At 36.3% G+C, this 496,714-nt stretch overlaps 6 protein-coding genes and 1 non-coding gene across 8 annotated transcripts; 4 read left to right on the top strand and 3 right to left on the bottom strand.

Annotated features, from left to right (window-relative positions):
* Positions 1–48,978: 48,978 nt before the first annotated feature.
* Positions 48,979–57,724, top strand: LOC134747236 (hemicentin-2-like). The gene is made up of 6 exons (XM_063681841.1): positions 48,979–49,242; positions 51,003–51,229; positions 53,031–53,153; positions 54,800–54,889; positions 56,789–56,914; positions 57,323–57,724. The coding sequence occupies exons 1-6, from the start codon at positions 49,038–49,040 to the stop codon at positions 57,488–57,490; spliced, it is 939 nt and encodes a 312-aa protein (XP_063537911.1). The 5' UTR covers positions 48,979–49,037; the 3' UTR covers positions 57,491–57,724.
* Positions 57,725–58,618: 894 nt separating this feature from the next.
* On the bottom strand, positions 58,619–69,811 carry LOC134747235 (hemicentin-1-like). The gene is made up of 17 exons (XM_063681840.1): positions 69,593–69,811; positions 68,693–68,922; positions 67,824–67,955; positions 67,482–67,568; positions 66,952–67,080; positions 66,305–66,470; positions 65,147–65,328; positions 64,395–64,467; positions 64,079–64,239; positions 63,681–63,852; positions 63,222–63,512; positions 63,035–63,107; positions 62,433–62,641; positions 61,506–61,677; positions 60,540–60,634; positions 59,854–60,034; positions 58,619–59,409 (listed from the first exon to the last, which is right to left on the bottom strand). Exons 1-17 carry the CDS (start codon positions 69,789–69,791, stop codon positions 59,280–59,282), a joined length of 2,682 nt encoding a protein of 893 aa, XP_063537910.1. The 5' UTR covers positions 69,792–69,811; the 3' UTR covers positions 58,619–59,279.
* Positions 69,812–77,187: 7,376 nt separating this feature from the next.
* Positions 77,188–117,323, top strand: LOC134747169 (hemicentin-2-like). Its single transcript, XM_063681749.1, has 49 exons — positions 77,188–77,468; positions 78,079–78,314; positions 79,511–79,633; positions 80,207–80,296; positions 81,667–81,795; positions 82,396–82,561; positions 83,005–83,189; positions 83,392–83,473; positions 83,836–83,990; positions 84,357–84,528; positions 85,003–85,251; positions 85,495–85,567; positions 86,355–86,551; positions 87,410–87,584; positions 88,649–88,743; positions 89,235–89,388; positions 89,946–90,070; positions 90,416–90,553; positions 90,921–91,058; positions 91,868–91,980; positions 92,315–92,551; positions 92,967–93,117; positions 93,883–94,559; positions 95,193–95,369; positions 95,616–95,749; positions 96,385–96,529; positions 99,766–100,201; positions 100,616–100,845; positions 101,913–102,038; positions 102,504–102,593; positions 104,004–104,132; positions 105,341–105,506; positions 105,934–106,115; positions 106,553–106,631; positions 107,002–107,165; positions 107,875–108,040; positions 108,303–108,551; positions 108,983–109,055; positions 109,342–109,532; positions 110,040–110,214; positions 110,724–110,818; positions 111,147–111,297; positions 112,153–112,277; positions 112,895–113,032; positions 113,443–113,580; positions 114,479–114,588; positions 115,844–116,071; positions 116,735–116,881; positions 117,124–117,323. Exons 1-48 carry the CDS (start codon positions 77,243–77,245, stop codon positions 116,879–116,881), a joined length of 8,130 nt encoding a protein of 2,709 aa, XP_063537819.1. The 5' UTR covers positions 77,188–77,242; the 3' UTR covers positions 117,124–117,323.
* A 2,820-nt stretch (positions 117,324–120,143) lies between these two features.
* Positions 120,144–134,611, top strand: LOC134747168 (hemicentin-1-like). Its single transcript, XM_063681747.1, has 19 exons — positions 120,144–120,260; positions 120,850–120,952; positions 121,427–121,653; positions 122,372–122,497; positions 123,329–123,418; positions 123,942–124,070; positions 124,644–124,809; positions 125,515–125,693; positions 126,258–126,333; positions 126,793–126,865; positions 127,370–127,560; positions 128,430–128,576; positions 129,368–129,514; positions 130,754–130,866; positions 131,482–131,712; positions 131,984–132,128; positions 132,358–132,974; positions 133,133–133,258; positions 134,398–134,611. The coding sequence occupies exons 1-19, from the start codon at positions 120,144–120,146 to the stop codon at positions 134,587–134,589; spliced, it is 3,195 nt and encodes a 1,064-aa protein (XP_063537817.1). The 3' UTR covers positions 134,590–134,611.
* Positions 134,612–136,297: 1,686 nt separating this feature from the next.
* Positions 136,298–146,756, top strand: LOC134747234 (BLOC-2 complex member HPS5 homolog). The gene is made up of 6 exons (XM_063681839.1): positions 136,298–136,496; positions 137,685–137,795; positions 138,942–139,064; positions 140,048–140,152; positions 141,648–143,849; positions 144,570–146,756. Exons 1-6 carry the CDS (start codon positions 136,401–136,403, stop codon positions 144,885–144,887), a joined length of 2,955 nt encoding a protein of 984 aa, XP_063537909.1. The 5' UTR covers positions 136,298–136,400; the 3' UTR covers positions 144,888–146,756.
* Positions 146,757–147,186: 430 nt separating this feature from the next.
* Positions 147,187–426,997, bottom strand: LOC134747262 (transcription factor egl-13). Of its 2 annotated transcripts, none has more exons than XM_063681877.1 (7): positions 426,922–426,997; positions 256,367–256,891; positions 233,371–233,515; positions 162,310–162,468; positions 159,476–159,692; positions 151,080–151,374; positions 147,187–150,682 (listed from the first exon to the last, which is right to left on the bottom strand). In XM_063681877.1, the coding sequence occupies exons 2-7, from the start codon at positions 256,885–256,887 to the stop codon at positions 150,433–150,435; spliced, it is 1,587 nt and encodes a 528-aa protein (XP_063537947.1). In that variant the 5' UTR covers positions 256,888–256,891; positions 426,922–426,997; the 3' UTR covers positions 147,187–150,432. The 2 variants fall into 2 exon arrangements, with proteins under 2 accessions (XP_063537947.1, XP_063537946.1); XM_063681876.1 differs by lacking the exon at positions 426,922–426,997 and adding an exon at positions 311,136–312,164.
* On the bottom strand, positions 227,184–227,255 carry Trnan-guu (transfer RNA asparagine (anticodon GUU)). Its single transcript has one exon. It is a non-coding gene; the product is annotated as a tRNA-Asn (tRNA).
* Positions 426,998–496,714: the final 69,717 nt, after the last annotated feature.

The following is a 496,714-nucleotide window of genomic DNA, read 5'->3' as shown; positions in this document are numbered from 1 at the left end:
CTATTTTTAATAATGTTCATTATACTTCTCTTTTCCTTCACTCTTTTAAGGAATTCTTCATTGGTATTATTTTTTATCCTATATTAATTGATATTTTGTTTCATTGGGATGAACACAAAGTATTGTTAGGATGAGTCCTGGCTAAGGAAAACTTCATCATACCTGACCCTGCCTTATTTATAATCTATATTATATTATTTCATTAGAATGTAATATGCAAAAACATAAACAGTAAAACTGCTTCACTTATGTGTCCGTAATTATGTATAGCTTTACTGATGTTTCCGGTGTTCGTCCGGTGTTAGCATAAAAGCTTCTAACCTGGGGGTTCACTTTTCTCTGCAGCTGAGCTGTACATCCACGCCGTAGATATGTCATTTTGCTCCCTTGTGACACAATCTACTATTTAATTTCCTCAGATATATCCTAAACTGTATATTTTATTGAGTGTTCTATCGATCTTGCCTCCACTAAGTAAATATGTAAGTACATAATCAGATTGCATTAATGCAAGTGAGATGCACTGAGACTGATATCAAATCATGATCATACTTATAAAATTGAATTAGGCCTCCTGATAACGAGACAGCCAATGAGATGTTATCTGTGCTCACAAATTCACGATCTATCCAAGAGATTCACAGAAATCATAACCTTCTTATGTATGTATGGATCTTTGTTACTAACAACAAGATAAGTTTTATAACGGTTTTGGTTTTGTCGCGTGCGAGACAGTTCCAACAGCCTCGTGCGCCTAGTGTTAGAGTCGCTTGCTTGCGCCTTCTGGAAACATTGGGACAATGTACATATGGGATCCAGAGGCTAAGTTTATAAGTTATTATAAGTTAGTATAGGTTTAACTAACATAGGCTTAAGGGAATGTACACTAACACTATGGACATTAGTCTGAAATAAAATATATTGATTGATAGATTGATTGATTGATTGATTGATTGATTGATTGATTGATTGATTGATTGATTGATTGATTGATTGATTGATTGATTGATTGATTGATTGATTGATTGATTGATTGATTGATTGATTGATTGATTGATTGATTGATTGATTAGAGTTTTGAATGATTCACGGTTAGTTTCACTAGACTTATATTGACCGGGATATCGACCGTGATTACCTTTTGTATCATTTGTGAGCTCCCGAAGCTCGAGCTCGAGGCTCGTGAGTCGTGAGTCACCCGTGAACATGATGCATGTAACTGCGTCGAAATTTCGGGAGCTCACAAATAATACAAAAGGTAATCACGGTCTATATCCCGGTCAATATAAGTCTAGTGATTGATTGATTGATTGATTGATAACAGGTAGCTTTAGTAAGAACTAGATAGGTTTATGTTTTATATGTCCCCGGCAAGCTCGGTTCTCCATACAAACGTAGTTACGCTCTCATTTTAAAACGACTAGCTAGATTGCTCTGAAACTTTGTACTTACTATAGGATAAGGTATATTAAATCACATTTAAAATCGGGTCTATCGCGAATTTATTTTGTTACCTTTATTAACCGACGTTTCGACACAGGTTTCACTGGTCGTGGTCGCGGCTAACTAAATAACAACAAAACAAAACAAATTTAAGGTAAGAAAATAAATTCGCGAGAACCGATTTTAAATGTGATTTAATATGTGTTCAAAACACGAATGTTTTTTAAAGTGGATAAGGTCTGTAATTATTTTACGTAGGTTCAGATACAATAGTTAAAAATACAGCGAATTTAAGTTTTTCATACAAAACTTGTTTTTGCTCTATTTTGTTTATTTTATAAACTGGACTGGAGCTATATAAACTAATTTCAGACCTAGATATACCTCATATCATTGTATATACAACGTTTCATTACAAACCAACACGTAGTTTTAAAATGAGAACGAAACTCCGTTTGTATGGGAAGGTGAAATTCGGCCGAGCTTGCCGGGGACTCTTAAGTGTTATTTCAACAGTTCAACATTAACGCAATATGAAAAAGCGGACTTTTTCATATTCATACTTCATACATATTCATATACATATTTCATACTCCGTTTTGACTCAAAACGGAGTAAGTATATACCTTTTTTACCTGGTGGTGAATTTGATGTCTATGTCGTGGCTAGATCATAAATTTTGATCATTTCATGAAAAGCCATTTTGGAATTAATCACTTCATGATTTATAGTTAGATTAAGTTTGACTTTTTCATGAAGTGGCCAACCGATTACTTCTATGAAATGATTGACACATCATGTAATGATCAATTTCGCGTTTAATTTTGCCGCTAGGGGCGCTAGTGTAGATGGAGGTCTTTAAAAATGTCAAATGCATAGATGTTTTGGGGGTTTCAAGCTATTTTATCGGAAATTTTCACTCCTTATTCATAATTGTGGTAAAATCTTTGTCAATCTTTGATTAATCACAGTAAACAATAGATAAAGCTCAATAAATGTAAGTGGTTTAAAAAAAGTGCCAAATAAAATATAAGCTAAATTAAACAGGTTGAAAAATTGGCACATTTAGACGCTAAAATACCTTTGTGTATATTAGAACGTATTGATTTTATAAAAATAAGCATAAAAGAATTTTGAGATCTGTTTTTTTGGACCTACATCTACAGTGGCGCCAACTGGTGACCACAAAAACGGTAGCCCTCATTCTAATATCTAAATGATGCCATTCGCGCGTACACATCGCTCGTGTCTAATAATGCTCATCGTTCACATGTATTGGCGCGAGCGAGACACACGGGAAAACAAAGTGACATCATTTAGATATCTGAATTAGCCTCCCGTTTATATTACTGAGGGGATTTATAGCTGAAAGTTAGGGTACTAAACCTACTAAACTATTTCCTCAGTCTAACAATAACTGAAGATTTGTTCATCGCACGATTGCAGAAGAGAATAGGCACCCACTGCGTTTGATTTTGCTGTAATACATACGAAAACACATTCAAATGTATACCTTGTTCCTTTACAATACAGGTCAGAATTACACAAGTTGAAAGAATAGACAGTCGCCACTTCTTGATTAAGTAGAAGACAAAAGACCGTCAAAAAAAGAATTGGTCATTTGTCAGGTTCGCAGTGTAGGATTTTAAATGTTACATGAATTCATTATGAGATGAGACTTAATTTAAATATAAATTAGTTTTTGTGACAAATGGAAATGTAATTTAAGTTGATATTTTTATACAGTACCTAAAAAAGTACCTACTAAAAAAAATGCTGTTTTTGCTTTCACTGACTAAGTATAGGTATTCATTTTCACGACTTTTCTGGCATATAGTCGGTATCCTCGCACCTGCACATTAACGAAACGCAGCCTTATGGATGGTATCTATGTATATATATATATATATATATATATATATATATATATATATATATATATATATATATATATATGTATACATATATATATATATATATACATACATAAAATTACATGTTTATTATGTATTTAGTCGTCTAGTACCCACGCGTCTCACGCATTATTAAGTTTTCTCTGGGACTAGGCCGATCTGTGTAAAATGGTCCTATTATATTTATTAATTAAATAAATCTAAATATTTCATAAATAACATACATAGTTATTAAATAACATAACATACATAACAAACACTTAATTATTATAACTGCGGCAGATATGGCCAATCCAACACACAGCTCACTATGTATATTACAGATATTTTTTTGGCAAAAATTAAATTTTTGGTACACAGTTTTTATCGCTGACTGTACTCCTCTTTCCAATCCTAATAACCCCAAACAATTAGTTTGCCAACGTATACCACCTACCTATGTATGTATGTATGTTTGTTATGGTCAATGGAAAGAAATGTAAAGTCAGCGATAAAAACTTGTACCAAAAACTAAATTTTTGCCAAGCTTTCACATAACATCCGGCCATGATAAAAAATCCAACTAGGTACCCAATAAAATATACTCAATATACACATACAGACAACAATTGTATATACAGGTGGAACTAACCGGCCACATAACAAACGTCAAACTTTGACGGAACGTGAGGCAATAGGGCATCGGACATTGTATTAGCGTTATGTAAACATGTGGGTGTCAACAAACTTACCATTTCAATATTAGGACTTCACATTTAGAATTTTAGTTTAAATTCAATGTGATTATCTAGGAATTTTAAGATACTGGTGGCCTAGCGGTAAGAGCGTGCGACTTTCAATCTGGAGGTCGCGGGTTCAAACCCCGGTTCGTACGAATGAGGTTTTCGGAACTTATGTAACCTACGAAATATTTGATATTAACAGTTGCTTTTCGGTAAAGGAAAACATCGTGAGGAAACCGGACTATCCCAATAAGGCCTACTTTCCCCTCCAGGTTGGAAGGTCAGATAGCAGTCGCTTTCGAAAAAACTAGTGCTTACGTCAATTCTTGGGATTAGTTGTCAAGCGGACCCCAAGCTCCCATGAGTCTTGGCAAAATGCCGGGATAACGCGAGGAAGAAAAGATATATAGGAATTTTAAGACGTATTTATAACCTAGCTTTTACCATCAAATCAAATCTTATAATTGTTTTAATTATATAGGAAGCAAATGAGCAGACGGAGTGCCTGATGGTAAGCAAAACCCCCTTACCCCTTGACCCTTGTCGTAAAAATTCTAATGTAAAATAACTATTTATAAAATATATTTATTCTTATCTTTTCACTCTGATATAAATTAATTTTTAGGCACAACAGGTTGGATGGGGACGAGCAAGGTCAACATGTTTCAGGTTATTCCGCTTTGCACCACTTGAATTGTTCCATTAAAAACAATTTTTGAAATATTATCTTTGGAAGCGATGGTGCTAGCGATAAGAGCGTGCGATTTTCAGTCCGGAGGTCGCGGGTTCAAACCCCCGCTAGTAGCAATGAGATTTTCAAAACTGAAGTACGATATATGAGTAGATATTTTTTACCAGTCGCTTTTCGGTGAAATCATCGTGAGGAAACCGGACTAATACCATTATGGCCTAGTTTTCCTTCTGGGTTGGAAGGTCAGATGGCAGTCGCTTTCGTAAAAACTAGGGCCTACGCCAATTCTTGGCCAAGCGAACCCCAGGGTCACATGAGCCGTGGCAATAAGCCAGGAAAACGTAAGGAAGAATACAATCTTTGGAATTATTTATAAGGACACTTTTGTACATACATATTCTTGCGAACCAACTGAGCTACCGAAGATTGTCGGCGGCGAATACCCGTATCACATAAACCATACACACAAAGGGTGCACCCGGAGTCAACTACCGTAAGAATGGGTACTTCAGCATTGGCACTGACAATTCAAATTGGATTTAGAATTATCAGTTACAATGCCCAATGTTTGGGCATTGTAGATATACAATATTAATAAGGATAGCCGAGTTTTGATAAGATTTGGCACACAATGTTGACGACCGGTCTGGCCTAGTGGGTAATAAGTAGTGACCTTGCCTGTGAAGCTAAGGGTCCTGGGTTCGAATCCCGGTAAGGGCATTTATTTGTGTGATGAGCACAGATATTTGTTGCTGAGTTATGGGTGTTTTCTATGTAATTAGATAGATAGATAGCGTTTATTCGTGGCAAAAAAGAGGAAAACACGTACATAGGAAACACAACATAAATAATATAAGCCACGAAATGGTCCCGACTCAGCATGGTGCTAGCCTGGCTGGGCTAGCGCTGATCTTCCGTCGGGGCCATGAACTAGTGCAGTTCTAAGAATACTAACACAGTATAAAACAAATAATAAAAGACACGTCAAGATTAATTAAAACAAACAAGATGCAAAAATAAAAATAAACAACAATTAAGTATTTATATTATATTTATCGTTGTCTGAGTACCCATAACACAAGCCTCCTTGGGCTTACCGTGGGACTTACACAATTCGTGTAAGAAAGTCCTTATAATATTTATTGATTAATTATTTATTTAATATTTTCTACGTTTTAAATATCATATAGAAAAAAAAAAAAACAGATTATGATAAAATCAATATGATTGGAGTTCAAACTTGATAATTTCGTTGAGAAAAAACTTTCCTACATCGAAGTTCGCGAAGGAACAAACTTTCGGCCGTTTGCGAAACGAACTTAATAATGTTAATGCGAATCCGTCAACTAAGTAGTGGGTCAGACGTCAGTGAGTCACTTCGTCACCCATCAATGACCACTTGACTACAGTGTCCACTTTATTGAAATAAAGTTTTCGAAGGTTTTCAAATGATCGGTATTTATTTATGTATGTTTACCGATCTAATTGATTCTAATTCACCGCTTCAGGCAAGATTTAAATTTAATCTAACTTGCGACTTTTGTTCTACTGAAGCTTACTGAAAATACGGCCCTTGCGACATCTCTTTGATATTATCATACAGTAACTTATACTAGAGCGGTACTGTCATAGTAAATTTTGTAACCCCAGTAAATTCACTGCCATCTGTCGACACACTTTAAAACTAAAAATGAAGATTTATAAAAATACGATAAAATGTATTTAAATATGGATAAATGATTTTTTTATTTGCATTAATTATTTTTATGATTTTGACCCATGTTCTTTCACTGATATGCGTTTAAATTGTTAAATAACAAACGAAACCGTCAACGCCATCTATACGACAGTAGGCCAAAGCTAGTAGCGCCCTCTGAACGAGAATCAAATTTTCTTGATTTTCGAGGCACGTTTTTTTCTTAGACTGTATCCATCTATTACGGAGTTATATCTATCTTTGATATTATAAAATGGGACTTAGACTAAGACAATAAATTATCACTATAATCAGAATAAAATTATTAATATAAACAAAAAAAATTCAATCGCTCAACCAAGTGCTAAAAAGCGTGCGAATTAGTAAGACCCGATTATCGTAAGCTTTTTTAACCGAATTTTAAAAAAGACAGGACAAAAACCCGTAATTGTGTAATAGTTTTTCCAAACGTTTTTCGAGTCCATATTAAAAATATGAAATTGCACAATGTACAATTTTAACAGATACTTATACCTTAACTTTTAGCTATCACCAATTTCTTTTCGGCATACTATCGTGTCATGTCGTAAAATTTATAGCAAATTAATAATACACAAATTAAATCGTTCAGAAAATTGGTCTTCCAAACTGCCGTAGTCTAGACATAAGATTTTAGTATTTTGCAGATTTAAAACTGTTTCTTGATGCAATATTGGCACTGACATTTAATAATATCTATTTTAGGATTGAGGTCAAATAACAATATACTTAACCCCTCGAACGCCCGTGTCAAAAATTTGCTACTGAATTAATAACCTAAAAATTGTGAATTGGAGTAAACGTTACGGTCTCAAGGTTAACCCTACTAAAACTCAGGTTATACCTATAGTCATAGGTAGCTCAAAGCTCACTGCCCGGATTGATTTAGGTTCTCTACCTGCCATTGTGTTTGACGGTATTCAGATTCCCTACTCCCTCCAGGTAAAGAATCTCGGTGTCATGATGGACCAGAGTCTCTCTTGGGTACCTCAGGTGAATGAGGTTAGCAGGAAAATATTTGCTGCAACTGCATCACTCCGCAGACTCCGTAATTTCTTGCCTTACGCCACTAAGATTGCGCTAGCTCAATCCCTCTTATTGCCCATATTAGATTATGCCGACATTTGCTATCTGGACCTTACGGAGGACCAGCTGAATAAGCTCGAGCGCCTCCAGAATCTCGGTATAAGGTTTATATTTGGTCTGCGCAAATTTGACCATGTGTCACAGTTCCGTTCTCAGCTCAAGTGGCTTCCTATTCGTCTTCGCCGTGACTCTCATGTTCTCGCCCTTCTCTATGGCATTCTCTTTAACCCCGCTACACCACCTTATCTCAAAGAGCGTTTCAAGTATCTCTCTTCTATCAGATGTTCTCAGACTCATATTCTTGCTCCTCCCTCATCTATTTCTAAATTTTATAATAGCTCTTTTACCTTCCGGGCTGTTCGGCTGTGGAATGCTTTACCAGTAGAATTAAGATTAGCTAAATCTCTCCCCATATTCAAAAATCAGCTAAAACTATACTTTCTGTCTCTGCCTTAAGTTGCCATTTTATGTATTGTATATATGCTTGTATAAATATATATTATATATATATTATATATATATATTGTATTGTATATTTATTTGTGTGTTAGGTTTTGTTTTAATACTTATATGTATAAGCAGTAATTGTAGTATATGTTTAATAGTCTCCATATTTAGCTCTTTGCACTACCTGTTGACTTTTGTACGAGTTCTACATTTCCTGCTACCCAAAGGTTGTCTGGAAGAGATCGCTTTTTAGCGATAAGACCGCCTGTTGTTACCTGGTTCTATTTTTTCTTTAAATATTTCTCTGTAGTTTTACATGTATGTAAAATGTATAATTTTGGTGCAATAAAGAATATTTACTTACTTACTTACTTACTAAAGTTCAAATTGTCTGTAACGGATACGGGACAAGGCATTCGAAGGGTTAAACTTCTAATTTTAGATTTTTACGTAGGTAACGTATAGAATGTGTAGATGCAGGACTTCAATTGTTGGTGACCAATGAAGCCTAAATGAAGAGGGGGAAAATACGACTCAATGAAAAAAAACCGGCCAAGTGCGAGTCGGACTCGCGCACGAAGGGTTCCGCACCATTACGCAAAAAACGGCAAAAAATCACGTTTGCTGTATAGGATGTTGTATTTGTTGTTATAGCGGCAACAGAAATACATCATCTGTGAAAATTTCAACTGTCTAGCCATCACGGTTCATGAGATACAGCCTAGTGACAGAAAGACTGGAGTCTTTAGTATTATGGTCCCGTTTTTACAATTAATACAATAGGTATATGAGGCTAGCAAACCCTGTACTTGCGAAGTGAATACATGCATATTGCTTATCTCTATAATTTATCCACTTGGCCGACAATGTTATATTGATTATTATTTATCTCCACGGGACTTAATCGCGTAAAATAGTTTTAAATTTACCTCCGACGTTTCGAGGACGGCGTTGTCCCCGTGGTCTCGAAGTGGTGGTCGTGGTCGGGGACAACGCCGTCCTCGAAACGTCGGAGGTAAATTTAAAACTATTTTACGCGATTAAGTCCCGTGGAGATAAATAATAATGAGTAAAAATCGTGAAAGTTTAAATCAGTGTAATGTTATATTGATATCAATAGCAGGCGCTTTAGTGACACGTACTGGTGTACTGTCGGGAAGTTTCCATTTCCAAAATTAAATTTCCTTTGTATTCTCTTAAAGTTTCCTGAAATTTTCGATAACTTTTCCAACTTTTTCGAAACTTTCCTCTACTTGCACATCTATAGTGAGACGCGCCTGCAATGGATAGCATTTCCGAACATATTTGAAAACATTTTTGTTGCTAATGCATGATCAATAAGACATTGAAACGCGGATGTAATTTAACCTTAGTTTAGCACAAAACGCATCAAAAAGTCTCCTTTACCTATTTATAGCAATAAGCGTGAAGCCAGTCATTATTTCAGTCTGATATATGATTGATCGCTCATTATCTATTGATGATTTAATGATCCCTACTGATATTTAAATAGCTACAGTTTTATTTAAATCGTAACATGTCAAATGTCGATTTTAATATAATTTAATTTAATATAATATAAATATATATATATATATATATTTATTGTCGAGACACTGGGGCCGTGGGGTCCAAGCGCAAAAGTTCTTTTTAAAGAACTTAGCAAAAAGCTCGTCGACGCAACCGGTGACCAGAGAGCTGGCAGCTTTCTCTCGCAGCGCATAAGTATTGCCATTCAGCGAGGGAATGCTGCCAGCATCTTTGGCACAATGCCGCGGGGGCCTTATTTAGATGTTTTTTAATTAAGAGTAGTTTTGTTTTTTAATTTTTTTTATTTATAAGTTGTTATTCTTAGTTACTTTTAGTTTTACTTTTAATTGAATAATAATAATTGTTAATCCGATAATAAATATTTGAATATAAAATTATAATATATATATATATATATATATATGAAAATCAACATAATAATTTTTTTTTTAATAATTATTTTGTAGACGTACAGTAAATTATTTAGAATTTAAAATATAAAGTATAAGTTATGCATGCACTATTAATTCAATATTTCTCTTATAATATTGTAACGATATTAAGGAATAAACGGCTTTTTTATTTTTGTCAAATGTCATTTTATTCTCATACTGACGCGTTTAAATAGCTGTTTGTTTATTATGACCAAGGTCGAAGAGTGATGTTTATTATAATGTCCACTATAACTACATTTTGATATCACCTGTCAATGACAAATCTACTTATATTGCTCGTCCGATAAGTAAATATATAATATTGACGCTACTCTTCTCCTATTACTTAGGATGGAAATAACTAGTACCTAATTCTGAGTAGAAATAACATTAAAAATCCCAAATCTGTAAAAAAGAGTGTATGTAGTGTAGGTAATTAAAAAAAAAGACCGAACTACATATTTTTTGTGCTTAGGTAATGTAATACACATTGAACAATATTAAGTTATGTATTAGGTATATTTAACCGTATCACTTATAACAAACCTTCTTAATAAATACTACCGTATCGATACTAAAGATACAGTAAAATCGGAAGAATGTCAATCTCTATAAACATTGAACTTTAATTCGTAAATAATTACAACAATTACGCGTTTACCGGCGTCCGTAACTGAAGGAAACAATGAAATTAGTAACACACAATAGATACAGCAATTGAGAAAGATTTGGGGGCACAGCTTAGTAAAGAAAAGATTGTTCATTATAGTCAATAACCAATAACTAAGAATATCCGTAGGTAGGTACAGGCCAATATGCCAATCACTTACGCAGTACGCTCCGTAGCGATCTAAACGCAACTGTCACTGTCGCACTAATATGGAAGAGTGATAGAGAGACACAAAGCGTTTCATTGTCGTAGCGATAGCGATTGTCACCTTGGTTAGGCCAGGAGATGTGTCTGACACGTTAAAGTTAACTCCTTCTTCCAGAGAAAAATAAATTATCGTCTTAGGATGCTTATAATCCTTAGGATATGGAAATTAATAGGTATTCAAGATTTAAGAGTTACTTTACACTCTTTACAGTATTATTAAACAGACAAACTTAGTTTAGTCCGAAAGTTTGCAATATGCAATAAGGTCCATATTACAAATATATTATAGACAAACAGACATATATCATATAAAATTTTCTTATACAATTATTATCAAAACAAATGTGTATGTTATACTGACACGTTACATCCGTAGATAGCAGTCAGTCAGTCAGCATAGTTCCATATTTTATCACCTGTCACTATGCCTGTCACTTTCGCACTTACATACTTGTTAGAACGTGACAGGCATGGTGACAGGTGACTGCTTACGTACGAGTGTCGTCTCCTGAATCGCCCTATTTTATAAAAATAAAACATTATTTAGGCGACAGAATGGCGCGCCCCCGTTGATTGGTTTGTTTCGTTCGTTCGTGTTTACGTGCATGCGTGCATTGTACTCGTTGAGTAGTTGACTGTAATGAACGCTTTGTTTTACTCTATGCCTAAGATAACATCTTGGACAGCCAATGCGTTTTCAATTAACGTCCAAACGTTAACAGCGATGTTTCTAAACAATGCCAGCGAAAACAGACTTGCTTTCGAAATACGAAGACGACTCTTGAATAACACCTACGTTAAAATTTTATTAGCATTTACTTATTTAGCTACTATTATATTTAGGAAATCTATTTCTTTATTTATATCGATATACGAGTATTCATCATGTTGTCTATTTGGTACTTATAATGAAATATTTTTTTCTCAAAAAGTAGTCACTGTAGTCTGTCCTAATCTATTAAAATTTACTTGTATTATAAACAAAAATTTATTCAAGGTCTTGGTCCTTGTAAATTAATTTGCAAGTGTTTCTCCGCTGGAAGTACTTGAAAAATCTTTCAAGAACGTCCTGTTTAACAAACCTAAAAAAAAACTCAGAAAATGAGAAAACAACCGGAGCATGCACGGCCTTGTGACCAAAAACTAAAAAAAAAAACACCTTTTTCAGCATCTTTTTCAACTGTTGCCCACTATTGAATAATATTTCAAAGGACATCCTTAAAAGTCTAAGTTCAATGTTAAAATTATGGTCTGAGGGAGCGTAAGTTACAACAGACACAAAAATACCTCATTGGCTCAAAAATACATTATTGTAAAATGTGAGAGGAACCAGTCACAAACAAAGTCCAGAAATTGAAGGTTCGTAAATTTCCTCTTAAAACTGTTATACTCGGGGCACAGTCCTCCATATACGCGAAAGGCGAAACAAAGTATCACAACACACATGACATAATAAAAGATAGATTTATAATTAAGATTGTTGGGTATAATTTACAATTATAACATCGGATTACAAAATAATGATGAACTATGACTTCGCTTACTCAATTTTGACGAGTAACTTCATAAAAATCTCATGAGATTTCATTATTCGCTTCGAAAAGCAACTTTAACTCGCTTGAAACAAAATCCAAATTATAAAATCACTCAACTGACAGATATGACTGCCATAAGTTAAGACGTACGTGTCCACCATACCGCTCGCAATATCAATTGGAAATTGAAACCTAATCCCATCGAACAAAGCTGATTTTCCTTTGGAACTTATAGTCGAATAAGCTACATAACTTAGTGAACAAGCTTCTCATCACATAGCTAAAGAACAAATCATTTCCGTTTAAAAACGTAAGATTATGGTTTAATGTCATGGCATCGTCTACACAGTTAACTGACAATATTTAATACTTATTGCAAGGAGATAAGGCCCACATGTGATCCAAGTGTTGTAATATTGTATGATTGAAAATATGTTCTGCTTACCTTAAGTACTTAAAATGTCAATGAAGGTTGTATTGACATAACATTATTATAGCAGTTTAAATAATGAAGTGATAAAATTAAATGTCAAGTTGAGGATGCAGTGCAGTTCTTGGGAATGTTATTATATTGACATATTCTAATATACTAAATTTATTACTCTGTATGTTTTACAGCCATCAGCAAATAAAGTGGCCAAATATTTAGCGTTACCTAAAAAACACCTGTTACCATAAAATTAAGGATGTGTCCAAGGAAATATTTAGCCACTTTGGCCATCAGCATCACTATCTATTTGATGTTGACTGTGTATAAGTACATCGTGTAAAAGTATTATTTAAAGTGTACTGTTGATTGTAGAATGTTTTTTTTTTTTTTTGGAAAATTGTTATTCAAAATTCTTGAAATTACTTATTTTTGTAGGTGCCAAGACGTTAGAACAAAAATGCGAGTTAAGGGGCCGTAGTCGATTTTGGAGCAAAAATTTTAAATTGATAGATTTAGTCTTTGAAATTATACACGTTTTGTTACGTAATATCTAAATAACAAGTATTGGTTTCTATTAGCACGTCTTCTCATCTTGCCTTTTAATAATCAGGTCGCGAGCGTGCGTCACCGGTAGTATATGAAAAGAAGGGGTAGTTTTTAAAAATTCATCAAAAATTTATGGTGGTAAATTATACAAATTGATGTATAAGAATAGTTTCAGCAAATGTAGTAGATTGTTTAAGTATCAAAATTTTGTTGAAATTAAGTCGATTTTCAGAGAAATTGTCACTTGTTTTGAAGTAATTTCTGGAGAAAATTGATTTCGTCTAACTTTCATTTACACTACTTCAAAGTCATAATAATAAAAATGTAGTCTGATAAACGTCAAGTACAGGATATGTATAATACAAAATTACCATGTTTAGCCGTCCAAACTATACGAAATTTACAAATAAGAGCGACAAAATCAGTGCTTTACGCGCGTTTAGCTAAGCGTCCATCAGAAAAGCCAACATTACTAATTTAGTGAGTCTGTTTTCAAAAAATTGATCTGATAAAAGGTAAGATAAGAAGACGTGCTAATAGAAACCAGTACTTGTTATTTCAATTAGGTAACAAAAGGTGTACAATTTCACCGACTAAATCTATCAATTTTACATTTTTGCGACTAAAATCGACACCGGCCTCTTAAGTCAAATCAAATTTTCCACTAATAAGAAATTAACAAAATCCTTCAATTGTATTATTGTGTCATCACAACAATAATTTTGGTTGTATAATGACTGTCGGCATTTCAAACTATCCCCTTATTTTGTATTATGCCATAAACATGTGGTCATAAATAATTGTTTTATCACCGCTCGTCAAAGGTGTGTCGCATGATTTATTTCATCACTGTATACCTAGCGATTTTTCTAACACGAACGAGGCAAGTAGTGACTTCCTTACGAGTTCATCGATATCTTATATTATCGATATCTTACATCACCATTGGCCACAGCATCTTGACAGATGATTGTTGCAGCGACAGGTTATTAAGAAGAAGAGGTCTGTGCGCCGTCGGAGATCGGAGGTGCGGCACATCTTTTCCTGTGGCTGTAAAGTCCAATCGCAGCACGGCACTTCCTGCCACAAAGATCGCAGGTGAAACGCGAATCTGATCTTAGATTAAAATATATATAAGAAGGTGGGATTCCGCAGCGGGTCCATCGCTGGTAGAGTGCGCGAAAACGAGTTCGCGGTTGTGCGCGAACATTGTCATAAAGTGCGCGCACATTTTGTTCAAGCGCGCGTGAGTCCATCAAATGTGCCATACAATGTGCAGCACGGTGCCGTACAGTGCCGCACACTGCTGGAATCCCGCCTTTAGGATATCTTCCAACTGTCATAATAATTTTATAAGCAAATGTGGCCTTTCAACTTCTACTGATCTACGCATAGCATAAATATGGAAAATTATTAACGTTGAAGGGGTACTTATCGATAACAGGATTGTCGATGTTTTTATTTTGTCAAGCACTAACAACAAGTTCGTGCAAGGAAAATATCTAGGTTTATCACAATTTTTCGTAGGTTATACGTACAGGATAGCATAGAAAGAATTGATAGATAGATGAAATCGAAAATACATTTAAAGGGGACTAGTGTAAATATTTAGGCATTTTAACTTTTGTATTTTGAGGTACTAAATGTTGGCAGTCTTATCGTGATCTTACAAATATGTCAATATGATCATTAAAAAAATGTAAATACCTATTTTAACTAATTTAAATAGGTCTTAAGATGACACTTCTATGTGCTATGTGTATTAAAATTTTCTAGATGTACCTATGTATAGTGTAAAGTTTTGCATGCCTATATAGTGGTGAATTATGTTGAACTACCAATTTATGTCCACAATCTACAATGTACCATAATTCTAGCATATAAAAACTATGACTATGAGTATGAAAAAAAAAATTGGATAACTTTATTAGTTGAATTATAATAAGTTAAAATATTGTCTCTGACTATCCTGATAGTGATTTATGGAATAAAAGTATTAAAATGAATTATATCGTGTATAATTTAAAATACATCTCGACGTTTCGAACCCTTTACAGCATTTGGGATTGTTGAGAGGTAATAGCGACATGTTATTTAAATTGTGTAAAAACCGTTGACGGTTTGATGACCGGTCTGGCCTACGCCTAGTGGGCGTGGAACCCGCCTGTGAATCCGATGGTCCTGAGTTCGAATCCCGGTAAGGGCATTTATTTGTGTGATGAGCACAAATATTTGTTCCTGAGTCATGGGTGTTTTCTATGTATTTAAGTATTTATATATTATATATATCATTGTCTGAGTACCCATAACACCGTCCGTGGGACTTAGTCAATCCGTGTAAGAATGTCCTATAATATTTATAAAAAAAAAATTGAATGATCGTGATTTTCACGTATTCATACGTTTACTACGGCCTAGTTACTCGTTACTCACAAGACAGTAAAAAGTGGTTCCAATCGAGCGCCGAAGCAGGTTGCGCTTGGAAAAATGGAATTCCTTCGATACGCATCTAATGTCCTTTTGTGAACAAAACAAAGGTGGATTCCATCGACTGCAGTGCGAGTACGAAAGCTGTGAACGTGGTACCCTATCTCACAGAAACATTTTGTCGTGATAACGTCTTATAAATCGACGAACACCAGTAGCATGCACGAAAAAGTGTCACGTTGTGGACAGATCTCCATGGTAACGTTATGGACAGATCTCCATGGTAACGTCATGGACAGATCTCCATGGTAACGTCATGGACAGATCTCCATGGTAACGTTACTGCCTTTTCATCAATGTTTTCTTATGACGATATCACGCAAAATTGTCGTCCGTAAACCGACTACAGACATCCATATTTTTTTAACAGTTAAATAACATCACTAAGTAAGAAGAAGATATAGAATAGAAGTGCCAAAAAAATACATATCCAGTTTAAAATTAGGGTGTAAATGATATTTGATTACTTAAATATACCTATTCAAACTTATGTTTAGGTAAATAGAAAATTTGCTGAATATGTGTTTTCGTCCACAACACAGAGCTTTATCTAGAACAGTTCGCATGTGCTACCTAACTGATGTAAACCCACGGTGTAAACCGTGTGTAAACCGAAAATTCGAATCTCGGTTTTCAATCATAGTAAGGACACTAAAGTCTTATTTATGTGACGCGCATATTAGCACCAAGTCATAATGTATTGTTTGTCTACATTATCGTTAGTCATAATTTAGTTTTCCTTAGAAACGCGTAACTTTTCAGGATTGCCATAAAACAAACCTAACCTAACCTAACCTATCTATAGGATAACCTGAGAAGAATCCTGAAAAGTTAACGGTTTCAGAATTATGACTAATGATAATATGTGGAATTTTCTATAAAAAGGGTCCTTATTGTCAATGGCGCTTACGCCAATAAACGATGCTCCGAAATAAATACAATGCCGCGCGACGCTGTGCGGCGTAAGCGCCATCGACAATAAGGTCCCTTTTCATAGAAAATGCCCCATATGACAATCATTACATTATGACTTTCAATAATTGTGTCAAACAAAGGGACCCCGTAAAAATTATCCTCATATTCAATTTATTATGATATTTATTTCAGAAAAAGCTGCTAGTGATCACGTCTCCGCTCGCACTCTGTATCCGTAGTTTACGCGTGCACCGCTACGTTTGCATTACAATATGTGTATGTATGAAGGGTGGCATGCCTTAATGGGCTCATTGTGCTCGATACAGCTATAAACCATCTTTGTGTACATATGAGACTTTGATTTATATTAAATTAATGAGCAGAACCTCGCTAATCCGGATGGGCAAAAAAACCGGAGCAAAAAAGTGGCGGATCACAGAGGTTTCCGTAATTTTTCATTTTTTTACGGTATATAATCACTTAAGTAGGTAATTAGTTAATAAACGAAAGATTGATTGAGCTAGGTACGATTCGTGACGGTTATTTTATGATATTCGACTTAAATTATTTATTTAAAAGTGAAGTGACGAAGCCTGTTGCGGATATCGTTGGTTTGTTTGGGGCAAAGCATGTTGTTGATTTCCATTTGCTACCTGTGACAGTATCATGTCTCATTTTTATCACTTGTCATGTCATGCGTCACTTTTGCACTTATATACTTGTTAGAACGTGACAGGCATGATGACAGATGATAAGAAACGCATCTCTTAGCCCTACTGAAAAAGCCTGCGCTGCGTTCCGCCATAGTCCACCAATAATAAAATTATTATTGGTTTTTGTAAAAGCCTGCAAATAAACCTATACATTATTATTTTACATGTATACTTTTCACTTTCCATCAGGTGTGACTAGGGCCAATCGCCGATCAGTTTATAATTAAAAAAAAAAAAACCTAATTAACTATAAGTACCTAGTCGTGACATACAATATTTTATTGCAAACAATATTTTTTTAGTCATACAAAACGGACATATGACGCCAAATATCGATTATGATCTCATTGCATCGTGTTTAAAATATATTTAACTTACACTTTTTATGGGTATATCTGATTAACTACTCGTTAGATAAACTCGTGATAAAATATCGAATCGTGTAAGATTACGTAAAAAAGTTATCAAAATATCACGTTTTTGGTCTCTGATTGATACCCTGATTAAGGATGTAAGCTCAGTAGGTATTTATCCAGTGACTTGTGACGACTTCATAATATTTGGTTTCCAATTTAGCTCATGTGAGAATTATTATACTTATATTGTCAATGTGTTACTTATATACAAATGAAAGAAAAAACAAAGAAAAACAATAATGAAATTTGAAATAACTTTGACAACACTTAACTTTGACTTTGGATTTGGAGATAAACATAGGCTACTTTGATCACATTCCTTAGAAATGACACATCGTTCCCACGCAAAAGCTGCGTACAGCTAGAATTACTATAAATAAAAGTTTTTGTATCAAAACACATACATTATATCCAATTATCACACATCGAATTATACATAAATCAACTGAGTATTGTTATTAATTATTATAATAATTAAGTAGTTATTATTGCCTAACAGCTAAGGTATTTAACCGTTAGTTAAATCGGATATGCTCTTCAAAGCAGGTGCGTATAGGATGCGCGTGCGACTGTTTTTTTCCCAGCGAGTTGAAAGGGCACGAGTGAAGGCCGCCTGACCGCATCCGTCATATAGTGATGCTACTACTTCGATATTATAGGATAGTTGTGATACTGACTTTTATGCTTACCATATTAACCATATTATATATTGCGTGGTTTTTAACAAATTATGTTTACGTTTATGTTTATGTTTGTTTATGTTTACGTTTAAGTTTACGTTTACGTTTACGTTTATGTTTGTTTATGTTTACGTTTAAGTTTACGTTTATGTTTATGTTTGTTTATGTTTACGTTTAAGTTTATGTTTATGTTTATGTTTATGTTTATGTTTACGTTTACGTTTACGTTTACGTTTACGTTTACGTTCACGTTTACGTTTACGTTGATGTTTACGAAAAAATATTTCTAATAAAATTTAACCTTAAGTAAGTATTAAGTTTTAAGCGAACTAAAAACTTATTAATACCTCCCGTACAGCTTATAAGTATACTTATCTCTTTATGGTATTAGCAATACAGATAAAACATCTCTCAATTATATATTTGTTTTTTTTTATGACGAAGCTAACCTGCTTAAGACTAAGGACATGACAAAACTATACGTGTTCCTTATTTACTACGAAAGCCTAATCGAAATAATGCATGTATAAATTAATAAAATGTACGAAGCAAGAATAACAAATAGTCAAGCTACAAACAAATTAAACATTTTAATTAACATAAATTTTTTCCCAGCGACAATCACAATTTGCATATTTTATGTAACAGTGTCAACGTCGATATCGTAACGTCACTATTACCGAAACAAATTGTGTTAATAACCCATTGATGCGCAACTCTCGTGTCACAACACTAGATTGAAGGATAATGCTTCGGTTCAGTTCAATAAAGACACAGTAAGATTTACTTTTAACAATCACTAGTTAACCCTCTGCCGCTGATGTTACGTCTGACACCAACACCATAATACCTATCAGCTGTTACGACGTCGCCATTTAATAGCGGCGTATCATTTTCGTTGTTTTTACTGATCCATGACTTTTATTCCGTCAAGTTAACCTTTACCTGTTCTAGGTATATATTACTACTAGCTTTTGCCCGCGACTTCATCTGCGCGGACTTACTAACAGCAGCTAAAGCAAGCATAGCGCCTGGAAAAATTTTCATAGCAATTATTCAAATTGAGCATATTTTGCACACAAATTAGCAGACACTTCATTAATTATCTCAATTCCACCCCGCTTTTTACTTTCTTAAGGGATGATTTTCGGGATAAAAACTATCCTATGTCCTTCTCAGAGACTCAACCTATCTCTATGCCAAATTTCATCTAAATCGATTCAGCGGTTTAGGCATGAAGAGGGAACACACAGACAGACAGACAGACAGACTTTCGCATTTATAATATTATAGTATGGATAGTATGGATTAAATAATAATAAAATTAATAAATCATTATTAAAAAAAATGACGATTAAAATCCACGTTTCTGATAAATTACTCCTCAATGTATTGATTTAAACTAACACGATTTTCATTTTACTAAACGGTGACACTTTTTTAAGATAGGCTGTTCACACTTTTAGCTCATTATTAATGAACTTTGAGATGTTAGTTATTATAATGAAGTAAATTAATCACTTTCGTAAGATTGCCTTCGGGATATGTTACAGCTATAATTGATGACTAATAAATTTGGCTGCATATTAAACTATCCGTGTACGATTATAAGCCAATATACAGGGTGATTCATGAGACGTGAGCACTAATCCTGCACACTCAGTAACTGTTCACTAATCGATCACCGTCGTATTTAGTTGAAACATACCACTTTTTTTCTTATTTTTCAACTTTTAGGTAAGGACAAATTTAATTCTCTACAAGCATGGTTACCCTACAACACCTAATTAATAAACATAAAAACTTCTTTAACCGCAATGACAGCAATTTGATTATGAAGAAAATCTGTCAAACTTGAGTGAGATACGAGTTTTCAAAAGTAACCAGACTGATGACAGTGATGACACTTAATTTGACACATAATATCGGTAGTTTAGTACTTTATAATTGTAGGGCGACCATGCATGTTGTAAATAAATTATTAACTTTTTTTTCAATACGATTAAAACATTTACGTTAATCTCACTAATATTGATACGAAACAGTTGCTTATAAGTTACTAAATGTGTAGGCTTAATCCTGCTCACGTTTCCTGAATCACCCTGTATATCTGATACGCGAGATGTTTTTAAAGACTAGATGAAATCGATAATTTTATTTATTTATTTTGAAACGTTTCTGATTTTTTTAGTAACGTTTCCTAATAGATTTGGTTCAAAATAATGTATTTTTTACTTTGTTCTGCTATTAATTTTTAGTAAAATAAATGTAACATTCACATTAAATATTTATATAGATATAATAGATACTGAAGCTTAAGTTTAGAATTCGGAATTGTTGTATCTACAAATGACTTTAATTTAATTACTTTAATTACTTATATTATAGGATAAAAGTTAAGCGTCGGAAATTGATTTGTTTCAAATGCATTGATTTATCATCATTTATAAAAACATATGAATCACTCTAGATTACAATAAAATCTGCTATTAAAATAGTACATAAATAGCAGATTTTATTGTAACTAATTTTTTTCACCTAATAAAACACTGAATTAGATTAATAATTAAAATATTTAATGTAGGTAACCTTTAGACATCATTTAGAAGGATTAATCTAGAATTTAAATAACAGCCCTGGCATGAATGTCAAATGAAATTAGTGCTACGTGCGAGATCAACATATATACATTTATTTTATTTTGTTAAAATCCTTAATAAGAAAATCAAGAAAATCAAATCCCTTCAATGGCATGAAATATAATATACATTATATATATGTAGGTATTATAACCATCACCTACTTACTTACTACTTACTCGGTTTTTTTTATGTAATAGGAAGCAAACGAGCAGACGAGCCGCCTGATGGGAAGCAGTCATCGCCGCCCATGGACATAAGCAACACCAGAGGAGCCACTTATGCGTTGCCCACCTTTGAGAACCCTAAATACCTGCTTCTTGAAGAACCCCATGTCATAGCGCAAGGGAAACACCTCAAAAGGTAGCTCATTCCACAACTTGCACGTCCTGGGCAAAAACGAGCGAGATGCCCGCTTGTTTTTGGTTTGCCACGTGTCAAGAAAGTGAGGATGAGCTTTGTTCGGTTGGCGCGATGACTAAAAATTTTACCCGGTAAGGCGTAACAGTTGGTCGACCCAATGTATGCTCTTTTGACTGCTTGATCTTCTCCCATCCTTCCGAAGTGGCTAAGCCAGCGGAGACGATGTTCTCTGGTCTCATCTATTATTATTCTTTATTTATATCGCTCCATGAAATAGGAATCTTATGGCTTTCTGAGCTTACGTCACAAAGTCTTTAGCATCGTTAATTTTAACGTAAACGCCATTAGGTTTCTATTCTGTACACATTGTATCATTGTCAAAAGTTCATACTCGCAAAATGTTTTACGAACGATATATTTGGCAACGAAGCGGCCGATTCATGTTGACCATATCGAGACCGCATCGACAGGGTCGAAGGTCAGGAGTCTGGGCAATTTGTCGTGATCTCTAACACGACTTGTACATTGTACACGACCAATACGACCATTATTGGACGTGTGATGGTTAGGTCGAAGTATGAATTACGTTTTATACTGATATTCAGATTTAAGAAGAGTAAACTGACTGCAGTGTGAAAAAATAAATATTAAGGCGTATATGATTAAGAAAGTATGGATTAAATTAAAGTAACTTTAAGTTATTATTCGTATACAATTTATACTATAGCGCTGTAACATCGTGAAATTCATGAAATAAGATGTCTGCAACTGTCAATTTACTCATTTCCATTCTGCAGCGGTATCATGGTCGCGTTTTTATCACCTGTCATGTCATGTGTCACTTTCGCACTTACATACTTGACGTGACACGTGACGTGACAGGCATGGTGACAAATAATAAAGAGCCGGCCATCTTAGCCCTTCTGGATACAAGTGTATGAGATCCTACCTATACATATATTAGGTACGTTGTTAATATTTTTGCAACTCTATTACTTTACCCGATTCGAACTATAAGATACGTCAAATATTACGTCTACGTCGTGACATAATATTTGACGTATCTTATAGCTCGAATCGGGCCGTTATCGTTAATCTAAATATATTATGTTGGTCAGCTAAACATCTTTCATTATTCATGAAATAAAAATATGAAAACGGATTATAGCGTTTTATAGCGTTCGTGGCCACGAACGCTGTAAAGAGTTCGAAACGTCGGGATGTATTATAAATTCAATATACGCGATATAATCCGTTTTCATAGTTTTATTTCATGAGTAACTATCGCGGTAACCGAAGACAATATTATCTTTCATTATTATTATTATTCATTTAATCCATTGTTATCATGTTCATCAGTACATTAAGGTCTTACATTTTAGTTTTAGTAGGTACATGATACCCTGCCAGGGCATATAATATAGGACATGTTACTTAACAAGTAAACTTAATAACTAAATAAATTACAATTAAGTACAATAATTATCATGCAACACTAGGTTTAAACTTAATTTAAACATAAGAGCAATTTGATGGGTTGTTTTATAATTATATAAGTCGTGCATGTCAATTTGTTTTATATTAGAAAAATAATAATAATAATAAATTCATTCTAATCCAGTATATTATGTCTTGTAGGATGAATCCACACCGGGTACCTCTTTACGAAGATATGTAACTACTCTAAAGCGTCCTTTTCAATATGCATACTAAGCCATTTCGACGTGTTAGTCAATGTATCATCGTATTGTTACCCCACAAATCTAACATTCTACAAAGGTTATATCTCAAATGTGTCTATGTAATCGTATCACTACACCTTATAAAACAAAGTTACCTGCAGGCGTATTATGGATGGCTTTATCAACGTGATAAAATAACTGTCACTTTTTATCACCGCGGGATAGAAAGTGACGGATACCGTTTTATCACGCTGTCATGTAGACAAGAACGACCATCATATCCGTGCTTGTTCTATTTTCCTTTAAAATTTCTTTGTATTAGTTTTACATGTATGTAAAATGTATAATTATTGGTGCAATAAAGAAAATTTACTTATTTACTTACTTAAAGTCCCCCGCCGCGTCTGTCTGTTTGTGTGTATGTATGTTCGCAATAAGCTCAAAAACTAGTGAACGGATTTTAATGCGATTTTCACCTATCGATAGAGTGATTCTTGAGGAAGGTTGTATAATTTGTTAACCCGTGAGAAACCGGGGCGGGTCGCTAGTATACAATATGGTGTTTAAGCCTTTTTTAGCGCAGTAGTAAAAATCTAGCCTTAGTCTTCTCTCCCTATATGACCTATAAGGTCAGACGTGCGTCTGCTTAAATCTAAATTGCGCTATGTCATTGCAGAGATGAGTACTTAATAAAGACTGATAAAATACATATAATTAACCTTTTGGACGCCAATGACGGATATATCGGCACCGCAGGTCCAACGCCAAAGACGGATTAATCGGTCAAGGACCACAGAGCAACATATACCTACGTGCATGTGCATAAAGTTAAATTTCGGTTTTGACATTTCGGTGACGTGGCGACCGAGTGACAGCTTTTGTGTTTGACACGGCGTCGAAAAGGTTAACAGCGTAAGCATTGGTTAGGCAACAAAGGCCCACAGATACATACCTTACAGACTAACATATATACAATAATTATAACATTTAAAGCTAAAACTAATTTTGGCGACACGACAGTTTTTTTGCTGCGTCACCTGTTCTGATGTAGGATTCGGTAGAATCCTACGGTACCGCCGAAACACTACCTACACCTTTCGGCCGAGTCCACGCTCGTAATGGTTTCCAGCGGACGCGCACCACGAACGAGCTTTTTGTGGCGGTTGATAGTTTGTAATCTTCACATCTCTCTGGTCAGAGATAATAATGCAATTATCGATTATTGACGAATGTATTGTTGATAAAATACCAATTATTGACAATGCATCGATGACACGTAAGACCATGATGATAAGTTTTATAAAGTGATAGTTAGGTACCTATACTCATTATACTCATATTATTTAATAGATAATGTTTCTGATATTTTAACAAGTGCGATTCGGACTCGCCCAACGTAGGTTCCGTATTCTTTAGTATTTGTTGTTATAGCGACAACAGAAATACATCTGTGAAAATGTCAACTGTCTAGCTATCACGGTTCATGAGATTACAGCCTAGTGACAGACAGACGGACAGAAGGAACCGCTGTCCGTCTGGACAGTGGAGTGTTAGTAATAAGGTCCCGTTTTTACCTTTTTAATGTATTTTAGTAATATAAAAACGTTACATAAATATGTAAACTAATTTTTATACAAGCAGATACGTCTGGGAGCGATTCTCCAAATTTAAATAAATACACCCCAGGCCAAAAGTATGGAAACAACGTTGTTTTCTTTAATATCTCATGTTTCTATCTTTGTTGTATATATTTGTAAACTAACTCACATTAGGAAAACCCAAAAGATTAAAAATACACGCTTAATATCAAAACATCCTAAAATATTGTCAAAAAGCTAAAAAAATAAAGTAGGTAAAAGTTACATAGTTATACCTACCCTTTAATTACATGACAAAATGTTGAATTGGCAACTATCACAGCCAGAGTAATTTACTTTTAATTTTAAAAGTAAATTACTCTGGCTGTATTATTTTTACCAAATTGTCAATAAAATCCCTATAAAATCCATCGCTTAAAAGATCACACTTTTCTATTGAAATACAAGCTTGTTTCCATACTTTTGGCCTGGGGTGTATATAAGTAAATAAATGACCGTCACCGTCGACGCAAGCTCCTGATGACGCTCCTCGGTACGGAGTGAAACATGTCGAGCGTTTTCGACTTAAAACACGTGAGTGACCCGTTATTAATATATTAAATAAGTAAATAAATGTGTAAATAAATAGTCTACCTGAGCTTTATTGAGAGGAAACATCAAACAATCTTGTGTTTTCTGCTCATTATCCTTTAGTTAATTACCACACAAACTTGAACTTTACTTTTGACAGGCCTGCGTTGTTTCCCATCTAACAAACTGTATGTTAAAGTTTATCGAGTTTGACTATGATGTCATTGCTAATCAAGATTTATATTGTTTATATTTAGGCTGTCTGTCAAAATTATGAATAGTATGATGCATAGCGGCGTACTACATTCTGGTCCATGGCAATCTAGATGTTATTTTAATCATTTCACATACCCTAAAATTAATTTACTAGGGGTCCCGTGTTTGAATCCTGATACGGGCATTTATTTGTGTTTATCATTAACATTTGTTTCCGAGGTATAATTTTTTTTCTATGAATTTAAAATAGAAATTTAATATACATATTATTTTTCTCATGCAACTCTCCTGTACTATAAGCTAAGGATGCATCTGAAGCACACATAACCTACATTAACACGTACCAAAACAATACATAGAATTACCAACCCATTCTCAGCTATCTTCATCGAAATTAGCGTATTCTTTTATCTTCCTCGTAAACTTTAAATCAATCAAAATGGCCGTGACCCGCGAGCCGGATGGGCCGTAAATGTGAACATCAACATTCATTTGTTAGACTATAAAGATTTAACCTGTTTAGCGGCAATGGAAATTTTCGACAGATTTTAGGTACAGGTATCTAGTACCAAACCCGACCAAAGCCGACGAAAAATATTACAAAAATAAATTAAAACTTTTAACCAATTATGGATTTTTTGCAAATATTGTTTCTCCTTTTTCGTAAGCTGATAAAAAACCGGCCAAGCGCGAATAGGACTCGCGCACTAAGGGTTCCGTTGTTGTATGGGAGCCCCACTTAAATATTTATTTTATTCTGTTTTTAGTATTTGTTGTTATAGCGGCAACAGAAATACATCATCTGTGAAAATTTCAACTGTCTAGCTATCACGGTTTATGAGATACAGCCTGGTGACAGACGGACAGACAGACAGCGGAGTCTTAGTAATAGGGTTCCGTTTTTACCCTTTGAGTTCGGAACCCTAAAAAGGATAGCCTTTATCTCATCGATAATAAAGACGAATAAATTAATATGTCATTCAAGATGTCAATTCTGGAAGAGCGGGGTCTCCTGTTATAAGTATTGATACATGTACTTACTAGGAGGTCTTAACCCTTTCTCAATTTGCAACACAATGATTGTGACCAATAAACGATTTTTCATTTTCATTTTCATTTTTCATTCAAGAAAGGCAGATTTGTCGTTTTCGTCGCTAATGGCACATCGCACAAACATACCTAAATACATATTTTAATTTTGGGTTAACCGTAGTTCAGTTAAAATTTGGGTACCCAGTTAATATTTCAAATATCTGGTTGCCGGAATAAATTTCAGATTGTTTTCAGGTTACACAAATTATGATGAAATATTTGTAAGTATTAAAGCACGTAGGATGTTTTTTTTTTCTAGCTTTAAACTTATTATTCAGAGGCCACTGTGTCCCACTGCTGGGCAAAGGCCTCCCCCCTCTTTTTCCACTCGTTTCTGTTTAATGCTATATCCGGCCAGCCTGTCAAGAAGGAGTCCAAGTTATCCCGCCATCGCCGACGAGGTCTGCCGGATCCCCGGTTAGACTCGTGGGGCTCCCACTCCGTGGTTAACTTGGCCCACAAGTCATCCGGCATTCGGCAGACATGACCAGCCCAGTCCCATTTCAACTTGGCCGCTTTCCGAGCTACGTCTATTATTTGAGTCTTAGAGCGCAGCGTGGTGTTTGGTGGTGGTGTAGAAGCTTGAAGCTTTAAACTAAAAAAAAAAAATGTGAGCTTTAAGTTGTAACTATAGGTAAATTAAATGAGTATTATCATATTTAACAATATTAAAATTGTTTTGCGCAAGTTAATCGGTGGCAAGAATGGCTTTTATCTCCTATCATCATTTGTTTACTACAGTAAAGTTAAAGGAAAAGGTTATTTCTACCATAATTTCAGTTGAAAATTACCAATTAATGATTTATTAAATAACGTACACGAGCCAAAAAAACAATATAAAATAAATTCTAAATTGTTAATTTAAATAAATAACATTTAAAACTTAACTAACTTCCCTGAAATTACTTTTTTCGATTTTAGAAACTCAAAAATGCTGCCACGTAAATTCTACGAGGAAACTGATAATTTGTAAGTAGTAAGAACCATACATACATATTGACGGATTAAACTTACCATTACCAATAACATAAAATTATACTTCCACATAACGAGTAAGTACGACACGAGACGATAACGAGTGCATAAGTATGATAGTGAAGACATTATTTTCCTATTTTTAAAGCGGTCAGAGTTCAATTTACGAAATCGCTCGATAATTTTCGCACCTTCATTTGCCATGCATTCGCGCTTCATCTGATATTTGCGTATATTCTGCAACATCTTGCCTTTTTTTTTTTCGAAATGGTGGCATTGGACAGTACCTAATTGTTTTGACATTAAGCTAAACTAGTCATAGCGGGTGCCACAATGTGAACGTGAGTGGTCGGTATAGAAACAGAAGGCGGAAATACCTGAACGCATTTCTCAGCAACGGGAGTAGCTTTTGCCCAGTAGCTGATCACTTTATAGGTTTAAAAATATATTCTACTGCTTATTTATCTATCAGCGAGCGTAAATATGATAAACTAAACTCTTTTAAATAAAAGACTATTTAACAGTGATTGAAAAAGGTAGAACCACCGTCATGACATGTGGACAAGTGCGACTATCATATTTGTATTGGTTTGTGTATTATACTAGTATTGTGATAAATATAAATACCTAATTATTACTTTGTTACATATGCACATGGGGAAAACAAAACCTTAATATTTTTAGGGTTCCGTACCTCAAAAGGAACAAACGGAACCCTTATAGGAGCACTTTGTTGTCCATCTGTCTGTCAAGACCCTTTATCCCGGGAACGCGGAGAGGTATCGAGTTGAAATTTAAACCATATACTCAGGTCTACGGTCTCTTGAAGCTGTGAATAAATAAAGCTTCTAAGTTAACGTAAAAAAAGATACGGCCGTTTATGCCGTAAAAAAACGTATAATATTATTAAGACAATCAAGTAGAAACAGTTATTATTGCAAGTTGCAAAGAGTACGGTACCTACGGTCAAGAAATTTTATGAGCCTGCAACTTCGCACTTTAAGATAAGCTCCGGGATCCCGTTGTTTGACGTAATTATTGAGTCATAATGTAATGATTGTCAGATTATCATTAGTCATAACTTTAATATTTCAGGATTTTCGTAAGATTATTCGTAGGATAGGTTAGGTTATGTTAGGTTTGTTTTATGGCAATCTTTAAAAGTTACGCGTTTCTGAGAAAAACCAAATTATGTCTAACGAAAATTCGGACTAACAATACATTATGAGTTTAAACTGTATGAGAAACAATAGAGACCCGATAAGCTCCTTAGCAGCTTTAATAATGATAATCACTGTGATAGGAACTAAATTCCTTGACTGTAGCGAGTAAATATAGTATTTACTGCAACTTACTTTACATACTAATGGCTTTCTGAATGCCTATCTATTAGACAAGGTCCCCTAGTCTGCGGTCACGATTTGAGCTAAAATTCTAAACTCATCATGAATAAGAATGGTTAAGTTATCATTACCTATGGCCTTAGATCTTCTTCGATATGCATAGATTACCTCCTATAGAATTCGCATAGAACTGCAGTTGCTTTAGATACAGCATTCTGATGGCTATTGATCGGGCATAGGGTCGGTGCTAGGCGACTTTAGAACCGGATTGATTCGAACTCTGGCTGTTTATTTATTAATGTTTACCGTTTATTTACTTATTTTACAATTTAATATTATTTAATACATAACATAATTAATTTCCAGCCGATGCAGTTTTGTATTTTAATGTAACATGTGATTCTGCTAATGACTGCTTCGAGCAATAATTAAGGCACTAGTATCTATTTTTATCTATGGTGGTTTAGTTTCAAATTAATACCCTACGGGTTTTTCTCGCTGCACATGGACGCAACGCAAGTAATTGGAGACTCGCATGATCATACGTTAAGTTGACGTTTGGATGGCAAGCAGCTGCGTTACTATATCTGTCAATTTCCTCAATGGCTCCTTTACACTATCGGCGATGATAAACGATGACTGGCGGGCACGATAGTGTAGAGGGCATACTCGGCAGTCCCCGCCAATCATCGTCTATCATCGCCAATGATCGCCTGCGAGCCGTGAGTTGTCGTTTTTGGGCACGCATCAAAGGGAATCGCCGGGTGGTTGCATTGTACAGGCGATTATGCGGATGCTTGTGCACGATAATATTGCCGATGATAGACAATAATACTATCAACGATCATCGGTGATACAGCGGTGATAGCAAAACCGCTGCAGTAATGTCGCAATAGTAATTCTGCTGCAGCTGCAGTTGACATTCGAATGATAGGAGTGCCTCTGCAATTGGTATTATTATTTCATTGTTGGTAAGTGTTTAAATGCTCCGTCTACTGAGTGATCTGTGTCGATACGATAATCACCCATTTTGAGAAACAATGTGTTAAAACCTTGGCCATGTTTAGGTAATGCCTTTGTTTGGCATCAAATGTCTTAATAATCACATGTTAGAATTCAATAGCAGCAAATACCGCAGCCTATGGATGCTTTACTTCATTTTCTCATCTTTATCCTCTCCATATTGCATTTAATTGACACTCAAGATATATACAGTGGTACTACGTAAACGAAATTAATAACTAGCTTAAATGTAAAATAGGCCCTTGAGGCATTGTACCAAGGATGCTGGCGGCATTTCCCCGCTGTATCGCAATGCTGATACGTTGTGCGAGGAAGACGCCAGCTCTTCGGTCACCAGTTACGTCAACCAGACGCTTCGCGATTTCTGCAAACAACTTATGCGCGCTGGGACCCCACGGACCTAGAGTTTCAACTCCAAGAAAGAATAGAAATACAAGAAAGAAGTCCAATATTTGCTAGAGAAAGGACCATGGTCAATTTTGTATGGAGCCTGGTCGAAAAACCAACAGAAATGAGAGCTAAGTCATTAGATAGGTATTTCTATGTACTTCATTTCGTGCTATAAGCACAAACCGGAATTCCATTGCAGAACTGAGATATTGGTATTTTAGTCAAGTCGTCACCCTTATTACCTAGGCAATAAAGTCCAAGTAAGTAAATTAATGCTGCAGGGTAGATGTTCGCGCACCACAATGACAAACACTTTAGTGGAGATATATGTATCTCTATTTGGATAAGTACATATTCCGGGATGTCAGACGCTTATAAACGTTGTCTCATCCGCTGGTAGTTTTTAGGGTTCCGTACCCAAAGGGTAAAAACGGTACCCTATTACTAAGACTCCGCTGTCCGTCTGTCTGTCACCAGGCTGTATCTCATGAACCGTGATAGCTAGACAGTTGAAATTTTCACAGATGATGTATTTCTGTTGCCGCTATAACAACAAATACTAAAAACAGAATAAAATAGAGATTTAAGTGGGGCTCCCATACAACAAACGTGATTTTTGACCGAAGTTAAGCAACGTCGGGCGGGGTCAGTACTTGGATGGGTGACCGTTTTTATAGATAATGGTACGGAACCCTTCGTGTGCGAGTCCGACTCGCACTTGTCCGGTTTATTTTATTTTATAACATGATTATCATGATTTCGTCCGGCCGACTCTCTTTACCCTAAAGAACGCTGCTATAGAGTTCCAAAACAAGACTTATATTGACCGTAATAGACCGTGATTACCTTTTGTTTTGTTTTTGACACGTCCGCTATCTTCAGTTACCCGTGAACAAGATGCTACTGCGTCGAAATATCGGGAGCTCAAAAACAATACAAAAGGTAATCACAGTCCATATCCTGGTCAATATAAGTAATGAAACTAACCGTGAATCATTCAAAACTGTAAAACTTTTGATAGCACACGCAGTGCGTTATTTTAAACGTCAAACTTCTATGAAATGTGACGTTTTCAACCAAAAGGTACCACATTGTCGCTTGCCGATAAGGTTGATTTCTAGGTATTGACAACCGTCAATTAGTACCCTTTTGGATGAAAATGGCACAAATTATGACGTATAAATAACGCACTGCGTATGTTATCAAAATCGTTGCAGACTTTTCTTGGTCCAACTCTATTGATCTGGTCTTTTAACACCCGAAAAGAATATAATAGTAAATTGAAATAATTGTACGCAATTTTATTGTATATTTTAATTAGATTTTGAATTTTCTATGAACAAATACAAATACAAAATACAAATAGTTTATTGAAAAAAAAAAGTATTGTACAGAGGTAAGAAATTCTCCTAAGGAGGAAAATCCATCTTTCATGATTACTATTATTTGAAAGGAAATAAAATATTTAAAAGGGACCGGAGAGGGAAGGGAGGGAGAGACCGTGCGCGTTGGAGGGTCTGCCATCTTGTGGCCTGAATCGAAAACATAAACATGTACCATTCTCGTACGTCATCTTCTACATATAGTAGGTTCTGCCATCTTGTGGGTTACATTGGAAGCATAAACTTCACATTTACGTCTCGAGCCAAAATCTGACGTCTCCTGTGCTGCCCTCTACAGTTTATGCACGCGTACTAAACCAGTTGAGGATAGATTAATTTTAAACTCCCATATGAAACACCTACGCTCACAAGTAAAGCAAAAACGATAGTTGTCCTCGCTGTCTTTATCGAACGCGCAGGCGCTTGGGAGTAACAAGTCACGAACCTAGCCACCTCTGCCACCTGCCAGTCCTGCCATACAGTCACCATCAGATATATCGGAGCGGCTGAGGGACTCAAAAATATCTGAACACGCACCTAGCGCCATGACAATAGAGGCGTGTTCAGATATGTGTTGTCACCCACCCCAACTATTACTATTTAAAACTACTCTTATGCTAAACACCTCTTAAGAATCTACCCCTAAAATTTGGCCATGTGATCGTCTAGTCTAGCGTTAGAACCCCTCGAAGTGGACCGCGGAACCCTAGATTCTTTAATGAGTAACAACTATATTTTGGACCCTTATTTTAAGGAATAAATATTTATGGTACTGAAGATATATTTTATTATGACACTTAAGGAATATTTTAACAGTTACAAGAGTAGAAATAGTAGATTGAGTCACAAGGGAGCAAAATGACGTATTTACTGAGAGGGCGTACATCGAATCTTAAACTAAGCGAAGGATTCCACAATTGAATACTGAGCGTAGTGAAGGACTCTAAAATAGAACCCCGAGCGCAGTGATAAAATTAATATTACAATTTAGTTAAATCTATTTGTGTAATGTAATGCTGTTAAAGGCTTACTACATATAATGTTATTTAGGTAATTGCAGCATACATGGTTAGTATGAGGTTAAAAATGTAGTTGGTAAAATGAATTTAAAAATGTTTTTGGTGAAGTCCCGCTACGCCTATTAAGCTTTCGGGATAACATACGAAGCAGCACTCCCAGGATAAGCCCATTTACACCCTAACTTTTTAGGGAAAGTTATAATTATACTATCACCTTCTAAACGATGTGTGAGTTCACACGTACTGCTTCGCATGCTCGATGCGGGTCAGAAAGCCTTATCCCAATCCAAAACATCAATCGGGTCACCTATCCTAACATTGTAGCCAGACGGGCTAAGACCAACGCTTCGCAACCTAAGCATTCCTAGATGATCTGATGAAAGAAGCGCCAAGAATCATCAGTCAATCAAAATTACTTCTTTTTTTATGTTCAAAAGCTAGGGATACTAATCCCTTTTCCCACTTCCCAGAACTAAAAGAATAGACTGTATTTCTAGTCTTTAGACACACAAACGAAGTACTAAGATTATTTACTATATTTTATGAGACAGAAATATCAAGTCGAGCATTATTCCACTCTGACTCCTCCCATTGGACTGCTCTTGCCTGCCAAGGGATCCCTAAAACAAACCATTCTTCTATTCCAGAACGGTATGTATACCTAAACCCAGCTTGATATTTTAGGAATTTATTTTGTATATACCTTGAAAACCAGAATGAAATATTCAGTACCTCGCTCCCACATCAAAACACTAGAAATTTTAGCAAAATAAAACCAAATAGTATAAGGTTTTATATACAACAATACCTTTTTACGCAGATACATTATAAAATAGGAATATCTAGGCAATTAAACCCCTTGCCTATTACACGTACGCTTTTCAGGATAATGAAGAAAAATATATATGTCAGATTTTTAGATCAAGCATTAAAAGAGACCCTAACTCCTAACAAATGGTGAGTGTGAAGCTACCCTATTCCTAATACAATGGCCTATTCTAGTGTAATCAAAGCACAGATCATACTTACCATAGACCTAGTACTTTGAAAAACACGCAAGTGATTTCCCTAATTAGAGAGCTAATCGTTCAACCGGCCAAGTTGATACATCAAAGCTAAACGGCCTGTGTTTTTAATCCCCTCCAAGGCGGGTTGCACAGAGGCAGGGACAGCACTTGGATAGATTAGGTCCCTATTATGTCTATAAATGGCACATATAAATATATTTAAAATACAAGACCTCCAAATACTGTAGGTTTCAAACGAGCAGAGTTTACACTCAATGGCACGCACGTGATGCCCTCGCTTTAGTCTAACAGTTGGGCATTGGAGACCAGGGAGGGAGAGATATTTCGCTTTCTATGTTGGTAAAGAGAAAGCGCCAAGTACACCCTCATCTTGGTAAAAGAAAGACCTCCTTCCATTTGCCGTTTGTCACCGTTTTGGATAGCAAGTGAAAGGCTAGACTACTGTCTGTCTAGACACTGATCTGGCTTTGAATCATAAGAGAAACAAGTAGGAGTTTTCTGATATTATTCTCAAACAAATAATTTTTATTACTTTATAAATTATGTCATATAGATATTATATTTTACATAATCAATCATAACGCAAATATTTGATCAAAACAATTTAATTAGATATTATTTTATGAAGGCATAAAATGATAATAAAATACTCCGCCCGGATGCATTAACTCCAAACGATATGAGTTCATAGACCCCATTCGTCCGAAAAAATAACACATCTTCTAAACTTAGTCTTGTTGAAGACGTTTGCCCTCAGTAAAACCAAATAATAGATATCATGGGCAGAGTATTCACTTAATGTTAAACCTTCATTACAAAACTCCTGTTAAAATTAATAGCAAAAGTGGAAACACACTGCTCGATAGTATCAAAGTTTATCCATTACGAAAACAAACATAGTTTCCGCAAAGCCAAACAAAGACACAATTTCCAAAGGCTAACTTCATCAGGTCAAAGACTAAGTCTTGTCCTAAATAAAGTCAAACACTTAGAAAAATGAACAGAGATTTTCCACCCACCAGTAATTTTTTCGAACACTATTAAACCAGAGTCAATTGCCGGTCCGAAGCACAAAGTAAAACTGAATTCTGATCCTTCCCTACTCCCTTTTATATGGTTTCATTTGTCGTCATTTCAATAACACCTGCGGTGCACCTGCGTAATGCCGACATGATTCTCAGAAAGTCTTTAGACGCATTATGGACGCATTATGGCAGCATTATGGTTGCATTACGGTCTCATTATGGTTACATTAGAATTTACCTACCAAATATAAGATTGCAATTTTCATAATATAACTCTTACGTCCTTTAATTTAAGTCTCATTTTTGTTTAATGACATAAGTTGGACAACATGCACCTGTGCGAACACTCGATTTCTCAGAACAAAAAGTCGTAACAACGTGTCTTTCGCGTAACCCTTATTCCCCATACATAAGATATGTTTTTGATTGACCACGATGTAATACCTTAATCAGAGCCATCTATGATCCCTCTTATGCAACCACTTGAACGTGAAACAGCTCGTTGATAATGTTTCGATAGTCAATACTTTTATACGTACATCATAATGCACTGAATTTCTCACTCGGCCCACAGATGGCGTTGTTTTCAAAAGTTGATATTATTTTCTAAGATTTTGTCTAATAGTTTTCATATCGTTTTTACTTTAATACAATTGTATTTATATTGTAATGTTTTGTCAAAGCCCTAGAAGGAGAGAAAATCAAATAAATCGACATAAGTCCATATGAATATTATAAAAAATAACTAATTTTATTTTGAATCTAAGGCTTCTTAGTATTTAATTGCTTTATATTTATGGATAGAGCATATGGCTAGTCACATCTCACCCCCAAAATGGATTCAAGTTTTGTAATGGCTCACAATGTGTGCTATGGAAACTTTAATCTATTTTTCTAGACTTGTCGGTGCTTTTCCCCCCCTGTTTAAACGTGTAGTGTGTTTTCCATTACTAAGTGACTGTTAATGACTCAGCTCTGAAACAAGTTCATCAGAATTCTGTCAATGAACCATGATAACTCTTTCCCCAGAATCCTCGCTCCGCTATGAGATACCAGGTTGTGAGTCTGATAAGTTCTAATAACTCATCCTTGCCAGTTCATTCCGGCATCGTCGGGTATTCCTTCCCCCTATGAGCCGCACACTTCCGTAGAAGAGCATCTAATGAAACAGCAAAAACTCCCCACACGAAACGAAGAGACCTTTAATTCTTATAAGTACGAAGCTTTCAAATTCCATTGCCAAAATTCGAACTAATTTTCACGGCCTTATCACCCTCAGTCACGCTTTCTTGGCGCATGTCTTGTACTTGAATAAAATATACCGACTTAAGTTTGTTTGGGTGTTTCTTTTTTTTATATAAAACAAACTTAAATTTGACAAATAAATACCCCATCATGGTATGATAAAAACCTTTTCGTCTAAACTAAAGCATTGCTTAACCAAAATAAATAACATTAAAATTATTTGCTCAATAATATACCTCACTTTCATGAAAACATAACTGTACTTATTTAACCTCTTGAAAAGAGCCTCGCCCTTTCTAGACGCTCACGGCCCATCAAAATATGTCGAATGTCGGATATATCCCACCCAAGCCAAGGTGTGTAGAGTTTCGTATTGGGCTTATTACCATGTGTAGTTCTGGCTACAAAAATCTACCCTTTAAATGGGTCTAGTCCAATGGACTTTAACCTACTGATAAGATTTTTCCAGCCAGATGTCCCATTTTCCCCCCCGTTTTGTTCCCATTGCAAATACCGACAATTCTAGTTTGATTACACTCAAGCCCTTGTCTATCCGTATCAATCCATTTTTTCCAATAAAGGTTCATTCGTCCACTTTTCATTCATCATCTCATAATCATACATCCCTCACATAAATCATCACAGACTCATAACTAAATATAAACACTCAATCACACACACACAATCATTCCTCCTCAGTTACGCTTTCACACGATTTTTACAGACAGCCAAGGCTCCGTTATGTAATCAAAATGAAATAATAGAAATTAAAGTCACAATTACATATTCAGTAGAAAAAAAAATCACCTATCTTGTCCTATCCCAATAAATAACCCATTATTTCTAGCCCTAAATGAAACAAAATCTATTGGCATTCATCCCGAGTATACCCTTTAATCATTTTAATTTTATTTCTTATTTATTCATCATTATCTGTTAATATTTTGACTAAATAATTAATATAATTAATTGACTCATACGAAAGAAAGAAAAATGCACCAATTTAGCCCCTTTTTTTTTTTGATCTACTAGGCTTTGTGTTTATTCTAAAATGAACGCTATATTATCAAAACGCAACACTAACAACCCACTACACAGTGAATCAACGTTGGAACTGTACAGTTAGTTGCAGAGAAAAATGACCCACCTTGCATTCCTACAAACGGATAATACTGCTAACTGTACATACTATTGTTTTATTTTTTAATTGCTTTTTAAAATAATTACTTAACAAAAATAATTCTGTAATCCACACAATATAACGCAAATACCTATGCACATATACCTATGTACAAATTATATCTCTTGAAAATGTGTTATCTACCGAATTGCAAACAGAATAATCAAGAAAGCATGTGATTATAAAATTATTTGAACGCTTCAGAGATCTAAACACCAATTAAGTATTATATTTCATATTATGTGGACAAGTGATAATATATTTTATATACTAACATAACCTGGAAATTGGTTTGGACTTATCAAAAGTTGTACTCGCGTGTTATAGGCAAATGTAAAGAGATAAAGACATATGTATAACTTTAAATCCGAAATGTGAATACGTTCCGAACTACTGTTTATCCATCCATAAACAAAAAGTCACCACAGTTGTTAGTCATCTGTCACTGTAGGTAAATGAATAAAGTTAAGAAAGTAAAGCTCTCCGATTTTGATAACTCTGATCGCAATATGTGCATGGGACCTCTAAAAACTTGTTACAAATATGGTTTATTAAGTACTGTTGCTACTCCCGAAGTCGCTATATCCACATAAATCCGGCACTAAAGTATGCTTTTAATTCATGGGCCGAATAATCACTACAACCAAGTTGATAATAAATGAAATCCACTGTATATAAATAATTTCATACATAAAAATGGTTTATTCCGCAATTCTTTAAAAACAAAGGAAGCAAAACAAGAAAAGAATACATACTAAGTTTTCCAAAATTCCATGTGTGATGTGAATTTGCCCAAATCACCTTCAGTGTGTATCTAAAAGATTCTTCTCTCCGTCCTTGGCTTGTGCAATCACCTGTTTATCTTGACTTTAAACATACTTGCAAAGAGGTTTCCTTGATTGTTTTATTAATCATCCATAGTAGTTATGATGTTGTGAGTGCCAATGATTATCTAAAGAACACCTTGCTCTCTCCTTCTCCATTTAAATCTTGAGCCTTTATTGAAGCAACTGCACATCATTCGTCGTGTTTACTGTCGCGCAGGGAAACCGTGATTGAAGGATTGATCCTAATATGCAATTTGATCTGATGAGTTTCAGTCTGGTAAAGTTTCTTCTGTCTGTGTTCTTGAATATCTCCTGATTGCCTGATTCAAGTCCAGCAGTTGCGTGAACGCCTTAGTCAGCTGTAGCACTAGCACCTCTTTGTGTCACTTTCGGCAATTCCACAGATTTCAACGTTGTTATAAAGCCTCTGCCTTGACTGAAAGTCGAGTAAAATTAAATTGTAAAATTCACCGATTTTTATCACTCGCGCACAACAATAATCACAAATTATACTCATTTTAACATAATTTGAATCAAATACCACTACACTTTCTTCACTTTTCCACTAAAACAATAATTTATTCGTAAATTCACTTTGTTTATTTTGCAAATTAAATATCAAACTGAACTGTCAAAATTGAAACCAAATAAATTTACCGCCAGGTTATTGCCAAAACCCAAGACCACCCAAGACTATTAACGACAGATCAAAATATCAGAAAGAAATAATTTTATTGAAATGATTTTTAATTGGTCATATATTTTTTCCTAAAGATTAATCCAATCTGTTTTTTATGAAGAAATAATTAGCAATCGATTCATTAATTACTTTCAACACTGTATGAAAACGACAGTGTAAACCCGCTTTTTCGCATAGACAATATTCTTTTCTAGAGGTGCGCGAGCGCACGTGAGTATAATGTGATGAAATCAAAACATGCTCTAACATCCCCTGCAACACACCGAACACAACCCACGCAATTGGGTCGGGTATAGTTTGTTTGTCTATGAATGTAGTGTAACGGACTTAGTTAAGTAAGTTTCTAATAGATGGCGCAGCAAAATAAATTATTAATTAGGCCTTAAAATTGCACGTCATATTAATTTAATGATAAAGATGCAATTATACAATGGGAAAATTTAAATAATCAATTTAATAACTTCAAAACCCCAAGCTATCCTAGACTGAATCGAAATGTTTAACACCTGCTTAACTTGATTTGTCTATGGCAACCTTCGCTACTGTCAATTGTTTAAATACCTATTTATTTTCTTCTTGAAACGACGTGTCGACGTTCATTTTTTCTTATTTAATATTTATTATTCAGGACAGTTACCTATTCCAGTTACCGGCGTTATACTTTTCAAATACCTAAACATCCGATAAACGCTGGAACAAAACTGAAGACGTCATTCTTGTAATGGAAGTCGTGTCTATCTACGATGTGACATGGTTTCGTAAGTGATTTGCGACAACAAAATTGTCCAGATGGACCTAATTTGAAAACCAGAAAGCAAAGCAAAGATTGCCTCTGAGAGCGCTCGTGTGATTTTCGTAATATAGCCTATCGTAAAATCGGTAGAAAATAAAATGACGTGGGAACTCAGAAATATTATATGGCCAATGTTCCTCTTTTCTCGTCAACTTATGGATGAATCTAGTGCTTTTTACTATGACCCAGCGTACGATCAGTCTATAAAGGATGTTTAACAGGCCTACATATCGTTATTGTGCATGAACTGAGTTTTAAACTTGGAAAATTTATTGCACAAACAAGGTAAGGTTCTATTTTTTATTTGTGAGATAAAAATGTCTTTTAGAAGATGTTAAAGCTACTTTAGCACAAAATAATTGATCACAAATTGAACTATCTGGCATGAAATCTACTGTCTAATGATTCCTGTCCCTTACAGACTTGCATTAAGGTTTCTTGTTGAATAATAAGTAACTACTTAGCCCTGTTGTTAAAATTCTATATATAATGCTCCCCTCTACTGTTGTATGTTTCAAAACAGAAAACAATCAAAGTTAAGATGAGTATTTAAAACATTTTTTTGTTTGTTTTTAGTTGTCTATCTAATATAATAAAAATAAAGAAAATTAAGCTTACAACCTGACCTTTTTTTTTTTTACAGCAAGCAAATAACTCTGCTGATATGATCCCCGGGTACCCGATAAGCATAAACTGTTTACCGGAACAAAATAAATTGGCTCTATATTATGAAGATACCATGACAAATGTATTTTGAAGAAACATTCACTCATTGGACCATTTATTGTCTTGAATAAAAGAATAATAAATAAATATATAAAGTAAGTACAACCCCATACTACTAGTTGACAGTTACTCTTAGGTTTGACAAAAAAAAAAAATGTTTTCAAAGACCGACACTTATTTCAAAACCCCAAGGAATAAGTGAAGAGGGTCCCTAGTAAGAACATTCCTAGCGTTATACATATTATTTTAATTATGTTAACTAACCTAGTTTTAATCCTGTTAATCTAAATCTAACCTATTTGTGTCCTAATTTATAGAAATTTGCCCCGTAAAGCAAAAATATCCTAATTTTCCCTTTTCTTAACTGAAGACCCTAAGTAGAAATACCTATAGTAAATAATAAATACTTTAAATAAAACTTATAAATAGGTTTTCTTACATATACCCTATTAGCTAACTCTTTTTCTTTCTGTTTCCAGCATTTCCTGGAGAACTGACATTCCCCCGCAGCATCAACATATCGGCCTTCACTGTACATCTACTGACTATTCCCACTTATGACAGGTATTTTATCTTATTATATAAATACAAAACTCATTATATGCTTAAAACTTATGCTTACATCTGACACAAATATTTCAAAAAGCCTAAACGGAGAGTTCCCGATGAAAGAGTGAAAAGATGAAAATGTCTTTAGGCTTACATATCCTCCCTATTCTAATTCTGTTTACTAACTAAACTTAATCTCTAGCTTATTCGTGATCTAAACTTATGGAAATACAACCTGTAAAGCAAAGGTTCTCAAACTTCTCTAAAGTTTTGAAGAATAGTTTTGTTCTAGATGAAACAATATTTCCTGTGGATCTGTTTAATAATTTCCTAGATTAAAATAGTATTCAAAATGATGCTGTACCCCCTCAAATGGATGATTTAAATGTAACCATTAATAAGTTTTCTTTTGTTTCAGGTACTCCAATGAATATTGTCCATATAAAAAAAATTAAGTTGTTAATGAATGTAGGTACACAAATGATGTTTGTTTTATTTTTTAAACCACAAAACCCTCCTTGTTCCATTTCGTCCCTATATTTTACCTATAATTACTTCATACCACCCTACTTAAATAGCAATAAAATAAAATAAAAAAATCGATAGCTTAATCAGCTTGAGATAATTAGCAATGTGGCAGACAGATGGACAGAGTCGCACCATAAAGTCTCCCTTCGCACCCCCTTGGTACGGAACCCTAAAAGATCACATTTGTAAAAATCATCTTAACTACCAAGTCAACGAGATAAACTCAACCCATTTACAGAACATACGCAATGATTGCACTATCCCTGCTACTCCTATCAAAAGACACAAGACCACCCCGCTCGGTCATCTCCCCTCTCCCTCTAAGTTTCATCTAGTTATACTAAATTCATACTACCAACGTAACGAGATAAACGCATAAATGTCATTTTGATGTATTGCTATAATAAAACGAACCTAAATTGTCAATCTTGCGCCTATATTTTTCAAATCAGCCGCCTTCCTCTACTGACAAAGTCGCCGTGTCAGAGTATATCTGTGAAATGTACCAATGGTACCAACCATCCGCAAAATGTTTTCTTTCAAAACAAAACATGGACGTTCGCATAAAATGTGAATTGTGAACTCGCGATATGTGATTCCAAGTCAAATAAAACAAATGTTTGGAGTGTAACTAATTTCAAAGAACAAGTTAGTATTATACTTTAGCCCTTAAATATTGTTTTGTTCCAGTAATGCCGCATGAACAATCTTGTGAAAATTGTGTACGTTGTGTCAATCTTGCAATGAAAATTCTTATTTACAGATTGAAATATCACTCACATGAATCTACAAAAGGATTTTGCCGGGAATTATGGATGAAATACAACGATAATTATTGGAAAATGCAGTGTTAGAAGTTAAAATGATTATAAAGCAGAATATCAAGAAAAAATGCCCGTATTTAAATGTCTGTCTCTAGTATAATTATGAAGGAAGGCTGCTTTTTATACTGGATACAACAAGAAAGATTGCTTTATATGTTGCAGCGCCTAACATCAGGTACCTTAAAGTCTAATCCTACTCGATCATATTAAATATGTACTGTACATTCATAAAATACTGATGCCCATGAAAGTGAAATACCAATAAGTCACCTAACGATAAGGAACCCAATGTGAATGTCTCCCCTGTACCCCTAGCTAATTTCATCTTAACTGCTGCACACTACTAGCTATCTATTTGTCAAATGTAGTGTCACATTTGCATTGTTATTAACAAAAAAGTTTGACTTCACCCCCATTCCTTTAGACTACTTGTAATTTTGAAGTGTTTTATACCCCACTGCTCATCATCATCAGTCTAATACACTATGGTTCTGTGGCTAATGTAATAAGGTTCACCCCCCATTATCTAAACTGAAGTACTCTTACATGACATTATTATAAGCTATCCTGTCTCGTCTCATCTTAAGTGTTAACCTACTAGTAAGTTTCCCATTTAATAAGGCAATGTTATTTAACTAATGTGTCTATTTTTCTTTCTTAGATACAAGATACATTAGCAGTTACAAAAATGAAGGTTGCTTCTAAAAGTCCCTAACATGACTAAGTGATGAAAGAATATGAAAGATGAAAAATGGGTACCTTCCCGGCAGCAGCATTTCTAAGAACATTACCCTGAACTAAGACTGAAAGCCGAAGAAATGTATTTAAAGCCTTAGTTAATAAATAATGAAGTCAAAATTTGTCTTTTTATCTCCAAAAGGTCAGTTATTTTCTCTTAAAAGTCCAAAATATAGTGTACACACTCCGCTTCACGTCAACAAAATGTAGCCGATGGCTACTTTTTAGATCCCTTGATCCCGAAACCAAAATGTACCCCAAGGTACATTCTAAATACTGGTCACGGCTTCCAAAATGTCACCCACCCCAACTATTACTATTTAAAACTACTCTTATGCTAAACACCTCTTAAGAATCTACCCCTAAAATTTGGCCATGTGATCGTCTAGTCTAGCGTTAGAACCCCTCGAAGTGGACCGCGGAACCCTAGATTCTTTAATGAGTAACAACTATATTTTGGACCCTTATTTTAAGGAATAAATATTTATGGTACTGAAGATATATTTTATTATGACACTTAAGGAATATTTTAACAGTTACAAGAGTAGAAATAGTAGATTGAGTCACAAGGGAGCAAAATGACGTATTTACTGAGAGGGCGTACATCGAATCTTAAACTAAGCGAAGGATTCCACAATTGAATACTGAGCGTAGTGAAGGACTCTAAAATAGAACCCCGAGCGCAGTGATAAAATTAATATTACAATTTAGTTAAATCTATTTGTGTAATGTAATGCTGTTAAAGGCTTACTACATATAATGTTATTTAGGTAATTGCAGCATACATGGTTAGTATGAGGTTAAAAATGTAGTTGGTAAAATGAATTTAAAAATGTTTTTGGTGAAGTCCCGCTACGCCTATTAAGCTTTCGGGATAACATACGAAGCAGCACTCCCAGGATAAGCCCATTTACACCCTAACTTTTTAGGGAAAGTTATAATTATACTATCACCTTCTAAACGATGTGTGAGTTCACACGTACTGCTTCGCATGCTCGATGCGGGTCAGAAAGCCTTATCCCAATCCAAAACATCAATCGGGTCACCTATCCTAACATTGTAGCCAGACGGGCTAAGACCAACGCTTCGCAACCTAAGCATTCCTAGATGATCTGATGAAAGAAGCGCCAAGAATCATCAGTCAATCAAAATTACTTCTTTTTTTATGTTCAAAAGCTAGGGATACTAATCCCTTTTCCCACTTCCCAGAACTAAAAGAATAGACTGTATTTCTAGTCTTTAGACACACAAACGAAGTACTAAGATTATTTACTATATTTTATGAGACAGAAATATCAAGTCGAGCATTATTCCACTCTGACTCCTCCCATTGGACTGCTCTTGCCTGCCAAGGGATCCCTAAAACAAACCATTCTTCTATTCCAGAACGGTATGTATACCTAAACCCAGCTTGATATTTTAGGAATTTATTTTGTATATACCTTGAAAACCAGAATGAAATATTCAGTACCTCGCTCCCACATCAAAACACTAGAAATTTTAGCAAAATAAAACCAAATAGTATAAGGTTTTATATACAACAATACCTTTTTACGCAGATACATTATAAAATAGGAATATCTAGGCAATTAAACCCCTTGCCTATTACACGTACGCTTTTCAGGATAATGAAGAAAAATATATATGTCAGATTTTTAGATCAAGCATTAAAAGAGACCCTAACTCCTAACAAATGGTGAGTGTGAAGCTACCCTATTCCTAATACAATGGCCTATTCTAGTGTAATCAAAGCACAGATCATACTTACCATAGACCTAGTACTTTGAAAAACACGCAAGTGATTTCCCTAATTAGAGAGCTAATCGTTCAACCGGCCAAGTTGATACATCAAAGCTAAACGGCCTGTGTTTTTAATCCCCTCCAAGGCGGGTTGCACAGAGGCAGGGACAGCACTTGGATAGATTAGGTCCCTATTATGTCTATAAATGGCACATATAAATATATTTAAAATACAAGACCTCCAAATACTGTAGGTTTCAAACGAGCAGAGTTTACACTCAATGGCACGCACGTGATGCCCTCGCTTTAGTCTAACAGTTGGGCATTGGAGACCAGGGAGGGAGAGATATTTCGCTTTCTATGTTGGTAAAGAGAAAGCGCCAAGTACACCCTCATCTTGGTAAAAGAAAGACCTCCTTCCATTTGCCGTTTGTCACCGTTTTGGATAGCAAGTGAAAGGCTAGACTACTGTCTGTCTAGACACTGATCTGGCTTTGAATCATAAGAGAAACAAGTAGGAGTTTTCTGATATTATTCTCAAACAAATAATTTTTATTACTTTATAAATTATGTCATATAGATATTATATTTTACATAATCAATCATAACGCAAATATTTGATCAAAACAATTTAATTAGATATTATTTTATGAAGGCATAAAATGATAATAAAATACTCCGCCCGGATGCATTAACTCCAAACGATATGAGTTCATAGACCCCATTCGTCCGAAAAAATAACACATCTTCTAAACTTAGTCTTGTTGAAGACGTTTGCCCTCAGTAAAACCAAATAATAGATATCATGGGCAGAGTATTCACTTAATGTTAAACCTTCATTACAAAACTCCTGTTAAAATTAATAGCAAAAGTGGAAACACACTGCTCGATAGTATCAAAGTTTATCCATTACGAAAACAAACATAGTTTCCGCAAAGCCAAACAAAGACACAATTTCCAAAGGCTAACTTCATCAGGTCAAAGACTAAGTCTTGTCCTAAATAAAGTCAAACACTTAGAAAAATGAACAGAGATTTTCCACCCACCAGTAATTTTTTCGAACACTATTAAACCAGAGTCAATTGCCGGTCCGAAGCACAAAGTAAAACTGAATTCTGATCCTTCCCTACTCCCTTTTATATGGTTTCATTTGTCGTCATTTCAATAACACCTGCGGTGCACCTGCGTAATGCCGACATGATTCTCAGAAAGTCTTTAGACGCATTATGGACGCATTATGGCAGCATTATGGTTGCATTACGGTCTCATTATGGTTACATTAGAATTTACCTACCAAATATAAGATTGCAATTTTCATAATATAACTCTTACGTCCTTTAATTTAAGTCTCATTTTTGTTTAATGACATAAGTTGGACAACATGCACCTGTGCGAACACTCGATTTCTCAGAACAAAAAGTCGTAACAACGTGTCTTTCGCGTAACCCTTATTCCCCATACATAAGATATGTTTTTGATTGACCACGATGTAATACCTTAATCAGAGCCATCTATGATCCCTCTTATGCAACCACTTGAACGTGAAACAGCTCGTTGATAATGTTTCGATAGTCAATACTTTTATACGTACATCATAATGCACTGAATTTCTCACTCGGCCCACAGATGGCGTTGTTTTCAAAAGTTGATATTATTTTCTAAGATTTTGTCTAATAGTTTTCATATCGTTTTTACTTTAATACAATTGTATTTATATTGTAATGTTTTGTCAAAGCCCTAGAAGGAGAGAAAATCAAATAAATCGACATAAGTCCATATGAATATTATAAAAAATAACTAATTTTATTTTGAATCTAAGGCTTCTTAGTATTTAATTGCTTTATATTTATGGATAGAGCATATGGCTAGTCACATCGTGAGCACCTCGGCCGCTCCGATATATCTGATGGTGACTGTTGTACAATCGAAGTAACGCTCTCATTTTAAATCAACATTATGAAATAACATGAAAGTCAGGAACATTCAAGTAACATATCTATGTCTGATACTAAGTTTTCGTTGCTAGAAATTACAATACAAAGAAATTAGAGCAGTATTATTATTCTTAGCAGCGAATACTAGTACCAGCGATATAGATATCACTACATAGTATAAAACAAAGTCGCTTCCTGCTGTCTGTCTGTCCCTATGTATGCTTAGATCTTTAAAACTACGCAACGGATTTTCATGCGGTTTTTTTTAAATAGATAGAGTGATTCATCAGCATTGCACCCGTGCGGAGCCGGGGCGGGTCCTATAAATGTTACGGGAGGGAGACAACGGGGAACCCTCGCGCAAAGGCTTGCTATCGCGATGCAGCGCGGGAATGCTGCCTGCCTGACATGATGGGCACCGTGATGGGTTTGTTATAGGATATTTTTTTTCTAGATAGGTTTAGTTTTAGTCGTTTTATTTTATTAGCACTTAGTCATAATTTTGTTTTATACAATTTTATTAATGTAAGTACTTAGTACATTCATCATTTTTTCAATAAAGATATTCCCAATCTACACGGTGGCTATAAAATAAGTGCATTGCAAAAAAAAATTACACCCATAGAAAATGGACCAGTCAGTATAAAATAGCCAATTTTTTTCGCGATTTCGTGGTTGGTCCCATAGTAAAAATTGCTCAGTATAATCCCAAAACCTCCCTGGCAACGGCAATGCACTTATCTTTTAGCCACCCTGTATGTTACGTAAACGTTCATTTAAAGTTTAATGTAACTTAAAAATATCGTTTAAAAATGAGAACTTATCTGATTGTATGGTAGCGGCTTTTTTGCGGCGGTTTCGTGTGACTTAACCCTTAAATGCATGTTTATTTTTGGTTGGACTCATTTATTAGGACTTTAACTTAAGCTTTTTTCTGTTGAATCTGTGAGCTGTCCAATGCTTTGTATACATTTGGCAACAATATGCATTTTTTTTTTATAAACTGATCGGCGATTGGCCCTAGTCACACCTGATGGAAAGTGAAGACAGGGCCTAAGATTTAAGGGTTAAGTGTTGAAAATATTGGTCATACCTATCTATTCAAGGTTGGCCCGGTTGACATTACACTACGAGCGGATCACCTACCTTGAGCTTGACTCTAAGATACCACATTCTTATCTACGGCAATACTATTCAGAATTATTAGAAACAGGATTTTTAGTATTTTTACTCACACTCAATGTACGTGGTAATCCCACATGCGTGTGTGTGCTTTCGATGAAGGAAAACATCGTGGGGAAACTAAATATGAAATACTGTGTTTGACATGTAAAACTATGTTTTATAAAAGAATAAATGAATGAATGAAGGAAACCAGACTAATCCCAATAATCCCAGTTCTATCGGGTACCAACCAGTTGTACGGAAATGGTAATAAACGTAATACTTAGTTAATATTTTCGATACAAGTGCGGAAAGTAGGAAACTCGTAACGAGTGGTGATAAATTAAAACACGACCGAAGGGAGTGTTTTAAATCGACATGAGTTGCGAATTACATATTCGCGCGTGTATCGTAAATAACTATTAACGTGTAACGGAACGGATAAATTTAAAATACATCCCGACGCTTCGAACCCTTTCATTGAAATAGTTTTTTCATTTCATAAGTAACTATTGTGGTAATCAAAGACAAGATTAAAACTTACCTAGTTTGGTAGGTACCTATTTAAATAATAAAAGCTTATTAAAAATGTAAAACAAACTTTTGCAAAATATTAATTTTATGACTGGTGGCTCTGTGAGCTGTAGACCTCGTGCAATCACATTGCTCTGCCGTTTTAAAATTTATAAATGCGGATTCGACAATACAACCCATTAAACTTTGTAACCAACAAAAAAAATTGTGAGAATAATTTTGTGTAATGCAAAGTCTAGAGGAGAACATCCGGACATACAAAGGAATTTTTACCCAAGCTGAAAGGTATAAGAGACCTTCGCTTCATTCGGTCAATTATTTAATTGTTAAATAAAGTAAGCCAGTTACATTTATATTTATTTGTTTTGACCATGGGGCCCTATCGGTTCCGCGATTCCGTTATCAGTTGAGCAACTATACAAAATAACTTATATTTAATCTAATAAACTACTAAGCTAGACTCTGCTGCTGTACAATTAAGGTTAATTATCGAAGACACCTGCGTCCAAGACGTCAGCGATTCAGTTGGGTTACACATGTAGTTATTACATTTATATAACTCTACATAACTTATTCAGACATCGCTGCGTTGACCGACAAATCGTCAAAAATGTCGCTAAAATTGTTTTTGTTAACGTTTTTGACTATTCAAGTATCATGCGAGCAAAAGGCTAGTTTGGCATTCGTGATAGACAATTCAGTGGTTTCAGCGGGTGACATGTTAAAAGTGAAATCGTACGCTAAAGATATGGTGAATATGATTCTGAACGAAGTTTTAATTGATGATATATTGGTGATCACGTTTCATGAACCAGGTATGTTTATGGATTTCACTCTTCTGTTTAGCATAAGCGTAATTACACATTTAAGACAATGTCGGATAAAATATAAAAAGTCGTTGATATACTAAATAACTTTTGGTTTGGATTAGGATTAGTAGGTAAACTTAGAAAAAAAGTACTTGTTCGCCAAATCGAGCTTTTTGCAGTTTGCACGCTAAACAAAGTAAAGTACCACTTTTTGAGGAACTGGGTTTTAAGCTTAGAGGATATAACCAAAAGGAGTAGCCATTAACAGGCGTTCCCCTCTGTCGAAAATAGTCGACCAATGGTCAATTGGTCATACACAATGTATGGACTGACGTTTATCTGACATGGCTATTTTGACGCTACGTATACATTTGACGTTCCCCTCCCCCGCAAAAATTGGCAGACTTTTTTGTACAGCAAATTACAGACAAGGCGTCTCCGTTGGATATATCCTCCAAGGTTTAAAGCGAAGCTCGTGAAGAGTCCGCAGCAAGCTCGGCCGAATTTCACCTTCCCATAAAAACGAAGTTTCGTTCAAATTTTAAAACTATGGTTGTGTTGGATCGTAATGAAACTTTGCACATACAATGACATGAGGGACCTATATCTATGCCTGTCTAGTTTATATAGCTCCGGCTTATAAAACAAACGAGATAGAGCAAAAACAAGTTTTGTCTGAAAAACTTTAAATTCGCTGTATTTTTAAACATCAACATAAACTAATTACAGGCATAGATAAACCTTATCCTATTGTAAGTACAAAGTCTCAGAGAAATCTAGCTAGTCGTTTTAAAATGACAGCGGAACTACGGTTGTATGGAGAACCGAGCTTGGTGCGGACTCTTAAGCAATGAAAGTACATTCGCCGTTTGATACTCACTCAAGCGGCCAGGATGCTTGTTTTGGCGACTTTTAACGGATTAAAGAGAATATCCAGAAAATTATCAGCAGATTGAGCTCTCGGATATATCCTACAGCGTCTATAGATGTCATCATAAAACGAGTTCAGATGAAACCATATTAGAGTTTTGAATGATTCACGGTTAGTTTCACTAGACTTATATTGAACGGGATATAGACCGTGATTACCTTTTGTATTATTTATGAGCTCACGATATTTCGACGCAGTTACATGCATCATGTTCACGGGTGATCACGTAACCACGGTCTATATCCCGGTCAATATAAGTGTCATCATCATCATGTCAGCCGATAGACGTCCACTGCTGGACATAGGCCTCCCCCAAGGCTCGCCACTCCGACCGATCCTGTGCCGCTCGCAACCACCGAATTCCCGCGACCTTCACCAGGTCGTCGCTCCATCTTGTTGGAGGCCTACCGGCAGTTCGTCTTCCGGTACGCGGACGCCACTCCAGAACCTTCCGGCCCCACCGGCCATCAGTTCTGCGAGCAATGTGCCCCGCCCACTGCCACTTAAGGTTTGCAATTCTGCGAGCTATGTCGGTGACCCTAGTTCTACTGCGGATATCATCATTTCTGATAATATAAGTCTAGTGAAACCATATTATTTATGTAAACAAAAGCTTGTAAGGTGTGCCAGAGGGCAATTGCGACTATGAGGCAAATGCAACTACTCTAAAAATACACGAGAGGACTAGCCTCTCCTTTACGACTCTCGAAAGTGTGCCATCAATAAAAGTGGCTAGAGATCTAGCTTTTAGAGCTTTAAGAGCATTTGCCCCATAGTTGCAATTGCTCTGGCTGACCTTATCAAACTCGATTTTTTGACAGAACTTCAATTTCAGAGATCACTAGAACTATGACCCAAGATATTCGACTAGTCAGGAAGGCATTTGACTTGATCGACGTCAAAAGCGATAACGTGGGCCCAGAGATGGCGTTGTCAGGCATCGTGAAGGGTCTGCAGGAGAGCCAGAATGGCTCGTACCTGTTCGTTTTTACCCATTCTTCAGCCAAAGACTACGACAGGTTTAAGGAAGTCAAAACACTGTGTCAGAGTAAGAAAAGCAAGGTGAGAATAAGAAAGTTTTATTTTATTTAACAAAGCAGATGTCGTTAACTAGGAAACAAATCAAAATATTTCATAAAATATTTCGATTTGTGTATTTTAATACTACTGTATATAAATTATAAACTGAAATAGATATCATACACTAAAGTAAATGTGACCAAGTCCACCGGTGGCCGAGGCGGGAATCGAACCCGCGTCTCCAGCTTACGCGGCTAACGTCCTGGCCGGGTGGTCTAGTGGTTAGGACTTAAGACTTGGTCACTTTTTCTTGAGTGTATGATACCTATCTATTTCAGTTTATATTTTATATAAGTAGTACTTAAAAACACAAATCTAAATATTTCATTATAATTAGATTTTTTCCCTCTAAGTTTGTTTCATTTGTGTAATTTAACCTTTATCAGTCAGTGAGAGAACAGAAGAGAAGTAATGTTCTGAACGAGGTCCCTTTGTTTGACATATAGGTAATTATTGAAAGTCATAATGTAATGATTGTCATATTATCATTAGTCATAATTCTGAAACCGTTAACTTTTCAGGATTTTCCTCGGGATATCCTATAGATAGGTTAGGTTAGGTTTGTTTTATGGCAATCCTGAAAAGTTACGCGATTCTGAGAAAAACCAAATTATAACTAATGATAATATGACAATCATTACATTATGACTTTCAATAATTATGTCAAACAATAGAGACCCGTTTTGAACAATACGCTACGAAACATCTCACAAAAAGGTCTACAGTTGTGGCTACCACCAGTTTGGCACTGACATAAACGCTATCGAGAACGTAAATTACTTTCTATGCATCTCGCTCGTACTTGCATATTAGTGCGAGCGAGATGTATAGAAAGTAAATTACGTAGACGTTAGCGTATGTCAGTTTTGACACTGTCAGTGACATGGTACGGGTTAGCTTCCTTTAGAAACGCCTAGCCTTTTAATATAGCATGCAATGGTCTACTGCCGCCTTTGCATTGACTTTATAATTAAGACGAAATGAGACGAAGTCACCTATTCACTTCACCATACAAACGCAGGGACCGGCCCGCTATCCCTTATCGGGGTTTTTTAAGGGTATTGCATAAGGCTTAACTCACCATACCCTTTGCCAGACGAAACCCTTGGTTTTGCTTTTAAAACCCATATATAAAACTACCACATTTGAGTAATCGGTAGCCCAATACCCTTACAAAACCCTTATCATCCGCTCACCAACACCTTGCATACTGCTTATAAGGGTTAGCCTTATAAAGGGCTTCCATTTTAGTATATAAGCGTGCTAATTTAAGTCGTCTACCTTGTTCATAAAGCACACATTACTTCGAATCCGAGCGATCGTCGGCGGCGACGGCGGCGTTCTTTGACTAGGCACGTATTTTCTTTCCTTTTCATACACTACCGTAGATATATACTAATCCTGTCTCTTTCACGCAAAGGGAAACCTTTATAAAAAGCGCTTAAAGATAAGGGTAACCCTTATTAAGGGCTAGCCTTATTTTTGGTTAGCTTTTCGGTAAGGGTTAGTCAAAGGTAAGGGTATGAATGGGCTTGCAGTTCAAAAGGGAAAGTCTTTCAATGTGTTAGCCGTGTTTAAGTGTCGCCCATTGAAAGGGTTTTATCGCGGAAAGGGTTGTCCGGTCCCTGTACAAACGTAGTTCCAAGTTTTCTCTCTGGATGCTGACATTATAGAGCCCGTGGTCCTTTAGTTTTCACGGAAGCCACTGCCGCCCGATCTCTATGTTATACACCCAAATATTGTGCTTACAAAGTAACCGTAACGTTTAGTAACGAATTTTCAGATCTTTTTCATCCTAATCAAGGATAGCCAAGCGAACAATTCACAAATGGATGATATTTATAACGATATAACAGTGGAGTGTGGCGGGGAACTTATTCGAATAAGCAACAGTCAACTAGACAAGGTATTTTTTGGATATAAAACACTTTCAACGAATTATACAGGCTGAAAATATAACCTGGCGTACCTAAGTGACTTTATAGGTCATACTGAACAACTTTTATTATGGGACCAATGCCGAAATCGCGTTAAAAAAACCGGCCAAATGCGAGTCGGACTCGCGCACTAAGGGTTCCGTACCATTACGCAAAAAACGGCAAAAAAATCAGGTTTGTTGTTGGGAGCCCCACTTAAATATTTATTTTATTCTGTTTTTATATAGGATTTGTTCTTAAAGCGGCAACAGAAATCTGTGAAAATTTCAACTGTCTAGCTATTACGGTTCATGAGATACAGTCTGGTGACAGACGGACAGACAGACAGCGGAGTCTTAGTAATAGGGTCCCGTTTTTACCCTTTGGGTACGGAACCCTGAAAATTGGCTGTTGTGATGCCGCTAATTTCTATGGAACAGCCAACAATTTTCGTATTTAATAAAAGTTGTTCAGTATGACCTATAAAGTCACTACGCAGAGTATGGCTGGTGGTTAAAATTTCAACCTGTATATATCCTGTTTAATGAATTCCAATAAAATATATCCTGGTGTTCTTTTTCGAACGTTTATTACATTTATGTATTTTACTTATATGTGTGAATGTGTGAGTAAGTACCTATTGGATAAAATCTGTAGGACGAGCACATGATTGACGCGACAGTATCTCGCCACGAGATAGACTACCCGTCTTTTACTAACTGTATGAATTAAAGGGGGACGGGTAGTCTATGAACCGATAGAATCATAAAATAAAACAAAAGAAATAAGAGGAGACTCAAATGGTTTAGATAAAAAAAATCAGAGCTAGTGTAGCGTTTTTAGGGTTCCGTACCAAAAAGGTGCAAAAGGAACCTTTATGGTGTTTTCTTTTGATTACTAATGAGACAATTTCATCAAATCGCTACGCTGCTACAAATAGGCTACGGAGACTGCTTAACATCAGGCGAGCCGTATGCAGGTTTGCCACCGACGTAGTATAAAAAAAAATCGTACATCGACTCTCATAGAAAATTGAAGACTAGTGCCCTGTTTATCAAAAGCTTGTAGCTTGTAATACAAGCGGAACTCACTTTTTGACAGCTTTTGTTAGAAAGGGACTTCCGCTTGTATTACAAGCTACAAGCTTTTGATAAACAGGGCACAGGTATATCTTTCAATAAAATAAAATGAATCTAACTTTTTCCGTGAATTATTTCCTATTTTACCTTACTCTAAATTATTCGAACAACCTGGGGCCCTATTCGAGATGCACAACTGTCAGTTTCGGCTTCAACATCAGTTCAACAGTGGAATGAATCATTTGTTCATCAACTGTGGAAAGTATCATTTGGTTGTACACCAAAACTCATTCATTGAAAAAATTATGCAACAAAAATCAACTTTGTTTTCTTACTACTATACGGTTTAAAATGGCTCTGAACTCTGCGTGGTTCGGTTTGGTTTCGTTGTCACCTAACTGTGGATTGCTAATGTCAAATTTACCTATTTGACAACACACGATTTCTTCCATTCAACTGAAGTTCAACACGAAACGTCACTTAACGCATGTCGAATACCGCTCCTGTGAATGAGCATAGAATTGCGTGTATTATTTTTCCTAAACTGTGATTTTCAGACCTTCCAGTTCGTAAGGGAGAGCATAAAAGTCGCCAAGAATGTTTTAAAGTCTACACTGCTACCTTCATCAAGAAGAATGGAGTTAAAAGTAAGTAGATTTCAAATTATATTACATAGGAAATAATAGAAACCCAAATAATAGATGTAGCTCGGAAAGCGGACAAGTTAAAGTGGGACTGGGCTGGTCATGTCTGCCGCATGCCGAATGACATGTGGGCCAAAATAACCGCAGAGTGGGTGCCCCATGAGTCAAACCGGGGATCCGGCAGACCTCGTCGGCGATGGCGGGATAACTTGGACTCCTTTTTGAGCGACTGGCCAGATGTAGCTCAAAACCGGGAGGAGTGGAAGAAGAGGGGGGAGGCCTTTGCCCAGCAGTGGGACACAATAGGCTCGTAATAAGGAAATATCACCACCTCAAAAAGTTGTATTCATTATTTGAGTCTGGTTTTATAAAAAGCTTATAGCGTGTGTAGCTGTACATGTAACCGCTTCTTTCTAACGAGTATATTTGTTAGAAAAAGCGATAAAGAGCTTTTTACAGGGTGACAAGCCCTTAATAAAATAAGACTAAACAAAGATAGTGGAGGTAGTTCTGAAGACTACTGGATATATCCTTCTTCTGTCGGCTGATATTGTGATAAACTGAAATAAATGTCATATACTAAGAAAAAGTGACCAAGGCCTCCAGTGCCCCAGGCTGGAATCGAACCAGCGTCCTCTGCTATCGCGGCAGGTGTCTGGTGATAGCAAAGGACGCTGATTCGATTCCAGCCTGGGGCACTGGAGGCCTTGGTCACTTTTTCTTAGTATATGACATTTATTTCAGTTTATAATTTATATAGTAGTGTTTCTACTTAAAATAGAAACAAATTAAATAAGTATTTTCTGTAAATAATTTAATTTATTCTAATACTTCCAACAGTATTGATATTGTGATAATGATAAAATATTAGTATCTAACATTGTCTTAAAGTAATGCCATCATAGGAGAGCTTAATCTTACACATTCTCAAAGGCTCTCTGCGACGTGTCTGCGTGCGTATTCTTCAGTATTTTGGTCACATTGCTCGCAGAAGCTCTGACAATCTAGAGCGCCTTATGGTCACTGGGAAAGTGGAAGGAAAAAGGCCTCGTGGCCGGAGCCCTAAACGTTGGACAGGCCAGGTGGCGTCAAGCCTGGAGATGTCAGTCAGCACGGCTCTCCACGAGGCAGAGGACAGAAGCCGATGGAGAGAAGCCATTTTGAAACTTCTTTGAAGGAGTTACGATCTTCAATAATGAGGGAACGACGTAGGAAGAGGAATGCCATTAAATACTATGCAGTGCGGTAATTGAAATAAAATGACACCCATTGGTACGAAACGAATGAACGACAATAACAACTATCATTCATGTCAAGACTTTTATTGTTAATTCATGACTTTTACTGTGTATTATTTAGTAATAATCTTTATTATTATTACTTTTATTTTTACTTTTATTTTATTGTTTTTTACTTTTATAATTTATAATTAAGTGAATAATTAAAACGTGATAAATTTTGTCCTTCGCTGCCTGAAACACAGGAACTCCTAGTTCAGGCTTTTATAACCCACTTTCCTCTACTAGCAACTGTTAGTCTTTAAGATGAACCTCTGTACAATACTTTTTTCAATAAATTATTTGTATTTGTATTCATGTATAGATGACATTCGGATGTCAACTGCAGGTGCATACTGCTTCGACATTACTGCAGCGGCGTTCATATCGCCCCTGTATCTGTCATTTTCTTGATAAATTAGTTCATTTCTGTAGCGGCATTACTGCTGCTGCCTCGATGCAGGCGCTGAAATAATGACATTCGATCCGTCACTCATTTTATCAAGGAAAGTAAATACAGCAGTAATGTCTCAACAGTAATGCAGCTGCAGTTGGCATTTTAGGAATCTACAGCCTGTTACACATTGTATATTAACACCTAACTGGATTTGATTTTCGTTTCCAGTTCAACAAACGCGAATCCAACGATTACGTGTTAGTTTCTGCGTCAGGAAAAGACGTTGAACTGAGGGTATTCGACGAAAAAGGCAATAGTATTGGAAATTACGTGGCCTGGTTGGATAATCTCAAGGTATTTTATTTTTACTTTTGAAAGCGAAATAAATGAAATAAGAAAAAAAAAACTTAGCATGTCTAAATTGTTTAATTAACAACGTAAACAAACTTTCTCAATATGGCTACCTAGTCATGACAAGTTAAAATATTGTAAAAATGCATCTACCAAAGGAAATACTCTGTCTAATTCCTAATAATGGTTTAAGTTTAACGAGTTAAGTATCTACTTAAATCACAGAACATGAAATTAACCCCTTACTTCATGTAATCAAAAAATATTTGTTTAAATTTGAACTTTAATAGCTATCAATAGTGTTGAATATTATAACTGTCATATATATGGCTGCATATGCGGTAAAGGGTTAAATAATATCATTAACCAATAAGCATGCAAGCTATATGACATATCGATATACTTTTGCAGGCACTGAAACTGGAACATTTGCCCAACGGCGAAATCACTGTCAAAGCGAAAAGCACAAACAACGGCCACTTGGCGGTCTTCGGACACATCCCAGTACAGTCAGTTAAAGACGATCTGGACGACACAAACCGCAAACCACGACGTTATGGATATCATTATTTAAGATAGATATTATCGGCGAGACAAAAGTCACCGCCTCCGCTGGCTCGGCCACGTTTCAAGAATGGATGATGATCGCGGCCCTAAAACTGGCATTGGGATGGCTCAGTAGGGCGGAGGCCGAACGGACATCCCAGGTGTCGCTGGGGCGATGCTGTTGAAGCGGACTTACGCGATCTCCAAGCCAATTGGGCGAAAGAATGTACAGGATCGAGACAACTGGCGTGTACTCGGAGGCCAAGACGTATTTTGGGTCGCTACGTGATTAGCAAGTAGTAGGTAGCTGCATTAGAAACTGTTTGCGTCGCAGGATATATCGATCTTTGTTTATTTTGCTCGTTTTCATTCGCTGATGTCGTATGGCACGTTGCTGTGTGGAAACTCGACAGATGGTTTTTACCTAATTTAATTTAAATCCTACAGAAAGCGAGAACGAGTTAAACAACAAAAATAGCTAGTTACTACAAGGCTTACAAAAAATTTCGTTATAAAGCTCTTTAAAACACACTACAAAAATGTGTGTGTATGAATCAAAGGCCAGTCATTGAGAAAATTAATTTTAAAAATCCACTATAATGAATAAGCAAGTCAAGTATTATTATAATATTTATAAGTAATTAGTTACGTTAATTAGACTATTTTTTTTATTTAGTCACTAATTGTGATACCTATTATTGTAAATTATTTTATTTATAATTATAGGTTTTATTGAAAGGGTTTACTATAGTAAACGAGTGTATAAGGTTTCCCATGTAATATACGGTTGGTTGGTGAGACAGTTACATTTTCAATAGTATATTTAAATAACATAATTATTACATTTATTTATTAACACTGAATTTTTGTGGTACCAAGATAAGTTTTCATTGCAAGAATGCTAATACTTTTTGTATATTTATTAATTATACCTAAATATATTCAATCATTACATTAAAATTAAATATAAACTAAACTAAAACTAAATTAAACAAAGCTGCAACTAAGAACTTAGTCAAACAACTTCCAGACGCAAAGGTGACCATCACGCTCGCCGCGTTGCTACGCTGGATCGCGATAGACAGCCTCTGCATCAGGAATGACCCGGAACGATGGTCATGACCTCTCTTCCTCAAACGCTGCCCCAATTCGCTCAAGAATATTTTGGATTCGGCACACCAACACCCGGACGTCTCCGCTGCTAATTAATTACTGCTTTATTATTTTGGTATTTTTTTTCCGTTGTTGTTGACTAAGTTACAATTATCACTTACACCACCATATGAAATTTGGCAATTATGCACATAAAAAGAAAGTACTTAAACTTAATTTAGACAAATGGAGACAACTGGAGGGGGCGTTCACCCGAAGAGGGGTCCTTAAATAATCACCCTAGGAATTTACATACATTATTGAAAAATGACTCAAGATATATTTATTTGTTGTGAAAATAACCAATATAATGCATACTAAACTATGTAGGTACTTACTTTTAATTTTTTTTAAGGAATTCAAAGGCTTTTTATTTTATTACTTATTGTAAATAAAATTATAATACGCTGATAAGTATGTTCCTTACGTTAATTGTAATGTATGATAATTTTAGCACATTTTTATTTTAAAATGTGTGTTAAATAATAAAAACATTCATAATTATTACAATGTATTTTATTTATGTCTTAATTCTAAAGAGGACCTAAGATTTACTGCTTTTATAGCATGTCGTCGTGATCATTACTTTCAAAAAATATATTTATAAGTGTGCTGAAAATTACGCATAAAACGATTGACATTAAATGTGTAATCATCATATCTGTATAGGTTATTTTACATTGACAATTATTTCAACGACGTCCCAACCCACGCTATTATCGACGTAGCAAAAGTACTTCCCGGATTCCGCTCTCGATGCTCTGCTTATAACGTACTCCGACAAAAATATGGATTCGTTTCTGGAAAAACAAAATACATGGTCTTATATTGACCGGGATATAGACCGTGATTACCTTTTGTATTATTTGTGAGCTCCCGATATTTCGACGCAGTTACATGCATCATGTTCACAGGTGACTGAAGATAGCGGGTGGGATCACGGTCTATATCCCGGTCAATATAAGTCTAGTGAAACTAACCGTGAATCATTCAAAACTCTAAAAATACATGGTGTTTTTACCAAATCCAAAGGGAATTTAGATTATACTCGTGTAAACAAACTTAACACATATCATAATTTAACAGCCTATTATTGAGGCCTATGCTCAGCAGTGGGCGATAAAGGGCTGATTGATATGATGATAAGTTAACACATTTGTTTCGAATTGGAATGAAACAAGAAGCTAAGTTCCAAATTGAAATGGTTTAAGTTACGTTGAAATAATTCGCTAATTAGTACTTACCTACTACGGGTAAGATCGTCGGCCTTACTAAGATCTAGTATAATCATCTGGTTATCCGGCCCTATGAACTTCCAAGTGAAGGTGGGAGGTGGATTCGCTTCTTGCACTCGACAGGTCAGCGTTACGGGGTTACCCGTCCTTACGTTGACGGTCTTTACCACTGGAGTGATGTATGGACGAACTGGAATGAAAATTGATGTGAAAAAAGAAATACAATAGTTTCATAGTAGTTTTTTAAAGATATTACTATCTAGGGTATCATCATCGCTCGTCTCATTTGTTTCTCGTTTATTTATTATTTCGCCACTCGTTATTTATTAGTTTTGTTCGCTTTTGCTCTTTATCTGTATTGGTCAGTCTCACTCTTAATATGTTTTATTCTTTTTTCGTTACGGTCTTCTTTAGTCTCATTTGGCAATAGTCTAAATCATTCCAGAAAAACCGGCCAAGTGCGAGTCGGACTCGCGCACCAAGGGTTCCGTACTTTTTAGTATTTGTTGTTATTGCGGCAACAGAAATACATCATTTGTGAAAATTTCAACTGTCTAGCTATCACGGTTCATGAGATACAGCCTGGTGACAGACAGACAGACAGACAGCGGAGTCTTAGTAATAGGGTCCCGTTTTTACCCTTTGGGTACGGAACCCTAAAAACTAGCATTATTTATTTTAGTAAACTCTCTTACCAAGAACATTAACGGTAACGTTTTTCTCGGCAATGCCAGCCTCGTTTTCTGCAATACATCGATAAGAGCCCGAGTCGTTGTAACGAGCTTCAAACCTTCAAACAAGACAAATATTGATACAGTCAGCATCAAATAGTGACGGCCAAAGTGGCCAAATATCGTAACACACCTTTGTTACCATAGAAATAAGGATGTGTTTCGATATATTTGGCCACTTTGGCCGTCATTATATAATTTGATGCTGATTTTACAGGTCAGGTAGATCGTAAAAGAGGGGAGTAATAATTATATCTTATTTCTAGTAGATATGGAACAACTAATTAGAGAAGCTACAATCTAAACGAGTTACATCGATTCGAAATAATGTCTGTTTTCGGATGTCAAACGGAGCCGCCACGTCTGTAATTTGCTGTACAAAAAAGTCTGCCAATTTTTGCGGGGGAGGGGAACGTCAAATGTATACGTAACGTCAAAATAGTCATGTCAGATAAACGTCAGTCCATACATTGTGTATGACCATTGGCCGACTATTATCGACAGACTGCTGAGGGGAATGCCTGTTAATGGCTACTCCGTTTGGTTATATCCTCCTAGGTTTTGAATGTACTAGCTAGCTAGCATAATAATGAAATGTATGTAAATGAATTTGAAAATTGAAAAAGATCTTGCAATTTAATAAGAGGCAAATAATTTAAAAGAGTTATTAAGGAATTGTACTTTGCTTTTACTCATTTATCTGAAGTGACGTCATTATGAAACTTCACATTGTATCTCACTCATGACTTCATTTGATTGTATGAATGGGGCATTTTCTATGAAAAGGGACCTTACTGTCGATTACACCGCACAGCGTCGCGCGGCATTGTGATTATATCGGAGCATCGTTAATAATGGCGTAAGCGCCATCGACAATAAGGTCCCTTTTTATAGAAAATACCACACATGATCTTTGATTATAATACTTACTTAAGGCTATTCCCTTCAACAGTATGCGTCTCATCAGGCAAGTATGTGCCGTCAGCGCGTTCCCACCTCACTGTGGCTTTCGGCTCTGCATCCACGGAACACTCGAGTGTGACCATTTTGTCCAGCAGCACATTTTGTATAGCTGTTTCTGCGTTTTCGATTTTAGGGGCATCTAAACATTTAAAGTTTGAACTCAGGTTAAATATACCTCCGTCTTTCCCATCACGGAACATTGGTGGTTCGGACCTTGAGGGTGCATGCGCGGAGCCGAATCCAAAACGTCCCCCTACCCCCCCGACCCCTTATGATACTTTAATGAAATGTAAGGGGTACACCGAGCGGATGCTGCGCTTGCCCGTGTCATGGGATGCACGCAGAGGCAGCACCCGCCAGGTCGTAAGGGCTATTGAGAGTTGATGGAATCTAAAATTAACTAGGTTATTGGGTGAAAGCGATGGACTATTTAGTTTAAGTACTGATACCTCCGTGATTGTTAAGTTGCTTGGGCCTAAAACATCTATAATATATTAATATAATTAATATTGTCTCAATTAATCTTATCTTAGAACAATGGACTCTTTTCTATCACTTGGAATTTTATTGCCTTTGTTTGTCTTGACTATGTCCGTTGTATTTAAAAAGACTAACAGCTATACCCCAAGAGCAACAGTATTGTTATAAGGTAAAAATTGTATAGAATCCCTTAAGACTCCGTCGACCGGAAAAATGTGACCACCATTTGCCGTTTAGTTGATAAAGCAAAATAAAACTATGCGACAAAGACCAAAAGTCGGAGAATCAGTAGGACAACAATATTTATATACCTACTGATTTATACAGAAATCAATTTGTTTATTAGAAACCCCATTCCCCTAATAAGGGCGCCACTGGACGGTCGACGCAGTTAAACAAAAAGTCGGAACTTACAAATAACTTTCAATTTTATTTCCTGAGAATCTTGCCCTTGCTCATTGACGGCTTCGCATTTATAATATCCATTATGTTCAGACTTGGCTTCAACTATGATCACTTTTCCTTCTTCAATTTCAACCCCTTTAGGTAAATCAGTAAAATCATAGCCGTCTACGGGTTTAAATTTCCAAGTTATTGTTGGGTAAGGCCTTCCTTTTGCTATCCTGAAAATAGTTTTACAATAGTTATTTACGATACAAGTGCGGAAAAGAGGAAGACGAATTTCCTATTCGCACGTGTATGGTACAACGTTCTACAGTACATATGGCCCTTTAAACTTTCGACATATGCACGAAAAGTGCTCTTTTACACACTAGTGCAAGAAAGTAGCACCATGTGTACTGTAATAATAGTTTTTATAATTAGATGTAGCCACAGGTTATTTGACTCTAACCTCCAAAAAAAAGCCATTTACCAATTGTATATCATGACAAAAAACCCTCTATACAATGTGTTATTTGAAATTATAGGTACCTATTAGTAGGAAAACAGAAATCAAAATCTATATTTGTTTTCTTATTTAACATAATTGTTACTTAATCGAATCATATTCAAACCTGCAAACTATTTCAACTTCGTCGCCAAGATGTGTAGTCAATTCTGTTTCCGACCTTTCTAATACAGGCGTTTCTGAAAAATAAACACAGTGATGTATTTTGAATAAGAATCAAACATCAGTCTTTAGAAATGGTTAAACTGCCATTAACAAATGTTTGTCTGAAAGTTTGGAGATAAATAACGTACCAAGTCCAGATATTCTGACTTCGACGGGATATGATACAGCATTTGCACCGTTTCTTACATCACATGTATATGTACCAACATATTTTGAAGTCATGTTTCTAATAACCAGTGCATTATCCTCTTGAAAATATTCTACTTCATCATAACGATTAAAAGTAGAATCATCATCTCCAGCTTCATTTGTAGTAAATACTACAGTCTTGTCATTGTGATACCACTTTATTACTGCTTCCGGATAAGCATTTACCTCGCAGTACAGTTTTCCTTCTGCCTCATATTCTATAGTTATGTCTAAAAATTACACAACGTTTTATTAATACTTTTAGAATAAGTGTGCAAAAATATTTGACGAGCTTTTAAAGTTCGATGAGTATATTGCGTGTTTCATTGAGTAACATTCAGGTATAATAGGTAACAGTTCAAATGTGAAATGACTTTACATTTGTCACGATACTGTACCTTTAGGCGTTTTGATCATTTGGAAAACATATGGTCTGTATACATAAAGATCTGTACTTTTAGAATCACTCCCAGTATCAGTACTAGCTTTGCATGTTAATGTTTGATTATCCTTTATATTAGGCACTGAAACATAACTTATGTATGTTGCTGGATACTGCAGCAGACTATCCTGAAATAAAAGAAAACCATTATTTAGGTGCATCAATTAAAATGAAAGAAAAGTCTAATATATAATTTCTGGTAGGATCTTTGCTAATCTTAATTGACCTAATTAAATACTGCTATTTTAGACATTTGGAAGTTTATATTCGGTGATGATTTATTTTTATTGATTCAATTGCTCTACTTGTATATGTTCTATACTACACTAGGTAATAAGGTAAGCCATTTCATACCTCAGCTTTCATCTTCTGTCCAACTTTGTCTTCCCACCAGATTGTTGGATGAGGATATCCTGTTACCTTGCACGCAACTGTTGCATTTTTCTTATAGTCCGTTAAAGAGGTCTCCGGAATTATAGAATCAATGACGGCCGCGGACCAAGATGCTCTTGTCACTGTAAAAGAACATAAGAAAAATCTAAAATATAAAAGTATTAACGATTAAAGTCAAAATGAAAAAAAAAAAAAGACAGACAGTAAAATAGAAATTTTTAAATTGAATTATAGAACTTACAAGTTCACAAATACTGACTTGATATTGAGGTATTACCTTCTTTTTGCGATTCCAATGTTTTGCTGATAATCCGCACTGGTTCTGAAGAAATTTTGTCGATTCCACTTACCTAATAAAAAAAATAAAAAAAATGGCAAAAAGGAAACAGAAAAAATGAGAGGAAAACATTGGATTGATATGATATGTCATAGTTTTAAAACTCTTCTAGTAAAACCTAAACAGAAAAAGTGGTTGGACTAAAGCAAAGAGGGTGCCAACACTTTTCATTTTCATCGGAGTGATGTTATTATGACACCTATTTTTTATTGTGTTATCGTAGAGAATACGCTAAAATAAGCATGTTTTGTAGGAAAAACTTTTCTCTAAAATCAAAAATGGCCGAGATATTTGACCCGCAAGTTGAAACCACTACTTGACAAATATAAATCAATCATTTGGAACAGTAAATTTAAGTAACAGACAAGATAGGTGCGACGACGAGCGAAGCGAGGAGGAGTGTGTTAGGTTGACCGCGATGATCGCGATCAAACAGAGCGCCAGAACAGACGTTATTGTACCTACAAAAAAAATTCTAAGTCTTTTTTGCACCCCCTTTGCTTTAGGCCAACATTTCACACCTAAACAGAAAAGATAGGTACATAGATAATTATAAAATTGAATTTCTTACTAGAAAAAGAGAAAATAAATCCTTGTGGGAAATTGAGCCCACATCACTTCCTGTTACTAACGTGGATAAACTTGTCTGATTTTATCACAAATATACAGAACGTATAAAAATAAATACTTACAGTCATTCTAAATATACATCCAGGCTCGAAATAGGCCTTGCTGATGTAGACTCGGGCGCTTACTTCACTTTCCATTAAATTTACGGTTCTCTGGCTATCTTTGTTTAACATATGAATTGTTAAACTACCTAGCTTGTACTCATATGACATTGGTACAAGGACGAAAATGAAACTTTCTTGACCTGAAAATAATATTATTGAAACATTTGAAACAACAATGTAATCTTACAACCTATAATAACTTGGACACTAAGAAGAAATCTGAGTTTGAATATAGATAGTTACTAAACGAATACGAAGCGTTTGGTTGGCGTAAGTGGTGAGCGAAGAGCTGGCGGCTTCCTCGCACAACGTATTCAGCATTGCGATACGAGGAAATGCTGCCAGCATCCTTGGTACAATGCCTCAATTGTCTATTTTAGATTTACGCTAGTTATTAATTCAGAATAAGATTTATTTTATTACTTTTGTAATGCGTGTTAAAATATTAAGAAATAAATTTAATAATATCTAAGTATATTTAAATGCTATTAATTTAGTCAAGTATTTGTATTATTGTAGTGACTGTATGTTAATAATGTAAATAAATTATATTTACTAGTTTTAAGTTAAGTACCTAATGGTATTTTTGTTATATTGTTATAAGCAGATTTATGTAGGCTCGGTCAGTATCCATACTAGCGGATGAGATTACGCATTAAACGAATCTACCATTTTCTACTAGCTTTACAAAAAGAGATATCTTAAAATGATAGAAGTGAACAGTGAAGTGTGGCTGGTATTTTCAAACGCAGACTTAAATAATAAAGAAACTTTTCTGCCCGCTACTTAACTGTTGATGCCAACTGTTCCTATTAGGTACAGTCGCCATTAGATAAATATTATCGGAGCGGCCGAGGTAAAATATCTGAACACGCACTTCTATCGCCTTGACAATAATGCCTTGGCTGTCTCGGTATATCTGATGGCGACTAGTATTACAATTCCTGCTTTAAAATTTTGGTGCCAAAATTATTAGGCTTAAAATAATAAAACTCCGAAGATTAATCCAGGCAACCGTAATGAAGTAATTTTAACTGTGCCATCATATGAAATATAAAATAAAAGCGAGAAGCGACAGTTTAGATGCAAGACAAAAGCAAGAAGCAGAATAAGTACCTGGTAGTGGTGATGTTGCTGTTTCCTCGATACTTCTTGGGTACAAGGGTGAGAACCCAATAGCCAAGGGACATTCCGATCTCTTATAAATGGTGACAGATATGCGTCCCTGACACCATACCGAGGCTTGATACAGACCTCGGTGAGGCCCTACAATTCTGACAACCTGCAAAACGAAGTTTTGCAAGTTAACTGTTTGGGTAAATATACCTATAAATATGCTGTAATATCATATGAATCATATCTTTAAAGTTTCATAGACGTAAACAAATCTAGATTAGTTGATAATTTAAGTCACCCAATGGCAAATCTTTAGCCGGTCAAACAACTTTGTCAGTAGAAATAAGAGCGAAATTCAAATTTTTTTATGGGACGATTACCCTTCGCGCTTACATTTTTTAAATTTGTCGCTTTTTTCTACTGACGGAAATGGCTTGACAGACCATATTTACAAATTATGTCTATTTATGAGCAAGGCTGATCCTCGCACAGCTGTTCCTTGCGGGCGATAACTCGTAAAGAGTTGAATAATGAAATCTCGTGAACGTCAGCTGCCGCTCCGTTGGTATGTTGGGGAATGGTAGCCACCAAAACACGTAAAAAAAAACATCTATTTAAAAAAAAATTGCTGGCAAAACGTGTATTACCTGCAGTTGTTCAGTATTAATCAGCATCTCAGTTCGAGGGCTGTGTCCACTCTCTTCAAAGAGCTGCAGAGAAGGCAATTTTCCGGAGACGGAGACGATCACATCTCTAGTTAAGCTGTCCACATGAAACTAAAAAGAAGGTTGACTGGTAGAGAACGTCTAATAGCATTAAGTCCGCCCGCCTTTTGTACGATTGCATTTTCCTTTGTGCAACAAAGATTAAATAAATAAATAAACAATAGTTATGGTTTTTAGCAGCAGCAGTAGTTCACCAAATGGAACACTTTCCGATAGAAAGTTACTTTAAAAATACCGAAATTACTAGAAGTGTGCCTATAATATTTGAAGAGTTCTATGAATTTTTCCAGGATCCTGTCATCAGACTTTAGCGAGATGTTAATGGAGCCCACCATGAATATAAGTACATCCAAAAGTATATTCCATATATAAATTCCTCTGTTCTCGAGAAATGGAGGAAATATGATAAATAGATTTCGATTAATTGGAAAAAGAAAAGGAAAGGAACTCACCGACAGCGGTCGGTAGTCAGTAACTGACTCGAACGTTTTTACATCGTTATATCCGTCTCTTACGATTTCTTTCATAAATTGGAAAGCCTGGAAAAAGAATTAAATAATTGTAGAAAAAAACAAAAGGGTAGGTAGTAAAAGTGCGTCATCAATTTGGGTCAAAATATGTAAATAAAATTGTAAAATTAGTTGCACTAGTTTCCTCTACCTAAAGGTTTTCTAAAAGATATTGCTTTTTGGTTGAACCAGCCCATTTTTTACCTCTACCTTTAAGATATGTAACTATGTTATGAACACAACAGGAACACTAAAGCAGTACTTGAAAGTAGAAAGGAAACTTACTTGTCCATAATTGTTTAGGTCCAACTGGAAGACGTTTCCGAAACATACTTTCGTTACTTGATTGTACGTTTCTAGGTTCCCTACCCTGTGTCTTTCGGAAAACGGACAAGTGCCACTCATAAAAACGATGACCTGAAACACGTTTTGATCATTCAATAATTGTATCTTTTGCCAGACAACGTCCCTTCTCTCTAGAAGTTTTTAGCAAAGTGTATTAAACTGAAACTGAACTGTCTCTGGGCAGGAATCTGCTAAAAAATAAACTTAAGTTAGGATTGTTCTATTGCCATAATATAGTTGAGTTGCAACTTTGTTCAAATAATACGCTAAAATGCTGTAAGTCTAAACCAAAAAACAGAGGTGCAATTTGAAATCATTTTCGACGCGTGAAGAAAGACATGACAAAATGGTATTCATGCCGCGTAGGTAGTTATCAGTAACACAAGTCTATTTCTACACATTTTTATCTTTCTGTCATTTCCATACAATGTGCACAATATGTAAAAGTTAATTTTTTAACTGAACATGATAAGTCAAAACGACGGATAAAAATAATTTACCTTCAGGCTGAAGTACATATATAAATTAATCTTTAGATTTAAGATAATTGCCTTGCCCTACCAGGGCCCATGTGAAACTATTATATGTGTAACACCTGTGTACCATGGATGCAATAAATAAATATGAATAAATATGAATAAATATATGCCATACGAATAAATAAAGTCGCCTCCCAGGTAGCAAAATGACGTCAAATGACGTCTGCGACGTCGTAATGACGTAATAATGCCGTCATTATGACGTCGCTGACGTCATTTTACGTCATTTTGCTACCAAGTATACAAGAAATTAACAACAAAAGTGTGTACCTTGCTCCGTGTTACACGACATAATCTTTCAATATGACCAAATTTGGCCTCATCTTTCGCACAAGCATCAGTGAACAAGAAGATGTCCGACTCAGGCCTGCTTTCCTCTAAAGCCTTTTGTAAGCCAGATAGAGAATTTTCCGGAATATCATGGCCACCGGAAACAGTTAACGAATCTATGGATTTGAAGAATAAATCGCCTGAACTAAATATTTGTGCAGGGCCAACGTCTGAAAATAACCAAATAATAATTCAATTTTATTGCATGTATAAAAACTACCTTTTTTTAGATAGTAATAAAAAAAAAACTATTTATTTTCAGATAGGTAGCTGAGATCCATAAATTGTTAGTTACAAGACACTTATAAAACTACATTAGTGAACTACCTATTACATAAAAACATAAAAATACTTATTTCCTAGGTCGTACGACATGAAGGTCGGTATATCGACGGAGGATATCCGAGTCCCACCTTTCTGCTATCATTCTCATCATTATAGATAGTTTTTTTTACACTACGACAGTGGCAAAAACAAGCATATTAGCTCGTCTGATGGTAAGATATCACCTTAGCCTAGGGATGCCTGCAACTCCAGGGGTGTTACATACGCGTTCGTTTAATAACCCTTTAATATTTTCGTAGCAATATTTTTAGCATACAAACGCTTCCACCGAAATAACAAAGTGGGATATTTAGTACTTACCTTATAGTTACTGACTTAAAAAAAAAACCAATAACCAAAGTTGATTGAAATGTGAAATAATTTATTAAAACTCTTTCATTTTGTAAAACTTTATTGCCCCATGACAGCTTAAAAACCGTCGGTTAGAAAGGGGAATATTATGCCTGGAATATGTAATTGCAATGTATTTTATATTGATGAGAAAATTTCACTTACCCGGATCGTTAAAAGGTACAATGACGTAATTTTCGATGGAGCTCGAATTTCCAATCGATTCTACCAGCGCCTTAATCCTTGTCCTTATCATACTAATTTCATCTTGCATAGAATATGTCGTATCTACCACCAACGTGAAAGATTTTGCAGATACACATATTAAAAGTGAACATATCACTGCCAAGTGTCGGAACGACATGTTGTTATGACTGTACTATGTTACTGAATGGTCAATTCTAAGTGACCTAAGTGGCCTATGTTTTAATGATTTGTTCTTAAGGGTAAGCGAATACTATAAATAAATAAATAAAATATAGTAATAATATAATGGCCGCGGTAGGCCTAAGAAGCGCTGGCTGGACGTCGTGATAGCGGACATGCAAGAGAACAATCTCACACTTGAGGATGCCGAAGACCGGGCAAAGTGGAGAAGATTAAGTAGGAAAGCGGACCCTGGCGCTAGGCCGGGAAAACGCTAGGTCGAAGAAGGTCGAGAAGCAGTCGCCTTGTGTCGCCGCCTCAATTCGGGCAAGCTAAAACCAGCACTGAAACCACGCAGTAACGGCGGGGTTTCAAGCAAATTTAGCTGAGACTGACCTATTGACACGTAGGTTGTAATCTGAGCTTATTTATACATATATTGTCTAGGTTAAGTATAATAGCATAAGTGTTTAAAAATATTTGTTAAGTATGTAAAACCCTTGTTGTGGAAATAAACAATTGATCTATATCTATCTAATACGAAAAGCATCAACCATCAGACAGTTTAAACATGCATGAACAGAAAAAAACGATATATACTCTGACACTGCCACTTTGTCAGTAGAAAAAGGCGGCAAATTTAAAAAATGTAGTCGCTTAGGGTTTATCTCCAATAGAAAATTCCAATTTCTACTGAAAACAACTAAACTAGGGTTTATCTCCAATAGAAAATTCCAATTTCTACTGAAAACAACTAAACTACAGCGACTAAACTAACTAACTAACTAAGCGAGTGACTAAAACAAGTGTCTAAACACTAAACCGTAAAATGATTTAATGTTAGTATGTCTCACAACAGTTTAAATTCAATTTCTACTGAAAAGTTGGGTGTGTTTGAGTATATATTGTCGGGCAGCCAACACACAGGGAATTACAAACTCAATTAGTCATGCACGTTTCTAAAAAAGGGTGGAATTGACCAGATGATCAGAAAAAGAGGGGATGTGCCTGGTTTCAGCCAACGTCAAGAGTAGCAGTGTTCTACCTGCGCCATGCGCCAAAATATCTACCACTATGATATTTTTACACATTAAGATATAGAGTTTGCGCTAAAAAGTATCTACCACAATTTACTTGTTTCTTATTAGATTCTTGTTAGATCTTTAGGGTGACGCCACCGACCGTGAAAGAGTCTTCAGATTACAGAAGCGAGCAATCCGTGTAGTAGCCGGCATCAAATGGGATCATCCAGCCAGAGCTGTTCATAAGGTACAAAACCCTAACATTACCTTCCCTTTACATCCTGGAGGTAGCAAAGCTGGTGAGATGTAACTTAGAACAGTTCCAGTCAAACGCTGATGAACCCAATCACCTTAGGCGCGGCCAGGAGCTCCGCGCTCCTAGAACGCGGCTGGCAAAGGCAAAAAAGTGTCTTAACTACATCGGTTCTAAAATCTACAATCAAGTCTCCGACGAGATGAAGACTGCTAGAAACAATAACTTGTTCGTATCTAAACTGAAATCTTACTCAATCTGCTGCGTACCATTCGTTGCAAGATTTCTTAAGCAAGTAAATAGTATGTACAAGCTAAAAAATTATAAGAAAAGTTTATAAAAAAGTACAAAACATTCATTCATGTGACAAGTACACAAACACGTATGTGATATACTTAGCTATAAATACCTACTATTATTGATACTAAATTATTATTGTTTTATATGTAATTTAAATTATAATTGTAAATTTGATGATGTGACGTGTAAAATTATAATTTTATCCATATTAATATTATACATGCGAAAGTCTGTCTGTCTGTCTTTCTGTCTGTGTGTTCCCTAGTATTTTACTTTTCTAGAGTAGTGTTTAACTCGGGTGAAAGGCACCACTTCAGTCTCGGACTATTGGCGAAAACACAAATCATGTTATTCTAAACAATAAATATTCTAATTATACACTTACACATATAAAATAATAGCAATATATACCTACATAATATTTATAAGCCTGCATACATTTATATATACATAAACAAATATATTATGTACCCATGTATATAAGTAACACACGGTAACAATATATTTCTACTGCCTGTCTAATTAATATGTGATATACAATATTTTTTTGAAAAATTCCTACAACGATCTTTCTGATTGGAAACTTACATTAAATTCTTGTGTAAGTTTCCAGAAACTTTGCGAAAATGTTCCTGTATTTTTAAAAATGAAAAATGAAAAAGAATTTGTATTGTATTGTAATGTTCAGCAACTTGCACATTGCTATAGTTGGTCAAACCAAATTAGCAGTAAAATAAACTATACTCATCCTTGTCTTTTGTGTGCTAGTACTAGTGTAAGACAAAAAAAGTATGATTCTCTCTGTCTATGTTTGAAATGAGACAGTCCTTTGACAAACTATATTTACTAGTACAATAAATATTTGAAGAGCCTTAATGTTTCCTGCATTTGCTTGCAACAAACTTACATAGTGGATGCATTATTGATAGCATTTGACCTACTCGTATATTTGTAGACATAAAGAGTTCGTTATGTCCTCGCCACGTGTTTGGATTCTACGTACCAACTCATAACATGTTGTCATGTAACTTTTTATTAAATACTATGTTGCAGCATCATTCGCTTCAAAATCTATATTAACCTTATACCTTTCTTCTTCTTCTTCTTCTTTGCCATGTCCCGTTATTTGGGGTCGGCCCTCCTCGTTCGAAGGCGCCAGGTTTTTCTGGCCTGGGTTGTCGATATGTTAGTCTGCGCCCGCTCCATGTCTTTGGTAACGGTTGTCCACCACGTGGTAAGCGGCCTCCCTTTGCCGTTCGTTTTGTCTGGGATGGCCAAGGCTTCCATCCTTATACCTCGTAAGGTCGTTATACCTTTAAACGACTAATTATTCTAAGTCGCCGGTGAGTAAGGTTGCCAGAGCTCGAGGGAGAGGAGTGTTAGGGTCGGAAACGCGCATGTAACTCCTCTGGAGTTGCAGGCGTACATAGGCTATGGAGACTGCTTAACATCAGGCGGGCCGTGTGCTTGTTTGCCACCGACGTAGTATTAAAAAAAAAGTATATACAGTGTGGCTAAAAAATAAGTGCTTTCGCGTTGTCAGGATGGTTTTGGGATTATACTGAGCAACTTTTATTATGTAATTTTTATATGGTAGATGGTAGATTAACATAAAGAATAATTGGGAAGTGAAATTTGGCGAATAGTATTTGGCCCAAACGGAAGTACACTGATAATTGAAGATAAATAGCTTAGCTAGTAACTCTCGTTATGTACATTGTACATTACGTAGAAAGGCATATAGTTTTTAAAAACAAACTGACGAAATAAGTATTTTTCTCAACGTCGCAGCGTTCGATTAAACTCATCGTCGCCTAATGAGGACTACGATAAAATTATCAAAGTCTAGCCGTCAAAAGTCGACTATATATGTCTAATTATCCAACAAACGTTGCCATTTACCGTCTATCGCTATCAAAGTGGACAAAACGGTATGAAAGCTATAAAACGGTATAATCTAGACAAGTGTCATTTACATCATTTAACTTATCCACTTATCAACTAAATTTAAGTTAGAAATGTAGACAAATGACATATTATCTAACGACCATATGTGTCTTCAAGCAAAAGGTGCCACTTGGTCGCTTGTCATAAGTACGCTCTGACAGGTTATTTGCATAAAGATACAAGCACATTTCGTCCTTATGATAAGCGACAATGTGGTACCTTTTACTTGAAAACGTCACATATTATGCAGTAAATCGTTTAACGACTATCGCTGTCAAAAGTGGAAAAGACGTCAAATCGACCAGACCCTTCAAATATGTTTATATCATAGAAAGAATAAAACTGATACTCAAAACTTTAGATGCAGCGAAAAGGAATTTCGTACCACGTCTAATATCACAATAGACTCAAAATTTCAAAGAATTTTAAGAGATACGGATAAAAGTAAACATGTGACAAGCAAACGTGTCACAGAAATTTTGTACGCAACGATGTAGAGCGGGCGGTGAAATTATGCGAAACTCCAGACCAGAGTCTGTCCAGCCCATTTTTGAAGAGGCGATGGACACCCTGAACGAGGACCATCAGGTTTCATCTATCCCTAATTTTCGGTCAAAAGAAGATGCTTTATAACACATAAAGAAAAAAAAAACGATGACGAGGACTAGTAAATAGGTTTTATATTGTTTTATATTTAGTTTTAGTTGTCAGTAAAATATATGGAAGTCAGTTTTTTTCGTTTACGCCTCTCCTTTAAGCTATCGATTTATTTAAATGCCCACAATTCCCGGACAAACAACAAGTTAGATAAATTGCAGTATAAATTTTTAAAGTAAGTATTATAATTGTGCCCGAGTTAAAGCGGAAAATTTTCTAATTTCAGACGATGATTCTGCATGGCAAATTCTCGTGTTCTGTCCCAAACAGGCCTCTGATGTCGTAAAACGGACCACTAGATGGAGATGGCACCTTCAAGGTTCACTACCAAACCTTTTACACACTTACTTACTTACTTACTCCTCTGGCGCAGCGACCCAGTGTGTATTGGCCTCCAACACGACAGTACACCTTTTACACAACTTTATAATAATACACGCGGAGAACGACAATTCAGATACGAGCAGCGCCATAATTCCTATAATTTATTATTATGCCCTATTGCCTAATACAACTACAAAAACATATATTCGGCTGTTCAAAATACTAAAGTATAAATAAACATAGATTTACACTTTAAAATAGATAGTGAATTGGCGACTTAGAACGCAAATTTTTCATTCGTTTACCCAGAGGCCGAAAGAAATGGGTGCTTTATTCAATATAACAGAACAGTGAGGAGAACGTCGAGAAAAATGGGCTTAAAGCGAAAATCAGATAAGAAGGTTATACGTTTGATTTCGTACATAGCACTATTGCCAACAGAACTGATTCGTTTGAAATGGGTTTCAGTTCTAGATAACCGACCCAATTCCATTCTAAACACAACAAAAAAGGATTATGTAGATATCTGGCTAACAACATTCACACTTGAAGTATATTTTGGTTGGATGTTGCAAACAGCAATCCCGTACAAACAACCACTTAGTAGATGGTTACAACCACCGAATTTATAGGAAACTGGCCAAACTGGAAAAAAGAAGGCAAACATTATGACGATAAAGTGAAACAAGCCAAGGCTCACATCGAAACATGAAATCGAGAAATATTGGTATACAATATGAAAATAGAACAAAAATATTATAAAGTTATCTAGAAAAAGACAACATTTCGGAATATGACTTTCTAAAAAAAGCTGCTTTTATTAGAAACGCTTGAAACAAAACAGAAGGTTCATTACATTTCTAAAAGCTTAGATAAGTCGAACCGGACAACAGCGGTCTTTATAGATATGACTAAAGCATTTAACATCGATAATCATTCACTTCTATTGCAAAACCGGCCAAGTGCGAGTCGGATTCGCGTTCCAAGGGTTCCGTACATTGCATAATTTAAACAATGTATTTTTTATGTGAAACGTGAATGAAATGTCTTTAAAAAACCCGTAGCGTAGGGGTCGGATCAAAAACTAAGTAATTAAGTCCGACTCTAGCTTGACTGCACATTTCTAATAGGTTTTCCTGTAATCTATAGAAAAGTAGAAAAGTAAAGAACTATTTTATGAATTTTTTTTCAAAAATTTAGACAGTAGTTCCGGAGATAAAGGGGAATGGTAATTTTTTGCCTATTTTCTTGAATAACTTCTAAACTATTTATCCTAAAATTATAAAAAATATATATTTGAGATTCACACAATGTGCTCTTTCATTTGATATGTAACACGATATAGTTAAAAAAAAATTTTTTTTTTTATTTACCAAAACTGGCCCCGATGTTTTAAATTCATTTGTTTACGTTACATGTCCGTCTTTGGGTCACAAACTTACATATGTATACTAAATTTCAACTTAATTGGTCCAGTAGTTTCGGAGAAAATAGGCTGTGACAGACGAACAGACAGACAGACAGACGCACGAGTGATCCTATAAGGGTATAAATAAATAATAAGTAAAAAAAGCATACCATCCCACTTTAGAGTGGGGCCCACCCATTACCAGTCCGCCGGACTATATCGGCCTGTCAGTTAGAACAAAAATTTGACAGTTCCGAACAACTGACAGGCCGATATCGTCCGGCGGACTGGTAATCAGTGGGCCCCTTTATGTCAAGTTGACAAAAAGCATTCACTCGGTTTTTAAAGCTAAGCATTTTGGTATGTACTATGAACTTTCATAACGAACAATCTTTGCAATGGGTTAGTACAAACAGCAACACTTAACTGTTCATTGATGGACCTTATACCTTTTGTATTAAGGTTTACGAACTGTCAGTTAGCAATGTGGGCGATGGCACATGCTGACAACTAGAAACATGATGCTAGTTGCAATTGTCGTTGTCATACAATACCCATTTTTATAGTATACTAGCTTTTGTCCGCGACTTCGTCTGCGTGTAGTAATTTGAGTAGCTTATTTTTTATCCAATCTGCTTTTTACCGATTCCCCATACAAACTCTTACCCCCCCCCCCCTTTTTCACCCCCTTTAAGGATGACTTCAGCCCGCGCAGCATGGTTTCCCCTATCACTAAGTCCGTCACTTTCGCACTCGCATACTTGTTAGAACGTGACAGGCATGGTGATAAGCGTACCGTGCTACGACTCCTGGGGTAAAAACATTAAAAACTACCCTATGTAATTCCCCGGAGGACGATCCGGTTTTAAGAATATGATGATCTTAATTTGAAACGATCTTGAGTCGTGTCATCAGGCATCTCGCACACATCAATACGTGCGAGTGGTACGGTCACAGGACGGTTAAAATTTGCCGCCCATTCCATTTGTACTACTTTGAATTATTCGTCATAATATTGTTCATTTTTTTTGTTTAATCATTATAAATGCATGTGAAAGATGTTTTTAATAAAATAACGGAAACTATACCAATCTAGAATGCATTGAAGTTTAAAACCATGACGTATGATTTCTGGGAATCCCCAAGTACCACAACAAATTCAACATATTGAACACAACGTTTAATAAATTATCTAGCTGTCACTTTCCTACTTATTATCAGTCTGGTAGGTGAGAAGTCGTTAGCAATAAATTTTTACGAATACGATATCAGAGTTGTCCCCTTGGTATCTCAGGTCAGTGCCGTCTAAAGAAAACTGAAATAAGCTAAACATATTATAAACTAATATGGCTGTAATGGTCTTGTAACAGAGTCGTAATTTCTATACACATTTCTTGTAGTTATGTCGTTATTCAAATGAACAACCGTACTGCTAGTGCTATCTGATATATCGTCTTCTTTAAAAGCAGGCTCAAAAATAGTGTCAATCACAAATCGGGACTGTTAAATAGTGAACGTAGCATGGAATTTAATTCAAAATGGAAGTGAAACTAAGTTTAATAATATTTGGCCTGTTACTTTTAGGAATAGATGGAACTGTTGATGGTGTGAAAAGTAGCTTAACTTTTGTTATTGATGATACTGGCTCAATGGGTGATGATATAGCACAAGTGAAAATATGTGCAAATGCAATATTTGATACCGTGATGCGTTCGAATTCTTCGCAAGTTGAAGATTTTGTGCTGGTGACTTTTAACGATCCCGGTAAGTTGTATGCTACATGTAAATTTGATATTTCGTAAACTTTAATAGGTATATATTTTTTATACTTTTTTAACCATAAAATTCATTATGTTAGATAATTATTCTCAGAATCACGAATTCTTTTTAGGAGAAATAAAGTGTTCCTAGACTTCTATGCCCTTTTTAGGGTCCCGTAGTCAACTAGGAACCCTTATAGTTTCGCCATGACCGTCTGTCTGTCTGTTTATCTGTCCGAGGCTTTGCTCCGTGATCGTTAGTGCTATAAAGCTGCAATTTGGCATGGATATAAAAAATACCATGTTTTGCGGTCCTCTGCCTTCTCTTTCACAGCCTGGTAGACTTGGATAGGTGTTTCAAAACGAATAGGGGTCTTTAACAAAGATTTTTTGATAAAGTGAATATTTTCGGAAATAATCGCTCCGAAAGAAAAAAAAATTGTGTCCCCCCTAATGTAACGGAAGGGTAACTGCGGAACCCTACACTGAGCATGGCCCGATATGCTCTTGGCCGGTTCTATTTAATACATTAATTTATTAATAATAATCATCTTTAAATATGTTTTAATCGTACCAAAAACTAGATATATAGCTATAGTTTAAGTTTATTACAGCTAGTTTGAACAAACTGCGCGCCAAAACTAAAGACAGAAATGTTTTTAAAAACGCTTTAAGTGATATAAGTGTGGATGGAGGTGATGATTGTCCTGAGATGGCCATGTCTGGAATCAAAAAGGGCCTTCAGAACAGCCGAAAACGGTCTTACATATATGTGTTTACTGACGCTTCAGCCAAAGATTATGACGATTATGATGAAGTTGAAGTCCTTAGCCAGAAAATGGAATGTCAGGTAACAACTCATTGTTTCTTCTAACTGGTGTTTCAAGCCAAGGCTCCATAAAGGAGTCTAGAGTCCGCTTTAAAACCAAGTAAGATCAATGTCTGATTTAATATCTTGTCTTTTTATTAATTATATAACAATTCAAGTCTTGGAGACCTTTTACATCTCTAAGGATAATTTGATGATCTTTTTTATTATTATATACATTTTATTTCTGACACCTGAGACTTTTACATCTCTAAACAATTTTAGTACTTGTCTGTTGTTTGTATATTTTTGTGTAATTTGACATTTAGACTGGATACATCTCTGACAAAGTATCTAATTTTTTTATTGATTCCATGTGTAATTGTTTTTTTGTAATTTTGGGTTAATTTTATTGCTTGTAAAAATTGACATGCCAATTTTCAATCAAAAATTGACATGTTAAAGTGTCCCTGTGGCCTAGGTATTTGCTGAATAAATGTTTGATGTTTGAATGTGGGGGAGACCGGCTTATACAATTTATTGCTGGGAAGACCGTCATAGGGCATTGACCTCTTATTTGACACAATAAGGAAGAGTTTCACTCCTGCTCTGCCAACCTTATAAATTAGGTTGCGCAAGATTTAAAAGCGACAAAAGAGGTTGTAGACGGTATTCCTTTATGCTCTACTTACTCTACTGTAACCCTAATTAAGACAAAAAATTGAGAATGAACTCTTATCGGTACTGATGAAAGCGCTCTCTGTTGACTGTAAGATTAAGAATACAATGTTCTTTGAAAATTGCATGGATCATACAAAGGTGTCTGTTCTAATGAATATATTTGTTTTCCGAAAGTAAACGATATTAGCACATTAAGGGCTTCTTGCGCCATCCAGGGTTAGCCGCTAACTAGGGGTTAACCGGTTAAACCCGGAGTTACCAAGGCACAGGATTTGATGTAGATCAGTCGCAGTTATGACCATTAAAACTCACAATCAGAAATAAAGCTTTCAGGAGGATATTATTATTTATTTACACATTAAAATTATATCAAACGTATTATTATATCGTGTCGTACAATCGTAGGTATCTTAGTCCGTTTCAATTTTTTTTATGTGATAGTCAGCAAACGAGCAGTCTACTAAAATTAAAATAAATCAAAAATCATGATAGAGCTTCCAAATATAGGTACCTATATTTTATTTATGAATTTTATATTTATAATTCGCTTTTGACAGATTGTGTTCGTACTCACCGGCTACTGTTCAAATAAGAAGGCACCTCAATACTTGGTTTATAAGCAGCTCGCCAGCGCTACCAATGGACAAGTGTTTCACTTAGAAAAAAGTGAAATTGGAGAGGTAAGCAATACGTAACAAGTAAAATCAGCGAGGTAAGCAATACGTAAAAAGTGAAATTGCAGAGGTAAGCAATACGTAAAAAGTGAAATCGGAGAGGTAAGCAATACGTAAAAAGTGAAATTGGAGAGGTAAGCAATACGTAAAAAGTGAAATTGGAGAGGTAAGCAATACGTAAAAAGTGAAATTGGAGAGGTGAGCAATACGTATAAATAAGTAGGAAGAGTTAAAAGGTCGACCCACGTTAGAACGGTCCGGGTCGGAACCGAGGCGTCCGACACTTCGTTTTCAATAGAAAGCAAAACATAATCTACTTTTAGCTTGAGTCATCAACTGTACTGGTAAGCTTAGTTGTTGCCAAAATATGTAGGTGTATAATGTTTCTGGTTTAGTAAATTATTGTGATTTCCGAAATTAGCCCGTTATATTACCACAGTTAACCCAATGCCTGTTTAATTAATTTCTAGGTATAAATTAATACTATATAGGTGTATTCAATTAACTACTTACTAATTCTAGATTATTTTCAGTAACAACATATTCGCTAATATTTAAGTAGGTATTTTTTTATTCCAGATTTTGAAGTATGTGCAAAAAACTATAGAGAGCCGAAATCATGTTCTGAAAAGCAAAGATTTTCCTCCAGGCTATGGAAATACCTTTGACGTAAGTATTTTACCGATTTTTTACTAAACAGGTCAATTTTAGCTAGTGTTGATGGTGAAGGTGTTCCACAATAAAAGCTCACAATACGGGACACGAAAAACAGTTTAATTATCTAAAAGTTACAACACCACGTGATTTTAATATGAGAGCAGTATATACGTGTGTCGCGCGCGGATTGACAAGCCGACTGACTCGTGGTCAAAGACAAAAACCGTTGGAGCTTTGTCGCTGCGTCACACGTAGGTACATCTACCTTCAAATTTCAGCTTAAGACTAAAGTTGTACAAATTATTATAGTACCACCATAATAAAACAAAATTAAATACAAAGAAATAAAACCCATTTTGAGCACGTCGCTAACAGCTAGATTCAGTCTGCAGATACCTAGGTTTATTTTCGGTGACTGTATTCGGTTAAAGATATTTTACTGTTAATTTCTTTAACTTACGATAAGCCTTAAAACAATGTGGAACGAAAACTCTTGTCGATTTAAAACACTCCCTTAGGCCGTGTTTTAATTTATTGCCACTCGTTGCAAATTTCCTACTTTTTGCACTTGTACTCGTAATATTCGTAATTGTTTTTAATTTGAGAGACTCCATTGTTATTTGTCAAATGAAAATTTTACCGTGGTATGTGAAAGATAATTAATAATACTTATTTTGATTATAATATGTCAAAAACCCCGATTTGTTATCTCGTATATAATGTAAACAAGAAGGAACAACATTTCCAAGAATTATGTTTTTATAATAAACTAAAGATAGCACAAGTTTACTATCAAATTAAGAACATTCGTTCGTTATTCACGTTGATAGCATATGTAAATATAACAGGTAACATACATATGTTTTATTTTAACCCAGAGCTGTCACACAGCCTTTTCCCACCGCATGTTAAGATGTAAGTTGTATTTCAGTAAATTTGATGATGATCGGCTAAACGTCGGCTAATTCCTAAAACAGAGATATAAAGAAATTACGATCGGTAATTCCTTTATATCTCTGTTTACAAAATTACCCAACTTACCTGACGCGATGCTCGAATACATCTTATCTTCTACGTATTTTAGAGGGGAAACTAGGTATTATTATGTTAGGACTAGCCCTGTGTCTTTTCTTTCATGACAAAAATGTCATTCAAGAGCTTCTGGTAAAATATCACATGATATTAAATAAGACGACTTGCCTTAGGTTAAATAAGCGTTTTAATTTAACCTACTACCCAGGTAGCATTATACGTCATAATGACGTCAGTGCCGTCATTATTACGTCATTATGACGTCGCTGACGTCAGTTTGCTACTTGGGTAGTAAGGCGACAGCTAAGGTGAATGCCATGGAACTACCTAAGTAAAAATATATTTTTCAGATTCCCGTGGACGCGGACACAAAAGAGTTAGTGATTGCCGTATCGGGAACGAATCCCGCGGTCAGCGTCACCGATTCCGGGGGCACTAAGTGGCCTACTACAGATATCACCAGACTGAAAGAAATCGCCGTACGTTCCTTTCTACAATTTTATTTTCCCTTTGTTTTAATGTTTTGATTATGCTTTTGAATTCTGCCATTGGCATCCAGCTACATCTTTTAAAGGTAAAAAGTTAGTACCTAATTTGACGGATATATCGGTAGCGTAGGTTCAACGCCAAAGACCGATTAATCCGTCACAGACCACAGAGCAACATAGATCTACGTGCATTCGCATAAAGTTCAATTTCAGTTTTGAAACTTCGGTGGCGTGGCGTCCGAGTGACAGCTTTTGTGTTTGACACGGCGCCGAGAAGGTTAACTCACATATTTTCAGTCAGAGAGTCTAGCAGGCCAATTCGAACGTATCTACACTGACATCAGAAAGATATCTAGACTTGATATCATTTTGCTGTCAGTGAACGTTCGATTTGGCCTGGACTTCTCTGGAGTGATTTTCAAGCACTGCGTACCTACTAAAAATATGTGATTTATACCGTAAAAATAGTTTAATGTTAGTATGCCTTACGCCAGTTTAAATTCGATGAAAAGTTAGTGACCCTAAAAATGGAATAAGTTCATGGATTAAAAGAAAAACTTGATTTAAGGTTAGCAATGAATTTCTTTACAGGTGGTGAAAGTTGTTGATGTGACACCCGATGTGTACACAGTGGAAGTGGGCAGTGAGGATGAGACCCATGTAGTCGTGTCAGGATCCACAACAGTTCACTTCCAGCACGGATTCTCCACCGTTAGCCCTTCAGACATTAAGGATACCGTAACGAGACCTGTGCCAGGTATTTTACCCTTTCAACGTCACGCCTATCACGCGAAGCACGTAGGTTGATATTGGGTTGTAGTTGCGCGTGTCAATTGGGTTGTAGTGACGTCTTTTGCGGGCAAAGACTATATAAGTTCAGATAAAGAGATTTTGTCATGAGGTACCTACACATATAAAAAAAACCAGAACAAAGTAAAAATTCATGGTTAACAACCACCATGAATTTTTACTTTGTTGTCATCACGAAACAATGCCAACTCAGCATCATGATGCTGAGTTCTAAGGAGGCTTCTACGGAGATGCCATCGCCGCGCTGGTCTTCTTCTGGTTCAAACTTGAAGTAGCCTAATTGCATGTGCATTATGTAAGCTTCTCATTAAGAAAAAATAAAGATCTGAGAGTGAGGCGAAGAAGTAAAATTAAAGAGAATAAAAAAAACAAAATTATGTGTTTTTCCAGGAGTAAAATCTCACCTCTCCATAAAATTATCTACTGAAGATGGAAACGTTACACTACACAGCGTTCAGATACTGGACATGAACGACAATGTGATCTCGACAATACCATTGAAGCTTGTTGATAAAACCGAACAGTTCTACACCACTGAGCAGATTATGCCACCAGATCATATGTTTAAAGTTGCGGTAAATTTATATTCCAACCTATTTATTATAGACCGAAGTGTGGACTGTGGACACTACCCCGCAGAAATAAGGAATGGGGTATCATGACGGGCGTCAGTCGAATAGCGAATGAAGTGACGAAATATATTTTATCTCCGCTGTTTTGCTTTAAATGTTTATTAAATTTTCTGAATCTAATTAATTGAGACGTACCGATTTTCAGATAAACGGATATGATTTCAACAGTAAAGCTCTTATAACGAGAATCAGTTTAACACCGGTCAAACCGCAAGAAATTAAGCCAGGTAAGGAAAATGTAACCGAGAACCATTTCACGAGAGGGATGCTTATGTAAAGGATCCGTTCTTGATTATTGAAATAGCCATGTCACATTTATAAGTAAACTATTTCACCTCGGGTTTCATTATTTATTACTAAATCTGTAGGAATCTCTTTTTTCTTATTATTTACAGAATCTTCGTCATTATTACTTACTTCTTGGTTTTAGGATATAAGTTTTCTAAGTCAAATTTTTTTGTGATTTCTCAAGAGTGTCTTCATACGCTATTCTGAGTCCTTTGTTCTCGGTTGTTTCGCTCTTGACAAAGTGGTCGTGGTCATTAATTATTAAAAACCAATATTTACAAATTGTTTGTAAAACTTACAGCTAAAGTGGAAACAAAAGCTCCCCAGGTAGAGTGCAAGGATATCATTAATGCTGCTTTCGACAAGCCGCTGCAGTTGAAGTGCAAAGTCTGTGGTTATCCCAAGCCAGACGTAATTTGGGAGTCTGATGACAAATCTGTCGTCTTATCTCATTTCGTAAGTTTACTAGACTTGCATAAAATGTACAATATTAAAGTGAATGTATTGATTTTTGCCACACAAATTTAAGTCAGATTTTGGAATACGGATTTGGCACTTTAGCATTCCTACATTAATCTTGAGGTTATTTATACCCGGAGAAGTTTGCCGCCGCCGTTCTCGAACTAAATATCGGGTACGTTTTTTGACAAGGAAAAGTAAGATGGGATATCACCCATCCTTCAAATCTGAATAAGAGTTAAAGGCCCAGGGTAAAGGCAATGCGCCATTTGCGCCGATGGTGTTTAGAAATTTGATATTATTTCTACTGGATATCAGTACTGATATTTATAAAGCTTGATCATTGAACTTTGTAAATTATAGGAGTCCACTATAGAACTGCCGTACGACTACATCAGCGTGTTGGACATAAGTAATGTGATAAAAAACAGCACTTACACCTGCAAAGCTGTCAACAGTGTCGGCAGTAGCGAAGGCAGAACCACTGTTCAAACTAAAATGAAGAGCTACTTTAAAGTCCTTGCTTTTCCTAAGGGTAAATTGTTTTGTATTTATTGGATATCGATATGAAATATTTGAATAACTTTTCTTCTATTCTTCTAGCAGTTAATTCCATGTCAGACCTCATATTCCCAAAATTACTGTAAAAGGAGTAAAATATCTTGTGAAGTACCTAAAGTAACTATCGATTAACGCGGTGTTTGGTTAGTTAGAGAAGAAAATAGATCATTTACTCAAAAACGTGTTCTGTAATGTCCATGGCTGTTTACTTGTATAATTGTCGTGGACAGATCTTAGAATTGATCATTTAAGGACGTGGCAATCATTTCATGAAATGATCTGTTTGGTCACATCATGAAAAAACTAAACCTAACCTTACCATATCATGAAGGCGTCAATTCTAAAATAGCATTCCATAAAATGATCAAATTCTATGATCTGGCCAGTGGACACGACACATTCACTTATTATGTGCAATTAGCGGTGACGAAATCTACACTACTTTTAGATATTACCATCGAATACCAGAAGTCAGTGAAAATACCCTGCAAAGTAGAAGCCTATCCACCAGCAACCGCGTCCTGGTACAAAGATCGCAATCCACTAAAACCAGATGGAAACCTGGAACTGTCAGAAGATGGATCCGTCCTCACTATCCGGTCTATGGAACCTAAATTGGCCGACAACTACATATGCGAGGCGAGAAATGCCAGGAAAAGGAAGATTTATCCGTTCAGAGTGCAGATTAGTGGTGTTGGTTAGTAGTTTTTATCTAACTTAAAAAAAGGAAGAGGTAATCAACCTTATTTTTTTGTATCTTTGTTACCTCAGAACTCGGTCATTTTTGAACCGAATTGGAACATAATTATTTTGACTGGTAGAGGATACCTTTTATTATTTCGTCATTTGTACATTGTCGTATTTCTTATAGGTAATAAAGTTTCTATAAAGAAATATTTTTTATGCGAGAGACAGATTAAAGGTTTTTTCTCATTTTCAGAAGCGCCAGAAATAAGCAAGGAAGTAACTAAAATGACGGCTTTGAAGGGTTCCGCGGTTGACATTAGATGCCAGTAAGGGCCACTTGCACCATTCACTAACCCGAAGTTAACCGGTTAAACCTGGAGTTACCCCGGGTTAGTGGGATGGTGCAAGTGGGCCTAAGTGTTTTCAATAACCAAATTTGATAATTACATTGGGAAACGTTCTTGAGTGACCACTTTTAAAATTCAAGTTCACTCAGGTACATTTAACTAATGTCAAATAAATCACTTATTTCCTGAGTAAAGTGTAATGATTAGCATTTATTTATAAGCTTTTTTGTAGTTTCACCTAGGCAGGTGTCTGTATGTCTGTAATCAAATCTTATAAGCTTCCCATTATTCTTTTGACCTGAAACTTAACATACTTATATAAGTTGGGTGACAATTTATTATTATGGTACAAACGAACTTGTCTGATGATGGAGACAGGAGGTGGCCATAGTAACTTTGTGATAAATAACGCAATTGAATGAACATCAGTACAATCAGCATTAAAAACATGTATCATCAATTTAATTCAAAAATTCTACATCAATTGAAGTTTTGACAAAAAACATAAACATCACAACTTTGGGAACAAATAATCAAATTATTTTATTCAATATTTTTGATTTGTGTTTTAAGTAGTCACACTACTATATTAATTATAACTATAGATGTCATATATTCAAGAAAAAGTGACGAAGTCCTCCAGTGGTGAAGGCTGGATTGCTAAAGACGCCGGTTCGAATCCGGCCTTCACCACTGGAGGGCTTCGTCACTTTTTCTTTAATATATGATATCTAATTCAGATATAAAAAACTTATTACTTGTTTAGAGTAACTAAAGGAAAGCCAAAACCAAGGATGCATTGGTACTACAAAAGTGCTGCTGCTAGTGATTACCTCCCCATGAAAGATACTTCGGATATCATACATTTGAATAACGTCGACGCTACCCATGCGGGCTCGTACAGATGCATGGTGAAAAATGTGATGGATTGGGACTCCCATGAGATTGATTTGATTGTGGAATGTAAGTCATGCTTTTTATATTATGACTGTGATAGATAACTTTAACTTCATGCCTTTCATTAGTGTCTCCGTGAGCTGAAGACCTCGCCAGCATAGCTTAAAACTGAATAATTGTATGGCTCCGCGTTTACAATAATTTAGAAAGACTAAATTGACAAAAATCATTTTTTTAGAGCAAGTTACTTATTCATGAGTAAACACTAAATATCTAAATACCGCCTAAACCAGCGTTACAAAACTTTTGCATTTTTTGCCAATCACTCTGTATACATGTCTCAAAAAAAAAAACTTATGATATCGATACGACTATTTGTTCAGGCGCGAGCTATCACGACTCCTCCATTTTGAAGAATATCCAAAAACCGGAGCGACAGAAAAAAACCATTTAATCATAGAATCTGGTCACAAAATTTTACGAGAATCGGTTGAGAATTGCGACATGTAGACGAGTACATCCGGTGCATACGAAAGCAGATTGCCCGAGCCAAGACGAAGACCTTCGCTAGCGCGTCGGTCAATTAAAGTACTAAGTTAAGAAGCTATGCAGCATATTTAGCCGTAAGGCGTGCGATATTCAAACCAAGTTACTTGGAAATGAACTAGGCATTTTCGAAATATAATTTGATATTAATGTGCTGCTGTTTGGCGGAATAAAACATCATGTGAAAACGGTTTGCTTCCAGCAAGACCTAGCATCTGTTGGATCGAATGGTTATGGTTCAAATCAATTAACCACTTTTACAAAGGAAAGATTTTAGGATAGACAGAATTTATAAAAATGAAACCTTTGACCATCATTAAAACTAACTTCACGGTTTCACTCACTCAATCTATCTTTACCAACATAATTTTGTTATAGATAAGCCGTCAATATCAAAACCACATCAGTCTATTATAACCACGGACCTAGGGGAGCCCGTTACGTTAACGTGCCCTGCCGTCGGAGAACCAGTCCCGAGCATAACGTGGAAGCTCAATGGAGTGCCTATACCTAGCACTGCAAGATATAGTATATTCGCGGATGGGACTCTTAGGTGAGTCTATATTTCTATAATCTCTGATACACGATGTAACCTCTGATTAAAATTTCCACGTTTCGTACGCATTACAATGCACTAAAAACTTAATAAATTGAATGCGGAAAAGACCGGCATATAAAATTGTATGCTGGTCAGACCGTAATAGGGCAAGAACCCTCGTACTCATATAGGGAACGTACGTGAACTGTAGAGGGCAGCACTTTTGCTTTGGCTCGGATCGCCAAAGTATAGTTTAGGTAGGTTTCCAATTCAGGCCACAAGATGGCAGACCCTCCAACGCGCAGGGTATACGTACTTCGCTCAGATACAGTCAGAAAGGAAGAGCTTTTCATTCCTATGGCATGGTCCCGGTTACCCGGGTATGTCCTTAAACTACGTCCAAAATAGAGGTATGGGCACTGTGAATGACATCTTGCTTTGTGTGGTAGGGCACAGGACAGCGGATGTCATTCCAGATCTAGAGCAGAGCCCAACTGGGGAGGTACCTCCACCTCACAGAAAACCGCAGCCAAATAACACTAGACCCTACTAATAGTGTTGTGTTCCTGCCGGTGAGTAAGGTTGCCAGAGCTCGAGGGAGAGGAGTGTTAGGGTCGGCAACGCGCATGTAACTCCTCTGGAGTTGCAGGCGTACATAGGCTACGGAGACTGCTTAACATCAGGCGGGCCGTATGCTTGTTTGCCACCGACGTAGTATTAAAAAAAATGGTCAGGTCCGGCACCGATCTTCTATATGTGGAGTAAAAATACAAACGTAAGAGTTAAAAGCGGATAAAGAGCTGGTAGACATTCTTCCCCACATTGACCTTAATCGCATATTCATTAACTTGAAAATTGCCTCCGACTTATCGAGGACGGTATTGTCCCCGCCCCGTGACGTGATCTATAAGAAAGACGCTAAAGTTGACATATACATCTTTTAGCTGTGCGTGAGTTCTTGAACTACCCGCACTTGGACTTGTTCATCAACTTGAACGTTTCAGTAGTGTTTATATTCAGAAACTTGGATTCGCTTCACAAAGTATGGTTTGTTTAAAATATTTCCCATTGTTTTCCAGGTTTTTAGCTGCTTCGTCAGATGAGGGCGATTACGAATGCGAAGCGAGCAACACACGTGGAGTGGACAGTATCAAATATAAGCTACATGTTTATGGTGAGTATGGTATAACGAAATACAAAAAAGGTTTGCCCCCGCAGGACCCAGTCCTAGCCGACATTCCAAAGTAGCGGGCCCAAAACCGATCCCTGAGGGACACCGCATTCCATCCTCTTCTGTCCCCAATTTCGCTGACCAGGCCAGGTCACAAATCGCTCACTTAAATAGACCCTGATGATATGGGCCAGGTAAGGAGAAACCCTGTGGTAGCACAAAGCCTCATTTACGGTTTCCCAGGGCATGGTCGCTGGTTGCATTGCCCCGCTGAATATCAATGCTGATCCGCTAAGCGAAATATTGGTCAGCTCTCTGGTCACCTCTTGGTGGTCTCTATAAGGCGCTATAATGAAATTGATGTATGTAGCAAGTCTTCCCAGTAAATGAGACAACCAAGTGTAAACTTTTGCATAATTTCTGCAGCCACAAGAGCAATTTAGGGATAATAAACTAAGTAAATGAATTTTATTTTTGACATCCTTTTTTTTTAGTTCCAGTCGATATAGAGTCTCCCAAGAATAGTTTCCTACAGCAGATGGAAGGTTCACCGGTAACATTGCCGTGCAGAGCGGACGGGTCTCCCAAGCCCAGCATAACATGGATTTACCGCAGCAGTGACGCTAAAGTCAGGCCCAGCCTATTAGAGTGAGTTTTAAAGAAACAACTGAGTTTATAACAAGTTATGTTAACGAATCTAAAATGTCTCCAAATTATACCAAAAAACAAAACTCAATATGATAAATTCAACTTGATAAATTTAAAACCCATAAAATAAAACTTATACCTACCTATGTTGTCCCCCAGAGCTGTCTCCAGTGGAAGGGTGCCCATAAGGCTGGTTACATTCCCACGCTAAATGGCGATGCATATTTTTTGACCTGGGAATATAGGATTATGATCTAGGAGGCAACGCTAGGATCACTTGTCATCTCGAGGAGGCTTAGTTTAGGCCCTGGAAAACATTATGGGTCTCGTATAATGTGGACCCTAGGGTCTCTTCAGCAAACACCGCAAATATGATGTGGTTGTTCAAGATTTGTGGCCCTTTAAGGTTTAACAAGTTAATAAAAAAAACTATTAGTTACACCACTATTTAATCTGCTGAAATCCCTCAAATGGTTTTAGCCAGTGAGCGTGTCAAAGAAATAGAACTTGAACCTAAAACTTAATGGACTTAAAAAGGAACGCTTTTATTTGTTTAGGCCAAGCGACGCTACAGGAAGGTTACAGTTTGACAGGATACTATTGAGACAGGGTGGTGAATACACTTGCGTGGCAATAAACTCCAGAAGTTCAAAGAATATTACGTACGAAGTTGAAGTTTTAGGTATGCTTATACTCAAATATTATACACCACTGTGAACAGCCAATTCATAACCCTTATTGAAGGCATAGGACCTATTAATGGTCAGTTAAGAGTGTTGTTATTAGTAAAATTGATGCTCTGCTTTTTCACGATTTTACTCTGTAGATTAATAGAAAGTCAGACTTTCTAGGCACTTATCCGCCACTAGTGACGCAAGCTTTCTAAAACCAAAAACACTACACAAATAACTGGACTGATATGCCTTTAAGCTAAACACCCCTAACAAATGTTACGTAGGTAACATTATACATTTACATATTTATAAAATCGCTGGATTGGCATACTAAATAAACTTTCGGCCCACAGCGTCTCCTAAAATTTACTACACGGCAAAAGAGTTCCAAGGGGTTGTAGGTGACATGCAACTCCTGATTCCATGCAATGCCACCGGCAATCCAAAACCGGACATCACGTGGGAGATGGGACCATACCATATTGCTTCAGGTAATTTGCTACACGATATAAAAAAAAAACTAAATGTAAGTACTTTTCATTTGAGTTGCTGTTTCGAATCCGGTCTGCTCAGGCATCTTTTGAGATACTTAATAGTGCCAGTGCCTTGAGTGCAAATTTTGTAACACAAATGTTACAAAATTTGCGTATAATCAGACCAACGTAACTCTGCACGGACTTTAAATGGCAGTGTGAAAATGTCACCATGAACCTCTTTCTAGGAAAATGCGACCTTTGGGTGTCACTCACACCCCACACTTTATTTTGCACTGTCAAAGTCGGTACAGAATTTGGTACCAATACTTAGTTGGTATCCGCTGTGTTACTTTTATTGTATAATCACTTTCTTTGCTTCTAGGCTCCAAATGGTTTGATATCAGTGCAGAAGGGAGTCTTATTATTAAGAATGTTGACAAAGCGTCCAGCAGGTTTTACAGATGTAAAGCTTCCAATGATTATGGACAAACACAAGAAGATTTTGGTGTCGCTGTTGATGGTAAGTTGAATTGAGGAAAATAAAAAATAATAATGGAGTTGAAACTCTAGGTCCATGGGGTCCCAGCGCGCATAAGTTGTTTGCAGAAATCGCGAAGCGTCTGGTTGACGTAACTGGTGACCGAAGAGCTGGCGGCTTTCTCGCACAACGTATCAGCATTGCGATACAGCGGGGAAATGCCGCCAGCATCCTTGGTACAATGCCTCAAGGGCCTATTTTAGATTTAAGCTAGTTATTAATTTCGTTTACGTAGTACCACTGTATATATCTTGTATGTAAATAAAAGGAATTTCAAAATTAGAAAAAAAAAAAGGTAATTTTTTGTTTTTAGTAATTCTCATGAACAAGAATGGAAAAAAAAGAAGTTGCATCTAAAAACCAAGTTTACTTATCTTAACAATATTAGGCGCAACTATGAATATCATCATATCAAAAGCAAAGATTTATTGATTGTATTAGTCGCAGATATTAATTGTGCCTAAAGTTTGTCATAAGCTGAAGAAAACCTATGTTTTCTGGTAACTGAAATCAACTTTTGAAAGTATTAGAAGCACGATTTTTTTCTAATCTTTACAATCTGATAAAACAACCGATCCAGCGAGTACGTTTTTAAATCTCTACTGATATTACTGCGATGCGAAATGCGAAAGTAACTATCTGTCTGTCTGTTCACCGTCTGTCTCTTACACATCTTCACGCTTAAAACAACCCGCTGAACGAGTTTTTATCAATCATCGTCAACATTCCACGCGGAGGAAGTCTCAGGTAGAAGCCTGGGTACCTACTAAACTATGATATTACTGTTACAGATTTTCCGGACCCAGGACTGCCGACCAATGAATTCAAGCTGAAAAAAGGAGCATCGGCGATGATCCCTTGTAGTGTTCCGCATAAGAAAACTGACAGGATATTATGGTTTAAGGTAAATTACACGTTTTTTCTGCCATTTTCATACATGCAGAATTTTTCTAGAATTATCTTTGTTTTTGCTGGGATTAAAAAGTCAGGAACATTTCTCAGTAGTTCTGTAAAAATTTTTTTTTTTTACTTCTATAGAAACATGAAAAATCATCCATAAGTAGTTTACAATTCGCCATCAGTTTACACGTTTACAGGCTTCGCCGTAAAACAATCAATGATGAAATTGCCATAAAAAATTGAAAAAAATATTATCAAATCATCCTTGGAGATGTATAGTCTTCACCACTTGAATTCCTATCCAATTAAAATAGCAACGCATTAAATAAATATTTCAGAACGGCGAACGCCTGCCTTCTTCTGATCTAGTACTGCACGATGTGACCGAATCAGACTCAGGAACATATACATGCCGGGTCAGCTCTGTAGACCGACCAGCACAAAGCGGCTCCACCAGGGTTGAGGTTGGCTTCGAACCACGCTTTGATTATGCTGATGATGATAAAAACATAGCCTTCAAGTACGGAGAACTTGCCACCATGGACTGCACTGCTACTGGAGTTCCTGAACCTAAGGTAAATTCGATTTACAGTATATGGCGCGCTTCTTTACCGCACTAGTTACGTAACTGTGTCGAAAATTTAAAGTTCATAATTATCCGTGATGACCTGGACCCCCGCGATACAGGTCATGCCTAGTGCTGGGTTCACTGCAATGTGCCTCTGTGAATTTGTGTTTATTGTTAAATAAAGATATTTTAATTTTTTTATTTTTTATTTTGTATGGCAGCATAATCCTTTTTCTCTTTCCCTCTTATAAATTTCGGTATTTCGCCATCGCCTCCTTGCTATGATGCCATAAAGAAAGCTTGGCACTATTTTCTCTTTCCTCTCATAGGAATCGCAATAAGACTATCTTTATCAAAGTGTCAGGCCCTTGGGTTAAACTGAATTGACTTCGTTTAAATTTCTCATGTTAATTACTTACCAGGTGAAATGGTACCATGATGACAGAGAGATAAGCCTCAATGAGTACACATACTACTTGGAAATGTACAACGACGACGACAAAGGTCGCTACACTTGCGTTGTCAGCAACTCCTACGGAACAGTGAAGCAAGACTTTGTTATTTCATCATTCGGTAAGATATCTATGATATAAGTATTTTTAGGGTTACGTACCCAAAGGGGACGGGACCCTATTACTAAGACAGTAAGACTCCACTGTCCGTCTGTCTATCTGTCTGTGATTTTGTCAGTCTGTCTGCGTCTGTCTCATGGACCGTGATAGCTAGACAATTGAAATTTTCACAGATAATGTATTTCTGTTGCCGCTATAACAACAAAACTATAAAGTACGGAACCCTCGGTGGGCGAGTCCGACTCGCACTTGTCCGGTTTTTATTTATGAGGCAAACGAGCAGACGGATCGCCTGATGGTAAGCAATTGCCGCCGCCTATAGACACCTGCAACACCAGAGGGTTGCACGTACGTAGCCGGCGTTTAATACATTCCGTGTCAGCGCGAGCTACGCGCTACGAGCGTAGCCAATAACGGAAACAAAACCGAATGTAGCGAAAAGCGCCTAGGAATAGGGAAACCGCCTAGTGTAAACGTCGCAGTTTAGATATTTTTATTAAGTCATTACACTACTATTGGCTATGTATTAATTTACTAAGATATATACAGTGATACTACTAAACTAAATTAACAACTAGCTTAAATCTAAAATAGGCCCTTGACATATTTTAGCAAAGATGCTGGCGGCATTTCCTCATTGTATCGCAATGCTGATACGTTGTGCGAGGAAGCTCTTCGGTCACCAGTTACACCAACCAGACGCTTCGCTATTTCTGCAAATACTATACTACCTAAATGTAACATTCTTTTATTATTTTTATTTTAGAATGCCTGCTGGATGTAACACACTTTAGTAAAAACGATCCTTTAATGTTAACGCTCTATAACAAAGTGCCTAACTTTAAAACCAGTGGCGTCTACATGCGTATACCTAAGGACGAAAAGATCAAATTGGTGTGCCCCTCATACTTCAACACGATGCATTTAAAAGAAATGATCGTGACTTGTGAAAAGGAACAACAATTTTTGCATGACGCATCTGGTAGATACTTCGCTTACTCAGACCTTAAATGCAGGGAGATGTGGCAGCCAATCGTTAAAAGAACAGGGCGGTCGTGTGCAAAAAGAAATGCTGAAATATTGAACATAGGCTTTGAGACAAGAGAAACATTCCAAACAGTTTACGAAGTTTGCCTTGACCAGGACTCAAACAACCCTATTTATACAAAACTAAACATGCAACCATTGCTAGCTAATTCTGTAACTAATAACGATACTTTATGGTTTAACTATGGTTCTCCTGTGGATTTGGATAGTCTATACGATTGTACTAATCAGAATGCAGAGACTTCAGCGACTTTGAATAAGGAGTTCCACAGAGGCGACGGGTGTTGTTTTGGAAAGAGAATGTTAGTGAATCCTGTGGACGTTGCTCCTGGCTTACAAAGTGCCACGTACACGCATCTAAACGTGGCGCCACACTGGGGCACTTGTGACTCCAAGGTAGGCATTTTCGGTCATAGAATATCCAGCAGTTAATACTCCGTGTGTGTAATTCTCTCCCTCTTATTATTTGCCATAATATGCGGTCTACTCTACTCATAATTAAGGTATGTGGACTGTTGCTACAAAGCAGATAAGCAACTTCGCTAACATTTTTTGCTTATACAATTTAAATCCGATCAATAAAAGGCCTTAATATAAATTGCACATTTAGCGCAGAATCTTTCACTATAGTTGATTTCCTTATTCACTGAAATTTAAAGGATTATTATCTCTAGAAGTTCTCCAATCTTCTTTAATTCATGTCTACAATCCAACATTTGATTTGAACTGTTTTTGGGTCCACATTTGAGCACAAGCAGGCGTGGCTCACTCCGCGATTTCATCGCGTCGCTACAAGTACATGCGGCCCACACTAATTTTGGTGCCTATATAGCAGTAGTAGTTGCCGCGCACCGCTACGGAACGAACGCCTGCTCGCGCTTGCGCTTGTATCTCTCGTAATAGATCCGTTTTGTTCTGCCAAAACGTTTTGTTCTGGTTGTTTGTTGTTTTGTTAGAGAGTGAACCTTCTGTACCTAGTACTATTATTTATTATGTGGCACAAGTCTCTGACTAGCTTTTATTGTACAGAATTGGGAGGAAGTAGAGCGCCGTGTCAGGAATTTGGTAACGTCTTCGGACCGGACACTTCAAGTATTCACCGGAACAGCTAATGACCTTGAGCTGCCTGACGCGTACTCGAGGCAGAAGAATGTGGTTCTTCATAGCAGGGAAAAGGATATACAGGTTCCGAGGTACTTGTGGAAGGTAAGCAAGAGAAAAGGAAGTACTTATTATAGATTTATAATATAGAGGAAGAGAGAAGAGGAAGTTGTTTTTTTATGTTACTTATTCTCTTTGGTTAATTGAGTATGATGCGATTAACTTATTTTGTTTGCTCTACTATTATTGGTGGCTACTAAGAAAACAGGTCTTATCAAGATTTTAAAACGTATTTGTTCTGGATCGTCTTGATAAACAATAACATAATATAATATTTTTTCTGCACACCAGATAGTCCAAGACCCGACCACCAAGACTTCTTTGGTCATCGTTCAAGTGAACGTGCCCGATTTGAAGCTGGCGGAGGCACGTAGCTACCAGCTATGCAATGATGTTTGCAAAAATGCCGAATGGATGCAGTACAGGTAAGGAATGGAGGGACCTAGACAAGATGACGATTGGTTATCGATAAACCCCAACAGACCAGACAGATGCATCAAATAGTGATTTCATAATTTCCATGCATTATTTAAGTTTAGATTGAAGCTACTGTAAACGTTAGTCACTTGGCTTAGCTTCTGAACAGGTCTTCAATTTGCCGGGATCTTTGGATTTCTTTATGTATATTAACCCGATTTCTTGAAGACGTCTGGATCGATTTGGAAAATTCTTTTTTGTGCTTTAAAAGGTACATCACAGTTGGCTCATTAGGTCAGGATCTGATGAAGAAATTCTGGAGAGATTGAGGGAACTATTCAACTATTACAGGCACACCTATAGTAATTAGCGTATATTTATATTTAATCAGTCTTTCGTAAATGGACTGTTGGTGCAAGTGTGATGAAAACGTATATTTCCACACTCTCAAGGGAATCAAAATTGATAGGGTACTTCCCGTTGACCTAGAACTATGAAATTTGGCAAGTAATATCGTCTTACACTACGAATACAGAGACCATCTGAAAACTGTAAATTTGTAAAAAAATTGTTAAATTTGTACGGAACCCTCTACCTGGGCGTTTTTTTTTTTGTAAGAACTTATAACATGTTCTATTTTCAGACACTGGCGCAACGTACACCACGGATTCACGTACTGCTGCAGCCTAGCTGACTTCGAGCACGCGTTCAGATACCAAGGCGTGTTCCCTGACTTCAAGAATTTGCTGCTGGAGTTGTCCGATCTGCCTGATGATCATTATTTACACGCTGGATAGACGTTCCTTATATAGTGTTTAGATTTCAAACAGTCCCCTTTCGGCTTATCCTTTATCTATTGTTAAGTGTAACCGCAAGTGCTACTTACTAGCATAAAAAAATGGTAGGGCCGTTTTAACCGGTTATTGAATTACCACTCTATGAAGATTGCAATAAGGTTTAAAATGAACTAATGGGAAAACATATTCCATAGCTGTGTGGTCTTTGCGGTTACTGAGTGCCGGCAAGTCGAACGCTACTGAACCAGTCTAAAATGTGTCATCGATGTGCGTAACAAAGGCGCGTTATCGGAGAGCTCACTTACACTGGTTTTTTTAGCGTTGGACTACCCCGCACGCAGGTGCCATTTAAAATTATGCACGAACCAGGTAAAGACAGGGACGGATTGCGATTAAAACATTTTGATGGATTTGTGATAAGTATGTATTTATATACTAGGTGTTGAGTTACTGGAAGTAGGAAGTGAACACTAATTTCTGTAAGGCAGCTATCTATAATGTGTGCTTTAGTTTAGGACATACTTGTGTATGTTATTGTGGTGTTAGTTATTTACGATACAAGTGCGAAAAATAGAAAATTCGCAACGAGTTGCGAATTACCTATTCGCACGTGTATCGTACAACGTTTTACAGTAGGTACATAATGGCCCTTTAAATTTTCGACGTAGTTACGTAAGTGTGCTAATAAAAAGAAAGTAAACTAAGATTTGTTTAATTGAAAATAGTAATCTAAAATCTCACCAAAAACATTTTCATGTAAAATGTTGCCAAGTAAGGCTCGTACCTGTCAAAAAGTTATCAGATCTCATGTAAAGCCAAGCTTCTAACTCTACAAGCCCTAACTTCACAAAAACTACACTAGTCAAAATATGTGGCTTGGCCGTTTCACCGTACCAAAAATATGCTTTCAACATTTTATTATAGCACTTTGTCAGTATGATTATTAATATTGTTAATACTTATATGTATGTATAGCTCCTTGTAATTATAATTAAAAAATTCTGAAACCTAGATTTTACTTTACACATTAACTACGATATATTTCATATTATCTTAGTATTCCTATGTTACCTACGAGTATATGGATTCGGAATCAAGATAACTAAATGAAGAGTTTACGCAAGATCAAGGTTAGCTATATCCGAAGCGTAAACATTCTTTTTTTAACCATTTCGACGCCAACGACGGATATATCCGAACCGCAGGTCCAACGCCAAAGACGGATTAATCTGTCACTGACCACAGAGCAACATAGACCTACGTGCATAAAGTTCAATTTCAGTTTTGACACTTCAGTGACGTGACGTATGAGTGACAGCTTTTGTGGTTGATGCGGCGTCGAAAATGTTATGCCTAAATTAACCATTTATCTCGTAGTATTTTAGGTACCTAACAAAAAAAATTGAGTATGATGTGTGCACCAATATTTTTACACTTGACTGTACATATAGGTAATACTGAAAGTTCTTCTTCAAAGAAAGGGGCCTGAGGGGAAAGAGGCATTTAATTTATCAGAAATATAATAATTAGGTAGTTAAGTTCACATCTCGTAAAGGGTCTTCTTGCCTTAAAAAATAAATAAAAATAAAATAAAATAAAATAAAAATCATTTATTTCGGACCACAGAAATCCATAACAGGTTAGTCGAACATGCAGGAAGTTTTACTATGTTAGATACAATTAATTATTACTTAACTTACTAGATATCTACAACTACAATACATACTTAGCTAGGGAACGATGCAGGCTCGACCAGTGCTGCATATAGCGACTATCGAGCCTACCCGCTATCACACAGGATACTGTTGCTACTGCCAAGCACTCTGCGACGCGTCGCGGCGGCGCGCTTTCTTATTGTGGCAAAGAAACCGTCTACCTGCGCGTCCGCGAACATGCCTGACGCGCTGCAGAAGCGAGGCAGACGCAACAGCACCCTGAAGGCGTTGTTGAACTGTACCCGAAGGGCGCTGATCGATCTTTGCGAATAATTAGCCCACAAGCTGCAGGTATAAAGAGAGGTACAGTAGGCTCTAATAATACCACCTGCAGATACAAGAGTAGGTAGTAGCAGATAAAGAATTATGTTCTAGCAACAGCAAAGTATTTACAATTTTTGTTAGAATACTTTTTTCTCGTATCAGCGAGGTCGCTTGACCCCTATGCGTATCTATTTAGTTTTACGAGTATATTCTACTCGGCCTATTTTTACTCTGCATTAGAAATGACGAAATTTAGTGAAAACTTCCGTCCTGTGTTTGACCTTTGACATAGACCAACTAGGTCTTTATATAGGCGTTAGAACTTTAAATAGATTTAAGATAGCTGTACGCAAATTAATACTTTAAAAATAATGCAGACTTGGGGATTTTTCAGTGTTAATCGAATTTTCAGTGTTAGTTTACATATTCGCGTACTGTGCGGTTTAAGAGGAATTTCCTCCCGCGTACGCTTCGGCTGTGGAATGAGCTCCCTGCCGAGGTTTTCCCGAGGGGCTACAGTATGGGGTTCTTCAACAGTGTACAGGTTTTTAAAGGGTCGGCAACGCGCATGTAATATGCATAAAAAAAATTAAAAAAAGATGTAATATATCTGGTATTGCAGGCGTCTATAGGCTACGGTGACTGCTTACCATCAGGCGGGCCGTATGCTTGTTTGCCACCGTCGTGGTATAAAAAAAAATTAAATATTTATAATAAGAACTCCACCAAAATTATATACATGACGTTAATACATCTCACCATAATTACCTATCTAAAGAAGACATCACATAAAATCCAAGTGTTCGGGTCCCGTCCCATCGTATATATATGTTGGTGCAATAAAATGTTTTAGAGGCAGACATAACTAATGCGTTTTATAAGATTCTCAATATTATATAATATTTATGAATGAAGAATGCAGAATAATCTTTGACATGCGAACTAAGTGCGTTTGGGCCGTTTATTTAGATACACAGGGTGGACTCTGAACGCAAGCAAAATTAAACAGGCGAATGCTTTCCGTCTAAAAAAAGTGATACACAAAAATATAGCTGTACTATATTTAGCTTATTTAGTGCCACGAATGCTACCATATCGTAATGCGTAACTTTTATAATAAGATTATACCTTTGGAAATATAAAAATATATGGCCATTTTGTGTTAAAAATCCATAAACAAAAAATCGGAACGTTTGAACGCTGCTTTTTTCCTCCAGATTGCATTTGACTTAAAGAAAAAAGTAATTTCGAGGGTATTTTCTATCATGCACCAAAAATAAAAACAAATTACATTTGCGTAGGTTTTTTGTAAGATTTATTGCAAGGATAGTGTGTGCCCACCCTGTAGATCCGTGTTCATTGAGCGCCAGAATTGATATCAACTTACGAGAGCTGCCAAATGATAACGACCAATTACAACTTGTAAACGTTTCGAAGCGGTCGTATGATGAGAATTATTTAAAAATGGAACTACAGTGTTTTCTCGCCCTGTTCCTTTTAGGAACAGTCACTACAGTCAGTTCTAGTGATGTAAAAAGTAGTTTGACTTTTGTCATTGATGCCACTGCGTCGATGAGTGATGACATTAAAGAAGTGAGTAATGCTGTAGATGCAATTTTAGATACAGTGAGTAATTCGAGCTCTTCGCCGATTGAAGAATTTGTTTTGGTGACATTTGCAAATGGTGAGTTGGCTGTTTTTTTATGATATTTGGTTTAACCTTTCATATGTGTTGGTGATCAAAAATTGTGAGTTCAAACCTCGGTCGCTCCGAATAAAGTGAAAAAAAAACGTGCTCAACAAATATGCAAATATGAAAAATCGGTCAGGATCCTTATCATACACAGACGAGACGTTAAGCTTTAAGGATGACTCACGCTAAAACGGTCCAGGTCCGTGTCGAGGCGTACGGAACCATTGAAACATGGACGATTCAAGGCCTTTTCTATGTACAATCTCAAAAATTTACTTTAAAAAGCCGAGTTATAAAAGCGTAAAATAATATATTACCCCTATAATATGTGTGTGTTTAATTTTTTTTACATCTTGTTTTGTTCTATTGGATTGATTATGCTTCAAAGCGTGCCTTTTGTTACAGAACCTAAACTGGTAACAAAAACCAAAGACAAGACAGCTTTTAAAAAAGAAATAGGCAATATCAACACAGGCGGAGGCGGCTTTTGCCCTGAAAAGTCTCTGACGGGAATCGAACTGGCACTAAATGAGAGCAAAGACGGCTCTCTTCTGTACGTTTTTACTGATGCCTCCGCAGAAGACTATACGAATTTTGCAAAAGTTGAAGCACTTAGCCAGAAGAAAGGAGTTCAGGTAATTTTTTAAAACACTTGTGGCTTCCGACCTCCGTGCCGACCTGACGAGACCGACTGACTGACATACATATTTGGAACGACATATAAATTCAAAATCAGACATAACAATCACGTAGACAAAATCAGACCAGTTCACGACAGACAGCCGAACAAGGCAGACGACGATGACAGATAGATTGTAAGTTAGTTTTAAGTAGTTATTATTGTTATTAAGAACACAACAAAGAACGTTCAATGATTGTTGTCTTTATATAAAGTGACTAACATAAATCAAATAAACCACACTTGCACTGATCTTACCTAGACTTAAGCAAGCATACACCTCTGAGACTCGAACGGGAGCCAGGACACAAAATGTAACCGATAACTATAAAAATAAACCAATTCTGATTCTGATTCTGATTCTGACGATGACAGAGTTTCAACACTATTTGAGTTTTTTAAACAAGATTTTCCGCAACTATAGAACTTGTATTGAGTATAATACCAAAGATTCTATGATCTTATAATCTGTAATCTGTAGTAATCTGAGTTTGACAGCTGAAGATGGTGCTATACGGTGCTATATACCTTTATTTAGTGCTAACAGAAATTTCAAACGCCAACTTTTGACAACCAGTTACTGCATAATGTACAGCATATGTACATTACATCTACAAAAGCTGTCGAATTCTAGGGCTGCCTTTCCACTGAGGCTAAGATGAAAGGAGACGTGCGGGAATCAGTCAATAGCCTTGGTTGTAATCCAGCGGAACAAAGAAGGGAACCAATGCTTGGTTGATTCCGGCACGTTTTTTCCTCTCATCTCTACCTCAGTGAAAGGAAAGGCAGCAGCACGAATTTATCTTACACTTTACACATCAAATAGAATCCACGAATCTTTGATAATACATATGAAAGGCAATAGCAATTGCTACTTTGCTGTAAATAGGGACTATCTACCTCTTTACTGATAACCGCCAGTTGCACTTCTTGTATCGGTTCTTCTACGATTTAAAATGCACAATTTTCTCAAAATACGTAGTCACCAACTTCAAGATATTTATAACTCTTTCTTATTTCTAGATTGTATTTCTTCTGACTGGGGTTTGTGAGAACGACACGATCAGCCAAAACTATCTAGTGTACCAAGATCTTGCGAAAGCTACGAATGGACAAGTATTCCATTTGAAAAAGAACGAAATCGGAGAGGTTAGTAAAACAATATATTTACCACAAACTTTTAAACCTTTTCTAAATGCTTTATTTATACTTTAAATCTACTTTTGTGATTATAACCTGCAGTCAATCAAGTATACATAGCGAGGGGTGGCAGTTTTGATACGCAAACAACTAAAATCTAAAAATAATATTTAATGGTATAGATACCATTAATTTTTTTTTTTTTTATTCTCACTGTTGTAGACAACAGTGAGAATTCTCGAGACGTTGTATGGGGTTTGTCAGTCTTCTTTGTTTACTAGTCTGTGGGCCTACCACAAATACCGTAGTTCGCAAATTACGCGCATCTTTCTCTTTTACTCCAATTTAGGCGTAACTAGAGTGACAGAGAAAGATGCCCGCAATTTGCGAACTTCGATGTTCGCGGTAGGCCCTCTGATTAGAACAAATTTGATAACAATACGAGTAATACTACTGTTGTTTTGATGTTTTCAGATATTAAAATATGTGGAGGAAACTGTTGGGAGTCGAAAAAACGTTATACTGAGTAAAACGTTGCCTGCTCGGCAATTAGGTTCATTTGATGTAAGTAAACAAATTTTACACATCCATTCTTACTCTTCTATTCATTCATCTTATTCTTTTATTCCATAAAATACTATATGGTAATTTTCCAAAATAGTATTTTATACAATCGTGATATAATGGAGAGCTTTTCCGTCGAGTACCGTGCTAAGTGAAAAGTATGCGATTTCAGTTTGGTATACGAAGTCTTAATTCAACGATTACAGTTGACGAGTAGATAAAACAGTTATAACATAGTCACGAATATCAAGATCGTATTTAATCTACAAATAAGAATGCTGGAGTAGAAAAAGATACATTATTATATTTAGTAACGTTTATCTCTACGCTACTAGTATTTATCCCAAAAGATGGCAGGCGCGAGAAGTGGGTGAAGAAATTATCAGCCCAACTGTTTCTAAATAACGATAAACCAATTAAGAGATAACCTCTTAACTTATTATCGAATATGGAACTCATTCGGTCATTACTTCAATATTGTACGTGAAATTTAAGTTATATATAGATAGATAAAATACTCTGTATTGGCACACCTCAGTAAAAGATACAGCTTACAAAAAACAATTGATTGAAGTTATTTGATCTGCGTTTCTAGTTTTTAAACTAAAATGTTAACGTTGTAAAAATTTCAAAGCTTTTTCTTTACTAATTATTACCCATGTTGCTGGACATAAGTCATTGCTTACATTTAGACAATTGTTACAAAATATAGAAAGAAAAGCCCATTTTGCAGGTATGGCGCTCGAAATCTGTATATCTTAGTTTATAACATTTAATAATTTCCATGATTAGTTGCGTTGTCCAAAAGCGTTGCGTTAGGCCAAAAAGGAGATGGCGATTGGCAAGACGACCTGGCCCCGTAGACAACATGCCATCCGCTAACGCTACGTAGCAAACGAAACGCAACTGTCACTGTCACACTAATATGGAAGAGTGATAGAGAGATACAGGCACTTGGCTAGGCCTACTGGACTCTTTTTGTAGCGACCGGCGGCAGCATGCACAAAGCCGTGACGAGTGGCGGAAGACAGGGGAGGTATTTTGCCTAGCAGTGGGACCTAATATAGGCTATTAAAAAAAAGGTTGTGTTGTCGTCGTTATCGCTGCTGAATTGCTGTCGCAGTGACAGTGGCAGTGTGTCGATTGACAGTGAGCTTCTAGAACTGCAACGCTGCTGCAGTCTCCATCCAAATGATACCTTTCACTTAACACTATCTTTACACTCCACTTGAAACGATCGTAACAAGTGTTGACTTTGAAAAAATGTTACGCGTATGTCAAACCGTTTTTTCAAACGCAACCGATAATGAAATTTGTTTGTTTATCTGTCAAAGAACTAATACCTAAAAGGATACATGCGAAAAAAAAACAGAACTAACAAAGATGTAATACTGTTCTTATGTTATTCAGGTTAAAGTAGATGAAGACATAAAGGACATTGTGATCGCAGTGTCTGGCGAGAATGCGCGACTAGGCGTGTCCGATCCAGGCGGCATTGAAGCACATACTACGAACATCACAAAACTCCCAGCTATAACGGTAAGGCACTAACACTCAAAAGCCAAAGCTTAAATATTAAAGATGCAACAAAAACTAGCTATTGCTATGTTTGCGTGCTTTGCGCCTTGTTTCTGAACGCAACCATACACTGTCTTGTGACTTGACCGAATGGTTTGGTTTGACGTTCCTCTTCTTCCTCGACAACTCCCAGTCATCCACCAACACGCCTTTACATGTAAAATTGCGCCCATCGAAGGGAAAAATTTAGTTTAAAAAAATGAGCTCTTTCCCTTTCTTAGCATAGTCCTTCCAAATCAGAGGGAAAACCGATTTTCTTCACGGAAAAGTAAATGGTAAATATGAAATGTAATTTCATACAAAAGTTCATACCTAGATAACCGCTAGGCAGTAGCTCGTGTTTGTAAACCCATATGTGTCGTAAGTCGCTGGTGCGTTGACTATTTTTGAACTTTTAGCTGAACTCTTTTTATTTAAAAAAATATGTACAAACTTAGTAATATTTGTGTCAAACGGTCGAAACATAGGCCGAAAAGGCTACTTCAAAAAACGTTTAGTAGAATAATGTTTCCTTATGGAACCAAGTTTGTGGGCCAGCCGTAAGATTAAATTGATAAGCATAGTTTATGTTTCTATGCAACTGCATCCTTGCAACTCAATTGGTACAATTGGTGGCCTGGTATGCATTCCGTACGTTGTGGGTCTAAAAAGCAATCAATCAATTAAAACCCCATTTGGTCGCTCAGCAACAAATGTGGGTGTGGTTAACAAATTGCCCCTATCAAATAACTACATATTTCAACTTGGCATTTAATTTTATTTCGTTCTCGGTAAAGGGGATAAAAAAAGAGTTTAGGGGTTAATAAAAAAAATTTAGTTACTTAATTATTATTGAAGTGTAAATTTTAAATAAACAGGCTAATAAATTATGGGCAATATGGTCCCATCACAGTAGATATTCGTCCATATCAATCTCACACTAAAATAGTACTGGACTGATGTCTTGTCGACGGCAATAGGTGATGTACATCGATTATCCGTACAGGTTTCAGTTTCTAATAAAAACTGGTAAAATAAATGTCCACCATTTGGGGGATAGAGCTCAATCAAAATTACATAAGAAACGTTCAGTCGCAACCAGAATGATAGCTGCATTGTCTATAACTATCTGCCAAAGAGTACACAGCTTTTGTTTCTTTCATATACGAGTGACGTATTTTTTCAAACAGATAGTGAAAGTCCCCGACGTGAAATCAGGCGTGTACAGGGTGCAAACCGGTAGCATCAGCAACACGCATGTGGTCGTCTCAGCGTCGAGTTCAGTGCACTTCCGACATGGGTTCTCCACCATCGCTCCTGCTAGCATTGAGGAGACTGTCAGTAGACCCGTACCAGGTAACAGATGTTTAAAGCATCCTTGAATACAAAGATGTAGTTTTGCAGCAGTCTTAGGTGGCAACTTGCAATCACGAAAAGTCGCCGGCCAATTATTATACTATTAATACATTGTCACTGCTAAGTCGTCAAAATAAATATTCTCAAAGTAAACAAGGTAAATTAAGCTCTTTACATCTAAGACTTCTTGACTAACAAGACAATACCAACAGAAAACCTGGAAATTAAGGGTGCAAGTAAAAAGGACCAGCATCAGCACATGTCCGTGTCTTGGTCGAGGTTGCAGTGCACTTCCAACATATCCAGGTTCACCACCCTTGCTCCTTCTCGCATCTAGTTATCACTAGACTCGCACCAGATTATAATAGTGTATCTATTTGTTGTCGTCTTTGGCGTCGACACATTTTGCCAACACTGTTTTCTACAGATGCAAAGTCCTACGTAGCCATAAAAGTGCTTGACGCCCCACACGTGAAGCTGGTCAACGTGCAGATCCTCGGTATGGACGACACTGTACTCCTGCAGGAACCACTTACACTCGTCAACAAAGATGAGCAGTTCTACACGACGGAGCCCGTCGAAACGCCGAAGGACACGTTTAAGTTAGCGGTAAGTGGAACCTACAATATCTTTCCTATTTACTTTTCCTTTTTGGGTTAAACGTCGCAAACAAGGTGTGGAGCACCTACAAATTGTATATACATATTTCAATCACAATGAAAAAATTAACGATGATCCACTCTGGCCAACCTGGGATTCGTACCCACGTATTTTGATTGCCGGTCCAACACGTAGCACCTTATGGTATAATCCCAAAAACTATTATCGTTTGTCACCTATTCAAGCTTAAATCGCTGAAGTTATTGCGATTGAAATGTAGTACTAGTATAGCGATCGATTGAGTCCCGGGAAAGAACATAGGACAGTTTTTATCACGATTTGAGTGATAAAGAGTGGGGTGGAATTTACCATAGAAGTGAGATATGGAAGTTAGGAAATTTGAAACTTAGGATTTTATGAACTTGGGTTTTTAAATCTTTTTTCAGATAAATGGTTACGACACTAGGAAAAATAGCAATATAACGAGGTACAGCTTAACGCCAATCAAACCTCAGTTCGTCATCGGTAAGTATACATCAGCTACCTACACCTACCTAATTTTCACGAGTCTGTTACTAAAAACAAAGAACTTTGGTTCCTGTCATATAAGAAAACTAGAGATTTATAAATATACGAGCGAGCATTTGAAGGACGAGCGCAATGAATGGTCTTAATTTGCCTCTTTCGGCGCCGCCGGTCGCATGCGTCCAGCATTTCATTCGAGCATTCTCAAAAAATATGTCTGCGGTCTCATTGCCGTGGCCCTTACGAAATGTATAAAAAGAGTCGTGGCAATTAGACGTAACCGCAGACATATTCTCAGACCCATTTATAGCGTATCATACAAATTTTATTATTTAACATAATTTCTAAAGTAAATTGAATCTAATTGCAGATCAGCCCAACGAGAAAGCTCCCGAAGTAACAATTGAAGGAGGACCAACAATCAACGCAGCATTTTTCAAACCGTTGAAACTGAAGTGCAAAGTTAAAGGATATCCAAAAGTTGACATTATTTGGCAATCTGATGACACCTCTGCTAAGCTGGAGTATGAGAAGGTATTTATGCAAAACCTAGAATTACATAGCAAATAAGTATAGACCTTTTAAACTGTGGTATTAATTTCAGTAGGTACACTTGTAGTGTCCACCAGCGAGCGAGGACGCTTACAGTATTAACCATGCTTCTGATCATCATTACATATAAGCATACTTATTATGTATCTAAATTAAAATGGAGGAAAAGGTCTGTAAGAACTATACCTAACAAAGTAGGAAAAATACTTGGACCACAGTTTGAATTTTATGATGTAGTACAACAAATTTGCTCAACTGACTAGTGATCAACTGACATGGTACTCTTGATCTATTCTTGGTGGTTTTCTTGCGTCGAACGTCAATCGGTTGTTTTTATTACATACACGCAAGGCCTAGTGTAGGAACCAGCTCTGTATGATGATTTGGAATTTCAATTTCAATGTTTATTTTCAGACAAAAGCCCATATTATTTGTTAGTAATACAATTGAATTAATCTTAATATGCTAATGTTAGTAAAGACACATTAAATAAGAAATAAAAATATACATAGGATTTAATTATTTAGATAATGAAGACTGCCACATTCCAAACACTACCGCTGTACATGCAACAGCATCCAGTGGTGTTGGAACGGGCAGTCTAGCCTCTCGGCCAGCACACGCAACAAACTGTTGAAGTGCGGAATATGTTGTGTAAATAAATTATCTTTTATCTTTATTTTTATTTCAGGCCTCAATCGTTGAGCTCCCCTACGACTACGTGAGTGTGCTGGAGATACCTAAAGTGGAAAAGAAGGGCACGTACAGTTGTCAAGCAACCAACGCGGCAGGCGACGGCGTGCAAAATGTCACCGTTCTTACTGAAGTAAAGGATTTCATTGAAGTTAAGGCTGAAGGTAAAACTATTGGAGATCTTGATCTCTCTGGATCACAATTAAGTATCGTAAATTCACGATACTTAAAGTTAATAACCAGTAAAAAGATAAAACTTTAGTTTAAAAGTGCTGAATATCTTTGGCATTATCTTTCTTACAAAAAGTCCAGAGATCGTATTTGGTTTCTCAAAAACTGACAACCTAAAAAAATTGTGTCTCGTTTGATATTACCCTGATACAAATTGGACAAACTAGAAGAATGATGACTCAATGTCTGTTTTAGACACAACCATCGAATACCAGAAGCCAGGCAACATAACCTGCGAAGTCCTAGCCCACCCCCCAGCCACAGTGACTTGGTACAAAGGTCGGAAACTCCTCAAACCTGACGACAACTACAATATGTCTGCCGATGGTTCCATCATCACCGTCAAATCTATGGAACCAAACTTGGCCGGCAACTACTTTTGCGTGGTCAAGAATGAGGTGAAGAAGGTTGTGAAGCTTTTGAATGTGGATATAAGTGGTGTTGGTAAGTTATTAAAATGCGTTAATTTCCCGTTTTCTCAGCTTTCAATTCATGAACTTTTTGTACTTTACAACGAATATCTTATAGAGCTGTAACTGTAGGTACACTGAAATTGAGTTATATAATGCAACCACCTATAATTCCATTCCATTGTATTTTGCATATTTATTTCGACAAATCAAAATCGCATTTGTCTTGCATCTCTTAATAATAATAATATTCATTGACTTGATATTGTAGACATTGATTTACAATTGTTGATTATTTATTTTTACTTGTAAAACAAACTGAAAAATAGATTTCCCTTGATGATAGATCAAGGACCCTAGTGCCCAAGGGGCTTTACCAAAATGACATGACATGCGCCAAGCAAAAAGAAAAAATGTAGCGGTAATCACAAACAGGTAATAGCAAAATTTCTCTTCTATTTTCAGGGCCGCCAAAAATCGACAAGAGTGTTCACACAATTAACGCTAGAGCAGAAACCGAAGTGACCTTTCGGTGCAGGTGAGGTTTAAGTATACAATTAAAAACACAGTTTCAAAATTCTGGATATTCCTTTTACTTTAAAAAAAATACCTAGTTGGCACCGATAGCCCTTAATCTATCGGTGAAATGAAAACTAATCAGGTAATTATGATGTAAGAGAAAACACAGTTTATTTTGCTCGGGGCGAGAGAAACAGTACGTGATTGCCTGTGAGAGTGTTTATATCGTCTAAATGTTTGTCTTGCCCCATCAACCTTACTGCGATTTGTTTAGAAATCCATTTTTTATAAAATCATTGTTTTAGGCTTATCGAAGCTATACCCAACGCAACCCTCAGCTGGTCGTTCAAAAACGCCGACGAAGACATCGCCCTAAACGAAACCTCGGACACGTTACATTTGGACTACATTCAGATTTCTGACGCCGGCACGTACAGTTGCAAGGCAAAGAATGCAATGGGAGTGGATTATTATGGCATTGAATTGATTGTTGAGTGTAAGTACAGATGTAGTGCATAATTATTTCCTATCATATTTTAACTGAAACCTACTAATTAGGGAACACTTTTAATAAGATCTTTACTGAATAATTACTTATATATTTGTGCTGATCCTTTTGCAATTCGAATGACACTAAAGACTTTTGGCATTAATTGTTTTTTGACACCTTTTTTGGGTCACCGGCCAGTAACCGCGCTACTTCACATGAGTTAGCATAGCAAGCAAGTTTGAATTTGGTTTGAATACTTACTAAACAGCGAGTTTTAAAATAAAATGGACAGTAGAACCCACTGGAATGTCTATCTTGTATTTAAAACGGATATGCAATGATCAGTTTCATTAATTTAAGCGAACATACCTATAGCAAATATGGAGTACTGCTGTCGTCTCCGAGTACTGCTGGTCTCCAGGTGTCATTCCTTCTTTACCTGGAAATCAAATATGGCTTTGAAATAGGAGGAGGGTTTTTACAATAAAATCCGTTAATGATTTTATTTTTCAGACTCCCCCGATATCTCGGAAGATATGGAGACGAGAGTGACCGTGCTCGAAGGGACGCCTGTGACCCTTGATTGTGCAGCCGATGGACTACCCAAGCCCAGCGTGGTCTGGACTCACAACGGACGGCGCCTTTATGATAAAACGAGACATACTTTCTATGCCAATGGAAGTCTTGGGTAGGTGTTTTTCGCCTATCTTGGGGTATCTCGACCAGTGTGTACAGCCGACATAACAAGTTGTGAAATTTTAATATTGTCTTCGGTCACCGCGATAGTTACTCATAAAATAAAACTATGAAAACGGATTATATCGCGTATATTATATTTATATATTATATTTTTTACCGAGGAAAAGGTGGATGGACTGTGTGAGAGATGATACAAACGAAGATGACGGGCGAGAGAGAGGTATGGAAGAAAAAGACATGCTGCGCCGACCCCAAATGAATGGGATAAGGGCAAGCGAATGATGATATTATATTTATAATACACCCCGACGTTTCGAACCCTTTACAGCGTTCGAATATAATCCGTTTTCATTGTTTTATTTGTGAAATTTTATTAAGATTTTCGCAATTATAATGCTTGATTCATGTATAAGAGAAATAAGGTTTTAAGATTTTTTTCCAGATAAGTATAAGTATCTTAAAAATTAATCCTGATCTAAGCAAGTGTCTTTTACGTAGGTTTTCAGCTATGCTATCAGATGCCGGATACTACGCATGTCAAGCGAGTAACACGTGGGGAAGCGACTCTATCACCATCGAGCTCGATGTTATTGGTAAGTACAGTCTGACAGTAAAAAGCAGATTATTACAACCGGGGGCTTAGCCAAAACGCGGATCGATTTAAATTGCGATTGGCTTTTTGTATAAACGATTGTCGTCTTGACTGTAGAATTCCATAAAAATATAATATTGTTTATTTTGAAGTGTTAGTTGCCCTGATTTCTTGAAAACGTATGAAATGAACCGATTTGGATTTTTAGTCAGGGTAACTGGTTTGTCTCATTGTCATTTATGTTGTGGATTTTCTAAAAAGTTAAGAATACTGGTTTTATAAGACAATGTAAACTTGAAATAAAATAACTGGTTTTATTTTTCCTCTAGTTCCAGTTGCTGTAAAGTCGCCAGGCAAGACTCACATTGAACAAGAGGAAGGTACGTCCCTGAACTTGGAGTGCAAAGCTGGTGGACCTCCCACGCCCCACATCACATGGTATTATCGCAAGACGAACACATCTGACGCCATTAAAATAGCGTAAGTTACTTCAAGAAGAAATTAAGTTTCAGTGTTTGAAAAAAAAACTGGCCAAGATAATTTATAATACGAGTTATTCTTAGGAAAAATACGATTTCACAAGAATTAACGTTAAAATAAAACCTTTCAAGATAACTCAGAAAACTAGTTTTGCTAAAAAATACGACCATAATAAATAAACAGAATTTAATTTGTCTAAACGACCTCGCTTTGGTAGCCCGCTCGGCCAGCAACGTACTACTGTAAGGACTTGCTGATTGAAACAACGACATATTGGAAGTGTTCTTTATTCTCTAAAGCGCTATCCTACTCTAACATTATTGTTTTTACATATATCTATCCTTATCACTCTTACGGGGTTATCACATATCGATTGTGAGTATTATGGTTCGACCTGAATATCGACTTTGCCCTTACACTACTTTTAATTTGTGTTTTTAAAAGTAGTCCCACTACTTTAAACTACTAACTAACAACTATAAACATTACATTATCGTTGATTTAATAAATAATAAATAAAAATCTACTCGAGTATAATTACCCATCTAATTGTTTCTAAGTAATTTGTATAGATAAAATTTTCTCTACTGAGCTCGTTCACTTACCTGTACTAACAATGGCATTCTGTTAAACAAAAGCCATTATTTCTTTTGGGGGAGCGCGTGGCCATTGTGCCTGAGCGCGTGGCCATTGTGTGTGAGCCTCAGGCACAAAGGCCACGCGCTCACTCAAAAGAAATAATGGCTGTTGTTTAACAGAATGCCATTGTTAGTACAGGTAAGTGAACGAGCTCAGTAGAGAAAATTTTATCTATTATATACACGTTGATTGTGAAAATATTTGTGTGATTTTTAGGCACAATACCGTCGAAGGAGACTTGCGTTTCGCGAGAATCCACCACGGGCAGAGCGGCGAGTACACTTGTGTTGCCGTTAACGCCGGCGGTTCAAAAAATATCACCTACACCGTGTCAGTCACAGGTAAATTTTCTTAAGAGACCATCTAAGCTGAATTGGCACTTGGAAGTAACCAACTTTGCTCCAGGGATTACCCATAGGGTAGCTTATACCCACGTTTGAAACCCACCTTCACCCATCTTCAGTTTTTTTTTTATACCACGTCGGTGGCAATCAAGCATAACAAGAATGTTACACGTGAACAAGATGCATGTAACTGCGTCGAAATATAGGCAGCTCGGAAATAATAAAAAACCTGACAAGTGCGAGTCAGACTCGCCCACCGAGGGTTCCGTACTTTTTATTATTTGTTGCTATAGCGGCCACAGAAATATATCATCTGTGAAAATTTCAACTGTCTAGCTATCACTAGCCTGGTGACAGACAGACGGACATACGGACAGTGGTGTCTTAGTAATAGGGTCCCGTTTTTACCCTTTGGGCACGGAACCCTAAAAAGGTAATTACAATACAATACAAATACTATGTATGCAATAAAAGAAAACAATACAAAAGAAAACAGAAACACAAGCAGAGGTAAACAACAGGTGGTTTCATACCGGTTGATTACTCTTAAAGAAACTCGTCTTAAAGAAAACCTTGGCAGTAATTACTTTTCTTTTCACTTTCCCTGATTTCAGCTCGTCCCTCAATCCTATTCAGGATGAGGCAGTATGACGGCGTGAAGGGTGACATGTACCTCAGGGTCCCCTGCGATGCCACCGGCAACCCAAAACCTGAGGTCCTTTGGACCTTTGGAGGGAAGAACCTTTCTTCAGGTAAAATGTCTACAAGCTATGAGCTGAATGCTCCGAATTTAAAGTAACAAAGTTTGAAAGTGACATTTTTATGTGGATTTTATGTCTGATGTGATACACAATTATTTGCTAAATCGGTGCAGAGTTAGATGGGTCAAAATTATGAGGTATGAACTAGCGTTAACTATATAGATCTTTCCTGTAGACATTATGAAATAAACGGACTTTGACACGTGATTTTCTTGCTTAACACAGTCAACACATATGCATGTTAGAAACTTCTACTTTTTGGAAGCTGTATGACAAAAGCCTAAGTAAACTGTACTCAAATTGTAATTAACTAGTTGTCCACAAAAAAGGTGCTTGCCGTTTTATTTTGGACTCCACTCCATTCACTCTTACTTTCTTACATAGATTTTCTTTGCTTACAGACACTCAATGGTACCTCATCGGAAAGGATGGCAGTCTAATCATCAAGAAAGTCGATGACTCGGCAGCTGGAACGTACACATGCACAGCTATCAACAAATTTGGTTCTACTTCTGAACAGTTTCAAGTTGTTGTTAATGGTAAGCAGCTAAACAGTTAGACGGTCAAACAACGTGATAATTCCTAGATACGAGAACAATACGAGATCTAATAGATAAGTGATACGTTATAGTTTAGTTCTCAACTAGTTATCTTTTGCAGTTCGATTCGAGAAACCAATTGTTGTGAAGTTTTGGGATATCCATTAGATATCCATTGGACCATTGGATGTATAAGTAATATCTTAAGCAAATCTTAAAGAGATCGTTCAAGAGGAGATTCGGAAACGCGGAAATGTCAAATTTGACATGACCTTCTTAAATATCTCGTTATCGTTTCCGATTCATATCTAGTGGATATCTAGATCATTGTTCGAATTGGCCCGTGAATCTAGTTCTGCGCTATTCAAAAACCTGTACGTAGGTCCAGATTCGTTAACTTTTATTGTATTGTCCATAGAAGTGACCTTTTTCTAAAATGTGTTTGACCCATATAGCACTTTAATTCTCAAATTTACGATTACATGATTTTTTAAATATTTTTTTTATCAAGCAGAAACATCTGCGAACGAAGCTATTAAGCTTAGAATAAATTTTCTCACTTTCCACTTCCACTTAAAATTTCTAAAAAATACATTATTTTTCATAACTTTACGCGTCTTAGTATACAAAAAAAAAAAAAAAAAAGCGTTTATTCAAAGATGTTACTTACAACTAAATACATATTTTCTTCTACCAAACCACACAGTGGTTTGTTGGCAGACGAGGCTCCTTTGCGTTTGTGTTTGTATTAGCTGTTGACTATATTCCTTTATGTGATATTTTAAAAAGATTTTTTTTCCATTTTTAATTTATTTCTAAGATTATAGCATGTTCGCAGACGTTTATGGTTGATACAAAAATCAAAAATATACACGTTTAAAATTTTTGGTTGTTCCAGATTATCCTGTAGACCGCTTTTTATCGATCATGATAGAAGAAGGTAAAACGGAAAATATTGCATGCAGTGTTCCACACAGGCCAAAGATTGACAGAGTAAATTGGTTCAAGGTACCATCATGTTCTTTTATCTATTTAAGTATTTTAGTAGTAACAATTAACTTAGTAGCCTCTGCCCGCATTTAATTCGTTAGATTGCCCTTCTATCTCTTAGCATATAATACATACATACATACATACATACATACATATAATCACGCCTATATCCCGGAGGGTTAGGCAGAGACCACGGATTTCCACTTGCTACGATCCTGACATACCTCTTTCGCTTCCTTCACTTTCATAACATTCCTCATACACGCTCGCCGGTTTAGGGTGCTCTTGACCTGGCCTTTCTTCAAGATTTCCCCGATCTTAGCATATAAACATGTATTAAATTGTAATCCCATATCAGTCACATTGGGAATTAATTACGAGATAGGGATACCTAGTTACCTACCTAAGTCTTTTTCCGATCTAGGTATACCTATTTGTGTGCCACATTTCATTGAAATTCGTTAAGGCGTTTTTGTTTACCTAATGAAGGAACAAACAAAAATTCAAATATCCAACCATAAAGATATAAGTAAGTACCTAAGGAAAGTATCTAAAATCGCGAAATTTATATACCTACCTACTACTAATTTCATTTTAACTTATAACTAGATATTTTAATTTCCGCAACCTGTATTTAAATAAACTAATGATTGAGAATATGTGTAGAACTTACAATTTAATAGTGCTTGTTGCTAGGCCTATTTGAATAAATAATATTTTGACTCGTTGACGAAAGTCGATCGCACCTAATCATTTTTTTTTATTACAAAAAGGCAAGCATTTGACCGCAATCTCACTATTCTCACCTGATGGTAAGTGCCGATGCAGTCTAGGATGGATCATGCTTACCTAAAAGATGTCTATTCACTCTCGATTTAAAAAGATCCAAGTTATAGTGGACTGGGAATATATTTGCAGGAAGTGAATTGCACTCCTTAGCCGTTCGCATGATAAAGCTGGATGCATAGCGCTTAGTACGAATCAGTGGCAGAGTAACGACGTAAGGGTGAAACGCAAGTCCGCGTCTAGTCCCACGGTGGCAGAATGGAGATGGGGGGATTAAATTATGTAATCCCATCGCACACTCCCCGAAATGTATCCTGTAGAACACCGATAAACAAGCTACCTTTCTACGGTGTTCAAGGCTCTGCAGTCTAGCCTCTACTAATCCCGCATCTCCAATAAGCTTCCAAGCGCGTTTGTCTATGGAATCTGAGGCGGCTAACTGATATTTGGCGGACCCATCCCATTACTTTTTCTGTTCATTCAGGACGGCCGCAATATAACTTCTGGCGAACTGAAGAACGTGACACAAGCGGACGCGGGGACGTACACTTGTCGCGTGAGCGGCCCGGACCGGCCGCCCCAGACCGGCTCCACCAGGGTGGAGGTCGGGTTTAAGCCTCGCTTCAACTATGAAGGCGACAACAACATACCTTATGAGTATGGACGCCGAGCGACCATGGATTGCTCTGCCAGTGGAACTCCACAGCCTATTGTAAGTGTTATAGAGTTAATTATTAACTAAGTTATCATCTTTTGGTGAATTAACTTACCTCTGTCGCGTGAGCGGCCCGGACCGGCCGCCCCAGACCGGCTCCACCAGGCTGGAAGTCGGGTTTCAGCCTCGCTTCAACTATGAGGGAGACAACAATATACCGTACGAGTATGGATGCCGAGCGACCATGGATTGCTCTGCCAGTAGAACTCCACAGCCTATTGTAAGTGTTATAGAGTTAATTATTAAAGAAGTTATCATCTTTTGGTGAATTAACTTACCTCTGTCGCCGCTCACGCCACCCGGAACTCCACAGCCTATTGTAAGTGTTACATCATTGAAGCTTCAAGACGGATCAAGGGGTAAGTGCTATGGATGGACCAGCCGCCTCAAACCGGCTCCACCAGGGTGCCTCGCTTTAACTATAAACAATAATATCCCGTACGAATATGGACGCTGCGTGATTACCAACTGCACAAGCGTTACTTAGCAGCCTATCACGTCTAATGCCGTTAAGCTGTCGAATAAACGGATAACTGTAGGCTGACAAAATTTACTAAGACTTCCGAAATCTTTTCCAACTTTTAACATCTTGCACATCTGCAATTGTTTCAATTCTTTCATTCTAAAATTGTCTTTGTCTTAAACTAAACATGCTTACAGGTGACCTGGCTTCACGATGGCCAAGCGCTCCCATTCACCCAGTTCAAGTACGAGTTCTTAATGAACAACGACGGCCAGAGAGGGCGCTACACGTGCGCCATCACCAACCAGTACGGATACGTGCAGCAGGACTTCATTATTGCTTAGGTGTGATAACATTAACATGTCGCAACTTCGAAATATGTTTCCCTGATGTTTCATTTGCCCAGTTTTCATTTGACCGAACGCGTTTGACCAATCGGTGACCCTTTTAAAAATTCAACGGTTTTTAGAAAAACGCGTTCGGTCTAATGAAAATTTCTAGTCCCCGGCAAGCTCGGCCGAATTGCACACTCGCATACAAACGTAGTTCCGCTCTCATTTTAAAACTGTTTTTTTTTTCTTTTTAGATGCAGATGCCCGGGTACGATGGTTGCACTAATTAAAAAACATAGACCCACTTATCTTGTTAATCTAGCACCGCCTTTAAACGGCTCCACAATTAAAGCATCAAAACATTGATCGAATATATGCTTTACAGTTATTAAAATAAGTTTGTTATAGTTTTAATTGTATTTTTGAAAGTTATTAATAAAATGTTTGAACAGTGTGCTTGGTGTACTTTTTTAATTACTTTAATTACCTCTTAGATATACAGGATTCCGACAAGAAACAATAATAATTACTAATATATGAGTATGAACTATAGCTAAGGTTAATTCAATACACAATTATAGGCACATTTAAATATACACGGAGGTTTTATCACCCCTTAAGGGGCCCACTGACTATCAGTCCGCTATCCGCCTGTCAGTTGTTCAGAACTGTCTAACTTTTGTTCTAACTATCTGATAGGCCGATATCGTCCGGCCTTCGTGTGTGTAGTTGCCTACAGTTTTCAAAAATCGCATATAAGCATAATAAATTATTTAAACATTTAATACATAAAAGTTTTACATCGTCAATCACTCGCCATTGCGTCACTCATAATCATAAATCTCAATTCTTTTGTCGGTTTTTTATTATAAGGAAAAATTAAGCATTATTTGAAAACTATATGTCTTAAAATTATATTTCAAAAGACAATATTGTAGAGAATTTATGGAGAATATACTTATCCTAGACATTTTTATTGTAGCGTTCACAGTTTTTATTAAAATAAATACTAAAAATGCGGATATAAAAGTGGGGGGGAGGAGGGAAAAGGTAATTTCTCGGCGTGTTTCTACTTCTATTTATTCTTATAAACTTAAAAGCTATATGTATGCCAAAGGTTCGTGCAGACGTGCATTCTGCCGGATAGGAGCATAGTTGAGGCTAAGAATCCGCACTAAATAGCCATATTAAGGATGACTCACACTAGACCGGCCCGGGCCCGGGCCGAAGCGTCCGACATGTAATTTTCTATGACGGCTGATCGGTGATTACATGGTGCTTTCCATAGAAAACGAAGCACCGGAAGTTCCGGTCCGGCCCCGGCCCGGTCTAGCGTGAGTCATCCTTTAGTCGAAAAAAATGTATATTAACATGTATGACTCATTTACTTAACATCGATTTATAGCTTGGTAACTACTCTGGGTTTTTACCAATATTGGTTAAAACTTAAGAGCACATAAGAGCTAAATATGGGATCCAATCTAGTAAACAGGAAAGCATTTACAAATATTCCCTAACATTTAGTATCTAAATGTTGACGCAATAACACCAGGAAATAGCCTGGAAAATACAAAGATAATTCCAATGTGGTTAATCATAAAATGTCACAATTATAGTTGAATTTAACAAATAATTAAATATAGTCTGTCTAACAATTTTGTTAGTAGAAAAAGGGGACGATAAACCTTCGCGCCTACATGTTTTAAATTTGCCGCTTTTTTCTACTGTACTGACGATAATGGCTTGTCAGACTATATGTAATATGCAATTAAATATGATCTCTGTTAATGGAACACTTCCTGCCTCGCGAAGCTAAACCATGGAATGATCTTCTGTCGCCTGCGGTATTTTCGAACCGATACGACCTTCAAGAAAAGAGCGTACTCCCATCTTAAAGGCCGGCAACGCACTTACAACCCCTCTAGTGTTCCAGGGGTCCATGGGCGGCGGTTATCGCTTTCCATCAAGCGATTCGTCCGCTTGTTTCATACAAAGTTTTCCCCAATTAACAAAGAATCTCGAGAGGGATGACCACAATACAATTCCGAGCTCAATCAGGGTGCGTAGCCAACATGCCAATCTTTACGCTCCCTAGCGAACGAAACACAACTGTCACTCTCGCAATAATATGGAAGAGTGATAGAGACGCAAAGCGTTGCTTTATTGTAGTGCAAACTATCCATAGGTAACTAGTTGTAATGTATACATATATAGGTATATATATTTAAAAAAACGATAAACCAGATAACGCTTGACCTACCTATTCGTGACTCATGTGACCAGTGGATTCTCCGCGTATTCTTATCATAATCATGTTTGCTTATAATCGTTTACAAAGGTCGCCAAAGTTTCAAATAGATATCCGACGTACGGGGTGCGTTAATATGGCGTGCCCACACATTAAAACAGTCGGGGAGTAGCCCGTCGTACGGGGTGCGCCGCGCGCGTTACAATAAGATGCCCTCATACTAAAAGAGTAGGGCGAAGCCCGACAGCGACGTACGGGACACGCTAAAACGCCGGGCAACGCGACTCATATTAAATGCGTCTGGCGTAGCCCGACGTACAGAGTGCTCTACCGTGGCGGGCACAGAAGGTGCCCTCATAATAAAAGAGTAGGGCGTAGTCCGACGTGCGGGGCGCGCTACAACGCTTTTGGGGGTTAAATAAAAAAAAAAATATATATATAAAAAGGTTTGTAAACTATAACTTGTGGCATATACAATTAAAGGGCTTATTGTGAGCATTTCAAATATATACCTATTTTATATAATTTTAAGATAAATAGTTTTTAATTTATTTAAAAATACAGGCGAAAATAATATATGATTATATGCGTATATATATATGATTGAATGATATATGAATAATATATGAGTATATATATATATGATTTTTGTATTTTTTTTAATTCTTAATATAGCGACTTGTTGTGTGCATAATGTTTAGTTTTTATTTATTATCATGTAGAGCATTGTCATAAATAAAAGCTGACTTTTCAAATAAGATTCCTACTTTGGGCCCTTTGGTTTAAAATTGCATTTTACTCCTATTTTAGAAAAATGTAGGTTTAAGCATTTTTATAGTCTTAATGTAGGTACATTTATTTACTTAATCATATTAATTTACACTTACGCGATTTTTAACTAAACAGAACTTAATTGCATTTTATTTATGTAACTAATATATGGAAAATAAATGACGTCATAGCCCCATATTATATAAGCGCAGTATCACCCTGCGTGTGTGCACTCCCGACCGCGCACCCGCAACGATGGCGGTCAAGCTCCTGCTTCCGTTAGCGTTCCTAATAGCCCAAGTGTCATGCGGTCAGAACAGTCTGACCTTCGTCATAGACAACTCCCCGTCTATGGACAATGAAATCTCGCAAGTAAAAGATGCCGCTAAGTCTATTGTTGATATTGTAGTAGTAGTAGTAGTAGTAAACTCTTTATTGTACAAATATACACATTAAAAATTACATGGTACAAATAATAAGATGTACAAAGGCGAACTTATCCCTATGAGGGATCTCTTCCAGTTAACCTTTGAGTAGATGAGAGGAGAAAGTGAAAAGAGGGTGACAAATGTAGCAAAATGTACAACAAGGTACCAGAAAGATAAAGGATATAAATACATACAAAATTAATAGGATAAACATATAATATATTACACAAAAAGGAATGGGGAAAATACACTAAAAATTGGAAAAAAGTAGAAAAATATAAAGCAACATACAATACAAATATAGGCACATTAGTCAATCAGATAACCACAGCTTCTTTAACCTCTCCTTGAACGACGCAAGCGATTGCGCCTGTCTGAGCGAAACTGGCAGCTCATTCCACAGCTTCACTGAACGCACTGCGAAGGACTTGTTGTATCCACGAGATTTGTGAGAGGGGATGGCAAGTGATAAATTCGCGCTAGAACGGAGACGGTGGCCACTGCCTTCAGCCAGAAATTGAAATTTTTGAGAGAGGTATACAGGAGAAGAAGGTATTGTTTTGAAAGAAAGGTCGAGTCAAATTGAAGATATAGTGCTGGTGACATTCAGAAATCATGGCGACCGAACACAGCCCTGTAAGTATTTTTTGTTGTAATTCAATACGACTGCAGCATTGGGTCGATTTTTTCTTGCTCTCATTTTATGAATTACATTATTAAGCTATATTGTCCCGTACATAAATAAGGTAAATATGTAAGGGTAGAGAAATAAAATTTTATGTAAATATTATTTATGGAGCTTACTGTGGGACTATTAGGTCGGGTTTTGTTAGATTATCCTATAATATTTAATTATTTTATTGTATAGAACGGGAAAACCCTCGACCCAGTCAGAGAAATATATAAACATTTAAGTGTTAAAATTGCGCTAACAATATTTTCCTTGAATATACTTATAATATAGATTAATCCAATAATAATAATTATATCTGGCCAAATTAACTACCTGCAGTTTTGTAAAATACTTATAATTCAATTTATATTTTAGATACTTTAATAACAAAAACGCGCAACCTATCAACCAATCATGGCATTTTTATCTTTTTATAGCCGCTATTCTTAGGAAAAAGACCCGTGATGCGAGAGAACTTAAGCAGGCTCTAGGCTCAATTACTTTAGACTCTGCGTACTGTTTAGAGGTCGCTCTCTCGGGTATCAGGAAAGGTTTAGAGGAGAGTCGCCGAGGTTCTTACTTGTATGTCTTTACTGACACCACATCAGAGGACTACAACAGATTTGAGGAGATCAAGACTATGTGTCAGGAAAAACAAATTCAGGTAAGGCCAAACCCTAAAACTTTATTTTTTTCGTACGAGTAGATCCATTATACGTGTGCTCATTATGAATGCAGATAAGTTGCTTTGATTTAATTGTACCTACCGTAATTTCATTATAGTCTTTTACAAAAAATCCTTTATCACAAAACGGAATAGTGCCAACATGTCTGAATCACCACCACCGCCAGGGAGGTTTTGGAATTATACTGAGCAACGTTTACTATAGGACCAACCCCCAACCAAAAATTTGGCTGTTTCATACATTTTGGTTGGTCCATTTTCTATGGGAGGATACATTATATTACGCGATTTCGTGGTTGGTCCCATAGTAAAAGTTGCTCAGTATAATCCCAAAACCATCCTGGCAACGGGAATGCACTTATTTTATAGCCAGCCTGTATAGTATTATCGTTAAATAAAAATAATTATTATGGCCCAGCTCATAAAATTGTAAAATTTAAAGTCCCATCGACAATTCGATTAGGCATTTTAAGAAACGTACTTAGTTATCAACATTTTGGTTACTTTGGGACTTGGACGATATGATTATAATATTTGCCCTGAAGAAGGAAACGATTTGACATTTAGGCATTTTGGCACTAAGTTATTTTGAGAAATGACGAAGAAACCAAAATTAACCAAAAATTTATCAAGTCATTTAGTGATTTCACAAAGAACAGCGAACAAAAATACAATTTAGATTAATTTATTCTTTCAGGTCGTTATAATAATCACTGATATCACCTGCGGTGGAGAGTCTGATGCAGGGTACAAGGTTTACCACAAAATAGCAATGGCGTGTAGCGGACAAGTCTTTAGAGTCGATAAAGGAGAAGTCAACCAGGTATTTTTGGACCCATGGTTCAAAAGTTTGAGGGGGTGGGGGCTCTAACTTTTGAACCATGGGTCCATCAAAAACATACATACATACATAATATAATCACACGACTATTTCCCGGAGGAGTAGGCAGAGACCACGGATTTCCACTTGCTACGATCCTGACATACCTCTTTCGCTTCCTTCACTTTCATAACATTCCTCATACACGCTCGCCGGTTTAGGGTGCTCTTGACCTGTGGCCTTTCTTCAGGATTTCCCCGATCTGATCAGAGAAAGTCCGCCGAGAACTTTCAAGGAAAACTATAGCGAACATGATCGGTCCAGCCGTTTTTGAATTATTGCACTCTTTTCTTATAGTTAAAAAGACGTACAAAGTGCTGCGATCTTATGCTTGTATGATACTTACTAATAGCCCCCTTTGAGCTTATTCTGGCAGAATGGTAACTACGAAACCCTTCACTTCACATACACACATGCTCTTGGCCGATTTCTATTTTTGCTTGTCTCTGCTTCGTAAAATGTGTAAAGTCGGGAGTGCTTAGTGATTAGATATACCTTAATCTTGTTCAGCATCATCTGGCTTAAATAACAGTAGTATATTACCTATTGAACATCCATCTATATCTAATTTCACACTCGCCCGTGCATCTTGCTTGTTGTACTTATCGAAATAAATTAAAATATCTATTCCTATATATATCAAAAGATCGGCATCAATAACGGCTTGAATGGCTTGTGATGTTACGGATCGCAAACTTGAATACCTAGTGTATTATCGTCCATTTACAATTTTACCTAATTAATTTTTTATATTTAGGTTTTTTTTTATTCAAGGTAATCGAGGATGTAAAGGAAACCATTAAGGGCGACAGGACTGTGGTGGCGGTCGAAACGGTCCCTGCATATACATGGAAAGATGTACCTGTAAGTAAAATTACTACAAATCTGAGGCACTAATTTTAATGATAATCTAATCTACGTTTGTATGGAGATCCGAGCTTGCTGGGGACCCTTAAGCGAATTAAAAAAGATCCACTATTTAGAAAATCTAAATCTAGACCTATTTAGAAAATTGTTTTGTCCTTGAAAAGGTATGCTCATCAAATCAAAATCTGATGACGGGACGGGGTTTTGTGGAGTCTTTCATTGTTAAAGAATATTTGACTGACAAGAACCAATACCCGACAATAACTTTTTTTTAACCTAAGATAATAAGAGTAGGAAACCGATTTCTTAATTTTGCAACACTGTGCACTAGACAGTACTGTTGACTGGCACCCGTTGAAATTTGAGCGAAATCCGTCTTTTTGTTTGAAAATGGCAGCGTGAAAATATAATGGGTACTGTAGAAAATAAAATGAATACTTATTGAATAGTTAATTTCATTTAATCACCGACTAAGGTATGAGTACCAATACGCTACGCATTCATTTTACCATTATTTCAGTTCACAATCGACGAGCAGACGGAGTACGCTGTGGTGTCAGCTTCTGGGACAGATGTGGTTCTACAGGTTTATGACTCGAACTCCCGCGTGAAAACCGGCACGCAAATTACGTGGACGAAGAATGTGAAGGTAATAAATACAAACATAATATATTCGTAACACAAACATAATAGAAAATCATCAAAAGACATAGAAAGAAGAAAGTACCACCAAAGTGCTGGCCACTTCCAGCGCTAATCTCCCGATGAGACCATCAGGTGATAAAATCTTAGGTAACAAAAATAACCAACAAAAGGGAAACAACATAGAATAGACAGAACTCGAACGTTGACTAAATATGTAGACTTAGACTTTAAGTTTTCATGCCATTTGCTATGTCACGTATGAAGTTTATAGGGAATAAGTAATACATACGTATTATGTATGCATTCTTACTGCAGACTTTTATGATATCAATCTATCTTTTTTTTTTAAAGGACCAATGTCTATATGGAACCAACTGAAAGGATACTAAAATCATCATAACTAATCAAACAAGATCAGAATCAGGGAATCAATAAAACTAACTATCTTTTTAAATACTAACATGATTTTTATGGATGACTTAAATAAGCCCATGGCTTATTATTAACAATAATCTAATATCAATGATTTAATATTAATTATAATCTTGATCAAAATCTTTCTTCTTTTACATTCCAGGTCACCAAACTTCAAAATTTAGTTCCCGGCACCTACACAGCGAAGGTGAAGGGCAACTCTCAAGTCAGCATAATGGTGTTCGGACGTACGGACTTCAATTTCCAACATGGCTTCTCCACTGCAGTGCAAACTAACATGAAGGCTACTGACACACAACCCACTACAGGTATAAACCCTATTTAAGCATCTTCTTCATTTGCAAACACAAAGAGCAAATCAAGGCAGCGATGTAATAATGTCATCGCCAAAGATCTTAACGCCTGCAGGTTAGGTGAAGACGGTGTCCATGATAGAGTAAGGGCCACTTGCACCATACCACTAACCCGGGGTTAACCCGTTAAACCGTTAACCCAGTGTCTAATTGTACTGGTAACCATGGTAACTCTAGGTTTAACCGGTTAACACCGGTTAGTGGGATGGTGCAAGTGGCACTTAAAGAAGAAAGCAGAAAACCGAACTAAGAGGATGACGAAGAAACTTATGCTCAAAAAACTCCTTTAGCTGAAGTAGAAAGCGATGTATTCGGATTTATTTTAAAATTGTTACGAAGTGCCCGAAACAATAGTGATCCTTAAACCCAACGTCATAAAACCGAGCGTTCTTAAGGGGCCCACTGACTATCAGTCCGCCGGACGATATCGGCCTGTCAGTTGTATGGAACTGTCAATTTTTTGTTCTAACTAACAGGCCGATTTCGTCCGGCGGACTGATAGTCAGTGGGCCCCTTTAGCTAAATCTTTGTCACTTTTTAACACGGACCATTTAATGGGGGGTCACTGTCTTTATCACGCTGTCACGTAGACAACAACGACAATCATATCTGTACTGGAGTTTCCCCAGTAATCCCTGACTAATTTGTATTTTTGAATAGCCGTCGCAACACTCTTAATGGTGTCCGTGCAAGACAAGAAGCATTCCGCGCTCATTCAGGCGGTGGAGCTGCTGGACATGCGCGACCAGGTCGCCAGGAGGCTGCCGCTTACGAACGTGCAAGGAGACATTTACAAGACCGACATGTTCCTGTCACCTGAACATACGTTTAAGATCGCTGTACGTATCATACCATTATGCTAGAAAATCTCCCAATCTTGCTTGATCTTAATCTTAATGAAAATCCTGATGAAAACAAAAAAAACGATTGTCAACTCCTTACTTCATTAATTGTAGCCTACTCATCATCATCTTCCTACCGCTGTCCCGGCTTTTTTCTATAGCTCAGACGACAGTCATCTGACCTTACAACCCACCCGGCGGGGAAACTAGAACTTATTGGGATTAATCCGCTTTCCTCACGATGTTTGCCTTCACCGAAAAGCGACCGGTAAATATCAAATAATATACCGTACGTAAGTAACGAAAAACTCATTGGTAAATAGGTAGGAGCCGGGGTTGAACCGGCGGGCTCCGGATTGAAGTAATAACCAATAAAGTAAAATACAAATTACTAATTGAGTGTGTGTATTTTTTATATGTATACTTAGTTATAGTACCTAGTTAATAAGAAAAGTTTGTATGCTTCTTTAAGTAAAATGTATGCACTTAAAATTACCCACTGTCCAACTATGTTTACCACTACATTTTTGCAAATAAATATATCTTATCTTAATTTTTCAGGTAGTTGGAACATCGGAAAGCACTGGGAGCACGGTGAAACGCGTTGCTAAAACGCCAGTCACGCCAATACAATCAGGTAAAAGCCATTTAAGTTAAAACTACCTAGATGTAAGATATACTGTTATAAGTAAGAGACAGTTTGTTTGTTTCCAAAGTGAAATTTAAACAAGTAATTTCTGTAAAGTCTCTTTGGAGACCTTTCAAAGAGAGAGCTGGCAGTTACCTCACCTCACTAGCAGTTCAGCGGGGTACGCAGCCAGCATCTTAGAAACCTTTCCGCAGGGGCCTTTTTTAGATTTCGTTTAGTTTAGTTTTATTTTTATTTAGATTTATTGTAATTTTAAGTTGTTTTTATTTACCTATTGTTTTATTTCTGTAAATCACAACAGAACCACATCTCTTTTAGTACCACTTTGCTACACATTTTTCTTTATTTAAGATAAAATAGGTATATCAGAGTAATTAAAATAACCCAAATCATCACGATGAGAACATAAAAAAAATCTTCATTTATAAATAAATGTGGTTATTGCAGTGGCTCCAGCAATATCCAAAACACCGACAGTTCTGCGCGTAAATGAAGGCGCATCAGTCGACGTACACTGCAGGTAAAGTCTATTAAATTAATGAAAGTATTTTAACATTCAATTTTTAATACATTCACGTGTATTAGTATTTTAATACTCTATCACATACTCTCACTTATATAAGTATACCTACTACCAAACGCAAAATTCAACAAAGTAATACGCCTATCGAAAACACCAACGCTGCGATGTCATATGAGCGTTTGCTGTTGTATTAAAATCCTATTTTTTTAAGCAACAATCTTTTTTACAAGTACCAAGAGCCAAAGTGGATAAATATATCGTAACATAGCTTTGTTACCATTGAAATGCACTGAATGGCACTTTGGTCGCCATTATCTATTTAGTGCTGACTCTACCGAAGTACGAGTATTTAATTTAATTTATTTTATTTTATTCGAGTTGGTTATAGCTGGTCCTAGCTATCAATACGAGCAACCAGCTGTCGAGAAGCGCGCACTTGGTATCCATTCATTATTTGTAGAAGCTCTAATATCCTTCTTGGTCATACGTTTCTACTTACAGAATTATCGCAGGCAAACCTCATCCTCAAATATCGTGGTACGTGAAAAAGCAAGGCGCGAGCACATTCACACCTCTCCCAGACACAGACGTAGTTTACCACGTGGTCGCAGCTCTGACAAACGATCAGTACAAGTGCGTTGCGAGGAATGTTAAAGCTACAGACGAATATACTGTAACTCTTGACTTGCAAAGTGAGTATTAATGTTCAGATCAGATGCATATTGTTCCTATGAAAATTTCCCCGATTAATAGTTTCGAGAGAAAATTCTCATTACTGGGGAAAGTGGGGAATAGGCTACATCATGAGGTATAGGAATACATCACCCTGTCTTACTTAATACTCATACTCATTATACATTAATACTCATCGGTACTACGTAAACGAAATTAATAACTAGCTTAAATCTAAAATAGGCCCTTGAGGCATTGTACCAAGGATGCTGGCGGCATTTCCCCGCTGTATCGCAATGCTGATACGTTGTGCGAGAAAGCCGCCAGCTCTTCGGTCACCAGTTACGTCAACCAGACGCTTCGCGATTTCTGCAAACTGTATATATCTTGTATATATAGATAGATGAAATCTTCTTCCTAGCGTTGCGAGGCTATTGCCACAGAATAAGTAATAGTTTTATCATACAGAACGGCGACGCACCGCCCCGCCCCGATGCGAATTACCGCCCCGCGACAGCAGATTGACGACCGTTTGCCGACCGCTCAGAAGCAACATACACAATGACGCATGACGCGTGTACAGACGTGCCGTTCACACATAGAAACGCAAATGATTTTTTATGTATGGCGTGTCCGCCCTGCCTCATGGCCTAGATTATGATTAAAGTGATGTAATAAGGTATTAAATAAAAAAGAAATAAAAGTTCGATCATCGCGAAAACTACGAATATTTTATTAGACCTATAAGTCCATTTTCTGGACCAGCCGAAGGTGCCCCTGTCGGTAGAGGGTTCCATTAATTACTAGACACCCTGTAGGTACAGAATTCAATTCAATTTATAGAAAATTTATACTGATCCTTACATCGTTTAATTGTTTTGTGTCTTAGGCCCACCGCGGATAGTGTTCATCCCGCCGAACACCGCAGAGTACTCTGGCGTAGAAGGCGACGTAGCCATGAGACTCCCGTGTGTCGCTCTAGGATTCCCCACCCCCACTATCCAATGGGAGGTCGACAACAAAGTTGTTGGCAGAGGTACGTAAATATAGAAGAACAAACAACAACAACTACTACGTGGAGATGGCCGGCACATATGTATATCGTCACTACTGAAAAAATCTCGTATCTCGCACTATATATACCTAGTTACCTATCACATTTTTCTTTAGATTGACAGAACAACATGGCGCCCTCATAAACGGCAGAGAGGATACGAAACGCCGGAGTGGGTTTAGTGGGTAGGGCCAGGTTCTCCCTAAGACCGTCATATGGCAATAACTCTCGTATTTGCTTGAGCTAAATCCTTCTACTCAAGCAAAGATAATTTTGTCTATGACTCTTCCGACCTTCTGTAAGTAGAGTATGTGCAAACGCAGGAATTAAAGTAGTTAATTAAAGTAAGTACTAAAGTAGACGGGCTTCCTCTAGCGACCCGCCCCGGCTTCGCATTCGCACGGGTATAGTTCAACTAATTTACACAAAACCTTTACAAATTATACACATAAAGGCTTGGCCAAACACAAGGCTCGACGCAGTGCCGCGGTCGCCGCCCATGCTAACAGGTTAGCGACGTCAATCAGAACAGACTGCGTCTCGCCGGCCCCTTGCGTCCACGCGGCGCTGCGTCACGCCGTGTTTGGCCAAGCCTTTAACATTCCTATTGAATCACTCTATCTATTAAAAAAACCGCATCAAAATCCGTTGCGTAGTTTTAAAGATCTAAGCATACATAGCGACAGACATACAGACAGCGGAAAGAGACTTTGTTTTATACTATGTAGTGAAGTATATTTTATAAACAAGAACTACAAAAGTAACTGTTTTAGACAAATCAAAGGACCTGTACGTAGAAAACAACGCATTGATTCTGCGAAACCCTAAAGAAGTTCACTCCAGCATCAATTCTCACTACGTCTGTCGTGCCAAGAATAACAACGGCGAAACTGCTCAACCCTATGAAGTTACTATTTCGAGTAAGTATAAGACTTTATATAGGTACATACTATATTCCCCGACTTAACATGGAAGCCGTCAAGATTGTATCAGCCACCAAAAGTAGGTAGACTATAACCAATAGAGGATATGTTCTGCCACCAGAGTGCAGCAGTAACCCGTTTAGTAAACCATAGACTTACTTATACATTTTTGACAAGTTTTCAGAGATAATAAAATATGACATTGATGCACTAAGGCGGTTTGTTTGCAGAGAACCTACCGGGGAACGCGAATCCGCAATTTCGCTATCTGCCTCTTTATCGCTCGAATATGCAAGAATGACAAAGATGTTAGATAAAGAAATTTCGATTTTCTTGTTTTGTGATAGACCCTCAGATTGTGGTAGTGGCGCCCCCTGCGCAGTTTCGCGTAATATTCCCTATTAGCAAAATTAAATCCTCATCAAATTAAAGTATGGATTCACATACCTGTAACACTGCATCGCACCGAAAGTTAGTAAAAGTCACGGAATATCAAATATTATGTTGATTGCACTTTCTGCATAGTTGCTCCATCTTGGATTCGCGAAATAAGTCACGAGCACGGCGCAACACTAAGTAATATCTACACATGTGGGTAACTTGTCATTAATTCAATAGAACACTGTATTTAACCATTTGTAACTAAATTTTATTCAATAATGCAGATGTAATCCTCACAGAAAGTTTTAATTTTCGACCATTGCAAACGGCAAACTGAAAAGCTACACTGTGCTGTGATTGGTTGGTTTAAAAGGCGTTAATTTAATGCGCATGCGTACTAATGTGTAGTGTTGTCATGGTTTAAAAAATCAAAAGTTGAGATTTTCTAAATATTTGTTAAACATGGCTTTCACAAAAGGAGTGGAAGACTGTGGAAGTGGAGCTAAAATAAAAACACATTTGTTAACATTCCTCATTTCGCGCCCGCATGTATTAAATTTTTGCTGCCTTATTCTAGTGTCTTTTAGCATGACCAGCAATCGATTTCACTGTCACTGATGCATCAGATTTGATATGAAAAAAATCGCCAGTTCTATCTTATTACCCCAAAAACTAAAATGAGTATATTTTTCTTTACAAAAAGAAAAGCTTTGTTTACCAACACAAAAAAAAAAGTTTATGTACAATATAACAAAACAGGTATAGGTAGTACCTAAAAAAAATATGAGTTAGTACAGTTAATGCACTATTACTATATTTGGCCATAACTGATTACCAACAATTTTTTTTTTTCAGAATATGTAGATTCTGGTAACGCTAATGGTAGCCACTACGGTTCTCTAGACCACCCATACGATTTCGTCTGTCCACTGCCCTATACGGACCCCAATTCAGTGAGGTGGTTCAAGGTAATTTTCTTGTATTTTTCATAATGATGTCTGTAGAGTAAGTATAATCGGACCAATCATCTTGTTATTAGAAAAAAAGTGGTAAATTAAAATAATTGAAGGCTATTTTAAAGGCTAAGCTATAGACACAGACTACACTAAGAATGTATGTGTTTCCTGCCCTTTTCTAGTGATAGCGTTGGTTAAGCAAATTAGATACCTATTAGGGATATTGCAATGAAGTATAATATTGCAATGTGTGAAATAATTTGGTTCAGTGGATAAAAAATGAGTCATCACTACATAGTATAAAACAAAGTCGCTTTCCGCTGTCTGTCTGTCCCTATGTACGCTTAGATCTTTAAAACTACGCAACGGATTTTGATGCGGTTTTAATCTATCAATAGAGTAATTCTTGAGGAAGGTTTTAGTGTATAATTTGTAAAGGTGTTGTGTAACCCGTGCGAAGCTGGGGCGGGTCGCTAGTCAATCATAATCTAGTTAGAAATGTAAAAAAATATATACGGAAAGACAGTGGTACAAGGCACCAATGTAACATGTTTATCACCTGAGACTCCATTCATAAAAATGTGCCAATAAATGGTGTTTTATCAAACATGGGTGTCGCTTTTCCAGAATTTCACTCACTACATGAATGGCCCGTCTTTACACTTCGATCATCCGACGGACATTGACAGTGGCAACTACACCTGCCGCGTTAGCGATATGAACGGAGCTGTCTCTCATACTGTCGAAATAGTTTTTGGCTCTGCTCCTAAAAGAGATCGATCGTCATTCAATATTAAGTGGAGTGGAGAAGAATGGAAAAAAATGGCTTGTTATTCCAATGAGAGTCCTGTGGGCAAGGTATAGTACTTACCTATATATATGCATTGAAATTTAAATTGTACTTTGGTTATTGTTGTTGTAATGTTATACCTACAGTTTCATAGCATAGCTTCAATAAAAATCAAAGATGACATTTCCTTAATTAGATATAATGTTAGTTTAATAAATATATACAAGGGTCCATATAAGAAATTGCTCATATGTATATAATATTGTATTTGGATGAATCTCTCTGTGCTCAAACTAATTGGATTATTAGTACTTATTTCATAATTTAAAAATATTTCAGTATGAATGGCTTTACAACGGGAAGAAAATAGAAGGTGTGCATGAGCAATCCCTGCTGCCAATCGGCTGGGGACAATATACTTGTCAAATCACTCACCCTCTCGGAAACCTGGCCCTCAACTTCCAAGTTACAACTAAGGACAAAGGTACTGTATCATTTTTTATTATTATTATAAAGTTATTTCACAACAGTCCGAGGATAATTTTCTTGCTAACGCAGACAATAATTACGCATTTCTCGGGTTTTGGTCACAAAGTTAAAATAACTTGTGCTAAAAATAAAGTTTCAGGTTTTCAAATTTGCATGTGGCATGGAGGTTTTAAGTAGTAATAGTAATTAAGTTTTGTAATTTAATGAGTTTCAATTTTTTTTAGAATGTGGGATCCCAACATCATTTTTAAAGACGGAACATGCACCTCTTGTATTGGACTCGTCCCTAACATGGCTTTCCATACCAACCAGCGGACAGTATTTAATGATGCCACACACTGAAAAACTTCAGTTGATTTGTCAAGATGAAAAATCATCTTCAAACCGTTTCAATAAATTTCCTGCATCAAAATCAATTACCGCTACATGCGACAAAGAAGATTCTTTCATAGTTGACGGCAGTATTCAGAAAATATCGGAATTAAACTGCAAAAACAGCGTAACATCAAGTGTTCTTAAAACAGGAAGACCTTGTCTGGGTGCGAATACAGAGCTGCAGCAAGTTGGATTCCACGTTAACGGCTTCACTGATGTTTATCAATCCTGCGTGGATACCGTCAGAAACGTTCCGTTGTATACGAAAATGAATACAATTGGTATAAAGAAGCCCCTTCTTTATACTAATGAAAAAATTAAGAAGGTTAAAAGTACTTGTGTGGACAGATGTTGCTATGAAAAGATACAGTTAGTGAACGCTGATGATGTCAGCTTTGGTCCAGCTGAGAAGGCAACATTCATCGAATCTCTCAACTTTGTGAATTATTGCAAGCCAAAAAACAACGTACGTATGTGAACTATGTATTATGTTTAACTATCATAAACTTACTTAATAGAAGCTGAGGTTCTTTCTATTGATATTTTGAACTTTAAATTCAAGTAAATTTGCTTAATTTTTGTGTAATTGGAAAATAACATGAATATAATGTACTTTTTTTTCAGACGAATTGGCATGATATAGAAGAGATAAGTAGGGAAAGAGCGGAAAATGAACAATTTACGGTTTGGTCTGGAGCAGGAAGCTACGAGCAAGTAGGCGGGAATTGGACACCCAAGTATTTATGGAAGGTACGTGATTTCAAATACATAATTTAATATTAATTTGGTTTAGTTGATTTTTAAAGGTATAGAATAAGGTCATGATAAGGCAAAGGCATCTTCTTGTTCTTGAGCTTAACCTTGTTATTCAAACAACGCGAGTTTTAACTGGCGTAATTTTAAAAATCGATTGCTATTAATTATCCACTAGAAGAATAACCAGATATCGTTTATATTGATACCCTAGTTATGAGAGTGCTACCTATCACTTGTTAAGTAATAGTGGGAACTGAGTAATTGTGTTAATTTCGCAACGACGCTTGTTAAGTCATAGACTACAACGTTAAGAGGCCGGTGTCGATTTTAGTCGCAAAAATGTAAAATTGATAGATTTAGTCCGTGAAATTTTACACCTTTTCTTACCTAATTGAAATACCAAGTACTGGTTTCTATTAGCACGTCTTCTTATCTTACCTTTTATCAGATCAATTTTTTGAAAACAGACTCACTAATTTAGTAATGTTTGCTTTTCTGATGGACGTTTAGGTAAACGCGCGTAAAGCACTGATTTTGTCGGTCTTATTTGTACATTTCGTAATGTTTGGACTGCTAAACATGGTAATTTTGTATTACACATATCCTGTACTTGACGTTTATCAGACTACATTTTTATTATTATGACTTTGAAGTAGTGTAAATGAAAGTTAGACAAAATCGATTTTCTCCAGAAATTACTTCAAAACAAGTGACAATTTCTCTGAAAATCGACTTAATTTTAACGTAATTTTGATACTTAAACAATCTACAACATTTGCTGAAACTATTCTTATACATCAATTTGTATAATTTACCACCATGATTTTTTGATGAATTTTTAAAAACTGCCCCTTCTCTTCATGCATTACCGGTGACGCACGCTCGCGACCTCATTATTAAAAGGCAAGATGAGAAGACGTGCTAATAGAAATCAATACTTGTTATTTAGATATTACGTAACAAAACGTGTATAATTTCAACGACTAAATCTATCAATTTTACATTTTTGCTCCAAAATCGACTACGGCCTCTTAAGCCGATACTTAACTATTCTTTCGAAACACACTTAAGTATATAACGAGAGCTAACAAATGAGTTAGTAGGTAATTTGACTAATCAACATTTTGTTACAGGTCATAAAAGAGTCGGACACATCGGAGAAGATGGTGGTGATCCATGAGAACACAGAACCAGCTGGACCCAAGTTGTGCTCCGGCGCATGCGGCGAGGAGGTCGTCTGGTTCGAGCCGATGGGCGACCGCACGTACTGCTGCAATGTGGATGACTTCAAGAAAGCATTCGGTGTTACCATAGATTTTAATTAGAGTTTTAAGGGTCTCCGGCAAGCTCGGTTCTGGGATAAGGTCTATCTATGTCTGTAATTAGTTTATGTAGCTTCAGATACCATAGTTAAAAAAATACAGCGAATTTTGATACAAAACTTGTTTTTGCTCTATTTCGTTTGTTTTATAAACTAATTACAGATAAATTTATATATTTTTTTTAATGAATTTATTCATATAATACAGTTACACAGTTACACATAAATGCGCCAAACTGGAGTAACCAGTTTGTTGGCGCGCCGCGCTCAATTCTTACTTAATTAAATGTTTACATTTGTGACTTATTATATAGATATACCTCATGTCATTGTATGTGCAAAGTTTCATTACAATCCAATACGTAGTTTTAAAATGAGAGCGGAACTACGTTTGTATGGGAAGGTGCAATTCGTCCAAGCTTGCCGGGGACTCTTAAGTAATTTCCACATTATTTTCTAATATTGCTTGAAAAAGCGTCTAATATAAGTCTACAACGATTTTGATAGCACACGCAGTGCAAGTGTTATTTTAAACGTCAAACTTCTATAAAATTATTACGTATAAATAGCACGTGCACTGCTAACAACTATGGATTTATGTCCGAAATAAAATTCTTTTATTTATTTTTATTTTTTACTGCGTGTGCTGTCGAAATCGTTGCATACTTGTCTTGTTTTAACTCTAAATCTTTTTAATTTATGCCCGAATTTTCCACAAACACGTTTGGCTGCGCATTATGTGTTCTAGGTGCGTAACCAACGTGCAATCGTTAACGCTCCGTAGCACACAAAACGCAACTGTCACTGTCGCACTAGTGTGGAAGAGATGACTACGATACGCTACGGAGCGTTAACGATTGGCATGTTGGCTACGCGCTCTGATATAAACTTGGGTCAAATAATGCTAATGTTTCGCTTTCAATAAAAATTCCATAAAAACATTAATAACCTGTTGTTTTACTTAAGTATTTTGATCGCACTTGTGATACCCCTGGAGTTGCAAGTATCTATAGGCCAGTAGGCTACACAACCGCTCACCGGCACTATAGTTATGTGTTTTTATCAGATAGAGGTATAAAAAAATCACGCGATAGTTACCAAGTTATAGTTTGTCAAAGGACTGTCTCATTTCAAACATAGACAGAGACCAAAAAAAAGATGACTATAGTTTTTTTGGTTCTTATTTATTGCCAATTTGGTTTGACTAACTATGTAAACAATATTAATTTAAAACATTATCAGTACGTAAGCCAAGATAATAATCAAAACATTAAGACCTCTCAAAAGTCTCAAAGATTTTTAGCATTTGGACTTGAACTTTACTATACATGGATATAACAAGTCTGGCGAATTGTCAGCACAAATTTTACTACACGGATTTTATTAGCAACAATGTTCAAATTTGCCACCTTTTTCTACAAAAAAAATGGTTTATCAAACTATAGGTATCGGTACCTAAGGTAGCATAAATTTGTCTCACAACCAGTTTCGAGGAATATTATAACTATTACAATTTCATTGCAATGTTCCGTCACTATTTTTTGGCCAGAAATTGTCACTTTCTAAAGCAGTTATTAAAAGTTGTTTTTTTTGTCACGCTGTACCATAATATCGGATTTTCACATTTTTTTCCCTGGCAACCCTAATCTAATGTCATGAATGTCCAGAATGTCACTAGTCACTAATGTCAGTTGTCTTGTCAGTTCTATATATTCTAAATGTAGTAAATGTGTCATTCATGTGTCATTCGTGCTTATTGTAATGTTTATTATTATGGATAGTGTAATTTGAAAAAGAAAAAATGTGCTTGTAAACATGTCTTCTAACAAATTACCGCCTTATGTGCTGTTAGAGCTTCCTCCCGTGACCGATCAGATCAATTTTCCGTTAAAAAGTGCTCAACGAATTAAGGTTGGTCTATTAGTGATTTGGATTTGGCAAAGGTTCAATTTGAAGCCCTATAAGATCCCGTCTGTTTGATGTCATTGCTCTTTGTTTTCGATCATTTTATCGTATTAGATTTTAGAAAAGAACCTAATACGTAATTCGGTCGTAAAAATGAACTCATAGTAAATTCCATAATTAATAACATTGAGTTAATTTATTTTGTGTGCGAAGCCGCTTGTAAAGAGATGAAAAAATACTAAACTGAAATTACGCATGTGGGTTCAGACCCAGAATTTGTGGTTTCACAGAAGTTAATACAATGAAAGTGATAAATGGGTGGATCAACTAAATATTTCTTATTGTTATTCTGTTCCGTTAGCCAGGGGATGTCCTACTAACGTTTGGTAGATGTTCCATTATGAAAAGGATATAACTACTACAAAAATCCATGGTTGATCACTTTAAAGGCCGAAACACAGTTTATAGTGACCTCGAAGAATGTAACCATGCCAATAAGCGACAAAAATATTGATGCACCCATATATGGAGTTATTTCTGTACTCCTGTTTTGGGGGGGGGGGGGGGGGGGGCTGATAGGGGGATGTGGTCTTCAGTACTTCGTTTATTGATAATAGATCTTAATAAAAACACACTCTACTGTGGGTGCCCACGTATTACGACAAGGGCATGTCGGAAATGTCATGCTGTTTGAGAACCCGGTTAACATGCCACAACTGTAAAACAGAAACTATTTTGACATTACTAAGCACACATATACAGTTTGGCGAAATTTTTGTAACTGTTAATGTAGGTATGGTTTCTTTATATAACGATAAATTAAAAAAAAAACATTTGGTGCTTACTACTACTTTTTAATTCATAGTTTGGTAACTATTTTACAATAAACAATGTTGTATTTTGTAATATACATGAAATCATACCGGCACCGGCGGCACCCAAACACTGGGGTGTGGTTATTAATATTAATTTCAGTACACATACTTATATTGACCGGGATATAGACCGTGATTACCTTTTGTATTGTTTATGAGCTCCCACCCACCCGCTATCTTCAGTCACCCGTGAACAAGATGCATGTAACTGTGTCGGAATTTCGGGAGCTCATAAACAATACAAAATGTAATCACGTTCTATATCCCGGTCAACATAAGTCTAGTGAAACTAACCGTGAATCATTCAAAACTCTTTCAGTACACATGCTTTGATGCATCCAAGTCGCTGATAGCCTTTGGAGCCACCAGCGGAGGAATCTACATCTTCAATAGGACTCCGTGTGAATTTGTGCAGCTCGTTCCAAATAAGGTAATTGTACATACATACATATAATCACGCCTATTTTCCGGAGGGGTAGGCAGAGACTACGGATTTCCACTTGCTATGATCCTGACATACCTCTTTCGCTTCCTAAGGTAATTGTTTTGAGTATTTTATTTTATTTGTATTTATTTTATCCTCTAGGGTCCCAATGTCCTAACACAAGTACTAATTACCTACAATGAACTGTAGACCATTATTAAATGGAACAGTTGCTTTTGCTTTATTTTGTTCCATTTGAAAACAACACAAATTCATTTTCTATTGAGTATAAGTCGAGTGAGTGAGGTAAAGTAAAATTTATTTTTAAATTCAGTCACATTTACATCGATTTAGTGGATCACACTAGGCTAAGCCTGTCCTATGATGCCACGTTAGCGCATTATTTTAATAGCAATTTTTAAACTATCGTGACACATATTAACTTAACTAGCTTAGCGGTTTAAACCGCATATTTTTAGTCACTCGCGCGACATGTTTGTTTGTTTGTATGATGTGTGCTTGAAAATGGAGACCTAGGCTCTCTGAAATTTCGAAAAAAATCATGCCGCGCTAGTTACTAAAAATACGTGAGTGAAACCGCTAAGTTAGTTAAGCGATTTTTACATATATTTTTACCTAAAGGACAAATTTATATTTTATAATACATATATTTTAAACTTAATAGAGCTATTGCATTTGTTGGAAAGATAGCATAGACCTAAATTAAAGATGGTCTTAGAAGACCTTCCCTCAATTTCAAATAAATGAAGGTTGGCGTTTACAGATTTTGGAAAAAATATACAGGGTGTGAGAAAAAGGGCATTTTTGGGAAACTATTTTTTTTTATGCCAATCGATACCATTCCTATCCAGGATCAAAAGCTTGTATGGGACCAAAAAAAAAATAAGTTGAGGAAAACCTTTCCCATACAAAATGGAAACGTATTTTTCACATGCAATTTTTTTATACCAATCGATTCCATTCCTATCCAGTATCAATAGGTTCCTAGGGGTCAACTTAAGGTTATGTACTAAAAAGCTACAAATTAAAAAAAAATTGTTTTTATACATCTATGGAGAAAACGTGAAATTTTATTCCTATTACCTGGCCTTTCTGTATATATTTGATTCTGACTGTACAATAACATTTCAGGATGGTGCTATCACGCGCGTAGCTATATCTAAAGACGAAAAACACATAGCATGTGCGAACGGGAGAGGTATTGTGACCGTCACCGACTGCGACCAGGCCTGCGCTCATACTGTTACTTCCAAGGTAAAAATATAATGTAATTCAATAGTTTATTCCAATTTCACAATCATCATGTTTAACAATAAAATTATAGAAGACAAAAATAACCATCCTATAACATCATATTTTTGTCTCTATTCCCTTTTTATTTTATACATAAATACATACGTAACACAATATAATAATACACATAATTTTTAGGACTAGACACTCAGAGACCATATGTCTTGAATTGTGGATATCTACTTTGAAATCTGGCCTGTTAAGGTGTGTGTAGACAGTTTTATGCAGCAGACCGGCTAGTATGAGTTGCGTTCTCGCGCGCTTCCATACATCTACGCGACTTCAAGTATGGACTCGGCCGCGAGAACGCAACTCATAATAGACGGTTTGAACTAGCACTGAATTGAAATAAAACTATGAAAACGGATTATACCGCGTATATTGAATTTATAATACATCCCGACGTTTCGAACGGGTGACTGACCCGTTGACCACGAACGCTGTAAAGAGTTCGAAACGTCGGGATGTATTATAAATTCAATATACGCGATATAATCCGTTTTCATAGTTTTATTTCATGAGTAACTATCGCGGTAACCGAAGACAATATTAGCACTGAATTATCAAATTGTTGATGTCCAGAGTTCATAATGCATTGGCATTTCTTCATTAATAACTGATAAAATATCCCACACCTGGAGTAGGAAGGATGGTGATGATGGTGTATTCCTGTTATCCTCATTAGGGACATAGGGCTCGCAGAAGAATCCTCCATTTATCACGATCTTGAGCGGCTACTTCCAGCTCTTTCCAATCGAGTCCAGTTGAGCCAGCCTCTTTTTCAACTGAACGCCTCCATGTAGGAAGTAGGAAGGATGGTAGTCCTACATTTATTTAAAGACTATTCCTTGAAGCACAGAGCATAGTACATAAAACACCAAAGGATTAATAGTGTCTTGGCCAGGTTAAAGTTTTAAACTCTTATTTGTAAGTACTTATTTTAGGAGCATGCCGGCAACGAGGTCACCGCCATGGCTTGGAGCGGTAACCTGCTGTTCACCGGAGACGACGTGGGCCGGATATCCGTCTTACACTTACACAGTTTTATTGTAAGTATCTTATAACACACTATATTAACTTCACAAGTGAACTCTTCACTTGTAACCACAAATTTGAAACAGACGGTCGCTAAGACAAAAGTGTGAATTCATAAAATGCCGATTACCACGAGTTTACGCGCGACACGCACACATTCACAGGTCGACGCTGAGCGGCCAATATCTCAAACTCGATAATCAAATAAATAAAAAGTCATTTATTGTTGCAAAAAACAGAAAACTTCAAAAAACAGCAATGGTCAAAGAAAAATAACGCACAATAAGCACAATAATGTTTACGTACAAAAAAGGGTTGTTGGCTGTACCTATTGAAATAATTAGAAAATAGTTATTTGTGCAACAAGAGAGGAAAGTTGGTTTTTCTTGCGAGTGTTTATTTTGAGTCCCGAGAAAGCGGAAGACCGTACCGTACCGTACCGTATGAAGTTCATGGCCTTCACTAAATTAAAAAGCTACATTGTTTCACTCCCAGGAGTGAGGAAAGTCGCACTTTCCTCACTCCAGGGAGTGACGAAAGTAGGCTTGTTCAAGCTGCTGAGGTGAAAAATATTTTACATCACGCATCAATAGCAATAAAAGAAAACTAGCTGTGTAGGTATTTTTGGCACACTTTCTATTTATTTAACCGATAAGTACGTGTGCCTGTGAAAATTTCTTGTCATGAATTCACAGATTTGTCTTAGCGACCCTGTCAACTCTGTGCTTGTAACAAAAGCAAGTTACTTAGTAACAATTTTATTTCAACCTATTTCTAATCGTATAGCCGTATTGATATGAAACTTTAAACTACAATACAATACTTTGGTTCCATTGCGGCCCGACCTTGCAGAGTCCCAAGGGTTCCGTATCATCACATTGATTCCGTTTGTCGTCCTTCGAGTACGGAACCCTAATAACACTAATTTTACTCTAAACTGATATAAAGTACAATTTCCATGTTAAAATACTTTTACATTCGCTGCGCAGTATGATACCTACATAGGTACTAGATAGAACCGTGGCGTGATACTGTTTGTCATAATCATAATAGTGTATAATTTCATGCCATCTGCATACATTATCATGTCAATAACTGGCTGTAAATTGCATTTAATGTCCACAACGCATTTGTAATTTAATAGCATTTAGTTTTGCATTGACAATATAGTCATAACATAATTATGGCACCTGTTTAGGTATTTACCTTCAATTTACTGAATAATATGGGGCATTTTCTATAAAAAGGGACCTTATTGTCGATGGCGCTTACGCTGCACAGCGTCGGGCGTCATTGTATTTATTTCGGAGCATCGTTTATAATGGCGTAAGCGCCATCGACTGTAAAGTCCCTTTTTCTAGAAAATACCACATATTCGTTTTATTCTTTTACGTAAAAGTAATATTAGATCCCGTTAAATTTTGGTAAGCTAGGGAAATAGAGAAATGTTGTTTATTATCTTAAATTACTAAATGTATTCTATTATATATAGCACTATTCACGTTTCAGGCGAAAACGATGTTCCAAAGTTCATCACAGACCATAATGAGCTTAGACTCCCGAATATGCCAGCTAGACATGCGGGACTGCATGCTGCTCGTATCGACACTCACCAGATGCTATGTCTGCAATACAACCCAAGAACAATACAGGCAGATCGGACAGAAACTAAGAGATGGGGAATTCGGAGCATGTTTTGTAACTAAAGATAATGTTGAAAATTCCACAGAAAACGCCAAAGATGTAAAGGAAGTAAAAAAGTATAATATTGTTGATGATGATGCTGGATTTGCCGTTGGAGAGAAATTAGCGAATACTCTCATATATTGCGCTAGACCGTCTTCTAGGTTATGGGAGGCTACCGTCGATGGTACAGTTAGGAGAACACATCAGTTTAAACACTGTTTAGCTGAAAATTACAAAGTAGTCACTTTAGAATCATATAACAATGAAAATTTGTGTATAGATAAAGATACAAGCGAAGCTGAAGGTCAGTCGGTTAATTTTTCCAAAATTTTTAATATAAAGAGTGCCATATTTAGTTTCAAAAAAGATGCTTTATATTTTTTAAATGTCGATGACGTTGAAGATACTATGTGGTTTAATACATATAAAGATATAGTTGATTGTAAAATATATAATAACGAGCTGTATATATGGCTAAGCAACGGTGCTTTGTTGAATTTGAAATATTTGAAAATTGATAAGTTTCTATTAAAGTGCTATGTAGATGAAAAATATGCTCTCTGTGCTGAAATATGTGCCTTGTTTAGCGATTACTTGCTTTCAAGTAACTTATCGTCAAAACTGCACATTTTAGTTGGTCTTAGAGAGAAACTTGAGCCAGATGCGATCAAAAATATAGAAAAGGTTTTAGATAAAATTGACAGTTTAAAAGATGCAACTCAAATGAAATCTGGCATTTTCGTTGTTGACAACACTTATCATGCTCAGACATGTCTGTCAGATGATGAAAGTAAATCTAATGAAGAAAATAAATTTGGAAATCTGACACCCGAAGCATTACAAGCTTTCAAAGATTTAGGAGTCACAGTGACTGACAAACTTAATTCTAGCAAAAAGAAATTGAAAGAGAAATGGGAAGGCTTCGAAGACAAAATGAAACATTTCAGTATTGAGAAGCAAAGTATACAAGAGGTACAATTGCCAGAAAGGAGACCTCGGCACGAAGATCCTAGCGAATATATTCCTATAGAAGTAGATAACGATATTATTTACAAAGAGTCTAGTCCAAAGGCCATAGATATAGACAATAAAATAGAAAATCTAGATGACAAAGTGTGTAAATCGCTGTATCAATATTTTAGACTAAGTTTAGTTAGTAAAGAAGAACAATCGAATTTAATATCAATAGTAGAAAACTATTCCTGTGATATTAGTGGAATCCATCGACTTATGTTATTGCTGGAAAATTATTGCATATCCGTAGGAGCTAAGGAAGAATCAAAATATGCACCTTATAATATATTCCTAACTTATTTAAACTTATCATCGAAGAAAGCTGAATATATAGATGCGATATTAAAAGATGAAACATTATATAAATACTTTGTTGACTCATGTATAACAGTGAATTTAAAAACTCGAAAAGTCTCAGAAATGGGGTGTGAATGTGGTTTTCCTTTACCGTATTCGAAAACAGATGAAAAACCAATGTTTTCAGCATTAATAGATGAATTTATAGAAAAGCAATGGGCGAGTCAAACAAGAGATCAATGCTACGACATTTGCAAGAAAATGCCTTATTTATGGAGAAAGATTTTATACCTACAAAGGAACGAAGACCTTTTGAACGTTTTACGGATATTACTTCAAATGTTAGATGAAAACTTACTCCACTCATATCTCCCCCAATTCACATTAGACACATGGGATCGTACTATACAATTGTACGTGACTCTTCATGCAAATTTATGTTTGAATTGTAATAAAAAGTTCGACAATATCAACGTAAAAGATACGTTAGACTGGGATGATTTAGGAGCGATGATAATCAAGTCAGTGGGTGGAAGGAACGCTATAAAGCTGATGGAGAGACATTCATTATTGATCGCGCCGGGCGAGATCAGTATGAAATTCTATCATACTTGTTTGATGGTGTCGTTGTATGAGAAGTATGACAGCACGATAGTGACGCAGATAACTGAGGTGTTGTACAACACTTATGAATATGAGGATGTGAGAAATGAGGTAAGTTTTATTGTAACTAAAATATTTGATATAAAACGCCAAAATATTTTATCAATAGAAAAAGGCGGCGCGTTTGAAAAATTTAAGCGCAATACGTCGATCATCCATACAAATTATGAATTTGCTCTGAAAATGGGTCGCTGTTGTTCTATTAAGTGTTACGTTTCTGCTCTAGGGCATTTTATTTTCCATATAGGTACGTTTTATTACACTTTTTTACGATAAAATTAGGTTTTGATTGGATTTGTTGTACAATTTCTATTCTGATATTTAAATCCCCATTCCATAAGATATCCATAGTAAACTTATAAATAAATTACAAAACAAGATTAGTATACAAAGGTAAATCAAAATAAATTAAATTATTTTTAGTGTAAACATTTTTAAATCACATATAATACACAATTAAAAATAGCTACATATAAAATACTAATTAAATTAAATGATTCCTTACAATACTATCACTATCATTACTTCTGACAGTGGGCATATAAATGCAGCATAATATATAATTTATAAATTAGGACTTGTCCAACTTTCATAGTAAATTCCACCCATCTTTTCACACCTTTAAGGAATTCTGCGATAATAACTACCATGTACCTACCACCCACCATGTAACTACCATCTCCATACCAAATTTCATCTAACTCTGTTATAATATTACTAGAGACTCATTAATTATTGTGAAGAACTAACGTATTGTCAATTCCATTTCAGATCTGTCAAATTCTACGCACAACTGTCAACGGGGACATCAAACACACAGCACTGCCCATCATCATAGCAGCCAAATCCCAACACTGGGGACTCAAACCTGCAAACATCACTGACCCACTGTCAATAATTATTGACAATATTCCCACACTCAGTAACGGGGCTACGGACTGTGCGTTATGTGGACTGCCGTTGCAGAATGAGTTTCTAATTAAAGATGGCGGACTTTGGGTGTTTCGGTGTGGCCATATTTTTCATGGGGCTTGTTTAGATGTTAATAAAGTTAAATTGTGCCCCGATTGTTTGCCGATGGCTAAGTAAGATTTGTATATTATTGTAAATTGTATGAACATAATGAACAACACAATGCAAAATGCAATGCTAGATGCTAGAATGATAATCATAAAATCAACCTTTCAAATATATGGCCTCATACTGACAATATTGTGCCCCGATTGTTTCCGATGCCAAAGTAAAATCAAATTGTAAATTGGACGTAATTAAGGGAATATGAACCAATCCATAAAAAATGTCCATAATATGTTTACTTTCTGTCAAATAGAAAGTTATTTATTTAACTGGCATTTTTTCAAGACGAATCCTTTTCGTTAACCTTTTAAAGCGCAAAAAATATCCGAGGAAGTGAATTCAAGCCTCTACGTCGCTCGATTGTCCTAATGATTCTAGTTAGGAAAAAGAGGGTCAAAATTTTTGAGAATTCTAATTTACATTGCGAATTAAAGCGTTAAACTAAGTCCAATTGTGAATACATAGAACGGTAACGTTAAAATAAACCCTGCAATCATTACTGACACCACACTATCAATAATTATTGACAATACTTTTGCACTTAACCTTTTCGACGCCGTGTCAAACACAAAAGCTGTCATCCAAACGCCACGTCACCGGTGTCAAAACTGAAATTGAACTTTATGCACTAGCATGTAGGTCTATCTTGCTCTGTGGTCTATGACCGATTAATCGGTATTTGGCGTTGAACCTACGGTGCGTATATATCGGTCATTGGCGTCCAAAAGCTTAACAATGGGGCTACAGGCGCCCACTGTGGGTTACCATTGCAGAATGAATTTTTGATCAAAGATGGCGGAATTTGGGTGTTTCGATGTGGCCATATTTTTCATGGGGCTTGTTTAGATGTTAATAAAATTAAATTGTGCCCTGCTTGTTTGCCGATGGTTAAGTAAATATGTAGTTATGTACATTGTATACAATATAGTTCAATACTTGACTCGGAAAAAAAATTGGCTATTGTCTAAGGTCGCGTAAAAGACTATGCAAAGAACAAATATTATACGTAAAGTTTGAAATATTTTGTAAATACCTAAACTAACTGACACTGCTTTCAATAAAAAAATCTTAATAGCACTTTAAATTTTCCGCCGCCTGCAGTGAGTGTCCATGCAAATAAAATGTGACGTTCTTGCGGAAAAGTGACATTATTGCAATAGGTGCAAAACGGCTGAATAATAAGTATCTATAGTACTTAACTACTTCGTATTCGGCCAAATACCGAATTTAAAAAAAAATGGCCGTATAGTTTCCAAATATTCTTGGCATATCTAATATTGACTGTGGTTATGATGCTTTACCTTCAATTCGGCAATTTTTTTTAGGTAATTAATTATCTACGTAATTTTTATGTCACGTGGTAAAACCGGTCGGTATTCGCTCCGTGCATGACTGTGGCGCCGCCCTAGTGTGTGTGAGATATACTGCTAATTTGACAGTTGAGAGCTGCCAAATATTATGATGATGTCATCCTACAAAAGTTCATATTTCCACCACGTCGTGCGTTGGCGTCGCTTATATTTCCGACACCACCAACTTCGCACATAGCCAATATTATGCTCGTGCAATAGTTTTGACGTAATAAGATATCTCGCATATAAAGTTTGTGTTATATTTAGCCCTAGAAAAAATATTTAACTTTCTAATTAATTTTCAACTAATCTCATTAATTTAGTAGATAATGGATTAATGGCTAAACCAAAAAATATATCCTTTTGCCGAGTACTTATGATAATCAATCAAGCACATATAGCTTAATTTGAAATATATTATCAATTGTAAATTACTTAAATAATATATTTTTGTAAATTGCCATATTGCTCTCATTCAAATTATTCTGATATTATTGTATTATTATATAGTTCGTATGTGAATAAATATTATATGTACCTTTCTATTTGTATTTTTTTTATTTGATATCTAGAAATGATAGCTACTGTTACTGGTAAAGTCATGTGACGAGAAAGGTATTAAGAATGAATGTGGAGGGAAGTACGAGGAGAGGAAAACCGAGGGAAAGGTGGATGGATTTAGCTGTAGATTATAATTATCTTGAGAAAAATTAAAAACTAAATTTCACCCCATACAAAAAGCTTCACTCCATCACATTTTTTGGGGACAAAAACAAGACAAAGTAAAGAGTTTTGACCCAAATGTCAACTCATGGTAGCCGTAAAGGTGTATTACGGTAATTTAAAATAATTTAGAATGGCAAGTAGGCAATTCCGAATAGCCCATAATTCCATCAAGAAGTTTTGGACTATTCGGAAATACCCGAACAGACTATGACTAAGAAATGAAACAAAACAAATATTTTTAAAGTTTACTTTTTAATATACTTTTGGGTTTTGGCACAATTTTAAACAATGTGACCTGGTTTATACTAGGTAATAAAACCTAAAATCTACCTACTTATACATTTGAAAAAAATCGAATGCTAAGTCAAACGGGTGCACTGTGGAGATATTAACAAAATACAATAGACAAAAACAAGTCATAAAAAAAATCTAAAATACTATTTTAAGTACTGTGATGTTTACGTTTTTAACAAAAATCATGGCAAGATTATCTACTTATACAAAATTTTGTGTTTATAATAAATAATAAAGATGTTTAAGTAAGCAACATTAAAAAGTTGTTCGAGATCTATTCCCAATATTGTTTCTTCCATTCGATGTTCCAGAATTAAAAAGCAAAACCGGTGTGTGTACAGTACATCAATAGTAACGTATGAAACAACGCTCTAAAAGTGCCATTTTCAACCAAAAGGGTACTTATTGTCGCTTTTCAGTAAGGCGCTATTTCCATATAGCTTCAATTAGAAATGAACCTTATCGACAACCGACAATGTGGTACCTTTTGGTTGAAAACGTCACAAATAGATAGAGATAAATCTCTACAGATCGCGTTTATAAGTATAGGTATATTACAGTCTAATTGTTCTAAATATGTACTAGCATAACGACATATCTTTTTGTTTGAGACTGGGTACATAGATACTTTTGATGCGTAGTCTGATCCGCTACTTTTGATGCTTACCTACTGTACATAAATGTGACGTTTTCAACCAAAAGGTACCACATTTTCGGTTGTCGATAAGGTTGATCTCTAATTGAAGCTATATGGAAACAGCGCCTTACTGACAAGCGACAATAAGTACCCTTTTGGTTGAAAATGGCACAAATGAGTGGACCAACTATTTCTTGTTTTATTCGGTCCCATCAGCCACGGGACAATAGTAGCAAAGTTTGTAAGAATGGACGTAGGTATGTAGTTTGACGAAAAGGATCCATCTTAAATTTGTCATTAAAATTTTTCTTTTCGAATTTAAAATGTCGTGAGCACCTAATATAAGCTCGACATGTTTCAGTGAGCATAGATGTCTATTTTCGGGCACTAAAATTGACTTCATTTTGACATAAAGTTCAAATTCACTGACAGATTTTTGTGGATTGGATCCTTTTCGCTAAATTACGTCCAAATGTTGTACCACGGACATACATGCTCAACTAATTACCATAAAGCAAGATATTAAGAGTGGCCCAGGAGAACATAAGCATGGGAGCGAGTGACAAGAAAAAGTTGATTTACCTACCCAAATACAATTTACATTTTTACATAACATCGATTTTGCTTTTTCTACCCAAGAGGATCATTGATTTCTGTGCAAAAAAGAATGGAATGAAAAGAAAATGGACACGTCCAGAAGTGAAATATTAAGTATCAATAATAAAACAACCACATTACTAACGTTTACCATCAAATATCGCGTATTTACATGTATTCAACATAAAAATAAATAATTTAACGGCACTGTCTAAACCCTTACACATTTACTAAGAATAATACACACTACTTAATCCATAAACATTAATCCACGTACACATTTTTTTAATTTACTCTTACTCTAGTCTACGTTCTCGATTACTGGCATACAGCGTTACAAATTAAAAAAAAGGGAAACGAAAACTTTTAAGAAAAATAAATAACAAAAATTATAAATGGCAATTAACGTTAAACAACCACGGTTTAACTAACTCTAAATATCTATACAACATTGTATTCTGTACTTATTATAAACGCTAAATTGTGTCGTTTCATGGGAAAATTAACCAATGGGCGCTTGGCTCTGGGCCAACCTCTCCAAAGTACCGTTTTCTAAGCAATGACACATTTTATTTATTATGCTTGTACATACAGCTTAGACTATTTCCTACTAATGTAAATTGCACGATTTGATAAAGCGAACATTTTTATTTTATTTTAATAATAACCCACATGTCGGTGGGGATAATACCGCGTCTACACTCGTGCCAATTTTACCGAATTTGGACATAATTACGTGTAAAAAAACCAATCCATTTAAAAAATTCGAAATTGGTACTCATTTGCTAAAACCACAGACTAGATAATCATACGCACGAAGTCGCCATAGATAACTTCTAATTCTATATTTTTTTATGAATTATTTTGACAGCTGAGGCGCGTAGCGTAGCGTCCAGATGGCGCTATTGTCTGCGCTACAAAATCATGATTTCTATTATTGGTCTATATGGATTGGCTCTTTTATGTAACTACGTCAAAACTGTATAAGTTTACAATTTTACAGGTTACAATAAGATTTCATATCAGAATTGGTAAAATTAGAATATGTAAAATTGTAACTCCAAATAATACTAGATTTAGAGAGCCAAACCTGCTTGGCGACAAATAATCGCGTTGAAATAAACACCGGTTTGTATAAAAACAATTGACAATTATTGAATTGACAATGTAAAGCTTTATGCACACTGGTTCAAAAACAATCTTTTATAAAGATTCAAAAAAATCCTCAGAAAATGAAAAACAATTTTCACTATTCTTACAAATACCAAATAACCTGTATCTTACAATAGTAGCGATTTCTACTAAAACTATGAGTATTAAGATTATTATTTTATTACAATCATTATGCTTTAACAGATCTCACTGGATTCAAAACAGTTCTGTGTTCAAAACACTACAATTTTCAAGCATACGCTTCGAATTTTTGGTTTGATATATTCTCGATTTTAAGTCTAAAGCGTCTAAATACATACAATCCTTGGAACACGTTTCCAAGTCTAAAACAGTTAAAAGGTACTTCTATAGTTATAATCTCTGAAACTTACGCTACATAAGCCAAAACGTTAAATATCTACAAAGATGTATGTACATTTTCCTGAGCTCAGGACTGATCTTTTAAATATTGAAGTTATATACACTTTTTTTATCTAATTCCCTAATTGTTGGTTAAACGTTTGGCACAATTTTGCATAATCGCCAAATATTCCAAATAACCCCTAAAGGGTCCTAACGCTTATTTCACTAATGGAATAATCTCATAATTATAGACATTTTGTATAAACGAGAGAGATCCAATTGTGACACTGGCATCGATATCGCCGTACTTTACAGGCGAGTAGCACAAAAAAATGTTCCATAAAATTTTCTTCTTTTCTAGAAGTTACCAGGGGTGGTGAGAGGGGGGCAGGGCGAGGGGCGCGGCGTGCGGGTACGGCCAGCCGCGCGCCGGCCCTCAGTCGTCCTCGCGCGGCGACAGCGGGGGAGAGAAACCGGGGTTCATGTAGTTACCTCCGTTGGGAGGGGGGGAGGAGTTCGAAGGCCCTGGGGACGACAGCGAGGGGAGGAAGCCCAGCTCGCTGCCCCCCTCCCGGCACCACAGCTGCCGCATCTCTTGGCGCCGCGTGCGCATCAGGTTCTTGTATTCCGATATCCGCATCTTCTTGCCGTCGACTATGCAAGTCCGCTTGGGTCGCGGTCGGTACCTGGAAGTATGAAGGTATGTTCATCAATATAGGGTTGCAATTTAGATTAATGCACAAGAAGGTTCCTGGCTTTTTGAGAATCTTAAAAGCTATACACGGTTTTGGCCCGAACCCCTATAGATTCACCAGTTTAAAACATCACAGTGAATGAGTCTTAACGGAGCTTGCTATAAGAGCAGTCTTCTCATTTTAATTAATTATTAATTAAAAAATGTGTACCATCAGCCGTAAAAGTGCATGGCGACTTTATCAATGACTTCATTCACTTAACTGTGCGTCCGTTTATAGTCTTTCTCCTAATATGATAGCTAAAGAAACATACGCAGTAGATACCACCGATAAAAAGTTTCTTACGACTTTCGGTTACAAAATGTGTAAGGACAAAAAGAAATCTTACCTATAATCAGGGTGCTTCTCCATATGCTGCTTTGACAGCCTCGACTGCTCCTCATAGTACGGTTGTTTCTCAGCGTTCGACATGGACTTCCACCGCGCCCCTAATATCTTCGATATGTTAGAATTATGCATATCCGGGCAGGCTTTGAGGATCTTCCGGCGTTCGTCCTTGGCCCAAACCATGAAGGCGTTCATGGGCCGCTTGATGTGGGGCTTGCCTGCCTCGTCGCGCTTCGGTTGGCGGACGAGCTTGGCTTTCTCGGTGTCTTCGGCGGGTGATTGGCCCCAAGAGGACGCTGCAAAGAGAAACAGTTGGTTTATATTTTGGTGTGTTTTCGAATTATGAGGTTACGAAAAATAGGGAAATGAACTGAAACATTAGGTTCAATGGGGCAAGGCTTGAAATGTGCTTGTTTTTTGCAGCATTAAGATTTAGAGGTGGGGGGACAGTTCATATGGCCGATGGGAGAGGGGGAAGCCATACCTACATTCAGTTTTCTAGGTGTCCCCCCCCCCGCTCCGGGCGACGCCCATGTTTGGGTTTATATGCGTAGGCCGTCAAACATAGTCGTAATAAATCACGAAACTCCAAAACTACTTAAACGGATTACACAATTTTATTACAGCAGGAAAATAATAAAGCTAAATTGCCTGTTGTCCACTAATTGTATGGGAACGAGTCCATCAGTAGCGAAGCTAAGCTATGCTATAAATTAAGGTTATTTGTGAACGATGCCGTAAAATGGTCGTTAAGTGAGGATTAACACCTTTCTAATGGGGTGTCGGAGATACCATTTTTAGCTAAATTACGAAGATACAAAATATATCTACTAATTTTTGCAGGTTTCTTTTTAGGATTCCGTAACCAAAGGCTAAAAACGGGACTCTATTACTAAGACTCCACTGACGGTCTGTCTGTCTGTCACCAGGCTGTATCTCAGAACCGTGATACAACCTGTTGCCGCTATAACAACAAATACTAAAAAGTACGGAACTTCAGTGAGCGAGTCCGACTCGCACTTGTCCGGTTTTTTCAAAACTTCAAAGTACAATCGCTGACAGAAGTATCAAAACTTCCATAAACCCAAATAACACAACAGATTCTTCTCGATTATGTGATTTAGGTCCATAAACGGACCGACAAGGTTTTATTATGATGAATTCATTAGTAAAGATTATACAGAGCGCGAAGGAATGTCGTATAGTTCGGAATGTCGTTAACTAGTTGTCGTTACGTTTCACACACCTAGTTCAAGGTGTAAATAACAAATTTCTATAAAGAAAACTATGTTAATCCATACTTATTTTAATATTATAAATGCGAGTCTGTCTGTCTGTGTGTACCTCTTCACGCTTAAACCGCTGAGCCAATTAAGTTGAAATTTGGCATAGAAATAGTTTGAATGAGTCTCTATTGTTTCCCATAAAGTTTGTCATAATGTATTGTTTGTCCATTTTCGATAGTCATAATTTGTTTTTTCTCAGATACGCGTAACTTTTCAGGATCGTCATAAAACAAACCTAACCTAACCTATCTATACGATAACTTTACAAAAATCCTGAAAAGTTAACGGTTTCATAATTATGACAAATTTATGATATTAGTATAAAAATACGCCACACAATTTTTCTTTGCCTCATAGTTGATCGGTAGAAATTATTCTAACTATAGTAAGTACTAATCATAACTTAAACGTTAGTTTCTTTTCTGCAGTAAAAGTTATAAATGGATAAAATACTCAATAACAATGAATTGAAGAAACGCACGATACTCGTACAAACAAAACGTGAAACAAAATTACAATACACATTACGAGTATATTATACACATCGTAAAGCATATTTCAATCCAAAATGATTGCCTAACACAGATGTGCTAACGTTACATAACTAATGCTGTAATGTTACAATTATTTCACAAATCATTATGAGGCTAATAAACAGCGTAAAACATACAAACCAATCAAATTAGCCGTACTTTATTACGAGCTGTCATAAACGCGCTCCAGAATCAAGTAGGAACGCGAACGGTTCCGCTTTGGAGTAGGTCGATAATTTGGACGTAGTTCAGCGGAAAAGATCCATGGTCGAAATATAACTTTCCTTTTTGACAGAAAGTCTAAATTTTTGTATGCCCATGGACGCCTGCGACACCAGAGGAGTTGAAGTGCGTTGCCGGCTCTAAATAGTTTTTCTAAGTATTTATTACCTATTGTTACTAACATATTTAGTTTTAATTTAAGATTAGTTATTTTCTTTTAAATGTAAATGTAATTGTATATGGAATTTTTATTCTGAAATAAATTATTTGAATTGAATTTAATTTAATTTAATCCTCGAATGACGGAACATATATATTTAATTGTCGATAAAATATTTTTCTACGTCAATAGTATAAGTGTAATTCTACAGTTTAGCTGTGTGAGGCAGGAAGTTTCCTAAATATGTCTTCTCATTAAATGCATGGCAATTAAACTAGTTCGCTAACAGGTGTCAAGTTGAGGATTGATCATGTTAACGGATTCTGGCCTTAACGGAAATAGAAATGGTGTTGTGCTTAGTATTAATATGATAATTAAATCTCAAAATTTCGCATTTATGTTGGTATCGATATAAACTACTAGGTTTGCCCGCGACTTCGTCTGCGTAGAGCTAGTAATTTGGGTACCTAGCTTATTTTTTTCCAATCTGCTTTTTATCGATTTCCCATACAAACTTCCATCCCCCTTTTCACCCCCTTACAGGATGATTTCTGGGATAAAAACTATCCTATGTCCTATCCCGGGACTCAAACTCTTATATACCAAATTTCAACTAAATCGATTCAGACACACTTTCACATTTATAATATTAGTAAGTAGGACTTAAATAGTAATTAATAGTTGTACAATTTTCCATTTACCACCTTGACTTGTTTCGGTGGTGTTTGTTCGTCCCTATAGGCAACATCGATATCAAGATGTATTAGACAGCCAGCTCAACCTGTCTGAAAATATTACATTTTATACAAAAGATCCCATCTCTTCAGAAATTGGGTCATATCACGACATCCGCTAGAACGCTGACGGATTCGCCAACTCCCTCAAACCCAAAACGTTCTATATCACATCCTTATATTATTCAATTTCGAATTCTACCAGCTTAATTATAGAGCTGTTAATCATTTAAATTTTAATTTATTTGTGACTTTTTTGCTTTGGTGTGCGTGAGTTACGCGATTAATCCGCGCGCGGAAGCATCCACCACTCAAAGAGGGGCATTCCTCGTATTAATTTGACACGCAGTTAGATAATTTATAACATCCTACGGCAGATCGCGATACTGAGGCGGTGCGCTCGCGCAGTGATTTGCGCAAAAATCTAAGATACCTAATAATAGAAAATAGGAACTTTTTTAATTTTTAACAAGCAACATCTGCGAACGATGCCATTAATGTTGGAATAAATTAGTAATTAATTAAATCAGTAAAATTTCTACTTTTAAATTTATAGGAACTTTTATTAAGTTACGAGTAGGTATTGTAAAACAGTGTATAAGTATAAGTAACATAACTGCTTACTACTTAAATGAATTATAAATTATGCAGCGATCTTATAATTATTACTGTTTTAGTAAAGTTAGCTCACTTAGGTAACTTATTAATAGTTTTTATTTATCGATTCTGATCGTTACTTTCTTCACTAATCCCATTTTATTAAATAGGTACCTACACTTTGAAAAATGAAATATTATCCGATTAAAAATACAAAGCACTTGCGTGCGCATCAGTGCTCAGAGCGGAAGCGCGCGTCCCCAACGCCATCTATTACACGTTCCCTGCACTTCTTGTTTTAGGCAGGAAGCGAGCGACACCCGCAATTTTGTATTTGCGTTGGGTACTCGCCAAATATTTAAAGTACCTCGTTTTATTGTACTTAAGTATAATATAGTTTGGCTATTGCTTGCTGTCAATTAGCAAGGCAGTATTTTACTAGAATATTGGTGCAAAAGACACGAACAAATCGATGTGGAACGGAATTGACTCACGTAAATTAACGCTGTCATAATTATATTGTGTTTAAATTCATGTGTTAAACAAAACTCTGACATAATACTCTTAGACTTAAGACAGCGCTATTAAAATACCATAAGCTAAGTATAGAAGTCAAGTATAAAACGCCTACAATTTAAAAGTAAAAGCACGCCAACCGAACCGACAATGGTCTGCAGGAATGTCATCAACGATTAAAGTAATAAAAACGAAGAGCAAACAAACAAGACCCAAAACGTAATAAAAATAAATCCGAAAACAGGTCTATAAGATTTAGAGAAACACATCGAGATGATTATCATGTGTAATTAATATTTCTAAATGTATTTAGACGAATTGTTTTATGTTATAGTGCTTTTAGTTTCGTAAGCAGAGAGAGTTCCAATTCGTGAGCGACGAGTAGATAAATTGTATTAATTATTGTAAATCTTTGCGAAGATTCATTGACTTGAACGTGGTCATTTATATTAGTAGTATGCCCGTTACACACGTGTGCGAAAGCCGCGACCTGACGTGACCCGAGAATGTAAAGCTCGTATGTTTTCTTTCTTTCTTTTTTTTTCTTGATGGACTTGAGGGCGGTGTTGCCCGTAGCCAATGTTACGTAAAAGGGTAGGAACAAAATAAATGCTCTTAGAGCACGACGCTGTTCGGTGGTTGTTGTAGTTGTCTCGTAAAACCGATAGCTGGATTTTACGAGAAGCACGTGGACTACCGGCCGTTGACTCCAAAATGGTGGTTAAACACGCTTTGAGATTAATTCTCCATTCACTGCACACTACCACATTAGATTATTGTATAATAAAGCTATCGATATTACACTTTAAACAATATTAATGAGCAAAAAACAAAGGAATTAATCACGAGGCTACTATCAAGATGGCGTTCGAACCGGAAGTCCTATGTTTTCTTTCTTCGTAGGCAAAAACTAACTAACACTAAGCAGAAAGACTCGCGAATGCGCGAAGAATAGGTATAGGTAAACCAAATTGTCAATAAATAAGAACAAAAAAAACTATAGGTACTCATCCTTTTCTTTTGGGTGCTAGTGTAAGACAAAGATAGTATGATTCTGTCTATGTTTGAAATGAGACAGTCCTTTGACAAACTACGCGTTGCCAAGTGTGAACCTTGCTTTACAATATATTAGTAACCAATAAAAAATTATAGGTGGACAGAAATGCAGAAAACATAAGTTTTTTTATGATAAATGGACAGTAGCTAATGTTGCTAATATTTTAAACAATCTTTAATTAATATTTCCTGCAACCAGTTCCGTCACAACAATATGTAACATTTTAATTTTTCTCGCATTAACATATATTTATTTAAGATGATGAAGACAAAATGGCTGAATTGCTAACGTAAGATGTCAGGTTAGAAATTATTATGAGATTCAAACATTTCACAGAAAATCTACGTGACCTATATCACTTTCGATTGCAGAATATAACTGTTTTAGAGTACACGATGTATTAATTATATTTAGCAATTAAACGGATAGCGGCGACATGGCCCGTTGGTGAATTTTCACATTTCTGAGTTGGAAGCCATTTATCTAAATCCTTGTTTATTTTCGTGGTTTCGTAAATGTGAAATTGGAACTGGCGTCTTGTTTTGCGGGTAAATTTGCTTTAGGAGTAGATTTTTAGTTTTAAAGTGGATTATATTTTATAGGCTTTGTTTTTACATTTATTATTTATTTATTTATTTTAAACTTTATTGCACAAGAACAAGTACAAAAGGCGGACTTAATGCCTCGAGTCATTCTTTACCAGTCAACCACTGTGCCAAACAGAAATTAGTTAAGGTGGGTGCAGTGCGATGCGAAAAAAATATGTTCTAAATATAAATTCTAATACAATACATTGTACATGATGACTTTTTTTCGTTTGGCGTTCGTTGATGTACGCTTGTCATCTCTGACAGTAAAAGTTCATGTATCGATTCTGTGTGTGGGCGAATAACTAAACCATTACACTTCGAGAAAAACATCTCAAATAAAAATAAATAATCTCTTATCCTAACGACGTCTATCTACAGACGATTCAATTATAAAAAAACAATAAAGTGAGCTAAAAACATAATGACCTACACTAAAAAACTTACAAATAAAAAATCTGACCTAGGTCTAGGTCGTGTAGTAAATTAATTCAATTATTAATTTTACAATAATTTGCAATTTGTCAGAGCGAATAATTGTCATTTCGTAAGTTTGTCTGACACAAGGTTAATGTTGGAGCATTATTGTGTAAGATGTTTTGCCTCTGCCCTAAACTTGGCAGCCATATTGTTTTGCAATCTGTGTTATCTATGATAAAAGTTGATCTGTTAAGGCATGGCCAGGTCATGGTTTAAACTTTTATTTGAATATCAATGTCGCGAGATGTTGTTTTAAACATTGGTAAAAAGTACTGAAAATTTGCAGTAAAAATTCAAGAATTTTCTTCTAATATTACCACAGCTACTAAACTTTAATAATTATTAATCAACATGCTATCTACGCTACTGTGTCTCTACTTGTTGACTATATATTGAAGCTAAAATACTACATACTAATAAATAAATATAGATCTATTATGATATTTTTAGAATATAGACTTGATTTAGATTATATTTGTAAGTTTTATAAAACAACATTTATCTACATCTCATTTAAGCAGTTTACTCGTATATTTACAAATAAAGCTTCTTATAAGTCCTTGAACAAGTCAGCTGTTCAATTTAAAGCTACAAATTGGACTAAAACCAGAGTCCCATAACTAAAATTACACTTCTAAAGTATTCTAAACTATTAAACAACTCTGTTTTACATCGTACGTTTTGTTAAAATAAAATCGATATTAATCAGCCAGTTTAAACGTCGCGCGTCAAATATATCAGTTGATTGAGCCTTGTAGACATTTGAATTTGACAATGTTATGTCCCGAAACGCGCTAATAAATGATTTGGTTAGACAGCCGCGTTCATATTTTGGGAACACTTACGTATTAGTGACGCAGGGCGACGTCATTCTAAACTGTAGAGTAGAAGAGAAAGATCACAATCGGCGATTATGCGTTTGGGCTATTTAGATAAAGAAGTGACCTAGAAATTTGATGAGGTTGTTATTTGTTAATTCAACATGAAAATTTTTCGCATTTTTAAGAACTGTAAGACTGTGACATACACATATTTTGTCAGGAACCGCTGGCTTGCTTTACTCGTATTCCTTAACGATCTCGCTGAAACGCGGCCGTCTTTAAAACAGTCGACAGACGTTTTTCCGGAATAATGTATTATTTCCTATTTTCTTAAGTTTGTTAAAGAGAGAGAGAGAGAGTTTGTTATGTAGACAATAGACATATCTCAACCTTTTGGATCATTTTTAGATAATTATGAAATAGTAACTGGTATCATTCAAAATAACAGATTTCTTTTAGATACTTTAACCGTTATTTATATGTTAAACAACAAAACTAAACTATAACGAAAAGTACAAAAATTTTACGGCATTAAAACCGCTTGAGACATTTAGTTTTTCAGCAAAAAAAGTCTGATTCACATACAAACGCTGATAAAAAAATTCTATTTAGAATCAGTGTCATCGGCAACTGGTGTTTCCTTTGATGTGCCTGTGTCAGAGGTGACTCAATTCATTAAACAAGTGTTTTGTCAAAGCCACAAACCAGTTTCGTAGACGGATTGACAGATAACAAGGTACGAAACTTTAATTGTATTATCATGTTTTTCAATCATCTTAGGTGCCGCCGCTTTTGGTGTTGTCCACGGTTTCATTCGTGTGAGTGACCGAAGAATTAACCTAATCGAATTTGTATTTTGTAATAAGTTTTCTAACCATCTTAACTGTCTCGAGTCATATTAAACATTAGGTATCTACTTATTAATAGTTTAACGGTTAACGGAAGACTTTTATTGGGGAAGTGGGCAGACGGTTGCGGGAGAGTGGTCATGACCCTCGCTCCGGGTCGTTCCTTTTGCAAAGGTTGTCCATCGCTGTTCAACGTGGCAACGCGGCGAGCCTGATGGGCTCCTTTGCATCTGGAGGGGCGCGGGGCGCATTTTGTGAATAGTTTTTGTGTTTGTTAGGTTCTAGTTTAGGTTAAGATTTTTGTAATGTTTTATTTTGTATGACATGTATGTATCCTTGAAGTAAACATGAATAAAACTTGTAACATTTAAGTTTAACGGTTTAATTCACATATTTTTAGTCATTCGTGCGACGTATTTCAGAGAATCTAGGTCTCCATATAAACCTAACAAGCATACAAACTAAGAGTAAGCGATCATCGTAACATATTGACGTTCGAATCTTTTTGAAGAACTCCACACTGTAGCATCACAAGAAGAAGCTATGTTCAACTTACTGTTACACTGCGCGTTGTAATCGTCGTCCTTCTGCATGCTGTACTGGGGGGAGTCCGGCACAGGTGGGTACGGCACGAAGCGGGGCAGCATCATCGGCGCCGGCGACGGGGAGCGCTGCTTGCTGAGGTTGAGGGGCGCGTCGGGGTCTGGCGGCGGGGAGCGCGCGCTGGCGGTCAGTTGTGCTAGCTGCGCGGTCGCCGGCCATGGGGAACCCACCTGTAGATACAAGAAAAATAAAAACAATGACAACTAACAGATACAAAAGTCGGGATACTTAAAGGATAATCGTTATTAGCGTTTTAGTGAATGAATGAATGTGATGATGATGCGGAAATGTAGTTACAGATTTTCTGTTAACTATCATCAAGTCGGCTGTTATGGGGTGTGTATTTACGTCTGTGATATAGGGGCCTGTTATCGAACAGGATGCCTAAGTAAATTCAAAAAGAATTTGTTACATCGGCCGCCAATTTTCTTTGCAGTTTTTTTTTGTTAGTACTACAATTTTATTTAGTACATCGACAACTGGTTTCGGTATAGTTTGCAAAATTAGTTGACACACTTTTGTGTATCATAAATTATTGGCCGTATCGTACAAGCGTGTCACACTAATTATAAGGCCAATTAGAGACACCGCGAGAGGCGGTGCAAGCCAAATCACGCGGTCAGTTTTTGGCAGCAAATGGGGTGACAAAACTTTAATAAATGCGGCATTTATAAGCCTACTGTTTAACAGAGGCGGTTGATTAGTTATTATATATTATAGTCAGCTACGGACTGGTTGAAAGCTTGGCTGTATGAAACGAATTTTTATTATGTTAAGGCGGTTCCCTGAGCCAGAAGGCGAAAAATCTCCTTATATGATCATGTTTTTCTAAGAGGCGTTGATATTCGTAGACGTGGAAAAAATATATGTAGTTCTTGACTATATTATCTTTAACAACATGGCTTCCGATACACGAATTATGACACTTCGCTCGATACAATTAATTCCCAAAGTAACCTCTAACTCGGACTTTTAATCGTTGTTTACTGGGTTATTTATTATGTGATACTATAAACAAAAAAAGAAGAAAAAACAATCTTAACTTAAATAGTAACTTCATAGCTTTCGAATTTCGATATTGTAAGGTCGACAAAATTCGATCAAAATTTACACTTGGCGCGTATGATCTTTCCCGTTCTTTCTTGCAAAATGTGACAGTGACAGCGGCAAACCGATGGAACGGCCTTAAAGATGAAAAAATATCTGGGAGACCGAGCGTTGCTGGGAAAATATAAAAGCTCAAAAATGCGCGTTTTCCCAGAGATAAGACGACCTAGCTAGATCGATTTCTCGCCCCCGAAAAGAAATAGCGAATTTCATCGAAATCTGAGGATTTCGAACGAACGAAGAAACGAGCCGTTTCCGATATCCCCAAAATATATAAATATATATGTACCTATATATACAAGAATTGTTCGTTTAAAGGTATAAGATATTATATATAAAATAGTTTTCAGTTCCTAAACTCAAATACTTTCTTCTAGAAAGTCACCGTGAAGCTTGTTTACTATCCACCTGAGACCTGAGATTAGTGATAGGCCAGTAAGTTGTAAATATGAAAATTAAAGACGCTTGCAAATGGATTTTTAATAATGAAAACATGTTACATCTTCGTGTTAAACAATTAAAAGGCGGTCAACACTAAAGTTTCCTTAATCGGATGTTACATCAACCTTCAAGTTATTTTTATATTCCGAAATTGGATGATGGATTACCACAGGGTTCATTTTGCATAACACACCGGTTTTGTACAACTTTCGTTTTCATCTTCAGTGCTAAGAAAGATAATTAATTATTAGTTATGGTTCTCAAAATGGCTCCGTTTTGGCTATTTTACCTACTACCTACTATATTTAGTTTTATTGAAGAGACCGCTTTTTAGCGACTGCCTGTTGTTTACCTTTAAAGCTGAAATTGTTGCTTTTTGAGGTGTGAAATAAAGCGTACCTATACTATTTATTTTATATACCTACCTACTATATTTTGAATTAAATGGACTATACATATTTTTACTGCCATTTTCATATAAATATGTAAATAAAATCCCTGAGTTAAGTTTACTGTTTCCGGTAAAGCTCCTTAAGAATTGGTTTACAAAAAAGTAGGTATTCAATCTAAAGCTTCCTTTAGGTGCCATAAATTTAAATCAAAATAAATCAATCCCTTAGGACTATTAGGAGTCTCTAATATTAGCCGTTACTCCCTCTCCCTTTAAGAGCAAATTAAATGAGTTTATCGCATCTATGGCTAACGATTACCTAATGTGAAGAAGGCAATTCACGAGAACCTTGGTCCAGTTGCCTCATTAAAAACCGTTAAACTGTTGGTTTTTACAATCGTGTTAATTAAAGGAAGTTATCTAATCCCCTATCGTACAAGAAACAAATGGGTAGAAAACGAACGCTATTTTGTAATAATATATCATGTTTATTATTTTGTGTATCTCATCAAATTGGAAGACTTTTTGAACAAAAACGATGTAATGAAAGCTAGCCATCACAAGCGTCTCTAACTGTTAAGAGAAAATACTATTGTTTGATTATTTAATAAGCCAAAAATGTGTATTGAATGTTGTACGCTACATGTGTATTGTGTAATTGCGTCACATCTTTGATAAAAGATCAGTGGCAAACTCTATGGAATATTTTCTATAAAAGGCCATCAATTATAGTTGCAATCAGTTTGTCCTAAGATCTATAACTACCTATATATGAGTGTATTTGGGACGCTTATGATCACGTTCCTTAAACAACATCAGAAAAGTATCAGAAACGGTCAAGAACTTACGTTGGGCTGTTGAGCCCTCATCTGTTCCAACATCGGCAGTAGAGACAGCGGCGGTCCAGGGTACAGTCCATGCTGCCCGCGCCGTACCAGCTCCTGTCTCCTCAGTTGCTCCTGCTGCAGTCTTTGGAACTCCAACTCTGCTGTCACGTTGCCGATATTCTAAAACAATGAGAAAAACACTTTTAGTACGGAAATAAGCGCCTTCTGGAACATTAAGTCATCATCATTCGCTTGCCCTTATGCCATTCATTTGGGGTCGGCGCAGCATGTCTTTTTCTTCTATACCTCTCTCTCGCCTGTCATCTCATCATTCACTCGCGTTCGTGTCATATCATCTCTCACACAGTCCATCCACCTTTTCCGCGTCTCACCCCCCCCGGTTGTCACCTCTCCCGTTACTTCCCTCCATGTTCATTGGTAATACCTTTTCTCGTCACATGACTTTCATCCCTCCGCATCACATGTCCGTACCACGCTCGGCGATTCACTCTTACTTTTTCTACTAACATTAAGTACATTTTGCTAATCTAAAACGCAGAGCGCGTAGAATGACGGGAAAGTCGTTCTGGCTCATTGTTATAAGTTGCTTGCTGGCATGAGTGACCTACTGCTCATAATTGCGGATAACAAATATTTGAGGTTGTTGACTAAAATTTACTTGATGCAGTCATATAAATACAAATACAAATACAAATAGTTTATTATCATAAAAGTTGTTTACATGTGTATCGATATATCCATCAGACTCCAAACTAGGCTGAGCCTGTATCTTGGAAGTCTGCGAGAGCGATTGACAATTATGTCCACGTTATTAAACATATCTTAATACTAAAAGTAATTACTACAATACAAGCTAAAGAATACAGAAACTAAACTAAAAGATCTAAACATGATATTCAAGTTTGGGTGTGAGCGTGTGTTTGTGTGGGTGGTGGTGAGTGTGCCAAAAAGGAGTGTGTGCATGTTTGCAGGTTTGTATTATGTGGGAAGGTTAAGCCTTCGTTGTCAGTTTTTCCGTCTCAGCATAAGATAAAGTATTCAACCATCTTGTCACTTTAACTTTGACATTGTGAACCGACAATGATTTTATATCTAGAGCCCTACAAATATTGTTATAGGTGTACGGATGTGCGAAGTCTGGAGACTTTCTGGACAACGCAGACCTAACTGGGGGTAGACGGGCTTTGAAGGTTCTCTTTAGTAGCATCTCCTTATATGACGAAGAGTTAAGTAAGGATCGGTGGGTACGCGTGACTGCTTTTAGGATGTAGAGCTGACGCACCCTTAGTAACTTGGTCTCAGAGTACAGCCGATTCGTAGGGAAACGATAGCGTTTTTTGTACATAACTTTTATCACGGCTCTTTGTGCGCGTTCAAGTATTATCATGTGGCTTTTTGCTGTGCTACCCCAGACAGCCACTCCATATTGTATAACGGACTGGCACAGTGCAAGATATACGATGCGTAGCACTTCACGAGGCGCGCAATCCCGGAGTCTTTTTACGACGTAAATTAGTTTCCTCACTCTTGCGGCAAGGGTGGTAATATGCTGGTTGAAAGTGAGATGCTGATCAAATAGTAGCCCCAGATACTTGACAAATACGCGCCTCTCAATTGCTTGACATGAGCAAGGTTGTTCTGGTGAGATAGATGCGGCGACAGGGTTTGATAGACACGTGTGGTATTTAATGACACGATCTGCCGAGGGAGTGGAAGTTCGCGTTTTTGAAAATGTGACGAAGTTAGTTTTGTCTACATTCAGTGTGAGCAAGTTATTACTGAGCCATGAGGCGACTTTAATAAGTGCATTTTCCGCTTGACAGAAGGTTTTGTCCCATGTTTCGTCGTGAACCAGGATCACAGTGTCATCAGCGTAGCATAAAATATCTGTGTTTTTAAGTTTTATGTCGAAAATGTCATTGATATATATAATGAAAAGAGTTGGGCCCAAGAAATGGGGGAAATAAATGATGTTTTATGACCCGATACTCTAGACCCTTTGACAGAGAGGAGTTTAAACTAATTTCGGAAAGTAGGAGGGTCTTACTCAACCCAGTGGTAGTTGGTTACTTGACAATGACTCGTATAACTCGATTCCTAACATACTTGAATACGGTGCTCAAATATTTGTGTGAAAAACTAAATATTTTACTGTCAAGTAATAACTGTCAAGCGTATGTTTCAACCGTTTGCAGAAATGAATGTCATGAAATAATGCTTTGCCTATAAAATCGACGCAGACTAATGCTTAATTACAATCGCGATTATGTCCAAGTAAAATGCGTCGGTAAACGCCGCTCTCCATAACAATTTGTCTCAGAAAGCCGTTTCACCAGATATCACTCCTTCCACACCCTCACAATATACGGTCACAACAAAGAAACGACGACAAATCAAACTGAGACCGCACTAAATCTCAGAGACCGTAAAACATACAGACAAATAAAGAAGTTCAATTAATTGCCAAGAGCTTGACGAATACAGTATACATTTTATCAACTTCATTAAGCACGCATTGAACTGTTAATGGGTGTACAGGACATGACGTTATTGGGTGATGAAAACGACCGGAAAGAATGCAAAATTCAAGATGGTTTTATCCTTTTACTGCTGACAGTAATATAGGGATATAAAATATGGATTCGAAAAAATAATCGCTAATGGAAAACAAAAGATACATAAATAAACATGACATAATGAGCGTACAGAAAGGCCGCTTAGCGTAATAGCGGTAATCGAGCAAGTTTTTCCATCGCGCTGACAAATTGCCGTCATAACCGAACGGATTAAACTTTTTATTAAAAACAACAAACTGTGCATAACGTATGGCAATCGGCAAGGGACAGATGCTCGCGATTTATCTAATGTAAAAAGGACTTTTATTTAATAGCGGTGCCTAGCTGGTGCTTATATTTTACGCGCGTCGTTTTGGCATTTCGACCGCGTTTTGATAGAATTATTAATGTGAGAGATGATGTAAAAATGCGTGATTTGATGGAAGAAGCCAGCTGCGGTTTAATATATTGTTTTCCATCACATGTGTGCCTTCCGACCGGCGTACAGGGATGATGGAACGGGTGCTAATTTCAGCATAGTTGAACCTCGATAAGCCGTACCTTCTTAATTTCAAATCATCGTTAACCCTTAGATGCAATAAATATCAATATTAACTAAAACAACAAAGTGACAACCAAAGTGACTTTAATTAAATTAAGTAAGTAAATATTCTTTATTGTGCACCATACAGTTAAAAATACACAGAAAATGAAATGCATTTAAAAGCTAGTTAACAATAGGCGGTCTTATCGCTAAGGAGCGATCTCTTCCAGACAACCTTTCGGTAGCAGGAAACTAAGGACTTACAACACAAGTATCACATCACAGTCTTAATTTTAGGATAACATGGCTGACGCTTTTCTTGTTTCAGTGGGTATCAATATTTGTGCCATTTTCAATCAAAAGGGTACTTATTGTCGGTTGTCCATAAGGCGCTATTTCCATATTTTCCATACAGCTTCAATTTTAAATCAACCTTATTGACAAGCGACAATGTGGTACCTTTTGGTTGAAAATGTCACATTTATGTTTCAGTATTTTGCATGTAAGGATTAACACAAAACTACATCGCATTAATTAGTTATTCCTATAAAACCTGAATTAGTTAAATTATGTTTTATCCCTTTCTTACGAATACATAAGTCAAAATGACAGATGAAGATAAACGATTCATAGCTAATTCGGGCTTGTAATGCGTTTATGAATCGCAATAAATCATTATTTAAAGAAGCGATTCATCAACGATTAGTACTTTCCTTGAGATCATTTTATCGAGGTTCCACTATATTTCTGTGACAATGGAAGCTTTGCCAATAGAAACAGTTGGGCGTGATTTGGCGCCTCGATCTGATCAATAAAGATCACGATATAAATAACGACCATCTGTCAACCATCCGAACATCAAACGTAGAAGATTATTATAATTCAATTTTAACATCAGCAAAAGATACCACTATAATATAAAAAACCGGCCAAGTGTGAGTCGGACTCGCGCACCGAGGGTTCCGTACGTTTTAGTATTTATTATTATAGCGGCAACAGAAATACATCATCTGTGAAAATTTCAACTGTCTAGCTATCACGGTTCATGAGATACAGCCTGGTGACAGACAGACGGACAGCTTAGTCTTAGTAATAGGGTCCCGTTTTTACCCTTTGGGTACGGAACCCTAAAAAAAATAATTATAATGCTTAGAAATAAACTTAACTTACTTCGTTTTTAAATAGAAACTCTCTCCTTAATCCATTTCAGTCTGGTTTCCGATCTGGTTGCAGCACGGTCACCGCTCTAGTTAAAATTACAGACGACATCCGTTTAGGAATGGATAACGGAAAGCTAACAATACTGACATTGCTCGATTTCACTAACGCATTTAATACTGTAGACTTCGATATACTGTTAGGGGTGCTAGGTACTCTCAATATATCTCCTGATGCGATTAGGTGGTTTCGCAGTTACTTGGAAGGTCGTCGGCAACGTATTAAAATAGACGACGTTCGTTCATCGTGGTGCAACACGCTAGCTGGCGTCCCGCAGGGTGGCGTGTTGTCTCCCCTTCTCTTTTCCATCTTCATCAATTCTATTTCTCTTAATCTCCTTTCTTCTTATCATTTGTATGCCGACGACCTCCAAATTTACTCTCAGTGCCCAATTGCGGATCTACCTTCTCTGATTCTTACCACCAACTCTGATTTAGAGCGCATTTTGCACTGGAGTTCTTGCTATGGAATTAGAGTTAATCCTACGAAGACCCAAGCTATTATTATTGGTAGCCCCAAGAACATAGCTAAGGTGAATTTTGAGAGTCTGCCTCCTATTTTATTCGATGGGGTCCAGATCCCGTACTCGGCCCAAGTAAAGAATCTGGGCGTGATTATGGATCGTACTCTTTCCTGGGGTCCGCAACTTAATGAAGTCGGTCGTAAAATTTTTGCCGCTGTGGGATCTCTTAGGCGTCTCCGCAACTTTTTACCACTTTCCACTAAAACCGCGCTGGCCCAATCCCTTCTTCTTCCCATTTTAGACTATGCCGACATCTCTTATCTCGATCTTACCGAAGAGCAATTGAACAAGATTGAACGGCTTCAAAATGTGTGCATTCGCTTCATTTTCGGGCTACGAAAATTTGATCATGTCTCCAGCTTCCGGTCACAGCTCAGGTGGTTACCGATTCGTTTCCGACGTAATACACATATCCTGTCTCTACTCTATCGCACTTTATTTATTCCAAATACTCCTGAATACCTTAAAAAACGGTTTAGTTTTCTTTTGTCTGTTAGGTGTGCTCAGAATCGCCTTCTTGCTGCCCCTCGGTCATCTAGTAAGTTCTACAACAAATCCTTCACTTTCCAGTCTGTAAGATTGTGGAATGCTTTGCCCATTGATATAAGACGTGCTCAATCCCTACCCATTTTTAAAAAACTTCTAAAAGAACACTATTTAAAATCTCTTTCTTAGTCTTGGTCCTTTCACTTACACATATATATTTTTCTTTTTGTTCACGCTACCTGGTCGTTATTCTTCTCTTGCTTGAATTCTCATTATGTATTTATGTATTTTGTGTAGGTTTATGTAGTGTATTATTGTTGCTTAAATAATATATGTAGTTTATTTTTCATTGTTTGTTATTTATACTTAGGTATTTGATTTGTAAACTTTACACCTTTGTTATTTTGCACTGCCCATTAACTTATTTCTAGCCACTGAATCGCTATCTGAAGGTTGTCTGGAAGAGATCGCTTTTTAGCGATAAGTCCGCCTGTTGTTACCTACTCACTTATGTCCTGTCATTGTTTGTAACATGTATTTTTCTTTGTAGTGCACAATAAAGTATTTTATTATTATTATTATTAATAAAGAAAAACTCACTGTTTCGGGGGCGAAATGATCTCATGAATCCGATACCAGCCCGCCTCTCCACCAACTGAGCTACCGAGGGATACTTGTTGACAGCGAATGTTTCCATATTGAAAATTCACTAGTAACAATGGCCCTATAATACTTTCTACTTAAGTAGAAATGTCTGCAAACCATAAGGCTGCCTTTCCACTGAGGCGGAAGTAGCATAAGTTGTCATCCAGCGTAACGGAGAAGAGATGTAATCTCCGCCTTAGTGGTAAGGTAGTCTAATGGTTAGAAATAAACCACTCCAACTTTTCCCTATAAATTATATCTATTATCTATAATTTGTCGGCGCCCAATATGTAATCTCATCCACAATTGACAAGCTACTTAGCTGAGATTAGGATGAAATGGATCAAGATCAAACAAAATACGTTGGAAATGTATAGGATAGTTACTGACAAAGAGATTAGAGCTGACGACCGGACATACAGTGACATAATTTAAAACCCACAGCCGATATCAAAATAGTTTAATCCCTCTATGTTAAACTATAATAAACTTTAAGCTGTGGGCATTAAGGTTGATATTTGATCTTTTATTTACGTAGATAGAAATCCGTATAATGAAACAGACGTCACACTGACGTAATGCAAGATCTTGAAATCTAGACGACGGTGTGAACGGCCAAGTTTAAAAAAAAACTGAGTAAAATTGCAATATGTACAGACAGCATCAATAGCGCTGGTGGACTTGCAATCCGGAGGTGTTGGGTTCAAACCCCGGCTCGTATTCGGGACCATTACTTACTCTAGAAATGTTGTACCTACTATGTACTTACCTACCTATTTACTGACCTGTAAAACATTAACTTTTACCAATTAATGTCTTGTATCTTGTATCGTACCAATGAGTTTTTCGGAACTTACAAGTTGTACGAAATATCATCCTCTAAAAAACCCTAAAAACACTTGAAAAATAAGTCACGGCGAATATGTAACAATTATATACGATTATTTACATAACATTTTTACATGTTTGTATTTATTTCTTTTACTCGCTTTTGCAGCGTTTTTCAATAGTTTTCAATAAAATGACGTCAAAATTGTTTCGCTTTTTTCTAGTGCTTAAAAAATACAGACAGACAGACATATTATATAGACAGCGAACTAGAAATTTATCTTTATCTGGAAAACTATTCCATGATGGCAGATACTTTTCACGCGTTGCAACCAAAGTACTTGGAACCCTTTGAGGCCCATTCGGATCCTCCGGATTTTTGTATAATATTTGTACAGTTAAATACCAGAATTTTATACCGAATATTTTAAGCTTATGATCTGAGCTTTATGATTATGAAAAGGTAAAAATTAAAATTAAATCATTTTACGGTTTAGACTCACTTGTTTTAGTCACTCGCGCGACATGTTCATGTACGCAACACACGGTCGTCGTGAACGCTGCTCGCACTATTAGTGCTTGAGAAAGGAGACCTAGGCTCTCCGAAACATGTCGCGCGAGTGACTAAAACAAGTGAGTCTAAACCGTAAAATGATTTAATATTAGTATGTCTCACAACAGTAAAAATTAAAACTCTATTTTAATCTCACCAGATGCTGACCGAATGATAAGTGTTGAGCAAAACAATTTAGTTTGATCAAAATTGCGTAGGTACCTCACAGTTATTGAAACTCACACGGCCGATCTAGCTAGCCAGCCTAAAAAACCGGCCAAGTGCGAGTCGGACTCGCGCACCGAGGGTTCCGTACTTTGTAGTATTTGTTGTTATAGCGGCAACAGAAATACATCATCTGAAAATTTCAACTGTCTAGCTATCACGGTTCATGAGATACAGCCTAGTGACAGACAGACGGACAGCGGAGTCTTAGTAATATGGTCCCGTTTTTACCCTTTACGGAACCCTAAAAATTGGGGATACATGTCGTTTAGTAAATGATTTGGTCCCTCAGGTAAGAGTAACACTATTTTTTGCATCAATAAGGAACTTGGCATATTTCTAACTTTCATGATTTCAGTGGGATCATAATAAAATATCATTGGTCGACATATTCTTATTTCCAGATGGATTGCCAGCTCAACGCGGGTTTCTGGATTATAATTATCCACATTTCCCTGAATTTATGTTTACATTAATATTAAGCTGGTATTTGAGATTAGTTGTATTTCTCATATTAATAATCCATACTATATAATATTATAAATGCAAAAGTGTGTCTGTCTGTCTGACTGCTACCTCTTCACGCTCAAACGAACCGATTTAGTTGAAATTTGGTATATAGATAGTTTGAGTCCCGGGGAAGGACATAGTAGATTTTATCCCAGAAGTCATGCTTTAAGGGGGTGAAAAGGGGGGTGGAAGTTTGTATGGGGAATCGATTAGATAAAAAATAAGCTACCCAAATTACTAACTCCACGCAGACGAAGTCGCGGGCAAAAGCTAGTATTTAATAAATCAGCGGTGATGTGATTAAGAGTGCAAAGTTTTGTAATATATGTATTATTAATGGCATTATTATCAATAAAAATATAATTTTAATGTTCGCTTGGGATTGGGATTTAATTCACACGATTAAAGTTGATGTCGGATGTCACATTAAATGTATTGCATAATAAATATATGACGCGTAAACACATGTATATTGTATATTATTAAAAATATGTTGATCAAAAATTCTATTCCAGGTTAATTTGTATGAGATACCTACATATTGTATTAGTGGCTCTGGCTCTATGAGCTGTAGACCTCGCGGACCCCCATTTCACCGACATTTTGAACATAATTCAAAAACTAAACCGATCAAAAAAATCTACCGAACCTGCTCACCAAATTTCACGATAATCGGTTGAAAAATGCAACCTGTAGAAGAGAACATCCGGACATTCCGTACATAAGAAAAAAAAAAACCCCATGCTGAAGAGGAAACCTTTGAATTACATTGATGTCATAACATCCATAGGTACTATATATTTGGTGGCCTGGCCTGACCTGTCGAAGAGACTCAGAGACGCCACAGGAGACCGAAGAGCTGGCAGCTTCCTCGCTTAGCTTGTTAGTTTAACAATCCAGCGAGGAAATGCTGCCAGCGTCTTCGTTACTATGCCGCAGGGGCCTTTTTAAGATTTAATATAGCTTTTATTTTAGATTTATTTAGTCTTATTTTAGTTTACTTTTTAATAATAGTTTTATTATTGTTAAAAATGCTAAAGGTTGATAAATACTATATTAATACAAACAGTGAAATAAGAGCACACAAAGCACAAGGTCGATTAAGTTTTACAACCGATACAAAATTTACATTTTACATCGCGGCAAAATAAAAACAACTTTTTATCACCTCAGTAAAACCCCTACTAATGAAAACAATGCCTGCTTACACCAACTTGCTACCCAATTGTGAACCTTAATGTCTTTTAAATAAGGTTTACGAATAGTTAACAATTTGGATGGAACAAATCGCCGCTATACTTACTCAACCTCGTATCTGCAACACTCATTTGATGACAAAAACACCCGTATTCCGAATGAAAGAAAAGCGACATTTCCATCAAATGATTGTTGCAGGTATCAGGTTGAGTAAGTATAACGACGAAATGTTCCTGTGTCGATTATCTAAGGATAGCATAAAAGTGCGAGCGAGGGGCTGGCGGGGCATTACGATGACATATCAAAATGAATCGCTAATGTGTGTAGCGGTAGTAACAGGGGAGGCGTGGAGACGCAACTCTCAAAATATTTTTTTTAACGTTTTAATAGGGGGTCCCGGACATAGGCCTCCTCTTAAGCATCAATTGAGGCCTGTGCCGAACAGTGGGATGTATATAGGTTAAATTATTAATGTTAAATTTATTGTGTGAGGCTGAGGTGATTATATTTACATTGAACAACTTTTGTTAAGAGGCTATCTCCGAAATCGCATAAAATGTTGTTTTATACATTGCGGCCAGTCAGATGATCATATTTTTCATAGAACATTGGCGATCACGAATCCAATGTAGTGAGACGTCAAAGTGGATCAGGTAAGGGCAATACATAGAAGAAATATAATGTTATTTACAATGCAATAAATAAATGATATGATATGATATGAAATTAAGATAATCATAATCATTTATTTGTTGCAAACCATGGTATTACAGATGTTCTTAAAATTAAATAAGCTTACATTCACTAGAAAAACAATCTCCTGCGCTTTTTCGTGAGTGTGGTAAGAATGATGAATAAAATTTAATTGTTCTTTGTACAGTTCATATTCATATATGTAGTTCAATTTTATTTAAATATCTCGACTCTACACATGTCTGTGTTGCATTAAAATGCATTTTAATATCGACAACAGATTGCACAATGTATCCTGAATTAATTATTGCATCGCTGAGTTGCAATAACGAGACCAGTTATCTGATCGCCGGACTGATCGGTCTGATCCGCAAATTGCCCCGATGACTGGGATTTAAGTTTTCCTGGTTTTGATTAGCTCTTGCTTTTAAAACGACTGTTTAAGATAAAGACTAACCGGTCGAACTGGAGCAGTCTTTAAAGAAGTTAACGCTAAAGCTTCTAAAGTAACTATAATAAATAAAATCACTGCTCTTTAAAAGCGAACTAAAAAGTCAAAAATCGCCTTTCAAAGCTCTTCTTTAATAAGGTCAATGCAGCCAATTCCGTCATACGGCATTAGTAATTTCCTCGACAAAACAGCGATTGCTGAAACTAAAAGCAATTTTTTTTATGTCGCATAATTTTAAGTAGAATTCCGCCATATTGTTTTTACCTCGACGTAAACGTACGCATCGCTTGAAGCGAACTAAAAAACCAAAGATCGCCTTTCAAAGCTCTTCTTTAATAAGGTCAATGCGGCCAATTCCGTCATACGGCATTAGTAATTTCCTCGACAAAATAGCGATTGCTGAAACTAAAAGCATTTTTTTTATGTCGCATAATTTTAAGTAGAATTCCGCCATATTGTTTTTACCTCGACGTAAACGTACGCATCGCTTGAAGCGAACTAAAAAACCAAAAATCGCCTTTCAAAGCTCTTCTTTAATAAGGTCAATGCGGCCAATTCCGTCATACGGCATTAGTAATTTCCTCGACAAAACAGCGATTGCTGAAACTAAAAGCAATTTTTTTTATGTCGCATAATTTTAACTAGAATTCCGCCATATTGTTTTTACCTCGACGTAAACGTACGCATCGCTTGAAGCGAACTAAAAAACCAAAAATCGCCTTTCGAAGCTCTTCTTTAATAAGGTCAATGCGGCCAATTCCGTCATACGGCATTAGTAATTTCCTCGACAAAACAGCGATTGCTGAAACTAAAAGCATTTTTTTTTATGACGCATAATTTTAAGTAGAATTCCGCCATATTGTTTTTACCTCGACGTAAACGTACGCATCGCTTGAAGCGAACTAAAAAACCAAAAATCGCCTTTCAAAGCTCTTCTTTAATAAGGTCAATGCGGCCAATTCCGTCATACGACATTAGTAATTTCCTCGACAAAACAGCGATTGCTGAAACTAAAAGCAATTTTTTTTATGTCGCATAATTTTAACTAGAATTCCGCCATATTGTTTTTACCTCGACGTAAACGTACGCATCGCTTGAAGCGAACTAAAAAACCAAAAATCGCCTTTCAAAGCTCTTCTTATGATACCCCATTTGATGGGCTTGTAAGATTTTTAGGGTTCCGTACCCAAAGGGTAAAAACGGGACCCTATTACTAAGACTCCGCTGTCCGTCCATCTGTCTGTCTGTCCGTCTGTCATTGTCCGTCTGTCACCAGGCTGTATCTCATGAACCGTGATATATTACAGTTGAAATTTTCTGTTGCCGCTATAACAACAAAAAAATATTTAAGTGGGGGCTCCCATACAACATTCGCCATTCTTTTGGCTTTTTTTGCGTAATGGTACGGAACCCTTCGTTCGCGAGTCCTACTCGCACTTGGCCGGTGTTTTTAATAAGTCGTGAAAAATAGATTCCACTTGGTCGAAACGCCATACAGGTAGATATATGTAGACTGTCTATAAATATCTTGTACAGTCGCCATCAGATATATCAGAGCGCCCGAGGTGCTCACAAATATCTGAGCACGCCTTTATTGCCAAGGCGTTAGAGTGCATGTTCAGATATTGTGAATACCTTGCCCGCTCCGATATATCTGACGGCGACTGGACCTGTGGCTTCATTAAAACGATAGGTGGTCATTTGAATTTGACATTTTAGTTTATTATTTTCTATACATTTGCGTCAGCTGTACGGTAGGCAAATAAAGTTAAATCTGAACAAATACAACTTTTGAAATATAGGCAGCTATTGCAAATATCTTCACAAGGGTTGTACCTTGTTTTGCAGAAAATTGTTTCATAGAATGTAATGTTTCACAGAATTTTCAGTACATAGAAAACATATTTTTTCACAAAGGATCGCAGTCCCAACATAATCTAACCTACTTTTCTGTCTCCTAATGGGTTCTACACAATGACATACAATGACTACACAATTTAGCTATACCTAAAAAGAACGGTTTTTGAAAAAAAAAAGTTCTGCGAAACATTACATTCTATGAAACAATTTTCTGTGAAAGAAGCGGACACCCTTCACAAGACAAGACTCATATGAGAAACAGGTAAGTGCTTTAAATTAAGGACATATTGAAGTGCACAATAAAATCTACTTAGCAATAAGTTTAGTTTAGTGTCTGTCATTAAATTATTTTATTTAAAGATGTAATTGTTTATAAATTTAACTATTCCTGTTATTATTTAAACCTTTTCAAGTGCTTATTAGCCTTTTTATGTTTCAGATTACTCTAATGGAAAACCAAATAATCAACTATAGTAAAGTAAAAAAATCTTCCTTGAGTCCTGTAAATCTTAAGTAAATGAATCTATGTACGGTTTAGGAAATAGGTTTCTGATAACTCACATGTCACTTTGGTACCATGTCACAGTGACAATAATATAAAATCCCTAGCGGCGTTCATACTGACTGCTACTGTAACAAATGTGGGCGTTGTCTAAAATAAATATTGAGAACCTGATTCTTACGGATCCTGGTGTTTTTGGGTTATCTTGATGATAAGAAAAATGTCCCAAAAATTTGTATGAAAATTGTACGTCACGCACATACAAATGCAAAAAAAATCACACTAAAACGTGATGTAATGGAATGGATATTTTGGGACATGTTTTTTTTAATGGCAGGATGGAGAATGCTGTGGATTCTGAGTAGAATGAGAGGTTTTCAATATTTTTAGAAAACGCCTAGGTACGAAATAGCATAAAACTAATTCTATGACTAAACGGATTATGTCACTTCTTTCACCTTTCAATTACCACTTAAACATTATATTCTCATCACAAGTAAGTTCTTTCACCCCTACATATTATTTTACGACAACATCATCGACATAAAATTCCAAATCTCGCTAATAAGAAGTCTTAATTATTTTGCTGACCCTCTGCGCCCCGCTGCGTCGTTTATCTGGGGTTTTTATCAAGTATTGTAATATGCCGTGATGTGTCAGATGTGTGCTTTTAAGGTTTACAAGCGTTATGTCGTATGTCCAATGTGTGCAATTTAGATACATATAGAGTAGCATTATTGGCTGTAAGTGCTATTAGGAGGGCTTGTAGGTGAGATGTGTGTTTCCAAAGGACTTAGATTTAGTATTAGGTAGATAATTAGATATTTGTTTAATCAAAGACCTGTACCCAGCGAAAGGATGTACGTATATGTCTAGTGGTAGGTGATGATGACTCCTTACCAAGTACTGATAAAAGTTTGACAAAACATTCTCCGGTTCTCCGAATCACTGATACAAACAGCTATTATAAATTCAATCAAATTAAAATTACGGTAAATAACTAATAGTTATATATAGTTAAAATATATTATGTATATGTAAAAATATCAGCCAACTAAAATGTTGCCCATGACTGAATGAGCGTCTAAAAACAGGGATAGAAAACCTTTTTTGTAAACGTGTAATTTTTCATAAAACACTAATATAATGATGCAAAATAAAGCGTACATGCGTGCAATGCAATTATGGGTTGCAACATTCGCCCAATCGGATCTGCACCGCTGCAGCAAAGATCGTATCGAGATGACGCTGCGTTTCGCGTGTTTTGTTTATGCCGTATTAAACAATGTTTTACGTCTGATAATGCTTTTAGGTCTGATTGAGCCGGGATCTGCATGTTCATTGTTCTCGATAAGAGCATTAGCCCTTTGTATATGGAAAAAAGATTAAAATGAACATTGTATGACGTAAGTAAGTTTTCATCAACGTATTACATGTGGTCGGTTTAGTAGTGTTTCTTCTTATGTTTTGTTATCGAATATACCCAGCAAATAATATTTCTAGTATAATTATTTATCTTTATTTAAGTATTAGGTATTTTTTTATTATTTGCGATGTTGCGATTAAAGTATTTCATCAACTTATTACATGTGGTCGGTTCAGAGTAGTGTTTCTTCTTATGTTTTGTTATCGAATATACCCAGCAAATAATATTTCTAGTATAATTATTTATCTTTATTTAAGTATTAGGTATTTTTTTATTATTTGCGATGTTGCGATTAAAGTTTTTTTTCTTTAAGTTCGTTTTTCAGTATTGACATTGATAATGGATAAGTTTAAGAATAATTTCGTGGCTGTAGCTGTTTAATTGTTTTTAGATATATCTCAAAACATTTTTAAACCACTCAGCCTATTAAAATTATTTCAATTTGAAAAAAAATGTTTTGTTTACCTTTAGGTAGGTACCTAAAGGAAACCAAAACTGTAAAAAGATAAATCTTCGTTACAGCAAAAAAAAAAGTATAATTAACCCTAGTCTTAGTGTAAAAGACAATAATTCTTCAACGAGCTTTGTATAAATAAAAAAACAAGGGTCATAATTTATTATTTTTTAATGACTGATCACGCGCCACTTAAAAACTGCCAACATTGTTCCACCGCTGCGCCCCTGAGCCAGGGGTCGTCAATTGTTCAAATGTTGCTCGTGCCCATAGCCAGGGGTTGTATCATGCTTGAATAGTTCGGGTGAACCAGTGTAACTCGGGCTATGGCGTGGTCTCAAAATTATCGGAATGATTAATATCTATAATATCCATGTATTTAATTTATAATACCGAAATTTCACATATATTATCATTATAAACCTTTGGTATGCTTAGTAGCAGATCTGCTTCATATATGTTAAACTTAATCATGAAGTTGTCTAGAATTTAAATAGATTTTTTTTGACAGCGCATACGAAAGGTTGATGATCGTAGGTACATTTTCTTATTCGTTTTTCTTCACGTAGCTATTTTTGTTTCGTGTATTTAGGTTTTCCGGGTAAAGTTTTGTTCTGCAACGGGTTTTCTAAACCCGGCTGGTATTAAAACAAAACCTGTTTCTGGGTTATTTGGCTTTTCGGACCAACTGCTTACATGAACTGCTGTATTAAGAACAGAGCAAAAAGGTGACGTTCGGATGACAATGGCAGCCGCATTACGTTGAGGCGTTGTTGTTGCCGCCGCTATATTTGTCAATTTGACTTGATACTCATACTCATACTCATACCCATCATCGCGAGAGTAATGGGGCGGCAAACGTTACTCGTTTTATCATGTGTACGTCATCTTAAGAAAAACCGGCCAAGTGCGAGTCGGACTCGCGCACGAAGGGTTCCGTACCATTACGGAAAAAACAGCAAAAGAATCACGTTTGTTGTATGGTAGCCCCATTTAAATATTTATATTAAGTATTCTGTTTATAGTATTTGTTGTTATAGTGGCAACAGAAATACATCATCTGTGAAAATTTCAACTGTCTAGCTATCACGGTTCATGAGATACAGCCTGGTGACAGACAGACGGACAGACGGACGGACAGACGGACAGACGGACAGCGGAGTCTTAGTAATAGCGTCCCGTTTTTATCCTTTGGGTACGGAACCCTAAAAAACAAACATGAAAAGTGATATTCTGCTTTTCTCGCTGTTTATGCAAAGAAAATAACGTTACTATGAAAAACGTTAAAATGGGCATTACAATTTTGCTCGTCAAGCAATCGGAACGCGACAGGGGTTGTAAACCCTGCGGTCGGATTTGCCATCGCGATACCATCGGCGCGCGCGCCACGTGCCAATAATGACGTTTGGCGTGTTGACACTTTGATGTCGGCTAGTTAGCGGCGTGCGGATGTTTCAAAGCGGCCAAAGCGCAATAGTTTGATTGTTCAGGTTTTCCGGTTGAACTTCTAAATGGCGAAGTCGATTCTAAAATATAGGTATTTTCGTTTAGATATATACAGTGGCACTACTAAACGATATTAAGTCCCCGAATTGCACCTTTTCATCGCTCTCATTTTAAAGGTAGGTACGTGTTGGATTGTAATATTTGTAATAAAACTTTGCACACAATGACATGAGGTATATCTAGGTCTGTAATTAGTTTATATAGCTCCAGTTTAATTAGTTTAACTAGGCATTGTACCAAGGATGCTGGCAGCATTTCCTCGCTGTATTTAATTGCAATGCTGATACGTTGTGCGAGGAAGCCGCCAGCTCTTCGGTCACCAGTTATTAATGATGATTAATGATAATGATGTTTAAAGTGTGATATTGATACCAAATTATACAGTGAACTAACGTAGAAGTAAGAATTCGTCGTAAGAAGCGCGTTTAATCATTCTTTAGTCAACACTCGGCAATCCAACTTGGCTATTTGACTGGCAAAACTGTAACCATTCGTCGATAATGCCTTGAATGTTAAAATAGCCAGGTTAATAAGTTCTAAAATATTGACATGTATATTAACATTACCTAAGTACCATAGCGTGTTCAAAGAAAATCGTAATAGATTTCCGTGAAATAATCTAAATACTTTTTGAACCGTATGTAATCGTAATGATACATTCTGAAAAGACATTCCCCATAACAAACCTTTTCCAAACTGGTAGGTAAATCTAACAATACTCAAAATCTACTCGAATAACATAATTATCAACTCATCCCTAACCTAAAAATACGCACTCGAAACACCGGAAATAACTTGACGATAAACAAAAGGGACCCAAACTGTGAACCCTGAGGGATTCCGAGCCGCTACACAGAAACCCCACCCACCCTGTCTTGCCTGCCTCGATTCTCTAGCCTCCCGGTTGCTCGTCCCACTCCAGTTTTCTTTTATTCTGTGCTCTTATGTTTATTTTTGTTTTCCGTTAGCCAGTGGAAATAATGGCGATGGGGATGTTGTGGATATTCCGATGATGTAAATAATGTCTTTCTTGTTCTAGTATTCCGTAAGGGGCAGTTCTACCTGTGCATTGGAGTCTACTTTCTATATTGTACTTTTATTTTATGTTAAAATTATCAAATTGTCAATTATTTGCATGTCGTGTCCTCGACTGAATACTGATACATGTAAAACCTTTTCTGTTGTCATCTTGTACCATAAGTATTCTGGCAAATAAAGAAATTCTATTCTATTCTATTCTAGAATTACCTTAAGGGGCCCACTGACTATCAGTCCGCCGGACGACATCGGCCTGTCAGTTAGAACAAAAATTTGACAGTTGCGAACAACTGACAGGCCGATTTCAGTGGGCCCCTTTATGGTAGCCCGATTTGGGCGTGCTACATTTTTTAACTAGAGATCGTAGGTTCTAATATCGATTCGTGCTAATGAAGTAATCCTAACGTAGGTAAGAATCATTAGTTATGTTTAAATCATTTGATATTCGGTCGAAGTCGAAGGAAACGTCCTAAGAAAACCAAAATTCCTTGTTTTTCTCGTTCTTAAAGGGTCAGATGGCAGTTGCGTTGCCAGTTATTAATTCCAATAACCTTGTAACAAAAACCTTGGCTCTTTTTTCTCGAAAAGCTCTATGTTCTTACTAAAATATGGATGTTTCTGAAATAGTACATAGAAATAACTATCTTATTACAATTAATTCGTAAAGGAAAAAAGGAAGGAAAGGAATGTCCACAAAATCCGCAACAATTCAAGAAGGCCGTAGCGTTATTATTCAAGCCGCATTTTACATGGTTCTGAATTTCAGCAGTGTTTATGTAATTTCCACCGTTTTGAGTTTGCGAGCGCAATGAAATAAAGAGCACGGAATGAAATGCGAGTTAGTGTAACTAATTACCTACATGACTTCTTTTAGGTAAAGCTTATTGGTGGTACATAAGTACCGTAAAATCAGGTAACTTTAGTCCACAACTTACAACTATGGTCCAAATTCAAGTTCCAGTAAAATATGCATAAATATTTTTCAAATTATGTTGAGTATATAATATAGAAAGAGTATTAGTGTATATAAGCTCCAAAATAAATGTAACGAGTACAAATCATAAAGGCTCGTTAAGAATCAACGTTAAAAACTGGACCATAGTTGTACTTAAGGACTATAGTTACCTGATTTTTCGGTACTGATTGATCCCGGAAGACTGATAATCTGCCCTATTGATTCATCGCATATACATCCTACGACCAGAAATCCTCGCGATGGCTGGGCCGCGGCATGCACACCAACAACTTAAATTTTAATATTGTCTTCGGTTACCGCGATAGTTACTCATGAAATAAAACTATGAAAACGGATTATATCGCGTATATTGAATTTATATAATACATCCCGACGTTTCGAACTCTTTACAGCGTTCGTGGTCAACGGGTGACTCGTCCACCAGTGACTCGTCGACCAGTCACCCGTTGACCGTTGAGTTTTCATAGTTTTATTTCAACTTAAATTTTACTTAACAATTTGAAGTGTATGTAGTATTGTGTAGTATACTGGCAATCCCAGCTGGAACACTTTCAAGGGTAGCTGGATGTTTTTGTAACTATAGGTCAACTGCAGCTGCATTACTGGTGACGTCGTTATTGCTGCCGCCGTATCTGTCAATTTCCTTAATAAAATGAGTGACGTTCGCTGTCGCATTACTGCCGTTATTATGAGTATTATGACGTCCGTCACTCATTTTATCAAAGAAATAATCAGATACAGCGGCGCCAACAACGACATTGTTGCAATTGACATCCGAACGGCACTTGAACACATCGTCTGCCGTAGATTGTAAGGAATGAACTCGAGATATATGATGCCTTATGCCGAAAAATTCTATTCTATTCTTTAAGACACATTAGTTACCCAAACTCCTACGGGAACAATCCAACAACTTACTTTGTCAGTTAATCCGCTACAAATGTGTTTGTTTCATCTCGACATTCAAAAAGAAACGTCTATAAATCAAAAACTAATCTGCCCCATTCACCAGTGCCAGAATGCTACTTTTTAATGCAAATCTCGTGTGACTTGAGTCATTTTTAGTATTAGTATATTAACATAGACTTGAAAGAGCGATTTAACAAAAGGGTTTCACGTCCGGTAGCCGTTAATGCTAGGAAACACGTTTTATTATAAAAAAGTTATAAGAAAGATTAGAGCGATCGCCGAGCGTGTTGTAAAATTTTAAACATCCTATATCGGCAATATTGCTGTCAAAAATAGGGTTAACTTCAAGAAGAGTATTTTTTGTACAAAAGAGCAGAAATTTCTTTAAACTTTTCGTATGTTATTTTTCGATTATTTATGAAGGTAAGATTTACCTTCATAATTCGAATTTGCCTTCTGGTGCTCTTACCGTAAGAGCACCAGAAGGCAAATTCGAAACCTGACTCAAAATTCTATGATGAGGCAGTAAAAGTGAAATTGTGTACTTTACATACAATGTTTTCATTGCACTGATCATAGTATTATTCAAATTTAGAGCTAGAATTATGATTTGATTCCACAATACATGTAAGAAACAAACCAAATCCGAAAACAAAACATCACAATACTATAATTCCAAAATGTTTCCCCAAAAGCATTACTTTTCTACTCATACCACAATTATTTGTACCCGTCAATAGAGGTCGGACAAGTGCGAATCCCGCAAAGAGAAAAGATTAATAAAGCTTAGCGTTCGCAACACCTGCCCTTTGTCGCTAATGGACCGACGGCCTAATCTCTGGGGTGAAGAAAATGTGGACAAAATAGTGGGATTTCAAGTGTTTCTGCGGAATATCACGAAAATGTAACATATTTTTTTAGATGTAACTATATTGTGGTCAAATCATAAATGGCACTAGCAGGAGTATTGGTAATATACATTGAAACCGGGTTTTTAAATTCAATATTATTCACATATACCTCAGATACACTGACAGACACGGCTCGTCATCGGAGTCGGATGTCGACTGGACAGAAACGGCTTTGTACAGAGTAGCATGGCGGTCTTTGGTGTCGGAGGCCAAGATCCACTTCGGGTCGTCGCGCCACAGCAGCAGTAAGTAAGTAAGTAGTTAAGTATACCTCAGATACCAGCGTCATCATCACCATTGCAGGGCAAAAAAAACATTTATTTCAAGCTGCAAAGCTCATAACCAGTTTTTACATATGTCATAAAATATTGTACAACAAAAGCCTCCTCTCATTGTAGGTACAAGAGCGTTTAGAATATATTGCAGATTCGGAATTTCACCCACGACTGAAATTGTTGGCTAATGTATAAAAGTTTTCTTTCACCCAAGAGCAACTGGTATTACTGGTGATACTATACTTAAGTTCGGACTTCGGTAGAAAACCGTACGCTTTACCGCTAGGATTTTATTATTAATTTACACCTCTCATAATCGAAATGTAGCCCAATTGAAAACAAAGCTTTCAGAACTCAATTTCCAACAAAATACGCCCATAAGCACTGAAGCTTCGGCCCTAGAAACGCCGAAAAAATAAAAAGTTACAACCAGTTCCAGCCAGTTTGAGCTAGATATAATTGGAGGAGCCTCAAGCTAACGGGCCGGGTAACAAGCATCCGGCAAAAAACCGGGCAAAACGCGTCCGGAACCGGGTAACGACGTAAGATGCAAAACGAGATGCAGTCTCGAGTTTGTCTATGCCTTTGTGGCTTTTGGCGGGCAATTTGTATTTTATCTTTGTGCCGCCATCTTGGATTCCCTTGTGAATGATTTATGAGGTGTTCTTTTTGAAAGTAAACGCGATTCAATTTGGAGGTTTTGTTTAGGGGTGGGGTTAGGGCGGTTTTTTGTTTTTTAGGGGATAAGGAAGGGTGGGAGGTGTTAATGTTATTATTTTTGACGCCTCTGTCAAAAACCTCCGACGATTAAAAATTATATAAAACAAAAAGTGTACCGTTGAAATTTTTTATCATGTTACCTATGCGTGAGCGGAAGTTTCGATTAATTTACGATTTTAAGTATAATGGCGTTTATTCTCAAACACTCCTACTAGTACATAAAATGAGTATATAATATTGTAAAGGGATACCGCCGTTTAGCCAAAATATTTATCGCCAAATTTCACTTCCCAACAAACTTATGGCAAATGAAATTTTAGCAAGTTTTTATTTCGCAATCCCATAGTTGGGAAATGAAAATCACGTACAAGGTTGGGTTAGGTTAGGTTGGATTATGAAAATTTGCGAAATGAAATTTTGCCAAATGATAATTTGCGTAAAATAGTTTGGGAAGTAATACTTTGGGTAACGATTTTTGGCAATACATTAGTAAACCTATTGTATAGAAGTCGTGACCTTAATGAGTAAGGAAATGGATACATTACCAGAATAACAGTATAACACCTACTTAAAGTTTATTACTAAAATGTAATCATACTAATCATAGAAACACAAACGAGGTCATTCTTTAAACAAACAGAGATATTTACTCCATTTTGCACGTCATAGATAGCAAAAATAAATGTTCACTCGAAAATTTAAACAAACCAACACTTTAAATATTATAAACGAAGTAAGTGCACTACACCACAAACTTACTTACATCTTTTTTAAATCGGAAAACACTTAGTCATTAATCATAAACACTTCATGCAGATATTATATTCCCGAGAATGTTGTCAGTTTGTAAAAAACCAAGTAGTTTTTCTTTTGAAATAATCTTTTTTAACTACGAATTGTGTACAATGTCAGATAAAGAGAAATCATGGTTGAATACAAAAATATACAAAGTAGATCTCATATCTCATCATCATATCACATGAAAAACATCCTCTGCTAGACATGGCTTCCCTCCGCTGTCTTCATCCAAGGTACCTACCTCAACTGTACATTTTCACTGATAAAGCACTAATCATATAGATAAATATAATTGTAAATTATATACTGAAATATATATCATAATATAAAGAAAAAGCAAAGAGGATAAGCGGTACTGTCATAGTAAATTTTGTAACCACAGTAAATTCACTGCCATCTATCGACATACTTTAAAACTTAAATTATGTATAAATGATTTTTTTTATTTGAATTAATTATTTTTATATGATTTTGACCCATGTTCTTTCACTGATATGCGTTAAAATTATAAATAACAAACGAAACCGTCAACGCTCTATACGAGAGTAGGCCAAAGGTAGTGGCGCCATCTGATCGAGAATCAAATTTTCGTGATTTTCGAGGCACGTTTTTTCCTTAGACTGTATCCATCTACGGAGTTATATCTTTGGAAAAAGTGACCAAACCTTCCAGTGGCCAGCTTTTTGCTAATAAGCGTAATATATTAATAGTTTCATCACATTATATGAATATTGTTCTCTAGTTGTGTAGGTAAATATGCTGCCGACTACCCTGAATCTACATATACGAACACAAATATAAAGTATACGTTACATTACTAAACCATATCAATGTGAGGCCCTCCGTCATCACATCGTTTTAACATAAAGCGGTTAACATACGACGCGGATTGACGGCCGTCGCTTCTGACAAATCATTGTATACCCGTCTGTCTGCGCCTTTACTGCCGATATATTGGTACCCATTTACAATGCGCTATTTAAACGGAGCTTTTTTTATTGTTTTTAGTTCATTTTATTAATTTGTTTGTTGAATGACAGTCCTTTTAGGGTTGTCGTTTAAATCGAGGGAAAAACATGTTTTAAATTTAATTTAGTTTTATATAACCTATTCGTATATCTGTCAAGGGCCTGACACTTTGATAGAGAAAGATAGTCAAGTAGATAGGAAAGAGAAAATAGTGCCATGCTTTGTCCTTATCATTATCACCGACCGGGTTTTTTTTCATGGTCGGGTTATGGCAGCAGGTAGGAGGCGATGGCGAAATACCGATATTTATAAGAGTGAAAGAGAAAAAGGATTATGCTGCCATATATTATAACCTGTTAATACATGAATATGTCTTTCTCTTACCCCTGGTCGCTCGGTTTCACGTCTATAACTACTATACTATGTCTGTCACGAATAAAATGAGTGAGTGAGTGAATGAGTGAGTGGTATAAAATTTATGGGGTCAAAATTGTAGCATGGTCTATTTGGATAATAATACTTAAGAATGTCGGGTAAATCTGAAAACAGACTATAATGATGGAATTATGGGTTATTTTCAGAATCACCCGACTTTTTTAAGTATTTGGGATTAACCGAATACACCAATATTCAAATTACCGGCAATTCTGAAAACAAATGATGAGAAACAAAACATAAGGAGTTATATCTTCATAAAACAGTTAAATGTCAATTTTAACAAATGTCACCAGAATCCATATAAGTTATGAATCAATGAATGAATGATGATTTTTAAATCTCAATTTCCGGATGGAAAAGGGAACATTCAGTGTATAGGTAACACATACTTTTACATGTAGGTATTTATCAGTTGAGATTGCGGTCAAATGCTTGCCTTTTCGTAATAAAAAAAAATCCAAACTGTAACAAGCATTTCTAAAACCGAACATAAACATCAGTTACCTACTTGCATGTAAACAGAGAAACAAACCAATTTTATTTTCATCCAAAATGGGCTTAAACGTATTTATATCAATCAACGCATTCGCCTATTTACAATGATATTAACCTTCCCTACAATATAACGGCGGTCAAAACTAAATATTTATTTTTATACAATCCCACTGAAGAGGCCGACCAAAATATATCCGCTAAGAATAGAAGATATAATAAAAACCGGCAAAGTACGAGTCGGACTCGCGCACGAAGGGTTCCGTACCATTACGCAAAAAAAAAACGGCAAAACAATCACGTTTGTTGTATGGGAGCCCCACTTAAATATTTATTTTATTCTGTTTTTAGTATTTGCTGTTATACCGGCAACAGAAATACAGCTGAGCAGAATTTCAGCTGTCTAACTATTACGGTTGATGAATACAACAAGGTGACAGACAGACAGACGAACAGTGGTCTTAGTAAGGGTCTGGTTTTTATCCTTTGGGTACGGAACCCTAAAAAGTTTAAATACACAGAAACACTTGTATAGTATAAACAAAATAAGATTACCGTCCCTCTTAACCTCCTCCATTCGTAAACAGAACTTTAAAACTCACAAAATAAAGCTCAATTTTAAATGAATAAAGTAACTAGATACTAGGATTGCGAAGTTAGAGGGGAATTCTTTGTAAAGTACTGGCTGGCTACAATAAATGTTCGTATTAGAACACTTAATAAAATAACAAACTGCTGCTGATGCTGTTTAGTGTTGCCAGACGTCTAAATAAGAGCGCGTAAACACTAGCTTTTGTCTATCCAACAGACTGAACGGTGATAGAACACAATCAAAGATTGAATGGTAAACGAATGTTAATTTTAAACACGATTTTTTAACCTAAATTCCATTAAGGTTTTGCAAATTTACTAATTTTAACGTTAAATCTTATTAAGATACTTGCTAACCGCCTCACGAACCAATTTAATATGGCGACGATATCAATAAGTATATTTTTTTAAGTTATCGCACCTTAAACTGAGATTAGTGTTAATGCAAAACCCTGACCCCGCATCCAAACGAATGACCGTTGAGACTCAAATACAGAACAAAAAAACCAATCCGATTTTAAATTAAACGTCGTCGCGGAATACGCCACAGACAATAACCATTATAACGATAACAATCACGACAATGTCATCGATACTGGCCGGCCACACATTCCATATTTAAATCTCCATAAACTCAAAGATTTGTCGGCCACTTTTAAAAAACAAAATGGCGGGGTGTCATTTAAATAAACCCCTTTATTCCGTCGGCGCCGATTTTAATAATAACATCTCCGCTTTCTTTATTCGTTCTTTTGAAAATTTTAAAGCAAAGTAAGTTTATTACTAGTCTGATCAGAAATTTCAATCTCACATCCTGGAGTAAACTGTCTTTGAAGTAACCGGTAAGATATTTCCACTCTACATTGAATCTTATTAGAAAACTTTAAGGTTTATTTTGCGATAGCTATTAATTCCATCTACTCTATGACGATTTGAAAGATAAGGTAATTTGCATCGATGGCGATTGTGGCTCATTAATAACGGATGCTATGAAAGAATGGGGGAAGATCGCTTTTCAATTTTCAATTAGGTATTGGACTTCTTCTTTTAGATTCATTTGATCTTTTTGCATCTCAATTTACATTAGTATTGCGATGATAATGATACAGTTTATAATAACACAGAAGATTTCTCTGAATTTAAACTGTTGTGAGACATACTAACAACAACAACAACAAGTGAGTCTAAACCGTAAAATGATTTAATGTTAAGATTTTTCTGTTTTGGCAGTTTTGATAATAACTAATAACAATACAGGTCACGATTAATATTCAAAAGTTGGAGTGGCGTACCAGGGTTATATATACATTTTGCCTGAGTAGTATTTTTTTTCAGGAATTACAGATTTTAACGTAGTTTTGGGCTGTAACAGACCTGAATATATTTCAATGCGTAGAAATAAAGAAAAAGTGGAGAAATTCACTATCTCGGGCGAGACTAGAACCATAGGATTGAAGTATACAAAGTAGGTGAGTTGACCGTGATGTCATTGTGTTTCATATGCATGTTCCATGTTAGCAAATCGTTTTGACAATTCTAAATAAGAAACTGATTTGACTAGTAGGAGAATACCCTACAGTAAAATCACTTCGCCGACGTATGACTAACTATATACTCTGTTGTAAAAGCATTGGTGACAAAACCATTGTATTGTATTGTGTTGTGTCTGAGTAATTAGTGAAAATGTCAGCCATACACGTTTGACAGTGCGTACTATTGTTGGGCACAAAGGGAGATTACATGTGCGTTCGACCGATTTGCTCATTTGGGTATATGCCCTCTATTGGGTACTGATACTAGTGACATTCTCATGTGTGTGTGTGTGATTTGTGTGACAAGGATATGCACACTTGATAGGCGATAGTGCCATATAATAAGGGCCTAAATGCTTTTAGTAATTTATTGATTTTTTCACATCTTCAAGGGACCATAGACGTATTTGGTTTTAATTTCAACTCGGTCAAAGGTCTTAACAGACAGACGGACGGACGGACGGACAACAAAGTGTTCCTATAAGGGTTCCGTAAGGAATGGTGATGATGAAAATACATGATGTTTTTTTTTTCATTTTTAAATTATTTTCATTTATTTAGGAATGTTGAAAATTATAAGTAGCACATAATTTGTTTTTGGTGCTTCTCAAAAACAAATAAGGTGAAATCGTTGTAGGACTGAGGAGGATAGATTTACATACATACACTCGAATACATACAGTATATACACAAATATACTCACATCTAAATGTTTCACGTGATCCTGAAATTCAATTTCGATTTGCTTCAAACGCTAATTAAACAACCTGCCTACAGTGCCTACCCTCAACCTCCATAAAAAGTCCATAATAAATTTCAAAGACAAATACGTTATTATCTCCAAACAGAGATCAAAGGAGGGAAAATGTCAATACAGAATGGATTCTTTATAAAAACATATAATAGGATCCTCGAGACGTTAAAGAAAATGTCCAAATTATTTTTTCCGATCCGTAATTTCGCACAAAAGGGCCTGTCCTTTTGATAGCAAATAATTTATGCAAGTGGTCAGCGATTCTTGAAACCCATGCTAATGGGGTTGCCAGGTTTTAGGGTTTTTACTGACACGCCGAGAAATTTTATCTATTGATAGGTGGCCGGATTTAGACGAAGAAGTTAGATGACGGGAAAATATTGAACACTAAGTCATTTGCTGATGTTGCTATGGTAGTATGACTAGTATGGAATTGAATGTACCAGCTTTAACATTTTGACACAGTCATCGACAAAAAATGTTTGTCAATGAGGCGATTCCAATCTTCAGCTATATGAAGGTTAACACAGGATTTTTTAAAATGAAAAACAGGGCACAGATCAAATAATTTTATGAAATATTTTGATTTGTTTTTTAAATTGAAATAGATATCATATACTAAAGAAAAAACTTGAATTTGGTCACTTTTTCCTTAGTGTATGATATCTATTTCAATTTATAAAAAAATCGTAGCCATAATTTTTACATTACAAACTTATATACTTTAAGCCGCGTTAATTTATTTTGAATTTTCCCAGGACGTACCGGACAAAGAAATTTTTTTCTGAGGACAATGAAATTTTTTCTAAGTCTTACCGGTACAATTTAGACATGTATTGTTTTTTTTAGGAAAAAGCTTGCTCCTGGTAACCCTACATATATTTGTTTATCAGATTTCTTCGTATGTTTCGAGCGAGAGGACGTTAAACGTCGAGTGATTTTGAATAGGACCCCTGGGAGCTTTTATGATCGGTGAATGGAAAAGGCTAACTTTGTATGTAAGCAAAATGTATTAATGCATTCCGTTAATATGCGTTTCATTAAATAATTAATAGCATTTTACAGAATTAGTTTAAGTTGATTAAATACAGAATATACTTATACATAAGGTATAAATGTTAAAAAAGGTGTTATGAAAGTGAAGGAAGCGAAAGAGGTATGTCAGGATCGTAGCAAGTGGAAATCCGTGGTCTCTGCCTACCCCTCCGGGAAATAGGCGTGATTATATGTATGTATGTATGTATAAGGTACGTACTTTCTAAAATAGTTTTATATACTTTTTTGGTAAATCTTGAATTGGACTTGGACTCCTTAGTTGATTTAAATTACAAGATGGTGCATTGGGGTAAGTTCGAAAGCGGGGTAGTTTTGAAAATATCTACTATTTAAACCAGAAACATATCATACTTTGGCACCACTTAAGCTACCTACTGAAATGCTTACCAATTCATCTTGCTTACTGTTGCTACAATAAAAAGTGCTTATAGTTTAGTAAATACATATGCAATTTTCAAAATGATCCCGAATTCGAAATTATCACAATGCACCTTAAAAAAATTGTAGTATACATAAAGATGTAGCAGTAGACAAGAAAATGAAAATCTATAAATAGGTACACCTTCTCTAGTCTCTATATATCTTTGAATAGACGGTCACAGAATGACGAGATTGGCAGACACAGAACAAACAAAGATGGCTGCCTAATTTACGAAAGTTACATATCGGCAAATTTGGAAATTCGAACGCCTTTGATTCACGAACGATTATGTACAGTATGCTAATAAAAGCGCCATTTTAAATTGAGCCTCACCCCCCCCTCCGATTATTACCATTCACAGGCGACGGAGGGGGGAAGATTGAGACATCAGAGGCCATACTTAAATGAACGTCTTTAAATTCTAAACAAGCACAGAAATGTAAACAGACAATCAGTAACAATTTCGAAGATGGAATTCCACAAGGGGAGAAGGCAATTTGACAAACGCTTTGAGACTTCGAAGCCGATTTGTGTTTGAATTTAGAATGTTAATCGTAACGTTTAGCGCTTAATACGACGAATATAATAAACAAAATTTGCGAATTCAAACACGAAATTTATGTTAAGGTATCTTAATATAAGACGGTGTGTACATGAGAAATTAATTAGCAACATTATTGGTACAGAAACTGACGAATTGTACAAAATAATATTATATATTACATTAAACACGTGCAGGATTTTCGATAACGGAATGTATTTTATTTTTCAGAGCGGCGCGCAAATAAAATACAGATTAATCATTCGTTGGGTGTTTTTTTGTACACAATACGCGTAAAATAAAAGCAAGGCAAACACATTTTGTTTGACGGCGCGTCGGAAAAGGTTTTTTATACGTCACTGTTTTCAGCGGGTTGGAAGAATCGGCCAAACAAACGGCCTTTGAGATTCGCAAATGTAATCAGTTTTGTTAATTTTGAACGTCGTTCCGTTTCACGGAGATCGCGGAAAGGAGCCGTTTAGTCGTGTTTGCCGCCGGTAATGATTATTTAGCGTTGTTGGGGTGGGAATGAATGATGAGCTAGAATTTTGGTGGCTTTGAAAATTTGGAAAATGCAATTCTGTTCAGCCATACGTCTAGCAAAGTTGCTAAAAGAAGCATTATTTGTGGTAAACGTTTCGATTTTTCAATCCAGTTTGTCAGTTGCAAATTATCAGCTTATTCTTATGTTAGTTACAACTATCAGTTCAAACCCAAAAAAAAAACGGTAAGTAAATAAACTAGTGAAATATGATACATATGTAAATTGTTGAATAAGCGAAAGCTAGCAATTAAAACCTTATGTTACAACATTCTAATATACATAAGTACCTAACGACATTAAAATCAGTATCATACCCATCGCCCCAGTAAAAAAATAAAAGCATTATAATTAAAAACAACCTAAAGCTCCGTATAGGGATACGTATTTGAATAAGAGCAAATTGTCAAAGAGATTTTATCTGTTTAAACAAAGATGCTTCTGTTAGCTTTTGCTACACCCTGTTAATTGTGTTTATAATTGGGGATCCTTATTACAAAGTATTAAGAACTATTTTACAATGTCCTTTGTTAATAATGTTGGTGCCCATGCCTCCTATGGGGGACAGGGTTTGGTATAAACGAGGGACCCTTGGCATCTTTAATAAGTTCATCTAATACATTTGATGATGCCTACGATTTGTTACCCCCTTAATCGTGTGATGTTTTGTCTCGCTTTCTCTTGTTTATGCCAGTTGGGGAGAAATGAGAGGGAGTTGTGAAAGCGCTCAGATTGTTTAAGCGGCTTATAATATTCTTTGTGGTAAAGGTTATTTGTTAATAATGTTGTATGGAGTTTTGTGTCATCTGGCGGCACTTAATATAACAGAATTTACATAATTAATTGCTATAATACTTGGGGATTTAGTTGACATGACGAAAATATTTTCGATTTTATAATTTCACGTCTTCTTTTATTAATCTTATGAGTTAAGAGTCACCAACTATTTTATTCCATTAAGATAACAAAAATAATTGTAGGTAATTATTTAACAGTGACTCAGTGACAAGGTAATAAAAACTGTAATTAGTAATATTATCGTAAATTACTTAATTAATTACATTAAATGGCAATCAAATTAACTTAATTACGTGGAAACTCTGTACATCCTTTTTATTTCCATTCTGTACGCTGAAATCCACTTAATTCTTTACCATGGAAGGCTTTTGTGCTACAAAAGCTCCTCCAAAGTATTCATGGTGTCAAAAACCGCTAATTTACGCCACTCAACAATAGAAAAACAACCCGTGTCCGCCAGGTGCGCTAATCTCCAAAACTTCCTACAGCCTCAACAACGCCCATTCAAACTCCGACAACGCCAATCATCAATCCCAATTAAATCTACATCAGAGAAATCAAACAAAATCACCAATCACCGGCCACAAAGGGTGCTTTCATGGGAGTTTTTTAACAAGCAACCGCGTCATGATGACGCTCGGAGATTTTTGCGTCATTAACTGTCGCTGCGTCACCGCCACACGATTTGTCTCAGGTTATCTTGCGATTTTTTCGCCACGCGTGGTTCGCCGCGCGAGCACAATATGCGAATTTTATGACGCTAATGTGACGGAAGGAAGTTTGCACAGATAAGCCAAATGCTGGCTGGCGATTTTCGGGAGTTTGAAAATGGAACGCACGCTGTTTTGAAAGTTTGGGTTTGAAAAAAGAACGCATGGCATGAGTTTTTCAACCAGCATTTAGGCATGCGATTAGTAAATTATTGGTTGTTTGATATTCCGGATTTTCACAGTTGAAATGAATTTATATTTTATTTATTGAACAAGTACGTATTGCATATTTACCTAGCGAGGTACTAAATACTTATTTCCTTAACGTGTCACTATGTAATTCAGCATTCAGCGTACCTAGGATTTATTTTTGAAATTAACTCGTCAAAAAAATTAAATCCCAGTTGAACTTGTAGGACCATTTGTAAACTAAAATAGTATTAACTATTCACATTCCCATTTCAACATTACCCGTATAACCCCCATTTACAAACTCCACACGCCAACTTCACAACAAACAATAAAAATAGCGTTCATTTTGGTAGCACCAACCCTTGACTCTGAGTGGGAAACATGATTTTTGAACCATTATTTTTTTACCGAAGTTTGTCGGCAAAGCGGCTGTCCATTCCAAAACGGCTTACATTCCTAACCAAGCCAACTAATAACGTCCTTTTAAAAATACCTAATGTAAAAGGAAAGCGCTGCGTTCTAAACTCAAAACGTCGTATGAACAGTTCAAATGTCATATAAAAGTGACGTTTGGAACTTGAGTGGTAGGAAGGGTAAACGTGGGCACTAAAAAGCACAAGTGCTCTCGTGGCGGCACGCGTGGCACAACAAACGAACGCGGCAGGAACGACAATCGGAATAATTTTAATTAGAGAAAAATTGCCGCGTCCCGTCGAAATGCGCAAGTACAGTCGGAATGTTCGACTTTTTATGGCTTAGTTGGGATTATTTTTCATTTTTGAACGTATTATGTACCGCTGCATTCAAATACAACTACTCCTCCAAAAAGGTTTGATATCTGTATACAATCGCTCTATGTCTACTCTGACCGGACCTATTTTAAGTAGTTATGTATGTAATACTATGAAATCTGCATTGAAATCGATGTCTATACTGAAAGCGTTTCAAAAAAGTTCTGCTACCCTTAGCGCGTAGCCCGTAGTATAATATCATTTGTAGTTTCATAATTAATGAAATAAAAGCTTAATAAGTCAAAAATTAGTTATACTTAATGTTATTGTTATCTCTGTAGGGGCATAGAGTAACTGATACTAGAGCTTTACTGTCATAGTAAATTTTGTAACCCCAGTAAATTCACTGCCATCTGTCGACACACTTTAAAACTAAAAATGAAGATTTATAAAAATACGATAGAATGTATTTAAATATAGATAAATGATTTTATTTTTATTTGCATTAATTATTTTTATGATTTTGACCCATGTTCTTTCACTGATATGCGTTAAAATTGTTAAATAACAAACGAAACCGTCAACGCCATCTATTCGACTGTAGGCCAAAACTAGTAGCGCCCTCTGAACGAGAATCAAATTTTCTTGATTTTCGAGGCACGTTTTTTCCTTAGACTGTATCCATCTATTACGGAGTTATATATCTATCTTTGGTAGGGGGGAAGGACGATGAAGATGTTTTTTAGTACTTACGTAGATGCAACATTCATCGCTAAATAATGTCGAACCTCGAACGGTGACAAACTAATTAAATTAGATCGTTACCATCCTTCAGGTAGGTACTCAACGAAATGTACCTCGATTGTGGTCCACATAAGTATCTGTCAAACACTAACATCAAACATTTATTCAGCAAATAGACCACCGGGGCACTTTTACATGTGAAATTTTTACAAACAATAAAAATAACCAAAAATTACAAAAATCAAATGTCAATGTAAAACTAAATACCATTCTAAATTTAATTAAATATATATTTTGCGCACCGTAAAAACTCAGCGGAACAATACTTGAGCAGCCCTTTCCGCAAACAATTAGCGAGCGAGGGCACTTCCCGAACAACGGCAATAGTCCCTTTAAAGCGCTTCAAGTCGCTTCAAGCGCTTACTTATACTACTATTGCTTACCGCGAGTCTCGCCTTGCAGCTAACCAGTATAAATGTTGACGAAAAGTTCCGTCAAAACTATACGAAAGAGGTCAGATCTTAAACTGGCATGCAAGAAGCGAACGCCTTTAACTCGTGGTAATGACATCGTTGCAAATGGTTTCCGACTGGCTGGAAACTATCGTCTTTTTCCTTTGCGACGCCGCCCGCTGCCTTTTGTGTTACAAATTTGGAACGTCGTTTTCGAAATTTGAATTTTCGGATTTTTAATTAGGGTGCTTTATCGGGGACGTTTTGGTTTTGTTTGCGGTTTTGTCAGATCGTTGCAATTTTAACGAGGAGCCTCAAACCGTTATTGTTTTTTTAAACTACTTAAAAATAAAATTTTGACTAATAATGACTAGGAAATATGAAGCGGACATTCCAGAAAATATGAGATAACGACTCGCAATAACAAAACGTATTTAATTATTTTATACCAGTGGGAAAGTAACACATGGAACTTTTAACTACCAATTCTAAATCTCGTCTCATTCCTCACCAGGTGATTGTGTAACTTGATTCCACGAATTATTATCTCACTAATGTTCTCTCACTAAATAGTGCCTCGTAATTTGTAAGACATACCAGTACGGACCCAAAAAATATAACCGCCGTTAAAAAACAAGTATTTTAAATGAAGTAGCCTCTATAAAAGACCTTATTCGAATATAACAATGCTCGTTATTCGTGGGATTAACTTTTTTGAACGGGATTCCTTTTTCGAATTTATTGTACGTTATCACTGACCGCTGTCGTTGATCTACTAATTATGTTGGTTTTGTTTGGTTCGACTATAAAGTATCTCGAGTATCCAATGTCACTTTTAATGTTGGCAACACTCGAAAGGACTTTTATCGTCATATAAACACATTATTTTATTAAAATTAATGTGAGAATAGAAATTTTATTGCATATACAAAGAGAAAAATAATGACTAGTTTAATAATTAATTCCCACAATAGAAGCTCTGAAAGGCTCTTTAAATGTCTGAATCCTCTCGTACATTGTAATTACTGGATGAAAGTAACCTGGCTGTATGATAAATGAGGCAGAGACAACACGTCATTGTCCCGCCAATGAAAGACCTTTTGTCTATGGCTGAGACAAACCCCTGTCTATGGTTCGTTATTTGTTGACCGTCGCACGTTGTCGTATGCGTCGGTGGGATCATTAAATTTAAACAAAAAGGTTGCAAATATTTGCGAAATGCTTACTCAAACCTTTAAAAAGTTGCGTAGAGCTTCAAGCTGCCTTTTAAATATGACTTCTTAAACCCAATTTATTACAGATAACTAAAAACAAAGCTCGTATCTTAATATCGATACAGTACTAAGTTACGAGGTTTCAAAAAATATTGACAAATTGACTACTTATTGAATTTTGTTTGTCGCCGGTTGAGTTTAAATTTCTTGAGTTTTCTTTTCATAGTTTGTTACCTAATATTTACTTTGAACACAAAAGGCTTAGATCGTTAGCGTTCACGTTTATGTAAAAGTTAAATGTCATGTTATGCTAATATAAATCATAATGATTGCCCTCAAGCTACTTTGATCTCCAAATTTGGAAATTTTACTGAGTGAGTAGTAATGGTTAGGTTATTGATATTATCTCACGTCTAAATTTAGACAGTTTTTTTAAATGATGGCAGTTTTTGTAGAATATATCTGTAGGAAAATGACAAAAAAAACAACGATAAGGCCGCTTCCCCACTTGGCGGGGCGGTATCGGTACAGTACGCAGTATTTCTTCCTGATTGGCGCGGAGCGGAGCGGATTGGAGCGGCACGGAGTACACTGCACCGATACCGCGCCGCCAAGTGGGGAAGCGGCCTAAGAATCCCACAGTAACTCGTAAGTAAGTAAGTAAGTAAGCTTCCGCAAGAGTTAAAAAAAATTACAAATTAGCTGAAATTATACTTTCCATGCAAGCTCAACTTATTTTGACTAAAAAAATTCATTTCATGATTGTATAAAAGAGTTACCGGACTTAAGAGTTACCCATATTGAATAACTTCGAAAGCGGAATAATTTTGAAAATGGCAATTATCTATAAAAGCATGATAAAAGCAGAGGCACTTCATACTTTAGTAAAACTTACGCTAATGCAACGCCTACCAAGGCATCTTACTTACTGTTGCTACAGTAGAAAGTGCTTATAGTTCAGTACATAGCTGTTTGCCATTTTCAAAATTATCCCGCTTTCAAAATTATCCCAATGTACCTTACATCTGCGTTACCATGGCATATCGATTTTTCTCTATGCCAGTACTTTCACGACAAATATCACTCCAATCCTCCTTAGCAGAATGCAGGTACTCAATTCAACACTAAAACCACACAAACATACCGGATTTGATTTCACCAAACGTCTCAAAGCTACAAGGAACACCAGAAAACAATGGCCCAGCGGAATCCGCCATATTATCTACATGTGCGTTTACGCATAACACCATCCATCACCAGCACATTCGAATTTGAACTTTACTGCTACAAAATAAGGTATATAATTGAACGTGCTTTAAATGTACTTAATTGTGGTAAGCGCAACGCACGCGCACAATGCTTCTTTGTGCGCCCATATGGGAAAATATCGTCTTTGTCATCCCCATTGTGCGGGACAGACGGACGGACAACTGAAAAGACACGCTTTGAATACTTATATAGGAATAGGAACTCATATGCATGAGTGAGATTATGTAAATATGTTTGTTCTTGTGGTCATGTTTTTGTAATTACGGATGAATGGGTTTCAGGCTGTAAGTTAGTTGGATTGTATTGTGAATTTAGATGAGGTTTTATATTAATTGAAGGAGTAACGTTACACAGATTTAAGATTGTCCATTAATATAAGAAATCACCTGTAAATCTTTTACATCTGTTCAAATTCGAAGAAAATAGCGAATTTAAGTGTTGACAATACTCTTCAAAATGGCGTTAGGAAGGAGAAACAGTTTAACAGGAGTGTTCGAATTTTAGTTATTCGATCTGTTTTTGATATGATACTGATCTTTCTTTCTTTTTGATCACGCATGTTAGGGGAAACAGTGGATCTAACCTTTGATGCCTAAAAAATCAAATTGAATGATTGACCAAACATCTAAACTCTGAAATGAATTGTCGCCCGCAGTATTTCCGGATCAATACGACCTTCAAACTTCAAGAAAAGAGCGTACTCCTATCTTAAAGGTTGACAATCCACTTGCTACCCCTTTGGTGTTGAAGGTGCCCATTGGCGACGGTAATCGCTTACCATCAGGGGATTAATCTGGTCAAGTGCCTCCTATAGCATAAAAAACAATATTTTAATGCTCCTTGCAGTCCATGTAGGTAAGTTATTCTAAAACCCGACACTTAAATATTCAGGAGTCACTATCACGTCATAGAGAACCAAACTAAATAGTTTCATTTTAGTTAGCCTCGCTTTCGTTACATACATACATATAATCACGCCTATTTCTCGGAGGGGTAGGCAAAGACCACGGATTTCCACTTACTATGATCTTGACATACCTCTTTCGCTTCCTTCACTTTCAAAACATTCCTCATACACGCTCGCCTTTCGTTACACTATAAATAAAGTTATCCTACATTACTAGACGTTTATTAGGAGAAATGACACATATCTTTTATCGAGCATCCGAAGAATGGCCGAATATCCGAACATTCCTTTTATAGTTAAAATTATCTGACACTAACTTTTTTTCCGAAATTACCCAATTAAATATTAGTTTTATTCTCTTAGTAGTAAGATTAAAATTTTAACGATATATTTTGGGAATTATGTTGGTTGATTAGTTTCAACTTTTTTAGAGAATGTGGAAGGTACGGCGTTAAAATTTCGATTAAAACCTGTTGCTAGTGAGTTATTTGAATCATTTAGTGTCTAAAGTGCCGTTTGGTCTCACCTGTTATGTAGGGCACTATATAGTAGAAAAAGATATACAACGCGCTGGTGGTATAATGTACGTTTGTATATTTTTTTTCTATTTGTGGGTTTTCTATTTGTTCTCCTCTATAATTTCGTAAACAATAGTAGGTAGCTAAGTGTTTAATTAAAAACCTCGGTAGAGGTCTTTTTTTATTTCAGGACGTCGGATCAATCTCTTAAGTCTATCGTTAGATATAAATCGTAAAATTAATTACATTTTACAGATTTTGGCGCATTGTAATAAATTATAACTCAAATGTAAATTTAAAAAAGTAATTAACTAGGTAAATCGTCACAGTCCACAATAATATTTGCCCATATTTTTAATTTCTTTGAGTCCGTAAATATATTTATAGAAATTTCAAAGATCTATTTTTCATGAAGCCAGGTAAATATATGAGTATTATGTAATTTGCTTTGATCTTTGGCAATGAATACCTATATTTATATGCAAAAATTTTGTGGACGGTCATTTTTAAATTAGTAACAATTATATAAAAGTCAGTATTATGTAAATGTAACCATCACAATTTCCTTCTGTCAACCTTGATTTCGCGCGATAAATTTTATTACGAGTTATCACCCACACTCTAATTCTCATTAATTATGCTCTGATTTACTGCACGGTTTATTATTAAACTGTATCTCTATTAAACTGAAATTTCAAGATATGTAGGAAGAACTAATTCACTAGGGTAAGCTGGGTACGGTTGAAACAGCTCGAATAAATACTCACGAATCTAGCTACGGGAGAGTGAGGTTTCAAGGGGCAATAGGAGCGGTGCGTAACCATAAACACGATTACATACTTAATTGCTGAAGGAATGCGTAAAATTAAGTTAAATACGAAAAATACATGGTCTAAAAGTCCAGAAAATTTAAGGCCGGCTCCTCGTTTCTTCTTCTAAGGGCCAGTTGCACCAAATCGTCTGTCACCGTTAAAGCGTTCGCTAAATTTTATTAAATTTCATATTTTACTGTTGTTTGACGTTAATCGGTCTGTTAAATGTGGTTGGTGCAACTAGGCCTAAGTCTTTAAGACGTTTAACTGATAGTTTTGAAGACAGATGTTGAATATATCACCAATAGTCGTACTGAAAGGTCAGTTTTGTACATATCGTTAGAAGATAGAAAGATCTATCACCCAGTTCACAACATATCTCTGCTCACATAGTGACTTACAATTAAATATTTCCGAGTTACGATGAGTGGCGTGGGACTGACGCCGTAACGTTGTTAGTGTCTGTATTGGTATATTTTATTGACCACTTGACTATATATGTGACGCCATATCATCAAAATCAAAGATACGAATTAACAGTCCAATTGCAACCTTATCTCGTTTATAATAGGATGTATGATTGAAGTTCCTTTTGTCAGGCCATATTATCGAAATCAAAGTTCTAAAGCCGTTTGATGTTACGATCGAATTGCAACTATAAGTTGTTTGTAATAAGGTGTAAAATTGAAGTTCCTTTTTTCTAAGCAGTCGCGTAGAACAATATATTTGGTAATTTTAGTGACAGTTAAAGATGATGAGTTTGGGGGTAATCTTTACACAAATAGAAGGTGTCGAAAACAAGCTATGATGAAATTAACTAGTTTCGATCTCAGCCTTTAGCTTATTTCTCTGACATGTGCGTGTAATATTTTATTTTTACATATATCTCAGGCATAAGGTTTTAAACCTCAAATGTGCTACCTTAGGCGCTCCTTAGCTATTTTCCAAATCTATCTCTTTATCCTAATTATCTAATTTCTATGCTAATGTCCGTGTTGTTCGCAGCGTGAAATGTAAACCTATCCATACGACTCCCATGATAATAGTAGCAATTTAATTTGCCTATACTTCTGTGTAAAAGCGAATAATTCCGCTACTATGCATAGTGGCCATATGATGGTCACTTATATAAGTCATTAGGTAGCTATAGTAGTCGTTTAGTAGTCATTGTATGTCAGTGGACGTAAATGATGGTCGCGTAATGGTCGGGTATCGAGTTTCGTCGAAATTCGAGTTGTATGTTGAACATCGATATAAAATCGATGGTTTATCGATACTTCGATTTGAAGCTGTTGTTGGGGCAACATTTTAAATTCGCTTATAGCAGAAATAATAGAATCAAACGATACAACAGTTGATAAAAAACTTAAATTACTTTTAATGGAACTGGCGTGTTATACGGTCCATGACGACCGGTCTGGCCTAGTGGGTAGTGACCCTGCCTGTGAAGCCGATGGTCCTGGGTTCGAATCCCGGTAAGGGCATTTATTTGTGTGATGAACACAGATATTTGTTCCTGAGTCATGGATGTTTTCTATGTATTTAAGTATTTGTATAAGTATTATATATATCGTTGTCTGATTACCCACAACACAAGCCTTCTTGAGCTTACCGTGGGACTTAGCCAATTTATGTATGAATGTCCGTATAATATTTATTTATAATATTTATTGTATAGCCGCGGCTTTGGTCTCTTATTAAAATTGAAATACACAAGACGAAAATATATTTCATTTACAAAATGTCCCAGTTATGGAAAAAATCCAAAAAGTTGGAAAAGTTCTTGGATATGTCGGAAAAATTTCACACGAAACAAAAGAAAATTCTATTTTGGAAATGGAAAAAAATTCGCTTCCTATAAGTACATAAAATATAAGAAGTTTCCAAAACTTTCCAAGTGGAAATTTCGCAATTTTGGATAATTTCTAATGGGGCATCAGTAGGTTCGATATTAGTAAATTATCTACCACTGTCAATATTTTCGACGCGGCATTTTCTTTTCAGCTAATTCTAACGAAAAAATCAACCGTCAAGAGCGCCATCTATAATAAAATCTCTACCTTACTTTCTTAGGTCGTGAACCTTTGAATCAAAGGTCGCTTTAAACAAACTAAAGCACTACAAATACCATAAAACCTTATCAAACAGTAACCCAATGTAATCAAACGCCACAAAAAGGTTTTCATTCTCTTCAAATACTTCAAGTAACAAGTATCTATTACAATTTAGATAACCACATTTATGCGTGTGAATTAAAAGCTATATGTCCTTACAAATAGATAACCAAGATATATTCACACTTAAATTTAGTAAAAGCAACCTTATCCGTTTGGAATACGGGTCGTGTTTAGTGTAGAACTTGGTTGTTCGAAATGGTCGGGTTTATCCAGTATGGTGCAATTAAAGACAACGATTAAAAGCAAGCATTAGAGGCTCGGGTTTCTTGGTACCGTTAATTATTTAACCGGAGACTATCCTAATTTAATCTGATAAGTGGTTAAAAATGTCCTGTTTATGCGCATGATTAATGTTCACAGTCGGTTATAATATAAACCCCTTGAATGTTTTATTTAGATGAAAGCTATTACAAGAATTTGGAATACTTGAGATGCATGTTTCATAGGATTCATATCGTATACTTTACTCAATGTTTTGGTAGCGCATCTTCTAGTGATTCAATAGAAATTACCTGTAAAAAAGAAAAAATAAATAATTAGTTTCAGTCATAATCAAAATTACATTAAATTTATACTATATTTATTCCCTATTAACATTTAACAGTAAGACGTAAAGCCTCGCCCAGCCGTGAGACAAAATATAAAATGAAAAAAAAAAAAACCGGCCAAGTGCGAGTCGGACTCACACACGAAGGGTTCCGTACCCATTATCTATAAAAATGGTCACCCATTAAAGTACTAACCCCGCCCGACGTTGCTTAACTTCAGTCAAAAATCACGTTTGTTGTATGGGAGCCCCACTTAAATCTCTATTTTATTCTGTTTTGTCCCACTGCCCCACTTAAATCTGTATTTGTTGTTATAGCGGCAACCGAAATACATCATCTGTGAAAATTTCAGCTGTCACAGATCACGAGATACAGCCTGGTGACAGACGGACAGACGGACAGCGAAGTCTTAGTAATAGGGTCCCGGGTCTAAAAAGAATGTAAAACATTTTATATTTATGTCTTAACATAAATCCAAGTCAAGTAGCACAAATATGATCCAAAATTAAAACTCCTAATTCAACATATGTCCCAAATACTTAATGAAAATGTCAACCAAATAACCGCGCCACTAATGAGCATAATATTCGCGATATTGTGCCAAAGAGCATATTATCCATATTGCAAAGAGTCTTGTTACTTGCGGACGGGGTGTCGCGCAAGGAGCGGGTCTATTAAATTTTTACGCTGCGGGGCAAGCTAAGAGCGGACGACGGCATGCGTAGGTAAGTGAGAAACTTTATTATTATTATTTTTTATACTACGTCGGTGGCAAACAAGCATACGGCCCGCCTGATGTTAAGCAGTCTCCGTAGCCTATATACATGTGGCTGGTGTTATATTTTGAATCTTGCAATGCGTAGAGCAAAGATGAAGTTTTACTGCCTAGGATCCAACCTAGGGCATCCATTAAGTAGCCTGATTTAAACAAGTTATCATAAACAGGTTATGTATCACCAAGTCACCCGTTGACCACGAACGCTGTAAAGAGTTCGAAACGTCGGGATGTATTATAAATTCAATATACGCGATATAATCCGTTTTCATAGTTTTATTTCATGAGTAACTATCGCGGTAACCGAAGACAATATTATCACCAAGTATTTAAAATAAATAATTTTAAATGAGTAAATAATTGCACTGTAGGTATCTATTGTGTACGTTTTATTTAAAATAGGGATCTAAGCATCAATCGCGTCCCTGGTTCCATTTACTTGCAGGCATGTATTTTCTATGCCACCATCCATCTTTTTCTTGGTTTGCCGGTGCCTTTGGATTTCCTCTTTCATCCCCTCACATTTATACTTCATTTACTCCTTTACCTTTCTCGTCACCTGAATTTCATCCCTCTGCATCGCATCACGAATGCCCTTACCATGCTAAACGGTTAGTAAACTTTTCTGCTATTCATTCCTTTTCTTATTAATTTCATTCCTTATTTTCATTCTCGTCACATATTCAAATAATCTGACTTATGGAATTCAAATTATAGATAACACGAATTAATGGTTTACTTATTTCTCTTAAAAGACGCTGTCGCCCGTCATTTTGAGCTTCTAGGCTGGTCGAGCTAAAGGCCTCACATGCTGAATGCACAAAGCCGTATAATAATTATAAGGCGGTCGCAATTAAAAAATTTAAGCCACTTTGTACCGGCCCTTTCCAGCCTCGACTCGGTAGGCAAAGAACGTCATTATTTCATGTTAGTCATGTTACGTATTAAGGTAAACCTTTAGTTCTAAACTAACGCCTTTTGCAGTATAATTAAGGCTAAAAAGATTTTTTTATACATCAATGATATAACTTAAGGTATTTTGTCGTATTTTAATATCACTTCTTCGTGTTTAGACATCTACTTAACAAGTGTTAAATAACCTTTACTTATCAATGTTGCAGGTAGATCTTTAGTGGCTTGACTGGTTTGAAACTGCAAGCTAGTACTAATAACCCAAATGTTAATGCAAAAAAATCAAGATATGAGGTTTAGTTTAGTTGCAATAATATATAGATCTAAAGTTCTAAAAAATAGTCAACATCCCTATTCTCAGATTCTCACACAATAAGGCTACAATTACTTTCCAAATGCAGATGACCAGTGATTTAAACGAAATGAGTAACCTATTCTAACCCGTGGACGTACTAATTACTAATAGGACCCTTCGACTTATTTTCGACATAATGTCGTGTAATGTCGACAAGGCGATGGCGATGACAGGCCGGGCAATAAAGCTCCGTGTCGACAGATTTAAGTGCACGCCTATTTGGGTGGCACGGGGAAATTGTGTTCGCGATTTTTATACAATATTCGCGCGAATCCGCCATATTTGTTGGGATAAATACACTGATATTTACACTGTATCTCTATCCTGTTCTTTTTTCTCTCTTTTGTTCTTCTTGTTAACTGATTAAACCAATTTTCCCTCTCTAGTAAGATAAGTAAAGCATATTTATAAGTTAGTAAGTATTATTAGTTGTAATTTCGCACACCATGCACTTTACGCAGTTTCTATCTGTGGAAACTTGTAATTGGCTCACTGCTTCTATGTTATTACCTAACGTGTTACTTCAGCTGTAAGTTTTCCTAATAAATAAAACAAAATAAAAATAAAATAATAATTTTGTATGGGAAATGAAACTTCGCATTTAAAAACAAACCATTTTGTTTATTTATGGATATATTTTTAGGATTTTATTTTAACTTTCCGCAACTTGATCTGTAGTCATATTACGCTGCGTCTTACGTAAGCGAACAACTCGCGAACGCGAAGCGGCGCGGCACGGCGCGGCGGGCCCACGGCGTTCGCGTTCGCAACGAGATCGCCCACGTAGGACACTTCTATAGGTATCAAAGGATTGAAGCACCTCGCGCCGCGTCGCTTCGCTCCGCGTTCGCATGTTGTTCGCCTACGTAGTACGCTGCGTTAGTCTATGACGTAACATTGTATGTTACAAAAAAAAGCTATCAAACATGTGACATTTATATAATTAACACAAATACTTAGACAAGCAATAAATACAACATTTAATTACTCATCATATAACCTAAAAGCGCTAAAACCATTTACAACTGCATAATATTAATTAACTTTTGAACCAGTTCGTAAAAAGTTAAAATTTCTAAACGACTTACAAAACTTGTACAGATAAACACAGAGTAATAAACAACAGAAGTGTCAGTTCGCGGAATCTTGTTAGAGAATAAAGTGATCGTTTCGCAATAGAACTGTAGGGGAAACTGGGTATGTCGTTCCACTTGTACAATCAGCATCATAAGAGGAGAGGAGTTTACTTGTAGCGGCGCGACGAAATCGCGGTGTGAGTCATGCCTGGTTTAGTTAAAATTATTGTTCCCTATGTATAGTAAATGTTGCAGTGTAAAATACTTCCGCCAAAAATGCACAAAAACAATTCTAAAATAACAAACCCTATTCCTCATTTACGAATCTAAAACTTATTTGTTTTCTATATGATCGTTCTGATCCGTACAACAACCGTACCCCATTGGGAATTTTGTACGAGTTGCGACTACGATGGCGGTTAACGCTTAGGCCGCTTTCCCACTGACGATGACGTCCAGTTTTTTGCGGGTACGGTTTTCTGCAGGATCCAGTTTTCTGTAGTACGCATGCAGTATCCCGCAAACAGGATGCTCGTGTGAACGTCACTATATTAGCACGTATACTACTAAAACGGGATCCTGCAGAAAACCGTATCTCGCAAAAAACTGGACGTTAGTGGGCAAGAGTTCTTATCTGTTTCTTGTACGATCGTTTGATCGTTTTAGCCCGCAGAACAATCGTACCCAGTCTCCCCTACTGGGAAGTGTGTAACGACTAGACGGACGGACGGATGCGATCTCTTTATTATTCCAATAACAATCCGTAATGAGTGCTCTGGTCATACGTAAATAGCGACTTCATACATTTGAATGATGCCAACGTAAACTCTGTTCGTATACTATTCTATGGGGGCTAGGGTTGTCACTCTCCTACTCCTTTCAAGAAACTCATTAAATTTCACTTTTTATCTGCTCCCTTTTTAGAAAGAAGAAGAAGAAAGAATAGCTTATAGCTGGCACTGTTACGTGTATTTTAATATATGTATATTTGTATTGTATTACCTATGTATTTTTTTTATTTGTATTGTATGTTGTTTCGTTTTGTGTATATTCCAAGCTATGTTTCTATTGCATCCCGAACACCTAACTCATGTCATGGCATAAATTTATAAATTTCCGCTAAAACTTGTCTGGAAGAGATAATTTGATTCTCGTTCAGAGGGCGCTACTAGTTTTGGCCTACAGTCGTATAGATGGCGTTGTCGGTTTCGTTTGTTATTTATCAAATTTAACGCATATCAGTGAAAGAACATGGGTCAAAATCATAAAAATAATTAATGCAAATAAAAAAAATCATTTATCTATATATTTAAATACATTCTATCGTATTTTTATAAATCTTCATTTTTAGTTTTAAAGTGTGTCGACAGATGGCAGTGAATTTACTAGGGTTACATACTATGACAGTACCGCTCTAGTATCAGTTACTCTATGATATTTGTATTGTCACGTAAGCTGCTTGTAGACATTTTTTGGAAGTTTAGCACATTAATTTATTTTAAGTAACATTTAAATAATAAATATCTGGGAGACCGAGCTTTGCTTGTAAAACATATAAAAACTAAAAAATGCGAGTTTTCCCAGAGACAAGACTTTTCGCCCCTATAAATCCCCATATAGCAAGTTTAATCGAAACCGTTAGAGCCGTTTCCGAAATCCCGAAATATATATATGTGTATATATATATACATATATACAAAAAAGAAACAAACAAGCAAGGCTTTATGGAAACCAGACGCCGGAACATAGTAAATGAGGCAACTCTATTTTATAAGGAACTGTACTCCGATGAAACTCTAACTTCAAGTACATGGGAGCCCCAAGATACACAACACTCGGATATGGAACCTCCAGAAATTCTTATGTCAGAAATAGAATATGCTATAAAGACACAAAAAAATGGGAAGTCTCCAGGAAATGACAACATCACAAATGAAATGTTGAAATCCCTTTTGCCTTCACTACTCAGACCGCTCCAAATACTCTTTAATAATATTTTAAAATCAGAAAAAACACCAGAGCAATGGTCTAAATCTACAATAATATTGCTACACAAGAAAGGTCCAAAGAGCGAGCTGGGAAACTACAGACCAATTAGCCTTATGACAAATATATACAAGGTGTTCTCGAAAGTAATACTGAACAGGATAACAAATACGTTAGACGAATGCCAACCACGCGAACAAGCAGGATTCCGCAAAAAGTTTTCAACTGTAGACCATATACAAGCTATTACCCAACTCATAGAAAAGGCAAAAGAATTTAGAATAATGTTATATATGTGCTTTATAGACTACACGAAAGCCTTTGACTCGCTGCACTTTGAAGCAATATGGTCATCATTGGCGCAACAAGGTGTAAATAAAAAATATATAAACATTATATCCAATATATATACAAAATGTTATGCGAAAGTGCGTCTAGAGCGTGAAGGTCCAGCATTCTCCATACAAAGAGGAGTAAGACAGGGGGACCCGCTTAGCCCAAAAATATTTTCAGCGGTGTTGGAATCTGTTTTCGGATGTGTAGAGTGGAAAGCGAAAGGCATAAAAATTGACGGAGAAATACTGAGCCACCTACGTTTCGCAGACGACATAGTCGTTTTTGCCGACAGTGCAGCCAACCTGGAAAGCATGGTAAATGAGTTAGCAATGGCGAGCAAGAGAGTAGGGCTGTCAATGAACAAATCAAAAACAAAGATCCTGACCAACGGCGAACTCGTGGATATTGCTGTAGAGGGCGAAAAAATAGAATACGTGGAAGAGTATATATATCTTGGCCAAACAGTGTCGTTTGAAGACAACACAGAAAAGGAAATTCAAAGAAGAATATCTACATCGTGGAAAAAGTACTGGGGATTAAAGGAGATCATGAAAAACGGCTCTGTCCATATTAATATAAAGAAAAAACTCCACGACATGACTATACTTCCATGCTTAACATATGGTTGTCAGACATGGTCTTTAAGGAAGAAAGATGAAGAAAGAATCGCTGTTTGCCAACGCAAGATGGAAAGAAGTATGCTCGGGATAAAGATAGCAGACAGGGTAAACAACCACAAAATAAGAAAAACAACAAAAGTGGTAGATGTAAAAACCAAAATGAGAAAATTAAAATGGCAATGGGCAGGGCACATATGCCGTATGGAGAACAGGTGGACGAAGCGTTTGGTGGAATGGTACCCGTACGAAGGGAACAGAGGTCAAGGACACCCGAGGAAGAGATGGAGGGATGTCTTCACCGAAATAACGGGTTTAGATTGGATGAGTAAGGCTCGTGACAGAGCACTGTGGAAGAGCTTGGGGGAGGCCTACGCCACGGAGGCGACTACTATTACCTAACCTGTAAATGTGATTAAATTATTATGTAAATGTAATAGTAGAAATAAAGGCTATTTTTATTTATTTATTTTATTTTATATACAAGAATTGCTCGTTTAAAGGTATAAGATAAGATAAAACGGTAAAAACATACCGATATGTAATCAAATATTTTAAAATTGACCACAACCATAAGATACTTGAAGGTATTGTCACAGGGACAATCATTCGACGCGAGAGGTAATTAAGAGGTATAGTAGAAAAGTGAACTTTCTCCATAATTTTAGTGACAACCCTACATCCGCGGCGAGATCAAAGCGCCTCACACGAATTTACATTGTACAAGTTGTTTGCCCGACCTCGCCCGGTCACAGGATGTATCGATTGTTCCAATTGCGTTTTGCATTTTACTGCTGTGTGGTTTTTTCGGGTTCCGTAACCAAAGGGTAAAAATGTGACCTTATTACTAATACTCCACCGTCAGTCAGTCTGTCTGTCTCTCTGTCACCAGGCTGTATCTCATGAACCGTGATAGCTAGACAGTTGAAATTTTCACAGATGATATATTTCTGTTGCCGCTGTAACAACAAAATACTAAAAACAGAATAAAATAAATATTTAAGTGGGTACAACAAACGTGACTTTTTCGTCGTTTTTTTGCGTAATGGCACCGAACCCTTCGTGCGCGAGTCCGACTCGCACTTGGCCGGTTTTTTCATAAAGTTTGACATCTTCTAACTGTGCCATTTTCAACCAAACGGGTACTTATTGTCGCTTGTCAGTAAGGCGCTATTTCCATATAGCCAACCTTACCGAGAAGCGACAATGTCGTACCTTTTGATTGAAAACGTCATATTATTTACTGTATAATAACTTATATGTTCCAAAGCCCAGATGGGTGCTACATTACACTAATTATTAACTGGATAGGATTCATCAATATTTTTAACACATTATTATTTACAACGACGGGACTTAATCGCGTAAAATCCGAGACCACGGGGACAACGCCGTCCTCGAAACGTCGGAGGTGAATTTAATACTTATTTTACGCGATTAAGTCCCGTCGTTGTAAATAATAATGAGTAAAAATCGTGAAAGTTTAAATCAGTATTTTTAACACGATCTTAAATTTAGGTTATTGACAAAATCGTTTCTATTATAGGCTTGTGTTTTGTGTTATGTTTTTGTTCTTTGTATAAAAAAAAAATTAACTACGGATTATCTTAATGTTTGATTGTCATGCCAATTATTAAAACAGGTGAAATTGTATTATTAATTGAAATTGAAATTGAAATCATTTATTGCATATCACATAGCAGGTACAGGTGTTTTTAAATATAAGCTGTTCATGTGACGCCCTGTTAGGGCACGGCAACATAGTTCCACATACGGAAACATACTTATTTAATCTAAAATTATACAAATTATTATTTACATATGTGCCAAATAATTAATTAATTATTTTACATTTAAATAAAATCTGCCATGCACAATATTAAATACAATTACAATCAATTTACGATCACAAGTATCACAAAAGAGATATTATATATCTTCAAAAAATTCTCTGATATTATAGTAACATTTAACAGAAATGTTTTTAGTTTCTTGCTAAACAGGCTTAATTTACTCTCGTTTTTTATGTTATTTGGGAGGTGATTATATATTTTTATTGACATATAGTGTGGGCTAGATGTGAACAGTTTCAGTTTAGAAAAGGGAAGTTTCAGTTTATTTAAATTTCGGTCGTTTCTTTTGGGTAGTGTTTCAGTGTTTCATTATATACCTTTACGTACAATATTTAAGCAATCAAGTAACATTTATTTATACATAATGTATTTACAATTTCAAATCAAAAAAGCTTTATTGAACTTTGTAACTTTCCTAAACAAACCAAAATCCAATTAACTTTTGTCCATGTAATCCAAGTCCATTTTGGCTTTTAATCAACATTTAGTTTTTGTAAGAAAAATGCGTCAATCACGGCCAATCGAGAAACTAAATACTTTCTTTTGATCTTTTGATCAATTAGTTGATAAAGCAAAGCTATATTGTGATAAGTAATTTACTTCAAACTGGCTTTTCTTTAATCTGTTTCTTTTTCTTTATTGGAGAAATTGACTACGACAACGTAGAGCTCAAAAATAATTGTTATATTTTGCAATAGAATTTTTACTATAAATAGAGCAAAATTTGTATAAATTCGTATTTCGAAAGTCATTGCAATCTTATGATTAAGTTGCTTATAAGCGCTAAATTGAGTACTGATATATATTTTTTTTTTATTGAATAAGGAAACAAATTACAGTTTTTTTAGATTATTACAAGACCCATCGTAGGCAAAACCTTATAGAGGTTTGTGTGCCGATGGGGAGTTCGAGAATAACATAAAGAAAAACAATATTATATCCTATATCTTATCATAAATATGATTCTTGATGTTACATAGGCAAATGATAATACTTGTTGTACTATATGTCTAAATTAACATATTACCATTACGTTACTGCACGCAACATAAATATGCGACGCACGGAATTGCATAAATATCATGTAAGCAATAATAGTCTATAAAGAACTAATGTTTAGATTTACTTGCTCTCTTTATATAACACATCTACGGAATGTTTGGCTTCACTTAAAACTCCATTCGACCCTCCGTTCAGTTCTGTTCAGTTTATTTATTGGTAAAAAGAATTTTACAGGTCACACAGGTACATTTGAAATACGACAGTTATATACAATTAAATATGATTGATAAAATAAATTGGTCAAAGTTTTCAATTTCTTAAATAATCATCGTGCAATAGTTGTGAATACAATAATATTTTAAATAATCTCTTTCATAAAATCATCAATAGAGTAACATGCTTGGTTAAGGAGTAGACATTTAAGTTTTTTATTAAATATTGAATCGCTTTCTGTAAATTTAATGTCATTAGGAATTTTGTTGTATATTTTTACGTTACCAACTTATCTAACTTATATAACTATATTATTTCTAATCGCGCTTACGTAGATTAATTTAATTTTGAAAAAATAACACACACACACACACACACACAAATTATTGATATTTGTGGCTATATTAACCCAAAAAAACCCTTAAGGCGACGTCAAATAATGAAAACGAATAAATAACTCAAAGTGAAGGTGAAACGTTAATTTATACACCCGTATCACAATAAAATGGGTAAATAGGAACGTTTCGGGAATGATATAAAGGAAGCGACGACCGATATACGACATCGAAAATTACGCTGTTAAGGCCAAGAAAAGGTCGGCAAACGAAACAATATTCACAAATTAACTTGCATTTACGAAATTAGTTCCTTTAAATTAATATTGCTTTTTTTAACAGGACGTGTCCATGTCCATAGAAAGTTACGGGGTTGGTTTATATAAAAGGTATAATGAAATATAAAAATAAATATGATTTAAACAAAATTACTATATTAGAATTAAACCTATCTATTCCTTGTCTCCCAATGTGTATGTAATAAAGGTATATTTTTTCGGTCTATAAATCTATTTACAAATGAATATAATGTATTTTGTCGCCTAGTATAGTACATATTTATAATTTGGGGCTGGGTCGATCTGATATTTATTCATAAAATATTAGCTTTGCACGTTTAGTAGGTATAAGTACGATGAAATTGTAGTATTACACAATATATTTGATTTTACTTTGTTCCAAAATAGAACGAAACAAACCAAATTCAGCACTGTCCCAATTAAAAATTATTTAAATTTGATGAAGCTAATTATTCTTAAGTATTAGAACTATGGGACGCTAGACGATAACTTAATTCATGTGCAAACGGAAAGACTTAGCAGAATATGAAAAATCGTGTCTGCCCCTTAACAAAATCTTTACAAAACAGTTTTGTTTTCGTATAATGGTCAGTTAGTGATCGCCACCCCTGACATCTATTACATAAATCGGGAAACGGTTGACGACTCCTGCTGACAAACGTATGACCACCGCTATTATAGCGGACACGGAAAATGTTGACGACCGCTGCATTTGTTCCGTGAGTTAAGATGTTTTTAGAAAGTTACGATTATTTTGGGATAATTTGATTAGTTTTTAATGAATTTTCTTAACTTTGTTTTATTTTCTGTTATTTTTTCTACAGATTTTAATGATAGAAAATTATTTGAAAAAAAAAATGGCAAATATTAATTTCAGAAAGCGGTTAGTATATAAATATATAGTTTAACTATACATAATTAGGTACTTGTTTAATATTTCCATAACTAAGAGAATATAGCCGACGTAATACGTTGCGTAAGGTTGCCAGAGCTCAACGAGGGTGCGGAGTGTTAGGGTCGGCAACGTCTCTGGAGTTGCAGGCGTCCATAGGCTACGGAGACTGCTTACGGGCCGTATGCTTGTTTGTAACCGACGTAATAAAAAAAAACAGTGCAAAAGTTAATTAAGTAAGTACAGTCAAGGGCATAAATATATATACGTTCCCAAAGTTTCAAAAACATGTGTACGCTCTTATACCTTAGACAATAAAGTCGTGTTCACATATTTTTGGCCATTTGTCTGGATCGATATTTTTGCCTTCGAATGTACAATAAATCATTGCGCGGATTCAGCTGTACAATAAAGAGGATTTATTGTAAGATTTGTAAGTGGGAAACAATCTGACGAGGGATTTGTGTACACGTGTGCTGTGTGTTACCTATACGACTTTATTAAAACTGTGACCTGTTTACAAAAATAATCAAAAGTACAGGGTGGCTGAAAAATAAGTGCATTCCGTCCCCAGGGAGGTTTTGGGATTATACTGAGCAACTATGAGGCCGGGCATTAGTAATGAGCTTTAAGGCCGTTCCGTCGGTTTGCCGCTGTCTCTGTCACATTTCGCAAGAAAGAACGGGAAAGATCATGCGCGCCAAGTGTCAATTATGATCGAATTTTGTCGATTTTTATTTCTTTTAAAAACGTTACCCTACAATATCGAAATTCGAAAGCTATGAAATTATTCTTTAAGTTAAGATTGTTTTTTCTTCTTTTTTTTATTTATAGTATCACATAATAAATAACCGAGTAAAGTTGGATTAAAAGTCCGAGTTAGAGGTTACTTTGGGAATTAATTGTATCGAGCGAAGTGTCATAATTCGTGTATCGGAAGCTATGATATTAAAGATAATATAGTCAAGAACTACATATATTTTTTCCACGTCTACGAATATCAACGCCTCTTAGAAAAACAGGATCATATAAGGAGATTTTTCGCCTTCTGGCTCAGGGAACCGCCTTAAAGGGCCGTCACAATAGATCACTGTTTGGTCGACGTGACACTCAAAGGCCCACAACGCCCCAATAATAATAATAATGAGGCCAACCACGAAATCGCAAAAAAAATTACCCTCCCATGGAAAATGGACCAGCCAAATTTTTATTGCCAGTCAGTATTTTTTTGGTACTAACAAACTATGGACACTTATTCGTCTGAAATAAATGCATTTTATTTTATTTTTATTTATTTTATTATAATCCTAAAACCTCCCTGGCAATTACAACACTTTATAAAACAGTTCCCCGCCGCGTCTGGCTGTTTGTATGTTCGCGGTAAACTCAAAAACTACTAAACGGATTTTCATGCGGTTTTCACCTATCAATTGAGTGATTCTTGAGGAAGGTTTAAATATATAATTTGTTAAGATTTTGTGTAACCCGTGCGAAGCCGCGGCGGGTAGTTATACATATTGTCATGGAAAAGGGACGCCTTATGCGTATCATTGCTATGGAAAAGACACCTTATTTTGTCAGAGGGGGTTGGAGCGCGAAGCATCGCGATTTTATTGAGGCATCGATAATATTGTCCATTTTTTTTGATAACGACAGAAATTAGCTAACCTTTTTAAAACATGGAACAAAAATTTCAAAAAGACCTTTTTTATTATATTAATAAATAATTTTAGCCGTTACTAATGTGTGTCGCAATTTGTTATTAGTTGACATGATTTGTACCTATATATACCTATAGTTTAACAGATAGTAGGAGTATTATACAGTACACAGGAGGAGTGTACAGGTTTTTAAAGGGTCGGCAACGCGCGTGTAATATCTCCGGTGTTGCAGGCGTCCATAGGCTACGGTAACTGCTTCATCAGGCGGGCCGTATGCTTGATTGCCACCGACGTGGTATAAAAAAAAACAGGAAACCCGTTAAAACTTAAAAGCTCCCCGATCGCAAATCATGAAAGCTTTATTCCCAAAAATACTTTAGTCACGGCTCAGACATTTACTGATTAACAACAACAAACACTCAAAATTTACTTAAACAATAATAAAAGCCAAAAATCGCTCCAGAAATTGCGACTTAATCCATCTCACCGGCCCACCCAACAATAGCGATTAATACTTCTTCACACACAAAAGGTCGTAAAAGTCACGATTTGTCCAGTAAAATACGCCATTTTGTGATCTGACTAATACAATTTATTTTAAAAAAGGAACGCTCGAAATGCAACTGCCGCGCAACGCGTCAATCGTTGAAACGCATCACAAAATAAACGGTCATCCAGCGCCTTCTCAAGAGATCACGTTCCACGCATTATTCTGATGGATTCGATTTTCGAACGCACATTTTCGTTTTTTCCGACAAACTTTATTTTACCACCCAACAAAAATAAGGTGACTCTTATGACTTTCAAATTAAGAATGAATTTTGAATGGATTTGTATTAACAACATGCATGTGTTCTTTCATTTTGACCACGTTAAGTTTATCAATCTGAAATAATCAACGTCAATCTTAAAACTTTGTTATTAAAGTCGAAAATCGCATGATATTTAGTTTCATAACTAATAATAAATTAGAGCAATGTAATGTTCTTGTTTAACGTATTACCAGCGTATGAACAATATGATAGTCGTTTCGGAAATCCGTGGCTAAAGTTCGCGAAGGATTTGAAGAATGCACGAACTCTTTGTGATTTTAAAAACCATTTATTAAGGGCGTGGGAGTTTCCTGAGGGTAACAAAATTACACGGTTAGTTACAATGTTGCCAAAGCCAAAACCATTATACAATTGAAATACAATACAATGCTCATCGTGTAGGTATAAAAAACGAAATATCCCTAAAATTACCTACGTTTTTGTTGTAATATTATCATTTACACTTCGTATTTTAAATCAGGTTTTTCTGGTGTCTGGGAGCGAATCTAATGTTTGGACATGAGATTGGAATCGTAATAAGGTATAGGTATGTTCGTATATTTGATGCAGTTTGTTGAACGATAATCAATTATTGTTATCAGGTTGGAATTGTATTTTCAAACGCATTACGCTATTGGAATATCTGAAAAAAAGAAAACCATTTATGCATTTTCATACCATCTTACATTTTTCTTTTCAGTCGAAACCCACAAGTCTTGGCAACGCAATCTGATGGTAGAAAAGCAAGACGAGAAATAAATTGTAATACTAAATAAGGAAAAGCGAAGTAAAGCTGTATTTTCCGAGAGATTGTAAAGAAAAATGAGCTGAAATGCTATTCAACAACGACTTATTAAATAAATTAACCGTAGCAAAAAGAACTAAGCTCTCATTTGTATGGACAAAGAAGATAATTTCTTAAAACCTGGCGGTTTTCTATCGCGTATTCAACGCGGCGCGGGGGGAGGGCGGGGAAATAATTGGAAACGGGGTAGGGTGGGGAGTGTCGATATTTTTATAAGGTTTTCAGTTGTTAAAAAAATCATTTTTATGTGGAAAGCAAAAATGAGGCGAACAATTGAACAGATAAGCAGAGATGAAGAAGGTATATCGATGTTTACTAATTTATATTTGTAAAAAAAACCGTGCAGATGGAAAAAGACAACGTTTTCACTTAAGTAAATAAAAATAACTACCTACTGTTTAAAATACGGATTGTTTTTTATCCGTTAAACCTCGGACGGTCACTGAGCTGTGTAACCCAAGTTGGGTTACACAGCTCAGTGACCGACCGAGGTTGGGTTACCCAATACAAAATCTTCCAAGAGAATAAAAACGCCCTTCAATTCAAAACCATCTCTATCAAAATTAGTCCAATATTGTCCAATTCTCATGTGTTAATTATCATAACTTAATTCGTTGGAATAGATATCGGACGAGTTAAATGGTAACTCAAAAATCAGCCCTAAATAAACAGGCCAATTCGAACATGCACTGACATCAAACCGATATTAGAATGATATTGGAATCATATAAGCTGTCATTAATTTCGCTCAGACTTATCCGCAAAACTAGGTATTAGTGCAAGCCAGATGCCCGCGCGAATGACAGCTAACTAATATGATTCAGATATCATTCTAATATCAGTTTGATGTCAGTGCGCGTTCGAATTGGTCTGATAAGTAATATACATCTCAAGTATCTGGTACTGATAGTGTAATCACACAATACAGTACTAACAAGGCAAATAGTTAATTCATTCTAAAGCACCAAAAATACCGGAAAATTTATCGACTTTTCGCGTCACTAAGCTGCGTCCCACATCCAACTTTTCATCATTCTCCTTGCCTCGCGGCGCATTGTGGTCGTGGGAACCTTTATTAACCCCATAGAAAACCGGTGAAAGCCCAAGAAAAGCATTTGTGCTCTGTATAACACAAAAGCCGCTTCAGTGTTGATTTCGTACCGGTACCGGTACCGCTTTCAGATATTCTTTTCATTCGGCATTTCCCGATTCGGCCGTGTTTTGTATCGGTAAATGAGTTTCTGTAAACGTTAATTTACTTTTCAGGCTTTGTGTGTTTCTGTTAGGTGTTTTTGTGTTCATTTATGTTTGTTTTTGGCATAATGTGAGGTAGATGAAGGAATTTCCCAGTAAATAGCAGACATATTACTCATGGACAAATCTAGAGGAACGCAAAAAAAACGTTTTAATTACTGGATTACAACATCCAAAGTAATTTCAAAATTAGCACCTAATTAAACTTATTTCTTGCGTTCTAAATTTGTCCATAAGTGGGACCAGTGGGACTCCCACAGCTGGGCAAAAGCCTCTCCTCGTTTTCTAGACTCGATCCTGTCTTAAGTATTTTAAAGATTTAAATATAAATAATAATTAAAGTATTTAATAATTATATTAGATGTAAATAGTTGTAAATATGAAATACTGTTATTATTTACAAAGACGGGACTTAATCGCGTAAAATAAGTATAATACTTATTTTACGCGGTTAAGTCCCGTCGTTGTAAATAATAATGAGTAAAAATCGTGAAAGTTTAAATCAGTGTTATGAAATACTGTATTTGACATGTAAAACTATGTTTTATAAAGGAATAAATGAATGAATGAATATCTTTCGAGAAAAGGCAATGCAAGATACATTATTTTTTTGATATCGTAAATAGTAAAATGACACACGGTTAGTTTTACTAGACTTATATTGACCGGAATATAGACCGTAATTACCTTTTGTATTATTTGTGAGCTCCCGATATTATAATACAAAAGGTAATCACGGTCTATATCCCGGTTAATATAAGTCTAGTAAAATGACAGTTCGTTTCTTCTTTTGCTTCAATTTGTTCAACCGATCTGTCATTTCACTACCAATCGAATTGTTATTTGCTTAGCCTGTAGTCCCTGCCTGCCTAGTCGGTAGTCCCTGCGTTCGAAATAGGTCCCGGATTCGAATCCTGGTTAGGGCATTTTTTTGTGTGTTTATCACGAATGTCCTGAGTTATGGATGTTATCTATGTATCTTCTTAGGTCCAAAGTACAATTTTTGCTTAGTTTTGGGCCAAGACGATCGGTATAAGATTATCCCTAAAATATTTATTTTCGTTATCCATTTAAGTCTAGACACCTGAAGCGCTGGTGGCCTAGCGGTAAGAGCTTGCGACTTTCAATCCGGAGGTCGCGGGTTCAAACCCCGGCTCGTACCAATGAATTTTTCGGAACTTATGTATCTACGAAATGTCATTTGATATTTACCAGTTGCTTTTTGGTGAAGGAAAAACATCGTGAGGAAACCGGACTAATACCATTAACGCCTAGTTTCCCCTCTGGGTTGGAAGGTCAGATGGCAGTCGCTTTCGTAAAAACGCCAATTCTTGGGATTAGTTGTCAAGCGGACCCCAAGCCGTGAGCCGTGGCAAAATGCCGGGATAACGCGAGGAAGAAGATTTAAGTCTAGACACAGTACACATAGCAAAGTTTTAATTATTAATACAGAACTGCTTCTTTTTTTCATCATCTCAACTTCCGCGGGTAACTAAGCGTACACTATTTAATTATGGAACACCCCCACCCCTTGGGGGTTAAGAGGGGGGTTAAAATATAATTTTCTCAAAGGTTTCTTGTCGAGTGACTTAGTCTTTGTGGAGTGGTCAGCAAGAAATACTGAAATTACTTTTATGTTTTGTGTGACAAGTGAATGTTTCTCTATTTAGGTTAAAATGGAGTTAAAATGTTATAAAATTCCTGTTGTATTTACTTAAGAAAAAATATTTTGTGTTAATAAATAGATGATTAACGCAAATAAAATAGAAAAAACATATGACAAAAGTAAAAAAGTTGCTGCTACTGTGACAAAAGGAAGGAATGGATAAAACCGCACGTTTCTGGTAAAATTCAGTAGCTCAGTTGGTTTATGTATTAACGCGAATGTTGACATAAAATGTGTTACTAGTAAGTATTTAGCCTAAAACTTAATGTGATAATTGTTATATTATTTCAAGTGCATAATTTCAAACACAATCCTGTACTTATTATTGAAGAATAAATATAATGATGATGATCGGCATTCTGAAAGGTCGCAAGTTCGAGTCTTACCCGAAGTGGTGAAATTTTACATTTCATTTAAATAATTGTAGTACGCGCTTGCAGATGCAGATTGCAGACTGCTTGGTAAATAATGGTGATAATTTATGAATAAGATTCTAAAGGTCTAAGCCTCGGACCAACATTGGTCCAACATTGGTCCAACACAACCAACTTATAATCTCGAGCCATTAGACGGCGCACGATTTCACCTTTGTCGTCGGTAGCGACATCTGCAAATAGCTCGCATTAATCTGGTACTATCGAGCTTTTACACCACTTCGTACGAATAGGTATAGGACACGCGAATGAGGACTTATAGATGATTGACGGATGGTTTATTTTCCACTGTCACCTGCAATCGTACTATTCGAGTTCACGAACATCTTATGTTCACGTATTTTATGTTCACGTATGAACCCTTCGATAACTCAGCTGGTCCCAGGTTCCCTAGCATATTAAAAACCAATATGGGATAGCCACTAACCTTGAGCACACGCCGATGATTATCGGGGATCCTGGTCCTTCTTCAGATACAAGCCAAAATATGTAATAGTATTTTTCTCAAACATGCTATGTAATATTGATATTACGTTCTTTATATTAGGCTGGGAAGTATCACGTTTCAGGCGCGGCTAGACGAGAGGTCTGTAATGAAATTTCATACAAAGTTGCAGGCCTAGGCCGGGAAGTGGCTTTTTTTTTAATTTCAATTTTACACATAATTGTGGCACAGCATCATGGCATTCAGCCATTAAAAAAAACTATAAGCAATATTTGCTTTTTGGTTCGTTTATGACATTCTGCCAATACGCCTATTAGAAAAACACTTTTTTTTTTAACCTGACTTGGGCTCTATGGCATTAGAGCGGTAGGACTGTGTGGGGGGATGGTAGCCGGGTTTGAGAAAAGCACTATACATACATCGGCGTGAAAACGGGTTGTCGGCTTCATAACTATCCGGCCTCACTACGTTCGGCCGTATATTCTATTCGGCCGGCAACCCCTTCCTTCCCGGCCTCTGTAGTAATATACTATTTCTCAAACATGCTATGTAATATTGATATTACGTTCTTTATATTAGGCTGGGAAGTATCACGACTCCGGCGCGGCTAGACGGGGGGCCTGTAATGAAATTTCATACAAAGTTGCAGGCCTAGGCCGGGAAGTGGCTCTTTTTTAATTTCCATTTCACATATATTTGTGACACAGCATCATGGCATTCAGCCAAAAAAAAAACTATAACCAATATTTGCTTATGGTTCGGAATGACATTCTGCCAATACCCCTTAAAAAAAACAATAAACGATAATTAATATATTTTGCAGTTTTATTTGTATCGAATTTACAAAAAATATATAAATAAAACATTATTAACAAATTCCAATAATATTGAATTGCAAATTTATCTACAAATACAGATTTAAAATATAGTTGGTCAAACCAGTTTGTCAGTAAATAAGAACAAAAAAACTATACTCATCCTTTTCTTTTGGGTGCTAGTACCAGTGTAAGACAAAGATAGTATGATTATCTCTGTCTATGTTTGAAATGAGACAGTCCTTTGACAAACTATATTTCATTTAAATATTAGCGGTAAAAATGTCTACTCAAACACGCGTTGGTGTTTTTTTAATCGTTTTGGAGGTAAAGTTGAACATTTTTCATTGTGTATCTGTAATTCTATTTTATTGGATTTATTGTGCGTTGTTTATTGTGTTATTTAATATGAGTTCCGACGAAAATATTAAATGAATACCTGTTAATTATACTCCATGTTTAAGGCAACGATGTATGTGAAGCATAATATCAACATAAAAAACGATGTAATCTTAGTTATGTGGCTAAAACTACAGTCAGAAGGATGCAAGGCGAAAAATCAAAGATACATAAATATACCTTTGAACATTTGTGTAATAAATTGATTAACTACATGTGTAAAATATACGACACGTGTGATAAAGATAGGTACAGGTGGTAGTTATATTTTGTGCCTAGTTTACTTTTAGTTTGTTTAGAATTAAAACTTTGATTTCGTGGAGATTTCTTTATTTATTTCATTGCATGTTTGAGAAAAGCACTATACATACATCGGCGTGAAAAGGGGTTGTCGGCCTCATAACTATCCGGCCTCACTACGTTCGGCCGTATATATGCATTCGGCCGGCAACCCCTTACTTCCCGGCCTCTGTAGTAATGTACTATTACACGCCTCTATGATACTGGCAATAAGGTCGTATTATATTATTGGGACGTTGGCTTGTAATAGTTATTTTCGATACAAGTGCGGAAAAGAGGAAATTCGTAACGAGTGGCGATAAATTAAAACACGACCGCAGGGAGTGTTTTAAATCGACACGAGTTGCGAATTACCTATTCGCACGTGTATCGAACAACGTTTTACAGTTCATATGGCCCTTTTAACTTTCGACATATGCACAAAAAGTGCACTTTCCGCACTAGTACGAGAAAGTAGCACCATATGTACTGTAAAGATGTTTTTCAACTCGATCGTACAGCCGCCATCAGATATATCGGAGCGGCCGAGGTGCTCAAAAATATCTGAACACGCACTCCAACGCCTTGACAATAGAGGCGTGTTCAGATATTTGTGAGCGCCTTTGCCGCTCCGATATATCTGATGGCGACTGTACCAAAAATAAGTACCTATATATAATGACTCGATTGTCTTAAAATGGCATTATAAATTTTATATCTCAGTCGTCAGTCTTCTTGAATACATTTGCTAGCCCCTTAAATATTTGAACATTTGACGCAAACCGCTCAAATGATCATTTCTTAAAAGCACTCAAGAAATAAGCAGAAAAAGTACACCTTTAAATCATATCGTTAAACATTCACTTGTAACTAATCGATATAGCTTAATGACAGCACTATCAGTCAACTAGCGTCCTGATTGGCTCGCCTCATTTGTTCCAACCTGCTGTATTCATACGAGTAGCGCTAGCGATGGCAAATCCACTTCTTAGGACAGCCTTGTGTAACGGGGTTTTGACGCCTACACAGGCACGAAGCACACGCCAGCCTAAGCTACCGGTCCCGAAACCTGGCCCCGCTCAAACGGTATCACCAGGCTAGGGGTCGCGGGGTTGGATAACGGCCGGTAGCGAAAAAGCTGGCCCTCACCAGATTTCACAGTCGTCCCCAAAATGACGATGGAAGACCGCCCCACGAAGATGGGGCGCGAAATGGAAACAGTCTCCGCAGCAGGAATGCGGTCGAGACCCCTCACACCCTGCCAAAAGGGTATCGAGATGCAACATTACATTACATGTAACGTGGTCGCGAGATCCGTACCCATAACCGCAGCCAAATAACACTAGACCCTACTCATAGTGTTGTGTTTCTGCCGGTACATAAGGTTGCCAGAGCTCAACGAGGGAGAGGAGTGTTAGGGTCGGCAACGCGCGTGTAATATCTCCGGTGTTGCAGGCGTCCATAGGCTACGGTAACTGCTTACCATCAGGCGGGCCGTATGCTTGATTGCCACCGACGTGGTATAAAAATAAATAAATAAGGATGATGATGATCATAATAAAGAAAAATAAACTAATGTAATATTGTAGAAAATAGAAACCTTAAATAATTGAATTTAAAAGCTGTTTTAGCGTCCAAAATGACAAAAAACAATACACTTCTTTTTTTGGGCATTCGTGTAAAAAGGTAACTATCGATTCCTTACATTTTAATAAAATAGTTTTTTGTGCAACAAGAGAGGAAAGTTGGTTTTTCTTGCGAGTGTTTATTTTGATTCTCGAGAAAGCGAAAGATTCTATAATTGAATCACGAGCGAAGCGAGTGATTCTAAGTTAGAATCTTGAGCGTCGCGTGGTACTCAAAAACACGAGATGTAAAATAACTTTGCTCTCGTGTTGCACACATAATTTTTCACCTCAGCAGTGAGAACATATTAAAGGTTAAAATGTATTTCGAATTACGCAGAATAATACAGAGAAACGCAGTTCATGACCTTCACTAAATTAAAAAGCTACTTTCAACTGTCTAGCTATCACGGTTCATGAGACACAGCATGGTGACAGACAGACGGACAGACAGACAGACGTTCAAACGGACAGTGGAGTCTTAGTAATAGGGTCCCGTTTTTACCCTTTGGGTAAGGAACCCTAAAAAACCAGACAAGTGCGAGTAGGACTCGCCCACCGAGGGCTCCATACTTTTTAGTGTTTGTTTTTATAGCGGCAACAGAAATACATCATCTGTAAAAATTTCAACTGTCTATCTATCACGGTTCATGAGATACAGCCTGGTGACAGACAGACGGACAGTGGAGTCTTAGTAATAGGGTCCCGTTTTTACCCTTTGGGTACAGAACCCTAAAGGGCTCTTATACTGGTTTGTAGGAGAGATAATCCACCCGCGCACGGCAACACGGCAAGCAATAACAATGACACTGCTTGCAATACATTACCTGCTCACTGTTTAACCATTCAAACTAAGCACTTAATGTACAAATTAAAAGCACCAACTTATCTTAACTACAATTTTAATGCACGAGACGAGTTATAAACCTTGGCTTGGGTTAGTACTGGGCGAGAATAAATATACACAACATTAAAAAACCGTTAAAACCAAAACCATCCGAAAAACTATGGTCGAAAAATTTATTCGAATATCTTCGTGTAGATGTGACTATTATTTGAAATACCGAGTTCCAAGGCCAAATATTTTTAAGAATGGGAGAAAAATCCCTGAAAAATACAGAAGGAATTGGTACCTACTAGTACTTAATTACGCATTGAATTGTGGATCATATCTGTACAAATGGACTATAGTGGGTAAGTACTAAACTAAGCACTAAACTAATTCACTGTACTGATATTTATAAACTAAACATATTAGGTAATAATTGCCCACAAAGATCTTACCTATTAATATTATTTACATATTCCGGAAAAGGCTGATTTGACATAGTTTAAGAACTAAAAATCGTTTTCTATAAATTATGTCAATACACTCATTTCGTCAATTTATAACACGGCAGAACTAATGTATTGAGATCGTAATCAGCTTCAGATTTCTATCTATTTAAAGTATTTAAACTTAGTCGAGATATTTCGTAAAGACAATAAAAATAAACGCTCATTTACATAAAATCGTAGTTGAAATCCAATTGATCTATAAAAATAGTTTTTATAGTTATATCGATACTTTGTTACAACACTAGCTAATGAAACTGGAAACTAATAAATGGAAGAATGAAATTCCTATTGCGAAATTCGACGAGTCCGCGGCACTAAATCGAAAAACCGGTCGGAAAATACTCGATATGAAAACCCACCTCTACTTTACGATATTGTTGCCAGTTTAAAATTAAAAATAAAACATTTTATTACCTATACGCATCTTATAACTGGCCGGTAATAAAATGCCATTTGTATTTTAAGATGAAAACGCACAGCGAATGGAAGAAAAGCTTAGCCACAATAGGCGTGTCCGATTTTCACTCGCATTGTGCTAGAGCGCAACGGCTATACATCGTCCTTTTCTAACAAAGACGCCGGCGAGATGGGTAACAGAGATAGTCGTCACAATAGACAATTGTTATCCCCACCGCTTGGGAATCGTGCCCTAGTGAAATTTATGTGCGCAAATTTCGTTCGTATTTTGAATTATATATATATGTTGAGAAGGTAGATTATCCCGTGTCACAGGAAGTGGTTTTATGTGGCCAATAATTTGATTCGTGCTTTATCATTGGGAAGACAATAGTATAGGTATTCTGTGTAGGAAGTGGGTTAGGTAGCGTAGGCGTTGCCAACTGTCTATTCTTGTAGAATAATTAGAAATGTCATGCGCAACCTGTCAATCAGTTTTACGAATTCATTTTCTTTTTAAAATTTGAAGATAAAAACGAGGTAAACCTCTGTCGTCACCCGAGAATTGCGTTTTCAAAAATATACATATTGTAGCTTGGTAAATAGTATTTAGGTATTTTAGGATTAAACAATAATTTTACCGTTAACGGAAATCAGAAAACGGCCGAATTCGAAATTTAAAGTACTTACCATTCGTAAATTTCACGCGTAGTGACGTGACAGGCGCGACACTTGCCGGTTTTTTAATATCGCCTTTTTATTTTTTTATCAAAAACCTTGTCAACACATGTCCGCGCGGTCCTCTAGTTTTCTTTCACAAACTAATTGGTCTGACACTAACCCCAGCAGGAAATATTTTTCAAGAGCGGTTTTTTAACTTGTTGACACACGATTTTAGCCGCAGTCGGACGATTAAATTTAATGAAAATGACACCTTTAAAAGATGTGTTTCAGCTCGGGGTTAATTATTTGATGTAAATGTCATTGAAGTTGATGTTTTACTTGAAACTAGACGTTTTAGTTACATTTATTTTAATTCCGTGCGTCGTTAAAATAAAACTAAATATCAAAGCATCCACAAACCAGTCATGGCAAAAAATGTCCATGGATAGCATTGAAAAAGATGGCCGAAGTTAATTCGTTTGTTTTAAATTTTTGAAAAGAGAACGCTCAATGAGACGCGTCCCCTGATTGACAATTAACGACATCAAACGGGCTTTTTGCGAATTAAGCGTCCGTTTGTTTTTGTTTTTTTTCAGTGAGCACGGGCGTGGATGCGTTTCGTTTTCATATTTCCGTTTGTCTGTTGTCTATCTATGAGCGTTTATGTATGGAATCCCTCCCTTTGTCGATGTATTTAACGGAGTGCTTTCAGATGAAAATTACTTTCTGTTCGCTTTTGTGGGGGCAGATGAGACTTGTGCGATTGGTTATGAAATGTTCTGTGATGTTTTGTTGGTGAGTAATTAGTGTTATTCAATGACTCCTACGTAATAATTATACGAAATATGAAGTATAAAATATCCCATAAACAAGTTCATTTACTTTCCTAAAACCCTGGTTTTGACATTGGAAATAATGGGAATGAAGAACACAAAATGTGTGTTATAACCCGCAAAACCTTAAAAAATAACACATATACGTAATGTATAATTTTGCTTTTGCATGGGATATTAATATTAAGAAAGTAGTACTTAAACTTTTTAACATACCTACGCAAATTGATTTATTTGTTCAGGTAGAATCTTGAAAAAATATTTTGAGTAACGCCAATAGGTGCCATTACACAAAAAACGGCAAAAAATCACGTTTGTTGTATGGTAGCCCCACTTAAATATTTTAAGTATTTGTTGTTATAGCGGCAACAGAAATACATCATCTGTGAACATTTCAAGTGTCTAGCTATAACGGTACATGAGATATAGCCTGGTGACGGACAGATGGACAGCGGAGTCTTAGTAATAGGGTCCCGTTTTTACTTTTGGGTACGGAACCCTAAAAACTAGTTTTGTATTAAGAAGCAGTAACGTCTGCAAACGATACCAAAATGCAAAACCAAAATAAAGCAATAGTGGAAAAAACACTGTCTCAGGCGAGACTCGAACTCGCGACTACGGGATAACAGCCCGCCGCTCTACCAACTGAGCTACCGAGACTTACCCATTGTCAGCGAATATTTCCACCATATCCTTTTTATGCGCCTAGCGACATCAATCGTAATCCCGTAATCTTTATTTCTAAACTAAAGACATGGTATTTCGTTTTACATAAGTTATTTAGTATTAAATATAGAACTTAATCCATTTATCATCACTCATAAAGCCTAAAAAACCTGTAATAAAATAGGTCCGCTATCATTTTCGGCTTTGAAAACTGTTCGGTTGCGTATTGTAGGGCGGCGCAACAAAGACACTCATACTAATGAATGGCAGATAAAAACCCGAACAACACTCGATCACGGCGCAGGGCTGTCCGTTGTTGGATGTTGATTACGCGTTTATTTTACCAAAGAGGATATAATATTATAGAGCGGGTACTGTCATAGTAAATTTTGTAACCACACTAAATTCACTGCCATCTATCGACATACTTCAAAATTAGAAATGAATATTTATAAAAATACGATAAAATGTATTTAAATACGGATAAATGATTATTTTTATTTGCATTATTTATTTTCATTTTTTTGACACATGTTCTTTCACTGATATGCGTTAAAATTGTTAAATAACAAACGAAACCGTCAACCGTTTGATTTTATTACGGGGGATTACTTATCCCGCTTCTGTCCTATTAAATATATTTATTTCAAAATAAAAACATGTACCTATGAAATGATATTAAGCTCAAAAATTTTGTCGCTATTTATTTTCTATAACGAGTTAAAGCCTGACCAGTAATATATGATCATTGTCAAGAGGGCGCTGTTGTTGCGCATGTATAGGGTGATATATTTATTTCAAAATAAAAACATGTACCTATGAAATGATATTAAGCTCAAAAATTTTGTCGCTATTTATTTTCTATAACGAGTTAATGCCTGACCAGTAATATATGATCATTGTCAAGAGGGCGCTGTTGTTGCGCATGTATAGGGTGACAGTTCAGTATAGTATGAAAAAAATAGTTCCAGTGAAATTCCGCAACATGGCGCGTGGTCAGGCTTTAACTAAAGATGTGATCGATGTGATCTTCGAGATTTTAGTTCACTCTTAGATGTGATTGCTTTAAATTTGGAAAATATATAATCATTAAAATGTTGAAAAAGCTTTATCGGTCATTGTTTAAAAGAGCTCAATCTTGTGAATTTCAAAATGATACTGAGTTATCTCAAAGTACACTAAAACCCGCTAAAGAAAGTTCTCAAGCGGGAAAGCGTATTAATGGTAATAAAATGCATGAAAAGATTCAAGGACCGGCGTAAAATGTGATCGTATTAAACGGGTTATACTGTGATTGTTACTTATATAACAATTCAAGTCTTGGAGACCCTTTACATCTCTAAGGATAATTTGATGATTGTCTTTTTTTCTTTATTATATATATATTATCTCTGACACCTAGAGAATTTTACATCTAAACAACTTTAGTACTTTTAATAACAAAACTTCCGTGAGACATAGACATATTAAATATATTAATAACGGGTCACTCACGTGTTTTAAGTCGAAAACGCTCGACATGTTTCACTCCGTACCGAGGAATATATTTAATATAACTTTAGTACTTGTCTATTGTTTGTATATTTTTATTATAGTTTTTTTTGTGTAATTCGACATTTAGACGATACATCTCTAACAAAGTATCTAATATTTCATTGATTCCATATTTGTAACTGTTTTTTTTTGTAATTTTGATAATTTTTATTGCTTGTAAAAATTTGACATGTAAAAGTGTCCCTGTGGCCTATTTGCTGAATAAATGTTTCATGTTTGATTGCGACAAAGGTTTTTTTTCTCTCATTTTTACAAAATACCTACAGATGTTGTATTTTCCAGTTTGGAAGCACACAATTTCAATAACAAACAATCGGCAGCCCTACAATAGTGGATTGAAGAGATCCATAGACGCGCTGCAAATGGGAGCGGCTAATGGCGGCTTGCATTTGCGCGCTTTTAGGGTCCCGTTAGGTCTCCGAGGCAAAGTGCGCTTGATGAAGGCAGCGCACGACCGGTGGTTGTTGAGGTTCATGGGGTAGGTTGGAGTAGGATGTGAAGGGCTGTTGGCTGTGGATACCAGTCGAAGCGCTGGTACATTAGTAATAAGGCTTGCAGCTTCGAACGGGGCGTTTCCGTTTAATATTTATCAGTCGCTTTTATGCTAAGGTAAAATCGAGAGGATCTTCTGGTAGTAATCGCAATAAGGCTTACCTGAAAAATAGCAGTAGCTTTCATAAAAGCTGTGGTGTACGCGCTAATTCTTGGGATTAACTAGGTCACCGAGCAGACCCTAGGACCTCTCCTTTGCGGCAGGATGTCGAAAATCGGTTGATTAACATCAAAAAGGAAATTAAATTAATTGACAAAACATATCATTCCAACAACTCAACAATGGCGTATTCACCTAGGAAGATGATGATGTCATTTTAGACCACATAAATTAAAAAAAAAGTGTTTTCCGAAACATTATATTTTCACAGTAGCAGAAACCTCCGCACACAGACTCTCGCTTAACGGTTTTTTTTCAAACTCGTCCCTTTGTTGACGTTCGAATTTCGAATCCATTCGAAATAGGCGTTCGATACAGCCGGGTAATTCTCTTTTTTCCACTTTGTTTGCAGCCAGACTGTTTTGTGAGAGTGCCATTATGGATTCTGTGTGTTGCCGGTTTTTTATTAAAAACAGCGGCCAATTCATTTTAAAATAGATATCGATATCTTATATTATATGTTAACTATAAACTGAAGTAAATTTCATATACTAAGAAAAAGTGTCCAAGGCCTCCAGTGCCCAAGGCTGGAATCGAACCAGCGTCCTCTGCTATCGCGGCAGGTGCTTGGGCGCTGGAGACCTTATTTACTTTTTCTTAGTATATGACATTTAAATCAGTTTATAATTTATATAGTAGTGTTTGAAATGAAATAAAATATTTCCTAAAAATAATTTAATTTGTTCTAATACTTCTAATAGTACCTATATTATATGTTGCTCCTCATAGCATTCTCCTATTATCCCCTAAGTTCCGCTTGATAACCTAAGGTCAATGTTGGTAAGTTTATTGCAGGGAAGGCCGAGCAAAAACTCTCGTATATGTAATTATGTATATGTTCGTCGCTAACGCTGCGTCTTACGTAGACGAACACTCGCGAACGCGAAGCGGAGCGGCGCGACGCGGCGCGGCGGGCCCACGGCTTTCGCGTTCGCAACTAGATCGCCCACTTCTATATGTATCAAAGGATTGATTCACCCCGCTCCGCGCCGCGCCGCGCCGCTTCGCTTTCGCGTGTTGTTCGCCTATGTACACAGACTACCCCCTGGCGGTTTTCTGTGCCTACGTAGTAAGATACAGTCAGATAGGCAGAACTTAGCCAATTTATTTACGCCTTGGGACAATTAAAAAAGACCACAGACTTACAAACAGCGCTAACAGCTTACTATGCTTTTGCCCAGGCATGGCTTCGCTATGCCATAATTTTATGGGAAAACAGTACAAACGCAGAAGATTTACTAATTTTACAAAAGAAATGCATCCGTATCTTAGCAAATATTACACTACCCGATAGTAGTAAGCCACACTTTAGAAATCTTGGAATTCTCACGGTACCCTGCATATATATTTTCGAATTGTGTAAATTTGTAAAAGCGCACCCTGATTTATATTCGAAACTTGGAGATATGCCCCGACGATTCGAATCTCGCTTCAAAAATATTTTGACACAAACCTCCTCAAAATTAGTTATTCATAAAAATGGTCCCTACCCGATGTCAATTAGAATTTTTAATAAGCTACCTAACCATGTTAAAAATGAGCTAAATAATTATAAGTTTCTGAAGAATTTAAAGGCATTCCTCGTAGACAAAGCATTCTACTCTGTAAAGGAATATCTGGACTCCTGCGATAATGCTTAATATTTACTCGTGTCGTCCTCTCTGCCACCCTTATATGTATACGGCAGGCCATTACATGTAAACATAAGTATTTAATAATTTAAGTAGCTGATTAGTTTGTAATTTTATTGCAGTGCCCCTACAGGGTTGTGTTGAAACATAATAATAATCTTAAGATCTTTTTGTACACACAAAGCAATGATTAAATGAGTATGAGTATGAGTATGCTTCACTCCTGCTCTACCGACCTGCTATAAGCGGAGTAAGTGTGCAAACGCAAGAGTTGACGAAAGAGCTAGTAAACAGTTTTTCCTTATAGACGATCTTCTCAACATTGACTATTGTCCTACTTTTCAACCACATCATTATGAATACTGCGCGTTGCCGGTTTTTTCTTAAAAAAACTTAGGCAAATTAAAAACCGGTATTAACGGTATTTGTCACGCACTAGTAGAGATTGTAGATTATTTGGCACTAGATTTAATATTGGAATTAGATGCTAAACTACATTATAATTTGGTGTCGAATGGTAATATGTGATATATTATCGACTACTTCGCGAATGCGTATTAAATTATTGCATCAAGTCACGCTTAAAGATTTATTATGTATAATTTGATAAAATAAAAAATTGGTACAAGTTTGTTTTTAAATATAGAAGCGATTTCAGCTTATTAATCGCTGCTATTCGTCATCACATCATATTTTTATAAATACTTGACATATGGTGGCACTCCCACACTCTATTACTGCAAAGACTGTACTGTTACTGTGAAGCTGACAATTATCTTGGTCACCTTTAGAGTCCGTCCAAGCTAACTTTGCACCGACTTGACCAGAACAATATGAGGTTGTGACATTATTAAACGTCATAGTTTCATTAAAAAAATGACATTAACGATGACATTGTCACACTGTCATTGCAAATGGCATGCAGTAAGCTTGGTCCGACCCTAACGAAACATGTTTTCAGCCGCCAAAAAACTCCCATAAAAATCCGTTAGAGTTAGACTAAGAAAAGTCTGCCTCCTTGTGTGTGTTCTATCGCCTGTGCAATGGGCTGTGCTCTGAAGAATTGCTTGACATGATGCCAACGGCCGCTTTCTATCACCGCACCGCTCGCCATCGGCAGGGCGTTCATCCTCACACCCTAGCACCTAAAAAGTCGCGTACTGTGCTGTTTAAGAGGAATTTCCTCCCGCGTACGCTTCGGCTGTGGAATGAGCTCCCTGCCGAGGTTTTCCCGAGGGGCTACAGTATGGGGTTCTTCAAAAAAGGAGTGTACAGGTTTTTAAAGGGTCAGCAACGCGCATGTAATATCTCTGGTGTTGCAGGCGTCCATAGGCTACGGTGACTGCTTACTATCAGGCGGGCCGTATGCTTGTTTGCCACCGTCGTGGTATAAAAAAAAAGTGCAGAGATTTTGACAGCACACGCAGTGCAGGTGTTATTTTAAACGTCAAACTTCTATGAAATTATAACGTATAAATGACACTGGCACTGCGTGCTGCGTGTGCTATCAAAATCTGTGTAGACTTTTCTTGGTCTAAATATAACACAAACTGTTTTAAAATTCAAACGTCGCCCGAATTATAGATTCCAAATTCGAACACTCGAGAGGCGTCCGTTGACTTGAAAGCAACAAAGTCAATTTGAAAAGAGAATTGGCGCGTAACTAACCTAATTTGTAAAAGGGTAAACAAATGCAGAGGGGACCCTCGGACATTGGGTTATTTAAATCTTTGTCTGGGGTCTTATTGTGCTTCTTTGGTTTGGGGTTTGTTTGGAGGAAATGCTGAAGCAAAAGAACATAAGTAAGTACGAATTAAATGCCTACATTGAAGACTAAGTATATTTTAATTTTAATTTTTTTATGTCTTTTGTTAGACTTTGAAATCAAAGAAAATATAGATGGGACAATACGAAGTCGAATGATTGGAAAAGGTGTAGTATGGCTATGTAATGATCAGCAGGATTTAGAATTTCATTCATGTAGTCTTTAGTGTCTTTACCGTATTTAGGTACAAGGTTTATTTCAGGTTGGAAATGGTGGATCACATATTAGCTCTAGCCCTTGTTCTAGTTTAGAACAGGGGTGCGGTCCGTAGACCGCTGTATTACATGCTATTACTTGAACCAGGCGCCTGGCAGATGTTTATCAGTGGAGATCAGTACATCTAGTGGAAAAGGGATGTAAAACATGTTGAAGGTTGCAACGCCTTACCTTAGCATGCTCCTGCTGTGCTAACAGCTGCTCTCGCACCATCTGCAGCTGTAGAATCATCTCGGACAACTGTCTTTCTTTCTCCAGCACACTTTCGCCAGCCAGCGCTTGGATTGCTGCGGCGTCTAGTACTCCTCGTCTGTCGCTGTGGGGAAGAAAAACATAGGTAGGGTAAACTAGCATATATTTTTTTAAGCAAAAAGTATCGATACTTGACGGAAGTAGGGTAAACTCGCATTATTTGGTGACACGCCTAATTCGGTGATACAAGTTTTGAAGCATGACACCCAGGAAACCTCACGGCTTCACGGCTTCGGCGGCTTTGCCGTGAGGCCCATTTAAAAGGCCCTAATTCACTAGCTTTCTTGGGTGTCATGCTTCAAAACTTGTATCACCGAATTAGGCGTGTCACCAAATAATGCGACTTTACCCTAAGTTTATTGTAGAGAAAAACATTCGTTGGAAAGTAATTATTCACATCATATTTCACAAAATTAACTCAACCATTGCGTTGTTTCATAAAAGAGTTCTTATGACGACCATCAATCGCTATTTTTAGACCATCCCGATGGTAGCATACTCCTAGGGACTCCGTGTACACTAAAAGAGGCAGTTAGCAACCTGAAGACATTGCTAGGTTTTGTGGAGGAGCTGGGGTGGTTAGAGTAGCGCTACCTATTTTTTCACTTAAAATAGGCACAATGGTTGTCGATTTGCGGAAAATGCCCAGCAAAACGAACTAACTATTCACATATTGTTTTGCGACAATGCATTTTACGCACATAGATAATAATTACTACTTAATAAAAAATTGCTCAATGGCGGACACAAGAAAAAGGGGCCAAACTAGCCGTTTCTCAAAAACTTGTAACTTGTAATACAAGCGGATGTCACTTTTTGGCAGCTTTTGTTAGAAAGGGACTTCCACTTGTATTACAAGCTACAAGCATTTGAGAAACGGGCCCTTGGGGACCGGCGACGTTGTCTTTTATACAAATTCTTAATAATACTGCATGTATAGGCCCCAAACAAAATGTATATCATGACTACTTTGAAAAAACTTGTATCTTGTTCTGTCAATCGGGCACATCTCATAATAAATAACCGAGTAAAGTTTGATTAAAAGTTCGAGTTAGAGGTTACTCTGGGAATTAATTGTATCGAGCGAAGTGTCATAATTCGTGTATCGGAAGCTGTGTTATTAAAGATAATATAATCAAGAACTACATATATTTTTTCCACGTCTACGAATATCAACGTCTCTTAGAAAAATATGATCATATAAGGAGATTTTTCGCCTTCTGGCTCAGGGAACGGCCTTAATGATAACATCAATTATACCGCCTTGTCAGCAGGCATAAGTTTCAGTATTAACACACACGTAATTATGCATCCGGCTGAATTATGCATGACAACTAGTTTTCAGCGCTGCCGTAATATCAACAAAGATGTAAGTACATCCAACTTGGGCTTTCTAGGATAACTACTACTGGCATTCGAAGGGAACTCGATGAAATGTTTTGCTTGCAAAACAAACTAATCATATGTGCCATTTTCAACCAAAAGGGTACTTATTGTCGCTTGTCAGTAAGGCGCTATTTCCATATAGCTTTAATTAGAAATCAACCTTATCAACAAGCGACAATGTGGTACCTTTTGGTTGAAAACGTCACATATATATACCTTAATATTTAAAAAAAGACGAATTACCTACAACCCACCTACTGAGACATCAAAACAAATTATTACTACCGGCAGAATCGGCCTCTAGAATTAAAAATCAATCCAATAGTACCTATGTAATTGGCCATAAAAATATTTAATAAACTACCAAGTGCTATAAAAAATGTAGGAAATGATAAGATTAGATTTGGTGGACAAAAAGTGGGTGTCAATCAATTAATATTTACGACGCAATTGATATAGGATATTTTTCTACTATAATTTTCTTTAGTTATGTTTAGTTTTGACACCCTACAGATCAAAAGACGTGTCACGTCTACAATGAAACAAAAGTGAGAAATTCAGCTATTTTGCTACCTAACATTAGCTTAATCTTAATTTCGGGGTTCCGTAGTAAGGGTCCCATAGCCACGACAAACAGCGAGGACGGCACCGCGGTTGAATTATTAATGCCGCGCATCTCTTGCTGCAGCCGATCGGCTTTGTACGAAAATACAGCATTTTCAAAACAAGTACATACATATTAAAGGAAATGAAACAAAATATTTTCCATAAGGTCAATATCCAGAGAGGAAAATGGGGACTACGTTTGTATGGAGAAACGGCCGTCCCCTTTCCTTTTAAGCATTTTGAACGAAACACCATTTTTCCCTAGAGGAAAACTTTTTTTAACTATGGATACAGCTAAACAGTACAATGTTTTTGCATCCAGTCTTATATAATAAATGAAACAAAATCACTGAAAATATGCATGCCTATATTTCAAAATCATTGAAAATATGCCTATATAGGCATGTTTTGTTTCATTTATTATATAAGACCGGATGTCTGATTGTAATGAAACTTTGCATATACAATGACATGAGATAGCTCTAGTTTATAAAATAAACAAAATAAAGCAAAAACAAGTTTTGCATGAAAAACTTAAATTGGCTGTATTTTTTGTACCATGGTATTTGAAGCTACATAAACTAATTACAGACCTAGATATACCTTATCTTAATTTAAGTACAAATTTTCAGAGCAATCTAGCTAGTCGTTTTAAAATAACCACAGAATAAGTAATAGTATTATCATACAGAACGGCCACGCACCGTCCCGCCCCGACTCGAATTACCTCGCCCCGCGACCATAACCCGACCATGAAAAAAAAAACCCGGTCCGCGGTGATACGGACAAAGCATGGCACTATTTTCTCTTTCCTCTTATAGGACTCGCAATATGACTATCTTTCTCTATCAAAGAGTGTCAGGCCCTTGGATACAACAAATAGTTAAAACGGTGACCCAAACACGAAACAAAAGAATTCACAAACTACACGCAAAGCAAAGGGAAATTATCCATTTCGTATTCTTACTTAAGTTAATTGATTTAAACGGAGCCAAATAAGACCTTTCCCAGCCTTGGGCACAATGGGCCTAACCTGTACTGGCCTTTCTCCGAGAGTACAGTCGGGATAATGTTATTGCGACTTGCAAAAACTATGAATTTTTCTTTATTGAGTTTTCTTCTTTTCCCTTAGCTACTCTTACTTAATTTACTTTCCCAGTTTGCTGGCCCACTAGTTGCTACCTACCTTTATAATTAATTCCAAAAAACAAGTGTAAAAAATAGCCACAACCGAATACAGAACCTCCTCCTTCTATGAAATTGAAGTCGGTTAAAAATGGGCTGTTAACAATGAAATTTGATTGTGTAACATTATTATACAACCGTACATTTCAGTCTCATTCCTGTAAAATGATCTCCAAAAAAAAGCGAACGCTAAAAAAGGTACTACTATTAAAGGTTGTTTAAACTGCAAGCGAACAAACTAGCCATTGGTGGCAACGTCTTCGAGGAATCTCGATAGGTATGTAGAAAGAAAAAGGCGTAATAATTCCGTAGAATTAGGCACGGTAAAGTCCTTTAGGAAAGGAAAGAAAAGTGTTTTATTTAATAAAAATCGACAACGTTAAAGTGAGCGGCTTTGCAAGGTGGTTGCAAGCAAATTCTTACATGTTTGCTTAGACTGGTATGCTTATTTGCCACAAAAGTAAGAAACCCATGCTTATGGTTTTCAAAATTGCAGCAGACTGTACAATCTCAGTACACTCATGCATTGTTTCAACTCGATAAGAACTGACGGTCCGAAAACGAGACCCAAACCGGTCCGCAACCGAAAACGTCCTAACCGCCAACCATTTCCATAACCATTACTCTCTTTTTCGCGAAGTAATGGGGCTAATTAACTCGGTTAACTGTTTAACTGTTCGGTTATTCTTCGGTTTATTGTGAGTGAGTTTCAGATTTGTACTTGTTTTTTTGAGTAACGTTTCCTGGTTTTGAGTTCATTCCCCTTTTGTCTTTGAAATAAGAAGTATGGCATCAACCCTAATTTTTTCATGAATTCCATCATTGTATCGTGTACCACAGACGCATGCCTCAAATGCCATAGTTAATATTATAAACTCGTATGCGCTGCAATATGGCATGCATTTGACGCAGGGCGAATTGAAAACATGAAATGAAGATGCAAGCGCAGTGAGGCTTACCCTTTAAGCGTAATATTTTTTGTACTAGTTGTGGGTTATTAACTCAATTATGTAGCAAATTACTAGGAAGGAATAATTAGGTATTTATTATTACGCACATTAAGACTAGGATGAAAATTTATTTTATTCCATAAGGTACGTATTATATAGGTCAATTCATAAAAGCTGGCGCGGATTTTCTATGAAAACGTTAATTGATAGTCCGAGTCAATCAGTCAGTACAAATCTAGCGCCATCTCTTATGAATTTACCTAAACTATATCTATTGTTTGACATGTTCACTACAAAAAATGGTCAAGAATGTTGTAAGGTATAATCAAACTAAATTATTTAATCTAAATATCACACTAAATTATTTAATCTAATTATTGTGGTGTTTCAACATTACAATTCTCGAAAAAATAATCCGAATATTACAAATAATTTGATTTATCTGTAATCATTAAATAATTTTTTTAGACGGGTAAAAATAAAAAAATAAAATCACGCAAAAATGAACAATCAGCTGTCAACATTGCCAATGGCGCCATCGTCTCGATGTCACGTTGACGTTTATTTTCTTGTTCACTGACGCAGACTATTGCGATTTATTGTGATATACTGATATACTTGTAATCGATACTATTTATAAGCAAAATTGTGACGTTGAAGAAAAGAATAAGGTATTTTGTAAAGATAACATATCTCAAAAATCAGACACACACTATACTCACACACGCGCGCGTACATACACATAATCATAGTCTCAAATGTTCAATTCTTTCTCTAATTTAAATATTGTTAAAATTATATTATAGAATGTCTAACATTGTAACCATACGCTTGTAATCGGGAAGGAACTGGCTCTTGAGACACAGGGAAACCTACTTTGAGAGCCAGGAACCAATGTTAAGTAATAATTTAAAGTTGCAATAAATATTATTATATTTATTTATTTTTATTTTATAAAACAGTAAATAAATCAATTGCCCTCTGCGGTTCTGTTAATTTTGTGGTAGGGCGCCCGCCTAGGGTTTAGTTAGTTAATCAAAAATTGACAATGACATCTGTCATTGGCAAATAAGTAGTATGTTTTTGGCTCATTATGGCTCTACGACGCAACTCGCACAAACAGATAAAAAACCGGCCAAGTGCGAGTCAGACTCGCGCACCGAGGGTTCCGTACTTTTTAGTATTTGTTGTTATAGCGGCCACAGAAATACATCATCTGTGAAAATTTCAACTGTCTAGCTATCACGGTTCATGAGATACAGCCTGGTGACAGACAGACGGACAGCGGAGTCTTAGTAATAGGGTCCCGTTTTTACCCGTTGGGTACGGAACCCTAAAAATGAATCTAATTACTAGACAATTTGAAACCACTACGATCTCAAAATTTCTATCAATCCTTCACTTACATGTCCCATCACAAATATCTCTTCAAGCAAAACAAAAAAACAAGCAACTTTTAATAAAAAAGCAGTATCTGTCTCCAAATTGCATATACTTTACTGCCATTTTTCTAACAAAACAGTAACCTCTCAAAAGTCTGGCGCTAGGGTGACGCCATTAAAATGGATGCCAAGGGGTTGACGCGTTGTTTTGACAATATACAAGGTGGTAAAAGAAGACTGTCGTTTTATTTTAGGGAATGAAATGACATGTTTTATGTTGAGACAGTTTGTTTGATGTATAGGGAGATAGAAGCTACGTGTCGTACGTATTTTAACTTATTTTAATACGCACTTTAATTATGATAAATTGCAATGTACTCGTAGTTTGACTAACTACTACAGCTCAAAATCCGCATGTAACACCAATTAAATTGCAAGCATCTATAGGCTGTAGTCTCAGCTCAGCTAACTACCAGCGGTAAGAATTTAAAAATCATTCGCCTGAAAGTAAAAATACAAGGATTAATCATTTTCTATAAAAACAAGTTTTGTATGGAAAAATTAATTATATAGTAATTACTACATAAACGATAATTTGGGGTTTATTTCATATATAAACTATAAGCGATATTACCTAAAATGAGCCGAAAGTGAAATACAATTTATAACACACATGTCATACAAAATAAAACATTACAAAAATCTTAACCTAAACTAGAACCTAACAAACACAAAAACTATTCACAAAATGCGCCCCGCGCCCCTCCAGATGCAAAGGAGCCCATCACGCTCGCCGCGTTGCCACGTTGAACAGCGATGGACAACCTTTGCAAAAGGAACGACCCGGAGCGAGGGTCATGACCACTCTCCCTGACCTTTTCTATAAATAAATTTTAATAAAAACAAAAAAAAAACTTATAATGCCAAGTCCTCAATTATTATCGAAACAGTTTCAAAGAGAGTGGGAGTATCAATCAAAACACTCAAAACTTTCATACCCTGTATATCGAGTTACTTTAAAACAAAATATTTTTGCGAAAACACCGATCTCGAAAATTACAACCGTCAACGCCACCTGACGGTATAATTGTGAATATCTTTTTATAACTTCATTCTTTTATACTTTCCTTAAGTTTTAAACATCGTAAGTGACAAGGGAAACTTAGTAAGTTACGACTTTATGTATGTAAAGTCTGTCATTGGTAATTCTTTGATTTTTTCCTCCCTTCGATTCGATCAAACTTCTTAACGTCGCTTTGAAGATTTCGGAAGGTAGTAAATGAGAAAATAATTGCTGCGGTATTATTTGCAGTATCTTTTTAAGCATTTCTATTGAGGTATTAATAGGAAATTAATTAGGTATCGTTTTCAATTCTCTTTGAGTTCGAGATGATTGTTTTGGGGATTTTTTTTATTGCTAATTATGGTTGTCTGAATGTTAAGATTTTGAAAAGTAAATTGCTGTTTGATAGTAAGTCTGATATTGTTTAGTAGTTAAAGAAAAATGCAGAAAATAAATTTGACTTGATCAAATGAACTTTATGCGGTTACAAAGGGTTTTATTACAATTTGGTACATATTAATAAATAGACTGAATCTATAAATTGTATATACAGATGTCAATCACAATGAAAAAATCAACGAAAACAATTGTAACACGCAATTGCAATTGCGCAATTGGTAACGCATTGGACCGGCAATCCAAGGATGTGGGTTCGAGTCCCACGTTGACCAGAGTTTGATCATCGTTGATTTTTTCATTGTGATTGACATCTGTATATACAATTTATAGATTGTAATAATGTGGTACGTCCCACAATAAAAAAGGAAAAATATATTAACATTTAAATAGACTGTTTTTTTTAATATATAGTGTTATATCAGAAACTCAAACCGATAGCAGAGAACCGGGATGAATGGCGGTTACTCCACTTAAAGCTAAAAAAACTAAAACAGAATTTTATTTTTCTTAATGTTGCGGCGATGCACGAAGTGGTGTGATGTATTAAAAACAAATCTAGAAAAGAACCTTAAGAAAGGATTTTCTAAATACTGTATTGTGTTTTGTACAAATTATTAATTTTAAAACCAATAATCGAATTTAAACTGTTGTGAGACATACTAACATTAAATCATGACTAAAACAAGTGAGTCTAAACCGTAAAATGATTTAAAACCAATAATTAGGGCAAAACATGATGGTGATTAAACAACATTTTATAATGTCACACCGGTGACGTCACAGACAGAAACTATGAATAATTGATCCTTTTTTATTCCCTCCAGCTTCCATCATAGCGGTATGTTTTATGCAGGGCGCCGGTGACACTGTGGTAACAATAAAGAAGCCCTAACGCGAGGGTTGTTCGTCTTGAGGGCTCTCCACAAGAGGTAGAACTTTGTGGACATGCCTTTTCAGTATTTTATTGTATATTGGAAATTTGACGATTTCGTAACTAATTTTAAGAAGGAAATTAGTAAATTCACAAAATTTTTGCACCATTACCTATTAGGCCATTACAGTTTTAGTGATATATCTATCACTATATAAATAGTTTGTGCCCGTTCGTTTCGTCTTTTCTGACGTCACAGTATAAAGGCGAAAATACGATAATGTGTTTTCTTTTATTTTTTAGGTGACAAGATGAATCGTGACATTAGTGACCTTCCGCTATCAAAAATCGAATTTGTAAGAGAGTGAGAATTCTGTACGTAGTCCTCTTTATCCGATGTGAGGTGTAATAAAACAATTATAATTTTATCCATCAGTGATACATAACATCACTGATAGATTTACACGTACCTACACAAGTGCAAGCTATGAGCCGATACGACCGCAATCCAGGCAGGTGTAATTCGTAGCGAACCAGCGTAACAAATTTGATGAGGTTATGCACAATGTAGCCATCATATGCCTAATGCCTTTTTAAAGTGAAACTTTTATTTCTTTCTTCCTCACATAATTCTAAGTACTCGTACATACTTACATAATATATTATAATACTAAGTCTCTCTCAACACTTGTAATGTTGCGAACCGCATGTTAGTTAAGTAAGTTAAGTGGTAAAGTATACATATATATGTTCCCAGTGAGATACGTTTATGGAAGCATCTGTGTTTAAGGACATTTATGCTATTTTAAGTTCTTTGTTCATCCCATGTATGTTTTCTGTGTTGTCTCCTTAATAAATAATAATAATAATAATAATCCGAAATGAATGTTCATGCCTGTCCGGGGATTATAAAATGTATTAGGTACATATTGAAATCAAAAATCGAGCAGATGAAAAGATGTATGTTTACTTATGTGATCGGGTTTTTCGTAAAGCAGCTGAAGCTACACGTTATATTGTTAAAAATCAATACTTTTGGAAAACTTTAACCCAACTTTGGTACCTCCAGGTTTTTTTCAAACTCGGTAAAATATGCTTAGGTGACATTATGAAAACTCAATTTAATTAACACCTCATTCGTCAAAATCGGCTTTGCAGTTTTTAAACTATGACGGAACACATGACAAACAATTGTTGCATAAATACATAGACCGCTAAAATCATAAGATCATAACCCTTCCCTCTGGTAAAATAAGAGTTAAAATTTCAATTGGTCCCGGTGGTCAAGGTACCAAGAATTAAGCTAAAGGTCTTACACGTGCGGAACGGGCCAGAAAACCGTGTTCGTGTTATTCGAAAACGGGTATTCGAAACGTGTAAACGAAACACGGATTCGACCGCGAGCCCTAATCATAACCCTTCCCTCTGGTAAAATAAGAGTTAAAATTTCAATTGGTCCCGGTGGTGAAGGTACCAAGAATTAAGCTAAAGATATACTAATTTCCACTAAGGTCTATCAATACTTTTCTTTCCCCAGTCCCACAATGCAGTCATTATTATTTCACTTGAGCCGTCCGTCAACTCGTCGCTTTACGGTTGACGGTCGGTCGACGCGAGCCCCCGTTGATAGCATTTTAAATCAGGTTAAGGTCGCTGCAGGTTGATCGAACGGTTTCTTTTGTTTTTCTTCAACTGAGACATTGGAGTGGAGTAATTTGATTTTAGAAAATCGAACGTCGACTTTGCTTCTGTTTTTTATTAAGTCAGTAAGTTACTGAAGTGTAGACATTTTGTTTCCAGTGTCAATATTTTTGTGCGCTTCGAAGTGTAGATATTATTGCGCGTGTATTGACTACCTATTATGTGTGTACACACAGTTGCAAAAATGCACTACACGAATGGAATTTATTGGTGGTTACGCACTTTAACAGCTCGCTGTACCTAGCGTGCAAAGCTAATCTTTATATTCCTCCAGCACCATTGTATTTAAAAAGATATCAAAAGAAAAAATCTTGGTCCATCTCGTAGTAGGTAATGATGAAACAATCATTTTCGCGGTTGCCATTGTTGCCAGTATTAAAAAGGACATTGTTGAATTGGAGGACTTTGCGTCTATTTTAGTAACTAAAAGGATAAGCTATTTATTTGAAGGATGCAATTCCAAATTATCCTTTATTTAAAAACGAATGCTCTTTAGAAAAAAATATACATGAAAAATATTAACTGCTAGAAAAATCATTTCTGCAGAATGGCCCCATAAACGTCCGCACCAATCACCTCAATAAATAAAATGGACGCCGTCCAATACGTTGTGATCAATAAAATCACATCCCAAATGTAAAACGCTATGAATTCTTCATTCGAAATTGTGCTGGCCATGTTAGGGTATTATCATTTTTAGTGCTCGCCACACTGGTATATTCAGATGGAATTTTTGATACACTGGCTACACAGGCGCGCTGCCATTGGACGATCTGAATATTGTATGAACCAATCACAGTGTTGCGCTTACTGCATTCCAATTTCAAATGTTGAAGGCGGGAAATCGTTGGCTACATAGTAACGGCTGTTTTGCAATGTAATAGGGTTATTTGTTACAAAATCAGACGTAATTTCATCGCGTCCAAGTGACATTTGGCTCTTGCGGTGTACGCTGGATGCTATGCCGATAATTTGATATTCTAGGCCAGAATTTTAATGTGCTGAGCTATGCATCCGCTGTTCGCTAAAATGGGATGTTCGCGTGTTAGTTGAATATTGATAGCTAACAAATACTGGATACCTAAGTAATAGTATAATAACTGTAGACTTAATTACCTTTACGTAATGTATGTAGTAACTTACTTAGCCACCGTTGGTCAGTAAACAATAAAAGCATCTTTATGCTAATAGCAGGTGCTATTGACTACAATTAAGTGGTACATTTTGTTTAAAAACGACACATTTATGAGACATAACAATATGTCGTAAGAAACAGTAATTGCAAATTTTCTGCATTAAGTAGGTGAGTAAGTACATACATTTGAAGATGTCTAAATAATGTTAAACAACAAGAGGCCAAGATGCTCAAAATTGAGTAATCAGAATCGAAAGTAGCCTAGAATTAGACCTAGGTAATATTAATAAGACCACTGCATTATCATTTTAAAAGCAATAACGCGTTAAGTATCAGTTTTGACATACACCTAAACTATTTTAATTTAAGATAAACACCAGCGTGATACGAATATATTTTTCTGCCATACTTACCTACACTTAAAAGCAATAAAAACCGGCCACTGGATGTCATTTCCATGCAAAATTACCAGTATTTATTGCTTGAGTGAATGACATTTCCTATTGCAAATCAGAATAGTTACGTAATATAGATTACCTTCGCATTATTTCTCGTTCTAATCAGGTTTTGACGAATAATGTTGAGTATTGTGGCAATCGACATGTAACTAATGATGTTAGTTACCTATTCAAATTAGATATAGCATGCAATGACCAGTGCGGAATCAGTTATGAATCAGTTATTAGAATAATACGTAAATTTATGCGTTAACGCATTTGATCAGAATATTTTAGCTCGAATGTCTTTAATGTTCAAAATACTGATGATAACGGAAAATTAAAAGGCTAAAATCGTTTAGAAACTAGAAGGGAAGTCTATGTAATCTACGTATTACGTTACGGGTACACAACGCAAGCACCTACTCTCCTCTATTCATATCTCTGTCATCTTTCACTCTTCTTACTTTCTCTCTCTCTCACTCCTTCTTTCTTGGCAGCGTCGCGGCCCTTCAGGCCGCAATGCTGATCACTCACACCGCAAACTGTAACTGGCCCCAGGTGAGGCCAAACAGTAAAATCATGTTAAAAAAAAAAAAAACAACGCAAGCGGTATGATATTATGTCATATTTATCTATATGTTTACAAAGGGTGTGTTAAGTGGTAACTGAACTAACTACGCACAGATGATTGTCAGAAGACTAAGTCAAATCAAATAAGCCTAAAACTGGGTTTTAGAAACGTAGAAGAAAATGGTGAAAATTCCCCCCTTTAATTTACCAGCCTTGGCCCCTGAAAGTCTTCACTACTGCCTTTAGTTAAGTTAAAGGGACCAATCTTTGGATTTGGGAAGATATTAGCAAAATTTACTAGGAAGTAAAGAAGTTGTCAAAGTTGTCGACATAGCTCAGAGAATTTCCAGTGGGCGGGCCACATTGCTAGCAGAACCGATGGAAGATGGGGCAGAAAGGTTCTCGAGTGGAGACCACGCATTGGATGACCCAGCGTGGGAAGGCCCCAAACTTGATGGACCGACGATCTGGTTAAAGTCGCGGGAAACCGTTGGTTGAGGGCAGCGAATACCGCTTATTGTGGAGATCCTTTGCCCAGCAGTGGACGTCTTTCGGCTGAGACGATGATGATGACTAGGAAGTACTTCCAGGAGATAAGAAACAAAACAGTAAACATTATAAAGCATTCCGTAGAGCAAATCTTGGTAGTCGTCACAAGCAGCCATTGTCCATACAAAGCCTCGTTGTGGCCTTGTCGATTGTCTTGCGTTTGCGCATCGCATATTTTATTGTCACGTGCTCACGTGTATGGACTACACCACGGATCTATAAGGTACAAGATTGACTGCAAAATATCAAAAGTGCGACGCAAATCCGAATGATCTCCAGTGTCATTGGAAGTATTGAATTCAGAAATAATATCATCATCATTATCATCAGCCTACTCTCGTCCACTGCTGGACATAGTCCTCTCCTATTGCATGCAATTGAGCACGATTTGCGGCAACTCTGATCCAGCTCTTGCCAGCCGCCTTGCTAAGGTCATCGCTCCATCTAGAAATGAATGTGATTGCATATTTTTTTTGCTTTTATTACATAACATTATAGGTATAAGATAATAAGCACTTACCGTATCTACTAGATAAATATTTTCCACTCCAGTAACCGTAAGTTTTGGTAAGTACATTCAAGCGCCGCTATGAATATTTTATTTTCTGCTAGAATATGGGAATAAGGGACCAATCTTTGGATAATTCGAAAACTGTCCAGTCTAAATTGCCGTCGATAATCGTTTTTAGGGTTCCGTACCCAAAGGGTAAAAACGGGACCCTAACCGTCTGCCCGTCTGTCTGTCTGTCACCAGGCTGTATCTCATGAACCGTGATAGCTAGACAGTTAAAATTTTCACAGATGATGTATTTCTGTTGCCGCTATAACAACAAATACTAAAAAGTATGGAACGCTCGGTGCTCGAGTCCGACTCGCACTTGGCCAGTTTTTATTTTTCATTTTACCAATTGTGTAAGAAAGAGACCAACATGTATAACACTTACAATTAGCGAAACCTTTAACTACAAAATTCAACCATAACTTCTTACAAACCATCTGAGTTAGGCGATGAAGCGACTTAATAAGTCGTACAATGGGGCTTCTTGATTAATGATAACATCTAACTCATTCGGCTGCGACCCCCGCTCTGGATCGTACCTGGTTCAACAGATCTCAATTGCAGTGCAGCGAGGGAATGCTGCAGGCATCATGGGGACTTTTGAGCCGGGTACGATGCAGGGTGGAGGCGCATATTAGACCTTTAGTTTATTAGTTTTAGATTATTAGTTTTAATTATTGTTTGTAAATGGATTATATTGGTTAAATTAAATGTTTATTTATTTAAAAAAAAAAAAAAAAAAAAAAAAAAAAAAAAAAAAAAAAAAAAAAAAAAAAAAAAAAAAAAAAAAAAAAAAACTCATTCGTAATTGCTATAAATAACTGTAGTGTTATGAATAAATGCTCAAGTATGTTTATTATTTCTTAATACAATAGAATAGACGCAATTCATTGCTACAATGCTGTGACTTACTTTTGCATAAATATGTTTGGAGAACGCTACATAATCGTTTGACCTTTAAAGCTGTAAGATTGAATCTTATAATTTTAATATAGAAGAACTGAAATCAGAAAGAATTCAGCAGTTAAGGCCGTTCCATTGGTTTGCCGCTGTCTCTGTCACATTTCGCAAGAAAGAACGGGAAAGATCATGCGGGCCAAGTGTCAATTTTGATCGAATTTTGTCGATTTTTATTTATTTTAAAAACGTTACCCTACAATATCGAAATTCGAAAGCTATGAAATTATTATTTAAGTTAAGATTGTTTTTTCTACTTTTTTTGTTTATAGTATCACATAATAAATAACCGAGTAAAGTTGGATTAAAAGTCCGAGTTAGAGGTTACTTTGGGAATTAATTGTATCGAGCGAAGTGTCATAATTCGTGTATCGGAAGCTATGATATTAAAGATAATATAGTCAAGAACTACATATATTTTTTCCACGTCTACGAATATCAACGCCTCTTAGAAAAACAGGATCATATAAGGAGATTTTTCGCCTTCTGGCTTAGGGAACCGCCTTAAAAAGCTTCTCTTTTTCGAGTCCAGTTTCGAGTTTTATGTATTGCGTTTGAAGACTACATGAAAAATACCACCATAAAGCCTCCGTCATCAATTTTGAAGTTCTATATAAATAGCAATAATAAAATAAGAGTGATGACTTACGCTAGACCGGGTCGGGGCAGGGCCGGAGCTTCCAGAGCTTCGTTTTCTATGGAAAGCACCACGTGATCACCGATCAGCCGTCATAGAGAATGACGTGTCGGAGGCTTCGGCCCGGGCCCGGGCCAGTCTAGCGTGAGTCATCCTCAACAAGAATAGTCTATAGGGTATCTAAATCTAAATTATGAATTATATATTTTTGAAACAACGCGAAATTGGTCGCGAAAAATTGCGTCTACTGTTGAAACGATTCTAGTTTTGAGTAGATTTGAGTCTCCAACAAGTAAAAAAAAAACAAAGACATATCCAAGGTTCCAAATTTGAGTGTTAAGGAAAAGTCAAAATTTAAATTTAAATTTTATACTTCACCATAGCATAGAATAAAAAAAAGGAATAAAAAAAAAAGTAATAGACCTATTAGAAAAACAATGATTTTCACTCTAAAGAACACACAAGATTTTTTTTGTCTTACCGTACGTGGGTTTAAGACAAATTGCACATTAAACCTTGAAATTCCGCTATGTCAACGTCTTCCGTAGGTATTTCGTTCCGCCATGTGTGGGCTTCATTGTCTCAGGGCAAACTGTATGAGTCGTGGGCTGTTCACAGTGCACACATACCTTCAATTAAACAAACATACCTATTACTTAACCTTATCTGTATATGATAAGGATCTTGACCGAATTTTTAGTCATCTTTTGGCATTAGAGAACGATTTTTTCTGCTAAATAGGTACAGCACATCCGAGGTTCGAACCCACGATGAATCTTCTTCTTAGTCGGCGTCTTCATTGCTGAAGGTAGTGTCTAGTTTGAAGGGTTTCCTGCGCGATTTACTATGCTCTTCCAAATGTTCTTGTCCTCGGCGGTCTTAATAGCTTCAGGTATTGGCAAGCCGGTGGTGGTTTTTATCAAGTCTGACTATCGGGTAGGTGATCGACCGTGTCGTCTTTCCCCTTCGACCTTACCAATTACCATCAGCTACGAATACGATTAAGAAATAAACATATTATCGTCGATCGTTGCTACAGTTCAAACAAATCGTTGTAACCTTAATCTCCTGCTCCTAATTGTTACATCCATCTTTGTTTTCACCCACAATACTTTTACTCTATTACTCATAAAAAATAATCACAGACTAACGCTTTACAAATTAATATCAATATTTTAAAAGCAAAACGCATTGTTACTAAAACCAAGTACCGCTTTTGACTTACTTTTAAAAGGACTTAACGACACACAAATCTTCATGTGTCTTTCCCCAAAATATGATGCCTTAGCTCGGTCGGCGCTTACGACGCCCAGAATACAATTTGTACTAAAGTTTTGTTAAAAAGAGCGTAAGAGCGCGCTTATTTCCCTTTTATTTAAGACATGTAACCTTTTAGAATTGAGATATAACAGTCATAAATAAGATATTCACATTAACTAATGTTTCACGTCTCTCATAATTTGGAGCAGTTACAATGTGCTCTGGATATATATATCACTACAAATTACTGTTCGTCCATTGTTTAAGTTTTTAGTGGTGTGTGGTGCAAGATGTAAGCTTAGGGCGGGGACTTGTATGTTACTGGAAATAAGTCGCTGAAGATGAATGGACTGATGATGATAAATGCTTGCATTCATAAGTTTCATAAAATGATAAAATTAAGTTGGTTTTGTCAAAGCCATCGGCTAAACTAACAACCATGGATTTAGGTGTTGAAAAACAATTTTTTCGAAATAAATTTTTTTACGAAACGAATTTTGGTTAGTGGAATAAAACAAAAATCTGCGTTTTTATAGGAAATTATGAGTAAATCCGTATTATCTCTGAGTATGTACCTACCTACCTATTTTTACGTGTTATTTATTGTTTTATTTTATTTTACTTTAATTGATAATAGTTATTTTTAATGAATTGTGATTAAACTGACATATACTTACTTATTAATATTTATGAGATGTAAAATTTGTAATTTTATCAATAAAGCAATATGAATATGAATATGAGTGGAATAAGCGATGCAATTGTTTTTACCTACGAATACTAATTTTAACAAAGACTGAAAGAAGTACATCTATAATACAGATTGTTCACTATGATACTATAAGTACAAGTCTGATAATAATAGTTTAAAAATGTAAAGGTTTTTACGCTGCCAACAAGGCCCCAGCCTACGCTTGAAGGAGATGGATGGCCGCATTAAGCCACGTCTTAATCCTCGCGGTGGCGATTAGGCGTTTAATTGCGCCGGGGGGCCGCGGCGTCTGTCTTTTCGGATGGTGGGCCTCAACTGACCATAAATTCTGTGGTTAATAGTGCTGTGACCATATTTTTTATAGATGACGAGATTTTTGCGTCGTTTTACATTTTTGGCCGCTCTTTTAACCCCTAAACATAAAGTGTATTAGGATAACTTCGAAAGCGCGCTTAAGCGGGGTAATTAAGAAAATTGCAAATATCTACTAATAAACTAGCAACTAGCTAGAACTTTGTTATACATCATACATTTATCCATCGCCCTACGCGACAACATTACCATCCTCACCACTTAGATGGTTGGCAGTCCTCAACTGTGCGTTTCTCTAGAAACTTCCTGCCTCGCACAGCTAAACTGTGGAATGAACTGTCGCCTGCGGTATTTCCGGACCGATATGACCTTCAAACCTTCAAGAAAAGAGCGTATTCCCATCTTAAAGGCCGGCAACGCACTTACAACCCCTCTGGTGTTGCGGGTGTCCATGGGCGGCGGTAATCGCTTACCATCAGGTGATCCGTCTGCTCGTTTGCCTCCTATTTCATAAAAAAAAACAGCAAATAGGCCACAGGTTCACTATTACATGTCAAATTTTTACAAGCAATAAAAATAATCAAAAATTACAATAACAAATAAATTTATTCATTATTATCTGAGCACAGGTAGGTATTGAAATAAGAGGTTCTTTATTTACTTGTTACTTAGGAATGTTCCTAAATGATATAAAATATAAATAAACAATGTATCCCATAGTAACTGCGAATAATCAACACAAAAGCTATTAATTATAAGATAGCCGATAACAGCAAATACAAATATTGACACAGATCACTCTGACATCGCCTTAACCTTTCATATAATCATCTCTATTGCTTATCTCAATTTATTGTGAACACTAACTATCATAACCTGAACTATAGGCTAGTATAAATTGTTTAGGGTATAGGCTCATATAACTGTGGTTATATGTTATCTTTTGTGGAACTTCATCCGATGAGGATGTTTTAAAATCCGGTTATATCAATAGATATATGCCTATACATGTCAGCATTTTTTCCGTTGATTAAAGATTATTACTGTTTTTTTGCATTTATTTCCGTTTTTTTGCTGATTTTTAAACGTTTTATTTGCTCTTATTAAATCACATTTACAATCGGGTCAATCGCGAATTTATTATGTTACCTTTATTTACCGACGTTTCGACACAGGTTCCACTGGTCGTCGTCGCGGCTAACTGTCGTCCCAGCAAAATGTCAAAACAGAGAAAAGTGTATGAAAATGTTTGGGGTAGACAACTAAGACAACACATTTCATTTTCAAGCCACCTATACACACATAAATGTTAATTATTGTAAATGTGATTTAATATGTGTTCAAAGCCTGAAGGTTTTAAATCTTATTTGCTCTTTTTAAAGACCTTAAGTATAAATTTTATGAGCAGGTAAGTGTGTGGAAGGAAAATGCAATTTCCACCTTAGCAAAGAATTAATAATTGAAGTGTTTATTTCGAGTAAATTAACTTGGTTCGCAGTTACAGTCGTTTAGTCGTAACTTTCATCCCTTTGACTGTTTCTGTAGATCTCACCATCTTCCTTTTTTTGCCACGGCTCATGGGAGCCTGGGGTCCGCTTGACAACTAATCCTAAGAATTGACGTAAGCACTAGTTTTTACGAAAGCGACTGCCATCTGACCTTCCAACCTAGAGGGGGAACTAGGCCTTGTTAGGATTAGTCCGGTTACCTCAAGATGTTTTCCTTCACCGAAAAGCGACTGGTAAATATCAAATGATATTTCGTACATAAGTTCCGATAATGCATGAAAGCCAATTTTTTTTTCGCGATTTCGGGGTTGATTCCATAGCAAAAGTTGCTCAGTGTAATCCCGAAACCTCCCTGGCCAGGGGAATGCACTTATTTTTTTGCCACCGTGTAGTCTAAAAAGGGAAATATACTATACTCGTAGTTCACCGATAATCATTACTGCAAGCCATAAACCTACCTAACTTTACTCTCCCCTCAAAGTTATTAAGTGTGTAATGTAACACGTTTGTCGCAAGACAAATTGCGTAAAAAGATCCAAGATAACTAACTTCCCACAACTAAAACTAAACAGCAAGCAACATGAGACAATTAAGCATATAAATTTAAACAATTAAGACAACGTTTTTACATTAAATTAACTAAATGGTCCTAATCTCGGCTCAGACTGAGAGTTTTCAGGCAATTTAGTGAACAATAAACAACTTTGTTTTGTTACTGTGTTATTTTAGAAATAGCCATAATGGTGAAGAATTACGGTTAGGTAGAAATTACATATTTAGTTAAATGTTATAATTTTTTGGGGTTTGCGCTTCCAGCTTATTTTAGCAATGAGCAGGGCAATTAAAATTTACCAGCCAGGCCTACTTGAAAAAAGAATGTTTGTTGTCGAAAGTGAAAAACACATAAACCATGGGTTTTCTGAAGCTTCCTATTTATTGTATATATGTAGAGCAGAGGCTCGGACCAGAGTCAAAAATCTGTTGATATTTATAATATTACTGGCGTCGCAGGCTAAGAGGAGAGACGAGCGGTGCAATTTAAGTGCAATGTGCTTATATCAGTGCAATATTTCAAATATCAGCGGATTTTTAATCTTCATCCGATTCGCTCTGTGATCCGATTCGCCTCGGTCTACCCTAGTAGTTTCTATTGGACTTGTCCAAGGGCCTGACACTCTTTGATAGAGAAATATAGTCTTATTGCGATTCCTATAAGAGGAAAGAGGAAATAGTGCCATGCTTTGTCCTTATCACCGACCGGGTGGCATCATGTAGGAGGCGATGGCGAAATACTGAAATTTATAAGAGTGAAAGAGAAAACATCCTATGCTGCCCAAATTTTATATGAATATTCTGTCTCTTACCTCCGGTCGCTCGTCGGCGCGTCTATAACTACTTATGTCTTACTTACTTATTATGTCTATGTATGGATGGTATAGAAAGGATCGCAATCTCTTATGGCAGAATGAGGGCTAACGCGTATGAATTCGCCGCTAGGGGCGCTAGTGTAGATGGTGGTCTTTTCCATAGTTCGAAATGTCAAATGTCACTTGTCACTTCAATGAGTGACAGCTGTTCATTAGTCTTTTGGACCACCATCAACAGAGGCGCCAACTGGTGAGCAAAAAAACGATAGCCCTCATTGTTGTAAAAGTGACCGCGTTAAGCTTTAAATAATAGTTCCTAATCTCTCCGGTGGCGCTAGTTAGGCTCTGGGACATGAGTATAACATGAACCATATAAGGCAACAAATAACCCGACCAAATTACGTAGGTTGTTGTGGTAGTATTTCGGTGTATGGTGGCGCCGCCTAATTACTGTTTTTTGATGGACACTTTTCATACATAGAGATTTGGCTCCTTTATATAGTCTCCATGGTTTCAAACCTGAGGTTTGCAATGAGTGACGTAATTCAAAATATACCTTTGACAGAACCTCAATTAGGTTGATACCAACAACTAAAGGAATAGGCGTATATTTGCAATCTTGTGACATGGAAAGTTTCAGAAATATTGAAAACTGGATTATAAAATCGCCAGTATATAAACGTTTCACCATATCAACTACATTGTGTTTACAATGTTTCCGCTGCATCTCCTAATCTCTGTAACTGCATCAGCTATTAAGGTAACTTTATGCTATAAAATTATAATAGTTGCTTAAGTAAAAGCTTAGGTCGAAGCGTTTAAATACAATACTTAAACCGTCGTTGGTTACATTTGCATTATGTATACTTTTTAGAGTTCCGTACCCAATGGGCAAGAACGGGACCCTATATTCTAAAACTCCACTCTCCGTCTGTCCACCTGTCTGTCACCATGCGGTATCTCATGAGATACAGCCTGCGACTGCGATAGCTAATAGACAGTTGACATTTTCACAGATGATGTATTTCTGTTGCCGCTATGACAACAAATACTAAAAAGTATGGAACCCTCGGTGGGCGAGTCCGACTCGCACTTGTCCGGTTTTAACAGATTTATACTGGCATAATTTGACGTTGTTAAGCTGCACGCAGTACAGTTGAGTCGCTAGCTGCACAATAGGTACACGTGGGGTCATTTTTAGGGTTCCGTACCTCAAAAGAAAAAACGGAACCCTTATAAGATCACTTCGTTGTCGGTCCGTCCGTGCGTACAATAACAGGGAAAAATCTCAAATTATAAAGGTGTAAAAAATAATAATATTATAAGTTAAAATGTACGGAACCCTCGTTAAATTTTAGTCAGACTACCATAGTTATTATGTAACTAGTTCGTTGTATATCACCTATCAATTTCTAAATTTGACTAGTTTGAACCTGTCAGTTCCACCATACTGCATTATCACCAACTATATCCTGTCACCATCAGCTACTATGCGACTATTAACCAACCAAATAGCTATAAAAGGCCAGTAAACTGGCGTTTAGCGGTTTTATAGTTGGCCTGCGGTGGTCGCACTCTTAACATTGTTTTTAATGAGTAGTATAATGGTCAATTAAACTGTGTAACGACTGCTGAGAATAGTCGCACACTGTAAGGACATACGTATTTCTATGTTATTGACTTGACGGAACTCCAGTGTAATTTGCCCTCTAGTTATATTATAGTTGTCATAGATTTTGAGGTCGTTTTTAAATTGGACATTTGAGGTAAAGAGATGGGAATAGCATCAGTGCTTTCAGGAAGATGAAATAATTTGAAACGCCTTAAAAGGCCACAGAATGACTGGATTTCCAGTCGCTTTTTACGTGGAATCCTTGTTTAAAAAGGGGTAAATCCCTTCATGTTAGTAGCATTTAAGCTCGTTTTAGATTGAACCATAATTTGAACGTGACAACAAGTTAGTTGAAACTTTTCCTTAAATATGCGGAAGCTATTGAGTTTACTGAAAGGGCTATTGAAAATGCTTTAGTTATTTATATGTTATATATACTAGTGAATCTGTGTTAGGTACTAGTGTGCCCTGTTAATTCAGGATTTTACATTTTCATTTTACGTTGCTATTATTTTTAGATTTCTAGTACAAGAAAGTGCAAACAAAATAAACGTCCCAATTAATCCCATTGTGTTGCCATTTACGACTAGAATGTACATAATACCATTGATAATCGGGTCTATCGCGAATTTATTTTGTTACCTTTATTTAGCGACGTTACGACACAGGTTTCACTGGTCGTGGTCGTGGCTAACTGACGTCCCAACAAAATGTCAAAACAGAGATTTGTGCGACTACCCGACGGAAAGTGTATGAAAAACACATAACCACTACACATAATTAACATTTATGTGTAGTGGGTGGTTTGAAAATGTGTTGTCTAACCCAAACTTTTTTATACACTTTTCGTCGGGTAGTCACACAAATTAATCTCTGTTTCGACATTTTGCTGGGACGTCAGTTAGTCGCGACCACGACCAGTGAAACCTGTGTCGAAACGTCGGTAAATAAAGGTAACAAAATAAATTCGCGATAGACCCGATTATAAATGTGATTTAAGAGATTAGATTAGATTATTTATTTCATGAGACAATTACATAATAAGTTTGCATTGATGTCAAAGAGATAAGAATTTGTATTATGATGATATGTGTGTAAAGCGCAAAGGTTTTAAATGTTATATATTACCATTCATTAAACATGTAATAATCAAGTCGTTATTCAGAATAACGACCGAATGACTTACTTCCTAGATGGCGCGTAATTATAAACAAAGCGAGACAAAACACCGGATAACACGGATACGAATGTGACTGATAATGTGCAAATCAATTAGTCTATCATTGTTGGTCGTTAGATAACTGTAATTGCGGAGTAACCTGGTTTTATTATCTTAGATCAGTGGTTTGTTACTGTATGAATTTTGTCCAAAGTTCCGTAGGATAAGTCTTGCTTGGTGTAAGACGAGTATCTTATTTTCTACGGTCACCTAAAGATGAAGGTAGGCAGTGTTGATACAATGCGATGATAATAACATTGGAAAACAGTTCGTTAGTCTGTCTTTTAGGTAATGGAAACTTGTATGTGTATGTACTAAGAACGAACGCATCAGAATTTTTGTATCGGACCAATTACCTACATATACTTATCGGACAATTTAAATACGCAGTGTATAAGGTAGACTCATAAAAACCTGGTGCAAGATTTGTCCTGAGCTATATGTATCAAATTCTTTTTTGCTTTCGTAAATCAAACACTCTAAAACAGTACCTAGTAGTAGGTAGGTACCTGCAAATAAAATAAGCTCAACTTACTTGTTCTGCTTAACAGGCGTAGTTGACGGCGTAGGCCTCTTCTCCTCTTTAATCGTACTATTGTTCATTTTAGACGTTAACCTCTTCAGCACGTCATCCATCGACCGCTTATGCGGGTTCCCGAGCGACAGCGCGCTATTGTGATTAAGCAATGAATTGTTATTATTGCAAAGACCCAATTTAGCTTCAGCCCCAGGACTGCTACATTCGGAGGAACCGCGGCGTCTAGCTTGAAGATCATTGACTTGATGAAGACTTAAAAAAGAGGAGGGGACTAGAAGATTATTTGTCATTTCTAAGCTTTGCTCGAATCTTTGTTTCTTGCTCGGTCTTTCTTCTTCGAACTGATCCTCCTCACTGATGGAACTTCTGATGGAAGAACTTGGGGAGAACTTGTAGTAGGTCTGGTCGTCCTCCTGGGTATCCGGAAAGTCCAGGGGAGCCGGGCCGGCTTCGGGCTTGTCCGTGTCGGCAGCACCTTCTTGCAATTTCGACGGAGGTGACTTTCGTTTAGATGACATGTTTCTGGAAAGATGGAGAAGGAATTGGTTAGTTCAATGTGTGTAGTTTCAAATATAAAGTATGACCACATTGCCAAAGTCTTAATTTTTCATCTGCCCGGGCCTTGACTCCTCAATATATTCATTAAGTTTTCGTATGTAACTGTAAAATTTTGGCTGTTCAAAACACAAACTTAATGTTGACATGGAGGCCGAATTCGAACTTAAATTTTAATATATAAATGATATAATTTAGTTTTTATTCGCCTGTGCGCTTCGCTCGCGATGATACATGTACGAACAAGTACGAGCGAAATGCACGCGCAAATGATAACAAAATGACATTATTTAGATATCAAAATGTACGTTCGAATTGGCCTCCTTCTTAAGTTGAATGTAGGGATGCTCTGATCTGTGGTAAAGCAGGCTTCGTCTTAGGTACTGATTAATTGGTACCTAAGACCAGCAAATCCGAATTAACTATCACTACAAACAGCCAAAGACAATCCACCAAATCTACTTATCCGCAATCAGTCAAGATGGCTTGATTACAAACGCAAGCATATCGTTCAAACGCTTATCTAAAACCCGGGTCAGATGTCAAACGTTTCCCCACACTGTGATCCCCAAAACGGTTTACGTTTACTCATAGCCGATATACGCTTACGACCTTTACTTTTGGATTACTGGCAGTTCCAAAAGGGCTTATAGGTTATGTAGTGTAATGGGAGTTAGGATATTTTGGAGTTGAAGTGTGGGGGAGTCTCAAACTCGCTTCGTTAAAGCTTCTAATTGAGCCTTGCTAATTGCACTGCCTTTGGACTTAAGGTGTCCTCTATGTACGAGGCTGGGGCGTGACGTTTAGGTGAGACTGTTTGACGTTTGTTTTAGTGTGGGTTAACCAACTAGTTTATTTACCTTTGTCTGTTGAATCTAGAAGACGACACGTGAACATAATCGTACAAGGCGTATATACCTTAATGTTAAATAAAATAAATGTTGACTAGAATTCCAAAAACAAATTTTATTGGAAACCATTTTAATATACAAAAATACTAATGCGGGTAAAAACAGCGCCTTTTCTTTCTAATAAGCTGACTTTGGTAATTATATGTATCATTTTTACTTTCTGAGATACAGAAAGAAGTACATCGGTCGGTTGGATTGGATTCAAAAAAAAATTTATACATATAGGTATTATAATAAATATGTATAATATACTTACTGTACGAGCAGGTAAGTGTAAGTATAATTAGAGATTTGAATGATTCACGGTTAGTTTCACTAGACTTATATTGACCATGATTACCTCTTGTATTATTTGTGAGCTCCCGATATTCACGGTCTATATCCCGGTCAATATAAGTCAAGTGTAAGTATAGCTATGTTTCATTGTTATCTAGGTAATCAACTTTAACAGTTTATTTGTTCAAATCAGAACGAGCGTCTGCGAAGTTCCTGCACTTCGCAAATTGGATAAACGAAGTACAAATAACGAGTTTCACTTCGTTTCTTATCTAGATGCTAAAAGTACAGTCGCCATCGGATATATATATTTTTTCTTTATACCACGTCGGTGGCAATTAAGCATACGGCCCGCCTGATGGTAAGCAGTTACCGTAGCCTATGGACGCCTGCAACACCGGAGATATTACACGCGCGTTGCCGACCCTAACACTCCTCTCCCTCGTTGAGCTCTGGCAACCTTACTTACCGGCAGGAACACAACACTATGAGTAGGGTCTAGTGTTATTTGGCTGCGGTTTTCTGTAAGGTGGAGGTACTTCCCCAGTTGGGCTCTGCTCTATATCTGGAATGACATACGCTGTCCTGCCGCGCTGTGCTGTATTATAGGAGCGGCCAAGTTTTTCCACAAATGAACACAGCCTCTTTTTTTAAAAGTGCATGTTCAGATAATTTTGAGCCGCTCCGATATATTTGATGTTTGAAATGTATTTGTCAATTGTCGTTACTGGATTGTTCGTTTCTCCTTGCACCATCTTAGTGTTTCTGTTTGGCCCTATATGGTTGACTGGTAGAGAATGATTTTTGGCGTTAAGTCCGCCATTAGTACATAACATCTTTGTGCAATAAAGCTTAAAGTGCCTCAGGCTCATTTAGGTTTAGATTTTGTTTAATCTCTGTAGACTAGTAAATTACTTTAATGTACAAAAAAAATTGTTAACATGAAATTCATATTTAAGTACAAAGGCGAGCTTATCCTTATAAGGGATCTCTTCCAGCTAACCTTAGAGTAAATGAGTGGAAAATTCGAATTAGATATATAGACAAACTTACAGAACGTACAATAATAAATGTGTAAATTCTCTGTTTTGTGATAATAAATGTGTAATTATCAATTTCATCATTATTGACATAATAATAAAGAAATAAAGTTTAAATAAATAAATAAAAATAAATAAGTACCTATGTTGTCATTGTCACTATCCACGGTATAACAAGGGTCAATTTCAAATCAGTTAGTAATTTAAAAGAAAGCGCAGAATAATCAAAATAAAGCGTAGACAAAATCTACCTCGAGCCGCCTGTACAGTACAAAGCACAAAAAAACTACAAGGTAAAATTTCCCTCGCAACCCCTAACACAATTCCGCACATTATATTAGCCGACGTCGACAAGTCGATTTCGTTAAGGGAGAACTACAGCCTGTTGCCTTTCACGAGGGTCACCGTTATTCTATAAAGCTTCCCATAGACTAGATAGTCCGAGTTTTCCATAAAAAAAATATATAATACACAAACACTCAATTGGTACGAGCAGGGTTCGGAGTTGGAACCTGGACCTCCGATTAAAAAGTTACTATCGGTAGTATCGGTCTATCAGGGCAACAAACTATGCGGTTTGAATGACCCAAAAAGGATGTCACTCCACTCCCTTCTTTTTTGTTTTTGTAAAATTGTTCCCAGTCTCAAATTACAAAATAATTTTGAGTTTCTGGGAATTATATTTTAAAATAAGAACATAGATAGGTACATGTTACATAAAACTAGGTAATCGTATTGTTACTAACGAACTGCTAATTTTAATTATATAATACATAAATACGATAAACGATAACAATCCAGACGATTATTATGATAACATTAGTCTGTTTACGTCAGTGCACTGAAATAAACAATATTCATTGTAACGTAATTATTTACAATAAAATACGATCGAGTTTGAAATAAATATAACTAGAAAATGCTAGAAGTAACATTGGTATGGTGAAAGAGATCAGTGTAAAAGAAGTAAAGATGGCAATGGAAGGATGAAGAATGGGAAAGCGGTTGGGCCAGATGGTATACCTGTGGAAGTATGGATGTTTCAGAAAGCGGAGGGATGTAAGTGGCTGACTTTATTCTTTAATAAAAGTTGTTGCAAGAAGAGGGAATCCCTGATGAATGGAGCAACAGTTCACTAGTGCCCATTTTTAAGAATAAGGGTGAAGCACAGAATTGCAACAACTATCGGGGAATAAAGCTCATGTCACATAGTATGAAGATATGGGAAAAAGTGGTAGCGAGACGAATGAGAAGAAGGTGAGGTAACACAGAACCAATTTGGGTTTATGCCGGGCCGGGGAACTACGGACGCCATATTTGCACTTCACCAACTGTGCGAAAAATACAGACACATGGTGTTCGTGGACTTGGAAAAGGTATACTTACGATAGAGATCCCACATAACGTGGGATAAGGGCAGGAAGAAGAACATGAAATGAATATTTTAATTAATGTATCTACCTATAAGGCGAAAAATGTTATTTAAATTTTATATTAAAGGAAAAAAATGGAAAAAGTTACGCTTGCGGCAGGACTTGAACCCGCAACCTCCGCCATCCGTGCGTTGCTCTTAACCAATTGAGCTAATCCTTCCTTTAATATAAAATTTAGAGTATCGCTCGCAGACGTATCTGTATGTTAATTTTTTTACTTAATATAAAAAAAAGGTTTAAATACATATGTCTCTTTAAGAGAAGATAAATCTTTCTTTTGCTAATGTAACGAAATATACCTAAAAGTTCATTACGATTTCAGTTCTGATCATCTCATCAAGTATCAAATCACCGTCTAGTTATGCACAAAAAAAAATGTTATCAAACAATAAAATTCGGCAATATCAATTCTCAGTTCCAAATATTTAAACATAACAATCGAAATTAAACTCTCTGCGTTCATAATTAAGACAAAATATTTAACAAAGCAAGCGTCACTACTTCAAACTCAATATTGCAACCAATAACCAACAAAGCTAAGCGAATTTCTACCTTAATATGTAGAGTACAAAGGTAATAGTGCTAAGAAATCACTAGTTACTATTAATTTCCGTCCCATTAGGGGCACAATGACGTCACGCGGTGCCAACAATATGGCGGATTGGCGGGAAAATTGACAACTCTGTTATTGAACGAAATTAGAGTTGTTTAGATTTTCAGTTTGGTTGTTTTGTTGAAGTTTTCAAATGAAATTATGTAAAGTAACTAGTTTTATTATAAGCACTAGTGGTGGTATGTCAGGATCGTAGCAAGTGAAAATCGGTCGTCTCTGCCTACCCCTCCGGGAAATAGGCGTGATTATATGTATGTATGTATGTACTAGTGGCTCTGAGACCTCGCGAACCCATGCGGGTCCGAAATTTAGAAAAAAATCCAATTCTGAAAAAAATCCATATATAGCCGGTCAAAGAACTTTGTCAGTAGAATAAGGCGCGTATTTAAAAAAATCCATGGGACGAAAACCTTTCGCGCCAAATTTTTTTAAATTTGCCGCTTTTTCCTACTGACGGAAATGACTTGACAGACTATATTTATCAAACAATTCGAACAGGCTACTCAACATAATTTGACGAGAATTGATAAAGAAATGTAACCTGTAGAGGAAAACAGCCGGACAGACTTTGTAACTGCCCCCTATTTTCATTTTACCATACCGAAAATTATATATTTTAGGTTATTTTTCACCTTATAGCCGCTAACATAAACTGTCCCTTCCCTCCCCTCTGTTAGTCAAGTCAAGCGACTTGTCTACTAGCAAGTGTGGCAAGTATTAAGCACAGCTACTGCCCAATCAGCAAGTAAATACGTAAGACGGGTGTGCAATTTCCTTCGACTAATAGATTGAAGGATCTTCGTTAAGACGAACTGTCCTGTCCACGGTGACTCCATTAATTTTGCCGGATGTCTATATGCTGAATTTAACTAGTTCGTGATTGGCCGGCTTTTAGATTGCAACTGCAACGAGGTTCTTACAAGAACTTTGGATTATTACAGTAAAAACCCACTTGACTTATACTTATAACAATTAAGTTTTGTTTAGATTATTTCAAGCACCTTGCCTGTCTAGCAACTTCTGCTGTTACCTGTATATGTGCTAGATCGATTAAAAAAATAAAATTCAATCTTTAAAAAAAAAGGGTGTGCGTGTAATCTTTACGCGCGATTGAAGTAAAACTTCTTTGACGATGACTAAAGTGTGCCCTATTGTGCGTTACTTCCGTCAGAAAAAAAATCTGCTACCCTCTAGTCGCGCGTAAGGAAGTTTTACTTCAAAATCTTATAAAACTTTCAACCGTTACAATAGATAACATACAAGTGTGATTATGAAACATTAGTAACAATTATTATGACCGTTTTAACTACCTACATATTATCCGTGCTACGATAATTAACCCTCATAAACATAACAAACAATAAAACTAATTAACTACATCAGAAAAACAATTAACACGCAATCACAGTAGCAAAAATGCTAACACCTTAGGGGAGAACAATTTGCGTTTCGTTCATTGTTACGCCCCTCCATATTAAAGTCAGCTGTGCCCTGTGCCCCATTGAACTCTATACGGGGCACAGAATCGAATTATAGGCAAGATTTCACGTTTTTATTGTGACTGATAAATGTTAATGTAAGTATATATAAATGGACTAAGATCGTCACGCTGTGGCCAAAGGGAACAAGAAGTCGTGGCAAACCAAACACTCGTTGGGCAGACGAATTACAACGGAAAGTAAAGAAATGGCAAGAAGTAGCTCAAGACAGAGCGAAATGGCATAATTTGGAGGAGGCCTTTACCTGAGAGGGGTCCAAACCTACTTAGTTTTAAATACATACATATGTCCTGTTGTTACCTACTCACTTATGTCCTGTCATTGTTTGTAACATGTATTTTTCTTTGTAGTGCACAATAAAGTATTTTATTATTATTATTATTATTATATCCAATTAATGATTTTATGTTAATTGATTAGTTTAAAATTATAACTGTATATTTATATTTTTTTCGTGTACGTATAGCTTAAGTTGGTTATGGAATAAATGGGCTTTTTATTTATTTATTAAAGTATATATACCTAGTCGGCTCATAAGTTCTGTCACTGGCCTTTAAAATTTAAATTTGGAACTCCTAAAACAAAAACCGTTCTGCATTTGAATTTCGAATCTTTATTAAATATTTGAGTAGTATAATTTTGCAATTTTCTGTTTTCTTCAACATGGAGTGGACGCTTAAAGATAGCCGTACCGCAATAATTGCACTATATCGTTGTGGTCACTCGCCGACTAAAATTTTTAAGCTACTTGAAAATTTAAAATTCTCTCTAAGATTTGTGTATCGTACCATAGAAAGATACAGTGAGGTCTCTAGTTTAAATGACAAGAAAAGAAGCGGTCGTCCGCGTACAGCTAGGACTCCAGCGGTTGTACAAGCAATTAGGGCACGCATTGCCAGAAATCCCGCTAGGAAACAAAAAGTTATGGCCCTCCAGATGGGTTTGAGCAAAAACACGGTGAAAACAGTGCTTAATCAAGACCTGAGACTTCGTGCTTATAAACGAAAAACTGGCCATCTTCTCAATGGTCGGCTTAAAGCTTTAAGGCTTAAAAGATCTAAAGCTTTATTGAAGAAGTACGCTAAAAATAAGCACCGTTGTATACTGTTTTCGGACGAGAAAATTTTTGACATAGAAGAAAACTGTAATAAACAAAATGATAGAGTGTACGCTCGCAATAGTAAAGAAGCGTCTAATAGCATTCCCCGTATTCAAAGAGGTCATCACCCTTCATCTGTGATGGTTTGGCTGGGAGTTTCTTATGCGGGCGTCACTAGTATGCATTTTTGTGAGAAAGGAGTAAAAACTAGTGCCAAAGTGTACCAAGACACGGTGTGGACTAATATTGTGAAACCACTATCCCATGCGATGTTTCTAAACCAGCATTGGGTTTTCCAGCAGGACTCTGCTCCAGCCCATAAGGCAAAGTCTACACAAGCCTGGCTCGCCTCCAATAAAATCGACTTTATACGGCATGAAGATTGGCCCTCCTCTAGCCCAGATCTTAATCCTTTAGACTATAAAATATGGCAGTATTTAGAGGAAAAGGTGTGCTCAAAACCTCATGCAAATCTAGACTCGCTGAAATAATCTCTTGCTACGGCAGTGGCCAATATCGACATGAAAGTGGTGCGTGAATCCATTGACGACTGGCCACGAAGACTTCAAGCCTGTGTAGATAATTATGGCGGTCATTTTGAATAAATGTTATACATTTAGATTCTCTAGTTTAAAAGCTTTCAAACGCTGTACAAATTATACGGAATAAACTTAAACTTTTGATTTTATTTGATACTATGTATATGACAGAACTTATGAGCCGACTAGGTAAGTACTCTGATTTCAATTGGTATGAAATATTAGAAATACATAATGTTCCACTATTAGGTACCTCTTAATGACCTGTCATAACTTCATCTCAAACAGTGAAGTAGGTCTTAACCTACCAGCTAACTGTCCCGAGAAGTCAGTTTTCCCTAGCTAGACGAGCTTTGCAAATATAACGTCACAAGATATTTCTGTTCTTTACCTAAATGGAAACGAAAATATCCATCTCAATAGAAATTTTGGAAGTTCAGACAAAGGCAGGATTTTGGGGAGCAAGTCTATAATTTGTTCTAAGTCCGGTAAGCCGGTGATTAGAACAAAGAACATCAGAACAAGTCCTGACGGTCCTCACCGGTGATTGAGCATTGTCGCGCGATATTAACCGTATTGTTTGCGGAATAATCGTAATGTCGGGGCGCTGGGGCGGCTCTGTTGTATGGAGGAGGATTCTGTTTTACAATTCTAATCCAAAATGAGAGTGGTCATGACCCTCGCTACGGTCCGGGTCGTTCCTTATGCAAAGGTTGTCCATCGATGTTTAACGTGGCAACGCGGCGAGCGTGATGGGCTTCTTTCCGTCTGGAGGGGCGCGGGGCGAATGTTGTGAATAGTTTTTGTGTTTGTTAGTTTCTAGTTTAGGTTAAGATTTTTGTAATGTTTGAAAGTAGATATTAAGGTTTTCCAAATTGTACTTCTGTTTGTTTAGGTTAATGGTAATTTTAAGTTGTTTTTATGTATTGATTTTGACTGGCAGAATGCTTTAAAATTATATATTAAGACATTTTACTCCAGCCAACACAAATTTATCCAAAGTGGTGTATTTTGAACTTTATAAAAAAATCTACTCTGAAACTAAAAATCTTTCGTTAGCTACCTACTAAAGAAAAAAATACAAAGGTTTAGAAGCCCATACCTACTATATTGGAACCAGCGTTTAGCTTCAACGGCTTTACGTCATCATAATGATAACTGATCAAACAATTTGGTTTGCCACGCGTAACAAACTCCGCTAGGCAACGTGAAGCAAAAATGTTCGCGTAACAACTCGGTGCAAAAAATAAAAACTTGGTGAAATTTGTCACATTTTAGATTACATAAATTAAACATGTCGATGGGTATATGTAGTTCTATAAGCATACCACCAGAGAGCAGACCAGAGGGTCTATTCCTGAAATAAATAATTATTATAAGCGGAAGCCGCCTCCATGCTCCCGCGCCGCACGCCCACTTGCCTTCGCCGATGGGTAATTTTCTCCATTGTCACTCGCAATCGCAAGAAAATCTCACCCCCGTCACTAACTGGAAGGGACTTTCATACGAAAATATTACGTAATATTGTTAAAGGTGAATTATCTTATTACTTTGACAATTTTACCAATGCTTTATACAAATGTTTTACCATTATTCATCATAATTGTAGTTATGCCTCCGGCTTCCTGGTGGTCCACTGTCAAAAGAGACCTGAAGACCCAAAACATCCCACCACTGACAACACGGGACAGATTGTCCTGGCGCAGATGCACAGGAAGGCCCGACCCCAAATGAAGTTGGGAAAAGGGCAGGATGATGATGATGAATTGTAGTTAATTTCGTGTCATACCTTTTAATCTTTTATTTTGAAGACAAAAAATTTTTTACCTAAAAATACTAATGAATTATGTATCTATTGGAAGAAAGAATGAATACATAATTTTAGCTAATTAAATCTAGATTAGGAATATGTATTTTAAAACCTTATTTTGCCAAGCCTATAGTAGTTATGTATGTACCTAGCATTAAGTTGCATGTGTCTAAACTGTATCTACTTGGTTGCAAATAAACATTGAAATTAAATTATTTTATAACAATACAGCTAAAATTTGATAACTATAACAGTTATTTAAACCGGTGTTTGTTTTGATTTCCCGATGTTTCGGCACTGGTGCAATGTACTAAAAGGTCACGGAGTTAATGTAAATTTTACATGGTGATTAGCGTGTTTTAAATAGTTGTTTGTTATCGTAAAGTTTTTTTTGAACTTACTGTCTTAATTGCGCCAAGAACAAATAATCAATTGTTGACAGAAATGTGAAATAAGATTAAATTATTCCATAGGTATACCTATTTCACTCTTAATAAGTATATTAACACTCAGTGCCAAGCGCCCCATTTCCAATACAAAATGAACACAGATACGTGTTCTTGGCAGTTAATGTGTTAATTTTGCTATGTCTATTCCAGTACCCTTTGTATCTTTGACAAACATTTGTAAAGCCTTACTTTTCTTGTAATTCGCTAAGCCCCCCGTCAATGGGGCCAATGGGGGAAAAGCACATGTCATACGCTTTTTGAGATGACGGCGAAGTTATTATTTTACAGAACTCCCGAAAGTTAAAAATGTAATTACGGTCTGAAGGAAAATTAGACTTGTTTTAAGGGTGGAACATAAAGTTAATGAGTATTTATGAAATAAAACTATGAAAACGGATTATATCGCGTATATTGAATTTATAATACATCCCGACGTTTCGAACTCTTTACAGCGTTCGTGGTCAACGGGTGACTGAGGAAAAATTACAAAATGCAAAAATACCCACATACTAAAATAATGAACAATCATAGACTACAAACTTTAAGGCTGGTTGTACATGCAAAATCGGTTCATAAGGCTAGTTATACACTATAATTATTTTTCAAGTAAAGATATATATATATACGCGATAAAAATAAACTATGCCGGCTCCAACCCTACACCACGGACCCGAGAAGATTTAATTCCCTCCTAAATTGTAGGAGGGTATCCCAATATATGGGACCGGCAACAAACTCGGCGGGACACATCTTTTCAAAACATCAGAATGTCCAGCATCATCCAACACTACGGTCTCACAGTCTATGTCTCGCTTGCTCCTTTATCAGGTGGACTACAGGATCCCAAGCTGGTGGTAGAGAAAAGCCATCTTCCCTATTAAAGTTTGGATATTTCTTAATCTCAATGGCCTCGCGCAGCATTCTGGGTATGTAACGCTTCTCCTTGGCAAGAACCAGAGGCTTATCAAACTTGATTGAGTGATTGGCTTTATCCATGACATGCTCACAGACAGCAGACCTAGGTCGACGGTGCTTGACATCAGCTATGTGTTCCTTCACCCGAGTGGAAATGCTCCGTTTCGTCTGCCCGACATATGATAGGCCACACTCACAGTCCAGCCTGTACACTCCTGCAGTCTGTAGAGGGGTATTGCATTTTACAGGCCTCAGGAATTGTGACATCTTCTTCATTATCATATTTCAAGTAAAAACATATTTCAAGCCAATGAAGAAGATGTCACAATTCCTGAGGCCTGTAAAATGCAATACCCCTCTACAGACTGCAGGAGTGTACAGGCTGGACTGTGAGTGTGGCCTATCATATGTCGGGCAGACGAAACGGAGCATTTCCACTCGGGTGAAGGAACACATAGCTGATGTCAAGCACCGTCGACCTAGGTCTGCTGTCTGTGAGCATGTCATGGATAAAGCCAATCACTCAATCAAGTTTGATAAGCCTCTGGTTCTTGCCAAGGAGAAGCGTTACATACCCAGAATGCTGCGCGAGGCCATTGAGATTAAGAAATATCCAAACTTTAATAGGGAAGATGGCTTTTCTCTACCACCAGCTTGGGATCCTGTAGTCCACCTGATAAAGGAGCAAGCGAGACATAGACTGTGAGACCGTAGTGTTGGATGATGCTGGACATTCTGATGTTTTGAAAAGATGTGTCCCGCCGAGTTTGTTGCCGGTCCCATATTGGGATACCCTCCTACAATTTAGGAGGGAATTAAATCTTCTCGGGTCCGTGGTGTAGGGTTGGAGCCGGCATAGTTTATTTTTATCGCGTATATATATATATCTTTACTTGAAAAATAATTATAGTGTATAACTAGCCTTATGAACCGATTTTGCATGTACAACCAGCCTTAAAGTTTGTAGTCTATGATTGTTCATTATTTTAGTATGTGGGTATTTTTGCATTTTGTAATTTTTCCTCAGTCACCCGTTGACCACGAACGCTGTAAAGAGTTCGAAACGTCGGGATGTATTATAAATTCAATATACGCGATATAATCCGTTTTCATAGTTTTATTTCATGAGTAACTATCGCGGTAACCGAAGACAATATTAATGAGTATTTAGATTTTTAAAACAAGAAACCTATTATTGTTATTAACCTTACGTACTATTTGATTGAAATTTCAGAGGTTAAAGTTCGCACAAATGTACAGTCTGTCAACAGTCATGGGTGTCAGTAAAATTATGAGTAAATTAACTTTTGTGAATAGATATATAGGTACAACATGGTTTATTTTTATTCATACATACAATTAATTTGATTTAACAAAATTTCGAATATTGACATATTATCACGTTAAAATAAAACTGTTTCACGAAGGATATATTTTCAATAGAAAATAAAAACCGGCCAAGTGCGAGTCGGACTCGCGCACCGAGGGTTCCGTACTTTTTAGTATTTGTTGTTATAGCGGCAACATAAATACATCATCTGTGAAAATTTCAACTGTCTAACTATCACGGTTCATGAGATACAGCCTGGTGACAGACAGACAGACGGACAGCGGAGTCTTAGTAATAGGGTCCCGTTTTTACCCTTTGGTTACGGAACCCTAACAATATATTTTCAAATTAGTTTAATAGTTTAGAATGACGTGACTCTTACTTCTTACTTTTGTTGGCGCTTCAACCATTTGTGGGTCTTGGCCTCCTCCACAATCTTCCTCCAGTTGTCGCGGTGCCTGGCGGCCTTCTTTCAGTTGGTAAACTTTCCCATCTTCCTATCTACTTGTAAGAATATCATCAATACGACTAATAATGTCAATCAAGATTTGTAGAAACCTTTCAAAACAAGCGCACAACAGTTTCCTATTAATTCACCCACACCAAGTAGATTGGCGAATCTTTGAACATCAACAACATACAAAAGCCTTTAAATAGCTTTCCTCCTTTCAACTTATTGTGAATAAACTTATTATAGAAATAAAAATAATTCAGTTACGAGTCGAGAAATTCCCGTTTTCCCGGGCAGGTTCCTTCATTCAATTACCTACTGGCTTGTACAATATTTTCTATTTAATTTTTATTTCTCATTGTAGCCTCCGACGGATTTTATTGGGTTCGTTTGAATTTTTCAAGTGCTTTTTATTTGTTGCATGCTTACTGGATTTTACGTTGCTTATTTTATTGTTACTTGTACTGAATTTTCATAAGTGATTCTTGTACCTACGTACCTACTTATTGGTATTCAAAATCAAGTCATAGAGATACATATTCCCATCATTGGTACGGAAGAGTTTTTTTCAACACATCGGTGACAAAGAAGGATACAGCCTGTCTGACAATAAGCGGTGGACGTAGCCTAATATGGACGTTTGCAACTTATATACGCGTTACCTTTAAAAACATTTCCATTTTAAGAACCTCGTACTCTTGACAAACCTCGAAATGGTGTACATTTTTACAGCCGAATGGCAACAGAATCGAAAAAGACGTCCACTGCTGGACAAAGGCCTCCCCCAATGATCTCCACAACAAACGGTCAATCGCTACCCTCAACCTATGGAACAGAATGGATACTAGTTTTTTTAAACCTGTTAACCTAAACCCTTCTTTTGAAAGGTAACTGTCTCATTTAAGCCTTCATTTCTGTTGCCCTTTAATTGGGGTGACAGGGTTCTAAAAATTGGGTTGCGCGTAGATTCTGAGACCAATTCGAAATGATGTCATTTAAATTATCATACGTGTGTGCATTTCACTCGTTCTTGTCCGTACACAACCACAGGCGAATGAGAACAAAATGACATCATTTAGATGTTTAAATGTACGTCCGAATTGGCCTCACTGTCTAAACAAGAGCGTCTGATGAGAGCATTGTCCGCGGGCATGTTGAAATTGCAGTGAGTTCAGGCAAATTGTAGGGAAATCTAGGAACACTGTTGCTGGAGTTAATGTTATGGAAACAGGGATGAGTGTTTTTACAGTGAAACCAAAGTAAATAAATAAATATTATAGGTCATTCTTACACAGATTGACTAAGTCCCACGGTAAGCCCAAGGAGGCTTGTGTTATGGGTACTCAGACAACGATATATATAATATTGATACTTAAATACATAGAAAACACCCATGACTCAGGAACAAATATCTGTGCTCATCACACAAATAAATGCCCTTACCGGGATTCGAACCCAGACCATCGGCTTCACAGGCAGGGTCACTACCCACTAGGCCAGATCGGTCGTCAAAGTAAGAGTAGATACATTGTATATAAAGGGCGGTAAACAAGAATTTAGCCCGAAGCCGAAGGCGAGGGCCGAATTAACATGAGAACGTAATCCCTGTACCACCCGTGGGAGACAATGATTTTCATCACACTTGTGAGAAAAAAAGGGGAAAAAAATTAAACTTTTTTAAGCAAATTAATATTTCATTTCATTTTATTTCAAACCCCGCCGGCTCGTACCAATAAGTTTTTCGGAACTTATGTACGAAATATCATTTGATATTTACCAGTCGCTTAAGTCAGCAAAATGTCAGCAGTTCAGTTTTAGCCTTTTACCCAAAGACTCTCTTTTACCCAAGGACAAACGCTGCCCTAAAAATAATGTTTTCGCCAAATTATTCACAGAAGTGGCTAGCGGTCTTATGATAACGTAAGTTTTTAAATCGTAATAAAAGAAACGTTATGAAAAACGGTTTCGTAAGTTTTGTCGTGTAAATCGCGTCATGTCAACTAAAGCGGAGTAACGTAGAGGAGTAGTTTTGTGCCATAATGTATTGTATTTTCCAAGTGTAGGATCGGTCAGGTAGGTAACAATCTTTAGAATAGGTCGTTAGTAATTCGAGTACATATATTAATTTCCTAAACATCCTGGAACCAGGAAGGCAGGATTGTAAAGACAAGAGAAGAAGGGAAACCTAGAATTACTTATCTCAGCCAAATAAAAAATATCGTCGTATGAGGAAATTAAAGGACTGGCACAAGAAAATAAACTATTCAAGTTCAAATTCAAATATACTTTATTCATGTAGGCCTAGCAACAAGCACTCATGAATGGTGAATAATATGTACATATATATTATCTTAAGCTAATTATCAGAGCAAAATGTATTGTTGTTAATATTATTCCATAATAATATTGAATTATTATACAGATCACATCAGTTAGGCGATAATCAGTTAAGCCATCAGATTGGCGATTACTCCACCGACAAGAGCAACGATGATGATATTAGTTTCACCGTTTTCTATAAATAGTAGGTACTTAGATATTTATCCATACAAATAAACTGTTTCTTAGTCACATAAAAAAACGGTTTTTGAAGGAAGGTTCAGCTCTATCTTATGAATAAAACATGGAATCGATGTCGAGCGTATTACCTAGCATTTCAAGACATCTCATGTGGACTGTCATAATACAAGGTATTTTTGTTTCTGTTTGTTGACTAATGAGTGTTATTGGTAACTTTATTGGGCCTGAATATATTGCTGTAGGTATGTTATGTTTGGTTAAGTTATTAGCTTTTGAGGATACTTATGGTCAAGTTTGTATAGAAAAGTCTGGACACAAATCAGTCAAATTACTATTTGTACTAAATGAGATACTACTCTATATTAAGGACGATAATATAAAAGACGAAGTCAATATAAAACAGTAATCAAGTGGAATGTTATTTATCTAATTGTACAAATTTTATTAGGTACTTTGACTATTCCTAGTTTACAGTCTACTCTACCCTATTTTACAATTAATGGAATCTGTACCGAACAAGAAAATATACTAAATACCTGTTGCCCCAAACTATCTCAATGTTTTTCCTTTAAAGTTCTTAAAACATGGAATAAAGTAATCGGAAACCGAGATACACTCGAGCACAATAATTGGCTGAAGCCGAGCTCCCTCCAAGAAACTTAGTTGTGAGTACACTTGACTCACCCGATTTGCTCTAGTAGTTCAAGGGGCACCGACTGAAACTGATCACATTTTCAATTGTACTCCCTAAACTACAAGAAACCCCATAAAATAACAATCAAACTTTACGAGATGATAAACTAAAACAGATGCAGCCGTAAATTAAAAGAACTGTATTCATTTCCTATAAAATTTCAAACGATGTCACATTGTTTACTATAAGGACCCCTTCTATTTAGAATAAGTGAACATCCTTTGACGAAACACAAACAATTGTCTAAATCATAAACAATACAGTACATCGCAAATATTATCTGTGCCCTCAAAGTATCCCGGCATAATGAACCATTCATGCTGCCAAACAAAATGCGACCGACCATACGCAATAATTCCATACGATGATACCCACATGGCGCTCCGACACCCCACCAAATACTCGACTATAAATCTAAATCCCAACATAATAAAATTCAAATTTCACCACGAGACAAAATAGTTGTAAGTCCTTGGGTCACTGACAAAACACAGAAGCGATTTCACGACATCAAAGTGGAACAGGACATATTACGCTTCAAAATAAACACGGGTATAACATCGCTATGTTTGTTCCGAAATATCGCGGATGGGGTGATCATGATGTTGTAAATCATCGGTTAACAGAGGGTAGTTCCCTTTTGGTAGCGGATTAATTCGCTGTTTGTGCATACGGTTGTCTAAAGGTTTTCCAATTAATGAGCGCGCGATGTAGGCTTTTCCACCCACAATGTGACCGTATTAAAACTTTTCTAACGAACACAAATTGTTCCCGCGCTCCGTCGAAATCCGAGATTAAAAATGGTAGCCTATAATTTGCACATAAAACACATCCTAATGGCGTCGTACGTGATCACTTATTCGGTACTCACAAAGCGAGACATCTTCCTCTGAAAGCAGACTCTGATTTAAATATATTATTCTAGTAATAACGGCGCCGGACGGAGGGCTCCCCATTGAAGTCGTAGAATACATTATTTTAATTCGTACCACCTCTTTGTGACCCCATCAGGGAATTAATGGATTCAAAGCCTTCTCTTCCGTTCGACAAAGAATAATTTGTTAAGTAAATGAACGGCCAGACAATCCTGTTACGCTTCCAAGTTTTGTTTAGGAGATTAAAGAGTGAAATCAGTGAAAAGGGGCTTTCAATGGGACCTTTGTGAATCTCTGTTAATTTTGGGAGATCAATTAATACTGTAAAATTTCGTTATTTATCTATGATACCTTTAAGCTATAATTTGATGAGGACTTGTTCGAAGCAATATCTTAAGCTTCTGCAATAGTAAGCGAATGATAAGTCTAAATTGGAAACGTTTGAGAGATGCATGGAGGGTCTAAAACTTGGTATTCATTGAGACAGAGGAGCTATCGAGAATTATTGTCAAATCTCTGGAGTATTCGCTGCGATCGAGGGAACCACGGATTAACGAAGATGCTATACAACAAACTATATTTTGCGCAAGCAATCTAAATCAAATTCGCAATATCACCAATTTGCAAGATTACCAATTCAGCAGTTTAAGAAATCGCTACGTACTATACTATTACCAACAACGCGTTTTCTTTGATAACAGTAACCTAATGTTTGTCAATAACCGTTATCATTTGCCAACCTATTTTCGTTTAGAATTTTGTTTTTGTACTTGACCGTAAATGTGGACTTTCCTCCCCTGTGAGTCAACCTCCGTTATTCCTACATCTCGGGCGATGTTTAAGGGGAAATTGGAGACGTCGTCGTCTCAGGGGACGCAGACTGCTGACATCGTGGCTTACTGCTCACGGATTAATGCGGTATTGTATATTAGTTTAAGATGCCCCTCGCCTGCCTCGGAAATAGCTATTTTCTGATATACTTATCTGTTTCAGACGACATGGTTTTCTTTACAGAATATTAAACTAAAATAGATGTATTTTTAGGTATATATATGTACGGGTAGGTAATGTTTTAAGTGAACTTAAGTTTACCTGGGTATACCTAGTATTACTGGGTATATCTAGGTCTACCCAACATTACACTGGGAGGGTAATGTCAGAAGTGATGATGCAACACCTAACATTACCCAGCCAGTGTTGGCTAGACCTAGATATGTACGGGCAAACGCCGAATACAGTTTAATGTTGTTTAAATTTTCGGACTTTACCCAAAAGGTAATACTATTTATACCAGGGTAAACTTGAGTTTAATTAACCTTCTAACATTACCCGTAACATATACATAAGCTAGAGTGACCAAGGCTAGAATCTTTTTGTAAAAATTAAGTAGCTAATATAATGTTTTGTTACATTAAATTAAATCAATCAATCAAGTTAGGTCAATCATTAAATTCGGAATAGTTTTAAGTTGTGTACTGTTTAATATTATATTACCTTAGCCATCAAAAACGGTGTCTCTCCGGTGTTACACCATAAATCGTCTGCAACAGACGTTAAGGCCAATGATGAGTGTGGTTAAGGTTTGTCAAGTTTTGAAATTAGCTGTATTTTATAATGTTCTTTTTCAAATATTGCCAAAAGTATTCAACTTTTTTTATAAACTATTCTTCTTATGCTCGTTTGCCCAAGTACCTACATGTAATGCCCATTTTAACGTGTTTAAACTTAACTCTTTTGTTAAGCAATGTCTTTAGCCAGCACTTTAATCAGACCGTATACGCGACCACAAACACAATATTAGAGTACATCACAATGAAATTACAACCGCAGACAGAATGTAAATTTTTCCTGCGCGAGAGCATTCATTTGAGAAACGTAACAAGTGTCAATCGTTTAAAGAAGCGCAAACCGAATCATAGGTAATGTGTGGAAATATCAGGTGACTTTTCATCGCTTTTGTCATCTAGGCTACAGCATCACTCAGGCGTCAGGTTAGTAACAACTACCTAATACTCATAATAATATTCATAATCCCTTCAGTAATAAGCTTTAAGGCAGCGTACTACGTAGGCGAACAACACGCGAATGCGAAGCGATGCGATGCGGGGTGAATCAATCCTTTGATATCGATAGAAGTGTCTCCTACGTGAGCGATTTCGTTGCGAACGCGAACGCCGTAGACCCGCCGCGCCGCGCCGCTTCGCTTCGCGTTCGCGAGTTGTTCGCTTACGTAAGATGCTGCGTTATGCTTTTCTGAGGCTACCTTGGTTTTCAGTGTTTTCACATTGGATGCCGATCCGCACGTCACTCTGGTGTTCAAGCTAGACATAGCTAATATACGTGCGCTGTCTCACAAAATTTGGTAATCACCAATATCTTAGAGCAGCTTAGGCTTGTGTTTCCACTGAGGCGGAGATAAGCGGAGATGAGAGGAATCAACCAATAGCTTTGGTTGTAATCCACATCTCTTCTCCGCTCCGCTGGATTACAACCAACGCTATTAGTAGAAGTAGTAATTACTTTATTGTACACAACACAGGTTTACATAAAATTTACAGAAATAGAGGTACAAAGGCGAACTTATCCCTATAAGTGATCTCCTATTAGTTGATACCTCTCATCTCCTTTTCAATGGAACTTGACGCAGCAAAAAACCGTTGTGTTGCCTAAATGATTGTTAGTTATCTAAGGTTATAATTATTGTATCTGTTAGTCTGTAAGATATTGTAAAATTGATTATTTTTGATTTGATTTCAAAGGCAGTCTCATACTCGTCTTAAACGTTCGCTAGTTTTTGAGTCGTGTGGTTGCGATGTGAATGGTATCTGGCCAAAACGACGTGTTGAAACTAAACATTACCGGTTTGACAAACCACCGCAAATTGTGATGTCTGAAAGGGTTAGTAATGGTTGATGGTGTGGGATTGTGCTAACGCCGTCTGCGTGTTAACACAGAAATACAGTAGACGTTGGTGAGGTTTTGATTTATTGATTTATCATTTATTTGTTAATAGTGGGTTTACAAAGAGGTCTTAAAACTATTTGCAATATGTAAGTACATAGGATCTCTACATTGTGCCTACAAACGGGCATACAAATTTAATTAAACTAGCCTAATTCCACGCATATTATATTAACTTATCTATTAAGAAACTGGCCCATACTGTAGAAACATTTCTCACACAGCCAAGCTTTCCTCATTTTCTTAAATGTTGTATTTTTTCCCCCTTAAAATTCATCCGGTAACTTATTATAAATTGTAATGTAATTCTAGTTTTGTAGTTGGTTTGTGTAATTTATGTTTGACTTGTTGTCTAACATTACGAGAGCTCATCTGTCTTATGAACGCTGCTTTAAGGATGACTCACGCTAGGGACGCACGGGACCCTATTACTAATACTCCACTGACCGTCTGTCTGTCACCAGGTTGTATCTCATAAACCGTGATAGCTAGACAGTTGAAATTTTCACAGATGATGTATTTCTGTTGCTGCTATAACAACAAATATTAAAAAGTATGGATCCGTCGGTAGGCGAGTCCGACTCGCACTTGTTGACAGTAGCCTTGGCTACGATGAACGCGATCACGAAATCAAGTTAACATTGAAAAATCATACTTGTCATTGTCGAAAGCGATTTCTTAAAAGTCAAATGGATAAACAGCAACTAATTTATGTTGTCCTGGATATAAATTTTACGATATAGGTACATAGAGTTTTGCCAGCGATATTCGATGTTTTAAAAGTATAATGTTTAATTTAATTGCAATTTCATTACACTTTTCTTTTCATCATCGTCATATCAGCCTTTTATTGCCCACTGCTGAGCCTAGGCCTTTTTTCGAGTACGCCACTTATCCCACTTTTCTTTTACTTATCCATTAATACCAAAGTAAAAGACAAGACAAGAAGAAAAGTCCTTTGGCTTTGTCATCCACATCCAGTGAAGGAATATTGAGGGGAAACATCTTGAATACATCTAGCCTTCTGTGCCTGTCTCAACTATCCCTTAATTCAGTTAGGAATCGCGTCTTGTGATTGAGGCATTGTGGCGTACAATTAACTCCGGTTTATTGTACGTATTCAAGTCAACAGTGTTATTAATGTTCACTATTATTTACGCCAACTATACTAGTTTGGGGGTTTAATTTGGAAGTACGGTCACGTTTGGAAGCTGTGCTCCGATTTTGGGTAACCCTTGGTAAGGTGTGACTGAAATAAAATAATTTAACATTCGGACCGATGCGATCCCTCTGGTGTAGCAGGTGTCCATGGGCGGCGGTAATACCATCACGGGATTTGTCTGCTTGTTTGCCTGCTTGCAGGAGCATGATAAAAAAACTCTCAACTGTCAAGTATTATCCGCGCGCCAATTCCGTGCATTCGGAGGTCGAGGAAGTGGGGGGTGTGCGCCGCGCCCATACTTACGTACAAAATGACACCACTCTGTCATGACGCCCAACATTCCTAACATTCCTCAGCCGTGCACGGAATTCGCGCGCGGACAGTAACTGATGTGTCCTATCCCTCCTTCTATCAGAAGTGTCTTATAGAAGCATACAGGGATTTGAGAAGTGTCTCGGTGTCTCGGTAATTCACGGAAGCACACACTCGTCTTCATTAAATATAAATTATAACGTGTGTTCTTAGCTGCACTCATCACCATACATTACTGTCAAACGAATTGTTCGTCTTGACAAGTAATTTTGCAACACATTGCTTTTACACAATAGTGCGGGGAACAATGGAAGGATCATTATTAACCTGAATAGAGTAATAGATTGAGTGTGCAGATGTAGAAATAGTTGTGGAAATAGATTTAAACAACTAGAGTTAGAACAAGCTAAGATTGCAGCGATTTTGATAGCCCAGAATGTGCAAGTGTTTTTTAAACGTCTATGAAATTATTACGTTTAAATAACACTTGCACAGTCTTGGTTATCAAAATCGCAGCCAATTTAGCTTGGTCTAACTCTATACATGAGGACAAACTCGTATTGTACGGTGCCTTCAAGTATTTCGAATGACTTCTGAATGTCTGAAATAGGCATGATTTAAGATATAGGTACAGTCGCCAACAGATATATCGAAGCGTCCGAGGTGCTCACAAATATCTGAAAACGCCTCTATTACCAAGGCGCTAGAGTGCAGGTTGCTGATGGCGATTGTAAGCTCTTTTCTTGAAGGTATTTCGGAAAATGGACTCTGATGTGATGGCATTATGAGTGATTTTTATAATCACATCACATTCAAGTGTGATTCAGAATCACGCATATGTACACCTTATAGTATTTACTATCATCATAATATCAGCCTCTGGTTCGCGGTGGCCTTAGGCTATCGTTTTTACGACAAAATGTGCCTCGCCCACTGCCCCTGTCTGCAACCTTCCGAGGTAACGATTTGTAAAATCTAAAAAGTAAATCTTTGTTTAGATTTTATATTACACTCAATCCACCTGTATATGATTTTCTTAATTTTCGCAACTTATGCTTCATATCGATTCGACTGCAAATCGAATGCTGAGATCGAATGAATAAGCCCCCGATTGTCGAATCGATTACGCCGCTTCGTCGCGCACATATCGAACCCTCGGTTATTAATATAAGCCAATAAACACAATATTGTGCGATTCACTCACTAGTTATCAACATATTTATTTTTCATGAGAGAAAACATTGTTTTTATTCTCTTGACAACGGACCTGGAAAAACGAGAAATAGGAGGCTAATTCACACAAACAAACAAAGGTAACAAACTGACATCAATTAGATATCCAATACGTTTGAATTGGCCTCTATACATATAGGACGCAGTAGTCGTGCATATTGCTTCGTATTTCTAAGAGACTTCGCATACTCTCGGCCTTCTAATATTACTCGTTAGTCAATCTCTTGCAAAAGACGGTGTATCGTAAGTATATCATGATAAAGTCGCTTCAAAGTAAGCAGCCACCTAAGCCTATAGATACCTACAATTCTGGTGATGACACATGCGCCTTTCTGATCGCATAAAGATTCAGGTATGATTGTCTTAGGGTGTCTAGATATTTTTGACTGCGTTAGTAATGTAGATATTTTAACGCTTGTAGGTATTATTTCAGTGCCGTTTCCTGCATTGTAACAAACGATAATAAAACAACAGAAACCACAAGATATAAATAGTGAAAGATATAACAATCCACTTTCAAACAGAAAATCATAAAAACGAATGCAACTTTAATTTCAAAACGACGTAAGTTTCGTAAGCTTCATAATGACATACGCCTTATTAAAATTAGAACGCCACATCAATACATATAAGTCCGTACTTACACTCACCACATGGCCCCGCTCCGACACTCAATATCTAGAAAAGCATTATGACTTCACTGACACAAAGTTCCATCCAACATCAAAAAGAACCGTATGTTTACTTCGACGACCATTGATTAGGACCTTGTCACATCAAAGGCGCTATTGTATGACCTTAATAATAACGTTTCCATCAATTTTTCTCCCTATTTCTATGAAAGTTTTTGTTGAAAAGGAACAATGGTTGCTAATACTAATGTATGGCTATTTTGTTTAATACAATCAAAGGTGTCATTAAATAGATATGTTTTTGCATTATAATAACACAATTTATAGGCACTCTCGAATAGGTAATAAAACTAGCTAAATTTCGCAACTTTACTATTTTTTATTGACATATTCCATTCAAACTAGGTAGCATTTTATGCATTTAAGTCATAAATCTCTTAGACACCTACTAGACAGATTACAACATAATTATAGACATCTCGTGGTCACTTTGCACTTCAAAGTATTAAGTCTCATATTATCCTTGATTAAATATATCACTTACGATTTGACTAATTTATTTTCATGTTGATCATTATGGTCGATTGTATAATTTGAATGATATCGTGATCGTCGGTGATGTCACAAAATGTTATCACAACTTCTTGAATACCGTAAACCATCCAACTTTTATCAATATAACCAGTAACACAAGACTGCGCCACTTTTCTCGGTCCTGTGCGACCTCTCGCCAATTGGTAACTCGAAGTTCGCGCAGATCCGCCTCCACCATGTCGCACCAGCGATACCTGGGGTATCCGATAGGTCTTCCTGCTGGGTGGCCCAGGTATGTTCTTTTCACGTTCCGATCTTCATCTATTCTCTCAAGATGGCCCAACCAACGGAGTCTGTGAGCTATAGTCTCCCCTATGATATCACCTAACCTAAATGAAGATATTCGACGAGTTAGTTTTGGATCATTACTTGGATGGTTTTACGGTGTTTTTACCATTTTTATTGACAAGGTGACGTGAGCAGTTACCTAGACTGCACTGTAAATACAATGTTTGTATTATAAATATTGTAATAGTGTCATTCTAAAATCAGTCCAGCGAAACTAGGACATTTTAACACAGCTATAAAATTCTAAATTACCTAGTTAGCTAATAATTTAAATGACTGTTGAGATCTCTGCAAGAGATACGATGTACTAAAAGCACATGCCGTTTTTTTGTCATCCATAGCCGCTGTCACACATAATGCAAAATTATGTATGAAGCCATTAAAATCTAGTGTTGTTTTAACAAAGTGACTCTTAAATATGGGAACATCAAAGAGTGCAATCAACGGAGTTCAATAAGATACGTGCCAAATTGCAGAGGAAAAATATAAAAACCAAAAAGAAAACATGACATTGTTTATGTCTCCTCTTATTAGTGGAAGATTTATATAACGACTCAGAGAAGTGAGGAATTTAATTTTTATTTAAGCGAGTTCCTTAACGAACTTCCTAAATTGACAGATTGTATGTATGAAATCACTGTGTGGATACTTTTGTTTTCAATTTACAGTCACTCATTGTAATGTTACATTATTGATTTTCTTGTACCTACACTAATTATTATTTTAAACATGATAGCTAATAAGCTAGATTGTCCTTTGTTATGGGCAATGGGTCAGCGGACCAAGTCGTTTTTGTTTATAATTTACTAAATATTTTATTAGGTTACTGTTGTTGTTGTTACTAACATAAGATAAGCTATAACTAACAAATTTATGGATCATATGTTGTCTGTCAAATAAAGAAATTTAATTTAATTTTAATTTAATTAAATAAGTACCTACACGTAATGCATTCATAATGTGTCCATGCAATTTTGCATCTCACTGTACAGAAAGGATACTGAATTTGGGTCATTTAGGTATTAAAAGTTGTACAGTGTACACTCCACTTTTTGTGTTATTTCTAACTATTCAGAACTACTAGCTCTTTCGAAAAAGTGTCGTGAGATTTCTTCCATTTCATTACCATTTTTCATAGACTTTTTATGACGGAATGGACGGAACAAAAAAATTTATATAAATTTTGTGTACAAGTTTCAATTGTACAATTATGCCTATTTGTCAGCTTCATTGTTTAATTTCAGGGCAACAATGCAAATGATAATAGTAATATCAACAATCAACACAACAGGAATAATCATTCTGCTAACATTATCTGCATGTGTGTCATTCCTCATAATAGGATGTAGTTTGAAAGCTGAAAACCATTTGTTTAAAGTGAGAATAAAATAATATTGTTCCGATAAACAAAGCAACTAAGTTGCATTCGAAGATAGTCTTTGAATAAATTTAGATCTACAAGCAAATTGAATAAACCTATAACAGCTTCGATAAAAACGGGGATTGCTGGTTCATAAATATGAAGAACAAGTAACTTCACGATGTGAATAAAATTGTCGTTAAGCATTGAAGAGAATAAGAATTGAATCTTCGATAGTTGCAAACAAAAAACTATCGATATACTCCTATTGAACAATTTAAAATAAGTTCAAGTTTCAACAAAAACACAAAATTACACTAGGAATTAATGTGGTTTCCAATGAAATCTTCTCGTTTGTAAAGTAATTGTTTATAGTAGATTTTAAGACTGTTTAAAAATATAAAACAGTCGAAGCTTTTATTCTTCCGTCAAATATTTTCACCACAATTATACTACATATTTTGTACTAAATGTCAAAATAGTGAAGCTGGAAAGTAAATCCACCGAACAAATAGCTGAGATTGTTGGCCGTCGCGAACAAAGCAAAGCGAATAAAATTATATTGAACGAGCTAATAGAAGAGAATGTGTATTAGGAACATATGGAAACGTCAAACGCTGGAATGTTTCTTATTATGATTTAGTGCGAATTTGCTACTGAGAAAGATAATAGTTTTAAGTGATCTTAAATAAAGGGAAAGATGAAAGCGATTTTAAATTATTATTGTGGTTAAGTGGGTCTAGGATGTATAAGTTTGATTTGTTACTGAGAATTATAATAGTTTAGGAGATATAAGACTGAAGAGGAAGATGAAAGAGAAATTTATTAGAAAAAAATATTAAAATTATTAAGGAATTCAGAATCTAAGCTACCTTACGTGTAATACATAAGTGAATTAAAATAGTATAGTAGATACGAAACAATCAGTATAGGTAATAAGACGGATGACTAAAACGCTTTATAAAAATATAAAAAAGTAAATCGTCAACTTTAATAAAGTATGAGCAAAAGTAAATCGTATTACTGAGATAGCAACCACTAAAAATATTCCGATCTTACAATAAAAATCAGGAAAATATCTGTTTAAAATTATGAAGATATGTGGTGTTTGTTATTAAAACAATGCTATTATGAACATGTGACACAAAAATAATGAAACGGAATAAAATGCCAGATTCATACTTGTTTATTGCAATTAACGAAGAATTTTAGAAACAAATAGTATTGTGACATTATGGTAAGTTAAATAATGTTTACGAAATCATATCAAAACAATGAGCGAGAATATGTTAATATTCTTTATACTTTATTAATTTCAAAACTATTTTAATAAACTGAGAGAATGTTTGCGTTTTCAATAAAGTTGGAGAAACTGTTATTGAGAATAACAGCGGGTTTCAGTGGAGTAGGAAACGGATGTTGTTTCATTTGACTTTGTCTGTCTGTTTAAATTTTCAATAAAACCGGCCAGACGTTCGCATTCTGTAAAAATCTAATAAACACAGACCAAGGACTTTGATAATGTTCTGAGTGAATATTTAAGACAATTGAAGAAATCTTGTTTTTTTACAAAGTAGCATTAATGGCTATGTCTTGATATATACAGGTACGTAGTATCTAAAACTAACGACATTACATAGTTATGTTTTGACACTTGACATGACAGAGGGGCTTTTGTACCTAATTATTGAACTCTCAAATATGTTCTGCAATTTTCAAAAATTGTATGTTTGGATGACAGGATGTTTGTTTCTCCTTCACGAAAAAACGGCTTAGCGGATTTCAATGGAATCAGGCACACAGACAGTTTATGACCTAGAAAATAACATAGGATACTTTTTATTCTGGAATTCACCCTCATGCAGGTGCAACAGGGATGTCAATTAAGTTACATGAGTAGAAGGAAAACATTTTAGAAATTCTTTAGTATTTTTAAAGGTCTTCGGTACGTTGACAGATGTTATACTACATACACTTTACTCGTAAAACCTTAAATCGCTAAGTCACGCACAATTGTGCTAAGATGACATATCACACCGTACCCAAGATGTTTGAAAAATACTATAGTTAGTCTAGGCTACTCTTAAATAATAACTTTATTATGCAGGAACTCTATTATTTTTTAAAGACTAAAGTCCATCCTGATTACATTGCACGAGAATTTAAACAAAACGGTAACAATAAAGATAACGATTACATACAGTCACTGTTCAAAACAATGCTTTACAGTTTACAAACAATGGCATAAAAATATTTTGTCCAATCCGATAACCGCGTGACCCCGCCACACTTGTTCCAAGAAACGGGGAAATGACTGTGGTCTGTGATAATGATAACCCATGTTGGAAAAAGTTTCGCAATTGTTTAGGCTAGACTTTATAGCAGACGTTATAATAGTGTTTTATGCAGCAGTTTCATAATAGGGGTTCTTAAACCTCTCGTCTGTGTATGATAAAAATCCTAATCAAATTTTTGGTCATCCTTTTGCATATTTTTCGAGAATTTTTTCGTCTCCTGACTATGTGCGAAGTGGTTAGTGGGGGAAATACAAGCGTTGCCAACGCAAGACGTGGTGAAAATGAAGCAATATGTCCCACACCCACTAGGGCGTCGCCACAGTCATGGACGGAGCGAATACAGCACGACCGAGGTTTGATCTCACGATTTTTGACCACTACACATTATGCGAAAGGTTGAGGGATTTTAAGACCTAGAAATGTAAAATTGCATATATACAATAAGTCCTTTAGTCTTTTTATTAAATATAAATTAAATGTTGGCAGAATAAAATAAAAAAACCAGTTGCACTGTATTGTATCGTGAAGCATCAGAGCTTTGAACAATAAACTGTCCGTTTCATCTAGTAAGTAGTAACTCACATAGATATTCATAAATGAAAACATTGCTAATGTAACTTGTCTTTTTGCAAAAAAGTACAATTAATTTACATGTTACAGTTTACGCTTCCGCAAACCCTTTTTACAAAGTTTTGCGGTCAACCGTTAAACATGTTTTAAGTTACCGCCCAAGGGCTTTTAGTAGTATTTAAATAAAAAAGGGTGCACTATAATAATGTTTGCTCGGGGACCTACATATTCCTGTAGGTTATTTGAATTAAATCAACATCTATTGAAGTCTTCTTCCTCGGATATTATCTTGCAAAATCAAACTTACCCATGTACGAGACGCAACGCGGCTAAATAATTTATATCAAAAGAATAATTGGAAAATTGTCCGTTTCGGGCATGACTTGAACTTGCGACCTTTCGGAACACCGGTCTGATCGCTCTTAACCAACTGAGCACCAAAAGTTTACAAGAAGCGTGCGAATCTTTCCAAAAAACTCATTGGTACGAGCCAGGGTTTGAACCCGCGACCTCCGAAAGTCGCACGCCTTTACCACGCTACCCAACTAGGCTACCAAATCTCGATAATTCATTTCAAAAAGTATACAAGTTATAATTAAAGTAGGTAAATGCACCAGTTATACAATTAAGCACACAATCTAAATTAGTCGACATCACCTCCAAATTTATTATTGTGACTGCAGAATTATCACTAACCTAAATTAAACGGACACAATCTTAAAGATAAACTGAATTGGAAACAATAACACAGTTCAACAATGAAGTCGGTTAAAAAGTAAAGTTATCTACAGGTCAGTCATCGACAATTATGTGACCCATATTACTACACGCCAAATCTTGACACTTTGAAGACAAGACGTAAGGTTTATTTATATTTAGTTTGTGTGGGCTGACAACATCACAAATTAAATAATTTGATGTCAAACCTTTAGGTCTTAATGTAGGTCCTTGGGAAACACCCGATAATTATTAATAGCAATCATAAAATGAGTGAGTAGTAGCAGTTTAAGCTACTATTGGTCATTAAAAGCATTAATGGGACAACCATAAAATCTTGATTTTCAAGGTAACTGGATTCAATATTCCGTTTGAAAATGAGGTTCCGAGTTTTTTTTTAAGAAAAAAAGAATCGTAGAAATTGGTATCACCTCGGCTTTTTCTTTGGGCTGCAATAAACAAGCGAGAATAATGTATGTTATAAAATATCTTATTACATTTCAATGATATTACGAATTCTCTTACAGTAAGTCAAGTTTTACTGTCCTACGCGTCGCTTTTCTCAAACTTAGTCACCACATGTCTTCAAAACATGTCAAATTAAGCTCCAAGCGTCCATTTATATCTCATGGCAGTCATGGCCCACAACTCCTTTTACGACTATGGTATTGTGTAAAAATTCCAAGCAAACTCTGTCCCCGTTCTAATAAGAACAAGTCCGTCAAAACCATTGTAAAGAAGATGTAACATTAACGCACGTGTTACCCAACTACCGACGAATTCTTTGTATTTGCATACCGGTACCGGTCTTATTCGATATTAATCAAAGGTTTTATTAGTGAACATCAAAGAATACACACAATGATAAAATCTCTTATAAGGTACCCTCAATAGTATTGTAGCTTTTGTCGAGGTTGATTTATGAGCGGCCACTGTTGTCGGGTATTGTGATGTCAGTTTTTGTTTGGACCTCGCCGACATTGTGCGCTACCCCTTCTTTGGCTCTTTGTGCTTGATCTCACTTTGATTCTAAGCCCAACAATGACCTCGACGTCTGCTCAGATTTTTACTTATAAGATTTATATTAGAACCGTCAACCTAAACCTATTTTGAGTGTTTTGTATACTTTTGTAGCTTTTGCCATAGCAATAGTATTAAGATTTTTATAGAAACCTTTTATTGATTAGATATACATGATGCCTATATAAAAGCAAATACACCATTAGACTCAAATAATAGTGTAATATTCGAGAAACATCGATGTTTTATTAATTCCATGCAGTTAAAATTAAAAATTAAAAATCTCTTTTCGTAAGCCGACTAAAAATGATAACTTTATTGTACCTTTTTAAAAATTACCATCCACTTTACATTCCAAACTACAATAGCGCTCTAATATTCAACTACAAAACGTACCCAAAACATCTCAGCCTCAACCCTTTGTGCCAAGTCCTTGACCGCTTATTGTGCGCAACAAAAGCACAGACTCGCTTGTAAATTTCATGCTTCGCTCCTCGCATTCACGCTCGCCTTCAACCACTCTCTTCCGAATCATTACATCTTCTGCTTTGTGCTTCCCTAGCGATTCTTTATTGTACGCTTCATTCATTATACAATTCTTTGCTGCTTCTTGATTGGCTCTTAATCCATGTTTTGGTAACTTCACGTCATCAATACTAATGATTGCGGCCGACAATGCACATTGTTACCGCCTTATTTGTCGGTTGTTTTTTGTTGTCGGAATCCACAACGTCATTTCGTTTAGTTGGTCCGTTTTATTACTGTTTATTGTCAATAAATCAAAAGCAAAGCAAGAATTACTTTATGTAAATATTACTTTAGATCCGTCATAAATATGATAGTAAAATAGTTAGCATATATTGGAATTAATGATGGTGACATTTGTGATGTTAAAATTATTAGTTTACACGTTATGAATATGGATTGCGTGTTAGAAAAATTGTTGAGATATTTGGTATTTCGGTCTCTGATCAACAAGCAGAATAATATATAAGGAGGAATGTTGTATAGTACCTATATCTTTTACGATACTAATAAGAGAAACATTGGAGCCAGTATTTATAGAACAAATGTGTATGAAAATAATCTCATAAGGTATCTTTGTTCGCTAAACAACGGGATAGTCATAAAAGTTTCATTTATATCAAAGATAGCTAAATTGTCATTCCAAACGCATGCACAGCACGGGCAAGTTGAAGACGAACAAACGAATAGGTATATTAAATGCGAATTTAATGTGTTACTCAACGGAGCCCGCTCCTAACGAAATTAAAACAAATAAGGATAACTGGGAATATCCACCCCGAAGTCCCGAACCACAGATTTAGTTCTTGGTTTTAGACCAAAATCCAGAGAAGAACGTTCTAAGGTCAAGTTAAAGTGTTTTGCCCGAGATCTTCATTCACATGCGCTCGCGCACCCTTTAATGATACGCGGGCTGAACAGTTGTATGATTGAGCGGTCGAGTTGAAATGCGCATGACGAAGCTTAGGGCGCCTGTAGACGCGGTATGTTGTATTTATCTTTATGACATTAATTTGAATGAAGATGTCAAAGATAAAAAAGTATAGTTGACGAAACTTGTAAGGAGATAATCGGTGCAAGTGCAAGTTAATTATAAGCAAATAGATACTTATCTAAGGCTTCACAGCCACTTAAAAATTTATCATTTTCAATTCGAAGTAAAAACAATACTATTTATGCAAGTACGCGGGGATCTGGGCCAAATTAACACCACATTTGAGGACGCCACACTTGAACCCAAAAAGGCAATGAAACTTTTACGATTACTTCAAGAATAACTTGTAAACTTATTCATTAATAGTTCACTCGTAAACGTCTAACTCGTTATAAATTCATTAAAAACTGCCGTTCAGTTGTCGAGTGTGAAAGCTCTTCATAATATTCTAAATCTGGACACAATCCGGTCATAAAATATGGCCGTTACCAACCAACAATAAAACGGGAGTGGTCGGGAAAGTGCTTCGTTACATTTTATTATCTCTAGTTTAATTTGGTTTTAATCCGACACAATTTTGATATATTCTGTTGCTTTTGGATTCTATTTTTGTGAGTTTGGTTTGGTATGAATGCTTCGCATTTTTCAGATAGGTACCTACTTGTGTGCTTTTTTCTATTTTCATTAATGGTATCACGAAAGCACTTACGTCATCATACCATCTTTACGCGGACGACCTACAGATTTATGCAGCGGCTAATATAGATGATCTTGCTTCAATGATTTCAAATCAATTCTGATTTAGAGTCCATACGGGATTGGGCGTGCAAATTCGGTTTGAAGATTAATGCCCAGAAGTCGCAGGCAATTGTCATTGGTGGCCCTTACTATGTAGCTAAGCTCTCAGACATGGTGATACCTGACATTTTTTTTGATGGGACTAAAATCCCCTTTTCCTCTACTGTCCGAATATATATTTATTTAATATTTATTTAGTACTATATATTTATGTATGCTAGTACGTATTTATTTTATTGCATAATGCAATTGATGTATTTTAGTTATTCGTAGACGTTAATATTGTAGTTTTCCTTTTTAAATATTATTGTACGTTCTGTAAGTTTGTTTATCTATCTAATTCGAATTTTCCACTCATTTACTCTAAGGTTAGCTGGAAGAAATCCCTTATAGGGATAAGCTCGCCTTTGTACCTAAATTTATATGAATTTCATGTTATCAATTTTTGTTTTGTACAATAAAGTGATTTACTACTACTACTACTACAAGTGTGGTTGAGTTATGTCTAGCCAGCTTTACTCTGCGCCTATACCAATAAGTCATGCGCAAAATGTGTCACTGAAAAGAAAAGATTGATATGCATCTTTCGTACGCTGTGAAGTACTTCACTTTTAGTTCACTAGTACAGTTTAGTTCAGTAGCTCAATAGACACATATATATATCAACAGTACTGTTTACATTTCTCTCATTCGCAAATATATTGAGTTGAATGAAGAATTTGATAGGTAATTTCATTCAATATGAATCACTCAAATTTATTAATTTATGAATCGAAACTTTAACATGGCGTCCCTGTCACTCTCTAAGCGAATGAGCAAGTAACCTCTTCATGGTTTTTTAACTGAACTGCTGAATTAAAGAACTAAATGAGTCCGACCTGAACTAGTGAATGAACGAGTGACATCAAATGAAGTACTTCATTTGAATCTTTCATTCGCGTACTACTCATGTCTAATACCAATTATACCAGATATATTTCCGATGCATTCTCCATTTTCTATTTTTTAGATTTTGTATAGACGTTCAGGTTACGAAAACGATAGACACATCAATAAAATCCATCCGGTAGTTCGAAAAACCTCAGGGAAAGAATATCACATATTGAACAGTTACGTCAAAAACAATCCGGTCAAATTTCTACTTAATGTTAATTTTCTTATTATTTTACTGTAGGTACTTACTGTTAAAACACACAACTATAGTCCGGTGCACAAGTTAAAACACAATTAAGTATCCATACCATCGTTCTTTTCGGTATTGTCAGGTTTTTTCTTCCATTTATAAAAAAAAAATATTTAAAACATTTTTGACATTCAAGTAGAACTATATTCGAGTTTATTTTGGATCATAGATAAGAGCTTTTGGACTATAGTATGGTGGTTTTACGGTACCTAAGAAAGTACAAATCAATGTGCAAGATTTCAATAGCCATTTGCATTCACGACGAAAAAACGCATACAAAGACATAACTTTATGTCACATCATGCGTCCCATCGCTTCAACACATGTTTCTTATAAAACATTGGTTTCGTGTGGTTTTGTTAGCACCAAAAAAAACCCGCCTTCATTAAGTTTTGTCTCTTTAATTATCTCCGAAAACCGTTGTCATCCCACCTAATTTAAAAAACATATTTATTCAAAGCTAAGTGTTTAAGTAACCTTTTTAAAACATTTATTCGATATGAATAAAGAACAGATAAATTTTAAATCACGTTATCACAATTAAAGCTGGGATTGAAATTGTCTATCCAATTAAGCTATCGATTTTAAAATTTAAATTAACTGTCTCATTTCTCTAATGATGTGTGAGTTTTCTAGGAATCTCCATACTTACCCGGTTCTGAGATTTATAGGCAAAATATAAAGAATAAAAAGAATAGAATTGTCGTATCTATTAATACGGCGCTCGTTTCCGCTCGGGTTTTGGTTTATTTTGGTGGCGCGAATATCTGGCTCATTGGTCTTTAGATCAGGATAGAAAGGTTGTAAACGGCTTAAGTTCAAGATCTGATAAGGCCTTTGTAGTCCAAGTGCACTTAAGTCATAGGCAGAAAGTGCCCTTACGTCTTTATACTCGTACCTATAGATGTCCACTCCACTCCACTCCACATAACTCATGCAAGTAAGCACAGATGTACAAGTCGCGGAAAGTTTAGAAAAAATGGAAAAGTTCTTGGAAATTTTCATTTGGAAAAAATATCCCTATAGGTACAAAAATATGAGAAGTTTATAAAATTTTCCAACGTGGAGATACAAAGATAATATAGTAGGTATGTACGTATATGTATACCTTTCGTTTAAATTGGTTAAGATTGAGATTTACAATTTCTTTATTAGTTCTGATTGTAGGTAATTTGTATGGCCTTGCCATGTCGTTGCTTAGTGGATAAATACTTATTTATAAATAAGTTGGTACCTGCCTACTTATTTATGATAAAAAGTATTTGAATATACTTTTCAATAGAAGAATACTGAATAATTTTATTAGCTAGGTAACCAATTTAGATAGGTATTTGTTTTTCTTTAGTATGTTTGTATTTGTATCTACACTTTTATGTATAATGCCACGAATATATGACTACAACATATCTATATGTACGCACATACATATATAATAGTGTACTTATATGTATACACGGAAAATCATTAGGATTTTTTTATTAAATTAGGTTTAGTTGCTCTAACTAAACAAAAATCTAGTTATCTATTGTCCCATAAGTATCAATAGTGTTGCCAAAAATGATCAACCTAAAACTAGGTTGATTAAGAGTAAGAATAAGAATAATTTATTATTTTAACAGAAACATGGTATAAGTTGCACAAATGTTGTCCTGTGTGTCCCAAACTAGGCTGAGCCTGCATCTTGGGACGCACCGAGTCGGTTTTACATGAACATTTTACCCAATGATATCTACATTAGGAAGTTACATTACAAACAACAAAAAACAATAAAACACAATAAAATTTAAATATTACATGAAAATTAAAATGTGTGTGTGTGTGTGTGTGTGTGTGTGTGTCCCACAAACCTAACTTAAAATTCGCATAATATCTTCCGTGTCGTTGTATGAGAGGGAAGCAAACCATTTCCTTAACTTCTTTTTAACTTTGTGCAAAGTGCACCCTTTTAGGTCACAGCTTTTGCATACAGCATTGTAGACAAATGGATGCATGTAAGAAGCAGAGCGTTGTAAGTACATGTGTCGATTTAGCTGGAGGTAGAGGGACTCTATATACACGCCTATTCATGATGAGATCCTTCAATGGCGATATATCAATACTTTTATGTACTCTTATAACCACACTCATTATAAACAATTGCCTGACTCTTAGAATCCCTGGTTAACAACCCAAAAACATAAGCATAACTAGTAAATGATTATTTCTAGAAGCCTCAAGAAACAAAGTACCCGCGCAGTCGTCTTTTATTATTAGATATCATTCCGTTCATTGTTTCATAATAAAACATTAATATTGTCAACAGTCTCCACGGCCGGCCGCGCGCCCCAATTCTACTTCCCGTTGAATAAAACAAAAAAAATCTCTCGATAAATCACATACACACATGCAAATCTACGGCAAAAACGTGAGACAAAAAATTATACACGTGCAACGAAAAGGAAAGCAAAAAGGTCAACAATATGGTTAATCTACAATCCATGTCAGGCAAAAGGTTACGGAAGGTCGGACAAAAAATCATCACAAAACGCGTTCACAAATCGAGCATAAACTCCAGACAATCAATTAAGATTTCTACCTTGTTTTCTTCGAGTTAAAGTTTAGTTTGGGTTGTTTTAAGACAGTATTGTTTGTACCTTGGGGAGTGACAACAGATTTTGTCTTTTTTCTTTTTTCACATGTGGCATCGCAATCCTGGACGATATGTGACACATGTGTCGGTTTTAGGTTACTCTATAATAATGACTGCGTCGCCATTATTCCAAGTTTATTCTAAATCTAAGGCAATGCTTTTGATCTTTAGCAGTATCGCGTTACTCATTAACAGGTGAAATATGTCCGGGCACTTTAAAATTTTAAACAAATCGCTTTATGGGCCGATTTGCATTTTTTGTCTTTTTTTTTCCTCAGATTTTGATAAAATTTGGTGGATAGATATAGTTTCATATTCTGTACAATATAAGAGCAATTTCGGGTGCAAATAAGCGCTGGTGGCCTAGCGGTAAGAGCGTGCGACTTTCAATCTGGAGGTCGCGGGTACAAACCCCGGCTCGTAGCAATGAGTTTTTCGAAACTTATGTACGAAATATCATTTGATATTTACCAGTTGCTTTTCAGTGAAGGAAAATATCGTGAGGAAACCGGACTAACCCCAATAAGGCCTACTTTCCCCTTCGGGTTGGAAGGTCAGATGGCAGTCGCTATCATAAAAACTAGTGCTTACGTCAATTCTTGGGATTAGTTGTCAAGCGGACCCCAGGCTCCCATGAGCCGTGGCAAAATGCCGCGAAATAACGCGAGGAAGAAAAAGAAGATAAGAGCAATTTCACCGTACCGAAGAATTTTCTAAATCGTGCTCTGAGTATCGAAAACATATGATTAATATTGAACGGAAAATTACGTACAATTTTTGTTACCTTTTGCAATTTCGCATTTATTCCACCCAAAATGAAAAGCTCTTCAAACCACAAAAAAAACTAACGCAAAAAAATAAAACTCGGCCCTTACTTACAGTTTCAATTTTAACGGCCAAAACATAAGTAATCCGAAACCGCTCCTGAAACGTATCTCCGTAAATAGAACCATAAAAATTATTTTACGATACAAGAGATACATTAAGACAATGTTACCGTTTCACAATGAACACATTATGGGCTAATTGATCGGCCACAATGCGCTTTATGCGCCGCTAATACAAAGATATTATTGTCTATGCCACCAGACGTCTGGCAACACTTGACCAGAGACAAAATGCCTTTGTAGTAGCAGGCGCCATCCGTAATTTAATACATGATTTTGAAATGATCCAAGTTCTTAATCGGAAATTGTTAACGTTGAATTCCTTGAATTAGTTTGTGTGGCTATAAATTATTTGAACATGCTACTGGTGTTCACTGTTTTCATAACGCGTTTTCATTATATTTTATATTCACATGTGTATTTATTAAATAAACAGAGAATTTGATTTCTTGTATGTCCAGTATTGAATTGCAATTTGTATGCAAATATTTTCAACAGGTGACAATTTAGTCAAAAACTTTCCGTGAAAATTGCGTTTTTTCTGTGAATGTGAACGATTCGGAAAACATTTTACTAATGCTTTCATCTTACAGTTCTCAAAAAGTAAAGGATTTTTATATGCCTGAAATAATTCTGAAAGAAAATTAGGCTTTATAGTCCATTTACTTTATAATGCCCACAGAAAGGACGCATTAACTCACACTAAAAAACTTGTTGACCCAATTTATATTTACACAATTGGTATATTTGGTACCTGCATAGAGTAACTTATACTAGAGCGGTACTATCATAGTAAATTTTGTAACCCCAGTAAATTCACTGCCATCTGTCGACACTTTAAAACTAAAAATGAAGATTTATAAAAATACGATAAAATGTACTTAAATATGGATAAATGATTTTTTTTATTTGCATTAATTATTTTTATGATTTTGACCGATGTTCTTTCACTGATATGCGTTAAAATTGTTAAATAACAAACGAAACCGTCAACGCCATCTATACGACTGTAGGCCAAAGCTAGTAGCGCCCTCTGAACGAGAATCAAATTTTCTTGATTTTCGAGGCACGTTTTTTCCTTAGACTGTATCCATCTATTACGGAGTTATATCTATCTTTGGTACCTGTAACACGCCCGTAGCCTACATTCGATCCAGTATATTTACCTGAAAAAGACAAACAAAGTTGTAATACAAATCACACAACAAATCATAATCAGCACAATCGCGAAATCTAATACTAAATTACACAAAGCGTCACCTAAAATCAATGCGGGCAACACTCAAACAAAAAATATTCGCAAAAACATTTTTAAATTTGGAAACTCGATATTTTTTCTGAGTCGGCCAGATGCGTTAATGCAACGCATGTGTTCCTCAATGATGATGCGTTATTTGGGATTTATTTATAGAAAGCTTTTGTTTAGACGCTGACCAATTGATTTAATTCGTGTTGGGAGGTTGATTTAAAATTGGAATGGAAGCAATTTGTTTTATTATTTGATAACGGATATCTTTTGTATAGTCGGCTGCAATATTATCGAAATAAACATCGCCTCAAAAGCATCTACCGCAATCTAGAAGCATTACCAAAAGTGTTTCTTAACATCTTACTTCAAAAACATACGTTCTGAATTCGCTTAATTTAACTGGTTAAAGTAATTAATAAGTCAATATTTCAGATAAAACCCAAGTATTGACAAACTAAACACCCAAAATTCCTTAACTAAACGAACCAATAAACCAGCCACCTTAAAATTTTAAAATCATCTATTCCCCTTTCCAATACCTATTTGAAAATTTCCCAATTTATCGGAAAGCTAACTCCCAGAAGCAAGAGTTCCTCTAAAACCCATATATCCGTCGACAGATCATAAACTGGAGACAATACCGGAGCCCTGGCTTGGAATAGTCACTTTGTTTTCATGCCAAGATATTGTTTGGACGTAATAAATCTAATGGATATACATATTTACGAGTAGGTAGGGATAAGTCGGGAATCTGATCGATCGTTTGGGAGTTTCAAACTCTTAATACCTATTTGGAAAGGGGCACTTTAATTTTTTTGGCGATTTTTTGTCCATTACATTTAAAATATTTGTAACGTTTTCAACCAAAAGGTACCACATTGTCGGTTGTTGATAAGGTTGATTTCTAATTGAAGCTATATGGAAATAGCGCCTTACTGACAAGCGACAATAAGTACCTTTTTGGTTGAAAATGGCACATTTAGATACAATTTGGCTGATGTGATGAGCTCTTCATTCTGGGCGGAATACGATTCAATTAAGAAAATTGTATACGTTTTCGTAACTCAGCGGCGGATTTTTTAGGACAAATAGGAAATTCTATCTATCCACCAAACGTTAGGTACCTATTGAAAACCAACGAACAAAACACAAACAAAAAAAAGCGGGCCATTTGTCTGCTGGGAGTTTCAAACGCCTAGAATTCGTAAATCGGATTACTTACCTATTTACTCTATCATCATAGACTATCCACAAACAAAACAGCGTCAACTGAAACAACACCCATATATTTATATAGGTATTATTGTCTTCTACCTCACCTAACTCCCTTCTAGCAAACGTTGTTCAAAAAATATTCACTTGCAAACACAACGGAAGTATCCAACAAACGTGATATCATAACCGTTCTTACAGTCAAATCTATCCCAGCAAATTTTTAGTTACCAAAAAATCTATACAAATACCAACCGTATTGTCAAGCGAACAACGTTCAAATTTTAATAAAAAAAAATTGTGATCTTCCCAAATAATTTCAACTGTACATAAATCTACTGCCGCTCACTTTTATAGGTATTTATAATAAAAAAGAGTTATGGGTTTACGCATCGATTCTAATTTTATTCACAGGATGCAGGACTAAACTAACTTTGTTGTTAGAACAATGTGTTTGTTATATTATAATGTCGTAAAATATGTTTTGTTGTGCACCTATTATACCATGCAGTCAGGGGCGAAAAGTTCAACGCTGGTAACAAGGTTCTGGACATATACTAGGTATACCTCTAGAACAGGGATGTTGTAAATATTCGCATCCGCGTCCGCAACCGCGGAACTTTTTTTATGTACGTAATCTTGACATTCCACGGATGTGAGTCTTTAAATATCCGCACCCGCGTTCGCGGATGTCAAAAAATCTGCATCCGCAACATCCCTGGTATAGAACGAGGCTCTCCGCTGTTTGTTCCCAACATGTACTTGGTTTCTTCAACCATCTGGGCAGGACAGGGCCCGATAGACTGGAAAAGCTCATTATTACTGGGATGGACGTATGGCCACGCGTTAGGACAGAATAACGTCAGAGACAAACGCCACATTGCAGGCTAGTATGCACTGGGCCCAAGACAGAGCTTGGAGATCACTAGTGAAGAGTGTCCACATTCGTCACGTCTTTCAGCCATTAGGATACGACAAGGAAGAAGACTAGGTAGGTATAAGGGCCTCCCCACACTATTTTGATCATCGGCGTCTAGTCAGCGCTATGGAAAATGGCGTCGCTGCGCAGCTGCGCCAACGTTGCGTCGAGCAGCAGCCATAGAGTTGACTAGACCGACGCTCGGGAGACGCTAAATGTAAGGTCTCTAAGACTACCATTCCACTGAGGTGAAGATGCGAGGTAACGTGCTGAAATCGACCAGTAGCATTTGACGTCTTCTTCGCTTCGCTGGATTACAGGATTTACAATGGACATTTCTTCTATTTCTTTTACAGACAAACAGGACTCTTGGACTTTTTTTAAATACAAAATAAACGCTTTTAAATGATTAATCATTTCAACCTAAAACACTTTTCGGAAATTCGCGGAAAAACTCACCGAAACGATTTTCCCGAGAACTGCCGGGAATAGACAGGTCATTGACCTGCATAATAATATTCGGATCACAATACGATATGTCAATCGGGCGTGACATGTACAAACAGACAGATGGACATACATGTTTGTTTTCCCTGTCTGATTGGCTTAATTGAAAAATTCTGATTTATGCGCGTTAGATTAGGGACAGTCAGCAGTCATTTTTTAAGCAAAGTGTTGAATATAATTTAAAGGTTTACTATAAGTATAACAGAGTTACACCTCATAGTAATAGAATATGAGACAACAGTACCTAACATCTAAAATCAGAACATACATCTTACATCAATACATCATCTTATTTAATACGGGCAGATTTTTATGTCGAATTTTCTTTACTATTAGATTTGGATAAAACTTGGTAGGTTTGAAGAACTATACATTCTGAGCGGAATAAATACGAAATCCCAATTTCTCCAAGACAAATGTACGAAATTTTCCGCTAAGATGCGAACAATGTTTTTTCGTAACGCAGGGATAGATTTTAGAACATTCGGTGAAATTTCGCTTCTATTGCATAGAATAGGGAATTTATCAAAATCTGACGAAAAAAAACTATACAACAAATTAAAAACCGGCCAAGTCCAAGTCGGGCTCTCGCACGAAGGGTTCTGTACCATTACGCTCAAAAACAGCAAAAAAACACGTTTGTTGTATGGGAGACCCACTTAAATATTTATTTTATTCTGTTTTTAGTATTTGTTGTTATAGCGACAACAGAAATACATCATCTGTGAAAATTTCAGCTGTCTAGCTATCACGGTTCACAGCCCGGTGACAGACGGACAGACAGACAGACAGTGGAGTCTTAGTAATAGGGTCCCGTACCCAAAGGGTAATAGTTTACCCTTTGGGTACGGAACCTTAAAAACACTATACAACAAAATAAAAATTAGAAGTATGTTTTGATTTTAGAGAGAATCGCCGTACAGACTGACAGAGAACCCCCTCAATCATTGCGATTACCCTACATATCGACGCGTACCCATTGTAGCCCATTGTGCCAATTGTCATGCTCTCACGTGCGGGACAAAACGCTTCCTCTCAGGAAGCGCATTATTTTCTAGATCCTTCCACTGTGCGCGTACGCACGTTTGTTTTATAGACATGTTCTATGTAGTTGAATCATGCTCGAAGGAACATTCGATTTCATATGGAGTTGTTTTGTTTATGGTGTCGATAGTTTCACTCAAAAAAATTGTAGAGTGAGGCCATCTACTTTAGCTGTGCATTATAGACGACTTAGTAACTATTAATTTCTCTGTAAGTATAGTGTGGAAAAAACTTATGAGCCCTGGAAGGAAAGTGCCATAAAACCTTAAGTTAGCTCATTTTACTTAAAGGAAACATTTATTTTATTTTTAAAAAGATACAAAACTGCATTCAGAACATTGAACAAATTTAGCCCTTTAGGTCAGGCTAAATTTGTGTAATTTATTTTTAAATCGGCAAACAAATGAAACATCAGTCAAATTATGATAGCCAACCGGAAATATATTATGCAATGGTTCAGAAATGCATTCTTCCAAGGGTGCGAAACATCCAATACGCAGGAAATGTAGAACAATGTTCTCACGACTATATTCCCAAGTGGAATGGTGAGTGGAATGGATGGAAACACTTCAACCGATTTTTTGGGGGCCCTTAAGTGGATATTGACTTCAGAACGTTAATGTGATAGACAAAGGAATCCTATGACGACTAAAGCATCCAGCAAGTTATCATCTAGTTTGTGTTGTATCTGTTATTTTAAAGTTTTGTCCAATTTATTTTATTTTCTTTTCTTTATTGGGCAAAAAAACAGACACAGGCCAATAAGATTTACAGGCAAAATTTTAAAAGTGCATATAGACAATCCTAAGACAATTCCCACTAGGTCAGATGTTTCTACGATGTTAAACAAATATATTTAGATAGATAGATAATCTGTTTATTTGTTTGCCACCATACACACAAAATATTCAAATACAAAAATGACATAGGTACACAAAACAATCCAGAAAAAAAATTAGAAATTACAACAAGTAAGAGTCACACAGATTTTTACATAAAAAAAATACATATAAATACAGTTTCATACAAATAAAAATCCTGCGTGCGTCGCAGCAAATCAAAGTTTCTGGCTGCTGGCAGCAAAAAGTGTCGAAAGCTAGTATTTCTTTCTTTCTAAAGTAGACAAAACATTATGGCCGAAAATTTTACAGTTGGAGTAACTGGGGGCCTAGATAAGACGACAATAGTACATCGACAAACGCCAAGAAAAGAAAAAAATGTAGGTAGGTATATCTAAGGCTACGAAAAGTCACGTGACTTTACATATATATAATATCATAAAAGTGTTTCTATCAACGATTGCCTTACGACCTGGGTTCGAAATTATCCAAAAAAATTATAGTCTTTGATAATTATCGCGATAATTATCCGATAAATATCGTATAATTATCCCAGGCATACCTGGGAGAAATATAATATAAAAAAAAAACAAATATATTAAAATATCTTAAAGAAACTATATCCTTAGAATAAAATCCAGCTAAAAAAGGAATCCCACATAAAGCTATATTAGAAATATTTAAACATAAGGAGGTAAAAGTTAAATAATATCTAATTCCCCCTATATAACGAATATCTTGAATATTATTTATTATATGAATAACTACACCAGCACATAATTTAATTCTTTAGTAAATTATAAAATCTCATCTTAGAATCTTCGTAAATTTTAGGTTATTATCAAATCGATAATTATCGGGCATAAAAATCACGATAATTATCAAGATAACTATCATTGATAATTATCCTTTCGAATCCTGCTTACGACATAAAATGCCAGCGCAGGCTACGCGCTACGAATGTTGCCGATAACATGGTTTTTCTCCTTTGTAGCGAAAAGAGAATCCGCCCAGCGGGTCGCCGGCAGTGAATATGTTAAAAGATAAGGTAGGTACCTAATTAACACAAAACCGAAATTCGCAGAAAAAATTCACACTCGAAATTCGACCTTGAAAAGACACCAGAATCTCATTTAAATAACCCCCAAATTAAGTTATCAAGTGAACTCACAATGGCACTTCCTCCTCATTGTACTGGCCACTGCTGACAATGCCAAATGCCGACAATGCCAAAATGCCAACAATGCCACACGTGCGAACGGAAGGGTTGACAGACAATGCCAATGAGCACTGTCAAATGACGGTAGATTGAACTAAGGCAGTGATTCGAAGTTTTAAGGAGGGTAAGAAAACAATCATACCTACGAGGGCATAGGTATCATACATATAGGCAGTACCTACTTAAGGGTCTCCGGCAAGCTCGGTTCTCCATACAAACGTAGTTCCGTTCTCATTTTAATACTAGCTAGATTGCTCTGAAACTTTGTACTTACAATAGGATAAGGTATATCTATGTCTGTAATTAGTTTATGTAGCTTCAGTAAAAATAAAGCGAATTTAAATTTTTCATACAATACTTGTTTTTGCTCTATTTCGTTTGCTTTATAAACTGGAGCTATATAATAGCTATTTATGCAACAAGTGATCGTGTATCATACAATGTTTTACTATGCATTGTGAGAGTAAATAAAAAAACATATCATGGCAAATAAGTTTAATTATTAAAAGGAGTGTTTTAAATCGACACGAGTTGCGAATTACCTATTCGCACGTGTATCGTACAACGTTTTACAGTACATGGCCCTTTAAACTTTCGACATATGCACGAAAAGTGCTTTTTTCCGCACTATTGCGAGAAAGTAGCACCATATGTACTGTAAAAAAAAGTTAAAAAACAAAAAGCACTAGTGCGGAAAAGTAGTACTTTCCGCATGATATGGCTCCGTAGGAAACGCACTTTTCGAGCACATGCATTGAAAACTAATTTCAGAAATAGATATACCTCATGTCATTGTATGTGCAAAGTTTCATTACAATCCAACACGTAGTTTTAAAATGAGAGCGGAACTACGTTTGTATGGGATGGTGCAATTCGGCCGAGCTTGGCGGGGACTCTTAAGGGGCCCACTGATTATCAGTCCGCCTGTCAGTTAGAACAAAAATTTTACAGTTACGAAAAAGTGACAGGACGATATCGTCCGGCGGACTGATAGTCAGTGGGCCCCTTTAGTAAATCGCCCACCGATAAAATATAACTATTCTCTTATAGCTTATAGTCGGTATAAGCTCAGAAGTCAAATTTGACAATTATGAATGAACCCTTATATGTATGACACTAAGGTTTTCAATTAAACGGTATATCTTAGCTTCGTAAATATTAAAACTGCCCAAGTGCGAGTCAGACTCGCGCACGAAGGGTTCCGTACCGTAACCGTACCGTAGTTTCAAAAATTGCGAAATTTGACATGGATAATTTAAACAAACTTCTAATATTTTTTTTGGGGATCAAAATTTTCCACTTCCAAAATGAAAGTTCCCTTATTTACTATTGTTCGGGCATTGTAATCTTTTTAATATGAGGGTATGCTGTTTCGGAGGTAGATTCAAATTCGGAGGTAGATTCAACACCTCTGACTGTCAAGCACTTCGGCTCGGGCGCGGCCTGCAACGCATGTTCCTCTGTGTGTTAATATTTCCAAAACTCGGTATTTCGGTGGTGTTTGCGAACAATCAGTTTACAAGGCGTGTGTGACGACCTCTCAAGGCCCTGGAAGTACTAGCTAGCTGAAGAAGGACCAGGATCCCCGAAAATCATCGGCGTGTACTCAAGGTTAGTGGCTATCCCATATTGGTTGATTGCAATGCCTGTCCAAAGTTTTTAATACGCTAGGGAACCTAGGACCAGCTGAGTTATCGAAGGGTTCATAAATACGTGAACAACTATGTTCTTAATTTTTCTGAAATTTTCGAGTAATTTTCCAACTTTTTGGAAAGTTCCTATTACTTCTAATCCGTATAATTAAGCCTAGCGCTTCCCGGTTGAAATAAGTACGTTTAAGACCTATTAGGACTTTTGATGCACCTGATTTCTAAATCCCCAGTGGTCCCACCCGTACAAAATACCGGGACAAAAATACAAGAAGCCCCAAAATTCCCCTAGCGTTATTCAATATTTTTATTACACATGTACTCACAATAGGACGAACAAAGACGATTCGTCGAGACGCGAAGGGAATTAATAAAAAAGAAGGGCAAATCCACTCCTCACCAGCTCAATATCCTATCTTGCTATTCAACATCAATGAAAAAAGAACTTTATTGCGCTCTCAATACGGTTGGGATTAGAATTATAAAACCGGAAAAGATAAGAGTTTGTCAGGATAATTGATCAAAATGTAGGGTGACGATAATGCCACCGAATTACGAGAATTGCCTGTCACAATGGTAAGCGTTACGTGAGCTAGCTGCGCAATTCGGGCGGGTAGGATTTTGATTAGGACCGATAATAAGGTAATGTCAAATTTAAATTTGAAGATTCAATTCCCTTTTTCATTTGGGCGCCGTATCGATGTTTAGTCAGTCGTCAACAAAAAATTGGTAAAAAACAAATAACTTCACACTTGCATTTTTTTTGTTTTTTCTAATGGACAAGGACACTTTATGTAACATAATTATATCAGATTTAAAACTTTCGCGTTTTGAACACATATTAAATCACATTTACAATCGGGTCTATAGCGAATTTATTTTGTTACCTTTATTAAAAAAAATTTTTTAATAAATTCGCGATAGACCCGATTGTAAATGTGATTTAATAATTATATCAGGTCTATCTCGCATATAATATATTTTGTTACCTTTATGACGATTCGATTAAGGTGACACTTATTTTTCCTTCATCATAAAATACAATCTAATTGTACTTACCTAAGTACCTGTACACGTTAAACAACACATGATTTCTATTATATTCCATAATCTCCATGCGATGCGCAATACCTACTGTTATACAAGTATTGTGTCTAGACAAAATGTTAAACAATTGTATTAATGAATTAAGATCACTTCATTTCAAATGAGTTAATAATAAATTATTCATAGGTAATCAACCTCCTTGTGTCTTAAGCGCAAACTCCTTGACATGTGCATCCTGCCCATCCTAACTTACGGTGCACAAACTTGGTCATTAACTGAGGCCCTAAAATCGAAACTCAAGGTTTGCCAGCGAGCTATGGAGCGTAGTATATTAGGTGTTCGTAGAACTGATCGAATCAGAAACACGGAACTACGCTCCAGAACTAGAGTTGCAGATGTAGGCGTCAAGACCGCTAAGCTTAAGTGGGATTGGGCGGGACATGTCTGTCGCATGCACCCGGAAAGGTGTGCCAAAATGGTCACTGAGTGGGACCCACGGAGCACCATAGACGGTGCAGGCCGGGGTTCAGGCAGACCAAAAAGGAGATGGCGGGACGACTTGGACGCATTATACCCCAAATGGTGGGAAAATGCCGATGACAGGGTCGAGTGGAGAAAACGAGGGGAGGCCTTTGCCCAGCAGTGGGACACCAAAGTAGGCTAATAAAAAAATAAAAAAAACAACCATCTATTATCGTAACGATTCAACAAACATTATACTTAACTAAACTGCGATTTTACACACGCGACTTAGCAAATTGCCAACACACCATGTAATATTTGCGAAACCGTCATAAACCCATTTAGCACCGTCATGCTTTAAGGACCAAATTAAAGATATACCATTCGCTTGTAAACTGTAAATAACCACAATGTTTGAGTTACACATTAAGGTAACCACATCCTATAGATTTTTTAAAACTAATAAATGCACCATAACCAACCGCATCTTTCGTTTACGATCTCCTGGACTTTGACGGTATTTAGTATATCTGTTTGGTTAAATAGTTACATTTTTTTTAATAACTCTCGCATCCGGCTAGTTTTATATTCGATTGAATTTACGGCTGTTTTCATTGCGGGCACTGTTTTATATAAATACGTGGACGTTTCCTGTGTATCTGAAATTGTGTTTATTAAAAACAATTGCCGTGTTACCGGGGCATTGCATTATAAATCATTTCATCAGCAAAATTCAGCGAGCTGCTATATATTTGTGAAGCTTTTTTAATTTTTTACACGAAACGCAGTTATAATTTTTCAAGATGTCCGAATTGTAGAAAGAGTTTAAATTAAATTCGAGTTTTGAACTTTGGGTTGGCCTAAAGCAAAGGGGGTGCAAAAAAAAGACAGATTTTTTTTAGTAGGTACAATAACGTCTGTTCTGGCGCTCGCCGGCTTCGCGCTCTGTTTGATCGCGATCATCGCGGTCAACCTAACACACTCCTCCTCGCTTCGCTCGTCGTCGCACCTATCTTGTCTCTGTTACTTAAATTTACTGTTCCAAATGATTGATTTTAATTTGTCAAGTAGTGGTTTCAACTTGCGGGTCAAATATCTCGGCCATTTTTGATTTTAAAGAAAAGTTTTTCCTACAAAACATGCTTATTTTAGCGTATTCTTTACGATAACATAATAAAAAATAGGTGTCATAATAACATCAATGAAAATTTTTCTAAGTGTCGGCACCCCCTTTGCTTTAGTCCAACCGAAAAGTCAGCAAAGATCTTGACAGCACACGCAGTGCCAGTGTTATTTATACGTCATAATTTTATAGAAGTTTGACGTTTAAAATAACACCTGCACTGCGTGTGTTGTCTAAATCTCTGCAGACTTTTCTTGGTTTAACTAGCCCAGTAACATTTTCGGCAACTTAAAAAACTGTACCTAACTGACGATGTGATATGACGTGAGATATATATAAACTATACAACATGGCTAACTTCTTGAAACGGTTTTTGACAACTGGTTAAATCAGAAGCAAAAAAAAATAAGGTTACGTTTTATCAACAATCACCAGCCTGTAGAAAATATCTAACTAATTTACTACCGATATTGAAAAACAATAATTAATCTACAAACCTACCTTAACTTTAGCGTTTGTTTAATATTGTATACCTAGTCCTGTTTTTTTGAAATAAAAAAAGACAAAAATTTAATTGTCAATGACGAACAAATTATGCAAGCTTCTATTACATAGGCATTAGCAATAATTCAAGTAATAACCAAAATCCTGCACAGTGGGCATTTTCGTAATCCTGTGTTTACAAAAAGTTTACGCTTTAATGCCAGTGTAATTCCTTTTTGAGCTTCGAATAAAATTAAACAAATGGAAAATGGGAACGGATTTCCTGGAAATGTACGTAATTTTACTGTCATAAAATGTCTCTGCAGCGACCGAATGAGTCCATGCGGCCGTGATAACGCACACATTTTGTAAACTAGAAATTCATACATTTATTTGTAAAAATCGTAACAATTTTAATGCAAAATAGACTTAATGTTACCAGATTTATTACAAACTTGATATTTTTTTGTATATGTGTATAGGTACTAGTGTTTTAATTTTTAAAGTACCTTCGTAGGTATCTCGATGTATTAAAGTTACGCAGGTTGTACTTACACATAAACACTTCGAACAGCAACATAATTGCGAAACACTCATCTATATCAGTCCATTCCATATATTGTTGTCAGATGATACTTATACCTTACGTATATATGTAGGTATAAATAAGTAATATACTTATCCTTTAGGTATTGTTCGTAAATTACTAATGGACATAATATAGTATACAGAGTAATTACGTACAACCAGAATTACGTTATTAAAAAATTGAATCCTAAATCCTCCAATTTTATTAAACCCTTCTAATTATCAAGCGTAATAAAACTCCAGTTCCCAAAACCTGGAACCATTAACAAAAAATATATCAGCACTTTGCCGGCCGAGGCCATTAAACGCGAAAAAAGCCCGCAATTTGGAAACAAGAGATCAATTCGCGTCAATTTACCACCTACTTAAGTTTAAATTTTAAATGCGGTCGTCACTGACACGGACAATACGGCAAGTTTGCATTTTTCCCATTAAAAGGGGCAATTAACGATTGTCACCCTTTTTGTGTTCGTGTTCGCAAAAGCGGGCAATTTGTAAGGGCATTAATATGGCTCGTTATGTGAATATGCAATACTTTGTAGTTCATCTGTTTAAAAAAGTTGCTTATTGAATTTTATGCGATGTAAATGTTGACTGACTTCAACGATATAATCGGTATAATAGGTGTATTAAGTAAATATACAGGTAAATAGGTAATTGGAAAGATACGATATTATAATTAGAATCATATTTCGTGTATACTTATAGAATTTTGTATCGAAAACCATTTGTAGTTATTATCAGCAAAGATAGATATAACTCCGTAATAGATGGATACAGTCTAAGGAAAAAACGTGCCTCGAAAATCACGAAAATTTGATTCTCGATCAGATGGCGCCACTAGTTTTGGCCTACACTCGTATAGAGGGCGTTGACTGTTTCGTTTGTTATTTATAATTTTAACGCATACGAGTGAAAGAGCATGGGTCAAAATCATATAAAAATAATGAATGCAAATAAAAAAATCATTTATCCATATTTAAATACATTTTATCGTATTTTTATAAATATTTATTTTTAGTTTTAAAGTGTGTCGACAGATGGCAGTGAATTTGCTGGGGTTACAAAATTTACTATGACAGTATCGCTCTAGTATAAGTTACTCTATGTTATCAGATAGAAGATACTAATCAAATGTAGTACAATTCTAATTATAGTGAAATATATAATAACAGTGTTAAATAAAAGTAAAAAGATCTTTTTCAAAACATAACCAACCGGAGAATAACAACTATGATTCCCTATTATATTCACAAAATAGACACTTGTCAGAAGGATGTATTTTATTATTACCTGTTTAAACGTTTGGCATAAACAATTACAAAAAAACTGAAAATACATCAGACCTCCTGGCATGAGTTGCGCTCTCGCGCGCGACCTAAGTATGGATTCGCGCGCGACCTCATGCTATGATGTATTAAAACCATTTTATAAACCCAGCTATTTTAAATAACAATAATCAAAAACCATTTTCTTTAACAAGCAGATACATCTGCGACACTATAAGTCCATTTTGTCCTTTAACATAAAAAATTTAAATTAACAAAAAAATAATTATCATTACAAAAACACATTTCTTCCAATACCTCTATATATTTCGCATTATCTCCGCAGCCATTAAAGATGAATCAACTCAAGCAAAAATAAAAACACGTTCAGAAGTAAGCTTTTGAAAGGCTACCGCGGGCGACAGACTAAAAGGGTATTTAAGGATTGTTAAGTGGTAAGTAGGTTTCTGTTCCTTTTGTTAATGTAAGTTATAGACCAGCCATTATGTAATTTATAATAGCTACTGGAGTTTTCACGGCCCGCCCCGTGGATATAGCCTCCAACGGCATTCAGAATTTTTCAAATTATTGCACCATTTGGACCCGGGTATGTCCTTAAACTACGTCCAAAAGAGAGGTATGGGCACTGTGAATGACATCTCGCTTTGTGTGGTAGGGCACAGGACAGCGGATGTCATTCCAGATCTAGAGCAGAGCCCAACTGGGGAGGTACCTCCACCTTACAGAAAACCGCAGCCAAATAACACTAGACCCTACTAATAGTGTTGTGTTCCTGCCGGTGAGTAAGGTTGCCAGAGCTCGAGGGAGAGGAGTGTTAGGGTCGGCAACGCGCATGTAACTCCTCTGGAGTTGCAGGCGTACATAGGCTATGGAGACTGCTTAACATCAGGCGGGCCGTATGCTTGTTTGCCACCGACGTAGTATAAAAAAAAACCATTTGCAGCTTATATATGAAGGGTACACGGAAAGAACATGTCTAGTCATTTTAGTAACATTTTGAGTAATCGCGGTTTTAAAATTTGGAACAATGTCAAAATGTATGGTAATTCCGTGACCAAGTCTTTTTTAACTAAAAAAAGTTGTGTTACATATATAATACAGTGGTAGCAAAAGATATAACTAATAGTTCATTAGGAGCTCTACATTTCGAAATGAAAATCTCATTTTCCGAAAAAAGTGACTTAGACATGTTCTTTCCGTGTACCATTCATATGCAAAACGTTAACGGCCTGTAATTTGTATACGAACTGCAAGCCGACTGCACGACAACTACAACGTCGTGCAGGTCCTATACACGTTGCAGCCGGATTGCAGTCAGTCTGTACCTATCGGCCTAGAGCGCTGCCGCTGGTAAGCTAGCGGTAAGAGCGTGCGACTTTCAATACGCAGGTTGCAGGTTAAAACCTTGACGACCGGTATGGCCTAGTGGGTAGTGACCCTGCCTGTGAAGCCGATGGTCCTGGGTTCGAATCCCGGTAAGGGCATTTATTTATTTATTTATTTATTTGTGTGATAGCACAGATATTTGTTCCTGAGTTATGGGTGTTGGGGGCCACATGGGGTGTATCGTTGTGTGAGTACCCATAACACAAGCCTATTTGGGCTTATCGTGGGACTTAGTCAATCTGTGTAAGAATGTCCTAAAAAAAACCAGTCTCGTACCAATGATTTTTTTCGAAACCCGTGTACGGAATACCATTTGATATTTACCACTAACTTTCCGGTAAAGGAAAACATCGTGAGGATACTTGTATACACCTGCAAAAAATTCAAAAGTGTGCCCAAGCGAGACGTATATAGGCAGAATTGTTATTATATATTAAAATATGCAACTGACTATTGTTATGGATCATCTTGAACATTTTCAGAACCGTATTTATACTGAATGTCTCTTATACGTACTTAAATATAATATTTCAAACTAGCCCAGACGATTATAGTAAATAAATGGTCTCTGGTCTCATCAGAAGATCAGCACTGGATAGTCTCATCGGAAGATCAGCACTGGAAGCCACCAGCAACATACTGAGATGAGGCCATTTCGTGGCACTTTAATTTTATTTTATGTTTTCTTTTATATTATATAATGTCTTGTTTGTTTGTGCTAACGAATAAAATCTTATTCTATTCTATTCTATTCTAGATAGTAAGTAATATTTTATTTGTGAAACACAGGTTATACACAGTTAACAGTGAGCTGATACAGTGCTCTGTGATCTACCATAAAGGTGTACAAATATTTGGTCTTGATCTAACTTATTATCTACATAGCTTAGAACCTATTACATATTTACATCATAGAAAATTAATTCATAAATTCGGATAGGTACATTGAAATTGTGTCTTTTTTTCATAAATTAATAGAGAGGATACTTTTGGTCACAGGCGAAGTTTTTGTCAGATAAAAATACATTGAAACAGTAGAAAGCACATCTGCAAATAAACCGTAAAGAATACTGCAGATAATCATTTTAGCATCTAGTTTCTACCTACCTATCTATCTAGCGTAAGTCGGGTCACAAGACACAAAAATCGCCTAAAAATGAAAAAAATCCAAGACAAATGCAAAGGAACACGAAATCAAGAGGTTCTGAGCATGGTAGGAGAAAAGTCTTGCTTATTAAATACCGAAAGGCAGCGGTTCTCAAACTTTTTTAGCGACGGATCCCTTTTGGAAAGCGAAATATTTGACGGAGCCCCAAATAAAAAAAGTTCGTTCGTCACTATTTAAATGTGGACCAGAGATATAGAAGAGCTGGTTATTGATTTGTTTTCGCTTTTTCACGCCCCAGGGGTCCGCGGAGCACACTGAGAATGGCTGCCGTAAGCAATAGTAGAGACAAGATGTTAGGACACCTGATGCGGTACTAAAACTTTTTCCTAAACATCCTGGAAGGCAGGATTGAAAAGACAAGAGAAGAAGGAACTCCTAGCATTATTTATCTCGGCCAAACAAAAAAATAATGCGTCGTATGAGGAAATTAAAAGACTGGCAGAAGAAACAAAATGATTGGCGATTACTTCACCGACAAGAGCAAAGCTTTTAAATGAAATGCAATTAAGATTTTTCAAAATAAAGATTCAAAAAACAATGGATTTTTATAGGTCTCTGTGTGGCTAGAGAATAAATTAAGTATGTACACAATTACAATAAAGTATTGCCATATAAACAGGATATTATGAATAAATAGGCACATAGTAACATTAGTAACAGCGACTAGGAATAATTTGGGTTGCGTTTTCATAGACCTGTATAAAAATAACATAATCTAGTATTATAAAATAGGCAAGCCGGTAATAATCGAGTTCTATGGACGCCACTTTAACCTTTTATTACCTATGTGTGTGGTGGTCAAATCGTGGGTTCAAAACCACGGTTGTGATGTAGAGCAGAAATAATGGTTCTTGAAAAAAAAAAAGATGACTAAAAATTCTGTCAGTATCCTTATCACTTAGCATACACAGATAAGAGGTTAATTAATTGGCACAAAGTTATTAAAAAAATAAGTAGGAACCTGAAGGATAAAAAAATAATCAAATGCAGTTTATGATCCGTCAAATTCGTTTTCAAAAAACGCAAACTTCCAAGAAATTAAAAAGTCGCTTACTCACAACGTTTAACAAAGCATCCAATTATTAAAACCTACCGTAATCCGAGTTATTTTTACATTCAATCAATAATAATCCCTTTTATTCAAAGATCAAAAAGTCCGACTTTCATCCATCATCTGACCATGTCAAATGTCAGAGCTGAATGGAAAACAGGTTCTTTTCTCACTGGCAAAACTGAGATATTTCGCAACCTTATGCCACAATAAGGGATTTTATTCAAATCAGAATACAAAAGGACAGAAGAATTTACTTATTAGGGACTTTTGTTAAGATTTTTGACCGTTTGGACCAGTGGGCAAGTTACAACATGAATAAATTGAATTCTGTTTAACGATTTCTTTTTATAAATCCTGTAAGGTTTATTTCCTTTGCTCACTTTATTTTTAAATGTACATTATTGTAATTTTACGTACCTTCAACAGTGTTACCATTGTTCCTTTCTGTTTTCGAGACATCAGAGAAAACCGGCCAGCATTCAACAGAAAAAAACACGTTTAAACAGTCTCACTCTTTGGCATTATAACACAGTTCAAAACTTTAAAAACACAACACAAAAAAAACGAACGCTCAAACTCGTACACGATCGAACGCGGTTCGAAATTCGAAAACGCGACGTACGTCTGCTCGATGCGACGCGCCGCCACACAATGAGGCAGATCGAAGCGACAATACGCGCGCGCTACAATGCCTGCCCCCCGCCCCGCGAGTGCGACAAGGACGCACCTACCTAATGTCAGTGCCCTACGAACAATACCTCGCTTACACACCATTAAGTTACACTACTTTAATAAAATCTACCTTTTTAGTACTAGGGACTGCTGTATTGTAGTATTTAGGACGGTTCTATAATAAAATTGGATGAGGTTTTATTTAGAAATTGCAAAATAATCAATTGTCTATGCGGAATAACACAAGAATCTATACAAAGCGGACGCCCATCCTTTTCTAGCGCAGTGTGACCGAGCGGCGCGCGCTGTCCCACTCCCCCCCATTATTTATCAAATAGGTGCGCCGCGTTCTCTCTCTAGACTCCGCCCTACGATCGTCTTAGTCCGGCGCACAGTGGTTCCGAGGTATTGTCGACGTGCACACAATGAGACCCAGTGGGTGTGTTGGGCGTTTAAAAAGTCAATACAATCGGTCGAGAAATTTTTCTTTCTTCTCTGGGCGTTCACAATGCAAGGCGTGGCTTTAAGAAAACGCTCTATTGTATTGGTGCTATTGTGCACGGTTTTTCCCACCGATCCTAAATAAGTTATTTTTATATCTAAATCGATTTTCCTATAAAAAGGACATGTCATAAGCGTCGTTACATGTATTTTAATCTCAATGCCAAGGTTGTGCTAAATATAGGACGGTCGCTAAAATGAGCGTTTTTCGTAATTTCGTGAGGAACGGCTAATTAGAGAATGTAACGAAGCGTTCAACATGTGTTACATATTTTTTTTTCTCTTTTCCATCGGTGTTCATAATTAAGATAATGCAATGCAGTCAACACACATAACTAATCATTTACTGCTAACAGTAAAATGACAAGCGTAAAATAGAATCGCGAAGAAATAGAAAAGCGTAAAATAGAAAATCATAAGAATTAACAAACAAATCCTTATAATAAAATTAACTTTATTTAGGTACAACTTTGAAACACAAGCTGCCTCATAACTATGTAAAAATACTTCTGTTTCTTATCGATTTAATATTGAAATCTTTGTATAAATAGTAAATACTTATTTCAAATTTTAATGACTATCATAGGCTAAATTTTCTACTGTTTAATAACTATAACAGGCATTCCCTTACACAGAATAAAAAGCCTTAAAAAAGGACATTGTTCGCACACACGCTGCCCGCCCGGGAGCGTGACCCACTTCGCCCCCCCTATTATCTCCCGGAGGGGGTGGGGGTGGTCTTTATTACTGTTTCAGTATTGCTTCATGGTTTCGCTTACATTCAGGCTTCTATGTAGGTACACATATAGAGATACACATACATGTGTTGTGTTTTGAGAGAGGCGGTTATTCTTTGTAACAAGGAGGTATCTGGGTATTTTCACTTTTAAAAGTGTTTTTCAAAAATCTATCAACTTTTGGGTTATTTCTTCTCAGAATCACGGGGACTATCGATTTAAAAATAAAAAAAATGTGTCCCCAAAAATTAGTTTTTAACGCATTTTAACGCGTTTGTTTTCTTTATCATATAAATATTTTTTCTATGGTAGGTTAACACATGCATGAACTTTTTTGCATTATTTATGTTTTTTGTGCCTTTTAATAGGTCCAGTGAGTTGGTAAGTACATGAATTGTGACTTCTTATATGATTTTATATAAACACTAAAAAGTCTAAAAAAAAACAACATTATTGTTAGGAACGATAAAAGAAATATAAATATTAATTTGAAAACAAAAATTCGAACATCTAATAAGCCTGTTTATGAAATAATAGCTTCTACCCGCGACTTCGTCTGCGTGGAAAGATGATGATAATGAGGATTGTTGATAAAAACTACCCTGATGTCCTTTTTCGGGTCCCAAACTATATCCATATCAACTTTTACTACTACTTTTTATTTATTTAGTTATAATGTGTATTTTGTAACTCATCTCTATATCAGATAAATAATGTATTTTGTAAATCGTATAGACTATTCCTTATAATCCCTGTAAGTGCACCCCCCCCCCACAGCTTCACTCATAAAACAATACCCGTATCTCTAAATCAACCTTTCCCGAACTCAAGAGGAAAGGGGACGGCCGCTTCTCCATACAAACGTAGTGCCCATTTTCCTCTCTGAATATCTATTAACATTATGGAAATTCTTCGAAAATCGATTTTTTGATTATTATAAAAATTAGGAGTGAAAATCAGATATCATACAAATTTTTAAATGCTCCTCTCTCTAATAATAAATAAAAATTCAAAAAATCAAACGTAGAGGGGCATAGCCGTGATATACGACAAATTGTGTAAACATATTTTCAATAATATTAAGCGCTGGTGGCCTAGGGCGTGCGTCTTTCAATCCGGAGGTCGCGGGTTCAAACCCCGGCTCGTACCAATGAGTTTTTCGGAACTTATGTACGAAATATCATTCGATATTACCAGTTTTCGGTGAAGGAAAACATCGTGAGGAAACCGGACTAATCCCGATAAGGCCTAGTTTCCTCTGGATCGGAAGGTCAGATGGCAGTCGCTTTCGTAAAAACTAGTGCCTACACCAATTCTTAGGATTAGTTGCCAAGCATGTCGTAATGGTATGCAGACTCCCATGAGCCGTGGCAAAATGCCGGGACAACGCAAGGAAGATGATAATATTTTCAATAATGTTAATTGGGCATTTTTTTCTATAGTGATGCACTGGACTTTTTTTTAGGAAATGTATATTTAATGTTATTTGAGCCCAGTCATGAGCTGATTCCACGATCGTAGGAAAGAAACGATGTCACAAAATTTTAATACATTTTACGTACTTTCCATTTCGTTACCGCCGTTCGGACGTGCAAAGTGTTTGAAAAATGGTAACGGAATGGAAAAACAAAACTTGGGACGCTTTTTTCCTCCTAGTAAGAACGAAGGAGCTCGTGATTTTGAGTAGGAAAAACATCTCCTCCGGCCAGTTATTGAGAAAGGTGTCTAGATCGTCCCGCCATCTCCGTGCCGGGTCTGCGCCCCTCCTCTGGCATCCACTTGGTAGCTACGCTAGCCCATCTGTCTGGATGTATGCGGCAGACGTGACCAGCCCAGTCCCATTTGAGCCTTGCAGTCTCCTCGCCGACGTCAGCAATGCGGGTTTTTGCGCGCAGCGTGGTGTTCCGGATACGATCGGTCCTATTCACACCTAAAATGCTGCGCTCAATAGCCCGTTGGCAAACCTTCAACTTGGACTTCTGACTCTCTGTGAGTGACCATGTTTGAGCACCGTAGGTTAGGACGGGCAGGATACACATGTCGACGAGTTTTCGCTTCAGTGACAATGGAAGGCTACCCTTCATCAGCTCTTTCATGGACCAGTAGCTCTTCCAGGCATTTTCGACACTGCGCTCGATTTCTTTGTCTTGCCTGTTGCTGAAAGAGACTAACTGGCCCAAGTAAATATACTCGTCAACATAGTGTATAGTCTGCCCGTCTACCGTAACCGTACGTTTCCTGCTGTTGGTCATCACTTGAGTTTTGGTTCGACTTACCTATTTTGGAAAAAAGTCCAGTCCAGTGCATCACTACAGAAAAAAATGCCCAATCACCAAGAGGAAAATGAGGACTACGTTTGTATGAAAAGGCGATTTCGCGCGGGTCCTCCGCTTTCGTCTTAAAACTCCGACCCCTAGGTGATCGCGATCGATCCCCATTTACCAGATTGCGTCCGTTTGGTTTTGTCCGTCTTACGGCCCGATTCGAACAATGCTTATAAGAAGTCACAGCGGTACGATACAGTAATATCAGTGTCAAAAGCGACATTTCTTTAACCAAAACCGTCAGCGTTGCCGTTGACACTGAGACATCGGTATCGTACCGCTGTGTACCTATTCTGATAAGCTTTGTTCGAATTGGGCGGTTACTTAGTCAAAGAGATTGTTTTCAATGTCTTTGATTTTCTTAATTGGGGCCTTTACTTATGCTGATTAGAAATCTTTGAACTGCAAATTTAAAAGGAAAGAAGTGCCAAATAATAGCATGGTTTATACTACTTTTAGTTTTGGGACGGTAGTGTGGGGTAAGCTTGAATACATTTGAGAAAATATTGTTTGAATATAGCTGTTGTTACTTTGTACTACCGAGGACTTTACAAAGTAACTACTTACTTACCGTATTGAAAACTAGTAGGTGGATACATTTTCAATAGGATTTTGGAGTAATTTAGAAACTACAGTTATTTATGTATGGATCTTTTCTATTTCAGTAAAATTTGAATCTTTATTGTATTTTTTGTAACCAGTGGGTAACCGCCATACGATAAATAAAATTCAAGTAAAACTACTTTTCTTTATTTATTTGTCCATCTGCCACTAACTTTTTTGAAAATTATAAGTGACGTCCCTAGGTACATACATAAGTCTTAATGGCCTATTTATAGGACAACTTATTTTATCATAAGATTTACTTTTTGAGTAGGTGCTTTATTGACAGGTTAAATAAAATAGTATATTTGGTAGTATACTCATAAAAAAATCTGCATTAAGTCGATTCAAAACTGCGATCAAGTATTATATCTCAATACAATTTTGCTAGATTTTGCGTTTTAAAGTTATAAATTGTATGGAGATCGTACGCGAGCTATATGAAAATACTACGATTAATATTTTATTAAATTTATCGTAATTCAAGTAAATATCACTTATTTAATTATACGAACGGGTCTACCGCGATTTAATTTCATTGTTTTTACCTCCTGAGACCCAGAAGCATTTGTTTTGTTTTTGAATTTGGAACCCTTAGTTACTTCAACCAAAGTTCAAAATAGATTGTGGAATATGTACAAAAATTTGTACGCGGGCTCTTAAGAGGTTAAATTCCGACGTTTCAGCTGATTTGCACCAGCTGTGGTCAGAAATTAAATCGCGGTAGGCCCTTTCGTATATTTAAATATGTGTTCAAAACGCGAGAGTAAAGTGTTAGATATCACTGTTCAGCGGTAGAGGTCGACTAGCTGGTTTAGATTGTGGAAGGCGAGGAAAGAAAGTCCGTCTTGTGGTCACAATAATTATATATTTTAATAAGGACAATATTTAAAGCACCTAAGGTGAATAGGGTATTTGACTACTAGTCAAATCAGTTTCTTTTTTCGAACTGTCAAAACGATTTTGCTACTATGGAATTTATATGAAACACTAGCATGTGACGTCACAATCAAATTACCTACTCTTTATAGTTTTTTACGAGTTTTAAAATAGAAATGACAGCGGATGTCATTCCAGATCTAGAGCAGAGCCCAACTGGGAAAGTACCTCCACCTTACAGAAAACCGCAGCCAAATAACACTAGACCCTACTCATAGTGTTGTGTTTCTGCCGGTGAATAAGGTTGCCAGAGCTCAACGAGGGAGAGGAGTGTTAAGGTCGGCAACGCGCATGTAACTCCTCTGGAGTTGCAGGCGTACATAGGCTACGGAGACTGCTTAACATCAGGCGGGCCGTATGCTTGTTTGCCATCGACGTAGTATAAAAAAAAATGTGTCTAAAAGTAACTACTGTCTACGTTTCTCTATTGATCTTCCGGTGCTTTATTTCATGTATAGTGTAAAATAATTTATTTAAAATACAGTCAAATACCCTATTGTGAAGGATGTTATCTCGTTTACATGGTAACCGAAATATAAAGTAAAAAGAACATACAGAGTACAGAGCACTGACTGTAAAAAGGAGTTAATATATATCAGGTTCTGTTGGACTTGGACTTGCCAACAATCACTTTATAAAAATGTATTTCCTTACGAAGAAGATAAGGCAACATAAAGGCCAGGTCACACGCTACACGACGCACCAAAAATAGCCGACGGACGAACGCTAATTGGCCGTATCGGATTCAGCATTGTGGCGTTTCCGGCGTTTCATTCGTTGCTGCATTACAGTCGGTAATAGATACACTATACAGATGTACGGATATCAGAGTGTACACTTCGCTTTAATACAATTAAAAGTAAAAAACCGGACAAGTCCCTTCCGTACTTTTACTATTTGTTATTATAGCGGCAACAGAGATACATCATCTGTGAAAATGTTAAGTGTGATTAGCTAGTCTAGCACGTTTTCATGAGATACAGCCAGGTGACAGATGGACAGACGGACAGACAGACAGACAGCCAGACAGACAGACATACAGATAGACAGACAGACAGACAGACAGACAGACAGACCATTTTTACCCTTTGGGTACGGAACCCTAAAAACCGAAGTGCGAGTCGGGCTCGCCCACCGAGGGTTCCGTACTTTTAGTATTTGTTATAGGGGCAACAGAAATATGTCATCTGTCTGTCATCATGTGTTGGCACCTGGTGACAGACAGATTGACAGTGGAGTCTTAGTAATAGGGTCCAGTTTTTACCCTTTGGGTACGGAATACCATACTTTTATTTCATGAGTAACTATCGCGGTAACCGAAGACAATATTAACAAAACTAGTAAAAAAAATGTCTAGGTGGATGCCACTAACGTACCTACGTAAGTATATGTAGGTACATTATTTATAGGGTTCCATACCCAAAGGGTAAAAACGGGACCCTATTACTAATGCTCCGCTGTCTGTCTGTCTGTCCGTCTGTCACCAGGCTGTATCTCATGGACCGTACTAGCTAGACAGCTGAAATTTTCACAGATGATGTATTTCTGTTGCTGCTGTAACAACAAATACTAAAAACAAAATAAAATAAATATTTAATTAAGGCTCCCATACAACAAACGTGATTTTTTTGCCGTTTTTGAGCGTAATGGTACGGAACCCTTCGTGCGCGTGTCCGACTCGCACTTGGCCAATTTTTATTATCGATATTTAAAATATTTATTTATATTATATAATTATCTATAAATTATAGCATGTAAGGACCTCCCAAAACACATCATAATACCTACATCATATAATCTGTTTTAGCTCTATATCTCCTTATCTATTACCACAATTTTAATGACAGATGAATCGTTAATTACATATGTAAAAGGATAGTTTGTATGTTAATCTTATTGATATCTGAAATATTTGTAGCTTATCCATATACATTTTCACCCCAATAATACATACCTACCAAATTAAATACCGATAAAATAGAGATCTAATCATTAGAATATCACTACCTAGTACAATAAAACAAAGTTGCTTCATGCTGTCTGGATGGATGTCTGTCCCTATGTAGGTATGCTTAGATCTTTAAAACTGCGCAACGGATTTTGATGCGGTTTTTTTTAATAGATAGAGAGATAGTAATCACTCTATCTATTAAAAAAAAACACGAAAACCTACAGAAGCTACTACTACAGATACAGAATGAGAGATGAATATCATTATCTCATTCTAACAAATAGCTTTGTCCCTACTTACGTAATTAAAACTTACGAGTGTATCTGGCCTTCGCAATTTAACCCCCGGCGCTAACAAAATTACCAAAGTTAATTTTAACTGAACTCCGAACTAACCTTAAGATACATTAAACCTAATTCCCCCAAGTTAAAGATTACCCTCCCTTTCGAGATAACGGGTTCATTTCAACCCTTCACTCACACAAATGGAACTTTTGATGCGTTTTAGCCTTAGTTCCCCTTTCTCTATCAATCTAAAATGAACCTTATCTCTTTAAGCTTAGAGTCTATATCAGTTTGAAGTTAATATCAAATATTAATTCATAATCAACACAATATGTGTGTAGTTCGCAAGCACACATTGAGAAGTTACTTCCGCAACATCGTATCACGCTCTGCAATTTCGTTGCAAATAAAACCTTTAACGCTTTACATTAGGTTGCATTATAAATGGCAAGTTTGTGTGAGATACGATTTTTGAATGGATTTTAAAGAATGTAGGAAATATATACCTGTGTAGTGTATTAATATTGTAGACATAATTACGATGTTAGAAGGTTTCAGCCTTTTGATCTGTCAGTTGTGTCTTTAATTTGGCGATTATTAATTTTAGTGGAGCTTTAATACTTTGATATATGTTTGAAATGTTTCCTCGCGTTATGTGAGCATTTATGAATTCATCCAGAAAGGATATATTCGACTGTCATATTGAGAACTCGTGATATGGCGGGCATATTGCCTTTTGAGAGAAAAAATTGCAGGAAAATAAAATACGTGTTGTTTTATTCTATTTTTTGAATGATTTCGGGTTAGACTGAAAAATACTTATAACTAGTTACCTATAATTGTAAAAAGTTTAAGTAATAGAAAACAACAAGTAATATTGAGATGAGATTTATATTACCTGTATATCAGTATACTATTAACCATTGTCGTAATAAACCTACCCACCATTAAAATGCCAACCTGTTCAAAGAAAATTCCTAAAATAGCTGACTTTCACCAATTAGTTAGCCAATATACTAGGTACTCTAGGTAGTGCTTAGATTATTTGATAACCTATAGCTATTCAATATAATCTGATGCCGGAGATAATGCCAGTCTGTACCTAATAGGCTCATCTAAGGCCTGACTTTCGGTCCTAAGTCCTAACTTGTTATTTTTCCGACTATTCCCTACTAATGCTAACTCTGTTTGTATCTGTTACCGTTTAAAAAATCCAGAAAAGTAGGTAAATAGCTTTTACAGACTTACACAGTACATCTGGCGCTACATTACACCAGGTGCTATAATAAGCACATTACGTAACTACGTCGAAAATTTGTGTGTGCGAATAGGTAATTCGCAACTCGCTACGAATTATCTATTTTTCGCACTTGTATCGTAATCTATTACTATACTAAGATAATATTAGTACAAGGATTGTTAATAGTTAGCTTTTGTTTGTGAGTTATGTATCGATATTTTAAATCGCGATTTAAACTAAATCAAATATTATACATAAACATAATTATGATAACTTATTCCAACATTGTAGAATAATGAATGTGTATGATAGTGAAACTAGCGATAATATTAGAATATAGACATAAATTGGAAAGTCTGAATAGGTATGACAGACCAAATAACCTTAGAGTACTGACAAATAAAAAACATTTCAATATACCAAGTAACAACAACTATTATGGGCAAAGAGTCTGGTCAAGTTGTTTACCACACATCTTAAATAGTCTTCTTAGAGATATAATAGATAATTTAGAAGAGGGTAAGCCCCATAAAATTAAAATAATGTTAAAAAAGCACTGCCTGAACATTTAAGTTAAGCATCATTTATCATCGTTAAATAAATAGTAATAATATAAATGTAATAGAAATATTAGAAATAAGACCATACTTAGCGTACAATCTATTAGTGTAGATTACGCTGTCTAAGAGTAAATTTTGTAATTTCTTTTTTTTTTTGAAATAGTTTTAATTTTAATAAAAAAAATTTTTTTTTAATTTATATGTAAAATTGTCCTGACATGCAGTACAATTTCAGCATACAATGCCTAATGGTAATATACCTATCTAGGGCCCATTTTTGGGACGGTATTAGACTAATATTATTAGTTTTTAACAAACAAAAACGTCTGCAAACGATGCTATGAAGCTCAGAATAAATTTAAGTCGCAAAATTACTGCGTTGGACTTGAACTCACGGCCTGTTGATCGCTACTCCAGCGCTCTGCCAACTGAGCCACCAAGACCTCATCCAGCCAGCGAATCTTCCCACTATATGGGTCTAGGGGACCCTAGCGACATCTACCGTAAGAGCGTTACACTTCTTAAACGGCCACCGGAGTCCCAAGTCATATTGGAAATTCACCAAATACGAATGTACCTACCCTGCTACCCATTCTAAATTTTATATAGAATAGAATATAAAAAGATTTTATTCGTAAGCACAATCAAACAAGACATTACATAATAGGGTATTTGACTGTATGTAAAATAAATTATTTTACACCGTGCATGAAATAAAGCACCAGAAGATTAATAGAGAAACGTAGACAGCAGTTATTTTTGGACACAATTTCTATTTTAAAACCCGTATAAAACTATAAAGAGTAGGTAATTTGATTGTGACGTCACATGCTAGTGTTTCATATATAAATTCCATAGTAGCAAAATCGTTTTGACAGTTCTAAAAAAGAAATTGATTTGACTAGTAGTCAAATACCCTATATAAAAGAAAATATAAAATAAGATTAAAGTGCCACGAAATGGCCTTATCTCAGCATGTTACTGGTGGCTTCTAGCTGCTGATCTTCCGAAGTGAGAAGAATCACGAAAGGTAACATTAATACATAATCTTATATTTTATTAAATTAACTCCACAAAACAACATTAGAATTAAGTAATACAGGGTTGACAAATTCACATCCGCAACGTAGGCTTCGTCATGGGTACAACCATAAATCGGCAACAGGCGTCGTCATTACACACAAACAATAAAGCTATCCGCAACAGGCTTCGTCAATATCCCTTATGATAATAATTATTACAAAGTCATTTTAAAGGACCGCCCCGAATCGCATCGGGCCCAAAAGTTCCCATCACGCTAGCAGCGTTTCCACGCTGTATAGCCAACGAAATCCCCTGTACCAGATACGACCCGGAGCGTGGATCGCAACCCCTCTCTCTAAGCCGACGACCAAGTTCCTTAATAAACGCTACAACAACATACAATACATAATTAATATTATTAGTCCACGAACTGTCAAATCGTATGAGTTGTCATGACAACACACTAATAATTTTAGTCTAATATCGTTCGTGTTGGGCCCCCGAACGCCATTTCAAAATACAAGTCTAAAGTAAACACTCCTAACAGCCGTTGATCACTCCATTAAAAATCTCGAAAAGCCCAAAAGCATTAAGCGTATTAACGGCCATGTTGGAAAAAATGGCCGCACGTAAGTGGTCGAATGAAGCTCATTTTTTCCTTAAAAGTTCCGTTTTAAAAAACTAAGTGAAATGTCCATCTATTACTGAAAACGCGTAACTTTCGAATACTCTTATCTGTCTGTAATTGTCAAATGAATAATAACCTTATTAATTAAGCGTTAAGGTAGGATTTGAAATGGTAAAGTGGTATAGATAAGAGGTTTGTGTGGAAATTGTGTTTCATAGGGGATGCTACAAATGATTATTAAACTAACTAATGGTTCCATTAAGGTGAGTTAGCGATATTTTAAGGCGAAATGGGTAAATGTTTCCCCTTAAGTTGACTGGAATAAATCTAAAGTTACTTAGTCGTGCAGTCTATGTCTGGAGATAGGTACTTAAATATAGATTGGTAACCTATTCGAGTCAGGTCAAAATTCTTAGATTTTCCTTGGACATTGGAATAGGTATTATAGGTAAATTAAATACTTTTAAATACATTGAGTCACTGACAGTGTCAAAACTGACGTAACGCTAACGCACTAATATGCGAGTACGAGCGAGATGTATGGAAAGTGAGTTACGTTCTCGATAGCGATTGTCAGTGCCAAACTAGTGGTAGCCACAAAGGTAGCTATAGTCTGCATCTTCACAAATGATTTTTACGCCTAAGACGGTAAAGCACGCGCTCAGACTCAAGACAATAGCCGACCGTTCACACAAAAGGAACAATGGCTTTTGTTTAACAGATTACCGTCTTAGGCGTAAAAATCATTTGAGAAGATGCAGACTATAACATTTGGGCCCACTTTTATTGTGTTTTTTCCCTCAGAATTCGATTTATTAGCAGTCATACCCACATACCTAATAAGTAATTACTACCATTATCTATAACTACCTTGTAATGTTATTTAGAATGTGTGGTAGGTGTAGAGAGAGCCAATAGAGAGTACTCTCTCCAGGCGGGTGTTATGCCTGGGGACCGAAGTCCACTGAGAGTTAGTCAGAAGGAGTATATATAGTAAGTGACATTTGAAACTTCGTAACCGCGATGTAGGCTTCTAGCTAATTGCGTTCTAGCTCCCTAACGCCATCTGTTAGATGACGTCGACAGTGGCAGCTAGAGGAGACGCCACATCAGCCCCCCTTTGAGCGGAGGGGTCAGCGACGACGTATGAAGCGTGCAGCGAAACCAGGTGTGTGCTCGAGCCAGTGTGGCGAGCGAAGATGCTCAGAGTCACAGGCGAGCAGAGCTGCTCAGAGCCAGTGTGACGAGCGCAGTTGCTCAGAGCCAGAGCGGCGAGCGGAGAGAGAGAGAGAGAGTGAGAGAAGTTGAGTGCCAGGCATGAATATTTACAAGATATTTACAGGATATAATACATATGTACAGAACTGTACAGAGGCATGCAAGGTGGCACACAGAGAGGAAACTGTTTTTGCTGCGAGGCGGCGTCATCAGGATCTTGAGGTCTTCATAGCTGTCCAATGTCGGAAGGTCACCAATGTGGTAGGTGTAGAGAGTGGGCAATTGAGAGTACTCTCTCCAGGCGGGTGTTATGCCTGGGGACCGAAGTCCACTGAGAGTTAGTCAGAAGGAGTATATATAGTAAGTGACATTTGAAACTTCGTAACCGCGATGTAGGCTTCTAGCTAATTGCGTTCTAGCTCCCTAACGCCATCTGTTAGATGACGTCGACAGTGGCAGCTAGAGGAGACGCCACAAATGTATTAAAGAGAGATAAGGTTTAGCGATCGCCACCACAAAAACAGTTCTATTCGTATATGAGAGGGCTTAATTTCAAATCGAACACTTCAAATTCCGAACACCAATCCAAACGGTTTTTCTTAAAAAATTGAAAACCGTTGGGCGTCATTCTGACGACAATAGGGCATTGTTGTGGGCGTGTCCCATTGTGCCCCTCGACCAATCGGAGGCCGCCGTTCAACAATAGCGCACCGAATTGGAACGCGGAGCCAACTCTATTGTGATTGGTGTGGAATGTGTTCTAAATTTGAATTTTGCGGAAATGGAACGGCCAATTATAGGTTGTGGCGGTTTTAATTGTTATTGGTCGATGGAGTTCGGTTTAGGAGTATAGGTAAACTTAATTTTGAAATATAAAATTATAAAATTTATTGAAAAAATACTAACTGAAATGGATTTCATAGTATCGAATGAAAAAATGAATACCTAAGGTACTTATATCATTTTGATATCCGAGGTATCTATTCATCTGTATAGATTCAGACTCAGTAAATGTTTCAGTAACGTAGCCCATAGAGTCCATTGCAATTTAAGTGAGTTTGATGACAAAACTCAGAACTTAGCTTTAGGTAATAACTATATCATCAGCTAAAACAAAAACACTAAAACCTAATGTTTAGCTATTGGCTTATAGGAAAAAGAAAGGTTTTTAAAAGATTTCCAAAGGTTCTTTGCTCTTTTCTGTAAATTAAACCTGAAAAAGAACCTTCCTATATGAATAATACGATACTATAATTATAATTTATAATATTCATTGCACACGACAATAGTTCGAAAAGTCAACGCGAAGCGCAAACCTATCATCCATATCTTGTCTAAAACCATACTTGAAAACTCAACCCTATGTTAAAGGCGATTAAATTCAAAATTAAAAAACAGATCAATACGATGTGAGCTTGCTAAAATTACACGCTATGCGAACGCATAGCTCCTTACCGCGGGACAAAAAATCCTATGCCACTTAAAAATCCTAATTAAAAAGCGACCTTAACTACAAATATATAGAGTTGGAAATCGAACTACAAACTAAACAAATATGAGCTTGCGTTAGTTACCGTTTCGTTCATTAAAGGCCGGATGCCGAACAGGTGGCGAGCCGCCTCCGTACCAAGAGATGTAATAAAGATAGGATATCGATCAGGTGAGGTAGTGTCATGGTACGGGGTTAGGTAGAGCACAAATTATATTTGCTAATTTTACGTATGCGATCTCAAATGTTAGCTTTCAAGGGGAAAATAATTTATGATACAACGTGATAATTTATGCTTTAGTCCGGCAATAAAAAACAAGTTTTTAATTTAGCGCACAATACGCCGTGGATTTATTACTATTGCGCTATCAACGATCAAAATTAGAAAATAGACCAGTAGTGTAAACAGTCTTCGAGGCCTAAATACTACAAAAAAACCTAACCTAAGTACAAAAAATGTACATTTTTATGAAATAAAGAATTTTGTATTTGTATACTATTAATCGACTTAAGCTAAAAGTCTATAAAAACCCATAGAGTCGAATAATAATCCTGTGAATGAAAAACCCATTCATCAGTATGTACCATCAAATGTACTTACACAAATACTTGTAAATTAAATTGTGAACCACTGGAATACATACATAGGGTTAAGTCGCATTATTTGGTGACACGCCTAATTCGGTGATACAAGTTTTGAAGCATAACACCTAGGAAAGCTAGTGAATTAGGGCCTTTTAAATGGGACCTCACGCCAAAGCCGCCGAAGCCGTGAAGCCGTGAGGTCCCACAAGACATTTCACTTACATTTCACATAAAAAATACATTGTTTAAATTGTGTAATGTAACCCTTGTGTAATTGTGTAACGGAACCCTTGGAACGCAAGTCCGACTCGCACTTGGCCGGTTTTTTTACTATTTTCTTGAACAACTTCTCAACTGTTTATCGTAAAATTATATAAAAAATATATTGAGATTCTCACAATGAGCTCTTTCATTTGATATGTAACGATATAGTTTGAACAACTTTATTTTTTTAATTTACTCATTTACCCCCCAAAAGTGGCCCCCGTGTTTAAAATTAATTTGTTTACGTTACATGTCCGTCTGGGTCACAATCTTACATATGTATACCAAATTTCAACTTAATTGGTCCAGTAGTTTCGGAGAAAATAGACTGTGACAGGCGGACAGACAGACGCACGAGTGATCCTATAAGGGTTCCGTTTTTTTCCTTTTGAGGTACGGAACCCTCGGTGGGCTAGCTTTCCTGGGTGTCATACTTCAAAACTTGTATAACCGAATTAGGCGTGTCACCAAATAATGCGACTTTACCCTACTTAGATAAAAACAAAAAGAAGAATGAAAACATTCCAGTCCTAGAGTAGGTACAGGTCTAATATGACATAAATACTTAAAATCAAATTAAAAGCTAGATTTCTAACTTACGGGGTAATCTTAACCACTCTACCATCAAATAATTACGTTTTATAACCTCTAAAATTATTTTTTTATTTACTAATTGATTCATCATCATCATCATGTCAGCCGATAGACGTCCACTGCTGGACATAGGCCTCCCCCAAGGCTCGCCACCCCGACCGATCCTGTGCCGCTCGCAACCACCGAATTCCCGCGACCTTCACCAGGTCGTCGCTCCATCTCGTTGGAGGCCTACCGGCAGTTCGTCTTCCGGTACGCGGACGCCACTCCAGAACCTTCCGGCCCCACCGGCCATCAGTTATGCGAGCAATTGCTAATTGATTAATACCTATATAAATTTATGCTCATTATTATTTATCTCCACGGGACTTAATCGCGTAAAATAGTTTTAAAATGTACCTCCGACGTTTCGAGGACGGCGTTGTCCCCGTGGTCTCGGAGAAGACTGGCTAAAGTTGACATCAACATCTTCTAGGCGCGCGAGTTTTTCGAACTACCCGCACTTGGTCTTGTTTATTAACTTGAACGTTTTGCGCACTAGGGATGCTACCGGGTCGACACACAACACTCACAATATTCGATTTTTCAACTTTCGATATTTGGTTTCGCTTACACTTACTAATGACTGGGTTCCATGTGGATGAGATCTTAAAACCTTCGTCTCGATTGAAATTTCTATGTTTCTTGATTTCAAACTATTTTACGCGATTAAGTCCCGTGGAGATAAATAATAATGAGTAAAAATCGTGAAAGTTTAAATTTATGCTATTTGGGCAATGCTAAAGGAGACAAAACGTCGTACAAAACTTATAAACATTATTTACATACTCTTGTCTCCATTTCTTGTTGCCATCAACGTTTAACTATCTGTACTATAAGTAATCTTATTAAAAAGTTACATACGTGTACAAGTTTCCACAATTTTCCATAGCGGAGTTTAACGATTTTGCTTCGCTTAGGGGCCGCAGAGTAAAGAGCGATATGTTGTATAACGTGCGGCTGCCATAGAATAACGAAAAGTCAGAGGGTGAACGTAGTATCAAACTACTATAAAATAGCTGACAATTTTAAGGGTTCCGTACCCAAAGGGTAAAAACGGGACCCTATTACTAAGGCTCCGTCTGTCTGTCTGTCACCAGGCTGTATCTCATGAATCGTGATAGCTAGACAGTTGAAATGTTCACAGATGATGTATTTCTGTTGCCGCTATAACAACAAATACTAAAAAGTACGGAACCCTCGGTGCGCGAGTCCGACTCGCACTTGGCCGGTTTTTTTAATGGTATCAGTCGATTGTATGCTGCTCTAGTTGATGATGTGTATTTGCCTGAACATGGGGTTTATGATAGAATAGTTATTAACACTACCTATAAATAGGTATTCTATAAAGTTTGTCTCATCTTCCTAGCCACTCTATCCCCCAGCCACCCCCACCCACGTCTTGGCCTCGTAGTGCCTGTATAGACATTTTGTTTGCCTCACAGCGTCTTTTTCTTTGTGTGTGTGCCTTTATGTCTTTGACAGTCCCGCTTTTGTGGCGCGAGATTTAGGAGCGGTGTCTTAGATGGGTATCATTTTGATATTGAGGCTGTGTTTTGAGGTTATATCTGCGTTCCGAAACGTAATATACGTACGTACATGAAAATTTGTTAACTATCATTATCATATTTAACTATAAAACTCCCGTGAGACTCAAACATATTAGATTATTTTAAAACGGGTCACTCACGTATTATTAAGTCGAATATCTCGACATGTTTCGGTCCAATTAACGAGGACCGTCTTCACGGAGCCACGACACGTCATCACTGGTCGAGGGCGCGGCGTGTAAATTGGACCGAAACATGTCGAGCTATTCGACTTAATAATACGTGAGTGACCCGTTCTAAAATAATCTAATATCAATATCATATCACTCAAAAACTGACAATCGTCTCATCCAACGGTTTTATGCAGACTTTACCAAGATTTACAATTATCTATAGGTATGAAGAAATTTCGGTTGGGGTATAGCAAAGGGAGTAAGTAAGGAGTAAGTTCTTGGGACTTAGAAATTTGGTAAAAAATGACACTGAATTTTTTAAGTCCCAAGAGCGGCCCCCCCTTTTATAATAGAGTATACTCTAACCGAAACATCTAATTTCACCAACATGTCACTGCATCTTTTAGGGGGCCTCTTGTATTACATTTTTCGGTAGGTACTTCTACATTCTTCATTGTTTAATTAACATAGCAACTTTTTTCAAAATGAAGAGGAATTTAAAGTACTTAAATATACGACCAAATGCAAGGCCAAAAACTCGTCCAACTCAACTATCTATGAGGCTTCATTATTCACTTTCTTACGCATTTTATTAATGTCATGTAATTTTAATAACAAAACTTCCGTGAGACAGGCGTTTTCGACATAAAACACGTGAGTGACCCGTTATTAATATATTTAATGTAATGTAATGTAATGTAATGTAATGCAATCGTTTATTGCAAACAAGTAGTCCATATTATGTACACCACAATTTACAAACAGAATAAAAAATAAATAATAAATAATTAATCACAATATATAAGATATATATAAGATAATATTAATGTAATAAAATAATTTTTTTTTTCATTGTACACTATTACGCAAAATTGCATTCAGAAATACAAGAAATTAACATCATTGTCACTAACCTCATCAATAATAATGCCGTCTTGGTCATGATTATAACGAGATCCCATAATATCCGACATCGACACCCCACGGTGACTTGGAGCGAATAATTAGAAAACAAGAAGGGGATCCAATGTCTTAATGGGGGTGATTGAGGGCGTCGATTTCGTCATAATATATTTCATGTTTCATTTGGGGCATTTTCTATGAAAAGGGACCTTATTGTAGATGGCGCTTACGCCGCACAGCGCCGCGCGCTATTGTATTTATATCGGAGCATCGTTAATAATGGCGTATGCGCCATCGATAATAAGGTCCCTTTTTATAGAAAATACCACATTTTATCTTAGGTATCTAGGTCGGAGGTATAGCTACTCATCTTCCTCGCGTTATCCCGGCGTTTTGCCACGGCTCATGGGAGCCTGGGGTCCGCTTGGCAATTAATCCAAAGAATTGGCGTAGGCACTAGTTTTTACGAAAGCGACTGCCATCTGATGTTCCAACCCAGAGGGGAAACTAAGCCGTGTTGGGATTAGTCCGGTTCCCTCACTGTTTTCCTTCACCGAAAACCGACTGAATTAAATTGAACTTTTTTGAAATGTTTCTTTACCTAAATTTTTCTTTTGTTAAATATTGGACTCCGAATTGAAATGTTGGTATACTAGGAAAACTTAGAAAATAAAATGTAGAAAAGTAACTGGGATCAAGATTGTTGTACCTATATTGTAAAAGTATTGTACGTAAAAGAGCCATTAGAGACAACATTCATGGTTCAAATGATATTTCGTCGACCATACTTCGTGGTTTTGTATATGGTTTAAAATACGGACAGTATTCTTTAAAACCAGCCATTCTCGTGTATATAGACATTAAAAACAGTAAAACTGAAACAACAAACACTGAGCTGCAGGGGGGCGGGGGCGGGGGGCCAAAAAGTAAAAAGTAAGAAGCGGGGCAAAAGAGCAGTCGCTTTGTGTGCCACCCCTGACGTAGCGTCAGCAAATACACCTCTCTTCTTCCTCGCGTTGTCCCGGCATTTTTGCCACGGCTCATGGGAGCCTGGGGTCCGCTTTGACAACTAATCCCAAGAATTGACGTAGGCACTAGTTTTTACGAAAGCGACTGCCATCTGACCTTCCAACCCCGAGGGGAACTAGGCCTTATTGGGATTAGTCCGGTTTCCTCACGATGTTTTCCTTCACCGAAAAGAAACTGGTATCAAATGATATTTCGTACATAAGTTCCGAAAAACTCATTGATACGAGCCGGGGTTTGAACCCGCGACCTCCGGATTGAAAGTCGCACGCTCTTACCGCTAGGCCACCAGCGCGTCAGCAAATACACCGGCTATTATAATATAATCCTACGCGAAGACTAGTTTGTGTTCAAATTTTTGAAGGACACCAAAATTTACTTAACCTTTTAGCTAGTCAGGAATATATTACCTGGGAAACCTGGGAATTTTTTTCGGCAATAAATTAACAACCATTTTAGAAATACTTCAATTGAAGTACAGGATGTCACGCGGTATATAGACTAAACGAAGGCCAATGATATGGGACCTCAACAGTTATCGATTTGACCGTCTTGGCTTTATATAATAGCGAAAATTGATGATCACAAAGAAATCATCTAAAGGCTCCGCTTATTGATAACCTTCAGTTAGGGCATATTCGAGTAGCATTCATTGTTTTGAAACTGATCAAGTTCAGAAGAACACAAAATCGATGATTTCTCCGAAACTAATAATTTTCGCAAGCAATATATGGGGTCAGATCGGTGGCTCTTGAAGTCCTCTATCTTTGGCCTTAATTGGATCCGTACAGAAAGCGACACCGGGTACGTAATGACAGTATTATAAATTGCTGCTATTATTTTGGCATACAAAACATATTAGTATAACATTACTTGGTCAACAAGAGCATTTAAAACGGGTCATTATTTATGAAAGTTCCTACACAAATACATTTTACATTAATCAAGATATTGAACAATAATGCAGTAGGTATTTAAATCATTGAGTAATTTTTAGAACTGTAGAGAAGCCATGCCAAACAATGAAACTGTCTCAATCACCTGCACCACGCGCCCAAAACGTCGTAAGCGCCGTAAAAATGCATGGCGCTTACGCGTTTAGGTCGCGAGATTCACGCTCCGCTTCTATGGTTTGATGTCAAAACAACATCCACTCATGGCGCTAAATACTGGTTCTCTGTGCCGGTTCTATACATCATCTTCCTCGCGTTGTCCTGGCATTTTTGCCACATGGGAGCCTTGGGTCCGCTTGGCAACTAATCCCAAGAATTGGCGTAGGCACTAGTTTTTACGAAAGCGACTGCCATCTGACCTTCCAACCCAGAGGGAAAACTAGGCCTTGTTGTACGGTTGTAGACGTTCTATTCAATGATAAGATAATTTGTTACAATTGTTATGCTATCGCTACATAACAGATAGAACTTTGTAAAGCCGGCAGTGGGGGTGAAATTAAGAGACACTTTGTGTCAATTCATAAAGGAATGTGTAGACGGTAGGAAGGGGCGTGTAGCGGGGCCTTAATAAATAGGGCTTTGATACGCCTGTGAGGAGAGTAATTATAAAGACGTACAAATATGTTTATGATATCAGTTTTTCTAAGTATTGGATTAGGGGGTGGAATACGGTCTTGGAGTTTTAAAGAAGGATACCTCGATATTATAACTTATAACTCAGATTACAATCGTGGATTTTTGTAAGCTTGTGGTATAAGCATAACACAATATAAATTGTTATATTGTTGTAGTACAGTACATGTACCAAATGTAAATTGTTATATTGTTTTTTATTTTTAAGTCGTTTACCTGAATTTATATTTTTATTTTTTATTTGACATGTTTCTATAATTCAAATTATTTATGGATTGGTACTCTGTAAGTACTATATTATAATTGTTTTTATTTTTATTATTTATTTATTTTGACATTATTTTATTTTTTATTTTATTTATTGGAGAAACAACACAAGTATGCGACAGGATAATAGGTTACATTGTTAGGTACATATATGATTGAGATGACACTTACTTCCTTAAACGCTCTCACTAAAACATACTTAAAATAAACGGATTTAACTAAAAGGTATGAATTGACATGACTAAGATATTGTGATAGATCTATATACCATTGCATATTGACTCCTCCTAAACATAAGAATACTTATAAATTGTAATTGAATTATTTTTCTTTGTATCCGACGATCGCTGTAGGACAAGTAATTGCTTAATTGTATTCTCTTACATTAACAACGAACATTGTATTGCGAAATAAATAAACTAAACTAAACAATAATGTTGAGCCTTACAAAACATGATACATACATTTAACTAACATGTAATTTTTTTTTCTCCAAAATTAAATCTGAGTAACTAACCATACACTGAATTATTATTAAATTTATACTGAGTGCTGTTTACATATTATTGTACCGCGATATTAAATATCATAGGAACCCTAGCATTTCGGAAGAAAAAGTACTTTTGAGGTTAGAAAAATTCTAATCTTAAAAAAAACCGGACAAGTGCGAGTCGGACTTGCCCACCGAGGGTTCCGTACGTTTTATTATTTGTTGTTATAGCGGTAACAGAAATACATCATCTATGAAAATTTCAACTGTCTAGCTATCACGGTTCATGAGATACAGCCTGGTGACAGACAGATGGACAGGCGGACAGAGGAGTCCTAGTAATTGGGTCCTGTTTTCACCCTTTGGGTACGGAACCCTAATAACGGGGTACCTATAGGACTAACTAACATCTAGAAAGACAATCCTCATCGGTCATATTATGAAAACGGGACACACCTATTTTAAGCCGAAAAACTCTCGACATGTGTCGGAATGAACTCCGTACCGAGGAGTGTCGCCAGGAGCTCGCGTTGGCGGACGAAGTGAAACATGTCGAGCGTTTTTCGACTTAAAATACGTGTGACCCGTTTTTAATATCACTATATACATGGTATAAAACTAAGTGGCTTCCTGAGATTCATTCAAAACTGTCGCTTCCTGCTGTCTGTCTGTTCCTATGTATGCTTATATCTTTAAAACTGTCCAATGGATTTTGATGCGGTTTTTTTAAATAGATAGAGTGATTCAATAGGAAGGTTTGAATGTATAATACATTAGCATTGCACCCGTACGAAGCCGGGGTCGCTAGTATTTAATATGTCTGTGTGTCACGGAAGTTTTGTTATTAAAGTTCTCATCGGTGTTCTGAGAACGCGACAATGGGCCTCAGTCAGATTTATGATCATTTCCTTGTCACATGATTTACAGCTGTCCGTTTAACTACTGGTCACACCTTTCACATGTTCGGCAAGAAAATAGATCGTTAGGTACCTATGCGAAAAGATTATGACAGAAAAAATACAGTGAAGTAAAAATGGCCATTGGGAGCATTCCACGAAATTGTCTACCGTTGTCCCGTACGAACGCGAATTTTCTCATGATTTGCAGGTATACGAGTTTCCTTTTCTGTGACGAATGGTCAAAAATAAAAATAAAAATAAAAAAATGCACAGAAAAATAATCATCTGCTTTAAACGCCGAAATAAAAGTCGCAACACAGGAAATAAAATGCGTCTGTACGGGACAGCCCGTGGAATGTTCCATTGTTGGATATTAATAAATGGCAATGGCTATTAAAGTTAAATGAAGAAAATATTAAAAATATACTTTAGATTTAATTTTTAACAAGCAGAAACTTCTGCGAACGATGTTATTAAGCTTAAATTTAATTTAAAAGTCGAAACCAAACTAAAAGAGAAAAATCGGCCAAGAGCATGTAAGGCAGTAATTTTTTCACTTTTAAATTAATTTTAATGATTTTTTAAAGTGTCTGAATGTTACTCAAGAGTCGTTTATAAAATTCGGTTATCTTAAATAATAGATTGTTATCGAAGGGATGTAAGGCATTAAAATCTGACGAGACATGGTCGCCAATTGAGTCACAAATGGGTACTTTCACCAGAGTTGAACACACTATTTTTCATTTGGAATACGAATTTTAAAATAAATGTGTATTTTACAAAACATGACTAAGTAATATAACACTTTAAACTCTCGCGTTTTGTAAACATAATTAAATAAATAAATAAATATTATACACCATTCTTACACAGATTGACTAAGTCCCACGGTATGCCCAAGGAGGCATGTGTTATGGGTACTCAGACAACGATATACCTATATAATATAATAAATACTTAAATACATAGAAAACACCCATGACTCAGGAACAAATATCTGTGCTCATCACACAAATAAATGCCCTTACCGGGATTCGAACCCAAGACCATCGGCTTCACAGGCAGGGCCACTACCCGCTAGGCCAGACCGGTCGTCCCATCCCAATTAATGTCAATACCGGGTATTTATATAAACTAATGTCGGGTTGTTTAGTGTTGTTTACCAATATCTCAATTGACATTTTGCTGGGACGTCAGTCTTCCGTGACCACAGCTAGTACAACCTGGCTGAAACGTCGGAAAAAAGGTAAAATAATGAAACTGAATCGAGTTAGACCCGGTAATGACATTAATTATGACTAAGTAAGTTTGAATTGAACGATACTATAATTTGAGGTAAGGTTTACTGAACAATTGTAGTACAGAGATCGTATGGAATCAAAATTGATAATACCCGAGAAATTGGGCTGTTCAACGTACTATACAAATATCTTAACCTAGGTTTTACTCACGTACATATCCGAAAACATTACTTCTCCAGTCTGCTAAGCAGAAAATGCGAGTGAAAGTCATTGAATCTCTTTGTTCGTCGCACGCGCATCGACTCATAACGTTATGAATTATTGTGATCTATTCTGAGACGCTCTGAAAATGGCACTGCGCCGAGTGGATCTATAGATCTGTAGATCAGTATTGGCATTGTTGGTTATAGGGTATTGTGAAATTGACTTTAAATAGGATTGAGTTTGTTGTGAGTCAATTTGATAGCTAATCAGCGAAATTTGGTTTGGTAAAAGTCATCAAAATTTGGCTTCTTACATTGATAGGCAACAGAACAGTTTTCAATCAAATTCAGTTTCAGTCATTGATTCGTGTAAAAAATAGTAGTCTTCGGACTATTATTTTTAAAGGCATTCAAAGGCATCTGCTTATTTACCTATTGTTTGAAATAATCTAGTGAAAAATTAGGTTATTTCAGCAAAAACACATTGGGATCAAATCGGTAGCTCTTAAAATCCTCTATTATTCACCTTTCTTTGATCCGTACTGAAAATTACAACGTCTGTAATTTATTGAATTAACAAAAAATCCATTTCCCTTTCCCTTTCAAGTTTCCTTATTCTATACAACCAGATTTGCCAAGATTGCATATACGACCTATTCGAGAAATTTCGATTCGTTATAGTATTTACCGACGTGATTCGGGTTGCCTAATGGTTATGGCATCTGCTGCGAATGCGGTAGACGCTGGTACGATCCCAGCCCTGGGCACTGGAGACCTCGGTCACATTTCTTTCGTATATTATGACATCTATTTCATTTTCCCCATTTTTCTAACGACGAATGCGGTAGACGCTGGTACGATCCCAGCCCTGCGGTGTCAGCACGGTTGCATTTTTATCACCTGTCACTATGCCTGTCACTTTCGCACTTACATACTTATTAGAACGTGACACGCATGGTGACAGGCGATAAAAATGCTACCGTGCTAAGCCCGCTGGGCACTGAAGACTTTATAGTCGCATTTCTTTCGTATATTATGACATCTATTTCATTTTCCCCATTTTTCTAACGACTAAAAATGACGAGAATACAATTATACCAAATATAATTATATCAAAGCCAAATCTCTCCAACCAAACTCCACAGGAAATATCCATTAACAAACGTATGACAAAACAATATTTTTCCGCGCTAATGGCGGATTTGCGCAAGATGGGCGCTTCCTGCGCGCGCGTATCCATAATGACACTTTTAGCCGCTACGGAAATATCTAATACTTCATTTGTACCTTTTATAGGCTATACTTATCCGATTGTGGATCATGAATGAAGCTCATAGGACGACTATAATATCGTAAAATTATTGCTGTATTGTTCGTATTCTGATTTTAATAACAGGTTATAAATTAGATTTGGTTTAGTTATAAATCTGATCTGTCAGTGTGAAACGTGACGTTTCTGGTTGAAGAAATGTCACTGTTGACAATGAGAGATCAGATCCGTAACTAATCCATAACTAATTCACTACCTGCTATTGAAATCAGAATATGCCGCGATTTCGTCAGATTGATGATAATGACTGATAAAAACTATACTATGTCCTTCCCCTGGTCTCAAACTACCAAATTACATCTAAATCTAAATATGTTCAGTGGTTTGAGCGTGAAGTGGTAAGGTTGACGAAATATAAAGTGAGCCGATCTCTCGAATAAGTTTGAACAAGATCGGCTCGGCGGTTTGAACATGTCGAGCGTTTTCGACTTAAAATACGTGAGTGACCCGTTATTAATATATTTAAGATCGGCTCACTTTATATTATGTCAACTTTAACAGGAAGACATAGAGATACAGTTACTTTCGCATTTATAATACTTGTACTATTCATAATAGATTGTGAATGAAAGCTCCTATAGCTTGATCTAATTAGTTTGTAACTATAGCTCCAGTTTATAAAACAAACGAAATAGAGCAAAAATAAGTTTTGTATGAAAAACTTAAATTCGCTGTATTTTTTTAACTGGTATCTGAAGCTACGTAAACTAATTACAGGACTAAATACACTTTATCCTTTTGTAAGTACAAGGTTTCAGAGCAATCTAGCTAGTCTTAATAACAAAACTTCCGTGAGACACAGACATATTAAATATATTAATAACGGGTCACTCACGTGTTTTAAGTCGAAAACGCTCGACATGTTATGTTGTTATGTGTGTATGTGTTATGGTACGGAGTGAAACATGTCGAGCGTTTTTGACTTAAAACACGTGAGTGACCCGTTATTAATATATTTAATACAATCTAGCTAGTCGTTTTAAAATGAGAGCGTTACTACGTTTGTATGGAGAACCGAGCTTGCTGGGGACTCTAAAGGTCAGTAACGATCTTTTATTTGTTTAGTTTTGGCTCACGTACTGACGGATATTAGTTCTATTAATTTGTGTACATATTTTTATTATAAAAAAATGTTTACTAGAAGAATCAAGTTTCTTTACCATTGCAGTCAGATGGCTACACCGCTACATTGGCTCCCAAAAGGTTTTCAGTCAGTATGTGGGTCTAAGTGCTGACCCACCCCCCTGCCCGCCTGCCCTGCCCCTGGCCTGTGATGTTGCTTACGTCCATGGGCGACGATGACTGCTTCCCATCAGGCGGCTCGTCTGCTCGTTTGCTGAATATCACATTAAGTACGTAATTTGGACGGTTAATATTTTCCAACTCTCAGTCGCAGCACTGTCAAATATATTTTATTATTCGACTCCCATGTCGGGCATCCATAAGACGCTGGTTCATATCCGGTTCGAAGGACCAACAATCGCATGTTTGAATTAAAATGCGATTAGATTTATACAAAAAATTAACTTTTATAAAGCTTAATTAAAAGCTACTACTTACAATCGGTTATGGCACAGAATGAAGAGAGCCGCGCTGACAGAGCGCCGTAGACAAACTTATCCTAAAATGTTGCAAGCAACAAATATTAGCACTAAAGTTAAACAAACAATATTTATAAGCTATGTTCAGACTTGTCCTGAACAGTGTAAGTTATCGTTAACCTTACAACGTTACATTTCTATTCAATTTAGACTTTAACCTAATAATAATAAGAGCTAGGAAATGCAAGGACTAGTGTCTAAGCAACAATGCTGTCTCGTAAACCACATTGTTACAGCTTGTACAATTTATGCTCTGTCCTACCTTGAACTAAGCTCTCTTTTAGCCTTGAATTAGGATTGAGTTACAGGAAATGCGGTGCTACAAGATCTTCTTAACGGGTCTCTGTTGTTTCCCGTAAAGTTTTAAGTCATAAATGTCATAATGTATTGTTTGTCCACATTTTCGTTAGTCATAATTTGATTTTTCTCAGAAACGCGACTTTTCAGAGTTGCCATAAAACAAACCTAACCTAACCTATCTATAGGATAACTTAACGAAAATCCTGAAAAGTTAACGGTTTCAGAATTAAATTATGACTTTCAATAATTATGTCAAACAAAAGGACCCCATTCTTAACCTTTTCGACGCCAATGACGGTTATATCCGCTCCGTAGGTACAACGCCAAAGACGGATTAATCCTTCACAGATCAAAGTTCAATTTCAGTTTTGACATTTCAATAATCATTTGCGTTTCTATGTGTGAACGGCACGTCTTTACACGCGTCATGCGTCATTGTGTTAGTAAGTTGAATGAAATAGTTATTTACGATACAAGTGCGGAAAAGAGGAAATTCGAAACGAGTGGCGATAAATTAAAACACGACCGCAGGGAGTGTTTTAAATCGAAACGAGTTGCGAATTACCTATTCGCACGTGTATCGTACAACGTTTTACAGTACATATGGCCCTTTAAACTTTCGACATACGCACGAAAAGTGCTATTTGACGCACTAGTGCGAGAAAGTAGCACCATATGTACTGTAAATAAAATAACAAGTCATGAAACCGGGGGATCTGAATAGCAACATTTGTAAGTAGGTAAATTTTTAGAGTAATAGGTCAAACGCTAAAATGTACAGCGAGCTGCAAAATTGCATATACACTATATTAATGAAAGACAAGAAATCAGTCTGGCTTGGTTTAATTTATGGGGAAATTCGTTTTCCCTAATTTTCACGCACTTGCAGAAAGCAAACCAAGCAATCCACTCTATCCGTCAACGATAGTCCCCATTTTTTTTTATTCTTAACCAGTAAGTCTGGTTTGTGTGTAAACAAAATCGAGTTAAACGAAATAATTTGTCTGAAATAATACTTAAACTTAAAATACAATCGAATGGATTGCTTTTTATTAGGCCTTTAGACGGTTAGAGGAAGCTGCTTAATATTTCACATCATATCTTCCACTGTGCCCCACATAACCTTTTATCCTTTTTGCGTCCAGATTTAGCGAACACAATTGCGGCCGTAAGTCACAGATGAAACGGCCGTCCTGGTTGCGCGCGCGCATTGTCAACGCGGACTTAATTACAATGGATTAGGAAGTGTGACACAGATACTGTATAATTGACACGACTCGGCTATCCTAAGAGACATGTGTCCTCGTGATATTCAGGATCGAACGTGCGAAGTGAGGGCGTAACTTTGATTGTATGGTAGCAACTTTTTGGCGGCGGGTTCTTGAGATTTAATATTCGGTACTATTACCTAGCTAACACCTGCGTGCTAATTTGTATTGCGACATGATTGGTTATCCTTCAAATAGACTACAAAAAAAAAAAAAGAAGACGTAATACTCAATAAATGAAGCAAACCTAATCAGAATGTTATAATTAGTTTATCGATCGATCCAATCGATTTGAGCAAAGAAATAAACAAATTGCAATTGCTATAGGTCTATTTTTTAATAAGTGTTGCAGTGTTTTTGGCATAGACAATTCGTTTTTATTTTATTTCAGCTTCGCTCCAAGTTAACTGTAGAAAACGTTTAAAGTATCACGTCTACGATTACGAGCCTTTAAAAATTATAGCTTTTCTGTTTTGCAGTATGATATAAATAAGTACCTGTTCTACATATAGGTACATAATAATATGAAAGTGTAAAATTATTTTCTTCGTACTGTATGTTATAACTTACAGGACGTGGAGACAGCAATAAAGAAAAACAATTTTGCTGTATTACCAGAAATGTAAAACATAGCACAAATTCCTTTTCTAGGAGGAATAGATACCTCCTAATAGTAAAAAACACATTTCCATGCGAAATAAATACGATAAAGAAGCCATTCAATAATTTGGTGGTAAAATGATTATTGTCTTACAATTACAAGGCCCATGACATGACAAACCCTATTCATCACAAACAGGTGTGTTGTAAACATATTATTATAATTTATAATATATTATTATAATTTACTGCCAATTAAGCTGGGATGGTTCTCTGGAACGACAGAAATTGTCGTCTAATGGGCAGTATTTCAGCTCCGTGATTTTTAAAATTAGTTTAATTGTGTAGTTATTATTTAGGTCATTGCTGTTTAAAGTTAAATTGTTAATAATGGAAAAGGTTGGCGATTATGACGATTGGCTGACAATTTAAGTATTTAAGATTACTATAACTATAATCTTCGTAGTCTTTTAACCTTTTGTTGTGTCGTAACTAGTCGTTCCCACAACGCCATCGCCATGGATAGGTGTTATGGCGGACGCTGTCAAACTAACCTTCACACTTTCAAGTAAGGTTTACATTGTTGTCAATTATATTAATTATTATATATATATAAATATATATTTTTTTTTATTATTTAAATTGGTTGCCCTGGAAACCAGCGCCATGGCTAAGGACGATAGTGATCGGCACATGCTGAGTGGCGTCCATTTTGGTGTCTTGTATTAGAAGAAGATATTTGTATTATAGGTTAAGCTTGTATTCAGCACCAAATAAACTATATATTTATATTTCATTAGCTCGATTGCGCCCGGGACCTTGGCATGTCATAAGGTGCATTGGGATAAGTTCTAAAGCAGGGTCATTTTGAAAATAGCACATAATATCTAATAGAATAGATGCACTTTCACTTTTCGCTGTGGGATCCTTGGGGGAGGCCTTTGTCCAGCAGTGGACGTCTTTCGGCTGAGATGATGATGATGATGATGACTTTCAACTGTAGCAACTGTAGTAAGCAAGATGCCTTGGTAAGCTCTGCAGTAGAAGAATAAGAAGAATAAGAATAAGTTTATTGATTACCGTGTCAAACATGATGTTAAAATGATACATATAGTACATAGTACCAACGGCTACCCTTTTCGGGTATACAATATTTTACATAATTACAATATTATATATGGCTGGTGCTCACATGCCGAGAGTCTTAGCTGTTTTATTCGATGTGTATTAGTCACTCCTATTTGCCGAGTGATGTTAAAAACGATCGTAGGTGTTACTAAATCTAGCTTTAAAGATATTTGCCATTGCCAAAATTACCCTGCTTTCGAAGTTATCCCAATGCACCTTAGTTGACAGATACAGAATATCTTTAGGCATTCATTACATACGATACTTGATGAAATTTTTTGGTGTCGTGACTGTCGTGAGTGATAAAGAAATTTTAATTAAATATCAATGTAATTTTAAAATTAAACAAAAAACAAATCAATTGTGACGTTTTCAACCAAATGGTACCACATTGTCGCTCGTCGATAAGGTTGATTTCGAATTGAAGCTATATGGAAATAGCGCCTTATTGACAACCGACAAACCCTTTTGGTTGAAAATGGCACAATTGTGTATTACAGGTAATGAATACAGGTGTTATAAACAATTTGTTCTCTGTAATATGTCTTGCGACGAACAATGATTTCGGTTACCTAGCGCATGCAATATTATTAGAAATGTCACTATATTTTATAATAATCAATAAGTTGTAATTATTCCTCTTAAGTATTTATTAAGAACACTTGGAGTATGAGTTGGTAAATGGCTTAGGATTGAAAAAAATAATTAAACTCATTCAGAAGGTACTAAAAAAAACCTTCAAGATTCATGAATACTTACACAGTTTATTTTCTTGTGTAGTTTTAGTACCTTAATTGCAAGCTCCTTGTCAAGCGGGATGTCCCTCTCGTCCCAAAATACCCCGCTCATTGTGCGCGCGCATGACATTTGCGATGGACTGAGACACTTTTGTTTCATTCATAACACGCGTTTTATCTTGACTACATAGAATACGGGATACTTGCACATGAATCATGATTTTTTAAATCATATTCACACTTTACAGTTCAGTTTCTTTGCAAATTCCTTCTGTCATTCCAAAATCCTAATGTCAAGCGGGATGTCCCACTCATCCCAAAATACCCCGCTCATTGTGCGCACGCATGACATTTGCGATGGGCCGAGACACTTTTATTTCATTCATAACAAGCGTTTTATCTTGACTAGGTAGATAGAACACGGGATACTTGCACATAAATCATGATTTTTAATCATAATCATACTTTACAGCTCAGTTTCTTTGCAAATTCCTTTTGTCATTCCAAAATCCTCATGTCGAGCGGGTTGTCCCACTCGTCCCGAAATACCCCGCTCACTTTTGTTTCATTCATAACACGCGTTTTGTCATGACTGCATAGAATATGGGAAGTTTGCACATGAATCATGATTTTTGATCATTAATCACACTTCATAGCTTAGTTTATTTGCAAATTCCTTCTGTCATTCCAAAATAAATGTGTCAACTGGGATGTAAAACATAGAATACGAAAGGTTTGCACATGAACCGTAGAGTAGGTAAGTACCTAAGTAAATGCCCCACCTGCAATAGAATTTTTAAAAGTAAGTTCGGCTTTGCCAGCCGTATCAGAGCTCACGCTCGTAATTTAGGTTGGGTCGCCGTTGCCGATTACGGCATGGATAGCTATATATATACATATCGTCGGCCTAAATCGCATACCTCGTAACTCCATTTTTTTTGAAAATCATGTTTTGACACTTTTAGATAGTACTATTCTGAACGCATCTAACGGCAAAACTCTTAAATACCAAAAATAAACCGTTTACGTTTAAAAAGCAAAATAGAAAACCTTGCAACTCCCGACCGCCATTTTTGTAAAAGAAATACCTCGTATCTCCCCCCGCCGCCACTCCCATCAGTACAGTTTGCGATGCGTTGTGACTGCTCGTCAGTTTTGCGTAAATATTTAGGAGGAAAACGGGTGCTGAATAACAGGTATGTGTATAAGGTTCTACGATTTTACTGATTATTTATTCTTGATAGATACTTATCATATTTAAACACATTAGACTATTGAAAATGTCCTTTGGTTGCGTGCCATGGACATACGAGGTTTGCTTCGCCTGGATCTTTACTCATGAAGATTAGTTACGTGGTTTTCTGCCGGTAACTAGATTCAAGAGCTTGCCTCTGGAGGCACCTTGTGGACACAAAAAAATCGCTTTTCAAGCCACGAAATCGGCTCATCGTGATGAGAACCGCTCGTCATAAACCAGAAGCTTTGCCGCATAAAATGTGTGTGGATCAATGTGGCTCTAGAATCCTCATTTCGGGATCTGACTGAGATGCGTGCGAAGCGTAGGCTATAGAAGGATTTGATTTCAGAGAGAATCCCCAACCGGGAGGATACAACAGCCCCATCAGTTGTGGTCAGCTTCGTCAGGTGGCTTCTTCCAAGGGACTGGACAAAAACTTTTGACCCCCGATTGCTTGCTCAATGAAGCGTGTATTGGAGCACCGGAAGTCACGTCGTACTAGTTTGCCGATCTTCTTGTTTAGAGCCCGTCGCTGTGAAGACTTCTTCCACCTTCCCTCCCTTCCTTCTTCTTCTGCAACTTGGCAGGTGGGTCTTTCCCATCGTTCCATTATGAGCCTGAGGGTTTCCTCTGAAAGCTTCGACCTCCCGGCTTTACGCTGTACTTCGCAAGATCTCATACCTTCTTTCCTGAGCATTCCAACCACATTTTTGAGGGTCTGGTTTATGTCAACGGCATTTGTGCTTTCCACGGCAGCGAATCGGTTCTCCAGGTTCGACTGAAATGCTTTAGATCCTACCATGGTTTGGAGCAGCCTAGGTCGGATGTCGGAGCCTGGACTTATCAAACGGACACGTTCGAGCTTATGGTTGTATTCAGAGAGCCTCTAACAAGTCGGTGATCACTACCGGTGTTGAACCTGTTGATCACTGAGACGTCTCTGAATATATAATAATATGCTTTTTGTGATCTCATTTTTTGTCATAGTCTCTAGGCTCCATCACGTCCACTTCCATGTTCCTTTGGGGCTATTTCTTGAATAAATAAATAAATATTATAGGACAATCTTACACAGATTGACAAAGTCCCACGGTAAGCCCAAGGAGGCTTGTGTTATGGGTACTCAGACAACGATATATATATTATATAAATACTTAAATACATAGAAAACACCCATGACTTAGGAACAAATTTAGTATCTATTCTGTGCTCATCACACAAATAAATGCCCTAGAATGGTTGAAGAACGAATTCATCAAGAAAAGCCCCTCTCTCGAGGAAGTTGACAAGCATTTGGCCCCTATGATTCTGGCTACCCAAACCATGGGATCCTACTACCGACTCGCTGCAATTCTGAACTCCCACTTTAACGTGGGAAGCCAGAGGAGGCTTTCTGTTTTTAAGTTTAATAAATATTTTTTAATTTGCAAGTTATTTTTTTTAATCCACAATTACCTTGTTGAGATCAAAAGATTATCCTCTATTTTTACGGATTTTAATAGCAAAACTCTTAACTCCCGATTAGCTTTCTAGAAATTTTGAAGAAAAACTAGTAACTCCAAATTTTCCAGGTTCAGGTGATTTAAAAAAAAATAGGTTTTAACAATCTGATGGCTAAATTTAATTTAACATTATCTAAAAAAAATACTAAGTAAGTCTTCATGCAAAATTTTTGGTAATGAAGTTTTTTGTGCCTCCTGTAAAATTTGGTCAAATTGAGTTACGAGGTTTGCGATTTAGGCCGACGATATATATAAATGCGATTAAGTTACTTCAATTCTGCCAAAACTCGCTTGAGTGTCACATGTTCATAAATTTTTTTTCTGGTGTAATATGAATACATTGAATACATAGTGCATATGAATCAGTCTTTTTCACTTTCCTAACGTTCAGTTCATCTAAACAGTAGTATTTGATTTAATTTCGCACAGTATACTTCCACTATTTAGTGACATGTTTGCTTTCTTGCCCATTACAAACCAGACAACAATTTAAAGGGTTATTAAACATGTTAATGGCCAGGCTAAGTGGTTTCTAAAAACGTATTTAAGTCATATAACTATTCTTAGTTTACAACTGTCTTAAACTATTTGCAATTTTATAATATGTAACGAGGGCCGTGTTGCATAATAAACTACAACTAATATTACAAGCGGAACTCCTTTTCTAATTCCACTTATTAGAAAAGGAGTTCCGCTTGTAATATTAGTTGTAGATTATTATGCAACACGGCCAAGGTAATTAAATTGCAATAACTCGATTTCCAATATTTCCGGGTTGATAAATCTAAAATTTCATACCTATCTAAAAATATCTTTAATATGTAGGTGTTTTTATAAAAAAAGGTACCCAAATGGTACATTTTTAGGGTTCCGTACCCAAAGGGTAAAAACGGGACCCTATTACTAATACTCCGCTGTCCGTCTGTACGTCTGAACCGTGATAGCTAGACAGTTGAAATTTTCACAGATGATGTATTTCTGTTGCAGCTATAACAACAAATACTAAAAACAGAATAATATAAATATTTAAATGGGGCTCCCATACAACAAACGTGATTTTTTGCTGTTTTTTCCGTAATGGTACGGAACCCTTCGTGCGCGAGTCCGACTCGCACTTGGCCGGTTTTTTTTTAAATACATAAAACTTAGCAAACTTACAAATCTCTGCCAAACTTTGTCTCTTTCTAAATAACAGAAATATCAAAATGACGGATAGGGACAAACGAATATCAACAGTTGTTACTCTTTAGTCTTTACGAATATGTACTCTGAAAACTCAAGGTATACCCAGGCCGTTATTAATAACAATACACGAACAGCTGCGTCCGTTAACTATAGTTTAACGTGTGGTTAGTTGTTAACTACAGGTTTACTAAATACGTGTCCTTACAACTAGATGTTGTGTTCCAAGTTATAGCTCGCGACTTAGCTTTGATGTCAAACACTGATTTAAACTTTCACGATTTTTACTCATTATTATTTACAACTTATTATCATTATTATTGACTTAATCGCGTAAAATAAGTTTTAACTTTACCTCCGACGTTTCGTTTCGTTTCGTCGTTGTAAATAATAATTAGCTTTGATGTGTAATATAACAATAATTTATCTAAGAAACCTGTATGAATTAGTTTTCAGGTGGTAGACAAAGCCGGTTACAGGTACCTACACATATGAAAGTTGCTATTTTTAGGGTTCCGTACCCAAAGGGTAAAAACGGGACCCTATTACCAAGACTCCGCTGTCCGTCCGTCCGTCTGTCTGTCCGTCTGTCTGTCAGCAGGCTATATCTTATATGAACCGTGATAGCTACAGTTGAAATTTTCACAGATGATGTATTTCTTTTGCCGCTATAACAACAAATACTAAAAAGTTAGTTTGTAAGCGATTTGGTTCAACTGTTATGCTTATAAATGTAATAAATAAACAAATAAACAATAAACAAAGTTGCGAGTCGCTGGGCGAGTCCGACTCGCACTTGGCTGGTTTTTTTTTTAAATATAACACTTTAAACTCGCGTTTTGTACATAATCGCTAATCGCTTTGTGCTATCGAAATTTGAAAAACCCGAAAATTTCAACAGGAAAGACGGGTACAAATTATCGTCAACTTGGGGACCAGTGATTCAGATGTTGAAACCCAGGGATCTATCTTCGGACCAGTGTGCGGATATAGTTAGTGTTGCGTGTCGTGCCGTGGAAATGAGGGCTATCGTTTTTTTGCTCAACAGTTGGCGCCTCTGTTGATGGTGGTCCAAAAGACTAAAGAACAGCTGTCAGTCATTGAAGTGACAAGTGACATTTGACATTTCGAACTATGGAAAAGACCACCATCTACACTAGCGCCCCTAGCGGCGAATTCATACGCGTTAGCCCTCATTAAACAGGAACGGGTAGATACATTTATTTGTCTACCTTGAACATTTATATAAACTAATGTCGGGTAGTTTAGTGTTGTTTACCAAAATCTCAATTGACATTTTGCTGGCACGTCAGTCTTCCGTGACCAACAGCTAGTGCTACCTGGCTGAAACGTCGGAAAAAAGGTAAAATAATGAAATTTAATCGCGTTTGACCCGTTAATGACATTAATTATTTTTCAAATAGTTGGAAATACATAAAATAAAGTTATGGAAAATTTTACAAGAAATAATGGAAATTCATTTTATACCTGCTCATTAATAGGTTACTAAGCATTAGACTGGCCTGGTTATTTTTATTGTCTGAATCGAAACTGTTAGGTGTTATTGTCAATTTTTCTTTTGTAGAAGAACTTGGAAATCGGTCTTCATTTATTTAGTCTGAAAAAGGTAAGTACTTATTTTTTGGAAATTATACTCATACATATTTCCGCAATTTTATTTAAGAATCCATTTTTTGCATGTAATCCTCTTTTACGTAGGAAAGCATACTAACAACTGCTTTGCCCTGATAATTTATCAACGCCACTGTTACCTGTTGAGCGCTCAACCCTACGGAAGACAAATGTTTGCGATCCACCCCTATTATTTGGGGTTGCATTGTTTTTAGGGTTGCTAGTTACTCTTAGTTTAAAATTTTTAGTTGACGCATCTAACTGAGAAATTAGTTACTAAATGTTAACTGTTTTAGCAATAGGTTCTTAAAAATCTAAATATGTTATCTTTAATCAATTTTTATACTTTATTTATATGAAAAATATGTATCACACATACTATACTTTCTCCTTTGATTTAATGATACTACCGATCCAGAATTATTTGATTTAGTGGTATAACTAAGGTGGAATATCACTAATATATAGCATTAAACAATTGGACTTCAGATCACACTGTACGCTGCGGCACGTGCTCCTTCACCTACTACGCCAGCTATCACATGTTGCTACAATATTTTATACTAGGTACTTTAAGTCTTATTTTGTCTAAGATAAGTAGAATGTGTCTAGTGTGTCTGTGTGTGTGTGTGTGTGATATTAGGATGTGTCTGTTTAAATAAAAAAACATCGCCAGTGACAACCCTAGTCAAACAACAGGGGTTGTTCACTTGTTGCGCACAATGTGTTGATATCAATTTGCAGCGGGGGCTGTTCAAACCTATTTGATGATAGTTGCTGCTAGCTTGTTCAATTACCTGCAACAAAGATTAGTTCATTAGTTAAATAAAGTAAAATTGATAGAAAAAGTATTTTCAAATTACCCGTACTTTATTAGATTTCCGTACCCAAAGGGTAAAAACGGGACCCTATTACTAAGACTCCTTTGTCCATGTGTCCGTATGTTTGTCTGTCTGTCCGTTTGTCTTTCACCAGGCTGTATCTCATGAACCGTGACAGGTAGCCAGTTGAAATTTTCACAGTTGATGTATTTCTGTTGCCGCTATAACAACAAATATTCAAAACAGAATAGTGATGTTTTTGCCTAATGTCCGACTCGCACTTGGCCGCTTTTTTTGTTGACTCAAATACTACTAAAGTCGTAACTTCAAGTCGCATTTTCAAATGCAACACCTACCTACTTTTTGTTCGCTCCAGCACATAAATACTTTGTCATTAATTCAATTATCTTACGTAAATCAACAAAGCAAGCGCAAGGAAGCAAGCGGGGTAGAGGAAAAGCCAGACGCAGCTTTTTAGAACAAGTTAAAGAAAAAGTAGTGGTCGTGTCGTAACAAAACGTCAAAGAGCTGGCGCAGGATAGGGAAAGCTGATGACGTAAATCAACATAGTCCCACATAACTCAATAGCCACTGTCATGGATACAGTCAGATGCAGAGAAAAGGTATCCCCCTGCATAGAAGTCTGTATGCGAAGGTTCTAACTGCTAAGCTTTATAGTATTGTTGACTGTACAAGACGACGAGAGTTGGATAAGTACGTACCGGTAAATACACAGAAAACTCATCTAAAGTCTGACCAGGAATATATTATGATCACACGCCATGTTGTGGAATTTCACTGGAACTAATAGTTTCATACTATACTGAACTGTCACCCTATACATGAAAATAACAGCGCCCTCTTGACAATGATCATATATTACTGGTCAGGCTTTAACATAAACTAAAATAGATAACACACTTAAGAAAAAGTGACCAAGTCCACCGCTGGCCGAGGCGGGAATCGAACCCGCGTCTAGCTTACGCAGCTAACGTCCTGACCACTAGACCACCCGGTCACCTAACATCACAAAAATATGTGTCATACGGACTTAGGACCACCAACTTCGCAGGCCACTACTAACTAGGCTAAAACTGCGATATTTGCGACTCTATCGAGGATGTACAGCACTTCCTAATGGAATGTGTTCGGACTCGAGACAGGAGGGCGCAACTATTTGAAGCTAGGGGTTATGCAGTAACTGAAATTGGGGTTTTTCACTCGATATTGGCGGAACCCCTGTCTAAAACTGCGAAATTCGTGTAGTTTTTTTGATACATCAAACATCAAACATTTATTCAGCAAATAGGCCACAGGGGCACTTTTACATGTCAATTTTTACAAACAATAAAATTAACCCAAAGTTACAAAAAACAATTACATAAATATAAATGACAAATTACACAAAAAAAAAACTAATAAAAAATATACAAACAGCAGAAGTACTAAAATTGTTTAGAGATGTAAAAGTCTCTAATTGTCAGAGATAAAATGTAGGTATATAATAATAAAAAAGATCATCATATTATCCAGAGATGTAAAGGGTCTCCAAGACTTGATGATATGATGATAGTGATAAAGGCTCCTTTTAAATATGTAGATTAAAAAAAAAACTAGGCTAAAACAACAATACATACCTAAACTGAAATAGTTGGTGCCAAAGTGACCAAAGTCGTAACTCTAGTCGCATTGTCGCATACAATACACCGTGGGAGTAACATCTCAATCGCTCGTCGCATGTACTCGTAAAGTAGTCGCGAATTGCATGTACGCTCGACGCTACGACAAAAGGTTTCAATAGTTGGTGTAGTTGGTGTGTTGCTGTTAAAATTAGTACCTTGAGTATTGTTTAGTGAAAAATGTTGAAGCTGGTTAAGATTTTGAGTGAATATTTAGAAATAAGCAAACAGATAAAGGAGGAAATTTAAATATATATGCCACTAAGACTGATACTATTGTATACTGACTTATAACGATGTGTTATGAATAATATATTTCATTTCATTTCCACATACCTAATGCGTATTATACAAACATATAACAAGGTAGATGAAATGCCACATGAAGAAGAATTTCTTTCGTCAAAAAACAGCGTCTTTCAAAACAACACTTAATCAGCGGTTGCAAACAACATTTAAGAAGGAAAAAAATATATATATATAGGTACCTACATACTTTTATACATATGTATAAATAGGTTAGTACATACTTACGGAAGATGGAGTAACTATACCTAACGATGAAACTTAGGATAACTTTCATTGATAAGATGATATTAATGTCATAAAGTGTCAATATCTTTAAATACAGGCCTGAAGTTTTTAATCAATTCAATTTATTAGGCTCACTTCTGCTAATCAAACCATTTGTTAGCTACGTACGTACTTTAAAAAAAGGATTAAAAAAAGGAAAGGAAGGAAAGGATTAGGAAAAAAGGATTAGTTAAGTAGGTACTACAGTTACAGGTATAGATAAAAGCGTGGCCATTGTGTGTGAGCCTCAGGCACAATGGTCACGCGCGCACACAAAAGAAATAATGGCTTTTGTTTACCAGAATGCCATTGTTAGTACAGGTAAGTGAACGAGCTCAGCAGAGAAAATTCTATCTATACAGCATAGGTATGCTAAACAACTGTAACTGCATCAGTTACCTGCACTGCTACTACTCTTCGAAGGGCGCAAAAATATGTGACACATTCTTATGGCTCTACAAATAAGATGGTGTCAGATATTTTTGCGGCCTTCGTTGTGTAACGTAATATTGCAGGTGACTGTACTATCCAATTCAAAATGGTTGACAGCGACCCTCGAGTAACGTATACACCGTGTGTTTTGCACGCTCACCTTTATTGGGGTCACAAGATTACGTTCCTGACACACATCTCCCCTCGCACTTGTCTTATTGACCCGCGGGACCTTTGTACACTTACCCCTACGGTATTAACAGATGTAAGGGATGGGAGTCCTGTGTGAAACCATCGATTGGTTTGTATTGGGTTGTATAACAGCTATCTTTTGACCCGATTACGATGAAAACAATTTTTTGCAGTCATATTCATATTCATTTATTTCGTAAATGCACATAAAAATATTACACGTCAGAAACGGCTTGAAGTGAAGTAAAAATACATTTTCAATCATTAAATAACAATACAGAAAATTAATTTGAAGTAACACAATCTATAATTTATAATATAGTCTATGCACTATCAAGAATAAGAATAACTGTGTGACTTAGTAGTGCGTAGGAAAAAGCAATTCCCTGTTAAGTAGGTATGATTTTGCGATTATAGGGCATTTTGCGATTAGGGTGTTTTGCGATTAGGGTGTTTTGCTATTAGGGCATTTTGAGTTTAGGGCATTTTGCGTTTAGGGCATTTTACGTTTAAGGCATTTTGCGTTCGTAAAATAGGTCATTATGCGTCTGATGCAACACTATGAATTAGGTTTCTTCAACCCAAGAGTGAATATTCACACTGGCCTACTAATTTTCCATTACATATGAGAAGGTCAAATAAACTTTTCTAAAAGTCTTACATGCCTTTAATACTTCGAGAATGCCATACTTAGGGACAAACTGTTTTGTAATGAAGTGTTTTGGAATGTATTCTTCAACCATTTGAGAAAAAAGGAAAGTTATGGTACCTGCAGCTGTGGAGAGTAGAAAATCGAATATTTTATCTCTTTCACCGTGCAAATGTCAAGCATTTACTTCTTCAATATAAAATCTATTCTAATATGAACAATATGAGAGCACTGAACTTATAAATAAGGGCCGAACTACACGAACAGGGTCGAACAAGAATTAATAGTGCCGGCATAACATCGGCGATTGTCGTGTCACTTCGGAGCCGATCGGCTTTACGCGATTTTATGGATGTCGTGCGTGCACGCGAATGTTCCTGTGCAAAAGACACGGGGTATGGAAGAATAGAGAGTATATTGAGGCATTTGTAGTGCCGTAAAAACACCCAACTATAGTTAGGGTTTGGTCGACGGATCTGAAATGTATGGGAAGATCCGCGGATCCGGATCCAGATCCGGATAATTTCATACATTTCGTATCCGGATTGCAAACCCTAACTATAGTTTAAAAGCTCCCATTTTTGGACCAAAATTAACTCGAAAATCTTCATTTAAGTAGGTGGGACTATTACTTGAACCTAGTAGCTCTATGATTAAATATTTTTTAAATCGAAAATTTGATTATTTACCACCGTATGATGACCTCTCGTGGCAGGCATGAAGAATCCAAAAAAATACGCATCGAATAAAATTGCATTAGGTAGTCATACTGTAAACAGAATTGTAATAAGTGTAATAACTTATATAACGTAAGTTTGGTTGAGCTTGAATTTGCTAGACAATTATTTGTTTAAATAAGTTTAGCCAGTTCAACCTCACTACAGAGTCTACAGATTATTAAGAGAAACCCCATACTTACGTCTTTTAGTCTGCGCTATGGAAAATGGTGTCGCTGCGCAGATGCGCCAACGTTGTGTCCAACAGCCGTAGAGTTGAATAGACGTCGACGCTTGGGAGCCTTTACCAGTACAAATTGAACCGTAAACTGTAACCGTCTGTTACTGTATACGGTTCAATTTGTACTAGTTAATGGTTAATTGCAATTAACGTTCAACCAACACTGCGGGACACGCTAGTGTGGGGTCTAAAATTCGCAACTAAAACGTTAGTCTTCTCCGCTCACTTATTTCCGTTGTGCCTTCCATAGAATAATATAATTGTAGATGTTGTAGATTTACGACATTACAAAACCATCACAGCAAAACTGCCGATTAGCAAAAACGACGTAATTATGTTTTACGGAGTTTTATAAGCACAATCTGAGACGTCACAGGGCTTATTGTAATTTATTTAATGGTTTCATGGCCATATAGTATTACATAAATATTATTGTGAAGTTTATGCTCTGTTCACGTAGAAAGACTTACCGGTCAATCGGGGTGTTTAGGGATGGCTGGGGTGAATAGGGATAAATTAAATTTACGATCGAGTAATTTAAAAAATTACGAATATAAAGGAACAGCTTATTAGGAAATGTATAATAAGTCTTCCTTTTTAATAAAACACACAAAATACAGTAAAAGTTAAAATATGACCATGGAAGTGATACAATATTCAATCAAAATATTTCATAAATGAGGGAAGTAAATATGGTATATTTTCGTTATTAAAGTACACAAATGAAAAAAAGGCAGGATTTTGTAGTCATTAGAAGATCAATTTATAGAATTTAAGTCATAAATAAATAACCGAAAATTACCGTAACCAGGGATCCGGCAGACCTCGTCGGCGATGGCGGGATAACTTGGACTCCTTAGATGTAGCTCAAAACCAGGAGGAGTGGAAGAAGAGGGGGGAGGCCTTTGCCCAGCAGTGGGACACAATAGGCTCGCGATAATAATAATAACCGTAACCGGTTATTCGAATTTCCAATAATCGGTTTTGAAATTTTATCAAAATAATCCGTTAAAAGGTTATAACGCATTATTTCGGTTACGGTTAGAACCGATTTGCATTCCCTAATTTTGATCAATTTTCAACTCTAAAAGAAGACTGGTAGGGACATCTATCGTAAGACTTCCAAATACTACTCATACTTACAAAGTTACAAACTACACAACGAAATAATCAAACCGCCTGACCTTTCCAAACTAATTACTCTCTCCCATCACATTTCAATACACGCTCTTTGTATTTTCAGTCCCATTCACTCTAGTCCTTTTGCTAAACATCTTACCGGTGGACAATTGCCAAGAACATACTAAGGACATATTGCGTCTTTATCACACAAGTTACACAAATATATTTGCGTCTTTGTTTGTGAGAGTGGATTCTCTGAATGAAAGTATGTTTTGCTCGTTTTGCGAAGCTTGCGCAGTGCGTAATTTTGTCAGTGGCTCTGTGATAATGAGGGTAGGGTTATTTAGGATTTGATCCGTGGCTTAAGGCAGGATGTTTGGTTATTGTTTCTGTTGTATTAGTGGCGTTAAAATCAGTAGCATATTTGAAATACTTTTTCATCGATACTTATTAGAAGAGATGTTAACCTTCTTGTTTGTGTATGATAAGGAATATAAGGATAATATTGATCGAATTTTTAGTTTTACCGGTTAAACCTAGAGTTACTATGGTTACAATTTGACACTGGGTTAACGGTTTAACCGGTTAACCCCGGGTTAGTGGGTTGGTGCAAGTGGCTCTAAGCTGCATGAAAAATCCTAAAGTAGGTACCTTTAAAGTACAGTTCCGTATATATCAGACAAAATATGTTACTGCCGATTGTACCAGTACAACTCCGTAATCCATACTTAATATTATAAATGCGAATGTCTGTCTGTCTGTCAGTGGGCTACCTCTTCACGCTTAAACCGCTAAACCGATTCAGTTGAAATTTGGCATAGAGATACTTTGAGTCCCGGGAAGGACATAGGATAGTTTTTATGTCGGAAATCATACCTAAAGAGAGTGAAAAGGGGGGTGAAATTGAGAGATTAATGAATTGCCTGATAATTGATGCCAAGCAATTAAGCTTATGCTCAAATTTAATGATTGCTAACACTTTATCAGGCGCTAAACTTACTCTAGCTGCTGTTACTGATTCCACGCAGACGAAGTCTCGGGCAAAAGTAAGTTACTGCATAAAACAAAACGGTTCTTATTCCGGTTTGATCAAATCAGACATTAGCCTGCGCTGAGGTTAATGATAAAATAGCTTCATTCAAACAAATGCCTACACAAATCGAACACAAAGAAGCGCATAAGTAATGGGAATTGTGGATCCCGTAGACTCGGAGCAGCATTCCGACTTAAAAATCGCAACTTGATTTGATGCTGATCTAGACATTCGGCAGCTTGTCGCCAAGTTAAAAAAACCGGACTCGGAGCAGCATTCCGACTTAAAAATCGCAACTTGATTTGATGCTGATCTAGACATTCGGCAGCTTGTCGCCAAGTTAAAAAAACCGGCCAAGTGTCGGACTCGCCCACCGAGGGTTCCGTACTTTTTAGTATTTGTTGTTATATCGGCAACAGAAAAGTGAAAATTTCAAGCTATCACGGTTCATGAGATACAGCCTGCTGACAGACAGACGGACAGACAGATTGACAGACGGACAGATGGACAGCGGAGTCTTAGTAATAGGGTCCCGTTTTTACCCTTTGGGTACGGAACCCTAAAAAAAGGTCATTTTTACGCAGAAGAGAATCATGAGAAGTAGATAGCAAAATATTTTTAGTTATGCAAGTTAGCTTAAACCGATACCCCAGTTAGCTTACAGTAAAATATGTTATATATAATTTATTAATAGTTACGCAAATACAAACATGCAGAGAGAGTAGGTATGCTCACAGCAGTCACAGCACAACCTTTTATGCAATTTTTATGTCTACCAATTAATAGATTACATTTGGTTTCTGAAAAAAGCCAGTGTATAGGTATTATATTAAGTTGCCTAGAGTTAGACCAAGATAAGTCTGCAACGATTTTAATAGCACACGCAGTACGCAGTGCAAGTGTTATTTTAAACGTTAAACTTCTATGAAATTATGACGTATAAATAACACAAGCACTGCGTATGCTATCAAAATCGCTGCAGACTTTTTTGGTCTAACTCTACATAAGTATATAGTGAGTAGCTGGCAGAAAGTTGCGCAGGATCGGGACAGGTGGCACGTTCTCGTTTCGGAGGCCAAGATTCTTTTCGGATCACTGAGCCAAAATAGTTATTTATACAGGTTGGCTAAAAAAATAAGTGCATTCCCGTTGCCACTTGCCAGGGAGGTTTCGGAATTTTACTGAGCAACTTTTACTATGGGACCAACCACGAAATCGCGAAAATAGTACATTATTGTCGAGGCTCGGAAGTAGCTACTTGCTGGCTGAGGATTCGTTTTAAACGGACGACCTTGGGAGTCCGTTTAATTGATTCCGAAGCCAGCAAGTAGCCTTCCAGCCAAGTCATATATAGTGCTTTTCTCAAAAATGGCGCAATAAATGCAAATATAATAGAAATATTTTACAGAAGCAACGTTCTTATGTATATATTTTCACAGAAAAAAGTAAAAAGATTTGCTTTGCCGCCGTTTTATTTTTTTTATTAAAAATGGAAGTGTATTTTTCTGCTGAAAATACGCCAACATATTTGAGACACCTAAATAGTCGCGGTACCAACATTATAATAATAAGTACTGATCATCTGTTTGGCTGTTTAATGGACCTATGCCTTCATTTGATATGGTCACTTCAACTTTTAAAAAGTTTGTAACTCGACAAATAATGGAATTTGTATGCAACATTGCAGTCCCGAAATCGATACTGCAATGTTTTTAACTTTTTAATTTTTGACTGACCATAAAATACGCACTTCGCGACCTACTTTTTAACCGGCAACGTCGACTTTGCCGTCCATTTTTGAGAAAAAATAATTACCCTCCCATAGAAAATAGACCAGCCAAAATGTATGAAACAGCCAAATTTTTTTTCACGATTTCGGGGTTGGTCCCATAGTAAAAGTTGCTCAGTGTAATCCCAAAACCTCTCTGGCTAAGGGAATGCACTTAATTTTTAGCCACCGTGTATAGCGAGTACCTAATGTTAAATGAATATCAAGTTAACATAATATTGTTTTAATTTGGAATACCACTCTTGATCATTGTTACGAGAATACTCGCGAATTATCAGTGGCTCATCTCCGACGCATGCGCAGAGCTAAAAAGTAATAGAAAAGGCAAAAAATACATTTTTAGTATATTTATTTGTTTTACGATAAGATCGTCTTGAAATTCTTAATATGAAATTTGACATAATTACAATGTAAGAACAATAAATGCATTAATAAATTGCTCTATTCTCTTTGCGGCAATATTCTGATTTATAAGAACCTATTTGTTGTGATAACACTTGGGTAAGAAATACAGACACAAAACAGCACAGATTCCGAGGATTTATTTGTCATGCAAAAAAATGTGTCCGAATAATGGTTGGCATTCAATGCCCTGAAAGCAGCAGACCCTATTTTGAGGAACACGGGATACTGCCATTGCCGTGCCAGTATATCCTATCATTAGCCATATATGCGTGGAAATATAAATATTTATTTAAGGAACCAAATAGTGTCCGGAGAAAATATCAGCTTGTTATCACCCCTTCCAAAACAAATACAGCAATCCGGGTATACAATAAACTGCCAAACAAAATCAAGTCGCACAATAATTATAAATTATTTTATAAGGCAATCAAGGAATTTTTGTTACACAAATGCTATTATTCTTTAAATGATAATTTGGAATAAATTGGATTTCATAATAATAATGTAAAAATTTGTAATTCTAAAAATATTAATATTTGGATAATTTTATGATAAATTATAATTTAATATAATTTAAGCTAGTGAATAATGTATAGCTGTTAAGATATAATTTAGACTAAGTATTATTTAAGTAACTATGTTGCTATGCCCTAACGGTCGCATGTTTTAACCTAAGATATAAATAAGACCTACTGTAAACACATGTATGCAATAAATGATACGACTATGACTAGGTGTATACTTTTTCAATTTGTTTCCTGCTGCACTGTTGGCTGACAAAGTTTTATTAGTTAAATCATCTAGTACCTATAAGTTCAATTGTAGATCCGAATGTAGCAATAACAAAAACTTATTTCTGTCTGTGTATTTTGTATGTTATTTATTAATTTTGTTGGTTTTCTTGTTACCTGTCGTGATTGTTTCATCTTTCACCGGATGGTCTCTCTACGGAAGATCAGCGCTGGAAGTCGCCAGCAACATGCTGAGGTGAGACCATTTCGTGGCACTATTCCTTTTTTATGTTTCTCTGTTTTGTATAATTTTCTATTTTTGTGTTTGTGCTAACGAATAAATTATTTCTATTTCTAAAAACCTACACTAGACATTTTCCTAGGGTGAAAGTACTGGACTAACAAATAGATACTTATGATCATATACATGTATCGCAGCGAGTGCAAAATACGCTGAATAAAATAAAATAGTTTATCTTCATATCATTATTTAATTATTTTTTTCTCTCTCGGGTTTCTTGACCCTTGTTTATTTAATAGAAACAGTTTTTTGAAACATTTCTGATAACAGTCCCATCTCTAGTAATTCCTAAGTTTGCGCTGGGATCTGGGATCGACTCTCGCGCATGTATTTCTGTCCGACATCAATGAGAGCTCCATTCAGCTAGTTCAGCAATAAGACAATACGGCTCAATTGCCGGGGGAAATGTTACATCAAATATACTAATATCTTTGTCATGACAGCACTTGAGTAAGAAATAGATAGATATTTTCTCCCTTTTTCAGCGACGTGGTTGACTGACAAAGCTATATTAAATTAACTGATGTATTTAATGTAATAGTTGACATTCTCTACGGACTTCTGGTACCTACTGACCAGCAAAAAACTGCTGTGTCGCCTAAATGATTTTTAGTTTTTAAGACTTTAATTATTTTACATATAAAATAATTATAATCTGTTGGTCTGTAATGTATGTATTTTGTGCCTTTGTTGTCTGACAATAAATATTTTTTTAGTTTTTGATTTGATTTGAAATATATTAGGTTTCGGCTCACCATTATTTAATTAAAAGTGATTGTATGTCAACGCATTTATAATAAATAAAAGGTTTTTATTTCTTAGATGAAACCGTTTCTAAGTTACACAAAAAGAAACATATGAAAAAAAACAGTCAACTCTAGTTATTACTAGGTCTGTGCGCTGGGATTGACTCTCGCGCATGTATTTCTGTCCGACATCAATGAGAGCTCCATTCAGCTAGCTCAGCAATAAGACAATACCACTCCATTGCCGGGGGAAATGTCGCGGCAATATTGCTGTTTGAAGAAACTAATCAATTGTGTCTATCAGTTTATTTTCTTATCTTTTCTGTCACGAGCATAATAAAATTGTAGTTTATTTGTTATTCTTTGTAGTTGTGTTTATTACAAATACATATTTGTAATAAACACAACTACAAAGAATAACAAACAAACATGGTACATGTACAAACTAAAGATGGTACTTACGTACATACAACTGCAAAACTGCATATCCACTTTATGAATGGAATCTATTTATAATGTGGATATGCAATTTCGCAGCTCGCTGCACTGCGTGAATGTGTCTAAAGTTTAGACTCTAAACAGAAGCGCTGGTGGCCTAGCGGTAAGAGCGCGCGACTTGCAATCCGGAGGTCGCGGGTTCAAACCCCGGCTCGTACCAGTTTTTCGGAATTTATGTACGAAATATCATTTGATATTTACAAATGAAAATATGTGAATACTCACATCTACCTAAACCTGTTTTTCAACTTAAAATTTCACCATTACAAACCGTAAGGGTCACAATTGCGTGGACTTTAAACTCTAAACACAATCAATCACGCCCCGGCTGACATTGCTATGGAATCTTAAATTGGATCCTGTTAACAATACAAGGATTAGTACTGGTGCACTTTTGTTCAACCCTGTACCATGAAACGAGTAATGAATTTTAGAAATCTTCTATTTTCCAATATTTAAATCCATTGCGCGCCGTGAATAGAGATTTCTTCGAAGTTGTTTTTCCAAGACGGTAATGTATGCGCCATTAAGTTTTGTGTGAATTAATGTTGGGGTGTCATATTAAGGGTTAATACTCGTATTTTAAAGTGACAATTTCTATTTTCAATGGATTATAGGTTATTTATGTGATAGAACATTCTGTTTTGTGTTAGGGCTGATGATAGTGTAGGTATGGATGTGTTGTCAGTAAGCATTTATAATGGTTTAAAGCATTAAGGCGGTTATCACACCGGCGTCGCATTTGGAAACCTTGTTACTTAGTGTGATAATCGCACAACTTACAAATAAAACTTACATTGAAATGATAAATAAAAATGTGTAAAAATTACTGAAATGCAATTTAAACTGTCTTGATTGTATCGGTAATTGCAAAAATATTATGAATTGAAATCCAAGACCATTACATTCGAAATATATCATATTTCTTATAATATGTCAACTTGTCAAGCCAAAATAGATAACTTGACACTTTAAGTCGTCATTCTTATTTGTTTTATCTCACTTTTCTTTTTGCGTGCGAAAAATGTAACTTTTTCATCTAAGTGACTTCGCTCATCTCATGTACAAAAAATGTTTTGTAAAGAAAGTAAAGAAGCCGATAAAATATTACGAGGCTCATAAAGCTCGTACAATAGCACTCGCTTCGATTATGCCGCGGGTTTGTCTGTTTTATTGCGGTCCTACCCCGCTTTATGGACTATCGATATCAATAACGATTGCTATAGTAGATATATGTCGGTTTTATGAGTTTGGGTTTATAGAAGTTGGTGAAGTGTAGGTACTCATACCAAAGATAGATATAACTCCGTAATAGATAGATACAGTCTAAGGAAAAACGTGCCTCAAAAATCAAGAAAATTTGATTCTCGTTCAGAGGGCGCTACTAGTTTTGGCCTACAGTCGAATAGATGGCGTTGACGGTTTCGTTTGAGTTTAACAATTTTAACGCATATCAGTGAAAGAACATGGGTCAAAATCATAAAAATAATTAATGCAAATAAAAAAAATCATTTATCTATATTTAAATACATTTTATCGTATTTTTATAAATCTTCATTTTTAGTTTTAAAGTGTGTCGACAGATGGCAGTGAATTTACTGGGGTTACAAAATTTACTATGACAGTACCGCTCTAGAAGTTACTCTATGCTCATACTCATACTCATACTCATACTCATTTATTGATAATATTCTTAAAATATTACATGTCAACATCAGAAAATACATTATGTTTATAATTACCTATAAGTTTATTTTTACTTTAAGGATTTACATAACAATAGTAAATCATGATTTATCATAAACCTAAATAAAACTTCAGAATGCTTAGTTGTGTCAGAAATAAATAATTTTAAATTATTAAGTCATATTCACAACATATGTTTAGAATTAAAATTACAATAAAATACGAGTATATGTTGGATGAAAACAGTAAAAAAAATATATTTAATATAAAAAAATAGTGAATTAATCTACTGATTATCCGGCTTGAACAGGAACCTCGATAGCTCAGTTGGTAAACTGTTACACATTAAAAAAAATGTTGGAGTTGAATTTAAACTGCCGTAAGTCATTTTACGGTAAGCTGTTTAAATTAGTATCTATGAAATGAGTATTGTAAATTATTTCGAAAATACGATACAACGATTATGAGCGAAAACAAAGAAATTTTCACATGATACTATTTTGTGCTTTGTCATTGGTCAAAATCCCTTGAGACACCAAAACAAATAAACATAACTAAAAAAACTACTAAAAATTTCCAATAAAAAACCACCAATAAAAGTTACCCCCATTTTCCCAGCGGATCGGATGTCCTCGACAATACTCCAATATATCGGGCATTTGAAAAAAATGTAAACCACCCTCGACCGCCGAGGGTTGTAAACTACAGCGCCAATTAAATATGGATGCACTGCCCACACCCTATTACATGTCGTACAAGTCACAAGTCGATTGATATCTAACGGAATAACTGACCATTGATATAATGTTATTTATTTTAGAATTTGAATCTGGCAATAAGGTCCATATTACAAATAACTTACAGACTAACATACGTATAAATTTCATAAACTTACAACTAAACACTGACCGACAGACGACCGGTCTGGCCTAGTGGGTAGTGACCCTGCCTGCGAAGCCGATGGTCCTGGGTTCGAATACCGGTAATGTCATTTATTTGTGTGATAAATACTGATATTTGTTACTGAGTCATGGGTGTTTTCTATGTATATAAGTATGTATTTATATATAAGTATGTATATTGTCGCCTGGCACCCATAGTACAAGCTTTGCTTAGTTTGGGGCTAGGTTGATCTGTCTCGATGTCCCCATTTTGGCGACAGAACGGCGTGGATCCGTTGAATCGTCTGCTCTCGTGTCGGCAAGTAGCAAAGTGACGTCAGCGACGTCATAATGACGTCGCTGACGTCATAATGACGTATAAATGCTGTTAGGGGGGTGTCGGATTCGCCAGTTTACTCCGGAATCTCCGAAAAAAGACACCCCTCGGCCAGAAGTCGCACTCGATGTGAAAACCTATATAAATTTCAAATAAAATAATGTTCTGTTCTGTTGCTATTTAATTACTATTCCCAAGACTTTGACTAAAAAACATATCTGAAAAATTTACAATGTCTTTTTCAAACAATAATACACGACTGTTATCGTCATCGACAAAGCAGCGACTGCTCTAGTTTCAGCAGTAAAAAGTAGGTGTGCTATTTGCCTATGGTTGTAAAAAATAAGAAAAATACGCTTGTGTACGGAGTTTGACAGCATTGACCTTACCTAAAAGTCCCACTTTAGTACCTACATTCGAGGGGTGAGTGCTCAAACCCGATAACTCGAGCAAAAGGGTTTTTGGATTAGAACTATATGTGACATACGTGGAGTTGAATGAAAAAATATCTCGACTTATCGGGTTTGACCGCTCAACCCATATCGAATTGAATTCGACATCGATTCGATACGGAATACGTCAGCAGACCACTCACATTACAGCGTAAAATTCTAGTTCTACCCTCTATTTTGTTTATGCTCATTGTATTTTGTGGTTTTAGGGGAGGTCAGTATTGTGTTATGAATTATTAAGACTCAATTTCGCATAAAATTTTATGTGAAACCAATAGTGATAATTTAATATTCAATAGGTTTTAAGATGAGGGATGTTTCTTTAAAATGAAAACACATAGAAAGCAATAAACATCACTGTGTGACATTTTTATACCTGTTTTTTTATTTTTTGTAAGTGTAAAAATATATTGCATATATATGATATGAGTATGGACAGTTTTCCCCTTTTTCAATTTCCGTGTTTTGAAATATAAATAAAATAAGTATAGTTTGTTATCAAAACACATATTTTTACTTAATACCTAATGCTCTTTAAATAATTTATGTCTGGTAAAATTAGTAATCTTTCAACGAATAAAAAAACGAAACAAATTACAATTAATATAAGAAGTAGCACTGGAAAAAAGAAGGAAACATATAATTTTTACCCCACTTATGAAATATGGCATGTGACAAAAGTGCTCTAGTTTATTTAAATATAATAAAAACATTCTTTCCATCTTGTAAAGATTAAAATTATATAAATTATAAGTATAAAGGACTATTATTCAAACGAAATAAAGAAAACCATCACTACCGCAGCTCCTCCAAAGATCTAATTAAACAAAAAAATGACAAGTGTCGCTTTCTGAACAATCTCCAACCTGTCATACCTTTACCTACCACCTACGTCTAGTTCTTAAAAACTCTCAATACTTACCGCTAATTCAGACCAAATTCAACCTTAAATCAACCGAGTAAAAGTTGTGATAACTGTACAAAAACTTTGTAAAAATAATAAGGGGTGTTGTAATTGCAAGAGAGACAAAGTCGCGTCAAAGGTATTGTGAGCTGTATAGTCTCTTAAGCATTCGAGTTGACATCAGCGAATAATTACGGCGCGTCAATGGGACACCCTGCGTACGCGGTATATTAAGTATTGACGCTTAGGTACTTAAAGTTGTTAACTAAAGACATTTTTAACGAGTGGCAGTTGTTTTAGGTGTGTTTGTGGCTTTGTGTGGTAATAATGGATATTTTGCGAATGTCGTCTGTTGTTCAACTGGTTAGTGTAATAATGTATTTGTGTGAATATAAATAGGTCTGGAATAACTACTTTAAGATAATTGGACAAAATAAACTGTCCTATTATATATTATTATTAAACATTTTTTCTTTATCTGTATTGCGACTTACTAACAAAGACAGGTTTATATTGTAACTAAGAATAATACAATTCGATTTTAATTTATTGCGTCCAGAGTTGCGGGTTAATTTTCATAAAAAGTTATTGTAAAAATAGTTATAATTATTACATAATTGTATTTCTTTTTCTTTCTTTGCGCAAATACAAAACATTAATTTTTACTTTTTTACGTTTTTTTCGTTAAAGTAGTATAATAAATGTTTAGTAGTAAAGCCAACAAGATCCTTATAAGAACAAGATTTATATGAGATGAAAACGTAATAAAAAAATAACAAAAATCTTCATGCCTTTATAACTATTATAAACATAAAACATAAACATAATTTACAACATAAACATAAACATAAACATAAACATAAAACACGTATTGCATGGTTACATTCATATAAAACAAAGACTTAAAAAATAGCGATGGTTTACATGTGCCTGAACTAGGCTTCCCTATGTTTCAGGCGAGAAATATGGTAAACATATTGTCCATGAAAATAAATTTTCACTTACAAAATACACAATATATTTTAGCTACAATACTATACTGCATTAATCGAATAATTATCCTATTTATCCTATTGTAAATCCAGTCATATCATAATCATTTTCCAGCGTTTCCTTACACTTCGTGTAGCTAAACATATAAATCTAAGAACAAGTTCGAGAACAAATCAAATTATTTTATTAAATATTTTGATTTGTGTTTTTTAAGTAGTCACACTACTATATATAAATTAAAAACTGTAATAGATGTCATATATTAAAGAAAAAGTGACGGAGCCCTCCAGTGGTGAAGGCCGGATTCGAACCGGCGTCTTTAGCTATCGCGGCTAACGCCATGAACCCCTAGGCCACCCCGCCACAGGCGGAATAATAAATCTAAATTTTGCGAAGTCTTTTGTATAGAAAAGGACGGAGGAGGAAGGAGGATTATAAAGGAAGTGTAAATGCACGTTGAATTAAAAATACATCTGTCGCGTGATACATCTCATTTATCATAATATCAAAGGTATGTTTAACCGAAACAGGTCTTTTGTTCTTGTGCGAAAGAGGTATTAGCGGACAATAATCGTTTATGTAGATACGCCATCGATCCACGCCGAGACAGTATCAATCCCTTAGGGGCGGGCCAGGAGAGCAGCGGATGCGACATTTTGTACACAAAAGAAAAACCGGCCAAGCGCGAGTCGGACTCGCGCACTAAGGGTACCATTACGCAAAAAACGGGCAAAAAAATCATGTTTGTTGTATGGGAGCCCCACTTAAATATTTATTTGATTCTGTTTTTAGTTAATTGTTGTTATAGCGGCAACAGACATACATCATTTGTGAAAATTTCAACTGTCTAGCTGTTCATGAAATACATCCTGGTGACAGACGGACAGACAGACAGTGGAGTCTTAGTAATAGAGTCCCGTTTTTACCCTTTGGGTACGGAACCCTTAAAAGGAATGAAAGAAAAATGAAATAAATAATTGAGTTTACGGTGGGACTAGTCAATTTGTGTACTAATGCCCTAAAATAATGAATTTATTTTATGAAATAAAACTATGAAAACGGATTATATCGCGTATATTGAATTTATAATACATCCCGACGTTTCGAACCCTTTACAGCGTTCGTGGTCAACGGGTGACTGAGGAAAAATTACTAAGTGCAAAAATACCCACATACTAAAATAATGAACAATCATAGACTATAAACTTTAAGGCTGGTTGTACATGCAAAATCGGTTCATAAGGCTAGTTATACACTACAATTCATTTTACAATTTATTTTATTTAAAATGTTTAAAATCTACCCGCCCTCTGTCTAGCCCAACAATTCTATCTCTCCCCCTCGCACTAATGTGGAAACGCATTAATCATACGGCGTTATACAAGTCTGACTTCGTTGTTGATAGCGTATCGGATCGGATCGGGGTAATGGCGTACCCTAGCGATACAATCTTTGTCACTTTACCTGAACTTGGTGACAATTCATAATTAATTTAGTGGTAAATACTTTATTTATACTATACTATACTATGGCGTTGGTTTCGCCATTACCAAACTAAAATGGAGTTGGGCGGGACATGTTGCTAGGCAGAGTGATGGCAGGTGGACTAAAATGTTAACGGAATGGTGGCCGCTTTCGAATGAAAGAAGCCCCTTCGGCTCGTTGGGTGGACGACATCCGGAAGATTGCGGGTCACTTCTGGATGAGATTAGCTCAGTACCGGGACAACTGGCGTACTGAAAGAGAGGCCTATGCTCAGCAGTGGGCGATAAAGGGCTGATATGATGATGATGATAAATAAAACACAATCGATCAGCGCTAACTGTAGGAGTTAGCAGTATGCTGAGGCGGGACCTTTTCGTAGTAACTATATACTTCATGTTTTAAATATATATAGTTTTTGTAATCCTATACCATGAATAAATGAAATGATTCTTGATTCTTGACAAATACCGCTTATTTGTACAAAAGAAGAGCGTCTCCTTTAAGATAACCATCCAAGCGGTGGCAGCATGGTTCCATTTCTATCGCCTGTCACTATGCCTGTTACTTTCGCACTTGCATACTTGTTAGAACGTGACAGGCATGGTGAAAGGTGATGAAAATCCGACCGTGCTACGGCCGCTGGTCATGTTACTTATAATTTGGAATTTTTTATTGAGTCGAGTCAGTTTTGATACAAATCTGACTTCTTTGTTTATAGCCTCAGAATAATTAAGCAGCTCACCAAACTAGACAGATTTTATGTCCCTATATCTATAAAAAAAAATCGACAAATAAAAATCGGCGCAGATTTAGTAACCGAAACATGACTAGGTAAATAAAAAAAAAACAGACTAAATTAGAGTACCTACGACTATTATCAAGATAATTATGTCTGCATGTTTTTTTATATATATTGCTATTTATTCTTTCGAATTTTAGGAATCTCGCTAACTTCAATTTTACTGTACATACTATTATCTTTTCCATAGCTTTTTTCTGCATCTACATTCAGTAATTGACTTGCAGGATATTTATGCGACCCAAAGGTCCTTATTACCGCCTTGTCTAAGGTTTCCAGTAAGGTCTTATGCAAAGATAGAAATGTTATTATAGGGAAAAATACGGAAAACGTGCAAAAGATGCAAGTTGGATTGGAGCATTCCAGAAGAGTGTCAAAATACATGACATTTGAACACTTCTGATAAACATAAATCACATATAAAATCGGGTCTATCGCGAATTTATTTTGTTACCTTTATTTACCGACGTTTCGACACAGGGCGAGTTTTAAATGTTATAGCCGATATTAGCCATGGATAATCTTTGATTTGTTCATTGATGATTTAATTTTTTGGAACTTAGTAAATTTATCAATGTCATTACTCATTCTTACGTAACAATACCTGCTAATAGTAATCATAGTTTATGATTTAGATATTTCAGGATTTTGAATGGACGAAGATTTTCTTTTCCACAGAATATTCTAAATAATGCTGTTTCAAATTACGATTCAACCGATGTCTTTTCTCTTTGATATTGACAATCAAAACATTAACGTCTTAGTTAAACCTACATTAAAAGGAGTTACATTTGAAGAACTAAATTAATTATTTGTGTCGAAATATAAACTATTAACCCTATCAATTTTATCTTTCATGTCTATTTTAATAATTCCAGCGACACTTAAATGTATAGATATTATAATGAGTTATTTGTCATTTTTTACAAAAATAACCGTCCCACGGCATGCATATGTCATACAAACTGTCAAAATCAGTCTCAGTGTAATCGTTTGGGATGAAATATGTATTAAATACGTGACTTTTCTCAAGTTGTTTTAAATCTATGCTTTATGGTGCATTTTATTCGGTATAGTGCTTTGTATTAATAGACAAACTACTGTAGTAAATAGAGAGAGGGCAAATAGAGAGTACCTACACTCTCCAGGCGGGTGATGCCTGGGGACCGTAGGCCACTGAGAGTTCGTCGGAAGTTGTATATACACACAGCAACTGACATTTGGAACTCCGTAAGAGCGATGTAGATTTCTACCAAATTGCGTTCTAGCTTGCTAACGTCATCTGTTAGCATATTGCGGCAAGACGTTGCCAGTGATAGAGGAGCCACACTACTTTTTACACGACTAACGAGATCTCAAAGTAAGGATTGTGACAGTAGTCGATCTTTTAGTAAAAGTTCGCGAACATTGCGGGCATGGTATAATATATATGTCATATGAGATACGCGCGACCATAAGCTGATGTGAAGTCTAACAGTCGAGTTTAGTGTCAGTGGTCTAAAGTTACGATAACTATAAATAATACTTAATCACGTTTAGCTAAATGACCGTTTTATGGGACGGAGACGGTTGGTCGTATATTGGACGGATTAGACCACACTAGGACTAATGTTATGGCTAAGTTTGGATATAAATTAAAACGAAATAATGCTGGATTGCAAGACAATTAGGGATTCAATTTGGTGTCGTTTCGTAGATAAACGCAAGGGTAAAATATATATTGAAAAACTACAATTACCTCAGTTACTTCTTGAAGATGGCATATGCAATTGTGCCGAAATATCGAGGACTCCTTAAAACAAATATACATGAAAAATAACCTTGTTTTTAATAGTAATTTGTATTGTATACTGAGAGGTGAAAAGAATACCAAGTAGCCAGAATAATACCAAGTAGCCAGAATAATCCCACCGTAGCAGACTTTATTAATATACTTTTGAGACCAAGAGGTCCGTTATTCTCAATATATCTGCATCTTTATACCATTGCGTGGTTACATAACAAATTCAGGTTAATACAGGTTTCGGAATGTTTCCAAAAAGTTGGAAAAGTTTCACTAACTATTAAATAAAATATTTTGACCGTATTTTAAATACTTCCGCAATAATTATCCGTTAGTCTAACTATCTATATAAATATCTCGCAGTTATTATTGTATGGATTCAATTATAATTTTGATTGTGACGGTATATTATTGACATCAAAGGATTTACGGAATTTTTCGCAAGTGTGAAATAAACAAACCGAATCAAAACAAATGACTAATTCTTTCTAGAAAATGCAGCGAATCCCTTTTATTCCCGAAATATCTTCAATCACAACTTACAGGATTCAATGTTTTAAAAATAATGAAAATTTACTACATCAGGCCATCTCTCTCACACTCGAATAACTGTTTGAAGGAGTACAGAATTTGTAAAGTCGAAGAATTAGTTTTAAAAATGTTTGCGGACACTTTATTGATAATAAAATGCCTGCATTATTTGCTTGTTGGGACTGATTTATGAGTTCGATGGTTATTGTGTGTTTAATACACATAAATAACACGCTCAGTTCGTTAAAATTATTTAAGGAGAGGAGGAAAAGATAAGATGATTTTTATTGTTGGTGGTATCTTACTATTTCACCATTTTAGGCAATGTTAAGTACAATTAAATACTTGAAAATTATAGTAACATTTAATATAAGGAGCAGAAATGTTATACTTTTAATTTTTTACCGTAAAATGGAGTTACTTTGATTTGATTTGATTTGATTGAGAATCTGGGCGTGATTATGGATCGTACTCTTTCCTGGGGTCCGCAACTTAATGAAGTCGGTCGTAAAATTTTTGCCGCTGTGGGATCTCTTAGGCGTCTCCGCAACTTTTTACCACTTTCCACTAAAACCGCGCTGGCCCAATCCCTTCTTCTTCCCATTTTAGACTATGCCGACTTCTCTTATCTCGATCTTACCGAAGAGCAATTGAACAAGATTGAACGGCTTCAAAATGTGTGCATTCGCTTCATTTTCGGGCTACGAAAATTTGATCATGTCTCCAGCTTCCGGTCACAGCTCAGGTGGTTACCGATTCGTTTCCGACGTAATACACATATCCTGTCTCTACTCTATCGCACTTTATTTATTCCAAATACTCCTGAATACCTTAAAAACGGTTTAGTTTTCTTTTGTCTGTTAGGTGTGCTCAGAATCGCCTTCTTGCTGCCCCTCGGTCATCTAGTAAGTTCTACAACAAATCCTTCACTTTCCAGTCTGTAAGATTGTGGAATGCTTTGCCCATTGATATAAGACGTGCTCAATCCCTACCCATTTTTAAAAAACTTCTAAAAGAACACTATTTAAAATCTCTTTCTTAGTCTTGGTCCTTTCACTTACACATATATATTTTTCTTTTTGTTCACGCTACCTGGTCGTTATTCTTCTCTTGCTTGAATTCTCATTATGTATTTATGTATTTTGTGTAGGTTTATGTAGTGTATTATTGTTGCTTAAATAATATATGTAGTTTATGTAGTTTATTTTTCATTGTTTGTTATTTATACTTAGGTATTTGATTTGTAAACTTTACACCTTTGTTATTTTGCACTGCCCATTAACTTATTTCTAGCCACTGAATCGCTATCTGAAGGTTGTCTGGAAGAGATCGCTTTTTAGCGATAAGTCCGCCTGTTGTTACCTACTCACTTATGTCCTGTCATTGTTTGTAACATGTATTTTTCTTTGTAGTGCACAATAAAGTATTTTATTATTATTATTATTATTATTATTATTATTCGCGGGGTAACATTGATTATCGATTTTTGAGGATTAGGGAGTTGATTTTTGAACGCGAACTTAAATATTTTATGATGTGGTTGGCATGCTTAACAGAAATAGACAATAAAAGCGTTCAGAAATCGATGGTCAATGTTACCCCACGAATCAAAGTAACCCCAGTTTACGGTACATGAAAATAATATTATTAGAATTCTTTGCGGTCTTTCATGGTGTGACAATTTAACAAGAGCCTAGCGGCCCGATTCAGACAATGCTTATAAGAAGTCACAGCGGTACGATACCGATCTGCCAGTGACAGAAGTGACATTTCTTTAACAAAAATACGTCACTTTTGACACTGACAGATCGGTATCGTACCGCTGTTACTTCTTATAAGTATTGTTCGAATCGAGTCGTAAATATCCATTGATAGCGCGCTGCAGATCGAAATATTATGGTAAGTAAAAACCGTAAAATAAAGTAAAAAATAAAAGAAATCCAATTTAGTTTCTTATCCAATTTAATTGTTACATGTAATCAATTTCAATAGGAAAATTTCACGAAACTGCGTAGGGGGCGCCACTACCACAATCTGAGGGTCTATCGCGAAACAAGAAAATCTGAATTTCGTTACCTATTTAACATCTCTGTCACTCTTGCATATTCGAGCGATAAAGAGGCAGATAGCGAAATTTCGGATTCGCGTTTCCCGGTAGATCCTCTGTAAACAAACCGCCTTGATGCATCAATGTCATATTTTATTATCTCTGAAAACTTGTCAAAAAACTGTTATAGGCACAGTGTGTATAAGTTACTCTATGGTTTACTAAAGGGGCTAGTGCTGCACTTTGGTGGCAGAACACTGCAGTAATATCCCCTATTAATCAAATAAGTAAAGACAACAAGACACATCGTAAGTAGAAAGTTTTATTGATCATTGTGGTCACATAGAATTAAAGTAAGAAAGTAAAGCCACTTAAAACCTTACGAGCAAAAAGGCATTGTTTCATAATAGCGAGGTAATTAATGACTTCTTTGTCGACTTTGTAACTTTACCTATTTGTAATATTTGAACTAACGGTTTTTGCAATTCATTGACACTAATTATTCATTGAAACTAATTACCCGAATGAATGATTGTTGATTTACGTTTATAAATAACTAGGTTTTGCCCTCGACTTCGCTGGGTAGCTTATTTTTTATCCAATATTTTTTTTATCGATTTCCCATACAAACTTCCACCCACCTTTTCACCCCCTTAAAGGATGATTTCTGGGATAAAAACTACCCTATGTCCTTCCACGGGACTCAAACTATTTCTATGCCAAATTTCGACTAAATCAGTTCAGCGGTTTAAGCGTGTTAGGTGAGAGGTTTATATATTTATCAAATGTAAAAAAAAGTTTGTAATGATTACTGCATAAAAGCATTCTTTGCTTGTCTAACTTCGAGTAAAGCAGATTTTGACGTTTTCTGAACACTCTAACTATCTCATACTTTAATAGAAATCTAGATTTTATTGCTATTTGTATGAGATGCATGTAATTACCTAGACTTAAGAAAAATTGAGTGCCCTTACAGGGTGTCATGTACCTACCATCCTTAAAGTGTAACACCTAATGTATTATGAACATGACTGCAATACAATAAAGAATAAAGAATAAAGAAAAAAGAATAAAGAATAAAGAATAAAGAATAGAGAATAGATAATAGAGAAAAGAGAATAGAGAATAGAGAATAGAGAATAGAGAATAGAGAATAGAGAATAGAGAATAGAGAATAGAGAATAGAGAATAGAGAATAGAGAATAGAGAATAGAGAATAGAGAATAGAGAATAGAGAATAGAGAATAGAGAATAGAGAATAGAGAATAGAGAATAAAGAATAAAGAATAAGTCTAGATATCAATTCCGTCATCGACATCGTCGTAGGATTCCGTACCTTAAATATTTGCTTTACTTTAAATTACTAGTATCACATTTCTATCGTAAACAAGTTATTACTCTTATCATATAACAAACAAACTTTTTGATATTATCATTGATTAAACAAATAAACCTAAATATATCATAGGTACACATAATCATAAAAAAAAACACCGTGACATGTTAATTTTGTACGTCATTAAATCTTGAAATAGAAAGTACAAATTGCCACACAAGTAACCAAAATAACGCACCATAAAAACAACATACGCTTAATATTATCCCCATTATAGGCCAAGAAAAGCCCTATTATTAATTGTCCGAAAACTTGTTATTTATGGACAGTTTGTCTACCGCCGACTAAAATAGCGACGGGCCACCCATATAGAAGATACAATGTCTTTTTGGTTGTTAAATTAAATGTTTTCTCAATTTTATTGGGTTATAGTGCTACTGTTATCAAATTAAGTTTTAAAAGCACTTAATTGAGGTCAAATGTTACACACAGGAAGCTTAAATCAGTTTTATCGATTTAGTTTCAGTTTACTAAAACCAGAAGCATACAATTTGCAATTTGATACAATTCACTAATCGATTATTAGATTTGTATACAAATTTTCCCACTTCGTTCGCTTTTTGTGAACCTCTGTGCCCTGTTAATGACAATAATGTCCGTTCAAATGGTTCAGGAAATTATTAAATTATACTAAAAGATGCGGAAATTAACAATATTTTGGCATTAATATAACTTTGTCGGCAATCGTTATGGTCGATTTTAACTGCATAATTATACCAATAGCAGATTGTATACATGTGACAAAGAGGGCGTCAGAAAATAATAAAAATACTTTGACGGTAACGAAAAGGTCAGCGACACAAAAAATTTGGAGTAACCCGAGTATCCCCATATACAAGTATCAAGCGGTGCCATGTGGCATTAGCTATTTTTATTAATTTCTGAATGTGGCATTAAAGAAATATAAACTAAAAAATAAAACACAGAACTTTAAAAATTTGCTGTTAAATAGGTAGGTGTGTCATAATCGTATCTCCTAATAAGTATGAAAAAACAAAACAAAAAAACTCTCTTCCTAAAAAGAGGCAAATTAGAAGAAAATAGATTTCCGGATACAAGCTATGTAAATATTAGTAATCGCTATGTTCAGGAAGTTGTATGATCGAAACTAATAAATGTGGGTAGATGACAAAATGGCCACGCCATGACAGTTGTCTACAATTGTCTGTTTTTGCTCATAATAATTCATTATAATTTGACGAATGAGCGAATTAATTCGATATAGCACCGGTTATTAGTATGGCAATAAAGAAATAAGAAAGAAAAGTTTAGATAATGTTGAAATAATTTGTTTTGAACAAGTATTTCTTGATGAGGCGAAAACAAAAATGTATTCTAAATCTAAAGCATAACGTCCATTTTACATTAGAAAGAAAATAAAATCTGCACATTTTAGATAGGTAAATTTGTATATTTTGTAACTTTTTCTTAAAATGAACTGACGAAATAGAGATCGCGTTTTTTCTCAAATATATAAAAAAACCGGCCAAGTGCGAGTCGGACTCACGCACGTGTAGAGTTCCGTGCCATTACGCAAACAACGGCAAAATTTGTTGTATGGGAGCCCCACTTATTATTTATTTCATTCTGTTTTTAGTATTTGTTGTTATAGCAGCAACGAAAATACATCATGTGTGAAAATTTCAACTGTCTAGCTATCACGGTTCATGAGATACAGCCAGGTGACAGACGGACAGACAGCGGAGTCTTAATAATAGGGTCCCGTTTTTACCCTTTGGGTACGGAACTCTAAAAACAGCAAAAAAAAAACAATAAATAGTCTTGTTTATTCGACAGGTAGACAATCGACGTGACGACTTCAGCTGACGTATTGTGCGTCCAATTAGTACGAGCTAAAAATAGGGAACACGCTGTAGCCATTAGTCACGACACACGCCCTATGTTTATCATGATTCCGCTAAGCTACAGGGTGTTGTTCGTACTTTGAAAGAAAAAAAGTCATTACATTACAGAAAATTAAAATCAGTCCGACTTCATCAAAACATATTAAGTAATCAGAAGAAAATACTACCTAAGCAGGAACTTACAGAATTAACTGAACACAAGTTTATTGACTATTTTAATAGCAAAACTTCCGTGAGACACAGACATATTAAATATATTAATAACGGGTCACTCACGTATTTTAAGTCGAAAAACCTATCGAGCGTTTTTCGACTTAAAATACGCGAGTGACCCGATATTAATATATTTAATATGTTTATTGACTATTGTTAAGCCTTTATAAGACAGAGGGAATATATTTCCCACATGATTTTGAACTATGTTTTGGAGTGATAGTTCAAAATCATGTGGGAAATATATTACTTTTAATTAGTTATGCAAAATTAAACCCTATGTTTTAAAGTGATAGGGTTAAATTTTGCATAATTTCTGACAGCCTTTATGACTTATAAAGTGTTAAAAAAATAAAAGTGTGTGTGAGATAATTTTGAAATTTTATTTTATCAATAAAGAATTGAATAGTTCACTAATTTACCTACAGAAGCTGCGACTTAGCACCTATATAGTATGTCACATATATCTTGTGTTCGAACTCCTCGCTTTTGCTCTTTAGTCCAGATTGTAGCCGACAATTGCAAATATTCGGTTTTTTAGAAACCTACACTAATCATAAGCAAAATGAGTGCCAGCCAAAGTAAACATCTGTAAATGGATAATATAAAGAAACTAGTTATTCTGTGGTCGTGGGTTCAAGTCCCGCCCAAGACAGTGTTTTCCCACTTTTCATTTATTTCTAAGCTTAATGGATAATATATATGTCAGGGCTTTTAATGTGCCATCCAAAGTTTTATCACAACAATTATTTTGATATAACAACCCTACACCACTTTCTGCGTTCCGTCACAGAATAAATAATAGTACTATAGGTACAGAAGATTCACTCTCTAACAAAACGTGTCTATTACGACAGATATGACCGCTAGGTGGCGCATGCGCAAACAGGCGTCCGTTCCGTAGCGGTGCGCGGCAATGGGGTTGGCCGGTCGAAGTGTTTACCAGATGGCGCCAGCATAGCTTGCCCTGTCAATCCCTAGAATTGTGTCAGTTTTGTTTTTTTAATGCCCTGGATGGCAGCCCTTTAAGCTAAATCTCATAGAAAAAGGAGCAAGCTATGATGGCGCCATCTCTGCAAACCTTTGACAGTTGCCAACCCCATTACTACTACGGCTAGACCTCAGAACTGGGGGCGGCCGCATGTACTTGTAGCGGCGCGACGAAATCGCGGAGTGAGTCACGCCTGGTTCCGTAAACAAAGTTTTTAGAATTCCCCCGTATTACCTACGAGTCGAAAAAGTCGAAATAACCTCAGTTAACATTCTAATAAACAAGATAGTAGGGATTGATGGTTCCCGGCTAATAGCAACAAATAATCGAGTCGGAACATAAAGAAATAATTGGGGGAATGTAAAGTATTCGGGGAATAAAGTAGCTGGCGAGTGTTGGAAATAATGACACGGTTTTTTTAGTAAAACACAAAATAACAGGAATGCGGATATACATCTTATAGTTATAAGAGTAGGATTAAATTTAAAAAGTATATGTAAAAAAAATCACGTCTGTCGTAACTAAAGCTATAATTGTTCAATGTTTGCTTTGGTAGAATTTAATCGTTATACAGGATGGCTAAAAAAGAAGTGCATTCCCGTTGCCAGGGAGGTTTTGGGATTATACTGAGCAACTTTTACTATGGGACCAACCACGAAATCACGAAAAAAAATGTTACCCTCCCATAGAAAATGGACCAGCCAAAATGTATGAAAGAGCCAAAAATTTTTTCGCGATTTCAGGGTTGGTCCCATAGTAAAAGTTGCTCAGTATAATCCCAAAACCTCCCTGGCAACGGGAATGCACTTATTATTTAGCCACCGTGTATATATCTACCTACATGTCCATTTTGTCCAATCATTATTGATCAATGCAAGTTATCGATAGGGCACAAATAAAATTAGCTGCATAGAGGTCGTCCGTACTATAACAAAAGTAAGATTTTTTGATACCATGGGTAAATGGATTATATTTATGTACCTATGCGAATTTCCGCGCAAAGTTTTTGTTACGAGTATGCTACGCATGTCTTCGATAGCTCTTAAAAGTAAATACTAGTTTAGCCAGGACTTTTTAGTTCCTAGTTTCTCTTAAAAATGAAAAAGTCATCTATTAAATGTCACAGATCTCCATAATAGATTTGGCTACTGATGTTTACGTTGGCGAGCGTACGGAATGCGACACCTCTCTGATAAGTGACAACGAAATGAAGCGAAAACGAACGAGGTGAGTGAAGAATGGATAGATTTAGGTTTGTATTTTAGATTTACACTTACAAGAGCCCGGTAACGATTTTAGAACAAAAATATAAAATTGATAGATTTAGTCGTTGAAATTGTACACCTTTTGTTATGTATTATATAAATAACAGATATTGGTTTCTATTAGCACGTCTTCTAATTTTGCCTTTAAATAACTAGGTCGCGAGCGTGTGTCACCGGTAATATATGACGAGACTGCCCGTATTTAAAAATTCATCAAAAAATTATGGTGGTAAATTATACAAAATGATGTACAAGAACAGTTTCAGCAAATGTTGCAGATTGTTTAAATATCAAATTTACGTTGAAATTAAGTTGATTTTCAGAGAAATTGTCACTTGTTTTGGAGTACAGGATATGTATAGTACAAAATTACCATGTTTAGCAGTCCAAACTTTACGAAATTTACAAGTAAGAAAATAGTGATTTACGTGCGTTTACCTAAACGTCCATCTGAAAAAAAAAAACATTACTAATCTATTAAACGACAAGATGAAAAGACGTGCTAATAAAAACCAGTAAGTAGTTGTTATTTCTATTACGTAACAAAAGGTGTACAAATTCACTGACTAAATCTATCAATTTTACATTTTTGCGACTAAAATCGATACCGGGCTCTTATGGGTGGGTGGCGAGATACAACGAAGTGCGACTGTTGAGCACCTCTATTTACCATATTTTCCATGAGTGCCCAAAAACAAACACAGGAGATCCTCTGGACTTACTTGAAGGGGCCCACTGACTATCAGTCCGCCGAACGATATCGGCCTGTCAGAACAAAAATTTGACAGTTCCGAACAACTGACAGACCTATATCGTCCGGCGGACTGATAGTCAGTGGGCCCCTTAAGCTAAGCGAAAACGCAGCCCATTAGGTAAAGAATCTAGATATTAATTTGTAAATTTGTAAAGCGACCATGAATTGTATTGCCATACGACCAGTTAATGACTCTTATGCTTAAAGATAACTGAAGTGTGCAAAAGGGAAGCCATTACATATATGAACATTTTATGAGTGCGAAAGAGGCAGACTAAAAATAAAAACACACATAGCGCAAACAAAACAGTCATAGCGGCCGTTTGAATGTACTTAGACGTAAGGTAAACTGGAAAATACAAAAAGCTGTGTCCAGGAGATACGGTGGGTGGTTATATATTGGAATATACTATTAGGAAAGCAAATAATTTCCGCAATTACATATTTATTATTTCTGAATTCAATACATCCAATGACACTTGGCAGCATTTCACACTATGTATTAGTCAAACAAATCATGTTAACTTGCAATGAATATAAATGAACCGAAAGAATTGAGTCATGCGAAAAGTCTGTCATCATTACTTTCTACACATTACCAGTGAAAATGAAGCTAACCTCAAATATCAAGTGTTTGTCGTCTCAAGTTATTATTATCATATTTGTTTGACGACTATTTTTCAACGTTCAATATTTTTGAAACGCTATTTTTGTTACTCAGAGCGCTGTCGGCGGTATAGAGTAACCATAGAGTAACGAAGATATAGAATAGAATAGAATAGAATACTTTATTCGTAAACACACACAGACAATAGACATACATTAAAAGAACATGAAAATAAAGTGTCACGAAATGGCCCCATCTCAGCATGCTGCTGGCGACTTCCAGCGCTGATCTTCTCATGAGACCATCAGGTGAGAATCACGGAAGGTAACAGACAAAAAGAAAGCAACATAAAAGAAAGAGACATAAAATATGGCGAAAAATAAAATTACACATCGTTTACACAAACTAATACAAAAAGAGATACAATATGTCGACATAAGAACATAACATAAGTACATAACATTAAGTAGACTTACACGGATTAACCGACCGATCATGTGCCGGTCCGGTCGGACCATATCGTGGCGCGACATTAAGCGTGCATAACTAGCGCCAGTGGTGGCTACATGACATTAAATTCAATGACAATGACATATAGAACGTTCTTTAATCCGCTTTTTTTACTACGACAAAGTTTATCGACGATACGGTTCACTGACCATTATAGGTAAATATTATAGTAAAATTTATTGGTAAAAGTAATAAGAACTTCCATTTGGTGGCGCAGCCTTTTTTATACAGACAGGCTCGAAAAAAGGTATTTTTTGTTTTCAAAAATAAAGGGCAGAACAAATTTTGCGTGTAAGTTACATACACCCGAATATAATAATCCCGCGGCATCAAAATATTACATATCCTATAAATATTTATTTACCTATTAAATTTTTATTGCACAACACATGATAGTACAAATGGCGGACTTAATGCCTTATGGCATTCTCTACTTAGTCAACCAATGGGCCAATATTACTTCAAGGGTATAGTAAATATATCTTATAATAAATAAATCTTATAAGGTAGTAACTACTAGAACAGAAAAGATAAAATAAAGTTACGTTAGACTCAACAAATCTCTTGCAAGTATATGTATAATTAGAAAACTAGTATGCTTACTAATTACATTTCCGCGCACATTCCCTGCGCCCGCGCTGGTGCTCACTGTTCTAATTAGAATTTATTTTCTTTTTAACAAGACGTGCGTTGTTCTGTGGCCACCCTGTACCTATAGTCTTAGTGGTTGCATTTGTTACTAGCACATTGAACAAATCAAATAAAACTATGTAAACGGATCACACATTAAAACTAAGTAAAAAGCTATTAAATACAATTTACTATTAGGCAATTAAGACAATGCATACCTACCTACTAACTAAAATCAAAATTTTATTCAGCAACGAACAACATAATTTAATTTTTTGTTTTGAGTCACCCGTGAACATGATGCATGTAACTGCGTCGAAATATCGGGAGCTCACAAATAATACAAAAGGTAATCACGGTCTATATCCCGGTCAATATAAGTCTAGTGAAACTAACCGTGAATCATTGAAAACTCTAACATAATTTTATATGTCTAACTAACATAGTAAAAGTAACATAACAATCTTAAAAGATAAAAAATATTTCGGCGGCACAGTTTTCTGTTGTGTCGCATGTTATTATCGAGTGTAATAGATTTAAAATACATCCCGACTGATGGTTCCGGACACCATATCTAGTTTAGTTTTAATTGTTGTTTTTTTTTAGAAATATTCTATATATCGTAAAATGGAATACATTGATTAGCGACAGTAGGTAGGGTAGTTTTCGAATATTTTTGACGTTTATGAAAAGCCAGTTGAAGGTAGATCGATTCGATGGCCGCTCATTCTCGTAGGCGCAAGCTCGTTCGCAGTGATAAACCCAAAACGTGTAAAAAACTGTCGATTTGTGTGCAAAAACCCTCGTAGCAGTCACTACAGCATCACCTCGCCGTTGGAGAGTGTCGGTACCGACCAGGCGTTCGACATGCAGACACGGGGTGAGTTGGCTTTGATTGATTCGCTTTCACTGGCATAGATCGTTTAATTTCTCTCGAAAAACAATTGTCCTACTCGAGGGCGATTGTACATTTGTTCCTTCGACCGGGATCCTCCTCAAACTGAGAACAGCTAACCTGTCTCGGGGCCAGGAGTGACGTTGAACCACTTTCGTTTCGTTACAACTGTCGCTAATCTCGTCTCGTTACCATATCGTTAATTTTCGTTTCGCTTATCGTACATATCGCACAATACATAGTCATATTTTCGTATAAATAATCCTCGTAATTATTTAAATATCGCAAAGGTAATTAGCATCGAGCCTGTAGCCATTATTCCTCCAAAGTCCAATAATAAGCAATCGTTTAGCTACCTATAGATAAAGTTACCTTAAAACGCCTAAAATCCTATAGATATACAGTTATTTTAGCATATTATATTGAAATATCGAATTTTAGCCCATCGAATTGATGATGCAATCATATTATACGACCAAATTTAATAGGCATTGAATTTGGTATTGATACCGTTGGAATAGAATACTTCTAAAGTTAGTCGGATAATATTTGCACCGCGTGCCATATCTGATTACGTAATAAAATAACCTATAAACAATAGTGTTGATTTGGAGACTTTAAGAATAGCGATAATTACATTTAGTTATTGTTATTTTGTAAAGTGAATATAATACCTAGACAAATATAATTTACACAATAGTACGAGTACAGATAAATTAGTAATATTTTGCCTACGTATTTAGTCTACACAAATATCGTGCATTATTATCGAATAATGTTCACAGATAGATGTCCATTAATATTCACATAAATCACATATATAGTTAATCCTAATTCCTAATCAATAATTTGTTACTTTCTGCTGAAATTATTTACATACCTACGTTACGCACTCATAATTGGCGCAAACTTGCAAACTTATTCTCAGTCGTTTAAGGTCTATTTTCCAACGGCAGCACAACACGGTGCTAACTGTTTTGTTGTCGTAGTGAAATAATTCATTTAATTAGTGTTTTCGTTTCGTCACCTACATTCGTAATCGTTCGAAAAATAATTAAATTGCAAGTCTCACTTCTAATCGTTTTGAACATTTATCGTTATATTAATTCTCACAAGAATTATTTTCGTACCTATTGTAGTGAGATCAATTATTCTTCGCAAATATTATTTATAAGTTGTGTATTCGATAGTATAGTGGCGGGTGAACCTTATATCATAGTGAATAAGGTTGAAATTTGTTCGTTCTACAATTTGATTTGTTTATTGAAGAAGTTCCTTTTACATTTAATTAACGCGTTGGTAGACAGTTAAACTAATCATGTCTAAGGCACTTGCTCGTCGCAATTTGCAATTAAAACGCGAAATATCGATCAAACGTATCGACGAATGTTTAGCCGCCGGGTTGCAAGCTAAGGCGGATTCCTCGCGATTACCGTTGTTTATGTCTAGATTTAGCAAAATAGACGGCTATTGTTCTAGCTTTGAAACCCACCACTTGAAACTTATTTCGGAAATAACGGATGTGAATGAGTTAGACCAGGAGGATGTCGTACGTCAAGAATTTGACGATAAATATTTTCAAATAATCGAAATTCATACTTCGTTGTCGACCGCGACTAGTATTGAGGGCGAGACAAATAGAACTGATTTGTCCGTTAAGTTGCCTCGCTTAAATCTTGTCAATTTTGATGGCAACATTAAATCATGGGGAACATTTTACGACATGTTCAACACAATGGTGCATCAAAACAAACGATTGTCGAATATTGAGCGGTTTTCGATTTTGATTTCACTCCTTTCGGGTGAACCACTGCAATTGTTAAAAGGGTTTCCTTTATCGGATAACAATTATTTAGACGCTTACGCGGCTTTGATCGATCGATATAATAACAAACGAAAATTAGCCTTCCGACATTGGGAAGAAATTCAGAACGCCTCGTTGAAATCTAATTCGCCTAGCGAATTACGCCGACTCGTAGACACTTTCAAAGAAAATATCGCGGTTTTGAAAAACTTGAGATTTCCCGTCAACGATTGGGATTTCCCATTGTTTTATTTATTGATCAATAAATTGGACCTGGATACTCGTCGTCGTTTTGAACTGCAGAACGACAACAAGGACGTACCGTCATTCGACTCGTTGTTAGAATACGTGAGTAAGGCCGGTCAAGCATTAGAGCTTGCCGACCTCACAGAGAGCGCCGCCGCCTTTGCGGCGCGCGCACCCGCGGCACCCGGGCGCACCACGCGCGCACACGCCGCGCCGCGCACCGCTGCCTGGCGCCCGGCGCAGGATCGCGCATCCGCGGGCGCAACCTATAAAACGCTAGTCACCACTAGCGCCACCTCGATCGAATCGTTTTGCGTGTTATGCAAGTCAAATCATGATCTTGCTAAATGTCTTGAATATCGGAACAAGACTCCTCACGAGCGTTTTTCTGTTGTCAAGGACAATCGGCTCTGCGTCAACTGCTTACGTTCTGGACACGTAGTTAAAACTTGCCCCTCGAAGTCTCGTTGTCAAAAGTGTAATGTCGCTCATCACACTACTATTCATTTCGATATCGAAAGCGGTAATTCCAAGGTCAGCGTCGGTTCGTCGGCCGCGACCAACGTTGGAGCCGCGACTTGCTCGTCGTCCTCGCCCCTCGACACCCCAAGGCACTTGCCTGACAAACAAGTGACCATGCTTGCATCCGACCCGGCACCTGTGGGCCAAATTTCTCTTTTTGCCACTGCGTGCGTGGAGGTACTAGATAAGTTCGGTAGTTATCAAAAAATTCGTATTGTCATAGATAATTGCAGTCAGCCAAACCTTATTACGCGACGTTGCGCGCAGCGGCTTGGACTTCCGATACGACAAAAAAATGCCTCTATCGAGGGTGTTTGTGAGGTGTCAACGTTGACAACTTCTTATACCACTCTTAACATTCGCAGCATGAAATCTGATTTCGAAATGTGCGTCGAAGCCTTTGTTACACCCAAAATATGCAGCAATCAGCCTGCGGTAAAAATTGACATAGACCGGCTGTCATGCGTCAGCGCATTCGAACTCGCCGACTCTAATTTCGATAAACCTGGGAACATTGACGCCTTATTGGGGGTGGATGTATTTTGTCAAATATTTTTGGGTAACCGTCACAACTGTGACGATGGACCCACAATCTTTGAAACCAAACTTGGCTGGGTTGTCATGGGAAAGGCCCATTGCGCAACTTCCCATTCCCAAACTTCATTGTTTTGCTCGATCGAATCGCTGGATTCCCAAATTCGAAAATTTTGGGAAATTGAAAGTCTCCCTAACGCTTCGCCCTTAACTGATGATGAAGTCACGTGTGAGAAAATATTCGCCTCGACTCACACACGTGACTCGAACGGGAGATATATCGTAAACTTGCCGTTTCGAACTGTCGATCCTCGTTTTGGTGACTCGCGCGCCCTCGCCGAGCGCCGCTTGCTCTCCCTCGAAAAGAGACTTTCTCGTGAACCGGAGCTCCGGACAGAATACAATGATTTCATGCGTGATTATCTCGATGCTGGTCACATGGAGCCAGTTGAACCCCAACCAGACAGGCGTGCTTATCACTTAGCGCATTTCTGCGTGCTCAAGCCCAGCAGCGCCACCACCAAATTAAGGGTAGTCTTCGATGGAACTGCTCAGCCTGCTGGAGGCCCCTCGTTGAATGATCAGTTGCTCGTTGGACCGAAACTACAATCTGATCTCGTTTCGATTTTACTTCGCTTTCGTTTGCATGCGGTTGTCTTCACAGCCGACATACGCCAAATGTATCGACAAATCTTAGTCTCTCTCACCGATCGAGACTTTCAACGCATCTTATTCAGGTTCTCGCTCGATGAACCTATACAAGAGTTTCGTCTAAATACCGTGACCTACGGTATGTCTTCGTCCAGTTTCCTCGCAATTCGAGCCCTGATTCAATTGGCCATTGATGAAGGCAAAGAGTATCCTCGTGCGGTTGACGTCCTCAACCGAGACATTTACGTCGATGACGTGGTGACAGGCGCTGAGTCCGTCGAATCAGCTCTCGACCTTCAGTCTCAGGTTGTCAAGATCCTAGAGAAAGGATGTTTCGAACTCCGCAAGTGGTCGAGCAACTGCCCCCGCTTGCTCGAGAATCTCGACCCGACCCATTGTCATAATAAGACGCTCTCTTTCGATTCGGAACCGACATCTCCTGTTAGGGTGCTCGGTATGGAGTGGAACCCGTCCAGTGACGCGTTCACTTTCACGGTCAATACACTTCATGAAAAGTGTACAAAACGAAATATTCTTTCGGAATTGGCGCGCATATTCGATCCTCTTGGGTTTCTTACACCCTTGACACTCTCGTTCAAGCGCATAATTCAAGATCTTTGGACTCTTGGATTAGATTGGGATGTGGTAGCACCCCCCAACATCAGCCAAAACTGGCTTCGTTATCGTTTAGATCTCGACTTATTGTCGTCTCTCGAAATACCTCGATTCATTCCGTCGACAGAGTCTTGTAGTGTTCAGCTGCATGGCTTCTGTGACGCTTCGGAGGCGGGATATTCGGCTGTCGTTTACTTTCGCATTCGGCATGGCGATGGTAGCATCACCATACATTTGATAATGTCACGCTGTAAGGTCTCTCCTTTAAAACGTATTTCTATTCCTCGTTCGGAACTGTGCGCTGCAGTTTTGCTGACAGACCTCGTCGAACACGTAAAGGAAGTCTACGGCGCAGACGTCAAATTTGAGGATATATTCTGTTGGTCTGATTCCACTGTGACACTCTCTTGGTTACGTTCGCCGTCACAACGCTGGAAGACTTACGTCAGTAATCGCGTAAGTCACATACAAGAGAAAATACCTGCTGGTCACTGGCGCCATGTCACGTCAGAAACCAATCCGGCCGACTGTGCCTCTCGCGGAGTCACGGTTCGAGAACTTGTAAACCATCCATTATGGTGGACAGGCCCCGCTTGGTTGGCACTTGACAGTAGCTCCTGGCCAAAGTCACCGTTGTCTATCGAAGTTGAATCGGATTTGTTGGACGAACAAAGGGTCCCCAAACAGACCGTATTGTTCACTGCCGTCAACCAGCTTGACGACTTCTTATCCAGACATTCGAGTCTGAATAAGGCTAAGCGCATTGTCGCTTACGTTCATCGTTTCGTACATAACTGTCGTAACCCTGACAACAGACGTTTCGGCCCACTTGTTCAATCGGAACTCGATGGTGCCCTTACTAGTTTAGTAAAGTTGACTCAAGAAAAGTCATTCTCGAGTGAGATTAAATCTCTTAAGGACGGTAAAAGGTTGCCTAAACATTTCAGAAAACTCAGTGTTTTTATCGATACATCCGGTTTGTTGAGGGTGGGCGGTAGGCTGGTTCACTCTGAACTCGATTACGATTGCAAACATCCCTTACTGCTACCCAGTCAGGATCGCATGACACAGCTCGTCATCGATCAAGTACACAATGATAATCAACATCCGGGGTTACGCACGCTAAATTTCTTGATTGCACAAAACTTTTGGATCCTTGCTTCTAAGCGCGTGATTAGTTCTCGCTTATCGAAATGCATAAAGTGCTTCCGCTCTAATCCTAAGCCTTTAGTGCCCCGTATGGCAGACCTACCCAAAACTCGAATTTCGCAAGTAAAACCATTCTCGTGTATCGGTGTCGATTTTGCGGGTCCTTTTCCCACATACATCAAACGCTATCGTGGGGCCAGGCCTTTTAAAACACACGTGTGTTTATTTATATGTTTTGCGACCAAAGCATCACATATCGAGCTCGTTATAGGACTGACCACCGAAGCTTTTCTCGCTGCCCTGCGTCGATTTATCGCTCGCCGTGGCCGTTGCCAACGTATACATTGTGACCGGGGTACGAATTTCGTAGGCGCTTATAACGCGTTACTACCTCTCATGCAAGACGCAGCCTCTCGTGAGAGTATCGAATTCTCGTTCAATCCACCAGCCGCATCCCACTTCGGCGGATTGTGGGAAGCCAACATTAAATCGTTTAAAACACATCTTGCTCGCGTTGTAGGGAATCAAATCCTAACTTATGAGGAATTTCTTACAGTGGCCGCCCAAATTGAATCGGCCCTTAACTCACGGCCACTTTGTGAGATGAATTCCGATCCAAACGACATGTCGGTGTTAACACCCGGACATTTTCTCACCTTAGAGCCCTTGACATCGCTCGTAGATACTTCAACTAGCGATACAAACATTTCCATTTCGAGTCGTTGGCAGCTCGTTCAGAAACTGCATCGTGATTTCTGGAAGCGATGGCATTTGGAGTACTTGCATACGTTAAATCAACGCGCGAAATGGCACTCGGATATTGATGAACCCAAGGTGGGCACATTAGTATTGATTAAAGATGAACAACTGAAGCCACTTCATTGGTCTCTTGGTCGTATAGTATCTTTGCATCCGGGCAAAGACGGGATCTCCCGTGTAGCTACTGTTCGGTCACAATCAGGTCTACTACAAAGGCCTCTGGTAAAGTTGTGTCCTTTACCTATAGACTAGTTTATTCGTAAAATACTTCGTATTGGTGGGCGGAATGATGGTTCCGGACACCATATCTAGTTTAGTTTTAATTGTTGTTTTTTTTTAGAAATATTCTATATATCGTAAAATGGAATACATTGATTAGCGACAGTAGGTAGGGTAGTTTTCGAATATTTTTGACGTTTATGAAAAGCCAGTTGAAGGTAGATCGATTCGATGGCCGCTCATTCTCGTAGGCGCAAGCTCGTTCGCAGTGATAAACCCAAAACGTGTAAAAAACTGTCGATTTGTGTGCAAAAACCCTCGTAGCAGTCACTACAGCATCACCTCGCCGTTGGAGAGTGTCGGTACCGACCAGGCGTTCGACATGCAGACACGGGGTGAGTTGGCTTTGATTGATTCGCTTTCACTGGCATAGATCGTTTAATTTCTCTCGAAAAACAATTGTCCTACTCGAGGGCGATTGTACACCGACGTTTTGAACCTTATAAAGAAGTGTCTCACGTTATAGATAGAGTAACATACCTGTTTACATAGCCATGTATCTAGCTGAAATGCGTAAAAATATTTTTTTTGAAGTAAAACTTCTTTAAAAAGCTCACCGCCTCCGCTGGTTCGGCCACGTTTTGAGAATGGAGGAGGATCGCGGTGTTAAAAGGCCATACTTGGGACGCCAGGTGGGGCGGAGGCCGATCGGTCGTCCCAGGTATCGCTGGGGCGATGCTGTTGGAGTAGACAAACAGCGATCTCCATGCCGATAACTGGCGGGAGATGGCACAGGATCGAGACGACTGGACTATACTCGTGTCGGAGGCCAAGACTCATTTTGAGTCGCTGCGCCATTAAGTAAGTAAGTAAGTAAAACTTCTTTAAGCGCGACTAGAGGGTAACTCAGAATTTTTTCTGACGGAAGTAACGCTCAGTAGTGACACACGCACAATATGACACACGTCAAAGTGCCAACATAGCAATAAACATCATCGTCAAAGAAGTTTTACTTCAATCGCGCGTAAAGATTACACGTACACACTTTTTTAATTAAATTTCATTAAATAGTTCGTCGCTTCTGTTCCTATTAGAATAGCTTTAGTCTATATGTACACAAGTTTGCGGCCATCCTACATCTCTTTACTGTAGCCATTGTTTATTTTAACAATAACAGCTATTTTTTATTGCGGCGACGTTTTTACGATTACAAACGACGTTGTGATGAAGAGTAGTGGAGTGGATATGACTGTTTTTTATTTTTTTATTATATTTCATGTTTATTCGTATCTATGTTTTTTTATTGATTATGAAAAAATATTGTTTATTAATTAACCTATTGTCTGTCTGATAAGGATCCTGACCGAATTTTGGTCAACTTTTAGAATTTTTTAGAACGTTTTTTTATGCTCTATACAACACAACTGAAGTAAAGCTACGATTTTTGGCCACCACACACATTTGAAAGGTTAAACCGTAATGGGTACACACACATCGAGAGACCCCGAGGCCGAGAACGAGTGTGTACATGTACAGTGCCGTTCAAAAGTGCATGGATATAATATGTCAACCGTAATGCCTTAATATGACGGTTGAAACCTCTCCATGCACTTTTGAATGCCAGGGTACATACTGTTCCCTTCTCGTCTCGTCTCGCGGTTCTCCGATTGAATCGGAATCGGAGCAGTACCGAGATTCTCGGCGAGAAACTCTCGACGAGTGTGTATAGCCAACATAAGGCCTGAGATACACTTGTAAGTTTTACTTACGTAAGTAGGGACACAGCTATACTAGAATGAGAGATAAATATCATTATCTCATTCTAGCAAATAGCTTTGTCCCTACTCACGTAAGTAAAACTTACAAGTGTATCTCAGGCCTAAAAGCAAAATATGTAAAAATCTCTTGACTTATAGTATAACAGTTTGAAAAACCTCATATTTTTGTTTTTGGTTGACACGATGGTTATTCTATAGATTTTACATATTTTTTAAATTAAAGTTGATGATTAAATTATGCTCTAACTTTACGCTTGAAATAAATGTAAATATTGTTATAGCTTTATTTACCAAAAGATAAATAATTTGTTAGCGCAAAAGTCCTGTAATATCGAAATTTACAATCCTGTTATGTATATTATACGTATGTATATAAAATACACACAGCCGTACAAAACATTTTCACACCCACTCACACACACACACACACACACACACACACACACACACACACACACACACGAGGGATTTTACATCTGTTTTTTTTTTTTTTTTTCTAATTATATGTACATACCTTTTGCATGTCTTGTATAAAGCTTCTCAGCATTTTTATTGTAACATTTGTAACTGTATGTAAATCTTAATGTAATATTTACCTAGCATAAATACCTACTCATAAATGTAGCACGCGCTATTGTTAATATTCTCCAGATAAGGAAGGGCGGTACCTCCTGGCACAGGCTTTTAAAGCTTAAAAGGAGGTTCCAACCACTAATTTTTAAGATGATGAGATTGTTAAAGAAAATAAACATTTTTGATTTTTTGATTTTGATTTTTGATTATGTAATCCTGATTAAAAATTATATATTATCCACCACAAACTAATTTACAATTTATTTCGGCGACAATATTTTGTGACACATTTTCGCTAAAATTAAATAGCTTATTGTTATCCACAGACAATTATACAGTTTTATTTATGAAAAGAACAACATAATAAATTTTCTAATATATGACGCTAATGCAACAACTCGAAAAAAAAAAACTGCTAATAATGCTAATAAAATAGTTCGTTTCGAAACAACGCGTATAATTATAGTTCATCCGGACATTGTAGTTCATTTTTATCTGCGGCTAACCTAAATTTCGTAATAAATGCACAATAAATTTGTTTCGCGTAATTGATAGCGGGAATGTAGTCAAAAGACATAATGAATTATATAATTCTACGTTATAACAAAAGCTATTTCTTACGATTGTTTTGACGCTTTTCTATTCTGGTATTCGGGGAATCGGTTACAAATCAGCACCTGTCACTTTTCTTAACGAAGCCAGAAATATCTGCCCCATTGTTTTAAATATACTAGACAATTCTATCTTCACTTAAGAATTCTTGTGTTATTTTAGAACATCTTTTTAATGGCTTCTCTTAGACCAGCGAATAACAAGACGCGCGAGCGTCGTATCAAAATTGTATTTTGTACGGAAACTAATAAGATTCAAATTAGAATCTCTAGTGATGTGACATAGGTTAACGATGTCAAATGTCGAATAGGAGGCCATTGTCCGTCGATGACAATAGAGCTCAAGTGGTGACAGTTGATTATCGTCAAAAAGACAATCGGAATCTTCAGCATCAGAACTGACTGACAAATTACCACAAAACGTCCCTCTTTTGTTTTTTTACAGCATTGTTTGTCACATTGTCGTGAATTTTCTTTTTCTTTTTTTTTTGGTGACCGTTTGCATGATAAATGGTATTATAAAATTTATATAATGCACGACGTTACGCTTGAATAAATGTAATTTTTGGATTTGACATTTTTATTGCTTTTGTTTTACGTTGAAAGTTTTGTTGTTGCTTTGTGCGTTGTTTGCTCGAAACAGTATTTTTGTGCGAAATAATCCTGTTAAAATATTATTTTACGCTTCGGATCTAAGACGCTTCATCATTCATGCTAAAATACAAAACCGAACAACATGTAAGATTTAATAAAAAAAAATGATTTATACCGAGATGAGTAGGTCCAATATATTCCCCGTCAAACAATATCACGAAGACAATGACTTATTTGTTTCTATTAAGAAATGTCAAGTCTTTTTAGTCACGTTAATCTGAAGATTATAATGTCAAGGAGGATGTCACCTAAAGCATACTTTGACACATTTCGAATACGTGACTATTTTTGTTTACGTTAGCACAACACTAGAGTGCCGCGGCGAAGAAAGAAAACAAATTATACTAGTCAATTTTGAATCCTATTTCAGTGTGATAAAGTTAAAGTTAGTATGACAAGTGTTTAGTTATTGTTACAATGAGAGATTACATTGTCAACGGCACATATTTGGGAGTTTAGAATTGGAATATTTTGTCGAATGCTACTTTGTTCAAGTCATTTTGGATTTGACAATGACGTTAAGTATTTGTTTTTGTTGAAATTTTTGGAGCTGTGAGTAGTTTGTCATTGAGAGCATGAAATAAAATATAATCTTGCTTAATAAATATATGATTTCTGCGAGAAATTTGCACCAATCGCTGAATGGTTCATTCGTAGTTCACTTTTAAACGGGAGGACATGGGAACTAAGGGTGTCATGTAATAATGAAAATTACTTAAATGACTTATTTAACGCATTCGCTGACAGTACGTCGACACGCGGGGTACTTGTAGGCTTAGATCTGTAACTGTCAGCGAAAGTGTAATTAATACGTGTAATTAACAAGTGTAATTACAAAATAATTATTTATGTAATAAAACTATTTAGACGGATTATATCGCATAAAATGAATTTAAAATACATCCTGACGTTTCGAACCCTTCACAACGTTCGAGGTCAACGGGTGACTGAGAAAAAATATATTTATTCACCTCCGTCCTCCGTCAAAACCACAATGTGCAAAACTACACTAGCTACAATACCGACATACAGAAATCTAAAGAAAATTATAAATTTTAAGGTACATAGTTGGAACGACAAATGGCAAGCATAAAAAACAGTCCAATTTTAAAATTTGGTTACTGAGCGGACTTTTTGGGCACATGAATAAAAAAAACCTGACAAGTGCTAGCCAGACTCGCCCACCGAGGGTTCCGTACTGTTTAGTATTTGTTTATTTAATCTTCATTGCACAAAACAAAAACCTTACAGTACAAAAGGCGGACTTAATGACATAAGACATATATTTATTGTTGAAGCGGCAAAAGAAATACATCATCAGTGAAAATTGCAACCTTCTAGCTATCATGAGATACAGCGGTGACAGACAGACGGACAGACGGACAGACAGACGGACAGCGGAGTCATAGCACTCGCAATAGGGTCCCGTTTTTACTCTTTGAGTACGGAACCCTAAAAACTATAAGTAGGTAGCTCACACATTTTGCGATATGAATAATCGGTGTATCCAACTGTGTAGACTCTAGAGTGCGTCTAAGGCTCTAAGATAACTTAAGATAAGATAAGACTTCAACAGTACAAAGTGAGGTAATGTCATAATAATATAAATAAACGTCAAATTGTTTAGAAATTTTGCATTAATGATGACATTGCCACACTGTCATTGCCAATGCCATGCAGAGTTAGTTTGGTTCGTCTCTACTGTTTATTAAAATATATTGTGTGGAAAAAGCTACGTCCATAATTCGCAATTTTTGTTTACATTACTAGAATAAAAGAGACATTAAAATACCAAAATTAGTTTACAACCGTCACTATTTCACACTAATTTATTTATTAAGATCGCTGTATCAAAGATAATTAAGTAGACATAGAGTGCTCACTCCATACATCAGTTTTGTTACCAAAAAGACTAATAATTTTCGTTGTCGACATCTAGCGTCAAGTAGCGGAATTATCAGTACTGCTACTCGACACTAGATGTCACTTGTGTCGCGACTGACGAAAAGTTTATTGCTCAACAATATATAAGTAATATTGTAAACAGAAGGAGTTGAAAATAGAGTTCCGATTAATCCGGTTATAACATTAGCTGAAAATAGTTACTAGACTTTCTGTTCGTCGCGACATCTATTTTCGAGAAGCAGTACTGATAATTTCGCTGCTTGACGCTAGAGGTCGACTACGAAATTAATAGTCGTTTTGGTAATAAAACTGATGTATGGAGTGAGCACTCTATCTACTTAATTCTCTTTGGTGGTATGTAACAATAAATATTTTGACTATATTATAAGTAAACATTATCGAGATGTACGCGGCTCGTATGGAACGAACATAATAATATGTAGACAATATAAACATATATAAATTATAGAATGAATCTATTCAAAACGTTAAGGGGAAGTTCATAGTCACGATATAATTTTAAGGTACATATTTTTATTAATAATTTAACTACGAAACTATGTTGGTCGCCATTTGCAAGAATAAGTAACACACTTTATTTAATAATTCATTAAAATTCATAAAAAAATATTTAAAAATTTACACTACGCGGGCAAAATGTATCTTCTCAAATGACTTTTTCGTCCAGACGTTAATCTGTTAAACAAAAGCCATTGTTCCTTTTGTGTGTGCGGTCGCCCATTGCGTACTATTGTCTCTGACAATAGCACGCGCCGTTGCACGTGCTCAGACTCAATGGTACACAATGGGCGACCGCTCACAGAAAAGTAATAATGGCTTTTGTTTAACAGATAACCGTCTTAGACGAATAAGTCATTTGAGAAGATGCAGACTATAACGAGAGAACTATAACTCTAAAAACAGAGACAAATCGTTAGTTACAATAGTGAGAAAGTGTGTTTTTACGCCACATGTCATTTGTGTCAAGTAAATTAATATTTTTTTCTGAATGCAAGCAAAATTCGGCCACTTATTTGTGTTTACATACTGAAACAACTCTGTAAGCCAATTTGTCACCTTTTATTGCCCTTTTAAATATCATAAACACGTCCCTTCCCATGTCGATAATTATCTTCAAACATAATTGCTATCACATTTTAAACGATTTCAGGAAATGAATTATTATAGTACTTCGCCTTAACACAAATTAGGGTGTCACATTATAAAAGAGTTATGCCACTAGGTGTGGTCAAGCGGTAAAAATATACAAAAATATATAAAAACATGAACATTTGTCTGACGTCAACAATGAGGTGAAATATATTAGTCGCGGTGGTTATTAATGTGGCCGACTGTACGATTAATTGTTTTGAATATTGTTTTGTTTGATTTTGTGTAGTCGATAATTAGATTCTGAGTGGATATGATTTTTTTATTCAAATAATTACTATTTACATGACATATTAAATATATTAATAAAGGGTCACTCACGTATTTTAACAGCCGCCTCAGCCTCCTGAGCGTAGTAGCGGGGAGGTGGGACAGTGGCCTAATCAGGCACTGGTCCTCGCTTCACTTAGGTTTAGGTACTAATATAGTTATTTAAGTATTTTTTTTAAGTATTTTTTTTTGGTACTAACAAACTATGGACACTTATTCGTCTGAAATAAATGCATTTTTTTTTAAGTCGAAAAACGCTCGACATGTTTCACTCCGTACCGAGTAGAATCATTCGGAGCTTGCGTTGACGGTGACGGACCGGCGCAGACAGAATACGTGAGTGACCCGTTATTAATATATTTAATATATCTGTGTCTCACGGAAGTTTTGTTATTTACATGACCTTTCTATATGGGTCAAACACATTTTAGAAAAAGGTCAACTGTGAAATATCAAACAATCAAAGTTAACGAGTCTGGTACATATAATATACGAGTATATCCCGTTTTTCCTATTTGAACAATGCTTATAAGATGTCACAGCGATACGATACTGACCTGTCAGTGTCAAAAGTGACGTTTTTAGTTGACTTTTGACACTGTGATAGCGGAACTGCTTATCGACCGCCATCTTGCTGATATTGAGTGTTTTTCTTTTCTTTTTGCTCATTAACGTTGTTTACAGTGTAATAAAAAAAGTAAAAAAAAAAAAAATTTTAACTGTTTATTTTTTATAAGGAACAAGAATTAGAATATTCTTAGCTCTAATCTTATATTTTTAAGATTATTAATACTGATAGCCCATTATGCAGTAAAATAATGTGGAAGTGTGCGGATAATACCTCATTAAGTACCAAGTAGGACTTTTGAATACAAAGATACGAAACAATCAGTTCTTGTATATAATATAATCATAAATATTTGATTAACTACGAGGCCAAATCACTACAAATAAACAAAAATTATCTTTCATATTAATTGCAAAAAATCTATTTAAAAAAAACCGGCCAAGTGCAAGTCGGACTCGTGCACCGAGGGTTCCGTACTTTTTAGTATTTGTTGTTGTAGCGGCAACAGAAATACATCATCTGTGAAAATTTCAACTGTCAACTGTTCGTGTGTGTGTGTGTGTGTGTCTAGCTATCACGGTTCATAAGATACAGCCTGGTGACAGACAGACAGACAGACAGACGGACAGACGGACAGACGGACAGACGGACAGTGGAGTCTTAGTAATAGGGTCCCGTTTTTACCCTTTGAGTACGGAACCCTAAAAATCGACAAAATTCGATCAAAATTGACACATGACGCGCATGGTCTTTCCCGTTTTTTCTTGCGAAATGTGACAGTGATAGCGGCAACCGACGGAACGGCCTTAAGGTGTACACTCAGCCACATAAACTTCATAAAGTTAAACGAAAAGTCGACATGTCATAACCGTAACGATACTCGGCTCACGAGAATTGCTCGTATTTCTGGCGAAATTAACCAATTTGGGTGTATAAAATTAGCACCTTGGTATTATGATGTGTCAAAAAATATTTTATTTACATTTTTGGCGAGATTGCGTCAAGAGTTTAAGAGTATGGCGGGATTAAATCATATTAATCACGGCAATTTTCGATTGTTTATATGAAATTTGTGCTACTTGAAAATTGAGGCCGAAGTAGAACGTCAGAAATGTAGTAGTGACGTCAGAAATGGTTTGTATTTTATTTTATCTAACTAAAATCGCTCTTAATGTGTTTAAGTTTGGACTCTACCTACCTATATTTATATAGGTAATTACGTTCATTGAAATGTCAACAAGTAAAATTGCTTTTCAAAAGCGACAATAGATTATTCCCAAAATCTTGTTTTACTTTTACCCCTAGGTCTTGTCAACTTTCCCTTAACACTAAGTTTGGTATGAATTTATTTATTATTATTTACAACGACGGGACTTAATCGCGTAAAATAGTTTTAAATTTACCTCCGACGTTTCGAGGACGGCGTTGTCCCCGTGGTCTCGGAGAAGACTGGCTAAAGTTGACATCAACATCTTCTAGGCGCGCGAGTTTTTCGAACTACCCGCGCTTGGTGTAAATAATAATGAGTAAAAATCGTGAAAGTTTAAATCAGTGAATTTATTCATATTAAAAATCACACCACCAAAACTAATATACTTATGCCGATGTCACCAGGCTTGTTATTGGGGTTTATTATAAGATATATCTATCTACAATATTTTACACGAACATATAAAATATTTTGTTCAATTGTTGTGAAAAATTGTTTTCTATTTTTATTACACAGGTTGAAAAACTCCTCAACCTTAAAATTTAGTGCTTCCGAATATAATTAATATAATTCCGATTATAACCAAAAAACGTAGAAAAATACCTGAAATAGTTTTTATGTGTTTAATAAATAGTAGTACCTACAATATACTAAAAAAAGGTATATTCCAGGACTTTTTTTATGTATTTTATCACACAAATCGATTATTTTCTACAATTTTTTTATATAAAAGTAAAAAAATAAAAATTTACGCTTTCAGCAGGACTTGAACCCGCAACCTCTGCAATCCGTGCATTGCTATTAACCAATTGAGCTACGGAAGCCTACCAGAACCTCGCAAATCTTTCCATTCCTTCCATTTAATATAAAAAAATTGTAGTATCGCTCGCAGACGTATCTGCTTGTTAAACTTTTTCCTAGTTTGTTTATATAAGTATACTTTCAAGTACCTGATATTAAACTTGTTATTTTGTACAAACATCTAATAACCCAAAACGCTCTAAAGCGTAGAAAAACAATACCGCAAGCCATCAATAACGTTGACGCGCGACGCAATAATTGCGCGATCCATCACCCTGACGCGAACACAACTACATAATTTCGGGTTAAACATTCAATTTGGGGAGGTAATTAGAGGGATTCAAGATGGCGGATTAGGAGTGCATTTTCTTTCTTTAAAACGGTTTAGGTACAGTAGTTTAGCGGAGAGGAAAATGAATTCTTTAAGAGTTCCTTTCAGTGTTGTTGTTACTTTACTTGGAACTTGAATACCTACACGTTTTTCAGATTAATTTTTATCGGCCGTGCAAAGTGAAATAGGTTCAACTACGGGTGCACTTTTCACGTTGCCAGTAAAGTTGGCTGTTATACGATATTTTGGAATTTGTTTCGAAGAGTCACATGAATCTAGCCACCGCCATAAGCTACGCTCCCATTTTAAAACGAATTACTAAAATGACATAAAACTTGGTAAAGATATTCAAGTTACCTATATCTATATCTTGTACTAGTTTTCGTTGCTTGGAATTGTATTAGGAAATAAAGCGGGTTAACGTTTTAGGTACAAAACTTCTACACGCTCTAAATATTTTATTTCAAAATCGCCTCCATATCACTTAATTCAAGCCTCCAATAACTTATAATCTCACCAATCCTTAACAAATTACACAGCCGAACAAAGCGAACAAAGCGCCCCCTTTCGACAATCCGTCAGGAGATGGCGTCATAATACGGGATTAGAGATTACTTGAAAATAATATATAATTTATGTTGCACTGGTAAAAGTATTAACCCACAGAGAGGCAAGGCAACGCACAACAAGTTGTCAAGATCAGGCAATTCAGGCATGCGATTTAAGGTCGAGGATAAAATGTGCATTTATGCCCGAATTATATACTCAGCTTTTCACTTCGATCGCGAGGGAAATATGAATAATTTTTTACCGCGCATGGGTACATTGGTCGCCAGCTGCAGCAGTGGCAGTTTGTATGACAGGTTTTAGACTATTGCTCAGTTCATAATGAATGATTTTATTTTATGCACTGAGCATAAAAAGCTTTCTGCCGCTTAAATGTGACTTAAACATCATCTTTACTAGCATAAGAAGTGAAAAAAAAACTATAATTCTGTACTTTTTGTGAATTATTAAGTCTTTTCATAGTTATACTTACTTCTCATGAATTTCTTATATAAACGTGCCTGAACAAAAAAAAATTGAACCTTTCCGTTTACTTAATTCCAAATACCACTGTATCTATCCATCACCCAAACCTCAATACTCTCAATAGCCACCGCAAATTACAAAGCGCCCCTCGCCGAGAGATGGCGCCACAATGCGGGATTAGTCGTTATTACGTCACCTTTGTGACGGCGAATATTAAGGATTATGACGAGGGCTTTTCTTTGGCCTGCTGTGGGTTAAAACCGGGTATAATGATTTTACCCATGTAAAATTGAGAGAATACTAAATGTATGAATTTTGCATTTTGATTAATCTCTTTTCTTCTGTTCCTTGAACGTGTTAGTAATAAAAGTTATTAGAATAATACATGTTTAAAAATACTTTTTAGCGTTCAAATGTTTTTTTTGTCTGCATGCCTTTCTTTTTTTATTGTACTATGTTGTGGCGTTAAATAAATGTATTTTCTTTCTATCTTTCTAAAGTGTAAATAAGAAAGAGAGCCATGAAATAAAAGTGGGTGTAATCCACAACACAAGTCTTAGTTCACAAATGATAGTTAACGATATTTAATTTGAATACAGCCTTAAACGCACTGATGACGTAAGGAGTCCTTGAATGTTACGCTTCCATTGTAAAACAACAAACTGAAATAATATGAAACTTGTGTATGTGTACTTTTTTCTTTGTATTACAATTTCTAGCAACGAAGACTAATACAAGACATTTTCAACGTTACTTGAATGTTCGTTAAAAGTTTCATATTATTTCAGCATGTGGTTTTAAAACGACAGAGTAACATGGATCGACTGTATGCCGGCGGCTAGGGTTTGATTGACCCTTGCGTTATTGCTAATTAAAGTACTTATCAGGACATTCAGGACTGTATCTCGCCAATGAGTAATTGCCTGTAAATTGATCTTCTTGACATAAGTAGTAACATTACCTGAAACAAAACAAAAGGAAATCAAATAAGTAACACGGCAATATCTCAATCATAAATATCGAATCATACTACTTTTTTTCGTTTCACCTTAACTCTATCAAAATAAACAAGCAATCAGGTTTGCAAGAATCGCGCTCCATCGATTCTATAGCGTCATGTTTAAAAAGTTATAAGATCAATGTGGAGAAGATCGTCTATCAGGTAAGACCATCAACACAATCTTTCGTCGCTTTTAATTCTTGCGTTTGTACACATATTCCACTTGTTAACAGAAGGTCGGTAGAGCAGAAGGAGCGAAGCTCTTTCTCTCTGACTGTCTGAGCGAAGTACGCATACAAAAACGAAAGTTCTTGCCCTATGACGGTCTTCCCAACCCAAAATTTTATATGCCGCTCTTCCCGAAACCTTACCAAAAGTCATGAACTCGTTTCTATCTTTCACCAAACTGCAGGGTATCCTTTGTAAAGTTGTTGGCACGGCGCATTACGCCAGTATATTGGTTCTCGGGTTGTTTTCAAAAGGGTTCCGCAACTTTGACAAGAAACAGCGGATTGGAAATTTAATTGAACCCTATTGTTTGTGTTTTGATTTATATGAGGGATTGTTACAGGGGTTAAATGGGTCGTTAAAGAATTTTTGTAATGTTTACGCAAATACGTTAATGATTAGACTTTGATAAATTTAGATGTTAGTTCCTATTGAATTTTTCACTTTTTTTTTATACTACGTCGGTGGCAAACACGCATACGGCCGTAGTCTATGTACGCCTTCAACTCCAGAGGAGTTACATGCGCGTTGCCGACGCTAGCACTCCGCACCCTCGTTGAGTTCTACACACTATAGATACAAGTTGATAAAAAAATAGATAAAACAGATGGCTGACTGCTTAAGTATTTTATATTATAAATCGAAAGTAACTACTTTTTTTTATGATATAGGAGGCAAACGAGCAGACGGATCATCTGATGGTAAGCGATTACCGCCGCCCATGGACACCCGCAACACCAGAGGGTTGAGAGTTGCCGGCCTTTAAGATGGGAGTACGCTCTTTTCTTGAAGGTTTGAAGGTCGTATCGGTCCGGAAATACCGCAGGCGACAGTTCATTCCACAGTTTACCTGTCTCTGTTACCTCTTCACTCTTAAACTGCTGAACCGATTTAAATTAAATTTGTTATCGAGATACTTTGAAGCGCGGGGATAGGTTTTATCAATCGTCGTCATTCCACGCAGACGAAGTCGCGGGCAGAATAGTAAGGTAGAAATTAAAGCGATTTTTCGGCTTTTTAAGCCCTTAGTTATATATTGTTTTTGTCGTTATATATTTACCTACAATACAAGAAATACTTATACTTTGTATACAAGCATCTATGTTAATGCTAAAACACATTTGCTACAAAGATGTTCAATTAAAAAAGCCAAACATATATTTTTAAACAGCAAATTGAAAGAAACCAAGCCATCCTCAAGGGATTTTCCCCTTTCCAAATCGAAAATAAACTTCATAAAATTCAAATTAGCCAACCCCTTCAAAGGCCATTTGGCTTCATAAATAAACCTCTAAGAAACAAAAACACCCCAACAATTAACAAATCGCTGGCAGTTTAGGGTTAATTTTAACCCTTACGTTTTTTTATTTTTAAATTATTGCGGTAACCTGAAGCGGTATGGAACAATAAATAGCGAGTGACAAATAAAAGGGTAGGTGTGTTAAAGGTGCTTCAGATGTGGTAGAAAAACTCGGCGTTTTCTTTTCTTACACAGTTTTTCAAGCTGACTTCACCTTTACCTTTAAAGTAAGTACTACGCTATATATGTAAATATATATATTTTAAATGCAAGAAACAAATAAGTGTTTCTATTTCATGTGGGCAGTACTTCATATTTAAAAAAAATACATTAAATGGATAAACATTATAGCAGTAAGTTAGCTTTTTACACTAACGACAAATTAAAACGGGTCACTTTTTATGGACATTTTAACAAGTGACCCGTTTTTGTGGTTATAATACCAGAAAGTTAATCTCACATTTGAAGAAGCAGCACAGGTAATCGTGAGACACAGACATATTAAATATAATAATATTAATAACGGGTCACTCACGTCGACATGTGTCGAGCGTTTTTCGACTTAAAATACGTGAGTGACCCGTTATTAATATATTTTATACACAGGAACTCGATTCTAATTTAACAAGTTTTTATTGTTTTGAACTGGTTTTGATACGACCTTCGTCTTAGTGATTGGCGCACATCTCACGCACGACTCATTTCATTTGCATGCACAAAACAGCGTGAGCGAAAGGTAGTATCACAACCAGATCAAAACCATAAGGACTTGTTAAGTCTGTATTGGCTGTTTCATACATTTTGGCTGGTCCATTTTCTATGGGAGATGTAATTTTTTTTTCGCGATTTCGTGGTTGAAGTTGCTCAGTATAATCCCAAAACCTCCCTGGCAACAAGAATGCTCTATTTTTTAGCCACCCCGTATAACCCGTTATAATTAGGTAGTTATTTGACACCGGTTTAAAAATCGGCGTTTTGTGGTTTGTCTGTAGCACCCATAACGTGTCACCCAACACTTTTTACCATCTGTTTGTTATTCCGTCTATTTCGGGACATCCTTCCTTCCCCCGTCATTGTGCCTCAATTAAGAACTCGCATTTCTTTTTAATGGCCCAAGATATATTCAGTTACTACTACAAAACCTTCCTATACCATCCAACCTGATATTTAAAATGAAACCTTGAGACAATGCAGTCAGAGTATAAACTGCTCTAACAGTTAACAGCGCGATAGGAGTTTTGAAAAGTTGCGTAGTGATATATCAATCGTACGAGCGGTAATATTACTTTTTAAGTGCAATTTTTTCGTAATTAATACTTTACTGGATAATTTATTGGTGCGAAAAGAGTTTTATTTAAGTTTTGTTTTATTATATTTGTGCATTAAAATCTCGAGATCGGTGTTTTAATTGAGTTTTTACTGCCGAATTAAGTTATTTTATTTACCAAGCTTAATATTTAATACTCTGTCGATAAGTTACGAGTATTTATTTAAACTACCTCCTTATGTAACCAAGTGTGTAATACTTAATTCATTGCTAAAAATATCTTAATAGATTTATTACAATTGAAAGAGAAAAGGTCATGTTTTTGCGTTAAAATAAATAAAATAGATATTTTTATTAAATATTCAGTTTAATAAAAATGTCTGCTGATCGATGTCTTACTATTGAAAAGCTTTACCGCTTTAGAAGTCCAATATCCCACATCTACTATGACCTAAATCCTTAGGTACACAACCGAGCTTTAGATTGCTTTTAGATAACTGTGTGCCTAAGTTTTAGGTCTTAGGGTGGTTCAAATACTAGGGTATGAAGATTTTAACACCTTGTCTGTATGATAAGGATCTTGACCGAATTTTAAGTTCTCTGTGATTTGTCCTGGAACCGCATGTTACGACAACTATTGCGGCATTTAAACACACTGTTTAAAAATAAAAAAATAGCCACAACTGAATACCTCCTAAGTAAAGAAGTCGGTTAAAAAGTAACTTTATTTCAGAAAAATCGTCAAATCAAATTTCTTTATTTTTCAGAGATGTTCGAAAGTTGAATGTCACTAATAAATCGTTTCCGACGTTATTATTGCGCAATAATAACATTTTCACTGATAAGAAATTTGTTCTAACAAAATAGTTTATCTCTATGCTGGCCGTAAGTTGCGATTTTTGAACAAATCATAGAGGATTTATGATATGTGTGTAGAAGAATATATAAGATCTACTTAACCCCATACACAATTCCGAAATTATAAGCGAACAATTACACAGCACCAAATAGTCTGAATGCAATTATTATAGGCCACTACGTAGTAAATGGCCACTCCTAACAAATCAGAAACGAACATGCCTTATTGTTAAGAGTGGCCAATTACTATGTAGTGGCCAATAGCACTCATCCTATGTAGATGTAAAAATGAAAAGCCAATCCTTCCCAATATATATTCTTACTTTAATTTCCGGAAAGATAAAAATATAACCCGAACAAACACACTTCAGCACATATTTAGATTTAAAAAGAAAACGTTTTAAATGACTCATACACTTTTTATACAAAGAACGTCACTCAGCCGTGACAGCTAAAGTAACAATATGGTGGGAAATATGGTTATTGTCATATCTTGTCATATATGTGTGACAGGTACTGAAATAGAAGGGAATTGAACTCTGGAGGTATATTCGGAATAGTGTTTTGTTAATAATCGAGTCATTTGAGTTCTCAGCTTTAAGACTCAACTGTATTTTTCAGACTCATAGTATTAAGCCGAATTTCGAGTTCGTTTCGACTTGTTAGAGACCCGAGTCTTTTGTTGAGGCTTGAATCCTTTTTCGGAGAACTGCATTGTCTTTATGTAAAATCATTGGTTAGGTTAGCCTGCAGTCCTTTTGAGTTGCGCTTAATAAGACTCAATCCTCGACTCGGAACTTAAAAGACTCGAATTATTTTTTTGCGAGTTCTTCAAATTTAGACTAAAAAGACTCGAATTCCTACCAACACTAACTCGAATAGTAATTTCTTGTTACCAACTTGTAATGAGTTATGATCTGTCAGCTGTCAATAATATTTCTGGTTCAAGAACATTACAAATTGATAACAAGATCTTACTATTCGAATAGGCCTCCTCATTTCATTGTAACGTTTTTAGTTGACAGAAAACATGGTTATGATTTTCAGTGTCGTATATTTTTTTTCACAATTTTACATATTATGGTGCGAAAAACTGTTACTAACTAATTAAATACATTTTAAAGCAATGTACTACTTACAAGCAAAACGGGTAAGTTTGTTTGGAAATTTTGGTATAAAGTGACATTAAAAAAAAAACTAACTGTTGTTTGATCCGATGCTGCATAAACACTATAATTTATAATTAGTTGTTTGGATCTTCTAACTTAATGCTTGCTAATTAATGCTTGTTCCTAAAATGGCTGAAAAACTGGGCAGGTACCATCATAAATACATAGAACTTGCTATACCGCGGTAGTTTAAAATCTGAATATTAATAAGATTAAAAAAAAATGAAAAGCAGATAGAAAGTTTGCCATCAAGAAGTATATAATAGGGCATTAATTTTTGTAAATTTGATTATTCATATTTAAAAAAATTTAAATGTATCTATCTATTAATTACGAAAATGAAATCGCGGATAAAATTCGTTTAGATAAAAGACAGTGCGTCCGACAAGTTAGATAGTAACTCATTCACTTGCGGGTCAAAACACCCACTATGTGCACACTTGCACAGCTTAACACTAATCCTAGCCGGACAATCAACTCGGTAAAACTGCAGCCAAGTCGCACAAGTTAGATTAGTTCCGACAAAAGTAGCCAACTAGGATTTGCGTTAGTCTTGTGTACAAATTGGGAGCTTTATTTTAGTAGTCGTAAAGTTGGTGACGGTGGAAATTAGTTTATTATACTACTATACTACACTAATATTAAGTAATATGATTATGCTTTCTATGCGTACTTACATACTGTCAAAAATTATTATGCCGATATTTGTAAACGGAGTACTAGAATAACTAAGCAAATATTTTTTTGTCCTGATCTGTCATTTTCACTTATGTATTTGTAAGAAAAGCATAGGACATAAATTAACTAATTAGTTAGTTTAATGAATGAGGGGATTAAAGTATCAAAAGAGGCGACTGAAGCGGATAATTTAATTTAAAATTTGTTAAGAAAAGTATTCCTACGATAATGCTGCAGTTTATATAGCAGAAATATGTATAATTTATTTAATCATTATTAAATTTGTAAAACTGTTTAATAATGTGTAGAAATCGTGAAAGTATAATTAGAATTTATTTAATAATCAAATAATTTAGATACCAGCGTAAAATATTTCGGAGTCAGAGTATCTTATTTAAAAAGATATTTTTGAATTAGTGCCTGCTATTAAAGTTGTTTGACAAAAACATTGTCGTAAAAATATCAAATACATTACAAGAACGTAGGTTTTGGAATTCTGAAGAAAATATAGTAGCACTAAAACATAAAACTAACAAGAATAGTTGGAATTCTGTCATAAAACAGAAGATGTTACATAGATAGATAGTACATTACGATACAAGTGCGAAAAATAGGGAATTCAAAACGAGTGTTTTAAATTGACACGACATTGTATCGTACAACGTTTTACAGTACATGTGACCCTTTAAATTTTCGACATAGTCACGGATGTGCTAATTATTACACTAGTGCGGTAAAAGTACCTACTGTAAAAATATATTTTAACAACCCTCGTTACTAACAATCAAATTAACATACCCCTAATTGACTTCCGGTTTGAATATCCTTTAGGATAATTAATAAGAACAATATTTCAAACTAATCGAAGAAGATCAAAGAGTTTAAAAACCCACCAGTGACGACACTAATTTTTTCGCGAAAACAAAAAATAAAAAAAGTACAAATAAATCGTCCTCATACCCGCCTCTTCTTGATATTTTTTAACCAATAAAATAATAATTATTATAGCACGAATTAGTGTCTTGTAGTTTCTGACGTCACGAAATAAATAACCGCTTTTTATTTATATGAACAATTTTATTATCATAATTTTTATACAATAAAAATTCGTGATTGTATATCGACTGAAACATTTTGATCATAATTGAATTGTGGCGATGATAAAATGGGCATATGTTTACGTCTTGCTGACTGAGATAGGCTGACGGTAGCTGAAGCAAATGTGGCTTTCCATTAGAGAAGGGTCCAATTCCAGGAACATTCTATTAAAATTTCTGTTGGAATTTCAGATAAAATGGTCCTTATTGCACTTGAAGCATAAGGACCCTTCTGTGTTTGAAAGCCACAAATAGCAAGTTTTGTGAGGATCTCAATAATCTTGATAATTTTAGCTATATATCATTATATCCTTTACGATTTTACGTCAGTCATCTTATTCCAGTTTTTATCGTGATTTTAAAACAATCGTCAGTAAATTTTGTTTAGTAAGCTTTTCTATAGCATTTACTTCTTGCTAAATATTTCATTTGTATTGGAAGTATATAATTACTTTCTATTCACTTTTTTCCAGTTTATGTATTGCTATTAATTTCAATTCACAATATAATGCAGCCACGAGGAGCTTCATAAAATCACAAGTGTCAATTACTTTTAACCAAAAACCAATGAACCAATATGACATCAAGCATCAAGACTGGGCGGGCACGTGTCACAGAATTATGAATTATCGCCGCGTCTGCGCTACAGAATAAAATCATTCCACGACTGATATTCTCTTCACTTTACCCCACGTCTTTAATGACTAGTATAATCGTGACCTTTAGATCTGTAATAAGTATAAGAAGCCGGAGCTCAATTTTTAATGGTGGTCTTAGGTAATGAAAGGGAACAACGAAATCTCTAAACTATTTATAATATAATAATTTCTGTCCCAATTATACCGACGCTGACACGTTTTATTAGTAAAAATACGATTGTTATGCTTAACCCGTAAATAAATAATTTTTATAATTCTTTCTCCGTGACAATATTGTAAACAAAATTCGGCAATGTTGTAAATTATGTCATGTCACCAGTGACAGGGACACTTGTGTTTACATAACAGTGGAGTTTAGTGCTATTATCCAGGACTTGATTTAGGCTTGTCATGGATTCCTTCATTTCTGATGATGACGTCTGAAATTCTAAAGTGAGACAAGAATTAGAAATTTCACAAATTATGTGATGACAAGAAACGAGTTAAATACTTATAATGTGAACAACTTTCATTATGAGGACATTGAGAACAACCCCGAAAACATGAAAAAAAAAAAACAATATTTTAAATATTTCAACCGATCTTAAATATGGCAATGCTGTTTATAAAGCAGACAATTTCATTGCGATTTCAGGATCACTTCATTTACAATTACATGCACTTCATCTGCAAAATTGCATCGACATTATTTAATGCTTTCATAAAATGACCATGCAATTTTGCGGCTGGGTACATTGATAAAAACCAGGACTTACAAGGATAAAACTCCGTCAACTGTCAATATCAAAAGCATAATCCCGCGTGAGCATAATCCCCATAAGCATGAGCATAACGAGAGAAGCCAGAGAGTTCAGTCCAATCAAACTTGCTGTACGTTCATTGTCGTAAAGACTGATTACTTTCCACAGAATAGCTATACAGATAATTTGCTTTACAATTTCAAATATAGGGTGTGATAATATCGAAGATTATAGTTGTCGAGCACCCTGTTCAAATACAAAGAGGATTAAGTAAATAACAGCTACTTCATTGTAGGTACTTGAAAATACATTAAATAAATAAAACGTTTTTGGTTTACAAAATACGTTTATAAACACGACGTTTTTACGACCATGTAAGTTATTGGGCACTACATAGTAATTGGCCACTTAACAATAAGGATTTATAGGATAGGATGTCACCCGTTGACCACGAACGCTGTAAAGAGTTCGAAACGTCGGGATGTATTATAAATTCAATATACGCGAAATAATCCGTTTTCATAGTTTTATTTAATAAGGATTTAATTGGCTTATTTCTTTCTAATTTGTTAGGAGTGGCCAATTACTATGTAGTGGCTAATAATTATAGCTGTCAACTTATTCGTTTTGTATCCGTATGTTAGTCTATACGGTGCCACAAAACAAATTACATTTTGTTTGGACTATTTTTTATTATTTAAAAAAAGTAAAATTATACTCTTTCTTAACAGTACTTTATAGCACCGGGACTATAGGAAGTATAGTCACAGTCATATTTTAAACCACAAGTAATTTGAAAAAGTTAAGTAAAAAGACGAAAATCTGCAATAAGTTTACTTGTATTTTAAATTATAGTAATATAACCACCCGAACGTATTAAAACGTATTGAATGATATTGGTAGAAATAGTTTTGTTCCAGCACGAATTTAAAATAAATCTACATATAATGTTAAGTTGACCCAAAAATAAGTCAAGTTTTACACAGCGTACTACGTAGGCGTACAACACGCGAACGCGAAGCGAAGTGATCTATATGAGTGTCCTACGTGGGCGATCTCGCTGCGAACGCGAACGCCGTGGGCCCGCCGCACCGCGCCGCTTCGCTTCGCGTTCGCGAGTTGTTCGCTTACGTAAGACGCAGCGATACTGCGGTATAATGTTGATAAGTTTAACAAACTTTGCGTTTGTTTATCAAAGCTAAAGAAGGATATTATGAAGGTAAATATGGTTGGTTTTAGTTAAATAATTTTAGTTTTATTATTTAATAAGATGTTATTGAATAAAAAAACTAAAAGATGTTTAAGTCAGAAATATATTCCTGAAAATTCTTTGTCAACGTCACGCTGATCTACTCTGCGAAAACGAGTAGCGAATTCTAGCTTATTTATAACCAAGTTAACCGACAACTACTTGTTTCTTGCTATTATACTGTCAATAAATCTTGGATCGGATAAATCTAGAATCTACCTGCCGATTAGGAAACCTAACCCAACTTGTACGCTCAGACGTAACTACAACGTTTTTGATAGCAACATTCGTCTTTCTGCTCTAGAAATCTAGACTATTTAGGTAGTTAATCTCAGTTATTAATATTGATGTTTGCCGTAACGGCGTATGCTAATATTGACACTTTTGTATCAAATTTGTTTATAATTGCTTAATTATTCTCCAGACAGGGTGATTTGTTTTGTAAATGTTAGGTACCCCTTATGATTTTGAATCGTAGTTCTGTCGATTCTAATGTGTTTTTTGCTTGAGTATTGTATTGTTGTTATTTCTGGGCAATTATGTTCTGATGCAACTTGTTTACAGACAGTGTGATTTGTTTTGTAAGTGTTAGTACCCCTTATGATTTTGAATAGTAAGTCTGTCGATTCTAATGCGTTTTTTGCTTAAGTATTGTATTGTTGTTATTTCTGGGCAATTATGTTCTGATACCTGGTAACCTGGTTAGTTCGCCTCTGTAAGATGTATTAGACATTCAGGTCATTTTTTGAGCTGTGTTATATGTGGGATTTTCTATAAAAAGGGACCTTATTGCCGATGGCGCTTACGCCATTATAAACGATGCTCCGATATAAATACAATGCCGCGCGACACTGTGCGGCGTAAGCGCCATCGACAATAAGGTCCCTTTTCACAGAAAATGCCCCATATGTTATCACAAGCGTCACCATGTGTCATTAGTCGTCATTACACGGATTCTTAATAGAAGTAAGACGTTAATAAAATTCCCTTATAATAATAGCACGCGCTCTCTTTCCCTTAAAATAAGCTTTTTATCATACTAAATATCCAAGTGAAGTGTGATATGTTTATTCAGTATAATAATTTATTCCTTACTTATCTAACCTACCACATAACTCTAATAATTTATTTTATCATACATATTATAGGTTGCTAATTTAGGAACACATGCTGCCATCTATCGTCGTCTCCAGAAACTAAAACAGTAACAAGCTTGAAAATTGTGATATTTGAAAATGAATCTACTAATTGCTTAAATAATTGTTTAGAAAATAAATAAACAATAAATAAAAATATAGCAATTTTGTATTATATCCAGACATTAGCTGAAATTTTAAAATCAGATTCATGATGCTAGTAATATTATTTAATACTCAAAATTTGGTAGATAAATTGAAAGACATTGTTTTTATCTAGGACGTTAAGGGGCCCACTGACTATCAGTCCGCCGGACGATATCGGCCTGTCAGTTAGAACACAAATTAGACAGTTCCGAACAACTGACAGGCCGATATCATTCGGCGGACTGATAGTCAGTGGGCCCCTTTACCTAATCGTGGTTGTAAGCGAACCTTACTCGCGTGTTTCTCAGATCAAATCCACCCTTAGAATTCAACAAGTCCTATTAGGGCTCCTCATTAAGGCTGTATCGATGTCAGTTAATTTCCCCGGTAATTACCGTGTATCGCTTTGTTTTTGCTACCAACTTTATTTGCATAGTCGAGGGAAGGAATTCTTTGCGTGGACAGGGAATGTGTGGAGTGGTCTAATGGGTCATGAATATATTTTTGTTTCAGTATTCCATAGATAGCTTTTTTAAGAATTATTTAGAGAGACATTGTTCTTCTAAGAAATGTGATATTTTATATCACTCTAATTGTAACTATTGTGAAATTTTTGAACTATATTCCGTGTCTAATAATAGTAATAATACGAACATAGAAGTATTCATTATGAAAAAAAAACCGGCCAAGTGCGAGTCGGACTCGCGCACGAAGGGTTCCGTACCATTACGCCAGAAACGTCACGTTTGTTGTATGGGAGCCCTACTTAAATAATTATTTTATTCTGTTATTAGTATTTGTTGTTATAGCGGCAACAGAAATACCTACATCATCTGTGAAAATTTGAACTGCCTAGCTATAACGGTTCATGAGATACAGCCTGGTGACAGACGGACAGACAGACAGCGGAGTCGTAGTAATAGGGTACGAAACCGTAAAAAGTTTACGTATATTGGTACACCACCGACAAGAGCAAAGCTCTTAAGTTATGATGATGACGATGACGTATATTGATACATTACAATACAATACTCTTTATTGCACATCTCACATAATTATGTAGTTTACAATACATGTACCTAGCGAAACATAAACAAACCAATTAGATTGAGGTAACAACAGGCGGTCAACACGTTTGAATTGTATGCATATATCTTATCGTCCTCCTCCTATCTGGTTGGTCTGGTCTGTTCTCCTGCCTATGTGTTTCTCCTGTCTTAATATTCCTCATATCTTCAGTCAAGATTAAGGTTAATAAAAATAAGTACGTATATGCGATTAAGTCCTGTCATGTAGAAGTAATCAAACTACGAAAACCATGTCATGTGTGAGAATTGCACTCAGAGTATTATCATATCAAAATGAGACTTTCAAAGTCAAAATACTGCTCCCCTTACTTTAAAATAATGATAAAGATGCGCCTTTATAATTAATTTCTCATACGTAGATACACTTCTGGTTTAGGAAACCGACTCCACTGCCTTCCCTGTCCTAATCAAAAAGTCCAGAATAAGCTAATAGAGACATTGTTCCTCGTTAACTGCATCAAGATGCCTCCGCGGGGGTCTAGTTTACCGGCATCCTAACACACAGATTATATGTAATTTTTTGGTGAAAAGCAGTTAATTAAATTAAAAAGTCAAAAATCATAGGGATGATGACACATGTTGAATTTTATAACAAGATCTAGTAACGTAGATAGCAATGAGCAATTTATTACAATAATGTAGATATTAAAATAATATATGGAAATAATACAAAAATACAGGACTTGAAAGTTTCAAAATTTAAGTAATTTATCAACTTGCAAAAAGGAAAAAAGTGAGGGTACCATTCGATACCTTACATTTTATTAAAAAAATATTGTACAGCAACTATAAACATAAACGCAATATTTCACCGACAAAAACGCAATTTTCTTATTTTGTCCATACATTAAAAATGGGCTCTCAGTGAACTTGACGTCACGTTCACATATCGTTTTGTTAGAAGCGTTTTGCTAGTGAAGTACGACTGCCTGGCTTTGACTATCATTTCTGACTTTTGTGTTGCTTTAATGCAATGGGTCCCATATAGACATTTGATCCTAAAAATAAACCTGATCGATTAAAACCATTATGAAAATTTGTCATCTAGCCTATTTAATTCTTTGTCTACTAGAAACGATTCATGTCCGATATCTTCGCTTATTGCGTCACTACGAATTTTATTTGTGCTCTAATAACAATAATTGACATGTCTTAGGGCCGATACAGAAGGACTGCAACCCGACTGCAAATTGTATGAGAACTGCACGCCGACTGCACGTCAACTGCAACCGGCCCTTATAGTTAGTAATCATAGTTGGTATGCCATGACCACATTATCCTGGCTCGACCAAAATACGACGGTAAATTATTCATTAATTCTGCTGCAGAACTTCAGGTAATGCTCCAAGAGCAATGCAAGCCTTCAAGTTGGACTTCAAATGAATCGAACCAAAACTCAAGTGATGACCAACAGCAGGAAACGTACGGTTACGGTAGACGGGCAGACTATACACTATGTTGACGAGTATATTTACTTGGGCCAGTAAGTCTCTTTCAGCAACAGGCAAGACAAAGAAATCGAGCGCCGTGTCGAAAACGCCTGGAAGAGCTACTGGTCCATGAAAGAGCTGATGAAGGGTAGCCTTCCACTGTCACTGAAGCGAAAACTCGTCGACATGTGTATCCTGCCCGTCCTAACCTTCGGTGCTCAAACATGGTCACTCACAGAGAGTCAGAAGTCCAAGTTGAAGATATGCCAACGGGCTATTGAGCGCATTTTAGGTGTGAAGAGGACCGATCGTATCCGGAACACCACGCTGCGCGCAAAAACCCGCATTGCTGACGTCGGTGAGAAGACTGCTAGGCTCAAATGGGACTGGGCCGGTCACGTCTGCCGCATGCATCCAGACAGATGGGCTAGCATAGCCACCAAATGGATGCCAGAAGAGGGGCGCGGACCCGGCAGGCCCAGACGGAAATGGCGGGACGACCTAGACACCTTTCTCAACAACTGGCCGGAGGCACTATATCGGGAGTCGTGGAAGACAAGGGGAGAAGCCTTTGCCCAGCAGTGGGACACCATAATGGGCTAGTAAAAAAAAAAGAAATGAAAAATGCATCATGTTGTGCTATTTATTATACTATTATGATTCCTAGCTCAAGCACAAATGTTACTGATCATCAGCTTTCGTCATTATTGTAAACTTCTTGAATTAATTATAGATTGTTTTAATAGATTTGCTTTAAAAACCTATATAATTTTACTCTATTCCATTCTCGTTTTATCATGTTGTATACAGGAGGTAACAAAAAGAGTAGGGATCCGTTTAAGAGCATATTCGGTATCGTGTTCTGATTGGGAACATAAAATTAAAAAATCATTCATGGGTAATTGTGTAATTGTTTACTACGATTTGATTATTATTATATTTACACTGAAAATACCAATTTAAACATATCTTGCTTTGTATAAATTAAATTTTTAGCATTAACTAGTTTTTAAGACAGTGCTACGCCCTTGCAGGGTGACCATGTACCAAACCTCTATGTAACACCTTTAATAACCATGGTTTTTGCATGAAATAAATGAAATGAAATGAAATAAAATGAAGATTTTATAATAAACTTCCAAATATCATCACTGAATTGTCTGTTAATAAATTTAAAAATTATGTAAAACGTGAGCTTATCTCTCAAGCCAATTATAGCACACAAGACTACATGAATGATGAAACACCGTGGGATGTGATTGAAAATAATTAATTATTTATATTTATATTAATAATGATGAAATTGATAATTCAATGAATACCTATATTAGATAGGTAATCCGTATTTTTTTACATTTAGATTTTTATTCTAGAAAGTTTCTAGACTAGTATTTTTTTATAAAATTTTGACGATCCTTTTATGAAATTTTTATTATTAAGTTTGACATATCTATAATAATTTAATGTTTTTAAGAACAATAATAACTGCATCAATGAATTGCTCTGATATTTAGATTAAGGTATTATTTGTAGAAATTATAATTTAAAAGTGCTTGTTGCTAGGCCTATTCGAATAAAGAATATTTTGGCTCTTTCTCTTGAACATTTTTTTTTTCTATGGGGCAGGTCGTCCTAGTCGACCATCCCTCCATACAAAAGGAAAAAAAAATCGCGTCAATAATTATTTTCTCCTTTTCCTAATAAGAACACGATACCGAATTTGCCCTTAAAGAGATCCCTACTTTTTTTTGTTACATCATGTATAAGAAGTCATGTACTGGTGTGGTGATTACTGTGTCTACTGTATTAAAACTGTTTACTACCATGGTCGTGCGCATCTCACCGACGTGATCTGCTCTGGCCCAACTATTTTATTATACCCGTGCAATGTTTGTACGGTAGCCATACACGGCAATTTTAACTTTACTGTGCATAATTTAATTTTTACTACTGGAATCATTAAATAATTTTGTATTTTTATGATGCCGATTGTCAAATAAATGTATTCTTATTGTAATTTAATGTTTATGAAACCGGAAAGCTTAAGTTGAATATGCATCTGGCATATTTAGACGCATTTTATGACAAATAGTACGAGTACATGACATGTTATAAAACAAGCTATATTATGGATAGGTTTGCATATAAAAAAAACCGGCCAAGTGCGAGTCGGAGTCGCCCACCGAGGGTTCCGTACTTTTTAGTATTTGTTGTTATAGCGGCAACAGAAATGCATCTGTGAAAATTTCAACTTTACTGTCTAGCTACCACGGTTCATGAGATACAGCCTCGTGACAGACAGACGGACAAAGACACAGACGGACAGACGGACAGCGGAGTCTTAGTAATAGGGTCCCGTTTTTGCCCTTTGGGTACGGAACCCTAAAAATTATATCCTTTGTAAGATCCCTTAAAGTATTTATAGATGTACCTTTACCACATAATCTGAAATTAATGCGAAACTTACGCCTGAAGAGCCTTAAGAGTGAGAGTGTGTTAATATTATTAGTAAATCACCATTATTAATCATTTATCATTGACGTGTAAATTGGTTTTATAAATGAATTATTATGATTATGATTAAGAATAACTATTGGCTATAAATACGCCTCCAAAGCATATTGACGCTGCTCTGCTGGTCAGCGATCCATTGTCAGATTGTCACTAATCAATCAGCAACACTCGCGAAACTAAAACACTCACCGCGTCTCGCACTTCGTGTTCGAAAATTATTTGAATTTGAAATCGGAAATCTGCCGCTCGACACCCATACTTCAAAAGGAAAATTTTACCTACCACGTTATTAAAAACGTTCCAAACACACAGACACATTAGAAATCTTCCAATTTTATAGGCTTTATTAAAGTTATAGATTAGTACGCTTATCATATGAAACCTTTTTTTTGAAACTAAAACTAATGTCAAAGTCAGAGCTTTTCCTAAACCCAATCCAGTAGTCTGAACAGGCCAGGACATGCCCCATTCTCAAACCTCATTAGTCGTATCGATGTCAGGTAATGCCTGTAACGTTGTTCGGAACTGTCAAATTTTTGTTCTAACTGACAAGCCGATATCGTCCGGCGGACTGATAGTCAGTGGGCTCCTTAAAACAATGACAAAGGCGGTAAACTGTCGGTGGCCATAGAAAGGGCGGTGCAGTAATTACAGGCATTACCTGACAGCGATACGACTAATGAGGTCTCTAATGGGACATGTCCCGGCCTGTTCTGACTAATTGGATTAGGTTTAGAAAAAGCTCTGACTTTGACATTAGTTTTAGTTTCAAGGAAAAGGTTTTATGTGACAACCGTACAAATCTATCATATCCCGTGAGAAAATATATTGTTACACAAAATTTTTTTTTTTAGTGTATCATAAATTCATAATAAAATCCCATCCCAAGTCCCATTTTTTGTGTAAATAGTAACAAAATATTTTGTCACGGGATATAATAATTATAGATTTGTACGCTTATCATATGAAACCCTTTCTTTGAAACTAAAACTAATGTCAAAGTCAGAGCTTTTTCTAAACCTAATCCCATTAGTCAGAACCCTTTTGGGTTTAAGGTACAGTCGAAGGCAAAAATATCGATCCGACAAATGGCACAAAAATGTGTGAACACGACTTTATTGTCTAAGGTGTAAGAGCGTACCCATATTTTTGAAACTTTGGGAATGTATATATATTTATGCCTTTGACTATATTATCGAACAACCTGATTCTTGACCCACTGTAAAACCTTTTCTCATTAAATTGATTAAAAAAGTAAAATTATTATGACACTTACTGTGAAAACGTTCTAGAAATGCTGGGTCACAAATCAATTTGTTTAATTGTAGTATGTTAAAATAGTTTTTGTCGTTATTACATACTTAGGGTACTTCTTAAAATAAAAATGTATCCATATTGTTTTTTTTTTGTAAAACGACACCTTAAAAATGATACCTCATCACGCAAATGGCAATCCAAAATAGCCCAAACTTTTTACAAGCCACTCTATTTCCGTGGGCCATTTATAAAATAACGAAACACGATCTTTTCTGCATGTTGGGGTTAACTTAACCCTATGAACGGCATATAAATCTGCCAGCAAAGGGTTGTAAATTCTCCCTTCCCAAACTGTGATGTACTACTGACCATAATAAAGTGATCTCCCCCGTATTTATTTTATGAACAACGTAGGTAGATAAAGGTGATCTTCAGGGGTCTATTAAAATTGGTCGGTTTCGAAATGAAAATTTGAAGAAGTTGTAAAGATCCCTTTCCAGTGTATTCAGCAAATTGATATCGGTGGTCGGACGGTGAATTTTTAATCGATTAAAGATCGATGCTTATCGCCGATTTTTTTGTTTATGGCTAGTTGGGTGGTTTGAGTAATGGGGAATAAAGGATTTATTTGTCTGCGGGGAACAATTTTATTCTTCAATGTCAAATCATATAAGTTGAGGACGTTCCTTATGATCTTAGTCATTTATTGACCATTCCTTAATAATTGATAATTCTTTAAGTACTTGTAGCTAGTATCTTTTTGAAATTGCGCAACGCTTGGTAGGTATAATACGTAGCTGAACATAATAATAAATAGCACAATGATATTTTTGTTGTGATTAAATTGATAAACTTAAATATTTTATTTATATAAATTTTAAGTTAAATCACACTACATTAAAGATAAAATACAGAATTTGAAAAAAAATAAAAAAAAGAATATAGTTACATGTAAAAAATCCGCAACGCAGGCTTCGTCAGGTGGCTACAAATGCAAATCAGCAACATGCTTCGTCCCAAAAATACCAATGATGATATCCGCAACAGGCCTCGTCATTTTTTTTGTTTAAATAAAATAACCGTCAAGATGTGATTAAATGGTTAAAAATATCATCATCATCATCATCATGTCAGGCGATAGACGTCCACTGCTGGACATAGCCCCAAGGCTCGCCACTCCGACCGATCCTGTGCCGCTCGCATCCACCGAATTCCCGCGACCTTCACCAGGTCGTCGCTCCATCTTGTTCGAGGCCTACCGGCAGTTCGTCTTCCAGTAAAAATATCAATCATAGAATAATTTATTGTGACTCTCCGTCTTCTGCTCCCTCGTAAGTAAAGTAAAGGTCATATTTGAGGTTTATTCCGGATCAATTTCTTGAATATACAGGTGATTTCTGGGCCGTAATCCAAAACCACTTTTTAGGGTTCCGTACCCAAAGCGTAAAAACGGGACCCTATTACTAAGATTCCGCTGTCCGTCTGTCTGTCTGTCACCAGGCTGTATCTCATGAACCGTGATAGCAAGACAGTTGAAATTTTCACAGATGATGTATTTCTGTTGCCGCTATGCTATAACAACAAATACTAAAAAGTAGGAAACCTTCGGTGCGCGAGTCCGATTCGCACTTGGCCGGTTTTTTTCTGACTGTATATGATCCACATTATCATATGGTATTTGATTGAAAGATAATTAGTTTATTTTTTCTTATTTTTCAAGTTTAAAATTAATTTTAAACTAAATAATCATAGTCACCCTATTTGACATACGCTGTATGAAAAGCGACAAGACGCCACATTGAGTAGGGTGACCAAATTGTATGCAAAAATGTTTTTTCTACTTGTCATTTTTTAAATCATGTGTTCATCATGTCATTTTATTTTTTAAATTTTTAAAATTATTAGTTTTTTTATTTATTTTGCTTTTATCTTTATTTATAATTAACATGTAACACTAACATAGCCCTTTAAGTTTGTACTACAACTAACATTTTTTATGGACACAATGTATGAAATAAACATTTTTTTATTTTTATTTGAAAAATAATCATCATTATTGGTGATAAACAATAATTAACAACATAATTAAACTCATTGAATTCTATATGATGTCTTGTTCTGTTGCTACACGACCCCGAAATCACCTGTATTTTTGTAGTAAGACAATTTTTGCGCTTTTAATAGCGTTTCCCGATATCTGTTCGGAGTACAGGATCAATTGGATTTCCAATTCCAATCCACAAAAATATTTTCTAATCCAATCCACGGTCAATTCGCAGAAAATATGACCACGAAATTGGAGCAGTTGAAACGATACAAAAACACAACTTCCCAAAAATAAGACGCAAGGAGGACGCCAGTTACCAATTCTTTTACATTTTTGTGGCATCAGAATGGAGGCAAAACTATCGATATTCAAGTCGGTCCCGGGGCGAATGGAGCGAACACTACGTATATTGTATACGCTGATATACGAGGTTTGGGGCCAGAGTAACGCGGATACAGAACTTACTGTTAACCGATCGTGGAAAAGGAACAGGAGGATCATCCTGTTTATTCAAATCCCGGTACGGGCATTTATTTGTGAGATGAGCACGGATATTTCCTGAGCTTGGTGATTTCTACGTATTTAAATATTTATGTATTAATATTTACATATTATATTTATCGTTGTCTATATGTTGCTACAACGCAATTCATTGTTATTAAGCTTACATACTGTGGCTTAGTTTTTTAAATGTTCTATAATATTTATTTATTTATCTATTTATGTTTTACACCTAATGATAGCATTGATAGCTATTACTATTACTAAAGCTAAAATTCAAACTATTTCTACATTCGAGTTCTATATTCTTTTTAATATTTCCACCAACCTCTGACGCCCTCCCAAATACCAAACTCTGTGAAAACTACTTCTATTTGCGCCGCTTTCTTTGTGAATTATTGCGGTTTCCGACCCGTTCGTGTCAATACCCTAATGGCTCCGACTGTACCTGTAAAGAGTAAAAAATAAGAGGCCTTTTGGCTGTCTTGTGCCAATCCTCCGAGTGCTGAGTAAATGATTGGGGGATTAAAAAGCTCAGTTGGTATTTGAAGAACGTTGTAGCTTACGTATTTTGGTAGTTGTAGTTTGAATAAACAGTGAAAAATTTACGTTTCTTATATTTCCATGTTTCATTGCCAATCTAGGAAATTTTAGGAAATGAGTTTAATATGACGCTATTTTAATTGATGGAAAAATAAACCTTTCATTTCGTAAAGTGAGAATTAAAATTAGTTGAAGTTTGTTACGTGGACGAATTCAGATTTTGAGAATATGATCTTGATTTGATACTAATCTCAATTCATCTGAATCAATAACATGATTCACTATTGACTTGGGTAAGAAAAAGAGCACTTTAAATTTAATCCCTATTTTAGGTACATAGATACTTTTTTAACACGAAAACACGAATATTTAAATAAAATATATTTATTGAATTTCCCAGTGAATTAGTACTACCTGTAAGGCTGTGTAATTTTTGGAACCAATAAATAAATACAATTTTAAACTAATCAATTTTCAATAGCTTCCTACAGAACGATATTAGTGATAAATGTTGTACAGAACATTCTCTGCCCAAAATAATTCTACAAATTGCCAACAAATTGAAAAAATAAATTTAACATGACATTCATTAACAAAATAAATAATCAGTAAAAAAATTTTTAGGTTAGTTTTCGAAGTAACTTTAAAAACGTTAAATTATACAGTAGGTATGACGCGGAGGTTAATATGACATTAATCTCATCATGATGTCATACGGATCTAAGTATTTATGGCATCATCACTAATATATTGAATGATCATTAATAATAATTGATTACTTTTCTATAAACAAGAAAACCCATGAAACACTATATTCCAACATTTTTGTATATCTTAAAGACAGATTTACGACCATGGTTATAAATTGCCGATCGATTTTGAGTTACTTTTTAGGGTTCCGTACACAAAGGGTAAAAATGGGACCCTATTAAGTACTAAGACTTCACTGTCCGTCTGTCTGTCTGTCACCAGGCTGTATTTCATGAACCGTGACAGCAAGACAGTTGAAATTTTCACAGATGATGTATTTCAGTTGACGCTATAACAACAAATACTAAAAACAGAAATAAATAAATATTTAAGTGGGGCTCCTATACAACAAACGTGATTTTTTTGCCGTTTTTCGCATAATAGTACGGAACCCTTCGTGCGCGAGTCCGACTCGCACTTGGCCGGTTTTAGATCTAATACATATTTTTTATTTTCTTTATTTAGGATTACCAACAGATAATACATCTTACATGCTCTTAAATCTATATAACAATCATTACTGATGCTTATCTAATTATAGGTAACCACAACTTATATAAGTGTCTTGTACCTGTGAACAATAGTGAACATGCAGTAAACTTATGGCTATATGGAATTAGTACATTACATTAACTAAAATATTTACTATAAAAATATTATAAAAAAATTAATATTATATTAAGATAGATAAAAACAATTTACAGTCCATTTTGCTCGTTATTCAGTTAACTGAGGGCAGCGGTGGAATCTTGTTACTATTCTTGTAAAACATGGTGAAATAACAAGATTAAATTGCTAGGATTCAACTCGAGAAATCTACAAAACTGTATTTATTTATTTATCGTATGGCTTCGTTACATGTCACTGGATACAAAACTTTAGAGAATACTTATATTATACTAACAACTTAAAATTAAAATTTCGCCCTACACAGGTAAGCAACCGCTTCTTGAGCCAGGATATTGAAGTCATTCACATGGCCCGTGTATTTTGTGAGGGGACATTCCAGCACTATGTGTTCGATGGTCTGGTCTGGGTGTCCACACAACCAAAACACACAAAACTCTGTGAAGACCGGACTGATATTTTCCTCAGTAAGTAACATACCTACATATATATGTATGTACATACATAATATTGTTGCGAAAATGAACCCGCAACTGTTTAGGGACGGTACAGACGACGCGCCGACGTTGCAGTTGGCTTGCAGTTCCCATACAAATTGCAGTCGAATTGCAGTTCGTCTGTATCGGCCCTTAATTATGCTCCAGTAGCTTAACTGCCAACCCTATCTGACAGCCGTTGGAACAAATTTAAATATTAAATGATAGGTTCTAAGCAAGAAACCTCATTAATAACCTCCAAACTGCAGAAATATAAGGGGCTTTATAACTTACTTACTTACTGCTGTGGCGCAACGACCCGAAGTGGATCTTGGCCTCCGATACCAGAGACCGTCATGCTACTCTGTCCAAAGCCGTTTCTGTCCAGTCGACGGCGCCGAGTTCGCTGAGTTCTTTCTACACTTCCAGCGGTCTCTCCAGCGGTTTCTGTCTCTCCAGCGGTACCTAGGGCGTCCAGTGGCTATATGACATAGACACAACATTCTTATGTGTATGCCAAAATGATTACTATAATCAACTATAAATATACACATTTAATATCATCAATTTAGAAAGTATTCCCACTAATACTAATATTTATAACAACGAAAGCCCTGACTCTCTATCTGCAACAAAATGCCGGTTTTCGTAAATTATCGAGTTGAAACACGATTATGCAAATATAATGACGATATTGACTATAGGTAAGCGTGGAGGCCGCCCGGCGACATTGGGTCTGTCGAGTTATTGACCCGCTGGTGAAATCGAGAAAAAATCCGCTATGTCGCGTGGTATGTGTATACCTACTAACTTGTAGAGAAACACTTAAGGTGGTTCCCTGAGCCAGAAGGCGAAAAATCTCCTTATATTATCTTATTTTTCTAAGAGACGTTATTATTCGTAGATGTGGAAAAAATATATCTAGTTCTCGCTCACCGAGAGTCAGAAGTCCAAATTAAAGGTTTGCCAGAGAGCAATGGAGCGCAGCATTCTAGGTGTCACAAGGATGGATCGCATCCGAAACACTACACTGCGCTCCAGAACAGGCATAGCTGACGTAGGGGAGAAGACCGCTAGGCTGAAGTGGGACTGGGCAGGTCACGTCTGCCGCATGCATCCAAATAGGTGGGCTAGTATAGCCACCAAGTGGATGCCGCAAAAGAAGCGCGGACGTGGCAGGCCCAGGCGGAGATGGCGGGACGACTTAGACACCTTCACTAATAACTGGCCGGAAACAGCTCAACAACGGGAGTCATGGAAATCTAAGGGAGAGGCCTTTGCCCAGCAGTGGGATACTACAGGTTATTAAAAAAAAAAAAGTTCTTGATTATATTATCGTTAATTTATAAGCTTCCGATACACGAATTATGACACTTCGCTCGATACAATTAATTCCCAAAGTAACCTCCTATAAAATCGACTAATACTAACCAAATATTTCCGAGCTTTTCCTTATTGCTTTATATTATAATATAAACTTTATTCCACAGGTATTCCATATGTGTTAGTAACATTTAAATCTTAAAATATATATTATTGTACAGATACAACACATACACATGCGTTTTAGGCTGATAATTTTTCTGCGACTACTTTAAAAGTAAAACCGTGAAGGAAAATACTCTAAGAAACACCATGTGGTCCATGTCTGTCAAAATGGCTACCTGTTTGACAATTAAAACGACCATCAAAGTCCCAAACTTGTTCGAAATCTGATCGGTAGTCCACAAATCTACCGAATTAATGTGAGAACTGCCTCCAAATTTTTCTAGCTATGTTGTATATCATAATAATAAATTTTATTATGTGTCCCCCTGCTGTTTATGTTATAAAGTGTCCTTACTACTAGTGTAACTTGAGGAATATATACTATGACCTAATTTTGACGTTGCGAAATTGTGGTTGTGTGTAGTAAACATTTCGGGTAAACGGAGGCGGTAAAAATTTATGAAAAAATATTTTCTTATTAAAAACTTCACAATTCGTATACAATTTTATTCGTGTATTAATTATGTACATATATACATACACACATCACACATATACATATAATCACGCCTATTTCCCGAAGGGGTAGGCAGATACCACGGATTTCCACTTGCTACGCTCCTGACATACCTCTTTCGCTTCCTTCACTTTCATAACATTCCTCATAAATACACGCTCGCCGGTTTAGGGTGCTCTTGACCTGGCTTTTCTTCAGGATTTCCCCGATCTGATCAGAGAAAGTCCCAACCAACCAACTCCCGCTTCTTCTTCTCCCTCATACACTCTCTTTGTTAGCCTTTTTTCCGTGTCCCTACCATCTCAATATATGTATGTATTTTTTTTGTACCTTTCTCAATTTTTGTCACTACATCTTCGTTCAGTCCACACTTTTCCTTTATAAAATATATAATGGCTTAATTCAGCCTATGTACGTCCCACTGATGCAAACTGGCTCCTCTGATGCGCGGGGCTTGGGCTATAGTCCCCACGCTGGCCCAATGCGGTTTGGGGACTACATATATATACACCTTTGAATTTCTTCACAATGTTTTCCTTCACCCAAAAGGAAATGTTTATTTTGTGTTATTTAATACCGGAAAAGGTTCCTATATATCGTAAAACCATATATCGTACAGAAAAACAGCGTGAAAGAGAGTTACACTAACAAAATGTCCTACCTACTGAAAGCTTCATCTGTATTTCGTGGCTAAAAATCGAAGTCTATATTCCGCTTTTTCAGACTAGCCACAAAGACCGCACCTTTGAGGGTAATTAGCAAATGGCAAGATCCGTTAGCGTTGACTGGAGTAAAAGCACTATTGGGCTAGTTATAGTGAAAGGCGTTGGGTCAATTTTTTTTTGAAATATGCTGAAATTCATCCAAAAAATAATTATACAAAATATGTTTTTTGTAAAATTAGCATAATCTGGTTCCAATCGAGAGGGGCATTCGAACTTAATAAATCCGATGTTGATTTGTTATTTATTTACGGATTAGATTATCTCGCTTTAACCAATATTTAAAAATAATACACTTCATAGACAAAATGTTACAAAGTGCATAAAACTGAAAGTGAAAATAAATTGGCCTCAGAGTTAGACTCCGTTTAAGCCAATGAATTCAAAAGTAAAGATAGGGACTCGTTCATATAATTCTGACCGAAAATTCTCGTTTGGTGTGCCTGGGTGCAATGTTATAATGCGATTGGTTGATGAGTTCGCATCACGAGCGCAATTGGTCGTAGTTGCGTTGGACTGCACGATTGGCTCGACTTCATGCGTGACTTCCAAAATGACACCGCTGAACTGGCACCATTCTTAGTGCCCGTAGGGCCCGTCTTTACGAAGTTATATGTAAGTAATAGTTTAAGCTAACTATGCACTGATTCGGATAGAGCAAGTGAGGGAGTATCATTTTAAACGTCATATTTTCACTTTATCATCGCAAATGCGTGCAGAGTTATCATGGTCCGACTGTAGACACAGGCTTAAAAGTGCTGCCCAGTGTTCTTAATAAAGGACACTTTAAGCGGTCCCTGATCAGGAATTCAGAAATCGGAACAAAATAAGGACTGCATCATGAAATTCTTTATAACTGCTTGGGTTTGCTAGGTTAATGAACTCCCATATGTGTAATCCAACTTGTTAGCGCTTATGGCGCTGTTTAAATAAAACAAATATTAAAATATACCATTCTTTTAATGGTGGATTTACAACTTATATATGTATAGGTTCTTTAGTTTGTCTAGGACACGCGCGATGTGTATGAGGATTAGATTGCAAGAGATTGATGATCTCGCAGCGCTGCACGAAGATGTGTCGTATGTGCGAAACTCTGGCGCTAGCATCGCGCTGTCTGGTTGGACGCCGATCCCGCCGTCTATGTTGGCATCTTGGAGTTGAAGGGCTGCGTTTCCACATATCATTGGTTGTGACGAAGCTAGCGGTGTTGCCACAGCGCTAACACAACTTATACTGTGTCAGCTTTATTAATGTTAAATTAGCTTTTCGACTAGTTTACAATTGTATAATGTATACATATTAAATAACATTTGATAGCCACTATAGACACACAATTATTGTTGCCTTTTCGATGTAATAAACTTGTAAACAGTAAATTAAACCAAAGCTAACACAGCGCCATACTGTTTTATTTGAATTATTGGTCAAGGGTGAATTGGGCGGTCTTTATCAATTCCGTGGCTTTTTATTATTATTACACTTATCTACTAGATTTATATTGACCGGGATATAGACCGTGATTACCTTTTGTCACAACCCTTTGACTTTTGTCGTGATTACACTTATCTAGTTCCAATATTTATTAAATTTGGTTGGATTGTTTTAATGTTTTCTCGTGCTTGGTTAATATTTAATTTCACATCACAGCTTTTCATCTCACCGTATTAAACACCATATTATTATGTATGACAAGGCGTTTTAGCCCCATACATATTTATATTAAATTTATTTTAAATTCTCAAGTAGGCAGGCAGGCACGCATGTTAAGGTCTGTTTTTTAGGGTTCCGTACCCAAAGGGTAAAAACGGGACCCTATTACTAAGACGCCGCTGTCCGTCTGTCTGTCACCAGGCTGTATCTCATGATCCGTGATTGTTAGACAGTTGAAATTTTCACAGATGATGTATTTCTGATGCCGCTATCGCTATAACAACAAATACTAAAAAACGGAATAAATTAGATATTTAAGGGGGCTCCCATGCAATAAATGTGATGTTTTGCCGTTTTTATAGATAATGGTACCCTTCGTGCGCGAGTCCGACTCACACTTGGCCGGTTTTTTTTTAATGTAACCTTCTGTGCAGTTATAACTACACTGTATCGTTAGAACATTGGCCCTTACTGTGTAAAGTGTCTGTGGAACCCCAAAGACAGTAAAACAATAAAAAATCTAACAACACATCGAAACAATTATCAACTTCTGCTATAGACTTTACAATCATAGCTTATTAAGATATAAATAATACAAGATTTCCTCTACAATGCACTCTACCAGTGTAATCTAACCCTTAATTACATATATTTGGTACGTAATGCTAGGTCTAGTCGAATTGGTTTTGATATGAGGCCCAGCCATACAAATGAAACTCAAAAAATTGCCACCGAAATTTGAACCTATACTGCAGAGATTAGAGCTGATTTTGATTTGTTTGGGAATTGAACGAAACAAAGTAAATGCAACCGTGTTCCGATTGAATATGATTTAAATTTCATCGTACTAAAGAAGTCCTATAGGTAGGGCCTTGGGCCTTAGGAGGATAAAAGCCAGTAATAAAATCATGTAACAAGCAATTAGTAGGAAAGGCAATCAAAGTTTGTTACATAACTGTAGGTAATTGTTGGAGATACAGTTAGGAGTTTAGAATGGTTTGAATACTGAATACCAGGGCGTTGACGACGAGGAATATATACCTATCGACGGGAGAGTTCAGTAGCCTTAGCACGAGTTTGACACTAACATGTTCGCTAGCGCTAGTTACTCAGACGTTAGCGAATATGTCAGTGTCAAACTCGTTGTAAGGCTAGAGGTGAATGATGACACACAGAGTACTAATTATTGTAAAAAGTTGCGAATGAACGAATACAAATTTGCTTGCGTCTTTGATTAAAATGTGCCTAAAGTCGTCGTCAATAGAACTTGCAAATAATGTAAGCAAACCATTTTACCTTCATTACTTCGTAATCACGCGCTTTTAAAGGACAACCATGACCTTATCAACAGTCTATATACTTAAATATTTTATTCTGACTTCTGTAACAGGTTTTAACCTAGCTCAGAAGTCAGGGATTTCACAACCTATTTTGTACTTGATTTTCAATTCAATTCGATTTATTTATTTAAGACAACACTGGCCCATAATGGTTAGTAACAATTAAGATTAAAAAGTAAGTGTCAATAACAACTAACTAAGCTTTTGTCAATAAAAATATTTTTAATTTTAAAACTAACACGGAACACGGGTCTTAATCGCGTACAAACTTAACGTTTATTTAAGGCCTGACCTGAGTTTTAAAATTATGAGTGAAAATCATGTTAGTTTAAATCAAAAAATATTTTTATTTTTATATTTATAATACCATTAAAAAAAACAATAAACGATATTTATATAAATTTTTAGTTAAATTAAATGCATTAAATTAATTATATTATTTCAGGGAAACAAATCTTCGTAAAAATGTTAGGTTATGTGTCAAACGCTAATAAAATTTAATTTTTAACAAGCAGAAACGTCTGCGATCGATGCTATTAATCTTAGAATAAATTTAAAAGTGGAAAAATTACTGCCTGGGGCTAGACTTCCACTCCAACCCTCCAGAGGCCGTGAGTTCAAGTCTCACCCAGGTAAAGGCAGTAATTTTTCCACTTTTAAATTTATTCTAAGCTAATAAAATTTGTTATATTTGTTTACATTATTTGCAAATTCTATTGAAGATATATCTATCTTTTTTCTTTACATTTTGTCATGTGCGTTATATTATGTTTTGATGAACCGATCATCACATTAATGTGTTTAGGTATGTAATGATTTCACTAAGTATCTAAATGGTTACATAAATAATACAGTTATTTACCTTTTATTAACTCATCCCGAAAAAGTAGAATGCTTGGATTCTTCTCTCGTTATTAAAGATGACTCGTTGTCAAAAACCTGCAACAAGGAAATCATATTATTTTTTTTGTTTTACGCATTTGTACACATATGGGGCATTTTCTATGAAAAGGGACCTTATTATCGATGGCGCTTACGCCGCACAGCGTCGCGCGGCATTGTATTTATATCGGAGCATCGTTTATAATGGCGTAAGCGCCATCGACAATACGGTCCCTTTTTATAGAAAATACCACATATTCTCCACTTACAGAAGGTCGGTAGGCTAGAAGGAACAAAGCTCTTACTCTCTGATTGTGTCTGAACAATAACGTATTCAAATACGAAAGTTCTTGCCCTGTGACTGTCTTCCCAATCAAAAATGTTATATGCTGGTCTTCTCCACATTGACCTTATAAAATAATTAGAATGCAAAATAAACTAATTACTGTAGGGCTCTTAAGGTATGTACCAAATAAGAAAAACAAAGCATAATAGGTAGCAATTTGAACCATTTCAAGCCTACAATCGAACGACTATCTCCCGCAATCTGCAATCGAAAAAACTCTTTGAGCCTTACCGAGCATCCGTTCAATCGATTCCCGAGAGTGGATAATTTTAAAATATATTTGAAAAAGAACAAAGAAACCGCCTCTGTAAAATTCACAGATTACCCAGGCATCCGATAAACCAATAAGCATGTAGTAAGGTCGGCGAGGATTGGCCTTTGCGCATTCTTTGCTGTAGGACTTTATACTACCATCGTCAGTAGATGCAGCGCGCTGGATGGCAAGCGGCTGCCAGAGCTATATGGATGGTAATAGCTACAGGAAGGATAACACCGAACCTTTAAAACCTGTACAGTGTACACTTCTTTTATAAATAAATCATAATTTGCATTCTTTAAAACTAATATCGCTGTTCGAGCCGAATTCATGTTAAGTAAAGCCATTGACAAAATAATATTTATAGTCTTGTTAAAGTTGTAGTCGTTTGTCCAAAAACCAGTGAACTAATGATCTTTTACAGCTTATCACACTAAAATAAGTGAAATGAAACAGTAACCTGATGAAAATACACGTCTTTATCTCTTCAAGTAGGTGCTACATCAAACTCTTCAAAGGCCCCATTTCCGCTATCTAAAAAACCGTCGAAAACAAGTGAAAGCCGGTACATCAGCCAATCCACTCAAGCGCACTGTAGAAGACAAAGTGTCAAGATGAAAGGCGCCGCCGCCGATTGTCGCGGCATTGTATCGTCACTCGTTAGCTTGGCATTATCGTACCAAGATTTATTTTAACGATTAAGTGGGTGGTGTGAAGAATGAGCGGTGAGCGGAGAAAAAATATTATGTACTGTATTATTATTATTGGGGGTGTTGTGGGCCTTTGAGCGCCACCTCGACGAAGCAGTGATCTATTTTGTGACGTGCCCGTTGAATCCAGAAAATTTCAGATTCAATGGGCCGTAGTAATGTTCTGTACCTCATAGGGCTGCAGGTGTCGCCCTAAGTCGGCACTTCTTTTTGACATTAGTGGTACACAGGAACAGAAAATGTGCGTTGCAGTCTCCTCTGACTCCTAGCAGAACCTGCATGTCGCATCTTGTTTCTTTCCAATTTGAAACATGTGCTTGTTCAACTTACAGTATAGCGTATAGCAGCTGTAACAGTTATTGGAAATTCCATTGTTCAGCGTATTCTCTCGCAACATACCTACCCAAATCTGCACGCCTCCAAACAAATTGGTTTAGACCTACTTGTAAGTATTACATCTAGATACGCTTGTATTTTATTTCCCCGTTTACGTAAACGTGCTGAAACGTGTCGTCACTTTCCATCAAAAGAAACTAGGAGGCCAATTTGAGCGTAAGTTATTATATCTAAATTATGTCATTTAGTTAATTTCCTCTCGCATCATTCGCGCGTGCTTTCTCTTGTACTTGTTCGTACATGTATTAGCGTGAGCCAGACGCACGGGCGATAACAAAATTATATTATTGAGATGTAAAAACGTAACGTGTGGCTTTAGTTCTAATCGCTGTAGTAAAATAATAGAACAAAACTTGAAGAAGGTATTACAAGCATTAAACCGCTACCGCTACCCCATCCGCTAACGCTGACACCTAAAATCCGCGCCACACGCAGCTCCAACGATTAACGCTTATAGCCAGTCATTAAACCGCAATTGGCCCGTGTGTGCCCCTTTACAATTTTAGTATGTCGCCACTATTGTTTTAGATAACAATGGGCATTTATTTGTGCCTAATAGTCCTAATACGAACACGTAAACTATCATAATTAGCATTTTAATAAGCCTACCCCTAATCGCCAATCTGTACAAAAAAAAATCTGAACAAGGCAAAAATACAATAGTGTTGTCTCTTAGACCGTTGGGGTTAAATGAATAATAAGACAAGCCACCATTGTCATTGAAAAAATATTTCAAATCGATCTTATCGAAAACCGACTATGTACATTTTCCTTGGAAACGTGACCTCATATGTTGAGAAACGGCTACTATGGTACAGTCAGCAAAAATCATTAGACTTTAGCAGATAACTTTTGAACGCAAACTGTACAGATTTATATCTACTTTGACGACTGGTTTGTCCTAGTGACCCTGCCTGTGAAGCCGATGGTCCTGGGTTCGAATCCCGGTAAGGGCATGTATTTGTGTGATGAGCACAGATATTTGTTCCTGAGTCTTGGGTGTTTTCTATGTATTTATGTATTTGTATATTATATATATCGTTGTCTGAGTACCCGCAACACATCCTTCTTGAGCTTACTGTGGGACTTAGTCAATCTGTGTAAGAATGTCCTATAATATTTATTTATTTATTATATTAGGAATAGTGCATTAAATTATAAAAAATACAAATATTACAATGCATTCAATGACTATTCATTTATTATGGTTTTTTATATATATTTATAAACATCTTATTAATATTTATATGTCACTCCCTAAGGCCTTGGCAGAATAACAGCGTTGGAATTTGCCTCGCTTGCAAATTGCAACAATATGCTGAGACAGGGCCTCTTCCCTACTGCACACATTGCTGGACCCGTGTGTAATTTTTATGTTTTTTATGTTTTTAATGTGTAAATAATTTAATTTTTTGTTTTGTTTTTTTCTGTTTTTGTTTTTGCTATTATTTTTATATTCCCTTTTTTAAACATCTTTTTTCTTTCATTGTATTGTCCTGTGTATGTGTGCTTTATGGAATAAATGTCTTTCTTCTTCTTCTTCTTAGTGGTCCTGGGTCCAGATACTTTTGGCGCGTTGTTTTATCCGCTACTATTGTTACTGACTGTACTCGCATGGCGATGCGTACAGTACAGTCGTTAATAACATTTCAGGTGGCTGTACTTTTTTGGACAGATCGTAAATAACACTTTTCTCAAGTTTCATGGCGCGAACAACTTTACAAATAATGTATAAAAACACTTTAATGGCATTCTGTTACTTGCTCACTCTTAAGAGTCCCCGGACTCCCCGGCAAGCTCGACCGAATTTCACCTTTCCATACAAACGGAGTTTTGTTCTCATTTTAAAACTAAGATAAGATAAGATAAAAGATATTTATTCGTGACGATCACAACACAAGTACGAACATGTACAGACAACAACAGCAAGAAAAGAAGAGAAGAAGAAACTATGAGTTGGAATGTAATGAAACTTTGCACATACAATGACATGAGGCATATCTAGGTCTGTAATTAGTTTATAAAGCTCTAGTATGTAAAACAAATGAAATAGAGCAAAAACAAGTTTAGTATAAAAAACAAATTCGCTGTGTTTTTTTACTATTATATCTGAGGCTATATAAACTAATTACGGGTCAAGATATACCTTATCATATTGTAATTACAAAGTTTCAGAGCAATCTAGCTAGTAGTTTTAAAATGAGAGCGTAACTACGTTTGTATGGAGAACCGAGCTTGCCGGGGACCCTTAACTTGCACTAATGCACTCCATAAAATTTTACGCGCAGAGTAACCCACTTTCGTTCTTAATTCGAACGTAAAACCCTACAAATGAAGACATTCGTAAGCATCAGTAAGTATTGTGGGAAAGTGTTCCGTATTTCAAACTTACTTTACTACGGTGACGCAACGACTCCTGAGTCCTGGCCTCCGACACCAGCGGGCGCAGCATGGTTTCATTTTTATCATCTGTCACTATGCCGTCACTTTCGCACTTACTTACTTGTTCGAACGTGACAGGCATGGTGACAAGGGATAAATATGCGACCGTGCTACGGACGCAGATCACGCCATGCCTCTCTTGCGATAACCCTCACCAGTCGCCATGGCTGAGGTTGAGCAGGTCTTGAGCTATTATGTAACACAAGGATTGTGACCGATAAACTATTTATCATTTTTTCATTTTTCATTTTCACTATATTATGTACGTAATGTACGTCTTTCGTGCGTCCATCGGGCGTCTTGGTTGTCCCAAGCACGCTCTCTTCACGGCACGAAGCGTGGCTCCTGTTATATTGCTTATGTCCATAAGCGACGATGACCGCTTCCCGTCACGCGGCTCGTGTACTCGTTTGCTGACTGTCACATAGAAAAAAAATTAAAAAAATAGAAATTTAAATAATAATGGACTGTTATTGAAAACTATTGGTAGTAGGTAATTCGAGAAAGTGACTGTTTATTAACTGCAATAATATCTTCCAGCCAACCTTCGGGCACTAAGTGTCATTTCCACCCATAAACCAGTTATCGTCCCAAACAAAACGCGAACGAGCGCACTTTTCACTCGGAACTTTCAAAAATCTATTTCCTGTCTGGACGCGTTTCCGGTCGATCGTGGCAGCTTCCGGTCATTTTGGAAGCCATTATTTTCCTTGATAAAGGGTGCGAGGGTTTTAAACTGATAGAAAGAAGTATATGCATCTTAATAGTCTTCATTATCAATTCACATCATCATCATCATATTAGCCGAAAGACGTCCACTGCTGGACATAGGCCTCCCCCAGGGATCTCCACAATGACCGGTCTTGCGCTGCTCCATCGGCTCCCCTCAACCTTAACCAGATCGTCGGACCATCTTGTTGTGGGTTTTTTCCTGCTGCGTTTTCCGGTTCGCGGTCGCCACTCAAGAATCTTTCTGCCGTAACCTTGCTGCTTTAACACATGAATAGCTAAATAATTATATTTATGTGTTAACAATATAACTATGTTTTTAATTAAGAATCAGTTAATTTTAACATGAGTAAAATTTTGTTAATATATTTTTCCTTTCCCTTGAGAAAGGTATGTTGAGATGGTTTGGACACGTGGAAAGAATGAGTGAAAGAAGGCTAACAAAGAGAGTGTATATGGGAGAGGTAGAAACGGGAGTTGGAAGGGGCAGACGTCGGCGGACTTTCTCTGATCAGATCGGGGAAATCCTAAAGAAAGGCCAGGTCAAGAGCACCCTAAACCGGCGAGCGTGTATGAGGAATGTTATGAAAGTGAAGGAAGCGAAAGAGGTATGTCAGGATCGTAGCAAGTGGAAATCCGTGGTCTCTGCCTACCCCTCCGGGAAATAGGCGTGATTATATTATATGTATTTTTCCTTTTTTATTGTGGGACGTACTCCACATTGAAATCGTTGATTTTTTCATTGTGATTGACATCTGTATATACAATTTATAGAATGAGTAATATTATGTTTACTGTAAGTTTTCTACACGTTTAAGTATTTTGCAGTTTATCCAACAAACTTTTTAGAACCTTGTAAAACATCTACGCACCTAACTTACACGTAGATATTAAATAATTTAACGTGAAAAATTCAAACTTCGAATATAATTTGTTGCATTTCAATACAATCTTAGACAAATTGAACTTATCAAAAAAAAAACTTAAATTTAATTCCTTCATTGAATAACAAAATATCAATTTAAATGCATGAACTTGAAACAAAAGGAACCGTTAAATAAACAATATGTTCGAACAAATCCATTATTGTATGAGAAATCGTCATTTTTGTATTAAACGTGCACCACCCGTCGTCACCACACGTTATGTGGGAAAGGCGACAAATTACATGTTCTTTTCGAGTGTAATAGCTCGAAAATTATAGTCACCCTATAACCAAATTAAAAAGACATGAATCTGCAAACTGTGTGTAGGCAAAAAGGGGTCTTGCTGGATTGGTAGACTAATCAGTTGTTTTTTTCTACATAGCCTAAGCTTCGAAGAGTAATCAATATAAACAGTAGGGGGTTCTTAATTAAATGATTTTCTTCGTATACATAAGTTAGTGAGTTTACCATACAGATTGTCCGTCTAATCACGGTTGCTACGGTGGCCGACGGCGTATGAAATTCGATATGGAAATTAACTAATTATTAATGTGTTTTGTTGGAATTTAAAATAACGGCCGATTGTTAAATGAGCGTATGAATTTATTTTCTTTTGATTTGTGTTATAATAATAACTTTAATATGTTTGTGACATAGTTTTAGGTGAAATTAGAAGTTAGACGAATTGATAATCATTTTGATTTCGGTCGAAAACTAAATAGGTATAATATAAAACTTAATTGAATAGGCGTATCTTCATCGCTGTTTGCCTAAAAAGGCAAGTTTCATGTTTTTGTTTTTGTTTTCATCACTCGTATTTTACGGTAAAAATTCGTATTTTCTGTTAAATAAACATTGCTTCTAAATTTTTATTGACTTCTTTTCTGGCTGCATCCTAAAGGAGCCCAATAACGCCGAAGTATGAACTCCCAAGAATTGGCGTAGGCACAATTTTTTACCACTGTAACTGCAATATCATCTAAATGAAATACTAGTTGGAATTTGACTGGTTTTCTGACGATATTTTCTCTCGCCGAAAAACTAACGGCAACTAATACGAAGTCCCGAAAAAATCTGTGGTACGAGCCACAATTTCAACTCACTTTTTTAGGGTTCCGTACCCAAAGGGTAAAAACGGGACCCTATTACTAAGACTCCGCTGTCCATCTGTCCGTCTGTCTGTCTGTCACCAGGCTGTATCTCATGAACCGTGATAGCTAGACAGTTGAAATTTTCACAGATGATGTTTCTGTTGCCGCTATAACAACAAATACTAAAAAGTACGGAACACTCGGTGCGCGAGTCCGACTCGCACTTGGCCGGTTTTTTTTACTCTTTATGTTTCGGCCTATTTTATGTTTCTTTCTTTTTGTCTGTTACCTTCCGTGATTATTTCTCACTTGATGGTCTCATCGAAAGATCAACGCTGGAAGTCGCCAGCAACATGCTGGGATGGGGCCATTGCGTGACACTTTATTCTCACTGTGTTCTTTTTATGTATCTCTATTGTCTGTGTGTTTACGAATAAAAAACATTATATTCTATTCTATTCTAAAAAAAGTCTGTGGGTACAGTCAACACCAACAGTGGCAAATTAAACATTGCGCCAAAAGTATCTGTCACATTGGAATACTTTACCAAATAGAGATAAATCTCTACAGTTTGCGTTTAAAAGTATATATGTATATTATTTATTACATTACAGTTTAATTATTCTACATATAGAAGCATAGAATGGTAAATACTTTTTCTCAAAAATGGACGGCAAAGTCGACGTTGCCGGTTAAAAAGTTGGTCGCGAAGTGCGTTGTTTATGGTCAGGCAAAAAATTAAAAAGTTAAAAACATTGCAGTCTCGATTTCGGGACTGCAATGTTGCATACAAATTCCATTATTTGTCGAGTTCCTAACTTTTTAAAAGTTGAAGTGGCCATATCAAATGAAGGCATAGGTCCATTAAACAGCCAAACAGATGATCAGTACTTATTATTATAATGTTGGTACCGCGACTATTTAGGTGTCTCAAATAGGTTGGCATATTTTCAGCAGAAAAATACACTTCTATTTTTAATAAAAAAAAAAAAACGGCGGCAAAGCAAATCTTTTACTTTTTTCTGTGAAAATATATACATAAAAACGTTGCTTCTGTAAAATATTTCTATTATACTTGTATTTATTGCGCCATTTTTGAGAAAAGCACTATATATGACTCGGCTGGAAGGCTACTTGCTGGCTTCGGATTCAATTAAACGGACTCCCAAGGTCGTCCGTTTAAAACGAATCCTCAGCCAGCAAGTAGCTACTTCCGAGCCTCGACAATAATGTACTATTGACACATAGTCTGATACGTTACTTTTGATTCTGACTTTACCACAAATCCAATAGTGGTGCCATGGTCCACACTCACCAATCAAATATTTTTCTATTGAGTCTTACCTTAAATTAACGACACAAAATTAGTAGTGACTACCAAAACAGGCCGTGACTAATATTCCCAAGCTTCCATACACGTTTACCGTAAAACTCTTAAACTGTTGCATAAATCATCGACACAGATAACGATCAAGTGAAATAAATCAAAGACAACAGCAAAATTATTCCAAAAACAGCCTTACTATTTCAATAGGACATAAAACAAATTGTATAAAAATCGATATTACTAACAAAAATCAATTTCCCGAGGTCGTTGAGCCTTTTGGGGTCACATTGTTATGCATAAATACATTTTAATACAAACATCTAAACAATTTTCTTGAGAGCAGACCAATTTATCTTTGCCTCTGTAACCTACTTTAACATGTGCAACATAAGGTATATTTTCCCGTGTTATAGTGTAGTTAATGTTGGTGTTTATGTTATGGACAGACGGACGGGCGCAGAATGAGTTTGTGAATATTTCAAGCGCAATCTGAAGTTGTTGCCCACTAAAGTCGCTATTGTTCTCGTAGTGTCCGCGAGTGTGGTTGCTCTACTTTTGCTATGGTATTCGCGAGGAGGTAAAATACTACAGTGTCGCCTACATGTCGCCACTGCTACTTCGTTACACCGATTACTTAGGTAAAATCAAACAACTAAATGTTACTTTTGACATTGAAGAAGTTTGCAGAGGGATAATACAATATAATGGGAATTAATGTAAATGAAAATGAATGTATTTATTTTCTGTGTAAATAATTATTTTCTTATATTTTTCGGTGGCTACGTATCTTAATCGTTCGAGTTTCTTAAGTACTTTTAGGATGTTAGTAAATAAATATATGTGTTTCTAATGCCAACATAAAAAATAAATAAATAAAAATGTTTATTGAGATCGCACAAACAAACGTAATTATAACTGGGCAGGTGCCTCTTTTTAAGCGTACAATGACACTTGTGTCAAGAGACACATACAATACAATACAATACAAATATTCTTTATTGCTCACCAATATAAAGGACATGACATAAAAATCAAGCACAATGCTATTAATTAATATGTAATGACCATAAAATATTACTTCTAGTACGGAAAATTTTCTTCTGTAAATAATTTACCCGCATTGACTCATTAATTAACTGATTGAAAAAACTTAAAAAAAAATCATTTAGTAGCTATAGAAAGCATCATTTTATGAAAAAATGTTTATTTAATTTCCTACATAATTTACTTATTTGGAAGACAATGTGTAAAATATTTGGTAGTCATCAAAATTGCAACAGTGACATAAATATGAAAATAAATAAATATTATAGGACATTCTTACACAGATTGACGAAGTCCCACGGTAAGCCCAAGGAGGCTTGTGTTATGGGTACTCAGACAACGATATATATAATATATAATTACTTAAATACATAGAAAACACCCATGACTCAGGAACAAATATCTGTGCTCATCACACAAATAAATGCCCTTACCGGGATTCGAACCCAGGACCATCCGCTTCACAGGCACGGTCACTACCCACTAGGCCAGACCGGTCGTCAAAATAAGTAGGTTTCTTCGTGTAAAATTCAATTTGCAAACCCAAGTAGAGCATACCACCCTGCAAGTCCTTGCAAGTCAACAGCTTGTCACCGCATTGTGGAAAACAAACAACAATAGGACCTCTCTCCATACAATATCCTTTGTCAACCTTTATATCAGACCGGCCGCACACGGAAATGCAAAGAGAGGGCTAATCTTACAATTATGAGTAGGCAACATGTCCCCTGGAGAGATGAAGTGCAGAAAGACCTCAACGAACTCGGCGCCGTCGACTGGACAGAAACGGCTTTGGACAGAGTAGCATGGCGGTCTTTGGTGTCGGAGGCCAAGATTCACTTCGGGTCGTCGCGCCACAGCAGTAGATAGATAGATAGATAAATTATTTATTGCCACAACAAGGGTTTTTTTTTCAAATTATATTTACACACTTATGCTATACTTAAGTAAGTAAGTAAGTAACATGTGCCAATCTTACATTTGTGTTCCAAGCTGGATAAGTCGGATAGCTAAAGGCAGGAAAGTCTTGGTTAATGTGCTTGCTACCTGTCATCTCGGGCTGTATGAAAATTTGGATTTTTGCTGAAACACAACAATCAATAATAGGATAGGGCATAGGGCTAATCTTACAATGTATATACCAACAGCGCTTGTTTCAATCATACATACATAGACAAGTTAATAGCTGTTATATACAAATACAAATGAGTTTATTTCATAACATTTTACTTTTTACAGCTTTAGCTTTTTTTTTGCTTTTTTTTAGCTTTTTTTAGCTTTGATATACCTAATACTTTTAAACGCAAACTGTCGAGATGTATCTTGTATACTTAGATGTAAAAGTATGAGAGGGTAGCAGATAATTTCGGCGCGTTGTTTCATATGCTACTATTGATGCTCACTGTACAGCAAGTACGCGAACTTTGAACAGGTGTACGATTTTGTCCCGGTTGCCGTTGAGACGGCGGGGCCTTGGTGTGCCGAGGCCAAAGCCTTTATTAAGGATATAGGGCGACGCTTAAGGGAAAGGGGCGGCGACCCTCGCTCTGGTTCTTTCCTTGTCCAAATCCCTGGCCATTCAACGAGGTAATGCCGCCAGTATTTTTGGCATATTTGGTCCGGGGGATAATCAGTGGGGGGTAATATTGTATTTGTTGTCATTTAGTTTTACTTTTTCGTAAGTTTATTTTTATTTATAAGTTATTTGTATGTTTGACTGTACATAGAAGATTCCTTAAATAACTCAGAAAGATAATAATTTATTATACAGATTGCCAAACTAAAATCACATCGAATTAATAAAACTGGTCAACCGTTCATACTTAATGCTAATGGGGATGTCAAAACTACATTATTTAAGTCGTTTTGTCAAACCTTTTACACGTGCAGCCTGTGGACTGACTATACTAAGAAAACATTTAATGCTCTGCGCGTCCAGTATAACAACGGATTCAGGTTACTGTTGGGGCTACCACGCTTTTGTAGCGCATCAGGTATGTTCGCCGAGGCACGCGTGGCGCGTGGACAGCTTTATATCAATAATACGCAAGAGAACCGCTTCCCTGATGCGCCGCGTGCAGGAGAGTACCAACAGTCTCCTGAATCTGGTGTCACAGTGCCCGACTAGTGCAGTCTGGCGGCACTGGAATTCCATTCATATGGAGTCAAGAGGTACTGTATATAACATATTTTAAGTAGTCTGTAAGTTGCTAACGTATAAAATAAGTTTTATTTGTTACTAACATTTCTATGGACTAATTACTTATGTCTGATACAAATAAATTGAATAGAATTGAATATTGACGAACCAAGACATAAATCCTCATACCTTGACACTACTTAGTATGTAATGAGATTACATAATATGCAAATAATCATATTGAAAGTGAACGCGAGCCCTAGAAATGATAAATGAATATATAATATTGCATACGGTTGTGTGTCAAGGCCGTACATATGTAGGGTCATTGCGCTAGTTTTCGTCCTTGAATATAAACCTATATTGCTGCACAAATTTGGTCTTATTGCAATTCTTAATGTCTAAACAATATGACTATCTACTTGCATAAAAAATACATTTCGCAAGTAGCAAATTGAAAATAGCTTAAAAGCAAATTGCTAATTCGTCAAGTGGATTAGAGAGCATGGACGGAAACAAGAGCAATGACCCTATGAATGGAGACAGCCGATGGTAATTACAATCAGTACTATTTACATAAGCTTTATTAATTTGTTTTTGCATTGGTAGGATTAGGATTATCTTAATGATTCCGTAGTATTATGAATCGGTCTGCTAAATTATAATGATTGGAACTTACAATTATTACGCATTTATACACATCAAGTTACGATGAATAATCATCGAGCGAGAAGAGGTCTTTAAGCTTAATTGAGATTCATGTTTAAAGAAAAAGTGTACTAAAAAAATGTATTTCTATGCAGGGGTGCTATGCTAATAGGTTAGATAGGTCGGGTAGTCACACAAATCTCTGTTTTGACATTTTGCTAGGACGTCGGTTAGCCGCGACCACGACCAGTGAAACCTGTGTCGAAACGTCGGTAAATAAAGGTAATAAAATAAATTCGCGATAGACCCGATTGTAAATGTGATTTAATATGTGTTCAAAACGCGAGTTTTAAATATTATATAACTAGGTAAGTCAAAAATGCATTACATTATTCTCATAGCGGCGCACTAGTCTTTCTTGACCTCTTTAATATAACTGTTGCATAAAATTCTTCTTATAACAATTTCGTATTGCTTGAAATTGCGCTACTTGGGATGCAAATCAATTGATTACACTATCTGAAACGGAAACCTGACCAGACGATATCGACATTATATTAGGTTCTTATTTAAATGTAATCAAGTACTTGATTACATTTTAAACCGAACCACATCCTAGCAATTACGATTACGGAGGTAAAGTTTGTCTTTAATTTATTATCTACCAATAATATAGCTGGAACAGAATTAAACTTTGACCACATCCAGGATATTAAAAAGATCAATTAAGCAACACGGGTAAGCGTAGCTGCGGGGTAAGTGTGGCTGGGGCTTTCACATCGGGGCCTACACATATATTAGTTTTTAATGCGGATTCATACATTTGCTACTTGCTCTTAGTGACAAATGTATGAACTCGCTCTAAACACTAATCAATGTGTATTATAATATAATTATAATATATCAATGTGTATTATAATTATAATAATTATATAATACACATTGATTGCTAGCAAAATAACTATGTTATTATGTAGCACTGCATGGCGTCTACTAACGATGCCAAAAAGGTTAGAAATAAATGAAAAATGGAATAGTTCAAAGTAACGGGCGAGATTCAAACAACTGATCTAACAACTCACCTGTTGACAGGAAATTCCTTTATTCCTAAACATTAAGAATATACGCTATCAAATAAAACGAACCAACACATAGATTCCCTGTGAACGTATCTGGCGCAAGCATTCAAGCAAGTGCTCGCAAGTGTACATTGTTACTTACTGCATCATACCATCCAGCAGACATCCTATTCAACCTACAACCCAATTCAGACTTAAAATGTTTACGCTGAGGTTCAGATTCGTTTGAAGAGAAGATGGTTGTTGCGTCGTGTAGTGTTTCAAAGTGGTCTATTGTTGCGAAAAATTGATTTACGTATGGCATCTGTTAAAAGCTTAGCCGTATATTGCCGTTTGTAAGTTATGTTTGTAAGCTCGGTGTGAACCGTGGTAATGTTTGCGTGCGATGTTTGCACTGTTAGTTGAGAAAGTACAATGCGAAGTTGCATCAGATGATTAGACAATAGCACGATAGCTCAATTGGACAAGCGTTGGCTTAGATGAAGCCAAGGTCCAAGGTTTAAGTCCCGATTGGGCCATCATTTTTACTGTGCCTTGCTGATGGCAAAAAAAAATCCTAAAGAAACATGTTTCTGTCACTTAAAAAATGTAAAACATGTGTCTTAATACAGTTTAAAGCATGTTTACGACAGCACAACATAATATGTTCACATAATTATACTTAATATAAACTAAACGTTTAGATTGACGAAATATAATTTTTACTGATTTGCCACACAAGTTGTTCTAGAGATCGGTGCAAATTATATTTTGCCAACTATACTTCCTTTCGTAATATAATATTACATACAAAGTAAAAATGCATCTTTCCACAGACACCTTTAAGTAGTTCCAACTAGTTAACCTTTAAGTGAGAAATACAATGAATTAATTAAACAATCACCAACCCTATACATTACAAGCCGTACTCGTTGGACAGGGATAAACAACAATTGGTTACAGCGTCGATTAATTATATTATAATCTTAATCAAAAATGGCGGATTCGACGAGAAGAGTAGTGGCAGTTAAGACCTTTTAGTAATAGTTATGATTGAATCAAGCGCAGCGGTATAATTCTAAGCGTTACGAATACAGGCGAGGCGAGGACTTCGGAACTACCACACTATAGGTGAGGTCAATGTGGAGACCGGTATATACAATTTATTGCTGGGAAGACCGTAATAGGCCAAGAACTCTCGTACATATTTGTATAATTACGTTGTACAGTCGCCATCAGATATATCGGAGCGACCAAGGTGCTCAAAAATATCTAAACACGCTTCTAGTGTCAAGGCGTTAAGTGCGTGTTCAGATTTTTTGAGCACCTCGGCCGCTCCAATATAATCTGATGGTGACTGTACTGTCAGAAAGGAAGATCTCTCCTTCGGCTCTACCAACTTCTGTAAGTGGAGTATGTGTGCAAACGCAAGAGTTAGAAGCGACGAAAGACCTTGACGGTCTTACCTGGTTGACTGTCTTCACCACATTGACTTTATGCGTATTTAAAAATGAGAAAATAAATATTGTTGGAAAATTTTACATAGACCTAGTCCCACAGTAAGATCAATAAGACTTGTGTTGTGAATACTAGACAACGATAAATATATTATATATTATTTAATGTTAGTATGTCTCACAACAGTTTAAATTCCAAATATAATATATATAAATATAGAACACATCCATAACTATGGAAATATTTGTGATAAACACACAAATAAATTCCCTTATCTCATGTTATAGGAGGATTGTTATAGTATGCGTATTATCCATTGGTCACAAAAATCCCAAGGTCACTTAAACACTGGTTGATCAGACAATAGTATGCGCAAGCGCAGCCAATAATACAGCCGGGTGACAACTCATCGATCAAAGATGGCGCCCGGCTGATGGATGGAGCGGCGGTGTAAAGGGATTGTTAAACTAAATACTTGATTGGACTACAACGAATCACACATTCATGTCTATTTGGTAAGGTGGAGAAAGTACCTAAGTACTTTTCCTCTATCAGTACTGCCAATCGATACTAGATGTCACATGTGTCGCGACTGACAAAAAGTATATTGCTCAATAATTTATAACTAATATTATAAGCAGACGGAGTTCAAAATAGAGTTCCGGTTACTCTGTTTATAATATTAGCTGAAAATCGTTGAGCATTAGACTTTCCGTTTGCCGCGACATCTATTGTCGTGTAGCAGTACTGAGAGTTCCGCTTCTTGACGCCTACGAGACTACGAAAATAATAGTATTTTTGGTAACAAAACCGGTGTACGGAGTGAGCATTCTCTTTGATAAAAGGAGTGACGGCGCGGCAGTAATGCGGCGGCAAATGTCACTCCTTTCACAACGACGCTGCAACAGCTTAATTATTAAAAAATTAAATACTACATTAATTATATTCATAAAAACTGCCATTCATTAAAATATATGTTCTTGTAAAAGACTGCGAATGATTAATTTATCTCAAATTGATTACCGCAATAATTCGCTATGCTAATAAGCATAATTACTTCATTCTAGATCGTAAATAAGTAATTAAATACTCTAAAAGGCATAAAATAGCATTGACCAATGCCACTCGCCACTTAGTTACTCTATTCGGTATTCGGTTCTCACAATAAATTATAATGTTTGCAACGAAGTAGAGCAGCTTCTCTTGCAAGGTGGCTTCAATTTTAGCACTCATGTACAGGCTGTATTTTATTGTTTTATTTTATCTTTAATCAGTTTGTTATTACAACCAATTTAATACAACTTTTTAATTTTAGTAAAATGGTGCAGCTCACCCAAATGTTGTTTTTTTTATGTAGGTATACTAGGCTAAGTTTCAATATCAGCAATGAGTTCCTAATTAATTTAAAAAAATATTGATTGTCATAGCGAGGTAAGAAAAACTTGCCCCTTCCCCCCTCTAGTTTTTGTTACCCCCACCATATGTTTTGTTTTGTGGTCACTGTATTGTCAAAGGCCAACTTTTGACAATCAAAGTTATTTATTAACTTAGCTGTACAGCGCCATCTCGTAAAGCTGTCAAATTTGAAGTATGCAATTGTCTTACACAATCAATAGATGTTTGAAGAAATGTAGTCTTTTGCAGCTGGCTGGACAAATTAAATCATACTGTACACGAATGGACTCGCCCACCGTCGAAAGTGGACTCGTCATTGTGCAAGCCACAATCGAGAGTGGCAACTAATACGATAATTAAATAAATGTAGGCTGTTAGACTTGTTCGGACCTCTTGGACTATGTAGCGTTAGGAATGTTTAGAAGCGTCGGAAACTTAATTATAATGTTAATTTAATTTATTTATTATCTTAATTTTAATCTAACTCTTTGAACCCTGCACTAACCCAATCTTTCGGTTTACCCTATGGTTGACTGGTAGAGAATGCCTTCTGACATTAAGTACGCCATTTGTACTTTGTATTGTGAAATTTGGGTGTTGAAAAAAAAAAGGTTATTGCCGTCCATTGTTTTTGTGACGGACGGCATTTGCAAACTAAGATAAGGAATCCAAAATGCTCATAAAGGTTATTTAACTTACCTACTAACAATGCTATGCTCTGAACTGAACGTGTCTGATTTTTTTTTATTTGGCAAATTACAGCTTAACTTCGGAAAATATGTGACATTTTCAACCAAAAGGTACCACATTGTCGCTTGTCAATAAGGTTGATTTTAAATTGAAGCTGTATGGAAATAGCGCCTTATTGACAACCGACAATAAGAACCCCTTTGATTGAAAATGGCTCATATATGTAGGATGCGTGGATTGGAATGTAAGGACTGAAAGAGTGAGTGAGAGAACGAACTGCAGAATGAACGATGTGTAAATGAGAGAGTGTGATGCTGAGTGTTAGTGCGTGCGAAAGAGATGGCAAAACGCCATCGGCAGATTTAAAAATGGTAACTAGATTCGAGAGACTTGATTTCGGACGTTACGATGTGAGACTGTAATTTCATGTTTTTTCCAAAAATATAAGTTTTTATAATTATTTTGAGTTGTTTGAGTTCGCCCGACCCACATATACATAGGTAAGTTACGATGGCGTTAGGACTATTATTAGAAAATACGAACGATTCTGGCATCCATTTGGTAGCTATGCTAGCCCATCTGTCTGGATGCATGCGGCAGACGTGACCGGCCCAGTCCCATTTGAGCCTAGCAGTCTTCTCACCGACGTCAGCAATGCGGGTTTTTGCGCGCAGCGTGGTGTTCCGGATACGATCGGTCCTCTTCACACCTAAAATGCTGCGCTCAATAGCCCGTTGTCAAACCTTCAACTTGGACTTCTGACTCTCTGTGAGTGACCATTTTTGAGCACCGTAGGTTAGGACGGGCAGGATACACATGTCGACGAGTTTTCGCTTCAGTGACAGTGGAAGGCTACCCTTCATCAGCTCTTTCATGGACCAGTAGCTCTTCCAGGCGTTTTCGACACGGCGCTCGATTTCTTTGTCTTGCCTGTTGCTGAAAGAGACTAACTGGCCCAAGTAAATATACTCGTCAACATAGTGTATAGTCTGCCGTAACCGTACGTTTCCTGCTGTTGGTCATCACTTGAGTTTTGGTTCGATTCATTTGAAGTCCAACTTGAAGGCTTGCATTGCTCAGGTCTTGGAGCATTACCTGTATAATATTAATCATTAAAAAATGTTTTGTATAAAATACATAATTATTTCAACACACTTCTCTAATACGTTTAACTCTATGACCAAACAGCAATGTGCCAAAACCTCGCAATCCTAATTGATTGTTATGATTACAGATGTTTCAGATATTTATCGATCTGCGATTACCAAACACCCTGTATCTAATCCAAACCGATCTAACTCCACTTAAAACACAATCCAAATTGAATCTTATTACCGTTAGATAAGAAACAAATTTGAATGACAAAATTCTCCGGTGAGGTCATGTTTGCCGATTGATATACAAGTATATTGATCAATAAAATATTATTAATAGCGTTTTAAAATGAGAAAGTAAGACAATTGCCACTTAATTTTATTATGGTATAAGAATGTTATGCGTAAAACGTACAGTTAGAATCATTAAATTTGTACTTTAGTAAAACAGCAGGTTATAACTTATAACACTGTATGTAATACATACTATGTTTTTATACCTCTACCTGATCTTCCAGCCTAGGAATTTGCGATGATTTCCTTCACCGAAAAGCACCCCATTAATTTCAAATGGTATTCGTACGTATTCGTACGTCGTACAGTCGAAGGCAAAAATATCGATCCAGACAAATGGCTCAAAAATATGTGAATACGACTTTATTGTCTAAGGTGTAAGAGCGTACACATATTTTTGAAACTTTGGAAATGTTTTTAAATTTATGCCCATGACTGTACCTATATTTTCGTACGTACCGAGCACGTATTTTAGCACGTACCGAGAAAGGTATCACCAGGGACTCGAACCTACAACCAACATAATATGTGCCATTTTCAACCAAAAGGGTACTTACTACTTATTGTCGCTTGTCAATAAGGCGCTATTTCCATATAGCTTCAATTAGAAATCAACATTATCAACAAGCGACAATGTGGTACCTTTTGGTTGAAAACGTCACATATTACCTAAAATTAGCTATAAACCTCAACCAATTGCCTCATCTCATTAGACTTAACTCAACCTCAACCAGCCTCAACAGTCCTCAACAATGGGAGAACTTTGATCCGGGATACGCAATTTTCCGTTAAATCATTCGAAGATTTGGATGACCGCAAAAAGTCTGACCGGGCATGGGACGCTAAAATGCTGCTGAGATTTTGAGTTAGGTTGTGAAGTTGTAACTGCGCGGGAGTTGATTGAGCAGCAGAAGATGCTGTATTTATTTGACTTATATACTATTTTAGTAATAGAACTGAGTAACTCATAAAAATTAGAGAATATGTAATTAAGTATGTAATGTTGTTAGAGCCGGCGTAGCTTTATCGCGTATATCTACTTAAAAAAAGTTGTATTGTATAACTAGCCGTATGAACAGATTTTTTTTTATACCACGTCGGTGGCAATCAAGCATACGGCCCGCCTGATGGTAAGCAGTTACCGTAGCCTATTGACGCATGCAACACCGGAGATATTACACGCGCGTTGCCGACCCTAACACTCCTCTCCCTCGTTGAGCTCTGGCAACCTTACTTACCGGCAGGAACACAACACTATTTTGCATGCCTTAAAGTTTATAGTTTATTATGGTTCATTATTTACGTATGTGGGTAGTTTTGCACATTGTAGCTTTTCTTCAGTCACCTGTTGACCACGAACGCGCTGTAAAGGGGTCTGTAAACGTAGGGATGTATTATAAATTCAATATAATGCATTTAAAAGCGGCATGAACAGGGAGCGTCTTTTGACGTGTTTTTTTTTTACCATTTTTCCGAGTGCTATAAGGATTTCTGCAAAGCCAGAACAACAATGTTTAACTCAATATACGAAATATGATCAGTTTTCATAGTTTTATTTCATACTTGAGTACCCTTTTTCCAAGTAGGTACACTAAATAATTAACCCTTTAATTTGTGAAACAGTGGCGTATCTAGGGGGGGAGGGGGGGGGGGCTGAGGGGCAAGTGCCCCGGGCGCCATCCAAGGGGGGGGGGGGCGCCAAAACGGGCAAAAGGCAGCAGCAGGGAAACTTTTGTCAGTCGTCAGGGGGCGCAAATTTGGTGACTGCCCCGGGCGCCATATACTCTAGCTACGCCCCTGCTGTGAAAAGCGCCATTTTACCCGCCAACCTAACAATAAAGGAATCGTGTATTAACACGTCACTCATACTATTTATCATGCCCGCTGACTCAACAATGGCTCGTATTACAATACACGGATTTCGACTTTTTTTACATATTTTAGACTCGTATGAAGGCATCAATTGTTATAAAAAAACATTTGACCTTAGAGGTCCGATAGGTAAATTAATGGTTTTATTGCATTGTCTTCGTAAGACGATAAAAGTCAAGTTTTTTAAAGTTTTAATTTATCTTAAGAGGGTATACAGCGGCCGCGCGAAATCGTCTTTTCATACAAACGTAGTCCTCATTTTCCTCTATTAACATTATTAAAAATATTTTGACACTGTTAAATATCAACCACAGCTATGCCCCTATTATTACAAGAGTTAAGAGCATTATAAAATTTGAACGAAATCGGTTTTTCGCTCCTAATTTTTACACAAATAAAAAAAACGGACAAGTGCGAGTCGGACTCGCCCATCGAGGGTTCCGTACTTTTTAGTATTTGTTGTTATAGCGGCAACAGAAATACATCATCTGTGGAAATTTCAAGTTTCTTTCTATCACAGTTGATGACAGATGATACAGCCTGGTGACAGACAGACGGACAGACAGACAGACGGACAGAGGAGTCTTAGTAATAGGGTCCGGTTTTTACCCTTTGGGTACGGAACCCTAATAAAAAAGTCACACAGGGGCATAAATAGCTATGGTTATTATACATCAAAATATGTTAAAACATTTTCCATAATGTCAATATCCAGAGAGGAAAATGAGGACTAGGTTTGTATGGAGAAGCGGCCGCAGCGTATCCTCTTAATACTGACTGAGAGCTTGGTGCATCAGAACTCCATTCTTTGGGCGATCTTCAATTATTTATGGGGCACATTTGAAGATTTTAGTAACATTTTGAGTAATCGCGGTTTTAAAATTTGGAACCATGTCAAAATGTATGGTAATTCCGTGACCAAGTCTTTTTTAACTAAAAAAAGTTGTGTTACATATATTATACAGTGGTAGCAAAAGATATAACTAATAGTTCATTAAGAGCTCTACATTTTGAAATGAAAATCTTCCATTTAACGAAAAAAGTGACTAGACATGTTCTTTCCGTGTACCCTTCATATAAGGAAAACATTAACACCTTATAACGCCCTTTTTCTATATTTTCCTTAATTTTGGCTTGAACTGAGAATTCCGTGTAAGTAATTTGGACCGTAAAGTGTCAAAGTAATAAAGGGAAGAAAAATATGGTTAGCTAATTAAAACTTAAGTAGGTACCTACATAAATTGCGAAGCGTCTGGTTGACGTAACTGGTGACCGAAGAGCTGGCGGCTTCCTTGCACAACTTATCAGCTACCTAATTTAATTTAGTAGTACCACTGTATGTATCAATTATATCCATAAATGGTTTTCAAAAAAAAAAACATATTTTGGAGAATTCCACGGGCTGTCCCGTACAAACGCATTTTATTTCCTGTGTTGCGACTTTTTTTCGGCGTTTAAAGGGGCCCACTGACTATCAGTTCGCCGGACGATATCGGCCGGTCAGTTAGAACAAAAATTTGACAGTTTCGAACAACTGACAGGCCAATATCGTCCGGCGAACTGATAGTCAGTGGGCCCCTTTAAGCAGATGATCATTATTCTGTGCATATTTTTGACCGTTTGTCACAGAAAAGGAAACTTATACCAGCAAATCCTGAGAAAATTCGCGTTAGTACGGGACAGCGGCAGATAATTTCGTGGAATGCTCTTATTATTCAGTACTTACTACAAGTCCTTTTAAGGCATAGACATTCGTAACATCATAGAGTAACTTATACTAGAGCGGTACTGTCATAGTAAATTTTGTAACCCCAGTAGATTCACTGCCATCTGTCGACACACTTTAAAACTAAAAATAAATATTTATAAAAATACGATAAAATGTATTTAAACATGGATAAATGATTTTTTTATTTGCATTAATTATTTTTATATGATTTTGACCCATGTTCTTTCACTGGTATGCGTTAAAATTATAAATAACAAACGAAACAGTCAACGCCCTCTATACGAGTGTAGGCCAAAACTAGTGGCGCCATCTGATCGTGAATCAAATTTTCGTGATTTTCGAGGCACGTTTTTTCCTTAGACTGTATCCATATATTACGGAGTTATATCTATCTTTGGTAACATGTTCCCACTTCATTCCGTCAATTTTTCCAGTCAAAACCGTACAATGACTGTCATATTTTTTCCGTACGTTTGTTAATTGTGAAAGCAACGCAACCGTGTGGTCTGGACCACCTGACATGTGTTGTTATTTGATTAGCTTTATTTGAACTGTGGTCACTGTGGACAATATGTGGTAGTGTGAAAATGTTGGTTTTGTGCAACGTGCGGCTGTAGGTTTTGTTTTGTGAGTGTGCGGTTCATATTGTTCACTATTCAATACGCTTTATGAAGCATTTACAGCAGCTTATAAATAAGTTCAATAACTTTAAGTGGAAAAATTACTGCCTTGGGTGAGACTTGAACTCACGGCCACTGAATCGATACTCTGTCGATCTAGCATAAGTTGCGTTTTCGCGAGTCCATGTCCATACTTGAAGTCGCGCTAGATGTATGGGCTCGCGCGCGAGAACGCAACTCATTCTAGCAGGTCTGGTTGGTGGCTCTTACGGTAGATGTCGCTAGGGTCCTCTAGACCCATATGGTGGTAAGTTTCGCTGGCTATGGATGTGGTCTTGGTGGCTCAGTTAGCAGAGCGCTGGAGTATCGATCCAGAGGCCGTGAGTTCAAGACTTACCTTATACATAAGGCAGTAATTTTTTCACTTTTAAATTTATTATAAGCTATTAAGCTTATAATAAATTTAAAAGCTTATAATAATTCAGAAAAGTCTGCGAACGATGCTATTAAGCATCGTTCGCAGACTTTTCTGAATTATTTAGTTCAATAACACCAAAGCTGGCGGGAATTTAGTCCTCTAATTATAATAAAAAGGCAATATCCTCCAGACAACCTTTGGGTGCAGGAAATAAAAGATTTGTGTGATATGACCACACATACATTTCTTCCTGATGTGTCAAACATTTTTCAAGTTCCGTACCCGAAGGGTAAAAACGGGACCCTTTTACTAAGACTCCACTCCGTCCGTCTGTCTGTCCGTCTGTCTGTCGGTTGTATCTCATGAACCGTGATAGCTAGACAGTTGACATTTTCACAGATGTATTTCTGTTGCCGCTATAACAACAAATACTAAAAAGTACGGAACCCTCGGTGGGTGAGTCCGACTCGCACATGTCCGTTTTTCTAGTTTTATTCTGTTGAGCATGGCAAAAATATTCAAGCCTAGAGTAAACTTGTACTATTCAAAACTAGGGTAAAATGTTCAATCAAGTTTAATTATCCACTTATTAATATTTTATTGTTAAGTAACAGTATAAAACTTTTTTACTCGTGTCAAAATTAAATATTCCCTACCGACAAATTATATATACAACGTGTCTAAAGAAGCGCCTTCATATTGTCGGCCTATCGATCTTCTCCGCTGACAAGCAATTGCGATGCCGTGACTAAACAGCGTATGTCATGGCAGTAGAAAACGGGCAGAAAATCAATCTACCCACATCAAGTAAACGCTTACAAAACATGTTTTATTACACAATTTAAGAGATAAGCTCATATAAAAATAACATAAATACCTCTATATCAATATAATGTTGTTTCTTAAGTAAGAAACAACATTATATTTATTTATCAAAAAAGTTAAATTATAAAGTAAGTGTCACTGGGACCACGGGCGCACTGTCGTTATTTTAAGTTAATACGCGTAACGCGTTTAATATCATTATGGGACTTTATATAAACCGACTTAGTCCTAAGCTCAATATGGTAACAACGATACTATTTCTTAATAATACCTACCTACGAATTTGCATGGATCCTCTACTCTAAACGAGAATTTAAACTTTTTAGGAAAAATGGGTTTGTATATTTTGTCTTTTAATTATTATATTATTTTAAAGAAGTAGCTAGTTACTACGTGTATGATGTTTAAATGCTAATAATGGTCTATGAACTTACTGAAATCTTATTCAACATCGATAAAACTTCTGCTTTCCTATATAATACATGATATAAATATAACGACGTTCTTTTGTCCAAAAAGTATGTCAAAACCAAAGTCAAATACTCGAGACAAACAATTACTTCTAACTTCAAACTCAAAGGTTAAGTGGTCATCAGTCAGATTCAAATGTAAGTATACATTTTTATCTGATAATAAACCGTATTCTAAAGAAATAAGGTGCAGCTATGGCCAGTTACTTAAGTCTTTTGCTGTGTAGGTTTTAGACTAAGGAAAGTCGCACACGGCGACTTTTTGCAGCGATTCAGATCAGATTCAGTTCAGTAGCGATGCAGTCGCAAAAAGGCCGCGATTACTGACGCGATGCTGTCGCTGACATATACCCTCGCACACGTAAACACGTTTCTAAATCGTTACTATCGCGATACAGCATCGATGCAGCCGCGATTCCGATGTCGCGCGAAACAGCAGCGCGTTAGTAGCAATGCTGAATCAATACTCATACAGTCGCGCGTTTGCATAGATGCAGAGGCGATGTTGTATTAAAACAGCGCTACATGGCTTCTGTCGCGCCTTGCAAAGGCGACCAGATCCACATGCCGCGAATCAGGCTGCGGACTAGACGCAAGCGGTGCGCGGCGCGGCAAGCAGCAAAAAACACATAACAGCCATATAAGGCTGCGTATGCAGTAAAGGGTTAAGTAGTTAGTAGTAGGTTTAAGATAAAGTTAAGTTACATATCAACAGCTAACACAAACACAGAGGAGCCTCGTCTGCCAACAAAACCACTGTGTGGTTTGGCCGAAGAAAATATGTATTTAGTTGTAGGTAAGATTTTTTAATAAACGTTTTATTTATTTAAAAAAAATCATGGTCGTTCATACATTTGGTTGAACGCAATGTATGAACGGCCTTGATTTGCTGCTTGCCGCGCCGCGCGCCCCTTGCGTCCAGTCCGTGGCCTCAGACGCACGCTCACGAAGTCACGACGTGCGCGCCGGAATCGCTGCAAAAAGTCGCCGTGTGCGACCTCCCTTATATGTCTTCGTAATAAAGTTAAATTATGCGTATTTATCTATATTGATTGAAGTTTTGGGTGTGACAGCTTCTTCAAGTATTTGTTCAGCTATTTCTTAAAAGTTGTTATTTTAACTTCGTGTATTCATTGTGTATTTGGTTTTCTGAGTTGAACAGTCTTTTATTTCGTAGTGTACCTAACGATGATCTAACAAGGAAACCAACCCAACCTTCCAGCTCCGATTTGATTTATTTTTATATATGTTATAGAGTAGTCTAAAATAACAAACGTATTTTTTTAGCTGCCCAAACTCAACCTATTGGGAGAAATTGTTCTCCAAAAGTACTGAAAAGTGACCAAACCCTCTAACTTCTGTAGGGAGTTTTGTTCGATGACCTATTCCTTGTAAATATGATCATTTATGTTTACATAGTAAATGTTTTTTTCTTATTTTGCAGGTTTTTTGACATATATGAATGACATAGCTTACGAAAAGTCTAAAGAAATAAGAGATAATTGACATGAAGAAAATGTGTTTTTTTTTACTATAAATAAAAATATCGTTGGTGATATTATATTGCATTAATTAAAATTTGACTATAACGATTAAGAAATTCGCGCAAAAATGTAGATCATAGGTAAACACGAGAATGCTAGTATTATTGTTAAGGTTGGTAGGAATTTTTTTTTAGAAAGTTTTTTTTTTAATAATGACAAAAACTAAACTAAGGATTATAATTGCTGTAGGTACAATAAGGAAAAAAGTATTTTATCTTAGATTTTGCTGCATAAAACCTAGCCAAAAAGTGACCGTGATGTTATATCTAATGACGAGAACAAAACCTTTAGTAATGGCTTTACTTAACGGAACAATTATTTCAAGATGCGTGTCAATACCGCACAGCAAATTTAATAAAGAAATATAGTACTTGTTGTCTAGTGTGACATACGCCGTTTTGAAACAAATTGGTTTGTAGTTGAGTCATGGTGAGTTACGGAATGTATCTACAAATAATGCAGTAGTGTACTTAACACGGAAACGGTGAAAACTGGGAAAAATGCTACAAATATGTGAACAACAATCACTGCACTAAATTTTTTTCAATTCAACTGTAACTGTGTTAAGAATGAAGTGTTGGCATGTATTCAATGAGTATGTTTAACGGAGAACAGCCTTTTTGTAAAGTACCTATTATTTACAGTTTTTTCGTGATAAAAATGTTTGTATTTAAAAATACTGTTCGGATCGGAAAGAGCCTATAGAAGAGTAGATAGCATTAAAATAATTTAATTTTTCCTGGTAATCTATAATTTTTCCGGAAAAGAGTCATATGTCTGATATTTTAGAATCGTTTCCAGTATTTATTAGGTTTTTATGTTGCTTTCTGTTGCAAATTATTTCACCTAGGAATGCTCTTCTATATGCTACCTTTCTTATTTTTCACTAATCGAGATTACAGAGATTTATTATTTACCAACTTCTTAAAGTAAGAACCTATTAACACTCCATCGACACTGTTACATATTATACTACCTATACTGCACATTTGCTTCGTTTCATAATCAGACAAAACCGAAAGTAACAAAACAAAAGGAACACGTTAAGGCGGTTCCCTGAGCCAGAAGGCGAAAAATCTCCTTATATGATCATGTTTTTCTAAGAGGCGTTGATATTCGTAGACGTGGAAAAAATATATGTAGTTCTTGACTATATTATCTTTAATATCATAGCTTCCGATACACGAATTATGACACTTCGCTCGATACAATTAATTCCCAAAGTAACCTCTAACTCGGACTTTTAATCCAACTTTACTCGGTTATTTATTATGTGATACTATAAACAAAAAAAGAAGAAAAAACAATCTTAACTTAAATAGTAATTTCATAGCTTTCGAATTTCGATATTGTAGGGTAACGTTTTTAAAATAAATAAAAATCGACAAAATTCGATCAAAATGGACACTTGGTGCGCATGCTCTTTCCCGTTCTTTCTTGCGAAATGTGACAGAGACAGCGGCAAACCGATGGAACGGCCTTAATAAAAACAAAAGCTACGAAATCAACAGCGATAAGTCCTCAGAAAGTCATATATTACTGTGTGAGCGTATCGCTTGTGGCCGGTGTGGGATGAGATGAGACGTATATCCTTATCATGGGAATGTACCTGGAACAATGGTAATGGTAAATTAATAATCTTTCTGCAAAAGTGGAAAAATTAATAAAATTTCATGACCATGACGAATGGCATTATTTATAAACGCCTGTCAAGTGTAACAAGCCCTTGATAATCGTTTGTCATTTGGACATTAGTGTTTGTTAGAAATGGACAACATTTAACAATGGTTTGTTTTGTAAGTTTTATGAATCAGCTCCGGCGCCCACTATCGGCATGGCACGGCATGGGGGCAAGTAAATTATCAAAAATTTAAGAAATAAATGAATCAGTCTATCCAGTATGTGTAGTCCACAGAATGAATTGACAATTCTCAAACCATTGCAAAGCAAACCCAGTTGTCGTTGTTAGTACATACTTTTTTTGAACTAATTTAATTTGTTTCCCAACATCAGATTATTTGTTATCCACGTAGCAAAATGGTGAAATGTTATGATATTTAATGTTTTCAAGTTTTGACTTGGTAACTTGAGAAGACACTAAGGATCCTCCGCACGCATGGAGCACCATTGCGAGTCAAAGATTGTATTTCCCTCTTAAGTACTCGCATTTTTTTTATAACCATAGAGGTAACACAGGATAACTAAATACGGTAATTTTATATTTTTGCTCAAAATCTCTCCTATTATTAGGATAGATAGCCGTTTGGCAAAGAAAATAAGCAGTTTTTCAATTAAAGCATTGTTTGGCATGGTTAGTATAAGCAATATTGAAAAGATTACGGTTTTAAGGCGGTTCCCTGAGCCAGAAGGCGAAACATCTCCTTATATGATCATGTTTTTCTAAGCGGCTTTGATATTCGTAGACGTGGAAAAAAAATATGTAGTTCTTGACTATATTATCTTTAACAACATAGTTTCCGATACACGAATTATGACACTTCGCTCGATACAATTAATTCCCAAAGTAACCTCTAACTCGGACTTTTAATCCTACTTTACTCGGTTATTTAATTTGTGATACTATAAACAAAAAAAGAAGAAAAAACAATCTTAACATAAATAGTAATTTCATAGCTTTAGAATTTCGATATTGTAAGGTAACGTTTTTAAAATAAATAAAAACCGACAAAATTCGATCAAAATTGACACTTGGCGCGTATGTTCTTTCCCGTTCTTTCTTGCGAAATGTGACAAAGACAACGGCAAACCGATGGAACAGCCTTAAGGTAGATCTATTGGCTTGATCGACACAAGCTTAAACTTAAACATACCGTTAACTCATCCATCAATCGAATATAAAAATTAAACCCAACAATAATCTATTGTTAACTTAAATTTCTAATTCCCAGCTCAAGCAACGCTGGTCGAGTGAAATTTTAAAACCCAAGTCAAAGGTTAAGCATTATCTTATGTTAATGCACAGACCAACGGCATAAATCAATTATGCGCGTGACCTGGGGGTCAGCAGGTTCGTTCCCGAGCTTTTACACCTATTAGTGTTATGTAAGTGTAATACATTTGTAATGGACTTGCCTATTGTTTTTGTTTCGAGTTGGATCATCATCATATCAGACGATGAGATAAATACACGGTGGCTAAAAAATTGCCAGGGAGGTTTTGGGATTATACTCAGCAACTTTTACTATGGGACCAACCCCGAAATCGTGAAAGCAAGCAGGAAACCGTTATTTCCCCCATTGCCAAGCCTATAAGGTTGTTAAGGCTTTAAAGGCTTTAAATCTAATAAACATAGATAGTTTTATGTACCATCGCAGGTACCTTAAAACCCATAGTAGTAAAACTGGCATTAAACAATTTCTATATGCAAATACCTAGAGTGGCCGATTCTGTAGTTAGGTAAACTATTTGATCTTATTTTATTTCGCCTTCTAGAGCCGCTAACGCTCTTGCGCTAACATAATTTTAGCCTCCGGTCGCCCACTGCTGAGCATAGGGCTCTCTTCGTGTACCCCACAAATTCAGGTCCTGGTCTAGTGACGGCGAACGACCACAAGGTTGGGTGCGACACTACTCAGGCTCCACAGCAGGGATGCGGATGAGCCCCCTCACACCCTCCCAAAAGGGTGTCGAGAGAGAAACACTGACCTGGGCTAGTCTCATCCAGAAGTGCCCTGCGATTTTTCGTATGTCATCTACCCAGCGAGCCAACGGACGCCAGGCGCTTCTTTCATCCGAAAGCGGCCACCAATCTGTCGACATTATGATTCACCTGCCATCACTCTGCCTGGCACATATCCTGACCAATTCCCTGTGACGCTAATTAGTGTTCACAATATACAATCAGGTATCGTCTCATAAGACATCTCGCCTGCACTTATTGGTTTTCAGTCAAATCAAAATAAAGTGATGAAATTATCAAATTCTTAAATCAGAATCAGCTACCGGTATCATCTTTCGCATATTTTTGCTTTTAATACCCGCTAAGCCGGGTATTAAAACGGGCTGTTGTGACCATCACAGCTTTTATGATATTTCCACATCGGCTCCTTGTTGTCCAATACAATAAAACTATTCATTTTTATTAGCCTTAACGCGTAAAACGCTAGGGTCAACCACTTTCGTTATATTATATACCTGTTTAGTTTCTGTCTATTTTCACAGCTGTGTCGATTTTATGATAAAGCGCTATAGTGTCTTTTTGCTAAGGTTTGTTTGAAATGTTATGTCGTAATGACACTTTAAAAAGCTTAAGATACTGTGAAATGCACGCTAGAGGGCACTGTTTCATGTGTGCGTATGCTCTGAATCGCGCTACTGAGTTTTGTTTGTTTAATTGATGAAGTATTTGTCATATTGTGACGATACCATTCACGTAATCATCAAACGCATCCTCATTGGGCTTGTGCTATGGAGTTAAGTTTGAATCGTCTCGATGAGAAAATAGTGAAAAGTAAATTTTCTTTACTGTACACCACATAATGAAAAACAAGGAGATAGCAACTTGCGGTTTTATGTCTAAAAAATAAAAGTTAAAGTAGATAACTGTCTTAAGAATAGTATACAAGCTTGTAGCAATAATCAACTTTTTTATTTAAACGGTACTATCAAAACATAGCCCTTAAGACCTATATATTAGCTCATTTTATCAAGATGCCACTATAACATCACCTCTCCTTTATTATAGTCACATTACGTAAAAATCACTTCTAAACTTCGCGTCGCCTGTCAAATAAACGTCACAAAACAGGTAGCGCAAAATATTCATCTAATCTCAAGCTTAAGTCATCGCCATTAGGGTTGCATTTTCATATGTGTACAGTAGGTAACTAATGTTAATGGGCAGTGTGTTATATACCTTATTGTGAAAGGTGTAAGGGCGTGTATGACGTGTGATGTAATACTAACAATCTGTCAACGGCGTATAACTCGCGCGCAGCACGATTGTTTGGAGTGATTGATGCGCAGGCGTTGTCTAGAGGTGGGGGTGGAGTAAGTGAAAAGAGGTTGTTTCTGATGATAAAAAGAAAGATAAAAGATATTTATTCATGACGATCACAACACATGTAAGAGCATGTACAGACAACAACAGCAAGAAAAAAAAGAAATCATCAAGTGTGCATCACGAAATGAGTAAAACTACTGAATCAATCAATCAATCAAAGTTGATATCTGACAAAAATATTTTGAAACCGCGCTCCCCTCTCTCTTTCACTGTTTATTAAAATCCTCTAAAGAGGAAAAGTCTTCTAACAACAACGAAGAAAGAAGTTTTTGTTACTTATTAAGTAGTTTTATTACAAATGTCTGCAACGTTCCATAACATTTTTTTTTGTTGAAGCCAGTAACGTTACTTTGTTTTCCTCTCGTCTCTCATGGCTTAATACTCCATCTTAGATGATCGTGTGAAATCAAAGCTGGTTGTGCCAACAATCGCTCCTACTAAGACAATACCACACGCACGTACTTGCTCGTCTGACCCCGAATCGTGATCGTAGGCTTTAAGATGGTCAGTTAAATATGTAAAAACAAAACCGGCCAAGTGCGAGTCGGACTCGCGCACGAAGGGTTCCGTACCATTACGAAAAAAAAACAGCAAAAAAATCACGTTTGTTGTATGGGAGCCCCATTTAAATATTTATTTTATTATATTTTTAGTATTTGTTGTTATAGCGGCAACAGAAATACATCATCTGTGAAAATTTCAACTGTCTAGCTATCACAGTTCATGAGATACAGCCTGGTGACAGAGAGACAGACGGACAGACGGACAGTGAAATCTTAGTAATAGGGTCCCGTTTTTACCCTTTGGGTACGCAACCCTAAAAACTTAGGAATCTGACAATTTAAGTGAAAGTGAACTGATTGATTCAAGATGATTTAAAGAGGCTGAACTTTGGTCGCATAAGGATCACTGATATAAGTATAAAGACTGGTTATTTGCCAAAAATATGCCATACATCCATTTTAAAAAGTTTTTTTTATTGCCAAAGTATATGTAGTATACGCAAAGGAGCCTCGTCTGCCAACAAACCACTGTGTGGTTTGGCAGAAGAAAATAGGTATTTAGTTGTAAGTAAGATCTTTGAATAAACGTTTATTTATTTTTTTATTTATTTTTATTTTATATTGAATACTTATCTCAAGTTATCTCCGTAAATATAGACATATTCATTCAAATCAATAATCGCTGATGTGCTCCTAAATCTATATACAATCTTACAATCAGATTATCTCAACTCACCATGAATCGATTGTAATCACTCTAAGTAGTTAAAAAAACTATAAAAACTTCCATTGACAATAGAAGGTTTAACCGTTTTGTTGACTGTAATGCACAGTCATGTTTTTTTGTGTTTGCATGATTATTAAATTTGGTGTTAACATGGGAGTTAAAAGGTTAAAAGGTCGATGGCCTAAATTATTACAATACGAAACTGAGTTTAGCGTATTTCTCATATAGTCATAGACAATTAGTAAAATCTAAAGAACTAAGAACCGTTGTATGCAGTAAATTAAAACTAAGTGTCTACAGTCAAGTGTAAAAATATGGGTGCATACAACTTACTGAAAAATATATGCCATAGTCCTTAATTATCTGACGTAAGAGCTATGGGACATATTTTTGAGTATGATGAGTGCACCCCTATTTTTACACTTGATAGTAAAATCAAGTAGCAATACGGATACCAAGGAAAAAAAAACTATCTAGAATAAAAAATATAATAGGTAGTAAGAAAACACATTTAGGTACCTAATCCAAATATTTAGGACAAAAAATATATACTTACACTTGAAAAAGATTCAGTAAACTAAGAAATTTGTAAGGCTAAAATTTTTTACAGTACATATTATGGTGCTACTTTCTCGCATTAGAGCGTAAAAGAGCACTTTTCGTGCATATGATATGTACTGTAAAACGATGTACGATACACGTGCGAATAGGAAATTCAAAACGAGTGGCGGTAAATTAAAAGACGACTGCAGGGCAGGGAGTGTTTTAAATTGACACGTTGTATCGTAAATATCTGTTTTAAAGTTTTTTTTTAAATAATGTATTCTTTCCCGTATTTTTAAATCAATAAAGTAATACTACTATATCAAAATTAAACAATTCAACCATTTATCCCATAAACCTTTTTTCATTCCCATACACTACAAAGACGAAGTGGCCAGTAAAGCAATATACTATAGCCACGTACTTAGTTACACGTTTAATCGCGTCATATATCTGTTTACAAGTAACAGTAAAAGGAGCTGCGGCCATCCTATACCTTATATAGATATGTGGTTTAGATGCAGAGAAATGCTGGAAGTGGCTATTTAAATAAGTTGTTGGCAAAATTTTCATTTTTGGTACAAGCTTTTATCGCTGACTGTACTGCTGACTTTTCTTTCCACAGGCAACTAAATACTCGTCGAGATAATTCTAAAAAACCCAAACATAATTAGGTTGCGTTGTTTTATCACAGAGTTCCTATGACCACCTGTCTCCATCATCAGATCAGCTCGATGGTACCATAATATTGCATTGTCACCCGACTTACATATGTATGCAAATTTTCAACTTCATCGGAAACCGGGAAGTGGGTCAAATTGAACATGCAAGATTTGACCCGCACAAACATATTACGGCTGGGGGCACGGCACGGCAGTAATGTAATGCTAGTCATGCCATCATGTGTGCGGGCTGTCATACTACTTTCTACATCATTATGTTTTATATAATGTAATATTCTTTCCTCATTCATCTCGTCCATCTCTCTAATTTGACAATTTTTTATGTGGCTTTCCTGATTTTTTGTGGTTTATATTTCAACCAAAAACAATACATGAAATAAAACTATGAAAACGGATTATATCGCGTATGTTGAATTTGTAATACATCCCGACATTTCGAACCCTTTACAAAAACAATACAGACGATTTTTAGGGTTCCGTACCCAAAGGGTTAAAACGGGACCCTATTACTAAGACTCCACTGTCCGTCTGTCCGTCTGTCTGTAACCAGGCTGTATCTTATGAACCGTGATAGCTAATATGGCTAGACAATTGAAATTTTCACAGATGATGTATTTCTGTAACAACAAATACTAAAAAGTACGGAACCCTCGGTGGGCGAGTCCGACTTGCACTTGTCCGGTTTTTTTTTATTGTTAAGTTAAGTAATAATTAATTGTATCTAACATAGTTTTAAGCAGGGACCGGCCCGCTATCCCTTATCGGGGTTTTATAAGGGTATTGCATAAGGCTTAACTCACCATACCCTTTGCCAGACGAAACCCTTTGTTTGGGTTTTAAAAACCCTTATATAAAGCTACCACATTTCAGTATCGGTAGCCCAAATACCCTTACAAAACCCTTATCATCCGCTCACCAACACCTTGCATATTGCTTATAAGGGTTAGCCTTATAAAGGGCTTCCCTTTTAGCATATAAGCGTGCTAATTTAAGTCGTCTACCTTGTTCATAAAGTACACATTACTTCGAATCCGAGCGATCGTCGGCGGCGACGGCGGCGTTCTTTGACTAGGCACGTATTTTCTTTCCTTTTCATATACTACCGTAGATATATACTAATCATGTCTCTTTCACGCAAAGGGAAACCTTTATAAAAAGCGCTTAAAGATAAGGGTAACCCTTATTAAGAGCTAGCCTTATTTTTGGTTAGCTTTTCGGTATGGGTTAGTCAAAGGTAAGGGTATGAATGGGCTTGCAGTTCAAAAGGGAAAGTCTTTCAATGTGTTAGCCGTGTTTAAGTGTCGCCCATTGAAAGGGTTTTATCGCGGAAAGGGTTGTCCGGTCCCTGGTTTTAAGTTCCTGCATGTTCGACTAACCTGTTATGGATTTCTGTGGTCCGAAATAAATGATTTTTATAAATCGCAATGGTTGTCGCTTCTAGTCGTTCTACCGCCACGCACCTGCGCACACCAAGCCGCCTAATCAACGCAATGCTAGTCATGTGTGCGCGTTGTCATACTACTTTCTACATCATTTTTTACACGCCGCGTTATAGTGCGGCTTTTGTACCATTTTAAACGGGTTTGGTGGATGAGCAGTAGGTATATTAATAATGTGGAGATTGTGATGGGAAATTTCGCTTTTAAAACAAAATAAAATGGCGTAGGTATGTGAAGTCTTTAACCCGCTTTGGATCAGCGTGGGGATTATAGCAAAATCTACCTCGAGCATGAGAAGAGGCCTATGCCCAGCCCAACAGTGAGACAAACCTATTCAGGCTGTATCACTTTTTTTTTTTGAAAAATAGTGATGTAATTGTCAATAGTCAAAAGTTCATAACTTATCGATTGATAGTAAAAATTTTACGTTTGATTTATAGTTTAACAAACTAAAGCTAAGAATTAAAAGAGGCCATAAAGTTAAATGAAAATGTGCAATGCTCTTTAACCAATACTAATTAAATTCCTTGACCTAATAGTTCCTTCGCAATTATTTCTCACGCTCAGCTATTTTACGGCTCAATCCTAAAACAATGGTTTTACTTTTCAATACCCTCAAATATGGTCATGCCTATAAATACGGCCAACAACTGGTCATCTGTCACATCTTTAAACCAATAACGATATAACTTGATACTCAAACTCAATCGAAATTCAATCTTAACCAGACCCATTGAGGTGTAAAATTCCACAAACATAAGTTGACGTTTGAGGCTTTTTTTGTTTCAAAGTATCCATCTGTTCTGTTTGCTTTGTTATACCCACAACACGATACCATCTAAAGATATATCTTGAGATAAATCTAGTTATATTTGGAACATATGAACGAATTTATGTTAATGAGACAGTTGGATCCAGTGATAAAGAAATGAGGAGATAAAATTCTAAAATGTACAGTTCGGAATTGAAATGACATAATTGATTTGTACATTTCGTAGACGTAAATTGCAATAATTGATTGGTTATGATACTAATGATACTATGCATTTTGCGAACCTACATTAATAACAAAGATACAAATCTAGACGGCAATTATTAAAAATGATGAAAACAACTAAAATTAGAAAAAAAAGTTTAATTATTTACGCGCAACAGAAACTGATGTCCAAACCGATTTTCGATAAATGCATATCGCTGTAAAACGAAGTATCGATAGTCGATAATTCATTTTAATTGAAATGTTCGACTAATAGTTCTGGGGTTCTGGACTTTGACAGCGCATCATTACTGACGCGATAGAGACGCGATTGGATATTGAAACTACAATTAATTGTCTGTTGAAATAATTTAGATTTTAACGGTTTCTTGATGGTGAAAAGTTTGTTTCGATTACCGTAAAAGATGTCGATTTAGTGTTGTTTTTAAACTATTGCTTATAATTTCTCACGCATCGAAAGCTTTTAAACTAGTAATTACGATAGTTAATTATAGTTAATTATAGTCGATATAGCTTAATGACACATTTCAAACAGTTACCTACAATTTTTTTTGTGGTATTTGGGATTGACTCGTAAAAACTATACGTTATACACAAAAAAATTACAAGGTACTTTCTTCAAAAACCCGTATAATTTTGTATATTCATTAATAATTAAGTTCTTTATAAAGGTAAAGACGAAAAAATCTTACAACATGTTTGTTTCTTTTGCGAAGACCCACTATCAAAATGTCCTTCGAAAGAGATCTACTTTACTCTTGTATAGGTTTAGTTTCTTGTAGTTTTTTTTTGCTGTTTCTTATATTTAAGTACAAAATTTTTCTAGCAGTAGATTTTCTCCCTTTATCTCTACAGTAGTTTCATCAATGCTCAATAATTAGCGAATAACATTCAAAGACAAACTTCACATAGCCCGCCTTTTATTAAACAAAAATAAAAGCGGCATTAAAGTTTGTCGGTGACAAATAAAGTGGCGATCCCGAGATGTTATCGGCGGACAAATCGCACACACACATGCGCCTGTGAGAACCTAACGCACCTGTACTACCTGTAGCGGACCTGCAAGCGTAGAGGGAAAGGTATCGATGGGAAAGTATCGATCATTTTATCGATGTATCGATTTATCGACTCAGTGGCAGCAATATTTTGTTAACCAGTTTCTTTTTTATTGAAGACTTGACAATTATAACAAATAATATTTTTGACATTTTACAAGTATTATTTAGATTTAAATATATTACATGTTAAATAATTTAGTGATACGTTTATATATCATGATGATGTTGTGAGTTAGAACAAAACATTGACAGTTCCGAATAACTGACGGGCCGATATCGTCCGGCGGACTGATAATCAGTGGGCCCCTTTAAATATCTGTTATTGTTTATTTATGAACGTTCGACAGTAAATAAAGTGGTGATCTGGAGATGTTATCAACGGAAAAATCGCACGCACCACGCTGCTCTTAGAGAACCACGCGGGTGAAGAGAAGTTTCAAAGATTTTTAGTCCTGGGGGCCTAGCAAAAATAACAATCGTACATCGACAAACGCCAAACGAAAACATAAAAAAATATCGGAATGACAGATGGCATTTTTCGTAGATGCTACGAAAAATCACTTGGCAATTTACATACAGTATTTAAGATTCCCTTGGCGTTTTCTACCAACGATTGTCACCTTGGCTAAGCTCCCAAAGCCGTAACTATTATATCGATAGTTTTGCGGACATCCCTAGATCTCTCGTAGCATTCCATCAGGCTCTCACCACCCCCTACTCATGGAAAACCACGCGAGCGAAGGTTTCAAAAGTTTCAAAGATTTTAGGACCTGAAACCAATACTATCGATAGTTTTGCGGACATCCCTAGATCTCTCGCAGCGTTCCATCGGGCTCACATCATAAATCACGCGCTAATAGCCGGCGCATTCGCTAATCCGACGCGGCGCGGGCGCACTTGAGCCGTATTCCAAATTTAAAAATATTATCACGATTTGACCGTAAATCCGCAATCCGTACTTCTATTAAAGAAGAAGGCTGGCTAAAATCGTTCTCTAGATTGTTTGGAAAATTTACATCAAATAAAGAAAGCTTTCATGTCGGGAATGGAAAATGTAGTTTCCTATAAAAAATTATGAGAATTTTTATAGTATTTTACACATAGCTTGGATACGGTGACAGCTAACATCTAAATACAATTTTGCGTTTTTAAGTTATAAATTGTATGGAGATGGCAGCTGTTACTGTACCCAAGGCATGTGAAAATTTTTGATAGGAATGTTTATAGATGGAAATTTTAGCAATTTTGGAAACTTTTTTCAACAGCCGTTTATACATTGCATTGCATAGCGTTTTTTTATACATTGGTGCCTTCAGCCTGGCATGCCTGCAAGATACATTCGAAGTAAGGTCGGGTTAATATCAAATCATGTTCAGATTATTGAAGTTCGAATGCGTCTCCTTATTGAAACTAGATTGATTGACGTACTTTGTTACGGGGAAATTGGAAGTTTAGTATGTGACTAGAATTCTTTAAAATGTACTTTGAGCCAACTAAATTCAAGATAGAGGTGAATATTCATTCAGCGTTGCTACGGCGTTCTTTGGTCCTCATTGGTCGTGTGGCTATAATGTAAATTTGCAAAAATGCTATCAAATCTTCTAGACCGCGGGCTAGGTGAAAATTTTGTCGGTCATCGCATCCCGGGCGATAACTCATACTCGTGAAGTGCTTAAGGGCGATGTGTAATATACCCTCGTTATTACTTTAGGTACGTGTTCGGGTGGATGACGTTCCTTAACCAACCAACGGAGCGGCAGCTGACGTCCACGAGGGTTTATTATAAATCGCTCTTAACCACTTAGTTATCGTCCGGGATGCTATTGATTATGGAAATCTGTAAGGCCGCTAGGTATTCATTATATTTGTCATTTTTTAAGTGTAACAAACGTGTGCCATAACCGCCAGGCGCCACTGTCGCACACAGGTAATAAAAGTCATAACAAAAACATAAACAGATCGATCAACTTCAGTTATGTCGCATAGATAATCCCGTAGATAATGAAGGGTACCACGTTTACTGACAATTCAACCTTATTGCAAGGACTTAAGGTTCACATATGGTTAAAAGTGTTATTAGATAGTAGATAGTGGTTACTATTAATGAACGGGTAGGCAAATCAAAGCGTGTAATAAAGGTCCATCCGGCCTGCCTTGTCAAGCGGGATAAAAACGCGCGTTCGCGGCATAATCGCACGGGCATTATATGTACGCGTTTCCATAACACCTTATAGTCCGTCTAAGCTAAAGCGCTTGTGAAACGGTCGGACGAGTTTCTCGGTCACTGCGAGCTTAATAGGCAGTTTTCAGCCTTTTCTTACAAGGCACTGACATTATCCTGTTAATTTCCGGGTCGATAAGTAACGATACCAAGCTTTTACTTGTTGGACCAACAGTGACGAATTGTCATTGTCAGGACTAATGAAGCAGTTGTCACCGTGGTAAGGGCCTGAAAGTAGTCAAAAAATTTTTATTTCATTCAGGCGTATTTATATAAAATTAACATTAAGAATGTATGCAGTGCGAAAAAATGCATGCACCTTTTTTACCAAACAATTGTTATCATCCACTAATTAATATGTAAGTATGTATTGAACATTGGTGAAACTATAAGTTATATATAAGGGGTGATAAACTACTACAATACTTTACCCAATATGGCACTACATTAACTTTATTTCTCCCTACATATATCTGGTCTAAAGAAATAACCAAAGCCGTAAAACAATGGAAACTGATACCAAGTATGAAAATAATTACGAATCGTTCGCTTATAATTGGCGTCGGCGCGTACGCACGATAAACCATCATTAGGCGCGGTTATACCCGATATTACTTATTGTTAGAGAGTTTATTGAGACAGCTCAAAGATACGTTACGTACAAAGATAGATATAACTCCATAATAGATGGATACAGTCTAAGGAAAAAACGTGCCTCGAAAATCAAGAAAATTTGATTCTCGTTCAGAGGGCGCTACTAGCTTTGGCTTACTGTCGTATAGATGGCGTTGACGGTTTTGTTTGTTATTTAACAATTTAAACGCATATTACTGAAAGAACATGGGTCAAAATCATAAAAATAATTAATGCAAATAAAAAAAATCATTTATCCATATTTAAATAATTATATTTTATCGTATTTTATAAATCTTCATTTTTAGTTTTAAAGTGTGTCGACAGATGGCTGTGAATTTACTGGGGTTACAAAATTTACTATGACAGTACCGCTCTAGTATAAGTTACTCTATGGTTACGTATAGGTGAGGAATTTTCTCATAAGGAAACATGTCCAAACTGAAAAGGTTAAAAGACCTTTTGGTCAGATGCCGGTGAAAGGAGACTTTCTAAAAAATACTCCCTATTGGAATTCCTGGAATTAGGCAGCCAATTGAAACTCCTTTAGAAAGCAGCTGTGAAAACTATTAAAAAAAATGTGAAAATTTTGTCAAAATTTTTACGAATATTTAATAGGTATTCAAATTACAAACAGTTATTAGGCGTCATAGGCGCAGTTATATTTATTTTCTACGAAATTTACGGGTACTTATTGTTGGTCAGTTTATTGAGAGTATTGAGATAGCTCAAAGATACCTTTAGAAAATCCTATAACAAAATCTACGATATTACTTATTACTTATTGCAGAGTTGAGGCAGATACGAATAGAAATGAGCCCATTTATGTTGAAAACAATCCTCGGAATGCAAAAAGGTACCTACATAAGTATTTAGATTTAGTTTTCCTTCTGGGTTTATAAGTTATTTTGTAAATTGTATGTCACTAACCTTAATTAATTTTAAGATTTGTTATACTACTAACACTCATCATCTTCCTCGCGTTATCCCGGCATTTTGCCACGGCTCATGGGAGCCTCGGGTCCGCTTGACAACTAATCCTAAGAATTGGCGTAGGCACTAGTTTTTACGAAAGCGATTGCCATCTGACCTTCCAACCCAGAGGGGGAAACTAGGCCTTGTTAGGATTAGTCCGGTTTCCTCACGATGTTTTCCTTCCCGAAAAGCGACTGGTATAAATATCAAATGATATTCCATACATAAGTTCCGAAAAACTCATTGGTACGAGCCGGGGGTTTGAACCCGCGACCTCCGGATTGAAACCTCCGGGTTATACTACTAACACTATAATAGGTATATGGAGATCTCAGATTCGAAATAAATAATTGAAATTGAAATGTTAAACGGTCGGTACAAAAATATCGATCCAGACAAATGGCTCAAAAATATTTGAACACGACTTTATTGTCTAAGGTACGTATTTTTGAAACTTTGGGAATGTATATATATTTATGCCCTTGACTGTACTAGGGTAGCCTTAGAAAAAATACTGACAGCAAAGAAGAAAACGTCTGAAAATGTCATTTGAAACTCCGTTTTACATGTCATGCGTGCATTTAGTTTCGTAACAATCTATTTCTATATCTTTTATAGCCATTTTGCATACATGCTTCAGTAATAATATCATGTATTTTATGTAGAAACTCTGTTATTAGACAATAATACCAGCAACAAAGATATCGATATGGGGCACAAGTCCATTCCGATTGTAAACAGATACAATTTATCTGCCATCCACCGGTTTGTTAAATACCTACTTACAACACAGTGTAGATTTGCGTTATGAAATCGGCTTGAATGGCCAACAGACAGACTTAATCACTTAGACTCAGGATTTTATAGAAAACCCGCTCCAGATGAACAAGGCGCATTTATTTTCAAGTTTATATTTTTCCTGTTTTGTAATAAATTTATAAGTGATCTTAATCTAGCCATCCACTCATTAGGTTCATAAAAAAATAATTAAAATTGATTAATTTAGATTAGTATACATAATTAAATAATATTAATTAAAATAATTCTAATACTGTTTAAATTAATAATTCCTTTTTGGTGTCTAATGTTTTCCACGTAGTGCTATGTCTTTCGGGGTAACATTTACACTATTTTTAATTGTTTGTTACGCGAAATTATTACGCTACGCTGTTGCTGTTACAGTCCCGTGCTTAGCTACCTCACATAGGTACCTAAAATAACAACATAAAGCAAGTTTTCCAGTGCATGCCTATAACAGGCGGGTCGTATTCTTGTTTGCCACCGACGTGGTATAAAAAAAAAGAAAAAAAAAGAAAATGTCTTGATATTTTCAACGTAGGTACATATTACAGAACGCCTGAAATAAGCATCGAGACTCATAACTCATAATTCATACTCCGGATTTTTGATTGCGGCAATTATTTCATGTGTTTATAACTTAGTTTATTGTAAAATAGTTACCAAACTATGAATTAAAAATCGGTAGTAAGCTCGAAACGGGCTTATTTAGAAATGTTAAAATAGTTTTTTTTTACAGTTTTTACCAATTTTTTGGCTAGTGTAAAACATTCTCGCACCCAAAAATCCGGGGTATGCTCATAATCATAATCCATCCATGCAAAATCACATATCGAAATATATAGATCAAGTATGTCAAAACTCGATAGCCAATCAGTTTTGAAGATGATCAGGTTTCCGGGGTTTCCAGGGTAAGTTCTGAGATGGTATATATACATGGGAGCAGCAACGTACTGAGTTATTTTAGATGCTGTATCTAGCGGGAAAGTGATCTGTTGGCTATTCGAGTGACGAAGGTGGGAGTAAGCGGATGACAAGAGAGATTCCGTTTTGATTTGCAAAGCTGACTTAGATTATCTGTAAATTGTCGGCTTTTGAATTTGTATTGCCTCACGTCACTAATTCCTTAAACCACCGTAGGCTCATATTTATATCAAAGAGTTAATTAAGCTTAAAATAAAATTACTGCGTTGGGTGAGACTTGAACTCACGGCCTTTGGATCGATACTCCAGCGCTCTGCCAACTGAGCCACCAAGGCCTCATCCATAGTCAGCAAATCTTCCCACTATATGGGTCTAGGGGACCCTAGCGACATCTACCGTTAGAGCGTTACACTTCTTAAACGGCCACCGGAGTTCCAAATCATATTGGAAATTCACCAGTTACGATGTTTTATTTTAAGCTTGTTTTGTTTTATTTATTAAAAAAAAATATTATTTTGTTTTATTTATAGCTGTTTGGTATCTTTCGCAGACGTTTCTGTTTGTTAAAAATTAATAAAGAGTTTATTATTAGCAGAATAGGTAAAAAGTCTAAGAAAAAATGTGCAATTTTCAACCAAAAGGGTACTTATTGTCGGTTGATAATAAGGCGCTATTTCCATATATTTTTTTTTTAAATTTATTTATTCACTTTAAATATTCATACAACTTTTGCCAGTATGCCACTATTGTAAACCTCTTTGGTTTATGTAATAGTTGGCGAGTTCGCGCGGTCCGATCCGCGTTTGCTTAATACTATTAGGTATATAATTATATTATACTATTATATATATATATATAAAACTAATCTATACACATCAAATCTCTGTATCTATTTTCTAATTTTTATATAGCTTCAATTCTAAATCAACCTTATCGACAAGCGACAATGTTGGTACCTTTTGGTTGAAAACGTCACAAATCGTGCTTCGAATTTGACAGTTAAAGTCGATTTCGCTGTACGGTCCCGTACATTATGCGGTAGTTCTGGTTATAAGTTGGCGTTTGATTAGTTACAGTCGCCATCAGATATATTGGAGCGACCGAGGTGCTCGAAAATATCTGAACACGCACTCTAACGCCTTAACAATAGAGGCGTGTTCAGATATTTGTGAGCGCTTCGGCCGCTCCGATATATCTGATGACGACTGTACCACAGAAACATATGGCGCCGAAAATTTTCATCTAAGTAGTTCGGTTGTGAAAGACGGGTGTACGATTTTATCTTAGACCACACCTTTTCTTAAGAGTCCCCGGCAAGCTCGGTTCTCCATACAACGTAGTTACGCTCTCATTTTAAAACGACTAGCTAGATTACTCTGAAACTTTGTACTTACAATGGAATAAGGTATGTAATTAGTTTATGTAGCTTAAGATACAATAGTTAAAAAAAAACCAGCTATTTAAGTTTTACATACAAAACTTGTTTTTGCTCTATTTTGTTTGTTTTAGAAACTGGAGCTCTATAAACCAATTACAGACCTAGATATACTTCATATCATTGTATATGCAAAGTTTCGTTACAATCCAACACGTAGTTTTAAAATGAGAACTCCGTTTGTATGGGAAGGTGAAACGGCCGAGCTTGCCTGGCTTTTAAACTAAAGGCTCTGAGCTGTAGACCTCGCGCGGACATTAAAAAAAAATAATCAACCAAAATACATAAATTATCGAACCTACGACCAAGTTTCACGAGAATCGGTTGAGAAGTGCGTTAAGTTCGACTTGTAGGGTAGAACATTCGGACTTACCCAAGCTGAATATGCGACCTTCGCTTTCGCTCGGTCAATCAATAACTCTTTGATTTTATTGGGCTACTGGTGTGTAAGAATATTCCTAAACGTGGTGGCGAAACGATTTTTATGAGCTGGGGTTCAACCTTTGATTCGAATGTCACACACTTTGCCACAAGGATGGATAACATGACCTCTACTTAGAAATTTAAAGCAGTAGAGAAACAAAATACTGACATCATTACAGCAATACTGATAGTGTCTTGTAGCGGACGTAAACAAGGGTACAAACGGCCAACACATTGTGCGCGGAATTGCTCGGTCCAATACTCCACTCTAAACATTGATTTTACGACATAGGCTTAAGCTGAGTGGACCGAGATATAGGGAGCTAGAAAAGACAAAATTCTTTAAGGCAAGTGAACAAGTGAAAACAAGTGTCTAAACCGTGAAATTAGTTAATGTTCCTAAAGGCACTTCGTCGATGCTAATCTTTCGTTGGTTAACTTTTCATTTCTCATGCTCTGAAAGAGGGTCATTCTTGTTCTAAAAATTGTGCAGAAAGTGATACGTTTCTCCGGCCGAATCCGGCCTTCTCCAGTGGTGAAGGCTGGTGGCTTTATCTCTTTTTCTTTAACATAGGTATGACATCTAATTCCGTTTATAATTAATATGTAGTAGTGTGACTACTTAAAAAAACACTAATTAAAATATTTAATAAAATAATTTGATTTGGTCCCAAAGTTGCGTACATGTATTTTGACTCCTCGTATTCAAAATGAAAGCATCATTTCATACAGGGCAGACAAAAGCTTGCATGTGTATAGGTATTATTGTATGTTAAGACACTACTGACGCGCAGGGATATTGAAAATAATTTCACAAATTCACAAAGTCAGACACGTAATATGAGTTAAAATTGTAGTACGATAAAATTGTCTAGCATCATAACCTAAAACTTTCGCAGTTTATTTTTATCAAAACACGCATAATTATTAAATCTTTCAACTGAAAGTGAATGGGAATACAAGGATTTTGTGTATAAATTAATGATTAAATCATGTTTAGTCTTTAAAAGTGCAAGGTTACGTAGTAATAAATTGGTTTGTTTACTCGTTTTAAATTTTACCGGTCAAATTAAGTGGTTTTAGTTGCGAAAAATCAACACGTCACTTTTAGTATCTCTAAACCTGTGTCAAATCTCTTACATGCTATGGTCGTATGACATCACGGCTTTGTGCGCGGTGGGCAGACAAAAGCTTGCAAGTGTATGTCAAGACACTATTGACTCGCACGAATATTGAAATAACATGAGATCAGATATGGCAAAACAGTTCTATTATAATTTGGGAAGTGGTACGGATCTGATAACTTTGTCTCTTATCTGACTTTGGAATAAGTAAAAAGAATAGGTTATGATTTTAGCACTTCTAAGACTCGATATGGAATTCCGGTAAACACCAAAATAGCGGAGCCGTCTGGAGTTTTTTTGTTTGCATTTTGCTTATTAATTAAGCCATTAATAAAGCCATTTTTAAAAGAAGAAGAAGACGCGATTTCATATACATCTAAGGCAAGGTGAGGTAAGACTATCACCGGGGTAAGACTATCACTTGTATGGAATAGGGCTCCCGGTATCCGTGTTACACGCCGAAACGAATACCCGTGTTCTTAAGCCCGGCGGTACTAAGAACCCGGTTTACACGGAACCGCCGGGATTCGAAAACGTTTCGAAGGAACGTTCCCAAGAAACGTATCTCAGACACGTATCTCCGTTTACACGGGTACTTAAGACCGTTTCGAACGGGTCTGAATACTCCGAACCAGTTTGAGCCAATGTACAATGGTAACAAGGTCCACTTTCCACTATAATTATGTTGACTTCAGATGAATTCGTTTGTCTACGATTTTTAAAGTAAAACTTTTATTCTATCGCCCCAATTTATTAAGTTAACATTAAAACCGCGATTTTAATACCGTAATTCGAATTAATTTCCGATTTTTTTAAGTTAAATGCCTACAATCCGAAAAGTTTCACTTGCATCGTGGTTTCATAAAACCGCACAATTACTTTTTTTTAAATTGTTTTTAACCGTATTGATAAAACATAGGTACTGAGCCATCTTTCTATGTTTAATAGTAGGTATATATAATTTTTATTTTAAACTATTTATATCATTTAATAAAACCGATTGCTTCTAAGCTAATTACATAAATTTGATATCGATCATAGTTTTTTTTTATAATTACATTATGGTATTGTATTTTTTCATTAATAATAGGTGTGCAGACAGAATACAATATTCATTAAAAATAACAGTTTAATTATTTCGTGGTTATTTTTATCTCAGGTGTATTACTGCTTTGCGAAAACAACAAACCTGCCAACGGCGCAAAAAAAGTTAGGTACACAAAAGCGGGATTATCGAGTAATCATGCTCAAATGAAAAGCAGAACTTTACCCAAGAACCATAAAAACCCATACTACCTTGGATAACTTGCGATAATATTGCTAATTACATTAAGATAGATCTTTAAATTGGTAATCATTCATAATTCACTTTGGTCACTTTCTCACTAGCGTTCAGGTAATAAACTTAAATGGTCCATCCATCCATTGTTTTCGAATATCCTTTTGTTTGTCATCGTCGAAAACATGTAGGTTCCCAAACTATCATCACAAGTTTCACCGCGAATTATAAGCTTTATGTCGTTGTAATAAGGTCAAAACATCTGCACAAGAAAATGTTTTCCATTGTTTTGTAGCCGCGCCGCACTAAAAAGCGTTTTATTATGGTAAGAGGTACCTAGAGCAAAAACAATTAGAATTTATTGAGACGGTGCAATTTTATCTAGTTGATTTAAAATGTTTATTAATAACTAGCGACCCGCCCCGGCTTCGCATGGAGAGTCAAGCATAATAAAATACATTCTGTAACAAGTATTCACATCGGAAGCCCAATAATACTAAGACTTCCATCCACCTGTCTGTCACCACTCACTAGGCTGTATCTCATGAACCGTGATAGCTAGACAGTTAAAAAATTTACACATGTATTTCTGTTGCAGCTATAACAACTAAAATTTAAAATTAAATTTTGTACGGAACCTTCGGTGGGCGAGTCCGACTCGCACTTGTCCGGTTTTTTTAGAAGTTAATAATGGGTTAATTATTCTTAAAATATAGACAGACAGCCATCGCGCACTTTTTTGTAGACTTTTTTCCACCATACATTGTGTCGTTATATCTCAAATAGATTGGGCAGCGTTTCCGATTAAGCTCCTGGCCAGCGTGATTTTTTCTAACTTCATTAGCAAACATCGTCATACTTCTACCAATTTAAACAAAACCTTAACAAAATATACGCATAAACATTCCCAAAGAAAAACTTCATTCATAGGTGAGGTCTGGTTATCGCGAACATACAGACAGACATACGGACGCGGCGGGGGACTTTGTTTTATAAGGTGTATCTACACTACATTATATGACAAGAAATATAATTTCATATCATGTTCTCAAATTAAACTAAAAATAAAGAAGCAAGTTAAAAAAATATTTTTTTATAAATACTTACCTAATGCCAATTTCGAACATTAGTTTGACTTCCTGCCTACATACTGAACTCGATGTTTCTATTATTTCTTTTTAAATAGGTACTAGCAGGTTTTAATTTTATTTTATTGCTAACCCGCAACGTAAAAAAAAGTAGCTATTTAAAGTGCTATATAAAATACTACTTTGATAAGAAGCGTGAATACTCGTAATACCTATTGCAAGCAAAAACTACCTGCTCAAGAAAGGGTTTTCTAAACCGTTTATTAAATTTCGACTCTATGACCCCACGGAATAAGGTTAAATATGACAGAAACTCGTCATGAATCTTTTGTCTATTCATTTGTAGCTGGCGTTCGTTCCTTCGCTACTATCGTCAAGGACGTGTCCGGAGCCACGGATAAATATACGTATCTTCGAATACCCGTTTATCCGTGTACACGGGTCTTAACTACACGTTTCTTAATTAAACGTGCGGAACGGGCCAGAAAACCGTTTACGTATTATTCGGAGACGGGTATTCGAAACGTGTAAACGAAACACGGATTCGACCGCGAGCCCTAGTATGGAATCCTGATACTGTTTGTCTTGCCCCGAGCAAAATAAACTATGTTAGTCTTACCCACCTTACCTTATACCATCGATCTTCTTTTAGAAACAGTGTATAGAACACATGAACAACCATCGCCCATTAAAACTAGACACGTACCGCATCCACGTTTTCGAAACCGCAAACAATAGAAGCTGTAGTGTTTACAGAGTGTGTTTGCTCTGTGACAAAAGGTTGCGTCAGCAGTGAACTGGTGGCTATTTAGGTACTTACTAGGAACTGGGGGCATAGCCAAGATCACAAACGTTGACAGAAAACGCCAATCGAAACTTAAGTAATTTATGGTAATAGTCACGTGACCTTTCGTAGCATCATTTTTGTACCGAGGAAAGATGCTTGGGCACCTGATACGACACGACGAATTTATCAAAAACATCATAGAAGGGAAAGTTGAAGCAATGAGGAAGAAGGGAAGACCAAGGAGAGCGTAAGTACATGCATCAAATAAAGGAAAAACTCAACGTCGTGTCGTATCAGGCTGTCAAAGAGAAAGCAGAGGACCGACAAGAGTTTTAAGGGGTCCACTGACTATCAGTCCGCCGGACGATATCGGCCTGTCTGTTGTTCGGAACTGTCAAATTTTTGTTCTAACTGACAGGCCGATATCGTCCGGCGGACTGATAGTCAGTGGGCCCCTTTACTCTTAAATATATGATGATGATGTACATTTTTCTATGCGTTTGGCGATGTAGGATTGTTATCTTGGCTAGCTCCCCTGTGTGATTTGTTGATCATTGTTTTGTTCATTTAAATGTACGGCATCGAGATATAGTAATAGTAATTTGGCTTACAGCACCGATTAAAAATAAATATTATATACAATAATTGAAGCAAGTAAATCATGCAAATCAAAATAATTAAGCTTAATAACATGTAGAAATGATTACATACTTAGTATTTTGTGTAACAGGGACGTAATATATTATGTGTTCTTAGTATCCAAGGGCCAACATTACAAAATAAGACTAGGTCGAGTTTTGTTGCTGTGATTAAAGCGCTGGATTAGAAAAAGATTTCATTTACAAATAATAATCGCATTATAACCTTTAAAAAGTTGAAATCCATGGCTCCCTTTGAGACGATAACCACTGGGTATTACTTTACTAGGTACTTAGTATTTGGGTACATATTTATGTGCGGAGATGAGCAATAATGATAAATGTGTGTGTAGCTAAGTTCGCATCCGTTTAACCTATTGTAACCACTGATTCAGTCTTACTTACTACTTTCAATTTCAAAGAGGTCGTGTGTTCAAATCCTGGCTTGTAAGTACCAATGAGATCAAACAATAGAAACTGTTTACGGAGAGTGTTTACTCGGAGACAAAAGATTGCGTCAGCCTTTATGTAGGTACTGTTGAACATTGACAAAGCGCATAGGAAAATATTGAATGTATTTAGGAGTGGCAGAATGTGGCGAAAGGCTTCTATGATTTTTGAAATTAAAACGTATATTTGCTTTAATATCGTGATGCCCTGTGTCATAAAATATTACAATATCCACCTGTACACGCTGTATCTACATACAAAAGTTAAAATGGAAAGCTAAAGGTAAAGAATGAATGAATGATTTTTTTTCTTTGCTAGAGACATGGTTATATAAGAAAAGATAAGAAGAAAAGAAGAAGAAGAAGAGATAAGAGATCTTAATGCTGTATATATTATGTTATTTAATCACTTTTCCACAGAAAAGTGCAAATTATCGTAATTCCGTTATATCCCTTCAGTATTGTTCAATTTAGTTTATTTATACTTTAAGTTCGAATGTCCTACTAGCGCAAACGGGCTTACGCGAAAGGACGCCCAGGATCGAGCAAGGTGGAGAAAGTCAAGTAGGAAAGCGGACCCTGGCAAAGGCCGGGATAACGCTAGGAAATAGAAGAAGAAGAAGTCCTACTGTACCTATATTGTATGTCCTAAGATACTGGGGGCCAATTTTTTTATTTCGAGCGCTCGATTTCTTGTGGCTCCCGTCAATACGATCTCCACTACTAGGCATTTAAATTCTACTAATAGAATTGAAAGCGAGAGTGGTCAATACTCTTACTTACTGCTGTGGCGCGACGACCCGAAGTGGATCTTGGCCTCCGACACCAAAGACCGCCATGCTACTCTGTCCAAAGCCGTTTCTGTCCAGTCGATGGCGCCGAGTTCGCTGTCTTTCTGCACTTCGTCTCTCCAGCGGTACCTAGGGCGTCCAGACAGAGCAGGGCAGAGGGTGTACTCTGGAGTACCAATACCACTAGATTCCCAATCTCTATCGCTCGTATCTCGTATTTCATAAATTAGCATTTCGCCGTTATTCACAGATTTTCGAGTGACGAAATTGAGCGCTCGAAATTCAAAAATCTCCCCCTGGAATAAGCTATGTATTATAATATTGTCTTCGGTTACCGCGATAGTTACTCATGAAATAAAACTACATTTTGCATGTACAACCAGCCTTAAAGTTTATAGTCTATGATTGTTCATTATTTTTAGTATGTAGGTATTTTTGCACTTTGTAATTTTTCCTCGGTGACCCGTTGACCACGAACGCTAATCCGTTTTCATAGTTTTATTTCTATGTATTATATTGGACAACATCTGCGTTTAATTTTCCGTAAGCTACAGTGGATTTTTAAAGGTGTCTGTTGGTACCTAATCCTAAATAAATAAATGTTCCGGGTTCAAGGAGATATTATCGTAATATTCGTAATAGACGTCACTTAAAAATTTGAGGTCACTGGCTCTCCTTCTGGGTTTTAGTTGATTTCATACCGACTAAAACAAAAAGCTGCAAAACAAATGAGCACTAACCTCCGATCGGCGATAACAGGCGCGTTCCCACCAAAATACCTCATTTTATGCCACCAATTAAAAATCACCGGGTTTTATTATAAATGCTACACGAGACCAACGCTCACGTGAACCAGCATAAGTGCGCTTAGTTATTTATGTTTTTTTTATGCCGTCGCTATTGGAGTAGGTCTAAATTAAAAGGTTTATCTGTATCTGTAAACTCTTATTATGTAAGTTACTCTGTAAACGTCATTTTAGCTTATTAAACTTTCGCCGTGTGGTGCCTCTATCAATGCGGTAGGTATAATGTAACATGGACTTACGTGAAATAAAACTATGAAAACGGATTATATCGCGTATATTGAATTTATAATACATCCCGACGTTTCGACGTTTTTTGTTGCCGGTCCCATATTGGGACCGGCAACAAAAAACGTCCTACAAATTAGGAGGGAATTAAATCTTCTCGGGTCCGTGGTGTAGGGTTGGAGCCGGCGTAGTTTTTATCGCGTATATACCTATATATCTACTTGAAAATAATTGTAGTGTATAACTAGCCTTATGAACCGATTTTGCATGTACAACCAGCCTTAAAGTTTATAGTCTATGATTGTTCATTATTTTAGTATGTGGGTATTTTTGCACTTTGTAATTTTTCCTCAGTCACCCGTTGACCACGAACGCTGTAAAGGGTTCGAAACGTCGGGATGTATTATAAATTCAATATACGCGATATAATCCGTTTTCATAGTTTTATTTCATGAGTAACTATCGCGGTAACCGAAGACAATATTATGGACTTACGTGTTGAAAGAGAAATAAAAATGGTTTGTTTAATTTAAGCCTAGCCCCATTATTCGTTTTTAAAAAGGCTTGTTTTTGTCATAGCAGCTTTTTAAATACGCACTTTATGTAAATATATACATAACGGTTTATAAGATACAGCCTGTTAATAGACACTACAAACAGCTAGGTCAGGTAGCTCAATCTTCTCAATCATAGATAAATGTTTATCTATGTCTTTTATTATAAGAATTTTCCAGTTTCGATTGCTACACCGGTTTGATTTAGTATAAGCCTTCTAGTAGTTTGTTAAAAGCTAGTAAAGTACTATGGAAACTTTTACAAGATATAATCTTTCTGGCCCCGTAGACAACATGCCAATCGCTTACGCTACGTAGCGAACGAAACGCAACTGTCACTGTCGCACTAATATGGAAGAGCGAGAGATACACAAAGCGATTCGATAGCGAAGCGCAAGCGATCGTCACCTTGGCTAGGCCGCCTGTTTTCATTTTAGAAATCAAAATTTTCGTTCTTCATACAAAAATGGAAGAAACTTCCGACTTTTTCAAAATTTCGAAGTTCCGGGAACTCGAATCTCGTCACATCATAACGTTAGCCTGTCCAGAGCAATAGGAACGTATGTGACCACTGATAACGTTAACCAGTGCGTCCACGGCATTCCGTGAGTGAATGGGGAGTAATAAATCGAAAGCTCCATTAAAAGGCTATATCGTTTATCTTGATTTAGATTTATGATAAGTGGACTCTGATTGAGACGCCGGGCATTGTCTGACGTGTTTTTTAGGTTTTAATGCGGGAAATTAGACGTTTACGGCGTGTTTCTAATCTTACGCAGCGTACTACGTAGGCGAACAACACGCGAACGCGAAGCGAAGCGATGCGGCGCGGGGTGAATCAAGAAGTGTCCTACGTGGGCGATCTCGTTGCGAACGCGAACGCCGTGGCCCGCCGTGCCGCGCCGTGATCACGTATTCATCATGTTTGAAATGGCTTTTTCACCACACCGACTGGTAAAGGCTCTCTTGATTGTCCAAAAACTGATGAGAAAGTTGCAATTTATCCACATGTGGGGCAAAGTAATCTGATGAATTTTGTGTTATTTCCTTATGTTTGCTGGTATAATTTACTTAAAAATGATGATTTTGAATGATAAATATTAAATAACGTTCATTTTGATTTTATTTGGTTTAATTTTGTTTGTTATTTTACATTTAGTATTTTCATTACTTGTTGTGGTATGTGTTTCACTCGGTGGCAAAATTTGTTTAACCCTCGTGCCTTGAAACCCTCGTAACGCTCAAGATTCCATTTTTCGAACCACTCACTACGCTCGTGGTTCAATTTTAAAATCTTTCGCTTGCTCGGGTGTCAATATTAGCATGAGCGGTTAAACAAGAACTTTGCCCCTTTGTAAAACAAATAACGATTAAATTAAACTATGAAAACGGATTATATCGCGTATATTGAATTTATAATACATCCCGACGTTTCGAACCCTTCATAGTTTAATTTCATGAGTAACTATCGCGGTAACCGAAGACAATATTAAATAACGATTACTTTTTTCGCACAATCGCGAAAGGAAATTGATGTCTAAATGCGCCAAGAAAATCTTAGATGTAACATTGTATGTATTTGCACCAGTCGAAAACCGAATCGCCGTTTTTACACCGTTCAGGAGGCTGAATGTCATTATAAGCAATTTGTTACTGTTTTTATATGACCTTGACACTGCTGTCACTCACGCGCACCACTAAGTGCGAGCGAGATGCCTAACGACACCACACGCTTGCGTGAAAGCGTGCAAATTTATCATCAATAAAATTACACAAAATAAATTTTAATCAATATAAAATGTCAAATTGACATAATTGAAAAAGTTAACATACATTGGATTGATGTATGGATGGTATAGAAAGGATCGCAATCTCTTATGGCAGAATTGTTGTAAAAGTGACCGCGTTAAGCTTTAAATAATAGTTCCTAATCTCTCCGGTGGCGCTAGTTAGGCTCTGGGACATGACTACAGCAACATGAACCATATAAGGCAACAAATAACCCGACCAAATTACGTAGGTTCTTTTTGGTAGTATTTCGGTGTATGGTGGCGCCGCCTAATTACTGTTTTTTGATGGACACTTTTCATACATAGAGATTTGGCTCCTTTATACAGTCTCCATGATTCGATCGTACTGGATAACCGCATTATAGCTTGCAACATTTAATAGCTTGTCAGTTCTTTAGTTTAGGTCCCATACTCGTAATAGCGAAACTACAAATTAAGTATGTAACTCAGTTCTCAGAAAGGCACCTCGTATCCTGCCAATTAAGCATAAAGTCACTTCTCAGTATAACATTGCTCTAACTTACACCCTTTTCAAGCTAAATAAAATTACATTCTTCAACATCTGAGTAATTTTATTGAAATCTCGTTGAGAAAGTGCGGTCTCGCAATGGAAGTCGTATTGGATATTATAATTAATCATATTGCTTCTATAAGGGCTTGGATATTCTAAATCGGGACGCATATTGCACATATAGGCGTGAGAGTTTAGTTTGCTGCGAAATAGGACATTTTTTTGGAGTTACTATATTACGAGAGCTAACAGACCTAAGAAGATAGTGGACGCCCGCTTTTCTGTACAAAGGTAATCCTCCATTTCCATTGTGGAAAATATTTTTCGAGGAGGACAGTAGGGAAATTGCTCGTGTAACCGGTGGCCACTGGGGCAAATAGGTTATTAAGTCATGATCGCGAATCGGACTAGGTTTCAATAGAAGCCCTTCACCGGTGGACCGTCGATCTAGTCAAGATTTCTGCTTAGATCTTCGTCAAAGGACGTTTTTTGGTGGAACAGAGGTTATTTCATTACAAGAACATTATAATGATTGGTCTACTTTAACTTTAATTAAATAGTGCAGTATTTTTAGAATATGAATATTTATTTGAAGCAAAGAACTGTCAAAAAATGGGGTTGATGTTTGGCTTTCGCCCTTGAGAAAAGTCAATGGTTGAAAGGTATGTCCATTTTCATCCAAATTTTCATTATCTTTTATACCACGTCGGTGGCAATCAAGCATACGGCCCGCCTGATGGTAAGCAGTTACCGTAGCCTATGGACGCCTGCAACACCGGAGATATTACACGCGCGTTGCCGACCCTAACACTCCTCTCCGTTGAGCTCTGGCAACCTTATTCACCGGCAGGAACACAACACTATTAGTAGGGTCTAGTGTTATTTGGCTGCGGTTTTCTGTAAGGTACTTCCCCAGTTGGGCTCTGCTCTAGATCTGGAATGACATCCGCTGTCCTGTCATTATTGAGTAGGTATTCAATCGTTGATTGAGTTTCGAGACATGAAATATAATTTTTTTTTGCTATAAATATAATGTGATGAACAAAAATCCAAAGAAGTCCCCAACCGGGCTGGCGCCGGGATAAATACCAACACTAAAGACAAAAAGACGTTTATAGCCTATCAATGATAAGTATGAAGTCTAATGATAATCATAGTGACAAATATTAAAAGGAAGTATGACATAATCTTTAAAACAAAACTAAACACAATCTAATATCGACAATCGCCTCAGATAACCGGTAGCCACAATCTCCATTGTCCCGAGATGCGGAGATGCGATACATCTCGTCCGTTTGTCCGTCCTTAGATTTATCTAACAAGTATTACAATAGTAATGATTAATGACGAATTACGAGGTAATTTATGTGCGTTTTGTTACCATATCCGCTATTAGTTATTGTTGCGTTTATTTGTAGTTTAATTGATAAATTCTAACTAAAGGCACATATTAAATCATTATCTATAATATATATGTGTGTGACAAAGGCGCAAAGGCTTCGGTGGCTCGGCCATCTGGAGCGAATGGGAGGCGATCGGGCGGTGAAAAGAGCGTTTGAGGGAAAACCGACAGCACGCCGCCCGGTCGGGCGACCTAGGTATCGATGGGCGGATGTGGTGGACGCTGATCTGTGCGAGCTCCAGGTTCAAGACTGGCGAGAAACTGCACAGGACCGGGATCAGTGGCGAACAGTCGTGTTGGAGGCCAAGACACACTTTGGGTCGCTGCGCCAGAGGAGTAAGTATAATATATCAAATGCAAATGTGTTCTTTTTTGCTTACCTTTACCAAAACAATATATAAATCCGTAATAGATGGATACAGTCTAAGGAAAAAAAGTGCCTCGAAAATCAAGAAAATTTGATTCTCGTTCAGAGGGCGCTACTAGTTTTGGCCTACAGTCGTATAGATGGCGTTGACGGTTTCGTTTGTTATTTAACAATTTTAACGCATATCAGTGAAAGAACATGGGTCAAAATCATCAAAATAATTAATGCAAATAAAAAAAATCATTTATCTATATTTAAATACATTTTATCGTATTTTTACAAATCTTCAATTTTAGTTTTAAAGTGTGTCGACAGATGGCAGTGAATTTACTGGGGTTACACAATTTACTATGACAGTACCGCTCTAGTATAAGTTACGGACGACTGATGTCCCAGCAACATGACACAATGGAGAATTGGGTAAATTTGTGTAACTACTCGATGAAAGTGTTTGAGGATGATTATGACTTAATGTGTTCAAAACTCGAAAGTCTAATGCCTAAATTGACTTCTCAGATCTGTCTGACGGCCATCCTTTGCGTCAAAATATAGACTAGTATGCTAAGAAATGGGCAATGGATATGCAAGAAAACCTATGCCTAATTCTTTGACAGAGGCTACTTGTCATTTGATTTTGAACTGTGTAGGTACAGGTAATCGCTAAAATCAAAATTCCTTCCTTCCTTTACACATTTAAATATTCGATCTATGGATGGTATAGAAAGGATGCCAATCTCTTATGGCAGAATTGTTGCAAAAGTGACCGCTTTCAGCTTTAAATAATAGTTCCTAATCTCTCCGGTGGCGCTAGTTAGGCTCTGGGACATGACTACAGCAACATGAACCATATAAGGCAACAAATAACCCGACCAAATTACGTAGGTTCTTTTTGGTAGTATTTCGGTGTATGGTGGAGCCGCCTAATTACTGTTTTTTGATGGACACTTTTCATACATAGAGATTTGGCTCCTTTATATAGTCTCCATGATTCGATCGTACTGGATAACCGCATTATAGCTTGCAACATTTAATAGCTTGTCAGTTCTTTAGTTTAGGTCCCATACTCGTAATAGCGAAACTACAAATTAAGTATGTAACTCAGTTCTCAGAAAGGCACCTCGTATCCTGCCAATTAAGCATAAAGTCACTTCTCAGTATAACATTGCTCTAACTTACACCCTTTTCAAGCTAAATAAAATTACATTCTTCAACATCTGAGTAATTTTATTGAAATCTCGTTGAGAAAGTGCGGTCTCGCAATGGAAGTCGTATTGGATATTATAATTAATCATATTGCTTCTATAAGGGCTTGGATATTCTAAATCGGGACGCATATTGCACATATAGGCGTGAGAGTTTAGTTTGCTGCGAAATAGGAAATTTTTTTGGAGTTACTATATTACGAGAGCTAACAGACCTAAGAAGATAGTGGACGCCCGCTTTTCTGTACAAAGGTAATCCTCCATTTCCATTGTGGAAAATATTTTTCGAGGAGGACAGTAGGGAAATTGCTCGTGTAACCGGTGGCCACTGGGGCAAATAGGTTATTAAGTCATGATCGCGAATCGGACTAGGTTTCAATAGAAGCCCTTCACCGGTGGACCGTCGATCTAGTCAAGATTTCTGCTTAGATCTTCGTCAAAGGACGTTTTTTGGTGGAACAGAGGTTATTTCATTACAAGAACATTATAATGATTGGTCTACTTTAACTTTAATTAAATAGTGCAGTATTTTTAGAATATGAATATTTATTTGAAGCAAAGAACTGTCAAAAAAGGCAGAAACTAAGAATCATGCAAAACTTTTTCGTTAACCGGAAATTAAGCTCAACCAAAAGAGACAAGAAATAACTGTCATGGGGACCATCATTGGACGCCAGAGGTATCATCATATCAGCCCTTTATCGCCCACTGCTGAGCATAGGCCTCTCTTCCAGTACGCCACTTGTCCCGGTCCTGAGCTAATCTCATCCAGAAGTGACCCGCAATCTTCCGGATGTCGTCCACCCAACGAGCCGATGGACGCCAGGGGCTTCTTTCATTCGAAAGCGGCCACCATTCCGTTAACATTTTAGTCCACCTGCCATCACTCTGCCTAGCAACATGTCCCGCCCAACTCCATATTAGTTTGGTAATGGCGAAACCAACGTCTTGCACCTTGGTGCGTCGATATTGACTATTAAGTGGAGACAGCTTAGACAATTGAAAGACAGAAACCACACATTTGAATAAGCATAAGACTTAAATGTAGAAGCTAGACTAGATGGTAGACATTAGACAAGTCAATGACCTGTCTTAAAACAGCATAGCATACAAATTAGCCAATTAGAAGCTTTGTTACTAAATGGAATATAAATATGCAGCTTAGACATATTACAATTAAAAATCTATCAAGAAATTCCACGCTGTTCTGTTATCTTTGAACGACTTAGCTACATAAAAAGAATAACAGAAAGCCGACTACTGCCAGTTTTAACGTATCACAATTATAAACGTATCACAACAATATAAAAATTCACAACTAAAACATCACATCTCTCTTAGACTTTGCAATTTGTTATGATCTTAAGTTTTTTTAAATCATGTTAGCGCCGCGACGAATCGGTGAATCGATAGAGGAATCGATATCGAAGAATTGGGATCGTAAATCGAATGGGTCTGGCTACCAAATACATTCGATTTATCAAGCCGTGCTTTCTAGTGTTGTGGACAATACGAATTTCACCTCTATTGGGTTATTTATATCGGCCGGTCCAAACAGGTGTGAGATATACAGCGTGTTTTTTTTATATTAAAAAACATGAGAAAAAATTTGTTATTTAAACATGCTCATGAATTATTCCCTGTTGTCTTTACTTACAATTTTTTTTTCTTTATTAAACTTATTTAATTTCTATCAGGTAACCAAATATCAGTTACTTTAAGACGATTCTCGCTGATTTGGCCTTGAGCGTCTCAGCGTCTCTGTACCCGCACCCCGCTCACTGCGATCGTACGTGAATTTCGTCTCGGTGCGGCGACTGCGGCGGAACGAGGTTCAAAGAATAACCTACAGCCCAGAGGCGCGCGGCATTTGGCGCTATACCTCGTATTTGTGTATCACTTGCAGATATTTTGTTGTTTGCGTATGAGTAAATTATAATAAAAATATATTCCCTTATGCATTATACTTTACAAGCCTCAGTTAGTTAATTTGTGTTTTATCTGTTTCTTACAAATAAATACCTAAGTCAAATCGACGGATTAAGATTTTTAGCTAAAGCTTGGTATGTACTAAATTGAGGCGTACAGTGCGTTTATTTTATACAGTTTTTTTTTATCCGTAATAAATAAAAATATAAATAATGCCATTAATAGTTAACTTATAAAATTAAAGTACCTACTAGCTTCATATACTACTACAAATTTGTTATTTTTCGAAGTTCGAAGTTTTCTCAATCATTACGTGGGAATATCATCATTATTAGGGTTCCGTACCTCAAAAGGAAAAAACGGAACCCTTATAGGATCACTCGTGCGTCTGTCTGTCCGTCTGTCACAGCCTATTTTCTCGGAAACGACTGAACCAATTAAGTTGAAATTTGGTGTATATATGTAAGTTTGTGACCCAAAGACGGACATGTAACGTAAACAAATTAATTTTAAACACGGGGGCCACTTTTGGGGGGTAAAAGAGAAAATTAAAAAAAAAAAAAGTTTTTCAAACTATATCGTGTTACATATCAAATGAAAGAGCTCATTGTGAGAATGTCAAATGTATATTTTTTATAATTTTAGGATAAACAGTCAATTCAGTTCAATTAAATATATTCTTTATTAAAATAGGCCTAGCAACAAGCACTTTTAAATTGTTTAGAAGTTATTCACGAAAATAGGCAAAAAATGAGCATTCCCCCCCTTTATCTCCGAAACTACTGGGTATAAAATTTTGAAAAAAATACACATAATAGATCTTTATCACAGGAAAACTTATTAGAAATGAGCAGTCAAGCGTGAGTCGGACTTAATAATTTAGTTTTTGATCCAACCCCTACGGGTTTATTAAAGACATTTCACGCACGTTTCACATAAAAAATAAATTGTTTAATTTGAGTTATGTACGGAACCCTTGGAACGCGACTCCGACTCGCACTTGGCCGGTTTTTATTACAAGCGCGCCACAGCCAAATCAGCGCTTTGCAGTCATCTATTTTTTTAGTGGTTAACATTATAATATGTCGGTTAGAAAACATTTATTTATTTATTTCAAATTAAGTTTTCTCAAACATACGTATATTATAGTATAATATATACGGATATTATCATTACATTCATTGTAATAGACCGCAAAATACCGTGTTGCGCTCGCTAATGCGCGTCGCAACCAAATCAGCGCTCTGCAGTTATTTATTCTTTGGCCACATTAACTCCGATTATAGCACTTTGCTTGTGCATAAGCGAACATAGTGCAAGGAAGGCACGGAGCGACGAGCGACACAGCCTCCTCGTCTCAAAGCTGGCACACGACTGCCGGCCACGCCATTTTCAGGCTGCATACGCATGAAATGTGGAAAAACGTTCGATTTCTTAAGAAAATATTTTTTGATTAAGAAAAGCTATGTTGCATTTGTAGAACCTGTTAAAACATTTTTGTTAGTTTAAAAATAATTTTAATCGATTAAGCCGTTTAGAAGTTATAAGCAAAGTTAGCCGCAAAACGGCCTGTCGTGTTATTTTTTTTTCGGTGAAACTACAAATTTCAGGAAAAAAGTCAAATGTTGAGATTGTTGTCCATAGAGTGAAGATGCATATATATTTTTTTCATAATTTTTGGTTGACTCATTTAGAAGTTATAAGCTCTAAAAAGTAACAGTTTTTGGCCAAAAACTGCGCGAAGCGCCTTAACTGTGTGTCTATGTGTTACGCTAACTTTAAGGTTTAACTCACGTATTTTTAGTCACTCATGCGAGTCACACGACATGTTTTGGAGAGCCTGTTTCCATTTTCAAGCACTATCAAACAGAAACCGTAAAATTAGCTTAATAATAAACTGCCTTAAATAAAACAGTTTTTTTTCGTTCACGCAATCACACCCTGTATCTGCAGCGGCAATGCCCAGAGGAATGTTATTAATTCGGAATTTGTTACAGCCTATATTTAAGCGCCGAGCTACGCATAAATATGCCATTCTCATCCAAAAGGGTACTTAATGTCAATAAAGCGCTATTTCCATTTAGCTTCAATTTGAAATCAACCTTATCGACAAGCGACAATGTGGTACCATTTGGTTGAAAACGTCATAAATATGACCGGCCATTGTGTGTGTACGGCTGTAGATACATGCTCACTGTTAAGAGGGGCTAACGCAACATTTTAGTTTTCATATTTATTTTTTACATGTCATAATCAAGGGCAAATGCCATAAAATATTTCACATGAAAACTAAACTATATTTGCAAGGGTAGACTAGCCAAAACCTTAAAAGATTAAAGTTTGATCCATAAAAAAATAGTTGTATGAATGCAACCAGAAGGCCAATACAAAAAACTGACATCTGATATCAAATGAGTTATTACAATTTTAGCAAGCCGGTTTTTTCGTAACAGGGGTATTACGAAAAAACCGGCCAAGTTCGAGTCGGAGTCGCCCACCGAGGGTTTCGTACTTTTTAGTATTTGTTGTTATAGCGGCAACAGAAATACATCATCTGTGAAAATTTACAACTGTCTATCACGGTTCATGAGATACAGCCTGGTGACAGACAGACGGACAGTCTTAGTAATAGGGTACCGTTTTTACCCTTGGGGTACGGAACCCTAAAAAAGACTTATTTTATAGACATCTGTTCGTTTTGATAATGCCAAGGCAGTAGACGAAATTAAAATACAAATATTTTACACAAATCTCTCAAATAACTTGTTGAAAGATTCGTTGTGGATAATATTTTGTTGACCATAACTTATGTTCCTTCTGTCTACTTCATTTTATTATGCAGTTAAAGGCTAATTTGAACTAATCGCAGTTGGCATCGCAGTATTGAAGTGATTTATTCGAAGGTACTGGCCACTGTTATTGAAGTAAAACTTTTTTAGGCGCGACTAGAGGGTAACTCAGATTTTTTCTGACGGAAGTAACGCTCAGTAGTGATACACGCACAATAGGACACACATCAAAGTGCCAACATAGCGATAAACGTCAAAGAAGTTTTACTTCAATCGCGCGTAAAAATTACCCGCACACACTTTTTTTAACTGCATATTAATGTAACGTGTTTTCTATCATTCTAATTATGGCTTCTATCTAATACACTAATTCAATCACTAAGGTCAGCGGACACAGATTCTTTTCTGTGGAAAAACTATAAAATATCTTTCAAGACCTAAAGGCTAAAACTAACGATAATTATATATCAAGTTACGTCCTTTTTCCTAAACATCAAAAAATGGGACTGCGGTTACGAATGTACGTAGAAATCGCCTGTGACTAACCGAATTGTTATCTCGTTTAAAAGCTTTTTATACGAAATGGGCTATAGTTGTTTAGTTCATTTTATTCAAATCAGATTTAATGAAATAAAAGCTTTATTGTCTTGCGGTTAGATTAATTATTTTTTAACGATTTGGCTTTTGGCGAAAATAAAATCTTGTATTACCTATTAAGTTTCCACTGAATAGGCACCTGTTACTAAATATCTACCTATTTTTAGGGTTCCGTACCTCATAAGGAAAAAACGGAACCCTTATGGGATCACTTTGTTGGCCGTCCGTCCGTCTGTCTGTGAAGACCCTTTATCTCGGGAACGCGTTAAGGTATCAAGTTGAAATTAAAATCATTTATTCAGGTCTACAGCCCCTTGAGGTTGTGAAAAAAAAAATCAAACTTCTATGTTAACGTAAAAAAGACACTGCCTTATTTTACGGCGTTTATGCCTCAAATAACGTATTCACGTACACTCATTCAAGGGAAACAAAATTTATAGGGTACTTCCCGTTGACCTAGAACTATGAAATTTGGTAAATAATATCGACTTACACTACAAGAATAGGGAAAATCTAAAAATTCAATTTGTACGGAACTCTCGGTGAGCAAGTCTGACTCGCACTTGGCCGTTTTCCTTAACACAATATCAATGGTATATTTTGATGCGGTTTTTTCAAATAGAGTGATTCAAGAGGAAGGTTTTTATGTATAATTTGTAAAGGATTTGTGTAAATTAGTTGAACTACCCATGCGAAGCCGGGGCGGGTCACTAGTATATTATTATAAATTCAATATACGCCATATAATCCGTTTTCATAGTTTTATTTCATTACAAAAGCTATTTTCCCCGAGGGTGAAAAATGAAAGTTTATAGCAACAAGGAGCTGTCGTAATGATGGAGGAAGTGGCATAAGCTGGGGTATCGTTCCAAATGCTGACCGAGCATTAGCGAGTCTTATTAGGCCTCGAGGACACAGAACATTTAAACAATGTGCCTTGTTTCAGACCATATTTCGAGACTAAAATGTCGTAAGTTCAGGTTTAGTCTAATTTGTTTTAAACTACGCTTTTTTGGGTTCCGTACACAAATGTTAAAAACGGGACCCTATTACTAAGACTCCGCTGTCCGTCCGTCTGTCTGTCTGTCAACAGGCTATATCTCATGAACCGTGATAGCTGTATAGTTGAAATTTTCACAGATGATGTATTTCTGGCCGCTATAACAACAAATACTAAAAACAGAATAAAATAAATATTTAAGTGGGGCTCTCATACAACAAACGTGATTTTTTTGCCGTTTTTTGCGTAATGGTACGGATCCTTTCGTGCGCGAGTCCGACTCGCACTTGGCCGGTTTTTAAATTACGATTTGTCAATGTAGTCTAGTCTTAACATATTTATTGATATAATATTGTTTTCGGTTACCGCGATAGTTATTCATAAAAATATATTTAATTTTAAAACTATTTAAACAGATATATTTAAATCGGGATGTATTTTTAATTCCTCTCTCGTATTGCTGCTACAGATGATACAGATAGAAGGTTACGGCGGTTACTTTGACACCTTAGTTTTTCCCGCACTCGCTATTCTATTGGGAATAAAACCTGCGTTTGCGCAAGTAGTCGGATGTCGGCGATTATGGCGCTCGTGTCTGGCCTGCCCGGTTAGGGCTGGTTATACTGGCTGAGTGATAATGATGACGGTCCTAGCTAAGACTACACTTTTTTCATGTGATAGCAAACGAGCAGACGAGCCGCCTGATGGGAAGCTGTCACCGTTGCCCATGGACATAAGCAACATCGGAGAAGTCACTTATGTATTGCCGACCTTAGAGAACCCTGAATACCCGCTTCTTGAACGAATATAAAAGAGACAATAATTTAATTTAATGTAATGTTTAGAGTAAGATTTATGCATGCAGTTTATTATTAAACTTACCAACACAAACAAATTTGTATACCTAATGCTGGTAAGACATAGTGATTTTAAGTAATTATTGTAACACCTATGTACCTATGTTTAACAAATAAAAACATTGATTGATTGATTGATTGATTGATTGATTGATTGATTGATTGAAGAACCCCATTTCGTATTGCAAAGGATAAACCTCAGGAGGTAACGTGCTTGGTTACGGTGGGATTATCTACCTTTTTATTTATAATTTTGGATCATAAATATTCAGGTTTTAGTTTTTATAAGATTGGGAACAGTCATGAAGTTTACGGTATTAATTAAGAAATCTAACAATAACAATAAAGGGGTCTTTTCTAGAAAATCAGGTAAAAAGTAGAAAAAAACAATAATATTACACAATATGTGAAATCAGTTTGCAATATTTTAGTTTTAGTTTACTTACATTTATTTATTTAAACATTATTGCACAATACATGAAAGAACAAATGGTGGACTTAATGCCAGAAGTCATTCTCTACCAGTCAACCATGGGCTAAACCGTAAGATTGAGTTGGTGCAGGGCCAAACAGTATCTGGCGAGGTTGCGGAAGAGTACTTCGGCATCTTGTGGCCTCGCCACAAAGAACGACAAAAAGAGGCGGCAAAGAGGGGGTTTAGTGGGTAAACTATGGGTCTCATTAGCCTATATGGGAGTCCCACATAACCATCCCAGGTCTGTGCCTGGGAGGTATGCGTAACGCATTCCCCTCTATAAAAAAGGGCCAAACAGTTTAAAAGCGGGACATTTTTTTTTACAAATTACGGTCATTTGTTTCAATTACGAGTACAACATAAATTTATAATAAGGTATTTTAGTCGGCTATACATAAGAACACAATTTCATATCTATAGCCTAATCTTTTGACAATTGAAACAATATTGTTTCAAAGTAATCATCATTTTCACCCTTTTGTCGGTAATTTTTCTTTAGTCGCCGATCGATAGTCGAGAAAAGTGAAATTAATAATTGTAACGATGTAAAAGTGTTTGGTGTCGGAGGCCAAGATCCACTTCGGGTCGTCGCACCACAGCAGTAAGTAAGTATATAAAAGTGCAATTGCAAAAATTAATATAATAATTGAATTATTATTCCACATTTCCATTTTCAATTCAATCATAATCAATATTATACGAATAGCGGAATAAACCATCGCCTCAGGTGCTACTTAGTACTGGCCGGGAAAGTGCAAACAGACGTCACTTGAGACTCGCTCCAGTAACGCGTCAAGTGGCCATTACGACATTATGTAGTACAAAAAGCTCTTGGTGTGTTTGTAAAAAAAAAGTTGGTTCTAGTGAATCACGTTTTAGTTTTATGTGTTAAAAAATAGCATACTTGAGGTTTATAACTATGCACTGTGTAGGACTACTCTAAGGGCCGACTTTGCAGTTACCATTTAACCTTTTGGAAGCCAATGACCGATATATACGCACGGTAACGCACCGTAGGTTCAACGTCAAAGTCAGATTAATCGGCCATAGACCACAGAGCAACAATACATATATAATAATATAGATAGCATAAAGTTCAATTTCTGTTTTGACACTTCGGTGACGTGGCGTCTGGATGACATCTTTTGTGTTTGACACGGCGTCGAAAAGGTTAACTCGTCCGATAACTATTCCAACGAATTAAGTTATGAGGATGACACATGAGAATCGTGTTATCAATGGCTAAATCCTATCCCGCAACTTACAGCTTTCTAGACAATAAGTACGTACGACGAAAAAGGAATAACGTAGTGAAACTATAATGATTCCTTGTCAACTACAGAGCCCTATAAGGAACTTGTAACAAAACAGACCACAAATAGTGTTAAAAAAACAAGAAGCTTTCGCTGCGACCTCTAATTCTTTGTTAAAAATCCATAATTAAAACTTGTCCATCCAACTTGGGTAAGTGGTCCGTCAAGTCCGCTCGCGCGTACAAACGGGTCCGCTCGAAAGTGGTCGTTACTTGAATATAATTTCTATGGAAACGCGTTTTTGCTTAACAATTGATGGAAAACGGCAAGTGCACTCGACTCGGAGGTGCGTTTGTTGTCGTTTATGAGGTTTCTTGGAAAAAGGGCCTTATTAGATATTGAATGATGGTTATTTCTTTGAGAAATGGCGATTGAAATAAATGGACACGCGCTAATCGAAACTTAACCACTTATCTGCGTTAACATCTAGCAACCCACAATTCAAAGCTTGCAAATGCAATGCTGAATTATAAAAATAAAGAAAACTAAGTATGATGCAACGTCAGGCTTTTTAAAAGGATCGCTTTTCGTTAGCGTCTGTCATCCCGATACATCGATTGGCGTATGTCAAAAAGGATTGTTATCTTGGCAACGGATTGTTATTTTGACAACCTACATAATTACTGACATCACTTATTGTAGGTACTTCAATAACTTCAACTGTCTGGAACGTACCTGAAATAAATTAAAACCAATAATTAATGAAATACAACGTAACGTAATAACTGTAATTAATGACATGACACCCGACGTACCTAGTAACGAAGACGTTGCAGAAAACAAAAACAAAAAAAAACAGTTTGATAAATAATTACAGTACCGGCCAATAATATATCACCTTCGAGTGTTTTTGTATAAGCTTGTATAGAGTAAACAATATACGTTAGTTTGTAGATTGCATATTTTACTAGTCATTTTATACTGTGAATTACTATAGGAGACTCAGCATATTACTAAAAATATGAAGTTGACAATACATTTCAAAAAACTTCTATGAAAAAACCATTACATGAGACCAATTTTTCTCATCGCTCGTACAAAGGAATACTTAACTACTAGATTACCTAAAGCAGTGAGGTGGAAATCACTCACAAATATATATAAAAAGCTATACCGTATAAACATGGAGGTGATATATTATTGGCCGGTACTGTATGTACTGATTTTCCAAGCAACGTCACGATTGGCATAATAAAAGCTATGTTAAACATGTTTTATAAGTACAATAGGTACATACTCTACAATCAGAAATTACCGACCCAATTTCTCAACTTCTTATTAATAGAGTTTAAAACAATGGGTCAACTACACCTACACTAGATACCGATGCTCTCAGAAACAGATGAAAGTCGCTGGCAGTTCAAACAAAAAACAACGTTGTCACCAAAACCAAGTGGTGTTCCCATCGCACTGACGAGTTGACCGCTCAAGAATACGAGTAAACAGGAACAAGTGGTCTGTTTAAAATACTACACACTCTTTAGCAACTTTAATACTTAAGGAATTTTTACAACTTATTTTTTTCCATATTAACTCGTAAAGGCTCTCTTCATATTTCAAAAACTGATGATAAAGTTAATCCTTAAGAGTGGCATAGTAATATGTTGCAAACTTTAATCACAGATAGTATTATCATACAGAACGGCCACGCACCGCCCCGCCCCGACTCGAATTACCTCGCCCCGCGACAGCAGATTGACGGCCGTTTGCCGGCCGCTCAGTAGCAAGAGCGAACTGCATAAGTAAAAAAAATAGAAAAAAAATGGAAAAGCATAGAATGTGCCTCTACTGAATAAGAGTGAGAGGAGCGAACTACCAATATTAGCACTAGAAGTTAAACAACAACTTCGCCCCTTTGTAAAACAAATAAATAGCTATTATCGGATTTTCTAGAATTCGGTACTCATATACTTTTAGATAGATGAATTCCAGTGTAATAGTTTTAATTTTTCATTTTTGGTAAATAGATAAATTGCAGCCCTCTCGGTCTATGACTCTGTAAGCATTAGGGACATAGAGCTAGAGATGTGACACCTGTAGAAAGTGTCCGCGGCCACAATGTGGAAACCCATGCATACCGAGGAGCCAATTGAATCATTCTGGCATTCATTATGTACGGTCAGAAAAGGTTAAAAAAATTTAGAAAAATAAACTCTGGAGTTGTTTTAGGTTAAGGCACAGAATAAGTAATAGTATGCATACAGAACGGCCACGCACCGCCCCGCCCCGATTCGAATTACCTCGCCCCGCGACAGTAGATTGACGACCTTTTGCCGACCGCTCAGTACTGTTTTTAAGCAACTTACTCACACAATGACGCATGCTGCGTGTACAGACGTGCCGTTCATACATAGAAACGCAAGTGATTTCTGATGTATAGCGTGTCCGCCCTGTAGTTAAGGTATATGTCGAGAATACCGTTTACTCGTATCAGGTAAGACCGTCTACAAGCTATTTCGTCGGTTTTAACTCTTGCGTTTGTATACATACCTACTCCACTTTCAGAAAGTCGTTACGCAACGTAGGCGAGCAACACGCGAATGCGAAGCGGCGCGGTGCGACGCGGCGCAGAGCGGGGTGAATCAATGCTTTGATACCTATAGAAGTGTCCTACGTGGGCGATCTCGTTACGAACGCGAACGCCTTGGGCCCGCCGCGCCGCTTCGCTTCGCCTACATAAGACGCAGCGTTAGAGTAGAAGGAGCGAAGCTCTTCACATGTGACTGTGTCTGAGCGAAGTACGTATAATTAATATACGTGTAATAGCAGTTTGCAAAAAGCAAAATAACGGCTTTCTTAGTGACGCATTTCAAAGTCTAATAACCAAAAATAAAACACAGTTCGTCTCATTAAATCATAAAAACACTTTTTTGTCGACCGTACTTTATCTCAGCCACGCCTTGAGTGATTTTTAATTTAATTGTAATACTTGATTTTGCTCAACCGAGCGAACACAGTCGCTTCGGCGGACAGATGTCAATCTGTGCCCATAGTTTTTATATATGCCGCCCATTCTATAGATAAACAACTATAGACTCCGCGCTCTAAAACTTACTCCGTGCCCCTTTACTTTTGCGTTAAGATCGGTCATCTACGACGACGTTGTACCTCTAGTAATCTCTAGTAAGACTTGACTCGTGGTTTCTTCGCTAATCCTTTCTTAGTGTTGGGTCCTTTCCTTTCAGTAATTTATCTTTTCAGGCTAACGCTAGTTTGCGGTCCCATAAGCATTAGATATGCCCCGAATAGTGGTTTTGGCCGAATACCGAATATTCGGCCCCTCTCTTGGCCGAAGTGTCTAATATTACCAATACGAATTGCTTAATACGCTTCAACATATTTATTCGGCGACCGAATATTCGGCATGACATGCGAACACTTTAAGTAAGTACCTAACAATTATTATGAAAACTGTTCGCCAACAAAGCACAACGTTAGCTAAGAACACCTTTCTAAGATACGTTTTAAATATTAAATATACCAAGGTTTTGGTTATTTTTATTGTGTATTTTTTCTCTTTAGATAGGTGCAATAGATATTGTGCAATATTCGGCAGTGGCCGAGTACTGAATAGTTGCCGAATGTTCGAGGTATCTCTAATAAACATGGGCTGGGCTCTGGCTGTTAATTTTGAGGCCAGCAATATCTAATGAAAAATCATGTATTCAAAATTATTATTATTCAGAGCCCACTGTGTCCCACTGCTGGGCAAAGGCCTCCCCCTCTTTTTCCAGATTCAAAAAATTCTACATTATTTATCCATATCCACATACATGCACTGTGTATACAGTGTATACATATATATATACATATATACAGTGGTGTAGAATCTTTCTTTTGTGAAGAATCTTTCTTTTATTTATTAACTTTCACGAGGAAGAATTAATTATTTCATA

Source organism: Cydia strobilella, chromosome 14, assembly GCF_947568885.1.
Source record: "Cydia strobilella chromosome 14, ilCydStro3.1, whole genome shotgun sequence".
NCBI classification, from domain to species: Eukaryota; Metazoa; Arthropoda; class Insecta; order Lepidoptera; family Tortricidae; genus Cydia; species Cydia strobilella.
The sequence above is the reverse complement of the archived record's forward strand: the minus strand, read 5'-3'. Positions and strand labels throughout refer to the sequence as shown.

What these genes read in the sequence shown, in the direction of transcription:
- LOC134747169 (XM_063681749.1), top strand. Translation starts at nt 77,243, where the DNA reads ATGGAAGTGAAACTAAGTTTAATAATATTTGGCCTGTTACTTTTAGGA. An exon ending in AAAAGAACGAAATCGGAGAG is followed by an intron (nt 102,039 to 102,503) that starts GTTAGTAAAACA and finishes TGATGTTTTCAG; the next exon opens with ATATTAAAATATGTGGAGGA. An exon ending in ACAGAGTAAATTGGTTCAAG is followed by an intron (nt 114,589 to 115,843) that starts GTACCATCATGT and finishes CTGTTCATTCAG; the next exon opens with GACGGCCGCAATATAACTTC.
- LOC134747168 (XM_063681747.1), top strand. Translation starts at nt 120,144, where the DNA reads ATGGCGGTCAAGCTCCTGCTTCCGTTAGCGTTCCTAATAGCCCAAGTG. An exon ending in TGACACACAACCCACTACAG is followed by an intron (nt 124,810 to 125,514) that starts GTATAAACCCTA and finishes ATTTTTGAATAG; the next exon opens with CCGTCGCAACACTCTTAATG. An exon ending in AACATACGTTTAAGATCGCT is followed by an intron (nt 125,694 to 126,257) that starts GTACGTATCATA and finishes TTAATTTTTCAG; the next exon opens with GTAGTTGGAACATCGGAAAG.
- LOC134747262 (XM_063681877.1), bottom strand. Translation starts at nt 256,887, where the DNA reads ATGTCATCTAAACGAAAGTCACCTCCGTCGAAATTGCAAGAAGGTGCT. An exon ending in CACAGCAGGAGCATGCTAAG is followed by an intron (nt 162,469 to 233,370) that starts GTAAGGCGTTGC and finishes TCATTGTTTTAG; the next exon opens with AATATCGGCAACGTGACAGC. An exon ending in TGAGGGCTCAACAGCCCAAC is followed by an intron (nt 159,693 to 162,309) that starts GTAAGTTCTTGA and finishes TTGTATCTACAG; the next exon opens with GTGGGTTCCCCATGGCCGGC.
- LOC134747236 (XM_063681841.1), top strand. Translation starts at nt 49,038, where the DNA reads ATGTCGCTAAAATTGTTTTTGTTAACGTTTTTGACTATTCAAGTATCA. An exon ending in GATCACGTTTCATGAACCAG is followed by an intron (nt 49,243 to 51,002) that starts GTATGTTTATGG and finishes CTTCAATTTCAG; the next exon opens with AGATCACTAGAACTATGACC. An exon ending in CCTGGTTGGATAATCTCAAG is followed by an intron (nt 56,915 to 57,322) that starts GTATTTTATTTT and finishes ATACTTTTGCAG; the next exon opens with GCACTGAAACTGGAACATTT.
- LOC134747235 (XM_063681840.1), bottom strand. Translation starts at nt 69,791, where the DNA reads ATGTCGTTCCGACACTTGGCAGTGATATGTTCACTTTTAATATGTGTA. An exon ending in ATTGGAATCGCAAAAAGAAG is followed by an intron (nt 64,240 to 64,394) that starts GTAATACCTCAA and finishes GTTCTTTTACAG; the next exon opens with TGACAAGAGCATCTTGGTCC. An exon ending in GACGATCTTACCCGTAGTAG is followed by an intron (nt 59,410 to 59,853) that starts GTAAGTACTAAT and finishes TTGTTTTTCCAG; the next exon opens with AAACGAATCCATATTTTTGT.
- LOC134747234 (XM_063681839.1), top strand. Translation starts at nt 136,401, where the DNA reads ATGTCTTCTAACAAATTACCGCCTTATGTGCTGTTAGAGCTTCCTCCC. An exon ending in CTCATACTGTTACTTCCAAG is followed by an intron (nt 139,065 to 140,047) that starts GTAAAAATATAA and finishes TACTTATTTTAG; the next exon opens with GAGCATGCCGGCAACGAGGT. An exon ending in TACACTTACACAGTTTTATT is followed by an intron (nt 140,153 to 141,647) that starts GTAAGTATCTTA and finishes TTCACGTTTCAG; the next exon opens with GCGAAAACGATGTTCCAAAG.